The 576,716-nt window shown below is 43.3% G+C and overlaps 26 protein-coding genes, 5 long non-coding RNA genes and 1 pseudogene across 65 annotated transcripts; 15 read left to right on the top strand and 17 right to left on the bottom strand.

Moving 5' to 3' along the window:
* Positions 1–21,926: 21,926 nt before the first annotated feature.
* On the bottom strand, positions 21,927–30,047 carry LOC139545313 (chemerin-like receptor 1). 2 transcript variants are annotated; one of them, XM_071352946.1, is made up of 2 exons: positions 29,451–30,047; positions 21,927–23,220 (listed from the first exon to the last, which is right to left on the bottom strand). In XM_071352946.1, exon 2 carries the CDS (start codon positions 23,198–23,200, stop codon positions 22,187–22,189), a length of 1,014 nt encoding a protein of 337 aa, XP_071209047.1. In that variant the 5' UTR covers positions 23,201–23,220; positions 29,451–30,047; the 3' UTR covers positions 21,927–22,186. The 2 variants fall into 2 exon arrangements, with proteins under 2 accessions (XP_071209047.1, XP_071209046.1); XM_071352945.1 differs by lacking the exon at positions 29,451–30,047 and adding an exon at positions 26,424–26,659.
* Positions 30,048–31,037: 990 nt separating this feature from the next.
* Positions 31,038–32,321, bottom strand: LOC139545314 (uncharacterized). Its single transcript, XR_011669037.1, has 2 exons — positions 31,520–32,321; positions 31,038–31,274 (listed from the first exon to the last, which is right to left on the bottom strand). It is a non-coding gene; the product is annotated as an uncharacterized lncRNA (long non-coding RNA).
* A 19,120-nt stretch (positions 32,322–51,441) lies between these two features.
* Positions 51,442–81,302, bottom strand: LOC139545312 (uncharacterized). Of its 5 annotated transcripts, XR_011669036.1 has the most exons (5): positions 53,582–81,218; positions 53,324–53,491; positions 53,094–53,201; positions 52,643–52,765; positions 51,442–52,533 (listed from the first exon to the last, which is right to left on the bottom strand). It is a non-coding gene; the product is annotated as an uncharacterized lncRNA (long non-coding RNA). The 5 variants fall into 5 exon arrangements; XR_011669033.1 differs by having other exon boundaries at positions 51,442–53,201; positions 53,582–80,442; positions 80,544–81,302; XR_011669034.1 differs by having other exon boundaries at positions 52,643–53,201; positions 53,582–81,220.
* An 8,228-nt stretch (positions 81,303–89,530) lies between these two features.
* LOC139545311 (uncharacterized) lies at positions 89,531–92,714 on the bottom strand. The gene is made up of 2 exons (XR_011669031.1): positions 92,629–92,714; positions 89,531–91,762 (listed from the first exon to the last, which is right to left on the bottom strand). It is a non-coding gene; the product is annotated as an uncharacterized lncRNA (long non-coding RNA).
* Positions 92,715–101,397: 8,683 nt separating this feature from the next.
* On the top strand, positions 101,398–104,511 carry LOC139545310 (protein adenylyltransferase FICD-like). The gene is made up of 3 exons (XM_071352944.1): positions 101,398–101,637; positions 101,966–102,312; positions 102,592–104,511. Exons 2-3 carry the CDS (start codon positions 102,039–102,041, stop codon positions 103,686–103,688), a joined length of 1,371 nt encoding a protein of 456 aa, XP_071209045.1. The 5' UTR covers positions 101,398–101,637; positions 101,966–102,038; the 3' UTR covers positions 103,689–104,511.
* Positions 104,512–104,533: 22 nt separating this feature from the next.
* Positions 104,534–122,274, bottom strand: LOC139545309 (squamous cell carcinoma antigen recognized by T-cells 3-like). Of its 3 annotated transcripts, none has more exons than XM_071352941.1 (19): positions 121,808–122,274; positions 121,086–121,212; positions 120,691–120,795; positions 120,412–120,596; positions 120,053–120,158; positions 113,766–113,890; positions 112,910–113,065; positions 112,176–112,314; positions 111,839–111,967; positions 111,657–111,734; positions 111,513–111,571; positions 111,268–111,377; positions 110,988–111,100; positions 110,756–110,832; positions 110,348–110,519; positions 109,244–109,716; positions 107,831–107,983; positions 106,925–107,115; positions 104,534–106,723 (listed from the first exon to the last, which is right to left on the bottom strand). In XM_071352941.1, the coding sequence occupies exons 1-19, from the start codon at positions 121,991–121,993 to the stop codon at positions 106,534–106,536; spliced, it is 2,874 nt and encodes a 957-aa protein (XP_071209042.1). In that variant the 5' UTR covers positions 121,994–122,274; the 3' UTR covers positions 104,534–106,533. The 3 variants fall into 3 exon arrangements, with proteins under 3 accessions (XP_071209042.1, XP_071209043.1, XP_071209044.1); XM_071352942.1 differs by having other exon boundaries at positions 111,860–111,967; XM_071352943.1 differs by lacking the exons at positions 104,534–106,723; positions 106,925–107,115; positions 107,831–107,983 and adding an exon at positions 108,102–108,567.
* A 17,551-nt stretch (positions 122,275–139,825) lies between these two features.
* On the bottom strand, positions 139,826–140,886 carry LOC139545960 (uncharacterized). The gene has a single exon (XM_071354229.1). The coding sequence runs from the start codon at positions 140,875–140,877 to the stop codon at positions 140,089–140,091; it is 789 nt and encodes a 262-aa protein (XP_071210330.1). The 5' UTR covers positions 140,878–140,886; the 3' UTR covers positions 139,826–140,088.
* A 23,056-nt stretch (positions 140,887–163,942) lies between these two features.
* LOC139545308 (coronin-1C-A-like) lies at positions 163,943–217,881 on the bottom strand. Of its 3 annotated transcripts, none has more exons than XM_071352938.1 (12): positions 217,723–217,872; positions 198,210–198,280; positions 197,829–198,028; positions 175,153–175,275; positions 173,578–173,707; positions 171,551–171,732; positions 171,282–171,401; positions 171,057–171,161; positions 170,708–170,853; positions 170,167–170,224; positions 169,717–169,959; positions 163,943–168,377 (listed from the first exon to the last, which is right to left on the bottom strand). In XM_071352938.1, the coding sequence occupies exons 3-12, from the start codon at positions 198,024–198,026 to the stop codon at positions 168,258–168,260; spliced, it is 1,425 nt and encodes a 474-aa protein (XP_071209039.1). In that variant the 5' UTR covers positions 198,027–198,028; positions 198,210–198,280; positions 217,723–217,872; the 3' UTR covers positions 163,943–168,257. The 3 variants fall into 3 exon arrangements, with proteins under 3 accessions (XP_071209039.1, XP_071209041.1, XP_071209038.1); XM_071352940.1 differs by having other exon boundaries at positions 198,210–198,275; XM_071352937.1 differs by lacking the exon at positions 198,210–198,280 and having other exon boundaries at positions 217,723–217,881.
* A 20,582-nt stretch (positions 217,882–238,463) lies between these two features.
* Positions 238,464–313,801, bottom strand: LOC139545343 (protein phosphatase Slingshot homolog 1-like). 3 transcript variants are annotated; one of them, XM_071353002.1, is made up of 15 exons: positions 313,364–313,801; positions 298,552–298,589; positions 253,807–253,907; positions 250,676–250,740; positions 250,047–250,168; positions 249,809–249,877; positions 249,449–249,514; positions 248,857–249,051; positions 246,688–246,781; positions 246,291–246,419; positions 245,868–245,914; positions 245,507–245,653; positions 244,874–245,074; positions 243,988–244,699; positions 238,464–243,831 (listed from the first exon to the last, which is right to left on the bottom strand). In XM_071353002.1, the coding sequence occupies exons 1-15, from the start codon at positions 313,442–313,444 to the stop codon at positions 242,701–242,703; spliced, it is 3,198 nt and encodes a 1,065-aa protein (XP_071209103.1). In that variant the 5' UTR covers positions 313,445–313,801; the 3' UTR covers positions 238,464–242,700. The 3 variants fall into 3 exon arrangements, with proteins under 3 accessions (XP_071209103.1, XP_071209104.1, XP_071209105.1); XM_071353003.1 differs by having other exon boundaries at positions 249,809–249,871; XM_071353004.1 differs by lacking the exons at positions 298,552–298,589; positions 313,364–313,801 and adding an exon at positions 263,658–264,174.
* A 12,962-nt stretch (positions 313,802–326,763) lies between these two features.
* LOC139545306 (D-amino-acid oxidase-like) lies at positions 326,764–332,652 on the top strand. Of its 5 annotated transcripts, XM_071352935.1 has the most exons (13): positions 326,764–327,162; positions 327,327–327,414; positions 327,646–327,724; positions 328,378–328,573; positions 328,873–328,987; positions 329,674–329,750; positions 329,951–330,016; positions 330,414–330,468; positions 330,928–331,032; positions 331,120–331,202; positions 331,386–331,503; positions 331,719–331,817; positions 331,955–332,652. In XM_071352935.1, the coding sequence occupies exons 4-13, from the start codon at positions 328,380–328,382 to the stop codon at positions 332,078–332,080; spliced, it is 1,038 nt and encodes a 345-aa protein (XP_071209036.1). In that variant the 5' UTR covers positions 326,764–327,162; positions 327,327–327,414; positions 327,646–327,724; positions 328,378–328,379; the 3' UTR covers positions 332,081–332,652. The 5 variants fall into 5 exon arrangements, with proteins under 5 accessions (XP_071209036.1, XP_071209034.1, XP_071209033.1 ...); XM_071352933.1 differs by lacking the exon at positions 327,646–327,724; XM_071352932.1 differs by lacking the exon at positions 327,646–327,724 and having other exon boundaries at positions 327,128–327,414.
* A 2-nt stretch (positions 332,653–332,654) lies between these two features.
* LOC139545305 (synaptic vesicle 2-related protein-like) lies at positions 332,655–340,639 on the bottom strand. Its single transcript, XM_071352931.1, has 12 exons — positions 340,627–340,639; positions 340,257–340,381; positions 339,835–339,898; positions 339,373–339,498; positions 339,155–339,283; positions 337,230–337,303; positions 336,912–336,988; positions 335,930–336,034; positions 335,666–335,777; positions 335,124–335,205; positions 334,552–334,641; positions 332,655–334,421 (listed from the first exon to the last, which is right to left on the bottom strand). Exons 2-12 carry the CDS (start codon positions 340,370–340,372, stop codon positions 334,206–334,208), a joined length of 1,191 nt encoding a protein of 396 aa, XP_071209032.1. The 5' UTR covers positions 340,373–340,381; positions 340,627–340,639; the 3' UTR covers positions 332,655–334,205.
* A 154-nt stretch (positions 340,640–340,793) lies between these two features.
* On the top strand, positions 340,794–342,595 carry LOC139545845 (D-amino-acid oxidase-like). The gene is made up of 6 exons (XM_071354055.1): positions 340,794–340,806; positions 340,866–340,975; positions 341,063–341,145; positions 341,329–341,446; positions 341,662–341,760; positions 341,898–342,595. The coding sequence occupies exons 1-6, from the start codon at positions 340,794–340,796 to the stop codon at positions 342,021–342,023; spliced, it is 549 nt and encodes a 182-aa protein (XP_071210156.1). The 3' UTR covers positions 342,024–342,595.
* A 2-nt stretch (positions 342,596–342,597) lies between these two features.
* On the bottom strand, positions 342,598–356,967 carry LOC139545304 (synaptic vesicle 2-related protein-like). The gene is made up of 16 exons (XM_071352930.1): positions 356,770–356,967; positions 353,128–353,288; positions 352,773–352,858; positions 352,488–352,586; positions 352,177–352,248; positions 351,807–351,931; positions 349,778–349,841; positions 349,316–349,441; positions 349,098–349,226; positions 347,173–347,246; positions 346,855–346,931; positions 345,873–345,977; positions 345,609–345,720; positions 345,067–345,148; positions 344,495–344,584; positions 342,598–344,364 (listed from the first exon to the last, which is right to left on the bottom strand). Exons 1-16 carry the CDS (start codon positions 356,802–356,804, stop codon positions 344,149–344,151), a joined length of 1,653 nt encoding a protein of 550 aa, XP_071209031.1. The 5' UTR covers positions 356,805–356,967; the 3' UTR covers positions 342,598–344,148.
* A 1,313-nt stretch (positions 356,968–358,280) lies between these two features.
* Positions 358,281–361,366, top strand: LOC139545302 (uncharacterized). The gene is made up of 2 exons (XR_011669028.1): positions 358,281–358,703; positions 360,461–361,366. It is a non-coding gene; the product is annotated as an uncharacterized lncRNA (long non-coding RNA).
* Positions 361,337–372,896, bottom strand: LOC139545303 (uncharacterized). The gene is made up of 3 exons (XR_011669029.1): positions 372,657–372,896; positions 362,067–362,130; positions 361,337–361,907 (listed from the first exon to the last, which is right to left on the bottom strand). It is a non-coding gene; the product is annotated as an uncharacterized lncRNA (long non-coding RNA).
* A 3-nt stretch (positions 372,897–372,899) lies between these two features.
* On the top strand, positions 372,900–382,688 carry LOC139545290 (ubiquitin carboxyl-terminal hydrolase 30-like). 3 transcript variants are annotated; one of them, XM_071352911.1, is made up of 13 exons: positions 372,900–373,039; positions 373,654–373,763; positions 373,875–374,057; positions 374,242–374,345; positions 378,088–378,186; positions 378,319–378,364; positions 378,448–378,542; positions 378,656–378,715; positions 378,946–379,032; positions 379,148–379,228; positions 380,640–380,862; positions 381,119–381,227; positions 381,367–382,688. In XM_071352911.1, exons 1-13 carry the CDS (start codon positions 372,969–372,971, stop codon positions 381,608–381,610), a joined length of 1,512 nt encoding a protein of 503 aa, XP_071209012.1. In that variant the 5' UTR covers positions 372,900–372,968; the 3' UTR covers positions 381,611–382,688. The 3 variants fall into 3 exon arrangements, with proteins under 3 accessions (XP_071209012.1, XP_071209014.1, XP_071209013.1); XM_071352913.1 differs by having other exon boundaries at positions 372,944–373,026; XM_071352912.1 differs by lacking the exon at positions 372,900–373,039 and adding an exon at positions 373,401–373,538.
* alkbh2 (alkB homolog 2, alpha-ketoglutarate dependent dioxygenase) lies at positions 382,686–385,530 on the bottom strand. Of its 3 annotated transcripts, none has more exons than XM_071352920.1 (4): positions 385,400–385,530; positions 383,690–383,979; positions 383,406–383,604; positions 382,686–383,143 (listed from the first exon to the last, which is right to left on the bottom strand). In XM_071352920.1, exons 2-4 carry the CDS (start codon positions 383,961–383,963, stop codon positions 382,834–382,836), a joined length of 783 nt encoding a protein of 260 aa, XP_071209021.1. In that variant the 5' UTR covers positions 383,964–383,979; positions 385,400–385,530; the 3' UTR covers positions 382,686–382,833. The 3 variants fall into 3 exon arrangements, with proteins under 3 accessions (XP_071209021.1, XP_071209022.1, XP_071209023.1); XM_071352921.1 differs by having other exon boundaries at positions 383,690–384,002; positions 385,400–385,507; XM_071352922.1 differs by lacking the exon at positions 385,400–385,530 and adding an exon at positions 384,984–385,007.
* unga (uracil DNA glycosylase a) lies at positions 384,966–392,665 on the top strand. Of its 4 annotated transcripts, XM_071352915.1 has the most exons (7): positions 384,966–385,222; positions 385,778–385,984; positions 386,073–386,168; positions 386,343–386,440; positions 389,252–389,340; positions 391,665–391,843; positions 391,954–392,665. In XM_071352915.1, the coding sequence occupies exons 1-7, from the start codon at positions 385,127–385,129 to the stop codon at positions 392,092–392,094; spliced, it is 906 nt and encodes a 301-aa protein (XP_071209016.1). In that variant the 5' UTR covers positions 384,966–385,126; the 3' UTR covers positions 392,095–392,665. The 4 variants fall into 4 exon arrangements, with proteins under 4 accessions (XP_071209016.1, XP_071209018.1, XP_071209017.1 ...); XM_071352917.1 differs by lacking the exons at positions 391,665–391,843; positions 391,954–392,665 and adding an exon at positions 389,783–390,170 and having other exon boundaries at positions 385,007–385,222; XM_071352914.1 differs by lacking the exon at positions 384,966–385,222 and having other exon boundaries at positions 385,597–385,984.
* A 1,181-nt stretch (positions 392,666–393,846) lies between these two features.
* LOC139545292 (peroxisomal membrane protein 2-like) lies at positions 393,847–397,031 on the top strand. Of its 2 annotated transcripts, none has more exons than XM_071352918.1 (5): positions 393,847–394,075; positions 394,565–394,687; positions 394,800–394,962; positions 396,045–396,164; positions 396,252–397,031. In XM_071352918.1, exons 1-5 carry the CDS (start codon positions 393,966–393,968, stop codon positions 396,318–396,320), a joined length of 585 nt encoding a protein of 194 aa, XP_071209019.1. In that variant the 5' UTR covers positions 393,847–393,965; the 3' UTR covers positions 396,321–397,031. The 2 variants fall into 2 exon arrangements, with proteins under 2 accessions (XP_071209019.1, XP_071209020.1); XM_071352919.1 differs by having other exon boundaries at positions 393,883–394,075; positions 394,409–394,687.
* A 54-nt stretch (positions 397,032–397,085) lies between these two features.
* Positions 397,086–398,361, bottom strand: LOC139545299 (polyubiquitin-like). Its single transcript, XM_071352928.1, has 2 exons — positions 398,222–398,361; positions 397,086–397,776 (listed from the first exon to the last, which is right to left on the bottom strand). The coding sequence occupies exon 2, from the start codon at positions 397,765–397,767 to the stop codon at positions 397,297–397,299; it is 471 nt and encodes a 156-aa protein (XP_071209029.1). The 5' UTR covers positions 397,768–397,776; positions 398,222–398,361; the 3' UTR covers positions 397,086–397,296.
* A 2,986-nt stretch (positions 398,362–401,347) lies between these two features.
* LOC139545295 (peroxisomal membrane protein 2-like) lies at positions 401,348–404,402 on the top strand. The gene is made up of 5 exons (XM_071352923.1): positions 401,348–401,555; positions 401,936–402,058; positions 402,171–402,333; positions 403,416–403,535; positions 403,623–404,402. The coding sequence occupies exons 1-5, from the start codon at positions 401,446–401,448 to the stop codon at positions 403,689–403,691; spliced, it is 585 nt and encodes a 194-aa protein (XP_071209024.1). The 5' UTR covers positions 401,348–401,445; the 3' UTR covers positions 403,692–404,402.
* A 54-nt stretch (positions 404,403–404,456) lies between these two features.
* Positions 404,457–405,732, bottom strand: LOC139545297 (polyubiquitin-like). Its single transcript, XM_071352926.1, has 2 exons — positions 405,593–405,732; positions 404,457–405,147 (listed from the first exon to the last, which is right to left on the bottom strand). The coding sequence occupies exon 2, from the start codon at positions 405,136–405,138 to the stop codon at positions 404,668–404,670; it is 471 nt and encodes a 156-aa protein (XP_071209027.1). The 5' UTR covers positions 405,139–405,147; positions 405,593–405,732; the 3' UTR covers positions 404,457–404,667.
* A 2,986-nt stretch (positions 405,733–408,718) lies between these two features.
* On the top strand, positions 408,719–411,773 carry LOC139545296 (peroxisomal membrane protein 2-like). Its single transcript, XM_071352924.1, has 5 exons — positions 408,719–408,926; positions 409,307–409,429; positions 409,542–409,704; positions 410,787–410,906; positions 410,994–411,773. The coding sequence occupies exons 1-5, from the start codon at positions 408,817–408,819 to the stop codon at positions 411,060–411,062; spliced, it is 585 nt and encodes a 194-aa protein (XP_071209025.1). The 5' UTR covers positions 408,719–408,816; the 3' UTR covers positions 411,063–411,773.
* A 54-nt stretch (positions 411,774–411,827) lies between these two features.
* LOC139545298 (polyubiquitin-like) lies at positions 411,828–413,103 on the bottom strand. The gene is made up of 2 exons (XM_071352927.1): positions 412,964–413,103; positions 411,828–412,518 (listed from the first exon to the last, which is right to left on the bottom strand). The coding sequence occupies exon 2, from the start codon at positions 412,507–412,509 to the stop codon at positions 412,039–412,041; it is 471 nt and encodes a 156-aa protein (XP_071209028.1). The 5' UTR covers positions 412,510–412,518; positions 412,964–413,103; the 3' UTR covers positions 411,828–412,038.
* A 2,998-nt stretch (positions 413,104–416,101) lies between these two features.
* LOC139545301 (peroxisomal membrane protein 2-like) lies at positions 416,102–424,274 on the top strand (annotated as a pseudogene).
* A 71-nt stretch (positions 424,275–424,345) lies between these two features.
* Positions 424,346–425,628, bottom strand: LOC139545300 (polyubiquitin-like). The gene is made up of 2 exons (XM_071352929.1): positions 425,489–425,628; positions 424,346–425,036 (listed from the first exon to the last, which is right to left on the bottom strand). Exon 2 carries the CDS (start codon positions 425,025–425,027, stop codon positions 424,557–424,559), a length of 471 nt encoding a protein of 156 aa, XP_071209030.1. The 5' UTR covers positions 425,028–425,036; positions 425,489–425,628; the 3' UTR covers positions 424,346–424,556.
* Positions 425,629–431,044: 5,416 nt separating this feature from the next.
* rbm19 (RNA binding motif protein 19) lies at positions 431,045–445,629 on the top strand. Its single transcript, XM_071352909.1, has 22 exons — positions 431,045–431,194; positions 432,069–432,251; positions 436,872–436,967; positions 437,207–437,245; positions 437,400–437,598; positions 437,684–437,934; positions 438,169–438,228; positions 438,359–438,509; positions 438,593–438,799; positions 438,880–439,010; positions 439,106–439,230; positions 439,363–439,459; positions 439,574–439,684; positions 439,809–440,009; positions 440,140–440,349; positions 440,459–440,519; positions 440,936–441,015; positions 441,124–441,179; positions 444,521–444,634; positions 444,746–444,857; positions 444,972–445,092; positions 445,185–445,629. Exons 1-22 carry the CDS (start codon positions 431,159–431,161, stop codon positions 445,265–445,267), a joined length of 2,724 nt encoding a protein of 907 aa, XP_071209010.1. The 5' UTR covers positions 431,045–431,158; the 3' UTR covers positions 445,268–445,629.
* Positions 445,630–445,739: 110 nt separating this feature from the next.
* LOC139545289 (putative phospholipase B-like 2) lies at positions 445,740–462,179 on the top strand. The gene is made up of 12 exons (XM_071352910.1): positions 445,740–445,964; positions 447,735–447,828; positions 447,930–448,088; positions 448,262–448,362; positions 448,556–448,770; positions 448,967–449,061; positions 449,139–449,299; positions 452,530–452,625; positions 452,737–452,808; positions 452,977–453,129; positions 461,111–461,273; positions 461,405–462,179. Exons 1-12 carry the CDS (start codon positions 445,759–445,761, stop codon positions 461,573–461,575), a joined length of 1,686 nt encoding a protein of 561 aa, XP_071209011.1. The 5' UTR covers positions 445,740–445,758; the 3' UTR covers positions 461,576–462,179.
* Positions 462,180–467,789: 5,610 nt separating this feature from the next.
* On the top strand, positions 467,790–492,598 carry LOC139545287 (ATPase MORC2A-like). 2 transcript variants are annotated; one of them, XM_071352907.1, is made up of 27 exons: positions 467,790–467,992; positions 468,705–468,877; positions 470,653–470,706; positions 471,003–471,037; positions 472,210–472,278; positions 472,428–472,518; positions 472,712–472,820; positions 473,059–473,218; positions 473,318–473,429; positions 474,530–474,655; positions 478,185–478,264; positions 478,459–478,541; positions 478,656–478,741; positions 478,840–478,980; positions 479,178–479,332; positions 483,528–483,656; positions 484,594–484,699; positions 484,782–485,001; positions 488,279–488,545; positions 488,677–488,922; positions 489,319–489,444; positions 490,378–490,435; positions 490,639–490,777; positions 491,004–491,177; positions 491,294–491,387; positions 491,556–491,744; positions 491,837–492,598. In XM_071352907.1, exons 2-27 carry the CDS (start codon positions 468,810–468,812, stop codon positions 491,903–491,905), a joined length of 3,186 nt encoding a protein of 1,061 aa, XP_071209008.1. In that variant the 5' UTR covers positions 467,790–467,992; positions 468,705–468,809; the 3' UTR covers positions 491,906–492,598. The 2 variants fall into 2 exon arrangements, with proteins under 2 accessions (XP_071209008.1, XP_071209009.1); XM_071352908.1 differs by lacking the exon at positions 489,319–489,444.
* Positions 492,599–506,254: 13,656 nt separating this feature from the next.
* LOC139545285 (acyl-CoA dehydrogenase family member 11-like) lies at positions 506,255–519,169 on the top strand. 6 transcript variants are annotated; one of them, XM_071352898.1, is made up of 16 exons: positions 506,320–506,349; positions 506,662–506,744; positions 506,957–507,248; positions 507,353–507,576; positions 509,340–509,439; positions 509,617–509,734; positions 509,848–509,990; positions 510,187–510,336; positions 510,410–510,504; positions 510,639–510,738; positions 510,873–511,013; positions 511,232–511,324; positions 512,593–512,700; positions 518,176–518,344; positions 518,593–518,659; positions 518,906–519,169. In XM_071352898.1, exons 3-16 carry the CDS (start codon positions 506,985–506,987, stop codon positions 519,018–519,020), a joined length of 1,887 nt encoding a protein of 628 aa, XP_071208999.1. In that variant the 5' UTR covers positions 506,320–506,349; positions 506,662–506,744; positions 506,957–506,984; the 3' UTR covers positions 519,021–519,169. The 6 variants fall into 6 exon arrangements, with proteins under 6 accessions (XP_071209002.1, XP_071208998.1, XP_071209004.1 ...); XM_071352899.1 differs by lacking the exon at positions 506,320–506,349 and adding an exon at positions 506,363–506,380; XM_071352901.1 differs by lacking the exon at positions 506,662–506,744 and having other exon boundaries at positions 506,255–506,349.
* A 143-nt stretch (positions 519,170–519,312) lies between these two features.
* Positions 519,313–540,005, top strand: LOC139545286 (mitochondrial sodium/calcium exchanger protein-like). Of its 3 annotated transcripts, none has more exons than XM_071352906.1 (15): positions 519,313–519,843; positions 524,445–524,597; positions 525,807–525,859; positions 526,392–526,449; positions 526,688–526,793; positions 526,882–527,049; positions 527,368–527,484; positions 527,940–528,008; positions 528,108–528,238; positions 528,451–528,592; positions 530,273–530,394; positions 530,493–530,646; positions 530,756–530,836; positions 530,987–531,051; positions 532,887–533,027. In XM_071352906.1, the coding sequence occupies exons 1-15, from the start codon at positions 519,646–519,648 to the stop codon at positions 532,908–532,910; spliced, it is 1,641 nt and encodes a 546-aa protein (XP_071209007.1). In that variant the 5' UTR covers positions 519,313–519,645; the 3' UTR covers positions 532,911–533,027. The 3 variants fall into 3 exon arrangements, with proteins under 3 accessions (XP_071209007.1, XP_071209005.1, XP_071209006.1); XM_071352904.1 differs by lacking the exon at positions 532,887–533,027 and adding an exon at positions 537,999–540,005 and having other exon boundaries at positions 519,314–519,843; XM_071352905.1 differs by lacking the exons at positions 526,392–526,449; positions 532,887–533,027 and adding an exon at positions 537,999–540,005 and having other exon boundaries at positions 519,315–519,843; positions 526,678–526,793.
* A 1,156-nt stretch (positions 540,006–541,161) lies between these two features.
* tpcn1 (two pore segment channel 1) lies at positions 541,162–571,519 on the bottom strand. Of its 4 annotated transcripts, XM_071352894.1 has the most exons (27): positions 570,969–571,518; positions 567,720–567,856; positions 560,035–560,211; positions 559,822–559,935; positions 559,488–559,618; positions 559,304–559,392; positions 559,066–559,100; positions 558,884–558,942; positions 554,587–554,686; positions 554,392–554,508; positions 554,129–554,253; positions 553,985–554,033; positions 550,746–550,809; positions 550,591–550,635; positions 550,430–550,486; positions 549,123–549,176; positions 548,902–548,974; positions 548,685–548,792; positions 548,490–548,561; positions 548,301–548,390; positions 546,715–546,830; positions 545,779–545,825; positions 545,576–545,644; positions 543,744–543,840; positions 543,063–543,202; positions 542,898–542,978; positions 541,162–542,569 (listed from the first exon to the last, which is right to left on the bottom strand). In XM_071352894.1, the coding sequence occupies exons 1-27, from the start codon at positions 571,060–571,062 to the stop codon at positions 542,465–542,467; spliced, it is 2,445 nt and encodes an 814-aa protein (XP_071208995.1). In that variant the 5' UTR covers positions 571,063–571,518; the 3' UTR covers positions 541,162–542,464. The 4 variants fall into 4 exon arrangements, 3 of the variants coding, with proteins under 3 accessions (XP_071208995.1, XP_071208997.1, XP_071208996.1); XM_071352896.1 differs by lacking the exon at positions 570,969–571,518 and having other exon boundaries at positions 567,698–567,831; XM_071352895.1 differs by lacking the exons at positions 541,162–542,569; positions 542,898–542,978; positions 543,063–543,202 and adding an exon at positions 543,209–543,566 and having other exon boundaries at positions 570,969–571,519.
* Between the last annotated feature and the right edge of the window lie 5,197 nt (positions 571,520–576,716).

The following is a 576,716-nucleotide window of genomic DNA, read 5'->3' as shown; positions in this document are numbered from 1 at the left end:
AGGGAGAGAAAGAGGGAGAATGTAGGTTATCTTTTTACCAATGGTTCAAATATGTTAATTGTGTAGACAATCCTCTAAGAAAACCAATGGTCCAAACTTCATGTCTCTATCGTAATCCGTTCAAAGGTTATTGGAGTTTTTACACTTGTATATTGGCCAGAATTAGGGTGACTAAATCAAAAGTTTGCAGAAATCTGGAAAATGGCACAGCATTAGCTAGGCTGGATTCTGTGAAACAATTAAGGCTCCTGGCTACCTGGCAGGCTCACATTCCCATTGAACTTGTCATCTTTCTTCTCGAATCAGCAGGACATAAAACAATATAGAGGTAAGATGGATATTGATTTTGAGTCATGACATGAAGTATTTTCAAAATATTTTAGTATAGGTAGATTTCAAAATATATGTACATATAAACACAGCAAAAAAAGAAACAGCCCTTTTTCAGGACCCTGTCTTTCAAAGATAATTCGTAAAAATCCAAATAACTTCACAGATCTTCATTGTAAAGGGTTTAAACAGTTTCCCATACTTGTTCAATGAACCATAAGCAATTAATGAACGTGCACCTGTGGAACGGTCGTTAAGACACTAACATCTTACAGATGGTAGGAAATTAAGGGCACAGTCATGAAAACTTAGGACACTAATTTTTAGTTTCGTTTATTAATTCGACCATTTTAAAAAACAAGCACACATAAAACATAAAAGCCATACATGCACATGAATAAAATCATTGAGGATAACACACAATAATGTCTGGGACTTATTTCCATTGTGGTCCTCTTGAGACAAGATGGCTAGACAAGATCAAACCCAGTATGGCAGTGAAATAATAAAACAAATACATAAAAGAAGAACATCTATCTCATCATTCCAGTTACATCATAGGGGTTATTCATATGGGCACAGAGGACATCAAACATATTCTTACTTTATTTTTAAAGCTACCCAGAGAGGACGTTGTTTTTATGGGCAGAGGCAACTCATTCCATTCTGAGGCTCCAGTATAAAAGAAAGTACCTTTCCCAGCATTACTCCTGAACCTGTATAAGCACACATCAGCAACACCTGATCTGGTGCTGTGATTGTGTGCATCCCTAACACGAGGAAAGGCGCAGGACCATAAATACTCCTGTAAACCAAACCTAGTCTAATCTGGGACACCCTAGCCTCAACAGGCAGCCAGTTTAGTTCCTGAAAGCAGCTCCTGCCTATGTGAGTACGTGGACTCACCTTCAAAACTACCCTGATCAACTTATTCCGGGCTATCTGGAGTAGAGGTCGACCGATTATGATTTTTCAACGCCGATACCGATACCGATTATTGGAGGACCAAAAAAAGCCGATACCGATTAATCGGACGATTTTTATTTTTTTATTTGTAATAATGAGAAGAAAGTAAAAGTGCAATATGTGCTATGTAAGAAAGCTAACGTTTCAGTTCCTTGCTCAGAACATGAGAACATATGAAAGCTGGTGGTTCCTTTTAACATGAGTCTTCAATATTCCCAGGTAAGAAGTTTTAGGTTGTAGTTATTATAGGAATTATAGGACTATTTCCCTCTATACCATTTGCATTTCATTAACCTTTGACTATTGGATGTTCTTATAGGCACTTTAGTGTTGCAAGTGTAACAGTATAGCTTCCGTCCCTCTCCTCGCTCCTCCCTGGACTCGAACCAGCAACACAACGATAACAGCCACCATCGAAGCAGCGTTACCCATGCAGAGCAAGGGGAACAACTACTAGAAGGCTCAGAGCGAGTGACGTTTGAAACGCTATTAGCGCGCGCTAACTAGCTAGCCATTTCACTTCGATTACACCAGCCTCATCTCGGGAGTTGATAGGCTTGAAGTCATAAACAGCGCAATGCTTGACGCACAACGAAGAGCTGCTGGCAAAACGCACGAAAGTGCTGTTTGAATTAATGTTTACACGCCTGCTTCTGCCTACCACCGCTCAGTCAGATACTTAGATACTTGTATGCTTGTATGCTCAGTCAGATTATATGCAACGCAGGACACGCTAGATAATATCTAGTAATATCATCAACCATGTGTAGTGAAAGAGATTTGCGTCAGTTCAAATCTGGCATCAGGACAAAATGTGATTCAGAGTCACCGAATATATTTTAAGTATTTTAATTAAACTCAAACGATAAATGGTAAATGCAATTTTTGTATATACGGGTTCACTGTATCACCACGCAGGGTAAAGCAGGGAACTGTGGAATGTACTCAAATAGCAGTTTTTATACTATGACAGCTTTAGTTCCAACTCGTCCAGTTGGCCTATCATAGTAGAGGCTGAGCATGGTTTAAACTCTTGCTCCGCCTTTGGTGGCACTTGGACTTGTCCAAGTCCCTGAGTGCTTTCCTTTGTCCACATCTGGTTGCTGGGTAGATTAGCTCCGTCTTCTGTCTTCCCCTTGATTCTTCACTCAAACAATTCCTAATATGGTACTGAACAGTGCCCTAACTCCCTGGTTGGCCTAGAGAGATGCACCCCTCCCCTCTCCAGCTTGACCACAGCTTTTATGGCCTGTGTTGGTCAGTCATTACACACCTACACACACACATCTGTACTGTTTGTGTTTGTGTGTAACAAAACAATATTCATCTTCAAACAATATGCTAGTAGGCTATAGTGCATAAACATAAATCCTAACAATTTCCCCCTTTTTACACCCTCATGGGGTGTAACCAACTTATATATCCATATACTGGGTTGCCGTTGAACCCAGGAACTTGAAACCTTCAACCAGGAGGATAGTTATTATTATTATTTTTTTTTCATGAAATGGATCATTTTTTATGCAAAACAATATAAAAAACATCAGTGGGGTTTTAGATTCCCCCTTTTGACACCCCCAAGGGTGTCATCACAACAACATGATTACATACAGAATATATATTAAAAAAATTAAACCCTCTGGTCTCTCCCTCTATACATCTTGTACCAGGTGGGCTCCTTGCCACCCGGGAACTTCAAACCTTCACAACAGGGAGGACAAACGTTATGACCTGGATAAAAAGTACCGGTATATTGTTTCTTTTTATTACTTTTTTATTTGTTTATTGTTATTTTATTTTTATTTTTCTTACTCGACAACCTCACCCACAGCAAACCAAGGGTCATCCTCAGTCAGACCCATCTTTCTCCTGTAGTTTGACTCAGTATCAGCATCTCCATCCGGAGCATCAAACAAAGGCATCATACCAGCAGCCTTCGCTACATCTGTAACAGATTTCTTTAAACAAGGTAAGATGCAAGCAGCACAACACATTAACATAAGGAATACAACTACTAGGGTCAGAAATCCAGTAACCATCAATGCAGTGTACTTACCAAACCAACCACCCAGCCAGGGGAACCGTCCACTCTCCTCCACACCTGCAAAACCCTTTATCTCCACAGATAACTTTTCCAACCCGCTCAGTGCTTTTGAAATGCTCCCATCCGGACTGGTATTGTTAGGGATAAACGTGCAACATTGTTCTCCAAACATTTTACATAAACCCCCCTGATTAGCCAGGATCATGTCAAGGGCAAGCCTATTCTGCCTAGCTGTCCTGGAGGTCGCCTGTAGTTGTTCAGACATGCCTGTTAGTGCGGTTCAGGTGTAGTTAACAAAACGTTGCTGGTTATAATAGATAGTTAATCCATGAGGTCTGCCTTGCATCAATTATGACTGAACCAATAAGTGGTAACAAATGCCATAAACCATCATTCCTGCTCAGTGCCTGGAACTCAGGTGGAACCCCTATGGGGACTCCCAGGAGGTTGGTATGGATGTTATCAGTACCTTCAGTCCAGGGTGCGCTACGCCTATGCCTCCCTCCACTCTGCTCCTGGGATCCCTCCTGAATGGAACCTAGTAGCGGCTCAGCGGTAACATCAATGATAGTTAGAGGAACTATTATACTAGTCAGTGCACACGTGCCTTGCCAATCTCCTTTAAGGATAGGGGTTAAACGTCTGTTAGGACCACACATCCACCAAACATCGGCTACTCCCCTAGTTTGATTTAGGCCATCTACTGGCCAAGTGCCATTAATGGTCACATTACTGATACAATCCGCCTCTGGCAAGCGCCCATAGTCAATTCCTCGCCCTATACCAGTAATGCAACTGTAATTACCTCCATATGCCTTGACACCCCATGGTGCTTCCTGAGGAGAGACTTCCGGGAATACCAGTGACAGGGTCTTACAAAGGGAGGAGTTGGGTTTGACATGATAAAAACTCTCCATTACACACCTCCATCCTTCCCCACTACCTAGAGCAAATGGATGTGTGGCTAGACTAGGCCTAGCATGACCGCAGATGACACAGTCCTGTTTTTTCAATGTTTTAGCGGTATACCTCATATAAGCCAACCACATGTTTTCTCGTCCCTCATATCCTGTTTCAGTACCTAACTGTTCGCTATCCGTCATATCCCTAATGTTAATTACCTGTACAGGGTTAAAGGCCTGAGTGGGTGGGGCTGGAGTGGGTCCTGGAGTGGCGGAGGAGTGTGTCTGGTTCTGGCTCATCTGGGATTGCTGCGGTGGTTTTGGCAACACTTTAATAGAAAACACACCCATTGTATCGGCTCCAGCTCTGTCCTGTCCTAGGGTGTAGAGACCTGCATCAGAGAGCTTAATGGATTTGATGGTTAGTAGGATTTCATCACCTTTACAGAAATAGTCCCTTCCAGAGGAATTCCAAATCATTGAGAATCTCTCAGTTTTAGACGGATCCCCAATTTTATATGGGTAGCCTCTCCTCCATTCCCAAAACTGTCCCACATTAGTTATCATATAGTCCCAATAGGGACACCACCTCCCATTACACAGATAAGTTGGTCGTTTCCTAGCATAGGACGTCAATACATTGCAACCCCCTTGAATGTGTATCGGACAGATATCCCCTATCCTCCTAGCCCCATTTCTCCATGTCCATATCTTACAGGGTTCTAAAGTTAGCACCTGAGATTCCCCTTCCTCTAAATTGATAACTATGCTCCCTGCCGCGTGGGTTACTAGCCCTGACAGTATGGAGATCAACAGGAAGCTTGAGCATCCCATATCCTATGGTTGTACTTTGGCTAGGTCTTCACCTACTTGATCTAATATTCTTCCTGGGGCTGAATCCCTGGCACAGTGAGTTCGGTGGTACCACGTGTCTTCATGCTCAGTGCTTACCCTCAGGGAATGACTCGCTACCTCTTTCACCTGGAACGGGCCTTTCCACCTGGGCTCTGTCCACTTCCTTGAATGCACCTTCACTCTCACCCAGTCTCCCACCAGGGTGTCTCTGTTCTCTTCTGTGGTTTCAACTGCAGTAGTTCGGACCTCCACCACCTGTTTGGACAGTCTTTTGACAAGAGAGGTTAGAGCCTGCATATAGTCTGAGTATCTGATTTTAGCAATGTCTAGTCTACGCAAACTCATGTTATCAGCAGGTGGACCTGGCATTCTTCTCCCTGTCAACAGTTCATGTGGTGTAAGGTGTGTGTCTGACCCTGGTGAATTTCTCATGGACATTAAAGCCAGAGGTAACGCGTCTACCCATTTTAGCTTCGTTCCTGCCATTATTTTGGCCATTTTTCGTTTCAGAGTCTGGTTGGCTCTCTCTACGAGGCCCTGAGATTGGGGCCGATATACCGACCCAAACTTATGGGTGATCCCCAATGCCTGCTCGACCTCCTTCAGGTGTTCGTTCTTGAAGTGGGACCCATTGTCGGATCGGATCATTCAAGGGACCCCAAATCTTGGCATGAGATCCCTCCTTAGCCACTTGATGACTGCCTTAGCATCCTCTCTTGCAGTTGGAATGGCTTCCACCCATCTGGTGAACCTATCCACCATCACTAACAGGTATCTTTTCCCTTCAACTCGGTTGTCTTGTCCCATGTCCGTGAAGTCAATGCATACATCTTGAAAAGGTGCATCTGGTATGGGAAAACTCCCAATCACTGCTGCCAGTGCAACCTTGTTGTTATAACCTTTGCAGATTTCACAGCTTTCTGACACTTCTCTTGTCATGTCTTGCATGTGTGGATGCCACCACACAATTTCCAGGGCCTTTGCCACGCTCTTCCAACCCCCATGTGCTCTGTTGTGTTCCTCCCGTATCATTGACCTGAGCAGCTTAATGGGGGCCACCTTTTTCCCATTGTGTGATCTCCAGATTCCTTGGTGATCTCTTCTGGCTCCATGTCTTTTCCACACAGTTTGTTCATACACATCTGCTGCCTCCTGTAACTGTCTCACAGTATCTATGGTTAATTCATCTTGGGTCTCTTCAGTCCGTTGTATCATCTGTTGGGTAGTATAACCACCTGCCTCCTTCGCCACTTGATCTGCCTTGTCATTTCCTTCCCTGATCTTTGTGTTTTCCTTGCTGTGTCCTTTACATTTCATGATGGCCACACTTGTCGGTAGTTGGATTGATTCAATTAATCTCTGTACCTCTTGTTTGTGCTTTATGGGTTCATTCGAGCTAGTCAGATAGCCCCTCCTCATCCATTGTGGGCCATCAATGTGTGCAATGCCGTGGGCATATGCAGAGTCTGTGTAGATGTTCACTCTTTTTCCTTTGCTCAGTTCCAATGCTCTCCTTAGTGCTCTGAGTTCGGCCAACTGGGCTGAGGCCTCAGATGGGTCCAATTTCTTTGCTTCTACCACTTCGTATGTTCCTGCCATTCCTCCTTGCTTCACCACTGCATCTTACATTCAAACAATGAATCCTGATCTATGTTACCTTCTCCTGGTGTCTGTGACCTGTAACAACAGCCGTCCGTAAACAGGATCTCTGTTGTTCCTTCCAATGGGACATTCTGTAGGTCCATTCTGACCTTTACTTGTTTTGCTGCCCTGTCCTCACAAATGTGTGGTTCCCCGTTCCCCATTCCATCAGTCATGTTGGTCACCTCTGTCACATAGGTGATGTGTCTGGCTGTTATCATTTTTGTGATATTTGATTTCCTTTTGCTCGATAGGGTGAACAGTTTAGAGCCAATAAAGGCGGTCACTCCATGATCTGTGTTGATTTCCAGAGGGTGTCTCATAACGATATGAGCAGTTTTACCAATTGCCTTTGACAGGGCAGCAATGTGTCTTGCACAATCAGTTTGGCCACATTCAATGTTGTCCAATTGTGCACTGTAGTAATGTAACACTCTTCTCTCCCCCTTTTGTTTCTGATAAAGGATGGAATGAACATACCCATCCTGTTCGGAAACATCCAACCTAAACGGGATGGTGTAATCAGGCAGGGACAGAGCCTCAGCTTGGGCAAGGGTTTGTTTCAGTGCAATGAAAGCCGCTTCTGCTTCTATGGTCCAAGTGAGCTTGGCTGTTAGGTTCCTGTTACCTGCCTCCCGGAGTATGGCCCAGAGTGGTTCAACTTTCAAGCAGTATTCTGGTACATGAGTTCTGCTATACCCAGTGAGTCCAAGAAATGACAAGAGATGTTGTACAGTTGTGGGCTTTGGGTGCTCCAGGATAGAAGTCCTCTGGGCTGATGACACAGCCTGACCTCTTCCAGAGAGTACTCTTCCCAGAAACTGAACGGTTCTTCTACAGCATTGAACTTTTTCTCGTTTCACTTCGTATCCCTTATCGGCCACATGTTTGAGAAGGAGCTCAGTTGCCTGTAGACAGGTCTCCGCAGTTGATGCGGCCTACAACAGATCATAAACGTATTGGAGAAGGGTGACCCCTTCTGGCAAGGTGAGTTCTTCCAGGTGCTCCTTTAGGATAGAATTGAAAATTCCGGGGGAGTCCCGATATCCCATTGGCATTCTGGAGTAAGTAAGACATTGATTTTGATAGGTGAAAGCAAACAGAGGCTGTGAGTCTTCATGGAGTGGGATACAGAAGAAGGCATTGGCCAGATCAATAGCAGAGAACCAGTCCTGGGTTGGAGAGATGTTCTGTAGTGCCAGGTAAGGATCGGGGACAGGTCTCACGTCTGGAATTGTAATATCATTTATGGGCCTGAAATCTTGAACCATCCTTCACTTACCCGTACTTCCTTTTTTAACCGGTAAAATGGGTGTATTCCAAAGTGACGTAGTGTGGAACAGCACACTACTATTCTGTAACCCAGCAATAGTAGATTCAATTCCTCTCACCTTCTCCTCACTCAAAGGGTATTGAGGCCTGTAGACAGGAAGGTGGGCAGGAGTATCTGTCCTAACCTGGATTTTAATAGGCTCCACATCCACCAGACCCACATCTTCTGGACTGGTGGTCCACAGCTTTTCAGAAATCCTTGAGAGCATGTTATCAGTGTCTGGATGATCGGTCATTTCTCTCCCATGGTAACGAGCCCGTCGTACCACTTCAGGGATCGAGGTGTCCTCTACGTTGATCCTTATTCTCCATACCTGGGTTTCCCCCATTTGGGCCGTGGACACGTTAGAGATATTAGTTTTAGTCCATGTCAGGGTCTCAGCCAGTTTGATTGCAGGACCAAGAGAACGAGCTTCATATCCGAACCCAACCATCAGCGTAACATGTGGGGCCGAGTCTGAATCCATTGTAAACCAGTTGTCACGGAGATCCACGTCACCATCCATCCTCATCGTATATTTCATCCTTGTCCATAGAGTAGTTCATTGTAACATGTGGGGGGTCATCCAGTGGGAAATAGGCATTCAGAGTTTGTATCCATGGTTCCCACTGTTGGAACGTACGACACACCCTTGGGGTGTCGGGATCACTATCCAACAGTTTTAACCAGTAGATGTAGGTTTCGTTATCCAAATCTTCTTGTGCGTCTCCTAGGTATAGCTGTCACACCCTGGCCTTAGTATTCTTTGTTTTCTTTATTATTTTAGTTAGGTCAGGGTGTGACATGGGGAATGTATGTGTTTTTGTAGTGTCTAGGTGGTTGTATGGTTTAGGGGGTTAAATAGAGTAGATGGGTTTGTGTTTAGTATAGTTGTCTAGCTGTGTCTATGGTTGCCTGAATGGTTCTCAATCAGAGACAGATGTCATTAATTGTCTCTGATTGGGAGCCATATTTAAGGCAGCCATAGGCACTAGGTTTATGTGGGTAATTGTCTATGTTGAACGTTAGTAGCTTGTGTGTGTGCACTTTCGTTTATAGCTTCACGGTCGTTTGTTTTGTTAGTTTTGTTGTAAGAGTGTTTCGTTTCGTGTTACGTCTTCTTCAAAATAAAAGGAAGATGTATTTCTCACACGCTGCGCCTTGGTCTCCTCACTACGACGATCGTGACAATAGCATCCTGGGTGGGTCTGAACTTTTCCGTCATAAGGATTGGCATCAAATCTGCTGGAGGGATGCTCGTTGCATGCATTCCTGTTCCATTACAGTATATGCTGCAGCCTAGTTTGGAGAGTAGGTCTCTTCCCATCAATCCTGTGGAACACTCTGGGTTGTAAAGGAATTGATGTGTAACTTTTTGTTCATCCCAGTAGACATCCAGTGGGACAGTAAATGGCTTTCTCATAATTGTTCCCGAAATTAACATGTACTGTTCTTTACCTCCAATTAAGCATTTAACAATAGGTTCTTTATTGGGTGGAAATGTGTATATTGTGGCACTGGTGTTCTTTGGGGTCTCTGGGCAGCTTCATTGGTATGGACCGGGGCCTTGATACGGTCCCTGGTTCTCACCCAACCATGACATGCTGGGAATGAGGTCTGCGTTGGGAAGTGGGGTAGGTCCCATGTTGCCTGGGCCTGATGCTTGTGTTTGTTGGTAAGGTACAGCATATCCCCTTCCTCCCCCTCTCTGTCCCTGCCATCCTTCTCTATCTCTTGGTGCTCTCCATTGTCCCCTCCCCCTTTGTGGTCCATAACCCGAGCTGTACCCCCTGGCCCTAGGTGGGGCTCGTGGTCTGGGATCCATTGTATAACCTTCATTATAAGGCTGATCACATTCTCTAGCCCAGTGTCCCTGCCCCCCACAGTTGTAACAGGTCAGATCAAGTCCGCCCCTGCCTGGAGCTCTCTGAGGCCATGGTTCTGCCCACCCAGTTCCTCCATATGCATTCCTTTGTGGTGCCATCAGACCTGCTATAAACTGCACCACGGCTGCTACTGCATCACCGGTGTGTGTGTCAGCCACTGGGGTTGTGGTGTGCTGGTGAGAGGCCTGTCTGGCAGGCTTTTCCTCTTGTAGTTGTTTCTTCAATACCTTCTTTTGTAGTTGTTTCATTTCCTCTTCCTCCTTTCTCTTGTCTTCTCTGTATCTCTCCACATGGTGTTGGGCAATTTCAGTGAACTCCATGACATTTTTGGCCGTGATTCCCACTACTTTTTCACATTCAGTGCGCACATGTTCGGGCAGGCCCTTCAAACACTGCTCCAAGAACATCATTGCAGTCTTTTCTGGCTCAGCATTCCAAGCTTGCCTCCATAGTATTCTAGCTTTCTTCATGTAGAGAGGTATTGTCTCCTCCTGTTCCAATACCAGGGTCCTCATTAGTTGAGGTCTGGGGTGAGTGGGGTATTTTCTCCGGATAGCAGCCCACATTCCGTTCCGATACTGGTCAAATCGTGTCTGGGTGGTGAATCTGCCCTGCATTCCAGCATCAGTCATCAGGTCCTTGCACTCCTGGTCACCCATGCACCTGTTCATGACCGCCACCATGTCTCCCACAGTGAGTTCATCTGCTGCGGTTAAACTCTCAAATGTTTTCACCCACCTACTTCCTGACTCTTCTGGCAGGGGTAGGGCCTCCACTAGGGTTTGTAGATCTCGGTGGGCCCAGGGCTTATAAACAGTCTTGCCCCCCCCCCCCCCCTGTTGTCTCAAAGGCATCATATTTCCCTTGTACCCGCCAATAGCCTTACTGCGAGTATTGTGAGCTGGTCCTGCTTGGGCATCACATAGATCCCCTTTAAATTCACCATTGATATAGTAGGTTGCCTCCCCCTGAGGCTCCTCTTGTTCTTCCACCTCTTGGCTACAAAGGCCCAGTTGTATGATGTGGCCCCCACCCCCACCAGTTCCCCTTTGCTGTCCTCTCCCTTCCTCCTTCCTTCTATGTTCTTCTTCCATTATATCCAGAGTCTGTTTCATGCGCCTCAGTTCCTCCTCTTCTTTTCGTGCCTTTGTCTGTAACTCTTCCCATTCTCTCTTTCGTTCTCTCTCTTTCTCTCGTGTCTGTGTCAAGCTGTCTTCTGTCCATAACTGACCTCTATTATTATGTCCACTTTCTTTGTCCATTTCTGCACTCCCCTTGTATCCACTTGCACAACTTCCTTCCATACTGCACAGATCACCCACACTTCCTCTATCTCCTCCTCCTCCCCGGATCCTGCTTAGCTCCGCCACTCCATCCCGCAGTGCGCGGGATGCCCCCAGTAATGCATCAATTTCGCTCTTTCGGTCTTGAGCCAACGGGACCCAAATCTGGTCATGGTGCCCTTCTGGTCTTTTGTTATAGTTGACAATTGCGTTTACATCCAATACCGGAGCCATCATCTTCGGCCCTTCATAGGGTGGAGGCTCAGTGGCTGTGGGTAGTTGGGGGTATAATCGCCCTGGGGTGGGTGTGAGTGGTGCGGACTCGTTACACATTTTCCGCAATTTCTCCAACATTGCCAATCCAATTCTCTCTTAGTTTAGCCTTTTCCATCGCGTCTCTTGTCTTTCCTTTGCTTGGTTCTCCCCCCTGTTTCCATTCAGTACTTGCCTTGTACCTTTTTCGTCTCAGTAAGTCTAGGATGCGCACCGGCTCACCCTCTACAGGGAGCCCAGTGGGAGAGACAATACAGCCCTCCTCAATCCACTCGCAATACATCTTGTCACATCGCTTTTTCCACTCCTTACCCCCATTTATTTCTAGAGCAGATTTCAACGTCTTCAATACCTTTTCTATTTCTGGAGACATTATATATTCCGTGCGTATACTCGCGTATGTGTGTAAATTAATTTAAAAAAGTAAAATCTACCTTTTTTCTTGTATAATATATATTATTATTTTTTTATTATTTTACATAAACAAAATGAATCTCAACACATTCAACTATGCACTGTGGGTCCCCTAAGATACCAGCCCCGACTGCAATATCTAATATACTTTCATTCGCGCGGTAAAATTATTCCATACAAACTTTGTGTCCCCAAACACTTTAAAACCCGCAGGTCATTCAAACTTGGTATAAGTACGCTGACTTAACTCAATGTACTACTCTTATTCTATAAACTTATCTTATTTCCAATATAACTGGCCCCTGACCACTATTATTACTGTTATATTGCCGTTTATTTGCATTCTCACCTCATATGTAGGCCCCAACCTACGTCATACACACTTGGCTCTGCCTAGTACATTACTTTCGTTATTGTATGATATCACCCTCAATTATACTTGTAAGCCGTAACTTACGTCATACATTCAGTACATTTCATTTACACATTGCATCTTTGAACGATTTTGATCAAATAAAATTGCATTTGCCACCACTCAATTCACAGTATTTTAGACTTCGTATATTGTATATAAGAAATTTGGTAACTTACATCAAACAAGTGTCTCACAAAATAAATTTGGATAATGCCAATATGCAGAACTTTAGTATTTTATACAATAGGTATCTGCTTACCTTTTTTTTTTTTGTAGACCGGTCTTTTTGTGAGAAACTCCGTCCGATGACAGTAAATGTCAATTGGCTGGTACGCCAATGTCCAGCGATATCCTTTGCCAGATCACGTCAGGGTCACCATGAAAGAGATTTGCGTCAGTTAAAATCTGGCATCAGGACAAAATGTGATTCAGAGTCATCGAATATATTTTAAGTATTTTAATTAAACTCAAACGATAAATGGTAAATGCAATTTTTGTATATACGGGTTCACTGTATCACCACGCAGGGTAAAGCAGGGAACTGTGGAATGTACTCAAATAGCAGTTTTTATACTATGACAGCTTTAGTTCCAACTCGTCCAGTTGGCCTATCATAGTAGAGGCTGAGCATGGTTTAAACTCTTGCTCCGCCTTTGGTGGCACTTGGACTTGTCCAAGTCCCTGAGTGCTTTCCTTTGTCCACATCTGGTTGCTGGGTAGATTAGCTCCGTCTTCTGTCTTCCCCTTGATTCTTCACTCAAACAATTCCTAATATGGTACTGAACAGTGCCCTAACTCCCTGGTTGGCCTAGAGAGATGCACCCCTCCCCTCTCCAGCTTGACCACAGCTTTTATGGCCTGTGTTGGTCAGTCATTACACACCTACACACACACATCTGTACTGTTTGTGTGTGTGTGTAACAAAACAATATTCATCTTCAAACAATATGCTAGTAGGCTATAGTGCATAAACATAAATCCTAACAGTAGTTATCTAGTGGTTATGATTGATTGTTTTTTATAAGATAAGTTTAATGCTAGCTAGCAACTTACCTTGGCTTACTGCATCCGCGTAACAGGCAGTCTCCTTGTGGAGTGCAACGAGAGAGAGGCAGGTCGTTATTGCGTTGGACTAGTTAACTGTAAGGTTGCAAGATTGGATCCCCGAGCTGACAAGGTGAAAATCTGTCGTTCTGCCCCTGAACAAGGCCGTTAACCCACCGTTCCTAGGCCGTCATTGCAAATAAGAATGTGTTCTTAACTGACTTGCCTAGTTAAATAAAGGTATAAAAAAAATAATAATAATAATAATAAAAAAATTGGCAAATCGGCGCCCAAAAATACCGATTTCTGATTGTTATGAAAACTTGAAATCGGCCCTAATTAATCGGCCATTCCGATTAATCGGTAGACCTCTAATCTGGAGCTTCCCCTTCATAAATTTAGATAAGCTCCAAAACCAGTAAGTACTAGCATAGTCAAAATGGAATTGAATGAGGGCAGTAGCTTGCACTTTCATGGAGTCCTTATCAAGCAGCTTGGACTTTCTAGCCAAAAACTTAATCCTGGCATTAACCTTCCCTAGCACCTTATTGGCCATGCTCACACCTCCCAAGCTTCCATCAAGGATACATCCCAAGTAGCTAACAGAGGTTTTAGTAGTCAGCACCTCACCCCCTAACTCCACTCTGATTTCAGACAACCTACACAATTTAGTCCTGGATCCAAAAATAATTGCTTCAGTTTTCCCTAAGTCTTCCCTACTTATTATCTCCAAGCCATTTGCTAATGTTAGTAAGCTCTGTGCTAAGTATGCTCTCCAACATAGTTTTACTTTTGTGAGACACCAGAAGTGTAGAGTCATCCGCATAAAGAAAAAGACGGCAAGAACAAGCATCTTTCATATCATTAATATACAATAAAAACAGCAGAGGCCCAAGCACGCTCCCTTGCGGAACGCCACAACTCATTGGTTTTGCCTGAGACAGTGAACCATTACCTCTACTACTTGCTCCCTTCCTGATAAATAGGACTTTACCCAGCCTAGAGGGATACTGCTTAACCCCAGTGCCTCCAGTTTGGAGATTAGGAGACAGTGGTTAACTGTATCAAAGGCCTTCTGTAGGTCAAGCAGTACCATTCCACACAGATTTCCCTCATCAATCTCTTTCCTGATGAAGTCAGTCAAGTAAAGTAGACATGAATCAGTGGAGTATGTTTTTATAAAATCCGACTGAAAATCATACATTAGACCCTGTTTGTTAACATATTCATACATTTGCTCATGTACAATTCTCTCCAGGATCTTTGATGTTACACAGAGGATAGATACAGGCCTATAATTCCCAGGATCAGACTTTATCCCCTTCTTATACAGAGGTATAACTTTAGCTTGTTTCATGTCCCTGGGAAAGGTGCCTTGTTCAAGGGAGAGATTAACAATATGTGTAATACAAGGGCCAATTTGCTCAGCAGAATCTATTAGAAACCTTGCAGGAATATTATCCAGGCCTGTGGCTTTGGAGCATTTAAGCTCTGCCAGCATACTGATTATTTTGGCTGTTGCTACCTTTGCAAAAGAAAAAGAGTTTGGCTGAACCCCTAACTCTACATAATACTTCTTGACTTGGTTGCTTCCATACAAACCAGAACTGATGGGCAGCTTGCTAAACAGCTTGCTGGCAACAGAAGTAAAAAAAGAGTTTAATTCATTGGCAACCTCTGCCTTTTCATATACCACCTCCCCTTTGATGTTCAGTCCAATACTGTTTAGTTTGTTTTTGGTAGTACTACTACAGCCTAGTTCCTTAAATGATTTCCAAAGCTTTTTAGTGTCATTTTTGTTTTCAATTATTTTCTCAGCAAAGTAACCCCTCTTAGCTTCATCCAACCTGCTCTGTGCTTAATTTCTGTGATGTTTATATAGTAACAAAATCATGCTGCTCTTGAGAGTTCTTACATTTCTTAAAGGCCTTATTCCTTGCTTGGATAGATTCTAGAATCTCATGATTAAACCAAGGGATAGATCTCTGCTTTACCCTGACCCGTCTAATGGGAGCCATCACATTCACCACATCAAGGAATCTACATTTAAAGGCTTCCCAGGCACTGTCTACCCCTACACTATCTAGCAAAGGTGACCAGTCAATTTTACCCACTTCCTCCCTAAACTTTTCTACACAGTATTTTTTGAGTCCTCTGATTCTAACGGTTTTGTGACACTTAAATATATCTTTAAAAATCTTCCTTGTGCAAAATGTAATAAAATGATTACTGATTCCATAGACTATTACTCCACTCTGCGATATTTTAGATTTATCAGACACCAATATTAAGTCAATTGTACTTTGCACTGTTTCACATATCCTGGTGGGATCTTTTATAATTTGGGTCGGAGCAAGTGATCTACAAAAGTGCATAAATACATTGTGGGTTGGGCTATTCTTTTTGCAGACATCAGTATTGAAATCCCCTAACAAAATGATTTCCTTCAACAGCGAATCATTACAGTTTGACAACACAATTTCAAGACCTTCATAGAATGCATTCTGCTTGGGCGGCCTATAACACACCCCCAACAAAATCGGCTTGGTTTTGGGAAAGTAGATATCCAGCCAGACAATCTCCAGATCAGCGTTTAAATCTGATCTGACGTTAAAAGCAATGTCTGATCTTACAAACGCACATATTCCCCCACCATTCCGATTCCGATCCTTCCTGACAACAGAGTAATTACTTATATCAATTTCTGAGTCACAAACCGATGAATACAACCATGTTTCAGTAAAACATAATACACCCACCTCTGATTTGCAAACCAACAGGCGTATCTCATCGATCTTCGGTCGTAGGCTTCGGACGTTTAAGTGCACAAAATGTAAGCCCTTCTTCCCAAAGGCCTCATTGAATTCCCGATCCACTTGTAACTCGCCTCCCAATGCGCTGCCATCTTCCCACTGCCCTGCCTCCGGTAGCCTCTCTGTCGCCATGGAGCACCCTTCCCCAGGTGCCACTCCATCGTCCTCACCACCATGTTCCCCGTCACTCGCCTCTGGTTGCCTCCGCTCGCTGTGGACTCCCCCTCCTCCGGTGCACTCTCCACCCTCGGTAAGTCCTCTGGTCCCACTCCACCTTCAGTGCTCACACACCCTGTGGGTACAGTACACCGACAGCAACGGTAAGCTTCATTGACCCCATGTCCAAAGCTAGAGTCGCTGCATTTTAAATGAATCCACTGCGCGCATTCCAAACATTCCAAAGCTTTGCTGTTACTCTTTATCCACCGTTCGCAAGAGGAGCATGGGTGCATAGGCCGTTTGATGGGGTTTGTGATAAAGTGAGGTCCAGGGCATTGATGGATATCACCCGATAAGAGAAGGCATAGAGTTATTATAAGATCTCCACCATTAATTTGCGATTTCAGACTGGATTTCGATGATCGTTTTGGTTTGTGCCAAGGTGCTATGAAAGTTTGGTATATAACATTCCTTCCAAATCCGAAGTGCTGGATGCCATCAAAAGTGTTTGCATGACTGAGAAGTTGCTGAGAATGTACTATTAATTTACTAAAGAGGCCTTTCTACTGACTCTGGAAAACACCAAAAGAAAGATGCCCAGGGTCCCTGCTCATCTGCGTGAACATGCCTTAGGCATGCTGCAAGGAGGCATGAGGACTGCAGATGTGGCCAGGGCAATAAATTGCAATGTCCGTACTGTGAGATGCCTAAGACAGCGCTACAGGGAGACAGGACGGACAGCTGATCATCCTCGCAGTGGCAGACCACTTGTAACAACACCTGCACAGGATCGGTACATCCGAACATCACACCTGCGGGACAGGTACAGTACATGATGGCAACAACAACTGCCCAAGTTACACCAGGAATGGGGAAATTGTATCCCCTATACTGTATATACAGTTGAAGTCGGAAGTTTACATACACCTTAGCCAAATACATTTAAACTCAGTTGTTCACAATTCCTGACACTTAATCCTAGTAAAATGCCCTGTCTTAGGTCAGTTAGGATCACCACTTTATTTTAAGAATGTGAAATGTCAGAATAATAGTAGAGAGAAAGATTTATTTCAGCTTTATTTTTTTCATCACATTCCAAGTGGGTCAGAAGTTTACATACACTCAATTAGTATTTGGTAGCATTGTCTTTAAATTGTTTAATTCGTTTTGGGTAGCCTTCCACAAGCTTCTGTTAGGATTCGTTCTTTACGTCCTTCTTTGTCAATCATTGGTTCATTGGTGAAATTAGCATTATGACAATATCTTTAATTAAATCATTCAAAAACCTTTATGAATACAATTGCAGACAGAAGTTCACAAACAGGAACATAGCACACATGTTTCTGAGTAAGTTCTGCATCAAACAAAAGGTCTCAAGTTGTTTTATTAAACCGAAGTCCCGCCTTAGTGATGTCACTAACTAGTCATTACCTTTTTACTCCTGAGACCAAAACCCTATATAAACAATGGCTTTTAGTGTCATCTTAAACTTAGCAGTAAACGTCCACTCCCCAAAGCTGATTTCTTGTGGAATGTTTGACTAGCCTTATCTCCTCCACTCCCCTGCAGAGCTCCTTCTTCACAGTCACACATTCCTCAGAGGGGCCTCTTCATAATGAAATAGAGAGAGAACTAAAAACAATTGTGGAATACTTAACCTCTACAATGAATTTGTATTGTTAATCTGTAGTCTATGACCCTATAAATGTAAGGAGGGAGGTGTCTTATAACCCCTCCCCTTCTATTAATATAACATAAGCATAATCAATTATTATAATACACCAAACATTTGTACAGCCCCAATCATGACCCCTAGGTAAATCCTGACACTTCCCACAAAAGTTGGGTGAACTTTGGCCCATTCCTCCTGACAGAGCTGGTGTAACTGAGTCAGGTTTGTAGGCCTCCTTGCTCACACACGCTTTTTCAGTTCTGCCCACAAATTTTCTATAGGATTGAGGTCAGGGCTTCGTGATGGCCACTCCAATACCTTGACTTTGTTGTCCTTAAGCCATTTTACCACAACTTTGGAAGTATGCTTGGGGTCCATTTGGAAGACCCATTTGCGACCAAGCTTTAACTTCCTGACTGATGTCTTGAGATGTTGCTTCAATATATCCACATAATTTTCCTGCCTCATGATGCCATCTATTTTGTGAAGTGCACCAGTCACTCTTGCAGCAAAGCACCCCCACAACATGATGCTGCCCCTCCCGTGCTTCACGGTTGGGATGGTGTTCTTTGGCTTGCAAGCATCCCCCTTTATCCTCCAAACATAATGATGGTCATTATGGCCAAACAGCTCGATTTTTGTTTCATCAGACCAGAGGACATTTCTCCAAAAAGTCCAATCTTTGTCCCCATGTGCAGTTACAAACCGTAGTCTGTCTTTTATATGGCGGTTTTGGAGCAGTGGCTTCTTCCTTGCTGAGCGGCCTTTCAGGTTATGTCGATATAGGACTCGTTTTACTGTGGATATAGATACTTTTGTACCTGTATCCTCCAGCATCTTCACAAGGTCCTTTGCTGTTGATTGATTTGCACATTGATTTGCACTTTTCGCACCAAAGTACATTCATCTCTAAGAGACAGAACGCGTCTCCTTCCTGAGCGATATGATGGCTGCGTGGTCCCATGGTGTTTATACTTGCGTACTATTGTTTGTACAGATGAACGTGGTACCTTCAGGCATTTGGAAATTGCTCCCAAGGATGAACCAGACTTGTGGAGGTCTACAATGTTTTTTCTGAGGTCTTTTGATTTTCCCATGATGTCAACCAAAGAGGCACTGAGTTTGAAGGTAGGCCTTGAAATACATCCACAGGTACACCTCTAATTGACCCAAATGATGTCAATTAGCCTATCAGAAGCTTCTAAACCCATTACATAATTTTCTGGAATTTTCCAAGCTGTTTAAAGGCACAGTCAACTTAATGAATGTAAACTTTTGACCCACTGGAATTGTGATACAGTGAATTATAAGTGATATAATCTGTCTGTAAACAATTGTTGGAAAAATGACTTGTGTCATGCACACAGTAGATGTCCTAACCGACTTGCCAAAACTATAGTTTGTTAACAAGAAAGTTGTGGAGTGATTGAAAAACGAGTTTTAATGACTCCAACCTATGTGTCTGTAGACTTCCGACTTCAACTGTATAACATTCTATTGGTTGCAAGAATTTTTTATAATCATTTTAAATTAAAATGTTAAATTTAAGTTTTGAATCCGGGGTCGTTTCGCGTGTAAATTCATAAAACATGCGCCATGGAATCAGTACATCGAAAATCTCTGCCCAACTATTTTGCAATTTATATGGCATTTATTTTTTACTCATTTTTCTCCCCAATTGGTAGTTACTGTCTTGTCCCATCGTTGCAACTCCCGTACGGACTCGGGAGAGGTGAAGGCCGTGCGTCAACCCAGCCAAGCCACACTGCTTCTTGACATGACGTCCGCTTAAAACTTGTTTGGGATAGGGGGCAGCATTTTCACTTTTGCATGAAATGCATGCCCAGAGTAAACTGCCTGCTACTCTGTCCCAGATGCTAATATATGCATATTATTAGTAGTACTGTATTGGATAAAAAACACTGAAGTTTCTAAAACTGTTTGAATGATGTCTGTGAGTATAACAGAACTCATATGGCAGGCAAAAACCTGAGAAAAATCAAACCAGGAAGTGGGAATCTGAGGTTTGTAGTTTTTCAAAGCTTGGCCTACCGAATACACAGTGTGTATGGGGTTAAGTTGCACTTCCTAAGGCTTCCACTAGATGTCAACCGTCTTCAGAAACTTGTTTCAAGCTTCTGATATAAAGTAGGGGGGAATGGGAGCTGAATGAGTCAGTGGTCTGGCAGAGTGTCTCAGGCTCGTGACGCATGCTCCCGACAGAGTTAGCTCTCGTTCCAATGCTTTGCTACAGACGATGGAATTCTCCGGTTGGAACATTATTGATGATTTATGTTCAAAACATCCTAAAGATTGATTCTATACATCGTTTCATATGTTTCTACAACCTGTAAGGGAACTTTCTAGTTTTTGTCTGTACCTAGTGCTCATGAAGATGGATTACTGGGCTGAACACGCTAACAACTAGTGGCTATTTGGACATAAATGATGGACTTTATGGAACTTTATGGAACAAATCAGTCATTTATTGTCGAACTGGGATTCCTGGGAGTGCATTCTGATGAAGATCATCAAAGGTAAGTGAATATTTATCATGTTATTTCTAACTTCTGTTGACTCCAACATGGCGGAAATTTCTTTGACTGGATTTGGCTGGATTGGGCTCTGAGTGCCGTACTTAGATTATGCTTTTTCCGTAAAAAAAAATTGAAATCTGACACAGCGTGTCACGCCCTGACCTTAGAGATCCTTATTTATTCTCTATGTTTGGTTAGGTCAGGGTGTGACTCGGGTGGGAAAATCTATGTTTTCTATTTCTTTGTTGTTTTGCCGTGTGTGGTTCCCAATCAGAGGCAGCTGTCTATCGTTGTCTCTGATTGGGGATCATATATAAGTTGTTATTTTCCATTTGGGTTTTGTGGGGTGTTGTTTTCTGTTTAGGTTGTTTCCCTGACAGAATTGTGCGCTTTCGTTTTCTCCTTTTGTTTGAGTGTTTTTCCACGCTGCGCTTTGGTCTCATTCTGATGATGAACGTTACACAGCGGTTGCATTAAGGAGAAGTCTATCTTTAATTCTGTGAATAACACTTGTATCTTTTATCAATGTTTATTATTCCTGGGATTTCTGTGGCTATCTGCAAGATCACCGGATGTTTTGGAATCAAAACATTACTCCACGTAACGCGCCAATGTAAACTGAGATTTTTGGATATAAATATGCACATTATCGAACAAAACATACATGTATTGTGTAACATGATGTCCTATGAGTGTCATCTGGTGAAGATCATCAAAGGTTAGTGATTAATTTTATCTATATTTCTGCTTTTTGTGACTCCTATCTTTGGCTGGAAAATGGCTGTGTGTTTTTTTGACTTGGCTCTGAACTAACATAATCATATGTTATGCTTTCGCTGTTAAGCCTTTTTGAAATCGGACACGATGGGTAGATTAACAAGATGTTTCTTTCATTTGCTGTATTGGACTTGTTAATGTGTGAAAGTTACATATTTCAAAAAAATATTTTTGAATTTCCCGCGCTGCCTTTTCAGCGGAATGTTGTCGAGGGGTTCCGCTAGCGGAAAGGTTAACCCAGAAGCCAGTCACACTTATGTGTCGGAGGAAACACCTGGCGACCGTGTCAGCGTGCATTGCGCCCGGCCCGCCACAGGAGACGCTAGTGTGCGATGGGACAAGAACATCCCTGCCGGCCAAACCCTCCCCTAACCCGGACAACGCTGGGCCAATTGTGCGCCGCCCCATGGGTCTCCTGGTTGAGATGCAAATAGCATTTTCACATGTTGAGCTGAAAAGTGGTCATTTCACATGTGAAATTTTTATTTTAACGTGTGAAAATGGGATTTTAACATAAAAATAAAAATGACACTTTTTTTGCAAGGGACATTTTTCCTATCGCATATCGTAACATTTAATTCAAAATAAATATTTTCAGAAATGTTAATGGTTATATATTTCATCAAATCTTTATTTAATAAGCATTTGAAAAGAAGAAATACAGGTTAAAAAAATAAGACATTTGTTACCTTGATCAAGAGGGATTTAGAACAATGTGTAATTATACTGTACATACTGTGAGTATACAATTCATAAAAAATATAGACAAAAATATAGTATATTTTGCATGACATTTACAAGTACATTTCAAGCTGGAAAAGTTCTTAAATTGCTAATTGCATTTACAGTATGTTGTATTCCCATTACTGTTCAAGGACATTGTATTCCCTATCCAGGCAAGTCATCTCATGGCCCTCTTCTCCTTTGTCCTCTGTCTGAGGGGTCTCTTCAGGCTGTGAGCGAAAGTTACGCTTAAGTTCTTTATTTCCTTGCCAGATGCAAATGATAGGATAGATGCAGCTGTTTAAGACTGACAGGGCAGTGGCTGTGGACAATACGTATCTGAACCATCTGTTGTCTGTCTCCACTGTGATTTGCAGCATAGAGAGACAGAGGACAGGAGCCCAGCATAGGAAATGGGCAATAGTCACAGGTCGAATAACCAATGACTTCACTTGGTTATTTCCCCTGCTGTTAATGCAGCAACGGCTGACACATGTCGCACCCAAAGGGAGCAGCAGCCCAAAAATTAAGCGACAGCTCACCACAGCCATCATTCTCTCCTTACCCTCTTTAGAGATCTGGTGTTTTTCAGTATAATCATAGTTGTCAAGGCAGACGTGTCCATCGGCAGTATACTGAACCTCCCTGGACAGTAAAGAGGGGGCGCTTAGTATGGCCCCAGTGAACCAGGACAGCAGAACCATGCTGCTGGACATGTGATGTTCAAAACATTTGGGGACACACCAGCGCACATTCCAGAAAGTGATCATCACTGAGGCAGAGAACATGTTCATAAACATCACGAAGGACCCCAGCTTGCAGGCAACCTTCCCAAATGTCCAGGAGAAGTAGTTCCAGGCTGTGATCAAGTAAAGTGGAGTGAAGAGGCAGAAGATGAGGTGGGTGGCAGCCAAGCCAAGGATCAACATCCGTCGACTCAGTTTCTTCTTGGACCTGTATTTCCAGACAATCATGAAGATGACGGCAGAGTTGAGCAGTAGACCCAGTAGAAGGTTGGCTGAGTAGACCAACACATACATTAATCTCAAGCCAGTCCTCATCTGATACATCTCGTAGATGACTGGGGACTGAGATGGTATCACCACTGAATCATTGTAGTCATCATAGTCAGATGTGTTGATTGGGGCAACCATGATTTTGGTTGTTTTTTACCCTAAGAAAAAAGGAAAGCAATGATTCTGTCAGAACAGGTCCTGTATGCAATGACTGCATTTACATCAGTGGAGGCTCCTCATAAGAGGAAGGGTAGGACCATCCTCCTCAGTGAATTTCATAAAAATATAAATTTTTAAACACTTAAAAAGTTATAATGTTTAGATAAAACTATACTAAATATAATCACGTCACCAAATAATAGATTAAAACACAATTTTGCAAAGGTCTATAGTAGCCTCAACAGCACTCTGTAGGGTAGCACCATGGTGTAGCTGGAGGACAGCTAGCTTCCGTCCTATGGGTACATTGACTTCAATACAAAACCTAGGAGGCTCATGGTTCTCACCCCCTTCCATAGACTTACACAGTAATTATGACAACTTCCGGAGGATGTCCTCCAACCTATCAGAGCTCTTGCAGCATGAACATGTTGTCCACCCAATCAAATGATCAGAGAATTCATCTACTACTGAAAGCATGAGCTACAGCTAGCTAGCACTGCAGTGCATAAAATGTGCTGAGTAGTTGATTCAAAGAGAGAGAAAGACAATAGTTGAACAGTTTTTTTTAGCCTACTGAAACACTCTGCTCAAACAGAGGGATGCTATGTTAGCCAGCTGGCTATGACTACACAACACAACACTGGAACTCTTCCAAGTCAAGGTAAGCTTTTGATTTTACTAATTTATTGCCATCGGGCCTGTTGATGTAACTGCCTACTGACTGTACACTATAATGTTACTGCATGATTGTAGCGGGTTTACTAATGCATTAGTTCTATTAGCTATGCTCACTCTGACGCTACTTTAGCTAATATTTACCCTGCTAGGTAAAGTCCCCCCTTATCTCAGCTCGCTGGTCACCATAGCAGCACCTACCTGTAGCACGCGCTCCAGCAGGTATATCTCTCTAGTCACCCCCAAAACCAATTCTTCCTTTGGACGCCTCTCCTTCCAGTTCTCTGCTGCCAATGACTGGAACGAACTACAAAAATCTCTGAAACCGGAAACACCTATCTCCCTCACTAGCTTTAAGCACCAGCTGTCAGAGCAGCTCATAGATTACTGCACCTGTATATAACCCATCTACAATTTAGCCCAAACAACTACCTCTTTACCTACTGTATTTATTTATTAATTTATTTTGCTCCTTTGCACCCCTTTATTTCTGTCTCTACTTTGCACTTTCTTCCACCGCAAACCAACCATTCCATTGTTTTTTTAGTTTTTATTTTACGTGCTGTGTTGTACTCACTTCGCCTCCATGGCCTTTTATATTTTTATTTATTTATACATATATTTGTTTGCCTTCACCTCCCTTATCTCACCTCACTTGCTCACATTGTATATAGACTTATTTTTTTTTTTTTTCACTGTATTATTGACTATATGTTGTTTTACTCCATGTGTAACTATGTGTTGTTGTATGTGTCGAACTGCTTTGCTTTATCTTGGCCAGGTCGCAATTGTAAATGAGAACGTGTTCTCAATTTGCCTACCTGGTTAAATAAAGGTTAAATAAAATAAAAAAAATAAAAATATGGTGACAACGATGTAGGCTGTGTGTAGCGGTTTGGCTTGGAAAGGTTTTTTCACCTGGTCACATACAGCTGATATGCACCTTGCCCAAACCGGCTGCGCGCGTGCGCTATCGTGCATACATTTATTTTGCCCCCCCACACCAAACGCGATCACGACACGCAGGTTAAAATATCAAAACAAACTCTGAACCAATGACATTAATTTGGGGACAGGTCAAAAAGCATTAAACATGTATGGTAATTTAGCTAGTTAGCTTGCTCTTGCTAGCTAACGTTAATTTGTCCTATTTAGCTAGCTTGCTGTTGCTAGCTAATTGGTCCTGGGATATAAACATTGAGTTGTTATTTTACCTGAAATGCACAAGGATCTCTACTCCGACAATCAATCCACACATAAAACGGCCAACCGAATTATTTCTAGTCATCTCTCCTCCTTCCAGGCTTTTTCATCGTTTAAATTATATGGTGATCGCATCTAAACTGTCATTGTATTACCACGACTACCGGCAAAACAGTTTGTCTTTCTATCACCCACGTGGGTATAACCAATGAGGAGATGGCACGTGGGTACCTGCTTCTATAAACCAATGAGGAGATGGGAGAGGCAGGACTTGCAGCGCGATCTGCGTCAGAAATAGGAATGAGTTCTATTTTAGCCCTTGGCGTCGCAGACGCTCGTTGGCGCGCGCAATAATTGAATAACATGGATTTCTAAATTTATTTTGCGACGCTCGGGCACGCAACGTGTCCGGTCTGGTCAGCATGTTATGCATTGAAGTCCACAAGTGAAGGGAAAAGGAGAGAGGAGGAGAGCGCATAGATGCGAGAATGAATACAAAGTGCTGTGTTAACGCAGAATCAGGGGTGTATTCATTCCGCCTAATCTGTTGAAAAACATTTCTTAAACGAAAGCAAACGGAACAAAACGGGGATAAACATGAATTTGTCCAATAGAAACTCTCTTTTGCAACTGTTGGACTCTTGATTACATCCTATATCAGCTAGATGCACCTACATTGTAAACTTTCATTCATATGCTAGGTTGTAGCAACCTCATGATGGATATAGGGAAAAATCGAGTATCATGTAGTAGACTAAACCTATTGCTGTTACATTGCGCTGGGTGAATGGAATATGAATGACAGTCATCCAATATGCTGTAATAGAAATAATGCCATGCTCATGAAAAAAAGATCATCCTCCCTCATCTTAAACGGCACTAACTGCCGTTGTAAAAGTAAAAGTTTTTTTTTTAAAAGTACAAGTACATAAATGCTCCTTCATTCCAGTTGATCAGTAAATAATGTTTATGTTGCTAGATCTAAAATAAAAACTTCCATCATTCCTTGTAGGTATACTACAAATTGTCCATGTTATACTTGACCACTACAACTTAAGACTGGATATATTCAAGGCAACACATAAATCAACACAAAGAACAACATGCTAAGTTTAAGTGAATGGTATGCTAATTGTAAAGCCAATCCATCAAACAAGTTGTTTGTAGCCTGAGAGTGGCAATAGCAATGGTCCTAATGTCTGGAAGTTGACAGCTTCCAGTTCAGAAGTGTTGCTGATACCGTATGGTCTAAGAAAAGAGTTTAAAAGGAACACAAACATGCTGTTGGTGTAAAGATTCCCACCGAAGTTAGTAACCTCACCTTATGGAACAGATTTTGAGTATTTTGTAGAGAAAGTGCAGCTTCCTAGTATTCAAGCGATGGTAATCACTGATCCCCCTTCAACAACAAAATGACTTCACAGGAAATGAACATCCTGTATTCCAAGAATGCAGAACAGATTACATCAGTAAGCCATTTCACTAAGAGTCCCTTTTACGTCCCTTTAATATTTTAAATAGAAATTGTGAACCAATATTGAAGCCTGTTATATTAAATGAAGTGCCTTTTAATATAGACCACATGGATAATTCAATAAATCAAATGTTTTATATGAATAAAGACTTGGTAAAGTGCTCAAATTCAGCATTTTGACATGTCCCTCCGTGCTTCTAGGAAGATTTTTTCCCTACTTAATGAACATTTCTCCAAGTTTTCACCATCATTGTAAAGCCCTAGTTATTTTGTGGTTTTGACAAATTCATTTTTGAAGATTATTCATTTCATGTGATTAATGACTCATTTGTCTGTCCCTCATTTTAAGAACAACCCTGGTAGATGAACTTCACTCTTTTTTACTAGAAATACAGATTTAGAAGAAAAAAAAAATTCAAAAGAAACATTGAACATCTATAGTCAAATCATAGTGTAAAAGCAGGTGAGCTGGTTGTACTTTATTTTACAATTTTCTGGTGTTTTAGGGTGGAAAACTGAGCGGGTCGAGCGTAACACGTAAGAAAATGTGTGGATATTGCATTCAATTATCATTCCCTGTTGCACACAACACACTTCAATTCCCCATGTCACAAGGGGATTGATGGCTGATTTCAGATGAAATCATCAACCCTGTTCTGGTCAACCCTGTTACTTTATTTGGCACTTCGTCTTTTTTTCCTCGAGTTGGGAAAATGTTTTTTATTAAGTTGAACATGTGCTCTACATGGCAGAATGTTAAAATGAGGTAAAATATGTTTTTTTCACTAAGTTACACTACCCAAAAGGGACTCATTTTGTGAAACGACGTTATTACCCATCCGCTCAAACTGGTAGACTTATTAGGTATTTACTATATTCCTTTTGTTTTATTTAACCTCTTGAGATGTGAATAGTTGTACTTTATGACAATGTTAAAAAAAAAGGTGAAATCATATATATATATATATACACTGCTCAAAAAAACCATCAACTGTGTACTGTAAGATAGACTCTGAGCACAACATGCAGTGGCTTGTTTCATTTGGTGGGTTGAGCATCCTAAAAACCTTTAAGACAGAGCAGCACTTTGTGCTATGGGGACAAAACGCATGAACTTGCCTCGTGTTGTGACATGTTTAAACAGACAGGCCTCTAGTGTTAAGCATGTCCCATTAAAAAATAATCTCAATAAGACTGCATTCTTTTGGAGTTCTGGATGGTACATATTCACAATGACCCATTTATCTATAAGTTTGTTATGCTAAACATTCCTTTATTTTATGCAGTATTTCTATTGATATAAAGAGAGCTACTGTTCTCCATATTACTGAAGGTCTGCAGATCCTGGGAACATAGTGAAAACACAAAGACTTCTTTGATAAGATGTTGCTATCTGCCACTGCTTGAGGGAGACTTCAAGCATTGTGTGACCTGCAGAGTCAAGAGGATGGGCAGATTTCCGGCCCCCTAATAACCTCCCTAGCAACATATCAGGGCACAGGTCACACAGGTCAGGGAGAGTTTGAGAGACAGTTTTATGGTACCCCCTAGACTCTTAGGCTCCAATCATAGGGGATGAGGAGTGGAGTGTGCAGCTCAGTGTTGTGAGGTAGTAATAAGTCACCGGAAGGGAATTTGTAACACTGTGTTATTAGGGAAACAGCAGTTTCACATAACTGGGATATTACAGTAATAGATTCAACCAAGCGTACCTTGTGTGTGTGTATGTGGAAGCCCATATGTCAAAGCCGTATCTGCAATTGATTTAATACCAGCCTAAGAATGTTACCCAACTGTGGAATATTAGTAAAATATTATTTTTTGCTTTTAAAAACTTTCACATCCTTTTCCATCTATACTAGTTTGTTATCAGATATGTAGTGGTTGGGGAATAGTCTCTCCAGCACAGGTAAATCATTGACCTAAACCTGGTCCTAAACCTAAACAGCCTTTTCCTGCAATCCAAAGCCGCAATCTTTATGCTTAATTATTTGTAAAAATATGTTTCTTTTTCTGCATGTCTAAGCATACTTCTTGAGCTGTTTTTATACTCCTGACTGGTGGTTCTTTTAAAGAAACTAAATGCTTTTCTGCTCAAATCTGTGTAAAAGATTGAAAGGAATGTGTCTTATTCAATACACTTAGTTTATGCTTGCTTTTCTAAAGTCTACCAACCTTGCCAGCTAAATTAGACAAGCTAGCTACTCTAAAGTGACTGATAGCCTGAAATGGCTTCTAGGTAGCTAGTTATGCGGTTGGGTACCTATCTGGGACAGCTAAAGCCAACTTTGTAAAATTGCTAAGCGGCTAGTAGTATTACAGAAAAAAACAGGACAAATCTGAGAGGGCACGTGCCCCTTATGTGCATGACACTGTGTGTAAATATTTCATTGCAGCAGTGCCCATTGCATGTCACAGCCTATCTGACCCACTTCAGCAAAGTCACTTTTAACTTTAGAGAACATGGCGGCATGCTCGTGTGTTACACACACACACCTCTTGGAGGGAACCCAACACCCTGCTACACTCAACTCCTCGTGGAGTGAAAGCTGTATGTGATTGTAGGTGCGGGTAAGGGATGACAGAGGCAGAACTTAAATTGAAGCGTGGTTCGTTCTGTTGTGTAATTTAATGAGGACACTGCCACAACTGGAGGTCTGCCTGTTGGGTTTTTATTTGCCCTGCGCACTTAGAGACATCGCACAATATGTTAGCGCATGGCGCAGTCACAGCTCTCAGGCTCCTCGCTAGCTGAAGGTCAGGCAAGAGAGAACCAAATAGAAACAACAGGTGCTGCGTGCACACATTCAGTGTACAACAGCACACAATACAAGTAAAATGTACAACATAATTCGGACAAAATAAAAGACATACCTTTGCACGAAGAGACAACGCACAATATGTTAGCCCTTGGCGCAGTCACAGCTCTCAGGCACCTGCGCGAGCACATGGAAACTCACTCAAACACTGTCCCAAGTACCCACAAGTTACAATAGGTACCCTAGTTAGCGAGCTCGGTGAAACTTGTTAACATAAATATTTATATTGTCCACATTGTAACAAAACTTATGGTTGCATAACAGCACATTGTGTAACATGAAAAATTGCAGAGCCAAGGACAACATACCTCGCTAGTTGAAGGTCAGGCAAGAGAACAATAGGGGGGTACAGAAATACAGATAACCCACGATGGACAAAACCAAAATATAATATTTTTTTTACAATCAAGTGTATTTTACAATATACAGTCGTGGCCAAAAGTTTTGAGAATGACACAAATATTAATTTTCAAAGTCTGCTGCCTCAGTTTGTATGATGGCAATTTGCATATACTCCAGAATGTTATGAAGAGTGATCAGATGAATTGCAAAGTCCCTCTTTGCCATGCAAATTAACTGAATACCCCAAAAAACATGTCCACTGCATTTCAGCCCTGCCACAAAAGAACCAGCTGACATGTCAGTTATTCTCTCGTTAACACAGGTGTGAGTGTTTCTAAAATTTCTAACATTTCTAAAATTATCCTTACTTTCTTATACAGCGTTCGCCAAGAGAAGCTATAACAAACAAAATGGCGTAATATGCGTTTAAAATATTTCGACAGAACAACGATTTATCATATTAAATATTTCTTACTATGAGGTGATTTTCCATCAGATTCTTGGGCAATGTATCCTTTCTTGGGTCTAATCTTCTTTTGGTCGATAGATGTCCTCTGTCCTTCGAAATGTCCACTAACGATCGAACGGGACCCCGAAACGTGCCCAAAGTTTCAGAGTGCACGACAAAGAAATTCCTCAAAATCGCACTAAACGGATATAAATTGCTATAAAACGGTTCAAATTAACTACATTATGATGTTTTTAACAACTATAACGACTAAAAACATGACCGGAGAAATATCACTGGCTAAACAACCATTTGGAAGGAGGCAGGTCTGATGTCCATCTTGCGCAAGACGCATGCAGGAAGAGAACCGTACTTCCACGTTTTCGTGTTTTATAGTGGCTCTGATTGCGCAATCGAATCCATTCAAAGCGTGATGACGTACTGACACCCAGAGGAAGACGTAGGCAGTGTCGGTTTCTCCATAGCATCTACAGGCACCTTAAAACCGACCCCAGATCAGGGGTCAAAATTTCTGAAATCTGACTCCCTGTCAGGAAAAGTGCTGTAGAAGTAGTTCTGTACCACTCAGAGACAAAATTCCAACGGCTATAGAAACTAGAAAGTGTTTTCTATCCAATAATAACAATAATATGCATATTGTACGATCAAGAATTGAGCACGAGGCAGTTTAATTTGGAGACCAAAAAATGCTAATGCGGAACAGCACCCCCTATAGTTGCAAAAAACATCCCCTCTTGACCTGGCCTATTTGAACTGGTCCTTGTGTGCAACTTGGTGCATAATCTAGGGGAACAACATCACACTGCTACTGTGACAATACAGAGGCGGATGCAAGATGCAAGCAACGATGGTTTAATGAATACAGTTTACAGCAGCAACAGGACAGACAGACTGTACTCAGACGGAATCCGACCCAGGGACTAGGGCGCATCTTCCGATGATAGCGTGCTGAGAAATCCAGGGGAGTGTGTCCGGATGGGTAGGAAGGAGCACAGAAGATAATCCACACAAGGGCGGCGAGAGAATGAGCACGGACACACGACACAACCTCAGGGAAGTAACAACGATCTGACAACAAGAAACACTGGTTACAGAACATATAAAGGGAAGATAAGTGATTCCAGCTGGCGCAGACAATCAGGCCGAGATTGGGAACCACGCCCACACAAACACGGGAGAGAGAGAGAGAGAGAGAGAGAGAGAGAGAGAGAGAGAAAAAGAGAAAGAGAAAGAGAGAGGGAGGCAGTGGATTCATGAACCGTGACAATACCCCCCCCCTAGGAACGCCTCTTGGCGTTCCCAGGCGAATTTACCTGTCGATTGAAATCATCGATAAGGGAGTGATCCAGAATGTCCCTAGCAGGTACCCAACTTCTCTCCTCCGGACCGTAACCCTCCCAGTCCACCAGGTACTGGAATCCGCGTCCCCTCCTTCTAGAGTCCAAAATACGATTGACAGAAAAGGTGGGTTCCCCATCAACAAGTCGTGGCGGCGGGGGAACCGGGACCGGCGGGTTAATGCGTGCCTGAAACACAGGTTTTATTTTAGACACATGAAAGGTAGGATGAATTCTCCTATACGCCGGAGGAAGCTTGAGCCGGACCGCCACCGGACTAATGATCCTGGTGACTTTGAACGGGCCGATAAATTTGGGGGCAAGCTTGTTCGAAACGGATCGGAGTGGAATGTTCTTAGTAGAAAGCCACACTCCTTGGCCAACGACGTATACCGGAGGCTTCGACCGGCGGCGATCGGCCTTAGCCTTGGTGCGCGCCCCCACCCGGAGAAGAGTCTCACGGGCTCTGCTCCATGCGTGACGGCACCTCTGGATGAAAGCGTGAGCGGAGGGAACAGTGACCTCGGACTCCGTACTGGGAAAGATAGGTGGCTGGTAACCTAAACTACACTCAAACGGAGAGAGACCCGTGGCTGCCACTGGCAACGAATTGTGAGCGTACTCAACCATAGAGAGTTGTTGACTCCAGGAAGAGGGATTCTTAGAAACCAAACATCGCAACACTCTCTCCAAATCTTGGTTGGCCCTCTCCGTTTGACCGTTGCTCTGGGGATGAAACCCTGAAGACAGACTGACACTCGCTCCCAGTAACCTACAAAACTCTGGCCAAAACTTGGACACAAATTGGGGCCCCCTGTCAGAAACTACGTCCATCGGCAGGCCATGTAAGCGAAAGACGTGATCCACGACAGTTACCGCTGTCTCCTTGGCAGATGGTAATTTAGGCAAGGGAATAAAATGAGCCGCCTTCGAGAACCGGTCCACCACGGTCAAAACAACCGTCTTGCCCTGGGAGGGCGGGAGGGCGGTAACAAAATCTAGCGCGATGTGGGACCAGGGTCTCGAAGGGACCGACAGCGGTTGGAGTAGCCCATCTGGAGGTCGATTAGAAGTCTTCCCAGTGGCACAAACCGAGCAAGCCAAGACAAAACTGTGAATGTCACGAGCCATCAGTGGCCACCAAAAGCGTTGCTTAACCAAAAAGCTAGTGCGGCTGACTCCTGGATGACACGCTACGTTGGAGCAATGCCCCCACCGAATAACATCGGACCGACACCCCTCCGGCACAAACAACCGATTAGGCGGGCAACCGGGCGGAGGCTTTACCCCTTCTAAGGCCGTTTTGACCCTCGATTCAACCTCCCATGTGAGTGTGGAGACCACTAGGGTCCCGGGTAGGATGCACTCGGGAGTGGATGGGCGTTCGGAATGGTCAAAAATGCGAGAAAGGGAATCGGGTTTGACATTCTTGGAACCCGGGCGATACGAGAGAGAGAAATCAAAACGTCCGAAAAAGAGTGCCCACCGCGCCTGCCTGGAGTTGAGTCGCTTGGCGGTTCTGATATATTCCAAATTTTTGTGATCGGTCCAAACTATAAAAGGTACCCCCGAACCCTCTAACCAATGGCGCCACTCCTCCAGTGCTAACTTCACTGCCAACAACTCTCTGTTGCCAATGTCGTAGTTGCGTTCCGCAGGTGATAACCGATGGGACAGGAACGCGCAAGGGTGCATCTTGTCGTCAGAAGAGGAACGTTGGGAAAGTACCGCACCTACCCCCACCTCTGAAGCGTCCACCTCCACCACGAACTGACGCGAGGGATCGGGAGCTATGAGGATGGGGGCCGAAACAAAGCGGCTCTTGAGTTTGGCGAATGCAGCCTCGGCTGTATCGGACCACCTGAACGTCACTCTGGGGGAGGTTAAGGCGGTAAGAGAAGCGACTATCTGGCTAAAGTTGCGAACGAAACGCCGGTAGAAATTGGCGAATCCCAGAAACCTCTGTAGGGCCTTACGGGAATCTGGGCTTGGCCAATCCACCACCGCCTTAACCTTGTCAGGATCCATGCGAATACCTTCAGTCGAGACGATGTAACCTAGGAATGGAACGGATTGTGCATGAAAAATGCATTTCTCCGCCTTGACAAAAAGTCCATTCTCCAACAACCTCTGAAGCACTCGTCTGACGTGCTGAACGTGTTCCTGGAGAGAAGAAGAAAAAATCAGTATGTCATCCAGGTAAACATATATGAACTGATCAATCATATCTCTCAGCACGTCATTGACGAGGGCCTGGAAAACCGCTGGGGAGTTGGATAGCCCAAAAGGCATGACCAAATATTCGAAGTGCCCTCTGGGGGTGTTAAACGCGGTCTTCCATTCGTCCCCCCTCCTTATGCGAACCAAATGATATGCATTACGTAAATCCAACTTAGTGAACACGGATGCTCCCTGTAACCTTTCAAAGGCTGAGGACATCAACGGTAAGGGATAGGTATTCTTCACTGTGATGTTATTCAACCCACGGTAATCAATGCAAGGACGCAGAGATCCGTCCTTCTTCCCCACAAAGAAGAACCCCGCCCCCGCTGGAGAAGAGGAAGGACGAATGAATCCAGAGGCCAGAGAATCAGAGATGTATCTCTCCATAGCCTCCCTCTCAGGAACAGAGAGTGAATATAACTTGCCTTTAGGCGGAGACTCACCTGGCAATAATTCTATTGCACAGTCATAGGGACGATGCGGAGGAAGAGAAGCAGCACGGGACTTACTGAACACCTCCTTCAGGTCGAGGTATTCAACGGGCACGTTAGACAAATCCACTGCCTCCTCTAGAAACACAGAATCAGACACAGATGAACAAGCAGACACTAAACAGGACTCAAGACACTTGTTACTCCACATGGATATAGAGTTATGACCCCAGTCAACTCTGGGGTTGTGTTGGGTGAGCCAAGGGTGGCCGAGAACTAATGGTGCAAGGGGTGAGTCCATGAGTAGAAATGATAGTGTCTCAGTGTGATTGCCAGAAGTGATGAGTGTGATAGGTTCAGTGGGGTGAGAAATGTTGGGGAGTTCTTGACCATTGAGAGCGTTGACGGATATCTTGTGCGTGAGTGAGGTGATAGGAATCTGGAGTTTGTGAGCGAGCTTGAAGTCCATAAAATTACCCTCTGCTCCTGAGTCCAGTAAGGCTTGGGTGTCGTGCGTGTGGGTGGCCCATCTTAGTCTTACCGGGAGGAGAGTAGATGATGAGGTCTTCTCTGTGGTGACACCACCCGATAGTAGCCTCATACTTACTACCGGGCCTGATCTTTTACCGGGCAGGAGTGGATAAAGTGGCCCGCTCTACCACAGTAGAGACAGAGTCCTTGGGATCTCCGCCTCTCCCTCTCTTCCCTGGAGAGGCGAGCTCTCCCCAGCTGCATGGGTTCGTGAGCGGAGGCTGAACTGGCCGTGCCCTCCGTGTCGTTATACGGTCTATTAGGGCATGCTCGGCGGCCAATACGACTCAGACGAGCGTCGACCCTCAAGGCTAGTTCCACTAGTCCATTTAAACTCCTGGGAAGGTCCAGAACATAAATCTCCTTCTGGATCCGGTCCTCCAGCCCATGCAGGAACATGTCCCACTGCGCCTCCTCGTTCCACTGACACTCTGCGGCCAGAGTGCGGAATTGGATGGAGTATTCCGATACTGAACGGTCTCCTTGGCGAAGGTCAGCGAGTAGTCTGGCCGCCTCCCTACCCGCCACGGCCCGATCGAAGACCCTTCTCATCTCCTCGGAGAGTGTCTGGAAAGAGGTGCAGCATGGGTCCTGGTTCGCCCACACCGCCGTTCCCCAAAGAGCCGCTTTGCCTGATAGCAGTGTGAGTACGAATGCTACCTTAGACTGTTCACGGTTGAAGGTCCGTGGCTGCAACGAGAAATGCATGGAACATCTCGTAAGAAAAGCTCTGCAATAGTCAGGATCACCTGAATAACCCTCTGGTGTCGGTAGCCGTGGCTCTAGCTGGGAATCCGGCTCTGGCGGGGCGGGTTGAACTGCCGGTGTAGGTGGCGCAGCGAGACCCCTCAGATGTTGTAATTGTTGGGTCAGCTGGGATACCTGCGTCGCAAGGGCTTGTACTGCCCGACCTGTGCTGGAGATGTTCTCCTCTTGTTGATCCATTCTCGTGATACTGCGGGAAATGAATTCGGTCAGACTCGTTGAACTCGCTGCATCCATGGTTTGGTCAGATCGTTCTGTGACAATACAGAGGCGGATGCAAGATGCAAGCAACGATGGTTTAATGAATACAGTTTACAGCAGCAACAGGACAGACAGACTGTACTCAGACGGAATCCGACCCAGGGACTAGGGCGCATCTTCCGATGATAGCGTGCTGAGAAATCCAGGGGAGTGTGTCCGGATGGGTAGGAAGGAGCACAGAAGATAATCCACACAAGGGCGGCGAGAGAATGAGCACGGACACACGACACAACCTCAGGGAAGTAACAACGATCTGACAACAAGAAACACTGGTTACAGAACATATAAAGGGAAGATAAGTGATTCCAGCTGGCGCAGACAATCAGGCCGAGATTGGGAACCACGCCCACACAAACACGGGAGAGAGAGAGAGAGAGAGAGAGAGAGAGAGAGAGAGAGAGAAAAAGAGAAAGAGAAAGAGAGAGGGAGGCAGTGGATTCATGAACCGTGACAGCTACATAAACATGCATCTTGGCCTGAAGCTATTCTCCATTTCAGATAGTATTATCATGTTAAAACATGTTAGGTGGTGGTGGTTTCCTCACATTCTACTTTGATTTAACTTCTCTTGGGTAGGTGGCAGTATTTTCACCTCCGGATTTAAAGCGTGTCCAAAGTAAACTGCCTGTTACTCAGGCCCAGAAGCTAGGATATGCATATAATTGGTAGATTTGGATAGAAAACACTCTGAAGGTTCTAAAACTGTTAAAACAATGTCTGTGCGTATAACAGAACTGATATGGCAGGCGAAACTCCGAGGACAAACCATCCAGGGGGAAAAAAATTGAGGTCATAGGATTTTCCAATTGTTTTCTATGGGATACCCTTATTATTAGGAACCTGGTTGCAGTCTTTAGAAATTGTTCGATGTTTTTCTTTTGAGAAATGAAGAAGTTGTCCTATTCATTGTAAGTGTCACTCCAGATGGACTACTGTTTTGGTGCGTGTGAACTGGAGCGCGCTTCACGTTGTTTTTATCCGGTATTAGAAACAGTTTATTCCGTCTTAAATTTGATCGATTATTTACGTTTTAGGGCACCTGAGGTTGGATTAGGAACGTAGTTTGAAATGTTTGGACCAAGTTTACAGGTAACTTATTAGATACTTTGTAGGCATGTTGGGCGAGTTGAAACCGGTATATTTCTGAATCAAACGCGCCAAATAAATGAACATTTTTGGGACATAAAGAAGGACATTATCGAACAAAAGGACCATTTGTGATGTTTCTGGGACATTTTGGAGTGCCAACAGAAGAAGATCTTCAAAGGTAAGGCATTAATTATATCACTATTTCTGACTTTTGTGGCGCACCTGCCTGGTTGAAATATGATTTTAATGTGTTTGTATGCGGGGTGCTGTCCTCAGATAATCGCATGGTTTCCTTTCGCCGTAAAGCCTTTTTGAAATCTGACACAGCGGCTGGATTAACAAGAAGTTAAGCTTTATTTTGATGTATAACACATATTTTCAAGAATGTTAAATATTTGAATTTGGTATTTTTGAATTTCGAGCTCTGCAATTTCACCGGATGTTGGGCAGGTGGGACGGTAGCGACGTTTTAACCTGATAGATATTGTGGCAGACGGCAGGGAGAGGTGAGGAGAGTGGTGATTGAAGGGAGATACCATGCAGCCCGCTGGCTCCACCCCCGAGCCTTACATGACCTTCCTGCCCACAGAGGCGAGCCTGTGGATCGTTAAGCCAGGAAGGGCTTGGGGATAAAAGAGGAAGCGACCTGCACAAAGAGGCAGAGAACGGAGAGGGAAGAGTGTGTTATGAAGAGTGTGTTATGAAGAGTGTGTTATGAAGAGTGTGTTATGAAGAGTGTGTTATGAATAATGTGAGAAGAGAGAGAAATATCTGTGTGATTACCTGTTGTGACCTGGACTGTCTGATTACCCCCACTGTGTACCGAACCGGTTTGTCTGAGGACCCGAGTTTTAGGATTAGCCCTGGAGAACAGAACGGATAACGAGAACGGATTGTGGACTGTGAAATGGTTGGTGAATTCCCCCTTTTTCCCAGTGTGCAAAACTCCCTAATAAACTCCTCATTTGCATTCTAGTTGTGCTCCTTGTGCGTGTTTGGTTATTGAACTTGGTGACGTGGAAACCCCACACCCTTGAACCTGCTACATGTGGTAGAGAATGCGGGCAACCCAAACCGAGCTCAATGACTAAACAGACACAGAGCACAATTGAAGCATTGGTGAAACAGCTGGTGGAGGCGAACATAGCCCAGCAGGCTATGCATCGGGAGCTGCTGGAGGAACAGCGTCAGCAGACCGCCATGCCTGCTGGCCATACCCAGTAGGTTTATACTGAAGCTGACAGAGGCTGACGACATCGAGGCTTACCTCCAATCCTTCGAGAGGACGGCGGCTAGGGAGAAATGGCCCCATGAGCAATGGGCCAGCCTGCTAAACACCCTTCCTGTCAGGCGCGGCACAGCAGACCTATCAGGATCTGATGGCTGACCAGGCAACGTATTACTAGGTCTTGAAAAAGGAAATCCTGCGCCAGCATGGTTAAACCCTGATTATCAGGGCACAAAGATTCCATGATTGGGCATAGGATCCTACAGCATCCCCCCGATCGCAAATGCATGATCTAATTATGCTGGCCAAGAGCTCGTTAACTGCTGAACCACTGATGCTCACGCCAATCGAAAGTGGTCATAGATGCATTTCTACCCTCTCTCCCGTTCAAAGCTAAAAAGTTAGCAAGCCAAGCTAACCCGCAGAGCGAAGATCAGCTGGTGGAACTGGTGGAAGGACAACAGGTGGCTTTGGAGGTCGTGCGCAGTGGACAACCATGGAAGGCGGAACCCTCCACTCGCCCGAAGGAGCAACCCCGGCCAATGATCCGGGGGACACCAACAACCAACTCCCCGAGACGACGCCCCTTCCTGAACCTAGACAGCAGGAAATGCTACGAGTGTGGGGAGCCGGGACACATCGCCTGGAACTGTCCAAACCGCAATGTCCCGAGGCCTCAGCCAATGAGGTAGCCACCAGGCGGCCCTGTGGCTTGCTGATGGCATGCTGGGCTAAGGTGAGTGGTCCTGCCCCCGTCACCCCAGTAAAAGCAAACGGAAGGGACACCACAACACTTGTGGACTCTGGGAGTATGGTGACCCTGATCCGACCAGACATCGCCCAGTCCCCGAACCTGGCTGACACCGTGGCCATCACGTGCATACATGGTGAGACCAAGGACTACCCTACCACATTCCTCCACCTTCAGACCATAAAGGGACAACACACAGGGCCAGTGGGAGTCGTCCCAAACCTGCCTGTGCCAGTCCTTATCGGGAGGGATTTCCCAATGTTCTGCCAACTGTGGACCAGTATGTCCGGAGACGTGGGGAACCGAGGAAACCAGAAGAGAGGAGGATGCCGGAGGGGTGGGAGGGACACCAGAAGGAGGGATGACTGGATGTGTGGTTTCCAGGAAGTGGACCCCCAGGTATTAACAGAACCCCTCTCGGAGGGTGACTCGGGTGAGTACGGAGTAGCCTACATCAATGATATTGTGATCCATGGGAGCGAGTGGAGGACACATCTAAAACAGGTGAGCGCGGTACTGCAGGCTTTACGGGAGGCGGGGCTAACAGCGAACCCAAAGAAATGTTGGCTCGGCCTGCGAGAGGCTGAGTACCTGGGGTACACAATCGGGAGGGGATGTGTCAAACCCTGCACACTGCTTGCCCTCCAGGACACCTACAACATCAGGTGTCGCAGGAAGGTAAAAAAGATCATCAGGGATCAGCTACCCAAGCCACAGCCTGTTCCCCCAACTTCCATCACTCCGACGTGGACAATACAGGAGCATTATGGCCATAACTAACAGATTGGTCAATAGCTTCTGACCACAGACCATCAGGCTGCTGAATAGCCACCACTAGTCAGCTACAGTACCTACTCCCCATGTATCACCCCTGCTGCTCCCCCTTTGGAACCCCCCCCCCCCCCCCCAAAACAGACAATTACCCTGCCTACACCCAAATGTATATTTATAGTTATCATTGCCAGTTGTAATTATTATTATTATTAATATTTTTTTTGTATTATTATTGTTTCATTCACACCTCCACTGTTGGAGTTCGGGGCTTAAGTATTTAACTGTACACTGTAACTACATCTACGACCCTGTGCATGTGACTAAATAAAATGTTAATTGAATCTGTATGCTAAGTGCTACAGCCACAACCCCTCATCCAGAGAAAATCACGTCAAGATTAAATGTCACCACTGACATTAACAGCTCTGTAGTGTCTTCGCTCGTATTACTTTATGAATATATACAATAAATAAGACTCCCAATACAAGGATGTGAACTTGACCTTGACATTTACTGATGTTTCTAGTTAGCAATACAAGAATAACATGGCGTAACACTGCGCATGACCAAGAGTGCTTTGTCCTTATAGAGGACATCAGTAATTAACAGAACACAACATTCCCTCCCTTGTACAATCAGATTGAATCTTTACCAAACCACAACCCATCACATTTCACAGAACCTGATGCAGTCAATTTGCTTCTTGGACTTGAACTTGAACAGTCTTAGTTTTTGGTTATGTTTGATTGTTAATAAGTCCAGTCAATCTGGTGGGCGGCGCTGTCATTCCAGTTAGCGCCTTGGATTGTCTGGAGGCTCCTGCACATCCTCAGTGTGTGCTTGCTCCATTATAGCTTCTGCTAGAGCAGCACCTTCATCCACACATTCCCTTCTTTCAGCCTGGGGTCCCTGTATCGCCCCACAGCGATACAGCTCCCTACAGCTCCCTGTGTGTCACTCCCAGGAGCTCTCTGTGCATTTTCTCTCTCAATTGTTGTGCTGTTTCCTGTGGAATGGATTTGGTTAATGTGAGGCTGCCATATCATGTCTGGGCTCACTTGAACCTTGTATTAGTTCTCACTTGTCACATTTTGCAGTTGTGGTGCCTGAATACATTGCAGTGGATTTCATGTCCACAGAAGAACTCACACTTCTGTAAGATTGTCAGTAGTCTATAGTACTCTTTCAAGTCTTCATAGGACCGCTTCCATGTTAGCCAGGTGCTCTTCGTCTGTGCCTCCTGTTATGATCATGTCATCCAGGATACACAGGGTTCCTGAGAATCCTTGCAAGATCTGGTCAATGATTTGTTTCCAAATGGCTGTGGCCGATACAATGCCAAAAACCAGGCGGTTATAAACTGTATTCGGAAAGTATTCAAACCCCTTCACTTTTTCCACATTTTGGTACATTACAACCTTATTCTAAAATGGATTACATTTTAATTCTCACCAATCTACACACAATACCCCATAATGACAAAGTGAAAACAGGTTCTGATTTTTTTGCAAATGTATTTACATAAGTATTCAGACCCTTTGCAATGAGACTCGAAATTGAGCTCAGGTGAATCCTGTTTCCATTGATCATCCTTGAGATGTTTCTACTACTTGATATGTGTCACGTTCCTGACCTGTTTTCCTTGTTTTTGTATGTGTTTAGTTGGTCAGGGCGTGAGTTGGGGTGGGCATTCTATGTTATGTGTTTCTATGTTTAGGTTATTTGTCTATTGGCCTGATATGGTTCTCAATCAGGGACAGGTGTTTTACGTTTCCTCTGATTGAGAACCATATTAAGGTAGGCTGTTCTCACTGTTTGTTTGTGGGTGATTGTTCCTGTGTCTGTGTCTGTCGCACCACACGGGACTGTTTCGTTTTCGTTCGTTTGGTTAGTCTGTTCCTGTTCGTGCGTTCTTCGTGTTTATGTAAGTTCACATGTTCAGGTCTGTCTACGTCGTTTTGTTGTTTTGTAATTTTCCAAGTGTTTTTTCGTGTTCGTCTTTGCTTTAATAAATATTTATCATGTCTTCACAACAAGCTGCATTTTGGTCTGATCCCTACTCCTCCTCTTCAGACGTAGAGGAGGAGAGAAACCGTTACAATAGGAGTCCACCTGTGGTGAATTCAATTGATGAATTTGAGTGATTTGGAAAGGCACACACCTGTCTATATAAGGTCCACAGTTGACAGTGCATGTCAGAGCAAAACTCAGGATTGTGTCGAGGCACAGATCTGGGGAAGGATACCAAAAATTGTCTGCAGCATTAAATGTCCAAGAACACAATGGCCTCCATCATTCTTAAATGGAAGAAGTTTTGAACCACCCAGACTCTTTCTAGAGCTTGCCACCCGGCCAAACTGAGCAATTGGGGGAGAAGGGCCTTGGTCATTGAGGTGAAGTACAGAGAGATCCTTGATGAAAACCTGCTCCAGAGCACTCAGGACGTCAGACTGGGGCGAAGGTTCACCTTCCAACAGGACAACGACCCTAAGCACACAACCAAAACAATGCAGGAGTGGCTTCACGACAAGTCTCTGAATGTCCTTGAGTTGCCCAGCCAGAGCTCGGACTTGAACCCGATCAAACATCTCTGGAGAGACCTGAAAATAGCTGTGCAGCGATGCTCCCAATCCAACCTGACAGAGCATGAGAGGATCTGCAGAGAACTCCCCAAATACTGGTGTGCCAAGCTTGTAGCGTCATACCCAAGAAGACTCAAGGCTGTAATCTCTGCCAAAGGTGCTTCAACAAAGTACTGAGTAAAGAGTCTGAATACTAATGCAAATGTGATATTTAAGTTTACATTTGTAATACATTTGCAAAAAATTTTGCAATCCATTTGCTGTCCATTTTCGAAGAAGGCTGCAATGTAACAAAATGTGGAATAAGTGAAGGGGTCTGAATACTTTCCGAATGCACTGTACCTATATAAACCTTTGTTTGTTTATTGTCAGGTAGGGAGATCCGCTTTAGCTAACATCCGAATAGCAGTTGTTTTGAAGGTGTCGGAGGTGGAACTGCATAGAATTGTCATAGAGCTGGCTCCTGGCATTATACCTAAAGCGGACATTGCCATTTGCTACACGGAGTCGCATTAAAATAAATCCCATGCAGCCTTGTTTACAAGTTTGAACACCGGAATGTGAGCCGGTGCGTGATGTCTAATATTAAAGAAGTCTCGAGGTATTGCTCGCCTGAGGTAGAGTACCTTCTGATAAGCTGTAGACCACACTATCTACCAAGAGAGTTCTCACCTATATTATTTGTAGCCGTCTATTTACCACCCCAGAAATAATCTGGCACTAAGACCGCTCTCAACCAACTCTATAAGGCCATAAGCAAAGAAGAAAATGCTCACCCAGAATATGTTCCGGGATTCATCCAATGGCATTGAGGAGTACACCACCTCAGTCATCGACTTCACCAATAAGTGCATCGACAACGTCATCCCCGCAGTGACCGTACATACATATCCCAACCAGAAGCCATGGATTACAGACAACATCTGCATCGAGCTAAAGAATAGAGCTGCCCTTTCAAGAAGCGGGAGACTAATCCGGACGCTTATAAGAAATCCCGCTATGCCCTCAGACGAACCATCAAACAAGCATAGCATCAATACAGGATTAAGATTGAATCCTACTACACCGGCTCTGATGTTCGTCGGTTGTGGCAGGGCTTGAAAACGATTATGGACTACAAAGGGAAGCCCAGCCGCGAGCTGCCCAGTGACACGAGCCTACCAGATGAGCTAAATGCCTCTTATGCTCGCTTCGAGGCAAGCAATACTAAAGTATGCACGAGAGCACCAACTGTTCTAGATGACTGTGTGATAACGCTCTTGATAGCCGATGTGAACAAAACCTTTAAACAAGTCAACATTCACAAAGCCGCTGAGCCAGACGGATTACCAGGACCTGTATTCAATGCATGCGCAGACCAACTATCAAGTGTCTTCACTGACATTTTCAACCTCTCCCTGACTGAGTCTGTAATACCTACATGTTTCAAGCAGACCAACATAGTTCCTGTGCCCAAGGAAGCAAAGGTAACCTGCCTAAATTCCCGTGGAACTCACGTCGTAGCCATGAAGTGCATTGAAAGGCTGGTCATGGCTCACATCAACAGCATCCTCCCGGACTCCCTAGACCCACTCCAATTCGCATACCGCCCCAACAGATTCACTCCACACTGGCCTTTCCCACCTGGACAAAAGGAACACCTATATGAGAATGCTGTTCATTGACTGCAGCTCAGCATTCAACACCATAGTGCCCACGAAGCTCATCACTAAGCTAAGGACACTGGGACTTAAACGCCTCCCTCTGCAACTGGATCCTGCACTTTCTAATGGGCTGCCCCCAAGTGGTAAGAGTAGGCAACAACACGTCTGCCACACTGATCCTTAACACTGGGGCCCCTCAGGGGTGTGTACTTAGTCCCCTCCTGTACTCCCTGTTCACCCACGACTGTATGGCCAAACACGACTCCAACACCTTCATTAAGTTTGCTGACAACACAACAGCCTGATCACCGACAACGATGAAACGGCCTATAGGGAGGAGGTCAGAGAACTGACAGTGGTGCCAGGACAACAACCGCTCCCTCAGTGTGAGCAAGACAAATGAGCTGATCGTGGACTACAGGAAAAGGAGGGCCGAACAGGCCCCCATTAACATCGACGGGGCTGTAGTTGAGTGTGGGGAGAGTTTCAAGTTCCTTGGTGTCCACATCACCAACAAACTATCATGGTCCAAACATACCAAGACAGTCGTGAAGAGGGCCCGACAAAACCTTTTCCCCCTCAGGAGACTGAAAAGATTTGGCATGGGTCCCCAGATCCTCAAAAGGTTCTACAGCTGCACCATGCATCATGACCGGTTGCATCACCGCCTGGTATGGCAACTGCTCGGCATCTGTCCGTAAGGCGCTACAGAGGGTAGTGCTTATGGCCCAGTACATCACCGGGGGCCAAGCTTCCTGCCATCCAGGACCTACAGTGGGGCAAAAAAGTATTTAGTCAGCCACCAATTGTGCAAGTTCTCCCACTTAAAAAGATGAGAGAGGCCTGTAATTTTCATCATAGGTACACTTCCACTATGACAGACAAAATGAGGGAAAAAAATCCAGAAAATCACATTGTAGGATTTTTAATGAATTTATTTGCAAATTATGGTGGAAAATAAGTATTTGGTCACCTACAAACAAGCAAGATTTCTGCCTCTCACAGACCTGTAACTTCTTCTTTAAGAGGCTCCTCTGTCCTCCACTCGTTACCTGTATTAATGGCACCTGTTTGAACTTGTTATCAGTATAAAAGACACCTGTCCACAACCTCAAACAGTCACACTCCAAACTCCACTATGGCCAAGACCAAAGAGCTGTCAAAGGACACCAGAAACAAAATTGTAGACCTGCACCAGGCTGGGAAGACTGAATCTGCAATAGGTAAGCAGCTTGGTTTGAAGAAATCAACTGTGGGAGCAATTATTAGGAAATGGAAGACATACAAGACCACTGATAATCTCCCTCGATCTGGGGCTCCACGCAAGATCTCACCCCGTGGGGTCAAAATGATCACAAGAACGGTGAGCAAAAATCCCAGAACCACACGGTTCCTGCAGTGCCAGACGTGTCCCCCTGCTTAAGCCAGTACATGTCCAGGCCCGTCTGAAGTTTGTTAGAGAGCATTTGGATGATCCAGAAGAAGATTGGGAGAATGTCATATGGTCAGATGAAACCAAAATAGAACTTTTTGGTAAAAACTCAACTCGTCGTGTTTGGAGGACAAAGAATACTGAGTTGCATCCAAAGAACACCATACCTACTGTGAAGCATGGGGGTGGAAACATCATGCTTTGGGGCTGTTTTTCTGCAAAGGGACCAGGACGACTGATCCGTGTAAAGGAAAGAATGAATGGGGCCATGTATCGTGAGATTTTGAGTGAAAACCTCCTTCCATCAGCAAGGGCATTGAAGATGAAACGTGGCTGGGTCTTTCAGCATGACAATGATCCCAAACACACCGCCCGGGCAACGAAGGAGTGGCTTCGTAAGAAGCATTTCAAGGTCCTGGAGTGGCCTAGCCAGTCTCCAGATCTCAACCCCATAGAAAATCTTTGGAGGGAGTTGAAAGTCCGTGTTGCCCAGCAACAGCCCCAAAACATCACTGCTCTAGAGGAGATGGAGGAATGGGCCAAAATACCCGCAACAGTGTGTGAAAACCTTGTGAAGACTTACAGAAAACGTTTGACTTCTGTCATTGCCAACAAAGGGTATATAACAAAGTATTGAGATAAACTTTTGTTATTGACCAAATACTTATTTTCCACCATAATTTGCAAATAAATTAATAAAAAATCCTACAAAATGTGATTTTCTGGATTCTTTCCCTCATTTTGTCTGTCATAGTTGAAGTGTACCTATGATGAATATTACAGGCCTCTCTCATCTTTTTAAGTGGGAGAACTTGCACAATTGGTAGCTGACTAAATACTTTTTTGCCCCACTGTATATAATAGGCGGTGTCAGAGGAAAGCCCATAAAATTGCCAAAGACTCCAGTCACCCAAGTTATCGACTGTTTTCTCTGCTACCGCACGGCAAGCAGTAAGTCTCGGACCAAAAGGCTCCTCAACAGCTTCTACCTCCAAGCCATAAGACTGCTGAACAATTAATTTACACTGCTCAAAAACATAAAGGGAACACTTAAACAACACAATGTAACTCCAAGTCAATCACACTTCTGTGAAATCAAACTGTCCACTTAGGAAGCAACACTGATTGTCAATAAATTTCACATGCTGTTGTGCAAATGGAATAGACAAAAGGTGGAAATTATAGGCAATTAGCAAGACACCCCCAATAAAGGAGTGGTTCTGCAGGTGGTGACCACAGGCCACTTCTCAGTTCCTATGCTTCCTGGCTGATGTTTTGGTCACTTTTGAATGCTGGCGGTGCTTTCACTCTAGTGGTAGCATGAGACGGAGTCTACAACCCACACAAGTGGCTCAGGTAGTGCAGCTCATCCAGGATGGCACATCAATGCGAGCTGTGGCAAGAAGGTTTGCTGTGTCTGTCAGCGTAGTGTCCAGAGCATGGAGGCGCTACCAGGAGACAGGCCAGTACATCAGGAGACGTGGAGGAGGCCATAGGATGGCAACAACCCAGCAGCAGGACCGCTACCTCCGCCTTTGTGCAAGGAGGAGCACTGTAAGAGCCCTGCAAAATGACCTCCAGCAGGCCACAAATGTGCATGTGTCTGCTCAAACGGTCAGAAACAGACTCCATGAGGGTGGTATGAGGGCCCGACGTCCACAGGTGGGGGTTGTGCTTACAGCCCAACACCGTGCAGGACGTTTGGCATTTGCCAGAGAACAGCAAGATTGGCAAATTCGCCATTGGCGCCCTGTGCTCTTCACGGATGAAAGCAGGTTCACACTGAGCACATGAGCACATGTGACAGACGTGACAGAGTCTGGAGACGCCGTGGAGAACGTTCTGCTGCCTGCAACATCCTCCAGCATGACCGGTTTGGCGGTGGGTCAGTCATGGTGTGGGGTGGCATTTCTTTGTGGGGCCGCACAGCCCTCCATGTGCTCGCCAGAGGTAGCCTGACTGCCATTAGGTACCGAGATGAGATCCTCAGACCCCTTGTGAGACCATATGCTGACACATTCACATTTGTGGCCTGCTGGAGGTCATTTTGCAGGGCACTGGCAGTGCTCCTCCTTGCACAAAGGCGGAGGTAGCGGTCCTGCTGCTGGGTTGTTGCCCTCCTACGGCCTCCTCCACGTCTCCTGGTGTACTGGCCTGTCTCCTGGTAGCGCCTCCATGCTCTGGACACTACGCTGACAGACACAGCAAACCTTCTTGCCACAGCTCGCAGTGATGTGCCATCCTGGATGAGCTGCACTACCTGAGCCACTTGTGTGGGTTGTAGACTCCGTCTCATGCTACCACTAGAGTGAAAGCACCGCCAGCATTCAAAAGTGACCAAAACATCAGCCAGGAAGCATAGGAACTGAGAAGTGGTCTGTGGTCACCACCTGCAGAACCACTCCTTTATTGGGGGTGTCTTGCTAATTGCCTATAATTTCCACCTGTTGTCTATTCCATTTGCACAACAGCATGTGAAATTTATTGTCAATCGGTGTTGCTTCCTAAGTGGACAGTTTGATTTCACAGAAGTGTGATTGACTTGGAGTTACATTGTGTTGTTTAAGTGTTCCCTTTATTTTTTTGAGCAGTGTAATTGCCACCGGACTATTTACATTGACCCCCCCTCCCTCCCTCCCTTTTGTACACTGCTGCTACTCGCTGTTTATCATCCATGCATAGTCACTTCACCTCTACCTACATGTACAAATTACCTCAACTAACCTGTACCCCCGCACACTGACTCGGTACCGGTACCCCCTGTATATAGCCTCGTTCTTGTTATTGTGTTACTTTTTATTATTTTTATTTTTTACTTTAGTGTCATTATTTCTATTTAGCCTACACTTTCTTGTTCTGAACTTTTAACGCGAGTGGGACAGGTGTGGCTTCCTGACATTTATCAACTGCTTAACGCAGTTACACCTCTGACACCGCTAAAACATCAGCTATGTGAGTGTCGGGTATCGTCAGTTAAGGCTTGATCTGATCTAGGCATAAATATTTGTTGCAGTGGTTCACTGTATGGATGGAATGAGCAGGACTAGTGGGTGGGTGAATGGTACAGTGCCTATGGAATACTCTTACCTCCTTCAGGGATGAGAGATCTACTCCTGATTAGAAGATCATCTGAGATATCTCCTCTTTACCTGTTGCACTGAGGCTCCCTAGTGCTAGCCTGGCTGACACGACTCACGTGGTCAGCAAGGAAGAGCTGACACACTGGTCTGGACAGGAGTCTGATGTAAATGCAGTATTTTATTGGTTTTATAGACTTTATTGGTTCTCTCAAATGTATTTTTTTTCATGTTAGGTTGAGACCTCTCGTTGTTTGGATATGAAACAAAATCCAACAGTTGTATTGGAAAGAGGAGGTGCACAGGGACTGTGGGTGGCTGTCCATGTGGGTTTTTGAGTGAGAAAGACACGGAGAACCAATCAGTAAAAAAGCACAGCCCCCTTCATTATCGACGCATCATGCTGACAACATCAAAAGAGCCTTTCCCGACTCCGGAGAACTTCGAGTTAGATGTCAGCCAAACTACCTCAGGCTTATAACCATTATTGACTATCTTCATTCAGAACAAGTAATGACTTTGTATAATTTAATACAGTAGGGATTTTTACTGGGTGAAAAAAAAACAATTACTCCTGTAGTTCCTGGCTATTTGCTTACATTTGTCTTCACACTAATGGTATAAAACAATGACAAATAGGTTCTTACATTTTCTGTCAAATACATTTTTTGACCTAAGATCTTGAACTCGATTTGACCAAACTGCTGAGGCCCACCCCTGCCCAGTCATATGAAATCCATAGATTAGGCCCTAATGGCCTCAATTGACTGATTTCCTTATATTAACTGTAACTCTGTAAATTCTTTGAAATTGTTGCATTTATATTTTTGTTCAGGATACATTTGATCACAGTCTTGCTACCCTGAGTTAACTATAAGGCAGTCGTTTGATCTAATGTAGTGTTTCTCAATGTGTGTACCTGCATCAGACCTTAATGCACTCAGTCAGATAATTATCTGACACCTCCTCTTACCAACGAGAGTGGTGTATTTTTTATTTAACCTTTATTTAACTAGGCAAGTCAGTTAAGAACACATTTTAATTTACAATGACGGCCTAGGAACAGTGGGTTAACTGTTGCCCCTTGTTCAGGGGCAAAATGACAGATGACCTTGTCATCTCGTGAATTCGATCTAGCAACCTTTCGGTTACTGGTCCAACGCTCTAACCTCTAGGATACCTGCCGCCCCTCAGATCCTTCACTTTTACTTCTCCATAATCTGTTACACTTCCTGTGAGCTGAGCCCCCTGTAAAGCTGCATCAGCCAATTTGTCATTAGCCGATTTGCTTCAATGCTTGCTCTTGCCAAGTCTTCTTGATCTCAGCTCCAGGGGCCTCATGTATCAATCATGGGTAGGCACAAATCTGTGGGTAAACCATCCGTGGGATCATTTCCACACAGAGTGTGAGATTTATCAATATTAACATTTTCTTGAGTGTGCAAACAGCTTGTCAAGCGTAGAATGGGGAGAACATATGTTTAAAATGTGTGAAACTGAGTAATAATTACATTTCATTGTAATTTCATTGAGAATTCATGCAACATACAGTGCATTCGGAAAGTATTCAGACCCCTTGACTTTTTCCACATTTTGTTACATTACAGGCTTATTCTAAAATGGATTCAATTGTTTTTTCAACTCACTAATCTACACACAATACCCCATAATGACAAAGCGAAAACCATTTTTTAGAAAACTGAAATATCACATTTACATAAGTATTCAGACCCTTTACTCAGTACTTTGTTGAATCACATTTTTAAGCGATTGCAGCCTCAAGTCTTCTTGGGTATGACGCTACAAGCTTGGCACATCTGTATTTGGGGAGTTTCTCCCATTGTTCTCTGCAGATCCTCTCAAGCTTTGTCAGGTTGGATTGGGAGCGTCGCTGCACAGCTATTTTCAGGTCTCTCCAGAGATGTTCGATCGGGTTCAAGTCCGGGCTCTGGCTGGGCTACTCAACGACTTTCAGAGACTTGTCCCGAAGCCGGTCCTGTGTTGCCTTGGCTGTGTGCTTAGGGTCGTTGTCCTGCTGGAAGGTGAACCTTCGCCCCAGTCTGAGGTCCTGAATACTCTGGAGCAGGATTTCATCAAGCATCTCTCTGTACTTTTCTCCGTTCATCTTTCCCTCCATCCTGACTAGTCTCCCAGTCCCTGCCATTGAGAAACATCCCCACTGTAACGATGTGCGTTGAGAGTCGGGAAGCAAGTTCAGGGAGTGAGTGTTTTAATAAAATAAACAGAACATAATATAAAACAAGAAACACTAACAGCACACAGACATGAAACAGAAACAGAAACAATGACGCTTGGGGAAGGAACCAAAGGGAGTGGCATATGTATATTATATATATATATATATATATATATATATATCAAGGAGGTGATGGAGTCCAGGGGAGTCCAGGGGATTGTCATAATGCGCTGATGCGCGTAACGATGGTGACAGGTGTGCTCCATAACGAGCAGCCTGGTGACCTAGAGGCCGGAGAGGGAGCACACGTGACAGTACCCCCTCCCGATGTGCGGCTCCAGCCACAGGACGTCGACCAAGATGACGATCCCAGGGATCAGGAGCGGACCGGTCACCTCTGCTAAGGTGCGGGAACCTGTCGATCCAGCTGAGGTGCGGGAGCATGGCAACCTAGAGCGCCAGAGAGAGAGAATACCTGACAGTGCCCCCTCACCAGCGCGTTCAGCTCCAGCCGCAGGACACCAACCACAGGGAAGATCCCGGCGATCAGGAGTGGACCAGTCGCCTCCGCTGATGCACAGAAACCTGACGAACCGGCTGAGGCGTGAGAGCCTGATGAGCCAGCTGAGACCTCCCTGGTTGCCTCGGTCGAGGCACGGGAACCTGTTCACCCAGCTGAGGCATGGGAGCATATCGATCCCGCTGAGGTATGGAAACCCGTCGAGCCAAATGAGACAGGGGAACCGGTCGAACCCGCCGAGGCATGGGAATCCAACAAACCGGCTGAGGCCTCCCAGGTAGCTCCGGTTCAAACACCGGACCCAACATTACCTCCAAAACAAACAACAACAAAAACACTCCCTGATGGTGAGGCGTCATTCTGTAACGATGTGCGCTGAGAGTCGGGAAGCAAGTTCAGGGAGTGAGTGTTTTAATAAAATAAACGGAACATAATACAAAACAAGAAACACTAACAGCATACAGACAAGAAACAGAAACATTGACGCCTGGGGAAGGAACCAAAGGGAGTGACATATATAGGCAAGATAATCAAGGAGGTGATGGAGTCCATCAATTGAATTTCCACATGTGGACTCCAATAAAGTTGTAGAAACATCAAGGATGATCAATGGAAACAGGAAGTACCAGAGCTCAATTTCGAGTCTCATAGCAAAGGGTCTGAATACTTACACTACCGTTCAAAAGTTTGGGGTCACTTAGAAATGTCCCACTAAGCCCAAACCAGATGGGATGGCATATCGCTACAGAATGCCGTGGTAGCCATGCTGGTTAAGTGGGTCTTGAATTCGAAATAAATCACTGACAGTGTCACCAGCAAAGTACCCCCACACCATAACACCTCCTCCTCCATGCTTTACGGTGGGAAATACACATGCGTTGCTCATCCGCTCACCCACACCACGTCTCACAAAGGCACAGCGGTTGGAACCAAAAATCTCCAATTTGGACTCCAGACCAAAGGACAAATTTCCACTGGTCGAATGTCCATGGCTCGTGTTTCTTGGCCCAAGCAAGTCTCTTCTTTTATTGGTGTCCTTTAGTAGTGATTTCTTTGCAGCAATTAGACCATGAAGTCCTGATTCACACAGTCTCCTCTGAACAGTTGATGTTGAGATGTGTCTGTTACTTGAACTCGGTGAAGCATTTAGTTGGGCTGCAATTTCTGAGGCTGGTAACTAATGAACTTATCCTCTGCAGCAGAGGTAACTCTGGGTCTTCTATTCCTGTGGCGGTCCTCATGAGAGACAGTTTCATCATAGCGCTGGACCCAGGACGGGGACTGGAATCGGGACTGGGAAATGGTGCCAGGTGCCCAGCCTGAAAACAAGAGAAAATATGTATTCTCATGAATTTCTGAAGGTATTGTGCCATGGAGAGTTCCTCATCTCTGCAGAGAGCAAGACTGTTTGCAATAGCAAACAGCACAAAATCTGTGCCCCCTTTCTGCTGCTGGACTGCCGGCCACTCCACAGTCACAGAGGTCCCTGGAAAAGATAAGAGAGAGGTGAGTTGTGAGAGAAACTCTGGGTTGGTGTCATGACCACTGGAGTCATACACCTTAACAGTACCTACATGGAAGCGAAGGTTATTTACCATGACCCAGTAGTTAGCCTTGAGATTGACTATCTGGACAAAACCCTGGGCCAGTGTTGGTACTGCTGACAGCATGGCGATCCCTCCCACCGTGAGGAGGCCTCCTACTTCTGGATGCTGCACCTGCAAAAGAGCTTGAGCATGATCAATTGTCAAATTGTCTAACAAGGAGTGTGGCAGAAGAATGACCCCCCCGAAGGTTCTCCATCCAGCCAAAGAGAGCAGCTGGCCTTACCTGCCCCTGTTGACACTAGAGATGAGAACCTCACTAGAGTTTTCTAGTCCAGTGACTGGACTTACATGCCCCTGTTCCTCCAGTCTGAGGAGGGGGAGATATGTACTTTTCAACAGTTTTTGAAAGTACAGCGTACCTCAAGCTGGTACCCTTCCCATGTATTATGTTCTGTTTATTTTATTCCCTTCCCAGTCAACAGCAGACAATCATTTTTACCTTGTCAAAAACCTCCACGTCCTTCTAAGCCCGTGCCTGAACGTGGTCCTCGAAGGCATTCTGATCTGGTTCGACAACTTCTACCATATCAGGTGGAGTTTCAGTGATCTGAAAGTATGTTATTCAAAAATAGCAATAGACAAACAATAACACTAAGTCAACTACAAATTTGAATGACTGCAGTATATGCAATAATTTGATATAATTGTATATACAATTGCATTGTTTACCTCAATCAACAGCTGCAGCTCCCGTCCGTACAGCAGGCGATAGGGCGAGTACTTGGTGGAGGCCTGGACACTGAAGCAATGTGTGGAAAGATTAATTACCTTCAGGTTTTCCTCCCACCATTCCTGCCCATGGCAGTCTTGAGGGTCTGGTTGGTCCGTTCATCCAAACTTGGAGGAGGGAGTAGGAAAGGGATATTTATTGACAATGTAAGATATTGAAATATGTCTGATTATGAACAATGAAAAACAAAAACAAACCTTTAGTCTGTTGGATGATATGCAGCGGAGACGCGGTGCTTCACCCCCCCAGTCCTCGAACAAGGCTTTGTTGGTCTGAAGAAAATTGCACATCAGTAAATAAACTTGGCTATTTATATAGTTGGTGACAGAATATAGCCTATTATTATTATCTTGTTCCAGAGTTCACGACCTTGGTCACGCAAGATGACCTTAGGAGCACCGTGGGTGTTGAAGATGTTCATCATCGCCTTGGACGTAGCCTCGCCAGTCTTGTCCTTGATGGGTATCATACAAACATTTTTCAGGCCTACCACCATCATGTCGTCTGCAAACTTAATGATGATGTTGGAGTCGTGCTCGGCCACGCAGTTGTGGGTAAACAGGGAGTACAGGACGGGGGAGGGAATAATCATGCACCCCTGAGGGGCCCCGGTGTTGAGAGTCGGCGTGGCGGATGTGTTGTTGCCTACCCTCACCACCTGGGGGTGGCCGTAAGGAAGTCCAGGATCCAGTTGCAGAGGGAGGTGTTTAATCACAGGGTTCTTAGCTTAGTGATGAACTTGAAAGGCACAATGGTGTTGAACGCTGAGCTGTAGTCAATGAACAGCAATCTCACGTAGGTGTTTCTTTTGTCCAGGTGGGAAAAAGCTGTGTAGAGTGCAATAGAGATTGCGTCATCTGTGGATCTGTTGGGGTGGTACACAAATTGGAGTGGGTTCAGGGTGTTTGGAATGATGGTGTTGATGTTAGTCATGACCAGCCTTTCAAAGCAAAGAACAAATACTGCCATGATATCTGAAAGCACTATCTCTGCTTGTTTTGTCAACTCACAGAACCACCTGAAGAAATTAGCTGTTTCCTATTCTTGTTGTCCAATTTCAATAGTAATTCTATCTATTATCAAATCAAAGAAAATATTTACCAAGTAGGCTAAAAAGTAATAATAAAAAGTAACACAATAAGAATAACAATAATGAGGCTATATACAGGGGGTACCGGTACAGAGTCAGTGTGCGGGGGTACAGGTTAGTTGAGGTAATTTGTACATGTAGGTGGGGGTGAAGTGAGTATGCATAGTATGCATGATCAACAGCGAGTAGCAGCAGTGTACAAAAGGGAGGGGGGGGGTCAATGTAAATTTTACGGTGCCGATTTTATTAATTGTTCAGCAGTCTTATGGCTTGGGGGTAGAAGCTGCTGAGGAGCCTTTTGGTCCTAGACTTGGCGCTTCGGTACCGCTTGCCGTGCAGTAGCAGAGAACAGTCTATGACTTGGGTGACTGGAGTCTTTCACAATTTTATGGGCTTTCCTCTGACACCGCCTATTATATAGGTCCTGGATGGCAGCAAGCTTGGCCCCAGTGATGTACTGGGCCATACGCACAACCCTCTGTAGCGCCTTACGGTCAGATACCGAGCAGTTGCCGTACCAGGCTGTTATGCAACCGGTTAGGATGCTCTCGGTGGTGCAGCTGTAGAACCTTTTGAGGATCTGGGGACCCATGCCAAATCTTTTCAGTCGCCTGAGGGGGAAAAAGTTTTGTCGTGCCCTCTTCATGACTGTCTTGGTATGTTGGGACCATGATAGTTTGTTGGTGATGTGGACACCAAGGAACTTGAAACTCTCGACCCACTCCACTACAGCCCCGTCGATGTTAAAGGAGGCCTGTTCGGTTCGACTCCTTGCTGTCCCCAGTCCGCCTGGCCTTGCTGCTATTCCAGTTTCAGCTGTTCTGCCTGCGGTTATGGAACCCCTACCTGTCCCAGACCTGCTGTTTTCAACTCTTAATGATCGGCTATGAAAAGCCAACTGATATTTATTCCTGATTATTATCTGACCATGCTTGTCATTTATGAACATTTTGAAAATCTTGGCTCTCTCTAATTCTCTCCTTCTCTCTTTCTTTCTCTCTCTCGGAGGACCTGAGCCCTAGGACCATACGTCAGGACTACCGGGCATGATGACTCCTTGCTGTCCCCAGTCCACCTGGCCTTGCTGCTATTCCAGTTTCAACTGTTCTGCCTGCGGATATGGAACCGCCACCTGTCCCAGACCTGCTATTTTCAACTCTTAATGATCGGCTATGAAAAGCCAACTGAAAATTATTCATGATTATTATTTGACCATGCTTGTCACTTATGAACATTTTGAACATCTTGGCATAGTTCTGTTATAATCTCCACCCGGCACAGCCAGAAGAGGACTGGCCACCCCTCATAGCCTGGTTCCTCTCTAGGTTTCTTCCTAGGTTTTGGCCTTTCTAGGGAGTTTTTCCTAGCCACCATGCTTCTACACCTGCATTGCTTGCTGTTTGGGGTTTTAGGCTGGGTTTCTGTACAGCACTTCGAGATATTAGCTGATGTACGAAGGGCTATATAAAATAAACTTGATTTGATTTGATTTCGGTCCTCCTTTTCCTGTAGTCCACGATCAGCTCCTTTGTCAAGCTCACATTGAGGGAGAGGTTGTTGTGCTGGCACCACACTGCCAGTTCTCTGACCTCCTCCCTATAGGCCGTCTCATCGTTGTGATGGTGTTTGGCCACGCAGTCGTGGGTGAACAGGGAGTACAGGAGGGGACTAAGTACACACCCCTGAGGGGCTTCAGTGTTGAGGATCAGCGTGCAGACGTGTTGTTGCCTACCCTTACCACCTGGGGGCAGCCCGTCAGAAAGTCCAGGATCCAGTTGCAGAGGGAGGTGTTTAGTCCCAGTGTCCTTAGCTTAGTGATGAGCTTCGTGGGCACTATGGTGTTGAATGCTGAGCTGTAATCAAGGAACAGCATTCTCACATAGGTGTTCCTTTTGTCCAAGTGGGAAAGGGCAGTGTGGAGTGCAATTGAGATTGTGTCATCTGTGGATCTATTGGGGCGGTATGCGAATTGGAGTGGGTCTGGGGAGTCCGGGAGGATGCTGTTGATGTGAGCCATGAACAGCCTTTCAAAGCACAACATGAGCGCTACGGGGCGGTAATCATTTAGGCAGGTTACCTTCGCTTTCTTGGGCACAGGGACTATGGTGGTCTGCTTGAAACATGTAGGTATTGCAGACTCAGTCAGGGAGAGGTTGGAAATGTCAGTGAAGACACTTGCCAGTTGGTCCGTACATGTCCTGGTAATCCATCTGGCCCTGCGGCTTTGTGAATGTTGACCTGTTTAAAGGTCTTGCTCACATCGGCTATCGAGAGCGTTATCACACAGTCTTCCAGAACAGTTGGTGTTCTCGTGAAAGGCTTCAGTGTTGCTTGTCTCGAAGCGAGCATAAAAGGCATTTAGCTCATCTGGTAGGCTCGCGTCACTGGGCAGCTCGCGTCTGGGTTTCCTTTTGTAGTCCGTAATAGTTTTCAAGCCCTGCCACATCCGACGAGCGTCAGAGCCGGTGTAATAGGATTCAATCTTAATCCTGTATTGACACTTTGCTTGTTTGATGGAGGATCAGGAGGATAGAATTATGCATCTCTGTGTGTGGAGTAAAGGTGGTCTAGAGTTTTTTTTCCTCTGGTTGCACATGTGACATAGTGATAAAAATGACTGCGTCTTCTTTTCCTCCTTTTCTTCACACAAATGACGTGTATCTGGGCCTGTATATCTTTCTCGTCGGGCTCGTTAAAGGAAAAGCTTCTTCCAGTCCGTGGTGAGTAGTCCCAGTTCTGATGTCCAGAAGTTATTTTCGGTCATAAGAGACAACATTATGTACAAAATAAGTACAAAAAATAAGTTACAAACAACGCAAAAAAACGAACAAAATAGCACAACTGATTATGGGCATGTAAAACATCAGCCATCCTCTTCGGCGCCATTTATTCCAAAAAAGCATAGCGAGGCTGGGAGTAATGGAGTGAAAGAGTCCATATGAAAAATCCCATTCATGCAAACAAAGAACTGTAGAGCAGAAAGAACTGTAGACTGTAGAGCATAGTGAAACAGTAGGCAATACTGTACAGTGAGGTTCAGAGTGTGGGGTGAAGATTCGGTCACAGTATAATGGTCAGATATGAACTAGAGAATAGGGGTTGGAGAGCCCTACTGCTCACACTATTAGTGTGTGAGAGAAAAGGAGAGCCATGGATTTCCTCGCCTCCCTCCCTTCCCCCCTGCCTATGTGGATAAAGCCTGTTAATGTAAAGATTTAACACAGAGCCATGTCGGCACACTGCCAGCTCTAATCCTCCAGGGTGTTAACCGGGAAACTGTGTGTGTGTGTGTTTGTGAGGGCATATCTGCGTGTGACTATGTGCATTCCAAATATATGCATGCTGTTCCTCTACATAATCCAAATGGTAGTCATATGGTTCCACACAAATACTATTTTTCCAGGTTAAACTAAGGTAATTTACCAGATACAGTATTAATTGCTTCAGACATGTCTGTGCTGTTCAACGGTCGTTACAGCCGTTACTCATAGCCTGCCTCTGTAGTTTTCCAAGCCCCACACACACATTTACTGGCAGGCCAAACTGTCCCGACGGATTCCCCTCACTCACTGGAAAAATCATTTTGACAAAGAATCCAACCCCTAAGCCCAGTGAAAACTCACCAGCGTAGCCAGAGTTTTTTCCATTGGAGGTCACAGGGTCTGGGAAAACAGCATCAGCTAGCTAGAGTTGGGTCTTTTGTTACGTACAGCAATGTTCAGAGAGCAAGATCAATAGCAACAGCAAGATCCATTGTATGCTTTGGCAATGTAAGTGGTAAAACTTTCCATGCCAATAAAGTATTTTAAATTGAATCAATAGCACTGTCACACATCATGTGGGAGATGGGGTCCATATGTAGGACCTGAGGCTATTTAGTTAACAGGGTAATTAATGTATTTTTGTATTTATTTTTATTAGGCAAGTCAGTTAAGAACAAATTCTTATTTTACAATGACAGCCTACCCTGACCAAACCCTACCCTAACCCAGATGACGCTGGGCCAATTGTGCACCGCCCTATGGGACTCACGATCACGGTTGGTTGTGATACAGCCCGTGATTGAACCAGAGTCTGTAGTGACACCTCTAGCACTGAGATGCAGTGCCTGAGATGCAGTGCCCAAGTGACCGCTGCGTCACTCGGGAGCCCATGGTAGTATCTAATGAACTATTCTGTGGGGAAATAGAGTTGGAGAAAAGAGTGTTTTGTCTGCAGCGAGGGTGTTATGTGATAACATGATAGTTTGTGAGGGTGATACACTGTTACAGCGACAACATGAGCTATTTTTTTCCCTAAGGATTTCAATAAAGGACAGCGAAAAAAAGGACTAGGCCAAAAATGGGTATCTGTGTACATGTATTTAATTCAATTAACAAAACTATGGACATTATATAACAAAGTATGTGCTATTTAATGTAACTGTTTAAAGATTGAGGGATAAATGGTTGTCTTAAGAATAAGGCAATTTCTGTCCCCCAAAGTGTAACCACTACACAATACCACTAGCCTACTATTTAATAGTCCCCACAGTGACTGTACGTACATATCCCAACCAGAAGCCATGGATTACAGGCAACATCCGCATCGAGCTAAAAGCTAGAGCTGCCGCTTTCAAGAAGCGGGAGACTAATCCGGACGCTTATAAGAAATCCCGCTATGCCCTCAGACGAACCATCAAACAAGTAAAGCATCAATACAGGATTAAGATTGAATCCTACTATACCGGCTCTGACGCTTGTCGGATGTGGCAGGGCTTGACAACTACTACGGACTACACAAGGAAACCCAGCCGCGAGCTGCCCAATGATGCGAGCCTACCAGACGAGCTGAATGCCTTTTATGTTCGCTTCGAGGCAAGCAACACTGAAGCATGCACGAGAGCACCAGCTGTTCTGGATGACTGTGTGTCAAGAGAATTTTCAATCCCAATGATAATAACTAACAATCAATAAGCTTTGACCAATCCCCGAGGTTTGTAAGACCCAGGGTTTAATAATAATTAGGCAAAGACTCAGCTTATGCAAAAGGTTCGTACAGTTTATTCATGAGAGCGCTCATAAGTCTCTCAGAGTTCTAGCCAGGTCGGGTCAAACACAGTTGAATTGTTCTCGGTATTTTCTTAGACACACACACAAACATTTCTCTCCCAAACCTTATTGGACTTACGTTTAGTACTTTAATCATTCATTATACATGCTACATAAACTAATAATCACTAATAGTTACATTTCAGGGTGGGATTCTTTACTCATTACCTTTAAGCATATAATTCCCTTATCACTGTGTGATACGGCTCTCGGTAGCCAATGTGAACAAAACCTTTAAACAGGTCAACATTCACAAAGCCTCTGGGCCCGACGGATTACCAGGACATGTACTCAATGCATGCACTGACCAACTGTCAAGTGTCTCACTGACATTTTCAACCTCTCCCTGACCGAGTCAGTAATACCTACATGTTTCAAGCAGACCACCATAGTCCCTGTTCCCAAGGAAGTGAAGGTAACCTGCCTAAATGATTACCGTCCCATGCCACTCACGTCGTAGCCATGAAGTGCTTTGAAAGGCTGTTCATGGCTCACATCAACAGCATCCTTCCGGACTCCCTAGACCCTCTCCAATTCACATACCGCCCCAACAGATCCACAGATGATGCAATCTCAATCGCACTCCACACTTCCCTTTCTCACCTGGACAAAAGGAACACCTATGTGAGAATGCTGTTCATTGATTACAGCTCAGCGTTCAACACCATAGTGCCCACGAAGCACTAAGCTAAGGACTCTGGGACTAAACACTTCCCTCTGCAACTGGATCCTGGACTTCTTGACGGGCCGCCCCAGGTGGTAAAAGTAGGCAACAACACGTTTGCCACGCTGATCCTCAACACTGGGGCCCCTCAGGGGTGTGTACTTAGTCCCCTCCTGTATTCCCTGTTAACCCACGACTGCGTGGCCAAACACAACTTCAACGCCATCATTAAATTTGCTGACGACACAACAGTGGTAGGCCTGATCACCGACAAAGATGAGACGGCCTATAGGGAGGAGGTCAGAGAACTGGCAGTGTGGTGCCAGGACAACAACCTCTCCCTCAATGTGAGCAAGACAAAGGAGCTGATCGTGGACTACAGGAAAAGGCGGGCCGAACAGGCACCCATTAACATTGATGGGGCTGTAGTGGAGTGGGTCGAGAGCTCTACAGCTGCACCATCGAGAGCATCCTGACCGGTTGCATCACCGCCTGGTATGGCAACTGCTCGGTATCTGTCCATAAGGCGCTACAGAGGGTAGTGCACACAGCCCAGTACATCACTGGGGCCAAGCTTGCTGCAATCTAGGACCTATTTAATAGGCGGTGTCAGAGGAAAGCCCATAAAATTGTCAGAGACTCCAGTCACCCAAGTTATAGACAGTTTTCTCTTCTACAGCACGGCAAGCGGTACCGGAGTGCCAAGTCTAGGACCAAAAGGCTCCTTAACAGCTTCTACCCCCAAGCCATAAGACTGCTGAACAATTAATCAAATGGCCACCGGACAATTTACACTGCTCTAGAAATCACTGCTTGAAAGTCATGGAGCTGACTGAGAAAATGTATTCACAGATATATGTGCACTAGAAATTAGGTATTCTCTCTACATTGCTGACAATAATAAGACCAGATATGAAATGCAAAGTGGAAGTGGTGTTTAAGACAGAGCTGAGAGAGCTCCTGGGGGACACACAGAGAGGCAGAGAAGCATCGAGATAAATAACTGCAGTGCTGTACCAACCAACTCTGGAGGGAAGGTCACGCATTAGCCAGGGGGACATCTCGCCTGGAACAGAGGCATTTGGAAAGTCAGAAGCTTGTCAGACTGCTGTGCCACGCTTCGTTTCCAGTCTGGTTGAGTGGTCTGACCTGGTTTAACCCGGCAGCATGGCCACGGTCCCTGCATCCCTATCTCTGAGCTGAGGAGAGAGGGGATGTGTAAAGAGAGGAGAGGAGAAGGGAGGAGGAGAAACTAGATGATACAGTAGGATAGTGGGGAGAAGATGAATAAGAAGGTAACTGCAGGAGACTGGGGACATGACTGGAAAGAACTTAAATGGAATTGGTTAAGACCATTGGCTCTAATATGGCCAGATTGTCAAGAAGACTGCAGACAATTTTATGGGTGTTTGTAAGATAATTCATAGCACATTTGTCTGGAACAGAACACTTAGCAAAGGACTTGCCTTTCTGCCTGGCTTTTGGGAATGTAAAGCAGAAATATCTAATCTGTTGGCACCATGCTCAGCAATAAAATTCAAATAGCAAAACAGATAAAAATGTCCTTTACCATAATAATAGGTCTCACTGTTATCTTCCTTATCACACCAGCTGGCTGCCTGCCGTAGCAACCAATCTACAGGGTCACTCAAGTGATCCAAGTGGGGATTACAGATGCTGTTCTCTGAATTTCCAATGACATGGTACGACAGAGGGACACATTGGCTGTTATCATTATTATCATAGAGGATTAAGAAGTCAATATCTTATCTACTCTCTCTCTCATCTGAACAAGCCAATTGGACAGTGAGTTGAAACATGGGGGAAAAGCAAGCATTTGGATTAATGAAATTAAACCAATAAGACGCCGACTCAGAGGGCCTGAGGTTTTATACGATTACTCTATTGGCTTTGGTCATAAATCTAAATCCTGTTATTCATTCAGAAACATCCAATGACACTGTAAGAGGTCAATTAGTGCCACAGCTCCCCAGACAGACCTGGCTGGGCTCAGGGACAATTTCTCCATGTAATCACAGTGGGATCCTGTTATCCCAGTAGTCCCACCCTGCTGGGGGTTGTGTGCTGTTCAGATTAAGACATTTTCCCTGTGCTTCCACACAACTGAGGTTCCAAATTGTTTTGATTTGCAGACATATCAGATGCTTTGAGGGCAGAACAATGTGGCATGTGAGATGTTATCCTATACATAACTGTGGTGGCTGTCATTTCCCCCTGCTCTAATTTTGTGTATCTTCCATCCATTGGTTGTGCTTCTAACGAGATGTTTTTGTGTGGGCAGGGTGAAAACAGCTCCTGAATTAAAGGCAAGATGCTTCTTCACAGCAGATGCCTCTCACAGGAGAGTTTTCTACACCTCCCAGTCTCAGCACATTCTCCACAAACCACTCAAAAGCAACATGGAAATGTAGCATTCAAGAAAGCAGAATGAGAAAAAGAAACTCACCCTAAAATTCTTGCTTGAGAAATGTTTTTTTGCTAAAAGTTTTTGCTAATTTTAATGGAAATCTATTACAGTGAGGTACTTAATTGTTCCCCAGGAATGATTTTATATTGATATAAAAACGGCTGCATTGGGCCTAAGATGATCTCTAATAGTGACATTGAATGATGTGCTTTGGGATCAAGTTATTGTTGATGCACTAAAGTGCATAGTGGGTTCATTAATTCAGTTATTTTCATATCCTATTCTTCTGAACATCATACATGTAATCCGCTACTTAGTCAGCAATGTCCTCTGACTTCCAGCACAGTGAGATTAAATTCCCAGTGGTCCAGATTAATACCCACACACTCAAATTACACATGCTCCTCAGGCATTTCTGTGTTTCTGCCATCCCATGCATAAGCACAACTGTATGTGCATTATCATTATGCTTCAAATAGTGAGCAAAGGGACTGGAAACTTCCCGCAAAACTTTCCTTGTCATATTTCAAGTCATGCAGGCCTGTGGAGCAGTTGGGCTGAGGCCAATTTCCTTTAAAGCGTACAGAACTGTTAGAGTGAATATGCTGCTGAAGCTTTGACACCCTGGTTCAGGGGGATTGAGCACGTCAACTATTCATAGGCCTTGCAGATGTGGTGCTTGAGGGATTGGGAGTGCCTCTGGCTTTTTCTTTTGATAGTACTCACTAGCGATGTTACAAGGAGCACGTTGCCAGATGGGAGCTCCATGCTTAACCGCCATATGGGACTGTGATGATTAATCGAATCAAGATGCCATTGGTGCCCCCAGCCCCCCCACCTGCTGCCAGCTTATTCAGATCATTTTATATCCACTGATCTTTGTGTTTGAGGAAAACATTACATCTGAGGCATGGTATAACACAACTGAGTTCCCTTCCCTGACCAACCATAGACAGAACATGAAATAGAAACTGGACAGGAAAAAATACTGGTATGCCATTATGACCACATTGCTTATTATCACGTGTAATGTTACAGGGAGAATTTTTGAGATTATTGTCTCTTCCTTATTTTTTTAGGTGAACAAGCCCCTCTGAATCCCCCTAGTATAGCTGATAAACAAGGGAATTGCATTTTATATTTTCACTCATACTGTTATTTTTCATCTATGGTTTCCAGTAAATTTCAGGCAAGTATGATAACAACCAATCAAGTCAACCCACCAGACAACCACCTCACGTTCTCTCTGTGTATGATAAGATTATGTTTTCCTGCCACCCACAGAAGCAGAGTGATCTCTGTGTACTGAGACATGTCCCTGTCAGCATTTGACTCCTGGGTTGCATCTCAAATGGCACCCTATTCCCTATATAGTGCACTACTTCTAATCAGAGCCCTATGGTTGTAAAGTAGTGCACTAACAAGGTAATAAGGTGCCATTTGGGACGCATTTCTGGTTCATTTGGCTGTATTGGAGAAAGCAGATGTCGGATGGTGATTTTTGTTGGTAAGTGAAACAGGAGTCCCTTGGAGGTCTCTGGTAGTTGTTGCTCTACAGCAGAGATCCGAGGCTTCTGTTCTTGGCTATTTCTATCTCCTGTCACTCTGCACGCTTCTGTAGCCCATACACCACTTCATCAGCTGGTGGCACTGCTGGAGTCCACTAGTATCCAATTATCTCAGAGGAACTGCTAGCTACAACACCACAGGAGACTGGCACTGTGGCTAGCCTACTGTACATTAGGTTATCTGACAGAAAACATCAATGTTATTGATCGTTATATAAAGATATATAAAGATTGTTATATAGAAAAAATATTATAGTGATTGTTATGCAGAGGTTCTTTGTCCCACATTTACATAGCTATAGTGTTCCTTAGACTCTCTAGAATTGATCAATGAATATGTTATTGATGAACAGGAGAGGGGAGTAATCACAAGAAAACATTTAATAAATTGTGAAGGTCCTAATTTACTTCAATGTTCTACACGGATTCGGTCTCAGAAAGTGCCTGCTGTGCCAGACTGGTCTCATAGACTAGACCTAACATAGTAAATATACATTGGGGATACTCAAATTAGTATGATATGTTACGTTTGGTATGGTATGGTTACATAAGACAGAAGGTTACTTAATGCAAAAGCAAAACTAGAGTGGTTGGTCGGTGTGGCTGGGTGGGTGTATAACGCAAACGTTTAGCAACTCAAAGGATGCGTGTTCGAATCTCATCCCTAACCTTAACTTTTCAACCTAACTCCTAACCTTAACCCAAAATCAATTGTAACATATAATACAAAATGGATAATGGACATTCAGAAATGAATACATACCATACTAATTGGAGTGTCCTGGATTTACATTTACTATGTTACGTCTACTCCTGAGTCCAGGTTGGCTGTCCCTGGCCCACACACACAGCTACTGTATGCCCACAGAAAGAGAGAGGGAGAGTATCCTCTGTGTTCAGTCATTCATAAAGGATGCCTCAATGTGAATAGCTCCCCTTAGGGGGCTGTGTCAATGAGGTAAAGAGGAAGGATGAATAAGAGCATTAAGTTAATTAATCATGCCCACTGTGGTGACCATAGACAGAAAATCATGTGGTAAAAAGCCCCTCTCCCTCAGGCCTAATTGTTTCATTTTGGAAGGGCGTAGTGTTAACAGTGATTCTCTTCCCTATCCATCCACCCAGCCTCTCTGCAGAATGAGCTATCCACAAAGCAGATGCAATAGTTCTCACTTAACCACGCTGAACACGAATGAGGCAGGGTCAGCTGGTACACAATTGTGGGATTTGGAGTAGGGTTAGAGTTCAGAAATTATTTGATAAGGACACAATCATAAACTGTTTGTAAAAGCATTCTGTATCAAGACAATGTGTTGTATGCTCCTCTGGGATTATACAGTACAATGCAATATATTACATGTTTATTTATGTTCACTATAGCAGGCAGCTACTTCTCATTTTGAGCGAGAGGCAAAGTTGGACACTGAAATAGCTGAGAAATGAAAAACGTTGCATATTCAAATAGTACATCAGGGAGGCCTTCTCTCCCTCCAGTACCTCTCCTCTCCACACTGTCATCCATTTTTCACCCCATTCCCTGCCCTCTGAGCCATCCATACTCAGAGTGAAAAGAGTGGCCATCCCTCCATCTCACTCCCCCTCTCTCTCTCCCTCTGACAGTTTAAGGAGATCCCTCTATCTATGACACCCAGCTCTGTCACCCAGAACAAAACCTCTCCACAGACAGGAGCACGGCTCTTAAAAGCTGGGCCAAGGAGAGAGAGTCTGGGGATAGGGGGACAAAGAGAGGGACTGAGAGAAAGAGAGAGTGTGTGTGTCTGTGCTAGAAAGATTTGTTCACTGGGCCTGATAGGTCTCCCTTTTCGCTCTCCCGGTGGTTGGATGGATTCTCTATCTCTTGAAGCAAATACCCTGAAAGTGACCCTGAGACCAGTGTGTTTTTTAATTGTCTGTAATGGAGCACTCTATCTGTCTCAGTCTGGAGGGGGATCTCTTGCTGCTTCTGTGTTCACAAGCCTGTGTTGTGAGCACACACATGATACCTGACGTGAGGAATTGTCTATCTTATACCAGCATAGTGCAGGTATCACATCATTGATTCATCCCTATGCAGATCATACAAACACTTGTGCCTATACGTAAGAGACATCATTAAAACAATTTGCCTGGTCAGAGAGGTATGTACAGTATGCCTGTCTCTCACCGCTGGCCCATTGTTCACGTACCATGCATAGCAATAACGTGGCACAACTAATCTGGGAGATAACAGAATATGACTCTGTCCCAGGTAACAGGCGCCTAACCTGTTTTTATAAGACTTTCATTTCAATAATAATGCCAAAGTGACATAAGCATTTAATTGCATCTGCACTAAGCGCTCTGAATTAGCACTCATCAGGGATTTCATTCCTTCACCCACAGTTGTATCCTATTCTTGCAGCTAAAAGGTTTCTGCTCAGCATATGCCAGATGGACGCAGAATTAGCCCACATTATGACCCGAGGGTCATCCATCTCATAACTTCATGTTTCCCTGCCTCAAAGAGAATTCCCTTTCAATCATGCTCTATTTTCAACTGGAGTGTTGTTGTGAATTCTCACCCAGAGGGTTAGCTATATGATGCCACTGTTCTGCAGATCAGAGGTCTTTTGACTGTGTTCTCAGTCAAAGTGACTGGGAGAATAGCTGCAGATAACATTAAACAGCAAGGGCTTTGGTTATTTTACTAAAGGTGCATAGCCGAACATACACTGAACAAAAATATAAACGTGATATGTAAAGTGTTGGTCCCATGTTTCATAAGCTGAAATAAAAGATAGCCAACATTTTCCATAAGCACTAAAAGCTTTTCTCTGAAGTTGGGCGCACAAATTTGTTTACATCCCTGTTAGTGAGCATTTCTCTTTTGCCAAGATAATCCATCCACCTGACAGGTGTGGCATATGAAGAAGCTGATTAAACAGCATGATCATTACACAGGTGCACCTTGTGCTGGGGACAATAATCTTGTCACAACACAATACCACAGATGTCTCAAGTTTTCAGGGAGTGTACAATTGGCATGCCGACTGCAGGAATGTCCACCAGAGCTGTTGCCAGAGAATTTAATATAATTTCTCTACCATAAGCCGTCTCTAATGTCATTTTAGAGAATTTGGCAGTACATCCAACCGGCCTCACAACCACAGACCATGTGTAACCACGCCAGCCCAGGACCTCCACATCCGGCTTCTTCACCTGTGGGATCATCTGAGACCAGCCATCCAGACAGCTAATGAAACTGTGGGTTTGCACAACCAAAGAATTTCTGCACAAACTGTCAGAAACCGTCTCAGAGAAGCTCATCTGCATGCTTGTCGTCCTCACCAGGGTCTTGAACTGACTGCAGTTCGGCGTCGTAACCGACTTTGTTGGGCAAATGCTCACCTTCGATGGCCCCCGGCATGCTGGAGAAGTGTGTTCTTCACGGTTGAATCCCGGTTTCAACTGTACAGGGCAGATGGCAGACTGTCGTACATGTATGGCGACGTGTGGGTGAGAGGTTTGCTGATGTCAACAGAGTGTTACATGGGGGCGGTGGGGTTATGGTATGGGCAGGCATAAGCTAGGGACAATGAACACAGTTTAATTTTATCAATGGCAATTTGAATGCAGAGATACCGTGATGAGATCCTGAGGCCCATTGTCATGCCATTCATCCGCTGCCATAACCTCATGTTTCAGTATGCCATAACCTCATGTATACAATTCCTGGAAGCTGAAAATGCCCCAGTTCTTCCATGGCCTGCATACTCACCAGACATGTCACCCATTGAGCATGTTTGTGATGCTCTGGACCGACATGTACGACAGTGTGCTCCAGTTCCCGCCAATATCCAGCAACTTCGCACAGCCATTTAAGAGTGGGACAACATTCCACAGGCCACAATCAACAGCTTGATCAACTCTATGTGACGGAGATGTGTTGTGCTGCATGAGGCAAATGGTGGTCACCCTAGATACTGACTGGTTTTCTGATCCTAGCCCCTACCTATTTGTAAGGTATCTGTGGCCAACAGATGCATACTATATCTGTATTCCCAGTCATGTGAAATCCATAGATTAGGGCTTAATGAAACTATTTCAATTGACTGATTTCTTTATATGAACTGTAACTCAGTAAAATCTTTGAAATTGTGTTGCGTTTATATTTTTGTTCAGTGTAATTGAAAATATATGGCAAGATCTGAAAATGGTTGTCTAGCAATGATCAACAACCAAATTGATAGAGCTTGAAGAATTATGAAAAGAATAATGGGCAAATATTGCACAATCCAGGAGTGGGAAACTATTAGAGACTTAACCAGAAAGACTCACAGGTGTAATCACTGCCAAAGGTGATTCTACAAATTATTGACTATGGGGTGTGAATACTTAAGTTAAAAAAATAATGTAAATCATTGTCAATACATTTGCAAAAAAATATAAAAACATCTTTTCACTTTGTTATTATTAGGTATTGTAAACCATTTAGAATTCAGGCTGTAACAGAAAATGTGCAATAAGTCAAGGGGTATGAATATTTTCTGAAGGCACTGTATAGTCGGACGGTTGCAGATGGATTAGCAATTGCGGGTGGTTGCAGGTGAACAAACAGCTGACCCATGCACCAGTACACAGTACACAAATTCATGATGCAACTTTGAAACCAGGACTTCAAGGTGCTGTCATTAAACACTGGAGGTAAGGTGGGGTTATTCGAAATAGGGGTGCCTGGCGATGTTGGTTCTTTCCACCTTATGAATTTATGTACATTTTCCCAAATACAAATGGAATTGAGAATCATTGGATTGTCTGTTTTTTTCTTCAACAACTTGGACCCAAAGAAGTTCATATATTTTAGATCATACGGTATTACTTTTGTGGCTTTGACACTCCTCCATGCACAAGGATGATCTGCTGTCCATTGTTTAAGTGAACGCAGTTGTGCAACCCAGTAATACATCTTCATATGAGGTAGTCCAAAACCTCCAGATTTATAGGGTGAGTGTAAAGCAGTCAATTTGTCTCTAGCTCTTTCCATTCCAAATAAAGTTGGAGAGCAGGCCATTTATTTTATTTTTAAAAGTTGGATGCAATTGAAACTGGCAGGCCCTGGAATAAATACATCAACCTTGGTAATATATTAATTTTGATTATGTTGAACCTACCTAACAAATAAATAGGGAGATATTTCCATTTCTGAACATCGGATTCAATCTTATCTTTTAAAAGGAAAGTAATTGATTTTATATGCCTCCTCCAGATTGCATGGTATCGGTACACCCAGGTATTTCATACGTTTCTTTGTTAATTTCCACTTAATTACATTTACTTTCTAAACTTGAGAAGTCATAATTAGAAATTCTCCCAATTCACTTTGAATCCTGATACAGCACCACGTGTATCTAACAGTAATAAAATAGATGACGGAGATTGTTCTGGTTCAGATAAGTAAAGTAAAATGTAATCTGCATACAATGATATCACACATTGATCTGAACCAATCGCTACGCCCCGGATTGAGCCATGAGTTCTAATTATTGATGCTAGGGGTTCTGTGGCTAAAGAAAGTAAATATCTAGACAAAGGGCATCCCTGTCTTGTCCGTCTTGATAACTTTGATGATTCCGAGATATGTTCATTTGATAGGATATATACACACACTTTGGGGGATTTGTACAATAGCTCAATCCAGGAAATAAATATCAGACCCCCACCCCCCAAAAAAACGAACATTCTAATCAACAGACTACAGTAGGTTCCTCGACTTGTCTTGGGTTCGGTAGCCTTGCCTTTCAACTGAAACAAGGTACACTACCACTAGAGAACACTCACATTTCCTGAGTTATCAGATGAGCCGTTATCCCGCAATTAAAAACTAATTCAGACAAAGTCGTTTTTGTCAGCAAGTCATTGTGCCAAAGTAAGTCCATTGACTTACTTCAGTGCCTGTCCCTGGTGCTGCCTGTCCCCCAGCAACCTCCCTGGCCCTGTCAGTTTATTCCTCTACATTGGCCCTCTAGTCTGATTTGATGAGCTCTTTATAAAAGTCAACGCTGAGGCGTAGCAGGGGCTTTAGCCATGCCAGTATCACTGTTAAATGTCTGAAGAGACCACACGGGTTGAATGCTCTGCCACTATGTGATGGAGATTTAATTATCATTGTCCTCAGATGGCTTTTGTTAACCATCTGAATTAGATACATTTATTGTAAGACTTAGGGGATAGTGGGCTGAGTTGAGCCATAGGGGTAAATTGAACCACGCTTGTTTCTAGGAAACAATCCATTAAATGTATAATTTGACCAAATATTTAGGACACGGTTGTCATTTCATGGAGTCTGTAAAGGAAGAAACCACATGGAAAAAGTGGTAAGCAAGTTAGGTCCAAAAAACAAGTCAAATGAATTTATTGTGTTGAAGGTTTCATGGTTGTATCTAAATCAAAATCAAATTTTATTGGTCACATAGACATGGTTAGTAGATGTTAATGCGAGTTCCGACAGTGCAGTAATATCTATCAAGTAATCTAACAATTTCCCAACAACTACCTAATACACACAAATCTAAAGGTGTCACGATTTCCGCCGAAGTCGGTCCCTCTCCTTGTTCGGGCGGCGTTCGGCGGTCGAAGTCACCGGCCTTCTAGCCACCGCCGATCCACTTTTCATTTTCCATTTGTTCTGTCTTTGTCTTATCACACCTGGCTTCACTCAACCAATTACTTGTTTATTATTTAACCCTCTGTTCCCCATGTTGTGTTCATGAGTGATTGTTTGCTGTAATTCGGTCCGTGTTTGTGGGCTATCATTGTTGCCTTGTATATTTGTATTTTTTGAGAAAAGTATTTCAATTACTCATATCTGCTGTCCTGCGCCTGACTCCCTACACCATCTACACATAGGACCGTTACAGAATCACTCACCCAAAGAATGGAGTCAGCAGGAGCAGACGCCCTCCCTGTTGCAGTGGAGGAGCGCGTTCAGCAGCACGCGACCATGTTGCAACATCTGGGCACAGCCATGGATCGCGTGCTGCAGACGATGATTCGTTGGGAGAGAGGAGGAGGATTTCCAGCGCCTGCACCAGCCCCACTACAGCAGGTCCCACTGTCTACCCCTCTTTCATCTGGTCCCAGCGGGATTCGACTCGCACTCCCGAGGGAGTATGATGGGACGGCTGCCGGATGTCAGGGGTTTCTACTCCAGCTGGAGCTCTACCTGGCGACCGTCCACCCGGCTCCTTCGGGGCGTGAGAGCGTGTCCGCCCTCATCTCCTGCCTCTCAGGCAAAGCCCTGGAGTGGGCCAACGCCGTATGGAGTGAGGGAGACGCGGCGTTGGACCATTACGCAGAGTTGTGAACGTCTGTTCCACCTGAGGCAGGGGACAAGGAGCGCGCAGGATTTCGCCTTGGACTTCAGGACCCTGGCCGCCAGCGCGGGATGGAACGACAGGGCCCTGATTGATCACTACAGGTGCAGTCTGCGCGAGGACGTCCGTCGGGAGTTGGCCTGCAGAGACACCACCCTCACATTGGACCAGCTGGTGGACCTGTCCATCTGGCTGGACAACCTACTGACTGCCCGGGGACGTCCGGATCGGGACCTGTCCGTTCCATCCCCCAGCACCTCCGCTCCGACGCCCATGGAGCTGGGAGGTGCTGCACTAAGGGCGTCCGGAGAAGGGGCCATTCCCTGCACCATCTGTGGCCGCAGAGGGCACACTGCTGGTCGGTGCCGGGGGGGTTCCTCAAGGAGTCGAGGCAGCAGGCAGGGCACTATCGTGTCACCCCACTATTTCGTGGCAACAGAGGGCTCTCAAGGGGTGGTCACGAGAGTGCTCAGGGAGGTGTGTGGGGGTTTTCATCGGTGCGACTACGGTGGAAAGTCCAGAACAAGTCTCCACCGTGCGCATCCCCTCAGAATATTACGATTTGGCTCTCACCTTCTGTAAGAAGAGGGCGATTAAATTACCACCTCATCGACGGGGGGATTGTGCGATAAATCTCCTGGTAGACGCAGCACTTCCCAGGAGTCAGTGTATCCTCTGTCACAGGAGGAGACGGTGGCTATGGAAACATATGTCTCCGAATCCCTGGGGCAGGGGTACATTCTGCCCTCCACTTCACCTGCCTCCTCGAGTTTATTTTTTGTGAAGAAGAAGGATGGGGGTCTGCGCCCGTGTATTGACTATCGAGGGATCAATCAGATCACTGTGAGGTACAGCTACCCGCTGCCTCTCATCGCCAGTGTGATCGAGTCAATGCACGGGGCGCGCTTCTTCACAAAATTGGATCTCAGGAGCGCTTACAACCTGGTGCATATCCGGGAGGGGGACGAGTGGAAGATGGCATTTAGTACCACCTCAGGGCACTATGAGTACCTCGTCATGCCGTACGAGTTGATGAATGCTCCATCAGTCTTCCAGGCCTTTGTTGACAAGATTTTCCGGGACCTGCACGGACAGGGTGTAGTGGTGTATATCGACGACATTCTGATATACTCCGCTACACGCGCCGAGCATGTGTCACTGGTGCGCAGGGTGCTTGATCGACTGTTCGAGCATGACCTGTACGTCAAGGCTGAGAAATGTCTGTTCTTCCAACAGTTTGTATCCTTCCTAGGGTACCGCATTTCCACGTCAGAGGTGGAGATGGAGAGTGACCGCATTTCAGCCGTGCGTAATTGGCCGACTCCCACCACGGTAAAGGAAGTGCAGCGGTTTCTGGGGTTTTGCCAACTACTACCGAAGGTTTATCCGGGGTTTTGGTCAGGTAGCGGCTCCCATTACCTCACTGCTGAAGGGGGGACCGGTGCGGCTGCAGTGGTCGGCTGAGGCGGACAGGGCTTTTGGTCACCTGAAGGCTCTGTTTACCTCGGCTCCCGTGCTGGCTCATCCGGATCCCTCTTTGGCATTCATAATGGAGGTGGACGCATCCGAGGCTGGGATAGGAGCCGTGCTCTCTCAGCGCTCAGGCACGCCACCAAAGCTCCGCCCCTGTGCTTTCTTTTCGAAGAAACTCAGCCCGGCGGAGCGAAACTATGATGTGGGGGACCGGGAGCTGTTGGCTGTTGTCAAGGCTTTGAAGGCTTGGAGATATTGGCTTGATGGGGCTAAACACCCTTTTCTCATCTGGACTGACCACCGCAATCTGGAGTACATCCGGGCGGGAAGGAGACTGAACCCTCGCCAGGCAAGGTGTTCTTTACCCGTTTTGTTTTCACTCTATCCTACAGACCAGGTTCCCAGAATGCTAAGGCCGACGCACTGTCCCGGATGTATGACACAGAGGAGCGGTCCATGGATCACACTCCCATACTTCCGGCCTCTTGCCTGGTGGCACTGGTGGTGTGGGAGCTGGATGCGGACATTGAGCGGGTGTTACGCACAGAGCCCACTCCCCCCCCAGTGTCCAGCTGGGCGCCTGTACGTTCCGTCTGCTGTCTGCGACCGTTTGATCTATTGGGCACATACATCACCCTCCTCTGGTCATCCTGGTCATCATCGATCAGACGGTGCGTTGCCTTAGTGGGAAGTACTGGTGGCCCACCTTGGCCAAGGACGTGAAGGTTTATGTTTTCTCCTGCTTGGTGTGCGCCCAGTGCAAGGCTCCCAGGCACCTGCCCAGAGGGAAATTACAACCCCTACCTGTTCCACAACGGCCGTGGTTGCACCTGTCGGTGGACTTCCTGACGGATCTTCCTCCCTCACAGGGCAACACCACGATCCTGGTCGTTGTGGATCGGTTTTCTAAGTCCAGCCGTTTCCGCCCTTTGCCAGGTCTCCCTACGGCCCTACAGACTGCGGCGGCCCTGTTCACTCACATCTTCCGGCACTACGGGGTGCCTGAGGACATAGTTTCTGATCGGGGTCCCCAGTTCACGTCCAGGATCTTGAGAGCGTTCATGGAACGTCTGGGGGTCTCGGTCAGCCTCACCTCAGGGTTTCACCCCGAGAGTAACAGGCAGGTGGAGAGAGTGAACCAGGATGTGGGTAGGTTTCTGCGGTCATATTGCCAGGTCCGGCCGGGGGAGTGGGCGGCGTTCATCCCCTGGGCAGAGATGGCCCAAAACTCACTCCGCCACTAACCTTTCTCCTTTCCCGTGCTTACTGGGGTATCAGCCAGACCATTTCAGTTTGTCTGTGATGTGTATGCCGAGGAACTTTAAACAAACTTTCCACCTTCTCCACTGCTGTCCCTTCGATGTGGATAGGGGGGTGCTCCCTCTGCTGTTTCCTGAAATCCACAATCATATCCTTTGTTTTGTTGATGTTGAGTGAGAGGTTGTTTTCCCGACACTACAGTGCCCACACCTCCTCCCTGTAGGCTGTCTCATCGTTGTTGGAAATCAAGCCCACTACTGTTGTTTCGTCTGCAAACTTGATAATTGAGTTGGAGGCGTGCACGGCCATGCAGTCGTGGGTGAACAGGGAGTACAGGAGGGGGCTGAGCATGCTGTTTCCTACCTTCACCAACTGTGCGGTCCATCAGAAAGTCCAGTACCGAATTGCACAGGGCGGGGTTGAGACCCAGGGCCTCCAGCTTGATGATGAGCTTGGAGGGTACTATGGTACTAAATGCTAAGCTGTAGTCAAAGAACAGCATGTTTACATAGGTATTCCTCTTGTCCAGATGGGATAGGGTAGTGTGCAGTGTGATGGCGATTGCATCATCTGTGGACCTATTGGGGCGGTATGCAAACTGACGTGGGTCTAGGGTGGCCGGTAAGGTGGAGGTGATATGATCCTTGATTAGTCTCTCAAAGCACTTCATGATGACAGAAGTGAGTGCTACGGGGCGGTAGTAATTTAGTTCAGTTATCTTTGCCTTTTGGGTACAGGAACAATGATGGCCATCTTGAAGCATGTGGGGACAGCAGACTGGGATAGGGAGCGATTGAATATGTCCGTAAACACACCAGCCAGCTGGTCTGCGCATGCTCTGAGGACGCGGCTAGGGATGCCATCTGGGCCAGCAGCCTTGAGAGGTTAACACGTTTAAATGTTATACTCATGTTGGCCACAGAGAAGGAGAGGGGGGGGGGGGGTGCAGTCCTTGTTAGCGGGCCTCGACAGTAGCACTGTATTATCCTCAAAGCGGGCAAAGAAGGTGTTTCGTTTGTCTGGAAGTGTGACGTCGGTGTCCGTGACGTGGCTGGTTTTCTTTTTGTAGTCCGTGATTTCCTGTAGATCCTGCCACATACGTCTCGTGTCTGAGCCGTTGAATTGCGACTCCACTTTGTCCCTGTACTGGCATTTCGTTTGTTTGATTGCCTTGCGGAGGGAATAACTACACTGTTTATATTCAGCCATATTCCCAGACATCTTTCCATGGTTAAATGCGGTAGTTTACGCTTTCAGTTTTGCATGAATGCCGCCATCCATCCACTGTTTCTGGTTAGGGTAGGTTTTAATAGTCACAGTGGGTACAACATCTCCAATGCGCTTCTTTATAAACTCACTGACCGAGTCAGCGTATAAATCGATGTTATCTGAGGCTGACCGGAACATATCCCAGTCCGCGTGATCAAAACAATCTTGAAACGTGGATTCCGATTGGTCAGACCAGCGTTGAATAGTTCTAGTCACTGGTAAATCCTGTTTGAGTTTCTGCTTATAAGACGTAGGAGCAAAAGTTAGAGTAGCAGTGATTGAGCTGAGCTGTGAGGGGAACGGCACCTCCGTACCTTCAGGCTCTGATCAGGCCCTACACCCAAACAAGGGCACTGCGTTCATCCACCTCTGGCCTGCTCGCCTCCCTACCTCTGAGGAAGTACAGTTCCCGCTCAGCCCAGTCAAAACTGTTCGCTGCTCTGGCACCCCAATGGTGGAACAAACTCCCTCACGACGCCAGGTCAGCGGAGTCAATCACCACCTTCCGGAGACACCTGAAACCCCACCTCTTTAAGGAATACCTAGGATAGGATCAAGTAATCCTTCTAAACCCCCCCCCCCCCCCCCTTAAAAGAGTTAGATGCACTATTGTAAAGTGGTTGTTCCACTGGATATCATAAGGTGAATGCACCAATTTGTAAGTCGCTCTGGATAAGAGCGTCTGCTAAATGACTTAAATGTAAAATTGAGTGTATTACCCCGCGCGTAGTGCAATCAATATGCTGATAGAATTTAGGTAGCCTTGTTCTCAAATTTGCTTTGTTAAAATCCCCAGCTACAAGAAATGCAGCCTCAGGATATGTGGTTTCCAGTTTACATATAGTTCAATGAAGTTCCTTGAGGGCCGTCTTGGTGTCTGCTTGAGGGGGAATGTACACAACTGTGACGATAACTGACGAGAATTCTCTTGGGAGGTAATATGGTCGGCATTTCAATGTAAGGAATTCTAGGTAGGGTGAGCAGAAGGACTTGAGTTCCTGTATGTTGTCATGATTACACCATGAGTTGTTATTCATGAAGCATACACCCCCGCCCTTCCTCTTCCCAGAGAGGTGATTATCTCTGTCGGCGCGATGCATGGAGAAGCATCTCTGGAGAACCATCTACAATCTCTGATGTCTCTCTGGAAGGCAACTCTTGCTCGAATTTTATCTACCTTGTTGTCAAGAGACGCTCGGGAGCGGTGGGCAATGTGCACGTCTACGGAGCCTAACCAGGAGGCCGCTCCGTCTGCCCCTTCTGCGGCGCTGTTGTTTTGGGTCGGCTTCTGGGATTAGATCCATTGTCCTGGGTTGTGGTCCAAAACAGAGGATCCACTTCGGGAAAATCGTATTCCTGGTCGTAATGTTGGTAAGTTGACGTCGCTCTTATATCCAATAGTTCTTCCCGGTATATGTAATAAGACTTAAGATTTTCTGGGTTAACTTCTCTGCGCTACGGATCCAGGGGCGAAAATCTGATATCAACTTTGGAGGGGACAATTTTCTCAAGAGAAATTCCTGAGGGGGACACCAAAAGTAGTGCTGTAACACATAGCCTACGTTGTAATATGTTAAATGTATATTGAGGAACCATAATCACTACTACTGGATAATTGATAGGTACAGTAGTTAACTGACGGGTTGTCCCAACTTGTTCAAATGTTTAAATCATTATAATACTACTAATAATAATAGTTATAGCAGTGTTCCTTATCAGTCCAGTATGTATGCAGGTATTTGTACTTACAACCAGCAATACCAAGAAAGGCCAGTATGTGACAATGGTACTGTACACTGTATGGGTGCAGTTTTCGTAAATACAATGAACATGGTGTGATCTCGTCTAAAATAATCTCCATTGAGAACCATCACAAAGTTGGTCTCCACTGGCCTGAGTCTACTACAATAGTTTTACAAGAAGAAAAAGATACAAATAAGTACAGTTCTAAAAGCAAAATAACTACTTCAATGAATAACCCAAATAAATCAAACAAAATATCCTTCAGTCAGTGTCTCAACTCTTCAAACAGCAGCTATGGACAAGTATGTCACACAAAGTATGCAATTTTAAATAAAATAACATTAAATAAATAATTAGTAAGTGTAGTCATGTACTAAAAACTGAAAACTACTAAACAAAAGAACAAATATCATACTATACACCAGGGGTTCTCAAACAGGGGTCCATGGTGTAATTGAAAGGGGTCAGTGAAATCAAAAAATGTAATGAACGTATTCAGTACCACAAGGTTTCCAGTAACTTTACATATAATATAGAGGGGGTGGAGGTCCCTGAGGACCGCTCAAAACCTTGCCTGCCTTGCCTCAAAATATGCAGGGGTTCCAGTACCCCCAAAAAGGTTGAGAACCACTGCTATACACATTACTGAACAAAAGAACTGAACATATGTTTGCGGGTTTCAATGGATCCAACAAATTGCTGGCAGATATTTTCCCTCTTGAGACTGTCCAGCCTATCTTTATGTACATTACAGACAACTACGCCGTTCAGTCTCTCTTGGCCCATGCTAGCCCGTAGCCAAGTCTTTAACCTGCGGAGTGCACTGAAACTCCTCTCAGCCTCACATGAAGACAATGGCACCACAGACAAAATTCTGATCAGCACCTCAACTTGGTCAAACAACCCCCGCACCTCCACTGGAAGCCTCCTGAGGACATCTGCTGCCTCTCCACTGCTGCTACAGGGGTATTTGTTGTGAAAGAGAGGGATCTGCACTGAAAGAGAATCTATGTTCACCTCTGGGTACTGATATAGACTCATCCAACTCCCCCGTGAGAAGTGCTCTTTCCAACTTTTGCAGGACGTTTAGACTGTCCTGGTCAAAACGGTCGCCAAACTGAACCTCCACACCATCCAACACTAAAAAATTCTGCCCTATAGTGATCCACTGCTTTGCCAGCAAATCGTCTTGAGTGCGTCTCAATGGATTCAATAGAGTCAATCAATGTTGTTGCTTTCTCATACAGTGCAAGGTAGCTTTCGTCATTTCTCTTGCCCCTAAGAGATGACCGCACACACTCGACTGCAGCCTGCATACCAGAGACAGTCTGAGTTTTCTTCTGCAGTGATATGTTTAGACATTCAAGCTCTCCAAGAACAGCAGAGGCAAGTGTGAGGCCCAGCACAGTCTTGCCTTTGCTGAAGTGCTCGAATAAGCCACTGGCAGTTGAAGCTGTCTTGGATGCAGATTTTGCCATCTCCTCTAGGCTGCTTAGTACCCGCTCATACTGCCCTAGCACAGCTCTAATAGGAGTATTCTGCACAGTCCACCTTGTTGGACATAGGGGTTTCAGGGTGGTCAGATTTGTATCTTTGGACGTGACAATTGATTCAAACATGCTCTTAAACTTTCCTGACTGGCCATAGAGGACACCTAACTGATGGACCCAAGAAAGGGAATCCCGGATCAGTGGGGGGCTGAGCAGCCAGCCTGTGTAATCAGATTTACTGTGTGCTCCACAATGTACATAGAGGGCTAATGGCTGCTGCCTCCTCACAATTGCCTGTGCACCTGTGTATTTTCCTGCCATGTTTGAGGCACCATCGTAACTCTGCCCACGTAAGCCAGACATGGGCAAATTGAGCCTCAACAACACATCAGTTTCCACTTTCGCAATGCCCTCGCCTGTTGTCTCCGACACCCTGTATAGCCCAATAAACTCCTTGTGAGGGACAAGGTCATGGTCAACATAACGCAGACAGACACTCTCCTGTTCAGCACCAGAGACATTTTGAGTACCAACAACAATTACTGAAAATTGTACAATCGGAAGAGACCTAATCTCAGCTGCAATGGCTCGAATGACTGTATTGGCCATGATGTTCAGAATTTCATTCTGTGCTTTGGGGCCTTTGTACATTGTGGTACGCTCTGTTAACCACTTCAGTAAAATGGGATCATCCTCTTCTGCCCTAAGTTTCAAAAGCTGGTATAAATTCCCACTGTCATCCGTGTGGCCTCTAAAGGCTTGTCCCTGTCTTACTACATGCCGCACCGAACTAACAATTTTCATCAAGCAATGCCTTGCGTCCTCCTGCTGTTTACCCCACGCGCTGGATAACTGGACACTGATTGGATTTAGCTGGTGTGCTGTTACAGTTACAAAGTGGCGGTGGGTTTGGCAGTTTTGATGTGCTGTGAATTTTTCAATGGCTTTTCTCCAGTTCCTAAATCCTGCACTAATGAAGGCAGCATCTGCTCTTTGGCCAAAAGATGGCTGGCTTGAAAACCCTTGGCTCCAGTGAAAACACAACACTCCTTTTATTGATGGATTATAATGTAGCCAGGGGAAATCGCAAAACCATCTCTCTTGAAACGTCAACACTCTGTTGGCAAGAGTTTGCGGTTCTATAAATTGTGGGTGTGGCTGATATAGTTTTGTGCCATCACTGAGGTAACTGGACAATGCTGTGCCACTGTCCCCTATACTGGTGCTGCTGGCAACAAGGGTGACACCTGGTCCTGCCGTGGCTGTGACATTGTTCTCTGAAGTCTCTCTCCCTGGCTCTTTCCCTTTCACCACCCTCACTGACTCAGTCTGTCCTAGAAAATAAATAAGGTGTTTGCCGTACTCGTAACTACCGGTACCCAAAACTACACAATTAATCACAACAGCCTTAAACAAATCTTAGTTCAGTCACCAGTTTAAGTTGAGAGTGGGGGTATCCATGGCATTTTCCAATTATGTCCCTATTTTACAAAAAAAAATTTGAGAACCTTTCATAATGTTGCCAAACACAGACTCAACAAACTTACCTGAGACTCCCTGTCTCTGCCAGTCTGTCCCTGCATATCTGTCCCCAACTCTGCTGTCTGTGTGCCATCTGTTGCCTGCTCTGCCTAATGACATCATTGTGAAACATTGCCATTAGCATTTCACTTCTTTCTTATGAACATTGTATCAACTAGTCTTTGAGATATTAGGCTACTAGGGTTCTTACTTTGCGTTTTGGTGTACTGAAAAATACTCTGATGTCCGTCTTTTTTCTTTTTTCTGCCATTTTTCTACCTGGCTGGCTGGCTACACACAATACACAGTGTGTAGGTTATTTACAGTAGGAGATGGGCTTCTATCATCTTATCTTCTATCATTCTATATGTGCTTCGATCTAAAAGGTAACTAGCAAATGTGAAACGGATTGCAGTGACAAGAGTTGACAGCTGTATGAGTACACCATTTACACAACATATGCTGCAACCTTTCGTAATTTTAATATAGTTTGTTTCATATTGGCTGGCTTCCAACAATAGCTGAATTTGCAAAGCTAGCGAGCACCAATTCCGTTTCTGTGGTGTTTGCTATAATCTTTGCTACCTGGTTAAATAAAGGTGAAATAAAATAAAAATAAAAAAGTTCACTAGCGACAATTTAGCTTTTGCAACGAGACCATTAAATATATTTAAGACAATGGTAGAAGAGAGTGTAGTTCTGTTCAGTTTGGACTTGTTTATCGCTAACCTTATCACAGGGACTTTGAAGCACTCCAGCTGCATGCTGATCTTGGAATAAACTGACGATAGCAAAGATTCCATCTTTGACGACGCCACATACAGTGGGGAGAACAAGTATTTGATACACTGCCGATTTTGCAGGTTTTCCTACTTACAAAGCATGTAGAGGTCTGTCATTTTTATCATAGGTACACTTCAACTGTGAGAGACGGAATCTAAAACAAAAATCCAGAAAATCACATTGTATGATTTTTAAGTAATTAATTTGCATTTTATTGCATGACATAAGTATTTGATCACCTACCAACCAGTAAGAATTCCGGCTCTCACAGACCTGTTAGTTTTTCTTTAAGAAGCCCTCCTGTTCTCCACTCATTACCTGTATTAACTGCACCTGTTTGAACTCGTTACCTGTATAAAAGACACCTGTCCACACACTCAATCAAACAGACTCCAACCTCTCCACAATGGCCAAGACCAGAGAGCTGTGTAAGGACATCAGGGATAAATTGTAGACCTGTACAAGGCTGGGATGGGCTACAGGACAATAGCCAAGCAGCTTGGTGAGAAGGCAACAACTGTTGGCACAATTATTAGAAAATGGAAGAAGTTCAAGATGATGGTCAATCACCCTCGGTCTGGGGCTCCATGCAAGATCTCACCTCGTGGGGCATCAATGATCATGAGGAATGTGAGGGATCAGCCCAGAACTACACGGCAGGACCTGGTCAATGACCTGAAGAGAGCTGGGACCACAGTCTCAAAGAAAACCATTAGTAACACACTACGCCGTCATGGATTAAAATCCTGCAGCGCACGCAAGGTCCCCCTGCTCAAGCCAGCGCATGTCCAGGCCCGTCTGAAGTTTGCCAATGACCATCTGGATGATCCAGAGGAGGAATGGGAGAAGGTCATGTGGTCTGATGAGACAAAAATAGAGCTTTTTGCTCTAAACTCCACTCGCCGTGTTTGGAGGAATAGAAGGATCAGTACAACCCCAAGAACACCATCCCAACCGTGAAGCATGGAGGTGGAAACATCATTCTTTGGGGATGCTTTTCTGCAAAGGGGACAGGACGACTGCACCGTATTGAGGGGAGGATGGATGGGGCCATGTATCGCGAGATCTTGACCAACAACCTCCTTCCCTCAGTAAGAGCATTGAAGATGGGTCGTGGCTGGGTCTTCCAGCATGACAACGACCCGAAACACACAGCCAGGGCAACTAAGGAGTGGCTCCGTAAGAAGCATCTCAAGGTCCTGGAGTGGCCTAGCCAGTCTCCAGACCTGAACCCAATAGAAAATCTTTGGAGGGAGCCGAAAGTCCGTATTGCCCAGCGACAGCCCCGAAACCTGAAGGATCTGGAGAAGGTCTGTATGGAGGAGTGGGCCAAAATCCCTGCTGCAGTGTGTGCAAACCTGGTCAAGAACTACAGGAAACGTATGATCTCTGTAATTGCAAACTAAGGTTTCTGTACCAAATATTCAGTTCTGCTTTTCTGATGTATCAAATACTTATGTCATGCAATAAAATGCAAATGAATTACTTAAAAATCATACAATGTGATTTTCTGGATTTTTGTTTTAGATTCCTTCTCTCACAGTTGAAGTGTACCTATGATAAAAATTACAGACCTCTACATGCTTTGTAAGTAGGAAAACCTGCAAAATTGTCAGTGTATCAAATACTTGTTCTCCCCACTGTAAATGGAATAGGTACTAGCTAGCTTGATGGTTAATGTTTACTTTAGTTTGCGTGCTAGCTCTGCAAATTCAGCTAGTGTGTGTGTGTGTGAACCCTGCCAACATAAAAAAAAACATTGCTATGGCCGATTGACTAGATAAACCTCACGTCAGTTACGTGCATTGAGTGCCTTTCACACAGTAGATACGAACTCTCTTTTACCTTGCCAGCTAAGGAACTGGCAGTGGATCAAACCATTGTGAGGAAAAGGGCGGGGGTCGCAATCTTTTGAAACTTAAAAACGCGCTATTAAGTGTCTATAATCAGCATAGGTGCTTTCATTGCGTATTATTAATATTATTGAAATTACATAGTTATGTTAACAGTGATATATTGGGGGGGACAAATCATATTTTTCCCAGGATGGTGGGGTTGTGTCCCCCCCGTCCCCCCTGGGATTTCCGCATATGTACGGATCCCTTTAGCGGGATCATTTTCCTAAACAACCAATGAATTGCAGGGCGCAAAATATTACTAACAATATTTATAATCATGCAATCACAAGTGAAATATACCAAAACACAGCTTAGCTTGTTGTTAATCCACCTATCATGTCAGATTTTGAAAATATGCTTTGCAGCAAAAGCAATCCAAGCTTTTGTGAGTATACAGTGGGGAGAACAAGTATTTGATACACTGCCGATTTTGCAGGTTTTCCTACTTACAAAGCATGTAGAGGTCTGTAATTTTTATTTTTATTAAAATGAATCTGGTTGATACCCCTTTAAATGGAAGAAAGAGGGGCCAGGAAACACAGATTTAAAATTTAAAAAATCACGTCCGGGTTAGATTTTCTCAGGTTTTCGCCTGCAGAATCAGTTTTGTTATACTCACAGACAATATTTTGACAGTTTTGGAAACTTTGAAGTGTTTTCTATCCTAATCTGTAAATTATATGCATATTCTACGATCTGGACCTGAGAAGTAGTCCGTTTACCTTGGGAACGTTATTAAAAAAATATAAAAAATCTGACCCCTAGCGTCAAGAGGTTAACCTGTTATGGCTGCAGCCCGTCGCCGGTACACCTATGACAACATCCAGCTCAAGTGCAGGGCGCGAAATTCAAAATCTATTTTTTTTTTAAATATTTAACTTTCACACATTAACAAGTCCAATACAGCATTTGAAAGATAAACATCTTGTCAATCCAGCCAACATGTCCGATTTTTTTAATGTTTTACAGAGAAAACACCACATATATTTATGTTAGCTCACCACCAAATAAAAAAGGAGGACAGACATTTTTCACAGCACAAGTAGGATGCAAGTAGCATGCACAAGCCAACCTAACTAACCTAGAACCAACCTAAATAACCTAGAAAAAACTACCTCAGATGACAGTCCTATAACATGTTACACAATAAATCTATGTTTTGTTAAAAAAATGTGCATATTTTAGCTATAAATCAGTTTTACATTACTGCTACCATCATAGCTACAGTCAGAAATCGCACGGGAGTAGCCAGAGAAAATACAGACACCAACGTCAACTACTAATTACACATCATAAAACATTTCAGAACAATATATGGTGGATAGCTAAAGAAAGACAAAGATCTTGTGAATAGAGCCAATATTTCCGATTTTTGAAGTGTTTTACAGCGAAAACACAATATATCTCGCCATCACGGTTGACAACTCCATTGTGTCCTCCTCCCAGAGCGCTAAGAACCTTGGCGTGATCCTGGACAACACCCTGTCGTTCTCAACTAACATCAAGGCGGTGGCCCGTTCCTGTAGGTTCATGCTCTACAACATCCGCAGAGTACGACCCTGCCTCACACAGGAAGCGGCGCAGGTCCTAATCCAGGCACTTGTCATCTCCCGTCTGGATTACTGCAACTCGCTGTTGGCTGGGCTCCCTGCCTGTGCCATTAAACCCCTACAACTCATCCAGAACGCCGCAGCCCGTCTGGTGTTCAACCTTCCCAAGTTCTCTCACGTCACCCCGCTCCTCCGCTCTCTCCACTGGCTTCCAGTTGAAGCTCGCATCCGCTACAAGACCATGGTGCTTGCCTACGGAGCTGTGAGGGGAACGGCACCTCAGTACCTCCAGGCTCTGATCAGGCCCTACACCCAAACAAGGGCACTGCGTTCATCCACCTCTGGCCTGCTCGCCTCCCTACCACTGAGGAAGTACAGTTCCCGCTCAGCCCAGTCAAAACTGTTCGCTGCTCTGGCCCCCCAATGGTGGAACAAACTCCCTCACGACGCCAGGACAGCGGAGTCAATCACCACCTTCCGGAGACACCTGAAACCCCACCTCTTTAAGGAATACCTAGGATAGGATAAAGTAATCCTTCTCACCCCCCCCCCCCCTTAAAAGATTTAGATGCACTATTGTAAAGTGGCTGTTCCACTGGATGTCATAAGGTGAATGCACCAATTTGTAAGTCGCTCTGGATAAGAGCGTCTGCTAAATGACTTAAATGTAAATGTAAATATCGTTATATTAGCTTACTACAATAGCTAGCACACAGCAGCATTGATTCTAGTCAAACGGTAGCATAGCACAGTTCGACAGATATATGAAAAAGCATCCCAAATTGGGTCCTTATCTTTGTTGATCTTCCATCAGAATGTTCTCCAAGGGGTCCTTTGTTCAGAAACGTCTTTATTTCGATCCAGAACGAACGATTTCCCTCTTGAATTAGCAAGCACACTGGCCGTGCGTTGCTAACCTCTCGTTCTTGAACCAATTCTTGCGTCGCATCACGTCTAAAGTCCAGAATAAATTTCAATAATATAATGAAACTATATTGAAAAAACATACTTTAGGATGATATTGTGACATGTATCAAATAAAATCGAAGCCAGAGATCATATTCACCTTTAACGAGTGTTTTCCAGGAGCCGAGTCCAGATCCTACTTCGCGCCCAGAAAAAAAAATAAAGTGCGCACTTCTCACTCCAAGAGGTTGTATACAATCCCTGAACGAGATAATCAAGTCATTTCTGCTCTCACTTCCGCATGACACCCAGAGGAAGGCGTATGACGTATTTCTACAGTCCTAAGTGACATGCCCTTTTATAGACAAGGTCTTGAAGAGCGACATCGATTTTGGAAATCTCACTTCCGGATAGGAAATGGGCTGTAAAAATAGTTCTGTTCCACTTAGAGAAATAATTAAAACGGTTTTAGAAACTAGAGACTGTTTTCTATCCAATAGTAATAATAATATGCATATTGTAAGAGCAAAAATTGATTAAGAGGCCGTTTGAAAATTGGCACATATTTTCCAGTTTTTCAATACGGGGCTGCAGCCATAACAAGTTAACTTCTCTGGGATATGTGGGACGGTAGCGTCCCACTTGGCCAAAAGCCAGAAAAAATGTAGCGCGCCAAATTCAAAATATATTACTATAAAAATCAATCTTTCATGAAATCACACATGAAAGACACCAAATTAAAGCTACACATGTTGTGAATCCAGCCAACATGTCTGATTTCAAAAAGGATTTACGGCGAAAGCACACCAAACGATTATGTTAGCTCAGTACATAGCCACAGAAAAACACAGCCATTTTCCCAGCAAAAGATAGTAGTCACAAAAAGCAGAAATAGAGATAAAATGAATCACTAACCTTTGATGATCTTCATCAGATGACACTCATAGGACATCATGTTACACAATACATTTATGTTTTGTTCAGTATTGTGCATATTTATATCCACAAATCTCGGTTTACATTGGCGCCATGTTCAGAAATGCCTCCAAAATATCCGGAGAAATTGCAAAGAGCCACGTCAAATAACAGAAATACTTATCATAAACTTTGATGAAAGATACATGTTTTACATAGAATTAAAGATACACTTGTTCTTAATGCAACCGCTGTCAGATTTCAAAAAAACTTTACGTAAAAAGCACACCATGCAATAATCTGAGACGGCGCTCAAAAATAACAACATTTCTCCGCCATGTTGGAATCAACAGAAATACGAAATTACATCATAAATATTCCCTTACCTTTGATGATCTTCATCAGAATGCACTCCCCCAGGAATCCTAGTTCCACAATAAATCGTTGTTTTGTTCGATAATGTCCATTACTTATGTCTAAGTAGCTACTTTTGCTAGCATGTTTAGTGCACATGCCCAAACGCTTGCGCAGATGCAGGCGAACTCGGACGAAAACTTTAAAAAGTTATATAACAGGTCGAATAAACTGGTCAAACTAAGTAGAGAATCAATCTTCAGGATGTTGTTATCATAACTATCCAATAACGTTCCAACCGGAGAATTCCTTTGTGTCTCTAGAAGTTATGGAAAGCAAGACGATATCGTTTGGAACGTGCGTGACCAGGAACTGGCATTCTGCCAGCCCAATGACTGAAACACCTCCCATCCGGCCCCACATCACACTAGAGGCTTCATTCCACGTTCTACAGACTGTTGACATCTAGTGGAAGGCGTAGGAAGTGCAAACAGATCAATATCTTACAGGGAATTGAATAGGCGATGAGTTGAACATTGACCAGTCTCAGAATTCTCACTTCCTGTTTGGATTTTTTCTCAGGTTTTTGCCTGCCATATGAGTTCTGTTATACTCACAGACATCATTCAAACAGTTTTAGAAACTTCAGTGTTTTATATCCAATAGTAATAATAATATGCATATATTAGCATCTGGGACAGAATAGGAGGCAGTTCACTATGGACACGCAATTCATCCAAAAGTGAAAATGCTGCCCTCTATCACAAAGAAGTTAAAATCCCAAGGGTCCCAGCTACAACATGAATGGTTGTTTTGTTAGATAAAATCCTTATTTATATCCCAGAAAGTCTGTTTAGTTGGCACCATCAATTTCAGTAATCCACTCATTCAACATTCAGACAAAGGAGTCCAAAAAGCTACTGCTAAACTTTGTTCAAACAAGTCAAACTACATTTCTATTTAATCCTCAGGTATCCTAAATTGTAAATAAACTATAATATTTAATACGGAAAGAAGTATGTTCAATGGAAAAGTAAAATGAGTAAGCGTGCGTCCTCTTCACCACACGCCAACAGACTGATTTTTGAACTGTGAATCTTTGTACAAAAACTCCAAATTTGTTTTTGAAGAAACAAGCCTGAAACAATGAACAAAGACTGTTGACATCTAGTGGAAGCCATAGGAATTACAATATGGGAGCTGGAATTACATAGAACCCATTGCTTTCCTTTATAAGAGCATGGGAGCTAAAAAAAAAAAAAGATTCTGGTTGGTTTTTCTTTGAAATTTCACCTGCCATATAAATTGTGTTATAGTCTCAGACATTATTTTAACATGTCTAGAAACTTCAAAGTATTTTCTATCCAATGTTACCAATTATATGCATAACCTGGCTTCTGGGCCTGAGTAACAGGCAGTTTACTTTGGGCACGTCAGTAAGGCGGAAATTCAGGAAAATAAACCCTAGTTCTTGTAGTGCTAAACATTGGCACAGTCTCAGAGGTGTTCATGGGAACCACCATGGCTGATGGATGGTTTGGCCTCATCACTATTAGACAATACAAACAGTATGGCTAACACACACACCCTGTCTGGGTGGGATATACTGATATATCTGATAGGCAATCAAAAGCAGACAATTTTATGAGTGGTGCAGACAAGATTAGTCTACCTTGCAGACAAATAAACTGCACAGTATGGCAGGCTAGTTTAAAAACAAAAGGAGTGGATCTTACAGTAATCTCATCTCATCTCTCAAGCACAGAATCAATGAGAGATTGATAATAACTGGCTTCCTACTATACGGGTTTCAGACTCTGAATTATCTCTGCTCAAGTGATCATAAGCAGATACACCACTGTACAATATCAAGCAGGATGTGCTGTACAACAGATGGAAGAAGGCCTTCTGATTTATTCCTGCGCTGTAGCAGTACCGTAACACACAGCCACGGTAAAAATAGCCTCAAACACGCAGTTTGGATGCGTGGGATGGCGTTGCGCACCTAGATGGCATACTAAGTAGACTGTCTACGGGAAATGGGGTGAAGAGCCACCTCTTTTCTCCCTCTGACATTTCTTCAGATGAGGGAATAAAAGCTTTGAATTGTCACATGAAAGGATGAGCCTTTGGGGTAGTTTTTTTCTCTCAGAAAATCTGTTTACCATGGGCCAGCAATATAAGACCTTGGCTTGTTTCATGAATTGTGGAAGGCCTTCTCCTCCAATGCACACATGTAATAATATATGTGGGCCGGTGAAGAGAGAATTGTATATACTGAGGGTTCTATCTTCAAACCCGCCATATGTAGTGTACAGTATGTGAGGGCAAGGGGGGGTTGACAGTTTTACAGCATTTTATCTCTCTACAGCAGATATAATGCTTTTATCTGTAACATTTTTATTAAAGTTCTCCCAAGGATTTATCTTTCTCTTTCTAATAAATGCTTTATTGGCATGAATGGGTGGTTGCCAATGTTGGCAAAGCAATGTACAGTATATGAAGTATTACATAAATTAACAATATTTTTCTCTCTCTCTCGTACACCTCCACCCCTATTCGATTGAGTGAGCAGGATGGAGCCTTTACAGTAAATACAATTGGCTGCTAGAACTGCTTGGGGTTGCAGAGGAGAGCTCTCTCATGCTATAAATCACACTTTCTCCTTGGCCCCGCAGAAGACACAGACAACTGCTGTTTTTGCTGGTTTCAGCCTGTTGGGAAGGCTGTGTTTATCTATGCGGGTGTGTTTACTCTTGCATGCATGTAGTAAGTGTGTGTGTGTGTGTGTGTGTGTGTGTGTGTGTGTGTGTGTGTGTGTGTGTGTGTGTGTGTGTGTGTGTGTGTGTGTGTGTGTGTGTGTGTGTGTGTGTGTGTGTGTGTGTGTGTCTTTAGCATTTTAGCAACTTTGCAACTACTTTAAGGTGACCAGATTTCTGAAATTAAAACCGGGGACATTTCCAGTTCGGCGGTCAATATATCATTAAAATATCCAATGTTATTATCTATGAAATAAAAAAGGGGGACAATTCCGGTTTCATGTATTTAGTCTAACAGGCACACTGTGATAGAGAACACAACTATATTACAGAAACACTACAGACAAGACAGAACTGTCCAATCTGAACAGCCATTCAGTGGTCCTGGTAGTCTGGGTAGAATAAGAGCAGAAGAGAACATTAGCAAAATTGAAAAAACAGACAATAGTATATGTGAAATACTTAAATTAATAAAGGAATAAGACGATGATGAGGTTGGTACCTACATAATATACTTATACCAACCTAATCTGTATATTTCTCAGAAGAATGTATCTTCTTCAGGATTACTCTGTCTTTGGCCAGCTTCTCCATGAACTCCTGGCAGGGGAGGTTGAAGTTTGTCTTCACAATAAGCATGACCTTGATGGTAGGAACAGTGAACCTATTTCTTGCTGCTGTCCATAGATCATTCATTTGGGAGAACACTCTCTCGACTGGTGCATTACTTCCAGGTAAGCACATGACAACAGATGCTAATCTAGCCAGGTTAGTGTGTGGGATGTCGTTCTCTTTGAAGTGGGTAACCACCGTGCTCCATCTCTGACTAAGCGTAGTCTCAGATGTTTTCCATTCTTCAAGCGATCCTCCCTTTAGGAACTCTTGCAGGCCAGTAACCTCGTCAAACAATGCATCCTCATTGATGGTCACATTGGGGCATTTTTCCTGCAGTGTGCCTGCTGCCTTCTGGATCTCTTCATGCTGAGGTTGCCTTTTTAAAAGGTGACAATGTAAATCTTTTAGATTATCTGTGTGCTTTCCCCATGCTTGGAAGTAGTTCACAGCCGTAGTGAAGAATGATTGGGATGTTTTGAGAACGCTCTCTTTAGACATGGCTCCATTTTCCTCTAGCTCTCTCAGAAGTCCTCTGACCAAAACTGGAATGAAGTTGTCATCACGTCTTGCAGTCAATTTTGCCTCAACGTTTCTCAGAATTGCAGCGGACTCCACAGCACAGCGGTCCTGGCCTTCAAGCATCTTGATCGTGTCACTGAATATGGTCAAGTTTCCATGGACAAAGGCCAGGCCAGTGGATCTTTGAACATTGTTCGCAGGACAACAGGGCATTTGTCTTCAGAAATAAAAAAGGATTTCAATGGCACATACATTTTCAGCACTCTTTCTAGAGCAGGGAGCATGGACAGCCAGCGAACATAGCTGTGTCCTAAAATGTTATGGTACTCCTGGCCAACAAAATCACAAAAGCTCTTCAGTATTTCTACTCTGAAGGTGAAAATATCCAAATATCTTTGTGAGCAGGTACTCAACATCAAGGGGAATCATGTCCAAAGCTGTTCTGGCCGTGTTATGAATGATGTGGGCAGGACAACCTAAGCCAATCACCTCCCGCTGCAGAGCATTTTTAACTTTGGTATGGACATTGACCCTCCCCAACCTATTCAGGCCACCAAAGTTGGTATTTGTGTTGTCGGCAGAGAATTCCACAACTTTGTTTTCCAGGTTACATTTTTGGATGACCACCAGGACCTCAGCTGCAATTTCCTCTGCTGTTTCTCCTTTCAATTCAACAAAATCAAGCTGTTTTGTGTCCACAGATGTGCTGCCATCATATATCTTACTAGTATATCTGACTAGTATTGGCAGCAGCTTTACATGTCCATGATTGGACACATCAATGGACAGGGACACAAATTCAACCTGTTCTAGGTCCTGTGTTACCAAAGTACTTGCCCATGGTGCTAACACGTTACTCACTATGGCTTCACATTTTGTCCTAGCACATGTAAACTTTGGCTCATAAAGCTTCCGTGTGAGTTGTGCTGTGCAGTCCATAGATCTGTAACTATGATTGTGTCGCATAGTGTGGTATGCAAAGACACCCTCCTGCACAGCTAAATCATACTCTTCTTGGGAAGGCTCTACCTTCTTGAAGAATGTGGTGACAGAGGGCATACCAACACGGGCAATCAGAGAGGCTTTATGCTTTTCGTCTGTTGATGTTCTTCCACTGCCATTCTTCCCCCGCTGCCAATTGAAAAAGAGGAATTACAAAGGGTGCAGTTAACCATTCTATCGTCTTGACCTGAGCGTATAAATGGAAATTCTCTCATCATGTTGTCATTAAAATGGCATTTCCGTTTCTTGGAAAGCGCCATTGTACCTCTGTCTGCTCTTCTTCACTCTCTTTGTGTCACTCTTCTTACTCTCTTAACCTTTTCTTCTCCTCCAATCTTTCTCCTCCTCTTTTCTTCACTCGTCTTCCTGCTCTTTACCCTTCCACACTCTCTTCGCTTCACTCTTTTTACTCCCTTCATTTTTCCTTCTCCTTCCTCTCCAATCTTTAATAATAAATAGTACACTATTAGATAAAATACTTTGCTTAACAGATTCCCATTGCTTGCCTCATTTTTGTATTTTATCTCAAAAACATTGTTTGGAATAATAAATTGGCAGGCTCTACAATCATATCTTTACCTTTCCTCCTATCTCTTTCACTCTTCTTCCTATCCAGTCTTCCTCCTATCCACTCTAACAGAAAACATTATGCTAATGTTATCCATGAAAATGTCTAAATATATTTTCACACTAGTTATAATGCCAAACCATTAAAATTGTAATCTACAAATAAATATTCTCAGAATTATGCATTAATTTAATATAATAATATTTTCAAAATAGCCCATCCACTGCATGTTTACATGTGAACGTTTTTCAACCTAGCTACCATGAAAGTAACTAGCTAACCTAGCTAGATAACGTTAACTTAGTGGACATAGCTAATGTTAGCTAGCATAACCTATTTAAAACCTTATAAAGCAGATCATCTATCTATATAATAAATTGTGACATTATAGCATCATTAGCTAGTATCTCAAACAATTGTAACTTACCTGGCTTGAAAAGACGTTTGTGGTGATGTTATAGATACACTTGCTAGCTTCTGGCAAAGTTTTCCACAGCAGTTTTCTCTAAAACGAGCGCGTGCAAGTAGTTAGTAGAAGAAGAATAATTATTGAAGCTGCTATGGCGAGCAGCCCCCTCTGCTGGACAAAACAAGCACAACGCGATTGAGACGTCAACCGGTAGGCTCTGCTGCCCGGTCTTTCTTGCCACGTAAAATATTATTTCACTTTGCAGTCTGTTTTTAACGCACAGTTAAAAACGGGGACATTTCCGGGGACAGCTCCAGCCGGGGACAGGCCACCAAAAACGGGGACGTCTGGTCACCCTAGCACTACTTACTACTATTTAGCTACTTTGCAACTATTTAGCATGTTAGCTAACCCTTCCCCTAACCATTTAACCTAACTCCTAACCTTAACTATAACATGAATGTCTAGCAACCCAAAGGTTGTGTGTTCGAATCTCATCACGGACAACTTTAGCATTTTAGATAATTAGCAACTACTTACTACTTTTAGCTACATTGCAACTACTTAGCATGTTAGCTAACCCTTCCCCTAACCTTAGCCCTTTAACATAACCCTTAACCCTAACTCATCATGCAATGTTAACTGTGAACACGGAATGATGAATCCTCAGGGAGTAGTACCCCAGGAGGTCCAAAAGAGTACACCTAAAATCGAATTAAAAGAGGGAGGGATGCATTACTAAACCAATGATAAATTGTTGGTGTAATAATCACAATGATCTTATCAGTGTGGGGAAAAACAAGAGACAACGTATTTCACGATGGTAATGATGCAGTAACACTGTGGCAACAGTAGTGTTTCTCTTGTTGTTCATTGATATTGCTGTTATCAAACTCACAGTAATTCAGCTCTGAAAAATGTAAAGAGTATGGCAGTACTGCCATCCCCTGTTTATAAGTGAAACTACAGAGAAATGCACAGCTCGTGAAAAAAACATATTATACATCAGAATATTAACATTTCAAATCAAATCAAATCAAATTTTATTAGTCACATACACATGGTTAGCAGATGTTAATGCGAGTGTAGCGAAATGCTTGTGCTTCTAGTTCTGACAATGCAGTAATAACCAACAGTAATCTAACCTAACAATTCCACACTACTACCTTACACACACACACAAGTGTAAGGGATAAAGAATATGTACATAAAGATATATGGATGAGTGGTGGTACAGAACGGCATGGCAGATGCAGTAGATGGTATAGAGTACGGTATATACATATGAGATGAGTACTGTAGGGTATGTAAACATAAAGTGGCATAGTTTAAAGTGGCTAGTGGTACATGTATTGCATAAAGATGGCAAGATGCAGTAGATGATATAGAGTACAGTATATATACATATGAGATGGGTAATGTAGGGTATGTAAACATTGTATTAAGTGGCATTGCTTAAAGTGGCTAGTGGTACATTTTTACATAATTTCCATCAATTCCCATTTTTAAAGTGGCTGGAGTTGAGTCAGTATGTTGGCAGCGGCCGCTAAATGTTAGTGGTGGCTGTTTAACAGTCTGATGGCCTTGAGATAGAAGCTGTTTTTCAGTCTCTCGGTCCCTGCTTTGATGCACCTGTACTGACCTCGCCTTCTGGATGATAGCGGGGTGAACAGGCAGTGGCTTGGGTGGTTGTTGTCCTTGATGATCTTTATGGCCTTCCTGTGACATCGGGTGGTGTAGGTGTCCTGGAGGGCAGGTAGTTTGCCCCTGGTGATGCGTTCTGCAGACCTCACTACCCTCTGGAGAGCCTTACGGTTGTGGGCGGAGCAGTTGCCGTACCAGGCGGTGATACAGCCCGACAGGATGCTCTCGATTGTGCATCTGTAGAAGTTTGTGAGTGCTTTTGGTGACAAGCCGAATTTCTTCAGCCTCCTGAGGTTGAAGAGGCGCTGCTGCGCCTTCTTCACAACGCTGTCTGTGTGGGTGGACCAGTTCAGTTTGTCCGTGATGTGTACACCGAGGAACTTAAAACTTTCCACCTTCTCCACTACTGACCCGTCGATGTGGATAGGGGGGTGCTCCCTCTGCTGTTTCCTGAAGTCCACAATCATCTCCTTTGTTTTGTTGACGTTGAGTATGAGGTTATTTTCCTGACACCACACTCCGAGGGCCCTCACCTCCTCCCTGTAGGCCGTCTCGTCGTTGTTGGTGATCAAGCCTACCACTGTAGTGTCATCCGCAAACTTGATGATTGAGTTGGAGGCGTGCATGGCCACGCAGTCGTGGGTGAACAGGGAGTACAGGAGAGGGCTCAGAACGCACCCTTGTGGGGCCCCAGTGTTGAGGATCAGCGGGGTGGAGATGTTGTTACCTACCCTCACCACCTGGGGGCGGCCCGTCAGGAAGTCCAGGACCCAGTTGCACAGGGCGGGGTCGAGACCCAGGGTCTCGAGCTTGATGACGAGTTTGGAGGGTACTATGGTGTTAAATGCTGAGCTGTAATCGATGAACAGCATTCTCACATGGGTATTCCTCTTGTCCAGATGGGTTAGGGCAGTGTGCAGTGTGGTTGCGATTGCGTCGTCTGTGGACCTATTGGGTCGGTAAGCAAATTGGAGTGGGTCTAGGGTGTCCGGTAGGGTGGAGGTGATATGGTCCTTGACTAGTCTCTCAAAGCACTTCATGATGACGGAAGTGAGTGCTACGGGGCGGTAGTCGTTTAGCTCAGTTACCTTAGCTTTCTTGGGAACAGGAACAATGGTGGCCCTCTTGAAGCATGTGGGAACAGCAGACTGGGATAAGGATTGATTGAATATGTCCGTAAACACACCAGCCAGCTGGTCTGCGCATGCTCTGAGGACGCGGCTGGGAATGCCGTCTGGGCCTGCAGCCTTGCGAGGGTTAACACGTTTAAATGTTTTACTCACCTCGGCTGCAGTGAAGGAGAGCCCGCAGGTTTTGGTAGGGGGCCGTGTCAGTGGCACTGTATTGTCCTCAAAGCGGGCAAAAAAGTTGTTTAGCCTGTCTGGGAGCAAGACATCCTGGTCCTCGACGGGGCTGGTTTTCTTTTTGTAATCCGTGATTGACTGTAGACCCTGCCACATACCTCTTGTGTCTGAGCTGTTGAATTTCGACTCGATTTTGTCTCTGTACTGAGACTTGGCCTGTTTGATTGCCTTGCGGAGAGAATAGCTACACTGTTTGTATTCGGTCATGCTTCCGGTCACCTTGCCCTGGTTAAAAGCAGTGGTTCGCGCTTTCAGTTTCACGCGAATGCTGCCGTCAATCCACGGTTTCTGGTTTGGGAATGTTTTTATCGTTGCTGTGGGTACGACATCGTCAATGCACTTCCTAATGAACTCGCTCACCGAATCAGCATATTCGTCAATATTGTTGTTGGACGCGATGCGGAACATATTCCAATCTGCGTGATCGAAGCAGTCTTGAAGCGTGGATTCAGATTGGTCGGACCAGCGTTGAACAGACCTGAGCGCGGGAGCTTGTTGTTTGAGTTTTTGTTTGTAGGCTGGAATCAACAAAATGGAGTCGTGGTCAGCTTTTCCGAAAGGGGGGCGGGGGAGGGCCTTATAAGCGTCGCGGAAATTAGTGTAACAATGGTCTAGTGTTTTTCCAGCCCTGGTAGCACAATCGATATGCTGATAGAATTTAGGGAGTTTTGTTTTTAGATTAGCCTTGTTAAAATCCCCAGCTACGATGAATGCAGCCTCAGGGTGTGTGGTTTCCAGTTTACAAAGAGTCAGATAAAGTTCGTTCAGGGCCTCGATGTGTCTGCTTGGGGGGGAATGTATACGGCTGTGATTATGATTGACGAGAATTCCCTTGGTAGATAATGCGGTCGACATTTGATTGTGAGGAGTTCTAGATCAGGTGAACAGAACGACTTGAGTTCTTGTGTGTTGTTATGATGATCACACCACTTCTCGTTAATCATAAGGCATACCCCCCCGCCCCTCTTCTTACCGGAAAGATGTTTGTTTCTGTCGGCGCGATGCATGGAGAAACCAGCTGGCTGCACCGACTCCGTTAGCGTCCCTTGAGTTAGCCATGTTTCCGTGAAGCAGAGCACGTTGCAATCCCTGATGTCTCTCTGGAATGCTACCCGTGCTCGGATTTCATCAACCTTATTGTCAAGAGACTGGACATTGGCGAGTAGTATGCTAGGGAGTGGAGCGCGATGTGCCCGTCTCCGAAGCCTGACCACGAGACCGCCACGTTTTCCCCTTTTTCGGCGTCGCACAGGGTCGCCGGCTGGGATCAGATCCATTGTATTGTGTGGAAGGCAAGACACTGGATCCGTTTCGGGAAAGTCATATTCCTGGTAGGAACGATGATGAGTTGACGTTAATCGTATATTCAGTAGTTCCTCCCGACTGTATGTAATGAAACCTAAGATTACCCGGGGTACCGATGTAAGAAATAACACGTAAAAAAACAAAATACTGCATATTTTCCAAGGAACACGAAGCGAGGCAGCCATCTCTTTTCGGCGCCGGAAATGGAAATGAAATTTTATATGGCTTTACAGTGACTGACTAAAATTTGATTGTATAAATTAGAATGTAAGCATTCAGATCAAATGGAAATACAAAGACTGAATTATGGGGAAATCCTTTTGGTCGGCTGCAGATCGATCTGAAGCCGAAAACTAGCTGTCACCTCAATCAGTCTAAGCAGTGCTTTAAATGGACATCAGTAGTAGGACATTTTAAGTATATTTATCTGCAAATGCATATTTTGCTCTATGCCTTTTAATGAATTTCCTTCCATAGCCTCCAGTAGCAGGGATCTACAGAACAGGGCTCTCATTAACCTATCAAAAGAGCAGAATCAACTGCTCCCCCCCATGGTTTTGGCTTGTGCCAGTCTAATTACAAGCAAAGCCTGTTCCTGCATTACACTGCTGGTGTTCCTCTGAGGCCCTCCGCACTGCCTGTACTCTAATTTAGCTGTAACAGGGAGAGAGAGCTAAGCATGACACTTGAGGGGTTTATCTTATAACACAGTATTGCCTATAGATGTTTATATGCTCATACCAAAAAATTGCAAATATCCACTGTATTTTCCGGAAAGAAATAGCCCTTCAATTTGCAATGAACACCTACTCAATGCAACAATGACTGGATTATCAGTGGGTCGAGAAAATATTGGTTTAGCTGATAGGCCTACACTGATATTCACACCCCTGTACTTTTTCCACATTTTGTTATGTTACAGCCTGAATTTAAATTGGATTAAATTGAGATTTTGTGTCACTGGCCTACACACAATACTCCATAATGTCAAAGTGGAATCATGTTTTTGAAATGTAAAAACAATAATGAAAAATTAAAGCTGAAATTTTTTGAGTCAATAAGTATTCAACCTCTTCGTTATGGCAAGTCTAAATAAGTTCAGGAGTAAACGTGCTTAACAAGTCACATAATAAGATGCATGGACTCACTCTGTGTGAAATAATAGTGTTTAACATGATTTTTGAATGACTAACTCATCTCTGTACCCCACACATACAATGATCTGCAAGGTCCCTCACTCGAGCAGTGAATTTCAAACACAGATTCAGCCATAATGATTCAGCCATAATTTTACAATGCTTCGCAAAGAAGGGCACCTATTGGTAGATGGTTTAAAAAATTTAAAAGCAGACATTGAATATCCCTTTGAGCATGGGGAAGTTATTATACAGAACAAAAATATAAATGCAACATGCAACAATTTCAAAGAATTTATTGAGCTACAGTTAATTTAAGGAACTCAGTCAATTTAAATAAATAAATGAGGCCCTAATCTATGGATTTCACATGACTGGGCAGGGGAGCAGCCATGGGTGGGCCTGGGACAGCATAGAGCAAGGCCCAGATAATCAGAATGAGTTTTTCCCCCACAAAGGGGGTTTATTACAGACAGAAATACTCCTCAGTTTCACCAGCTGTCCGGGTGGCTGGTGAAGTTATTATTTGCACTTTGGATGGTGCATCAATAGACCCAGTCACTAAAGAGATACAGGCGTCCTTCCTAACTCAGTTGCCGGAGAAGAACGAAATCGCTCAGAGATTTCACCATGAGGCTTTAAAACAGTTACAGAGTTTAATGGCTGTGATATGAGAAAACTGAGGATACATCAACGACATTGTAGTAACTCCACAATACTAACCTAATTGACAGTGAAAAGAAGAAAGTCTGTACAGAATATAAATAACGTTTGCAACAAGGCACTAAAGTAAAACTGCAAAAAATGTGATGAAGTAATTCACTTTTTGTCCTGAATTCAAAGTGTTATGTTCGAGGCAAATCCAATACAACACATTACTGAGTACCACTCTCCATATTTTCAAGCAGAGTGGTGGCTGCAACCATGTTATGAGTATGCTTGAAATCGTTTAGGACTGGTGAGTTTTTCAGGATAAAAAATCAAAGGAATGGAGCTAAGCACAGGCAAAATCCTAGAGGAAAACCTGGTTCAGACTGCTTTCTATCAGACACTGTGTCACGACTTCGGCCGAAGTTGATGCCTCTCCTTGTTCGGGTGGTGTTCGGCGGTCGACGTCACTGGTCTTCTAGCCATCGCCGATCCATTTTTCATTTTCCATTTGTTTTGTCTCGTTTTTCCACACACCTGGTTTTCATTTCCCAATTACTGGTCATGTATTTAACCCTCTGTTTCCCCCATGTCTTTGTGTGTGATTGTTATTTTGTTCAGGTCGGAATGTTCCGGCTGGTTTGTACCGGGTGCTGTTTATCACCCATGTTTTGTGGCAACCGTTCTTTTTGCACTTTGTAAATTGTTTACTTTGTGCTGTCGAGTAAAGTGCGCTGTTTCACTCATCTCTGCTCTCCTGCGCCTGACTTTCTACACCAGCTACACCCACCAACCTGACACACTGGGAGATTAATTCACCTTTCAGCAGGACAATAACCTAAAATACAAAGCCAAATCTACACTGGAGTTGCTTATCAAGACGACAGTGAATGTTCCTGAGTGGCCGAGTTACAGTTTGGACTTAAATCTGCTTAAAAATCTATGGCAAGACTTGAAAATGGTTGTCTAGCAATGATCAACAACCAATTTGACAGAGCTTGAAGAATTTTGAAAAGAATAATGGGCAAATATTGTACAATCCAGGTGTGCAAAGCTCTTAGAGACCTACCCAGAAAGACTCACAGCTGTAATCGCTGCCAAAGGTGATTCTCACATGTATTGACTCAGCGGTGTGAGATATTTCTGTATCTCATTTTCAAAACATTTGCACAAGTTTTACAAAAACATGTTTTCACTCTGTCATGTGGTATTGTGTGTAGATGGGTGATAAATAAAATCTATTTAATCTATTTTGATTTCAAGCTGTAACACAACAAAATAATAAGTCAATACTTTCTTAAAGCACTGTATCTGTTCAGTGGGATATGTTTGAGTGAAAGTTAGAGTGAACTGTCCAGCTCATGACACAATTGTGCATTGTCACAGTTGATCTCAAAGCTTGCAGGATGCCAGGGGACAGAATATACTGATGTGTTTTAATTCTCTGTAATAGCTGCTGGATCTATAATTAATCAAGAGATCATGGAAAGTAATTATCCAGTGTTCTGGGAGCAAGGATTTCTTTGCTAGTAGTTGTCTCCTCTGAGAGAGTTGATATTGGGTCGTTCCACGAAATGAGTCCCTTTGATATTTTAAGTAGAAATTGTGCAGCAATATTACATTTGAAATGCCTGTTATATTAAATGAAGTGCCCTTGGAAAATTTAAAAATTCAGCATTTTGACATGTCCCTCTGTGTACTCTCCGTGACTTCTAGGAAGATTTGAATTCACTTAACGCAAACATTTTTCCAAGTTTTCACCACTTCTCCACAGCCCTAGTTATTTTGTTGCTTTGACAAAGTCATACCTGAAAAGTATTATTTATTTAATGTGATTAGTGTTTAATTTTAAGGTAAAAAAAAATAAAAACTGGGACTAATTTTAATTCAACCCTGTTATGTGAAATTAACTCTCATTTTAATATGGTGAAACTCTTCCTTAAAAAAAACACAGAAAAACGTTAACCCTGTTACGCATAGATAGACAGACTAGAAATGTTTTAATGATAAACATTTCTGGGGTGAAGCTTGCATTCAATTGCCCCTCCATGTAACAAGCTTCCATTCCAGCTGTCACAAGTGGATTCATGACTGATTTGGTACTAAGTCATTTCTTTATTTAATGTCTTGAGATGAGAAAACATGTTTTTTATTAAGTTGAGCATGTGCTCATGACAGAATATAAAAATCTGGTGAAATAAAACAGGGTTTTTTTTCTCACCAAGTTACACTACCCAAAAGGGACTCATTTAGTTAAATGACTCTATTACCCACCCGCTTAAACTGGTAGAGGATGCTTCTCAGCACTGACTCTCATGGTACTGTCATGGTCAAATAAAATGGGAATATCTATAGGCCAATTTGCAATTTAGGAGTAGTGTTAGAAGTGTTGCATGATCACCAAGTTAGTTATTCAGTGCTGACTGTCAACATAGGCTGCAGTCTAGGCTAGGTTGCTACTTATACAATACAGGTCGACCTATTTAATCAATGCATAACGATTTACTAACCAAATTATATTGTCATAATGACAGTTATTACATTATATACTGTTAACTCCGGTTAATAGATAGGACTACATTTTCATCAGGCAGAGAGAGCACAATTTCTATCCAACATCCAATCAATAAGGGCTACGACCCGGTGTTTGTTTTGCTGAATAAAAGCACGCTTGGGAGATCTGAGCCAATGAACAGCAACGAACAATCTTGTTGTGACCAATCATATTCCAGCACATATACCGGCTTGTTTTCCCAGGAAGTTGATGATGTGTATTTACAAGACGTTCATAGCTAGCTAAGCAGTGCTTTAGCTACCTAATGTATCTTTAGTCTACAAACGATAGTGGTTACTTAGAGACTGATACTTTTATTTAACATTTACACGTAACGTTAGCTTGTTTGATTTCTAGTAAAAAATGGTGTAATAAGGTGAGTACGCTGATGAAAATGCTTTGCTAGCTAACAGCTGTCGGTACCATTTTTGCAGTACGTGCCTGGCTTGTCGAAAATACTGCCAGTAGCTAACTAGCTATGTATCCTGTGTATTGGGTGATATATATTTAGCCATATAGCTAATTAAGCTTACTAGTTTTGTATGGGTTATTTAGCTACTCAATTTAACACTTAAGCTCTACGTTAGCTAAAGACTGCCTCTGCAGTTTTTCGTTTGACATGTACACAACTGCCAGCTGTCAAAATGAAACGACCATAAATTCTGTGTGAAAACTGCTTCTGATTCTGCCTCTCTCCTACACAGCTGTTCCTCGGCTAGCCTAACTCGAATAGATGGGGGACGTGTCACTTGAGAATGGAGGATACTATCATCAGTGATGATGGCTTCATTAACGGTGTGGTGGCGTTACACAAGTGGCCATCTCCTTGGCGGATGGGGACCGCTGCTCTGCCTGTTCCTGGGCTCTCTGGTGGCGCTGTTGATGCCCATGGTGGGGGTGGAGGACCAATGCTGTATCACTCTAAAGGGGATTGCCCAGTTGCACTGCCAGCTGTGGGGTAAAACTCAGCGCCCCACTGTCCAGTCCACCAGCCTCACTATCCCCTTTACAGCCCTCGATCTCCTGCCCCTTAGGGCCAAGCCCAGTATAGGTAAGTGAAGTTCTCATGAAATATATACTTCTGGTTGTAAGAATCTAAATCAACCGTCGGTGGTAGAGCACTGTTCAAAATGAAAATACATTGGTCAGTTAATAGGGATAATTCATTTCCAGAGTGTGTTAAGGGTGGGAGGATAATACCCTCCATACTCTTGGGTTCATGAGTCATATTTAAAAGTACAAATATGAAATCACCTTTTTGATTGGGTTAATACATGTCTTGGACAGCACAGCCTAGTTATGCAATGTATTTTGTGTGTGCTGATTGCAGAGACCCAGCTCGAGGCCAAGGCAGCGCTGCAACAGGCTGTGGAGATGAAGAAGCAGGGGAAGAGAGAGAAGGCCCACAAGCTGTTGGTGCATGCACTCAACATGAACCCAGACTTTGTGGAAGCTCTGACGGAGCTGGGGACCATTCTGGAAGAGAAGGACGTTGTCCAGGCGGACCATCTGTATACCAAGGCCCTGGCCATCTCACCATGCAACGAGAGGGCCCTTGTGAGCCGTGACCGCACACTCCCCCTGGTGGAGGAGATCGACCAACGCCACTTTGGGGTTATCGACAGCAAAGTACGCAGGCTGATGTCCATCCCCAAGGGTAACTCTGCTCTTAGACGTGTCATGGAGGAAACGTACTACCACCACATCTACCACACAGTGGCCATAGAAGGCAACACACTCACTCTGTCTGAGATCCGCCATATAATTGAGACTCGCTACGCCGTGCCCGGCAAGAGCCTGCAGGAGCAGAACGAGGTCATCGGTGTGGACGCGGCCATGAAGTACATCAACACCACGCTGCTGTCCCGAGCTGGGGCCATCACCGTCAATGACATCCTGGAGATCCACCGGCGCGTGCTGGGCTATGCAGACCCTGTGGAGGGTGGGCGGCTGCGTACCAGCCAGGTGTTTGTAGGCCACCACATCCCACCCCACCCACAGGACCTGGAGCGCCACATGCAGGACCTGGTGCAGTGGCTCAACTCAGAGGAGGCCCTGCAGCTGCATCCCGTGGAGTATGCAGCACTCGCCCACTATAAGCTGGTGTATGTGCACCCCTTTGTGGATGGGAACGGACGCACATCACGGCTGCTAATGAACCTGGTGCTCATGCAGGCACGCTACCCACCTATCACCATCCGCAAAGAGCAACGGTCAGAGTACTACGCCGTTCTGGACACAGCCAACGAAGGTGACGTCCGCCCCTTCATCCGCTTCATAGCCAAATGCACAGAGATCACCCTGGATACCCTGCTGATCGCCACCACTGAGCACCCTGTGGGGCTGCCTGGCACCAGCCACCACCAAGCCTGTCCAAACTGCAAACAAACCATACCTGTCCACAACAGTGAGAGGGGACGGGAGTGAGCGGGGCAGGAGGGTACATGACTGTTTGGATTTTGTCTTTTTATTTAGATAATCTAATTTGGGGTTAATCCTGCTTTAAGTGTAAAGATATGTCAGTTGATGTATGCATTACTAATAGCAGCCCTGTGTCAAAATGATAGCATGACCTTGCACATTTCTACAGGGAAATTGCATATTTACATAAAACAAATATTCTCATGGTTTAAGATTTCCTCATACCAGGTAGTTTGAGGTGGAGGCTGCTGAGACGACTGCTCATAATAATGGTTGGATCGGCATCAAACCATGTTTGATACCATTCCACTCTAGCCATTACCATGAACCCGTCCTCCCCAATTAAGGTGCCACCAACCTCCTGTGGTGCAGGTGTTTGAACTAATTATGATTTAGAAAACACATTTTCAGCTGCAGATTGAGTCAACAAATTCATGACCCTTTATGAAAAACAAATGGGTCTGTTTCATACTCTTGGCCATGCTACTTACTGTTTTTAGTGTAGTTTCTAAAGGACATTTAGGCATAAACTGCATTTCAACTGTAGATTTGAGTGAATTCATTATAACTGAAGGTGTTACGAATGTGTAATACAGTATGTGTACATGTCTGAGAAGATTGAGTTGTGATTCTGATCAGATGTTTCTCCCTTATCCATAAGACAGACCAATAAAGATTGGCCGTGCGCAGTAGATCACCTGTTGGGTGTCGAAGAACGGTGTTGTAATGTAGCTTATCCAACTGGGTCATACCGTCTGATTTCACTGAAGCACTTTCATGTATTTGAGTTTATTTACTACAAAATAAATGTATTATCTGTTGAATGTGACTTAGTTTAAAAACCTCAAACATTATTTGAATTGCTTTAATAAACTTTAGGCCAAAACAGCAACAAAACCACAAGATGGCAATTTTACAACATCCAAATAAAATCACTGAACAAAAATAGACCACGTACAATCTCAAAATTGCATTGATAATTTAGTTTTTTTTAACACTAGTTTACATTTGTTCTAATAATAAAATGAACACCATGACATTTTAAAATGACCACACACCGCATATTTTTGTATTGGATGAAACAAAGTGACTTCTAAAGATTAAACATTTGTAGTCTCTAACTAGATTAGGCCAGGGTTTCCCAAACTCGGTCCTGGGGCCCCCCTGGGTGCACATTTTGTTTTTTTCTAGCACTATACAGCTGATTCAAAGCTTGAGTTGGTTATTGAATCTGCTGTGTAGTGCTAGAGAAAAAACAAATGTGCACGGGGGGGAGCAGGATGAAGTTTGGGAAACCCTGGATTAGGCCACTGTGGTGATAGATATAGCTAATAATTCTCAAAACATACAAATGTATACAAAACTATGGCCAACCACTGGGAGTCAACACGCATTTGACGTTTCCCACTCATCCAAACAGGATTACTTGATTGATTTGAAAGGAAAAGGAGACAGTTCTGAATTAAGTATAAACCTACATTCCCATGATATCACGTACTGAACATATATTGTAGGCAGATTTGAGACATGGAGGGCTCTTGCAATCAAACAGCTGCATAGATTTTTCTCCCAACAACAGTTGATTCACTTGTGGACAGTACTCATTACAATACTAGGATGACAGTAAAAGCCAAGGCCTTTTAGGGCTTCTCCAAACTGTCAGTTCTTCATTCCCTACCCATCTCAAGACTTCCACAGATAGTTTATTAAATACCTTAACCAAGTTACCTGGAAACAATCTCAGGAAAATATGACATACAAGAGTACAACAAAAATGTCTTCACTTCAATAATTTCAGGTAAGACAGCCTAAACATGATAGGCAAACCAAATGGGGCGCTGGGTTAATAACATGCACACAGACTACCTGTTAAATTATAGTGCCAGCAATAAAAGTTTTAGTAAGGGATTAGTACATTAAAGGATTTTAACAACTATAGATACATGCCTTTCCTTTTTTGTTTCCTATGAACAGAGACTTTTGAAAACTACATTGTAAATGAGAGCACAGAACAGGTAAGGAATTAGTACATCTGCAAATAAATTATTTGTACAACTGCCATTTAAGGTAATATTCTATAAAGCGAAGCATTAGTCTTTCACTGTTTGGGAACAAATATCGTTGCATGTTAGCTGCCCTGTAAGGGACGCAAACGATTTTAGTGGCATGTTGACATCTGAAGATACCTTAAGAGGAAAGATTCACCCATTCTGAATGTTATATTGCTTTTGTGCATCTGATGCAAAACGCATCATACCGGCTGTATTTCTGCCTGCTTGAACGGCGAATAGCCAAGATAAACATGAAATTACCCCAGGATTCGATAGAATATCACTCTAGATACACAAAAATTATATTCAAAATGGGGGGAAATTATTTTCATTGTTGTAATACATAATCTAACACATCTCATATGTCAAGCTCTTGCATATACTTTTTAAAAACAAGAAACATAATTCACAAGCTGGGTTGTTTTAGCAGTTAGAAATACTAAACTCAGAACCCTTTTCTCAATTCAGAACAAAATAATTTAGACACATATGTTACGTCTTCTATAAAAACACCTTTTCCAATCTAAAAAAAGCAAGCCGAAATTGGTCACTCACACTTTTTCAAAAGGAATATCAATCAATCATTGTTCAAAGGATGGTAATATGGAGTTTGGGGCCAGTCGAAGGAGCCAGGGAGATTAAGGCGTTCTCACAAAAAGTGACAAGGAGAATGAGGCCATGGGAGTGATTAAAGGGGAGTCAAACACAGCACAATATCTGCCATTTCTTCTCCTCAAGGACCCAAGATGGCTTTCCATACAAAAGACAGTCATTTGATTACTTTTGTTTTTCCATAATTTTCACTTTCTGAGAAGCATTTTGGCAAAGTCTGAATTGGACATGGGCTTGGCCTGTGCTTCAAACCCAGCGTCTCCGGATGCACCCCCTGTGGGTTTAGGTGCAGTCCCATTTTCTGCTTTACTTTCTGATCCAGTCTGCCGATGTAGGGAACGAGGGATTAGTGAGAGCTGGGTTCTCCCTTTTCCCCTCCTGAAAAAGAAAACCAATGGAATCAAAGCTCTCATTCACATGTATATATTTATTCTGTGAACATGTGTGAATAGCCAATTTAAAAGGCAGCTTATGTTTAATCAGTTGGAGAAACATAGCTAATCGGATATTTGTAATGAGTACTATCGTGAGTACTATCGTTGTTAGAAGAGTATTATTACTAGAGTGTTGGAAACTTACGATCCATAGACCATAGCCCGTGGCATCATGGCTCCCATGGGCCTGCTGAAGTCAGGCTTGTCGGCTTCAGTTCTGCGAGGTGGGTTGCTAATGGCAACAGAGAGTGTGTGTTCCTGTAGTACCGTGCCATCCAACTTCACCACGGCCTGGGAGGCCTGAGCCTCATCTTCAAACTCCACGTACGCCAGACCCTGCAGAGACACGCCACAGCAGCACATTAGGGCATCAACTCACATGAGAGCTATCCATTTTACGTATAAGTCAATGGAGCTTCTACATGTATGATTCAAATGATCTGTTTGGATGTTTACAAAGATTACACATAACAAATATAAGTTACTAACTTATTACTCAACTGGAGAAATCAAGAGCAAATTAATACTCTAAACCTAACATCTGGATGGAGAAAAATACTTAGCCTCCCAGCCCCAGACCTGTACAGCCTAACCTCCCAGCCCCAGACCTGTACAGCCTAACCTCCCAGCCCCAGACCTGTACAGCCTAACCTCCCAGCCCCAGACCTGTACAGCCTAACCTCCCAGCCCCAGACCTGTACAGCCTAACCTCCCAGCCCCAGACCTGTACAGCCTAACCTCCCAGCCCCAGACCTGTACAGCCTAACCTCCCAGCCCCAGACCTGTACAGCCTAACCTCCCAGCCCCAGACCTCTACAGCCTAACCTCCCAGCCCCAGACCTGTACAGCCTAACCTCCCAGCCCCAGACCTGTACAGCCTAACCTCCCAGCCCCAGACCTGTACAGCCTAACCTCCCAGCCCCAGACCTGTACAGCCTAACCTCCCAGCCCCAGACCTGTACAGCCTAACCTCCCAGCCCCAGACCTGTACAGCCTAACCTCCCAGCCCCAGACCTGTACAGCCTAACCTCCCAGAGTTATGCCTCCTAACCTTGGGTTTGCCTGAGCGGTTGGTGACCAGGCGGATGTCTTTGATGGTGCCTTGATCATTGCACAGCTCCTCCAGCTGCTCCTTGGTGCAGGAAAAGGGCAGGCCCGAGATAAAGATCTTGTGTTTCTCCAGGTTTGTGTTGTACTTAAATACCTAGAGGAAGAGACATGAAAAGAGTAACTCACTATCTATATGGTGAAACCACCATTCCATTCATCCACCCCTAAATCAAAACTAACTGAACAAAAATATTTAAAAACGCAACAGCCAACAATTTCAAAGGTTTTACTGAGTTACAGTTCATATAAGGAAATCAGTCAATTGAAATGAATTCATTATGCCCTAATCCATTGATTTCACATGACTGGGAATACAGATATGCATATATTGGTGACAGATATCTTTAAAAAAAGGTAGGGGCGTAGATCAGAAAACCAGTCAGTATCTGGTGTGACCACCATTTGCCTCATGCAGGGCAACATCTCTTTTGCATAGTTGATCAGGCTGTAGATTGTGGCCTGTGGAATGTTGTCCCACTTCTCTTCAATGGTTGTGCGAAGTTGCTGGATATTGTCGGGAACTGGAACAGGCTGTCATACACGTCGATCCAGAGCATCCCAAACATGCTCAATGGGTGACATGTCTGGTGAGTATGCAGGCCATGGAAGACCTGGGACATTTTCAGCTTCCAGGAATGATGTACAGATCCTTGCGACATGGGTCCGTGCATTACCATGCTGAAACATGAGGTGATGGCAGATGAATGGCACGACAATGGGCCTCAGGATCTTGACACAGTATCTTTGTGCATTCAAACTGCCATCAATAAACTGAAATTGTTTTCATTGTCCATAGCTTATGCCTGCCCATATCATAACCCCACCATGAAATGAAGCACTCTGTTCACAACGTTGACATCAGCAAACAGCTTGCCCACACGACGCCATACACATGGTCTGCGGTTATGAGGCCGGTTGGACGTACTGCCAAATTCTCTAAAATGTTGGAGGTGGCTTATGGTAGAAAAATTAACATTAAATTATCTAGCAACAGCTTTAGGACATTCCTGCAGTCAGCATGCCAAATGCATGCTCCCTCAAAACTTGAGATATCTATGGTATTGTGTTGTGAGACAAAACTGCACATTTTAGAGTGGAACAAGGTGCACCTGTGTATTGATCATACTGTTTAATCAGCTTCTTGATATGCCACACCTGTCAGGTGGATGGATTATCTTGGCAAAGGAAAAATGTTTACTAACAGGAATGTAAACTAATTTGTGCACAACATTTTAGACAAATAAGCATGTGTATGGAACATTTCTAGGATCTTATTTCAGCTCATGAAACATGGGATCAACACTTTACATGTTGCGTTTATATTTTTTGTTCAATGTAGATGGGTCTCACTCACCTTAAAATCAGGGTTCTTGTTTTTATCCACACAGAGCGATACGAACATTGGCCTGCCGTCTACCTCACGCCGGTCCATCTTCAGGGCCTCGGGCACGGACGTCTTGCCCTCAAACTGTACATAGCAGTACCCTCTGAAGCCCTTGGCAGCATAGACGGGGCGCACTGACTGGACAGGACCACAGGACTCAAACAACTCCTTCAGTCTCTTCTCTGGATCCTCCATGCTGAAGGCCAGGTTGCTGATAAACACACTGCAGTCATCCTTGCGTTGTTCGGGGTTATCTTCCTGGGTCTTCCGTACGGTGGCTGGTGCTATCTGCTGGCCCCTCTTAGCACCAGGGGGTTCCTGTCTGCGGCAAGGGGGAGCTCTCCTTCCAAACAGTCCACTCTCTGTCTCCATGAACTCCTCAGCACCTCCTCCCCTGAAGCTGCCCTGGTTGCCCTCCCCTCGGTGCCTCTTTGGAGGTTGCTCTGTTGCACAGAAGATAAATTGGGTGTAAGGCCCTGCGATAGACTGGCGTCCTGTCCAGGGGGTGTACTTGTACATCAAGCTGCCACACGCTACAAAATCAGGAGATAGCTCATAGGGCAGGAGCCTGTTCCGGCTCAAGGCTACTTACTTACTGTTGCACAGAGGTGACACAAAGCTTTAGCAAACACACAGGATGACTTTTATACTTGCCACTTTGTTAGCATAAGCGGAGACTAAGCAATAACATTCCTATGTAAAAAATAATGAAAGAAAAAAAATGGTAGGATCGTCATGTCGTCTCTCCTTACCCGATTCCCGATGTCTCTCCTTACCCGATTCCCGATGTCTCTCCTTACCCGATGTCTCTCCTTACCCGATGTCTCTCCTTACCCGATTCCCGATGTCTCTCCTTACCCGATTCCCGATGTCTCTCCTTACCCGATTCCCGATGTCTCTCCTTACCCGATTCCCGATGTCTCTCCTTACCCGATTCCCGATGTCTCTCCTTACCCGATTCCCGATGTCTCTCCTTACCCGATTCCCGATGTCTCTCCTTACCCGATTCCCGATGTCTCTCCTTACCCGATTACCGATGTCTCTCCTTACCCGATTCCCGATGTCTCTCCTTACCCGATTCCTCCCCCCACTCATCCTCGTTATCCTCATCCTCTGCCTTCCTCTTCTCCCCAGGCCTGCTGCCTTTCTGTCCCTTCTTTTGGTTCTTCTTGTCTGCCTTGGCCCTCCGCCGCTGTTCAGTCTTCTCCTCCTCCTGTCGGACCAGATGGGCCTCTTTCTCTGCCACCTGAGAGAGGGACAGGGATGAAGTTATGAACATGACAGCACAGAAACAGACAGCTGCACAAGCAAAGCGTGTGTTTTTTCCTTTCAATTCTGTCATAAGAAATCTACAACTGTTGCTTTTCAATGTAAAAAAAGAAATAAAATCCCATTCCATCCTCCCCTGCCCAGTATAATCAACGTTCTATGTACACAGGCCTAGCTAGCAGCAGTGTTGTGAGTGTTGCGGGATCAGCTTACCTTGGCCCTCTGCTCGTTTACTCTGTTCAGCCTTGTCTCAGTCTTCTGCACCGCTGCATCCCAGTCCTCCAGAGACCCTGGTGGCGACACAACAAACTGCACTGAAGCACTCACCTTACTCTCACACCATGACTTACCAATTCAGTGTTGTTTTCTACAAAACAGCCAATCAATACCCCCAACTGATACCTGTCCACTTATTCATGGCATTTCCATCACAAAAAAGACTCACCCTCAACCCTCTCAAAGGTGAGCAGGACCTCACACACATGCTCAGGGTAGTCGGAGGTACACTGGACGGCCCTGTGGAGGGCTTTCCTGCAATGGAGAGCATCTCCGTACGACCTGCAAAGAGTCAAACCATATCACAACCACCATCAGATTTGTCATCGATACATCAATCTCTCTAGCCATCAAATCAACAGTTCACAGGTGACCACTAAATACCTCCCTGACCTCTCCAGGTTATAGTGGCCTCACTGACCTCTCCAGGTTATAGTGGCCTCACTGACCTCTCCAGGTTATAGTACTCCAGCCACATGTTGGCGAATTTGGCATTCCCTTTTGTCATGATGCTGTCCCACAGTTCTCTAGCTTTCTGAATGTTCTTACAATGCAGGGCCTGGTCAGAGAGAGGAGGGAGAAAATTGTATACAATCACATTTTAAATTGTATAGATGCAATTTTTGCACTGACTTGTATCTGCAATGAAAGAAGCAAGTGAACAAGACAAGTTTGTCATGATCGTCACCCTTACCTCTATCTTTGCCCAGACCTGCATGATGGTACAGGAAGGGTCTCCACTTTCACTAAATCCTAGACAGGAGTAATACACAGTGGTGAGTCTCCAACACAAACACCAAGATGAAGAGTACTGTACACAGGCCGCAGGTCCACTTACTCTCTTCAACATCCTGTTTCATATAGTCTAGAGAACGGGTGAAGGCTGCCCGCAGCTCCTCCAGCTCTCTGCTTGACTCTGGAAAATAAACACCATTATCAATAGAGGACTTCATTCATCCATACATTTGACTTTCTCCACATCACAAATATGATCTTATTACTTATGTTACTTTGCATTACCCAATGTTAAGGTGCTTTCACCTTTGCTGAAATCGACACGCCTCCTCAGGTAATCGAGGTACGCTTCCCAGATATTAACATAATCTGTAGCTTGTATGAATCCGGCATTCAGGGCCTTTTCAAAAACGTCTGTGGAGGGGGGAAAAAATAGATGGTCTTTCATGATTCCACAGTCCCAGTACCAATAATAGGAGCAATACAACATCTTTAACCAAGTTCACCCCTTTTCATTGAAACATACATTTCATTCATGTTTAAAATCTCCTTGTTTACATCCACACCATACATGACACATATGAGTGCTGCCACCATAACCCACCTGTGGTCAAGTGCTTACCTGATATAGTTTGGTGGTCGGCCCCATGCCTCTCCAGGGCAAGCAGGTAGTTCTTCCACAGGCCCATGGTCCAGGGGCAGTTCCTGACCGCACGGTCGTGAGAGGACAGGACCAGGTCTTTGATTTTTAGTTGACGATCCTGAGGCAACAGCAAAAGACTTATAAAACAATCCAACAATCAATCACAACCCACATTGACAAGGAACTCAAAAACCGTGAATCTACAGTCATTTCTACCAGAGTGATAAATGACTTCTTTGCTAGAAAGGTGAACCTGTGGGATAGCGTTCATTTTCCATCATAACGCTGCACAAGGAATATTATACGGCCCAACACCATTAGGCAAAGTCATAATTTGATTCATGTGTGGAAGCATATAATGCAGTTAAATCGCACCTCCATCAATTTAATCACTTCCTTTAGTATATGCAGAAGGCCAAAACTTGGCTTTTAAAAGGAGCCTAATGGATCACAGGTTTGGAACAATAAGATTCAACTTTTGTTTCTTCATTAAACTGGTGAAACGGCCAGGCTCTGATGAATTACTGGATGTTGTCCGTGTTTAAGGTTGCGATCTCAGCATCTTATTACCATCCCATTAAAGCAATTAAAAGGCCATGAATAAATTTCAGGAGCTGCTGGAGAGAGCGAGAGACGGCTGGCTGTGAGTAATTAAAATGAGCCCAGTGCAGCATGTCACCCGGTGCAGTGGAAGGGGGGTAGTGGACACTCACCAGGTACTTGGTGTACTTGGCCCACATGTCTGGTACCAAGCAGTTCTCTGCCAGTGCCCGCTCAAAGATGATCTGGATCCGTGCCGGGTCACCCTCCTTTTGCTCATAGTCAATGTAGGTCTGATATTCTACTAGCTTGGGTGGCTCGGCTGCCATCTGAAACACAAACGTTGGCATGTTAAAGGCATTGAGCAGATGACCATGTCTAGCATACAGACTCGCAATGATTTCAGAGGTACACGTAGGAAAAAGCAATCAATTTGCTTAAGCACATAATGCTTAAAATGACACAAAACGTTCCTACTAATCTACTGCTACTTTCTAGGCAGTGCAATCAGAATTGAATGCTTCAAATCCATTGAAAATCCTTCAGTTCGCGCCCAGGCTCTGTCGCAGCCGGCCGCGACCGGGAGGTCCGTGGAGCGACGCACAATTGGCCTATCGTCGTCCGGGTTAGGGAGGGTTTGGCCGGTAGGGACATCCTTGTCTCATCGCGCACTAGCGACTCCTGTGGTGGGCCGGGCGCAGTGCACGCTAACCAGGTCGCCAGGTGCACGGTGTTTCCTCCGACACATTGGTGCGGCTGGCTTCCAGGTTGGATGCGCGCTGTGTTAAGAAGCCCAACCCTTGGTTGGGTTTCGGAGGACGCATGGCTTTCGACCTTCGTCTCTCCCGAGCCCGTATGGGAGTTGTAGCGATGAGACAAGATAGTAACTACTAACAATTGGATACCACAAAATTGGGGAGAAAAGGGGGTAAAATTCAAAAAAAAAGAAGGGGGAAAAGAAAGAAAATCCTTCCAAAACAAACAGCATGGTACAAAATGTCCAGGGTAGAATACAATCTAGGTAAGTACCAAAGTCTCCTCATAAGGCTTGCTCTTCTCCATCTGTTGCAGGGCCCTCTTGAACTTCTGGGAGACTGTATCAGACACCCCCTGGTCAGACCACTCCTCATACTCTGCATATGTTCCTTCCATGTCTGTAAAACAGCAGTTATCATTAGGAGAAACCCTTTTCACATTCTAAGTGTGGCTTAAAATGAAGGTGATTATATAAAAGAGCATCATGTGCATTTATTACAAAAAATTTAAAGGGAGGAACACCAAAAGGTTAAAATCTCATTCAGAAGGATATTGGCTTTAGACATTTTGAGTGTGTCCTCATTTTACCAATAACACACAGCCATGTAAATGCTTCAGCCTGTTCGCTTTTTCTTTGTGCCATTATCTTGTGGAGGTAGAAAACAGTGACTGACAGGCCGTAGATAAGGAGGGATTATACACTGAGCGTTGGCACCATGGTTGGCACAGGTCACAGAAGCGAATGCCTCCAGTGGCCTTTCAGCCGGACCAGAAAAAAGGCAGCAGACAATGCCAGACCATCTGGCTCTCTCTTGGCGAGTCCTGCGCTTGGATGAAAGGCTGGTCAGGGACCACATTACTGGGCCTGGTGAGAATGAGTGCTTTCTCGAGAAATCAAGAGAAATCAACACTCAGCAACTCTCCTAGTGGCTGGTGACTTTAATGCAGGAAAACAAATCAATTTTACCTCATTTCTACCAGCATGTCGCCAGTGCAACTAGACGGGGGGGGGAACAAAACAAACTGAGCTAAAGGCTAAAGCTGCCGTTTTCAAGGAGCGGGACACGAACCCAGACGCTTATAAGAAATCCCTCTACGCCCTCCGACGAACCATCAAACAAGCAAAGCATAAATACAGGACTAACATCTAATCCTACTACACCAGCTCTGACGCTCATTGGATGTGGCAGGGCTTGCAAACTATCACGGATTACAAAGGGAAACCCACCTACGAGCTGCCCGGTGACACGAGCCTACCAGATGAAATAAATGCCTTCCATGCTCGCTTCGAGGCAAGCAACACTGCCTCAAAGCTCTCTGTAGCCAATGTGAGTAAGACCTTTAAAACAGGTTAACATTCAAGGCCAGACGGATTACCAGAACGCGTACTCAGAGCATGCGCTGACCAGCTGGCAAGTGTCTTCACTGACATTTTCAACCTCTCCCTGACCCAGTCTGTAATACCTACATGTTTCAAGAAAACCCCCATAGTCCCTGTGCCCATAAACACCAAGGTAAACTGTCTAAATTACTATCGCCCTGTAGCACTCACATCTGTAGCCATGAAATGCTTTGAAAGGCTGGTCATGGCTAACATCAACACTATCATCCCAGACCTACTCCAATTTGCATACCACTCCAACAAATCCACAGATGACACAATCTCTATTGCACGCCACACTGCCCTTCCCAATTGAACTAGGGTTGTCCCCGACTAAATATGTTTTCCCATATATAGACACACCCTATGTGTTTAAATAAAATCATCTTGTCTGAAGCTTTAAGTACAATGTGATTAATAAATTCACACAAATGACTCAAGAGGGAGCCAGAGATCAAGATAGCCTAACCAGAAGGAAAAAAAACTGTTGCCGAACCACCTCCTCCCACTGCTGCTGGCCTTCGCAGATTGTGCCATTATGCTCGGTAATAGTCTACACCAGGGGTTGGCAACCTTTTCCATTTGGACCAGTGGTGGGAAAAGTACACAATTGTCATACTTGAGTAAAAGTAAAGATAACTTAACAGAAAATGACTCAAGTAAAAGTCACACAGTAAAAAACTACTTGAGTAAAAGTCTAAAAGTAATTGGTTTTAAATACACTTAAGTATCAAAAGTAAATGTAATTGCTAAAACATACTTACAGTGCCTTTGGAAAGTATTCAGACTTTTCCCACATTTTGTTAGGTTATTTTAAATTGATTAAATCGTTTTTTTTCTCAACTCAATCTACACACAATACCCCATAATGACAAAGCAAAAACAAGTTAATAATTGTACGCAAATTTATTTAAAAAAATGAAATGTACATAAGTATTCAGACCCTTTACTCAGTACCTTGTTGAAGCACCTTTTGCAGCCTCGAGTCTTCTTGAGTATGACGCTACAATCTTGGCACACCTGTATTTGGGGAGTTTCTCCCATTCTTCTCTGCAGATCCTCTCAAGCTCTGTCAGGTTGGATGGGGAATGTTGCTGCACAGCTATTTTCAGGTCTCTCCAGAAATATTTGATCAGGTTCAAGTCCAGGCTCTGGCTGGGCAACCCAAGAACATTCAGAGACTTGCCCTGAAGCCACTGCTGCGTTGTCTTGGCTGTGTGCTTAGGGTTGTTGTCCTGTTGGAAGGTGAACCTTCGCCCCAGTCAGGTCCTGAACGCTCTGAGATAGGTTTTCATCAAGGATCTCTCAGTACTTTGCTCCGTTCATCGTTGCCTCGATCCTGACTAGTCTCCCAGTCCCTGACGCTGAAAAACATTCCCACAGCATGATGCTGCCACCACCATGCTTCCCCGTGGGATTGTGCCAGGTTTCCTCCAGACATGGACCTTGGCATTCAGGGCAAAGAGTTCACCCTTGGTTTTATCAGACCAGAGAATCTTGTTTCTCATGGTCTGAGAGTCTTTAGGTGCCTTTTGGCAAACTCTAAGCGGGCTGTCATGTGCCTTTTACTGAGGAGTGGCTTCCGCCTGGCCACTCTACCATAAAGGCCTGATTGGTGGAGTGCTGCAGAGATTGTTGTCCTTCTGGAAGTTTGTCCTATCTCCACAGAGGAACTCTAGACCACTGTCAGAGTGACCATCAGGTTCTTGGTCACCTCCCTGACCAAGGCCCTTCTCCCCCGATTGCTCAGTTTGGCCGGGCGGCCAGCTCAAGGAAGAGTCTTAGTGGTTCCAAACGTATTCAATTTAAGAATGATGAAGGCAACTGTGTTCTTGGGGACCTTCAATGCTGAAGAAATGTTTTGGTACCCTTCCCCAGATCTGTGCCTCGACACAATCCTGTCTCTGAGCTCCACAGGGAATTATTTCGACCTCATGGCTTGGTTTTTGCTCTGACATATACTGTCAACTGTGGGACCTTATATAGACAGGTGTGTACCTTTCCAAATTATGCCCAATCAATTGAATATACCACAGATGGACTCCAATCAAGTTGTAGAAACATCTCAAGGATGATCAATGGAAACAGGATGCACCCGAGCTCAATTTCATGTCTCATAGCAAAGGGTCTGAATAATTATGTAAATAAGGGGTATTGTGAGTATGGGGTATTGTGAGTAGATTGCTGAGGAAACGTTTTTATTTAATAAATTTCAGAATAAGGCTGTAATGTAACAAAATGTGGAAAAAGTCAAGGGGTCTGAATACATTCCAAAGGCACTGTAAGTATCAAAATCCCTATATTAAGCAAGCCAGACAGCACCATCTTCTCCTTTTTTTTTTTAAATTTACGGATAGCTTGTGGCACACTCCAACATAATTTACAAACGGAACATTTGTGTTTAGTGAATCCACCAGATCAGGTAGTAGGGATGACCAGGGATGTTCTCTTGATACGTGTGTGAATTGGACCATTTTCTTGTCCTTTTTATTTTATTTAACCTTTATTTAACCAGGTAAGCTAGTTGAGAACAAGTTATCATTTACAACTGCGACCTGGCCAAGATAAAGCAACGCAGTGCGACACAAACAACAACACAGAGTTACACATGGAATAAACAAGTGTACAGTCAATAACACAATAGAAAAAAAAATAAGAAAAAAAAGTCTATATACAGTGTGTGCAAATGGCGTGAGGAGGTAAGGCAATAAATAGGCCATAGTAACGAAGTAATTACAATTTAACAAATTAACACTGGAGTAATAAATGAGCAGATGATGATGTGCAAGTAGTGATACTGGTGTGCAAAAAAGCAGAAAGGTAAATAAAAACAATATGGGAATGAGGTAGGTAGATTGGGTGGGCTATTTACAGATGGGCTGTGTACAGCTGCAGTGATCTGTAAGCTGCTCAGACAGCTGATGTTCAAAGTTAGTGAGGGAACTATAAGTCTCCAGCGATTTGTGCAATTCGTTCCAGTCATTGGCAGCAAAGAACTGGAAGGTAAGGCGGCCAAAGCAGGTGTTGGCTTTGGGGATGACCAGTGAGATATACCTGCTGGAGCGCGTGCTACGGGTGGGTGTTGTTATCGTGACCAGTGAGCTGAGATAAGGCGGAGCTTTACCTAGCATCGACTTATAGATGACCTGGAGCCAGTGGGTCTGGCGACGAATATGTAGCGAGGGCCAGCCGACTAGAGTATACAAATAAACATTTCTTATTTATAAATAAATTCCTTGAATGACTCCACATAACTGGAGGGGGCTTCGGTAACAAAACGGATGGCACTGTGATAGACTGCATCTAGTTTGCTGAGTAGAGTATTGGAAGCTATTTTGTAAATGACATCGCCGAAGTCGAGGATCGGTAGGATGGTCAGTTTTACGAGGGTATGTTTGGCGGCGTGAGTGAAGGAGGCTTTGTTGCGAAATAGGAAGCCGATTCTAGATTTAATTTTGGATTGGAGATGTGTAATAGCTGGAAAGATTTTTCAAATAGTTCCTCAATGTAGCCTATTTCAACTAAAATATTGAATGCATTAACAGAAATTACAATAACCAAACAAACATTGTAGATTAGAAATTATGGGCATTAAATGGTACATGTACTACATGTAATACTGGTGAGTCATCCGCGTCCTCCGCAATGGATTAGTTCACTGAGACAGGCGACAATCAAGACGTGCCATAAAACGTTTTTCTTTTGTGCAACTGCTCAACTAAAAAAATTATTGGAAGACCAATAGCCTATCGAACAAACAATCGACTAAATGGGGTCAGCCCTAAAAGAAACACATACGTGAGAATGCTGTTCATTGACTACAGCTCAGTGTTCAACACCATTATGCCCTCCATGCTTATCACTAAGCTAAGGTTCCTGGGACTGAACACCTGCCTCTGCAACTGGATCCTGGACTTCCTGATGGGCCCGACTCCAACACCACCATTAATTTTGCCAACGACACAACAGTGGTGGGCCTGATCACCGACAACGATGAGACACCCTATAGGGAGAAGGTCAGAGACCTGGCAGTGTGGTGCCAGCACAATAACCTCTCCCTCAACGTCAGTGAGACAAAGGAGCTGATTGTGGACTACAGGAAACAGAGGGCCGAGCACACCCCCATTTACATCGACGAGGCTGTAGTGGAGTAGGTCGAGAGCTTCAAGTTCCTCGGTGTCCACATAACTAAGGATCTATCGTGATCCAAATAGACCAGCACAGTCATGAAGAGGGCACGACAACTGGTGGCTAAAAAGATTTGGCATGGGCCATCAGATCCTCAAAAAGTTCTACAACTGCACCATCGAGAGCATTTTGATGGCAACTGCTTGGCATCCGACCGCAAGGCGCTACAGAAGTTAGTGCGTACGGCCCAGTACATCACTGGGGCCGAGCTCCCTGCCATCCAGGACCTCTATACTAGGCAGTGTCAGAGGAAGGCCCAAAAATTGTCAAAGACCCCAGCCACAGACTGTTCTCTCTGCTATTGCACGGCAAGCAATACCAATGCACCAAGTCTGGAACAAACAGAACCCTGGACAGCTTCTAACCCAAGCCATATGACTTCTAAACAGCTAATCAAACAGATACCCGGAATACCTGCATTGACCTTTTTTTGCACTAACTCTCTTGCACACACACTGGACTCTGCCCACACAATCACACACACTACATACACCCACACACACATAAAATGCACATACATGCATAATGACGCCACACACACCTTTCACACTCACCACATATGCTGCTGCTAGTAACTTTACCCCTACCTATATGTACAGTACATAGCTACCTCAATTGCCTCGGTACTGGTACTCCTTGTATATAGCAATGTTATTTTCTACTCCCTATATATAGCCATGTTATTGTTATTCAATGTGTGACTTTTCATTTTTTTGATCTCATCTTTAAAATCTGCATGGTTGGAAAAGGACCTGTAAGTAAGCATTTCGCTGTTAGTTTACACCTGAAGTCTATGAAGCAATTGACAAATCAAATTTGATTTGACATTGCACTGGCTCGCTACGACTCGGTCCTGAAAAGGTCATTGCGATGGGTACCTCCTAAGTGTGCCATAATAGCCTCTCAAGGACATGTTATTCCATCCAACCAAATCCCCCCCCCCCCCCCCCCATACAGCATCCCCTCCAGAGTGGAGCAGGGAGAGCCTTACCCAATAAGGGGATGGCCAGCTGGCGGCGGAACAGAGTGTGGATGCGTTCGAGCTGAGCGTTCAGAAGCGCCTGCTGCTCGCAGGTGGGGACGCTGCCAGGGGGAGGCTGAGCAAAAAAAAGAGATAGAAAACTGAGACAAAATCCAGCAAAGAGCCTAGTTTGTGTAATATCAGATTGCGTTCAATCATGCTTTTTCAACATTTCTGCCCAATACTGAAGATACAAGGAAAATCTACCATCATTAATTTAGCAGATGGTCTTATACAAAACACCCTAAGAAATATAGACATGGGGAAATATAGAAAAATGAGCAGCATGTTGCAGCTACTAAAGATCATTATTCTTCAGGGGCGCTCACCTGAACAGTTGCCAGTATGACGTTCTCAAACTCCCTGTAGGCCTCCCACACAGTAGCCCCTTTGGTCATGTGCAGCCCCACGGCTGTCAGGGCTCTCTCGAAGATGTACCTCACCTTCTCCATCCCACCAGGCAGTCCCATGCCCCCGATAGAGTACTGGGCATACTCCAGCCAGATTTCAGGGCCTGAAGGCCACACACGAATTTCAATGTTTACTTTACAATAACATCACATTATACAGAATCGTAACACAATCCAATAAGTAGGGACAGAACTCACAGATATAATCTTTCACAGCCATCTCAAAGAGCTCGTAGACTTTCTCCCGGTTCTGCTCCTCCTCGGTTAGGCGGATCTCATCCTTGAGCCAGTCCAGCCATATCTCTGCAAGAGGACAAGTCAGATTTGTATACAGTTCACAATAACATTCACTATGTTTACAACAATGAAACCATCACTTTTCACAGTAATGGTGAAACAGTAAACCTTGTTCCAAATTACTGAATCATCACCATACATAAGACTTCTTCACACCAATTAATCACAAAAGAAGCAGCAGACCTTGCAACAAGTCTTATATTTAACCTAGTCTACCACATAAAGCACATCAGCTCAATCATAAAAGTGGCCAAGCATCAAGTCTGCTGCATCTCCAGAGGCCATCAGACACCAACCTTCAGTCAGTGGGAAGAGCTCACTCATCTTCTGCCTTGCCTTACGCAATGGAGGCAGTTCCCCCTCCTGCCTCAGGAGTTTTATGAGGTCCACATGACAGTTGTAGTCAAAAGCATTGATGGACAGCTGAAAGTCAGAGAGAGCATAGAAGACGAGTCAGACCAACAACCTTGTGTGTGTATTTACAGATGTTTTTGGTTTGCAAACAAATATATAATATGTAAGTGAACTAATTACTGTAATGAGTATTGCTTGTGAAATCAACCAGATATCTTGACTGTTAAATGTTGTTGCTGACTGGCTAGCTACCTACCTACCTACCTTTCTCAACTGCAGCCCGCCGAAAGGGCGCGTGTTTAGTTTGTAATACAACTGCAAGCACGTTGGCTGGTATTATATTCACACGTATTATATAATTGTGGCTGGGTAACATGCTAGTTGACTAGATAGTTACATAATGAGGCATCAACTAATAGCTAGCAAACTATTAGCATGCGAGCTAACGTTAGCGAAGTAGCTAGCTAGCTTTCTTGCAGTACAAGCGGTGCAAGTCTGCAAACAAGCCAACTTGTTTGTGATGTGTTTACTTTTAAATCAATGTACCAAACAACGATGTTAGCTGGTTGACATCAAACGTTATAAATGGCTAGCTGTAAGTGTGGATTAAAATAGCTAGCTAGGTTTCCATTCATTTCTCAAACAGTTAGCTTAGCTAACGTACCTGCTCCTCCAAACGCTGAATTTCGGCTTCATTCTCTTTATCATCTTCTGACGAATCGTCTTCTTCATCGTCGGAATTTTCGATTCCCATACCCTCCTCTTCATCTGAATCCATTTCTCTTTCCATCCCTGTCTCTTCCTCCATCTCTTGCAACTGCGACTCTTCTGCGTTCCCCGTTGCTGCCATGTTGGAACTATGTCTGCCTGGTAACAGCAGTGAGAGCTGTCCAAGGTAGAGCCTGGCTGGCAAACCCACCCCCTGATACTACAATGCTAAATTCGAAACGTCACGTAATCTGTTACCTACATGGCAAGAACACAACCATATAACTATGTATTAATATTACTTGGACAATAACAGCTATAACCACCATATATTACATTTGCTAAGATTCCTCCTGAAAAGAGCGGATACCGAATGTCCCACCAATTAAAGAGGGACTCCTGTAGGGCAATTTTAATGGCCGACATCCCTGTCGGGATGTCGGCATGCATGCATGCTGTGCAATGATGAGAAGAAGCACATAAGCAGCCTATTGTACTGTTATGCACTTCGTCGTACATATCATGTGAGTAAAAAACAAAGTGGGAGATGTAGATCTATTTGTTCCTATACGTCTCAGAAGTAATTGATTCCTGTTTATATGCTAATGTGCAAAATGCTACGTTACATTATTGTGCAGATGAGACTTAATAGACATGTTGCAATTGATCAGAATTTGTTATTTTGAATGCACAAACAATTTGTTGTTTGGGGCCACAGCACAGCATACTGCCAAAAATATTTGAAACAGCAGACAACCGCCTTTTCTTCTCGAACGCAAAAAAGTCGAAACTGTCATGTGTTTGTGTGACGTTTTGATTACGCTTCTTCTTTGGTTTTTATGACGGTCCACAAACAAATATTATAGGTGCATGCTGCCACCTACAGTGTTGACTGTATATCACCCTACAATTCTGTAGATGTAGTATGAATTAATTACACTTTGTAAAAAAAAAAATCCCTACAAACTAACCATACACCCATTAAAACCTAAACACTATTCCAGTACTTTGGCCCTATCTGATCAAAGACTACAGTACGAAGATAGGCAGAAACTTCCCGCTTTGAGGATAACAAAGTGCCACCGACAAGTCCAGCTACCAAGGACTGTGGGGTCTCCTTCTCTGTGGCCAACGTGAGTAAGACATTTAAACGCGTTAACCCTCGCAAGGCATGCGCAGACCAGCTGGCTGGTGTGTTTACGAACATATTCAATCTCTCACTATCCCAGTCTGTTGTCCCCACATGCATCAAGAAACCACAATTGTTCCTGTATCCAAGAATGCAAACTGAACTAAATGACTATCTCCACGTAGCACTCACTTCTGTCATCATGAAGTGCTTTGAGAGACTAGTTAAGGATCATATCACCTCCACCTTACCTGTCACCCTAGACCCACTTAAATTTGTTTACAGTCCCAAAAGGTCCACAGACAATGCAATCGCCGTCACACTACCCTATCCCATCTGGACAAAAGGAATACCTATGTAAGAATGCTGTTCATTGACTACAGCTCAGCATTCAACACCATAGTACCCTCCAAGCTCATCATTAAGCTTGAGGCCTTAGGTCTGAACTCTGCCCTGTGCAATTGAGTCCTGGACTTCCTGACGGGCCGCCCCCAAGTGGTGAAGGTAGGAAACAACACCTCCACTTCGCTGATCCTCAACACTGGGGCCCCACAAGGGTATGTGCTCAGCCCCCCCTGTACTCCCTGTTCGCCCATGACTGCGTGGCCAAATAAGAAATCCATGACTACTGTTGATGGGGGTCATCTAATTTTGGAAACTTAATCATCAAGTTTGCAGACGACACAACAGTAGTAGGCTTGATTACCAACAACGATGAGACAGCCTACAGGAAGGAGGTGAGGGCTCTGGGAGTCTGGTGTCAAGAAAATAATCTCTCACTCAACGTCAACAAAACAAATGAGATGATCGTGGACATCAGAAAACAGTATATCACTGACAAACCGAAATGGTCCATCCACACAGACAGTGTAGTGAAGAAGTCGCAACAGCGCCTCTTCAACCTCAGGAGGCTGAAGAAATTTGACTCGTCACCTAAAACCCACAAACTTTTACAGATGCATAATTGAGAGCATCCTGTCGGGCTGCATCCCCGCCTGGTACGGCAACTGCACCGCCCACAATCGCAGGGCTCTCCAGATGGTGGTGCTGTCTGCACAACGCATCGCCGGAGGCAAACTACCTGCCCCCTAGGACACCTACAGCACCCAATATCACAGGAAGGCCAAAAGATCATCAAGGACAACAACTACCCGACCCACTGCCTGTTCACCCCGCTATCATCCAGAAGGCGAGGTCAATACAGGTGCATCGAAGCTGGGACTGAGAGACTGAAAAACAGCTTCTATCTCAAGGCCATCAGACTGTTAAACAGCCACCACTAACATTTAGTGGCTGCTGCCAACATACTGACTCAACTCCAGCCACTTTAATAATGGGAATTTATGGAAATATATGTAAAAATGTATCACTAGCCACTTTAAACAATGCCACTTAATATAATGTTTACATACCCTACATTACTCATCTCATATGTATATGTATATACTGTACTCTATATAATCTACTGCATCTTGCCATCTTTATGTAATACATGTATCACTAGCCACTTTAAACTATGCCACTTTATGTTTATATACCCTACATTACTCATCTCATATGTATATACTGTTCTCTATACCATCTACTGCATCTTGCCTATGCCGTTCTGTACCATCACTCATTCATATATCTTTATGTACATATTCTTTATCCCTTTACACTTGTGTGTATAAGGTAGTAGTTGTGGAATTGTTAGGTTAGATTACTCGTTGGTTATTACTGCATTGTCGGAACTAGAAGCACAAGCATTTCGCTACACTCGCATTAACATCTGCTAACCATGTGTATGTGACAAATAAAATTTGATTTGATTTATCCTCTGTGATTCACGTTCCATTCCTGCGGTACAATTGACAACCATGGCCATGAACGCCAAAAAAACAACCTTACTAAATGAAGCACATGCTATTCCTGTCCCTCAATTCAATGGGATTTATTGGAATGGGAAACATATGATTACATTGCCAAACAAGTGAAATAGATAATAAACAAAAGATAATGTGCTCTGTGCTCACTCTCTATTGGCCTCAAGCCTACTCACAGGGATCCTCTTCGGATCCCTCACCCTGGACCCATCTTCATTTGTTACTCTCTTCACTGCCTCAGCATATAATACCTTCTGCACTACTCTGATCCTGGCAACCTCAACCTGCCTTTCACTCTACGGACACCTCTGCTCTCCAAAACCATGGGTACCCTTACAGGTTACACGCACAGCTTTTTCCACCGACACTAAACGTTCCTTTGTCATGTCCTCCTGCACACTTCTCACATTAAGGAATCTCCCTCCCACACTGCTGCGATTGATGACACATTTATAACAAAGATTTTAACTAAACCAAGATAGACCACAGCATGTCGTTTCAACAAATTAGTCATAGTGGGCAGAACAAGCAAGGTGGGCAGAGCCAAGCACGAGCTAGCAAAATCCTATTGGCGCCTTCTAGCGTACATCTGTATATTCCATTTGGGAACGCTTCCTCTGAAGTGAGCGTGTGCAATAACTCAATTTGCCTTTGCACTCCAGCTAAACAACGCGATTTTTACAAACTTTCGCAAAGGGTTAAGGCTACAAAACGTAATCCACTCTGTTCATAAGATATTTTAGTTTTGGGAACGGAAAATTGTATTGGGATCAAATGTTTCATCGATGAGAAAATGTTCAGAATGTCGGCCATCTAGTTCCATCTTCTCCCACTGCGGACCAGTGGGCTTCCTTTCACTAATGCGTCACATTTATACATCCAGTGAAATATCTGTCTCATTGTTCTATTAGACCAGATGCTTTTCAACTTTCTGTGGAGAAACCATACCCATTACATTAGGAAAACTGTTGTAATGAACACTTATGAGAATGGTGGACTGAATTTTCTGGACTTTACTACTTTAAATAATACTTTTAAGATCAATTGGATAAAACAATTCCGAAGAAGACCCACTTCTATCTGGAATTTTATTCCTCATCATGTCTTCTCTACCGTTGGTGGCCTTAACTTCATGTTGTTGTGCAATTATAATATTGACAAAATTCCAGTGAAACTTTCTGCTTTTCATCGGCAGGTTTTCTTGTCATGGTCCTTAATTTATAAACACAATTTTTCAGCAGGATGTTGTATCTATCTATACCTTATGTCATGCCTTATTGGAATGGATTTATTGATAATATCTATTGGGGAAAAGTTTGGATGTTGCCACACACATACCTACTTGTTAACAAAATGAAGGAAGTTTCCTTTAAAATTATTCATAAATATTATCCTGCCAACCACTATATGAAGAAGTTTAAGGAAAACAACTCAAATTGTTCCTTTTGTAATGACCACCCAGAAACAGTGTTGCATCTTTTTTGGCATTGTATACATGTAAGAAAAATGTGTCAAGACATCAGTAGATTTATAATTGAACACATTTATGAAGATTTTACACTATTGTGGAGAGATGTACTGCTTGGATTCTTTACATACGATAAAAATAAGCTGAAACATTATGTAATTAATTTCATTATTCTTTTGGCCAAATTTCATATACACAAATGTAAATTTACTAACAAAAAAACTAATTTTCTTACCCTACAAAAAGAAATTGAACTGTATTTTAAGACTGTTAAATACTCTACTAACAAAAAAGCTGTTAGAATTGTAAGTGTATGTATGTCCCTTAAAAACTTATTGTCAATAGGGGGGCGCTATTTTCACTTTGGAAAAAATCGTGCCCAATTTAAACGGCCTCGTACTCTTTTCTAGATCATACAATATGCATATTATTATTACTATTGGATAGAAAACACTCAAGTTTCTAAAACTGTTTGAATTATATCTGTGAGTAAAACAGAACTCATTTTGCAGCAAACTTCCAGACAGGAAGTGAAAAATCTGAAAACGAGGCTCTGTTTCAGGGCCTGCCTATTCAATTGCCTTATATTTATCGATATGCATGCACTTCATACGCCTTCCACTAGATGTCAACAGGCAGTGGAAGGTGGAATGGGGTGTCTAGCTTGATCTGAGGTCGAACAAGAGCTTTTGGAATGGCAGGTCAGGAATTTCCTTTCTCTACCTAGGCGTGTGAAGCACCTCCATATTGTCTTCTGATAAGCGTTCGGTATACACGGCTAATATCTCCGGCTCTGATTTTATTTGATACATGTGATAATAACATCGTAAAGTATGTTTTTTCAACCGAGTTTTATCAGATTATTCAACGTTTATTGGGACTTTTGGAGTTTTCCGTTCTTTGCGTCGAGAGAAGATGGGAACATCATCAACATTGGCTAGCATTGTGGCGCGAATTCGACAGGAGAAAAGGACATTCTAAAACCAAACAATGATTTATTCTGGACCAAGGACTCCTTGTACAAGATTCTGATGGAAGCTCAGCAAAAGTAAGAACAATTTATGATGTTATTTCGTATTTCTGTGGAAAATGTTATTTCTATTCTCCGCCGTTTTGGCGGGCGCTGTCTCGCAATAACGCAAGCTGTTTGTTATGGTAAAGTTATTTTTTTTAATCTAACACGGCGGTTGCATTAAGAACCAGTGTATCTTTCATTTGCTGTACAACATGTATTTTTTAGTAAAGTTTATGATGAGTTCTTTGGTCAGATTAGGTGAGTGTCCCAAATAGCTCCTGACATTCTGGGGAAATGTTGCTACATTTTCACAATGTATAACCACGGTTTGCAGCTCTAAATATGCACATTTTCGAACAAAACATAAGTGTATTGTATAACCTGATGTTATAAGACTGTCATCTGATGAAGTTGTTCAAGGTTAGTGATAAATTTTATATCTTTTGCTGGTTTTTGCGAATGCTATCTATGCGGTGAATAAATGCGTTTGTGTGTTTGGCTATTGTGGTAAGCTAATATAATGTTATATTGTGTTTTCGCTGTAAAACACTTAAAAAATCTGAAATATTGGCTGGATTCACAAGATGTTTATCTTTCATTTGCTGTACACCATGTATTTTTCATAAATGTTTTATGATGAGTATTTAGGTATTTCACGTTGCTCTCTGTAATTATTCTGGCTGCTTTGGTGATATTTTTGATGGTAGCTGCAATGTAAAACTATGATTTATACCTCAAATATGCACATTTTTGAACAAAACATAAATTTATTGTATAACATGTTATAAGACTGTCATCTGATGAAGTTGTTTCTTGGTTAGTGACTAATTATATCTCTATTTGGTCGGTTTTGTGATAGCTACCTATGCGGTAGAAACATGGTGAAAATATGCGGTTGAGTCTTTGGCTATTGTGGTTAGCTAATAGAAATACATATTGTGTTTTCGCTGTAAAACATTTTAAAAATCGGAAATGATGGCTGGATTCACAAGATGTTTATCTTTCATTTGCTGTATTGGACTTGTGATTTCATTAAAATTATATTATATGATATCCCTGTCCCGTTAGGCTAGGCTATGCTAGTCAGCTTTTTTGATGAGGAGGATCCCGGATCCGGGAGAGAAGTGGTATTAAGGTCCTTGTGTAATTGTAATGTGATATTGTACCCCCTAGCTCGATTGTCCATTATATATAATCTATATATACTTGTGTTCCCTTATGTACTTTCTGTATTGATTTGTTGTTAATTTAAAAAAAAAAAGTTCTTTTTTAAATACAATTGTTCTATCTGTGCTTAAAACATGGCGCAGGTTATGAAAAGGTGTGCGTCCCTTTTTCTCAGAAGAACGTCATTGACACTGGAGATTAAAACATTATGCCCTTATCACAAAAGGGTAATGTACTTCACTACCTATAATTCACAGGTCTAATTTACCCGAAATGTACTGTAAATGTAGTATGAACGCTAAACCTAGCTAGCAAAAGTAGCTAGGGCACAGTTGTAGCTAAAGTTCTCCAGTGCTAGCTAACTATAGTACTGTTGACTAACACCATTCCGTACACATTTGCGCAACCGCAGCATTCAAACGAGGCTGCAGTGAAAACTAATGGAACTGTGTTGGCATCAAAATCCTGAGGTGTGGACTACGTTTCTATTCAAGCGTTGATTTATTTACATGTTAATGGCCGGATAGTATTGGAGAAAAGTTGAAACCGGACTCCTCTGTTTTACGTTAAATTGTGACGTGCCATGACGTAACGTACGGCACACATATTGCAACTCGTTCTGTGTCGTACAGCCTCTCTCCACCAGGTGCAGCGCTTCTCTCGCAGATTAAAAACAATAAAGGGACATGGTAAGGGGGATACCTAGTCAATTGTACAACTGAATGCGTTCATTTTTTTTGCGTCATCACTGCAAACCATCATGATTCTCAAAAGCCACTGTTTACTTCTGAAGATAACTAGCGACGCCCTAAAAACCCGATTCAACTTCGACACAAACCTTCGAATAGGTATGTACTGACACGTAAATAAAACTATTTTTAAAGAGATAAAATAATATTTTAGAGGTGATAAATTGGACAGATCGGGGGGGGGGGGAAGCCGTTTCCCCACACGGCATATCTCCCCCGTTCCCTATCACGCAGTAGGTTTCGCTTCCCAATCCGCCATTTTTAAAAAGACCCGACAGAGCGTTAATCATGCAGAGACGGTCAGCATGAAGGTCTCGTCAATGATTTTGCTGGAAAGGGGAGAAAATGTGCTTTAGAATGGTATTCATATTACAGTTGACCTGGAAGTATTACGTTTTTTGGGCGCTAAAATAAGGTAACTTGTACGTTACAGCGCGATGTACAAAAAGTGAGTTAGCTAACAAGAAGTTGCTTCATCTTCACTGGCTGCTATATATTTGATCCTTATGCCATACTGCTACGAATAGCTTTTGTCCCCATATGTATGCTTTTTTTCCATGTCTTGAATGTCCCTTTCCTTATATTGTGTATTTTCTGTGCCATTCGCAGGTAGTGGACCACTATGAGAACCCAAGAAATGTGGGTTCCTAACATGTTGACCAGACCGGACACGTCGTGTGCGCGAGTGTCGCAAAATAAATTTAGAAATCCATGTTATTCACTTATTACACCCACACTGCTCGCGAGTGCCAAGGGCTAAAATAGAAGTCATTCGCTGAAAGTCCTGCCTCTCCCATCTTCTCATTGGTTTAAAGAAGCAGGTACCCACGTGCCATCTCCTCATTGGTTATACCCACATGGGTGATTGAAAGACGAACTTTGTTGCCGTGGTAATACAATGAAAGTTTAGATGCGATCACCATATAAGCCTGGTAGGAGGAGAGATGACTAGAAACGATTCGGTTGGCCGTTTTGTGTGTGGATTAATTGTCGGAGTAGAGGTCCTTGTGCATTTCAGGTAAAATAACAACTCAATGTTTATATTCCAGGACAAATTAGCTAGCAACAGCAAGCTAGCTAAATAGGACAAATTAAAGTTAGCTAGCAAGTGCAAGCTTGCAATCAGAGTCTTTCTGGGTAAGTCTAAGAGCTTTGCACACCTGGATTGTACAATATTGGCACATTTTTTAAGAACTTTCAAGTTGGTTGATCATTGCTGGAGAGCCATTTTCAAGCCAATTCTAAGTGAAAACTACCTATGCCACTCGGGAATATTCAATGTCATCTTGGTAAGCAACTCCAGTGTACATTTGGCCTTGTGTTTTAGGTTGTCCTGCTGAAAGATGCATTTGACTCCCAATGTCTGTTGGAAAGGAAACTGAACCATATTTTGCCTGTGCTTAGCTCTATTCTTTTTGTCCTTGCTGATAACCATACCCATAACATGATGCAGGCACCACCATGCTTGAAATTATGAAGTGGTACTCCGTGATGTTGTATTCAGCACATAGTTAATTTCTTTGCAAACATGATGCATGTTTGGAATATTTTTTTATTTTGTACAGGCCTCCTTTTCACGCTGTCATTTAGGTTAGTGTTGTTGATCCATCCTCAGTGTTTCTCCTATCATAGCCTTTAAAGTCTCCATTGGTCTCATGGTGAAATCCCTGAGTGGTTTCCTTCCTCTCTGGCAACAGAGTTAGGAAGGACGCCTGTATCTTTGTAGTGACTGGGTGTATTTTATACACCATCCAAAGTGTAATTGAATAACTAAACCATGCTCAAAGGGATATTCCATGTCTGTTTTATTTTATTTTGACCCATCTACCAATATGTACCCTTTAAGGCATTGGAAAAACCTCCCTGGTCTTTGTTGTTGAATCTGTGTTTGAAATTCACTGCTCAACTGAGGGACCTTACAATTCTGTGTGTGGGGTACAGAGATAAGGTAGTCATTCAAAAATCATGTTGCACACAGTGAGTCCATGCAACTTAACATTTTTACTTCTGAACCTTAGGCTTGAATACTTAGACTCAAGACATTTCAGCTTTTTATTTATTCATAAATGTTTAAAAACAATTCCACTTTGACCGTATGGGGTGACACCTCAATTTAATCCATTTGAAATACAGGCTGTAACAATGTGTAAATACTTTGTTTCTGAAGCCACTGTATATCCCAGATGTTGGCAAATTATTTTCATTAAAAGTAAATATGTGCAGGATTTTATTTTACCTGGGGTGACATTTTATTGCTCCCTCTGTTATTCATCTCCATTTAGTACTTGCAGAGGATGCTATAAAGGCAGCCTTGGCAGACTACAGGGTCAAACAGAAGGAATACGAGGCGGCAGCAAAACTCATCCCTGTTCTTCCCAATCGCCTTGCTCTGACATCCTAACCACCTTTGAGGCCTGCATCACACAGGTGAACAGTCATGGCCAAGTTCGCCAATGTGTAATTGATTCTTTCAGTTAAAACCATATCAGAACTGCTGGAGAGTGATTACTGTTAAGTTATGGTTTAAGAATTGTTTGTTTGCCGTTATGTATGGCAATTCTCAAATGATAATCCTAAATGTTGAAATGGAATAAAACAATCCTATTTTGTATTTACAACTCCCAAGAAAGGCATTTTAAACTTAGACTACATTTTTGATGTACATTACCAAAAATCTCATCATGTTTTGTTTAGTTGGCTCTAAAGACAGCATCATGGTTCCTGGGGGAAGTTACAACTAGACAATTGAGGTAGTTACATTTCAGTAATTGAACTGATAGTACCATTGCACAAAAATATAAATACTGATCTTTGTCACTCTGGGGTACACATTGTCCCTACTGTTGATCTCAAATCACAGCAAGTGTGATTCATCCATCTGTGTTGCAGTTAACATTTTAATAAGATTATTTAATACATTTTACTCTCATGATTGCTGAAATGGGGCCACCCTCTGGTTATGCACAAGGATCTTTTTCAGGATCAGCAGCACTGCTAGCATGAGAAGACCCACCAGCACACACAACACAGCCAACAGGCCTATAACTGCTGATAAGCCCTGTTGAGTGAGGGTTCTTGGAGTGGGCGCAGGTAAGGAGCTAGCCTTGTTTGTGGAACTTGTTGCCTCTACAGCGCTTGAATTACCAGGAGGGTATCGGCCTGTAGAATTGTCTAAACACCTGGGCTCCTCAATTGGTAAAGAAGTGGTGGAAGGATCCTTGGGTGGGGCTACAGATGGTGTTGAATTCAGAAACAAGCAGTCTTCATAGCTTAGATCCTGTAAAGTGTAGTGGTCAGAAAGAAGCCGAGACAGAGCAGTATCTTGGTGATGATAAGGTGCTTGAGTGGGGCTCTCTGCATTGTGAAATGTTCCCTTCAACGCTTGCTTTGATGAACCAGAGATACTTCCAAAATCTCTGGTTTTGATGGGTGAGTATAGAAAACCAGGCACAAGGGTTTTCACTGTGAAGGTACCGAGCTGTCTCTCTGGCTTGGTGGTGAAACTAAGGTGAGAGACTTTCTCATTAGGCTTTAGGACCCGTGGACAGATAGCCATAACAGATAGGGTTAGGAGCATGTGATGTGCAAGGTGTGTTGGTTCGGCACACACCAGGTCAGTGGCCATCTTCAGCCTTCCACTCAGTAGCCACTGGTACAGGTACAGGATGTCACACTCACACACCCACAGGTTGTTGGCCAGCTCCACAGAACGGAGACTTGGCAGCCTGTCAAAGGCGCTCTCTGGCACTGAGCGCAGGCAGTTGCTGTTGATCTTAAGGACCTGCAAGTTGACCAGTGCATTCAGCGAGGGGAGGTCCAGGGCAGAAATGCAGTTAGCTGACAGGTCTAAGTGGGTGAGGGAGGCTGGCAGGTTCAGAGGCAGGCTGGTTAGTTGGTTCCCTTTCAGAGTCAGAACCTGCAGCCTCCCCAGGCCCAGCAGAGCCCCTGGCTGGATGGCACGGATGCGGTTGTCCTCCAGGTCTAAGCGGGTGAGGTTGCCCAACTGGCGCAGGGCCCCGGTGGTGATGTAGGTGATGCGGTTCTTCTGCAGCTGCAGGGTCTCCAGGCTGGGGGGCAGGCCCCGGGGGAAGTGAGCCAGTTGGTTGTGGCTGAGGCTGAGCTCCTGCAAGTTAGAGAAGGGCCGGAGTAGGTGGTCCACATTACAGAGCTGGTTCCGGGCCACAGAGAGGACAGATGTGTTGAGAGGGACGGAGACCGGCAAGGACCTCAGGCCCAGGGACTCACAGAGGACCAGCAGCCCAGGGTGAGGACAGCAGCAGCCTCCTGGACAGGGGGAAGTCACAAGGCAGGCCAGTGGAGACACACAGAGAAACAGTAGGAGACCATAGAGGCACCACAGCATGGCTCACTTGGAGGAAGAGGAAGGAGAAAGGACAAGGCAACATTAGACATGGAGATAGGTAGATTGCAGCTTGTGCCTAGCTACTAATGACTAACTAATCAGGATAAAAACTACAGCAGCATGCAAGGCATTTAGTATCAGACAACTGTGTGTTTCTGATACCGAAGGCAGTTTGAGGCTGATGTCCATTTGGATGGATATAATAAGGAAGGGGAGTCACTCAGACTATTCAGAGCTGTTATTCCATTGATTGCATATGAAGCTTGGATGTTTTAAAAGATAAAACCATGCTGATATAGTGAATCCAATGTGTTCATGAAAAAACAGCCATCATTGTAAATCACAAAGTAATTGGCATACATTTTTATACACAACCTGCAACTACTACTGTACCATTCTGCCAAGGCTCTGTTTCATCCGCTTATCCCAAGAAGTTGACTATGATGCACTGTGTGACTGACTCTCCAGAAACCAGTCTGAGAATTCCAAGCAGCTGCCCATCAAAGTATAATGAACCCTTAAGGTGCTCTGTTACCTGTTTTGTATCCTCTTCATCTTCCAAATGAATTCAATGTTCCCATTCCTTTAAGGGCAGATAGACAACACTGAAGTCTCAAAATAGAAACACAGCAATAGTCTCTTTCAGGAGCAGACCTCCCTCTGGTAGCGTCTTCTCTACGGTTATCTTCCAGGTCATATGGCATCCTGTCACACTGCGAAGTACGACTAAATGAAGCCAAGCCAGTGTTATTGACAGCCCGAGACACTTTGGGTGGTCCTGTCCTGTGGCTGTGTGCCGTCTGTTCTCCAGGTGGGAAGAGTTAGAGTGCAGGGGTAGTATTATTCCAGAATTATTTAGCACATTGTTGACAAAAGAGCAGGGAATCAGATCCTGGTGCGAGGCTCCTTCAGGGCTCACCTTTCAGGCACGACAAGGCTTCACTTGCTTTTGGGCTGTTCTGCCTTCATCTTTGATGTTTGTTCTTAACGTGACTCTGAATAACTGGCCTTCTGCCATGGGATCAAACTTCGTTTTCACTTTGAAAACAAATTGGTATTTATGATATACATTCCTCTCCTTTCTGTGAAAAAGAGCAATAGGATATTTTATAATTAATCAAACAAGATGGCAATCAATACTTAATTTTTTCTGTATCGGATATTGCAATTATTTCCGCACCGTTATTTATAGGCATTTTTTAGTAAGGCATCAGTTTTTTAGGGTCTGGTTTTAATTGTTTCTGGCAACAAACATGCTGCATCCTCTCACAATACTTACAATGTTTGCAGCAGTTGCATGCCATTTAATCAATAGCTTACATTTTCTTTTCAGGAAATAGGCCAATCTTTACATATCCCTGATACAAAATCAGATAAGTGATTTATCTTCAAGTAACCTGACTTGATATGGGCATGTGGACAAATCAGTGTGTCTTGTTTTCAAATACACTCATGTCCAGTTTCAGAGCAAAGTACTTCATGTAGTTGGATTGACAGCTGTTGAAATATTGATCGCATCTTGTAAGGAAGCCAGGGGGCAAGACAAAGGAGCTCTCTCGTCATCTCAAGGCTCTGGTGCCTTTCACTGGCTTTGTGTTTGGGCATGACATTACATAGTGGTGCCAGCCTCCTGTCCCTGGCCAATCAGGTGACATTACAGCCATATTTCCCCCTGTAATGTGTGAGTGGGCAGAGTATTTCAAAGTTTGTCACAAAAATATGTATTATAGCTTATATAATATGAACCTAAAAATACAACTGTAGCCACGTCTGTCAACGCAGACAAAGTACATGCAGTAGTATGCATGTCACTATAATTGTCCTTAGGCCTGTTCTCAAATGTAGAAAAAGAAAAAGAAGCCTAACAAACCAGACATCTTTTCTTCAAACATAGGCTACTGAAGTTATTCTTGGGTAGAAATAGATGAAAATGAGGGGCTCCAAAGTAGTATCAAAAGTTTACACACCCTGTGGCCCAATTGGCAGCACTACCATTCAGGCATGGTCAAACTCCACATTGAAATTTGTTGTGAAAATTGTGAAATCTCTTCCTCATACTCAGACTTATGCACTTACAATTTCAATAAAAACAAATATATCAACAAAACCTCTTTATTGAAGCTGAACAAAAATTAAATAAGAAAACTACCACAATCTACAGCAGAGCTGTAAAACAATCCATAAAGGGATTCAGGAGAATCTTTGGATTTTACTTGACTTTAGAATTAAATAAGTACCAGTATTAATAAAAAGTTAGTATGCACTGATCTTAAACCACACTCAAACATGCAAATCACACACGTTTTGTTGTTTAAAAGAAATTGATTACAAAAAAGCTGCTCTACCCATATAGCATAAATCACCCACTGTGACATGTATGAAAATGCATGTAATTTCAAAATATCTAAGTCCACTCAAAAAATTCTCATCAATTGAGTAGAGTTAGTAGAGAATTATGCTTGGCTTTCTCTTCACAGATGCCAACTTTCTTTTCTCTGTGTGATCTAAATGTAACAGCATAAAATAAAGGAAACACCAACACAAGGCGTCTTAATAGAGCCACCAGAACAGCTTCAATGCACCTTGGCATAGATTCTACATGTGTCTGGAATGCGACACCATTTATCCACGAGACATTCCATAATTTGCTGTTTTGTTGATGGTGGTGGAAAACGCTGTCTCAGGCGACGCTCCAGAATCTCCCATAAGTGTAAAACTGGGTTGCGATCTGGTGACTGAGACGGCCATAGCACATGGTCTACAACGTTTTCATGCTCATCAAATCATTTAGTGACCACCTGTGGATGGGAGCATGGTCATCCTGGAAGAGACCACTCCCATCAGGATAGAACTGATTCACCATTGGTTGAAGGTGATCACTCAGAATGGCTGTGTATTTATTGCCCTCTAAGGGGTTGAGTGGACCTAAACCATGCCAGGAAAATGCACCCCACACCATAACAGAGCCTTCATTTACTCAAGTGTTTCCTTTATTTTGGCATTTACCTCTACATCTCTTTAGTAAAGCTAAACTGAGCAGTACAATTTCCCAACGGTAATAACATGCAAACATCCTATAAATACTGTCTTTGTATAATGTCTTGATATGTCTTCTTTTTTTTTACTATCAACAACTGATTAACCAATCTCATTTCACAATGACCCTTTTATACATCAAGAGAAGTATAGGAAGAATCATTTATACAGTACACCTACTCATTCCAGGTTTTTAGTTTTTTTTACTATTTTCTACAAAGATGAATAATAGTTTAGACACCAAAACTATGAAATAACATATTAAATCATGTAGTAACCAAAAAAGTTTTAAAATCAAAATATATTTTACATTTGAGATTCTTAAAAGTAGCCACTATTTGCCATGATGACAGCTTTGCACACTCTTGGCATTCTCTCAACCAGCTTCATGAGGTAGACACCTGGAATGCATTTCAATTAAAAGGTGTGCCTTGTTAAAAGTTAATTTGTTGAATTTCATTCCTTCTTAATGTATTTGAGCCAATCAGTTGTGTTGTGACAAGGTAGGGGCGGTATACAGAAGATAGCCCTATTTGGTAAAAGACCAAGTCCATATTATGGCAAGAACAGAGAAACGACAGTCCATCATTACTTTAAGACAAAGGTCAGTCAATCCTGGAAAATTTCAAGAACGTTGAAAGTTTCTTCAAGTGCAGTTGCAAAAACCAAGCGCTATGATGAAACTGGCTCTCATGAGGACCGCCACAGGAAAGTAAGACCCAGAGTTAACTCTAATGTAAATGACTTAAATGTAAATGTAATGAACATATCCACTGCCTCAGAGTTACCATTCTCAGAAGTTGCAGCCCAAATAAATGCTTCACAGAGTTCAAGTAACAGACACATCTTAACATCAACTGTTCAGAGGAGACTGCGTGAAATCAGGCCTTCAGGGTTGAATTGCTGTAAAGAAACCACTACTAAAGGACACCAATAAGAAGGAGAGACTTGCTTGGGCAAAGAAACACGAGCAATGGACATTAGATCTGTCCTTTGGTCTGATGAGTCCAAATTTGAGATGTTTGGTTCCAACCGTCGTGTCTTTGTGAGACGCAGAGTAAGTGAACGGATAATCTCCACATGTGTAGTTCCCACCGTGAAACACGGGGGAGGTGTGATGGTGCTTTGCTGGTGACACTGTCAGTGATTTATTTAGAATTCAAATATTGGTTTGCGCGTAGTGGGACTATCATTTGTTTTTAAACATGACAATGACCCAACACACAGGCTGTGTAAGGGCTATTTGACCAAGAAGGAGAGTGATGGAGTGCTGCATCAGATGACATGGCCTCCACAATCACCCGACCTCATCCCAATTGAGATGGTTTGGGATGAGAGTGAAGGAAAAGCAGCCAACAAGTGCTCAGCATGTGGGAACTCCTTCAAGACTGTTGGAAAAGTCATCCAGGTGAAACTGAAGAGAGAATGCCAAGAGTATGCAAAGCTGTCGTCAAATCATAAGGTGGCAACTTTGAAGAATCTAAAATATGTCTTTACTATAATTCTACAATGTAAAAAATAGTAAAAATATAGAACAACCCTTGAATGAGTAGTTATGTCCAAACTTTTGACTGGTACTGTATATACATATGACATGATATGGCATATACTGTATATACAGTGGGGAGAACAAGTATTTGATACACTGCCGATTTTGCAGGTTTTCCTACTTACAAAGCATGTAGAGGTCTGTCATTTTTATCATAGGTACACTTCAACTGTGAGAGACGGAATCTAAAACAAAAATCCAGAAAATCACATTGTATGATTTTTAAGTAATTAATTTGCATTTTATTGCATGACATAAGTATTTGATCACCTACCAACCAGTAAGAATTCCGGCTCTCACAGACCTGTTAGTTTTTCTTTAAGAAGCCCTCCTGTTCTCCACTCATTACCTGTATTAACTGCACCTGTTTGAACTCGTTACCTGTATAAAAGACACCTGTCCACACACTCAATCAAACAGACTCCAACCTCTCCACAATGGCCAAGACCAGAGAGCTGTGTAAGGACATCAGGGATAAATTGTAGACCTGTACAAGGCTGGGATGGGCTACAGGACAATAGCCAAGCAGCTTGGTGAGAAGGCAACAACTGTTGGCACAATTATTAGAAAATGGAAGAAGTTCAAGATGACGGTCAATCACCCTCGGTCTGGGGCTCCATGCAAGATCTCACCTCGTGGGGCATCAATGATCATGAGGAATGTGAGGGATCAGCCCAGAACTACACGGCAGGACCTGGTCAATGACCTGAAGAGAGCTGGGACCACAGTCTCAAAGAAAACCATTAGTAACACACTACGCCGTCATGGATTAAAATCCTGCAGCGCACGCAAGGTCCCCCTGCTCAAGCCAGCGCATGTCCAGGCCCGTCTGAAGTTTGCCAATGACCATCTGGATGATCCAGAGGAGGAATGGGAGAAGGTCATGTGGTCTGATGAGACAAAAATAGAGCTTTTTGCTCTAAACTCCACTCGCCGTGTTTGGAGGAATAGAAGGATGAGTACAACCCCAAGAACACCATCCCAACCGTGAAGCATGGAGGTGGAAACATCATTCTTTGGGGATGCTTTTCTGCAAAGGGGACAGGACGACTGCACCGTATTGAAGGGAGGATGGATGGGGCCATGTATCGCGAGATCTTGACCAACAACCTCCTTCCCTCAGTAAGAGCATTGAAGATGGGTCGTGGCTGGGTCTTCCAGCATGACAACGACCCGAAACACACAGCCAGGGCAACTAAGGAGTGGCTCCGTAAGAAGCATCTCAAGGTCCTGGAGTGGCCTAGCCAGTCTCCAGACCTGAACCCAATAGAAAATCTTTGGAGGGAGCCGAAAGTCCGTATTGCCCAGCGACAGCCCCGAAACCTGAAGGATCTGGAGAAGGTCTGTATGGAGGAGTGGGCCAAAATCCCTGCTGCAGTGTGTGCAAACCTGGTCAAGAACTACAGGAAACGTATGATCTCTGTAATTGCAAACTAAGGTTTCTGTACCAAATATTCAGTTCTGCTTTTCTGATATATCAAATACTTATGTCATGCAATAAAATGCAAATTAATTAATTAAAAATCATACAATGTGATTTTCTGGATTTTTGTTTTAGATTCCTTCTCTCACAGTTGAAGTGTACCTATGATAAAAATTACAGACCTCTACATGCTTTGTAAGTAGGAAAACCTGCAAAATTGTCAGTGTATCAAATACTTGTTCTCCCCACTGTATATATATATATTTTGGCAGTCAGAGCTGAAATTCCTTCTGTTTTAAGGCCTTTGTATGCTAACTAGACCCATTTATATCTGTATGCTAAAGGTACCGACAGAGTCAGATTCCACAGACAAGTTTGGCACACAGCAGCTGACGTACCCAGGGAGTTCCCTCTGCACAAGAAAAGGCTTCTCCTTTTTTGCTAGTTTGCATGGTTGGAGCCCCAACCTATACTTAGTGGTTGGCCTTCCGCAGGTGGCAGGTGCAGACCATGGGCTGGCTGGTGCTGGAGCTCTGCACCTCCTCAGCCTTCTGGCCTTTGTGCTTAGGCTCCACTCTGCGCGTTACCTCCTCTACCTCCCTCACTTTCTGGACCTCCTTCGGTTTGGGCTCCTTACCCACCTTTTCCCCCACCAGTGCGGTGGAAGGGGTGCGCAGATTCTTGGGGGTTCCCTGGATCTGGACCCTCCTGGCAGAATCAGGCCCGCCATAGACCCTACTCTGGACCTCACTGGAGGGTTCGACTCCACCAACTGTGTCGCCCATATATTTCCTGGGTGGATTGGCAGGGGGTTTGTAGGCCTCCATCTTGCGCTTTTGGCTCATGGTAGCGGCACAGCAGATGATGAAGATCATGACGATGAGGAGGGAGGTGACCACAATTATGATCAACATATTATCCTGGAGGAAGTCCACCACCCGGGTGAGCATAAAGTCCTTGAGGCGGATCATGGTGATGGTGATGGTGTTGGTGATGGTGCTGACCAGGGTGGGGGCTAGGGTAGTGGTGGGGGAAACATCGACGGGGGCGACATCGACGGGTGAGACATCGACGGGTGAGACATCGACGGGGGAGAGAGTGTGGTGGGGGCCATCGACGGGGATAATGAGATCCGGCTCCCCTCCGTCACCACTGCCATCCATGGAAATTCTATAGACCAGGGGCACATGCACTGCATACCCATGGCCCCAGAGCAGAACCATGCTCACACATGCCAAGTGAAGAATCAAGTGGTTACTCATCTTTCCTTCAGAATCCTGTAAAGACAAGAGCGAGACATTCAATACAACATTTCTCAAAATTGCAGATGGTTTAGAAAATGTTTTGATGTCAAATTCATGGCTATTTGGGCTGATTTCAAGAATATAGGCTTTCATTTTCTGCATTGTTATAACAGCAGCTACTGTAGGCCTACAACATGCCTCCCCACTGAGCACAAACTGGTTAAATCTTTTATATGTTGAATTTGCTAACACTACAAGCAACAACAAAAAATAGCCTGGGCAGCACCTCCTACTAGAAAGTTGATACATCTACAGCTATCCCTTCTGTCTCCCATCCAGGGCTGCAACCTGGTCTCAGAGCATTTCGTATTATTTTGTATGTAAATTTGACACTCCATTTTGTATATGTTAGGTTTTGTATTGAGTTTCACCCCCCTTTTGCCCTCAGAACAGCCTCAATTCTTCGGGGCATGGACTCTACAAGTTGTCGAAAGCGTTCCACAGGGATGCTGGCCCATATTGACTCCAATGCTTTCCACAGATGGGTGTCCTTTGGGTGGTGGTCCATTCTTGATACACAAAGGAAAGTGTTGAGCGTGAAAAACCCAGCAGCGTTGCAATTCTTGACAAATCGGTCGGCCTGGCACCTACTACCATACCATACTTCTCCAAGATGGCGTAGCAGCAAGACGTGTTTGTTTTTGTCCTGTGTTTTGTCCCGTGTAAATATTCAGCTTCGTTTTTCAATCTCTTTTTCCATTTTCAAATTAAATATACCTTCCTGCAACCTGCCTCACCCAACGTGGTATGAATCTGCTATTTTTTTAGACCTTATAACTGGAACCTCCATCAGAAGCTAGCCTTCAGAAGCTAGCCTTCAGAAGCTAGCTAGCCTTCAGAAGCTAGCCTCCAGAAGCTAGCCTTCAGAAGCTAGCCTTCAGAAGCTAGCCTTCAGAAGCTAGCCTTCAGAAGCTAGCCTTCAGAAGCTAGCCTTCAGAAGCTAGCCAGCTAATTAGCTACTTGCTATTTAGTCATTGTTAGCCACTGCTAGCAGTCTTTACCTTTAGCACAGACACCAGCCACTTTAGCCCGGATAGCCCAGATAATAACTACCAGTCTACACAGCGCGATATCAGCCCTGAGCATATCGGACTGCTTTTTTTTTTCTCCACTACATCACCGGATTCCTGCTGCAAGCTCTGGAACATTACACCGGATCATCGCAGCAAGCTAGCTGCTACCGAGTGGCTATCGTGGCTAACGCACTTTTCCAGAAGCAAGCACGAGTTAGCCTGGAGCTAGGCCCATTCCCCCAGCTAGCAAACTAAGTACACCAACTACAATACCTCTCTTGCCAATTGGCCTGGACACTTTGTCAACATGGAGCCCCGCCAATCCATCACGACTGGTCTGCTGACGTATTTCGGCCAATGTGCTCTCAACCAGCATCTGAGTTGTTGATGTCGGTGAGGACCCAGCTACTAGCCCCGGCCCGTTAACTCTCTGAGCGCCGTGTCTCCCGAGCAGCTCCCTGTTTCGTCCATTGCTGCTTATTGGACCCTATGATCACTCGGCTACACAGCTGATGCCTACGGTACTTCATTTTGTTTATCTGTCGGCCCCAGCCTCGAACTCAGGCCCTGTGTGTAGCTAACTGACCCTCTCTGCCCATTCATCACCATTTACCCGTTGTTGTCGTCTTAGCTCTCCCAATCAACACCTGTGATTGCTTTATGTCTCCCTCCCCCAAAAAATGTGATCATATTACTCCAGTGCTAGCCTCCCTACACTGGCTTCCTGTTAAGGCAAGGGCTGATTTCAAGGTTTTACTGCTAACCTACAAAGCATTACATGGGCTTGCTCCTACCTATCTTTCCGATTTGGTCCTGCCGTACATACCTACACTACGGTCACAAGACGCAGGCCTCCTAATTGTCCCAAGAATTTCTAAGCAAACAGCTGGAGGCAGGGCTTTCTCCTATAGAGCTCCATTTTTATGGAATGGTCTGCCTACCCATGTGAGAGACGCAGACTCGGTCCCAACTTTTAAATCTTTACTGAAGACTCATCTCTTCAGTGGGTCATATGATTGAGTGTAGTCTGGCCCAGGAGTGTGAAGGTGAACGGAAAGGCTCTGGAGCAACGAACCGCCCTTGCTGTCTCTGCCTGGCCGGTTCCCCTCTCTCCACTGGGATTCTCTGCCTCTAACCCTATTACAGGGGCTGAGTCACTGGCTTACTGGTGCTCTTTCATGCCTTCCCTAGGAGGGGTGCGTCACTTGAGTGGGTTGAGTCACTGACGTGGTCTTCCTGTCTGGGTTGGCGACCCCCCCTTGGGTTGTGCCGTGGCTGAGATCTTTGTGGGCTATACTCGGCCTTGTCTCAGGATGGTAAGTTGGTAGCTGAAGATATCCCTCTAGTGGTGTGGGGGCTGTGCTTTGGAAAAGTGGGTGGGGTTATATCCTTCCTGTTTGGCCCTGTCCGGGGGTATCATTGGATGGGGCCACAGTGTCTCCTGACCCCTCCTGTCTCAGCCTCCAGTATTTATGCTGCATTAGTCTATGTGTCAGGGGGCTAGGGTCAGTTTGTTATATCTGGAGTACTTCTCCTGTCTTATCCGGTGTCCTGGGTGAATTTAAGTATGTTCTCTCTATTACTCTCTTTCTCTCGGAGGAGGACCTGAGCCCTAGGACCATGCCTCAGGACTACCTGGCATGATGACTCCTTGCTGTCCCCAGTCCACCTGTTTCCAGTTTCAACTGTTCTGCCTGCGGCTATGGAACCCTGACCTGTTCACCGGACGTGCTACCTGTCCCAGACCTGCTGTTTTCAACTCTCTAGAGAGCAGGAGCGGTAGAGACACTCTTAATGATCGGCTATGAAAAGCCAACTGACATTTACTCCTGAGGTGCTGACTTGCTGCACCCTCGACAACTACTGTGATTATTATTATTTGACCATGCTGGTCATTTATGAACATTTGAACATCTTGGCCATGTTCTGTTATAATCTCCACCCGGCACAGCCAGAAGAGGACTGGACACTCCTCAGCCTGGTTCCTCTCTAGGTTTCTTCCTAGGTTTTGGCCTTTCTATGGAGTTTTTCCTAGCCACCGTGCTTCTACACCTGCATTGCTTGCTGTTTGGGGTTTTAGGCTGGGTTTCTGTACAGCACTTTGAGATATCAGCTGATGTAAGAAGGGCTATATAAATACATTTGATTTGAATATGCCTTGTATACTGTTGTTTAGGGTAGCTCTCATTGTTTTGTTTTACTGTGGAGGCCTTAGTCCCACTCTGCATGCCTTGGTTAGCTCCCTTGCCCCACCCCCCACACATGCAGAGACCGCACCTAACTTAACTGGCGCCTCCAGAGATACAGTCTCTCTCATCGTCACTCAATGCCTAGGTTTACCTCCACTGTACTCGCACCCTACCATACCCATGTCTGTGCATTATGCCCTGAATCTATCTTACCACGCCCAGAAGTCTGCTCCTTTTACTCTCTGTTCCGAACGCACTAGACGACCAGTTCTTATAGCCTTTAGTCGTACCCTTATCCTACTCCTCCTCTGGTGATGTAGAGGTTAACCCAGGCCCTATGTGTCACCAGGCACTCATTTGTTGACTGCTGTAACCAGAAAAGCCTTGGGTTCATGCATGTTGACATCAGAAGCCTCCTCCCTAAGTTTGCTTAATTCACTGCTTTAGCACACTCCGCCAACCCTGATGTCCTAGCCGTGTCTGAATCCTGGCTTAGGAAAGCCGCCAAAAATTCGGACATTTCCATCCCAATTACAACATTCTCCGTTGAGATCGAACTGCTAAAGGGGACGGAGTTGCAATCTACTGTAGAGACCCCTAAACCTGCAGAGTTCTGTCCTACTATCCAGGTCTATGCTACTACTTTTAAAAATCACTCTCTCCAGAAATAAGTCTCACTGTTGCCGCTTGTTATAGAGCCCCCTCAGCTCCCAGCTGGACACCATATGTGAATTGATTGCCCCTCATCTATCGTCAGAGTTCGCATTGTTAGGTGACCGAAACTGGGATATGCTTAACACCCTGGCCGTTTTACAATCTAAGCTAGATGCCCTCAATCTCACACAAATTATTAAGGAACCTACCAGGTACAACCCCAAATCCGTAAACATGGGCACACTCATAGATAACATCCTGACCAACTTGCCCTCCAAATACACCTCTGCTGTTTTCAACCAGGACCTCAGCGATCACTGCCTCATTGCCTGAATCCGTAATGGGTCTGCGGTCAAATGACCACCCCTCATCACTGTCAAACACTTTAAAACACCTGTAAGGATATTGACCTCATTCCGTCAGTAGAGGATGCCTGCTTATTCTTTAAAAGTGCCTTCCTCACCATCTTAAATAAGCATGCCCCTTTCAAGAAATGTAGAACTAAGAACAGATATAGCCCTTGGTTCACTCCAGACTTGACTGCCCTTGACCAGCACAAAACATCATGTGGCGCACTAGCTTTGATTAGTCCCCGCGATATTCAACTTTTCAGGCAAGTCAGGAACCAATATTAAGTCAGTTTGGAAAGCAAAGCCTAGCTTTTTCAAACAGACATTTTTATCCTGCAGTACTAATTCCAAAATGTTTTGGGACACTGTAAAGTCCATGGAGAATAAGAGCACCTCTCAGGTGCCCACTGCACGGAGGCTAGGAAACATTGTCACCACTGATAAACCCACGATAATCGAGAATTTCAATAAGCATTTCTCTACGGCTGGCCACGCTTTCCACCTGGCTACCCCAACCCCGGCCAAACGTTCTGCACCCCCCGCAGCAACTGACCCAATCCCCCCCACTTCTCCTTCACCCAAATCCAGACAGTTAATATCCTGAAAGAGTTGCAGAATCTGGATCCCTACAAATCAGCTGGGCTAGACAATCTGGACCCTCTCTTCCTAAAATTATCTGCCGCCATTGTCGCAACCCCTATTACTAGTCTGTTCAACCTCTCGTATCGTCTGAGATACCTAAAGATTGGAAAGCAGCCGCGGTCATCCCCCTCTTCAAAGGGGGAGACACTCTAGACCCAAACTGTTAGACCTATATACATCCTGCCCTGCCTTTTCTAAAGTCTTCGAAAGCCAAGTGAACAAACACATCACCGACCATTTTGAATGCAACCGTGCAATCTGGTTTCAGAGCTGGTCATGGATGCACCTCAACCACGCTCAAGGTCCTAATCAATATCATAACCGCCATCGATAAGAGACAATACTGTGCAGCCGTATTCATCGACCTGGCCAAGGCTTTTCGACTGTCAATCATCGTATTCTATCGGCAGACTAAACAGCCTTGGTTTCTCAAATGACTGCCTCGCCTTGTTCACCAACTACTTCTCAGACAGAGTTCAGTGTGTCAAATCGGGGGGCCTGTTGTCCAGACCTCTGGCAGTCTATGGGGGTTCCACAGGGTTCATTTCTCGGGCCGACTCTTTTCTCTGTATATATCAATGATGTCGCTCTTGCTGCTGGTGATTCTCTGATCCACCTCTATGCAGATGACACCATTCTCTACACATCTGACCCTTCTTTGGACACTGTTAACAAACCTCCAGACGAGCTTCAATGCCATACAACACTCCTTCCGTGGCCTCCAACTGCTCTTAAACGCTAGTGAAACTAAATGCATGCTCTTCAACTGATCGCTGCCCGCAAGGGCCCGCCCACCTAGCATCACTACTCTGGACGGTTCTGACTTAGAATATGTCGACAACTATAAATACCTAGGTGTCTGGTTAGACTGTAAACTATCCTTACAGACTCATATTAAGCATCTCCAATCCAAAATTAAATCTAGAATTGGCAACCTATTAAGCAAAAAAAGCCTCCCTTACTCATGCTGCCAAACATACCCTCGTAAAACTGACTATCCTACCGATCCTTGACTTCGGCGATGTAATTTACAAAATAGACTGTATCCAATTTACTGAGTAGAGTGTTGGAGGCTATCACAGTGCAATCCATTCTGTCACCAAAGCCCCATATACTAACCACCATTGCGAACTGTATGCTCGTTGGCTGGTCCTCGCTACATATTCGTCACCAAACCCACTGGCTCCAGGTCATCTATAAGTCTTTGCTAGGTTAAGCTCCGCCTTATCTCAGCTCACTGGTCACCATAGCTACACCCACCCGTAGCATGCACTCCAGCAGGTATATTTCACTGGTCATCCCCAAAGCCAACACCTGCTTTGGCCGCCTTTCCTTCCAGTTCTCTGCTGCCAATGACTGGAACGAATTGCAAAAATCACTGAAGTTATATCTCCCTCACTAACTTTCAAGCATCGGCTGCCAGAGCAGCTTACCGATCGCTGCAGCTGTACACAGCCCATCTGTAACTAGCCCATCCAACCAACTACCTACCTCGTCCCCATATTTGTTTTTCTCTGCTCTTGTGCACCAGTATTTCTACTTGCACATCCTCATCTGCACATCTATCACTCCAGTGTTAATTGCTAAATTGTAATTACTTCACCACTATGGCCTATTTATTGCCTTACCTCCTTACTTCATTTGCGCACACTGTATACAGATTTTCTATTGTGTTATTGACTGTACGTTTGTTTATCCCATGTTTAACTCTGTTGTTTTTGTCGCACTGCTTTGCTTGATCTTGGCCAGGTTGCAGTTGTAAATGAGAACTTGTTCTCAACTGGCCTAGCTGTTTAAATATAGGTGAGAAAAAAAAACTGTTCAAATGCACTTAACTTGCCCATTCACCCTCTGAATGGCACACATACACAACCCATGTCTCAATTGTCTCAAGGCTTAAAAATCCTTCTTTAACCTGTCTCCTCACAATTGACACTGATTTAAGTGGATTTAAAAAGTGACATCAATAAGGGATCATAGCTATCACCTGGATTCACCTGGTCAGTTTATATCATGGAAAGAGCAGGTGTTCTTATTGTTTTGTGCTAGTCAGTGTACTTGGCATGTTAGCTAACCCATCCCCTAACCTTAACCATTTAATCTAACTCCTAAACTCCTAGCCTAGCTAGAATTCGTAACATATATACGTTTTTGCAAATTTGTAGCATATTGTAGATTTTGCTAATTCGCAACATTTAATACGAATTGTAATTCATAACATACAAAATAAGTGATAGATATCCACAAATTAATACATACCATACAGTATCATACCAAAAGTAGTGTGTACTGGATTTATGTACAGAATAACAAAATGCTCTGAGACCAGAGTGAGGGTTTAAACCAACCCCAGCACATCTTAGCTTTGATATTTGTCACTGACCATTATCAAAGTTCTGTAGTGAGAATGATTAAGTAATTCCAACGACTAGGTTCAACAGAGCAAATGATTTAAATCATATATTATCAATGATGCTATTTAGGCATAGTTGGCATGTGAGTTTCAAGTTTGGGGAAGCAAATTTTCACCATAAAAGTGCACCTTTAAAATAAAGCTAAATATGTTTTCAAGTGATTTTATTTTGAAATATTGCATTGTGACTGGCTGGGCCTCCACTTTTCACTGACAGTCGCATCTCAACAATCATGTATTTGGTATTTGCCATGTGCTTAGCCCAAATTGCACACGCTGCCTTTCCCTCCTGAATATAAGCAATGCGAATTAAAACAATCCATAACTGATTTTAAAAACCCAAAATTTAAATCATGCTTTCAGGGGTAGATTTGGACATCTGGCAATTCTATCAAATTCCAGATGGGCTGGACCATTTTCTGTTGGGTGGGCTTGTCGAAATTGACAAAACCCCAAAATATTTTTTATATATATATACACACAAATAAAAAAATGTGACATGGCCGGTGGCACAGCCTGCTAACATTTTTGTTTTAAATAATCTAGCGGGTGTCACGCATACTCAGATTCAAAGTCAATATGGCACTATGAATTACTTTATAAGAGGAAAGGAGGGTACTTGAGAGAGAGCGGTCATGAGCAGATGAGCTCCTACATTTTTCAGCATGTTTTTAAAAATAGATTTAGAGATTTTTTGGGATGTACAACTTCAACTAGCACTGACGTGTGAAGCGAGAGGTGTCGAAGCCACCCAGATCCAGAGGCCTTGAAGCCCCCTCCTGCTGTTCAAAGACCATCCACTGGCATTTTCTACAAGAAATCTGCCTACAGAAATAAAAGCTTCTCTGAAGTGAGTGACACCTACTCCCATTGCCTGCTGCTTGGATTCCACCTGACGATCTGTCCCCATCTCTCCCAAGCTTTCACTCGTCTCCACAACACAGGCACTGTTGGGGCGAGTAACTCTGAACTTACAACGGCTAGCCCCAAGTCATTATATATATATTTTCTTTCTTGTGCATTTTGCTATTTGTCTCATGACTCCTGCATGCTTTGTTGACTACGAACTTCCTTTACCCAACCGTGGGACAGACTGTTTGTTCCCACACTCGGGACACTGACTCTATTGGTTTCACAGACTTTTGGCCTCCCATCCTGTTCTATCACCTCTCGCCGGCTTCGTATTCATGTTACCTGATGAAATTGCTGTACAATATGATCGTTGCCATCTGATGCACATTCAGATGTCATAAATCAGAGCTCTCCCTGTACTATGCCGTGCCTTGATTGTATTACTGTTGATGATATCTGGAAATGCATGTACACCCTTGGCCCATCTACTGTTACGAGCCCCAATTCTGGCCTGTGCTCTGATATCTGCTTCTGAAAAAGCCTGGGTTTTCTGCACGTTAACACCAGAAGCTTATTACCTAAAATGGATCAATTGAAAGTGTGGGTTCACAGGTCCAATCCAGATGTGTTGGTCATTACTGAGACGTGGTTAAATAAGAGTGTTTTGAATTCCGATGTTAACCCTTCTGGTTATAACCTTTTTCAGTAAGACAGATCTTCCAAAGGTGGGGGAGTGGCAATCTTTACCAAGGATCACCTTCAGTGCCTGGTTGTCTCCACCAAGTCTGTCCCTAAACAATTTGATTTGCTGGTTTTAAGCATTAAACTTTCAAATAGCTCTTTGTTGACTGTTGCTGGGTGCTATCGTCCTCCATCAGCACCGACCTGTACCCTACCTGCCCAAAGCTCTCTCCTGGCCCCTTACACCAAGTCTGAATTTTTCCTGCTAGGTGACCTAAACTGGGACATGCTTAAACCACCTGACCAAGTCCTAAATCAATGGGACTCCCTAAATCTTTCCCAGATTATTACTAATCCCACAAGGTATGACTCCAAACACCCAGAAAAGGCTACTCTTCTTGATGTTTTCCTCACAAATAATCCTGATAGGTATCAGTCTGGTGTTTTCTGTAATGACCTTAGTGATCACTGTTTTACAGCCTGTGTTCGTAACGGCTGCTCAGTGAAACGACCTGTCCTGATTTGTCATAGACGCTTGCTAAAAAACTTTAATGAGCAAGCCTTCCTTCATGAACTGGCCTTGGTAAAATGGTATAGAATCAGCTTGATCCCCTCTTTCGAAGATGCTTGAACCTTATTTTTTTAAATATTTTCTGTGGTATTGTTAACAAACCCTTCCCCATAAAGAAAATGAGAATTAAAAACAGGTTCAGCCCCTGGTTCGACCGTGATCTTGCAGAGTTACTCCACCTCAAGAATTGCATTTGGCGAAAGGCTCGGCACACGCATACTCAGGCTGACTGGCTATCGTTCAGGCAAATGAGAAATAAGTGCACTCAGGCTATCCAGAAGGCCAAAGTTAGTTACTTTAATGAGCAGTTCTCTCTCTGTGGGTCTAACCCCAAGAAGTTCTGGAAAACAGTTAAAGACCTGGAGAATAAACCCTCCTCACAGCTACCCATGTCCCTTAATGTTGATGATGTGGATGTTACTGACAGAAGCACATGGCTGAGCTCTTTAATCACCACTTCATTAAGTCAGGATTCCTATTTGACTCAGCCACGCCTCCTTGCCTGTCCAACATTTCATCTCCCACCCCTTCTAATGTGACTATCCCCGATGCTTTTCCCTCTCTTTCCCCTGCCCCACTACAACGTTTCTCCCTGCAGGCAGTCACTGAGTTCGAGGTGCTAGAGGAGCTCCTGAAACCTGACCTCAAAAAAACATCTGGGTCAGATGGTATAGACCCTTTCTTCTTTAAGGTTGCTGCCCCTATCATCGCCTAGCCTGTCTCTCCTTTCTGGGGAGGTTCCCATTGCTTGGAAGGCAGCCACGGTTCGTCCTATATTTAAAAAGGGGGAGATCAAGCTGATCCTGTTATAGGCCTATTTCTATTTTGCCCCGTTTACCAAAAGTGTTGGAAAAACTTGTCAATAATCAACTGTCTATAGTATTCTCTCTGGTATGCAATCTGGTTTCCGCTCAGGTTATGGATGTGTCACTGCAACCTTAAAGGTCCTCAATGATGTCACCATTGCCCTTGATTCTAAGCAATGTTGTGCTGCTATTTTTAATGACTTGGCCAAAGCTTTTGATACGGTAGACCATTCCATTCTTGTTGGCCGGCTAAGGACTATTGGTGTCTCTGAGGGGTCTTTGGCCTGGTTTGCTAACTACCTCTCTCAAAGAGTGCAGTGTATAAAGTCAGAAAAGCTGCTGTCTCAGCCACTGCCTGTCACCAAGGGGGTACCCCAAGGCTCGATCCTAGGCCCCACGTTCTTCTCAATTTACATCAACATACCTCAGGCAGTAGGAAGCTCTCTCATCCATTAATATGCAGATGATACTGAGTCTTATACTCAGCTAGCCCCTCCCCAGATCTGGTGTTAAATTCTCTACAACAAAGCTTTCTTAGTGTTCAACAAGCTTTCTCTACACTTAACCTTGTTCTGAACACCACAAAAACAAAGGTAATGTGGTTTGGTAAGAACGCCCCTCTCCCCACAGGTGTGATTACTACCTCTGAGGGTTTAGAGCTTGAGATAGTCACCCTATACAAGGCTAGACAGTAGACAGTACACTGGCTAGACAGTACACTGTCCTTCTCACAGCACATAAAGCTGCATGCTAAAGTTACATCTAGACTTGGTTTCCTCTATTGTAATCGCTCCTCTTTCACCCCAGCTGCCAAACTAACCCCGATTCAGATGACCATTCTACCCATGCTAGATTACGGAGACATAATTTATAGATCAGCAGGTAAGGGTGCTCTCGAGCGGCTAGATGTTCTTTAATATTCGGCCATCAGATTTGCCACCAATGCTCCTTATAGGGAACTTCACGGCACTCCATTCTCCTCTGTAAACTGGTCATCTCTGTATACCCGTCGCAAGACACACTGGTTGATGCTTATTTATAAAACCCTTTTAGGCCTCACTCCCCCCTATCTGAGATATCTCCAGCAGCCCTCATCCTCCATATACAACACCCATTCTGCCAGTCACATTCTGTTAAAGGTCCCCAAAGCACAGACATCCCTGGGTCACTCATCTTCTCAGTTCGGTGCAGCTAGCGACTGTAACGAGCTGCAACAAACACTCAAACTGGACAGTTTTATCTCTTCATTCAAAGACTCAATCATGGAAACTCTTCCTGACAGTTGTGGCTGCTTTGTGTGATGCATTGTTCTCTCTACCTTCTTGCCCTTTGTGCTGCTGTCTGTGCCCATTAATGTTTGTACCATGTTTTGTGTCGCTACCATGTTGTGTTGCCACCATGCTGTGTCATCATGTGTTGCTGCCTTGCTATGTTGTCGTCTTAGGTCTCTTTATGTAGTGTTGTGTTCTCTCTTGTCGTGATGTGTGTTTTGTCCTATATTTATGTTTTAAAAATGTTTTTATATTTATTTTTAATCCCAGCCCCCGTCCCCGCAGGTCTTTTGCCTTTTGGTAGGCCGTCATTGTAAATAAGATTTTGTTCTTAACTGACTTTAATAGTTAAATAAAGGTTAAATAAAATAAAAAAGATGATTACTCGTGATTTTGGTCCGACCAAATCATGGCCTCGTGCCACCAACTGTAAAAGTTAGAGGCACCAGTGACACCATTGGAAAATGTTAGTCTGGAATCCTGTAGTAATTAACACTTACAATAGGTGTTGATTCAGGAGAACACATATGACAGGAACATTTTTGCTATGTAGCCTAAAGGCTGGTTTACAGTCCGTCTATTGACATGTCTGTAGACAATGGTCATAGCGATATGCAACTTTTCAGGGAAGTTAGGAACCAATATACACAGGCAGTTAGGAAAGCAAAGGCTAGCTTTTTCAAAAATAAATTTGCATCCTGTAGCACAAACTCCAAAAGGTTCTGGGACACTGTAAAGTTCATGGAGAATAAGAGCACCTCCTCTCAGCTACCCACTGCACTGAGGCTAGGAAACATTGTCACCACTGATAAATCCATGATAGAGAATTTCAATAAGCATTTTTTTTTACAGCTGGCCTTGCTTTCCACCTGGCTACACCTAACCCAGTCAACAGCCCTGCACCCCCCACAGCAACTTGCCCAAGCCTCCCCCATTTCTCCTTCACCCAAATAGCTGATGTTCTGAAAGAGCTGCAAAATCTGGACCCCTACAAATCAGCCGGGCTAGACAATCTGGACCCTCTCGTTCTAAAATTACCGGCGAAAATTGTTGCAACCCCTATTACTAGCCTGTTCAACCTCTTTCGTATCGTCTGAGAGCCCCAAAGATTGGAAAGCTGCCGCATCCATCCAGTGATAGGGGTTGCAACAATTTCGGCAGATCATTTTAGAAAGAGGGGGTCCAGATTGTCTAGCCCGGCTGATTTGTAGGGATGCAAAATGTGAAGGAGAAATGAGGGAGGCTTGGGCGAGTTGCTGTGGGGAGTGCATGGCTGTTGACCGGGGTAGGGGTAGCCAGGTGGAAAGCATGGCCAGCCGTAGAAAAATGCTGATTGAAATTCTCAATTATAGTGGATTTGTCGGTGGTGAGTGTTTCCTAGCCTCCTTTATACATGCTATTTGTTTTAAACACGAGCTGGTTAAAAAAATATGAGTGTGTGTCTTGTTTATGTATGGTTGATATTGCGTATGAAAAAAAAGATTGTAAAAAAATAAAAAGGAAGACAATGTCTTGCCAGTCACTGGTACAGAAATGGCTGAGAAACAGTGTACTGTACTGCCAATGTTGTGTCAGCATTACTGCCTGCGTCCAGTGCTTGATTTGAGCTGGACACTGCCGGAACAGGATCCAGCACCTCTCAGTTATGAACTGTTTCATTCCGATACCCATTTGCCAGGATCGGGTACCTCCCGTGGCATGAAAAATAATGTTCGCTATTTGTAATGTAAACATTTTAAAAAGCAAATCAGAGTTAATTCAAGTTGCCTCCTCTGTAATTCTCATGTCCCCTGTGAAAATGTGCCTGATATAAGAATAGATTTTTGTTGGGCCGGCCCAGGTTTATGGTTTGCTCAACATTGTAGCCTATACTGTATAGACCAACACGTGGCCATTGCTGTGGTGAGAGAGAAGTGTGCACCTGTATCTCCCACAGAACTGGAATGAGATTTCCCTTTCTATGATCTCTCTCCCTCCTCTGATAGCGTTACACTTAATTTATGGATTGTCTGTAGCCCAATCACAACGCATGCCTAGTCGGGAACGCGCAGAAAATCGGTCAGTGAACAGAATGCAGCCAAAACAGGCCATTATCAATATTTCAAATACAATGGTGGGAAAACAGGTTGGAAAGCAAATGGCTCCTGCTGAAAACAGAAGATTAATCTGTCTGTAGGCTACCAAATTTGTTACAACTTCCAAATAGGCCTATTGAGCGAAGAGCATTGTTTCAGAAAGTAAAACAAGCGAGAGACAGGATTTTGGCATGAGTGCATCGGCCATCGCCAGTTAGTGAGCTGCGCATCAATTGATGAGTCAGTGAAACTGGAAAGCTTTTTTAGGACTAATATTGAACAATGTGTGTATTCACACACCTAGCTCTAGGCTATTGACCGATTCAAGACAAGGTCGTTTTCATCGATCTCAGATTCTTAGTTTGTCAGTGTCAAAGTAGCTTGTCATTTCGATAATTTGTGAGGTATTAAAAAAATTATGCTGAAGTCTCCAGTTAGTCATTTAGAATTGCATGAAATGTGTTTATAAAAAGGCAACAAAAAAATACCTGTGTGTACAACTTCTGCAAGCGCCTCTACTCTACCGCTCTATGCCAGCAAACAAGAGCAATGATAATGCATTGCATGCATTATTATAAAAAAATATAAAAAATATTCCATGCGTTCCGGTACCCCCCCAGGCTCACTTTGTTCCGGCACCTCTCTATTGATGTGGGTTTGTGAGGATTAAATGCCAGGGCCAAATTCTTGTACCATTCCGCCCTGCTTGCTTTAGTAGCCTATTTTGAATTATTGTATATATTTCTGTATAGACAGGACTAGGCTAATTAGGCCATATCATTTTGGCAATTTAATAAAATTTACTTCAAGGAAATCTTAGCTTCCCCTCACCTTATGGATGTGGCACCTATGTATTTAGTCTAGATAGCATTTGAGAAGTAATCAACAGCTATTGTTTAAATTCAGCCCTAATTATAATCAATACATATAGGCCTAGGGTTTCAAGCTTTGTTTGATTTCAAATGGGATATACAAGTTTTTAATAAATATGTTGGAGTCGCCCTCTTAACCAAAAATAAAAGTTCAAGAATAGAATTAAGCCAAATCAAACTGTTTTTAAAGTGCATTTAAAGTTTGATTTGATTCTTTAAGATTTTTGATTGAAATGGAGATGATGAATCCAACATATCAATTTGTAGCCAAACAGGAATTAAACCAGACTCAGTGGCACAGCTGGAGCTATCGAAGCAGAGATGCATCTCCTTCAAATGTGTATATTTGGTTGTGTTGACAAACAAACAATTCAATATCACTTTTGTAATACGGTAAATAGACTAATTTGTCAACACGTTAAGAAATTATGTTGGATTCCCGTTTCCATCTCAACCAAAAATGAGTTAAAGAATAGGAGTACGCCAGTGGCTCAGATTAAACTATCCAAGCAGTAGATACATATCCTTTAAATGTTAATATTTGGTTGCATTGTCAACCAAACACAATATCACTTTTGTACATTAGGCTATTTACTATCTTACAAACTAATGTAACAGTATTTATTCAACCTTAAAAAGGACAACTCCACCATTTTCAACCTCATTTTCATTTTATCTCCAGCACAATACCAGTGTCAACATGTGAAAATGGTGCATTTCTATGTTTTGTAGAACAAAATATAAAGTTTAAAAAATGATACCCAATGACATCAAAAGTTTAAAAAATAAGAAAAAAAAGGTTAAGTGATTTTCAAACACATTGGCTGTGACTTTGGGAGCAAGAAAATACGCTCCCTTGGGCTAGAAACTCGTTGCAAGTTTTGAAAATCTCCTTCTCATTTTTATAGACCTTTTCAACCGCAGATCATAGAAACGCACTGTATTCACTTATGTACAGGAGATGAATATGGAGGTTAAAATCAGGGTCGCAGGTCTGTGGAAATCTTCACATATGTTAAAAGAATCTGCACAGAATCTCAAAAAGGCATTGATTACTTGCACCATGTACTTTAATGTAATCTCAACTAACCGCAAGCCAGGTCATTTGGTTGTGCTTTTAGATCAAGCACAGTGACAACACATTAAGTTATAAATAAGACAGATTGTTCATTCAAATTTGGTTATGCAGTTAGCTGGTTGAAAACACAGTGATAACACATTGGGGGGAATTCAACAAACTTTTGGTTGTCTTTTTGAGTGAGTGAAAATAGGTTGGAATCTCAATGTATCTACCAAATACTACCCAATTTTCCACGTTGAAATGAGGGTGTGCCGAGTGGGTCCCTTTCTCTCTACTAAGGATGGACGGGCAGTTGGGTTTCTAGTATTAGAATGAAGAAACATTCAATGGTTTGACAGTACAGAGGATGGATTCTGTGTTATTATAACTCAGAACAAAGTAGAAACCTCTCAGGTGTTGCTCATGTTCCCAATTACCAGATCCATCTAGTTATACAATCACTACAGAAAAGTACAGCCACAATAGTTCTCCCATTTCGCATATTGTATTAAATCTATTTTAACTGTCTGTAGCCATTACTTATTTGGGGTGGAGGCCGGCAGTTTGGTCATGGTTTAAATGTGTATAGTGGAGGGAGGCCACCCATCCACCACACCAAAGAGAGGAGAAAGCTATATATGCCACAGGGAGCAGAGAGGCGTGGGAGACTTGTGGCTGTGGTCTCCATTTACACTGGGCTGCAGCAGGCTAACAACAGGCTACGGCAGGGATCGGATGGGTTATTTCTGCTCATAGAAATTTCTGCATTCAAACTGCCTTAGGAACGGGTGCATTTACAGTATGCTCTACAGAGAAAGAGTCAGTCTCAAGAAGCAACTAATGCAGTTCAAACCGTCTCTCTCTCCTAACATAATATTACACACCAGTATCTCACAGCCCAAACCCTCTAAATCTGTAGCTTCACTCCGTCTGGAAATACATGTAATTACACAGTGCTGCTTACTACTCTGGTGAGAATGGCTGGCTTCTAATCAGCCTTGTTACATTCAACCTCTGCATCCTTACTCCTTACTGTAAATGTGTCCATCATGTCTCTCTTGTGTGGTTATGCATACAGTATGTATGTACTTTATTCATACTAAAATGGATGGTTAGCTTGATCTCCCCATCCATGTATGTTCAGTCAGGAAAGCTACAGAGCCATGTGCGCTGTGACTGGACCTTGGTATTTACCAGACATAATTACATCTTCAGGAATAGTCTCCTGGTTGGTCATCATCTCTACAGTCCATCCACTGAAAAACACTAAAAGAATCATCCTGAATTCTTCCAGCCATCTTCACCTACAAGCTCCAATGACCACCATGTTAGTGACTTTTACCCTCTTAATATTAAGACTAATATTCTAATGTGACATTCACCATAATCATCTTTAAACATTCTATTAGCTGTAGGACTCACCCTCTCGAACTTTGATATTTCTAAACAAATGGACTCTTACTTCGATCATTCAAAACCAAAGATTGATGGATATGTTAATCTACACTTTGGAAACCTTTTCTTATATCTTCACCAAAAATGTAAGACCACAACTGATCTTGTATGACAAATGAAACGTGACAGTAGTCATGTAACTTTAATTTCCTAAAAACAAAAACATTCCCCATTGTCCCCATTTCTTGTCCTTAAATTGACAGGTTTGTCGTACCGTACAAAGTCTACAGCAATCAAAACAACCATTTATTCTTGTTACCCATACAGTACCAGTCAAAAGTTGGGAACACATCTACTCATTCAAGATTATTCTTTTTTTTTTCTTTTTTTACATTGTAGAATAATAGTCAAGACATCAAAACTATGAAATAACATGGAATAAATAGTAACCAAAAAAAGTGTTAAACAAATCAAAATATTTTGATTATTCTTCAAAGTAGCCACCCTTTGCCTTGATGACAGCTTTGCACACTCTTGGCATTCTCTCAACCAGCTTCATGAGATAGTCACCTGGAATGCATTTTAATTAAAAGGTGTGCCTTGTTAAAAGTTAATTTATGGAATTTCTTTCCTCCTTAATGCGTTTGAGCCAATCAGTTGTGTTGTGACAAGGTAGGGGTGGTATACAGAAGACAGCCCTATTTGTTAAAAGACCAAGTCCATATTATGGCAAGAACAGCTCAAATAAGCAAACAGAAATGACAGTCCAACATTACTTTAAGACATGAAGGTCAGTCAATCGGGAAAATGTCAAGAACTTTGAAAGTTTCTTCAAGTACAGTCGCAAAAACCATCCAGCGCTATGACGAAACTGTCTCTCATGAGGACCGCCACAGGAAAGGAAGACCCAGAGTTACCTGCTGCAGAGGATAAGTTCATTAGAGTTACCAAACTCAGAAATCGCAGCCAAAATAAATGCTTCAGAGTTCAAGTAACATACATCAACTGCTCAGAGGAGACTGCGTGAATCAGCCCTTCTTCATGGTCAAATTGCTGCAAAGAAACCACTACTAAAGGACACCAATAATAAGAAGAGACTTGTTTGGTCCAAGAAACACGAGCAATGGACATTAGACCGCTGGAAATCTGTCCTTTGGTCTGATGAGTCCATGTGAGAGGTTTGGTTCCAACCGCTGTGTCTTTGTGAGACGCCGAGTAGGTGAACGGATGATCTCCACATGTGTGGTTCCCACCGTGAAGCATGGAGGTGGTGTGATAGTGCTTTGCTGGTGACACTGATTTATTTAGAATTCAAGGCACACTTAACCAGCATGACTACCACAGCATTGTGCAGCGATACGCCATCCCATCTGGTTTGCTCTTAGTGGGACTAGGATTTGTTTTTCAACAGGACAATGACCCAACACACCGCCAGGCTGTGTAAGGGCTATTTGACCAAGAAGGAGTGATGGAGTGCTGCGTCAGATGACCTGGCCTCCACAATTACCCGACAACTCAATTGAGATGGTTTGGGATGAGTTGGACCGCAGTGTGAAGGAAAAGCAGCCAACAAGTGCTCAGCATGTGGGAACTCCTTCAAGACTGTTGGAAAAGCCTCCTACGTGAAGAGGGTTGAGAGAATGCCACGGGTGTGCAAAGCTGTCGTCAATGCAAAGTGTGGCTATTTTAGAAGAAACTAAAATATATTTTGATTTGTTTAACACTTTTTTGGTTAATACATGATTCCATGTGTGTTATATCATAGTTTTGATATCTTCACTATTACTCTACAATGTAGAAAATAGTTAAAATAAAGAAAAACCCTTGAATGAGTAGGTGTCCAAACTTTTGACTAGTACTGTGTCCTAACCAGGAACTAAACTGAAAAAGAAAAAAAATAGTTTTGTACTTACAGATGGTGGCTGGCTGAAGTGTCTCCTCTGGACTGAATGGTAGAGGGATTCTAACAGCAGGGAGAGAGAGCAAAAGGAAATTGAGGGGGGAAAAAAGAGGGAGCGTCAAAGTTGCCACCCTCTCCTGTAACTTCCAGTATACTGAAAGTTGTTTCTCCAGTTCTAAAAAAAGCCAGTTGATTGCAGAAAGACGTCCATCCCTCTACATTTACATAACTCCCCCCAAATCCTCCTCTCCCAGAAGTGGGATCATGGTGGATGCTTTGGCCAGTCTAGAAAGGAGGGACAGTTAGGGGCTGCCGTACTGCATGTATTTTCCTTCCTTTGCCTTGTTTGCTCCTAAACCTTAAATATGATAGAGATATTTATGAGGGGAACATCTTTTTCCACTACATATTGGTGGCAATTCTTTAAGTTGAGCGATTAGGTCAAATACAAAATTCAGCCAAAATGTGGTCAATGTTAGTGCAGGATTAAAGCACTGGAGTAGCACAACATTCGCAGTACTTTCTTCAATATCAAAGACAAAGACCTCACTTCACCCTTGCCATTACACACAGTTGAATCAGTATTCTCTAAAATGGACAAGACCACTTTTTGTACAGTTAGTGGGTATTTATGTTCTCCACAGGGCGAGTCCCTATTTTCCCCCTGCTCCTCTCAGAGATCTCTAATTATGTGGTCCAGATTACAGCCCATCTCCACACAGCCTACAAGACCAGCTCACAGAGAGGACCCGTCTTTCATCATATCACACATGTACAAACCTAACATATAATATTTAGTCAGCTACAAACATGTGCCTCAGAACTTACATCCCTGCTGGCGCTGCAGGGCTTCCGTTTTGCCCATGGCTGTTTGGAGCACCTCTTGCTTCAGCATTGTTGTAATAAGGTTCGATAGAGGTTGAAGAATTCAGTATGACAAACATTTTAAATGTTTTTATTCAGTATGTACAGGGAAGGTCAGGTATGCACATGCTTCGCAATAGTGATAGATTTGTATTTCTCATTAGAATAACAGTGAGTTAAGCAATGCACTTATTTTTCTGTGTAAGTACAAAACATTTGCTATGTAAGCGCAAGTGTGTTATTGTGAATTGCAAGTTTGACTGTGAAGTGTTACAAGCCTCCGTCAAGGTCTGGGATGAAGCTGTTGAGAGTGAGATTGTCCCCCTCGCTGTCCTCTGTGCTTGGCATTAGGGTGATGTTGCTTATAGGGCATCTGTATCTCCCCTGGCCTCCATAATTGGTTCTGGTGGGGACCATTGCTGAGATGCACACCATCTCTGTGCCCTGTCCCTGCAGCTGCTGGACCCTGTGTCTGTATCTGCTCCCCCTCAGCTTGGTCAGGAGGATGACGGTGCTGACAATGAACATTGTCATCACAGCAGCCAGCACAGCGATGATGATCAGGCACTGACCTACCAGCCCTCTCCCCTTAGGGGTCATGGTCGGGCATGTCACTCTGTTCGAGACACTGATGCTTCCTGGAATGGAAGATTTTGCTGTCCCTTCTGTGAAGGAGTTGATGGCAGTGGTAGGGTTGGATGGATGCAGGGCGGATGCGACAGGTGTTTGTTTAACTCTCACAGTGGTGTGGGAGAGCTCAGTCTCATGGTCTGTCTCTGAGGTTTCAGTTCTCATTGTTTGCTGGGTAACGGAGACTTTTGTTGCGTTTTCGGTCAGGTCTTTGGTGAGGGCTACAGGGGGTGTTGTTTGAGGTGGTAGCTCAGACATGTTTGACTCCTGGGGTCCATGGGTTGCTACCTCCCCGTGGCTAGGTAGACCTCTTGAGACCGCCTTGCTTGACAGAACCAGAAGTAACACAAGAGCTGGAAATCTCCCAGGCTTTGGGGTAAACATGGTGGCAAATCTGCGAAGGGAAATGATAACAGCAAAAATGTATTGACTATGTTCAAGGAAACAGTGGTAGAACTGGTAGACGTTCATCACAAAACTATGAGGCATAGCTATGCCCAATTCAAGCCTCCCTGTTTTACACTACCTTAGCATGCGCTAAGGAAGAACCAATGTGATAAGTGCTATGAGACAAAAAGTGTGAAAAGTAACTTGACCTTCTGTGATCTAGTGTGATACATTACAGGACACTGCACCGAAATGCACAAATACCCAATACTTGTAATACAGTATACATTTGCTTAATATTTAAGATGGTGTGGCTCATCAACATCACTTTGAGCCAGGGTAAAGGGATCAATTTCCTTTACAAAAAATGTTAGCGACAGTGACTGACTGATAATCATCTGCAATACAACCACATCTAAATCCACCCCATCAGTGATGTTGCAACGTTTCCTCAGCATTTCAGAAATAAACAAATCAATCTAATTACAGGTTGTTATTTTAAAAAGTGGAGACTTTGTTATAACTGTATACTAGCTCATGCAGCCCAACACTACTGATCATCCCACTGCTATGACACTTACCCAAATGCTGGGGGAGAAGTCTTGTTTTGTGGTATATTGGCCCCTCAACCAGCAGATTGTTCACCGTCAAGCAAGAAGCAAGACATTGGCTGATCTGTGAGGAATACAGGAAGCATGCTGCCTTTCACAGAAGTTAAGCTGTTTTTTTGGTCCATATGGTTTTTTTTTATATATGGTTTTTATATGTTTTTTTTTGTCCATTTTTGGACCATATGGGGTATGGTCGCATACATGGGTTTCAGACACAAGGAAAGCTAGAATCTCTTGATAAAGATTAGCAAGTATGTGAGAGCAAAAGTATATGAGCGTACACTTAATACCTTGACATACAATGCATTAGTAAAGTATTCCGACACCTTCCCATTTATTACGTTACAGCCTTATTCTAAAATGAATTACATCAAAATTGTTTCTAAACACAATACCCCATAATTGACAAAGCGAAAAACAGGTTTAGAAATTTGTGCAAATGTAAAGAAAATTTTAAAAAGAAATACCTTACATAAGTATTCAGACCCTTTGCGATTAGACTCAAAATTAAAGGTACATCATTTCCATTGATCATCCTTGAGATGTTTCTACAACTTGATTGGAGTACACGTGTGGTAAATTCAATTGATTGGACCGGATTTGGAAAGGCACACACCTGTCTATATAAAGGTCCCACAGTTGACAGTATATGTCAGAGCAAAAACCAAGCCATGAGGTCGAAATAATTCCTCGTAAAGCTCCGAGACAGGATTGTGTCGAGGCATAGATCTGGGGAAGGGTACCAAAACATTTCTGTAGCATTGAAGGTCCCCAAGAACACTGTGGCCTCCATCATTCTTAAATGGGAGAAGTTTGGAACCACCAAGACTTCCTCGAGCCTGCCACCCGGCCAACTGAGATGGCCGCCCTGCCACTCCTCAGTAAAAGGCAAGACCGCCCGCTTGGAGTTTGCCGAAATGCACCTAAAGGACTCTGACCATGAGAAACATGATTCTCTGGTCTGATGAAACCAAGATTGAACTCTTTGGCCTGAATGCCAAGCGTCACGTCTGGAGGAAACCTGCACCATCCCTAAGGTGAAGCATGGTGGTGGCAGCATCATGCTATGGGGATGTTTTTCAGCAGCACGGACTGGGAGACTAGTCAGGATCGAGGGAAAGATGAACGGAGCAAAGTAGAGAGAGATCCTTGATGAAAACCTGCTCTAGAGCGCTCAGGACCTCAGACTGGGGCGAAGGTTCACCTTCCAAAACAGGACAAAGACCTTAAGCACACAGCCAAGAAAATGCAGAAGTGGCTTCAGGACAAGTCTCTGAATGTCATTGAGTAGCTCGGCCAGAGTCCAGACTTGAACCCGATCGAACATCTGGAGAGATTTGAAAATAGCTGTGCAGCATTGCTCCCCATCCAACCAGACAGGCCTTGAGGATTTGCAGATAATGAGAGAAACTCCAAATACAGGTTTGCTAAGCTTGGCGTCATATCCAAGACTCGAGGCTGTAATCGCCGCCATAGGTGCTTCAAAGTGCTGAGTAAAAGGTTTGAATACTTATGTAAATGTCATATTTTAGCAAATGTATTTAAAAAATAAAACTTTCTACAAACCTGTTTGGTGCATTTTCATAGGGTAGTGTGTGTAGATTGAGGGGAAAAAAACGACTCAATCCATTTTAGAGTAAGGCTGTAATGTAACCAAATGTGGAAAAACTTGAGGGATCTGAATACTTTCCAAATGCACTGCATCTCAGATATTGCTTGTTTGAAGATGGTCAAGTCATGTTTGCCCATTCCTCTGCATCACTCATTAACTTGACAACAGAATACACTTTAATTTTTTTATTTCTTTATTCATTTTTCTGATAATCGATAAGTTTGATACTTGAAGCAGAAAAAAAAATGAACAAAAATGCTCTACAGACCTCCACAAGAGGCTGAATTCTTGTTTTTTTCTTCTTCTGTTATTCATTTCTCTTTTGTATTTATAACACCTGTGATAGAATGGAGATTTTGTTCAGTCATGACGCATTATGGCAAGGAACGCAGACAAGAGGTAACGTTCAAAACCCACCAGAACCCAACTCCCAAACACACTGCAGCCCAAAACAATAAACAAAACAAATAAATGAAAACAAATATTTACAAAGCTTTAAATCATTTTCTATGCCTTTATTTCAAACATCACATACATCTCTCTACAGCATATTTCTCCAACCTACAGTGTCCCTTTGAATAGCTATTCACCAATATTCCAAACATCACAGCTCTCGCTGCCTTGAGTGGACCAAGGAGGCTGAGGAGAAGCACTTACAGGGCAGTACAGGACAAGGCCCAAGACACCCTCCCCTGACTGATTCATATCTCTACAGCACAGTAGAACACATTGAAGTAATTCTCAACCCCATTAAAATATTACAGAACACCAGACAATGCATATTGTGTAAAATTGCATCCTCGGATGTAATCTTAGATCCTGTGAGGCCAAGATGGAGTGATTGATATAAGCATACATCTCAGTGCTTTCTATGCCCAACACACACTGTCAAAGTTCCTCTCAGGGTGCCTATCCACTCTCTCCTGCTAAATAACTCACACCATTCTCAAACCAGTCATCATTAAGCACTTCCTGTGCACAACTATGGCACTTTCTGATCTCTTCAAAGGCAACAAACTTTAAAGGCTAACAAACTCTGAACCTTAAACCTAACCCACCCTCCCGCTGAAAAAATATGCATAACAAAAATAGCATGACAACAGAACTATTATCACAGTTGGCAACACCATCAAATATTCGGACGATCCAAACGACTCCGTGTTCCTCTGATTCTCTAGTGATGTGACCGAGTATTTAAGGGGAAACTATTTAAAATCCTGATAAGTACATAGTGGGATATCTGCAACGGGAGAGCCGGAGAAGGAAGCACAGGATAAAAACACACAGTATATTAACATCACCACACAATTCTGTTATCATTGGCCAGAACCTTGGTCACACCCTATGGTGAATCCATATAATAATCTAAAAATCCCCTCACATTCTCTATCTGAAAAAAATAAAAAACTACAACTCTAACCAGGCCAAAGACATTCGAGACAAATTCACACATCCTGAAAGCCTTCCCTCTCCACGTTACATCTTGTCAAAATTGTTGTTTCAGATACACCCCTGTTACTCACCCTCTGGTTGGCTGTATGGATATGGGCCAATGAAGTGGTGAATAGTGAGCATCCTGACACACCCTGAACACAAGGGCATGGTTCAACATTGGGGTTTATGACAGCACAAACACCTCAAATCAAAGGCAGAACAAGGCTGATACACTACTAAAAGTCTGGAAATGTTTACCAGCTACATAGACCACAATTCCATTGGTCCTTCTCTGGGCAGCACACAGGACATTGCCACAAGAACCCGTACAAGCCACCCAGGTGACTCCATGTCATGAGTCAGCAGAACTGTAACTTACAGTGCAGAACTTATTACAGTACATACATACCATCTGTGTCACAGGGCCAGAGGGGGACAATGACAAACAAGGAACATAGTGGCAAACTATGGCACATTTGTTTCATAAGACTGGAATGCTAACAATGCTGATGGCAGAGGTCACCTAAATGACAGGAACGCTAACAATGCTGATGGCAGAGGTCACCTAAATGACAGGAACGCTAACAATGCTGATGGCAGAGGTCACCTAAATGACAGGAACGCTAACAATGCTGATGGCAGAGGTCACCTAAATGACAGGAACGCTAACAATGCTGATGGCAGAGGTCACCTAAATGACAGGAAAGCTAACAATGCTGATGGCAGAGGTCACCTAAATGACAGGAACGCTAACAATGCTGATGGCAGAGGTCACCTAAATGACAGGAACGCTAACAATGCTGATGGCAGAGGTCACCTAAATGACAGGAACGCTAACAATGCTGATGGCAGAGGTCACCTAAATGACAGGAACGCTAACAATGCTGATGGCAGAGGTCACCTAAATGACAGGAACGCTAACAATGCTGATGGCAGAGGTCACCTAAATGACAGGAACGCTAACAATGCTGATGGCAGAGGTCACCTAAATGACAGGAACGCTAACAATGCTGATGGCAGAGGTCACCTAAATGACAGGAACGCTAACAATGCTGATGGCAGAGGTCACCTAAATGACAGGAACGCTAACAATGCTGATGGCAGAGGTCACCTAAATGACAGGAACGCTAACAATGCTGATGGCAGAGGTCACCTAAATGACAGGAACGCTAACAATGCTGATGGCAGAGGTCACCTAAATGACAGGAACGCTAACAATGCTGATGGCAGAGGTCACCTAAATGACAGGAATGCTAACAATGCTGATGGCAGAGGTCACCTAAATGACAGGAATGCTAACAATGCTGATGGCAGAGGTCACCTAAATGACAGGAATGCTAACAATGCTGATGGCAGAGGTCACCTAAATGACAGGAACGCTAACAATGCTGATGGCAGAGGTCACCTAAATGACAGGAACGCTAACAATGCTGATGGCAGAGGTCACCTAAATGACAGGAATGCTAACAATGCTGATGGCAGAGGTCACCTAAATGACAGGAATGCTAACAATGCTGATGGCAGAGGTCACCTAAATGACAGGAACGCTAACAATGCTGATGGCAGAGGTCACCTAAATGACAGGAATGCTAACAATGCTGATGGCAGAGGTCACCTAAATGACAGGAATGCTAACAATGCTGATGGCAGAGGTCACCTAAATGACAGGAATGCTAACAATGCTGATGGCAGAGGTCACCTAAATGACAGGAATGCTAACAATGCTGATGGCAGAGGTCACCTAAATGACAGGAATGCTAACAATGCTGATGGCAGAGGTCACCTAAATGACAGGAATGCTAACAATGCTGATGGCAGAGGTCACCTAAATGACAGGAACGCTAACAATGCTGATGGCAGAGGTCACCTAAATGACAGGAAAGCTAACAATGCTGATGGCAGAGGTCACCTAAATGATTGAAAAGGATTTTTGGATTGGTGCATGTGCATTGTAAACAACTCCAAAAAAGAAAAACAGTTCAAGTGAACATCTAAGGCTACGAGAAGTACAAGGTGCAGGGTGACATCTCACCTGTCGTTTTCATCTACAAAGCTAAGGGGAGTCCACTGATACCCCTTCTGTTCCACAAAATTGATGGAGATGATCAAAACGTTGTTCAAGTTGCAAACATAAGTTATACCTGGTATCAAATGATATGTAAGGACTGCATGTTTGCTGCTTGCTTAGTAAAACAAGCTAGAGTAAGAGATCAAAGATGGAGAATAAACAGTGGAGATTCAAATCTCTTGAGTAGAATATATATGAATGTATTAACTCGTCAGAATCAGGAGATGTTAACAAGTGTACAGACAGTGGTCCTGTTAAGATGGGAGGAGTGGAAGAATTTAGAGGTTCAGAAAAGCCAGGCGGGAGAGCGAGAACACTTACAGCAAGAATCACACCACCACCTCAGAGCTTTTCAGCAAAGACAACAGAAGTACTATGATACATCAGGATTGAGTGTTTGATAGTTTCTCATAATGAGTTGGTTCTCCTCCATTGTCTTTTACTGTAATTGTTTGATTATTGAAATCTGCCATCCCCCCTCGCATTACCAGCCTATTGCATTGTCCCTTATAGTTTGTATTTTGAATCTTCCTGGAAAACAAAGAGAAAATTGTTTTTGAAGAAAAATACTGTCAAGGAGGTGTGTAAACATAACTCCTTTAAAATTTGGCAACATAAGTAGTTGGGGTAGACAAAATACTGATATCTACATATAAAACATTTGGGTTTACCCAAATAGAAATGGTTCACATTGGAATTTTTTTGGTCACAATCTTAAAAGCAAAAGGAATATGCAAGACTTTTTCATACAACAAACAAGACTAAACCGCCACTTATTAAAAGGAATGGAATAGTTTCCCATATTTCTCTCTTATTCCATCATGTTAACTGAGGGTTAGGGGCTGGCTAAGAAAAGTTCATCTCGGGAATGTTGCTTGGGATCGTTGCTAGGCAGGTTTCAGGCGGAACGCTGTCATTGAGATTGGCAGTGACGGGTCCTGCCCACCTCCTAGCCAATGGATCGTCCTGAATTTTGGTGGGAGGGTCCTTAAATGGCGATCTTGGACATCTGCTCCTCGAGTTGGATGATTCGCTTCTCCTGACTGCTGACCAGGTCCTTGAGGGATTTGATTTCTTTCAAGACCTCATCCAGCTTGGCTTCGTTTTTCTGAGGAATACAGAGACAGGAGCAAGACATGAGGCCCTTTCTGGAGGTGTTGGTACCAGTCCTAGTATAATTAAAGCTTTTGCACCAAGACAAAATGACAGTAAATGCAACAGATTTGGTATATTGTTATCTAAAACCAAATTTAGGGTCGACAGCAGGGTTCCATAACTGGTGATTTTATTTGGACCCCAAATTAGCAATTGAATATATTTTTTTTAAAATAATAATAAAATATTTTTATTGTTGGACATAAACTAAAAACACCAGCAAATCAGCTCCAAATGATTATTTTGGAATTCTGTTCCAAATGTTTTCTTCAAATATTATATCCGTTTTGGGCTTCTTGTGGTCATTTTGCAGTCTACAAAATATTTGTAATTATGTACCAGCCCCTTGACCATCCGTTCAAGAAAAAGAAAAACATTGGCCCGTGACTGAATCTAGTTGATGATCCCTGGTCTACACACTGTATATATATCTAGTGAATTTCTCCAGATGCCTTTTTAATCCTGAGATCCATTCTATCCCTGCAGGCATGCAGGGCTCCAGTATCCCATAGCACCCTGAGGGTTAACATGGTGCGCCTGCAGAGCAGCAGCCCAGTCTGCCATGATTACAGGCCAGAGCTGCAGATCGAAGCGGAGGGCAGGGCTGGGCCCTGCGCGGGCAGCTGTGTTGTGGGCGAGGTGGGGCAGGAGCAGCAACCGCCCCTCATTGAGTCAGAGAGAGTGAGGGGGTGGAGACTTCTAGTAACCACCTTATGAAGTCAGGCAGCCACCCCCTTCTAAAACACACCCAGCCAACAAACTCTTCATGTTCCAAGGCCCCAGCTGCAACATATCAAGGCCAGGGCTGAACTAAAGGCCATTTGATGACTGTTTCAGTGGTGAAGGGTGTAGCAATCAGACTAGTCCTGTGAAAGCACTGTACATACCCAAGGAGATACATACTGAAATGTTGATATACTGATCCAGTCTGGTGTCAACTTTCACTCAAAACACTAGTGGTACATTTCACATACAGAATAATATCCTGGTGTCTGGTGAGTAGTACTTGTTTACATAAAATAGAGCAGTGTTACCCAACTCCTGTCCTCTAGTACCCCGAACAGTACATATTTTTATTGTAGTCCCAAACAAGCACACCTGATTCAACTTGTCAACTAATCATCAGGCCCTCAGTTTACTCAGGTATGTTAGTCAGGACTACAACACAAATGTGTGCCGTTGAGGATACTCTAGAACTGGAGTAAGGACCACTGAAATAGAGTGGAGAGAGACCATGTCTCTCCCATACAACCCAGTCAGAGTCCTCCCCAGACAGAGACAGAAATCCTCACTCTAGATGGAGTGGGCGAGGCAGACTTGTTGGCTGGGCCCCTTTTCTCCGTGTTCTTGCTCAGCTTGTTGTCCAGGATGTTTTTCTTGACCACCTTGAGGTCGCGGTTCTTGCCAGGGACGTAGCCGTTCTTCAGGGATATGAGGATGGGCTCGCCATTCTTCCCCTCGAACCAATCCTCCGCCTCGATGGCACAGTCTGGTCCTGCCGTGTCTGGGTACAGGTCGTCCTGGAACAGGTCAGACTGCAGAGCGAGAGCGGCACAGAGACTGCTGTTAGAGAACGCTGTACCAAACACATAGGGCCCGTTACCTGGACACAGATTAAATGTGTCCAGTAAAACACCCTATAATATTCTATCCCTCAAAACAGACAGTTTCAGTTAAAATGTGGCATTGATTGTTGAAATCATTCATATATCGACTGTCTAGATCAGAATGAAGAAGGTCACCTTTCTGGGCACAGTCATGATGATAGGTTCACACTTCCTTTCGTGCAGTTTATAAAACCTGCCAACATAGAAGCAAAAATAAGTATATTATTCAAAACATCACATAACAGGCCCACTGTCTAACATCCTTTTACAAACACTGCAGCCCAGCCCAATGCACTTCTACTTCCAGGACACTGGCAATACTCTCAGGCAGCCTCAGTAAACATGGAGTTGTATAACTGCATGGTACACAATTCTGGTTGGCAGGGCCGGAGTTAATCTGTTTATATGGAGAGAGCTCTCCTCCAACATGTGGTTATGTGCTGCCTCCTGGTGGACATGGACAGGTAATAGCGCCACATTACAAGTCGTCTTCCGTTTAGGGCCACCTCATAGACCCTCATCATAGACCCAGCCAAGCACCACCCCACTTGGTTCTAGACCTTCCCACTAGACCTTGCTGAAATGAATCAGGGGTGTGCCCAACAAAACATGATATTCAGATATGATAGAGCAGTCCTAAAATGGCTGATCCATTTCCCTATTCAGCGAGCCCTACCTGGCGATCTCACACTTGTTGACATCCAGACCTCTCTTGGGCATGTATCCCATCCCCCTCTGGGGCTCCTTGGTGGTGAAGGTGCTGAGGTAGTGGACAAATGGGGCCTCGTCCGTGATCTCAAAGTAGCGAATGCTGCTGTCACCCTACAAACCACAGATGACGGCCTTTTAGTGTTTGTCTGAATTCCTTTTTTTTTATGACTCAATGAGCAGCAATAGACTCAAGTTTAAGATACAGTATAATGTTTTAGTAATGACTTCATGGATCAAAGTACGACTTGTTATAAGTCACTTGCACAGCAGATCAAATGGATGTGTATGTAATCTTCCGGAAAAACTCCACTCACCTTACCACACAGGTAAACCACATTGGTGTCTGGGTCATAGAAGGGCAAGAGAACTCCATTGCTGGTGTCCATCTCATGCACTGAGATGGCCTCGTCCATGGCTTGCTGTAAATGAAACATTGACATAGTCAGTTAGTGAACAGTCCAGTAACATCTTTAATATAGGGAATATAGGATTCCGTTTGGGACTCGAGTTGTGATGGTGAGGAGGACGGGGTGACCCACCGGGTTCCACAGGGCTAGCTGTCTCTCACTCATACGGCTGAAGCCCGTGGTGAACACGTTTCCGTCCGACAGGAAGATGGCCCTCATGGGCCGTGCCCCATCATGGGCCTTCTCTTTCTCCTGTGACAAAGAGGGTCAACATAATGTACGTACATCCTAAATCCTCACCTCAGAGATCCCTTCAAATTAGATTTTGTTTAGGGAAAGTTACCGGAATTTGACAACCCTATACAGCAGGTTTGTTAGTGAAAATTGTCAGTGGTACTCACCCCTACGATCTCCTCCTTGCGGGGGTCGATGACACGGATGGTCTTGTCCTTGCAGGCAGTGCAGATGAGGCTGCCGTTGCGGTTCCAGCAGGCGCTGAAGATGACGTCAGGGTGCATGTCCTCCAGCTGAATCATGGCTTCGCCCGTCCCCACATTCCAGATGATGATCAGGTTGTCACAGCCTGAGGATTAAACACATTTAACAAACACACAAGAGAAGCATGGACACAATCACTGATGTGGCAAGATAATATCTACAACTCTTAGCTCATTCTGGTTTGGTTCCGACATGGAGGGGGAAAACACGGTGAACATGGTCATTCTCAAAGGGATACTGCAAGATTCTGGAAATTAAGCAATGACGAAGTCTACAGGTAAAGTAGCATACGCTAGCGTACCTGTAGACCTTCAGTCATTTCTCTAACGCTAGTCAGCATTGGCTTGCGAAACTACCTCTTACTTCTGCATGTAAACATAACAAATGACATCCACAAGTTCATTGGAGTCTTGGTAAGTAGAAAAACAGCACAATTGCCAAAATCTTGCAGTATCCCTTTAAGGCAATTGTCAGTGTGTCAATGAGGACAGATGTGCGTTGATCAGACATCTGTGTTTGGGGAAAATTACGCCACAAGCTCACAGCAGGTTACCACTTTTCTCAGAGCGAGGAGGGGATGAGAGCGAGAGAGCTGATGGCGACTGAGAATACAACCACAAAAGCAGAGGCACACAGGCTGAACCAGAACTATAATGATAACAAGGACAGGAGGACACTAGTGTTGTCACGATACCAGAATTTTTACTTTTGATACCATCACAATACCACGGCAAAAAAAGGCATGGAGACAGAAACTTCACTACTGCTCTGTTCAATCGTTAGGCATCTTCTGAGTTCATCATTACATTGGAAATGTTTGACATCAGAGACAGACATGTACGCATTAATGAATCAATTATACAATCAATTTGACTTTATTGGTTAAAACAAGTACATAACAATGGTAATCATTTATTAGTACGAAAATGTATACGCTCAGCAGTGAGTCACTTCGGATAAGAGTCTGCTAAATAACGAAAATGTAAATTTAATTGGAATGGTAAATCTCTATTGATAAACTGGATAAATCAAGATGTAATCTAGGCCTATTCGCAATACAGATGAACGCATATTCAATAGGAGTGTGTGTGCATGCATTGAGTAATTGAGCTCGTTTTGGCTAATTTCATCTGTTTCCCTTCCATTTGGGACTTATAAGCATTTCACTGTAAGGTTGATACCTGTTGTATTTGGCGCACGTGACAAATAAACTGATTTAATATTGTACCGTACTGATCAACAACATTTGCATAGAAGTAACTTATTTTATAAAAGAGTGTGCCGTCTCTTTAACCTCTAATGACATCATTCACGAGGCAAGAGGGGGGCGGCCCGTCTGAGCCTTATTCACACACAGTCAGTTCGCTAAGGCAATAGATCATCTTTGGGAGAGACATGAGAGACCGATTAAGTGAATGAATAAAGTTTGTGGCAATCAGCTTTGAAATCAGCATATTTTACATTATGGTTTGCATATTATCACAAACAAAGTACTCGGGTAGTGAATTGATGTTAGCTTCAGCTGTAAGGTAGCACGGAAAGTTAGCCTACAAAGCAGGAAGCTGACGGAATCTTATTGCATTGTAAAGTGTTCTAGCCTGTATAGACATTGTTTTGCGAACAGTAATTAACAGGTTCAACATTTCTACATGCCGTGTCGCATTATTCAAGTGTGTAAACTTCTGTGCAGCATTAGTGGGGAGCAAACCTGATGCAGCCCAGACTCCCAGTGCAGACTAAGTGGAGCAGGCACAGTGCGCTCGCACTAAAGGGGACCTTCAGCAGCGCTGATACAGACTTGATCCGTGAGAAATTTGACAGAAGTAGCGAAATTAACAAAAATGATTGTACCGAACCATTTTTTATGTTCTAGTATCGAAAAAGTACAGACGTTTTGGTATACCATGCAACACTAGAGGATACCACTCACCAGCACTGAGCAGGACGTTGCGTGCCGTGGGGTGCCATGTGATGATGCCAACCCTTTTGGAGTGTCCCTCCAGGACCACCACAGGCTCAGACAGGCCAGTAACCAGTCCGTTCTCAGGGATCTGCCACACCTGCAGACAGAGACGAGGGTCAGAGATCAGGGCATAGCTAGGGTCAATATAGCATACTGAATTTAAATCAAATTTGTCACCTGCGCCAAATACAACATTTCACCTTACAGTGAAATGCTTACTTAACTGCATTGTTGGTTTAAGGGCTTGTAAGAAAAATGTGTTAAGTAAAAAATTGAAAATAAAAGTAACAAATAATTAAACAGCAGCAGTAAAATAACAAGAGCGAGGATATATACAGGGGGTACCGGTACAGAGTCAATGTGCGTGGGCACCGGTTAGTCGAGGTAATATATACATGTAGGTAGAGTTAAAGCGTCAGAGAGTATGGCTGCAGTTCCCCTGCTGTTACGTGTCGTAAAGCACTAAACTAAAATCGACCGCAGAAAGCTGTACATTCACATGAACAAACTTGTCAAACTCTTCTACATTGACATTACTGTGACAGGAAGTTAGTAGATCACAACCATGAGACTCAAGGGGGCGGCAGAGATCTAAAGTCACTCACCATACTGACGTACATCCTGATTAGCTTACTTCCCACTGACAATACAGCCAGTAGACTACACAAATACGGTAAACATTGCAGAATCAGAACATTGATCTATGGAAATAAAGACTAAAGTTGAAAGTCATTATCTCTATGATCTCCGACAGCAGTAGACTGACATTATGAAAGGCATGTGTTTCAGTAGTCAAACCACAGCATTACTACTGAACCTCTAGACTAATCAGAGCTCCTACTCCAGCTAAAATAGGTCACTACGGATACAGCAGTCTCTCAACAGCAACAGCAGCGCATCAGGAAACGTCATCTAAAGTCAACATTACTTTTAGGGAACCAATTCAGTGTGTATTTCTAGCAGCAATATTAAATGTTCTAAAGAGAGAGGAACCTTTGGCCGTTCAACTTCTGTAAATGCACTCGGAACACTGCATCCATTTCACAGACAGGTCTTCTGGTGTTGAGAGAGTTGCATGGGGAAGTCAACGCCTACAGGTGGGGAAGTGGTAGAAGCATACCGAAGTACACTGAGCACACTGATCACTGCCGTTCACAGCCCAAATAAGGACATATGGAGAAAAGTACAGTACCAGCCTCAAACAAGTTAGTGACCTCAGCCATATAAAAAAGGCTAAATCATTCCCCAGAGCTGATTCCTATACGACTTCTCTCTCTGTGTCTAATCTAATCCAGACTAGAGGGCGAGCCCTGCCTGCACCCATGCTTAGCTACCATATCACTATCTGAATCAGCACCCTTCCCTACGCTATCAGTGTCTGGCCTTTCACAACCAAAACTTGTCATCTCCTGTCGGTTGGCATTGGTTAGAGGGTGTGTGTAGATGGACAGGTTAAGTATGAACAAACATTGCTGTACGGCTCCACTGAGAGGCAGTCTCTGCTGAGGCGTGTGTCAGGGAGAGGGGTGATTGGAACCTTACCATAACTGTGCAGTCCTCCGAGCCGCTGGCGATGACCTGGTCATTGTGGGGGCACCAGTCGATGTCCAGCACAGGGCCTGTGTGACCACACACTGTGGGGTAGGCCTTGTCAATGCGGCCCGACTGTGGAGAAACAAGCAGATACAGACATGAGATAAAGTCACGGATGTCTATGACGCCTGGTGATCTGAGGGAACAACTTGACCTGAGTTTAACTTAAACCATGAAATCACAGGGTTAGGCCGACCAACCAGAGACCAAGTACAAAACAAGGAGTATGCAATTGAGATGTTCCCTGTGAGCCGAGGGCAAGAGGCCGAGGAGGAGGAGCTCAGTCAAACATTAACCAGACACATTTTGACTACCTGTATTTAAATCTGTGTTTTCAACCAAATTACAGTCCATTAATGCATTAAGAGCATAGAGGGGAACAGAGACACAGAGAGAGAGAGAGAGAGAGAGAGAGAGAGACTCAGCCTAGCACGGTCATAGCCTCTAAAAACGATTTCTGTTTGCAATTCTGCTGCAGAGCTATATCCTAGGACTCATTTAGATTACAGCTTACCCTTGTTGAATATGTAAATGGCGTGTTGGTGGTGATGACGTCAGACACACACCAGCAGAAGCTTATTTTTTGCTCTTTAAAGTGAAACCCTGAGCTAACCTCCAATCTGAGCCTCTTATATAATTCCCCTAAACAACACAGGCCAGATGGCCAGGAATCACTTCCCCAGCCATCACACACAAAACAAAGGAGCCAGACAAAGGGAAGGCTTTCCCACCCTATCAGCTGACTTCCTGACGACATCAGTCTGGTCTGAAGGCGGTTACTATCTTGACCTCTGGCCCTATCGTGACTGGAGGATCAGGTGCTCTCCACGGTGTGAAGAATGGGTAATGTGAGGTCTGAAGATGCTGAGGGGGATTAGGGTTGGATTCGGGAGACTGACGCACCCTTTTCCATGAACCCGTCAGTTGATTGCCCAACCAGACCACCACAGAGCCCGACAGTCAGATGATGTCACCGAGACAGAGAGCCCTGCTGGCTGCAGCCATATTTAAAGCATGATGGTCTGCCTCATGAAAATCACTCAATGCCCACAGCCATTCTAGCAGTAGACTGGGCACCATGACAACAATGGTTTCAGAGGGGCTAAATTTAAGTGCTGCATATTCAGTCACAGGGAGAGAAGAGATTTTCCAGGTCTCTACTGTAGACATTAGAAAACATAACAGGGCCTGTAAGCATTAGGCACACCAGCCTTTAATGTTGACTTCAAAACTCAAGAGAAATGCTTAGCATGACCATTCAGATAACCTAAGAGCGTGAAGTCCAAGAGAACGAACATATTCAGGTATGAAGAAACTCTGTCCTCATGGACATGTAAATCGAGGCGTATGTGGACAGAGGGAGGTAACAAACGACGAACCTGAGTGGGCGGTCTAGGCCCTATGTCTAAATGCTTGTGTAACAGCAGGCAGTGGACTGGCCACTAGGACCCAGACAGCCATTTCAGACCAGGATATGAGTCAGTATGTTGTCTGAAGTCTCCTCCATATTGCTCTATTACTTCCCTGCCTGCTGTGGCACTGGGCCAAAAAAGGACTGGCCAGTTCAACTCTGCTGCTCACATGTCACAATACACCACACAGTGTTAGGTTAAAGCCTGATTACAATAGTGGTCAGTGAGTCACAGTAGCTCAACACAAACTAAAATGAATCTCTTTCATTTTGGGAGTGCCAGACATGGCCATGGGGATAGTGGTCATAGAAGACTGTCAATTGGTTCACACCACAACACACTGCCCAGGACACAATCACAGCCCTCCCTACAGCAGCGCTGGGCCGTGACACAAACTCCAATATCAGTGATCAAAGTCTGAGTGTACTATACCTGTGTGTGTATATGAATCTAAAAATCACATGACCATGCCTCGCCCTGTCCAGAGAACACTCCCGGAAATCTAACAGAATAATCAGCAGCTGTTCTGGGCCTGGGAGGGAAGGATAGGCTCCTCTGAATACATAGCCAGAGAGGGAGGTGAGCAGTTTCTGGAATGAGAGAAAGGTTTACGTGGTTACAAACAGCGGCCCATATTGCAGCAGTGGCCTGAAAGTGATTCTCAATCTCCCGCTGTTGGGGGGGTGGCCTGTTAGCAGCAGGATGTGCAGCAGGAAAGACAAATCAGTGTAGAGGGGGTGTAGGCTAGCTAGGCTATATCAGCAGAGGACCAGGTGTGACAGAGGGATGTAGGCTAGGCCTATAATAGCACAGGATACTGCTCAGTACTAGCATTTCCTCTTAGCTGCTTCGGCCTTGCTCAGATCAACAACATACAGCTAGCTAGCAGCTGTGTTCGAGAGCATCAAACTGATGTATCATGGGGGAATTGTGACTGACTGATATTATTGAGTAGTTATTTATGATGCATGGTGATTTGTACAGTCAGTTTCGACTCGCCTTTAAAGTCGGCTGCAATGTGGAACACGCCCAATGTTTTTCATCAGGCTGGGTGGTTGGTTGTATAATGTCGTTAATGTCAGCAGAGGTGTGGTTTCCCTGGCTTCATGTGATTGTGACATGTTGAGCTGCAGGTTTTCAGCAGACTATTTTCTTCACAGGGACAACAAAAGGTGTGAAGATGGCAGACTAGGATCTGGGTATGTGTAGTACATAGGCAAATACACTGAGCGCACAAAACTTTAGGTTCTTTCCATGACAGACTGACCAGTTGAAAGCTATGATCCCTTATTGATGTCATCTGTTAAATCCACAGACAGGTTAAAAGAAGGCCTGGAGACAATTGAGACGGATTGTTTATGTGTGCCATTCAGAGGGTGACAAAAGATTGAAGTGCCTTTGAACAGGGTTTGGTAGTAGTTGCCAGGCACAACAGGTTGAGTGTGTGAAGAACTGCAACGCTGCTGGGTTTTTCACACAACAGGTTGAGTGTGTGAAGAACTGCAACGCTGCTGGGTTTTTCACACAACACTTTCATGTTTAACAACAATGATCTTTCAACCAAAGGACATCCAGCCAACTTGACAACTGTGGAAAGCATTGGAGTCAACATGGGCCAATATCCCTGTGGAAAGCCTTCGACACCTTGTAGAGTCCATGCCCTGACTAATGGAGGCTGTTCTGAGGGCAAAAGGGGGGTGCAACTCAATATTAGAAAGGCGTTCCTAATGTTTTGTTCACTCTGTGGTATTTGCTGCCTGCCCGTCTCTGTGGTATTTGCTGCCTGCCCGTCTCTGTGGTATTTGCCGCTCCGCTGACATCAGCAGTGTCATGTCCTCTAACTGCTGCCTGGTTCACAGACCCCAGAGAGATTAGAGACAGTGCCCCAAATGGCATCCTAATCCCTATATAGTGTACTTCTTTTTGCCAGAGCCCTATGGGTTCTGGTCAATAGGAGGGCGTTATATAGGGGACAGGGTTACATTTGGTACGCACTTGCAGACTAGGAACATGTGCACAGAGTCTAGGGAGGACCTCGGCACTCTACAGGAGACTCACATTTCACATGGAAACTAATACACACATCTCACACACCAGTTCAATTGATACGCTTTGTTGTTCTTCACCAAAAAAAACTAGGAGTACAGTACAGACTGTCCCCCAACCAACAATCTACATGGTTGACTTGTGAAGAGGGGACAGAGACCAACAGCAGTGAGGGGCTACTGTAGGCCTGGCTGTTAACACACAGTTCACATGACTGCTGTAGGCTTGTTTACACACAGCTCATAGGGCTGCTGACATGCCGTCCAGTGGGACTGAGAGCCTGTCATTCCAGTCATCCCACACCCCAGGCAGCTCTGATAGGGCTGTGACTAATGGAGGGAGCGGGGGTGTTAAACGCACCACTGAGGTGTTAATCGTGTTTGTCTTTGCTATACACAATATGGAATTCCACGGTACGAGAGAAGTACAGAGGATCTCACGTCAAGCCTGAATAAATATTATTTGATAGCGTTGTGATCAACTACAAAAGGCTGGAATGTTGTGTATGGTGAGGTCACTGATGGTTAGGAAAGGACTGCCAATAAACAGATCCTAGCCAAACTGTTAAAACATTTCCAAGGCAGGCACGGCACCACCATGCTGCTGTTTATGAGGAGAACAGACAGTGTACACATCTCACTCTATTACACCACAACTTCTCAATGCATAACCATTTTAGTCATTTAGCAGACATTCTTATCCAGAGTCCAACTTCCTTGATTCAGGTGAACACAGGTAACTAAGCTAGATTCTCAGAGATAGTGAAGAGCAGTAGGATGACTGGCCTGTGGCAACCTGCCTCTGCTCTGACTGAATTGCTCCTCCCTGAGACGCAGCCTGAGGCAGGTATGTATAGCTGTGTTTACACAGGCAGCCCAATTCTGATAAAACATTGTGTTCTTTCCCCTCTTCACTAATTGGACTTTTGACCATTAAGATCAGCTCGGTAAAATGTGATGTGAATAGATGTGATTGGTCAAAAAAAACTATTAGTAGGAAAAATATTGGAATTGGGCTGCCTGTGTAAATGTAGCCAAAAGATACGGCCAGCCTTGATTCTTATTACAGTGTCATAATATTTACCCCCATGTAATTCGGTAACCACAGAACTGTATTGAACTGGAACCATTCCGGAGAAGGTGCCAGGTGAGCAATTGCTAAAGCTATAGATAAGAGGATAGGCACTGATAAATGATGCTTGTAAGTACAGAGAATAGTGCTCTAAGCTAAAGATCAGGCAGAGTACAAGGGCCGGCGACAAGTATAAACACAGTGAAAAGACTGTTAGCTATTTGGCACAGCCCCTTTACATGCCTGCCTTGAGTGACATCACAGAACACTTTCACCAAAAAAAAAAAAAGAGCTGCTCCTGAAACAGATCAAACCAGCAAAGAAGCACGGCATGGCAGACCAGACCACTGGTCATAATCTCCACGGCAAACAGTCCAGTGGGAGAGACCGGAGACTGGGTAGGAGTGTGTTTCATGTAGACAAGGAGGTGGGAGTTGAGACATGTGACAGCCTGTTGAGCAAACCACTGACTTGAGTAGAAAGGATGAATAGCACGGTCAAAATAATACGCAACTGAGGCAACCCATCAAATAAATAGGCTAAAGCCTGAATTGAATAAAGCAATCCAAATGTAAGCAGACTCCGTCCCCAACATACATTTTTCATTGGATTGTTAAATATGATACTGTATTCTGTAAATGACCAGAACACCTAAGGACCTTGACAAGGCTATGTGTTGTATGATATCCTATGAGAGAATGCGTCAAGCAAGCAGACCTTCTGGATAGCAATAAGTGAAGCTACACAAAATTGTGTCTGAACCTCATAAGATATAACAAAACAAAATGGAAGATGGCAAAGTTAACACTTTGAATCCGTAAAACCCAAGAGAGGAGTCACGCACAAACACATCCTTACAGCAAAACATGTGATACACTATGGGAGGGCTCGTACACGCATGCTTCCCCTCTGCGCACCATGGAAATGTCCACCTTTCCGCTTCCCTTTGAGTGTACGGCCTTGAGAGCACAGCTGAGGCTGCAGACCGGTCAGACCCTGGGCTGGTCTCCATGAGAAATGCAGCACAATGAGAGGAGAGGTACAGTACAGGCAAACTGGACACCACTGTGAGGCGCTCTACTCTGACTGTACATGGCTGGAGAAGTGCTCCAGCTTTAACACGTGAATGGAGGGGTAGATCAGAGGGCAGGTGGTCAGAAATTAGTGATGACAGGGCAGGAGCCAAGACCATCATGTGGCTGCCCAGGCCCAGTTAGGTTAGGAGAGCCTTCAGGTACACAAAGGGGGAGGGGGAAACTATTACCTAGGGAAAATGTTTTGTTTTAGAGATCAAAAGAGGAATGAATCCTGGGCCCAGCATGTCTTACAAACCCCATTAACAAAAAGGTTTAGAGGGACATGACTGTCACTCAACCAGCAAAACACTACCACTAGTGAGAAGAAATTATACTTGATTCATTCACAATGTTCCATACATTTCCTTGCCTTTCAGGGGAAAAAAATGAAATTATATACACTGCTCAAAAAAAATAAAGGGAACACTTAAACAACACAATGTAACTCCAAGTCAATCACACTTCTGTGAAATCACTGTCCACTTAGGAAGCAACACTGATTGACAATAAATTTCACATGCTGTTGTGCAAATGGAATAGACAAAAGGTGGAAATTATAGGCAATTAGCAAGACACCCCCAATAAAGGAGTGGTTCTGCAGGTGGTGACCACAGACCACTTCTCAGTTCCTATGCTTCCTGGCTGATGTTTTGGTCACTTTTGAATGCTGGCGGTGCTCTCACTCTAGTGGTAGCATGAGCCGGAGTCTACAACCCACACAAGTGGCTCAGGTAGTGCAGCTCATCCAGGATGGCACATCAATGCGAGCTGTGGCAAGAAGGTTTGCTGTGTCTGTCAGCGTAGTGTCCAGAGCATGGAGGCGCTACCAGGAGACAGGCCAGTACATCAGGAGACGTGGAGGAGGCCGTAGGAGGGCAACAACCCAGCAGCAGGACCGCTACCTCCGCCTTTGTGCACAAATGTGCATGTGTCTGCTCAAACGGTCAGAAACAGACTCCATGAGGGTGGTATGAGGGCCCGACGTCCACAGGTGGGGGTTGTGCTTACAGCCCAACACCGTGCAGGACGTTTGGCATTTGCCAGAGAACACCAAGATTGGCAAATTCGCCACTGTGCTCTTCACAGATGAAAGCAGGTTCACACTGAGCACGTGACAGACGTGACAGAGTCTGGAGACGCCGTGGAGAACGTTCTGCTGCCTGCAACATCCTCCAGCATGACCGGTTTGTCGGTGGGTCAGTCATGGTGAGGGGTGGCATTTCTTTGTGGGGGGGGGGGGGGGGGGTCGCACAGCCCTCCATGTGCTCGCCAGAGGTAGCCTGACTGCCATTAGGTACCGAGATGAGATCCCCAGACCCCTTGTGAGACCATATGCTGGTGCGGTTGGCCCTGGGTTCCTCCTAATGCAAGACAATGCTAGACCTCATGTGGCTGGAGTGTCTTAGCAGTTCCTGCAAGAGGAAGGCATTGATGCTATGGACTGGCCCGCCCGTTCCCCAGACCTGAATCCAATTGAGCACATCTGGGACATCATGTCTCGCTCCATCCACCAACGCCACGTTGCACCACAGACTGAGTTGGCGGATGCTTTAGTCCAGGTCTGGGAGGAGATCCCTCAGGAGACCATCCGCCACCTCATCAGGAGCATGCCCAAGCGTTGTAGGGAGGTCATACAGGCACGTGGAGGCCACACACACTACTGAGCCTCATTTTGACTTGTTTTAAGGACATTACATCAAAGTTGGATCACCCTGTAGTGTGGTTTTCCACTTTAATTTTGAGTGTGACTCCAAATCCAGACCTCCATGGGTTGATAAAAATGATCAATGGAAATCAAATGTGTGATTTTGTTGTCAGCACATTCAACTATGTAAAGAAAAAAAGTATTTAATAAGAATATTTCATTCATTCAGATCTAGGATGTGTTATTTTAGTGTTCCCTTTATTTTTTTTTAGCAGTGTACAATGAAAACCTGCACCAAGCAAGCATAGTAGAGGTCGACCGATTAAATCGGAATGGCCGATTAATTAGGGCCGATTTCAAGTTTTCATAACAATCGGAAATCTGTATTTTTGGGCGCCGATTTGCCGTTTTTTAAATATTTTTTTAACACCTTTATTTAATCTTTATTTAACTAGGCAAGTCAGTTAAGAACACATTCTTATTTTCAATGACGGCCTAGGAACAGATTTTTTACCTTGTCAGCTCGGGGGATCCAATCTTGCACCCTTACAGTTAACTAGTCCAATGCTCTAACACCTGATTACATTGCACTCCACGAGGAGCCTGCCTGTTACGCAAATGCAGTAAGCCAAGGTAAGTTGCTAGCTAGCATTAAACGTATCTTATAAAAAACAATCAATGACTGTCATTGCTCCAATGTGTACTTAACCATAAACATCAATGCCTTTCTTAAAATCAATACACAAGTATATATTTTTAAACCTGCATATTTAGCTAAAAGAAATCCAGGTTAGCAGGCAATATTAACCAGGTGAAATTGTGTCATTTCTCTTGCGTTCATTGCACGCAGAGTCAGGGTATATGCAACAGTTTGGGCCGACCTGGCTCTTTGCGAACTAATTTGCCAGAATTATACGTAATTATGACAACATTGAAGGTTGTGCAATGTAACAGGAATATTTAGACTCATGGATGCCACCTGTTAGATAAAATACGGAATGGAATAAACGTTTTGTTTTCGAGGTGATAGTTTCCGGATTAGTCAAAGGTATATGGTTAGAGAGAAATAGTCGACGCGTTATAATTCCTGTAATAACTTGCGGCTGAATTTGAAAGAGGTTCCTTCGTTATTTTACCGTTCATGTCTTCCATAGAGAATGTCTTGATCTACTTCAAATATGGTCTGTGTTTCGCGGAGGAGCAGACTAACAGGGGACCATGCAGACGAGCTCTGCTTTCTGCACTACAACCTAAGACCCATGAAAGCTGGTGGTTCGTTTTAACATATGTTCATGTTATTTGAGACTAAATTGATTTTATTTATGTATTATATTAAGTTAAAATAAGTGTTCATTGTTCATTCAGTATTGTTGCAATTGTCATTATTACAAAAATGTGTGCATGATATATATAAATACATTTAAAAAATATATATATTTAAAAGCGTCCGATTAAATCGGTATCGGCTTTTTTTGTCCTCCAATAATCGGTATCGGCGTTGAAAAATCATAATCGGTCGACCTCTAAAGCATAGTCCTAATCTTTAAATTAGAAAATCAATGGCACTAATAACAAACAGAACATGGCAATGAGATCCACAGAGAATCTGGCTGACAAACACTAGACATAAAAAAAATCTCCCTCTCCTCCAGGCCTCTCATCTCCAGCCTATCCCTGAAATCACCGGGAACTGGCAGTGCTGGCAGCCAATGACGAGGAAGGGAGGAAATGGTCCTGTAAGGCTGTCAGGCGGGGTGCAGTGAATGGCCATATATGGTAAAATCTGCAGTCAGCAGGACTCAGTGGCAGCAGTGGAGAAAGCAGTAGCAGAGGCAGTATAGGGCTCCTGGAATACAGATTGAGCAGAGTGGGCAAAGACCATTATAATACCCCCCTCTTGCATGTTTAAGAGTTAAGTAGGGAGTGTGTGTGTGAGGGATTCAGTCAGCCAGAAAGAGCCGGCTTTGGGCAAAATAAATAAAAAAAGCAGATAATTTCAAAAATTTGGCGCAGGCAACGTGTCAGTGAGAATAAATACAAATCTATTGAAAAAGACTGCTTTTTAGCCCTTTCATTGATATAAATACATTTGACCGGTCATGCTTATCGGTATATAGGTCATTTTTCATAATTTTGTGGAATTAATTGCAGCGTGTGTATTTTTGTTGGTCATTATGTATCTCATTTAATATATATATATATATATATATATATATCCGCACAGCGTACAGATACAGAGCCTAGTTTGAGTGGAAAATGTGTCAGACAGCGTGAGAGCTGCTGCTACAGTGCCTCAAACAGCTCGTTCGTTACTGTTGGAGTGAAACATGCTTTTTTACTAGTCCAATCATTGTGCAACAATTCTAAATGCAATCGTGTGATAAAAAAAAGTTGATGGCCACAACTAAAAATAGCTAGTATTTTTATTTCTCAGCTGGTAATTGAAGTACGCTTCCCATCCACCATCCAAGTGCACAGGCAACGGTAGGGAGGCTTAAGCGCCTCACACCACTGGGAGTATGCATTTTGAAAACATACTTAATGGTGTTTGAAACCAGAACGTTTAACTTCATATTATAAACTCAGCAAAAAAAGAAAATGTCCTCTCACTGTCAACTGCGTTTATTTTCAGCAAACTTAACATGTGTAAATATTTGTATTAACGTAACAAGATTCCACAACTGAGACAAACTGAACAAGTTCCACAGACATCTGACTAACAGAAATGGAATAATATGTTCCAGTATCTGGTGTGGCCACCAGCTGTATTAAGTACTGCAGTGCATCTGCTCCTCAGACTGCACCAGATTTGCCAGTTCTTGCTGTGAGATGTTACCCCACTCTTTCACCAAGTTCCCAGACATTTCTGGGGTGGACGGCCCTTGCCCTCACCCTCCGATCCAACACATCCCAGACACGCTCAATGGGATTGAGATCCGGGGCTCTTAACTGGCCATGGTAGAACACGGACATTCCTGTCTTGCAGAAAATCACGCACAGAACGAGCAGTATGGCAGGTGGCATTGTCATGCTGGAGGGTCGGCATTGTCATACTGGAGGGTCATGTCAGGATGAGCCTGCAAGAAGGGTACCACATGAGGGAGGATGATGTCTTCCCTGTAACGCACAGCGTTGATTGCCTGCAATGACAACAAGCTCAGTCCGATGATGCTATTACACACCGCCCCAGACCATGACGGATCCTCCACCTCGATCCCGCTCCAGAGTACAGGCCTCGGTGTAACGCTCATTCCTTCGGCGATAAACGCGAATCCGACCATCACCCCTGGTGAGATAAAACCACCACTCGTCAGTGAAGAGCATTTCTTGCCAGTCCTGTCTGGTCCAGCGACAGTGGGTTTGTGCCCATGTGATGTCTGGTGAGGACCTGCCTTACAACAGGCCTACAAGCCCTCAGCCCAGCCTCTCTCAGCCGATTGCGGACAGTCTGAGCACTGGAGGGATTGTGCATTTCTGGTGTAACTCGGGCAGTTGTTGCCATCCTGTACCTGCCCCGCAGGTGTGATGTTCGGATGTACCGATCCTGTGCAGGTGTTGTTACACATGGTCTGCCACTGCGAGGACGATCAGCTGTCCGTCCTGTCTCCCTGTAGCACTGTCTTAGGCGTCTCACAGTATAAACATTGCAATTTATTGCCCTAGCCACATCTGCAGTCCTCATGCCTCCTTGCAGCTTGCCTAAGGCACATTCATGCAGATCAGCAGGGACCCTAGACATCTTTCTTTTGGTGTTTTTCAGAGTCAGTAGAAAGGCCTCTAATGTCCTAAGTTCATAACTGTGACCTTAATTGCCTACCGTCTGTACGGTCTTAACAACCGTTCCATAGGTGCATGTTCATTCATTGTTTATGGTTCATTGAACAAACATGGGAAACTGTGTTTAAACCCTTTACAAATGAAGACCTGTGAAGTGATTTGGATTTTTACGAATTACCTATGAAAGACAGGGTCCTGAAAAAGGGAAGTTTTTTTTGTTGCTGAGTTTATTATGAGGCATGTCTTACCTTGCTTCGAAGTAGCCTAGTCAAAACCAGACCATAGAAACGTGGCGGCAACGGCATCTCCATCAAGTGCCGGGTACTTTTTTCTCCTGCTAATTGCATTATGGAACGAACATTTGAGTATAACTTACTGCCTTGTGCACATTACTGCGCTTATAGTTTATCAACATTTTAAGCTAAACGTTCTGATCGGTTGCATCAGCCTCGCTACTTATAACAATGTAGCCTAATGGTTCTATGAATTTGGGATCCATCTTTCCACAACTGTCCCAGAGTCTGTTTGGAATTGGCCATTTCTTTCTTGCAGAGAACGACAAGCTGACCAATAGAATATGTAAACCTTCCTACTATAGGGGATAGTAGACTGACATAGGCTAGTGATTTTGCTGTTTGCTACTTGTCTTGTTGGCTGAGGAAAAGTAAAGGAACAGCTTAAATATCTTCAAAGTGCACATCGGAATTCGGTAAGAAGGAAGCATTCCGTTGCATCCTCGAGTTGCATGTTAAGATGAATTACCATAATGTAAATGTGATTTGTCATTCTGCGCACCGTGGGTGGATGCTTGAATTAGATTACACACCCAATGCACATGGGTCTGGTACATTTCTCAAATGTCCAGTTCATTTAAATGCTGCCGGTCAAATCTGTCAGGTACCACGAATGGAAACCCTGGTGTGTGTGTGTGTGTGTGTGTGTGAGGAAGAGCATGTGTGTGTAATACACCCAGGGATCTCTTAGGCCAAAAGGGTGAGCTCTGGATGAATGAGGGATTGAGGACTGGCCCAAACAAAACATGGCCGAATCTGATTTCTCTACTGTGAAGAAAGAGTTTTTAAACCACTGGTTGAGAACATGACCTCGTACACAGTGTCTTGGCTGTACTTTTATCCCAAAAGAGTCCCAGAACGGACAGAAGAAACCTACTGACTCAGTCAGAATAACTTTATTGTAACACACTGATCAACACATGGTGACTACACATGGAAAATAAAGACAGAGGCTACTGAGCCAGCCAGTCACCAAGAAGAATTCAACAATTTCATGCTTGACTGACTCACATGAGGGCTTTCAAGGTATGAGAATATAAATCATAAATTGTGGTTTATTTATTTTTTCCCTTAGAGACCCCCCCCCCCCCCCCTACAGAGTTGGGTCAGGCAGATTGAGAGGACAAAGCAGGAATGTCTCAGTGCAGTTGCTACAGCATGCAGTCTCCCACTGCTTCCTTCATATGGAAATGAGGGAATATATTACATTGCGTCAGGCGCTGAGAGAAAGGAGATTGAAAGCATGAGGGTTGAAGACATCATGCATTCAGTCAGACACCTGACACCTCCACACATCCCTCTCGGTCCTGACAGGACGCAGCCAAACATGCAGGCAGCAACAATGAGGCGAGGCGCTGAGTCATCTTGGCCTGCCACAGGAACCACCTCCTACACAGAGACACACCCAGCTCATCTCTGTGATACTGACTGACCAATACCACAGGCAACTTATGGCCACACACATCGATCCACAAGCTCAAGCATAGGCCAACGTGTCCAAGCACACACAGGATAATAGGCAAGTGCAAGGAAAGTATGAAGGGTGAATCTCAAGGCAAAATCTCAAGACACCTTCAGTCAAAGCTCAAACCTACACTTACATGGAGGGTTTATGTGGTTCTCGGACTTAACACCAACCATGCTGGATGTGGATAGGGAGGTAGAACATTTGAAGATAAAATGAGGGCCACAGTACGCATATCAGAAGGGCCATATTTTGGGGATTGGATTCAAGGAGCAGCACCCTCGTTCCACATCCAGCCCCCCTCAGCAGGCCGAATGCTGCGGTGACAAAGAGCCTGGCTGGGAGTGAGCGAGAGACAAAGGATCTGAGCAGCTGGCTGCCCAAACAGGCTGGGAACAGCACAGCATGGGCAGATGGGCCTGTCCACCCTCACATGGGCTATAGTGTGTGTGTGTGCGCGCATGCAAAAGAGAAGACATGGCAGAGAGTCAGAGAGACATGCGAAGACATATTGATCTGAACCCTGTGCCCTGCTATGAGGCTACGTTTGACATTGTGTGTAGGGGTTGAGTCATTAAGATTTTCTTTATTTTTTTTCACCTTTAACCAGGTAGGCCAGTTGAGAACAAGTTCTCATTTACAACTGCGACCATGCATTTAGTTTTACTTGCATTTAAGAGCAGTTGAAGGCCACGGAAGGAGAGTTGTATGGTATTGAAGCTCGTCTGGAGGTTAGTTAACACAGTGTCCAAAGAAGGGCCAGAAGTATACAGAATGGTGTCGTCTGCGTAGAGATGGATCAGAGAATCACCAGCAGCAAGAGCGACATCATTGATGTATACAGAGAAGAGAGTTGGCCCGAGAAATGAACCCTGTGGCACCCCCATAAAGACTGCCAGAGGTCTAGACAACAGGCCCTCCAATTTGTCTATCAGAGAAGTAGTTGGTGAACCAGGCGAGGCAGTCATTTGAGAAACCAAGGCTGTTGAGTCTGCCGATAAGAATGTGGTGATTGACAGAGTCGAAAGCCTTGGCCAGGTCGATGAATACAGCTGCACAGTATTGTCTCTTATCGATGGCGGTTATATCATTTAGGACCTTGAGCGTGGCTGAGGTGCACTCATGACCAGCTCAGAAACAAGATTGCATAGCGGAGAAGGTATGGTGGGATTTGAAATGGTCGGTGAGGTGTTTGTTAACTTGGCTTTCAAAGACTTTAGAAAAGGCAGGGCAGGACAGATATAGGCCTGTAACACTTTGGGTCTAGAGTGTCTCCCTTTTTGAAGAAGGGGATAAAGGCGGCAGCTTTCCAATCTTTGGGGATCTCAGACGATACGAAAGAGGTTGAACAGGCTAGTAAAAGCGGTTGCAACAATTGCGGCGGATAATTTTAGAAATAGAGGGTCCAGATTGTCTAGCCCAGCTGATTTGTAGGGGTCCAGATTTTGCAGCTCTTTTAGAACATCAGCTATCTGGAGTTGGGTGAAGGAGAAAGAAAACAGCAACTGATTTTAGGTGTTGTAAGTCGCTCTGGATAAGAGCGTCTGCTAAATGACTTAAATGTAAATGTAAATGTAAATGGGGGAGGCTTGGGAAAGTTGCTGTGGAGGGTGCAGAGCTTTTGACCGGGATAGGGTTAGCCAGGTGGAAAGCATGGCCAGCCGTACAAAAATGCTTATTGAAATTCTCAATTATCGTGGATTTATCGTGGTGACTGTGTTTCCTAGCCTCGGTGCAGTGGGCAGCTGGGAGGAGGTGCTCTTACTCTCCATGGACTTTAGTGTCCCAGAACTTTTTGGAGTTTGTGCCACAGGATGCAAATTTCTGTTAGGAAAGCAAAGGCTAGCTTTTTCAAACTGCCTGTGTATATTGGTTCCTAACTTCCCTGAAAAGTTACATATCGCGGAGGCTATTCGATGCTAATGCAGTACGCCACAGGATGTTTTTGTGCTGGTCAAGGGCAGTCAGGTCTGGAGTGAGCCAAAGGCTATATCTGTTCCTGGTTCTATATTTTTTGAAAGGGGCATGCTCATTTAAGATGGTGAGGAAGGCACTTTTAAAGAATAACCAGGCATCCTCTACTGATGGAATGAGGTCAATATCCTTACAGGATACCCGGGCCAGGTCGATTAGAACGGCCTGCTCGCTGAAGTGTTTTAGGGAGCGTTTGACAGTGATGAGGGGTGGTCATTTGACCGAAGACCCATTACGGACGCAGGATATGAGGCAGTGAACGCTGAGATCCTGGTTGAAGACAGCAGAGGTGTATTTAGAGGGCAGGTTGGTCAGGATGATATCTATGAGGGTGCCCATATTTACGGATTTGGGGTTATACATGGTAGGTTCATTGATAATTTGTGTGAGATTGAGTGCATCTAGCTTAGATTATAGGACGGCCGGGGTGTTAAGCATGTCCTAGTTTAGGTCACCTAACAGTACGAGCTCTGAAGATAGATGGGGGGCAATCAATTCACATATGGTGTCCAGGGCACAGCTGGGGGCTGAAGGTGGTCTATAACAAGCGGCAACAGTGAGAGACTTGTTGCTGGAAAGGTGGCTTCTTAAAAGTAGAAGCTCGAATTGTTTGGGCACAGACCTGGATAGGATGACAGAACTCTGCAGGCTAACTTCGCCCCGTTTGGCAGTTCTATCTCGTCGGAAAATGTTATAGTTGGGGGTGGAAATTTCAGGATTTTGGGTGGCCTTCCTAAGCCAGGATTCAAACATGGCTAGGACATCCGGGTTGGCAGAGTATGCTAAAGCAGTGAATAAAACAAACTTAGTGAGGAGGCTTCTATTGTTAACATACATGAAACCAAGGCTTTTACGGTTACAGAAGTCAACAAATGAGCACCTGGGGAATAGGAGTGGAGCTAGGCGCTGCTGGGCCTGGATTAACCTCTACATCAGAGGAACAGAGGAGGAGTAGGATAAGGGTACGGCTAAAGGCTATAAGAACTGGTCGTCTAGTGTGTTCGGAACAGAGAGTAAAAGGATCAGGTTTCTGGGTGCGGAAGAATAGATTCAAGGCATAATGTACAAACAAGGGTATGGTAGGATGTGAATACTGTGGAGGTAAACCTAGGCATTGAGTGACGATGAGAGGTTGTGTCTCTAGAGACACCATTTAAAAACCAGGTGAGGTCACAGCATGTGTGGGAGGGGGAACAAAAGGGCTAGCTAAGGCATATTGAGCAGGGCTGGAGGCTCTACAGTGAAATAAGATAATAAACACTAACCAAAACGGACAAGGCATATTGACATTAGGGAGAGCAATGCGTAGCCGGGTGATCATAGGGTCCAGTGATTAGCTAGGTGAGCTATAGAAACGGCAACTCAAACAGCTAGCAGGCCGGGGCTAGCAGAAGGCCCTTAGGGGGACGTCGCAACGGAAGAGTCTGTTGAAGCCCCCTCGGACGGTTACGTCGGCACACCAGTCGTGATGGATCGGCAGGGAACTGTGTAGGCAGTAAAAAGGTCCAGGCCAATTGGCAAAATAGGTATTGTAGCCCAAGAAATTGGCTGACGGACCTCTTCAGCTAGCCGGGAGGTGGGCCTAGCTCGGGGCTAGCTCCAGGAGAAGCCACTCGGATAGCAGCTAGCTGCGGTGATCATGTGTAAAGGTTCACAGATTGCGGTAGGAATCCGGAGATGTGGTAGAGAAAAAGCAGTCCGATATGCTCTGGGTTGAATCGCACTGTGCAGACTGGCAGGAGTTGACCGGGCTGAGGTTAGCTGATGACCGCTAGCAGTGGCTGACTACTAGCTAGTAGATAGTTAGCTTCTGTTGGGGATTCCAGTTCTAAAGTATAGAAAATAGCAGATCCATACCACATTGGGGGAGGCGGGTTGCAGGAGAGTATGTTGAAATTGAGGTTAAAAATATATACAAATGTCTTGTCGTGTCCCGTGTATGTCTGACTGCTACGCCATCTTGGATAGACCACCACACTGGGAGTGCCTGTTTTGTTGAGGAAGAAATACTCAGCTAAGCCATGATCAGAATACCTAGAGCTCCATAGCCTCATTCAAATCAGAAAGGTCATCTGTAAAATCAGGAAGTTGTCTCCAAATCTATGGCGCAAAGTCATTTTAAAAGGCTGCTGTTGCAGAAGACAACCCTGAAACCCTGATACTGCAGTGTTAATAAATGCAGTGTAACATTCCTGTTTGTAGAGTAGTATTCTCCACGCTGCCATAGAGATAGATGTGTGTTCTCTAAACTTAAATGGAGACAGCAGCCTGAACCTACCCTTTCTCTGAAATATTACATTTTTGGTAACCAAAGCCACAAGCCAAATAATTCAAAACACTTAATGGCCATTTGAAACGATATTCACTTTTCTTAGTGTTTTAGAGCATAGCCTGTTGATGGAACATTAAAAGGAGATTAGTCCATGCTGCCAGCCAGTATGTAATCAGATCTGAAAACATGGGAGCCTTTTTTAATCCTCAGCTTGCGGAAATTGCCCTTCACTCTGCGCGTAAAAGCAATCACTCTGTCCACTTTTAATTCACCAGTCAAAGCAGACTTTGTCCTACGAACACACCCTCAAGCCCAAATTTAAATAAAGTATTTTTTTACGCGCATGAACGAGCACGTACACGCTGGAATTAGAATGCACAGGAGTAAATGAGAGAACAGACGGGCCATGAGGGTCAATGGCGTCAAATTATAAAGCAAGTCTATTTTATCCTTGCTTCTACGCGGTTCAATGCTGGTAAAATAAGCAGATAAATTGCATGGTTCGTTTATAGAAAAGGGATTATGATCTTCCCTATGCTAAGTAGACTATAGTAGTTTAAATGTATTGGGCTGTAAGAAGGTTTATCAGTCAAATAGGCTACATATTTGAAAACAATTGCAGCCTACCAGTGTTGATTTCGATCATAGTAGGCATATAGCCTAGGCAGGCTACAGCTGGGAAACTCAAGGAACTCTGATTTCAAGAGAGCATACTGTTATGTAGACGAATGAGACTAAGCGAATTCTATAAACTGCTCGGGTGTACTAGCTACAACTCTCCTCACGTTCGTGAGCTAACAACTGTTTAGCGCAGGCAGGTACAGTTGATCCCGTAGGACATAAGGTGAGTCAAAAGAAACAAAATCACAAGAGCTACATAGCAAACACAAATACAACTTAGTTGACATTCGCTACATAGTGTTTGAATTGACCCTCTACTCACGTGCAGATGTTGATGCCGTTGACGGCTTTACTGTACAGAGTCAGGGTCAAACCCACAGTAGAATGATCCCTCAGAAGTCAGAGAATCAAAAGCCAGTCTAGCCCAATTATGTATATAAACTATGAATTGCTGATGCTATGCATTGGCCAACAATAGCCTTTTTTGAAGTCACTGGTCGGCCATATTGGCACTCCCCAGAAGAAGCAGTCATCCATAGGAATTCTACAGTATTTCAATGACATGTTAAGGACAAAATTACATGCATTTAAGTTTGTGTTGTAGTGGGCACAGTAACATTATAACTTTTTAAAAAATTATACTTTACGGGGAAAAAAATATTTTAAGATGTTTAGCTCACATAATATAATTTCAACATATGCATGAATGTGTCTAATAGAAAGCAAAAACAAAATGTAGACATTAAATACATTTTATAGCTTCCAAAATAATTTTTACAAAGGTGGGGGGGGGGGGGGGGGGGGGGTGCCAAATGGAGGCGCGGTGGCTTCAAAAATCGCACCCCGTCAGTGTGTATATAAATCATTGGTCTATCCCTGAGACACAGCCAGGGTTGAGTAAGGTGCATGGCTGTATTGAGTAAGGTGCATGGCTGTATTGAGTAAGGTGCATGGCTGTGTGATGACAGGCCAGAGGATCGGCTTCCCAAGACCATAGCAGAGTCAAATGACACGGTCCACCAATGGACTGCTCTGGTTACAGGCTGTCAAAACCACACAGACAGAACTTACTGTATATCAGGCCATGGCTGGCTGACATTGCCATGGCTGGCTGGCCCCGCTGGACCAGACATACAGGAACACCACCAGGCTCTGTGTGTGTACGTGTCTGCTGCAGCCAGACATCTACTACTGACCACTAATGACACTAATAACAACTAATGCAGTTACTGAGGGACATTACAGACCAGAGACCCCGTTGGCTTCAACGACTGTCTGACCTTCTACACTTTAATTAAACTAATTATGAGGGGGGGGGGGGGGGGGGGGGGGGTTGGTCCGACATTAACGATGTCCCGCTGGCCTAGGGCCAGTAAAAACATGTCATGCCAGTGGATCTCGTTAGTCACTGGCCGACATGTTTTTACTGGCTTTAACCATTGTAGACTAAAGACAGAAAAGTCATGCTATTTGTATGAGCAATATGATCAGCCGTTCCTTCATGCTGCCGCAAGTCATAACTTCAAGAACTAGGCCTACATGAGTTGATGCCTTCACACAGCACATGCGAGCCGTCCAAAGCAAAAAATCCACTCAGTTTATTTTAGGGAAAGTGATTCACAAAAGTAAACCATCAATTGTGAACATACTAGCAATATGCTGGCTACTGTTGATAGTCTGCAAAAAGAAACCTAGCATTGGGGCTAGCCAGTCAGTGTCTCGTTTGGAACGTTTGCCCCTTTAAGACAGTCGTATTTTGATGTAAAAAAACTCAATGACATAATTAAATTAAAAAATGAAATTCAATGCAAGAATAGGCTAATGACTTGCATTTAATTACATTACACCATTTTTTCATACATCATAACCTAATGTAGCCAATTAATTGCTGAACATAGAGAAAGCATGCCAACCTGCATGACCCCAGGAGTGGGTGTTCAGGCAACTGTTTACAACCAAACACTGTCCAAATGCTGTTAATCTCCAAGCTGAGGGTAGAGCAAAGTGGTCTGAGCGCTTTAAGGCCCTTATATGGAGCTGAGCAGCACAGAGAGGTCCTGTCCCCAGAGGCCTTTGGTTTAGTTTGTGTTGTACACAATGCAATAACTGAGAGCCTGCCAGCCTATAGTGAGGGTTGGGAAACCTCACTCAGGGAGAGCTGACACAATCATCCCAGTTGCTCAGACACTTAAACTGTTTGTCCTCCCTGTAGTGAAATCTGAAATGCATGTTTATTTACTGTATGCAAAACAGACATTTTAACTGGAAAACAACCTTGCTGTTAAAAAGGGCAAAGCTGAAAAAAAAAAAGGCTTGCCTGGCTGGCCTTTGCCATCCATCAGGAACAGCCTAGCTTCCAAAGGCATTGTAACACTCCTCACCCTATTCGGTCCTCCTAGGTCCCATGTCCTGCTTGTTTCAAATATCAGAAACCAGTTTGGATGCTTTCCTCTAAAAATATACTTTAATACCCCAAAAGGGATACTTTGGGACTTTGGCAATGAAGCCCTTTTTCTACTTCCCACTAGTCAGATTAACTCGTGGAGACCATTTGTGTGTGTCTCAGTAACTTCCTTCAACCTGCATGCGAACTACACAACAAAGTTTGTGGCCACCTGCTCGTCAAACATCTCATTCCAAAATCATGGGCATTAATATGGAGTTGGTCCCCAGTTCGCTGCTATAAAAGCCTCCACTCTTCTGGGAAGGCTTTCCACTAGAAGTTAGAATATTGCTGCAGCCACAAGAGCATTAGAGGTCGAAGACTGATGTTGGGGGATTAGGCCTGGCTCACAGTCGGCGTTCCAATTCATCCCAAAGGCGTTCGATGGAGTTGAGGTCAGGGCTCTGTGCAGACCAGTCAAGTTCTTCCACACCGATCGACAAACCATTTCTGCATGGACTTCGCTTTGTGCACGGGGGCATTGTTATGATGAAACAGGAAAGGGCCTTCTGCAAACTGTTACCACAAAGCTGGAAGCACAGAATCATCTAGAATGTCATTGTATGCTGTAGCGCTAAGATTTCCCTTCACTGGAACTAAGGGGCTTAGCCCAAAACATGAATAACAGCCCCAGACCATTGTTCCTCATCCACCAAACTTTACAGTTGGCACTATGCATTGGGGCAGGTAGCGTTCCTGGCCAAACTCAGATTTGTCCTTCGTACTGCCAGATGGTCAAGCGTGATTCAGCACTCCAGAGAAGGCATTTCCACTGCTCCAGAGTCCAATGGCGGCAAGCTTTACAGCTGACACTTAGCATTGCACATGGTGAGCTTAGGCTTGTGTGCGGCTCCTCGGCCATGGAAACCCATTTCATGAAGCTCCCAACGAACAGTTCTTGTGCTGACGCTGCGTCCAGAGTCAGTTTGGAAATCAGTAGTGAGTGTTGCAACAGAGGACAGACAATTTATACGTGCTGCAGCACTCAGCTGTTCCATTCTGTGAGCTTGTGTGGCATACCACTTGTTGCTCCTAGACGTTGTCACTTCACAATAACAGCACTTACAGTTGACCGGGGAAGCTCTATCAGGGCAGAAATTTGACAAACTGACTTCTTGGAAAGGTGGCATCCTATGACGATGCCATGTCACTAAGATCTTCAGAAGAAGTAAGGCCATTCTAGTGCAATGTTTGTCTATGGAGATTGCATGGGTGTCTGCTCAACTTTATACACCTGTCAGCAACGTTGTGGCTGAAATAGCCGAATCCACTAATTTGAAGGGGTGTCCACAGCCCAGTGGCATACTAGCGCCAGCCCAGTGGCTAACTAGCAAAACTAGAGCTATTATGCTAGCTATTACAATAGATGTCCAGTCAATGCGCCAACACTAGTTAGCAATGGCTCGCGAAACTACCTCTAACTTTCATACTGAATGCAGATGCATAAAAATGGTATCCACAAGTTCATCGGACTCTGAGTAAGTAGATAAATGGCTTCACTAGCAAATCCCATAGTTTCCCTTTAAGTAATATTATCCTCCTACATCAACCACGGTGAGTACACCATCACACACACGTCACCCAGCTACTGAGGATATCGGAAAGAGCCAACAGGCACAAATAACAAAAAGGTGGATTTTAGCTGCTACAGTATTCTATGGTACTGTATTGTCCCTCACTAAAAGAAGATGAATGACAATAATGAACTGTAAATCTTTGACAGCTGGTTAATTTAAGGTCATTAAAACAACTGCTGCTAAGCTGACGGGGCTTTTGCTTTCTTTCTGTTCAAAATATAGGAGAGGTGAACACAGACTTGAGTTACTAACAAACCCTTGAATTGATACAAAGATGGCACTTATTATGATCTTCAGAATAGTGAATCTGTAGTATCGGTCTCCCACATCTGGGCCAGTCAGACTGCAGTCTCTCACCACCACCAGTATGTACTGCTGCCTGCACTGCTGAGCAACCCAGCTTGTCAGAATCCATCCAATCTCACACAGCAAAATATCCCCGTCTGTCCACAACATGAAACATGTTTATGTGATGCTGCTACACAATACGCTGCTGCTTTCTCCTCATGAATGACTAAGGGAAATATGTAGGCTCTCGAACACACAAAAATAAAAAATAAATAACTGCAGGGTTGGGATTTGTAGGTGGCCAATGTGTGATTTCCCCTGGATGTGTGTGGGTCTGAGCAGTACATTTCACTGTGTGACGTGCGTGGTTGTTCCCTGCAAACAGGGCGTGTTGAAACTGACTCTGGGAAGGAGGGGGGCTGGCCCAGGCCAAAGCCACGCAGACACACTCCGTCATGTCCCCAGGGGGAGGTGTGTGTGTGGGAAGTGTGTGTCAAAGCCACAGATGTAAGGACAGGTCAAACTAGGCCAAAGCCCAAATCTGCTCAGGCAGCAATAGCACATGCCCATATTAATGTATAAACCTCTGCTTGACATAAGTTTCCTTGCGAAACCCATTGACAGATCTATGCAATGCAGTTTTTATAGTCAATAATCTAACTCACCTTGTTAAGAGGGAGGACCAGGAAGGCCCCGCCCCCGCTGGCCTCTATGATGATGGCGACAAACTTGGGGTTGACGGCGCAGAACGAGCTGTCCCATGTGACCCGTGACACTCTGATGTCATCGTAGCACTGGTCATTCTTCAACGCCTGGCCAAAGACATGACGGAATTTGCTCGCTCGCACAACTCGCCTGAACATATCTGGATAGTGGACGGGGGGGGAGAAAAGTTGGGGTTTAAGTTTGGAAACTGTCACACTCACAATCAAAGGGAAAAGAAAAAACCAAGCAGTCTGGGATTTTAGGCCTATAACATCTCAAATGACAATTCTTTAAAGAAAAGGTGCTACATGGCTGAGAAGTAGAAAGGCTGCAGCTCTCACATGTATACGTGTTTACTGCTTGTGAGACATGGGTGCCTTGAACGTCCTGTCCCCTAGCTGTGACTGCTACTCTGCAAGACAGATTGATTGCATGTGTGACTGAGCCCTTTAGACATTCCCCTCCCAGATGTGAGGCTCAGCCTCAGTCAGACTAAGCATGCATCCCAAATGGCACCCTATTCCCTATGGGCCCTGGTCAAAAGTAGTGCACTATATAGGGAATATGGTGCCATTTGGGACGCCACTTAAGGTAATGTTCTACAGCAGCATAGTACAGCCAGAGAGAGGAGGCATATGACAGATCAGACTAACCCTCCTTCCCCATCCCTCTGACACACAACCAGGCTGACATTCAGCATGGGTGCCAATTATCTAGAGTTGAGCAATGAGCATAGCTCTGCTGTATCATTCCTTTGTTCCACCACCAGAATTAGGCCTACACTGGCTATTGTGTACTTCCTCATACACAGGCAACGAGGAGCTAAATAATAAGAGTAGGCAGAAATTAGGCCGAGAGAGCAAGACAGAAAGAGATGATAGCAAAGCTGGGCAAGCAAAGCCTCCCTGAGTGAATTCCTGGACTGGAAAATAATGTTAGCGTAGGCTTTGCCATGAAGGTTAAAGTGTAATCACAGTCTAATAAAACCAAGAGATAAAATGCTTGGCAGGGAGAAATGGTAATCCTCAAATAACCTCAGATATCTAGGCATATACATGGATATTTCTTTAAGCCCCACCCTAGCACATGAACATGTTTGACATAAGGCTCACACCTCATCACATTTCATTTGTTTTTCTTTCATCTTGCATCATGCTAACTATCAAACAACTTAGAAATACAAGAACCATCTTTCATCCATTGAATAGCCCACCTACTTAAGTGCCATTTCCCAACAAAAATAAGACATTTCCAATTCAAATATAGTACAGTCAGGGACTTGGTAGGTTGTTCAGATTAAATACTCACCCAGGAATAAAATCTGATGTATTTTTAACAGCTACAAGTGAAGTCACATCTGAGAGGCCAATAAGCAGTAACCTAGTTTTCAAAGATATCCTCCTGCTAAGGGCAATTCCTTGGTAACAGAATTACACGGAGTCTCATCTCTTTGAAATGATTGTTTGGCATATATTTTAAAGTTAAAGCCATACAACTCCTATAAATGCGTTTGCCAAATGTGGTGTAAATTCTTAAAAGTAGTCCTTCTGCATAATAGTTGTATGGTTGGTTAAACTTTGTTTTTTCAATCGTTTTTGTTTGGTATACATTTTAAAGTGAACAATCCGAGTCTCAGGTGTATTTCTGTTACCATGGAATTGTTCATAACTTAAATCACAAAACTGGGCCACTGTCTTAGTTTATTAACTAAGCCTATAGTACCTCTTACAACAGAAAAGTGAATGCTGCCATCATTATGTCATTGAATGCAAAGACAAAACAACCACATTGTGTGCAGACAGGTGTGAAATTGTCGTGTGGGCTCGAATTCATGTTTTTGCGCGATATTCCAAATGCCTGTATCGCAGAATCAAGGTTCTTCTTATTTTTCGTTTTTTTTATGAGTGTTTATGGCCGCTTGTTCTCATGTCTTTTTGGTCTGGTCTCGTTCACTCCTTCTGTGCACCTTCCCATTCACACCAGAGATCTGTATATAATGACGATATGCTCATGTCTCCGCCCAAACAATGGGAGACGTTGTCCCAAACGCGGGAAGGCTTATGTTCAAAATAAGCAAAAAGCTCATAGAAATGCATTAAGCTTAATTTGGACAGATTTTAGCGAGAGTGAAACTTCTCGCTTCGCCTGTCTCCCAAGCCCCTCCCCACAACAAAGATGAGGGATCACGTGTTCCGCTCTGACAAACGGTTTCAACACGCTCTTTGTATTTGAGGTTTGGTTAAACAGAAATCTGTCATATGGACACAAACACATGGAGATATTATTTTACTGTAATATAGAAGTTAACATTTTGAACCATATCCTGTTTAAACTCAAATTTCGAGCAGACTAAAACGGATGTACCAATGAACATTCATTCTGGAAAATGAAATTCTCAATGTCACGTGCGCATTGCGGTACCACATATCGCTAGCAGTATTTTAGTCAAATAAAGATTGTTTTACAAGCTGTTTAGTCTTATAAAATGTGCAATAAGAATATTGCAACCCCTCTTTTTTACGCTGCTGCTACTCTCTGTTTATCATATATGCATAGTCACTTTAACTATACATTCATGTACATACTACCTCAATTGGGCCGACCAACCAGTGTTCCCGCACATTGGCTAACCGGGCTATCTGCATTGTGTCCCACCCACCACCCCCTCTTTTACGCCACTGCTACTCTGTTCATCATATATGCATAGTCACTTTAACCATATCTACATGTACACACTACCTCATTCAGCCTGACTAACCGGTGTATGTAGCCTCGCTACTGTATATAGCCTGTCTTACTGTCGTTTTATTTCTTTACTTACCTATTGTTCACCTAATACCTTTTTTGCACTATTGGTTAGAGCCTGTAAGTAAGCGTTTGACTAAGGTCTACACCTGTTGTATTGGGCACATGTGACAAATAAACTTTGATTTGATCTGACCTTCAGATCTGTGTAGTCTAGCCATGATCCACTGATATGATGCACGACCACCTAGCAGAACAAGGCTATCTACTATTCACATCCTAATTCACTGACGAAGCAGGGCATGTGGTGGTGCCGGTGTGTCAGAGGCAAAGCGAGAGGATTTACCCAGGCCAAAATCTGTCCATGTGAAATTATCCCATTTTTGTATGGAGTTCTAAGAGTGTGTTGAATTACATGAGGCTTAGTTGATCAACTTACTGATACAAGTTGATGCATGTGGCTTTCTGGCCACTTCCAAAAAAAACTATTTAGGTGTGCCTGTTCACATGCATATCTGCCATCTCATTGGCTAGAGGGCAGATACGCATGATCTCGCATTCATTCAATCATTGAGGACATATATTTCCATTGTTAGAGCGGTCACTCTTATCTTGTCAATATAGTAGATCATCTTTGGTGTCAGTCAGGCAGGAAGTCCTTCCTGTGGAGGGGTGTGGCACTGACACAGGCAGATAATATGCAACACTACTTCCACTGATAACCCTTGTGGAATACAAGCCCAGATCCTCCCATCACCACCCCCCCACCATGCTACAGGCAGTCGGGCACACAGCCCATGTATCCCCCCCATGCTGGAGCTAAAGGAGGGAAGGACCTTGGCAGTAAAAGTTAAATGGGTAGGCTATACATTCAATGAATTGTTCTGGTATGCATTTGTCCTTATTTGTTACATCTATGTTAGCAAGGGGAATTAGCCACACTGTTGGAGCTAAAAACACAAGCATTTCGCTACACCCGCAATAACATCTGCTAAACACGTGTATGTGACAAATAAAATTTGATTTGATGCTGACCCTCACCTAACTTATGATCTTCATTCTCCAATCTGCTTGTTTCTCAAACCAACACAAACAGAAGAAAACGGGAAATTGTTCTTCCTCAGTGTGAGGGCCGTTTCGTCAAAAATACTCAACAAGGATGACTTTGTTTTAGGAAATGAAAGCCCCCAAGACCCGGTCTGCCCCCCCTCCCACTGGGGATCTACCACAGTGCTTCTCTGTAATGGCAGGCAGCTCTGTAGTCACTTAAAAATCAACCACCATTTCCTCTGGGAGGCCCAATGCCTAGTCCACTGGGTCCAAACCAACCCAAACAAACACCTTCTCCTGTTGACCTCTTCATTACCTCTGTTGTCATGCTTCAGGCTCAGCCAAGGCCACCCTACTATGGAACAGGGGGTTAACAACAGAAAACAAACCCCTATTAGAAAATGTGTTCTGAGAGACTGAGCTAAGACATACATGCGATAAGAAAATAGGTTTATCCTATATGAATAACATGAGACTCTCAGATTTTTCCACACAAAGCCCTGAAAATATATGTCATAGCAGCTGTATGGGCCAATATGGCCACCTAACAACACTTAAAGCCTCACAGGACGTCTTCCATGGTCCTCTATGGCTTTTCCGCATAATATGATTGTGTGCTGCTGGTACATAAACTGATGTAGAGGGAGAGAGAAAAACCCACGTTATTTGAACAATCTAGCGTATTGTCCTGCCAAAAGTATAAACCCACTACAGTGAGTGACACAGGACAGATTAGGCCTTCAACCAGCTGGGAGTTGTGGGGAATTGCCATGGCATTTGGACATTTGTAAATAGAAAAATTAATAACCTTAATCATTTGATGTTTTGGCATGTCAGCCTGTGCAGTTTGAGCCCTCTTGGTCTAGATCTGTTTGTGTGGTCTGAAGGTTGGCTAATGCCAATCAGCTTTAGGGGCACAGTGGGCAGTGTTTCGCACCATCATGCCGACCTAAACCGCACTGTGCTAGCACAGTAGGCCTACCGCTCGTTTCACCTCAGTTGTGTGAAAAGGGCTAAATGTGACCCAAGTCTTGTATGTCTTCATTATGCCAAGGCTGAGGGAACATAGTGGAAACAGCTGGCTTTAGAGCAGCCCAGTACAGAACATTGCTATAACCTGTATGAGTTTCCATCAAGCTGCCTGAACCTGCATATTCCATAATGAGAACTTGTGATCCAACACAGAGAACACGTGCCAACTCCAGAAATAACTTAAAAAGGCATGATACAGGAAGATATGTAGACGCCAGACATTTTAGTTCTCTATGTTGCCAAGATGTCAGTGGTAGCAAAGATGCATTAAACAGCTTACATCAGGAACAAAATCGTGGTGCCCATGTTAAATGGGAAGGAACTGGTGTGTGTGTATTTAGACACTGGCTATCTGACAGTCCTCAAGTGGATGACAAGCTAATTGAGGACCACTCCAAATGTTCAATTAAAGCCAGTCTCTCCCTACTGGGTGTCTAATGGCACCATATGGTCTCTTGTCTGGAGGGAGCCAACTCTACAGAATGGGGGAGGCAATCATTGACTTGTGGTCTATTGTGAACAGCAGAGCTCACCAGGGTCCTAGCTCAGTCAGAACAGTGGAGCCTGATTGGTCCCCTGAGTGTGTGCAGGACCATGGCTAATTATCACAGTAAACCAATCAGTCTCATTAATGCATAGATGCTGGGGGGGGGGGGGGGGGTACATGTGATACCTGTTCCATGTCTGCTGATGTACGGTTTAATAAATAACAAGGTCAACAGGGTTCCCCTCTGTTCGAGTGATCCATCTGCTGCAAACAGAAAACTTCCCAGGTCTACTACACATCGTACACAGATGGAGTAGAATGAAACTATGCATGGATAATGAGCCGTTTGTTCCTGTAGTGACAGGACTTTTGCCAGCAGAGCAGAGCCGCCCCAGCCAGACACTCATGGCTTGGCCTGCTCATCACAGGCCCTGCCTGTCTGTCTGTCCCACCCATTGGACCCTGGGCTTCCCTCAGTCAGACAAATATCCTGCTGCTCCAGTTTGGTCACCACGCCGGTCTGCCTGACCAGAATGCATAATGAGCATTTTCCATCCCTGGCGGCGAGCAATGCATGCTGGGACATTCTGCTACGGTCCTGCATCAGGGGTCAACGCAGGGTCACGGCTGCAGATCCTGGCAAATATGCTGCGAGTTAGGTGAGGCTGGGACATCTGACAGACAGCTGGACAGAGAGATGGTGGAAAAGCTGTGTTGCCAGATGCACCAGTGGTCTGCTGTAGCCTAATCCGTCAGTCAGCCATGCTTGAAGTTGAGACTTGGTTGAGACTGGATGGCTCTGCCAAGTCGCAGTAAGGTCTCCAGGCCATGTTTGCAAACACAGACGCTGCTTAGCAACATCAGTAAAATACCAGCCATGGAATGTTTAAAAACGTCAAGCATTTATGAGAGGTGTTTGTCTATGACCACAGCACAGTTAGTTAAGCCATGTCCATGAGCAGTATTTGAAGACAAGCTGCTCTCAGATCAATTGAACCGGTAGAGTGGAATGCCCAATTTCATGCCATGAATCACACACAGATATCACATTTCTATAAACAATAAGAGGGAACATGCCATTATCCAAAAAGTCTCCACATGTACAAAAAAATAAACATTGAAGGGGCTATATCAGGCTACTGCTCGAAGGACAGAGAGCAGGACTGGCAGTCCAGTAGTGTGACATAGGGTAGCAGTCACTGTACCGTAGCTCTACAATGACTAATATGAAGAGATTAGTGGTGTGAAAAATAGCTCATAATGTGTGCTAAATGTGACTGAAGAATTTGTACGCATTACAGCATCAGAGAGGGGCCATGCAGTGTTCAGAACTAAGCCAGTCTTTTGCTGCCAATCAAGAAGCAAAGCTCTGTGAGAACAGAAAAGATGTTAGGCTAGGCCAAATTAGGATACTCCGGCAAGTGTAAGAAGATCATGCAGTTCTGCTCGCTGTATCTGGTCCATACAACTTTAAACGTTTTTAAATGTTCAGCTAGTGCATAGAAAACCCACATACGAAACATACTGTACGATTCAAAGGCAATGAATATGAAAAAGTTGACAGGAAGCCAGACAGGTGGGGTTTGACAACTTTGGTATACAACAGTGATAGCTGGGTGAGGGAGTTGTGTAACAGAGCTCGGTCAGAGAGTCTTGCATGGCGGAGCACTGTAGCCTGGCTTTCCTATCCTCTACTTAAGCAATAATACGCCATTTTAAGCGCTTGCTGGTCATTAGTTCTATTCGTATTGACTGCAATGTAAAGCAAAACCACTACCCAAGCACTGGTTGACAGTTCTAGAACAACGCAGGTTGCTATGGCAAAGCATGAGACCTACTTATAAAAAAATGTAAACATCAAAACATGTTGTAACTCGTGACATACTTCCACCTGATATGCCTACTTTGCAGTTAACATTTGAGAAAGTTTTGGGTAGCGTATTTGTCAACCCACAAGACCCACAAGTTGATCACATCAACTGGCTAGACACGGAGTGAATTGTGGGAGCTTACTTGCGAGATGTGTATGACAATTTGCAATGGAACACGTGGAAATTGCATGTACTTTCAGAATTGTTTGGCAAGCGACTCTCGACCGATCTCCTATTGAGGCTCTTCCCACCTTGCTAACTAGCCAACTACACAGCTAGCTCAATCACTTCAGACTGAAGTTGGAAAGACCACAAACTAGCTGTATTTCGTTTCACATGTTTTCTATTGATATTTCTTTGTGTGTATATCCATAAAAATGATGCCCCCTTCTGTATTTATTATGGAGCAACTCTTACTGTGGTCCAGCAAAATTAAGGCAGTTATACAAAAAACATTTTTTTTATACATTCAGATTTCACAACACATTATGACCAAGCCCCTACTCCACCACATAGCTGCAATACAAAATCCCTGTGTACGTGTGACCTCAGAGCATGTGCAGACCAGCCGGCTGGAGTGTTTACGGACATATTTAATCTCTCCCTAACCCAATCTACTGTCACCACATGCTTCAAGATGTAAGAATGCTGTTCATTGACTATAGCTCAGCATTCAAAACCATAGTACCCTCCAAACTCATCCTTAAGCTTGAGAACCTGGGTCTTAACACCGTCCTGTGCAACTGGGTCCTGGACTTCCTGACGGGCCGCCCCAAGGCGGTGAAGGTAGGAAACACCACTTCGCTGATCCTCAACTGGGGCCCCACAAGGATGCGTGCTCAGCCCCCTCCTGTACTCCCTGTTGACCCATGACTGCGTGGCCACGCACGCCCCCAACTCAATCACCAAGTTTGCAGAAGACAACAGTAGTAGGCTTGATTACCAACAATGACAAAACAGCCTACAGGGAGGAGGTGAGGGCTATGGGAGTATGGTGCCAGGAAAATAACCTCTCATCCAACGTCAAGAAAACAGTGGACTTAAGGAAACGGCAGAGGGAGCATCCCCCTATCTACGGGACCGTATTGGAGAAGGTGTAAAGCTTCAAGTTCCTCAATGTACACATCAATGACAAACTGAAATGGTCCACCCACACAGTGTGGTGAAGGCGCAACAGCACCTCTTCAACCTCAGGAGGCTGAAGAAATTTGGCTTGTAACCCAAAACTTTTACAGATGCACAATTGAGAGCATCCTGTCGGTCTGCATCACCGCCTGGTACGGCAACTGCCCACAATCGCAGGGCTCTGCAGAGGGTGGTGCTGTCTGCACAACACATCACCGGGGGCAAACTACCTGCCCTCTAGGAGACCTACACCACCCGATGTCACAGGAAGACCAAAAAGATCATGAAGGACAACAACCACCAGAGCCACTGCCTGTTCACCCCACTTTCATCCAGAAGGCGAGGTCAGTAAATGTGCATCAAAGCTGGGACAGAGACTGAAAAACAACTCTCAAGGCCATCAGACTATTAAATAGCCATCACTAGCACACTAGAGCCTGCTGCCCTATATACATGACTTGGAATCACTGGCCACTTTAATAAAATGGAACAGTAGTCACTAATGTTTAAATATTTTGCATTACTCATTTCATATGTATATACCGTGTTCTATCCTATTCTACTATAATATACATTAGTCTATGCCTGACACTGCTCGTCCAAATATTTAGATATTCTTGATTCCATTCCTTTAGGTGTGTATTGTTATAAAATTGTTAGATATTACTGTTAGAGCTAGAAACACTAGCATTTCGCGACACCCACAATAACACGTGTGTGACAAAAACAATTTTATTTGTATAGGGCATATGTTATCATGTGTGTATGCATGTGTCTGTGCGCTGCTTCACAGTCCTTGCTGTTCCATAAAGTGTAGTTACAGTTGAAGTCGGAAGTTCACATACGAGTTTTAATGACTCCAACCTAAGTGTTTCTCAACCACTCCACAAATGTCTTGTTAACAAACTATAGTTTTGGCAAGTCGGTTAGGACATGTACTTTGTGCATGACAAGTAATTTTTCCAACAATTGTTTACAGACAGATTATTTCACTGTATCACAATTCCAGTGGATCAGAAGTTTACATACACTAAGTTCACTGTGCCTTTAAACAGCTTGGAAAATTCCAGAAAATGGCCTTAGAAGCTTCTGATAAATTATGTCAATTAGCCTGAGTCAATTGGAGGTCTACCTGTGGATGTATTTCATAGCCTACCTTCAAACTCAGTGCCTTTTTGCTTGACATCATGGGAAAAAGACTTCAGAAAAAAATAGTTGACCTCCACAAGTCTGATTCATCCTTGGGAGCCATTTCCAAATGCCTGAAGGTACCACGTTCATCTGTACAAACAATAGTACGCAAGTATAAACACCATGGGACCAGGCAGCCGTCATACCGCTCAGGAAGGAGACGCGTTCTGTCTCAGAGATGAACGTACATTGCTGCAAAAAGTGCAAATCAATCCCAGAACAACAGCAAAGGACCTTGTGAAGATGCTGGAGGAAACAGGTACAAAAGTATCTATATCCACAGTAAAACAAGTCCTATATCGACAACCTGAAAGGCCGCTCAGCAAGGAAGAAGCCACTGCTCTAAAACCGCCATAAAAAAGCCAGACTACGGTTTACAACTGCACATGGGGACAAAGATCGTACTTTTTTGAGAAATGTCCTCTGGTCTGATGAAACAAAAAAGTAGAACTGTTTGGCCATAATGAGGAAAAAGGGGGAGGCTTACAAGCCTAAGAACGCCATCCCAACCGTGAAGCACGGGGGTGGCAGCATCATGTTGTGGGGTTGCCCTGCTGCAGGAGGGACTGGTGCACTTCACAAAATAGATGGCATCAGGAGGTAGGAAAATTATGTGGCTATATTGAAGCAACATCTCAAGACATCAGTCAGGAAGTTAAAGCTTGGTCGCAAATGGGTCTTCCAAATGGACAATGACCCCAAACATACTTCCAAAGTTGTGGCAAAATGGCTTAAGGGCAACAAAGTCAAGGAATTGGAGTGGCCATCACGAAGCCCTGACCTCAATTCTATAGAAAATTTGTGGGCAGAACTGAAAAAGCGTGTGCGAGCAAGGAGGGCTACAAACCTGACTCAGTTACACCAGCTCTGTCAGGGGAATAGGCGAAAATTCACCCAACTTATTGTGGGAAGCTTGTGGAAGGCTACCTGAAACATTTGACCCAAGTTAAAGAATTTCAAGGCAATGCTACCAAATACTAATTGAGTGCATGTAAACTTCTGACCCACTGGGAATGTGATGAAAGAAATAAAAGCTGAAATAAATCATTTTCTCTACTATTATTCTGACATTTCACATTCTTAAAATAAAGTGGTGATCCCAACTGACCTAAGACAGGGAATCTTTACTAGGATTAAATGTCAGGAATTGTGAAAAACTGAGTTTAAACGTATATGTTAACTTCCGACTTACACTGTATCTTAAAAAAAACAACTACATTTGAACTGCTTGCATCAGTTACTTGATGTGGAATAGAGTTCCATGAGATCATGGCTCTACGTAGTACTGTGCACCTCCCAGTCTGGACTTGGACTGTGAAGAGACCACAATGGCATGTCTTGTGGCGTATGCATGGGTGTCCAACCTGTGCGCCAGTAGTTCAAACAGATAGCTTGTGCATTCAATATGTCAATATGTCAATACCTCCCATAAATACAAGTAGTGATTTACCACTTTGAGCCAGGAGAGATTGACATGGGGTCCTAAGCGAGATTTGGTTGGTGGCCCCCCCACCTTGTGGGCTAAACTTTTACATTTCCTACAATGACACATTTTGCCAGGGGAGAGAAAATGCTGCAGTTTTAAATTTCATGCAATTCTACAAATTTTGCCATTGAGCAGAGTTAAGAAAATTGCAGATTTAAAACAATTTCCAGCAATTCTACCCATTTTTCTATGGGGTGGAGAGAAATCTTTTCAGTTTTAAGGAAATTTCCTGCCATTCTACACATTTAGCCATGACCTACGTCATGTTAATGTCTCTCGTTTCAGGAAACTACGCATCTGTCACACGTCCCTACTTGACAAGAGGCATTTAAAACATAAATGTTGGCCAAAAACGCCTTTTGGAACATGTGAACTTACATGTGCCTTAATAACAAACTAGTAAGCCATCTGTAAATACGAATAATTAAAACAGAGCTTAGTTGGTTTAGACACTGAAAAAGACAAGAACCTCCCCGCTAGCCATGATTAGCTGAGATAATGGATGGGCTGGACATGCCGAGAGGAGTTTGAATTGGTCTGCCATGTAGCATGCTTCTGTCTAACACACGCTGCTCAGTATGTGTAGATAATCCTTTCTACCGCATTTTTTTTTTTTTAAGATATCTTAAAGAACTGCAAAAGTGTTGCTACTGCTCTCCACTTTATGGAAGACGATCGTGCCATGCTGCCTCTCTCAGACTCTGAAAATTAATCAGATGAGGAAATCCCTGATTTAGGTAAAATCACTTTCATTGAACAAGACATTGTAAAGTCTTCTGATGACAGTGGTGTGGAAGAAACGGCGATCAACAGTGTTGTTGTCAAGGAAGAAGTAGGCCAAGTTTTTAAAATCAGTGGAATGCCCGGTGGAAGCAGAGTATGATAGCTAAGGAGACTGAGAAAATTCTGGCGTTTGTTTGCAAACATGCGGAGGGAGTTGAAGAGAACACAGAAGGCTGTTGTATAAAACACCTGTCTCCAGATTACATCTTCAAACTAAGGGCAACCATGACATCTGTGACAGAGGGAGAAGCGTTCATCCATGTATATGGGTAAGAGTCTAGCTTGCTACATTTTCAATGTTAAGTTTCAAAATTTTTCAGAAAGTCTTTCATTGCAGGTTAAAGCACAGTTAGCTAGCTAACGTTAGTTGGCTGATCTGTTTAGTAACAGTTTGTGTCTAAGAAAGCCATTTGCATTGCTAGTTATAGCCTAATGTTAGCTAGCTAGCTAATATTGAACCTAGTTGTTTAGCTTTAGCTAACTGCAGATTTATGCATGGTGGCTAGCTATGAAAATCTGTTTGAATTGCTAGTCGTATGGGTTGGGATTTTTGCCGCGCTCAAAACTGGGAAATATCGGACATCAGTACTTTCAAGACAACTGGGAACTCATTAAAAAAAAGGACTAGCTCTGACTGGGGGGGAAAAAACCATTTGAACTATCATCCAAATCGGAATTTCAAATCGGAAGCTCAGGCCTCTTTCTAGAGCAGGCCAGGGCAACTCCAGTTCTCGGGGGCCTGATTGGGGTCACACTTTTGCCCCAGCCCCAGCTAACACACCTGACTCCAATAATCAACTAATGATGAGCTTCAGTTAAAATTTCAAATAGTTTACATTAGGGATGGGGTTAAAGTGAGACACCAATCAGGCCCCTGAGGACTGGAATTGTCCAGGCCTGTTCTAGAGCCTCGACTTTCTGACCTGAAGAACACCGACATGTTTTGACCTCGCATTTTTCCAAGTTCCCATTAGGTTCATTGTTTAGCTAGCTACAAGTCTAAACAAAAACACTCCACTTCGCCAGATGATTGCACGACCCATCAAGTTATCCAGGTGTGTCTGGGGGTGACTACGATCATCTATTGTATTTCATGAACATGTGTACATGTCTAGACAATAGTGACACATCCACTTAGCAAGATGTTGCTGTGGCGTGTTTATAGCATTTCACATGACACAATTTAGACAAGCGTGCCTGGGTAAGAATCATCTCATTCTAAAATATGTATGCAATTTTTATCTGAACACTTTCTATTTTTGAAATAGCTACTATGAAAATACGCAGGTAACCATTTCACTGTACCTTTTACACCTTCTGTATCCTGTCCGTGTGACAAATAAAACTTTGATTTTATTATTTGATAGTGTGTGTTTAACAAGACTGTAATGTGAAGAACATGACCTGCACCAAAGTCAGATTAGAATATAGGTTTACTAGACTATTTTTCCTCCTACTTTCAGCACTTTTAGTCTAGAAATCGTTGGTTGTTTACTATGCTACCTTACTCTGTTTATCACATGGCCTCACATGTAAATCCTATTTGTAAATATAATAATTAATTAATAAATAATAATTCATGTAAATCTTAGTTAGGTTGTGTTTCGGAGGATGCACGGCTCTCAACCCTCGCCTCTCCAGAGTTCGTACGGAAGTTGTAGCAGTGAGACAAGACTAACCACCAATTGGATACCACGAAATTGTGGAGAAAAATATGTTTGATTAATTGCAAGAGTATTTTACTAACATCCGTGAATGAATATTGAATATTCTAATAACCGTGTATATCCCTAACTGTAAAGAGCTTAACACTTATCTATAAGCTGGCCCTGCAGGCCTCCTGTCCTGTGTCCGTGACGCACAAAGTGCATTATAGCACAACCAGTGAAGAGAATGACGAGACAGAAAGAGAGCGCCAGACTGAGCACAGCATGTGAAGTAATCAGTGATAACAGAAGAATTCAGTCCATTCCCACTTTCCTTGAGAGCACAGAAGGTTAGAGGTCTCCTCTCCACCAAACAGTCAAAGCGGAGTGCTGGGGAGTAGGGACTGCTGCCTTTTCTTAAACCAAGGCACATTGTTATGCTCTGACATAAGGCTGGGAAGCAGTTAGTGAAAAGAGAGGGAAAGAGTGGAAAAAAAATAGTAATGCCTTCTTTTATTTCCCTTTCAGCTGAAAACAATCTAACACTATACATGGTTATGTTCATGCATCACAATTACCGGTAGGCCTACTACAGCATGGCCATCCCATTCTGTCTACAACTATCAGTTGCAAAACTGTTTTGTCAATGAGAAGGCTGCCACACTATAATACTGCCCCGCCCTGACAATGCACCACAAGGATCACTGCAAAACAATACACACAAGGAAATAGACAGTGTCATTCAGGGGGAAAGGTTAGTTCACTGATCAATCTGAAATCATCCTGAGTAAAAGGGAAATTGTACACAGACAGAGCCAGGAAAATGATGAGGAAGGGCTGTATCCTGTCTGATACCATTCCCCCCACCCACCGACAGATCAGCATCTCCTCTGCTTTAAAGCACCATCGTGTATCTCCCTCCCCTGTCCCTGTGAAAGCCACTAATAATTTTTTAAAGGATGGAGGGGCTAATCCTTGTAGATGAAGAATGGGCAGGTGGTCAACCAAAGCAAAGAATAACAATGTCAATCCAAATTGAATTGACTTCTTTTTTAACCATCCGCTCACTACAGAGTGGTTACTAGGGAACCAGACAGATGCTGATGTTATCAAGCACTGAAATTCATAGCTCACTGCAGGGAGCTCAATGACCAGGAAATCCCCAAAACACACGGTTTCCACTAGTTACCACAGCCACAAAGTCAAAATTGGCTATATTTGAACAATTCCTGAAAACAAATTAGCTTTTTGGTTTTAGGATTAGACATAATATTAGTAGTGTGGTTAAGGTTAGTTTTAAAAACTGATTTTAAGATAAAATGTAGAAATAAGCAGGGTTTATGACTTTGTGGCTGCGGTAACAACCAACACACTATGTGGAGAAGGGGAGGGGTAAAGTCAGCCAAGGAAAGAGAATTAGGAAATCTACTAAACTATATGGAATTGTTTTAAGAAAAAGTAATACCAAGGATTATTTACCTATTGGATTTTTAATATCCCTTGACGTTATTTTTTTATTTTTAAGAACATGCTATTAGCCCATACAAACACATTGAATAACAGATTCCCTGCATGGAACTGAGAGTCCCCCCCCCCCCCGAAAAAAAGACATATAAAATAAGTTCTCTGAAGTGTCTGTACTATATCTGAGAAATACTGTACAAGATAGGAAAACATGTAATTCTTATAGTTTCATTTTTTCACATGCATTTAAAACCTTATTTTTGGCAATAAACAGTATAAGCCAGGGGGTTCTTCTAAGCTATATGTAATTGTTTAAAGAAGGTCATAACAACGATCATTTAACTATCTGATTTAATTTTAAGAAACCTTAATTAAGGTTTTTAAAAAGTATGATAGAATAACAGATTCCCTACATGGAACAACAGTCCCCAAAAAATATCAAAAAGGAAGTTTGTTCTGAAGTGTCTGTTCTATATCGGAGAGATAAAAGATCAGGAACCCTTTTTTTTTTTTTACATTTCATTATCCGCCTTAGTTTAGGCACTAAACTATCTCCATATATACACTTCCATAATTCTTTAAAACCAGTACCATGGACCTTCAGACAAGTCTTGAGGCTTGTGGGCGTCCTAGAGCATGGTTTCCCAAACCCCCCCTGGAGCCCCCCCTGGGTATACGTTTTGGTTTTTGTCCTAGCACTACACAGCTGATTCAAATAACCAACTCATCATCAAGCTTTTATTATTTTAAATCAGCCGTGTAGTGATAGGGCAAAAAACAAAACGTGCACCCAGGGGGGGGGGGGGGGGGGGGCAGGACAGAGTTTGAGGTGCTCTGCCACCACGTAGAATACCATCGTGTTCATGAGAGTCTCAGCTTTCCACAGATATTAGTGTGTAGCCCCAACCGTGCGGACACTACAGACAGAAGAGGCTGTACCAACTTCAGACGAGTCTTGTGAGCATCCTAGATCCAAAACAGAACACCATCGTGTTCGTGAGTCATTTCATTGCAGTGGTCATACTATTTTTAATAGGCCAAACTGTTCGGTCGCTACACAATTGTTTTTGTGAGAAGACCGATTTTCAGGATGTGTCATGGTCTGACATACACCGTTCTAGCTCTGCCACCTTCCATCGCAGATGCAGAAGGGCGATATTGGCTATTGAGACGCAGCTCATGCAAAAAAACAGATCTCTAGTTTAGTGAATGTCATCAGGCTCAGGTAGCATCAGCTTGAATTTCCATGCTGATCAAAGCGAGACATTTATATGCTTTATAAATGACACTTGTTTTGGGAGGGAAATACCAGGTTGCCTAGGAGAAAAGTGATTTATTCTCAGGATGGACATTTGTAAAATATTCAACCCTAGTCGGTGTGTGCACATGAAGTAGCCCTACATAACATAGCCCATCAACACAAATGACCACTCTGGAGTGGAGTGGAGCCCCCCCCACAGTGTCTGACATTATGTTGTCCCAAGGCTTTTCTTTCTGTACTGTCGCCTCAATGCTCTGGCAGACTTTGCCTTTTGTCACTCAGAACGCATAGAGACGCCACCTAAATCCTCTTCCCGTAACCAAATCCACAGTGTACCATTGTAATCAAATTCCAGCTACATTCCAGGTGCTGTTTTTTCACCATTCTCCGTTCCTGGGTGACCATGTGGTCTGTGCTCTGCTCTTTGTAAAATACCACGAGGGCACAATGTCAGCAGCACAGTTCAATGGAATGTTGTATTGTTTTACAAACTTGGGACTATGCGCTCAAGGGCCAAAAAGACTGTATCCTGCAAAATACAGACAGAGCCAGTGCAACAAGACAATCCACTGGAACTGATCCACGTATTTCCCCATCTATAGAGCATTCGGAAAGTATTCAGACACCTCAACTTTTTCCACATTTTGTTATGTTACAGCCTTATTCTAAAATGGATTAAGTTGTTTTCTCCCCTCGTCAATCTACACACAATACCCCATAATGACAAAGCAAAAACGTTTTTTTTTTGCACATTTCTTAGAAACACTGAAATATCACATTTACCTAAGTATTCAGACCCTTTACTCAGTACTTTGAAGCACCTTTGGCAGCGATTACACCATCGAGTCTTCTTGGGTATGACGCTACAAGCTTGGCACACCTGTATTTGGGGAGTTTCTCCCATTCAACCTGTTTTCTCTGTCATTATTTGGGGATTGTGTGTAGATCGCTGAGGATTTTTTGTTATTTGATCAATTTTAGAATAAGGCTGTAACGTAACCTAAATGAGGAAAAAGTCAAGTAGTCTGAAAACTCTCCTAAGGCACCGTATCCATCTATGCTCGGACGAACGAGACCAGACATTTCAACTACGTTCAAACGGCATATTAAATGTCAAATGAGGATGAGGTACAGCAGCATTCACTATTTCACCTTGTTCTGGAAGGTCAGGATCTGGTACAGAACCTTACCAGGGACTAGCCTAAACTAGAAGAATAAAATGTCAACTGTTTCAAAGGAGGACAAAGGAAGACAGGCTTTAGGCAGACAACCTAGGCCACACAGCACAGGAGTTTAAGGTGAGATGTTCTGTTGTTTTACATCCACCAAGACAATAAAATCCACTAAATGAGAAAGTCAAAACAAAAAGTGTGGGCAATAGTTGTGATGAAACAACCAGTTTTGACCAGATGGATCCACTGCCACATAAATCATGCTGAATGGTGTGCTCATCAGATCAGTGCATGCTCCTGGCCATTTCCCAAATGAGTCACATCTACAGACAGACAAACACACATCACATCTTGGTCTCAAACCTCAACTAGGCCTGTGCAGTCCTGTCTGTCACAAACAATCTCACCCTGGTTCTGACATGGTCAGTCAAGTCCTCCTCTCAAGCTGAGCCGTCATCCAGACAGCCATGGCCCATTTCACCAGATGAGCCATGGGAGGGGAAAAATGACAGGAAGAAATCACGATGTTTGTAACTGCTGGAACTTCGGAGCAGGTTTGGGAGCACACACACACAGAACTGGGCAAAGGAAATGCGGCTGGCCAAAATACCATTACACTTGGCTTCCCAAAAATGAGGAGAGGTGGATACTGTTGGCAAGACATGAACACCTTTCCATGATGGGTCATGTTTACAGCACCAAAGGTACTTGTGCCTACTAGCCCTAATCAAACAGAGACTAATGGTGTTGGGTGTAATAATACCAGCAAGAACTGGGTGTGATGCAAGAACTCAGAGCACATGTGCAGCTTTGTGTGATGGTTTCTTGATACCTCCACAGGGCAGAAAATAATTGGTTGAATAAACATTGCTTGTGTAGGCCTACTCCAAATCGTTATGAAAATCCTATTTAAAGTTGCAGAATTTTATTTCCCTGTAGAGGAGGAGTCTCAGAAGACGTAAACCCTTCACCTTGGTGATGTGGCCTCGGATAGCACCACCTTGCACAGACAGGACCTGACACAAACTCAAGAATGTGAACCGAGGTATGCAATCAGAGTTACCATCAGGCAGAAATGCTACCTGAAAATGTGCATGTTCTTGTTGTGTTCTCCCAAATTTCTTATGGACCTTCATCTTGGAATTCATTTATACAAACGTGGCTGGAGGGGGGGGGGGGGGGGGTGTTCGAGGACTTATTCGCCAACCCCCACTCCCTGTATCCTCTGTAGCCTAACACTTCGGTGCATCTCACGCTTAATTTCCCTCTGTATTCTGACCCACTTCCTCTCCCAGCCAAGCCATGGGAGGTGAGGGGTAACTTCAGAGTTAACAGTGGTCTGAGTGGCCAGCCAATCTGCCAGCCAGAGGTTGATGTGACCTGACATCCAGACCAAACATGACCATGGTGTTAACATGTGCCCCTCAGGTCAGACTGACAGCTAGCTATGGCCAGTCCTGCACCCACAATGACTCACTCATTCTCCAATGGAAGGGAACTCCCAAGCTGCTTACGCAAACACACTTCTTTGCAAATAGTTCTGAGGGGGGAATCGAGGCTAATAATAGGCAAATCCTTCTGGTCTGAAAACCAAAATCCCTCAAGTAAAATCAATGTCAGATCAAAATGCTATTTTTTTTACAGCCTGAAAAGTCAAAGGCTGATCAAAGCTATGGCTGTTCAATCACAGTAACAGATATAAGTAGGTTGGCATTATGCAGGGCCATTCACGGTGACCCATCACCTCGGTTAGAGCAAAGCCATTGCTTAATGTTTATGGGCGATGTCAGATACAAAGAGGGACGCATAACGTCTTTATGGTCAGACTAAAATGTTTGTATACAATTAATTTTATCCAATCCATCCTCGAAGCATACCTGTGCCAGTAGGAGCGCCGCTGTGCTGTGGTGTGGTGACAATGTGCTTTTGTCTGGGAATTGAGTCATTCCTACATTAATTATAAATTCCTTTTTGCAAATGAGGTTATATCTGTGGATACAACTAATTTGATTGTGCTAAAAATTGTTGCAAACCTGCACTCATCAGCAACACCCAGCTACCATTCTAAAGCTGAATGAAGCTCAGCTGTCTGAATCAATACTTTCCAGTTAACGTTACTTCCTTAATATTATATAGTTTTGTTCAGTCTGAGGCTAAATTACATCACCCCATCCTCGTTTTAACTGGAACCACAAGTTAGTTCGGTTCATCAGAAACGATTACATTGTCGTGGAATAATACCCTGCCACAACTGGCTGCAAGACGGGTCATTCATTCCACATGGTGGATAGCTAAGTTAGTCAGTTAATGTCTATCATAAGTACTAAAAGCAAAACAATGTAGCTAGTTAGCTACCTAATTTAGCTAGGTAACTAACTCATTGGCGTTGAAAATGTGTCAATCCCAATTAGCTGTAGCTTTCCTCACTGAATTCAATTAAGTGGTGCCTCGCTAACTAAAGCACAGACCGCACAGATTAATACAATAACCAAGTTGGAACTGTGTGTACAACATTATTAAAGATAAAGCAAAAAGACTTACCTTCCAGATCAAAGTACAAATATCCCTGACTGCTGAATTATCTAAAATAGGACTGTCGACGTCTACCCAATTGAATCCACCGCTAATGCCGCTGACAACTCGCTTGTGCTCTCTTTCTCTCTGTCACTGCTGCACCGGACGCAACGCCCTCTCCTATCTCCATTCCCCGCCTCAGTTATGGCTTGGCCAGGCATGTTTGGAAAAGATGAGCAGCAGCCAAGGCCACCAATCACAATCCCCGTTAGAGCTGTGTCAGGGAGCAAGACACATGCCTCCAATATGTAATTGTTAATGTGATAAAGAGTGTGTTATAATTGAATAACATAAAAAAAATTCTACATAATAACACATCTACTGTATATTGTTACAATGTGATAAATATGAACGCCTTGAAAATCTGACACTTGAGCAATAAGCATTGACATCATCCCCCTCTCTTTCTTTTAATGACAGATGTGTACAACTTGAAGGCATGGGAGTGGTTGGTGCACTGTCCCTTATAAAAAGTAATGTCCCAGGGCCAGTAGAAGTAGGCTGAAAATCTATTCTGACTGTACCTATGCAAATGTCACCCAGACTCAGTAAAAGGGCAAGAGGGCAGTGTACTGTAGTGTGTTGCTTTAACAGGCTCCTCTAAAGCTGATGACAAATGTTGTTTAGAGGTATTTTAGCTCATAGATTAAATAGAACATGAATTGAGAACAAAATCTACCTCAGGAATTTGTTTATTCTGCTTGCCACAAGATGGCATCATTTTACAAATCCACATAAATAGCGGCTGTATCCGTCCTATCAGCCACCAAATGTTTCACTGGGCCTTGTTGCGTAGGCCCACGAGAAGGTAGATTTGGAGGGGATTGGGATAAATCATATAACTAAATGAAAAACAATGTTTTGGACCTATGGATCAGAAAAGCCTGTGATTACCAAATACTTTCAGCATACAAATTATTCAAATATACAAGTTTCTGATTCATGCACATGCTGCCCTGTATTCTTTCATTCATCCCCACTTACAGTAGGCTATGTCACATAATGCACAATTCAGATGAAAACTTGTAAAGCTCCTACCTTTTCTCACAGATGGTTTCCTCTCCAGTGTCTTCTCTGGGGATTTCTTGGGGGTGTCAAAAGCCGCCAACATTTGAGCCACATTCACAGACTGGGGTTGCTCTGAAACTCCATCAGGTTTTGCTTCCAATGGCTTTGTCATATCCGGATGCTTCAGCTTTTCTTGTAGTAGAATGTTCTCCTTTAAGAGTTCAGAGACAGGCCTTGATTTAGGAGTATCCTGGTGTTTGCCACTCTCTGAGACAGTGTGGTCCTTGTCCTGGGTAGACTTTTCATCAGAGTGGACTGCAGTGGTGCTCTCTGTGACTTGCTCTGACACAAGCTCTGTTTTTAAAGTCACATCTTGAGACTGAAGCTTCTCATCTTTGTTCTGATTATCCATACTCTCTATCATTACAACTGGGATGTGTGTTATTTGAGGAGGGTCCTTCATTGTCTTAGCCTCCTCCATAGACTCAGCAAGCAAGGCCTCTGAGGTGCATAGCCTGGGTGTTGGTGGAGGAATCTCAGTGACAGTGATAGTGCTTGGTGATTCATCTATGTTGTGCAAAGGCAGGGGCTCTGTGGTTTGATCATCTTCTTTATTGCAGAATGGAGACTCAGTAGACTCAATGATGACCTCATCAGACACTGAGGAAGAGGCAGGTTTTTCTGTGATGACCTCACTCCTAGTGGAGGGCCTGCCTTTAACAGGCAGACTTGTCTGTGAAGTCTCTGGTGATGGGGTCTCAGCTGGGGGAGTATTTTTCATCGTCTTCCCCTCATTTTGGGGCGAGGCAGCTGTTGTTGCAGAGTCCTGCTCTGAAGCCTTACAGTCAGCCTTATCCATCAGTGAGGAAATTCCCGCTTCTCTATCAGTGACAGATCTAGTCTCCAGAGGTGGAGCTGGTGGACAGATGATATCTGTAGAGTCGTGAGCAGTTTTCCCTGCCTGGTCACTTTTTGTCAGGCTTTGTGGATGAATCTCCTCATGGCAAAGCTTAGTGTTAGCTTCTGCTCCAGGGGGTCTCTCTGTTGTATATACAGAGGATGGTGACATTATGGTTTCCTCCTCAATATGGTATTGTAATCCAGGGTTATTTTGATCTGATGGAGCTGTCTTTGCAATATCAGCGGATGGCTTTGATGTTGTTTTCTTGGGAGCAGGTTTTGGTGTTGTTTCCTTGGCAGCAGGTTTTGGTGTTGTTTCCTTGGCAGCAGGTTTTGGTGTTGTTTCCTTGGCAGCACGTTTTGGTGTTGTTTCCTTGGCAGCAGGTTTTGGTGTTGTTTCCTTGGCAGCAGGTTTTGGTGTTGTTTCCTTGGCAGCAGGTTTTGGTGTTGTTTCCTTGGCAGCAGGTTTTGTTGTTGTTTCCTTGGCAGCACGTTTTGGTGTTGTTTCCTTGGCAGCAGGTTTTGGTGTTGTTTCCTTGGCAGCACGTTTTGGTGTTGTTTCCTTCACTGCAGGTTTTGGTGTTGTTTCCTTGGCAGCACGTTTTGGTGTTGTTTCCTTCACTGCAGGTTTTGGTGTTGGCACAGCCCCTATCTCCACAGCCACTGGATGAAGCTTTGTCTCAGGTTGCAGCTGGTCATGGTCATCAGACTGGTCCCTTGACACAGAGACCACCTTTTTAACTTTGGAGAGATCTGGAGACGGCTCATTTTTGTTTATTTTCAGAAGCTTCTCCAAAATGGAGCTGGGCTCCTCTGTATGCCCCATGGGTAAGGCTTCTTTGTCCCTTTGAGTGGGAGGGTCAGTTGTAGGGGATCCTGCCCCTTCCAGCTCACTTTGTTTGTGATTATCATTCAGGTCACGCTTAATGTCACACCTTGCTGCCTCTGACACTTTATTTTCTTTCTCAATGTCACCCTTGTTTTCATCTCCATGTGTTTTCATCTCCTGTCCAACTGTTGGAGGGTCATGATTCAAGGTACCACCCACGGCTAACAGAGACTTTTCCCCTTTTGTCTTTTTCAATGGTGATTGAAGTTCAGCCTTGTAGGGGTCTTTCAGCTCTCTCAAATGGCCTACAGCTCCATCAATGCACTTGGTGTCTCCATCCTCAACTGCCTTTGAGGGTTCATTTTTCATTTTCATTTCCTGGTCTTTCTGAACAGGCAACTTCTTTCTTCCTCCCTCTTGAATGACGTCATCAGTAGTTTCCGTATTAGTCCCACCCTTGCCGACTTTCACAGAACCTTCCTTCTTGTATTCCATGGTGCTCTCACCCATTGAAACAGTGCCATCAGTTTTCTCCACAGCTGGATTATACATCTCACCAGTAACTCCCTCTGAAGCAGAACAGCAATTTCCTTCCTGTTTTTTCTGGTGTGGAGCTGTTCTCTCATCTCGATGGTCCATCTTGGCAGTTTTATCCTCCTTCTTCTTCTTCTTCTCTCTCACGTTTTGGGTGGATTGTCTGGGTGTTCTGGCCTTCTCCTCACACTGTGTGTTACTCTCTGGGCTATGGCTATTGTACTGATCCTGTTGAGTCAGTGGAGCAGTCCTGCCTCCCTCCTCTCTTCCCTCCTCTCCTCCAGCCCCTCCCTCTCTCACCTCCCCCTCCCTGGAAGGACTCACCCCATTCTGAGTGCTATGGTTTTTCTCTGCCGAAGGTGTTGTTGGCTCCATGCCTGGACCTTCATTCAGACTTTTAGCATCAGCTATCCCTGGGTCCTCCCCGGCGTTACCGGCCTCCTCACAGGGGCTTCCTCCCTCCATGGCACCACCTGTATCCCTGCCTGCTTCCCCTAGGTCGGGGCAGGGCCCCCTCTCCTCCGCTCCTCCACTGCTGGCATGTTCATCCCCATCCACTTTGTCTTGATTCGGCCCAATGCTAGTCTGTGGAGAGAGACAAGCTGTTACCCTCCTCACTCTGAAGTAGCAGTCTACAATAATGCCATAGCTTTGGCATGCCAGTCCAGCAGCATTTATTTAACCGTAGACCCTGTGCTCTGCTCTCCCACATCCACTCTCTCTCTCCATCCATCTCCTTATTTTCTTTCAAAGCAGGGTGTATGATTATACCTGTCCCACTGAGAACTGGCAGAGATAGAAATATGAGCTGGAAACATGAGAAGTAGAGACAGGAAAAGGAGCAATGTAATCAGATATCAGGAACAGAGCCAGGTTCATTTACTGTGAAATAGCACACATCTGATAATGTGTAGCCACAGTGGATACATTATATACCACTAGTCCGTTATGGCACACAAAACAGGAGCCATGTACATGGTCTGGTCTGGCTAAGCATCTTATGACCACAACCGCTCTAAACCCCATTGATTGTTCATGCTTTTGCAATGTCAACCCTTATAGGGTCAACTTAAGAAAAATACATTGGTGTCACAAGATTTATCCTTCTGAGGATGATCATGTCAGCTTGTAGGACCTTAGCCAGACATGACAATTTCTGATGTATGTAAAAGTAGAGGTATGACATTAGTGAAGGAAATTACGCTAATAAAAAGGGATAGGATAAATCATCCCAAATTAACACATTTAATAGTAAGTGGGTGACAGGCATGCTGGACATGGTCCTTTGATTCTAGTATTTGAGATGGTCAGAGTGAAGCCTGACTCCACAGCAGATGAAGCAGAGGCACATACAGTTGAAGTCGGAAGTTTACATACACCTTAGCCAAATACATTTAAACTCAGTTTTTCACAATTACTGACATTTAATCCTAGTAAAAATGACCTGTCTTAGGTCAGTTAGGATCACCACTTTATTTTAAGAATGTGAAATGTCAAAATAATAGTAGAGAAAATGATTTATTTCAGCTTTTATTTCTTTCATCACATTCCCAGTGGGTCAGAAGTTTACATACACTCAATTAGTATTTGGTAGCATTGCCTTTAAATTGCTTAACTTGGATCAAACGTTTCGGGGAGCCTTCCACAAGCTTCACACAATAAGTTGGGGGAATTTTGGCCCATTCCTCCTGACAGAGCTTGTGTAACTGAGTCAGGTTTGCAGGCCTCCTGGCTCGCACACGCTTTTTCAGTTCTGCCCACACATTTTCTATAGGATTGAGGTCAGGGCTATGTGATGGCCACTCCAATTCCTTGACTTTGTTGTCCTTAAGCCATTTTTCCACAACTTTGGAAGTATGCTTGGGGTCATTGTCCATTTGGAAGACCCATTTGCGACCAAGCTTTAACTTCCTGACAAGGTCCTTTGCTGTTGTTCTGGGATTGATTTGCACTTTTCACACCAAAGTACGTTCATCTCTAAGAGACAGACCACGTCTCCTTCCTGAGCGGTATGACGGTTGCGTGGTCCCATGGTGTTTATACTTGGGTACTGTTGTTTGTACAGATGAACGTGGTACCGTCAGGCATTTGGAAATTGCTCCCAAGGATGAACCAGACTTGTGGAGGTCTATAATTGTTTTCTGAAGTCTTGGCTGATTTCTTTTGATTTTCCAATGATGTCAAGCAAAGAGGCACTGAGTTTGAAAGTAGGCCTTGAAATACATCCACAGGTACACCTCCAATTGACTCAAATGATGTCAATTAGCCTATCAGAAGCTTCTGAAGCCTAACCGACTTGCCAAAACTATAGTTTGTTAAACAAGAAATTTGTGGAGTGGTTGAAAAACTAGTTTTAATGACTTCAACCTAAGTGTATGTAAACTACTGACTTCAACTGTAGACGATTTAAACTCTCTAGACTTCAACTACACTGATAATAATCTCTTTCTCACTCTTTTGGAGTTTATGAGGTTTTAAATGACATTTCTGGAGATTTCTTTGTCCATCTTTAGGTAACAAAATGTATTTCCCATCGTTTGGATTGAGAGGACATTGGATGGGCGACTTATTTTTGTTTGGAGGAAACTCAATTTATCACCAGATATCTGTTCTCAATAATAGTAATTGATTGACCTACTCAAAATGAATTCCTATGCAGGAAATATTAAGAGATTACTCCCTGAGATGTTGACTCTGTCCAATACTATATATTTAATTTCTGAAAGCAGGATTTTCATCCAGTAAATCTACTGGTTATATTGGACATTTAGCTTTTTCCTTCATTATTTTAGTATTTTATCCATTGTTATTTAGGAGGCTGTTGTAGGGGCACTAGCAATCCTGGATCTGGTGTTTGTCTGTCTATGGTTTTAGTTGCTTCAGTTGCCTAGTCAGTTGTACAACTGAATGCATTCAACTGAAATGTGTCTTCTGCATTTAACCCAACTCCTCTGAATCAGAGAGGTGCGGGGGGCTGTCTTAATTGACATCCACGTCATCGACACCAGGGGAGCAGTTGTTGTTAGGGGTTAACCAGTGACCGTTTGGCGCTCTTAACCGCTAGGCTACCTGTCGCCCCAATCATCGCATCGCTTCGCAAGCGATCTTAGCTTTCGCTCGTGTTGCTGCTGAGTGTATCAGTTGGTCCTCAAAGTTACAGAGCTCATTTTTTCACACTGAACTGCAGTGGTCATCAGAGAGAATGATGAAGCACAATGGAAAGAGGTCTGGAACAAGAGTCTGTTTCCTGTCAGTGCCCCTATACTTTCCCCGTCTATTAAAGCAGTGGCTGCTGCTTCCTTATCATATGGCTGCTCTGAACATTTACCAGACAGACAGAGACAAGACTGGGTGAGAACATGTTATCTAACAGCCGGTCACTGTGTAGAAATACAAACAAGTTGAAAACATGTTGAAATCTGTGCGTGCGTGTGTGTGTGTGTGTTTGCATGCAATTTGGAATGAAAATGTGAGAATTGACAGAACAATATGTATCAAAGTGTTACAAATACGTTTACATTACATGGTATATACATGATATATCACTCAACCCTGAGTCCATTGTTTGAGTAGTGTAGCTGAAATGAAGATAAAAAGTGTAGCCTACCATTATTTTTCCTCTAGAGAGAGAGAAACAGGTGAGGTTCCAAACTTAGGTTTCTACAGCATTGGTACATCAAGCTCACGGTGCAGTCACAGCTATGCTGAACTCTCTGGTAGACTGTATGAAATAACTCCTGTAGGAGAAAACGTTCCTTTCCATCACACACCAGTCATGTGAAAACTGACTACTACAAAGGCTCACCCTAAAATCACCCTCAGCTCAGACTCCTGAGAGTCCTGCAGGCCCCATCAGCGCCATGCTCACCGAGGAGGACCCCCTGCCTCAAGGCAGCTCATCCCTGGCTACAACTACACCATTGTCCTGCACCCTTCTGTCGTAACGCCCAAGGCAGATCACTTGATCGCCTTGTGCTCTGCTGCCCCAACTCAAACCAACAACAACAAGCCAGGAAGCACAAGCAAAAAAGTTATTCCAGTCTTACAGTAGCATCCTGAATGAAGGCAGCATGCAGTAGGCTACACATTCTCAGCACTCTGGTAAGCTGACTGGAGAGGCAGCCAGGGTTAGGCCTGGCTAGTTACAGTTACTACAGTGATGGATATAGTTTTGATCTGTCCTGTGTTTGTGTAAAACCACGACGGACACTGACTGATCAGTTATGTCTCCCAGCTGAATGCTCACCCAGGACTGACAGAGCACTCTTTGTTAGTTGGTTGGTTGGTTATGTCGAGTCCTCCCTCAACTGCACTAGCAATGGGAGGCTTATATTCCAGCCTTGTGATGTCAGACCCCATTTGCCTAATACAATAAGTGTCTCGTCAAGGTTTATCAATTAAGGCCAAGCTCCCAGTTTCTCATTTCCATACTGTGGTGAGATACACAGCACAGTGACCTGTAAACGCTATAAATCCACAAATCCACCATGAAAAGCCTTACTCCTCATCAACTCATTCAAGATGTGTTTATGTTGAGTTCTAGAGCAACTTTCCACTCAATTCTTTACATTTGGAGCTGTTCATTAATAGACAAGGTCTGATATCCCCTCATCATGGTCAGGTACAGTACATCCAGAATGAATAAGGGATAAGTTGGAACAAAACATAGGCATACACAGCAGGCTCAAATTGTTAGAGCATTGGGCCAGTAACCGAAAGGTTGCTGGATCGAATCCCTGAGCTGACAAGGTAAAAATCTGCCATTCTGCCCCTGAGCAAGGCAGTTAAACCACTGTTCCCCAGGCGCGGAAGACGTGGATGTTGATTATGGCAGCCCCCCACACCTCTCTGATTAAATGCGGAAGACACATTTCAGTAGAATGCATTCAGCTGTACAACTGACTAGGTATCCCCCTTTCCTTTTGACAGATCTTCTCAGAGTGCACAAGTCATTTTCACAGAGTAGGCTTTGATTGTGAACTCAAGCTGCGATTTTTTTGCAGAGCAGAATTTCTAGTCTCCTAGGAAACACATGAGAGGTCTGGCTCAGCAGACAGTGAGGACCCACTGGGCATGTGGAAATGTGGGTAATATTTGGTTGAGACATTGATCAATGAGATTTCAACCATTATTCACCCACTCAAAAAGACAGCCAGAATTTTGTTGAATTCCCAATGTGTTATCATTATGCTTCAACCATCTAAAAGCACAACCAAATTCCAATGAAAAAACAAATGTCCGATTTTTGGTTTAGTCCTCATCTAAATGTATTATCTTGGTTAAGATGGAGACGTGAATCCAACATCTCAATTATTAATTTGTAGACAAACTGGAATTTTTGGTTAAAATGGAATTAAAACTGGACTAAGTCAATGTAACAGATGGAACTCTCCAACCAAAAGATTTCCTTCAAATGTTGATATTTGGTTGTGGTGACAACCAAACACAATTCAATATCCAGTTTGTCTAGAAATGTATAATTGATATGTTGGATTCACGTCTCCATTTCAAGGTCAATGAAAGAATAGTACTAAATCTAATATAAATCAAACATTAAATGAACTTTAAATAAAATTTGATTGGATTTAGCCCTATTTTTTAACTTAGATTTTTGGTTGAGATGGAGATGTGAATCTGACATATTAAGGATTAACTTAAAGAATACATTTGAAATCAACTAAAGCTTGAAACCCTAGGCCTATATGTATTGTCTATTTTTAGTTCAACCATGTGTTGAATTGAAACAATAGCTGTTGATAATTTTGCAAATGCTATAGACCTCGCCAGCTTTTCGTCCTAAAACCCCAAAATGAGTTACCTGTGGTTCGTTCAGCCATCCCTATGGGAAAAATGAATGGGGAAAGAAATGGGTTTTGGAATAAAAGCAGAAAATAAGGTCTGAGGTTAACACAGGCTTAGGATACCTTACAAGTTTAGTTTTATGGGATAATAGTATTCCGTTAACATAACCTTTAGGAATTATTAAGCCATTGTACTTTTTTTTATAACAAATTCTTCCAAATTCACAAAAAGTGACGCTAGCTGATGAAGATTATCTCATAGAAAAAAAATTATCCAGTTTATCCAAGTTTATCCAAAAACACCATTCATTTTCCTGTGTTGTCATGTGCTGCTGCCTTGCTATGTTGTTGTCTTAGGTATCTCTTTATGTAGTGTTGCGTTGTCTCTCTTGTCTGTTTTGTGTGTTTTGTCCTATATTTATGTTTTTTTTTTTTTTATTCTTTATTTTAATCCCAGCCCCCATCCCTGCAGGAGGTGTTTTGCCTTTTGGTAGGCCATCACTGTAAATAAGAATTTGTTCTTAACTGACTTGCCTAGTTAAATAAAGGTTAAATAAATAAATAAAATATAAATAAATAGGCTTTGTCCAACGAGCCATGGCAGAGTTAGTGCCTACAAAAAGACGCCACTACTATTTCTCTCTATATACTGTAGGCCTAAATAGTATCATTGATGATATATGACTTATAACGTATGGTTACACTTAATTTGCTCTGTTAAAGCTACTCTTTGGAATGACTTCGATAACAACAGTGAATATACAGTGCCAGTCAAAAGTTTGGACACACCTACTCATTCAAGGGATTTTCTTTATTTTTGCTATTTTATACATTGTAGAATAATAGGGAATACATCAAAACTATGAAATAACACATATTGAATCATGTGGTGACCCCAAAAAAAGTGTTACATTTGATTTGATACATGTTGGGAGATGGTTGAGAGAATTCCAAGAGTGTGCAAAGCTGTCATCAAGGCAAAGGGTGTCTACTTTGAAGAAACTCAACTATAAGATATATTTTGATTTGTTTAACACTTTTTTGGTTACTACATGATTCCATATGTGTTATTTCATAGGTTTGATGTCTTCACTATTATTCTACAATGTAGAAAATAGTAAAAATAAAGATAAACCGTTGAATGAGTCGGTGTGTCCAAACTAAGCCTTGTGTCATCACAAAGAGGAACTTGAAAAACTTCACTGAACAGGCTTTTTAGCACAATATTTATTTTAGTGATATTGATTGTATTTCAGCTATCCCTGAACCTGATATAGCTTTCAGCCTTTTTGCAGATGTCTTCCATACTATTGTGGATAATCATGCTCCCTTAAATAAATTAAGGGTTAAAGGTAGATCGAATGCCTGTTACCCTCCGGAATTGTCAGAAGTCATTCATAAAAGAGATGATGATGCTTGGCCAGGAACACAGGCATTGGCCCAGACTAGCAAGCTTTTAAGCAACTGAGGAATCATAGTGTAAGACAAATCAGAAAGGCTAACTCTGATTATTACAGTGCCTTCAGAAAGTATTCACACCCCTTGACCTTTTCCAAAAAATGTTTTGTTACATCCGGAATTTAAAATGGATTAAACTTTTAAACTTTTAAAATGTTGAGTCACTAGCCTACACACAATACCCCATAATGTCAAAGTGGAATTACATTTTTAGATTCGTTTTAAAATTATTGATAAAAAATGTAAAGCTGAAATGAGTCAATACAGTAAGTATTCAACCTCTTTATGGCATGCCTAAAAAGTTTCAGGAGTAAAAATGTGCTTAACAAGCCACATAATAAGATGCATGGACTCAATCTGTGTGCAATAATAGTGTTTAACATGATTTTTGAATGACTACCTCATCTCTGTACCCCACACATTCCCCATGAATTTCAAACATACTGTAGTTTGAACCACAGAGACCAGGGAGGTTTTCCATTGCAAAGAAGGGCACCTATTGGTAGATGGGTAAATAAAACAAAAAAGCAGACATTGAAAATCCCTTTGAGCACGGTGAAATTACTAATTACACTTTGGATGGTGTATGAATACACCCAGTCACTACAAAGATACAGGCGTCCTTCCTAACTCAGTTGCAGGAGAGAAAGGAAACCGCTCAGGGATTTCACCATGAGGCCAATGGGGACTGTAAAACAGTTACAGAGTTTAATGGCTGCGATAGGAGAAAACTGAGGATGGATCAACAACATTGTGGTTACTCCACAATACTAACCTAAATGACAGAATAAAAATATTCCAAAACATGCATCCTGTTTGCAATAAGGCATTAAAGTAAAAAAGTAAAAAATGTGGCAAAGAAATTAACTTTATGTGAGGAATAAAAAGCGTTATGTTTGGTGCAAATCCAACACAACACATCACTGAGTACCATTATTCATATTTTCAAGCATGGTGGTGGCTGCATCATGTTATGGGTTTTCTTGTCATCGGCAAGGACTAGGGAGTTTTTGGGAATAAAATAAATGGAATAGAGCTTAGCACAGGCAAAAGTCTAGAAGGAAACCTTGTTTAGTCTGCTTTCCAACAGAAATTGGGAGACAAATTTACCTTTCAGCAGGACAATAACATGAAACACAAGACCAAATATCCACTGGAGTTGCTTACCAAGACGACATTGAATGTTCCTGAGTGGCCTAGTTACAGTTTGACTTAACTCGGCTTGAACATCTATGGCAAGACTTGAAAATGGCTGTCAAGCAATCAACAACCAACTTAATAATTTTTTAAAGAATAATGTGCAAAAAGATTGTACAATCTAGGTGTGCAAAGCTCTTAGAGACTTACCCAGAAAGACTCACAGCTGTAATTGCTGGCAAATGTAATTGCCGCCAAATGTACTGGACTCAGTAAATGAGATATTTCTGTATTTAATTGTCAATACATTTGCAGAAATGTCTAAAAATATGTCCTCACTTCGTCATTATTGGGTATTGTGTGTAGATGGCTGAGAATTTTATATATTTAATCCATTTTGAATTCAGGCTGTAACTCAACAAAATGTTCTGGAAAACTGTCAAACCCCTGAAGGGCTCTACTTCTCCCTCTTTGCCACAACAAATTCATTCAGACAGGCCTCTTTACAGAAAAAATGCCATCATTGATGCATTTAATTAATCACCATTTTATTTCAACAGGCCCTCTCTTTGAAATAACTTCCAAGCCAATTCACAATGTTATTGGTCTGGATGATCATAGGGGAAACTTGCTGAATGATCAGAAAAATGATAGTCAAAGCTTTTCTTTTAGGCTATTTACAGAAAAATAAGTCCTTGATGCTTTGCTTGCAATAGATAACAAGAAATCCACAGGCGCTGACCAATTGGATCCCAGTCTGCTTAACTGTGCAGAGCCCATCCTTGTTGGCTCAATAACCCACATGTCTTATTTAACATTATCAGGAAATATTCCAAAATCAGTTCTTGTGCTGCCACTTCATAAGGGTGGGATAGTAGTGGTCTTAATAATTATTGCCCCATTTCAAGGCTTCCTTGTTTTGCGAGGATACTTGAATCCTACAGCTTTGCTCTTTTTTATCTGAGAAATGTATTTGAAATGTAAACCAATCAGGGTTTAGGCCTGGGCATATCACTATTACAGCAACCACTTTAGTTGTTAATGATCTTGTCAATGCTTCAGACACTAAAATTAAATGTGCTGCTTTGTTTGTGGACCTGTCAAAATCTTCTGATACTGTTGATTATGCTATTTTATTGAATAAGTTGTCCTCGGTAGGCCTGAGCTCTGATGCATGTTTATGGTTTCATGATTATCTTAGTGACAGAACTCAGGCCATCATGATTGATTGAATTAAGTCCAAATTTCTTGAAGTACATTAAATTATTCCGCAGGAGTCGATACTAGGACCTGTTCTTTTCACTATTTATATAAATGCTAGTGGCCAATCTGTTAAAACCTCTACAGGATCGGTGTCCCGACCTCAGGACGGTTGAGCTAACGTAGGCTAATGTGATTTGCAAGAGGTTGTAAGTAACAAGAACATTTCCCAGGACATAGACATATCTGATGTTGACGGAAAGCTTCAATTCTTGTTTATCTACCTGCACTGTCCAATTTACAGTAGCTATTACAGTGAAAGAATACCATGCTATTGTTTGAGGAGAGTGCACAGTTTTGAACATGAAAATGTATGAATAAACCAATTTGGCACATTTGCGCAGGCTTGATACAAAATTATGTACAGAAATGCAATAGTTCATTCATCTAAAACTTTGCACATATACTGCTGCCATCTAGCGGCCAAAATGTAAATTGTGCCTGGGCTGGAATAATACAGTATGGCCTTTCTCTTGCATTTCAAAGATGATGGTACAAAAAAAAATTCAAAAAATTGTTTTGTTTTTTTCCTTTTATTATCTTTTACCAGATCTAATGTGTTATATTCTCCGACATTCATTTCATATTTCCACAAACGTCAAAGTGTTTCCTTTCAAATGCTATCAAGAACATGCATATCCTTGCTTCAGCTCCTGAGCTACAGGCAGTTAGATTTGGGTATGTCATTTTAGGCGAAAATTTAAAATAAGGGGCGGATCCTTAAGAGGTAAAAGAAAAGTACATTTCATCTATATGTGGATGATACTATTATGTATGCAATTGCCCTGACTGCTGACCTGGCTGTGACAAGGCTACAGTTCAATTTTGCAGTTGTGCAGGAAGCCCTGACTTATTTAAAACGCGTACTTAATATGGGCAAAACTAAATACATGCAGTTTTCAAGTTCTCATAAGATTGTCTCAAGTGGATTACATCTTTACTCATTAGATGGTTCTGTAATCGAACGAGTCCCAGCATTGGATTGACAATGATTTATCATTTAAAAAACACGACTGATTTTCAAAAGAACCTAATATTTAAAGTGGGCTTTTTTTTGAACAGAAACAGATCTCGTCTCTCTCTAGTCAGCAGGAAGCAGATTGTGCAGTTAACCTTTCTACCTGTTCTTGATTATGGTGAAACTATTTATCAAAATGTAGCTGCCTCTACTCTTAAACTATTGGATGTTGTTTTTCATTGCGCCCTTCATTTGATCACAGGAGACAATTTTGTTACACATCACTGTATTCTTACCAAAAGGTTGGTTGGACCTCTTTGAAAGTCACATACAGTTGAAGTCGGAAGTTTACATACACCTTAGCCAAATACATTTAAACTCAGTTTTCCACAATTACTGACATTTAATCCTAGTAAAAATTCCCTGTCATAGGTCAGTTAGGATCACCACTTTATTTTAAGAATGTAAAATGTCAGAATAATAGTAGAGAATGATTTATTTCAGCTTTTATTTCTTTCATCACATTCCCAGTGGGTCAGAAGTTTACATACACTCAATTAGTATTTGGTAGCATTGCCTTTAAAATGTTTAATTTGGGACAAACGTTTTCGGGTAGCCTTCCATAAGCTTCCCACAATAAGTTGGGTGAATTTTGGTCCATTCCTCCTGACAGAGCTGGTGTAACTGAGTCGAGTTTGTAGGCCTCTTTGCTCGCACACACTTTTTCAGTTCTGCCCACACATTTTCTATAGGATTGAGGTCAGGGCTTTGTGATGGCCACTCCAATACCTTGACTTTGTTGTCCTTAAGCCATTTTGCCACAACTTTGGAAGTATGCCATTTGGAAGACCAATTTGCATCCAAGCTTTAACTTCCTGACTGATGTCTTAAATGTTGCTTCAATATATCCACATAATTTTCCTGCCTCATGATGCCATCTATTTTGTGAAGTGCACCAGTCCCTCCTCCAGCAAAGCACCCCCACAACATGATGCTGCCACCCCCGTGCTTCACGGTTGGGATGTTGTTCTTCGGCTTGCAAGCCTCCCCCTTTTTCCTCCTAACATAACGATGGTCATTATGGCCAAACAGTTCTATTTTTGTTTCATCAGACCAGAGAACATTTCTCCAAAAAGTACGATCTTTGTCCCCATGTGCAGTTGCAAACCGTAGTCTGGCTTTTTTATGGCGGTTTTGGAGCAGTGGCTTCTTCCTTGCTGAGCGGCCTTTCAGGTTATGTCGATATAGGACTCGTTTTACTGTGGATATAGATACTTTTGTACCTGTTTCCTCCAGCATCTTCACAAGGTCCTTTGCTGTTGTTCTGCGATTGATTTGCACTTTTCGCACCAAAGTACGTTCATCTCTAGGAGACAGAACGCGTCTCCTTCCCTGAGCGGTATGACGGCTGCGTGGTCTCATGGTGTTTATACTTGCGTACTATTGTTTGTACAGATGAACGTGGTACCTTCAGGCGTTTGGAAATTGCTCCCAAGGATGAACCAGACTTGTGGAGGTCAACAATTTTTTTCTGAAGTCTTGGCTAATTTCTTTTGATTGTCCCATGATGTCAAGCAAAGAGGCACTGAGTTTGAAGGTAGGCCTTGAAATACATCCACAGGTACACCTCCAATTGACTCAAATTATGTCAATTAGCCTATCAGAAGAATTTTCCAAGCTATTTAAAGGCACAGTCAACTTAATGTATGTAAACTTCTGACCCACTAGAATTGTGATACAGTGAATTATAAGTGAAATAATCAGTCTGTAAACAATTGTTGGAAAAATTACTTGTGTCATGCACAAAGTAGATGTCCTAACCGACTTGCCAAAACTATAGTTTGTTAACAAGAAATTTGTGGAGTGGTTGAAAAACAAATTTTAATGACTCCAACCTAAGTGTATGTAAACTTCTCACTTCAACTGTAGATCACATCAGTACGCTCTTTTTGTTTACAAAGACCTACTACAAACTTCCGACTTACCTAACGATTTGGTGCCTCTAGGGCATTTCAGATGGATGTTAGGGGACCTTTTTACCCTAGAATGTGTCTATTTTAATGTGCATATGAATGTGTAGTTGATTTTGTTTATTGTATTTTGATGTGTATTGTGTTGCTATACAGGGCTCATCTGGAAAAGAGACCTTGGTCTCAGCATTGACTCCCTGTCAAAATAAAGAATAAATTAAAATATTGAGAATGATTACTGAAAGATCTCTTAATAACTAAATATATTTGATTTTTTTCAAATCCAATGTCAAACTTTATTTAAAGATGACTTCTAATGTTGAATTTTTTTTTAAAGCAATGTGTTTTCCACATAACAATTTGTTGACAAATTACATTAAAACAACACTGATTCAACCAGTTTATGCCCAGTGGGGAGGGATGAAGATCCTGACACCATGAGCTCTAGAACTCAACCTCTACCGACTGTTAAGATGAAGACCGTCCTCTTCCTTACCCAGCTATGTTTACATACTCCTGCCATGGCCTGCCGCATATGAACACATGCCAGAAAACTGTTTCAAAGAAGAAGGAGAGCGTGAAAGAATGTGAGAGTGTGTTTGTGTGTGTGAGTGTCAGAGGGTGAGTTCTATGTAGACTATGGCTGCAGTAATGGCAAACCAAGGCCTCTGACTAACCAGGAGGGAGGAAAGAGAGCTGAACAATAGCTGAGAAAAAATTCTGTTTTCTCCCTGGTCTCCATAGTAACTTCCAAAACAGGATACTTACTCAGATAATAAAACAAAGGGGAGGTATGGCAGCCAAGAATTCACCAGCAACATAATCTACAGCAAGTAAATAGGGGCCAGCCGACAGCCAGCTAGCGTTGAGTCTAAGGGCCGCCGCTGTGCAGACAGTCAGCAGTTCCCCAAAACACGCCACTGACAATCAGTGCCTGTTTGCATTTGAAGAGTGTGATATGACACTTTAGGGAGGTTGCGACATCGCAATATAACGCCAACGCCTCTGTGAGCATGGCAGTCGGCCCAACTACATCCCCGATTCTATTAAAAGCCAAAAATTCAAAAATTCAAAAGGGAGACTGCTAACCTGTTTGCTGACCAAGGATGATATTTGAAACCGTCTATCACTTTTTACTGCCTCCCATCAAAATCACCACAGAACAGTGTCATTCAGAATTTCATACAGGGAGTTTCTTGCAGGGTCTTTCTGACAATGTTATAGCCATTACACACTCAAACCACAGTTCAGTCATGGAGGTCAAATGAAATGAAACTGTTACAGTTATCTGAAAATCTGATCTCATTTATGTTTTAAGTTAGTGTTAATAACCAGAGTGATTAAAAAAACATTGCAAAATGTAACAGTTTTCATAACCTAAAAAGCTTTGATAGTCGTTTACCTCACCCTGTTATGACATTGTTAGTCCTACTGCAGTGTTAACTGTGCCACTTTTTCATTTTTATTTAGTCTAGTCTTAGTCACATTTTGCTCATTTGAATAAGGATTTAGTCCAGTTATTGTCAAAATGACAAAAACAGTGGGCCATCTTAGTAATCTAAATGCCCTTTCATTTCAGTCAACATATTTGTATTGCCTCAATAACCTACAGTAAACATAAATCACTGACTTCTACAGTATGTTCAAACATACATAGCCTTGTCCTAACATATTGTTTCTGCTTTCTGCTTTCCCAGTTATTACATACAGAATAACTAGACACACACAAGTACAGAGAGAGAGAGCGGAGCTTGAGTAGCACAATCACCAGATGGTGTCGCAAAGTATTGGCAAAGTAATATGTGACTGGTTAGCTATGGGGAAGCAAGAGTCGCCTGCACAACGTGTATAATCAAGGCAGAGCAGGGCCTGTCTGCCCACACACATCGCTTGCTCCCCAGCAGCTCACCAGCTGATGTAGGCTGTGGCGTATCGTTCCCACTGCCGATCAGAACTGCGATGTGCATGTTAATATTAATTGTGCTTATCACGGAAAAGCTCTCCATCTCTCCAAAAACTCTAATCCATTCCATTTAATAGTCAGATTTTTGTCAACAGATATCCATCCAATTGGAGACAGATTTATGTGAATATTCAAAAATCTGGATAAAGAAAATGCGCATTTTCCCACCAATGGTATTTTCAAACTGATTTTTTAAAAATTGAAAAAAATGACTACATTTCAAATTACAATACAATAACAAAAAAACATAGAGAAAATGTGTGTAGTGATGACCTAAAGAAAAAAAATAACATTAAAGTAAAAAATAACTACACAATGATATAATTTTACTGATACAAAAAGATCCCACCATGTCAAAAGAAGGAATTATGTCGGAATTTATAAAATCGTAATTTAACTTCCTGTTTCCATCACAGCTGTCATGATTTTTTTTGTTTTATATATAGTATGACTTATCTTTCATAAAAACTGTGGATGGAAACGTGGTTAAAAGAGATACCTTTTGTCGTCTCGTTTTAGTCAACTGAAATGAAAAATAATTTTCGTTAAATTCGTTTTTTCTTGGTCAATTTAGTCAGTTATAGTCTAGTGAATTGCCACTGAAAAATAGGTGTTTGACGAATATTTTTGGTACTATTTTTGTTGACGAAATTTACACTGTCCTACTGACATAGCCTCGGGAGAAGCATGTTTTAAAGGCTTTCACATAACAGTGCAACAATGGCTCCATCCCCCTCTTCGACACGTGTCATTTTATGAAGAACAGTCCATCATTATTCACACACACTACCATACTGACCAGGAGGAACCAGAGCCTGCACCAGAAAGTGCTTTATTAATGTCATGCAAACTGGGTCCGCCAGCTAAACGTTACATAACCTGGCTGTTATAACGCAACTCTCCTGCCAAGGGATACAGATGGGAGCATTATGATGCAAGTCAATCGTGCAGAGTCTTGACCCATGCACTTAGCGATATTTAGCAACATCAATCCCTCCCCTCTATGAAATATTTCATCACTCAGTGGGCCTGTAGCAATCAGAGGACCATTTTATGTGTCACCGCGGATTTATTACCACATCTCCCTTTGTCAATTCATGTTCAATGTCAGGAGAATTTAAATACACTGCTCAAAAAAATAAAGGGAACACTAAAATAACACATCCTAGATCTGAATGAATGAAATATTCTTATTAAATACTTTTTTCTTTACATAGTTGAATGTGCTGACAACAAAATCACACAAAAATGATCAATGGAAATCAAATTTATCAACCCATGGAGGTCTGGATTTGGAGTCACACTCAAAATTAAAGTGGAAAACCACACTACAGGCTGATCCAACTTTGATGTAATGTCCTTAAAACAAGTCAAAATGAGGCTCAGTAGTGTGTGTGGCCTCCACGTGCCTGTATGACCTCCCTACAACGCCTGGGCATGCTCCTGATGAGGTGGCGGATGGTCTCCTGAGGCATCTCCTCCCAGACCTGGACTAAAGCATCCGCCAACTCCTGGACAGTCTGTGGTGCAACGTGGCGTTGGTGGATGGAGCGAGACATGATGTCCCAGATGTGCTCAATTGGATTCAGGTCTGGGGAACGGGCGGGCCAGTCCATAGCATCAATGCCTTCCTCTTGCAGGAACTGCTAAGACACTCCAGCCACATGAGGTCTAGCATTGTCTTGCATTAGGAGGAACCCAGGGCCAACCGCACCAGCATATGGTCTCACAAGGGGTCTGGGGATCTCATCTCGGTACCTAATGGCAGTCAGGCTACCTCTGGCGAGCACATGGAGGGCTGTGCGACCCCCCCCCCCAAAGAAATGCCACCCCACACCATGACTGACCCACCACCAAACCGGTCATGCTGGAGGATGTTGCAGGCAGCATAACGTTCTACACGGCGTCTCCAGACTCTGTCACGTCTGTCACGTGCTCAGTGTGAACCTGCTTTCATCTGTGAAGAGCACAGGGCGCCAGTGGCGAATTTGCCACTCTTGGTGTTCTCTGGCAAATGCCAAACGTCCTGCACGGTGTTGGGCTGTAAGCACAACCCCCACCTGTGGACGTCGGGCCCTCATACCACCCTCATGGAGTCTGTTTCTGACCGTTTGAGCAGACACATGCACATTTGTGGCCTGCTGGAGGTCATTTTGCAGGGCTCTGGCAGTGCTCCTCCTGCTCAAAGGCGGAGGTAGCGGTCCTGCTGCTGGGTTGTTGCCCTCCTACGGCCTCCTCCACGTCTCCTGATGTACTGGCCTGTCTCCTGATAGCGCCTCCATGCTCTGGACACTACGCTGACAGACACAGCAAACCTTCTTGCCACAGCTCGCATTGATGTGCCATCCTGGATGAGCTGCACTACCTGAGCCACTTGTGTGGGTTGTAGACTCCGTCTCATGCTACCACTAATGAAAGCACCGCCAGCATTCAAAAGTGACCAAAACTTCAGCCAGGAAGCATAGGAACTGAGAAGTGGTCTGTGGTCACCACCTGCAGAACCACTCCTTTATTGGGGGTGTCTTGCTAATTGCCTATAATTTCCACCTGTTGTCTATTCCATTTGCACAACAGCATGTGAAATTTATTGTCAATCAGTGTTGCTTCCTAAGTGGACAGTTTGATTTCACAGAAGTGTGATTGACTTGGAGTTACATTGTGTTGTTTAAGTGTTCCCTTTATTTTTTTGAGCAGTGTATATTGTAAGACAGTGATTATGAAACCACATGCCTCCTCTCCCTGCTGAGTAACTGCGTGTCTGTTAATTAGCAGATAAAAGGCTATGGTGTGGTTCTTATTTTTCTCAAAATACCAACAGTAATAGTTTTGAGTTATGACATTGTATTCAAAAGCCACATGTTTTCAATTTGAGAATAAACAAACATACTTCTGTGATATGAAAAAACATTTATTTTCATAAACAGTACATTTTAACAAATGTAAAAAAGTGCATAATGCATTCAAACTACAGCAAATGTACAGTACCAAAAATCACTGCATACTTAATGGTAACAAAAAACAGTGGAGAAACCTATCGCTGTGATCTTTCTGAAATTGGTTTGACTTTATGCCTATAAGAAGCTTCATAAATCATTAGTGATATGAACACTCATCTATCGGTATGACACTATGCGAGTATGCGGATGATCCTACGGTCTCTCTTCTGTTTCTCCCAAAGGTGCAATACATAAGATGTAACAGATTACAGATGCAAATAAATGATTAATATACAAAATGAGAATCATGATTATGTCAAACAGCTTCAATGGTGTCTATTTAGTGACACCCATAGACACCCATAGATATAACCTTTGTGCTATCCCACATTTCAAAGAGCACTAACAATTTGGAATCAAAATCCCATTTTGGAAACCCTGATGGACATGTGAATGGGACAAGGAAGAGAATATTGATTTATTCTCTTCAAACCAAAGAATGTACTGGAAGGTTCAAAAAAGGAACCACAGGCTTCAGATTCCTGTTTCACACCTTGGTCTATCGTTAGAAAAAAAAAAAAAAAATGAAAATGAAAAGAAATGCAGGGCCACTGTTCTACTAAAGAGGAAGGGAAGTCTCGTCAGTGTCCCACTCCCATCATGTATCAACCCTACCATCCAAATCCTCTGCAATACTGGCAGCACCACACACACACACCACACACACACACACACACACACACGTCACACAGCTCTATGACTCTGTTGTCACGGCTAAGGCACTAGTGTGTGTCCATAAATCAAACCTAAATGGAAGTGGACTAATAGCTCAAACACTCATATAGCACTAATGACCTCCAGTCGCACTGTGTGCAGCATCAGACGCCAAGTGGCAACCTAGATGGGGTTAACGGCACCACACTGGACAACACACCCCACAACACAGGTTGGCATCCATTGTGAAAAGAGTCTAGATTGCCGTGCATATTACATAATGCACACACACACCATAGGACAGCCCTGCTGTCCAGAGATGTTGGCCTGGCACCTGGGAAGCAGGTCCATCGCTCTGTTCTCTACATCTAGTGTGCAGCAAGAAAGAAAAACAGCAACTAAACCCTCATCCTGAAATGGAAGCAGCAAGGGTATAAACTGGGGAGAAACATTACAGAGCCATCTCTACAGTACAGAGGTCCTGTATACAGTATGTGCACAATCACATCAGTGTTTGCGTGGCACACCAAATACACACTTATACACAGTATCATGGTAGACATGTCTTTTGACGTACAATGACAGAGGCAATGTTCAGCTAATTTAACACTTTCTTTGAGGTCAAGATTTTAGTGGTAAGTGGCGGTTTGGGTTATGCCCAATAGAACCAAAACCTTTTAAAAAAACAAACAAAAAAAAACAGGCAACTGACACATTTCAATAAAATAGCATATGTACATACATACATACATACATACACAAACACACAGCATAAGTGATTCAAACTGGAAGGACACTGCTTGCAGTAAAACAGTGTCCGCACAGGAACTGGAGTCATTGGGAAGAACTAAGTCTGTGCTCTCCATATTAACAGACACGTACATACAGTACTATACAGCAGTATATTCTGTAACGTCATCGACTACTGTACATACATATTTACATACAGTAAATGCATCATGTGCTCTCATACGTGGGAGAAATGCATGTGCAATATGAACCTATATATAAAAAAAAAACATAAATAGTTCACAGTAACCATTCTCATGCACAAACATACAAATACTGAACTTATAAAATAATTTCAAAAGCAAATATTTGACTGCAACATTGTAAAAAATAAAAAATAAACGGAAAAAAAATAAATCTATGGCAAAGTAGCTAGATGTTAAATTAACAATTTATATTATTTTCAATTATACACGAAGACAAGCTGAGTGGAATGAACGACATGGAACGTGAAATAGTGGTACACTTTTCAGGGGAGCAGTACTGAGACAGGGAGAGAAAGAACAAGGATGGAAGTGGGTAGACATCATGGATCTCATGGCCTCATGCATAAGGAATGGTGTGACCCTCCAGAGTCCCGCAGAGGAAAGATGAGAGAAGCCGTCTCTGGAACCTAAAGAAGACTTTGTACGACTCCCAATGCAACTGCTCACAATTTTGATTCTGCAGCGCAACTCAGTTCAAAGACCAAGTCTCAGATGCAATAAAGGGCATGATTACAGACAAGCGTGGATCAACAAGCAGGTACAGAGGGAGAGAAGTTCTATTTTATCTTTATTTAACTAGGCAAGTCAGTTAAGAACAAATTTTTATTTTCAATGACGGCCTAGGAACAGTGGGTTAACTGCCTTGTTTAGGGGCGGAACAGATTTTTACCTTGTTAGCTCTGGGATTCGATGATGCAACCTTCCGGTTACTAGTCCAACGCTCTAACCACTAGGCTACCTGCCGCCCCTATGCTCAACTTACAAAACTGACCCAGAGCAGTTTGAATAAGATTAGCATTCAACGTAGCCAGCAGTTATCCAGAAGCAAAGCAAAATCGCAAGAGGGTTCTGATAGGGGACTCCGATCTCAGAAAGGACCTCTACAAAACACTGGTAAACCCAGGCCTAGACACAGGCTAATGGGAAGGGAGGGTAGTAAAGGAGCTGCAAGATGGCTTTCTCAGCCCCATTGCTATGTCATATGTTTCCCACTGTACTGTTGCTGAATCTCAGGTGAGGTTTGGCTGTTGAGTGTCCAGACATTGGAGGCTCAGCAGATTTAAGATTATAAACCAGACAACTATGGACTACCCTGCACTCAACATACAGCCAGCAGAGATCCGATACGGCATGTGAGCCTCTCACCTGACAGGAACAGGTCTGACAGGAACAAGTCTGTAGAACTGCTTGAACAAAATGAAAAGCACCACATCACCGTGGGGTCAGAGGTAGAATGGTCCCAGAAGACTCCTGGAATTATATGTAGACGTTCTGCCACAGGTAAAGGTTGGAAGCTTGGAGGATATTATAGCATGACGGAAGGAGGAATGACTTTTGTTACAGAAGTGGAATCATACTGCAGTACTTACAGGGAGGGCTATGGTTTTTTTGTTTTTTATTATTTTGGGATCTGAATTGTTTGAAAATGATTTGTGACATCTATTTGGCTCATCCCAAAATTATTCAAATCCCCAAATACAAAGCAGGCTCAGAAGCAAAGTAAATGGATTCTATGCCTGTATAATTTACAATCACATTTCTAATATCACATCGTTAGTAAACAACCGACAACCTGGAATGGATCATCTGTAACACAGCGGTGAAAAGAGGAAGAAAATGTTTCAGCATACCAACTCTCCAGGACCATTGTGATGTCACACATTTGACCTATCACATGACAGCCATTGTCCTCCAAACAACATACTGCACATCAAATGAATGGTGCTTTGTGTTATGCCATGTTTATGGTCTCTGTAAGTGTAATATTGCTTACTGTAAAAATGTTTACTGAAGCTAAAATAGATGAGCAGTGCTAAATACAGCATGGACAACCAAACCCTCTTCCCCCCCTTTGTTTTCAGCACATGGTGAAACTTCAGCAGATGAGAGAGAGAGCAAAATCAATATCATCTGATTATCAACTCTAAGACAGCAACTAAGCCAATCAACACAATTTGTACCATTAACCAATGGTAAAGCAAACAGAACATTGAATAATAAAGTCTATGTAATCTCCACTGCTTGTGGAAGGCAGGGTATATATAGAATGGTGATGATAATGTGGAGTATGGTGGTGATGATGATGATAATGACGAAGCTGTAATTTTGATCTCTGGAAAGCTAGAAAGGCAGAGGACCAGGAATGAAAATAGCTTTTTTAAGTCCTGATGGAGACCAGGTCTTCTGTACGAGGTTCATCTCCGCACACACATTCATTGAGCTCCATGCAAAAACAGTCTAACCAAAATACCATCTGGATTATGGTATAATATTTGGATTGTTTCTTTTTTCTTCAATATGATGTGGATTTATATTAATATATATTATTCAAATGTTTATTTATATATGTATAATTCTATATATACACACTTTTATTTTATTTTAAAGACTATCCCTCTCCCCTCTCCAAAATCTGTTACCCTCTCCAGCTCAGAGTGGGGGATGGAGGGATGGGTGGAGGAGTGTCCCTCCATCCTTCCTGTCAGCTCCTGGCCCCCCCGGGCAGTGCTCTCTCTGGGCTGGTCTGGTCCCTCTGTGCTCTGGGATGAGTGGAGGTGAAGGTGGAGGTAGAGGAAGAGGTGGAGGTGGTGGGGCACTCCCATTCTCGGCCTGGCTCTGGGGAAAGAGAGCGGAGCATGAGGGTGCCAGCGTCCGAGGAGCAGACGGAGCACAGGTCTTCAGAGGAAAAGTTGAGGCTGCCCAGCTTGGCCAGTGAGTTAGAGCGTTTGAGGCTTGAGGGCACGGTGAGGCCGGCCAGCCGCATGCGAGTCTCGATCTCCTGAGCCCTCTGGCGCACCAGGCCGGGTTTGCCCCTCACACTGCGGATGCTGTCACTGCTAGAGCTACGTGTCAGTGTGGAGCCGTGGGGGGAGGAGGTGGGCGTCAGCACCCCAGATCCCACTGCCCCCAGCAGGGTCTCGTTAGGCAGAGGAACCACCAGAGGCTCTAGGCGTACTGGGCATGGTGTGGAGGACTTGGGGAAGTCTCCTGGGAAAGCTGAGAACTTCCCCTCCACAGGACTGGTGCCCTCTCTGGCCCCTGAGCTGGGGGTTTCTGGAAGCTCCAGGGGATGAAGCCCCTCTAGGGACAGACCTGACAGCCTCTCCAGCCTCTCTGCCCTCCGGCGGACCAGCCCTGACCTCTGTAGCTGCACTAGAGTCTCCTGCTGCTGGGCTACGCAGCAGGCCACCGCCGGCCTCTCCTTCTCCAGGCTCAGCAGCTCTGGGACAGCCTCAGAGACCCCTAAAAGCTTCCCTTCCTCACCCTCAGACTCACCCTCCAGAATGCCAGCCCTGTCCTCAGATATCAGCGAGTAAGTGGAGTTCTTGGCATCAGGTAGAAGTGTAGAGGACGGGGCAACACATTTGGCACAGTCACACAGCAGGCTACAGGGGTGTAGCAGGCTGGGGGAACAGGGTGTGTCGGGGGAGGTGAGTGGGAGCGTGGGACTGGGGACCTCCACAGAGACACTTAACCCCACACCTCTCCCCAGTGTGCTAAGGCAGAGATCGGCGTCCTGGGTCAGTATCTCCACTCCATGGCTGGGCTTGTCGTCTGATCGAGAGAGGCCTGAAGGCTTGACTGGGTGAGCAGGTTTGGAAGGAGCAGTGTCCTAAACAGAGGGGAAACAAGAAGTCAGAAACAAAGAATATCCATTACTCTTTATGAGTTCAGTTATCTATTTACCATGAGCTACTACATATACATATGAATTGGTTGTATATTACAGAGACAGAAGACACCATAATGAAAACCGCTCCACACTTACATTGAGGCTGAACAGGGTATTAAAGTGGTTGTTATTGTTGGAGTTCTGGTTCAGGGTTACCAGGTCCAGCCCATTGCCTTCCTTCTCTCCCTCCTCTTCCTGAACCATCTCCACCTCTCCTTCACCATCCCCTCGTCCTGCACTCTCCCCTCTTCCTCCTGGCTCTGCTAGTGCCTCCATCTCTGCCTCCTCTTTCTGCGCCTCCTCCTCGTCCTCCTCCTCCACGGTGCTGAACTCCAGACGTAGGCGCAGCTCCTCCAGGGGCTCTGGTCCTCGGCAGCAAGTCTGGGCCGCTGTCCCCTCCCCAGCCTGACCAAAGTGGGTAAGGCCTTCTCGCCCCCCAAAGGCCTCGTCATCCAGCAGGGCGTCCCGCTCCACGTCCTCTATCTCTATGAAGACTCGCTCCATGTCCAGGAGGGGCGGAGCGCGCACCGGCGTGGAGGGGTCACTGTCCAGGGCCGAGTCAGACAGCCTGCGAAAGTAGTAGTTGTTGTAGGCGGGGTCCACTTCCAGACTGACCATCCTGCAGGGGGAGAGGGGACGTACCGCCCCCTTCTCCCCCAGAGCCTCCTCACAGCAGGGGGACATCACCGGTTCAGGGGTTTGATTACCTGGGTCCTCCCTCCCACAGCACTGGGCCTGCTGGCCCTCAGGGAGGTCGCAGTCTGGGTCGGGATGGTCGGGACGCCACAGCTTGTTGTGACGTTGCTTACTGAAAGTGGACAAAAGGGAGGTAAGGAGGAGCATGGGAGATACTCTCAGATACTACACATAACATACAGAAAAATCTATAACCTAGGGCCGTATTTCAGTGCTTTGATCCCTTGCTGGGCTTCCCTAGTCGATCTGGGCTATGGTAATTACAGAGGGCGTAGTGTGACTGTACCTGGCGTCCAGGATGCCTTCGTACTCAGCCAGCTGTCTCATGAAGCCTGCGTTGGGCCGTGTGATGCTTCTCTTCTGCTTGACAAAGTTGTAGGCCTTCTCCAGCGACCAACCATACTCCTTCATGGCGTAGGCAATAACGGTGGAGGCCGAGCGGCTGACGCCCATCTTACAGTGGACCAGACACTTGGAGTGGTTTTTCCTGGTAGGGTTAACGCAACATGAATGCAGAGTAGTTAGGAAAATCAGAGTAGAATCCTCTGCTAGTTCTGTCACTCAGACGAAGATAATGACAGCCTTTGGGTTGCTAGTGGTAACCATCTTCAGCTCCCTTCTCTAGGACAACTTGATCACAGACAGTGGCACACAGCCTCGTGTCACTTTAATTACATTCCAGTCAAGTCACTCACAGTTCTCTGGAAGCTACTATTACTGTACCTCATTTGAAAGCAGCAGAAAGATAGTAAGTACCACGATGATAGTAAATATAAGAGCCACCTATCTATATGTGTGAATAAAAAGAGTATTACACAGGAGTGTGTAATGGTAAAAAATTGCTTGCTTTATCAGCTCTGTCTCTCGCTATCTCTGTCCTTCGGTCACTCTTACCTGTTTCAAGTCTAACAGGACTTACTTTGCTTTAACAATGAAGTTGTAAGTCTCGTTCCAGTGGGCCAGCAGGTCTGTAGTCTCCTCGTCATAGACCCGTATGTTGTGGTAGGAGAATGTTCCTGGGAAGAAGTTATCTATCTCCCTGGTGACGTTGAGGATATAGCCCACCCTGGTAAGGAGACGGTTATTGCATGAAGACAGACAGACAGACACTATCCTCATAATATCCTGACATACCAATGACCAATGTTTTATAGATTAGGGTTTTATCATGACAACCTTTGAGCCCAAAAAATATATATACAAGTCCACATGAGCCAATAAATAATAAATTTTATCGAATAGAAATGTTTGGAAGCTAGCAAAAGGCTAAATTTATTTACCCAGTGTCCTGAAGCTCCTCCAGATTGGAGGCATTCCATTCAGATCCCTGCAAACAAATGTGGAAAAATGTTAGACTTAACATATAGTTATGACATTTATAGCGATGGGCTGTCCAAATGTTGCTCTTCCAGGGTACTTCTCTGCTAGCAGTATCAACCAAATACCATGGCTTCAGTAGGCCAAATCTCATTGAGACAAATAGATCCTATCTCAACCAATGAGAAACTCTAAAATGTACTCGATCAATCAGATTAAGCAGAGTTTGAGTAGCTCGAATGCCAGTCTGCTTGTGCTTCTTGTCACTCGTTGTCATGCCAATGACAACAACAGTGTTTGCAAGAACACAAACAGATATGGGAACAGGCCAGAGTTTGAGCATTGCCAAGCAGTTCTGGATGGGAAAATGTTGCCAGGTGACTAACCAAGTAGAGGTGGTCAAAGATGAGTGTTGCCTTGTCCATCTGGCCCAGGATCAGCAGCATCTCATTGTCAATGAACTCCTTGTACTGCATCAGGTTACAGCTCATATGCTGCTCCAGCTTTGTTCGGATCTGACGGGACAGCACAGTCATTAACTCCCAACCATTTTATATTCTACCGTTTCTCCTTGTAATATTACTGATTACGGTTTCAAATATATAAATAATGTCAGACCGAAATTGCCTGAAGACTACACTACAAGTCATTAAGGCTGTATTAAAAATATGTTTATTTTTAATACTTCATCCTAAATGACACCCTATTCAGTGGTCCCTGGTCAAAGTAGTACACTATAAAGAGATGGCACGCAGTTCATGTTCATGTCTCCCCTCTGTTCACCTGTTTAGAGGTGACATTCTCCAGATCCTGGAACATCATGATGCTTCGGAGTTTGGCTTTGATAAGGCACTCGGTCCGCTCCCTCTCTGTGGGCCTGCATCAGCGGACACAAACGCAGAGGTTTCATCAGCACACTACTCTACTCTCTGTCAAAGGGTCAGTCAGAACCAGCAGCCCTCCAGGACCAGCACACATTTCATATACACTATATATACAAAAGTATGTCGACTCCACTTCAAATGAGTGGATTCGGCTATTTCAACCACATCTGTTACTGACAGGTGTATAAAATCGAGCACACAGCCATGCAATCTCAATAGACAAACATTGGCAGTAGAATGGCCTTACTGAAGAGCTCAGAGACTTTCAATATGGCACCGTCATAGGATGTCACCTTTCCAACAAGTCAGTTCGTCAAATTCCTGCTAGAGCTGCCCCGGTCAACTGTAAGTGCTGTTATTGTGAAGTGGAAATGTTTAGGAGCAAAAACGGCTCAGCCGCGAAGTGGTACATTTACATTTAAGTCATTTAGCAGACGCTCTTATCCAGAGCGACTTACAAATTGGTGCATTCACCTTATGATATCCAGTGGAACAACCACTTTACAATAGTGCATCTAACTCTTTTAAGGGGGGGGGGGGGGGGGGGTTAGAAGGATTACTTTATCCTATCCTAGGTATTTCTTAAAGAGGTGGGGTTTCAGGTGTCTCCGGAAGGTGGTGATTGACTCCGCTGACCTGGCGTCGTGAGGGTGTTTGTTCCACCATTGGGGTGCCAGAGCAGCGAACAGTTTTGACTGGGTTGAGCGGGAACTGTACTTCCTCAGAGGTAGGGAGGCGAGCAGGCCAGAGGTGGATGAACGCAGTGCCCTTGTTTGGGTGTAGGGCCTGATCAGAGCCTGAAGGTACGGAGGTGCCGTTCCCCTCACAGCTCCGTAGGCAAGCACCATGGTCTTGTAGCGGATGCGAGCTTCAACTGGAAGCCAGTGGAGAGAGCGGAGGAGCGGGGTGACTTGAGAGAACTTGGGAAGGTTGAACACCAGACGGGCTGCGGCGTTCTGGATGAGTTGTAGGGGTTTAATGGCACAGGCAGGGAGCCCAGCCAACAGCGAGTTGCAGTAATCCAGACGGGAGATGACAAGTGCCTGGATTAGGACCTGCGCCGCTTCCTGTGTGAGGCAGGGTCGTACTCTGCGAATGTTGTAGAGCATGAACCTACAGGAACGGGTCACCGCCTTTGCATCTGCATCTGGTAGGCCACACAAGCTCACAGAACAGGACCACAGAGTGCTGAGGTGCGTAAAAATCGTCTGTCCTCAGATGCAAACACTCACTACCGAGTTCCAAACTGCCTCTGGAAGCAACATCAGCACAAGAACTGTTCGTCTGTATCTTCATGAAATGGGTTTCCATGGCTGAGCAACCGCACACAAGCCTAAGATCACCATTTGCAATGCTAAGCATCGGCTGGAGTGGTGTAAAGCTCGCCGCCATTGGACTCTGGAGCAGTGGAATTAGTGGATTCGGCTATTCTCTCATGCTTCATCATCTGCAGTCCGACGGACGAATCTGGGTTTGGCGGATGCCAGGAGAATGCTACCTGCCTCAATGCATTGTGCCAACTGTAAAGTTTGGTGGAGGAATAATGGTCTAGGCTGTTTTCTTGGTTTGGGCTTGACCCCTTAGTTCCAGTGAAGGGAAATCTTAACGCTACAGCATACAATTACATTGTATAGTGTCTGTGCTTCCAACTTTGTGGCAACAGTTAGCGGAAGGCCCTTTCCTGTTTCAGCATGACAATGCCCCAGTGCACAAAGCGAGGTCCATACAGAAATGCTTTGTCGAGATCGGTGTGGAAGAACTTGACTGGCCTGCACAGAGCCCTGACCTCAACCCCATCGAACACCTTTGGGATGAATTGGAACGCCGACTGCAAGCAAAGCCTAATTGCTCAACATCAGTGCTTGACCTCAATAATGCCCGTGGCTGAATGGAAGCAAGTCCCTGCAGCAATGTTCCAACATCTAGTGGAAAGCCTTCCCAGAAGAGTGGAGGCAGTTATAACAGCAAAGGGGTATCAACTCCATATTAATGCTAATGATTTTGGAATGAGATGTTCGACAAGCAGGTATAGTTATTTTATATTCATTGGCAATTTCTGTTGACTCACTTGTCAACAAACATGGTGGGGGAGTCAGGCCTCAAGGTCTCCAGGTCTCTCATGGCATTCCACTCATTGATGCAGCTCTGCTCCGAGGCGATGCAGCTCTCATAAAAGCCCATCCAGGTAAGGGCCATGCCCCCAGGGAAGTAGTTGTACCTGCGGGACACCTCACACACCTTGTGGAGGATCTGCAAAGCCGACCTGGGACAAGGGTTAGAAAGAGACACTGGTCAATAGTGGGTCAATTAATCTTTAATCAACCATATTTGTTAATCTGGGAGAAAAGAGGTGCAGTATTTTCGACCTATAAGCTTTTAATGTGTATTGAGCTGATTCACATGAATGAATGGCATGCATTTTAAACTGTATATCTGTAAAGCACTTTGTGACAACTGCTGATGTAAAAAGAGCTTTATAAAATACATTTGATTGATTTATTGTTGCATGCACCTGCATCTCTACCCCACTAGACGGCAAAGTGAGTCAGTATGGAAATGCCTCAACAGTGTGTTCTCAAGTCAGCAGCCAATTCATTGATGTGGTATTGCTTCAATAACAACAATGTATTAAGCAGTCATTCCTACGGTTGTATACTCACCACATGGCCTGTACAGACACAGGTTTGAAGACATGATTCCGGCTCACTGTGTTCACACTGAAACCCCTGAGGGAGACAAGACAGGCGATGACCCTCCCTGATCACACACTGATTAACACCCAGTAACCACTACTTCAACATAACTGGCTCTATCAAAACACAAGTCATTTTAGGTCATTAGGCTGTGTGAAAGGAGAAGGTGATACCTGTATTAAGCTCAGTATCCTTTTCTGTACAGGTATTCAAGTTATTACAGTTTTAACCAAACAGAGCTGTTTCTCCCCTGAATGGACAGCAGGGGGCTGCCTGACTGATGGGACAGATATAGAATAGTTGTATCTCTATGGGGGACTCACTCACCCGTCTCCATCCAGATGGATCTTGGTGTCACTCCACAGAGGCAGCACCATGCCAACGGAGCAGCTTTTGCTGGGAACAACACACACAGACACGTTCCCAGCAGATCAACACAACATCTGGTTTTACGTTCCAAAACAACTTCAAATGGAGATGCTGCTACAACAAGGGTCTAACATCTGCATCAAAGACGACCATAGCAAGTGAGCAGACACACGAGCCGGCCCAGACCCATACACACCTGTCCTTGTTGCTGAAGTCTATGCCCAGCAGGATGTTCTCCTCTGTGTCCTGTCGTCCGCTGGTGTACACCACCACCATGTAACGCACTCTGTCTGACCAGGCACTCTCCAACCGCACCGCCTGTAGCAGAGGACACGACAGCTTCATCAACTCTTTCACACCAACAACTAGGCTGCTACATGCCGCTACATGCCGCTACATGTCCATCCACCTCTACCAACATGTCAACCTGATTAAGTAATACAAATAGACTCTGAACATTGATGGTACACACAGCCTGACCCTGGGAAAATGAGCCTAACACCCATACAGTCCAACCATTACACACACACACACACATTCCAGTCCTCTAAAGTAATTTATCTCAGTCAAAAACAGTTTGTAAATACATGGGAGGCATAATTCCAATGGAGTGTGAGAACATAGTGGTTGGTAACAAACTCTTCATTTCACAGAAACCATGGAAACACTTGGTAATGCTCTCCTGTGCGCGTTCAAACATGTTCTCATGAGCTAATAATTACAGTGAGTAAACGAGAGTCTTAAGTACACAATAAAAAGCATTCAGGCAGTTTGCCTATGTCATGGTGCCAGGTGGTTAGTCACTGCACGTGGTGTGTCTCTTACCAGTTTGATTCGGTCCTCCAAGCGAAGAATGTTGATCATCACCTGCAGGTGCTGAGGTAAGTCTCCTGTTGAGAGAGAATAAAATAAAACATAAATACTAAAAGACTAACCATGACAACACCTGGTCGGTCAGTGCCATTATCAGATAGCATGGTTTTATGTGATTAGTCCTAGAAAAAAAATCTTGACATTTGAAACTGAACACTCATCATACCACATGACATCTTAATGTCATTGTTGAGTGAGTGAGTAAGTGCAGGTACAATGGGCTAGTGTCATGCAACAGGCTAAAGACACTTTCCTGCTTGTCATCTACAAATTGATCACCCACAACTCAGTCTCAGCTAACCATAAAACCACACCTAAACACAGCTTCTTCTCTGTCATGTTGGAATGTTTTGAGCCAATCATGCCAGGCTTGACGTAAGTTCCCCTGAGGAAGTGGGGTGAGAGAAAGGTTACGTACCAAATAGCACCGCATTCCATATGTAGTGCACTACATTTAACCAGAGCCTCATGGTCCCTCGTCGAAAGAAGTAGTGCACTAAATAGGGCTTAGGGAGACATTTGGGACGCTGACAGCCAAAGAGGGAGCTACTGGATAACGAGGGGTTAAATGACAAGCCTAATCACTGCAGTGATTATGAGTAAAGAGGGGCAGCCAAGTATGTGTCAGTCAAGGTGTTCTGACGACTGGCAAACAAACTATGTCCTCTCCTTCTGGGCAGCTTTAATTACAGCTGTCAGCGGCACGCTGGCTCTGGACATGTTCCCCTGCTCCTCTGCACGTTCAAACATATATTGCAGACACGTTCAGACATATATTAATTTACATGTATTAGTAGGTGAGTACTTTACTCTGCAACTGTTCTGGATCATAACAGCTAGGGGCTATTGGAGTTTCTCAGCTCAGCCCAATTCAGACACTCAGTCTCACTGTCAGATCGAGATAAATCTACTGAGACAAATGCTAATCTCTGCATTTGGTTTAGTTAAGGCCAAATTCAATTGACATGCAGGCATCTTTCTTTTTGTGCTGGCAGTTCTGCAAGTTTTTCACTAGGCAGTGTTTTCATGAGATATCTCCCGCCACTGTTACAGCTTTGAGAAAATATTGTGGCCAGCCAAGATGTTGGCCAACAATGGTTGTTTCTCAGACCGAAGGAACTGCACAGTGTGGATCAGAAATCAGTCAGCTCACAACCTGAGGGCACCGCTAAGTATTCTAACTACAATACGGCACAATGTTCACTAGCAGCGGGCTACAGGCCAATACGTTGCCCAAAGTCCACGCATGGGAGATTATCCTACTTGAAAACATTCTGTTCCATAGCAAAGAACCCAGAAAAAACCTGGCCTATTAATTTTCCACAGGCAGTACTTCCTCTATAAGAAACACATGACTGCATCCTCCAGTAACTCCCTACCAACACAAACACTTAATGCGGGCTAGCAGCCAATCCTGAATGTCCTGAAGTTCAGTCAATTCACTTGGTGACGCAAACCATTCCAAATTCCTATTGAATTCACTTAAACAAGGAAAACAACAATGAGAAACAAGTCAAACTTGAACAACAGTAAGTAAAGGGGAGAAAAACAGTGATATTGAGAGTGCATGCTAAGCTCTCCCGAGCAGCTGCAGGTTCTTGTCTTTAACCAATTAAAACCTCTGCCTCAGAATCACACCTGAAATATCATCCTTTACATAATACTGGTGGCTAAACACAAGGCCCTATATATGGTATACCATATGGATTTCATGACGTTGAAGCTTTGAATAGACTCTCGGATACATGACTACCACATTGATAACTGCCAGATGACAAACCCTCAGTGTCCTGTTTCGATTGATATGGAACACAAGTAGGCCTACTACTGAACACTACCAGCAGCCACATAACCTATTGTAGGCCTACTACTGAACACTACCAGCATCCACATAACCTATTGTAGGCCTACTACTGAACACTACCAGCAGCCACATAACCTATTGTAGGCCTACTACTGAACACTACCAGCATCCACATAACCTATTGTAGGCCTACTACTGAACACTACCAGCATCCACATAACCTATTGTAGGCATACTAGTGAACACTACCAGCATCCACATAACCTATTGTAGGCATACTAGTGAACACTACCAGCAGCCACATAACCTATTGTAGGCCTACTACTGAACAGTACCAGCATCCACATAGCCTATTGTAGGCCTACTACTGAACAGTAACAGCATCCACATAGCCTATTGTAGGCCTACTACTGAACACTACCAGCAGCCACATAACCTATTGTAGGCCTACTACTGAACACTACCAGCAGCCACATAACCTATTGTAGGCCTACTACTGAACAGTACCAGCAGCCACATAACCTATTGTAGGCCTACTACTGAACAGTACCAGCAGCCACATAACCTATTGTAGGCCTACTACTGAACAGTACCAGCAGCCACATAACCTATTGTAGGCCTACTACTGAACAGTACCAGCAGCCACATAAGCTATTGTAGGCCTACTACTGAACACTACCAGCATCCACATAACCTATTGTAGGCCTACTAGTGAACACTACCAGCATCCACATAACCTATTGTAGGCCTACTACTGAACAGTACCAGCATCCACATAGCCTATTGTAGGCCTACTACTGAACAGTAACAGCATCCACATAGCCTATTGTAGGCCTACTACTGAACACTACCAGCAGCCACATAACCTATTGTAGGCCTACTACTGAACACTACCAGCAGCCACATAACCTATTGTAGGCCTACTACTGAACACTACCAGCAGCCACATAGCCTATTGTAGGCCTACTACTGAACACTACCAGCAGCCACATAGCCTATTGTAGGCCTACTTCACCACTAATCTGTCTAAGCTACACATGTCTGGAACATGCTAATAAATCAGCCAGACACCTCAACTCAAGTTTTCCAGGAGAACAGGTAGAAAGTAGAGACCATTCAGACTACACAACAAAGTACCAGACAAAACAACCACAACAACACTGTCTGTAAGATGGATAGAGTAATGTCAAAAATTCAAAGTCTGAGTCTTGGGACCATTTAGCCACTTTGCATGGCAGCCCATGTGGTCCTGTCCTGTGGTTGTGTGGTAGGTACTCACCTGCATGTTTGTGGTGGGGATGTGCTTTCTGGCCCTGAGGACTGCTGCCCTGCTGCAGGAAGAGGGCAGCACCCTTCACCATGAAGAAGCTCTCGCTCAGGCTAGAAAAACAACAGATGGAGAAAGCCGTTAGAAACTGGATCATGCAACAATGTGGGCAGACTGAGCCACATGGTCACTCAACAGTTCAACACTGATATGTGAGTCAAACAGTTCCAGTTCTATAACAGAATCCTTACACCTTCTAGAGCGCTATGTTACAGAGAAAGTGAAGATGGGGAGAGAAGATAAGTTATACCTGGGACCAGACAGACAAGAAAAGTGTTTAATATAGGGCTTCAGGTCAGGAGGCCCAGACAGGCACCCAGTATTTCAGCCTCTAAACCCAATTGTAAAAGTTCAGCATTAAGCCAAGTTTACCCTCTTCACTTTTTAAGGCTAGGGGGTAGTATCCTGAATTCCAGATGACTGACGTGCCCAAAGTAAACTGCCTGTTACTCAGGCCCAGAAGCGATGTTATGCATATAATTGGTAGCATTGGATAGAAAACACTCTAAAGTTTCTAAAACTGTTAAAATAATGTCTGTGAGTATAACAGAACTAATATGGCAGGCGAAAACCCGAGGAGAATCCATCCGGAAGTTTTTTTATTGAGGTCACAGGCCATTTCAATGCAAGCCTATGGGATATTCAAAATAATTCCTCCCAGATTGCAGTTCCTATGGCTTCCACTAGATGTCAGTCTTTAGAGAGGGTTTCAGGCTTGTTTTTTGAAAAACGAACGAGTAGTTGTAGTTTTTCCAAGGTGTCCCTCATTAGAAAAGTAGTCTTGTTCCGCATGTGAATGAGGTGCGCGCTCTTCGTTATTTATCTTGCATATTGAACATACTATTCTCCGTCTTAAATTGTATCGTTTATTTAGATATTAGAGTACCTGAGGATTAATTAGAAACATCGTTTGACTTGTATGGACGAACGTTACCGGTAACTTTTTGGATTCGTTTGTATGCATGTTGAACGAGTTGATTAATGAAATCAATGGCGCCAACTAAAAGGACTTTTTTGGATATAAAGAGGGACTTTGTCGAACAAAACAACCATTCATTGTGTAGCTGGGACCCTTGGGATTGCAAACAGAGGAAGATCTTCAAAAAGGTAAGTGATTTATTTTATCGCTATTTGGGATTTTGTGACGCCTGTGCTGGTTTGAAAAAGTATTTTGATGTGGGGTGCTGTCCTCAGATAATCGTATGTTATGCTTTCGCCGTAAAGCCTTTTTGTAAATCTGACAACGCAGTTTGATTAACAAGAAGTTAAGCTTTTAAACGATGTAAGACACTTGAATTTTCATGTTTAATATTACGGTTTTTGTATTTGAATTTCGTGCTCTGCAATTTCACCGGATATTGTCGTAGTGGAACGCTAGCGGGACACCGATCCCAAAGAGGTTTTAAGAGGAGGCCGGAGCCTCAACCTACAGCAGCTATGAATCAAGCTTTGATCCTGAATGCTTATCTGGCCTTTTCCCCTGGCCTGCATAAGCTGCTGCATCCTGATGGGATCTGTCAGGTCTCTTCCGGCCCGGCCAAATGCAAAACAGACTGAATAATTAGCTGCAGTAGTTTGTAATGCATTCCTCTGAGCTACACACGCCATTTACAAGTCTCACCTGTCTAGGATATTATGTCCACCCTCTCATTGAGTTCCTGTGCATTCTGCAGGTGACATAACTAATTTGGCAAGGTGGTGGTGAAAAACTAAGTGAGGGCTGAAGCTGTTTTCTATGCTTGCGCCAATTATTCTCTTTCACTGTGCTTACAGAATAAGTCTCTCTCCAGGCTCGTAAATCCACCTGACAGCAGGGTGGAACATATACCCAATGTACCCTGTATGTGCAGTCTAGCAAACAGGCACGTCATTGGAAAGTACAGGTGTGATGAGAGCGACAGGAACAAAAACAAAACAGGAAAACTAGACAACACCAGAGCCTATGGAATAGGCGCATGTTAAATGTCTACCGATATCAGTATTTTAGGTAAGACAATAATGTCCTCCGAGCAACCAAAGGCAAAAGTCTGACTTAAAAGTAAACATTCAGAGATCACATATTTCAGCCCAGTAAGGGTCAAGAACCATCCCAGAGTCATTCCACCACCCACTTCCCCGATTGTCTGTCCCTGACTGGACTTCCTGTTTCCATGCTAGGAGGAGGAGGTCTTGCCCAAGCATATGATAACGCCGAAACAGGCTCTGCTTTGTGCCACCCACCCCCACCACAGAGACAGCGTTCCACAGTGACGGGCCCATAGGAGTGGCCGGCCGCTAATCACAAGTGCTTTTGTTTCACTTTGTCTTTTCTCCTCCCCATTGGGTCATTCCACCTCAAAATGCACAAGAAAGAGGGTTGACACCCACCATCGCAGATTGTTCTGAAATCGTTTCGGTTGTTAGAAATAGATAGCATTCCTGTAACCTTTTATTTAAATATATTAGATTTCTGAGGAATTAAATCTAATTGATTGCACCCATATAGGCCTTGTTAATTTATAGGACTCATATAATATTAAATAAATATACTACCTAACATCTGATTTGAACCAAACTTTTATCGAACAATGAGTTAGACATGACGAATCCGAAACATGGTCACGAATCACCCACACCCCATGCCAATCCCACCCTAACAACGAGTATACAGTATCAGTTCTCTATGTCTGACAAGTAGTAGGGAGCAGCTGCAGCTCAGAGTATAATTTCTTCATCCTATGTAATGTAATCCCAGTGAATTTGGGGGTGTTTTTTTCCCCGTTCAGAGAAATTAGTCAGACGTTGATAGGTTTATGTCCCATCCTAACAGGGGGAAGAGAAGAAAAGAAGAAAAGAAATCACTGGGAATATATTACATAGGATGAAGAAACAAAACTTAGAGCTGCAGCTCCATACTACTTATTAGACATGGAAAACTGAAACTATATACTTGTTCTTGGGGTAGGATTAGCGTGGGGATAGGGGGGGTCCGTGTGTGGCTTTTGGCCATTTCTTTGGATTCCTCATGTCTTACTCATTGTTCTAAAAAAGAATTGGTCCAAATAGGACCAATAAACTACATTTATTGAATATTATATTAATTTGATCAATTAAAATGGACAATTTGGATGCAATAAATTAGCTTAGTTTCTCAGAGATCAAACTATATTTCAACAAAATAATGCTGCAGGAATTCTAATCTTATCCGTTTCTAACTACAGAAAATATATCTGAGAGGGTGGGTGTCATGGCTTGCTGAAATGACCCTGTTTTGAGATTTATTAGGCTGTGGAGGCACTCCTGTCAGGGAATGATGAATATGAGGTAGAGCTGCAACTAGCTAAATCTATAAAAGATGGAGCACCTCCTTCAAACTTTAGGATTCTCTGTATGTGCTAGAGAATCCTCAAACACTTTTATACCTCAACCATCTAGCCTTCTTCAGCATAACCTGTGATATCTTGGCAGGATATCATTCTATTAACCCTATAGCATTCTAAAACTACAGTATTTCGCTCTTACTAAAAAATGAAATTAAAGTAATTATCCTATTCTCTATTCGATAGTACATATACATTGCATTCGGAAAGTATCGAGACCCCTTGACTTTTTCCACATTTTGTTACGTTACATACAGCCTTATTCTAAAATGAAGAACAAAATTACTCAATCTACACACAATACCCCATAATGACAAAGCAAAATCAGCTTTTTAAAACTGAAATATTCATATTCTATCTTAATCTATAAGGCAGGTGGAGTTGATAGTTTATGGTTGTGATCAGGGTGATTCCAATATTGTTTGTTTAAATCTTTCAAAAGTAAATAACTTTACTGACCATAAGTGGTCTGGTTGCACTACATGTAATGAGGACATGAATAAGGGGTCCTTATGGTATAACTGACCCCGCTTAAAAGAAAATGGTCAGGTTTTGAAATGACTATATGGCTGGTTTAAGTGAGACTAAGAACTTCTATTTAATCACTTTGATTCATTTTATTTTGGCAGGGGTCAGCCATCAGAGCACATAAGTAATAGTACAGTGCAGTCGGAAAGTATTCAGACCCCTTGACTTTTTCCACATTTTGTTACGTTATAGCCTTATTCTAAAATGGATTCAATCGTGTTTTCCCTCAATCTGCACACAATACCCCATAATGACAAAGCAAAAACAGGTTAAGAATTATTTGCAAATGTACTCAATATAAAAACTGAAATATACATTTACATAAGTATTCAGACCCTTTACTCAGTACTTTGTTGACGTACCTTTGGCAGCGAGTACAGCCTTGAGTCTTCTTGGGTATGACGCTACAAGCTTGGCACACCTGTATTTGGGGAATTTCTCCCATTGTTCTCTGCAGATCCTCTCAAGCTCTGTTAGGTTGGATGAGGAGCGTCACTGCACAGGTTTTTTCATGTCTCTCCAGAGATGTTCAATCTGGTTCACGTCAGGGCTCTGGCAACTCAATGACATTCAGAGACTTGTCTTGTAGCCACTCTTGCATTGTCTTGGCTGTGTGCTGAGAGTTGTTGTCCAGTTGGAAGGTGAATCCAGTCTGAGGTCCTGAGCGCTCTGGAGCAGGTTTTCATCAAGGATCTCTGTACTTTTCTCCGTTCATCTTTCCCTTGATCCTGACTAGTCTCCCAGTCCATGCCGCTGAAAAACATCCCCACAGCATGATACTGCCATCACCTTGCTTCACCGTAGGGATTGTGCCAGGTTTCATCCAGTCGTGACGCTTGGCATTCAGACCAAAGAGTTCAATCTTGGTTCCATCAGACCAGATAATCTTGTTTCTCATGGTCTGAGAGTCCTTTAGGTGCCTTTTGGCATACTCCAAGCGGGTTGTCATGTGCCTTTTACTGAGAAGTGTCTTCCGTCTGTCCACTCTACCATAAAGGCCTGACTGGTGGAGTGCTGGAGAGATTGTTATCCTTCTGGAAGTTTCTCCCATCTCCACAGAGGAACTCTAGAGCTCCTCTGTTAGTGACCATCGGGTTCTTGGTCACCTCTCTGACCATCTTCCATTTAAGATTATGTTCCACTGGGTTCTTGGGGACCTTCAACGCTGCAGAAATCTTTTGATACCCTTCCCCAGATCTGTGCCTCGACACAATCCTGTCTCGGAGCCCTACGGACAATTCCTTCAACCTCATTTGTTTGTGCTCTGACATGCACTGTCAACTGTGGGACCTTATATAGACAGGTGTGTTCCTTTTCAAATCATGTCCAATCAATTGAATTTACCACAGGTGGACTCAAATCAAGTTGTAGAAACTTCAAGGATGATCAATGGAAACAGGATGCACCTGAGCTCAATTTTTAGTCTTATAGCAAAGTGTATGTAGTTCTGTCCTTGAGCTGTTCTTGTCTATTGATGTTCTGTTTCATGTTTGGTGTGGACCCCAGGAAGAGTAGCTGCTGCTTTTGCAACAGCTAATGGGGATCCTAATAAAATACAAAAAAGTCTGAATAGTTATGTAAATAAGGTTTCGGTTTTTATTTTTTAATACATTTTCCAAAAAAAGTCTAAAAACCAGTTTTTGCTTTGTCATTATTGGGTATTGTGTGTAGATTGATTAGGAAAACATGTTAAAAAAATTATTCCGGCTGCAAGCCCGACACCGGGCACAATATGACAACAGCCACTTCAAGTGCAAGGCGCGAAATTCAAAATATATTTTTTAGAAATATTTAACTTTCACACATTAACAAGTCCAATACAGCATTTGAAAGATAAACATCTTGTGAATCCAGCCAACATGTCCGATTTTTAAAATGTTTTACAGCGAAAACACCACGTATATTTATGTTAGCTCACCACCAAATACAAAAAAGGACAGACATTTTTCACAGCACAGGTAGCATGCACAAAGCCAACCTAACTAACCAAGATCCATCCAAACTAACCTAGAAACAACTTCATCAGATGACAGTCCTATAACATGTTACACAATAAATCTATGTTTTGTTCAAAAAATGTGCATATTTGAGGTATAAATCAGTTTTACATTGATGCTACCATCACAGCTACCGTCAGATATAGCACCGAAGCAACCAGAGTAATTACAGACACCAACGTCAAATACCTAAATACTCATCAAAAACATTTCTGAAAAATATATGGTGTATAGCAAATGAAAGACAAAGGTCTTGTGAATACAGCCAATATTTCCGATTTTTTAAGTGTTTTACAGCGAAAACACAATATAGCGTTATATTAGCTTACTACAATAGCTAACACACAACAGCATTGATTCCAGGTAATCGGTAGCGATAGCACAGTTCGACAGATATATGAAATATCATCCCAAAATGGGTCCTACTTTTGCTGATCTTCCATCAGAATGTTGTACAAGGGGTCCTTTGTCCAGAACCGTCTTTGTTTGGGTTTAGAACGACCTCTTTCCCTCTTGAATTAGCAAGCACACTGGCCAAGTGGTGCTAAGCTCTCCATCCTGAACAAAAGCAGACAACGCAACACGCCTAACGTCCCGAATAAATTTCAATAATCTAATAAAACTATATTGAAAAAACATACTTTACGATGATATTGTAACATGTATCAAATAAAATCAAAGCCGGAGATAGTATTCGCCTATAACGACGGCTTTCCAGAAGGCGATTCCAGGTCCAACTTCGCGCTTTCGAAAAAACAGGAAATGGCGGACTACTCATTCCAAGAGGATTTATTCCACTTCAGACCAAGATAATCCACTAATTTCTTCTCTCACTTCCTCTTGACATCTAGGGGAAGGCGTATGACGTGTATGTATACCAATACGTATCATGCCCATTTATAGGCAAGCCTTTGAACAGAGACCTCGATTTCAGAAATCTCACTTCCTGTCAGGAAGTGGGCTGCAGAAGGAGTTCTGTTTCACTCAGAGAAAAAATTCAAACGGTTTTAGAAACTAGAGAGTGTTTTCTATCCAATAGTAATAATAATATGCATATTGTACGAGCAAGAATTGAGTACGAGGCCATTTGAAATGGGCACATTTTTCCAAGTTACTCAATACTGACCCTGCAGCCCAAACAGGTTAATTTGATCCATTTTAGAATAAGGCTGTAACGTAACAAAATGTGTTAAAAGGGGTCTGAATACTTTCCAAATGAACTGTACACTGCTGTATGATCAATTGAAATAGGCTGCACGCATAAAACACAGTGAGAAACCACAGTGAGAAACTGGACGATGTGTTGAACGTGAATCTTTCTCTCCTGTCATGTAAATTACCAGCCCTATGTCCACCACCATGAACCACACTCAGACAGTCTAATTAACTAGCCTCTGCCCTGGTGTCTCCGAGCCTCCGGCACTGCTATCAGCTTCTCCACTAAAACCAGGGCTAAAAATATATCAGCTATCACAGCAAACAAAGACAGTGACAGAGACTTGCCAAATAGCCTCAATGATCACTTGGAGTACCTATTCTTCTAGGACAGGAAAGACCGGCTCTTGATTCTGAATGAGCAGAATTCATACAATCACAAATGTATAACTACTATTAGTATCAGGCTTGTAATGTGCATGAACTTGATCGGACCAGTGTTCATTTAGGCTACTCATTTTTTGTTGTTGAGTGTACTCACATTTAGTCACATTTTTGTCATTTGAATAATGATTGTCTAGTTATTGTCAAAATTACTAAAACAGTGGGACATTTTAGTCAACTAAATGCCCTTTCATTTTAGTCACATCACATTTGTATTGCCTCATTAACTTATAGTAAACATAAAATTTTCCATGTGCACAAAACATACATAGCCTTGTCCTACCAACATTTTTCTGCATAACATCCTATTCTCTTCCCAACAGCAGAAATATGAAAGATAAAATAATAATATTACATTATATAAGAATTATCTGCCTAGTTAAATAAAACATGTAAATTAAAATTCCAAATTCAACATACATAGATAGATACTGCACATTACATACAAAACAGACAGACAAGTGCAGAGAGAGCGAGAGAGAGAGAACAATCACAAGATGGTGCCACAAAGTAGGCTATTGGCAAAGTAGTATGGGTTGCACACCTCCATCACACAGTCAAGTCATTGCCACTGTTATGAACGTTCCACAGACACCAGAGCCACATTGATGTCCAAAGTAGAATGGGGGCTTATGACTGTTTCGCACAATGATGTAGTCGAGTCAATAAACCTCGAGTCCCAAGTCTCCTGTGCTCAAGTCCGAGTCACCAATGGTCAAGTCACAAGTCCCTATGGCTGAAGTCTGAGTCCCAGTGCTCAAGTCCTGGTCCATGTGTTCAAGTCTAAGTCACTGGGTCCACATCAACTTAAAAAAAAAAAAGTTATTTACCCAGTCAGCTAAAGCGTAGTGGCAAGAGGAATTTAGTCAATAAATTGTCTTCTATCCCTTTTCCCTTCTTTCTGTGCCACCAAATGTTTGCATATAGGCTACTGGTAATGTTACCATGGCCACGTTGAGATGAAAAATTCTCAAACATTGCAGATAGAAATTCCATGAACAGGGCAGACTTTATTCCTTATTCAACATGTAAGAGGCATGTTTGTTCTACATTGCATATTTCTATCTGAATGTTCCATACATTGCGTTGTGTTGAATGTGCCTCAAGTTGTAAAGCTATAGCTAGCAAATGATGCAACATGAATGAACAAGGTGTAGCCTAAACAAATGATTAACGGTCCAGTCCACAAGTAGCCTTGTTTTAGAACGGCCCGCGATATGCTTTATGAATGTAAAATGTACCACGCCATTGTACAATAGAAATAAATAACGTAGCACCGGTATGGGTCATGTCTTTTTAACGGTAGCCTACGGGCTAGAATCAAACAGTTTTTTCTAAGGAAAAGATGGAAATGTATCTACAGGACCTGTATATGAAATGCAGTGGGAAAAGTAGGAGGGTTGATCGAGACTAGAAATTCAAAGAGACTACTTTTCTATAGCCTACTCAGGTGAGAGAAAAAACAGCAAGACTTTTACTATTAAACTTAATGGTGTTTTTTACTTCATAAAGCAGCTTGTGTAGGTACTAGAAGGTTGGTGGTGTCTGGTTAGTTAAAGTGACGCAGGAGTGTCGTCTGCACGGTGTATATAATCGGAGCCGGAGCAGAGCCTGTCTACCTACACTCATCGCTTGCTCCCTGCAGCTCACCAGTTGATGTAGGCTGTGTTTGCCGGGTGTGACGCATCCTTCCCATTGCTGAACAGAACTGCGCTGCGCATCTGTGCAGCTAATATTAATTGTGCTCATCACTGAAAAGCTCTCAATCTCTCCAAAAATTATTGTCCAGTCCACTTAGTCAGATTTTAGCCACAGAGATCATATTGGCCCGTCTTAGTCAATTGAAATGAAAAATCACTTTGGTTTAGGTCGTTTTTTTCTAGGTCTATTTAGTCAGTTACAGTCTCGTCAATTGCCACTGAAAAATAGGTGTTTGATGAATATTTTACGAAATTTCTGTAGACGAAATTAACACTGGATCGGACACATGATTACTCTTCTTTTGAGCTATGGAAATTTCAAGCCAGTAGCTAGGCTATATGACATTTTACACAGAAAAGTTAGCAGGTATTGTTCCAAACAGGACATAGTACACAATAACATCCCAGTAGCCCTCCTATTGCATTTGTACACCACTGAGTATTATCTGTCATACACATCCTCCCATTCTACACAACTAAGAAGCACTGGACGCACGACTGTCTGAGAACCACACATGCTAAATTAGGAAATCTAACAGCATTTCTATTCTTGTAGATCACACACTACATTTATCTATGAGGTACCATTTCAGAACTTCGCAGCACTCTACTAAACTCACATGCGGCATATCTCGTTCTGGGTCAGCACGGCGTTCTCCACAAAATAGGGCAGCATCTCCAGCACAGCCTCCTGAGAGGACTCCAACACCAGATGCATTCTGTTGACCAGCCGGAGAGAAATCTAGCCTCTTCCCCGACCCGTCTGCAGCCCTCTTCTTTGGATCCAAGAGTCGGAGTAAAGAAATGTAAAGAGAGATCTTCAGGTCCTGACCCAATCCCTGGGTGACAGACTGACAGTTACTTAGCCCGGTCTTATCTGTGTGATGTAGGTAGGCAGCTGCCTTCTGCTGCACTGTAGTGGCACACCTCCTTCCCTCTCCATTTATCTATAGCCTACTTTTCCCCCAGTCCCTCTGTGTTTGAGTAAAGCAGTGAAGAAAAGCAAAGTCCGAGTGCTCCTGCCTGAGAGGACTTGCTGCAGCGCAGTGTCCAACCGCAGCTTGAGGCAGAGGGATGTGTCCTACCTCCCCTCCCCCAGGGACTCACACACAATTCAACCTCCTCCTCTCTCACACACACAAACGCACAGACACTGTATAGCCGGAAGTGTTACGAATCCAGAGGAGTTCAGATGCTGGACTTCCTTTTCTCAGCATGAGTTCTTCCCCAGCATGAAATCATTTCCCATCCTTAATCAATTGTAAGAAGTCAACCAAACAATGTGTCTGTCCTAGTTCTCAGCTGCAGAGCAACAACAGGTTTCCACTTCAGCAGGGGAAAATAAGGTCCTAATCCAGGATCTTATACTGCTGTCCAACAGAAACCTGCTCTCCAAGACATCAGAGAATGGCTTTCTTTCTTCCCTTCTCTGGGACCAGCAAAGCTACTTGTTCAATTGCAAAAGACAAAAGGAAACAGAGGGACTTCGGCCAACAATTCAGAATGGATGTCTTGATCTCCTTAGCTAGCAGGGGCCAGAGGCTGCATGCCACCCAACAAGTCAACTGACTCCCAGGCAGCGCTGCCAGGGAGCTCCTCACATGGGCCAAGCATGGACAGGGAGGGCAGTGAGCCTGGCACACATAGCTCTGCCCAAATCTCATTAACCTCAGGGGAGGGACCAGCCCATCTCTCTCCTTTAAGACTGGCCAATGCTGCCTGTCACTCACTTCCATCTGTCCCACACAGACCAGTGTTACTGTCAGTCACTCCACACTCGTGTCACATATGGTAATGTGTGTGTCTGGGGCGGGTTAGGAAGGGAGAACATTAGAAAGAGTTGAGTAGGTATTAGGTCTATGTTATTGTGCGAGGTAGACTCAAGTCATGACTATCCACGTGAATCAAAATAGATCAGGTTTGCAATGAATAACTTCCCTCAGACCCCCGCTCACCAACAGAGGGGAGGAGGACGTGACTAATGGGGATTAACAGCTCACGTCCTGTTGTAAATCAAGTGGAGAAGATTCAGGTCTCCCTCTCCAATATTCACCAAAGGAATGTCCTTTGCTTCAAGATACTTTTTCCCGCCGAAACTCTAACACATTCAAAAGTGAATACTGTCACAATATTCCTGACATAGAACGTGGGGAATGGTCAGAGGCGATCTATAGAACACTAATGTTATATTGTTTGTTATTTTGTGATTAAAAATGCTATAAAGGAAATACTGTAACTTGGAAAGTATACCCACTACATGTACAAAGTTTCCATCCTATGTGATGTGCATGTAATATGAAAAATGAGTGTTTTTGTTAAGAGAGGGATGTGATTTGAAGAACTAAGAAATGTTTTAGATAACTTTGTACAAGTCACGCCCCTGAGTGCAGTCAGAAAGCCTGTCAGCCTGACGGAACCACCCCTCTCGAATAAACTGTATAAAATGTTTGGTTAAGAAATGAACATACTAGACCAGCAAAGCGTTGAGCTGCAACTGCACGTTTAAAGTGGTCTGAACGTTGAATCTCAACACGAGGTAGAGACGATAAACTCACCTCTAAGACAATCACTGGTACGGCTGATTAGCTGTCCCCGGTAAAGTATCTTGAAAAGCGAATTTAAGTGAGACCATTCTACTACTCTGATCAAACCATCGTATTACGATTCTCTCATGACCCCACTGGGAACCATCGACACGGCTAACTAGCATATCTTCAAAGAACCCGTTTGGACAATCAGAGCCTTATAAGCATGCTGCGAAAAGGCCCAACCCCCTTTCCAAGGCAGCCTCGTTCTGAGAGAGATACACTGCGACCCCAGGAATTTCACGTAAATACATTCATGATTTCTTACTCAGAGGGCAGCGGTTCGTGTGCAAAGTATATGATTACTGTAAGTGAGAGTAGTTTCTAAATGTACCAATGTTAAATGTCTCTGTCCCTCTCTACCCCCCCGCCATCTCTTTTGTAACAAGCAGCCATGTTGTGTCATTCCGCTTCCGCTAGGGACCTGTTTTAAACGTATTAAGTGTGTATGTTTATTCTGTGTTAGCATTTGATTAGCTAGTAAATAAATAATTAAACCAATGTGTCGTATTGAAGGCTCGAGTTTTTGCAGATGCAATGAGGTTATGACTGCTCAGAAAGATGATATGATACAAGTTTATGATTAATAAGTTAACTGTTTATAGATGTGAAAGGTAAAGACCTTTGAGTTTAACTCTTTAAAAGAACAGCTCTCGTGGTGCCCCAGATCCTAATGATTTAATTGTTACATGATTCATTTAAATTGGGTAACAATTAAACAGTTAGGTAATTAGATAAATAATAGTCTTCAGATTGATATTAAGTCACGACCCTCCTATTTTCTCTAACACACACGTCATTCAACTAATTTAAAGGGATTTGCTGACATAGACAAAGGCAGGAGTTCTAGGACACAGATAACACCATCTCCTTGTCAACAGGAAGAGCTCAAGTCAACTGATCTCTAGGTGGAAAACTCCTTCAAAACCCATGGAAAACTATATGTGATCAATTTTGCCAGGAACAGTGGATTAGCCGAAGGCGGTGCTGCCACAAGCCTAGTGAGGTCAGCTTTGGTAGCAGAGGGAGAACCCAGGGCTGGTCTATGTGACTGGGCATTAACAGAATTACTCTTGCAGCCAGATAGATAACTTGGACCGGTCTGAACCAAGCACAGCCTGCCAGTAATCTTATCCTCTGAATCACTAGGTGTTTGCACGGTGTAATGGATTACTCTGAAGAGGACTCTCCACACAGAGACTCTCCAGAGGAGGAGTCGCTACGCGGGTTATTCCTGGACCCAGGGCTTTCTGCACACACCAGCACAATGGAAGAAAAGCCTCTTCTCAGGGCTGGCTAGCTATTGCATAAGGTTGGCGTTTGAGGAAGTTCACAGACGCTTTTGGATGGACTCAAGAGACCTACAGTGCCTTGCAAAAGTATTCATCCCCCCTTGGCGTTTTTCCTATTTTGTTGCATTACAACCTGCAATTTATATGGATTTTTATTTGGATTTCATGTAAATGGACATACACAAAATAGTCAAAATTGGTGATGTGAAAATTAAAATTAAATAAAAAATAAAAACGGAAATGTGGTGCGTGCATATGTATTCACCCCCTTTGCTATGAAGCCCCTAAATAAGATCTGGTGCAACCAATTACCTTCAGAAGTCACATAATTAGTTAGATTGCACACAGGTGGACTTTATTTAAGTGTCACATGATCTCAGTATATATACACACACCTGTTCTGAAAGGCCCCAGAGTCTGCAACACCACTAAGCAATGGGCACCACGAAGACCAAGGAGCTCTCCAAACAGGTCAGGGACAAAGTTGTGGAGAAGTACAGATCAGGGTTGGGTTATAAAAAAATATCAGAAACTTTGAACATCCAACGGAGCACCATTAAATCCATTATTAAAAAATGGAAAGAATAAGGCACCACAACAAACCTGACAAGAAAGGGCCGCCCACCAAAACACACAGACCAGGCAAGGAGGGCATTAATCAGAGGGGCAACAAAGAGACCAAAGATAACCCTGAAGGAGCTGCAAAGCTCCACAGCGGAGATTGGAGTATCTGTCCATAGGACCACTTTAAGCCGTACACTCCACAGAGCTAGGCTTTACGGAAGAGTGAAAAAAAATGAAAAAAAGCCATTGCTTAAAGAAAAAAAATAAGCAAACACGTTTGGTGTTCACCAAAAGGCACGTGGGAGACTCCCCAAACATATGGAAGAAGGTACTCTGGTCAGATGAGACTAAAATTGAGCATTTTGGCCATCAAGGAAGATGCTATGTCTGGCGCAAACCCAACACCTCTCATCACCCCGAGAACACCATGTTTTTTTTTTTATCGGCATGGACTGGGAAACTGGTCAGAATTGAAGGAATGATGGATGGTGCTAAATACAGGGAAATTCTTGAGGGAAACCTGTTTCAGTCTTCCAGAGATTTGAGACTGGGACGAAGGTACACCTTCCTGCAAGACAATGACCCTAAGCATACTGCAAAAGCAGCACTTGAGTGGTTTAAGGGGAACATTTAAATGTCTTGGAATGGCCTAGTCAACCCTCAAACCTCAATCCAATTGAGAATCTGTGGTATGACTTGAAGATTTCTGTACACCAGCGGAACCCATCCAACTTGAAGGAGCTGGAGCAGTTTTGCCTTGAAGAATGGGCAAAGATCCCAGTGGCTAGATGTGCCAAGCTTATAGAGACATACCCCAAGAGACTTGCAGCTGTAATTGCTGCAAAAGCTGGCTCTACAAAGTACTGACTTTGGGGGGAGGGTTGAATAGTTATGCACGCTCAAGTAGTTTATTTGTCTTATCTCTTGTTTGTTTCACCCCAAAAATATTTTGCATCTTCAAAGTGGTAGGCATGTTGTGTAAATCAACTGATACAAACCCCCCAAAAATCTATTTTAAATTCCAGGATGTAAGGCAACAAAATAGGAAAAATACCAAGGGGGGTGAATACTTTCACAAGCCACTGTACATGACAAACTTGACAACCTCTCCAGAACTCTCCGATCAGAAATGTCCTTAATTAAAGAAAAACTGAAATCTGTAGACGCACTACAGGCATCTACAGATGGCCTTCTAGGCAGAGGTCCTCTGTCCAGTGTCTGTGTTCTTTTGCCCATCTTTAATTTTATTGGCCAGTCTGAGATATGGCTTTTTCTTTGCAACTTTGCCTAGAAGGCCAGCATCCCGGAGTTGCCTCTTCACTGTTGAGGTTGAGACTGGTGTCTGTGGGTACTATTTAATGAAGCTGCCAGTTGAGGACTTGTGAGGCGTCTGTTTCTCAAACTAGACACCGATGTACTTGTCCTCTTGCTCAGTTGTGCACCGGGGCCTCCCACTCCTCTTTCTATTCTGGTTAGAGCCCGTTTGCGATGTTCTGTGAAGGGAGTAGTACACAGCGTTGTATGAGATCTTCAGTTTCTTGGCAATTTCTCGCATGGAATAGCCTTCATTTCTCAGAACAAGAAGAAGAGACAGACGAGTTTCAGAAGAAAGATATTTGTTTCTGTACATTTTGTGCCTGTAATCGAACTCACAAATGCTGATGCTCCAGATACTCAACTAGTCTAAAGAAGGCCAGATGTATTGCTTCTTTAAATCAGAACAACAGTTTTCAGCTGGGCTAACATAATTGCAAAGGGGTTTGATGATCAATTAGCATTTTAAAACGATAAACTTGGATTTAGCTAACACAACGTGTAATTGGAACAAAGGAGTGATGGTTGCTGATAATGGGCCTCTAAGCTTATGTAGATATTCCATTAAAAATCAGCAGTTTCCAGCTACAATAGTCATTTACAACATTAACAATGCCTACACTGTATTTCTGATCACCTTGATGTTATTTTAATGGACAAAAATGTTTGCTTTTCTTTCAAAAACGAGGACATTTCTAAGTGACCCCAAATTTTTTAACGGTAGTATATATATATTTTTTTGTTGCATTATGTAAATTTTCATAATTATTGTCTGGAATAGTAAGCCTCTTCATATAATTATTTTGTCATTGTTTTCTGTGTAGGCTTGTGGAACAGGATCCCTTTTATTTTGTTGAGGCCATAAGCGGTCATGCTTCCTATGTTAGAAATGGCGCCGGAGGTGATGGCCGCCGTTTTACGGTCTCCTAACCAATTGTTCTATTATGTGGTTTTTTCACAATATTTGGAGGGCTCGCAAACTATTACAGACTACAAAGGGAAGCACAGCCGCGAGCTGCCCAGTGACACGAGCCTACCAGACGAGCTAAATCACTTCTGTGCTCGCTTCGAGGCAAGCAACACTGAGGCATGCATGAGAGCATCAGCTGTTCCGGACGACTGTGTGATCACGCTCTCCGTAGCCGACGTGAGTAAGACCTTTAAACAGGTCAACATACACAAGGCTGCGGGACCAGACGGATTACCAGGACATGTGCTTCGGGCATGTGCTCACCAACTGGCAGGTGTCTTCACTGAAAATTTCAACATGTCCCTGATTGAGTCTGTAATACCAACATGTTTCAAGCAGACCACCATAGTCCCTGTGCCCAAGAACACAAAGGCAACCTACCTAAATGACTAGAGACCCATAGCACTCACGTCCGTAGCCATGAAGTGCTGAAAAGCTGGTAATGGCTCACATCAACACCATTATCCCAGAAATCCTAGACCCACTCCAATTTGCATACCACCCAAACAGATCCACAGATGATGCCATCTCTATTGCACTCCACACTGCCCTTTCCCACCTGGACAAAAGGAACACCTATGTGAGAATGCTATTCATTGAACACAGCTCAGCGTTCAACACCATAGTACCCTCAAAGCTCATAACTAAGCTAAGGAACCTGGGACTAAACACCTCCCTCTGGAACTGGATCCTGGACTTCCTGACGGGCCGCCCCCAGGTGGTGAGGGTAGGTAGCAACACATCTGCCACGCTGATCCTCAACACTGGAGCTCCCCAGGGGAGCGTGCTCAGTCCCCTCCTGTACTCCCTGTTCACCCACGACTGCATGGCCAGACAACTCCAACACCATCATTAAGTTTGCAGACGACAACAGTGGTAGGCCTGATCACCGACAACGACGAGACAGCCTATAGGGAGGACCTGGCCGGTGGTGCCAGAAAAACAACCTATCCCTCAACGTAACCAAGACTAAGGAGATGATTGTGGACTACAGGACAAGGAGCACCGAGCACGTCCCCATTCTCATCGACGGAGCTGTAGTGGAGCAGGTTGAGAGCTTCAAGATCCTTGGTGTCCTCATCAACAACAAACTAGAAAGGTCCAAACACACCAAGACAGTCATTAAGAGGGCACGACAAAGCCTATTCCCCCTCAGGAAACTAAAAATATTTGGCATGGGTCCTGAGATCCTCAAAAGGTTCTACAGCTGCAACATCGAGAGCATCCTGACCGGTTGCATCACTGCCTGGTACGGCAATTGCTCGGCCTCCGACCGCAAGGCACTTCAGAGGGTAGTGCGTACTAAAGGTCGACTGATTATGATTTTTCAACGCCGATACCGATTATTGGAGGACCAAAAAAAGCCGATGCCGATTAAAATCGGCCAATTTTTTAAATATTTATTTGTAATAATGACAATTACAACAATACTGAATGAACACTTATTTTAACTTAATATAATACATCAATGAAATCGATTTAGCCTCAAATAAATAATGAAACATGTTCAATTTGGTTTAAATAATGCAAAAACAAAGTGTTGGAGAAGAAAGTAAAAGTGCAATATGTGCCATGTAAAAAAGCTAACGTTTAAGTTCCTTGCTCAGAACATGAGAACATATGAAAGCTGGTGGTTCCTTTTAACATGAGTCTTAATATTCCCAGGCAAGAAGTTTTAGGTTGTATTTATTATAGGAATTATAGGACTATTTCTCTCTATACGATTTGTATTTCACATACCTTTGACTATTGGATGTTCTTATAGGCACTTTAGTATTGCCAGTGTAACAGTATAGCTTCTGTCCCTCTCCTCGCCCCTACCTGGGCTCGAAACAGGAACACATCGACAACAGCCACCCTCGAAGCAGCGTTACCCATGCAGAGCAAGGGGAACAACTTCTCCAAGTCTCAGAGCGAGTGACGTTTGAAACGCTATTAGCGCGCACCCCGCTAACTAGCTAGCCATTTCACATCGGTTACACCAGCCTAATCTCGGGAGTTGATAGGCTTGAAGTCATAAACAGCGCAATAGCTGCTGGCAAACGCACGAAAGTGCTGTTTGAATGAATGCGTACGAGCCTGCTGCTGCCTACCATCGCTCAGTCAGACTGCTCTATCAAATCATAGACTTAATTATAACACACAGAAATACGAGCCTTTGGTCATTAAAATTCGAATCCGGAAACTATCATTTAGAAAACAAAATGTTTATTCTTTCAGTGAAATACGGAACCGTTCCGTATTTTATCTAACGGATGGCATTCCTAAGTCTAAATATTGCTGTTACATTGTACAACCTTCAATGTTATGTCATAATTATGTACAATTCTGGCAAATTAATTACGGCCTTTGTTAGGAATAAATGGACTGCACACAGTTCGCAATGAGCCAGGTGGCCCAAACTGCTGAATATACCATGACTGCTTGCACGGAACGCAAGAGAAGTGACACAATTTCCCTAATTGTGTCACCTAAAGAAATTCATGTTAGCAGGCAATATTAACTAAATATGCAGGTTTAAAAATATATACTTGTGTATTGATTTTGAAGAAAGGCATTGATGTTTATGGTTAGGTACATTGGTGCAACGACAGCGCTTTTTTTCTCAAATGCGCTTGTTAAATCATCACCGTTTGTCGAAGTAGGCGCATCGATTATATGCAACGCAGGGGACGCTAGATAAACTAGTAATATCATCAACCATGTGTAGTTAACTACTGATTATGTTAAGATTGATTGTTTTTTATAAGATAAGTTTAATGCTAGCTAGCAACTTACCTTGGCTTCTTGCTGCCCTTGCGTAACAGGTAGTCAGCCTGCCACGCAGGCTCCTCGTGGAGTGCAATGGTTAGAGCGTTGGACTAGTAACCGGAAGGTTGCAAAAACGAATCCCCAAGCTGGCAAGGTAAAAATCTGTCGTTCTGCCCCTGAACAAGGCAGTTAACCCACCGTTCCTAGGCCGTCATTGAAAATAAGAATGTGTTCTTAACTGACTTGCTTTTTTTAAACGGCAAATCGGGGTCCAAAAATACCGATTACCGATTGTTATGAAAACTTGAAATCGGCCCTAATTAAAATCGGCCATTCTGATTAATCGGTCGACCTCTAGTGCGTACGGCCAAGTACATCACTGGGGCAAAGCTGCCTGCCATCCAGGACCTCTACAGCAGATGGTGTCAGAGGAAGGCCCTAAAAATTGTCAAAGACCCCAGCCACCCCAGTCATAGACTGTTCTCTCTACTACCGCATGGCAAGCGGTACCAGAGTGCCAAGTCTAGGACAAAAAGGCTTCTCAACAGTTTTTACCCCCAAGCCATAAGACTCCTGAACAGGTAACCAAATGGTTACCCGGACTATTTGCATTGTATGCCACCCCCCCCCCCCGACCCCTCTTTTACGCTGCTGCTACTCTCTGTTTATCTTATATGCATAGTCACTTTCACTATAAATTCATGTACATACTACCTCAATTGGCCCGACCAACCAGTGCTCCCGCACATTGGCTAACCGGGCTATCTGCATTGTGTCCCACCACCCGCCAACCCCTCTTTTTACGCTATTGCTACTCTCTGTTCATCATATATGCATAGTCACTTTAACCATACCTACATACTACCTCAATAAGCCTGACTAACCGGTGTCTGTATATAGCCTTGCTACTCTTATTTTCAAATGTCTTTTTACTGTTGTTTTATTTCTTTACCTACCCCCACACACATTTTTTTCGTACTATTGGTTAGAGCCTGTAAGTATGCATTTCACTGTAAGGTCTATTACACCTGTTGTATTCGGCGCACGTGACAAATAAACTTTGATTTGATTTAACACCCTGTTGTCACTTTGAAAGCACAGTTTACCAGTAGTACCAAGTAATAATTTTCTTAGATTATAATATATATATATACACATACACACATTTTTTTCCCCTTTATATAATATAAATTGTCACAGCGCTCCACTTGGTAAGAGTTTAGCCTAGCTGCTGGAACCACTGTTTCATGGAGAGTATTTAGGTATTTAGGAGATTGTATACTAGGGGTTTGTGCGCGTCCTGTTTGGGAAGACGCTTCAGCGGGTAGGATGAAGTTCAACCGTTTTTTTGTAAAACGTTTTCTTGTATGTCAGTTTCAGTCTTCCAAATGCTACACATTTCCTCTTTTTCCAAATGATGACTCAACAACATAATTTAATAGGGCAGTCGACTGGGAGTATACTTAAGTTGTATAGTTGGAACTGGAAAGGTTTGAACCAGCCAGTCAAACGTAGTAGAGTACATCTTCAACATCTAGGAACACAGATTGCTTTTTTTAACAAGAGACCCATCCGAGAGTTTCAGATCACTTCAGATTGAGAAAAGGCTGAGTAGGCCAACTTTATCACTCCACTTTCCAAAATAAATCGAGGGGAGCTGCAATTCTGATACACAGATTTGTGTCCTTTGTTTCTTCCAATGTTATTTCAGGTGCCAACGGCAGATATATTTTTGTCACTGGCAGAATCTATAATACTCCACTGATCCTTGCCAATGTCTATGCGCCAAACTGGGATGACGAAACCTTTTTTCGTGCCTTTTTATCTTCACTTCCAGATATGACCTCACATTTATACATCTTGGGAGGCGATTTTAATTGCTGGCTTAATCCTACTTTGGATCGTTCCTACAACAAATTAGCACACCTAAGTCTGCAAAGGTTATCCAACCTTTTCTTGGAGTTTGCCGTTACAGACCCCTGGCGTTTTTTCAATCCAACTTGAAGGGAATATTCATTTTTCTCCTATGTCCATCACTTATACCGGCATTGACTACTTCTTCTTGGACAACAGACTTCTTTACTCTGTACGCTCATGCTCATACAATTCCATTGTCATATCTGATCACATCTCTCTAACTTTAGCGCTATCAGTTGGTGGTGAGACTGAGCCTCGCGTACCTTGGAGTTTTAATACGCGCTTGCTGTCTGATGAAAGTTTTAACTTTGACTGCTCAGAATGATGTTTTTTTATAGATACTAACGGCACCCGCGACATTTCAGCATCTGTTCTGTGGGAGACTTTTAACCTCTCTGGGGCGCCATATTCAAATAAAATGATATAAAAATCTAACTTTCATTAAATCACACATGTAAGATACCAAATTAAAGCTACGCTCGTTGTGAATCCAGCCAACATGTCAGATTTCAAAAAGGCTTTTCGGTGAAAGCATAAGATGCTATTATCTGATGATAGCACAACAGTAAACAAAGCGAGTAGCATATTTCAACACTGCAAGCACGACACAAAACGCAGAAATAAAATATAAATCATGCCTTACCTTTGACTAAATTCTTTTGTTGGCACTCCAATATGTCCCATAAACATCACAAATGGTCCTTTTGTTCGATTAATTCCGTCGATATATATCCAAAATGTCAATTTATTTGGACCGTTTCATCCAGAAAAACACAGCTTCCAACTTTCGCCACTTCACTACAAAATATATCAAAAGTTAAATGTAAACTTTACCAAAACATTTCAAACTACTTTTGTAATACAACGTTAGGTATTTTTAAAAGTTAATAATCGATCAATTTGAAGACGGGATGATCTGTGTTCAATACAAAAAGAAAACAAACTGACGCAACTTTTTTCGTAACGTGCCTCTCTCAAAATATTTACTTCATGTGACCCTCATTTACGATAGCCCTACTTCTTCATTACACAAAGGAATAACCTCAACCGATTTCCAAGGACTGGTGACATCCAGTGGAAGCGGTAGGAACTGCAAGCAAGTCCATTAGAAATCTGGTGTCTCTAAGAAATCTCATTGAAAAGACAGTGACATCAAAAAATAAAAATTCTGAATGGTTTGTCCTCAGGGTTTTGCCTGCTACATAAGTTCTGTTATTCTCACAGACATGATTCAAACAGTTATAGAAACTTCAGAGTGTTTTCTATCCAAATCTACTAATAATATGCATATCTTATATTCTGGGGATGAGTAGCAGGCAGTTGAATTTTGGCATGCTATTTATCCGAAAGTTAAAATGCTGCCTCCTGCCCTCAAGAAGTTAATTAAGGCCTACATTAGGGGCCAAATAATTTCATACACTAGTTTTGAAAGGAAAAATAGGAAAAAGAGACTGAACTGACAATGCATTTTACAGTTAGACAGTACCTACGCTACCTCACCTTCCCCAAATGTGTACAGGGATCGACTCTCTTTACAAGCTGAATTCAATACCTTGTCAACAGGCCAAATTGAGATACTGCTGCTTAAGTCACGACATACTCACTATGAGTATTGTGACAAGGCAAGTAAATTGCTTTCTCATCAACTTCAAATTCAAACACCTAATAAATAACCAGTTTAACCTTTCTGGCGCAAGTGTTCCGCTAGCGACCCACCTCAACAACATCCGGAGAAATTGCCGAGCGCGAAATTCAAATTACAGAAATACAAGTGTCATACATCACAATAAAGCTTAACGTCTTGTCAATCCAGCCGCTGTGTCAGATTTCGAAAAGGCTTTACGGTGAAAGCACACCATGCGATTATCTGAAGACAGCGCCCTGCATACAAAAGCATGAAAAACATTTTTCAACCAGGCAGGTGCGCCACAAAAGTCAGAAATAGCGATATAATAAAAGCCTTACCTTTGAAGATCTTCTTCTGTTGGCACTCCAAAAGGTCCCAGCTACATCAAAGTCCTTCTTTATAACCCCAAAAACTCAGTTTAGCTGGCGCGCTTCATTCAATAATCCACCGGTTTCCCTCCTTCAAAATGCATACAAAATGAATCCCAAATGTCACCAATAAACTTCTCCAAACAAGTCAAACAACGTTTATAATCAAACCTCAGCTACCCTAATACGTAAATAAACAATCAAATTTAAGATGGAGAATCGTTATTGTCTTTACCTGGAGATAAACAACAAAGAAAACACTACAGCCAAAATGGAAGCCACTTACAAAAACTACAAATTCTAGCAAATTCTTCCATAAACAAGCCTGAAACTCTTTCTAAAGACTGTTGACATCTAGTGGAAGCCCTAGGAACTGCAATCTGGGAGGATTTCGCCTCATAATAAACATGACAGCCATTGAAAACAGTGGTAGGCTGAATATCTTTTTGGGGGGGATGGTTTGTCCTCGGGGTTTTGCCGGCCATATTAGTTCTGCTATACACAGACATTATTTTAACAGTTTTAGAAACTTCAGAGTGTTTTCTATCCAAATCTACCAATTATATGCATATCCTAGCTTCTGGGCCTGAGTAACAGGCAGTTTACTTTGGGCATGCTTTTCATCCGGACGTCAAAATACTGCCCCCTAGCCCAAAGAGGTTTTAAGGTCTTCTATGTGTCTTTTTCCACTTTGGAAAAATCTGCTGACCCCTCTGCTCTTTACATTTTTTAATACTTTAACTGACCCAACAATTGATTCAGTCTCCAAGCTTCAATTGGAGGAACCTATCACCATGGAATAGATTTCAGAAGCGGCACGTGCAATGCAAGGTGGTAAAAGTCCTGAACCAGATGGGTACCCAAAATAATTTTATAAGAAGTTTCTAGATAAATTAGCCCCGCTCTTGATTAATATGTTTATTGAATCCGACTCTCTGCCTTTATCCTTAACTTATTTGGGGTAGGGGGCAGTATTTTCACATCCGGATGAAAAGCGTGCCCACAGTAAACGGCCTGCAACTCAGCCATAAAAGCTAGAATATGCATTATTAGTAGAATTGGATAGAAAACACTCTGAGGTTTCTAAAACAGTTTGAATGATGTCTGTGGGTATAACAGAACTCATATGGCAAGCGAAAGCCTGGGGGAAAATCCAACTAGGAAGTGGGAAATCTGAGGTTGGTCGATTTTCAACTCAGCTCCCATTGAAGATAGTGGGATATTGGTAATGTTGCACTTCCTAAGGCTTCCACTAGATGTCAACAGTCTTTAGAACCTTGTCTGATGCTTCTACTGTGAGGTGGGGCCGAATAGGAGGGGATTGAGTAAGGTCTACCATGAGCTGACCATGGGCATTCATGTGAGAGCGAGCTCTGTTTCATCGCACTTCTGAAGACAAAGGAATTCTCCGGTTGGAACATTATTGAAGAATTATGTTAAAAACAACCTAAAGATTGATTCAAAACTTCGTTTGTCATGTTTCTACGGACTGTAATATAACTTTTTTAACTTTTCGTCCGTACTTTCTGCTGGACTTGCCCGCGTGTCGTGTGTTTGGAAAGTGTACTGAACTTTAGAACAACAAGGAGGAATTGGGACATAAATGATGGACATTATCGAAGAAAAAAAAATATATATTGTGGAACTGGGATTCCTGGGAGTGCATTCTGATAAAGATCATCAAAGGTAAGTGAATGTTTATAATGTTATTTCTGACTTTTGTTGACTGCACCGATATGGCGGATATATTTTTGTCTTGATTGGGCTCTGAGCGCCGACCTCAGATTATTGCATGGTTTGCTTTTTCCGTAAAGCTTTTTTGAAATCTGACACAGCGGTTGCATTACGGAGAAGTGCATCTAAAATTCCATGCATAACACTTGTATTTTCATCAACATTTACAATGAGTATTTCTGTAAATTGATGCGGCTCTCTGCAAAATCACTGGATGTTTTGGAACTACTGAACGTAACGCGCCAATGTAAACTCACACTGTGGCTGGATTTACAACAAGTGTATCTTTAAAATGGTGTAAAATACATGTATGTTTGAGGAATTTTAATTATGGGATTTCTGTTGTTTTGAATTTGGCGCCCTGCAGTTTCACTGGCTGTTGAAGAGGTGGGACGCTACCGTCCCACGTACCCTAGAGAGGTTAACACAGGGCTCCATTTCATTGATATTGAAAAATAATAAAAAGACCCTCTCCTGCGGGTCCTATCACCCAATCTCACTGCTCAATGTGGATGTTAAGCTCTTCGCTAAACTATTAGCTATGCGTTTGGAGTCAGTCTTACCATCTGTTACTTCCTCTGACCAGACAGGTCTAATAAAATAAAATAAAAAATACATTAATTTTTCTAATATCAGAAGACTCTTTAATGTTACGTATAATCCCCTCTATCTCAAAGCTCCCAGAAATTCTAATCTCGCTAGATGCTGAGAAGGTTTTTGATAGAGTGGTGTGGGGCTACTTTTTTCATATCTTAGAAAAATTAATTGCTTGGATCAAGTTACTATACACTTCTCCACTTGCATCTGTCAGAACGAATAACATCCACTCAGCCTATTTCCCTCTCTTCAGAGGCACTAGACAGGGGTGTTCAATGTCTCCCTTCCTTTTTGTCATCGAGCCCCTTGCAATTGCATTTAGATCCAACTCGCATAAAACGGGAGTGTTCAGAGGTGACATCGAACAGAGGGTCTCACTTTATACTGATGATCTGCTTCTCCATATTTCAAACCCCGATATATCCTTACCCATTGTGCTATCTGTTCTTAACTTCTCTAGGATAGGGGGCAGCATTTGGAATTTTGGATGAAAAGCATGCCCAAATTAAACTGCCTGCTACTCATGCCCAGAAGCTAAGATATGCATATTATTAGTAGATTTGGATAGAAAACACTCTGAAGTTTCTAAAACAGTTTGAATCATGTCTGTGACTATAACATAACTTATTTGGCAAGCGAAACCCTGAGGACAAACCATTCAGATTAATTTTTTTAGGTCACTTTTCAATGGGTTTTCATTGGGAATCCAGATTTCTAAGGGACCTTCTTGCAGTTCCTATCGCTTCCACTGGATGTCAACAGTCTTTAGAAATTGGTTGAGGTTTTTCCTTTGAGAAATGAAGTAAAACTGTTCAGAATGAGGGTAGAGGGAAGTGTACTCTTTTGTTAGAGGCGCGTGACCTGAAAGCTAGCTACACTTTGTTTTATTTTATTGAACACAGTATATCCCGTCTTCAATTTTATCGATTATTTACGTTAAAATAATACCTAAAGTTGTATTACAAAAGTAGTTTGAAATGTTTGGACAAATCTTACAGGTAACTTTTGTAGTCATGTTGCGCAAGTTGGAACCGGTGTTTTTCTGGATCAAACGCACCAAATAAAATGGACATTTTGGATATATATCGACGGAATTAATCGAACAAAAGGACCATTTGTGATGTTTATGGGACATATTGGAGTGCCAACAGAAGAAGCTCGTCAAAGGTAAGGCATGAATTATATCTTTATTTCGGCGTTTTGTGTTGCGCCTGGAGGGTTGAAATATGGTCTGTGTTCGTTTGCTTGGTTGCTATCCTCAGATAATAGCATTGTTTGCTTTCGCAGTAAAGCTTTTTTGAAATCTGACACGTTGGCTGGATTCATAACAAGTGTAGCTTTAATTTGGTATATTGAATGTGTGATTTCATGAAAGTTAAATTTTTAATAGTAATTTATTTGAATTTGGCGCTCTGCATTTTCACTGGATGTTGGCCAGTTGGAACGCTAGCGTCCCACATATCCCAGAGAGGTTAATGCATTTGCCCTAGTCTCTGGTTACAAGTTAAATCTGAATAAGAGCGAGCTTTTCCCTCTAAATGTGGCAGCTGGTAAATATCTATTACACACATTGCCTTTCAGACTAGTTCTCAACAAATGTACATACTTGGGGGTACATGTCACAGACAAATTTGATAACCTTTTGTAGGGCAATTTTTACTCCTCTCCTTACTACTGTAGGGTGGAAAAAGATTTTGAACGATGCTCACTACTCCCCCTATCATTAGCAGGTTGTATTAATTTGGTTAAGAATGAATACCCTTCCTAAATCCTCCTACCTTTTTCAATGTATACCTATTTTAATTCCCAAATCTTTTTTCTGCAAACTCGATGGGATCATTTCACACTTTCACAGAAAAAAATCCAAGGATCCTCAAGGTGTTCCCTCAAACTCCTAAACCCTTAGGGGGCATAGCCCTACCTAATTTCCAGTTATATTATTGGGCTGCCAACTTCCATGTAATCCAGTACTGGATTCATGCAGGTACCCCACATCTCATTCCAGCATGGTTGAAGATAAAATCTTCCTCATGCAGGTACCCCACATCTCATTCCAGCATGGTTGAAGATAAAATCTTCCTCATGTCCTCACTGGCTGCTTTGGTGCATTCCCCTATCTATTCTACTACTTCAAGTTATACCAAAAACATTTTAGTTAAAACCACTCAAGATCTGGAACCAGTTTAGACGTCACATTGGTTTGCAAACCTATTCATTAAAGGCCACTCTGCTCAGAAATCACATTTTCCATCCATTCAATGATTTGTATAGACAGCATGTTTGCATCGTTCCAACAACTCAGCTAAATTCCATCTTCTGAAAATTCATTTCTTTAGATATCTACAAATGCGTAGATATGACCTCAATTCCCCACTCTTCCTGTGGGCCCTCCCACTGATGAATTTTTCACACCATCGCCAACAGTAAAAGGTAATATTTCTTATAGCTATGATCAAATGTACTCTTCACAATCCTTCATTTGCAGCTATTATGGGAACAGGATCTAGGTGATGAGTTTACTGATGACACATGGGAAGATATTCTGTACCGTGTCCACTCTTCTATTTGTGCCAAATATGGTTTGATCCAATGCAAAATCCTACACCGCACTCACTGGACTGAACGCAGGCTTTCTAAGATCTATCCTGATGTCGACCCCATTTCCGACAGGTCTGCCATAACATCATTATTTGGGTAATACCTGATACTATAACATGACTAAAATACACATCTGACTTTGTAGCCTTTGTTGGCAAGAAGCTTGATTTTACTTCTGTGGAAGTCGCCCACCCCTCCCTCTCATTTTGTGTGGATTAAAGATGTATTACACTTTAGTAAATTGGAGAAGATAAAATATACCCTACGGGTTCTTCTGACAAATTCTACTGAATGTGGAAACCTTTCTTTACCTATGTAGAGACACTACAATTTCCCTCTACAGTAAACTGCCTACCTAAGCTTTGTATTTAATTGATCTACCTTTGTTAGTGTTTAATATTAGCCTGTCTTACTATTATAATTTTACTATTCGTTGTGAAGACTAGCCATGTTTTATGTTTTTATTTTTTTTGTGCACCTTGTTCCTAATGTATGTTTTGTCATGAAAATATTACTTAAGCATTTTATATTTTCGTATGGGCTAATACATTCCTACCTTTAAAAAGCATGTTCCCATGGTATATCGAATGTATAAAAACATGTGCAATGTAATGTATTTAAAACATTGTTTATTGTAACTATAAGAAAATGCCAATAAAGAGAGTTGTAAAAATAATCAGATTAAGACTCAACGTCGATTTCAAGCTCAATATCCGATCCTCCATCCGACTCCAACTCATCGATATTCTGCAGCATTTGCAATGCTGTCAGTGCGTCCATTCATTTGGTTTGGCTTGCCATTGTGAACTACACACATTATGTTGTACTCAGTGTCGGATTCGACTATGAGGGGAAACTATATACAATTTCCAGCCTTCCATAATAAAATAATTAGACCACCCACAATGCCCACCATTCTTCATCATTACACTATTATTCTAAATTCAAATAGTCTTCACCCTCACCATTCAAATCAAATCACACTCTTCACCCTCATCATCATTCAGTGCATTGAAATCACATGCACTATTATCAGTTTAATCGCCCATTCAGCCATTGACGACAGAATAGCATATTAAAATAAATTGTATTATGTTACAAGATTTTGCTTAGTAGCCAGAGCAATGCTGCCGTGCGAGTGTACACATGCAGAATGAATAGACAGCACGGATATTCTTGGAAAAAGTTACATTTGGAAATAGAGCTGCACCTCTTGAATTTTGAAAGTTAATTGACAAAGAGTCATAGAAACTGCAGAATATTATATTTCTGATACTATATAGTAATCTATATGTGTTACCTGCATATTAATCTGAAAGAGGATTTAAAAAAGTGATGATCCTTTCCCTGCATCTGTCAATAACAAGACACGTCCATCTCTTCAAGTACAATTTGATAACTGATAGACAATAGGCTAACTCTTATTATGTGTGAAATACTTTCAATGGGGCGGCTGTGCAGGCTGACTGGCATCATTTGTTTCCTGCTCATTAACTTGGATATCAAGGATATGTTTTTGCATTATTCTAAAAGGTCTACTGCAACACTAAAATACATTCAATTAGTAAAAGAGTTACAGTAAATAAAAGAGTCCTGAAACAGCTTATTTTTACAAAGTAAAATGTAAAAGAGAACGGTATCAACCTGCAAGTCACACGGTCAAATTATTAAACGCCAAAGCTGATTAATATGCATAACAAACTCATTACACTTTAGTTCTATATTATACTGAACAAAAATATAAAACTCAACATGTAAAGTGTTGGTCCCATGTTTTAGGAGCTGAAATAAAAGATCCAAAACATTTTCCATACGCAGAACAAAAGCTTATTTCTCAAATGTTATGTACAAATTTGTTTACATCCCTGTTAGTGAGCATTTCTCCTTTGCCAGGATAATCCATCCACCTGACAGGTGTGGCATATCATGAAGCTGAATAAACAGCATGATCATTACACAGGTGCACCTTGTGCTGGGGACAATAAAATGGCACTAAAATGTGCAGTTGTGTCACACAACACAATGCCACAAACGTCTCAAGTTGAGGGAGAGTGCAATTAGCATGATGTCTGCAGGAATGTCCACCAGAGCTGTTACCAGAGAATTTAATGTTAATTTCTCTACCATAACCCACCTCCGTCATAAAACTGAGGAGTATTTCAGTCTTCAATAAAGCCCTTTTGTGGGGAGAAACTAATTCTGATTGGCTGGGCCTGGCTCCCCAGCGGCTGGGCCTGGCTCCCCAGCGGCATGGCCTGTGCCCTCCCAGGCCCACCCATGGCGGCACCCCTGCCCATTCATGCGAAATCCATAGACTCATTCAAATATTTGAAATATTTGCATGTTGCGTTTATATTTTTGTTCAGTATAAAATCAAACCTCTTCACCCAGTTAGGCCTAATTTAAGGTTGATTTTATAGTAACTTGCACAATTATCACTCATTCCATCCATTTGTCATTCATTCAGTGTGCTGGCAGTGTCTGAGGAGGGTCATTTCAGCATCTCTGTGGGAAGACTGAGAAAAGTAAAACATAAAAGAGAATGGGATCAACCCACAGGCGCGTGATCAAATTATATTGCTGCTGATATATAGGCATAACAAACTCATCATTACACTATTGTCTTTCTAAATAAAATCAACATCTTACCCTCCTTATCATTCAGTTAGGCCTAAGTTAAATTCAATTGTGAAGTAAGGTGCACAATTATCACCCATGTATCTATTTGTCATTTATTTAGTAAGGAGAAAAAAAGACTCATAAGCACCTGGCTGCGTACCAATGTCCTACAGCATATTGTCTTGACTGATTAAGTTGGGAATAGGTGTGAAAAAAGACTTGTGAAAAGGCTCAATGCTTTTCTGATTGTAATTTCAAAATTTGAACAAATGAGCAGTGTAAAATACAAACATTTAGGAAAAGTCAGGACACAGCTTTTTTTTTAGGGGCATATTTTTTTACATTTATGAAATAAAACGTCAATGGCCGTTGGCCTATGGCGGTTCTAGCGTTAAAGGCCATGACTGTTTATTTAAATATATACAAAATCTCCAAACTTTTGTCTTGTTTTATAGCACTATTAAATGCTCCAGGGTTAATTTCGTTAGCGTTTTGGCATGTTTTTCTAGATTTAGAACATAAAATGTATAAAGCAAATATTATCCCTTAGGTCTAGCAAGGCAAATACTTCAATTGTTTAAGAATATGTTGCAGAACAGTGATTAAAATGTTTTCAGAATATTGACAAAAAAATATATTGACTCCAGTGACAGAGTTCACAGATACGAGTTGACAACAGATACTGAAAACAGACATGTTTGCCTCTAAAAATAAAAGTTCAATACAAACATTTGTAAAATATGGAAAATTATTCATTTGAAAATCCCCAATAAAAACAACAATCACATCTTTCAGCACTTTGATAGAGTTGATAGAGTTGACAAATTGAATTATTCTTTCAAGAGGTATACATACACAGTAGCAATTTTGTTTTTCCTCAGTTGCTTTATGAGTAAAACCTAATTAAAATGTAACATACTTGAACCAAAACTCATATTCAGTCTTAATCCATCAGCAGGTGGTTGACAGTTTATGGTTGTCACCATGTTGATTCCAATATTGTTTGTTAAATCTATCAAAAGTATAAAACTTTACTGACCATGAATGGTCTTGTTGCACTACATGTAATGAAGACATGAAGGGGTCCTCAAAATATCCACAACACTGCTTGCTCATTCCTGATTAATTTAGGATTTTAGACAAATTTCCAAATCTCCAGACACATCTTTTAGGAAACACAATTTTGAGAGAAAACTTCTTTAAAGTCACAGAGGGCTATTGCAAGAAACTATATTAGATCATTTCCCAGTTAATATTCATTATTGCCAGTTATTATTTTAAAAACACTTTATTGGAGAGTTTGAAATTGGGATCCTTTGCTCTGGACACGGGCTTTTCCAGGCATAGAGCCAACATGGAAATGAATATTGAAAGTATTTAGAAAATACCCAAAACTAATATTTTCCCTTATAAAATTCCCCTAGATGTAAATATTTAGCTCAAATAATGCAAAAATAAATGAAATACATTTCCCTGTCGGACAAGGATTTTCAAGAATCTCTGAGCTAATTTCCTGCTATTCTACACTTTTTTGACCCACCTAAACTCTTAACAAAATTGTGTCCCATCAACCCAGTTTCTAATCCCCACCCAAGAGGGAATGGCCATAACCCACTTTTTGGTAAACACTGCCCAACATGGACAATTACATTTTCTTTTTCCCTTTTAGGATGCTACAGACACACAGTAGATGCCAGGAACAGAGGACAATATGTTTTATATATACTGAAAAATATATAAAACGCGACATGCAACAATTCCAAAGATTCTACTGAGTTACAGTTAATGTATTAGGCCGGGATCTATGGATTTCACATGACTGGGAAATCAGTTATGCATCTGTTGGGCACAGATACCTTAAAAAAAGGTAGGGGCGTAGATCAGAAAATGTGTCCATCTGGTGTGACCACCATTTGCCTCCTGCAGCGAAACACATCTCCTTTGCATAGAGTTGATCAGGCTGTTGATTGTGGCCTGTGGAATGTTGTCCCACTCCTCTTCAATGGCTGTGCGAAGTTGCTGGATATTGGCAGGAACTGGAACACGCTGTCAAACACGTCGATCCAGAGCATCACAAACATGCTCAATGGGTGACGTCTGGTGAGTATGCAGGCCATGGAAGAACTGGGCCATTTTCAGTTTCCAGGAATTGTGTACAGATCCTTGCGACATGGGGCCGTGTAACATAATGCTGAAACATGAGGTGATGGCGGGTGATGAATGACACAATGGGCCTCAGGATTTTGTTTACACGGTATCTCTGTGCATTCAAATTGCCATTGATAAAACGCAATCGTGTTCGTTGTCCGTAGCTCATGCCTGTCCATAATCTCACCGCCACCATGGGGCACTCTGTTCACAACTTGGACATCAGCAAACCGCTCGCCCACACGACACCATACACATGGTCTGCGGTTGGGAGGCCGGTTGGACATACTACCAAAATCCTCTAGAATGATGTTGAAGGCAGCTTATGGTACAGAGATGAAAATGTAATTCTATGGCAACAGCTCTGGTGGACATTCCTGCAGTCAGCATGCCAATTGCATGCTGCTTCAAAACTGTAGACATCTGTGGCATTGTTGAGTGACAAACCTGCAGATTTTAGAGTGGCCTTTTACTGTCCCCAGCACAAAATGCACCTGTGTAATGATCATGCTGTTTAATCAGCTTCTTGATATGCCACACCTGTCAGGTGGATGGACTATATTGGCAAAGGAGAAATGCTCACTAACAGGAATGTAAACAAATTTTGTGCATATGGAACATTTCTGGGATCTTTTATTTCAGCTCATGAAACACGGGACCAACACTTTACATGTTGTGTTTATATTTTTGTTCAGTGTACAATGTTTTCATGAGTCAGGTGGTGGAATGAACCTTAAATAAAATATGTAATGTGTCCACCTGTCTACTAAAAGTAAATATATTGCATTATGTAAGTGGAGGGGTTTCTGGCAGTTAAATTGCATAATGTTGTAGTGTACAATATCCCATACCGAACCGCTGAGACCTGGAAGCAAGACAGGCCTTAAATAGTATCTCATGGATATCATTCCTGAATACGTGCATCACTTTGAGTGCTAAAATCCAAAATTGCATTACCAGAAGAAAGTACGTTCTCAGAAGAAAATCCTTGAGTAGTTTACACACTGTACAAAATCTAGTTAAGGTCACAACCAGTGGTTGTAAATGGTTCAGGTAACAGAACTGAAAAATAAAACATTTTGAGGAACAGGAACGAAAGTGATATACTGTTTTGGGAACAGAACTGTTATTTTAAAAACATGGGAACTAGTTATTAACATTGACGTTCCGGGCATTTTTTTCAGTCCCACAAAAAACCCTCACTCTAACTCAGGAACATATTCCAGTGTCTGCCTGCCAGCTGGAAATCCTTGCCAGTGTTTGTGCGCGTATGTAGGCAACCTCCCCCTCTGAAGCTTAGGCTACTGTATCCTACTGATGTTACAAGTGTGATTTAGGAATTAGGGAGAGATTTGTAATTAGAGAAGAGTTGATTATCTTTTTCAATGCTAGTTATGGACACTACAGTTTATGCTTCACATTGGATTTATTAATGAAAAATGTAAGACGTGTTTTTAATTCTGGGGCCGCTCTGCGCACACACAAGTTTGCTAGCTACAGTAGGTCTGGTGGAAGTTAAGCCAACTCTTGGAAGTTCAAAGACATTCAAAGTTCCTCCATAGAAGCCGCTTCTCTGTAGCTATAATTCTGTGGGCTTTACTCTGATAATGCATGTCGTAACAATGCCCAGCGCATCAAACCAAGCCTCCTCTAGTGGTCTCCCCATCCGCAAATTCAGTCGCATTCCACGCCCTACACTTGTCTGTCCATCACGCATGCAAGTAACTATAGCCTAGGCAGCCAATAACGCCCATGCACAAATCGGCTGCCTAGGCTAAAACAAGTGGTGTAAAGTACTCAAGTCATTTTTTGAGGGTATCTGAACTTTATATTTTTGCCAACTTTTACATCAGTACATTCCTGTAGAAAATAATGTACTTTTTACTCCATACATTTTCCCTCACACCCAAAAGTACTCGTTACATTGACAGGAAAATGGTCCAATTCACACACTTATCAAGAGAACATCCCTGCTCATCCCTACTGCCTCTGATCGGTCGGACTCACTAAACACATATGCTTTGTTTGAAAATTATGTCTTGAGTGTTGGAGTATGACCTTGGCTAGCCGTAAATAAAAATTAAATAAAAATTGTGCCATCTTGTTTGCTTAACCTCTTTGGGCTGCAGGGGCAGTATTGAGTAGCCTGGATAAAAGGTGCCCATTTCAAACGGCCTCGTACTCAATTCTTGCTCGTACAATATGCATATTATTTTACTATTGGATAGAAAACACTCTCTAGTTTCTAAAACCGTTTGAATTATATCTGTGAGTAAAACAGAACTCATTTTGCAGCAAACTTCCTGACAGGAAGTGGAAAATCTGAAATCGATGCTCTGTTCTAGGGCCTGCCTATAAATGTGCTTGATATTTATTAGTATACATGCACTTCATACGCCTTCCACTAGATGTCAACAGGCAGTGAGAGAAGAAATGGAGTGTATAACATGATCTGAGGTCGAATAAAAGCTCTTGGCATGACGTGACCCCAATTTCCTGTTTTCTGGAACGTGCGAGAAGTGACCTGGTATTGCCTTCTGTAAAGCTGTCGTTATAGACGACTAATATCTCCGGCTTTGATTTTATTTGATACATGTGACAATATCATCGTTAGGCGTGTTGCTTTGTCTGCGTATGTTCAGGAAGGAGAGCTTCGCGCCACTTTGCTAGCTTTCCGTGCTAATTGACTGGAGAAGAGGACATTCTAAATCCAAACAACGATTGTTCTGGACAAAGGACCCCTTGTACAACATTCTGATGGAAGATCATCAAAAGTAGGACCCATTTTATGATGCTATTTCATATATCTGTCGAACATGTGAACTAGTAGTTTGCGCCCAGATTTTGGTGACGCTCTCGCCATAACTTAAACTGCATGTCGTAATGAAGTTATTTTTAGAATTCTAACACGGCGATTGCATTAAGAACTAGTGTATCTATCATTTCCTATACAACATGTATTTTTTTGTAATGTTTATGAATAGTTATTTGGTCAGAATATGTGAGTGTCAGAAAAATATCCGGACGTTGTGGGAAAAAGATGCTACGTTAGCACAATGTATAACCACTGATTTCAGCTCTAAATATGCACATTTTCGAACAAAACATAAGTGTATGTATAACCTGATGTTATAGGACTGTCATCTGATGAAGCTTATCAAGGTTAGTCAAAAATTATATATCTTTTGCTGGTTTGTTACGATCGCTAACTTTTGCTGCTGGTAAATGGCTTGTGTTTCTGGCTATTGTGTCACAGAGCTTTTTCATGCGCGAGACGGAGAGAGTGCGTTTCTTGTTTACCTTTTAAATTGACGACGTTATTGTCCGGTTGAAATATTATCGATTATTTAGGCTAAAAACAACCTGAGGATTAAATATAAACATCGTTTGACATGTTTCTATGAACTTTACGGATACAATTTGGATTTTGTCTTCCTGTTTTGAGTGCGTTTGAGCCTGTGGATTACTGAAGAAACGCGCTAACAAAACGGAGGTTTTTGGATATAAAGAGACTTTATCGAACAAAATGAACATTTATTGAGTAAATGAATGTCTGCTGAGTGCAACCATATGAAGATCAAAGGTAAGGGATTAATTTTATCTCTATTTCTGACTTGTGTAACTGTTCTACTTGGCTGGTTACTGTTTGTAATGATTTGTCTAGTGGGCTATGTTCTCAAATAATCATAAGGTATGCTTTCGTCGTAAAGCATTTTTTAAATCTGACACCGTGGTTGGATTCACAAGTTAATCTTTAAACCTATGTAAAATATGTTTTGTTTTCTGAATTTTTATAAATGAGTTTTTCTGTATTTGAATTTGGCGCCCAGCAGTTTCACTGGCTGTTGAAGAGGTGGGACGCTAACGTCTCACGTACCCAAGAGAGGTTCATTAATGTCGGTTTGGTTGATATTTTGTGATGTCATTAAAAATGTTATAAAGGAAATACTGCAACTTGGAAAGTATACATACTACATGTACGAAGTTTCCATCCTATGTGATGTGCATGCTATATGACAAATTATTAAAGTGTTAAGAGAAGGATGTGATTTTAGAAACTATGAGGAAAATTGTTTCTATAACTGTGCACAGAAACTAGTCACCGCCCCCTTGAGTGAGGTCAGAGAGCGTGTCAGCCTGACAGAACCGCCCATTTTAAACAAACTGTATAAAATTATGGATTAAGAATTAAAATATTAGACGAGAGAAAAAAAGTGGTTTGAACTCAATCTCAACACGAGGTAGAGACGATAGTCACCTCCCTGACAGTCACTGGTACAGCTGATTATCTGTCCTTAGTAAAGTGGGACCATTCTACTACTCTGCTCAAACCACTGTAGTACGCTACTTTCATCACCCCACTGGGAACCATCGACACAGCTGGCTAGCCTATTTTCAAAGAAGCATCTTCCAGAGCGAATGGAAGGAGAATAAACTCTGTAGTTCTGTTCAGGACTACATGACAAGTCACCGGATACCGGACAACGGCAGAGGAGAACAGTAGAAGACGGGTGGGAACCCCTTTTGGACAATCAGAGCTTTACAAGCGTGCCGCGAAAAGGCCCAACCCCCTTTCCAAGGCGACCCGGTTTATTAGAGATACACGGCAAACCAAGGCATTTTCATGTAAATACATTCATGATTTATTACTCCAAGCGGGCGGCGGTTCGTGTGAAAAGTATAAGTGAGAGTAGTTTCTAAATGTACCAACGTTTAATGTCTCTGTCCCGCTCTCTATCCTCGCCATCTCCATGGCTTTTGTAACAAGCAGCCATATTGTTGTCAGTCCGCTAGGGACCTGTTTTTAATGTATTAAGTGTGTATGTTTATCCTGTGTTACCATTTAGTTAGCTAGTAAATAAATTAAACCAATTTGTGTAGATTTGATTTGATTTGTAGTACTGAATCATAAGGCGCAGATGCAAGGATGTTACGACTGTTCAGAATGATGATATGATACGAGGTTATGATTAATAAGTTCACTGTTTATAGATGTGATAGGTAAAGACCTTTTAGAGTTTAATTCGGGAGATGGTAACTATTTATTTTTTTAACGCTCTCCTGGTGCCCCAGATCCTAATGAGTTCATTGTTACATGTTTAATAAATAAATGTGTTTTTTTTTTTTTTTTTTTTTTTAAATCGGTAAACATTTAAACATTGTTATTTATCTAAATCAACTAACTGTCAAATTAAATGACAGAAGTCACAACACAGGAAAATGGTCCAATTCACACACTTATCAAGAGAACATCCATGGGCATCCCTACTGCCTCTGATCTGGCGGACTCACTAAATAAACACACATGCTTTGTTTTTAAATTATGTCTGAGTGTTGGTAGGGCCCCTGGCTATCTGTCACAAAAACAAAACAAAAAAATGTGCCGTTTGGTTTGCTTAATAAGGAATTTGAAATAGTTTGTACTTTTACTTTTGATACTTAAGTACATTTTAGCAATTCCAATTACTTTTGATACTTTAATATATTTAAAACGACTTTTATCAAGTAGTATTTTACTGGACTTGAGTCATTTTCTATTAAAAAGGGATCTTTACATTTAGTCAAGTATGACAATTGAGTACTTTTTCCACCACTGGGTAACTATAGGTTGCCCGCTCCATAGCAAGCTGCTCTATCCGCATTGATTGGTGAAGTAGTTTAATGTCAAGCTAAATATAAAAAATTAGGTTAATAAAAAGGAACAATATAAATAATTACTTTTTTGGGGTTCGAACCAGATCAGAACTTTGTTTGTCAGGTCGGAACAGAATGAAACAATTGGGAAATAATTTAGGTTCCAACCCCTGGTCACAACATAGTTCCATCGCTCATGCAGTGTGCCGCCTATTCATGTTTCCAGGTCTGAAATTGTTAGCTATCAGAAAAATGTTGTGCACAAATTTGTTTAAAATCACTGTTAAATGTAAGACAGTATTTCTGTCTTTAAAACCCCTTCAGGATCCGCCCCTTTTTTTCAATTTTCACCTAAAAGGATATACCCAAATCTAACTGCCTGAAGCTCAGGCCCTGAAGCAAGGATATGCATATTCTTGGTACCATTTGAAAGGAAACACTTTGAAGTTTGTGGAAATGTTAAAGGACTGTAGGAGAACACAGTAGATCTGGTAAAAGATGATACAAAGGGAAAAAAACATTTATTTTTATTTTTTTTGTACCATTATCTTTTGTACCATTATTATCTCCTGAGGTGCTGACTTGCTGCACCCTCGACAACTACTGTGATTATTATTATTTGACCATGCTGGTCATTTATGAACATTTGAACATCTTGGCCATGTTCTGTTATAATCTCCAACCGGCACAGCCAGAAGAGGCCTGGCCACCCCTCATAGCCTGGTTCCTCTCTAGGTTTCTTCCTAGGTTTTGGCCTTTCTAGGGAGTTTTTCCTAGCCACCGTGCTTCTACACCTGCATTGCTTGCTGTTTGGGGTTTTAGGCTGGGTTTCTGTACAGCACTTTACAGCACTGAGATATCAGCTGAAGTAAGGAGGACTATATAAATAAATTTGATTTGAATTAAGAGAAAGGCCATAATGTATTACTCCAGCCCAGGCGCAATTTAGATTTTGGCCACTAGATGGCAGCAGTGTATGTGGAAAGTTTTACACTGGTCCAATGAACCATTGCATTTCTGTTCAAAATGTTGTATCAAGACTGCCCAAATGTGCCTAATTGGTTTATGAATAACTATTCATGTTCAAAATTGTGCACTCTCCTCAAACAATAGCATGGTATTCTTTCACTATAATAGCTACTGTAAATTGGACAGTGAAGTTAGATTAACAAGAATTTAAGCTTTCTGCCAATATCAGATATGTCTATGTCCTGGGAAATGTTGTTACTTACAACATCATGCTAATCACATTAGCCTACGTTAGCTCAACCGTCCCGTGGAAGGGACACAGATCCCTAAGAAGTTTTAATAAAGCCTTTTTGTGGGGAAAAACTAATTCTGATTGGCTGGGCCTGTCTCCCCAGTGGGTGGACCTGGTTTCCTTCTATGAACTGTAACTCAGTCAAATCTTTGAAATTGTTGCATGTTGCGTTTATAGTTTTGTTCAGTATAATATCAACACTTATATTTAGTTTGAGATATTGTTTACCTTCTGTAAGTTTAAGAAATATTGCCTTGTGCCTTTTAAGTCCATTACCAAACACCCACATAACTAAGATAATTTCACATTTCTCTCCCTCATGAGGGAGAAGTAAAAAATAAAAGTTCACCAACTAGCGATTTTACTGATTTCACATTTGTTTATGAATGTGATTACTCGTAATTTAATGATTACTACAAAAAATTAAAAATAATATTTCAAACAGAATTACTGCAACTGAATTGGCTACAACGGGAAATCATAATCGTCACAAACCAGTCGGGTCACCTGCTCCTGTCCTCCGTTCCACTGGCATACTGTTAGGTTCAACTGTTTTCTTTGTCTTTGTTGTCCGGTGGTCAAACCAAGAGTGTTACAACAGTTTGGACCATCCCTCCCTCTATGCCTTTCACTCTCACCTCTCCCAGCTCTTAGACACCTACCCATGAGCCCCCTCTTTCCATTTACTGATACCAACATACTCACCCAATGAGTACCAACTGACACCGGATGTTGATAAGTAGTTAACTTGGTCAGTCCCCCCTGACCTTGATGTTAACGTCCACATACGGATCGGACAGGTTCAGATTTGGTCCAATCATGGACGTACGTATGTTTCCCAAGTTTGGATAGTACAGTGAGTAGAGCACAATACAGTACAGTACTGAAAACAGTACCGCACAGTAAGTACAATACAGTAAAGACAAGTAAAGTATAGTACTGTACTGAACTCTACTGTGCTCTGCTGTCCAAACTTGTGAAACATGAGAATTACATTACATGGGGCGGCAGGTAGCCTAGTGGTTAGAGCATTGGTCCAGTAACCGCAAGGTTGCTAGATCGAATCCCGAGCTGACATGGTAAAAATCTGTCGTTCTGCAGTTAACCCACTAGGCCGTCATTGTAAATAAGAATTTGTTCTTAACTGACTTGCCTAGTTAAGTTCTAAAAAAAAATATTAAAAACATTAATATCCATAATTATGCATTTCTGTTTAGTACAGATCAGACACTCATGACCTAATTCTGTTACCAGGTGTAAATCCACTTATATGTACTGTATGTCCTGTAGTTCAATAAAAATGTTTGTTTTTTGTAAACTCAAGGTTCAAACTCAGAAATTCTTTCATCAGACATCTTTGAATCTAAATTATGAGAAGATTTTTTTGGTAAATGTAGTTGCATAAAAACCTGACGGAGATTTGACCGTAATTCCATTACCAAAGTTTGCATCTGCACAGCCCCACTAAATTAGTTTTTGTACATTTTTCTGTGGAAATTGTTAAAGGTAGTCCTTGTGCATAGAGTTGTATTGTTTGTTAAAGTTTCAATAAAATTTTTGTTTGGCATACATTTTAAAGTGAAAAAACTGGAATCATAAGCTGTTTCCGTGGAAATGCCCAAAACATTCACAGCAGTATCAGATTTCACTGCATGAGGGCATGGAGGCAGAACACAGTAAATCTCCCTGTGATTAATTACCAAGATTATTGACCCCATGGAGCCAGAGAGCCACATCCCTCACTATGTAGGAAGGGTGACGTGCTGGCCTCTTCCACTCTTCCCCCTTTGTCCTGGGGCACAGTAGAGCAGGAAGTTATGACCGGCTTTCAGGCATCCTGTTTTCAGCGAGAACAAAAATAAACTAATGTCTGACCCACACGCACATGAATGGAGGACAAAAAAAACTAAAAAAAGACTAAGGAAAGTGGGATGATGTGCTTGAAAACAATCGTGTCTCTGAATGTCAACACCTTTGACGTTACACATCCATATAAAAGCTGACAAATGAAGCAATACAGGCCAGTGGTGCACATGCCCCTCCCTCTATACCCAATTTCAACTAAAAACACTGATTGCTTCATACAGGGAAAGTAACTTAATTCAGTGGCACACATTTGTTGGATCTCACTAAATCCATTCAGTGAGTTGATTAAGACTAAAGGAAAAAAAATAAAATCTAATCAACTAAATGTTTTAACTTCCACAGTCCCTCACTGTAGAGAAGTGGTCACCAGCCAGTTGATTGCGATCGTCTGGTCGATCTCCAAGGCATTCCTAGTCTATCACCAAACATTTCTGTAAAAAACCCAACAATAAAGGTGAATGCACCAATTTGTAAGTCGCTCTGGATAAGAGCGTCTGCTAAATGACTTAAATGTAAATGTAAATGATAAAGCCTTGCGTTCTAATTTTTTATTTGATTAGTTTCACGCTGTTGGCGGTAGGTGCACTTGATTCAGCAGCCATAGCAGAATAGCATTGTTGCTATTATTAGCAGCTTGTGTGTTTAAGAGGAATATTTCACTTTCTCTGGTCATAAAAGTAACAAATTGGTGAAGGAGGCAAAAATTTGACCGAAAGAATGCAGTGCGACTTAAGTTTCACCATCAGCTGGAAGACGGTGAGAGGCAGCCTCACCTCTGCACCCTCCCTCCCCTCAGACTGACCATCAGTCCAGTATCATAACAAATGATATTATTATGCTCACTCAGCTGTGCCTCACTAGTAATACAACAAATGATCTATCACAAGTGTGATCATATAGCTACAATTTAAACCATTTCAAAATGGTCTGAGAAGAACATTGGCAGGGCAATTCAATATGCAGTGATAATGTATTGGGCTTATAGCCTACTGCACAAACCTCATTGCTACAGTACTGTTTGTAATTACTTAATGTTGCATATGCTTATGTTGAAGTCATGTTAAAGAAATATCTGAGCTGTAGATCTCAACCTGCATTTTGACTTAGAAATTGATCTTGACTCAGAAAAGGTTGGTGACCACTGCTGAAGAGAACCACTACAGCTCCAACGAGTTAAAGTGTGACTTTACCTGTGAGCAACAAAAGCTCACAGAACAACCCCCGAGTGCTGAAGCACGTAGCGTGAACAAATTGTCAGTCTTCGGTTGCAACACTCCCTCCCGAGGTCCAAACTGCCTCGAAGCAACGTCAGCACAATAAATGTTCATTGGAGCGTCATGAAAAGGGTTTCCATGGCTAAGCAGCCGCACACAAGCCTAAGATCACCATGCGCAATACCAAGCGTCGGCTGGAGTGGTGTAAAGCTCGCCTGGGGCTGTTTTCATGGTTCGGCTAGGCCCCTTAGTTCCAGTGAAGGGAAATCTTAATGCTACAGCATACAATAACATTCTAGACGATTCTGTGCTTCCAACTTTGGAAAGGGGAAGGCCCTTCCAGGTTTCAGCATGACAATGCTCCCCGTGGACAAAGCGAGAGCAGGTTGAGAGCTTCAAGTTCCTTGGCGTCCACATCACCAACAAACTAACATGGTCCAAGCACACCAAGACAGTCGTGATGAGGGAACGACAAAACCTATTCCCCCTCAGGGGACTGAAAATATTTGGCATAGGTCCTCAGATCCTCAAAAGGTTTTACAGCTGCCACATCAAGAGCATCCTGACGGGTTGCATCACGGCCTGGTATGGCAACTGCTCGGCCTCCGACCGCAAGGCATTACAGAGGGTAGTACAAGTACGGCCCAGTACATCACTGGGGCCAAGCTTCCTGCCATCCAGGACCTCTATACCAGGCGGTGTCAGAGGAAGGTCCTAAAAATGGTCAAAGACTCCAGCCAGTCATAGACTGTTTTCTCTGCTACCGCACGGCAAGCGGTACCGGCGCGCCAAGTCTAGGTCCAAAAGGCTTCTAAACAGCTTCTACTCCCAAGCCATAAGACTCCTGAACAGCTAATCAAATGACTACCCAGACTACTCTGTTGTTATCTATGCAGTCACTTTAATAACGCTACCTACATGTGCATATTACTTGAATTACCTCGACACCGGTGCCCCCGCACATTGACTCTGTACCGGTACCCCCTGTATATAGCCCCGCTATTGTTAATTAATGCTGCTGTTTGGGTTTTTTTAGGTGAGAGAATAACAAAGAATAATACAAGTATTTTCTTAACTACATTGTTGGTTAAGGGCTTGTAAGTAAGCATTTCACTTTAAGGTCTACACCTGTTGTATTCGGCGCATTTGACAAATAAAATTTGATTTGATTCATACATAAATGGTTTGTCGAGATCGGTGTGGAAGCACTTGACTGGCCTGCACAGAGCCCTGACCTCAACCCCATCCAACACCTTAGGGATGAATTGGAACGCCAACTGCAAGCCAGACCTACTCGCCCAACATCAGTGCCCGACCTCACTAATGCTTGTGGCTGAATGGAAGCAAGTCCCCGCAGCAATATTCCAACATCTAGTGGAAAGCCTTCCCAGAAGAGTGAAGGCTGTTAAAGCAGCAAAGGGGAACCAACTCCATATTAACGGCCATGATTTTGGAATGAGATGTTCGACGAGTAGGTGTCCACATACTTTTGGTCATGTCTCACATGAGCATTTAAGCAGAGATGTTGCTAGCTCATGGTGAGGTGTGGTATGCTACCCCTTGACATGACTTACACAGCAACCAGGAATATTTGTAATGCTTTAATCGTCTCAATGGCCCAAGCTCTTACTTTAAATGTTTTTAATAAAAAGACTAATAAAACAAAAAAGTTACTGAAAAAAGCCCTCTTATCCATATGACCACAGTGAACAGAGAGACAAAGCCAGTCTCTCTGTTGCCTCAGGTTGTGGTTAAATGTATGACAGAGCTGGTTATAGTGATTCTGCTGATCACATATAATAAGTACTGTAGTGACCAAAACAGACAGACAATCACTGCTTAATTAAGCACCTGTCGCAACAGTAACGAGCCAAAAGAGGCAAGACAACATTTTGTCTAATTGTCTATTAAAGATTGGGGAACCCTGGTCTACAGGGTTGTCCCCTACTGGTGGTTTTATTTGGCCCCCCAATATCATTGTTGTACATAAGTTTGTATAAACATCAGTAAATCAGGTACAAGTGATTTTAATTTTGTATTCCCAAGCATAAGAGACACGTGATTGCATAAATTTAAGCAAGGTTTATTTTGTTTTAGTAAAATATTATATAGGATTGGGATTCTGGCGGTCAAATTGCAGTCTACAGATGATTTCTCCAGCTCGCAAACCCTCCCCTCAAGACAAAAACCTGCCCGCGGCTGAATCTAGTTGATTAACCCTGCCGACAGACAGACAAAGGTTTCTTAATAATTTGTTATAGTGGTGACTGTCATTGAGAGGAACCAGGAATGAGTAGATCTGGAATGCTTACCCCACACCAACAAACAAACACAGATGACAAAAAACGTCCTCCTAATCTCCATCTAGCATTATCCTGCTCCACCATGGAAAAGAGAAGCAGCTCTGAGCTACCCAAGCAAGTCCATCTTTAGTACACTAAGTATTAACACTTACCTCTGATTTAGCCGCCGCTCATAGTCACTCCCAAAGTCCTGCAAACCAAGAAAAGCAGAGGAAAAAGAAACAAAAATTACCAAATCTGATACTTGAAGACATTGAAGCACTACAGTGCAGCCATTATTATCAGGTGGACATGGATCTACAGGTAACTGACAAAATAAAGGAAACACCAACATAAAGCATCTTAAAATAATTGTCCAGTGTTTCCAGATTTCTATGATATATCACCTACACAGAGCACAAAACATTAGGAACACCTTCCTAATATTGAGTTGCACCCCCTTTCACCTACTAAACAGCCTCAATTCATCAGGGCATGGACTCTACAAAGGTGTCAAAAGCGTTCCACAGGGATGCTAGCCCATGTTGACTCCAATGCTTTCCACAGTAGTGTTGAGTTGGCTGGATGTCCTTTGGGTGGTGGACCATTCTTGATACACACGGGAAACTACTACCATACCCCGTTCAAAGGCACTTAAATCTTTTGTCTTGCCCATTCACCACTGAATGGCAAACATACACAATCCAAGTCTCAATTGTCACAAAGCTTAAAAATCATTATTTAACCTGTTTCCTCCACTACATCTACACTGAAGTGGATTTAACAATTGACATAAAAAAAAAATGTTTATCTTTATTTAACCAGGTAGGCCAGTTGAGAACAAGTTCTCATTTACAACTGTGACCTGGCCAAGAAAGCAATGCAACAAAAACAGCCTTACAAACAAACGTACAGTCAACTGGCCTACCTGGTTAAATAAAGATAAACATTTTTTTTTACTGTACGTTTGTTTGTACGTTTGTTTTACTGTACGTTTGTTTATAACACAATAGCAAAATCTGTATACAGTGTGCGCAAATGAAGTAATGAGGTATGGCAATAAATTGGCCAATAGTGGTGAAGTAATTACAATTTAGCAATTTACACTGGAGTGATAGATGTGCAGATGAGGATGTGCACGGAGAAATACTGGTGTGCAAAAGAGCAGAAAAACAAAAACAAATATGGGGAAGGGGTAGGTCGATAAGCTATTTAAAGATGGGCTGTGTACAGCTGCAGCGATCGGTAAGCTGCTCTGACAGCCGATGCTTGAAAGTTAGTGAGGGAGATAGCACTGAAGTTGGAGACGTATTTTTGCAATTCGTTCCAGTTATTGGCAGCAGAGAACTGGAAGGAAAGGCGGCCAAAGGAGGAGTTGGCTTCGGGGATGACCAGTGAAAAATACCTGCTGGAGCACGTGCTACGGGTGGGTGTTGCTATGGTGACCGGTGAGCTGAGATAAGGCGGGGCTTTACCTAGCAAAGACTTAGATGACCTGGAGCCAGTGGGTTTGGCGACGAATATGTAGCGAGGACCAGCCAACGAGAGCATACAGGTCGCAATGGTGGTTAGTATATGGGGCTTTGGTGACAGAATGGATTGCCCTGTGATAGACTACATCCAATTTACTGAGTAGAGTGTTGGAGGCTATTTTGTAAATGATATCGCCGAAGTCAAGGATCGGTAGGATGGTCAGTTTTACGAGGGTGTTTGGCAGCATGAGTGAAGGAGGCTTTGTTGCGAAACAGGAAGCCGATTCTAGATTTAAATTGGAGATGCTTAATGTAAGTCTGTAAGGAGAGTTTACAGTCTAGCCAGACACCTAGGTATTTGTAGTTGTCCACATATTCTAAGTCAGAACCATCCAGAGTAGTGATGCTAGTTGGGCGGGCAGCGATCGGTTGAAGAGCATGCATTTCATTTTACTAGCATTTAAGAGCAGTTGGAGGCCACGGAAGGAGTGTTGAATGGCGTTGAAGCCGTTTGGAGGTTAGTTAACACAGTGTCCAAAGAAGGGCCAGATGTATACAGAATGGTGTCGTCTGCGTATCGGTGGATCAAGGAATCCCCCGCAGCAAGAGCGACATCATTGATATATACAGAGAAAAGAGTCGGCCTGAGAATTGAACCCTGTGGCACCCCCATAGAGACTGCCAGAGGTCCGGACAACAGGCCCTCCGATTTGACACGCTGAACTCGGTCTGAGAAGTAGGTAGTGAACCAGGCGAGGCAGTCATTAGAGAAACCAAGGCTGTTGAGTCTGCCGATATGTTATGAATTTTATGAATAATGACTAAATTATGTATACATTTAACGTAGAACTATAACTAACAGAATTCTACCCTGTCTCTGTTCATCCCCCTCCTCTCCCCTGTAACTATTCCCCAGGTCGTTGCTGCAAATGAGAACGTGTTCTCAGTCAACTTACCTGGTAAAATAACGGTAAAATAAAAAAAAATATAAAAAAAAATGATAAATAATGTTTGTCCATAAGAAAGAGGGACTGTTAGCAGGCAAGGAACTGTGGCAGACAACTTGTGACCACTGTGGAACTGATAACAGGGAAGGAAGTCTCCCCACCCAGGGAGGGGAGAAACCTTGGGCTTGTAGTAGATTGTATAAAAGGTGGCAGGCAATGTATGAGAAGGAGAAGACTTGTGAACTATATTGTCATTGTCTTAGAGGGACAGTTATGACGAAATGAGAGGTATATAAACCAATGTACATGTAAGGATGGGCAGAGCTCTCGTAAATAAACATTCTGACTATTGTAGACTGGCCTCTGTCTGTTTCATTTCAACAAGAACCTTACCAAGAATTTGTAACAGACCGAGTAGTTTAATTGAAGTTCAGTTTATGAACATTGAGAACATAATTCTCTTTACACGATAAGAATATGGTGCTTGACAGGGTCGAAAGCCTTGGCCAGGTCGATGAAGACGGCTGCACAGTACTGTTTCCTACCGATGGCGGTGATGATATTGTTTAGGACCTTGAGCGTGGCTGAGGTGCACCCATGACCAGCTCGGAAACCAGATTACATAGTGGAAGGTACGGTGGGATTCGAAATGGTCGGTGATCTGTTTGTTAACTTGGCTTTCGAAGATTTTAGAAAGGCAGGGCAGGATGGATATAAGTCTGTAGCAGTTTGGGTCTAGAGTCTCCCCCTTTGAAGAGGGGGATGACCACGACCGCTTTCCAATCTTTAGGAATCTCAGACGATACAAAAGAGAAGTTTAACAGACTAGTATAGAGGTTGCAACAATTGTGGCGGATAATTTTAGGAAGAGAGGGTCCAGTTGCTGCAGGGGGTGCAGCGCTGTTGGCCGGGGTAGCCAGGTGGAAAGCATGGCCAGCCGTAGAGAAATGCTTATTGAAATTCTCGATTATGGTGGATTTATCAGTGGTTACAATGTTTCCTAGTCTCAGTGCAGTGGGCAGCTGGGAGGAGGTACTCTTATTCTCCATGGACTTAAGTGTCCCAAAACTTTTTGGAATTAGTGCTGCAGGATGCAAATTTCTGTTTGAAAAAGCTAGCCTTTGCTTTCCTGACTGTGTATATTGGTTCCTGACTTCCCTGAAAAGTTGCATATTGCGGAGACTATTTCGATGCTAGTGCAGTACGCCTTAGGGTGTTTTTGTGCTGTCAAGGGCAGTCAAGTCTGGAGTGAACCAAGGGCTCTATCTGTTCTTAGTTCTACATTTTCTGAAAGGGGTATGCTTATTTAAGATGGTGAGGAAAGCACTTTTAAAGAACAACCAGGGATCCTCCTCAAAGCTATACGGGATCATAGCTTTCACCTGGATTCAAATCAAACGGTCACATGCGCCACTCAAGAGTTAACTCAAGAATAAACTAAATAAAATTATAACAAAACAACGAGGCTACAGTTGAAGTCGGAACTTTACATACACCTTAGCCAAATACATTTACACTCAGTTTTCCACAATTCCTGACACTTAATCCTACTAAAAACTCCCTGGCTTAGGTCAGTTAGGATCACCACTGTATATTAAGAATGTAGTAAGAGAATAGTAGAGAGAATGATTTATTTCAGCTTTATTTTCTTCATCACATTCCCAGTGGGTCAGAAGTTTACATACACTCAATTAGTATTTGGTAGCATTGCCTTTAAATTGTTTAACATGAGTCAAAAGTTTCAGGTATCCTTCCACAAGCTTCCCACAATAATTGGGTGAACTTTGGCCCATTCCTCCTGAAAGAGCTGGTGGAACTGAGTCAGGTTTGTAGGCCTCCTTGCTCACGCATGCTTTTTCAGTTCTGCTCACAAATGTTCTATAGGATTGAGGTCAGGGCTTTGTGATGGCCACTCCAATACCTTGACTTTGTTGTCCTTAAGCCATTTTGCCACAACTTTGGAAGTATGCTTGGAGTCATTGTCCATTTGGAAGACCCATTTCCGACCAAGCTTTAACTTCCTGACTGATGTCTTGAGATGTTGCTTCAATATATCCACATAATTTTCCTTTCTCCTGATGCCATCCATTTTGTGAAGTGCACCAGTCCCTCCTGCAGCAAAGCACCCCCACAACATGATGCTGCCACCCCCGTGCTTCATGGTTGGGATGGTGTTCTTCAGCTTGCAAGCCTCCCCCTTTTTCCTCCAAACATAACGATGGTCATTATGGCCAAACAGTTCAATTTTTGTTTCATCAGAACAGAGGACATTTCTCCAAAAAGTATGATCTTTGTGCAGTTGCAAACTGTAGTCTGGCTTTTTTATGGCGGTCTTCCTTGCTGAGCAGCCTTTCAGGTTAAGTCAATATAGGACTCGTTTTACTGTGGATTTTGTACCCGTTTCCTCCAGCATCTTCACAAGGTCCTTTGCTGTTGTTCTGGGATTGATTTGCACTTCTCGCATCAAAGTACATTCATCTCTAGGAGAGAGAACGCATCTCCTTCCTGAGCGGTATGACGGCTGCGTGGTCCCATGGTGTTTATACTTGTGTACTATTGTCTGTACAGATGAACGTGGTACCTTCAGGCATTTGGAAATTGCTCCCAAGGATGAACCAGACTTGTGGAGGTCTACAATTTTGTTTCTAGAGGTCTTGGCTGATTTCTTTTGATTTTCCCATGATGTCAAGCAAAAAGGCACTGAGTTTGAAGGTAGGCCTTGAAATACATCCACAGGTACACCTCCAATTGACCAAATTATGTCAATTAGCCTATCAGAAGCTTCTGAAGCCATGACATAATTTTCTTGCATTTTCCAAGCTTTTTAAAGGCACAGTCAACTTAGTGCATGTAAACTTCTGACCCACTGGAATTGTGATACAGTGAATTATAAGTGAAATAATCTGTCTAAACAATTGTTGGAAAAATTACTTGTGTCATGCACAAAGTAGATGTCCTAAACAACTTGCCAAAACGATAGTTTGTTCACAAATTTCTTGTTGAGGGGTTGAATAACGAGTTTTAATGACTCCAGCCTAAGTGTATGTAAACTTCCAACTTCAACTGTATATACAGGGGGTACCGGTACCGAGTCAGTGTGCGGGGGTACAGGTTAGAGGTAATTTGTACATGAAGGTAGGGGTGACGTGACTATACATAGATAATAAACAGCGAGTAACAGCAGTGTACAAAACAATGTAAATAGTTTTTTTTGGGGGGTGGGGGCAATGTAAATAGTCCGGTGGCCATTTGATTAATTGTTCAGCAGTCTTATGACTTGGGGGTAGAAGCTGTTAAGGAGCCTTTTAGTCCTAGACTTGGCGTTCCAGTACCGCTTGCCGTGCAGTAGAAGAGAAAACGCTCTATAACTTGGGTGACAAGATTCTCTGACAATTTTATGGGCTTTCCTCTGACACCGCCTATTATATAGGGTCCTGGATGGAAGGAAGCTTGGGCCCAATGATGTACTAATGTTCTTTGAGTAAATAGCAAGCATTTTTAAAACTATCTGTTTGAGACAAGTTTGAGGTGAGGTTTTTGAAGTGTTTTTCTACAATTTATGCTTTGACCACAAATACGAGTATAGGACGAGTCAACAACATTATTTAGGTATAAGTTAACAGAATAGGGCGTTGAGCCGCCAGAACAACATCAACGGGCCTTGGCATAGATTCTACAAGTGTCTGGATCTCTATTGGAGGGATGCCACAGCATTCTTCCACAAGAAATTCCATCATTTGGTGTTTTGTTGATGGTGGTGGAAAACACTGCCCCGGGCACCGCTCCAGAATCTCCCATAAGTGTTCAATTGGGTTGAGATCTGGTGACACCCACTGTTTGTGTGTCTATCTAATAAACATCATCATATAAGAAATATGACAACTCACAAATGTTCATTGTTAAATCGGTCGACCTCTAGTATCTAGGTTTTGATTTTTCAACGCCGATACTGATTATTGGAGGACCAAAAAAAGCCGATACCGATTAATCGGCCGATTTGTAAAATGTATTTGTAATAATGACAATTACAACAATACTGAATGAACACTTATTTTAATAAAGTAAAAGTGCAATATGTGCCATGTAAGAAAGCTAACGTTTAAGTTCCTTGCTCAGACCATGAGAACATATGAAAGCTGGTGGTTCCTTTTAACATGAGTCTTCAATATTCCCAGGTAAGAAGTTTTAGGTTGTATTTATTATAGGAATTATAGGACTATTTCTCTCTATACGACTTGTATTTCATATACCTTTGACTATTGGATGTTCTTATAGGCACTTTAGTATTGCCAGTGTAACAGTATAGCTTCTGTCCCTCTCCTCGCTCCTACCTGGGCTCGAACCAGGAACTCAACGACAACAGCCACCCTCGAAGCAGCGTTACCCATGCAGAGCAAGGGGAACAACTTCTCCAAGTCTCAGAGCGAGTGACGTTTGAAACGCTATTAGCGCGCACCCCGCTAACTAGCTAGCCATTTCACATCGGTTACACCAGCCTAATCTCAAGAGTTGGTAGGCTTGAAGCACAGCGAAGAGCTTCTGGCAAAACGCACGAAAGTGCTGTTTGAATGAATGCTTACGAGCCTGCTGCTGCCTACCACCGCTCAGTCAGACTGCTCTATCAAATCATAGACTTAGTTATAACATAATAACAGACAGAAATACGAGCCTTAGGTCATTAATATGGTCGAATCCGGAAACTATCATCTCGAAAACAAGACGTTTATTCTTTCAGTGAAATACGGAACCGTTCTGTATTTTATCTAACGGGTGGCATCCATAAGTCTAAATATTCCTGTTACATTGCACAACCTTCAATGTTATGTCATAATTACGTAAAATTCTGGCAAATTAGGCGACCCAAACTGTTGCATATATATACCGACTCTGCATGCAATGAACGCAAGAGAAGTGACACTATTTCACCTGGTTAATATTGCCTGCTAACCTGGATTTATTTTAGCTAAATATGCAGGTTTAAAAATATATACTTCTGTGTATTGATTTTAAGAAAGGCATTGATGTTTATGGTTAGGTACACATTGAAGCAACGATACACACCGCATCGATTATATGCAACGCAGGACACGCTAGACAAACTAGTAATATCATCAACCATGTGTAGTTAACTACTGATTATGTTAGACCCTGGGTCTCGACCCCGCCCTGTGCAACTGGGTCCTGGACTTCCTGACGGGCCGCCCCCAGGTGGTGAGGGTAGGTAACAACATCTCCACCCCGCTGATCCTCAACACTGGGGCCCCACAAGGGTGCGTTCTGAGCCCTCTCCTGTACTCCCTGTTCACCCACGACTGCGTGGCCATGCACGCCTCCAACTCAATCATCAAGTTTGCGGATGACACTACAGTGGTAGGCTTGATTACCAACAACGACGAGACGGCCTACAGGGAGGAGGTGAGGGCCCTCGGAGTGTGGTGTCAGGAAAATAACCTCACACTCAACGTCAACAAAACAAAGGAGATGATTGTGGACTTCAGGAAACAGCAGAGGGAGCACCCCCCTATCCACATCGACGGGTCAGTAGTGGAGAAGGTGGAAAGTTTTAAGTTCCTCGGTGTACACATCACGGACAAACTGAATTGGTCCACCCACACAGACAGCGTTGTGAAGAAGGCGCAGCAGCGCCTCTTCAACCTCAGGAGGCTGAAGAAATTCGGCTTGTCACCAAAAGCACTCACAAACTTCTACAGATGCACAATCGAGAGCATCCTGTCGGGCTGTATCACCGCCTGGTACGGCAACTGCTCCGCCCACAACCGTAAGGCTCTCCAGAGGGTAGTGAGGTCTGCAGAACGCATCACCGGGGGCAAACTACCTGCCCTCCAGGACACCTACACCACCCGATGTCACAGGAAGGCCATAAAGATCATCAAGGACAACAACCACCCAAGCCACTGCCTGTTCACCCCGCTATCATCCAGAAGGCGAGGTCAGTACAGGTGCATCAAAGCAGGGACCGAGAGACTGAAAAACAGCTTCTATCTCAAGGCCATCAGACTGTTAAACAGCCACCACTAACATTTAGCGGCCGCTGCCAACATACTGACTCAACTCCAGCCACTTTAAAAATGGGAATTGATGGAAATTATGTAAAAATGTACCACTAGCCACTTTAAACAATGCCACTTAATATAATGTTTACATACCCTACATTACCCATCTCATATGTACAGTGGGGAGAACAAGTATTTGATACACTGCCGATTTTGCAGGTTTTCCTACTTACAACGCATGTAGAGGTCTGTAATTTTTATCATAGGTACACTTCAACTGTGAGAGACGGAATCTAAAACAAAAATCCAGAAAATCACATTGTATAATTTTTAAGTAATTAATTTGCATTTTATTGCATGACATAAGTATTTGATACATCAGAAAAGCAGATCTTAATATTTGGTACAGAAACCTCTGTTTGCAAATACACAGATCAAACGTTTCCTGTAGTTCTTGACCAGGTTTGCACACACTGCAGCAGGGATTTTGGCCCACTCCTCCATACAGACCTTCTCCAGATCTTTCAGGTTTCGGGGCTGTCGCTGGGCAATACGGACTTTCAGCTCCCTCCAAAGATTTTCTATTGGGTTCAGGTCTGGAGACTGGCTAGGCCACTCCAGGACCTTGAGATGCTTCTTACGGAGGCACTCCTTAGTTGCCCTGGCTGTCTGTTTCGAGTCGTTGTCATGCTGGAAGACCCAGCCACGACCCATCTTCAATGCTCTTACTGAGGGAAGGAGGTTGTTGGCCAAGATCTCGCGATACATGGCCCCATCCATCCTCCCCTCAATACGGTAGAGTCGTCCTGTCCCCTTTGCAGAAAAGCATCCCCAAAGAATGATGTTTCCACCTCCATGCTTCACGGTTGGGATGGTGTTCTTGGGGTTGTACTCATCCTTCTTCTTCCTCCAAACACGGCGAGTGGAGTTTAGACCAAAAAGCTCTATTTTTGTCTCATCAGACCACATGACCTTCTCCCATTCCTCCTCTGGATCATCCAGATGGTCATTGGCAAACTTCAGACGGGCCTGGACATGCGCTGGCTTGAGCAGGGGGACCTTGCGTGCACTGCAGGATTTTAATCCATGACGGCGTAGTGTGTTACTAATGGTTTTCTTTGAGACTGTGGTCCCAGCTCTCTTCCGGTCATTGACCAGGTCCTGCCGTGTAGTTCTGGGCTGATCCCTCAACTTCCTCATGATCATTGATGCCCCACGAGGTGAGATCTTGCATGGAGCCCCAGACCGAGGATGATTGACCGTCATCTTGAACTTCTTCCATTTTCTAATAATTGCGCCAACAGTTGTTGCCTTCTCACCAAGCTGCTTGCCTATTGTCCTGTAGCCCATCCCAGCCTTGTGCAGGTCTACAATTTTATCCCTGATGTCCTTACACAGCTCTCTGGTCTTGGCCATTGTGGAGAGGTTGGAGTCTGTTTGATTGAGTGTGTGGACAGGTGTCTTTTATACAGGTAACGAGTTCAAACAGGTGCAGTTAATACAGGTAATGAGTGGAGAACAGGAGGGCTTCTTAAAGAAAAACTAACAGGTCTGTGAGAGCCGGAATTCTTACTGGTTGGTAGGTGATCAAATACTTATGTCATGCAATAAAATGCAAATTAATTACTTAAAAATTATACAATGTGATTTTCTGGATTTTTGTTTTAGATTCCGTCTCTCACAGTTGAAGTGTACCTATGATAATAATTACAGACCTCTACATGCTTTGTAAGTAGGAAAACTTGCAAAATCGGCAGTGTATCAAATACTTGTTCTCCCCACTGTATATACTGTACTCTATATCATCTACTGCATCTTGCCATCTTTATGTAATACATGTACCACTAGCCACTTTAAACTATGCCACTTTATGTTTACATACCCTACAGTACTCATCTCATATGTATATACCGTACTCTATACCATCTACTGCATCTTGCCATGCCGTTCTGTACCACCACTCATTCATATATCTTTATGTACATATTCTTCATCCCTTTACACTTGTGTGTGTGTATAAGGTAGTAGTTGTGGAATTGTTAGGTTCGATTACTTGTTGGTTATTACTGCATTGTCGGAACTAGAAGCACAAGCATTTCGCTACACTCGCATTAACATCTGCTAACCATGTGTATGTGACTAATAAAATTTGATTTGATTTGATTTGTTAAGATTGATTGTTTTTTTATAAGATAAGATTAATGCTAGCTAGCAACTTACCTTGGCTTCTACTGCATTCGCGTAACAGGCAGGCTCCTCGTGGAGTGCAATGTAATCAGGTGGTTAGAGCGTTGGACTAGTTAACTGTAAGGTTGCAAGATTGAATCCCCCGAGCTGACAAGGTTAAAAATCTGTCGTTCTGCCCCTGAACAAGGCAGTTAACCCACCGTTCCTAGGCAGTCATTGAAAGTAAGAATGTGTTCTTAACTGACTTGCCTAGTTAAATAAAGATTATATAAAGGTGTTAAAAAATTAAAATAATTTTTATTTTTTGTATTTTTGTATTTTTTAGTATTATTATATATTTTTTTTTAAATCGGCCAAATCAGTCCAAAAATACAGATTTCCGAATGTTATGACAACTTGAAATCGGCCCTAATTAATCGGCCGACCTCTACTAGATACCTGGCTTTATGAGAGAGGTGAGCGCCACTAAATGGAGGGAATGGAACCATTCTTCATGATAAAGTTTCACAACAGTAATATCTTCAAAACAGTTCTTATTGTACCAGGAGGGATATCATAGACTAGGAGTATCAGGATAGAGCTACAGATGTAGGATCTTAATTTCATCACTTTGTTGCTGCGAACTTTGTGCCCAGCAGGAAATGCAAACTTACACTGTATTTGAGTTTTTAAAAGGCTTCTAAAGTTTGTCATTTTCACTTTGAAATTTCAGACTTGATTTTCCCTAAAGAAAAATGTATCAACCTCTACAGAAATGTCTGTTAATTATTAAATACATAATTCCTTTCCTGTTGTAGCAAACTGGCTCTAATTAAGATCCTACATCTATACATGGTGACAGGTAACTGAGGTGGGCCATTCTCCAGAAGTTTCACCTACTAAAACCTGAGGGATGTCAACCAAAGCACTACTAGCAAGAGCTGCATTCTCCCTGCCAAGGTAAGGTAGGCTGAGCCAGAGTACAGCAACAATGAGAGCAAATACTTGTGACAAGTTTTATCCAATAATGCATTTCAACTCCAAAAACACACGCCGCTTTCCATTTCTGAACTAACTAAATAGGGCGAGCATTACACTTGTGATGAGCAGATGAGGTTAAAAACAGCAAAGAAATCTCATTGTCTTTTATAAAAATTAGAAGTTTGACAAACACACAAAACAGTGAGTAAAGTAAAGGCTTATGTCCCCATCTAAACAAACAGTGCCGGTAAGGTAATATGGTTGGCCTCTACCCAGGGGAAGGGCAAGGAGGGGCCAGGTGAAACACACCAGGGAGGGTAATCCAATAGTTGACCTGAACAGCCCTGCAACCGCTACAAGTGAAATTCCAGCCATAATTCTGCCACAGCAAGACATAAAAGGAACAAGTTAGAGCCAAGAATGGAAAGATGATTTCACTTCGTAGGGAAGAGTCTAAAACCGTGGAATGAAACTCTCCGCGTGGGTAAAGAAGCAGAGCATTTAGGTAGTGATTGCACTTTTGTTTCCATGACTGATCAAAACTCGTTTCCTCATGGCTCTCTTGTCCCTCTGCAGCAGACATACGGTGAGCAATATGTTAAAGCACATTTGTCCATCAAAATAACATCAAATTGATTAGAAATAAAGTGCAGATATTGTTAATGTTGTAAATGACTATTGTAGCTGAAAACAGCAGATTTTTGTTATGGAATATCTAAATAGGCGTACAGAGGCCCATTATCAGCACCCATCACTCCTGTGTTCCAATGGCACGTTGTGTTAGCTAATCCAAGTTTTATCATTTTAAATAGGCTAATTGATCATTAGAACACCCTTTTTCAATTGTGTAAGCACAGCTTAAAACTGTTGTGCTGATTTAGAGAAACAATAACTCTGGCCTGCTTTAGACTAGTTGAGTATCTGGAGCGTCAGCATTTGCAGGTTCGATTACAGGCTCAAAAGGGACAGAAACAAATGCCTTTCTTCTGAAACTCGTCAGTCTATTCTTGTTCTGAGAAATGAAGGCTATTCCATGCGAGAAATTGCCAAGAAACAAAAGATCTCATACAACGATGTGTACTACTCCCTTCACAGAACATCGCAAATGGTCTCTAACCAGAATAGAAAGAGTGGGAGGCCCCGGTGCACAACTGAGCAAGAGGACAAGTACATTAGTGTCTCGTTTGAGAAACAGACGCCTCGCAAGTCCTCAACTGGCAGCTTCATGATATAGTACCTACAAAACACCAGTCTCAACGTCAACAGTGAAGAGGGGACTCCAGGAGGCTGGCCTTCTAGGCAGAGTTCCTCTGTCCAGTGTCTATGTTCTTTTGCCCATCTTAATCTTTTATTGGCCAGTCTGAGATATGGCTTTTTCTTTGCAACTCTACCTAGAAGGCCAGCATCCCGGAGTCGCCTCTTCACGTTGAGACTGGTGTTTTTAGGGTACTATTTAAATGGACAAAAAAAAAGAAGTGCTTTTCTTTCAAAAACAAGGACATTTCTAAGTGACCCCAAACTTTTGAACGGTAGTGTATATAGAATCGCAATACATATTGCGATCGTGATATCACATCATGAGGTCCCTGGCAATTCCCAGCGCTACATGTAGGGCAAATAGCTATATTTCACTTTTGCTATTCTTGGCAAATTCATGTAGCCTACCTTCCACCGTCACAACAGCTACCATATTGTTACCCCACCACCGTCCTTCCCTCAATGCTTTCCCTTCACTTCTCATTCCCTCCACCGTTCATGTGGGAATGACATCATAGCTGCAGCAGCCTCCTGAGGAGCTTGGCTGCTCCTCATCAGACAGAGCCCTGGAGCAACGAGGCAGTCAGTCAGTCAATTCCAGCCCGCATGGAAAGTGAGTGACAGGGAAGGCCAGTCCTCAGTCATGCCAGCTCAACTATCTCCATCCTCATGACAAACTTGTTTCTTTTTACACATCTCTTTTTCACATTGCTGGTGTAATGAGTCAGGCCCAATGACTCTGTATTTTAAGGCAAAGAAGCAGTCTAATGAAAGAAAATAAAGATCAGCTAATGCTATGGTCCCAGTTCTTGATATAATGATGATTGTTCTCATCATTGAAACAAATCCACCCTCTACTCCTTAGTAAGGGCTAGTGCCTAGTGGAGACATACAACCTTCCTTCCTGCTGGAGGCTAGTGTCTTTGTTGAGTTTAGCATGACTACAGTTTATATTAACAGTTAGCACCCCCAACTGGTCGAGGTGTACTATCAATTCAAAAACAGTACTTTGACTGTAACTATAATTTCTATATGAGTGACATCACATGCCATTGGGGTGATTTGTGTAGGGGTAACTGTTATATTTTGGAATATCAAAAAGTGGTCATGTTATTGTTTAGAATTACCTTGCATTTTGTGATGGGATTAAAGCATTGGCTAAAGTTAATATGGACTCGTGGTTCAGCTGACAAATAAAACACATCAACACAAGGAGCAGTAACATGATTCCCTTTGTCATCTTGGAAGTGTTCAAGATGGCAAAGGGATGACATTCTTTTACTTGTCTGTATTGTCAGACTACTCTCTGTATGGGAAATTACTAGGCCTCTACCACATGACATGACTGTATGAAGTTATGCCACATTTCACCTCATTGACAGTTCTTTTAGAAGACATTATATAAATCAGTATATAGAACAGACCATGCTGTCCATAATAACACTGGTTTTGGCAAAAGTAGCTAGCTAGCTAAATGTTAACATTTTATGGCACCACTGCAGTACCGTTACACACACAAAAAATGTGTTAGCTGGTTAGCAAGCTAGTTTACTACATTCACCAGCAGGATAGAGAAGAAAACAGCACAGACCTTGTTTAAAAGCACTTCCATTTAACGAGCAAACTAGCTACTACTAACTAGTTGTGGGTTTTAAAGCTCAAGTTTGTAACAACGTTGTGTGCAATAAAATGTTGTTTAATACATATTCAGAGTGATAAAATAACAAGGTACCTAATGCATGATAAGAATGCAAACTAGGTACCTAATGCCATAGTCATTTGGAAATGGCAAGTAGTAGCTAGCTAATGTTGGTCATTAGTATGTTAACGTTAAATCAATTGCTAATTAGTTAAAGAAAATATGTATACGCTAGCTAACTTGGTAGCCTACGTGTATTGTGGGTTAGTTGGGTAGCTACCTAATAACTTTATTGGCTAGCAATAGCATTGTTACTGAGATGCAACTTTGCTTGCTAGCTTTTCCAAACAGCTAGCTACCTTGCTTGTGATGGAGTTGAGCCTAGTACTAAGCTAACTTATCCCATCGCTACAAAACACTAGCTACAAGGCCTACCTATGTTACTCCCACGTATCCCCGGTGTTTTCTTGACGTTTCTAGGACGTCTCTCCAGCTATTTCCAAACTTACCTCCCCCGCGTTGGTGGTGGTAGTGCTGGCTGTGGATGCAGCGCTTGGGGTAGGGGAGCGCTGCAAAGTAACCAGAGCCATGACTGGGAGAATCTGCACAGGCCGATGTAGCCTGCCCAGAGAATGGCTTTTATTTCGGGTGAAGAACCTGAGGAAGTTGCTTCTTGATGTCAACGTCTATTGCGGTCGAAGCAGAGAATTTCATCGTCGTTATTACATTTCCATCGTCCTAAAATATGGCAGCCAGTGCCTCAGTTGTTGCTTTTGAATGTTCTCTAATAAAAATACATTCATGTAATATTAAGAACGTGCAGTGCAGACACACGTCGTTCCTCATGCTGCGGCTTTCACACTAGCTAGCCTCTTTAGCCTGCACAAAACAGCTACAACCAGGCAGGAGGATGTAGGGATGCGAGCGTATACCATAATGCCAGCCAACCAGACAGCTAGAGCTGCTGTCTGTCTGTGTGTTGATGCTGAATTCAAACATTCAATGGTCTAGTCCAATGGATGTTATCAAAATCTGTCTACCTGTTTAAACAGTGTATTTCACTTTGTCTGTCGGTAAAAATAACTTCATTTCTCAAAAGTGACATGCATTCTGTAATAAATATCATTTATTATAACACAAGCATATTTGCTATTACATTGTTATAACTAACTTCTTTCCAAACAGGGTTTCTCACAAACTCATTAGCAGATACTGAGACCCACACACACCCAGAGACAGATGGCTGACACAGGCCTTTTCATAAAGACTGATAAGAAAAGGATGCCTGGTACTGCATATCACAGAAACTGAGACACACACAAACCCAAGGACAGAGGGCTGACGCAAACCTTTCATAAACACTGATAAGACAGGAACATCTACGCACACACAAAATCTCCTCTTCAGTCTGAACATTTTACAGAGACACACAGAAATGTCAAAATAGGAACATTTACGCACACACCTAATCTCCTGTTTTAGCTGAACATTTCTGAAGACAAAGAACTCTACTCAGAGCCAATGGGACAGTGATACTAGCCTGAAGGAGACCTCGCCCAACTCATCAGAACCAACCAGAGGACCAGAACTTCCAGACTCAACCTACTTTCTGTACTGTATAAAATGTATATGCACTTTGTTATCTGGGCGTCTTTCAGAGAGTTCCATTTGAGCTTGATGAAAGGGTCCGTGCACGCTATTTCAGATATCTTTACACTTTAATAAACTGCCTTATATCATACCTTATCCACCTGGTCCAGCATCTCAACTTGGTCTCACTCTTCTAGTAAATGTATCATCAACAAATTGGTAGCAGAGGATGGTTTTCTAAGAACCTGAATTCGGTCCATAGGAGGTTGATGAGAAGAGAGAGAGAAGTTGGAGACAAATCCAGAGAGACGGGTGACCTGAAAAGGAGCTGCCGGGGATTCATCTCACCTCAGGAACCTGATCTAAAAGTCGACTAAACAAAGGTAAGCAGAGCCTGTTAAATCAAAAATCTGCATATTGTATTATAGACATATCCAAATTTAAGATCAGTAACTGAGTGTGAGTATGAATTTCTGTTAAAATTACTTGTGTTACATGTGAAGGCACTTGTGTAAAGATATCTGCCATTAATTCTGAAATATCTTAGAAATGGGGCTAGCTGATATGTTGATCAGCTAGGAGTATCCATAAGATAAAGTGTGAGATATATCTTAGAAACGGGGCTAGTTGCAACTAGGAGTATCCGTAAGATAAGTGAGAAGTAATGACACATCTTAGAAATGGGGCTAGTTGCTAGAACTAGGAGTATCCATAAGATTGAAGTGTCTGTTCAAGTTTGTATCAGTGTCCGGGACTAGAAGTTAGTGTAAGTTGAAGATGTGAGTTGTTGGCAACCTCGTACACGCCTCGGACACCCTTCTAGGTAGCATCGGAATTAAACTGAGCTTGATCATTCGGGAGCTCGTGCTGAATTGGCAAATCCGGGTCAGGTTAATAACTATTTTTTAACTGGTCGCCGCTCGGTACCTAAGTCCAAGCCTGAGCTTTAATGTGGTGAGGACTTAATCCTCTTGGCCATGTTTTAAATTCTTGTGACAGGTATAACTATGTAATTATGTTTTGTTTGTAGTAAACGTTTGGGTTAAGGGGATTTACATGTTCCCAGAGACAAGGTATCTTAAAGGGGCACACTCATATATGGAATATTCAGAGTTTTATTTTCAGAGTTTTAATTAGACAAGGAAATGTTTAATTTTTAAAGATAAGGGGTTCTTTAATAGGTCTAGACATGGTATGGAACACGAATGTAAGGGGGTGTTGTAACCTTTGACCTGCATCATGGCTGTCTCTTGAAGTCTGATCAGCTTCGGGGGAGGGTCATGTAGATAATGCATTTGTGGTCATTTGGTATACTGGTTTTGAGGTAAATTAATATGTAAGGACTCTAGAAATTGCCACCATAGACATGTTTTTCTAAAAATCCATGAGTTTAGATGAAGCCAAACAGTGAGACATTTAGTTAAAATTTGGAAACAAAACAGTTGTTACAGACAGATAAGGGAAAGGGCAGACAGACAGGCCCTCCCTACACTGCTGAGACCTTGAAGGTTTGAGAGCAGAGAGGGGAGTTTCGGAAGGGGCGCCAGGACATGGATAACAGAATGGGTAGATAACAGTTACTGAATGGAGACAACAGGGAGAATTGGACATGTGGAAAATGAAAGGGGCGCTCCTACATGATAATGTAGAACATAAGAATATTTTACTATTCTTACCTAAGTCATTATTTAGAATAGGTAAGGTTGTTACCTCGCTAGAGCCAGGTATCAAGAGGGGGATGGGTACATTGTGGTCTAGGATAGGATTGGGCCTATTGGATAATAAACTAATTATTAAAAAAAAAAAATAATAATAATAATAATAATAATAATAATTCTAGCTAAAAAAATAGGCATAGAAGTCAAATATATAATCAGATAGAACAAATGAGAAACTGTTTGTTAACCAAACCTGTATGTCCAAGATTTTATGCATTACAGATGAATTAAAGGAGAAGGTGATTCACTCGACATGGGGGCATATCGCACTTGGAGGGTGAGACACACTGACACTGCCGAATGATCACAGAGTTAAGGAGAAGAACTGTTGCTAATAAAGCTCAGGGGTCAACTCCTTAATGAAGAATTCCCTGACCCCGACCTTTCCTCACTGTGTACGTTCATAGAAGTGAAAGTGTTGCTTGATCTCTAGCTGATGATGTGTTCTCTGGGAGAGGATGGGGTTTTACAGGACTGCTTGTGGTCCTGAGCTGTCTGTTTAGGATACGATGGGGATGTTACCATCACAGTGCTGCCAGAACCACCACCAGTTCCAACGGACCAGGGATTCAGCCGGCCTCCTCCACCACTTCAAGACCAAGTCCCACACCACCACCTAAGCTCTCCAATCTGGGACAGGTAATAAATGTAAAAGACATCTCAGATAGTGACCAATTGGGGACTGAAACTGAATATGAGGAAAGGGAGAATATGTGGTTGGCCTACAAAACAATAAATAGAAAGGACTGTGTCGTATGTGGACATGCCAGACCTATTCTGGCTGCTCACCCATTTGCCCTAAGTAATGGGGAAGGTTGGATGTGTATATTGGAAAGTTTAAGCCAAATTCAACCCTGTGTAAAACTCTGAGTCTTGTGTTCACAGAAGTCCCTCCCCAGAAGGTACCGTGGGGAGTTAAGGCATATGGGGGATATTACAGCTGTATCACTAGTACAGGTAGGGGTATAGACTATGGGAGGCTCCCTACTACTACCTGCATCACTAATGCCACTATTAACTAGAGGTGTTGCTGATGTATGGTGGATGTGGGGACCTGCCAGGCGATTGACCCCATTTTGAAAGGATATTGTCGTTGCACATGTGCTTTGGCCAGTCTGATAACACCATTGCCTATTATTGAGGTTACAGCTAACCAACTTCTGGGAGCTGCACATGACACAGAGACTCGGTACCAACCCAGGAGACGGCAGAACCGTGACGCTCCTTGGTCCGAGGGTACAGATAACATGCACACCAACCTGTTGGGGTCCCAATAGGGGTCCCCCACGAATACCAGACATCAAACAGGAATGATGGCCTGTGGCATTTATTGCCCATTTTTGGCCCAGCTATTGTTGATGCTAAGCAGAATGCCTGAATCAATTATATCTACTATAATCAACAATTACATTTACATTTAAGTCATTTAGCAGACGCTCTTATCCAGAGCGACTTACAAATTGTCACAGTACTTACGGGATGGCTGAACGATTGGATGCTACCTCTCAAACCAGTAGACAAAATAGACTAGAACTGGACATGATTCTGGCCAACCAGGGAGGTGTATGTAAAATGATTGGAGAACAGTGTTGCACGTTTGTCCCTAAACAATACTAGTCCGGATGGGAGCATTTCAAAAGCTCTGAGTGGGTTGGCAAGGTTATCAGTGGAGATGAAGGGTCTTGCAGGTGTGGAGGAGAGTGGACTGTTCCCCTGGCTGGGTGGTTGGTTTGGTAAGTACACTACAATGATGGTTACTGGATTTCTGACTCTAGTTGTTGTTTTTCTTATGCTCATGTGCTGTGCTACCTGTATCATACCTTGTTTGAAGAAGTCTGTTACAGATGGGGCAAGGACCTCTGGTATGATGCCGTTGCTTGATGCTCCAGTTGGAGAGGCTGATACGGAATCAAGCTTTCGCAGGAGAGTGGGCCTGACAGAGGAGGACCCTTGGTTTGCTGTAGTAGAGGTTGTCGAATGAATAAAAAGTGATGTTTGTCCTCCCTGTTGTGAAGGTTTGAAGTTCCCGGGTGGCGACGAGCCCACCTGGTACAGGTTGTATAGAGGGATGGACCTGAGGGTTTAACATTTTCTCGTTTTTTGGTTAAAAATTAGGTAATTGGACTCAACAAGGTTTCGAGGCGGTCCATGGACAATTGGCAGCTACATCCCTGATGGCATTCCAAAATAGACAGAGGAGAGAGTCAGCTTTGGCAATGCGGAGAGCCTTCGTGACAGAGAAGAGCAGTCTCGGTTGAGTGACCCATCTTGAAGCCTGACTGGTTAGGGTCAAGAAGATCGTTCTGAGAGAGATAACGAGAAAGTGTATCAGAGACAGCACACTTAAGTGTTTTGGAAAGAAAATAAAAGGGATACAGGTCTATAGTTTTTCACGTCAGATGAGTCGAGTGTTGATTTCTTGAGGAGGGGAGCAACTCGGGCCATTTTGAAGTCAGAGGGGATGCAGCCAGTGGTCAGGAATGAGATGAGGGAAGTAAGGAATGGGAGAAGGTCTCCAGAGATGGTCTGAGAAGGGGATGGGGTCGAGCGGGCAGGTTGTTGGGCGGCCAGACCTCACTAGTCGCAGGATGTCGTCTGAAGAGAGAGGGGAGAAAGAGGTCAAGGTGTAGGACAGTTCTGTGTGAGTGAGACCAGTGGACTCAATAGGCTGAGTGAATGAGTAGCGGATATCATCAACCTTTTTTTCAAAGTGGTTGACAAAGTCGTCCGCAGAGGGATGAGGGAGGGGGAGCGGTGGAGTGTTGAGGGAGGAGAGGGTCGAAAAGAGTTTCCTATGGTTAGGCAGAAGCTTGAAATTTAGAGTGGTAGAAAGCTGCTTTAGCAGCGGATACAGAGGAAGAAAAGGTAGAGAGGAGGGAGTGAAAGGATGATAGGTCATCCAGAAGTTTAGATTTCCTCCATTTACACTCAGCTGCCCGGGTCCTTGTTCTGTAAGCTCGCAATGAGTCACTCTGCCACAGAGCAGAAGAGGAGGGCCAAGCCGGCCGGGAGGAAAGGGGACAGTGCGAGTCATAGGATGTGAAAAGGGAGGAGAGTAGGATGAAGAGGCAGAATCAGGAGGATTTAGCAGAAGGGAGAGATAATAGGATAGAAGAGAAAAGAGTTGAGAGAGCAAAGATTACGAAGGCGCATGACCATGTGGGTAGGGGCTGGGTAGTTAGGGTTGGAGGAAAGGGAGACAGAAAAAGAAACAAAGTAGTGATCAGAGAGACCTGGAGGGGGGTTGCAGTGCGATTAGTAGGCGAGCAGCCTCTAGTAAAGATGAGGTCAAGCGTAGTGCCTGCCTTGTGAGTTGGAGGGGATTGGGAAAGGGTGAGTTCAAAAGAGGCATGGAGTTTAAAGAGAGTTGGAAAGAAATTAATCGAAGGCAGACATTGGGAGGTTGAAGTCGCCAAGTAATAAGAGTGGTGAACCTTCGTCAGGAAATTAGCTTATCAAAGTGTCTCATTGAGGAACTCTCCAAGGGAACCTGGTGGGCAATAGATGACAATAATGTTAAGCTTGAGTGGACAAGTGACAGCATGGAATTCAAATGAGGAGATGGACAGGTGAGAGGGGGAGAAAAGAGAATCTCCATTTAGGAGAAATGAGTAGACCCGTGCCACCACTGCAACTACCAGATGCTCTCGGACTATGAGAGAAAACCTAGTTAGATGAAGAAAGAGCAGCTGGGGTAGCAGTGTTCTCTGGGGTGATCCATGTCTGCTTTTGAATGTTCTCCAATAAAAATAAATGTATGTAATATTAAGAACGTGCAGTGCAGACACATATTGTTCGTCAAGGGACTGAAGGGCAGCATAGGCTGAGATGAACTCGACATTCTCAAACGCAGATGGGCAGTTCCAAACACTGCCAGAGACCCGGAATTCCACAAAAAAAATTTAATTAAATCAAATTTGATTGGTCACATACACATATTTAGCAAATGTTATTGCGAAATGCTTGTGTTCCTAGCGCCAACAGTGCAGTAGTATAACAGTGCAGTAGTATCTAAAAACAATTCACAACAATGCACACAAATCTAAAAGTAAAATAATGGAACTAAGAAATATATAAATGTTAGATCGACTAATGTCGGAGAGGCATTGACTAAAATACAGTAGATCAGTAAAGCAGTATGTAAACATTAATTTAACGGTATTAAAGTGGCCAGTGATTCCAAGTCTATGGATATAGGGCAGCAGCCTGTAATGTGCAGGGTTGCGTAACCGGGTGGATGCCGGCTAGTGATGAATATTTAACAGTCTGATGACCTTAAGATAAAGCTGGGACGGAGAGACTGAAAAACAGCTTCTGATGCACCTGTACTGACCTCGCCTTCTGGATGATAGCGAGGTGAACAGGCCGTGGCTATGATGGTTGATGTCCTTGATCTTTTTTGTCTTCCTGGGACATCGGGTGCTGTAGGTGCCTGGAGGGCAGGTAGTTCGCCCCCAGTGTTGCGTTAGGCAGACTGCACCACCCTCTGGAGAGCCCTGCAGTTCCGGGCGGTGCAGTTGCCATACCAGGCGGTGATACAGCCTGACAAGATGCTCTCAATTGTGCATCTGTAAAAGTTTGTGAGGGTTTTAGGGGCCATGCCAAATTTTTTCAGCTTCCTGAGGTTGAAGAGGCGCTGTTGCGCCTTCTTCACCACACTGTCTGTGTGGGTGGACCATTTCAGTTTGTCAGTGATGTGTACCTTGAGCAACTTGAAGCTTTCCACCTTCTCCACTGTGGTCCTATAAATGTGGATAGGGGCGTGCTCCCTCTGCTGTTTCCTGAAGTACACAATCAGTTCCCTTGTTTTTTAGACATTGAGTGAGAGGTTATTTTCCTGGCACCACTCTCCCAGGGCCCTCACCTCCTCCCTGTAGGCTGTCTCGACATTATTGGTTATCAGGCCTACTACTATTGTGTCGCCTGCAAACGTGATGATTGAGTTGGAGGCGTGCGTGGCCACGCAGTCATGAGTCAACCGGGAGTACAGGAGGGGGCTGAGCACGCACCCTTGTGGGGTCCCTGTGTTGAGGATTTGCGAAGTGGAGGTGTTGTTTCCTACTTTAACCACTTGGGGGCGGCCCGTCAAGAAGTCCAGGACCCAGTTGCACAGGGCTGGGTTCAGACCCAGGGCCCCGAACTTAATGATGAGCTTGGAGGGTGCTATGGTATTGAATGCTGAGCTATTGTCAATGAACAGCATTCTTACATAGGTATTCCTCTTGTCTAGATGAGATAGGGCAGTGTGCAATGCGATGGCGATTGCATCGTCTGTGGATCTATTGGGGCGGTAAGCAAATTGTAGTGGGTCTAGGTTGTCAGGAAAGGTAGAGGTGATATGATCCTTAAGTAGCCTCTCAAAACAGTTATTGATGATAGAAGTGAGTGCTACGGGGTGATAGTCATTTAGTTCAGTTACCTTTGCTTTCTTGGGTACAGGAACAATAATGGACATCTTGAAGCAAGTGGGGACAGCAGACTGGGATAGGGAGAGAGTGAATATGTCCGTAAACACTCCAGCCAGCTGGTCTGCGCATGCTCCGAGGTCTCGGCTAAGCATGCCGTCTGGGTCGGCAGCCTTGCGAGGGTTAACACGCTTAAATGTCTTACTGACATCGGCCACGGAGAAGGACAGCCCACAGTCCTTGGTAGCGGGTCGCGTCGGTGGCACTGTGTTATCCTCAAAGCGTGCAAAGAAGGTGTTTAGCTTGTCCGGAAGCAAGACGGTGTCCACGACATGGCTGGTTTTTCCTTTGTAGTCCATGATTGTCTGTAGACCCTGCCACATACGTCTCGTGTCTGAGCCGTTGAATTGCGACTTCACTTTGTTTGATTGCCTTACGGGGGGGAATAACCACACTGTTTGTATTTGGCCATATTCCCAGTCACCTTGCCATGGTTAAATGTGGTGGTTCCCGCTTTCAGTTTTGCACAAATGCTGCCATCTATCCAGTTTCTGGTTTGGGTAGGTTTTAATAGTCACAGTGGGTACAACATCTCCTATACACTTCCTGATCAACTCTGTCACCGTATCAGAGGCCACCTGGAACATATACCAGTCCGCGTGATCAAAACAATCTTGAAGCATGGATTCCGATTGGTCAGACCAGCGTTTAATAGACCTTAGCACAGGTACTTCCTGTTTGTGTTTCTGCCTATAGGAAGGAAGGAGCAAAATGGAGTCGTGATCAGATTTGCTGAAGAGAGGGCGGGGGAGGGCCTTGTAGGTATTACAAAAAGTTGAGTAGCAGTGACCGTGTTTTACCAGCGCGAATACTACAGGCAATGTGTTGGCAGAACTTCGGTAGCTTTTTCCTCAAATTTACTTAATCCCCAGCTACAAAAAAATCCGGCCTCAGGATATGTGGTTTCCAGTTTGCATAAAGTCCAGTGTAGTTCTTTGAGGGCCGTCGTGGTATCGGCTTGAGGGGGAAATATACATGTCTGTGACTATAACCGAAGAGAATTCTCTTGGGAGCTAATTCATTCGGCATTTGATTGTGAGGTATTCTAGGTCAGGTGAACAAAAGGACTTGGGTTTCTGTATGTTATCACAGTCACACCATGAGTGGTTAATCATGAAACATACACCCCACCTTTCCCGGAGAGTTCTTTATTCTTGTCTGCGCGATGTACTGAGAACCCAGATGGCTGAATGGACAGGGACAGCATATCACGAGAGAGCCATGTTTCCGTGAAACAGAGTATGTTAAAAGCCCTGATCTCTCTGGAAGGAGATCCTCGCCCTGAGCTAGTCTACTTTATTATCCAGAGACTGAACATAAGCGAGTAATATTCTCTGAAGCGGGGGATGGTGTGCACGCCTCCTGAGTTGGACTAGAAGTCCACTCCGAAAACCTCTTCTCCGCCGGCAGTGTTTTGGAGCAACCTCTGGAATAATTTTAATTGCCCTGAGGGGTACGAACAAAGGATACAATTCAGGAAAGTCATTTTCCTAGTCGCAATGCGAGCGAGTTACCGTTGCTCTGATATCCAAAAGTTGTTTCCGGCTGAATGTAATAACACAAAAATAATTCTGGTCTAATAATGTAAGAAATAACACACAAAAAAACAAAACACTGCAAAGTTGCGTAGGAGCTAGAAGCAGAGCTGCCATATCTGTCAGTGCCATCTTACTTATGGGTTGTGCTCCCAGGGTACACTAAATTAGAAGGGTTGCAGCCAAGGGGTGGGGAGCATCTGTAAAGCCTCCAGGGAGAGGTGCGAACAGGTATAAAAAAAACACACATAGTTGACAAAGCTACAAAAGAGCTAAATTAGATAATCTGTAAATAACTAGGTAAGATACTCAAGTGAGAGAGTGGTGTGGAGCCTTCCTCTCTTTCCTTCCTCGAACAACTCCACAGAACCCTCTTTGTTTTGCAACAAAACCGCCGCTGAGAAACAAGGGAAGACTGAAGAACTAACACTAATCACTGATTGCCTAGGAGAGGTGAAACCACTCCCCCTCCAATAAAGCCACTGATTACCAAAATAAGTCACAAATTGCCCTGCCCCTTGATCCTGGTTGATGTGTCAACAACTATCTCCAAATGATGAGCAGTATACACACCAAGTAGGCCACTGGGAAGACAGGCAGCACTTAAAGTAGATGGCCCAAACTTGCAAAAAGACAGTACTAGACCACAACAGATAAAGACATACTTATCAGATAAAGATATACTTATCACTCCTGGAGATACCAGGAGTCCTCTAGCTATAGAATATAGCTAGGCATATATATTGTTAGCCTATGTCAGTCTAATGACAGCGTTATAGGGGAGAGTAGAGTAAGTTGTGCAAAATGATTAGTTGAGCCACTCCTTGATTTATACAATTTACATTTACATTTAAGTCATTTAGCAGACGCTCTTATCCAGAGCGACTTACAAATTGGTGCATTCACCTTATGACATCCAGTGGAACAGCCACTTTACAACAGTGCATCTAAATCTTTTAAGGGGGGGGGGGGGTCAGAAGGATTACTTTATCCTATCCTAGGTATTCCTTAAAGAGGTGGGGTTTCAGGTGTCTCCGGAAGGTGGTGATTGACTCCGCTGTCCTGGCGTCGTGAGGGAGTTTGTTCCACCATTGGGGGGCCAGAGCAGCGAACAGTTTTGACTGGGCTGAGCGGGAACTGTACTTCCTCAGTGGTAGGGAGGCGAGCAGGCCAGAGGTGGATGAACGCAGTGCCCTTGTTTGGGTGTAGGGCCTGATCAGAGCCTGGAGGTACTGAGGTGCCGTTCCCCTCACAGCTCCGTAGGCAAGCACCATGGTCTTGTAGCGGATGCGAGCTTCAACTGGAAGCCAGTGGAGAGAGCGGAGGAGCGGGGTGACGTGAGAGAACTTGGGAAGGTTGAACACCAGACGGGCTGCGGCGTTCTGGATGAGTTGTAGGGGTTTAATGGCACAGGCAGGGAGCCCAGCCAACAGCGAGTTGCAGTAATCCAGACGGGAGATGACAAGTGCCTGGATTAGGACCTGCGCCGCTTCCTGTGTGAGGCAGGGTCGTACTCTGCGGATGTTGTAGAGCATGAACCTACAGGAACGGGCCACCGCCTTGATGTTAGTTGAGAACGACAGGGTGTTGTCCAGGATCACGCCAAGGTTCTTAGCGCTCTGGGAGGAGGACACAATGGAGTTGTCAACCGTGATGGCGAGATCATGGAACGGGCAGTCCTTCCCCGGGAGGAAGAGCAGCTCCGTCTTGCCGAGGTTCAGCTTGAGGTGGTGATCCGTCATCCACACTGATATGTCTGCCAGACATGCAGAGATGCGATTCGCCACCTGGTCATCAGAAGGGGGAAAGGAGAAGATTAATTGTGTGTCGTCTGCATAGCAATGATAGGAGAGACCATGTGAGGTTATGACAGAGCCAAGTGACTTGGTGTATAGCGAGAATAGGAGAGGGCCTAGAACAGAGCCCTGGGGGACACCAGTGGTGAGAGCACGTGGTGAGGAGACAGATTCTCGCCACGCCACCTGGTAGGAGCGACCTGTCAGGTAGGACGCAATCCAAGCGTGGGCCGCGCCGGAGATGCCCAACTCGGAGAGGGTGGAGAGGAGGATCTGATGGTTCACAGTATCGAAGGCAGCCGATAGGTCTAGAAGGATGAGAGCAGAGGAGAGAGAGTTAGCTTTAGCAGTGCGGAGCGCCTCCGTGATACAGAGAAGAGCAGTCTCAGTTGAATGACTAGTCTTGAAACCTGACTGATTTGGATCAAGAAGGTCATTCTGAGAGAGATAGCAGGAGAGCTGGTCATACAATGACTGTATATATGAATGGACAAAGTCATTGATCACGTAACATCATTCATTCCTATGTGAAGACTCAATAGCGTAATGAAGCCAAATTAAGTCGGTTGTGATTAGGGGTGTGCAGACATGTAGTCATAATCATATCCGTAAATTGACAATTGATAGTCGGATCGGATGAACTCATGATCGGAAAAAAACTGAAATGTTTCATATGCCAAAGTAGATGTTGGCAAAATACCAATCTCCCTGCACGTTTATAGACCAAACAAGCTGCATATTAGGAGCCGCGGAAGGGTGTGTGTGTGTGTGTGTCTTCAACTTGCAGCAGGCAGACAAGTTTGCTCACAGTCAGAATGCGCGTCTGCGTTTCAGCTTTTTTCCCTACCCTTGCCCCGCTTGTTAGATATTATGCACATTGATATCTTGATAGCAAATGTCCTTGCCATTTGATTTATCATAGTTGTAGGCTAACATGATTATCCGAAACAGACCGAAACAGAGAAGTGAAAGTGATCGGGTAAAATCACGAAGTGCGGGCAAAGAGAAATACAGCTTTACTCTATCCAATCAGAGCAACAGGATCAACGAACAGCCCGACATTCTCTTTCAGACAGGCAAATTAGCCAGTTGAATTATTTAGACCATGTAGCGCCTCAGTTGACTGATTGACATGAAAAAGATGCGTGCTGGCACCCGTAAATTACTTTTTTTCCAATCACGGATAATTACAAAAAATACTTGGATCATAATCATATACAGAAAATTGCCCATATCACTTATGATACTAGTTTTGTCCAACTACTCCGCACACTTCTAGTTAAGACGGCATCTCATGGAGACATAACTGCACAGTTTGAGCTACTTCAGGAAGTGACGTTGCAGGTTAGCTCAGTGTTGCCCCCTCTCATTCAATAACTCAAGTTGAACCATTCATTGTAATGTATGATCCTGTTTTCTGCTAACAATGCCTGCAGTACCACGGTCGGCCTTGAACTTCCGTGGCTTCAAAGAGAGCGGGTAGTCGCTCTCCCCTGGTTTTACACATCAGTTGGGGTCTCTGTAAGCTACAATATAAGGTCCTCAACCTAGCATCAAAGTGCATCTTTGTAGCTGTGTGGGCTAATATAGTCAAAATGACTCCACATACCCCACAATACAAATTATGATTACATTTTTTCCGTTGTATGCATTGTTTTATTACATTTTTTATTTATTTAACCCAGATTTATTTTCAGAGTTTCAATGAGTTGTAACAATGTCTCAGAACTCGGCTGAATTCCCTCAATTGAAGGTCAGCTAAGTTAACTTAGGCTACTTAACGTTACTAGCTAGGTATTTGAAGTTGTTATATTATCATTAGTAGTGTATTATCAGGTAAAAGCATATGCTTATTATTCATAATTTCTCAAATATTTATTAGCTAATCATTCAGTCGAATACGCTATGCTACAGCCATTGAATCTGTCTTTGAGCGTTAAGGGACGTTAATGGCTAGCTGTGTCAACGACATTATGTTATTATATTTTTCAATCTTGAAATACAAGGGCAAACGTTACTAATCAGTGACTGAAATTTCGCGCTGTGTGATATTCACTTTCGGACTTGGAGAGCGCTGAAAGCGTTGTAGAACGCCTCTCTGAATAACGGGGCGTGGTTTTGGCTTAACTGCGTTGGGGAAAAGAAAGAAGCGTAAAAAATGGCTCAACATTCGCCTCTCTCCCCTACAGGCCTTATGGGTTCAAGTACGGTGAAAGTTTTAAATGTAACGTAGTAGAAGTAGATGTCATTTTTTTCATTCTATTAGTTTTAACAAAATATTTTTCTACAGTACATTATTCATTGCCGGTCAAGGCTAATAGAGTGGGATATTTGTATTTTCATATTCAAGCCTTTATCTGCCATGTAGACCCGAGACGACTTCTGTACCTTGGACCGACCATGTGACGCTATATTTGGAGGCGGATTGTCAGCTAGAAGACAAGGCAACTTAGAAGGTAAATCCAGTTTTCCCGCTGTCTCCATTTTTTTATGATTTCTAGTTTACTTTAACATTTCTTGAATTATTTGTTCACCTTCTTTTCTTACATTCTGCATCCAACCAATCGCCATTTCGAGAATGTTTCCTTTTCCAAGTTGCAGCAAAGCCATCAAATATCGAGCAAAACAGATTCTTCACACTGTTTTTAACCTTCAAGAAGCCTACTTATTAATACCAATCTCTACAGGCTATATTGCTACTTTTTCAGTTTCAGAAGGATTTGTCAAAGTGTGGACACGTGCAGGCTTTACATTTTTTTAAACTAAGTAAGTAAATTAAGAACAAATTCTTATTTACAATGACGGCATACCGGGGAACAGTGGGTTAACTGCCTTGTTCAGGGGCAGAACGACAGATTTTTACCTTGTCAGCTCGGGGATTCGAGCCGGCAACATTTCGGTTACTGGCAAAACGCTCTAACCACTACCTGCCGCCCCAGGGCTGCAGCAATAAAGCATATTAATTTGATTGCTTTGCAATTATTATGTTCAACTCTGGCAGCCATAGCCTGTAATGGTGAAGATTGATTCATTTTCACTGTTTATAGTCTATTTGTGGAATAAATAAATAAAATAGTTGTTCAGTCAATGTAATGCAACTACACAAACCCTCATAACCCCCTGATCTGAATATGTGTAATGTTTTGAATAATGTTTTTTTGTTGTTGTTTTGATAGATATTTATATTCCGTTTTTTTTCACCGTCTTTCACAATTTCAGGTTACTTCATACAGTTAGATGGGTCAGAGGGTCAGGTACACTCAAGGACATGTAAATGTTTGTTCAAAGTTATATGGAATGGTAGCAGATTCTGAGCAGAACCAAGGTCACAAAGAATGGATGCAAATCAGAAACAAAAATAAGTAATAATAACAACAAAAGCAGCAACAACAGTAAACTGTTGTGTTTGTTATTTCCAGACATGCGTGTGGCAGTGATCGGAGCTGGGGTCAGTGGCCTGTCCACTGCTCAAAGCATCTATGAGCAGTACCACTCCATAGTCAGTCCACTGACCATTGAGGTGTATGCGGACCGCTTCACCCCACTGACCACCAGCGATGGGGCTGCAGGATTCTGGCAGCCATACCTCTACGACAAGGGCAATGTCCAGGAGACGTGAGAGGGCATCTGCTTGGCTCTATGAATACCAGTGGAGGCTGCTGAGGGCGGCTTATAATAATGGCCGGAATGGAGCAAATGGAATGGCCTCAAACACCTGGAAACCATGTGTTTGATATATTTGATACCATTCCACTGATACCGCTCCAGTCATTACCACAAGCCTATTTTCCCCAGTTAAGGTGCCACCAACCTCCTGTGATGAGTACATTTTGGGCACGCCTGTAGTAAGTGAATCAATAGAATGTTTTATAAGTGAATGCTTACACTATCATTCTGTATGTGTTATTTTGCAGTAAATGGTGTAAGGAGACGTTTGACTACCTGCTGAGCTTCCTGAGCTCCCCGGACTCTATCAAAATGGGGATTTTCCTCCAGTCTGGCTACAACCTTTGCAGTGAGCCTGCACCAGTGAGTATTAGTGTATCTACAGCTAAACATCATGCCATAGATTCACCCTCAGATAACAGTTAACTGACCCATACTTCATCACTCACATGGAGGCAGGGCCTAGCAGTTAAACATTTCAAGACTTTTATTTAACTAGGCAAGTCAGTTAAGAACAAATTCTTATTTACAATGACGGCCAAACACGGACGACACTGGGCCAATTGTGCACCGCCCTATTGGACTCCCAATCACACCCGGATGTGATGCAGCCTGGATTCAAACCAGGGACTGTAGTGAAGCCTCTTGCACTGAGATGCAGTGTCTTAGACCGCTGCGCCACTCGGGAGCCCAGTTGTTATAAAGTCCATCTACTTCTGTATAAGCCTTTTGCTGAAGTAGATGAACTTGAGCCCAAGTTCCTGTTCCACCATCTGTGTTATTACAGTGTAGCAATGGTCTATCGTAGCAGTGGCTTCGCTCAGTTTACAATGTTTGTATTTTCTGAATAGTCTGAATACACTAAGCCCATCTCAATAGTCTACTCTTCAGCATTACAAAGACAGGTCCATGACATAATTAGAAGACATGGCCGCTGAGACCACACTGATTAATGAAGCCTCTGCATTACAACCGCAAACCAGCACAGGCATGGAAGGTAATGAAAATAATGAGTAACTAATAACTATATTCACTCTCTTTTATTGCAGGATCCCTCTTTTAAAGATAGTGTGCTGGGCTTCAGACAGCTTACCAAACGAGAGCTGGAGCTGTTTCCTGCATACTGGTACTTTGTTTGGACATATTTGCAATGTTTTTGTTGCATTAGTCCCGTTGGCTGTTGTCATATGTTGACAGGAGTCATGCAACCCTATACAGCTGATGACTTTAGAATGAGTCTGGTCATGCAGAATGTGCACCTATCAGTTGTCATTGTTTTTTACCCTCATTGTCATTCTCCCCTTGTTTATGTCGGGGGTCTTTTAGCTATGGGTGGTTCAACACTGCTCTCATGGTGGAGGGAAAAAGTTACTTGCCTTGGCTGATGGACTGGTGAGTGATTTACTTATCTTATCCGTGATATCCAAAAAAGTGTTGATAGTTTACACACAGGGCCATATGATCAAGCGTTAACCATCTATATTTTACATCAATCTATGACCAGTTTAGTTCATTACAAAATATACAATTTGAAAGCAGTTACATTTTTACAAATGGTCAAACATGAATTGTTTGAGAATTTCTTTATATTGGCACAGCTGTGGGATAAACTGGGTTAATCTAGTGGGAAGGGGAAGCAAAAGATAATGTGTTATTTATATCTTATGGTGGTTTCATCATCTCTCAAGGTCAATATTATGTTTTAGCACCCAACCTAACATATAAATATGTGCAATTTGGGTTCCCTATATTACTTCATTTTCTATATACCTTTATGTGATGTTTCTAGGTTACAGAAGCGAGGTGTGACATTTTACCAGAGGAGGATAGAGTCCTTCAAAGTGGTGAGAGTTCTAAATGAATATAATGAACAGTGCGAGTTTGGAATGTTCTAAGACTCCCACCTCACAAGGAGTATGAAGATAGAAGGTGCTGTATTTTCTGAGGCCCTCACTCTGTCCTTGGCCTCTTTTGTCCTGATGACAGTAATTTTACTATGCTTATTTAATTTCCATCTAATCTAGGCATGTGTTTTCCTTACCCAACGGGAGTGTCTTACACAGTGCAGTGCATTCATGCTCAGAGTGCAGCTCAACCATATTAGTTTTACTCGGTGTTTAATTTTGAGAAATATCCTGAAAGCATTCATATCCAATATCCAGTCATTAATATCCTACAGACCACCTCAGAGAGAGGGAGAGCTTTGGCTTTCATAAACCCCTGTTCATGAATATCAGCAGTGTTTATTTATTTTAATTCAACCTCCCAACTTTTCTTCCTTCCTTCTTGTCTGTTGAGTTCAGCTTGCGGAGAGTGGGGCAGACGTCATCATCAACTGCACCGGAGTGAGGTCAGGGGACCTCCAGCCTGACCCTGACCTCACACCAGGCCGTGGGCAGATACTGAAGGTCAGAGTGCAAAGGTTGAAAGGTGAATTTGGTAATTACAATGGGGACATGGCTGATTATGTTGCACTTAATCTGTCTGTGTTTCAGGTGGATGCTCCATGGCTTAAGCATTGGATCCTCACCCACAATTTCACTGCTGGAACCTACAATTCACCGTACATTATACCAGGGTAAAGTGGATATAATATCAGAAATTCCACCTACTGCAGGTGTCAATAAAGCAGTTATTACACATTTTTCAAGTTGTTGCATATAATTACAGCATCAAAGTATACGTTTGTCTAAGTATTCAGCTCCTTTTATTTTGGAGTACAGTGAATTGAAGACCAATAACTTCTGCCTTGTCTCTGTAGGAGTCGTTCAGTGGTTGTTGGTGGGTGTTTCCAGCTGGGGAACTGGAGTGAGCAGAACAACTCTGAGGACCACAAGGAGATATGGGAGGGGGCCTGCCAGCTGGAGCCCAGCCTCAAGGTCAGAGGTCACAGACCTTTGAAAAGATCCCTGGTCTGACAGACATTGAATAGAGGGGTTATCACAGCACCTATGTTTAAATGGCTCAGCCATCATACCAAATCAATGCTTCTCATCCAGTAGACAGAATACAAGTACAGATACAGAATAACTACATTAGCTAGCTCTACCCTGTCTGTTTATTCATATGGCTCACCTCCCCTCTGACTCCTCAGCATGCCCGGATAGTGGAGGACTGGTCAGGGCTCAGGCCTGTTCGTAGTAAAGTCCGTCTGGAGAGGGAAACCATGCAGTCTGGACCAATCACATTTGAGGTGAGTCACCAAGAACAGACTGGTTACTACTTCTTCAGTAACCAAGATGTATTGTTTGGCTATTAGTGTTAGTCACCCTTTAGGCTCCAGATTAGAAGTACATAGACATAACACTGATATTAATGTGCTGTTTTCAGGTGATCCACAACTATGGCCATGGAGGTTTCGGATTGACCATTCACCGAGGCTGTGCCCAGGAGGCAGCTCGGCTCTTGGGGGAGATATTGGAGCTGAAGGGCTGGGAGCCCAGGTCTCGTTTGTAAACTAGTGGTTTATTACCTAAACAGCAGTGGCATCAGTATCTCTCACATGTCTGTATGGGACCATTTTAACATCAGAACGGTTTGCGAAGGAACCCGCATAGGAAACTCCTGAGGCCTTCAGACAACAGTGAGGGTTCATTCATATTTGCAAGAGAACAACTCTAAATCAGAGTTTAGGTAGTGGAGTACCTGATTAACCCAAAACCAGCTAACTTGGAACACAAAGACTACCAGCCAGCCTTAAAATGGTTTCATGCCAGCCATCAGGATTGCTTTTATTGAATGTCAATTTCCTTTGTTGTGTAGTCATAACTATTAGCTAATCGATTTAAATCTATTTTGAAAAGTTAAGATTTTATATTGTAGTTAAAGAGATGCTAATATATAACATATTGAACCAATAAAATGTTTTCCAAAAATGTGATAAGCAAATCTTACAAATGTGACATAAAAATAGGAGTGCAATATCAAACTAAAATGTCAAGATATCTTATTAATAATGTTCTATCGTGAGTTCTAAAAACATATGAAGTTTGAAAATGAATGAAGAAATAAATACTTCCACAATCCAACATTCTGCTTTTTTGAAACGTAATTTATTGTTGTATCATACACATTTACATCCAGTGTAGTGAGAAGAATCTGCACAGACATTTTTAATGTGGTACTAAATTGCAATGGCAGGCATGTAGGAACCATTACCATTTTCAACAACAACTTGTTTCTTGTGTTACTTTTACAAGGGGACAAAGACCATCCCCGCACCACCTCACCAACAAACAACAACCAAACCAGCTATTGGTATAGTATATACAGAGATGACTTTTATCCAGTAAGCAAAAGCTGTGCCACTCCGAAAAATTGTTGTATGAAGGTTTGTGTGTGTGTTTGTATTATCAGTATTGTTGAGTGTTCTGTGTTTAATATGTGAATTCAGGTTAACATGATGTTTAGCATTCACAGCCAGCCATTGAGGTGTACCCTGAAAAACCATGTGATTATGTTTGCTTTGAATAATTTCACCCATGTGGAGTAAATAGTACTGTACCAGACTGACAACTTTGGGTGGATAAGAGGTGAAAGTATAGTACGGTTCAAAGATTTCAGTAGCACTTCAGTTTCATGGCAAATAAAGCCTTCAACATGCACATATAAGCATTGTAACACCTGGCATGAACTTTAATCAGTACACATCTGCAATTTCCCTAATTTACATAAACTATGTTCACCGTGCGACAACAGCACGACTCCGTTCAAGTCAGACTACAATATGAGTGCTAATAAATGCTTATACCAGCTGCACAGAGAGACTTTACGTCGTCATTATGATTGCCTCACTTATACGTTTCTAAACTGAAGTGTAACCGAGATTTGTGACCCCACACCTCCTCGAAGTGCCTCATGTCAGTTGACAGCAGGGTGATTACAGTGGCTGATGGTTACCGTGGTGATGGGGACGTGCAGACAACCCAAGATGTACAGATTTGATTATGTTGAGTGTGTAATTACGGTAACATTAGATAGCAATTCGTTACATGTCATTGTTTTCATTATAGCTTTGCACAAGATAATGGACTTTTTGTGATGTTTCAATGCAGCTGCCCTTTCATTAGTCAAAAGTCCTCAATTTGTCCCTCATCCAAAAACAAGTAGTAGGACCTGAGTATGATCTCTTAGAGGAAACGGGTTAATAGAAACAATGCAGCAAATCAACGTCCTCTATCACACTCTTCTACCATCGCTCTCGCTGTTCTTCTCTCACAATATGACTGTAAAATTCAAATACCGAGCTGGAAGAATGTCAATCCCACCCTGAATGTTTTTTCTCCCCGCCACCATCCAGTGCAACTTTGAATACTCCATTCAGCTCTGTCTCACTCAGAGTGAGGTTATCGTACATTAGCAAAAATCATGGTAGTGGTCGAAGATTAAAATCGGAGAGAAATGTTTTTGAATAACATTTTGCTGGCAGGCTCTCTCTCAAGCCACTGTGGTGCCTATATACAAACCAGTAATGACACATTTGAGTTGAGAATGGACAAGGGCTTCTTGCCTAGCTTCCTTCTCCTTCATTGCCCCTCTTTTCCACTCCAGCCTCCATCCTCCACCACCTTCTTGCCTGTGTTCAGTCCTCCTGGGACCCAGAGTCGGAGTGTGGGATGCCCCCAGAGCTGTTGCCATGGGCCCGGCCCATCATCTCCTGGCCCCACTCGCGGTGGCTGGACTCCTGGAGGCCCCGGCCAGTGGTCTCAATGGGCAGAGCACATGAGGCGATGGCAGCCAGCATGCAACAGATGCTATACACTGACAGAGTCAGGTACACAGAAGACTCCAACATCACCTGCAGGAAAGAGAGGAGGAATGCAGTATTACTGTCTCTCTGTGAAGCCTTCACTGTCTTTCTGTACACATTAAGTACAAAGCAAATATACCTTATATTGGTTGTGGTAACCTTTAAAACATTTTTTTACCTGTGCAACAAAGGGTGTGATGAGGGCTCCCACTCTGGCCATTCCACTACTAGTGCCCAGACCTAACGCTCTGGTTGCTGTTGGATATACCTATAGAGTCAGGAGAACACCATAGGAATACATCACTCATAAACATTCAGGACAGACACTTCAAGGGGTTTACGCAAAGGGGAATGTCCATTTTACGCCTTATTTGCATTTACAGTATGGTTTAGTTTGTACCATATTGACGCTTATTAGAAACCAATGGGGAAGAAGAGTATGAAGCAAAGAACTAGTCCTTTGTTTAGTTACAAATCTATCAAAGAAATACAACTGAACAGAAAGCTGACGTCTGAAATGTAGTATAATCTTGAAGCCATAAATAACCTCAAGACATAGTTATAAAATAACAGAGGAAGAGGTTATTGGAATCTACAGTGTTTGATCTGGTTATAAATCAAAGTCGTGTTTGTCCACCTCCGTCTACCTGTAATCAAGGCCAAGTCACTTCAGCTTTGTTTTTAGAGTACGAGCTGACGTTCTATAGAGTTAATATTGTAGCCATGGGGTTCCATGGCCGATCACCTCACCTCAGGGGTGTAGACATAAGCAGCCTGGAAACCTCCTGCAATGAAGGCCCTGGCGATGAATATCAATACTGTCAACCAGGTCCTGGAGCAGAGACAACAACACTGTTAATAACAACAACACTGTTAACAACAACACGGGTAATAACAACAACACCGTTAACAACAACACTGTTTATAACAATAACAACAACACTTAACAACAACACTGGTAATAACAACAACACTGTTAATAACAACAACACTGTTAACAACAACACTGTTAATAACAACAACACCGTTAACAACAACACTGTTTATAACAATAACAGCACCGTTAACAGCAACACTGTTAATAACAACAACAACAACACTTAACAACAACACTGGTAATAACAACAACACTGTTAACAACAACACTGTTAATAACAACAGCACCGTTAAACGCAACACAGTTACTGTGTTGTCAGTTGTGGATCCACCACAGTGTGATGTTTGTTATGTTAAATGTGAGAGTAGTACATTACTAATACTTGTGGTAATAACTCCGTAATGGATGGTCTTACCTCCCTACACAAGCGTAGAGTGGAACAAGGCAGAGAGAGAAGACAAAGAAGCACAGTGCCATGGTCTTCCTCCTTCCCAGCCGATCGATGGCCCACAGAGTCACCAGTAGGCCTGCCCAACATTAATACATCAACCAATCTATTCAGATATTTTTATAGATCAGAACAATTTACAACCTACTTTACTTCACAGTACACTGCTCCCCATACAGCAATTATTGTGTTTAGCAATATACTGACTGAGTTGAGGTTGAAGAAGTATACCTGGGAATTCAGAGAGGGTGGTCCACAGCAGATCCTTGTAGTCGTCTGAGGTCAGGTATTTACACTCCAGGCTACACCTGGGCTCCCTCTTACTACCTTTTGACTCTAGAGGGAGACATAACACAAGAAACACGTGATGCACCAGTTATCACTACAGACATCCAGAATCACAACTCCTGAAATGGCCTTGAGACTTGCACTGAGTGTACAAAACATGAGATACAATTGCTCTGGCCATGACATAGACTGGCCAGGTGAATCCAGGTGAAAGCTATGATCCCTTATTGGTGTCACTTGTTAAATCCACTTCAATCAGTGTTGATGAAGGGGAGGAGACAGGTTAAATAAGGAATGTTAAGCCTTGAGACAATTAAGACATGGATTGTGCCATTCAGAGAGTGAATGGGCAAGACAAAAGATTTAAGTGCCTTTGAACGGGGTATGGTAGTAGTTGCCAGGTGCACCGGTTTGAGTGTGTCAAGAACTGCAACGCTGCTGGGTTTTTCACACTCAACAGTTTCCCGTGTGTATCAAGAACGGTCCACCACCCAAAGGACATCCAGACAACTTGAGAACTGTTGAAAGCATTGGAGTCAATATGGGCCAGCATCCCTGTGGCACACTTTCTGCACCTTGTAGAGTCCATGCCTCGACGAATTGAGGCTGTTCTGAGAGCAACGGGGGTGCAACTCAATATTAGGAGGGTGTTCCTAATGTTTTGTACACTCAGTGTATATGCTAACGTGACCTGAGGTCAACGGGAGCTATTCTTGATTAAAGCATGACACAAACATCCTGTTTTTAGTTGTCAAGATGACATGTTAATTGTATGTCGGAAATTACCTTGGCCTGTGTTGTTCTCCCATTACACTAAGAATTAACTGATTAATAAGATTGTTTGGCCTCAGCTGGTTAATGCTATCCTTGAGAGTGTTTGTGTGAGTGTTACTGATGATGTCAGAGGAGAGGAGCAGTGACTCACCCCCGCAGGCGCCCCCCTCCTGGAAGAGCTCAGTGGTGAGCAGGACCAGGCCATAGTAGGCAAATGCATTAGAGAACCTGAGACAGATAAAACACAGTGCTCAGTCAATATAAGGATTCCCATAAGGAAACTGGGTTAATTAAAGATGCAACTCTTATGAAGACATTTAATCAAAGTATGTAACAGAGCAGTACTGGTTATGTTTTAGTAATGTAGGAAAGTTGAGATTAGTTATCAGATGTGATTTACTAACTTTTAATTACCTGTATTTAGAAATTATGAAATTCAAAGTTTTTCTTTGTTAAAAGGGTTATTTACCAAATAAACCACAGCAGAATTGTGGTCCAGCGAAAATGCGGTGAGAAAAGATCCTGGATCTTCCCACGGTCCTCCTGATTGAAAAACAGAAAAGCAACATGACAGATAAATAACTGAAACAAAACAAACTACAACCATTTTAGTACACCCTATTTTCATTACATGTGACCTGCCCTGTCTGGAACTGTGAGGAGTAACAAAGTAACCTACGTTGCTAGCGACCATGACAAAGACCAAAGCCGGCGGGAGTACCGTTGAGGACAGTGGTGTCTCTCTATCATTGGTGAAGGATCTTTTAAACGAAACAAAAAGAGTTCTACAAACAATTGTTACAACAACAAGAAAATAGATTCAAGTATTTTGTCCAAATACTGGTGGATTTAACTAATAAAATAATGGACAACCTGACCAGAGGTCCAGGACCTGAAGAACAGGTTGCAGTTCTCCCAGGGTCAGCTCGATAAGTTTAAACAGGAAAATGGCAAGATGAGAGAGGACATCAGTTCTGTGTGTGAATCCATGATAACAATGACAATCAAGCAGAATAACATGGTTATGGACGGAATTGCAGAATCTCCACATGAGACCTGGACGGAGCCTGAGGAAAAAGTGAGGGAAATGATCTCTGAGAAATTGAAGTTGGACCACAGGAAGATTGAGGTGGAGAGCGCCCACAGGACTGGAAAACCCACCACCGGCCCAGGTGACAGGCCCAGGTGACAGGCCCAGGTGACAGGCCCAGGTGACAGGCCCAGGTCAATAGTGGTCGAGTTCCTGAGGTTCAAGGACAAAGTAGCTGTTCTGGAAAGAGCCAAGAACTTGAGAGGAATGTATATCTTGCTCAACAAGGACTATTCTGAAGCTGTGCGCCAGAAGAGGAAAGAACTTATCCCAGCCATGAAAGCTGCCAGAGCGCGTGGGGACATTGCTTACATCCGCTATGACAGGCTCATTGTCCACCCTCCTTTCTAAAAGCCTGGAAGGGATGAGAGAGCCAAGCCTATGGGTTCGTATCTTCAACCCCGTAGCACACACAGACACTTACACACTTAAATGTGTATATTTTTATCTTGTTTGTTCTTTTCCATATTATGTCTGTCTCTGATAAGTTACCCAGGAAAGGGCTGAAAATAGCCCATATTAATATATGTAGCCTTAGAAATAAGGTTCATGAAATCAATAACTTGCTAATATCAGATAACATTCATATATTAGCCATTTCTGAGACTCACTTAGATAATTAATTTGATACAGCAGTAGCAATACAGGGATATAACATCTATAGAAGAGACAGAAATGTTTATGGGGGAAGTGTTGCTGTATATATTCAGAGCCATATCCCTGTAATGCTTAGAGAAGATCTTATGTCAAGTGTTATTGAAGTGTTGTGGTTGCAGGTTCACTTGGCACATCTAAAGCCTTTTATTTTGGGGTGTTGCTATAGACCACGAAGCTCTAATAGTCAGTATCTAAATAATATGTGTGAAATGCTTGATAGTGTATGTGATGTAAACAGAGAAGTCTACTTTCTTGGGGACCTGAATATTGACTGGTCGTCATCAATCTGTCCACTCAAGTGGAAGCTTCTCACTGTAACCAGTGCCTGAAATCTGGTTCAGGTTATAATTCAACCTACCAGGGTGTTTACAAACACTACAGGAACAAGATCATCCACATGTATCAATCACATTTTTCTCATACTATAGAACTTTGTTCTAAATCTGTATCCGTACCCATTGGATGCAGTGATCACAATATAGTGGCTATATCCAGGAAAGCCAAAGTTCCAAAAGCTGGGCCTAAAATAGTGTATAAGAGATCATACAAAAGTGGGGAGGGGCGGGGCGGGGCAGGGCAGGGCGGGGCGGGGCAGGGCATGGTGGGGCGGGACAGGGTGGGGCAGGGCAGGGCAGGGCAGGCTATACCTGTCTTGCAGCCACGAGTTTTCCAAGGGGCATGGGAGCTCCGTTCTCCTTGGCGATGCGCTTCAGAGTGTTCAGCGCTTTCTCCTGGTTCCCTGTCAACACATCATAGCGGGCACTCTCTGGCAGCCACTGTTTCCAAAACCAAAGGGTCAGTCGTTCAATAGTGTAAAAAAACAGAATTCAAGTGAATTGGTAGTAGCTGTTACTGTCATACTCACAAAAGAGAGGATAGCAAAGATGAAGAGCGGAATGGTAGAGAGGCCGAGCAGCCAGCGCCAGCCCAGAGTGGGCATCACCACGATGGCCAGCAGCACCTCAAACACAGTGCCCAGCGCCCAGAATATCTGCAGGGGCACAGCAATAGGTACAGGAGAAGGTTGGAATGATGAGTTCCCTGGCACAGTGAAGCAGCTTCATTGATTCAGCTAAGAGTGGAGACCTATCCTGCTCCTGAGGGGCCACAAACCTGGCATCAAGAGGATCACTCACAAACAAGTGGATCAATGTGCACCACACCGACCTGCTAATGTCTCAAATCAATTAAGGACTTGACAGAGTTGAAAGTGGACCTCACAGGACAGCAGAGTTAGAAGGGTTGGGGAAAGGAATTGGGTTGGACAAGCTACAGACAGAAGGTGGAACTACATACAGTATATAGGATAGTGAAGGGTAAGCCATACCTCTATCAGCAAGATGCAGGTGGCTCTGGACCTCATGGGGAGAAACTCTGCATACAGTGTCACCCTGAAGGGAGAAGGACATGTCACTATTATGCCACTTCTAGAATAAGATGTTTTATTTTTTATTTAGTCACATGCACAGTTTTAGTTGCAGTGTACAGTGAAATTCTTAAGCTCCGAGCTCCAGCAGTGCAGGTGTGAATGAAACAATAAAATATATATATATATTTGTTTGTTTACAACTGTGACAATGAGAAATATCAATGTCCCTATGGGGAGCAGCCAGGGTTATGTTATCTACCCAGTTATCTACCCAGTGCCTACTTATAACTGGGTAAATAACATAACCCAATCCTTTACTTTGAACTACTTAAGTGTATACTGTAGCTATTGCTATAATGCCAGAGAGAAGGGACACGTACGACTGTGGTGCTCCTCCGATGCCAAAGCCCACCAGGGCACGGAGGAAGAGTATCCAGCCATAGACGGGGGCAAAGGCGCTCAGGACACCATAGAACATGGTCCACGCCACACTCATCTTCAGACCCTGTGTACATACAGACATACACACCCACATCCACAGCTGTGAGCTCTGACACTGAGAGCAAAATACCCCAACTATCTCTACCACGCATCACACTGTCATGGATCCAATACATTGATATAAAACTGATGTCTCACGAAAGCCTGTAAAACAAATAACTGTTGTGAAATTATTAATCAATATAGCTGTGTCTGTTCTGTTGTGAAAGTCATAGCCTCCCCCATAACAAAGCCAGTCATTGAACTTACTGTTTTTCTGCCATACTTGCAGAAAGTGCAGCTCAACCATATTAGTTTTACTCGGTGTTTAATTTTGAGAAATATCCTGAAAGCATTCATATCCAATATCCAGTCATTAATATCCTACAGACCACCTCAGAGAGAGGGAGAGCTTTGGCTTTCATAAACCCCTGTTCATGAATATCAGCAGTGTTTATTTATTTTAATTCAACCTCCCAACTTTTCTTCCTTCCTTCTTGTCTGTTGAGTTCAGCTTGCGGAGAGTGGGGCAGACGTCATCATCAACTGCACCGGAGTGAGGTCAGGGGACCTCCAGCCTGACCCTGACCTCACACCAGGCCGTGGGCAGATACTGAAGGTCAGAGTGCAAAGGTTGAAAGGTGAATTTGGTAATTACAATGGGGACATGGCTGATTATGTTGCACTTAATCTGTCTGTGTTTCAGGTGGATGCTCCATGGCTTAAGCATTGGATCCTCACCCACAATTTCACTGCTGGAACCTACAATTCACCGTACATTATACCAGGGTAAAGTGGATATAATATCAGAAATTCCACCTACTGCAGGTGTCAATAAAGCAGTTATTACACATTTTTCAAGTTGTTGCATATAATTACAGCATCAAAGTATACGTTTGTCTAAGTATTCAGCTCCTTTTATTTTGGAGTACAGTGAATTGAAGACCAATAACTTCTGCCTTGTCTCTGTAGGAGTCGTTCAGTGGTTGTTGGTGGGTGTTTCCAGCTGGGGAACTGGAGTGAGCAGAACAACTCTGAGGACCACAAGGAGATATGGGAGGGGGCCTGCCAGCTGGAGCCCAGCCTCAAGGTCAGAGGTCACAGACCTTTGAAAAGATCCCTGGTCTGACAGACATTGAATAGAGGGGTTATCACAGCACCTATGTTTAAATGGCTCAGCCATCATACCAAATCAATGCTTCTCATCCAGTAGACAGAATACAAGTACAGATACAGAATAACTACATTAGCTAGCTCTACCCTGTCTGTTTATTCATATGGCTCACCTCCCCTCTGACTCCTCAGCATGCCCGGATAGTGGAGGACTGGTCAGGGCTCAGGCCTGTTCGTAGTAAAGTCCGTCTGGAGAGGGAAACCATGCAGTCTGGACCAATCACATTTGAGGTGAGTCACCAAGAACAGACTGGTTACTACTTCTTCAGTAACCAAGATGTATTGTTTGGCTATTAGTGTTAGTCACCCTTTAGGCTCCAGATTAGAAGTACATAGACATAACACTGATATTAATGTGCTGTTTTCAGGTGATCCACAACTATGGCCATGGAGGTTTCGGATTGACCATTCACCGAGGCTGTGCCCAGGAGGCAGCTCGGCTCTTGGGGGAGATATTGGAGCTGAAGGGCTGGGAGCCCAGGTCTCGTTTGTAAACTAGTGGTTTATTACCTAAACAGCAGTGGCATCAGTATCTCTCACATGTCTGTATGGGACCATTTTAACATCAGAACGGTTTGCGAAGGAACCCGCATAGGAAACTCCTGAGGCCTTCAGACAACAGTGAGGGTTCATTCATATTTGCAAGAGAACAACTCTAAATCAGAGTTTAGGTAGTGGAGTACCTGATTAACCCAAAACCAGCTAACTTGGAACACAAAGACTACCAGCCAGCCTTAAAATGGTTTCATGCCAGCCATCAGGATTGCTTTTATTGAATGTCAATTTCCTTTGTTGTGTAGTCATAACTATTAGCTAATCGATTTAAATCTATTTTGAAAAGTTAAGATTTTATATTGTAGTTAAAGAGATGCTAATATATAACATATTGAACCAATAAAATGTTTTCCAAAAATGTGATAAGCAAATCTTACAAATGTGACATAAAAATAGGAGTGCAATATCAAACTAAAATGTCAAGATATCTTATTAATAATGTTCTATCGTGAGTTCTAAAAACATATGAAGTTTGAAAATGAATGAAGAAATAAATACTTCCACAATCCAACATTCTGCTTTTTTGAAACGTAATTTATTGTTGTATCATACACATTTACATCCAGTGTAGTGAGAAGAATCTGCACAGACATTTTTAATGTGGTACTAAATTGCAATGGCAGGCATGTAGGAACCATTACCATTTTCAACAACAACTTGTTTCTTGTGTTACTTTTACAAGGGGACAAAGACCATCCCCGCACCACCTCACCAACAAACAACAACCAAACCAGCTATTGGTATAGTATATACAGAGATGACTTTTATCCAGTAAGCAAAAGCTGTGCCACTCCGAAAAATTGTTGTATGAAGGTTTGTGTGTGTGTTTGTATTATCAGTATTGTTGAGTGTTCTGTGTTTAATATGTGAATTCAGGTTAACATGATGTTTAGCATTCACAGCCAGCCATTGAGGTGTACCCTGAAAAACCATGTGATTATGTTTGCTTTGAATAATTTCACCCATGTGGAGTAAATAGTACTGTACCAGACTGACAACTTTGGGTGGATAAGAGGTGAAAGTATAGTACGGTTCAAAGATTTCAGTAGCACTTCAGTTTCATGGCAAATAAAGCCTTCAACATGCACATATAAGCATTGTAACACCTGGCATGAACTTTAATCAGTACACATCTGCAATTTCCCTAATTTACATAAACTATGTTCACCGTGCGACAACAGCACGACTCCGTTCAAGTCAGACTACAATATGAGTGCTAATAAATGCTTATACCAGCTGCACAGAGAGACTTTACGTCGTCATTATGATTGCCTCACTTATACGTTTCTAAACTGAAGTGTAACCGAGATTTGTGACCCCACACCTCCTCGAAGTGCCTCATGTCAGTTGACAGCAGGGTGATTACAGTGGCTGATGGTTACCGTGGTGATGGGGACGTGCAGACAACCCAAGATGTACAGATTTGATTATGTTGAGTGTGTAATTACGGTAACATTAGATAGCAATTCGTTACATGTCATTGTTTTCATTATAGCTTTGCACAAGATAATGGACTTTTTGTGATGTTTCAATGCAGCTGCCCTTTCATTAGTCAAAAGTCCTCAATTTGTCCCTCATCCAAAAACAAGTAGTAGGACCTGAGTATGATCTCTTAGAGGAAACGGGTTAATAGAAACAATGCAGCAAATCAACGTCCTCTATCACACTCTTCTACCATCGCTCTCGCTGTTCTTCTCTCACAATATGACTGTAAAATTCAAATACCGAGCTGGAAGAATGTCAATCCCACCCTGAATGTTTTTTCTCCCTGCCACCATCCAGTGCAACTTTGAATACTCCATTCAGCTCTGTCTCACTCAGAGTGAGGTTATCGTACATTAGCAAAAATCATGGTAGTGGTCGAAGATTAAAATCGGAGAGAAATGTTTTTGAATAACATTTTGCTGGCAGGCTCTCTCTCAAGCCACTGTGGTGCCTATATACAAACCAGTAATGACACATTTGAGTTGAGAATGGACAAGGGCTTCTTGCCTAGCTTCCTTCTCCTTCATTGCCCCTCTTTTCCACTCCAGCCTCCATCCTCCACCACCTTCTTGCCTGTGTTCAGTCCTCCTGGGACCCAGAGTCGGAGTGTGGGATGCCCCCAGAGCTGTTGCCATGGGCCCGGCCCATCATCTCCTGGCCCCACTCGCGGTGGCTGGACTCCTGGAGGCCCCGGCCAGTGGTCTCAATGGGCAGAGCACATGAGGCGATGGCAGCCAGCATGCAACAGATGCTATACACTGACAGAGTCAGGTACACAGAAGACTCCAACATCACCTGCAGGAAAGAGAGGAGGAATGCAGTATTACTGTCTCTCTGTGAAGCCTTCACTGTCTTTCTGTACACATTAAGTACAAAGCAAATATACCTTATATTGGTTGTGGTAACCTTTAAAACATTTTTTTACCTGTGCAACAAAGGGTGTGATGAGGGCTCCCACTCTGGCCATTCCACTACTAGTGCCCAGACCTAACGCTCTGGTTGCTGTTGGATATACCTATAGAGTCAGGAGAACACCATAGGAATACATCACTCATAAACATTCAGGACAGACACTTCAAGGGGTTTACGCAAAGGGGAATGTCCATTTTACGCCTTATTTGCATTTACAGTATGGTTTAGTTTGTACCATATTGACGCTTATTAGAAACCAATGGGGAAGAAGAGTATGAAGCAAAGAACTAGTCCTTTGTTTAGTTACAAATCTATCAAAGAAATACAACTGAACAGAAAGCTGACGTCTGAAATGTAGTATAATCTTGAAGCCATAAATAACCTCAAGACATAGTTATAAAATAACAGAGGAAGAGGTTATTGGAATCTACAGTGTTTGATCTGGTTATAAATCAAAGTCGTGTTTGTCCACCTCCGTCTACCTGTAATCAAGGCCAAGTCACTTCAGCTTTGTTTTTAGAGTACGAGCTGACGTTCTATAGAGTCAATAATGTAGCCATGGGGTTCCATGGCCGATCACCTCACCTCAGGGGTGTAGACATAAGCAGCCTGGAAACCTCCTGCAATGAAGGCCCTGGCGATGAATATCAATACTGTCAACCAGGTCCTGGAGCAGAGACAACAACACTGTTAATAACAACAACACTGTTAACAACAACACGGGTAATAACAACAACACCGTTAACAACAACACTGTTTATAACAATAACAACAACACTTAACAACAACACTGGTAATAACAACAACACTGTTAATAACAACAACACTGTTAACAACAACACTGTTAATAACAACAACACCGTTAACAACAACACTGTTTATAACAATAACAGCACCGTTAACAGCAACACTGTTAATAACAACAACAACAACACTTAACAACAACACTGGTAATAACAACAACACTGTTAACAACAACACTGTTAATAACAACAGCACCGTTAAACGCAACACAGTTACTGTGTTGTCAGTTGTGGATCCACCACAGTGTGATGTTTGTTATGTTAAATGTGAGAGTAGTACATTACTAATACTTGTGGTAATAACTCCGTAATGGATGGTCTTACCTCCCTACACAAGCGTAGAGTGGAACAAGGCAGAGAGAGAAGACAAAGAAGCACAGTGCCATGGTCTTCCTCCTTCCCAGCCGATCGATGGCCCACAGAGTCACCAGTAGGCCTGCCCAACATTAATACATCAACCAATCTATTCAGATATTTTTATAGATCAGAACAATTTACAACCTACTTTACTTCACAGTACACTGCTCCCCATACAGCAATTATTGTGTTTAGCAATATACTGACTGAGTTGAGGTTGAAGAAGTATACCTGGGAATTCAGAGAGGGTGGTCCACAGCAGATCCTTGTAGTCGTCTGAGGTCAGGTATTTACACTCCAGGCTACACCTGGGCTCCCTCTTACTACCTTTTGACTCTAGAGGGAGACATAACACAAGAAACACGTGATGCACCAGTTATCACTACAGACATCCAGAATCACAACTCCTGAAATGGCCTTGAGACTTGCACTGAGTGTACAAAACATGAGATACAATTGCTCTGGCCATGACATAGACTGGCCAGGTGAATCCAGGTGAAAGCTATGATCCCTTATTGGTGTCACTTGTTAAATCCACTTCAATCAGTGTTGATGAAGGGGAGGAGACAGGTTAAATAAGGAATGTTAAGCCTTGAGACAATTAAGACATGGATTGTGCCATTCAGAGAGTGAATGGGCAAGACAAAAGATTTAAGTGCCTTTGAACGGGGTATGGTAGTAGTTGCCAGGTGCACCGGTTTGAGTGTGTCAAGAACTGCAACGCTGCTGGGTTTTTCACACTCAACAGTTTCCCGTGTGTATCAAGAACGGTCCACCACCCAAAGGACACCCAGACAACTTGAGAACTGTTGAAAGCATTGGAGTCAATATGGGCCAGCATCCCTGTGGCACACTTTCTGCACCTTGTAGAGTCCATGCCTCGACGAATTGAGGCTGTTCTGAGAGCAACGGGGGTGCAACTCAATATTAGGAGGGTGTTCCTAATGTTTTGTACACTCAGTGTATATGCTAACGTGACCTGAGGTCAACGGGAGCTATTCTTGGTTAAAGCATGACACAAACATCCTGTTTTTAGTTGTCAAGATGACATGTTAATTGTATGTCGGAAATGACCTTGGCCTGTGTTGTTCTCCCATTACACTAAGAATTAACTGATTAATAAGATTGTTTGGCCTCAGCTGGTTAATGCTATCCTTGAGAGTGTTTGTGTGAGTGTTACTGATGATGTCAGAGGAGAGGAGCAGTGACTCACCCCCGCAGGCGCCCCCCTCCTGGAAGAGCTCAGTGGTGAGCAGGACCAGGCCATAGTAGGCAAATGCATTAGAGAACCTGAGACAGATAAAACACAGTGCTCAGTCAATATAAGGATTCCCATAAGGAAACTGGGTTAATTAAAGATGCAACTCTTATGAAGACATTTAATCAAAGTATGTAACAGAGCAGTACTGGTTATGTTTTAGTAATGTAGGAAAGTTGAGATTAGTTATCAGATGTGATTTACTAACTTTTAATTACCTGTATTTAGAAATTATGAAATTCAAAGTTTTTCTTTGTTAAAAGGGTTATTTACCAAATAAACCACAGCAGAATTGTGGTCCAGCGAAAATGCGGTGAGAAAAGATCCTGGATCTTCCCACGGTCCTCCTGATTGAAAAACAGAAAAGCAACATGACAGATAAATAACTGAAACAAAACAAACTACAACCATTTTAGTACACCCTATTTTCATTACATGTGACCTGCCCTGTCTGGAACTGTGAGGAGTAACAAAGTAACCTACGTTGCTAGCGACCATGACAAAGACCAAAGCCGGCGGGAGTACCGTTGAGGACAGTGGTGTCTCTCTATCATTGGTGAAGGATCTTTTAAACGAAACAAAAAGAGTTCTACAAACAATTGTTACAACAACAAGAAAATAGATTCAAGTATTTTGTCCAAATACTGGTGGATTTAACTAATAAAATAATGGACAACCTGACCAGAGGTCCAGGACCTGAAGAACAGGTTGCAGTTCTCCCAGGGTCAGCTCGATAAGTTTAAACAGGAAAATGGCAAGATGAGAGAGGACATCAGTTCTGTGTGTGAATCCATGATAACAATGACAATCAAGCAGAATAACATGGTTATGGACGGAATTGCAGAATCTCCACATGAGACCTGGACGGAGCCTGAGGAAAAAGTGAGGGAAATGATCTCTGAGAAATTGAAGTTGGACCACAGGAAGATTGAGGTGGAGAGCGCCCACAGGACTGGAAAACCCACCACCGGCCCAGGTGACAGGCCCAGGTGACAGGCCCAGGTGACAGGCCCAGGTGACAGGCCCAGGTCAATAGTGGTCGAGTTCCTGTGGTTCAAGTACAAAGTAGCTGTTCTGGAAAGAGCCAAGAACTTGAGAGGAATGTATATCTTGCTCAACAAGGACTATTCTGAAGCTGTGCGCCAGAAGAGGAAAGAACTTATCCCAGCCATGAAAGCTGCCAGAGCGCGTGAGGACATTGCTTACATCCGCTATGACAGGCTCATTGTCCACCCTCCTTTCTAAAAGCCTGGAAGGGATGAGAGAGCCAAGCCTATGGGTTCGTATCTTCAACCCCGTAGCACACACAGACACTTACACACTTAAATGTGTATATTTTTATCTTGTTTGTTCTTTTCCATATTATGTCTGTCTCTGATAAGTTACCCAGGAAAGGGCTGAAAATAGCCCATATTAATATATGTAGCCTTAGAAATAAGGTTCATGAAATCAATAACTTGCTAATATCAGATAACATTCATATATTAGCCATTTCTGAGACTCACTTAGATAATTAATTTGATACAGCAGTAGCAATACAGGGATATAACATCTATAGAAGAGACAGAAATGTTTATGGGGGAAGTGTTGCTGTATATATTCAGAGCCATATCCCTGTAATGCTTAGAGAAGATCTTATGTCAAGTGTTATTGAAGTGTTGTGGTTGCAGGTTCACTTGGCACATCTAAAGCCTTTTATTTTGGGGTGTTGCTATAGACCACGAAGCTCTAATAGTCAGTATCTAAATAATATGTGTGAAATGCTTGATAGTGTATGTGATGTAAACAGAGAAGTCTACTTTCTTGGGGACCTGAATATTGACTGGTCGTCATCAATCTGTCCACTCAAGTGGAAGCTTCTCACTGTAACCAGTGCCTGAAATCTGGTTCAGGTTATAATTCAACCTACCAGGGTGTTTACAAACACTACAGGAACAAGATCATCCACATGTATCAATCACATTTTTCTCATACTATAGAACTTTGTTCTAAATCTGTATCCGTACCCATTGGATGCAGTGATCACAATATAGTGGCTATATCCAGGAAAGCCAAAGTTCCAAAAGCTGGGCCTAAAATAGTGTATAAGAGATCATACAAAAGTGGGGAGGGGCGGGGCGGGGCAGGGCAGGGCGGGGCGGGGCAGGGCATGGTGGGGCGGGACAGGGTGGGGCAGGGCAGGGCAGGGCAGGCTATACCTGTCTTGCAGCCACGAGTTTTCCAAGGGGCATGGGAGCTCCGTTCTCCTTGGCGATGCGCTTCAGAGTGTTCAGCGCTTTCTCCTGGTTCCCTGTCAACACATCATAGCGGGCACTCTCTGGCAGCCACTGTTTCCAAAACCAAAGGGTCAGTCGTTCAATAGTGTAAAAAAACAGAATTCAAGTGAATTGGTAGTAGCTGTTACTGTCATACTCACAAAAGAGAGGATAGCAAAGATGAAGAGCGGAATGGTAGAGAGGCCGAGCAGCCAGCGCCAGCCCAGAGTGGGCATCACCACGATGGCCAGCAGCACCTCAAACACAGTGCCCAGCGCCCAGAATATCTGCAGGGGCACAGCAATAGGTACAGGAGAAGGTTGGAATGATGAGTTCCCTGGCACAGTGAAGCAGCTTCATTGATTCAGCTAAGAGTGGAGACCTATCCTGCTCCTGAGGGGCCACAAACCTGGCATCAAGAGGATCACTCACAAACAAGTGGATCAATGTGCACCACACCGACCTGCTAATGTCTCAAATCAATTAAGGACTTGACAGAGTTGAAAGTGGACCTCACAGGACAGCAGAGTTAGAAGGGTTGGGGAAAGGAATTGGGTTGGACAAGCTACAGACAGAAGGTGGAACTACATACAGTATATAGGATAGTGAAGGGTAAGCCATACCTCTATCAGCAAGATGCAGGTGGCTCTGGACCTCATGGGGAGAAACTCTGCATACAGTGTCACCCTGAAGGGAGAAGGACATGTCACTATTATGCCACTTCTAGAATAAGATGTTTTATTTTTTATTTAGTCACATGCACAGTTTTAGTTGCAGTGTACAGTGAAATTCTTAAGCTCCGAGCTCCAGCAGTGCAGGTGTGAATGAAACAATAAAATATATATATACAGTGGGGAGAACAAGTATTTGATACACTGCCGATTTTGCAGGTTTTCCTACTTACAAAGCATGTAGAGGTCTGTCATTTTTATCATAGGTACACTTCAACTGTGAGAGACGGAATCTAAAACAAAAATCCAGAAAATCACATTGTATGATTTTTAAGTAATTAATTTGCATTTTATTGCATGACATAAGTATTTGATCACCTACCAACCAGTAAGAATTCCGGCTCTCACAGACCTGTTAGTTTTTCTTTAAGAAGCCCTCCTGTTCTCCACTCATTACCTGTATTAACTGCACCTGTTTGAACTCGTTACCTGTATAAAAGACACCTGTCCACACACTCAATCAAACAGACTCCAACCTCTCCACAATGGCCAAGACCAGAGAGCTGTGTAAGGACATCAGGGATAAATTGTAGACCTGTACAAGGCTGGGATGGGCTACAGGACAATAGGCAAGCAGCTTGGTGAGAAGGCAACAACTGTTGGCACAATTATTAGAAAATGGAAGAAGTTCAAGATGACGGTCAATCACCCTCGGTCTGGGGCTCCATGCAAGATCTCACCTCGTGGGGCATCAATGATCATGAGGAATGTGAGGCATCAGCCCAGAACTACACGGCAGGACCTGGTCAATGACCTGAAGAGAGCTGGGACCACAGTCTCAAAGAAAACCATTAGTAACACACTACGCCGTCATGGATTAAAATCCTGCAGCGCACGCAAGGTCCCCCTGCTCAAGCCAGCGCATGTCCAGGCCCGTCTGAAGTTTGCCAATGACCATCTGGATGATCCAGAGGAGGAATGGGAGAAGGTCATGTGGTCTGATGAGACAAAAATAGAGCTTTTTGCTCTAAACTCCACTCGCCGTGTTTGGAGGAATAGAAGGATGAGTACAACCCCAAGAACACCATCCCAACCGTGAAGCATGGAGGTGGAAACATCATTCTTTGGGGATGCTTTTCTGCAAAGGGGACAGGACGACTGCACCGTATTGAGGGGAGGATGGATGGGGCCATGTATCGCGAGATCTTGGCCAACAACCTCCTTCCCTCAGTAAGAGCATTGAAGATGGGTCGTGGCTGGGTCTTCCAGCATGACAACGACCCGAAACACACAGCCAGGGCAACTAAGGAGTGGCTCCGTAAGAAGCATCTCAAGGTCCTGGAGTGGCCTAGCCAGTCTCCAGACCTGAACCCAATAGAAAATCTTTGGAGGGAGCCGAAAGTCCGTATTGCCCAGCGACAGCCCCGAAACCTGAAGGATCTGGAGAAGGTCTGTATGGAGGAGTAGGCCAAAATCCCTGCTGCAGTGTGTGCAAACCTGGTCAAGAACTACAGGAAACGTATGATCTCTGTAATTGCAAACTAAGGTTTCTGTACCAAATATTCAGTTCTGCTTTTCTGATGTATCAAATACTTATGTCATGCAATAAAATGCAAATTAATTACTTAAAAATCATACAATGTGATTTTCTGGATTTTTGTTTTAGATTCCTTCTCTCACAGTTGAAGTGTACCTATGATAAAAATTACAGACCTCTACATGCTTTGTAAGTAGGAAAACCTGCAAAATCGTCAGTGTATCAAATACTTGTTCTCCCCACTGTATATTTGTTTGTTTACAACTGTGACAATGAGAAATATCAATGTCCCTATGGGGAGCAGCCAGGGTTATGTTATCTACCCAGTTATCTACCCAGTGCCTACTTATAACTGGGTAAATAACATAACCCAATCCTTTACTTTGAACTACTTAAGTGTATACTGTAGCTATTGCTATAATGCCAGAGAGAAGGGGCACGTACGACTGTGGTGCTCCTCCGATGCCAAAGCCCACCAGGGCACGGAGGAAGAGTATCCAGCCATAGACGGGGGCAAAAGCGCTCAGGACACCATAGAACATGGTCCACGCCACACTCATCTTCAGACCCTGTGTACATACAGACATACACACCCACATCCACAGCTGTGAGCTCTGACACTGAGAGCAAAATACCCCAACTATCTCTACCACGCATCACACTGTCATGGATCCAATACATTGATATAAAACTGATGTCTCACGAAAGCCTGTAAAACAAATAACTGTTGTGAAATTATTAATCAATATAGCTGTGTCTGTTCTGTTGTGAAAGTCATAGCCTCCCCCATAACAAAGCCAGTCATTGAACTTACTGTTTTTCTGCCATACTTGTCGGATATGTTCCCCCAAATGGAAGAGCTGATCATCATTCCAATGAACACCGCCTGGATAAAAGAAACAGAGGGACTAGATATCACTATATGTAGAGGCTTTATCTGTAATGAAAAGTGACAAGTGACAATGTAAGACTGCATTAACATCAACAGCTACTGCTATTAAACTCATCACTACCATTACTAGTCCATCCAATCACCACCAGCTTCTCAACAACTACCGTTAGCCCACCAATCTAGTCATCATTTAGTATTACTTGTAGTCAGTGTAAGAATGTGTCAGGCATTACCGAAGTGAGTAGCGCCACCCACAGACTTGGCAGCCTCCATTCACAGTGCAGCTGTGGAGCTAGGATGCTCAGAATCATCATCTCCATAGCATCAGCCATCTGAAAAACAACAGCCATAAGGACCAGTGCGGAAGGAAACAATGAAGACACAGTGAATTTTGCTCATATACAGTACATTAAATCCACATACACAGGTTTGTAATACAGAACATACACAACATGTTATGAAACTGTTATGTTTTCCTCTCTGACCAGACTAGCCCTGTCTAATGCTTGGCTGCTCACCCAGGACAGACCAGTGAGGATGGAGAGTTTCCACTGGAACTTCCCAAAGCCAATGGCCTCCACAGCATCCTCCACCATGAAAGTGTCTGTGGAGAACAACTCAAGTAAGAAATCACATAAAATACAGAGGATGACTTGCAAGTATGGATTACAAGTTATTAAAATAAATGTGTCCAAAATGAATAACTGTAGTCAATCTCATAATAGATAAAGCCACTTATAAAAGCCCAGTGGTCCCCAGGCAGGGAGGGGATAGGTGGAATGAGAGAGGTGGAAGGTGGTTCATGCATATGGGAGTTGTTATGAGTTTGGTTGGAAAAGTGAGAGTGGAGGCTGAGGAGGGACCCAGTCATACCATCAGTTGGATTAGCAAACTCCCGAGGTACTGGTGCACCATCCTGAAGTGCCACAGACTCCATGTAAGCCTGCCTCCCATCGATCTGGACCTCCTGCTCTCTGCCCCCGCCGTCATCCTCAGAGCGTGTGCTATCACCCGTGCGACGGAACTTGACCACGCTGCAAGAGAGAAAGCCAGGAAGATCAACTTTGATCAGTTGCCAGTCTACCGTAAGGAAACAGAGCTGAATGAAGCGAGAATGAGAGGCTGTTGCCTAGGTGATATAAGCTGTTCCTATGTGCTCTCTGTGCTTTGTGACTGGGTGGTGAAATCCATCAGTGGGTGAGATGTGTCAGGGAAACGGAGGGAAGTTACGCACTGCTGTTCACAACTGAGAAACTTGTGTGACTCCTAACATTTTTGTGTAGATGGCAAATAGATTGGATTTGAGGAAAAATATTAATTCTAAAATTAAGATAATACTTAACACACCTGTATGTTATCTGTACGTGGAGTTTATAAACTCCTCATTTTGTAAAATAACAGATTGCTGATAGAGGGTGGAACATTGTAAAAGGAACATTGAGGCAGACCTTTATTTTTTTTAACCTTTATTTAACCAGGCAAGTCAATTAAGAACAAATTCTTATTTACAATGACGGCAAGAGGCAAAAGACAGTGAACATGTATGTGTGTGTGCAGGAATGTGCGTGGTGTATGTGAAGTAACACAACATGCTTCCTTACATAAGGCAACGCAAACAAGTGACATCGGGTGACAACTAGAAACAACTACATGTCTCAACAACCTGTTCATCTATTTGTCCTTTGAACTCCTCCAGGGACAACAGGTTCTGGAGTTTCAGGTTGGCTTGGAGGGAATTCCAAGACCTAGGGGTTGAGGAATGAAATGACCTTTTTCCATGCTCAGTTCAAATTTTTGGAACTGTCGTATGTGTTGTATGTGCTTTCATTTCATGTGCTCGAAGTATGCTTTCATTTCGAGCTAGAAGAGAGGATAGATAAAATGGTAGTTTTCCTAAAATGGCCTTATAAATAAGAATGTACCAGTGTTTGAGCCTGCGTGTTGCTGGTGATGTCCACCTGACAGCACTGTAGAGATCACAATGTTGAGTTAGACGTCTCTGATTGGTTTCAAAATAAAGGTCTGCATGATTCACAGAGTCAAGAGTCTTCAGTGTAGAGCTTGAGGAGTGCAGATACACAGTATCAACATTGTCCAACACAGAGAGAAAAGTACAACGAATCCACCATTTTCTGGGGGCAAAGGAAAAACAAGCTTTGTGCCGGTAATAAAACCCAATACGCAGCTTATGTTTCTTGACAAAGTTCTCTATATGGGTGGTGAAGCTCAACTTCTCATCCACCCAAACTCCCAGATATTTGTACGTTTTGACTTGCTCTACAGAATGTCCTTCCAAAGTAGTAATTACATGGTTTCAGAGTGTTCCGTATTGGAAAATATCATGCATTTTGTTTTAGAAGAATTAAGAACAAACTTCAAATCGTACAGATTCTGTTCAATGATGTTAAAAGCTGTTTGAGATCTTTCAAAAGCCAAAGTCAAACTGCTGCCACTTGAATAGAGAACAGTGTCATCCGCATAAAAATCTACATCAGCTGTTTCAATATGTCTCCCAATGTTGTTGCTATAGATAATAAACAACAGGGGACCAAAAATGTTTCCTTGAGGCACATCCGAGCACAATTCTACGGTGTATGACTTACAGCCATCTGCCTTAACACACTGGGTTTGAATTGACCAGTAGTTCACAAACCACTCCTGAGCATGACCAGTGATCCCAATGCACATCAAACTCTACACTAAGACAGTATGGTCCACAGTGTCAAGCGCCTTTGACAAGTCTATGACTACAGATATACAATGTAGCTTCTTATCCAGAGCACAGTGAATATCATTGAAAACCTTAAATGTTGACTAGGGACTCCAATACCTTTGCCAGAACAGACAATTTAGATTTGGGATTAAAGTTATTCAGTAGAGTTGGATCACCTTTCAAAAGAGGTAGGACAAATGCTGATTTCCACAATTTGGGGATTTCATTACATTCTAGGGTGAGGTTAAAGATGCATGTTAAAGGGGGAGCAATTATGTCTGCAGCTAATTGTAGTAGACAGGGGCCTAGATCATCAGGGCCAGGGGACTTTTTGACATCAATTGCTTTCAGGCCTGTATGCACCTCCGAGACAGAGAAGGGTGAGAAGGAGAACCAGTGATGTCTTAATCACTGTAATTACTACACAGATTTGCCAAGGGCAGAATAAATACAGCTGGTGGCCCAGTGAGGAGCCTAGAAATCAACATGTCTTGTTTCCTGTACTTCAGTTTCTTTCAGTTCTGTACAGAACAATCCCACTTTTATCCCATATATAGATTTGGAGAATGGAAAATGGACAGATCCTTTGTTGGTGGCTTGATACTTTCTGCAATAACGTTTCAATGTGGCCTAATTGCCTCAAAAACCCTGTCCTTTAACATAATAGCTTTAAGATATACAGTATGTATCCTGTTAGGAAATATTATTTGGGGGTTCAAACTGGGGAGAAAAGCAGTTCTAAGCGTTAGAACTCAAGGTTTGCAGCCACAGTCACTTATTACACAATTTCAGTTCTTAGTTAGATAGTAACCAGGCCTACTGCCAAGTCACTGCTTTACTACCATATGAACAATTATAAAGAGAATGTTATGCCTTTATTTTATTACCCATTAAAAAGGAGAGTCTCAATAGGAACTTTGTTGGAAATTGATAGTGACAGCCAGGTGTGGACATCTCTGACAGGTAACCCATCTCTGACTAGCTAAACTAAAGGCTTTACCTAAACTCACTGTACCTTCAGTGAAACGCATGTTAATCTTTTTAACAATAAACATAAATTAACATAATAGATTATCATGCACAACAGATGACATTGTAGTATGGATATTCTAAATCATGGTCATATTTGTTGCTACTAAATAATGAGTAATAGGCAGCCCCTATACAGTAATTGGTAGGCTAAATGCGTGGCTATTGCCGAGCAGAAATATTAGGGGAATTTGTTGATTTTAATTTGACATTTGCTACATGTTGTGTAACATATTATATGTATTCCAATCCATACTAACAAACTGGTGCAACTCATGGATGATCAAAATAAAGACATGACTAATGATGTTGTCACAGTAGTAGCTTCATATACAGTAGGCAATGATGTGAATGAACCATTTTACAAATATGCACACTGTCGCTACCAGTAAAATACCTTGAGATACAAGGGACAAATAGATACAAATACTATCCGACCTTGTAGCACGCATATGAGGAGTTGGTTTATGGTTACTGTTTACCGGTCATTGATGCTTTCAAACAAAACGCACCGTCAGTTCCTCGAAATGCCACATTGTATTCCCGTAGAGTGGCGTATTGCACTGTGGCTATCTCAACAGAGGAATGCAATGTTGCACATAATATTGTCAAGAGATCATTCTGCCAACCAACTGCTGCGAATCAAACGATCACGAAAATGTGTGCTAAGAAAGGCTGTGTCTGTTGGGTCGGTTTAGCAAATTAGCCCAGCTACGATCAAATTAGAAATTAAGTCTATTTTTATATACATATATATTGTTGAGTATACTCACGGGAGTTGTCTTAACTGGAACAAATCATCTTCCATTTTGGTGATGTTTATTGGGTTCCACAGTGAAGTGTTTCATTGCCGTTACATTGTTATCATAGCGAGGCGAGATTTCAGCACCACGGGATGCGGAGAGCGACCGTCCTTGTTCTCAGCGGAGAGCCAATGAGGAGCGGGATATTCACAATTTCAGCTTCCAGTGTCGTGTCACAGTAGTGTGCCAGTCAGAGAGGACGGGTGCATTCCTCTGCCCTGGCGTTGCTTACACATACCAGATCTTACAACGCCTGGTTAGGTATTTTACATATCAGCTAACCACATCATATGTTATAGCAATCTGTCAGTCGATGACACAGTCGAGACGTGGCACGCAATCATTGGTTTATGCATGCAACGTCTGAGCAGGGGAACGCGACCGGTGTGTTCACTGCATGGTGCAACACAACTGATGTCTTAGTCTGTTTGATCGCAAATTAAGAACTAAATGTATTTCAAACTGATTGAAGAAAGACACAGGGTAATCACAACGAAGACCACGTTACTGCATAGGCTGTTGTGAGAAAATGCCAGAACCGCTGCCAGTGCAATGATTTACTATGGGGATTCGATAATTTTTTCATAGTTTAAGAATCAATGAACATCTATGGACCCTCAGAACTAATCTAAACCTTTCTCTAATTAAGATGCAGATCTCTAGTACTCTACAAGCTCAGCTACTTCTGATTAATCATGAGTCAATGTGCAAATAACATTAGATAAATCTTTGTCTGTCAGAATGACCTTTATTCGCCATGTATATTTACACACACCCATAATTTGCCTTAGTGAGAAGGTGCTGCCAGCAATAGACAACAAACAGAATACAGACGCATGTCCACATAGACATCATAAAGAATAGACAATAAAGAACAGTAAACATAAAACATAGGCTGATTACAGAGGGAATATATACTTCACAGAGAGGCTATATCTATATAAGCAGAGGAATGTGTGTGTGTGTTGGGGGGGCTGTCACAAACACACACTGCTGTAGTTAGGGGACACTGACACCCTCTCTGTCTTTCAAACCAATACACACACAGAAAATCTCTCTGTGTGTCACACAAATTCTTATTTACAACGACAACCTACCCCGGGGCCAATTGTGCACGCCCTATGGGACTCCCAATCATGGCCGGATGTGATTCAACCTGGATTCAAACCAGGGACTGTAGTGACACCTCTTACACTGAGATGCAGTGCCTTAGACCGCTGCGCCACTCGGGAGCCCTAGAAGTCTCTCTATATTTGTCTGTCTGTCACACACACATATGCAGAGAGAAAATAAGAAGGGACATTGTCACAGGTCTGTGATAGGCTATAGGCTGTACGCTTTTTGATCCCTTCACAATGATTATGGAATCAATCCTAACATTTTTTATATGCTAGTCAGGTTTGTATTTAAGATGTTATTTAGAACATTTCTGTAGATAAAATATAATGCTTTTTTAGCATGTGACAACCCGTGTAATACGCTTTAGTCACGCAGGCGCCATTTTGAAATGAAAGCGAGGCTGAGGTGTGTAACCCCCGGAAGTCGCTAGTCAAAACAACAATGCACAGGATTTAAATCGATACATGGGCAGATGAAGACGTTGGACTTTATTTTTATTTTTTTTAATATTACTCGGCAAGGTAGTTAAGTACAAATTCGTATTTACAATGACGGCCAACCCCGGCCAAACCCTATCGACGCTGGGACAATTGTGCGCCGCCCTATGGGACTTCCAATCACGACCGGTTGTGATACAGTCTGTAACGTTAATCGAAACAGGGTCTGTAGTGACGTCTCTAGCACTGAGATGCAGTGCCTTAGACTCGGGAGCCCTGTCTGCCCAAGGGTAGTCAAACTAAGAGGTTACTGTAACTGGATCGAGGGTTACATTCACGATGTACCAGGTAAGATTATGTATTTGTACTTTTTTTTGCAGCTAGCTAGGTAGCTAACGTAACTTTGTAGGTTCAAAAAGGTGTAAAGTCGTTATTTTAACATAACTTATTTGACCATATTACTGAATGTTTTCAGCTATTGCTACATACAACCTTTGTAGCTAAGTATTTAGTTAATGTTCCCTGTTGTTGTGCTTGCCATCTTGGTTCAAGTATGGTTTCAGTCAGGAGGAGTGAGGCAGGCAGGTGTCGTTTGACAGCAATGTCACACATTGCCCTCACATTATTCGTACATAATTCATGTAGATGCGGGTCAGTTAGGAAAGTAGGTGTCAATTGAGTAATTCTGTTTCTATCTGCAAATTAGGATAATATTACTTTAGAAACAAACGGAAATGCGCTTGGATGCACGACTCGAATGGCAAGTGTGGAGGTATCAGTGTTGCCAACTAATTATCAGGGTAAGTTGCTAGAGGCAGGTTGATTTGTTGCTAAAAGTTGTTAAATGACGTTGTGATGTCATTGCGTGATAACGTAAAACTGCGTCATTACGTAGATCACACAATAACGTTACTCAAATTGACTGGCCATCTCGGCAAATAATATGATTTGACATTTGTTCAGGTACAGACTCCCACTCTTTTCTGTACTTCTGGCTGTACAATTTTGATTGAGACATGTTGATTGATGTTGTAAGTTCTGTTCAAGATCAAACATTCGTGACCAACTATATTCATTGGGTTTGGCTCGTCGAACCCGTCCTACTGCTGCTGCAGTCAGCCAACTATGATTTGCAATGTACTGAAATTGCTGCTGGCCTGCTGCTGACGTCACTCACAATGCACTTTTGCAGCCAGGCACGTATGCTGTGACTGAGTGTGTGACAGAGAAAATCGTTTTTGTGTCATTTAGAGGGAAAATACGTGCATTTTAGCATTTGAGTCACTTTTCAAAAGTTGGAAAAAGTTCCAAATAAATGTTTAAAAGTAGCTAAATTTGTTGCTAGGTGCGGTTTGAAAAGTTGCCAGGATAGTCTGAAAAGTTGCTAAATCTAGCAACAAAATTGCTAAGTTGGCATCACTGGGAGGTATGTGTTTTATTCGTGTGCTAGGATGCCACGAACCGTGATCCACAAATGGAAGGTACTGTATTGTGTGTCAAATTTACCCAATTTTCATCTGGAATAATAAAATGGTAATGTAATCCCTTAAATTACATCCCTTTATGTTATTTTCAAATAGATATAATAGACCCAAATTGAATAATTTTGACCCCACCAGGCAGTTACAATACTAAGCAGTATTTTCTTCAAACCCCTCACTAGTGAAAATCCATAAATCTATGCAATAATCAAACCTCTTAAGTTTTTAATTTCAGGCAAGTAGCCTTTTTTTGCATTGTTTTGGGTTCTGCTTTGATTTAGCCTAAGTTAATGCATTATGGAATTGTATGGACAATCCATATCATTATCTGTTCTTTGTGTCCCTTATGGAAGGTTCTAGTAGTTGAAATGCATTGCAGTTGTTCGTCCTGATGTTCTAGGCTGACTGCACCCATATGTATTATTTTGTAAATATATTCTGTTAATAGTTCACTGAAGTTTGTCGCAACGTTCCGGCCGCTTACTCTTCTTTTTTCTTTGGATTACCTGCCATTTAGGAGTCAATCTTCCCACTGCCTTCATCTCACCTTATGGTGTGTTGAAATAAATATTATGTCTAACGTTACTTGTCGAACTAACTTATTTTTTAATTTTTTTCCCCCAGGTGCAGTTCTACTCTGAAAGTCCATTCATCATTGAGACTAAATGCAACTGCAAAGCTGGCCCGGGACAGTGCAACCATGCCCTCGGTTTACTGTAAACCGTAGCTCATTACATTAAAATGAAACAGAAAGCAGAAACACCAACAGAAAGCTAAACATGCTTGCCTCAAACATGGCACATCCGACGCGTACGTCAGGCCTGCAGTCCAAACATGTAAATACAGTTAAATTATCGAAAGTAAAGCCACTGAGGAAAGGCAATGCACCTGCCAACAAAGTCCGCAGGACTTGAGGGGATTGTGCCAAATATGTATTGTCCAGTCCCTACACCATTGCCCAGTAAATAGTTTGCTAGGAACCTTATGCAAAACCTTGCTGCAATAGGAAGCAACTGCCAGAGATATACACCTTGCTGGCCTCCAACTCAGAGCATACTTTTTTTTGTGAAATGCAACAATTATTTCCTTGAGAGTATGAAAAGTTGGTAGACATGAAGTCTAAGTTGGACCAATACTTTTTTGAGCACTTCCTGCCAGCCCTGTGCAGGAATAAAGAAAAAATAAATCACACTGGTTGGTGGACAGGTATGTCTCTGGTCCACACTCCAGTCCAGTTGGTGGCGGTAATGCACCTTAAAGTTGGTTGCCAACCACCATATAAAATCCTCAAGAAGAAGGTGGAAAGGTGATACCCTGGTGCCATGGTAATAATAAATAATGTTGTAGTTTATTCAGTGATGTACAGGACTGGACTTTGAAATGTTTGTAATTCCAGTTACATGATTGAAGCTTAAAATATGTCTATAATTGAAGTTAGCCTATTTGATTGAAGCTTGAACTTTTAATGAACTGTGAAATGATTGATGCTGGAGACATGTATTTTGATAATTAAATAGTCATGTTTGAAAAGCATTTGTCATGGTATTCTTCTCAGGTAGAATCTACAATCTATTGTACATCACAGAAATACAGGGTTTTCCCTTACCTCTGTACATTGAGGGTTAGACAAATGGATAAATGCTTACAATAAACAATTATTCATTCATTCCCATATAGTGGAAGTGGGTAGGGCCACAAGATAAGAGTTCTTAAAAACAGTAGCGCTTGGAAAGTTGAGTACAGCATGTACAAACCACAGCTGGTTAACTGAACTGGCGAGTGTCAGGGGGATCACGCTATTAAATATGTCTTCTAAGCCTGGTAATCAGCTTTCAGGGTGTCAGTCTTTTACCCCAGTGTACAACATGATGAACCTGGGATCACACTGGAAACTAAACCGATGACTTAGTGAGTCATTCTCCTTTGCCAGTCAATCTATTTCATCACGCGCTGCCTCCAGCTGCTCTTCCGTAGGCAGGGGCTTCTGTGTAATCATGCTTTGGGAATAGCAGCTCTGCAACCTGGTTGGAACTGAAGATAAGCTGTCAGGATATTTGTGAACTTGTATTTTCTGGTGACATAAAAGAAGTGGGGATAATGTAGGATAATTAGCCTAATATAACAGAGATTGGCAGGTGTAAAATAGTTTACCATTTTTTAAATGTCAGTCAATGTGAACAATTGAGAATATTCATTACTGTAACAAAACATGAACTACAGAAATACTCACCATGGATCACCAACTAACTCCGCAGTGGGCTCATCTGTCTATCTTTTCAGCATTGACAGGGGCACTATAAAAAGGGAAAGCAAATGTAACTATAATGATAGTGTAATTTTGTAATCATTAGCATTTTAAACTAGCAGCTCAATTTAACTTCCAATAACGTTATAGGTCTAAGAGGCCTCCTGGAATTGTCTAACGTTACTACACAAAAACAGCCCTGTCAGGGTCCTCATCCGGCTGCCCTCGGCAAAGCATTTAGAGCACACTAGTGTTTTACATTATTTAAAATCGTGAATACAGTGCATTCGGAAAGTATTCAGACCCCTTCCCTTTTCCCACATTTTGTTACATTACAGCCTTAGTCTAAAATGTATTCAATATATGTTTTTCCTCATCAATCTACACACAATACCCCATAATGACAAAGCCAAAACTGGTTTGAAGATTTTGCAAATTTTTAAAAACAAAACAAACACCTTATTTACATAGGTATTCAGATCCTTTGCTATGAGACTCAAAATTGAGCTCAGGTGCATCCTGTTTCCATTGATCATACTTAAGATGTTTCCACAACTTAATTTGAGTCCACCTGTGGTAAATTTAATTGATTGGATATGATTTGGAAAGGCACACACCTGTCTAAATAAAGGTCCCACAGTTGACAGTAATGTCAGAGCAAAAACAAAGACATGAGGTTGAAGGAATTGTAAGTAGAGCTCCGAGACAGGATTATGTCAAGGCACAGATATGGGGAAGGGTACCAAAAAAATTCTGCAGCATTGAAGGTCCCCAAGAACACAGTGTCCTCCGTCATTCTTAAATGGAAGACATTTGGAACCACCAAGTCTCTTCCTAGAGCTGGCTGACTGGCCAAACTAAGCAATCGGGGGAGAAGGGCCTTGGTCAGGGAGGTGACAAAGAAACTGATGGTCACTCTGACAGAGGAGCTCTAGAGTTCCTCTGTGGAGATGGAAGAACCTCACAGAAGGACAACCATCTCTTCAGCACTCCACCTATCAGGCCTTTATGGTAGAGGTTTCAGACGGAAGCCACTCCTCAGTAAAAGGCACATGACAGCCCGCTTGGGGTATGCCAAAAGGCACCTAACGGACTCTCAGACCATGAGAAATAAGATTCTCTGGTCTGATGAAACCAAGATTGAACTCTTTTGGCTTGAATGCCAAGCTTCTCGTCTGGAGAAAACCAGGCACCGCTCATCACCTGGCCAATAACATCCCTATGGTGAAACATGGTGGTGGCAGCATCATGCTGTGGGGATGTTTTTCAGCGACAGGGACTGGGAGACTAGTCAGGATCAAGGGAAAGATGAGCGGAGCAAAGTACAGAGAGATCCTTGATGAAAACCTGCTCCAGAGCGCATAGGACCTCAGACTGGAGGAAAGGTTCACCTTCCAACAGGACAACGACCCTAAGCACACTGCCAAGACAATGCAGGAGTGGCTTCGGGACAAGTCTCTTAATGTCCTTGAGTGGCCTGGACTTTAACCCGATTGATCTCTGGAGAGACCTGAAAATAGCTGTGCAGGGATGCTCTTCCTCCAACCTGACAGAGCTTGAGAGGATCTGCAGAGAAGAATGGGACAAACTCCCCAAAAACAGGTGTGCCAAGCTTGTAGTGTTATACCCAAGAAGACTAGGCTGTAATCGCTGCTAAAGGTGCTTCAACAAAGTACTAAGTAAAGGGTCTGAATACTTATGTACATGTGAGTTTATTTCTATATATTTTTTATACATTTACAAAAAAATAAAAAATAAAGTTTTTGTTTTGTCATTACGGGGTATTGTGTGTAGGTTGAGGGGGGAAAAAACAATTTAATCAATTTTAGAATAAGGCTGAAACTTAACAAAATGTGGAAAAAGTGAAAGGGTCTGAATACTTTCCAAATGCACTGTATGTCAAACCTTTTGAATATATTTACCAAGTTACAGTATGTGCTTTGGACATACACTGCATGGCCAAGAGTATGTCGACACCCAATTCATAAACGGTTCTGTGTCTCCAAATTTATGGCAACAGTTTGGGTAAGGCCCTTTACTGTTTCAGCATGACAATGCCGCCGTGCACAAAGCGAGGTCGATGTGGAAGAACTTTATTGGCCTGCACAGAGCCCTGACGTCAACCCCATCAAAACACCTTTGGGATGAATTTGAACGCCGACTGAGAGCCAGGCCTAATCCTCCAACATCAGTGCCAGACCTCACTAATGCACTTGTGGCTGAATGGAATCAAGTCCCTGCAACAATGTTCCAACATCTAGTGGAAAGCCTTACCAGAAGAGTGGAGGCTGTTATATATGAAAGGGAGGGAACAAACTCCATATTAATCCTCATGATTTTGGAATGAGATGTTCGACGTGCAGGTGTTCACATACTTTTGGCCCTGTAGTGTAGCATGCAAGTAAGTTGGCTAACAATAAGCAGACATTTAGGCTCTAGCTAAATATGGTAGCTAAAAAGCTAGTTACTGTAACTGAAAATGTACACCGACATTACTGCGTATTTTGATGATCCACTCTCAACGGAGTTGTGGGTCGGTAGGGAACCGTACGAGGTGCCTTAAGGTACACGGCAGTACGACATAGACTCAGCAAAAAAAGAAACATCCCTTTTTCAGGACCCTGTCTTTCAAAAAAATAAAATAATAATAACTAAACAGATCTTCATTGTGAAGGGTTTAAACACTGTTTCCCATGCTTGTGTAACAGTTTAACTTTAGTCCGTCCCCTCGCCCCGACCCGGGCGCGAACCAGGGACCCTCTGCACACATCAACAACTGACACCCACGAAGCATCGTTACCCATCGCTCCACAAAAGCCGCGGCCCTTGCAGAGCAAGGGGAACCACTACTTCAAGGTCTCAAAGCGAGTGACGTCACCGTTTGAAAGGCTATTAGCGCGCACCACCGCTAACTAGCTAGCCATTTCACATCGGTTACATTCACCCCCCTTTCGACCTCCTCCTTTTCCGCAGCAACCAGTGATCCGGGTCAACAGCATCAATGTAACAGTATAACTTTATGGCCGTCCCCTCGCCCCGACCCGGGCGCGAACCAGGGACCCTCTGCACACATCAACAACAGTCACCCACGAAGCATCGTTACCCATCGCTCCACAAAAGCCGCGGCCCTTGCAGGGCAAGGGGAACCACTACTTCAAGGTCTCAAAGCGAGTGACGTCACCGTTTGAAAGGCTATTAGCGCGCACCACCGCTAACTAGCTAGCCATTTCACATTGGTTACACTTGTTGAACCATAAACAATTAATGAATATGCACCTGTGGAACGGTCGTTAAGACACTAACAGCTTACAGACGGTAGGCAATTAAGGTCACAGTTATGAAAACTTAGGACACTAAAGAGGCCTTTCTACTGACTCTGAAAAACACCAAAAGAAAGATGCCCAGGGTCCCTGCTCATAGGCTGAGAGGCTGGACTGAGGGCTTGTAGGCCTGTTGTAAGGCAGGTCCTCACCAGACATCACCGGCAACAATGTCGCCTATGGGCACAAACCCACCGTTGCTGGACAAGACAGGACTGGCAAAAAGTGCTCTTCACTGACGAGTCACGGTTTTGTCTCACCAGGGGTGATGGTCGGATTTGTGTTTATCGCCGAAGGAATGAGCGTTACACCGAGGCCTGTACTCTGGAGCGGGATCGATTTGGTCCATCATGGTCTGGGGCGGTGTGTCACAGCATCATCGGACTGAGCTTGCTGTCATTGCAGGCAATCTTAACACTGTGCGTTACAGGGAAGACATCCTCCTCCCTCATGTGGTACCCTTCCTGCAGGCTCATCCTGACAAGACCCTCCAGCATGACAATGCCACCACCCATACTGCTTGTTCTGTGCATGATTTCCTACAAGACAGGAATGTCAGTGTTCTGCCATGGCCAGCGAAGAGCCCGGATCTCAATCCCATGAGCACGTCTAGGACCTGTTGGATCGGAGGGTGAGGGCTAGGGCCATTCCCCCCAGAAATGTCCGGGAACTTGCAGGTGCCTTGGTGGAAGAGTGGGGTAACATCTCACAGCAAGAACTGGCAAATCTGGAGCAGTCCATGAGGAGGAGATGCACTGCAGTACTTAATGCAGCTGGTGGCCACACCAGATACTGACTGTGACTTTTGATTTTGACCTCCCTTTTGTTCAGGGACACATTATTCAATTTCTGTTAGTCACATATCTGTGGAACTTGTTCAGTTTATGTCTCAGTTGTTGAATCTTGTTATGTTCATACAAATATTTACACATGTTAAGTTTGCTGAAAATAAACGCGGTTGACAGTAAGAGGACGTTTATTTTTTTGCTGAGTTTACTATCTTAACTAGCTACCATCACACAACAACATGTTGGCTGGGCTTACTTCCGGGGTCATATGATTTCCCCAACCTCACTTTCATTTCAAAATGTCGCCTGAAGCGTGACTAAATTAAATGTTTTGTGCTGATGAAGTCTGCAAAGTTGAAGAAAGTGTGGAAAAGGTGGAAAAGAATAACAATATCAACCATAGACGTCTCACTGATCTGGAACAATACACAAGAAGATGGAACCTGAGACTCTACGGCATGACAGAGGTGGAGAATGAGGATGTGCGAGGGGAGGCTATCCGCATCTGCCAAGAAGTTATGCCTGCAGAGAAGAACAAAGTTGGTGATACCATCGACGTTGGTCATCGCCTCGGCAAGAAGCAACAGCAAAATGATTCAAGACCAAGGGGTATCATTATCCTCTTCACTGCCAGATACTACAGGGATGCTGTCTGGAAAGCTGCTAGGAAGAACGCCTTCCTTCAGAGCCATGGTATGCGTTTCGCCGAGCATCTCAGCCCGGAGGACATAGAAAGAAGGAACACCAGATGACTATTTTTCGTAATACTCAGGTACCTCAATTTATTAGTTTGTTCTTGTATGACCAGAAGGCCTATTTTGTTTACAAACTTACGAAGAAGACTGGAAGTTGTATTTATTTTTTATGTATGCAGTAACTAAGATACTGTTTTAAAGGGCATACAGGTCTGCTCTGACTTTACATGGTTATTGTTCTATTTAGTTATTAATACTTATTTCCAAATGATAGAGGTCTTAGGAACATGTATATGTAAAACATTTTTTATTAAAAAAATGTTATGATCAGTTTTCATATGCACTTAAAATAGTAGGTACCCTTTTATTTAAATTATTATTTTATATTTTATGTCTCAGAATAGTTCCTGATTACACTAAGGAGGGGTTTTAGTCTCTCTTACTACAAAGAACCCTTGGTTTGGTCTTGAACATAATTTTATGTTGAGTTGAATTTCAAAAGCCGGATAAACTCTAGCTCAGAGTTTATGGAATAAGCTATTTTCACTTTAAGTTGACTTAAATGGTGCAGATCTCGGTTCCTTATCTCTTGCGTTCACTGCTCCTACGTTTATGACTCATCCTACTACAGTTTATACTTTTATATAATCTTTGTTGTTTTGTCTTTGTCTATAGTTTCTCTTAATGCTAGGGGGTTACGAAACAATGTGAAGCGCAAGGCCTTATTTTTATTTGCTAAACAATTTCGAACAGATTTTGCCTTTTTCAAGAGTCTCACTCAATTTCAGCTGATGCCAACTTCTGGAGGTCACAGTGGGGCAACAATATTTGGCTTTCCCATGGATCTGAACGCTCCGCTGGTGTCACTACAATGAAAAATACCATTGGTGGTAATGTTCTACACTCGGAATGTGACCCCTTTGGTCACTTTATTTGTCTTGTGATCAGTTACAATGACATTACGCTCATTACTGTAAACTTCTACGGGTAAAACACCAAACATGAGAATGATGAGTTGCTTGAATCTATAGAGAAACATATACTTCATTGGTTATCCAAATTTCCGAATTTGTTATTATTGATAGGAGGGGACTTTAACATTACTATAGATAATTCAACTGATAGATGGCCCCCAGGTAGGCCAACCAATCAGAATTTGGGTTTAATACTTTTTATGGAAAAGTTTGACCTTACTGATATATGGAGAGAGAGGTTTCCGGCCAACAGATCATTCACTTGGAGTAACAAAACAGGTTCCAGACAATCCAGAATAGATTTGTGGCTTATATCCAAATGTATTGATAGTGAGTGTGTTACTACAAATAGTTGTACTACTCCCTTCACAGACCATAGGGCCATTTACATTGATATCAAAATATTTACCCCTGATACTAACCTTGGTAGAGCATCCTACTGGAAGCTAAATAGTTTATTAAATAATGATATAGTTAAGTTTGAGGTTAAAGATCTGCTTTCACACTTTTGGGAAAGGGCTTGTGAAGAAAAATATTATTGCAAGAACAGGGAGCTCTTTAAATTTGAGGTGTCCAAATACCTTAGAAAATATGGTAGTAATCTTGCTAAGACCAGAAGAAATGAGGAGGAAAAGGTGATCATTAAGATAACTTCCCTTTCTCAGAGGTCCCCAACCGTCCTCTCGGGGGAGGAGAAGATGGAACTGATTGAGTTACAAAATAAACTGGATAATATATACAGATTAAAAGCAGGAGCCTTTATTAGATCTAGAAAAAATTCATTGAGGAGGGAGAACAGAATTCATCCTATTTCTTTAGACTTGAGAAATTTCACTTTACAAATAACACTATCCATAAGTTAAACATTGATGGTGTTATTACAGATGACCAAACATGAAAAGCTAAATTCCTCTTCCACTCCCTTGAGAGACTTGGCTTTGTTTTTTTTTCTGTAAGGCTATTAAGACTCTCTATACGAATGGTACCAGCTCTATCAAATTGAAATATGGCACCTCACCTAGATTTGAGTTAAAGAGAGGAATTAGGCAAGGTTGTCCTATCTCTCCGTACCTGTTTTTATTAATCACCCAACTTCTTACAAATTCTTTAAATAATAGTCCTGTACAAGGTATTTCCATAGCTGGTAAAGAAATTATTATAAGCCAGCTGGCTGACGATACTACACTTTTTCTGAAAGACGCTAACCAAATTCCCATATCGATCAATGTGATACAATCCTTTTCCAAAGTGTCTGGTCTATATCTTAACATTAATAAATGTGAACTCATGGCTGTCAAAGATTGTGTGACACCCTCATATTATGGTATTCCAGTAAAATAAGAACTTACATATTTAGGCATAACCATTACAAAGGATCAGAAGTCTAGAGGCTTACTAAATTTTAACCCTCTTATTAAAAAAAACCCAGAAGAAGCTAAATCAATGGCTACAGAGGGACTTATCTTTAAAAGGAAGAGTCCTAATAACCAAGGCTGAAGGTATCTCTAGACTAACATATGGCGCTCTATCTTTATATCTTGACGGTAAAATAAGCAAGGAGATAGACCAGATGCTTTTCAACTTTCTGTGGAGAAACAGTAGCCATTACATTAAGAAAACTGTTGTAATGAACACTTATGAGAATGGTGGACTGAATTTTCTGGACTTTACTACCTTAAATAATATATATACAGTGGGGAGAACAAGTATTTGATACACTGCCGATTTTGCAGGTTTTCCTACTTACAAAGCATGTAGAGGTCTGTAATTTTTATCATAGGTACACTTCAACTGTGAGAGACGGAATCTAAAACAAAAATCCAGAAAATCACATTGTATGATTTTTAAATAATTAATTTGCATTTTATTGCATGACATAAGTATTTGATCACCTACCAACCAGTAAGAATTCCGGCTCTCACAGACCTGTTAGTTTTTCTTTAAGAAGCCCTCCTGTTCTCCACTCATTACCTGTATTAACTGCACCTGTTTGAACTCGTTACCTGTATAAAAGACACCTGTCCACACACAATCAAACAGATTCCAACCTCTCCACAATGGCCAAGACCAGAGAGCTGTGTAAGGACATCAGGGATAAAATTGTAGACCTGCACAAGGCTGGGATGGGCTACAGGACAATAGGCAAGCAGCTTGGTGAGAAGGAAACAACTGTTGGCGCAATTATTAGAAATGGAAGAGGTTCAAGATGACGGTCAATCACCCTCGGTCTGGGGCTCCATGCAAGATTTCACCTCGTGGGGCATCAATGATCATGAGGAAGGTGAGGGATCAGCCCAGAACTACACGGCAGGACCTGGTCAATGACCTGAAGAGAGCTGGGACCACAGTCTCAAAGAAAACCATTAGTAACACACTACGCCGTCATGGATTAAAATCCTGCAGCGCACGCAAGGTCCCCCTGCTTAAGCCAGTGCATGTCCAGGCCTGTCTGAAGTTTGCCAATGACCATCTGGATGATCCAGAGGAGGAATGGGAGAAGGTCATGTGGTCTGATGAGACAAAAATAGAGCTTTTTGGTCTAACTCCACTCGCCGTGTTTGGAGGAAGAAGAAGTATGAGTACAACCCCAAGAACACCATCCCAACCGTGAAGCATGGAGGTGGAAACATCATTCTTTGGGGATGCTTTTCTGCAAAGGGGACAGGACGACTGCGCCGTATTGAGGGGAGGATGGATGGGGCCATGTATCGCGAGATCTTGGCCAACAACCTCCTTCCCTCAGTAAGAGCATTGAAGATGGGTCGTGGCTGGGTCTTCCAGCATGACAACGACACGAAGCACACAGCCATGGCAACTAAGGAGTGGCTCCGTAAGAAGCATCTCAAGGTCCTGGAGTGGCCTAGCCAGTCTCCAGACCTGAACCCAATAGAAAATCTTTGGAGGGAGCTGAAAGTCCGTATTGCCCAGCGACAGCCCCGAAACCTGAAGGATCTGGAGAAGGTCTGTATGGAGGAGTGGGCCAAAATCCCTGCTGCAGTGTGTGCAAACCTGGTCAAGAACTACAGGAAACGTATGATCTCTGTAATTGCAAACTAAGGTTTCTGTACCAAATATTAAGTTCTGCTTTTCTGATGTATCAAATACTTATGTCATGCAATAAAATGCAAATTAATTACTTAAAAATCATACAATGTGATTTTCTGGATTTTTGTTTTAGATTCCGTCTCTCATAGTTGAAGTGTACCTATGATAAAAATTACAGACCTCTACATGCTTTGTAAGTAGGAAAACCTGCAAAATCGGCAGTGTATCAAATACTTGTTCTCCCCACTGTATATATTTTTTTAATTTTATCCCCAATTTTCGTGGTATCCAATCGCTAGTAATTACGATCTTGTCTCATCGCTACAACTCCCGTACGGGCTCGGGAGAAACGAAGGTCGAAAGCCATGCGTCATCCGAAGCACAACCCAACCAAGCCGCACTGCTTCTTAACACAGCGCGCCTCCAACCCGGAAGCCAGCCGCACCAATGTGTCGGAGGAAACACCGTGCACCTGGCCCCCTCGGTTAGCGCGCACTGCGCCCGGCCCGCCAGGAGTCGCTGGAGCCGATGAGACAAGGATATCCCTACTGGCCAAACCCTCCCTAACCCGGACGACGCTATGCCAATTGTGCGTCGCCCCACGGACCTCCCGGTCGCGGCCGGCTGCGACAGAGCCTGGGCGCGAACCCAGAGACTCTGGTGGCGCAGCTAGCACTGCATCGCAATTTTGCCCTAGACCACTGCGCCACCCGGGAGGCTAAATAATACTTTTAAGATCAATTGGATAGAACAATTCCTAAGAAGACCCACTCTATTTGGAATTTTATTCCTCATCATGTCTTCTCTACTTTTGGTGGCCTTAACTTCATGTTTGTTTGCAATTATAATATTGACAAAGTTCCAGTGAAACTTTCTGCTTTTCATTGGCAGATTTTCTTGTCATGGTCCTTAATTTATAAGCATAATTTTTCTCCACACAGATATTATATATGGAATAATTGGGATATATTGTATAAAATACATCTTTGTTTTTAGAATATTGGTTCTGAAATAATATCCTATTGGTGAGCCAACTGGTAAATGCAGAGGGTCTTTTACTTAGTCATAAGGAATTCTTATCACTTTACAAGATCCCTGTAACACCTAAAGATTTTGCAATTGTTTTAGATGTCATTCCCTCAGGTGTTGCTTTATTATTCAGGAACGTGTCAAGACCTGACTCTCAGAGCCTACCTTCCATTGACCCGGTTGACTCATCAGTAGGAAAGATTTGTTTCTCTTTTGGTCCATTCAACAACAGAGCGATACGAACCTTGTTTCAGCAGGATGTTGTATCTATCTATACCTTATGTCATGCCTTATTGGAATGGATTTATTGATAATATCTGTTGGAAAAAAGTTTGGATGTTGCCACACACATACCTACTTGTTAACAAAATGAAGGAAGTTTCCTTTAAAATTATTCATAAATATTATCCTGCCAACCACTATATGAAGAAGTTTAAGGAAAACATCAACTCAAATTGTTCCTTTTGTAATGACCACCCAGAAACAGTGTTGCATCTTTTTTTGGCATTGTATTAATGTAAGAAAACTGTGGCAAGACATCAGTAGATTTATAATTGAACACATTTATGAAGATCTTACACTATCATGGAGAGATTACTGCTTGGATTCTTTACCTATGATAGAAATAAGCTGAAACATTTTATGTAATTCATTTCATTATTCTTTTGGACAAATTTCATATTCACAAATGTACATTTACAAACAAAACACGACATTTTCTTACCTTACAAAAAGAAATTGAACTGTATTTTAAGACAATTAAATACTCTACTAACAAAAAAGCTGTTAGAATAATAAGTGTATGTTTGTCCCTTAAGGTCCTTGTGTAATGTGCTATTGTACCCCCTAGCCCAATTGTCCTTTGTATATTATTTATATATACTTGTGTTCCCACATGTACTTCCTGTATTGATTTGTTGTTAATTAAAAAAATACAAAAAAAGTCTGCGACAAATGACTTCCTGTACAGCTGTGTTTGGTCCGTCAAATATCCAAAGACTCCCAATTTAAGTTCCACTACGTTAGCTCCGAGAATATGCCGTGGTGCAGACCAGCGACATCTGAAAAGCTTATTCGGGAGTTCCTGTACTCTGGTACCATTGTCAGGTCAGACCTGAATGTTTTACAAGGCCTTTCATTTCGCGAATTAAATGTGTGATTGTGTCGGGGTTTAGCGAAGTGTGGTCAATGAGCTTGCTCTTTCTTAGTGAGCAGTTCGAACGACGTTTTTAAGTGGCGCACACACAAACGACGCCAAAGCAATCGAGTACTGTTGATCTGACTGCATCAATCTGAAATTAACGATTTGACGGACTACTTTTATGGGATTACCATACCATCTGTTAGCAAAATTCCAACATGTTTTAGAGAAGTCTTTGTGCATTGTGTCGTAGTAGAGGATGTCAAAAAGAGCAATCTACAATAGCTAACGTTTATAGGCAGATCTGTCTGTCAAGTCGACAGGACTGCCTGTCGTTGGCTGGCGAACTTGTGTCATGTTTGGCAATTGAAATTCGACTTACATGAACCAGGAATGATCTAGTAAACAGGTTTATTGAGCTAAATTGTGGTCCGCTGCTGCTTTGGATACATTAGAGTTTGTTAGGTATGGACATACAATATATTCAGAGTAACTAAAGGGAAACGCATTTGATGTCCCAACAGTTCAGACTTTTCTGTGAGACTGTCAATAATATGTATCACTTTGGAATATTTTTCAGGAACAAAATTATGAAAAATTGGGGAGTCATTGGTGGAATAGCGGCTGCCATGGCTGCTGGAGTATATGTTCTATGGGGTCCAATTACAGACAAAAAGAAAAGGAAGAAAGGTAAGCTTGCCCAATGTCTGTGTAGGCAGTTAAAGATGGGATCACTAATGTTATGTAGGTGGATGTTTATGAGGGTCATTGACTGTATACTAACAAAAGTATCCACCATAGGCATGGTACCAGGCCTGCTGAACTTGGGAAACACCTGCTTCATGAACTCTCTGCTCCAGGGCCTGGCAGCCTGCCCTTCCTTCGTCAAGTGGCTGGAGGAGTTCACTAGCCGCAAAGGTGTGTCAGAGGGCGAGCCAGAGAAGGACCCCAAACTTTCCACAACTCTCCTGCAGCTTCTCCAAGGTAGTGTTTGGTGATGGGCGAAGAAGGAATCAGAATCCCTGTTCACTCAATTGTTAGACTCTATGGTGCAACCCAAATGGCAGCCTATACCCTATGGTGCACTAGTTTTGACCAGGGCCCATGTAATGCACTATATAGGGTACCATATGGGATGCACCCTGACAGTACATTCTCTGATTTGCAGCACTGTCAAATGACAACACTGGGGCGGAGGATGTGCTGGATGCAGGGTGTCTGCTGGAGGTCCTCAGACTCTACAGGTGGCACATCAGTTCCTTTGAGGAACAGGTACGTTATCCTTACTTGTTAAGCATTTGTGAGCATTTTTTCAGAGCATTCAAGTCAAAATTATTGTTTTAAATCTGTTCCCCATAATAATTCTGCTCCACGTTCAAAACAAATTAAAAGTAAGCCCTTCCAGTCGAAGCTCACATCCACTACAATACGATGGTACTTTCCAATGGAGCAGCAAGATATCCCCCTATGGATTTCACATGACTTGGCAGGGGTACAGCCATGGGTGGGCCTGGGAGGGCATAGGACCACCCACTGGGGAGCCAGGCCCAGCCAATCAGAAAACGTTTTTATTACAGACAGAAATACTCTTCAGCGCCCACCCCCCCAGACGATCCCGCAGGTGAAGAAGCCGGATGTATAGGGCCTGGGCTGGTGTGGTTACACGTGGTCTGTGGTTGTGAGGCCGGTTGGACTTGCTGCCAAATTCTCTAAAATTATGTTGGAGGCAGCTTATGGTAGAAATTAACATTAAATTCTCTGGCAACAGTTCTGGTGGACATTCCTGCAGTCAGGATGCCAATTGCACGCTCCCTCAAAACTTGAGACATCTGGCCTTGTGTTGTGTGACAAACTGCACATTTTAGTCGCCTTTTATTGTCCCCAGCACAATGTGCACCTGTGTAATGATCATGCTGTTTAATCAGCTTATTGATATGCCACACCTGTCAGTTGGATGGATTCTCTTGGCAAAGGAGAAATGCTCACTAACAGAAACAAATGTGTGTACAACATTTTGAGAGAAATAAGCTTTTTGTGCATATGGAACATTTCTGGGATTTTTTTATTTCAGCTCATGAAACACGGAACTAACACTTTACATGTTGCATTTTATATTTTTGTTCAGTCTATGACTGAGATATGTGGTCGTCCCACCTACCTACACTACATGACCAAAAGTATGTGGACACCTGCTCGTCGAACATCTCATTCCAAAATCATGGGCATTATTATGGAGTTGGTTCCCCCATTTGCTGCTACAACAGCCTCCACTCTTCCGGGAAGGCTCTCCACTAAATGTTGGAACATTGCTGCAGGGACTTGCTTCCATTCATCCACAAGAGCTTTAGTGCGGTCGGGCACTGGTGTTGGGCGATTAGGCCTGGCTCGCAGTCGGTGTTCCAATTCATCCCAAAGGTGTTTTGATGGGGTTGAGGTCAGGGCTCGGTGCAGGCCAGTCAAGTTCTTCCACACCGATCTCGACAAACCATTTCTGTATGGACCTCGCTTTGTGCACGGGGGCATTGTCATGCTGAAACAGGAAATGGACTTCCCAAACTGTTGCCACAAATTTGGAAGCACAGAACCGTCTAGAATGTCATTGTATGCTGTAGCGTTTAGATTTCCCTTCACTGGAACTAAGCGGCCTAGCCCGAACCATGAAACCAGCCCCAGACCATTATTCCTCCTCCACCAAACTTTACAGTTGGCACTATGCATTGGGGCAGGTAGCGTTCTCCTGGTATCCGCCAAACCCAGATTTGTCCGTTGGACTGCCAGATGGTGAACTAAAGGTAAAAAGGAGGACTGCGCACGCCCCCATTCTCATCGACGGGGCTGTAGTGGAGCAGGTTGAGAGCTTCAAGTTCCTTTGCATCCACATCACCAACAAATATATATATATATTTTTTTACACCTTTATTTAACTAGGCAAGTCTTATTTTCAATTCTGAGTTAACTGCTTTGTTCAGGGGCAGAACGACAGGTTTTTACCTTGTAGGCTCGGGGATTCAATCTTAAACCTTACGTTTAACTAGTCCAACGCTCTAACCACCTGCCTTACATTGCACTCCACGAGGAGCCTACCTGTTACGCGAATGCAGTAAGAAGCCAAGGTAAGTTGCTAGCTAGCATTAAACTTATCTTATAAAAAAACAATCATAATCACTAGTTAACTACACATGGTTGATGATATTACTAGTTTATCTAGCGTGTCCTGCGTTGCATATAATGCGGTGCGCATTCGTACGTATTGTGTATAATGCGGTGCGCATTCGCGAAAAAGGACTGTCGTTGCTCCAACGTGTACCTAACCATAAACATCAATGCCTTTCTTAAAATCAAAACACAAGTATATATTTTTAAACCTGCATATTTAGCTAACAGAAATCCGGGTTAGCAGACAATATTAACCAGTTGAAATTGTGTCACTTCTCTTGCATTCATTGCACGCAGAGTCAGGGTATATGCAACAGTTTGGGCCGCCTGGCTCGTTGCGAACTAATTTGCCAGAATTTTACGTAATTATGACATAACATTGAAGGTTGTACAATGTAACAGCAATATTTAGACTTAGGGATGCCACCCGTTAGATAAAATACGGAACGGTTCCGTATTTCACTGAAAGAATAAACGTCTTGTTTTCGAGATGATAGTTTCCGGATTCGACCATATTAATGACCTAAGGCTCGTATTTCTGTGTGTTATTATGTTATAATTAAGTCTATGATTTGATATTTGATAGAGCAGTCTGACTGAGCGATGGTAGGCAGCAGCAGGCTTGTATGCATTCATTCAAACAGCACTTTCGTGCGTTTGCCAGCAGCTCTTCGCAATGCTTCAAGCATTGAACTGTTTGACTTCAAGCCAATCAACTCCCGAGATTAGGCTGGTGTAACCGATGACGTCACTCGCTCTGAGACTTGGAGAAGTTGTTCCTCTTGCTCTGCACTTACAGTTACAGTTTTGTGGAGCGATGGGTAACGATGCTTCGGGGGTGGCTGTTGTCGATGTGTTCCTGGTTCGAGCCCAGGTAGGGGCGAGGAGAGGGACGGAAGCTATACTGTTACACTGGCAATACTAAAGTGCCTATAAGAACATCCAAAAGTCAAAGGTATATGAAATACAAATCGTATAGAGGGAAATAGTCCTATAATTCCTATAATAACTACAACCTAAAACTTCTTGCCTGGGAATATTAAGACTCATGTTAAAAGGAACCACCAGCTTTCATATGTTCTCATGTTCTGAGCAAGGAACTTAAACGTTAGCTTTTTTACATGGCACATATTGCACTTTACTTTCTTCTCCAACACTTTGTTTTTGCATTATTTAAGCCAAATTGAACATGTTTCATTATTTATTTGAGGCTAAATTGATTTCATTGATGTATTGTATTAAGTTAAAATAAGTGTTCATTCAGTATTGTTGTAATTGTCATTATTACAAATAACAAAAAAAAATCGGGCGATTAATCGGGATCGGCTTTTTTGGTCCTCCAATAATCGGTATCGGCGTTGAAAAATCATAATCGGTCGACCTCTACTCAGTAGTGAGTGTTGTGACTTACCAGCACTCGGCTGTCTTTTTCTGTGAGCTTGTGTGTCTTACCACTTCGCAGCTGAGCCTTTGCACCTAGACGTTTCCACTTCACAATAACAGCACTTACAGTTGACCGGGGCAGCTCTAGCAGGGCAGAAATTTGACGAACTGACCTGTTGGAAAGGTGGCATCCTTTGACAGTGCCACGTTGAAAGTCACTGAGCTCTTCAGTAAGGACATTCTACTGCCAATGTTTGTCTATGGAGATTGCATGGCTGTGTGCTCAATTTTATACACCTGTCGGCAACGGTGTGGCTGAAATGGCTGGATCCACTAATTTGAAGGGGTATCCACATACACAAAAGTATCTTAAGATGAATGCACTAACTACGTCACTTTGGATAAGAGCGTGTGCTATATGACTAATGTGTAAGGTATATTGGTTTAATCTCTCGTCCCTATTTACTTTTCTTAGGATGCACATGAGCTCTTCCATGTCCTCACCTCTTCCCTGGAGGAGGAGCGAGACCGACAGCCCAAAGTCACCCACCTCTTTGACATTCAGTCCCTTGAGGTAAGTTGTCACTCCCCTTCCTTTAATAATCACAGCCCTGCTAAGCTTAGTCTCTTTCAGCACAGTGTGTTTTTGATGTAAGTTAATTGTATTTTTGCCTTCTGACTTCTGTTCCTTTGTTTTTGGCATCAGAGTCTCCCAGATATAGATGATAAGACCTTAAGCTGCAAGAGTCGAGGTAAGGAGGCAAATAGTGGTGTGGAATATTTTACTAGAGAAGTAGGTTTTGGGAAAATAGGAAAACTACTTCTGCTCTTCCAGGCCCTCTTCATCCTTTACAAAGTCCTTGGAAGTTTCCACATCCTTTCCATGGCCGCCTAACAAGCAATATGGCTTGCAAGCATTGCGAACAACAGGTGATTAATGTATTTGTTTATTTTTCATATCACGTGAATATCAGATATTTGGCAGTGTACTGTCATTAAATCAGTGGTTTGTTTGTGCTATTAATTCATTTTCTTGTTCGCAGAGTCCAGTGCGATATGACTCTTTCGACAGCCTCTCCTTATCCATCCCTTCGCCGCAATGGGTAAGCAGAATGGGTGACGGGAGAAAAAATACATGATGGAAACCTTCATATCATTCAGGTGAAGGTTTTCCTTGTACCACTGGTGGTACAAATATCATTGATATGTGTACACCAAGGTTGCAGGAGCAAAAGCTTGCACGAGTTCAGGTAACCCTGTTCTACACGAATGTATGTAAAATAATAGCTTGTGAGCTACAGTATATGCAATGTGCTGAGTATATTTCCCTTAGGGCTGGCCTATCTCTCTGGATCACTGTCTCCAGCATTTCATCTCTTCAGAGACCATTAAAGAGGTGGAGTGTGAAAACTGCACCAAGGTACTAGTCTTCACTTGGTTGGTTAAGAAAATGGAACTGTACTTCTGTGAGCCTATGGGTATGTTATTTTGGAGCTTTAGAATTAACCTTGTTTTGACATCTTCTCTCCTGTCAGCTTCAACAAGGCGCCTTAGTGAATGGGCATGTCCTGGAAAGCCAGAGGACAACTTTCATCAAACAGCTTAAACTGGGAAAGGTAATGGTCTTTCCCACTAACCATGTTTTTATGCAAGTAAAGTCAAAACGTATACAGAAATTGCTGTGATAGACACAGGAAGTTTCGGCACAATTTTAGAAATTCCAACATTTGTTCGTTCGACATGGTGGGATTTTTTTGTTTTGGTAAAATTAATTATACAAGAAATGGCAGTGGAAACGTCCTTTATGTGCAAATATTGATTAGATAACCATATCGAAGTAAACTTTGAGTCACACAATAATATGGTGTGTGGTCCTCCCACTACGACTCAGGAAACCATGCAATTTATTAGGCTACGCTGCCCTACAAAGGCAAAACGCAGTAACTACGAATTTGGTCAAAAATGTTTAATCTGTTGTAATGGCCAGGTATATTATCTGATTTAATGTTGGCATTTAGTTTTTTGACACAAGAACGAGCCAGTTGATCAGAATATATCATGGAGTATCCTGTCTAGACAGAAAAAGGAAGTTACTGCATTTGGCCTTTTGTAGTACAGTGCAGATGAAACAAGTTATGAACTTCACAGGGTGGTGAAAGTGCACGGTGATGAGCTTGATGCTCCTTTCCAATAAATATACAGGGTCGAATTTTCGGTAGTTGAAAATGCAATGGAAACACATTGGACTTTAGATTTTTATTCGGCACATCAATCAAATATATTTAAAGCCCTTTTTACATCAGCAGATGTAACAAAGTGCTTCTACAGAAACCCAGCCTAAAACCCTAAAGAGCAAGCAATGTAGATGTAGAAGCACGTTGGCTAGGAAAAACTCCCTAGAAAGGCAGGAACCTAGGAAAAAACCTAGAGAGGAACCAGGCTCTGAGTGGTGGCCAGTCCTCTTCTGGCTGTGCTGGGTGGAGATAAGAGTTTATGGCCATTAAGGCCAGATTGATCTTCAAGATGTTCAAACGTTCATATATGACCCATAGGGTCAAAAAATAATCAGTGGTTGTAGAGAGTGCAACAGGTCAGCACCTCAGGAGTAAATGTCAGTTGGCTTTTCATAGCCAAGTATTTAGTGGTCGAGACAGCAGGTGGGGTAGAGAGGGAGAGAGATGGGGAGAGGGAGAAAACATCATGAAACGTAAGCAAAAAAGTACATTTTGTGTGCACTACATCACACAATGATTTATCTGCAACAAGTCAGTTTGGTGGGAAAATGTACATATTTTCTTTATGCAGATTTTAGAATATTCACATGGAAACCTACGTATTGTGACCTACTTGATGATATGTGAAACAATTGCTGTGTACTAAATGGTTTCACTGCTTTACTGGTATCCCCCTGCACACATCACTATCAGATGCATTTGTGTCTGGCTTCAGCATATCCTTGTCCTCGGCTATGTGACATACTGTATACAGGTATATGACGGCGTGTGTTTGTGTGACTCCTCCCTCCAGCTCCCACAGTGTCTCTGTATTCACCTGCAGAGACTGACATGGTCTAATGAGGGTACGCCCATAAAGAGACAGGAACATGTCCAGATCTCAGAGTACCTGTCTATGGACCGCTACAAACACCGCACAACCATTCAGAGGCTCCAGCGCATCAACTGTACTCCCAAAACCATTAAAGCAGAGGATTCAGGAGTTGCTGCAGATAAGACTCCTCCCAATGGCAAAGGTACGGTGAAATCACTTAAATTGTCTTCCTGGGACTAAATTGCTTGTCTAATGACCTCTTATTACCCTTTCAGCTTGAGAGGACTGAGAACTATCATGATTGTTCTTAGTGGGTTCTTAGAAATTGGCCTTAGAATATTTGGGATTTGTTTGAGGACAGATACTCCAGATTACTCTCATAATGTAATTGTTGTTTTACAGACCCTTGAAAGGCCTTGTACAACACTAAGATCATACTGTATTCTACTTATTTTCAGATATAGAACACCATAACAACAACAAGCCTCTGTCCAATGGAACCTGTTCGTCTGTCTTACTCCATTCTCCTGGGTTGAACCCACAGGTCAACCTCACATATGACTACAGGTAAACACAACCTGATCATCTTAAACAGCCTTTTCATATCAATAAAGAGAAGAACCAATTATACAAAATCAGATAAATTGTCTTGGAATTATAGTGTGTACTCTGATAACACTGTTGAATACACCATGTCTCTCCACAGCTCCTCAGAATACCACTTTCAACTGATGGCTGTGTTGGTTCACCATGGTGACATGAACTCAGGACACTTTGTCACTTACCGCCGCTGCCCTCCTTCGCCCCGCAGCCCCTCTCCATTCAGCTCCCAGTGGCTGTGGGTTTCAGATGACTCTGTACGCAAGGCCAGTCTACAGGAGGTGCTGTCCTCCAACGCCTACCTACTCTTCTATGAGCGGGTGAGACGGCTCCGTCTACTGTTGGAGTAGAGCCCCGGAGCACTGAGCCAGACTGGACACCTACTCCCCTGCCAACCCATACCACCACAGCCATGTGTGCCACAGAAACCACCTCTCAGAAGTGTAATTCTCCAGCCCCAATGGCTTACCTGTAGGATTGTGCTTTAACAGTACAAAAGATTATGCTGCTCTACCTTGACCTCCTGTCATATTAAAATCATGAATGTCCCCCTCTTCTTTTACAGTGATTTAGGAGGCACTGCCTTTTAGATCCCAGAGATTGCCTACCTGTAGGAATGATTGGACTGTTCTCAAAAACATCTCAGAATACTGGTAGTCGTTTCACAAAAGATTTGCATTACTTCAACCAAGATGTTTTAGGCTAAATGGGTGTTACTAGATTAGGAAATGTGGAGGTACTTGATATGTAATCACTGTCTTCAGCTATTTCAGTCTGGAAATAATCACTCATATCTTAATGTAGGTTTAATTAAAATAATGCAATGTTTCAATTGACATTGTATATAAGCTGCTGTATATTACATTTTTCTACGTGTGTAACAAATTCAGAATACTGTAATAACATGCAGGTGGTTTGGATTCTAGTCTAGCTCCACATGTCTGCAGACCATTTACTTTCATGTAGAATCATTTCTGCAGTTGTTGCACAAGATCTCATGGTATCAAGCTAATGTGTATATTGTTATTTTTGTTCCTAAATGATATTGAAGCAACATGATAGTTTTACAACTCTTTTATAGAGCATTGGAATTGATAGCAATGTAACAAATTTACCACAGTGTTTGGATAAGAGCATCTGCTAAATGACTTAAATGTAAATGTAAATGTTTAAAGTTGTGGTGGCAGTGTGTACAACTACACAATCTAAGTGTAATGCTCAACAAGCATACCAGTTGTGTTTTAAATACTGCCGTTTACTCTCCTAGTATTGAATTAGGATGCAACCTCTAAATATCCCTCTTACCCATTTTCTGATCAATTTGCACTAATGTATATTTTGAAGATTTGTGTGTGTGAGATCTGTGAAGAAGTTGATTGTTTTCATAGATACAATTATGAAAATAAAGAATCTATAAGTAAAGAGTTACCACATTACTGATTTTTATGAATTGGACCATGAACAAATTCAAAAACTAGTTGAATCAATATTGCAGTGGGGACAGTGGTTAGATAGTACGTCCCCTGACGTCAGCCACAATGAAGTGAGACTCCCAACGGACCATGTCTGACCCTCATTTCTTGCCGTCTTGGAGGATGCGTCTGAAGGTAAGGTTGATGCGGGGTGTGAGGACCCTCTTGCGGGCTGGCAGGCTGTGGCACCAGTGGGTGTTTGTGGGAGAGTTCATGAGGAGCAGGCTTCCGTGGGCCAGTTCCAGCTTCACCGGGTTGATCTGCCGTCGGCACTGTTTTCCCCGTGACTCCCTATGTCTGAAGACAAAGTCCCGGACCGCCCCCAGGGATACGGAGGCGATGGAACAGAGGGGGTCCAGTTCCCGCTCATCATCACGGTGCTCACCCATGTGATCATGTCCATCTTTGTACCTGAGAAAACCAGGAGCAGCTACAATGGAATCACAGTCCAACAGTCCTAGAGTCTATTTATTACACCGAAACCGTTTATTCCAAACAAAACGTTTTGCAATGAAAACTAGAGTTTCTATTGGACAAATTCAAGTAGGTCCCTCCCTGTTTTGCTCCATTTGCTTCTATTTGGTTCTTAAACGGTAAACTGTTTCCATTGCAAGACGTAATGAATACACCCCTGTAGATGTAGAATCTTCTATAGCAGCGTAGACAGACTCACCTGTTAATCAGGACGAAGTTGAAGGTTTGCCCTGTCGCCTTTGTAACAGCATCACGAATGTACTCCAAGGTTGGAGTCCACGGGCTAGCCTGAAGACTCACTCCAGAATAGGTGTAGGTTAGTCCTGCGTCCCCACAAGTCGCCTGCTTTCTGGGGACATTGTAGACCTTCCCAAACACCTGAATCTTTGTTTTATCTCCTGTAACAAAATAAGAATGTCTCATCTACATACCAAGAAAAAAATTATCTGAACTGTCACTGAATTGAGTGTGACAATTGTATACCTGTGAGGTAGACTACCTCCTCCTCCAGCTGTGTGTAGAGGCAGTCTGCTTCCTCTTTAGGAAAGAGTAGAGCATAGTCACAGTCCAGTCCCTCTGCTTCAATCTTCTGCCAAGACTTAGAGAACTCAGTCAAATAGGCATCCTCCTTCACATCCTCCTTTACAATCCCCTGATTGCATTCTTCCTCTTTACATTTTTTCCACACAGGTTCTCTCTGTTCATCTGTTGTCCCATCAATATAGCGCTTCCTGGTTTGACTCACAAATGTATCCATCAGCCACCTTCTTGCTCTGTGCTCACCAACATGAGAAAACTTCATTGTAATAATGTCCAAGACCAAGAATGAAAAGAGAACACAGGAGTACGGATAACAGAAGGAATAGGCCTACAGATAAACGTATAGCATAGGATAATTAATTACTAAATACATGAGTGGAAAGTTTACAACATATCACTATACTTGGCCATTACAGTTTAATACCTTGCTAACCTTGCTATGAACATTGAACTATAACCATTGACGTAAACAGGTACAAAATGCACACTATGATGGACAGTGCCACCCGGGATCCTTGGGACGTCCCTACCCTTAAACCCTAACCCTTACCTTAACCTCTACCCTTACCCAGCGTTTCCCAAACCTGGTCCTGGGGACCCCAAGGGGTGCACTTTTTTGTTGTTGCCATAGCAACACAGCTGATTCAAATAATCAACTTATTATCAAAACGTGCACCCCCTGGGGTCCCCAGGACCGAGTTTGGTAAACACTGCCTTAACCATTTTAAATTTAAACTTCAATGGTTGGTCTTGGTGAATGGGTTGGCGTATAACGTGAACGTCTAGCGTGCGTTCGACTCTCATCGCGGACATCTTTAGCATGTGAGCTAATTAGCAACTTTTTAACTACTTACTACTTTTTAGCTACTTTGCAACTACTTAGCATGTTAGCTAACCCTTCCCTTAACCTTGACCGTTTTAGCTAACCTTTAACCTAACTCCTAAACTTAACCCTAACCCCTAACCCTAGCTAACATAACATTGCAGTTTTTGCAAATTCGTAACATATAACACGTTTTGCAAATGTATAACATATTGTACGTTTTGCAAATTCATAACATATAATACGAATTGTAATTTGTAACATATCATAAGAAATGGGTGATGGACAGCCACAAATTAATATATATCATACTAAATAGGGTGTCACCAAATCTACGTACAGAATAATACTAAATGCTCTGAGACAATGTTGGATAGCGCCGACCATACTATGACCGAAGCCCTGCGCATTCACCTTAGCAATACGTCATCGCAAGTTGGCGGGAAATGTTCTGTCAGAGAAGTGGTTCAAAACAAGCGGGACTGTGTTAGTGCTGCTGAACAATAAGGAACACAAGCTCTAAGTCAACTACTACCAAATTAATCAAGGTTACTAAAATGATAGGGCAGAAAACTATCAATTCTTTTTTTCCGCCCATTTTGAAGAAGAGAGCTTCGGGAGGGGAACATGAGAGAGAGGATGCCCAAGAACATGTGAGAATTAGCGTACTATTCATTTATAATAATTGTTTGCACGCGAGCTGCATGAGTACAAACCGGTGCAATTGTGTAACTATTTTAAGGAGCTAACATTCTGTACATTACAACTTTTAACCTAAAGTTGCATGTATACATATTGAAATCAGGTTATATAGTTTCACCAGCACGTACCTTGTTGTCTTGACGCTGTTATTACAATAATCTGCTTGCTAACTAACAAAATCATTGATTCAATTGTTATATTTTATGTGATAACATTGAAAAGACCATACAACATGGGTTTCAAACCAGTAGTCTTAACCATCTTTGACCGTAACACACAAAACCCGCGATATCTTTACCATCAGCGATCACAGGGGGTGGCGTCACTGGCGTCAGTGTTTAGGAAATTTGCTCAAGTTTCGTAGCAGATTTAGAACATGTTGCTAGCTAGCTAAAATGCTTGCAATGAATGTACCATATTTGCGACGTTCTCCCAAAAAATGTTTAACTGCACCATTAACAGCCACGCGTGTTTCACCAACCTTGCATTTTGCTCAATATACCAAGGTTGGACGGGTGAAGAAGCTGAAGCGATCAGGCAACGGAACGACGGAGTCATCCTCTTCTCCAGTGTGTCCAGAACTGCTGGCCCGAATCGCCAAAAACAAGCAAGCAGCGTTGGAGAAACTGTGCGCAAGTAACACACCGGATGAATTTGGGGAGAGTTGGCGAAAGAGTTTGGTCTCTGAGTTTGGAAAGCCTTATTTCAAAAACGTAAGATGAGTCTACCCACACATAGCTACATCGTACAGATTATCAGAAATGTGCATAATCCAATTCCCTTCGCTCCTTACTGTTTCAGTTGATGTCTTTCGTTGATGGAGAGAGGAAACTGAACACTGTCTACCCACCCCCTCAGCATGTTTTCACCTGGACACAGATGTGTGACATCCACGATGTAAGTTTAGGTTTTTGACAACAATGGCACATGTACAGTTTTTCATATTAAGGGGCAGAAACCCTCTAATGTACAGTATGAGCCAACTCATAAGGTTAGGCTGTACAAGTTCTTTCCAGGGGGAAGAACCACTGCACTGCCCATAACGATCAGAGCCATTTCTCCTTGGTACAGGTCAAGGTTGTAGTCCTCGGTCAGGACCCATATCACGGTTCAAACCAAGCCCATGGATTATGCTTCAGTGTGCAGAAACCTATCCCACCTCCACCCAGGTAGCCTACAGTATTATTACGTTGTAGACCATGTTGAACATATCCAGGCAAGGGGAATATGTTTCCTGAAATAAAATGTATGGTGTAATACATACAGTGCCTTTAGAAATGTATTTTAATTGTATTTTTTGTCAATGATCTACACAAAATACTTGAATGTCAATGTGGAAGAAAAATTCTAACATCTGTAAAAAATAAATAAATAAAAAAACCTATCTTGATTAGACTCAATCTCACAGGCACAAACAAGACTGGAGCTACCACAGTAACCTCTCGCATTTAAAGGGGTAGGTGACATTTGTCATATCATCTGTTATTTTGGTTAAAAGACTCAGGTCACAGGGCCTCCCGAGTGGCGCAGAGGTCTAAAGTAAGGTATTCAACCCCCTTGGTCATGTTAAAATCAATCACCTTTGGCAGCGACTACAGCTGTGAGTCTTTCTGGACGTCTTATTTTATTTTACCCCCTTTTTCTCCTCAATTTCTTGATATCCAATTGCGATCCTGTCTTGTCGCTGCAACTCCCCAACAGGCTCGGGAAAGGCGTAAGTCGAGTCATCCGTCCCCCGAAACATGACTCGCCAAACCGAGCTTCTTAACACCAGTCCGCTTAACTCGGAAGCCAGCTACACCAATGTGTCGGAGGAAACACCATTCAACTGAAGTCAGCCTGCAGACGCCCAACCCGCCACAAGGAGTCGCTAGAGCGCGATGAGCCAAGTAAAGCCCCCCCCGGCCAAACCCTCCCCTAACCTGGACGTCGCTGGCCAATTGTGTGCCACCCTATGGGACTCCCGGTCCCGGCCTGGGATCGAACCCAGGTCTGTAGTGACGCCTCAAGCACTGTGATGCAGTGCTTTAGACCTCTGCGCCACTCGGGAGGCCCTGTGAACTGAGTCTTTTAACCAAAATAACAGATGAGATGACAAATGTCACCTACCCCTTTAAATGCGAGAGGTTACTGTGGTTGCTCCAGTCGTGTTTGTGTCTGTGAGATTGAGCCTGACTAGTAGCAGTGTTATCTTCTCTTCCCTAGCAGTTGAAACTCAAACATAGAAAAACAACCTAGCTGGTAAACAAAACAATGTAAATAGCCAAGAAACACAAGTTCAAAGTCTAACTTCAGTAGACTTTCTTTTCAAGTAAATTAGACCAGCGTTTATACATGTGCGCAGCTCTTCTAACGCATTGATGACACCGATAGCGTCATTGCTCAAAATAGTACGCAGAATCATCTGGATATGTGTGCAACAAAATTTCAACATTCACCTTCTGCTACCATTTCTGTCAAGCCGTCTTCACATACAGTTTGATGCATACGTTCAACGTGTGCACAACGCACTGCAACTGCCTCTGCAACGCAATGCTGCAAGGCAAATGCAGTGTTCCATTGGAAATGAATGTACTTCTGGTGTACCAAAATGCAATGACGCTGTCGGTGTGATCGAGGTGTAAAAATGAATCTTTCTCTCAGCTCTTTACATGTGCACAGCCCCCAGCCAGGCAGTGTGAGGTGGAATAGGCTATATAGGATTCGTCTTTCTTTGACTTTGTGCGATTTAATTTACCAACTATGATAGAAATACTTTGAAGACAGCTACTGCACCATTTATTTTACTATAAATGTGATCATACTTGACTTTTTATTCACATGTGAGTGAAATGCTCGCACTGTTGAGCCCTGACCATCTGTCAACGTGGTTGGTGAAATAGACATCTTACACACCAATGCCAAAATCTACCCACATTTGGCAGGTGGCGGGTGTTAATTTTAGGCCCTGGTTGTGTTGGATTTGCCCCAAACATAACGCTTTGTTTACGTGACATAAAGTTAATTTCTTTGCCAATTTTTTTTCCGTTTTACTTTAGTGCCTTATTGCAAACAGGATAAATGTTTTGGAATATTTTTATTCTGTGCAGGCTTCTTTCTTTTCACTGTTTAATTAGGTTAGTATTGTGGAGTAACTACAATGTTTATTCATCCTCAGTTTTCTCCTATCACAGCCTTTAGTCTCTTTATGAGGATGACTCATAATAACGGAGTAAATGGAATGGCTTCAAACACATGGAAACTATGTGTTCTATGTATTTGATACCATTCCACTAATTCTGCTCCAGCCATTACCATGAGTCTGTCCTCCCCAATTAAGGTGCCACCAACCAACTGTTATTGATACACCATCCAAAGTGTACTTAATAACTTCACCATTCTCTAAGGATATTCAATGTCTACCAATAGGGGCCCTTTGTGAGACATTGGAAAACCTCCCTGGTCTTTGTGGTTGAATCTGTTTGACATTCACTGCTCGACTGAGGGACTTTAGGTAATTGTATGTGAGATACAGAGATGACGTAGTCATTCAAAAAATCATGTTAAACAATGTTATTGCACACAGTGAGGGCATTTAACTTATTATGTGACTTGTTAAGCACATATTTTCTCCTGAACTTATTTAGGCTTGCCATAACAAAGGAGTAGAATACTTATTGACTCAAGACATTTCAGCTTTTCATTTGTAAAAGATAAATGAATCGAAAAACATAATTCCACTTTGACATTATGGGGTATTGTGTGTAGGCCAGTGTAAAACAAAATCTACATTTAATAAATGTTTTAATTCAGGCTGTAACGGCAAAATGTGGAGAAAGTCAAGGGGTGTGAACACTTTCTGAAGGCACTGTACATTTATCTATGTGAAGGACATTTAGCTTTTTTAACCTTTTTTATTCGGTACTGTATTGGATTTAGTTTTTCATATCATTGACACAGTTACCGCATCGTCAAATGTAGAGCCTCTTCTTTTTTTTCAGCTTGTTGAATATGTACAAAGAATTGGCGTCTGATATAGAGGGCTTCCAGCACCCTGGACATGGAGATTTAACTGGATGGGCTAAACAAGGTACTGTACGCACAATAGTCTAGCACACGTGTCGAACTCCAGTCCTCGAGGGCATAATGTCTGCAAGTTTACGCTCCTCCCTTCTACCTTATTGATCAGTTAAAGTCATTGATTAGTTAGGAACTCTCCTTGCCTGGTTGTCTAGGTCTTAAGTGGACACTAATTGAAAGCAAATAAAGAAAGCCAGCAGAGAGACAGCCCTTGGGGAATTGAGTTTGACTAGGGCTGGGCGGTATACTGTATTTTACAATATACCGGTATTGATGCATGGACCGGTTTGGGTTTCACTTAACATTATATAAAGTAATTTCAATGTCATTCTTTTTTCTATTAATATTGTTTGGGAAATGTGAGACGCTACTCCACCGTGTGTAGCGTCCGTTTTTATAGTTTACTCCACTACTTGAGTCGTCTCTCTCCTCTCATTCCGCTTTCCACACAGACCAAGCCCTGCCCCCTGTCACTCAAGGAGCGCAGTTGTTTTTGCTCGACCACGAGACCACTTGCTTGATCCAGTCTGCATGGTCAATGCCGCACATGGAACAAGATGTTGATAACGATGCTGATTTCCACTTTGCGTCTTAATATATTCCACAAGCGTAATATAATTCCACAATTAGTTTGTATCATACTGTCTGCAACTTCTTAGAAAGTTGTGGCTAAAATTAATCGTTTTAGCCTCTAATGCTAATTGCTAGTTAGCTAGCTAATAAATGTACTGAGTCAGAGCAAACGTAGTTAGCTAATATAGCTTGATTCCATTGATTGTGTAGGCCTAAATCAACATGTTTGTGCAACAGTATCTTCTAAATTAAAGAGTTATATGCAAAGCGTGAATGCTATTTAAAATGTGTATTCGCGGATCGCAACCAACTGAAAGGTGCATGCACCGCCACCTACTGTACTGGAGTGTGAAGCCTGTTATGGCCCCTCCATTCATCTATTTCTCTGATCAAGCCCTTTGGTTCCGCCTACTGTTAATGAGTGTGAATTCATTACACTTTGTGAAACAAAGGGGAAAAGTATGGGGAAAAGGGAAAAGAAATTGCTCTACACCCATTAAAACCTCACCACTATTCCACTAATTGTCCCTATCGGATGCTACACCAGGCTGGCAGCCTGGGAGGTTGGGACACTATCATTCAACACATTTTGTGTTGATGGTTCTTGAAATTTGTCGCCATGTCACGTCCGCATGAATAGAAGTAGCAACGAAAAAAACATTTAATGTAGTCAAAGATTATAGGGTGCCCAATGAAACACTGACCAACACATTGGTTACTACCCTGTCACAATAACTCCTCATTCTATTTCCATTCCAACAGTTCACCCAAGGGTTTTGATGTAAATTGCTAGTCAAATTGCAATTGCAATATTTAGTTAAAACTAAGGCGTAGATTGTTTGCTCCATATCATGCAAACCAATGTGGAAATGATCTCAAATGAGTGCAGAAATGGATGAAAATGCTGAATTATTTTTGGTTCAAGTTTGTTTTACACTGTTCAAATCAATCATAATGGAGAAAGCCCCATTGACATCTCTTAGAATGTATGTGTTGCCACCTTAGGGTCATGCACTACTCATAAAGGAAATGTAGAACTTTTTATTATTCCAAAACATCAAATACCGTCCCAATTTGTTGTGATATGATATTTTGGCAATACAGTAATCCCTCGTTTATCGCGGGGGTTACGTTCCGAAAATGACCCGCGATAAGTGAAATCCGCGAAATAGAAAACTTTTTTTTTTTTTACAATTAGCAACTATTACATGTATACAAATACAGTGACTCACGTGTAGGCCGTTTCGTCGACATTATGGGTTTAGGAGATGTTCGAAATTACAAGATAATTTGGCCAACTTAATGTAAATTTGCCAAGCTGTTTTATGTACGTACACATAACTGCACGAGACGACAAAATGATAGCACAATTCGTAGCATGTTTTGATACAAGAAGCGGGAGTGAGTTTTTAGCGAATCAGAATGCAGAGCACAATGCACCAAAAAAAAAAAAAAAATGCATTATGAAAATCCGCGAAATAGCGAATCCGCGATAAGTGAACCGCGAAGTGGCGAGGGATCACTGTATACGCCAGCCCTAAGTTTGGCACCCCTGGTCTAGCAAGTTTGGCTATAGACATACAGTATAAATATCATAGACTCCTGGTGCAATATCTTAGGACTGTCATGAATGCAGGCACTATTCAGGATAATGCAGATAATCAGAACAAGTATATTGAAGTATGGATTGGGCATTGATGAACTTCAATGCCTTGATGTGCAGTTATCAGGAGCCAACTGGATCAATGCTTCTCTTTCCAGGTGTCTTGTTGCTCAATGCTGTGCTGACCGTCCGAGCGCACCAGGCCAACTCTCACAAAGACAAGGGCTGGGAAACCTTCACTGACGCTGTGGTGCAGTGGCTCAGCTCCAACCGGGAGGGCCTCGTCTTCATGCTGTGGGGGGCCTATGCTCAGAAGAAGGGAGCAGCTATTGATAGGGTTGGTTAAATGTAATTTAATATTGTATTAATAGTGAAACAAACACTTTTCTATTCTTGACACAATCCACTGACCTCAGCTTAATGGTCTTTTGTCTTTATCCTCTGTAGAAACGTCACCATGTTCTTCCCACTGTACACCCCTCCCCTTTATCTGCTCATCGAGGGTTCTTCGGATGCAAGCACTTTTCCAAGACCAATGAGTTGCTGGAGAAATCAGGGAAGGAGCCCATAGACTGGAAGGCACTTTGAGATGTCCCCACACAGCCTTATTTTCACGGTGGGGATTCCAAAATGCAACTAACTAGATTCATCACTACTGTTACCAAACCATAAGCTTATGGTATTATTTTTGTTATCAAATATCTGGGTGACATGTGTGTAAATGTTTACTGCAGTGGGCAAGGCCATACTATATTCCTTTATTGGCAGATTATAGTTTTCACTCTGGTTTGCAGTTTGCACCCTTTAAAATGTAATTGGATTTGATCTACATTCAAGCTAAGTAATACCTCATCAACAAGTATCACGTTGGTATGTCAAAACATAGCAGCTACATCAAGGTTTCCCAAACTCAGTCCTGGCCCCACCTCTGGGTGCACATTTTGGTTTTTGCCTTACCACCACACAGCTGATTCAAATAATCAAAGCTTGATGAGCTGGTTATTTGAATCAGATTTTTTTTTACAAACCCCAGGACTGTGTTTGGGAAACCCTGAGCTAAATGTGGCTGGTTTGTAAATATGTAATTATTCTGTTCTTGGTTTTTAGTACATTTTGTATTATGCTTTTCTACTTTAAAAATAAACGTACTGTTATTCAAGGCTGTTTTGTGATACTGTAATCAATATGAAGAATCTATTTAGAATGTTTCCTCTGGGGTTGATTCCTCTGTCAGGGTTTCCCTAAATCAGTCCTGGGGACTCCGTGGGGTGCATGTTCTGGTTTTTGCCCTAGCAATACAGAGCTGATTTATAAAATAATCAACTATTCATAAAATTTTGATATATTTCAATCAGCTGTGTAGTGCTCGGGCAAAAAATTAAACGTGCATCCCTTGGGGTCCTCATAACCGAGTTTGGGAAACGATGCTCTAAGTTGATGACATGATTAAGTTTTTTTTTTTTTTTTTAGTAATGTGCTGCATGAAGTGAGGGGGGGGGTTCGATTGCCTGGGTGTTTTGCACCGGGTGGAAGTTGATTGCATTTGTTTTGGAACCGGGCTGCCTCGCGGGCTTGAGCTTGGTGCCCAATTTTATATGTAAGTGCTTTAATATGTTTGGACCCCAGGAAGACTAATGGGGATCCCTAATAAATACAAAGCCCACAGCGACGTTGGCAAAATAATGTGGAATAATGAGTCGGATTCTGTTTTCAAATGCAAAACTCATTGCTTTATCTGTCTTCGCAATGAACACTTGTTGACAAAATGGCCGAGCGGTGCAGATTAGTGTTTGATATGGGAAGGGGCTTCTCCCTCACCGTTTTTGCACTTTCACGTGCCATACATGGGACAGTTTAGCGTAATCGAATCCGCCCACTGTCAGGTTACGTTCCAGACCTTGAGTGGCCACTGGCCATACCAATGATTTATATATATACACTAGAGGACGTACATGGGGTGCTGTTTTGAAGCCACCACCCCTCCATCTTCGCACTCCCCCACGATGTAAAAAATATTTTGGAAGCTATAGAATCTTTTTTTTTTTTTTTATGCCTGCATTTGTTTGTTCCACGTTTATATTATTGACAACTTAATGTATACTTTTACATTATATTATGTGAGTTTAAAATAAAAATATATATATAAAAACATTTCCCTAAAGTAGGATTTTGTAATGTTACTGTCCCATAAATACATGTAATTGTGTCCTTGAAACATTGAATTAAAATACTGTAGAATTCCATCCACTCCTATGGAGGACTGCTTCTTATTCAAGGTAGTGCCAATATGGCCGACCGGGGCTTCAAATGCTCTCGTTGACCAGTACATAGCAACACAATCCAGGGTTTATATACATCATTTGTCCAAACATATCTGTCATAGGGCCAGACACATCTGTGCGGTGGTGGTCCTTCAAACACAAAACGTATCGTCTAAATGCAACATTTCTACCGTGACAATGCCTGTACAAAGTTTACCGATTCGAGACTCTGCCTTCCATGTGCGACTGCTGCATCAATACTTGATTCTGCTGAAGAATTACCCAATTCTTACCAAATCCGTGACGAGGTCAGTATAGCTAACGTTAGCTAGCCTGTTGAAACAGTTTGAATATAATGGGATAATTAGCTATTGTTATTAACTAGTTAGCTTGCAGGGGTCTAGTGTAACTAGTGTAACACCTAACAATTGACAACAATTACTACTGATCACTCATACAGAAATTGTTCTTAACTGACTTGCCTAGTTAAATAACGGTAAAAAAATTGCATTAACTAATTTGTGGTAGACATCGTAAGGGTATAAGGGTATGGAGCTACTTGATAATTTGCAAACTATGCTTTGGCAAGGTAAACATGTCCCTTTGCCAAGACCTTTCTACTTTGCTCTGTCTGTTTTCAGCCAATCAGCCTCTGCTCTAAGAACCTCCCTCATCTTTCCTGACAACAGTTGCTGTCATAGTTGCATTGTTTCAATGCACTTAAAGAAGAAAACTTTCTTCAAACTTTAATCACTACCATGGCATGACTACAAATAAATGGTCTACATCTTTTTCAGTGGCATTCTCTCAGCAATGGGAAATCTTCTATCTCAAGCATTGGAAGTAAAACGAAAGGCCAAAGAAGGGACCCCAGTGAAGGAGATTGACATTTCAGGACCTGCCCGCTTTGCCATTTATGGGTAGGCATGTGATTAAAATCAGGTCCAAATCACTTGAATCTTTTTTTTTTTTTTTAATTGCAATGTACTGTACAATGAACACAGCTATTGAAATTTCCCGTTTTTGTTTCAGGTCGCTCATTACTGGGCCTGTAAGCCATTACTTTTACCAACTTATGGAGGTGTTGATGCCTACCACTGTTCCATACTGCATGGTGAAACGCTTGCTCTTGGATCGCCTTATCTTCGCCCCTGCGTTCCTGCTGCTTTTCTTCTTTGTTATGAACATCCTGGAGGTAAGTCAGCTTCTCCACTATGGAGTCTCCTGTACCATACACCTGACTAGCCCATTCATAGACGCTACTGACTTTAGCGCCTATTGACGATAGTGTCTTCTGGCTGGGGGAACATACATTTCTTCTGTTTCTTATATTTTCCAAAACTATCTTTCATATCAGCAAGAAATCATTTTCAAAAAACAAAAGTTTATATTACTACACAAATTTATAGAGTTCCCACGGAGACATATTTCCATGTTACAGCGTTGTTTATAGAAAATAGACGCAAGACAGTCGACTACCTGTGCAAATTATATGCGTCACCTAACACCTATGTGTAAACGGAAGATGGATGCCACAAACGTGATGTCACTGAAAAACAGTGTTGGCTGCAACTTTGTTAAAACGGGTTAAAACAGTGCACAGTAAGTAAATGCCGAGAGTGTGCTCAAGGAAAAGGGTGGCTATTTTGAAGAATCTCAAATCTAAAATATATTTTGATTTGTTTCACACTTTTTTTGGTTACTACATGATTCCATATGTGTTATTTCATAGTTTTGATGTCTTCACTATTATTCTACAATGTAGAAAATAGTTTTTTAAAAAGAAAAGGAAAATCCCTTGAATGAGTAGGTGTTCTAAAACTTTTGACCGGTAGTGTATGTTTTGCATTTGTGACATTATTTTGATGTGATATGAAAGTAGAGGGCTTTAAGTTTACAACCGTACCGCAATAGAGAATCGATTCACGTTTGGAGAATTTGGCTGTTTTGGCTGCCAGAGCCAGTAAGCCTCTAAATAGAACATGTAAGGTCCTTGGACTATAAGCAGTAACATTAGGTTCCTTTAGTCCATTATTACTGACCAACTCTCCCTGCTTGGATCAGATAGCACTGTCTCGTATAAAAAAAATATTACTCTGTGTAGTTCAAACTTTATGCAGGGACTGCCTCCTAGTCTGTCAGTTTAGGTTGGCCCTAGTGAAATTATGCAGTACTACTCAGACAGTTAATTTCCATTAGTGGTTCATTAATTACATTCTAATCCAGACTATTGCCATGCCTGTACATTCATTTTCATCCATTCTAATGCTATTTTAGGGTAAGAGGTGGGAAGACTTCCAGAGCAAAGTGAATAGTAGTTATTGGCCTGCCTTGAAGATGAACTGGAAAGTGTGGACCCCCTTCCAGTTCATCAACATCAACTATGTGTCTGTAGAGGTGAGCAGTTCTCACTGGCTTTTCTTTTATGCATTCATCTGGAATGTAGTGGTGCTCTGTTACCAATCTGTGTTGTTGTGTTTTCAGTTTCGAGTGCTGTTTGCCAACATGGTGGCCTTATTTTGGTATGCTTACCTTGCGTCTGTGAGGAAGTGAAGACTCCCAAGATCTTCTCCCTGATTACTGAATGTAGAGGGCACAGGGTGTGCCTCTGGAGCTGCAGAACGTTACAAGGACAGGCCTGTGAATGCCAGTGCAGCAAGCTGGTACAACCAGGCAGATTGACTGCGGTGATGTGAAGGCCTTCACTCGCATACTACAAAAGTACTACACTAAGGAAATCATAACACATCTAATGTGTTGCTCACATGCAGAATAACCGATAACTAAAATGTTCAATGTTAATTCTTACTACTGAAATTTCCAATCTTAAATTAATTGAAATACTTGAGTATCTTTGTGCCGTGGTGTATTTTGGTTTGAACAATGGTAAATACATGTTACCTATTCTTGAAAGATACAAATGTATATTATAATTTAAGAAGAAGCAAATGTACTGTAGGAAATGAATATCAGTAACTATTTCAACCTTGAATGCAATTCATTTAACACCATATGAATATGCAATGTTAAGATTTATCAGACCATGAAGCATTGTGTATATTGCTGACAAGGCTGGCCTGTAGTTTCCTCATGTGGACTGCCTTCAGTTTAGTTTGAGTCTCAAACTGTAAATGTTATTACTCTTTCTGTCTCTATCAGGCCAAATAAGGGAGCAACAGCACATCGGACTGAAACTGACAATGTATTTTACATCCTGATGCATTTGATTTAACTGTATTTTATAAAAACCAGTCCATTACCTTATGTTGCTTTAACTTTTGTTTTGAGTTGGAGCCATGCCAATGATGGTAGACTGAGTTTTATACTTGGTTATTACTTTATTACAATCTCATTTACATTTTTTCAACAAAAGCCAATATCAGCCATGCTTAATTTAAAAGTTTACAACTGACTACAAAAGTAACACTGGTCATTTTTGGACAATATAGCTTTTTCTCTATAGACATGGAATGCATAATAAGTTAAGGGCTTCAGGTGACCTGTGGTTTCAGGTCGATACTGGGTGTCTTCAGCCTCCCCTTAGACGGAGCGTCAGGTGAATAGTGCTTAGATTTCTGACACCATAGTCTTCCAGTTTCTTGCCATCATCGAGCTGCTTGCCCTCATGAATCAGCCTCTGTTGGTTGGCTGGGACTCCCTCCTTGTTTTGGACTTTGGCTTTGAACTGGGTTACAGTCTCACCTGACACCACCTCATATGTGTGCGTCTGGCCCTTTTCATTTTTCAGGAACACCTGGATGTGAGTGGGTTCTGTAATCAGCACCATCACTTTAGATCCTGAATGCAGGCCATAGTCACTCAAAGTTTTTGAATCATCGCTGAGACTGATGTTGTTCCCATTGACACCTGACAGCCTCTGCCTTTCCATGGCCACTCCAAAGTGTTGGTTGATCAGACTCTTGAGCGACCCCAGAGTGGTGTGTGGCTGAACCGTCAGGGGATGTGAGTCCCCATTCAAAAGTGTTATAGTGAGTTCCATGATAGATATCTGAAAGAGGATTTCATGTATTATTTATTTGGCCTCACAATAGCATATCTCAATTGAATGATTTAGTCTTAACACTTTACTTAAAGCCTGCTGGTATAATGCTTTGTAACTTGTTAAAAGCATGTATGATCCTTTGTCTTATAATAAGGCTTTCAATATATAATGTCCACTCTCTATCAACATTTCTGCTGACTCAAATGGCTGGAATTGAGTGAGAATCATTATGAGATGATTGACAGACATAAGGGGGTATTATCATACATGCTCATGACAATTTATACAACATATTATAACCTTTATATTAACCTACAGGATTCAAGGTTACCATTGATTCAGCCCATTGTAATAACTAAAATAATGTGTTAGAGAATTGCTTGATAGCTATTTAGCTTTAACAGCAGAGTTATATAAAGTATTATAGCCTAATGATGAAAAAAATACTTACCTTTTTCAGTAGATATTGTTGAGAAGTCCTTGTTGTGAAGTCTTGCAAACTGTTTCAACAAATAGTTTTGAGAAATCGGTATGTTGACAAAAACAACTTCTACGATTGAAGATGGTGACCGTGTACAGCTGAGCCTGGTATATAACAGCTGATCTGCCCCGCCCCTCAAATTCAGATTCGTTTTTCCTCTCTGCCTCCCACCACTTTCGGTTTCTATTCTCTGATACTAATGATGTAGTCTGCTGCTATTTATAGAGAGTTGTGTGCAATAAATCGTTTTGTTTTTTATTGTTGAGTTAAGACTTAGAACAGAGTAAGAGCCTAAACCCCATGAAATAAAGTAGCCCAATGACTTGCTCCCATTCCAACGATGTAATTTTTTTTATATTTCGTTGTTGTTTATACATATCACACAAACATGTATAAAGCTCATTCCCTATAATTCGATACAATTGACTCATTCTACATCATTCCCTATAATTCTAGACAATTCCCTATCATTCACACAGATACTGTATGTTGGACACCAGAAGGAGAAACCGTTCTAGATCATTCCCTATAATTCTAGACAATTCCCTATCATTCACACAGATACTGTATGTCAGACACCAGAAAGGGAAACCTAATGTCATTGTCGATGAAACCCCATCCTTGGGAAAACCCAGGCTCAGATTATACTGATAATGACTAACAATTGCAGGTATCTTGTGATACGTCAGACATACGTGATTGCAGAGGGAATTTTAACAGCAATACAAATAGTCACACCCTGCCTCACCTTTCCCAAAATGATAACAAGTCAGCAGTTGAACCATCACATGTTATTGTCAGCAGTTGAACCATATATCTTTCGGACTTCACATATCAGACTACCCAAAGTTATTCACCCTTATCTTCTCTAGTACAAACTGTAACCAGTGGAAGTACAGTTACTTGCATGTTCTCCAGTAAAGACAATTTTATTTCTGCATCTGTGGACATCTCCAAGGGTCAATCACCTCTGTGCTGGGTTGGCGCCCCCCCTTGGTTTGTGCTGTGGTGGAGATCTTTGTGGGCTATACTCGGCCTTGTCTCAGGATTGTAAGTTGGTGGTTGAAGATATCCCTCTAGTGGTGTGGGGGCTGTGCTTTGGCAAAGTGGGTGGGGTTATATCCTTCCTGTTTGGCCCTGTCCGGGGGTTTCTTCTGATGGGGCCACAGTGTCTCCTGACCCCTCCTGTCTCAGCCTCCAGTATTTATGCTGCAGTAGTTTATGTGTCGGGGGGCTAGGGTCAGTTGGTTATACCTGGAGTACTTCTCCTATCTTATCCAGTGTCCTGTGTGAATTTAAGTATGCTCTCTCTAATTCTCTCGTTCTCTCTTTCTTTCTCTCTCTCGGAGGACCTGAGCCCTAGGACCATACGTCACGGCAAACCGGGCATGATGACTCCTTGCTGTCCCCAGTCCGCCTGGCCTTGCTGCTATTCCAGTTTCAGCTGTTCTGCCTGCGGTTATGGAACCCCTACCTGTCCCAGACCTGCTGTTTTCAACTCTTAATGATCGGCTATGAAAAGCCAACTGATATTTATTCCTGATTATTATTTGACCATGCTTGTCATTTATGAACATTTTGAAAATCTTGGCTCTCTCTAATTCTCTCTTTCTTTCTCTCTCTCGGAGGACCTGAGCCCTAGGACCATACGTCAGGACTACCGGGCATGATGACTCCTTGCTGTCCCCAGTCCACCTGGCCTTGCTGCTATTCCAGTTTCAACTGTTCTGCCTGCGGTTATGGAACCGCCACCTGTCCCAGACCTGCTATTTTCAACTCTTAATGATCGGCTATGAAAAGCCAACTGAAAATTATTCATGATTATTATTTGACCATGCTTGTCACTTATGAATATTTTGAACATCTTGGCATAGTTCTGTTATAATCTCCACCCGGCACAGCCAGAAGAGGACTGGCCACCCCTCATAGCCTGGTTCCTCTCTAGGTTTCTTCCTAGGTTTTGGCCTTTCTAGGGAGTTTTTCCTAGCCACCGTGCTTCTACACCTGCATTGCTTGCTGTTTGGGGTTTTAGACTGGGTTTCTATACAGCACTTCGAGATATTAGCTGATGTACGAAGGGCTATATAAAATAAACTTGATTTGATTTGATTTGTGCATTTTACTAATGTAATTCTAATGAGTCAGAACTGATGTCTGCCATGTCAGCTGAGGTAAGTGGTATTGAAAGCTGTTCAGAGACTACTGAGAAGTACAGTGCATTCAGAAAGTATTCAGACCCCTTGACTTTTTCCACATTTTGATACGTTACACCCTTATTGTAAAATGTATTCAATGGTTTAATTTCCTCATCAATGTACACACACTACCCCATGACAAAGCAAAAACAGGTTTTTATAAATGTTGGCAAATGTATTAAAAATAAAAACAAATCACATTTACCAAGTATTCAGACCCTTTACTCAGTACTTTGTTGAAGCACCTTTGGCAGCGATTACAGCCTTGAGTCTTCTTGGGTATCACGCCTCAAGCCTGGCACACCTGTATTTGGGGAGTTTCTCCCATTCTTCTCTGCAAATCCATTCAAGCTCTGTCAGGTTGAATGTGGAGCGTCGCTGCACAGCTATTTTCAGGTCTCTAGAGATGTTAGATCGGGTTCGAGTCTGGACTCTGGCTGAGCCACTCAAGGACATTCAGAGACTTGTCCCGATGCCACTCCTGCGTTGTCTTGGCTGTGTGCTTAGGGTCGTTGTCCTGTTGGAAGGTGAACCTTTGCCCCAGTCTGAGGTCCTGAGGTCCTGAGCGCTCTGGAGCAGGTTTTCATGAAGTATCTCTCTGTACTTTGCTCCGTTCATCTTTCCCTCGATCCTGACTAGTCTTTTAGTCCCTGAAAGATGAAAATATATATAAAAACATTTCCCTAAAGTATGATTTTCTAATGTTAAAGTCCCTCTACAAAAAAAACGTAAATACATGTGTTTTTGTCCTTGAAACCATTAATTAAAATACTGTAGAATTCCATCCATTCCTATGGAGGACTGCTTCTTCTAGGAAGCGTCAATATGGCTGACCGGTGGCTTCAAATGCTCTCGTTGGCCAGTACATAGCATCAGCAATCCAGGGTTTATATTCATCATTTGGCCAAACATATCTGTCATAGGGCCAGACACATCTGTGCGGTGGTGGTCCTTCAAACACAAAACGTAACGTCTAAATGCAACATTTCTACCGTGACAATGCCTGTACAAAGTTTACCGATTCGAGACTCTGCCTTCCATGTGCGACTGCTGCATCAATACTTGATTCTGCTGAAGAATTACCCAATTCTTACCAAATCCGTGACGAGGTCAGTATAGCTAACGTTAGCTAGCCTGTTGAAACAGTTTGAATATAATGGGATAATTAGCTATTGTTATTAACTAGTTAGCTTGCAGGGGTCTAGTGTAACTAGTGTAACACCTAACAATTGACAACAATTACTACTGATCACTCATACAGAAATTGTTCTTAACTGACTTGCCTAGTTAAATAACGGTAAAAAAATTGCATTAACTAATTTGTGGTAGACATCGTAAGGGTATAAGGGTAAAGAACCTCCCTCATCTTTCCTGACAACAGTTGCTGTCATAGTTGCATTGTTTCAATGCACTTAAAGAAGAAAACTTTCTTCAAACTTTAATCACTACCATGGCATGACTACAAATAAATGGTCTACATCTTTTTCAGTGGCATTCTCTCAGCAATGGGAAATCTTCTATCTCAAGCATTGGAAGTAAAACGAAAGGCCAAAGAAGGGACCCCAGTGAAGGAGATTGACATTTCAGGACCTGCCCGCTTTGCCATTTATGGGTAGGCATGTGATTAAAATCAGGTCCAAATCACTTGAATCTTTTTTTTTTTTTTTAATTGCAATGTACTGTACAATGAACACAGCTATTGAAATTTCCCGTTTTTGTTTCAGGTCGCTCATTACTGGGCCTGTAAGCCATTACTTTTACCAACTTATGGAGGTGTTGATGCCTACCACTGTTCCATACTGCATGGTGAAACGCTTGCTCTTGGATCGCCTTATCTTCGCCCCTGCGTTCCTGCTGCTTTTCTTCTTTGTTATGAACATCCTGGAGGTAAGTCAGCTTCTCCACTATGGAGTCTCCTGTACCATACACCTGACTAGCCCATTCATAGACGCTACTGACTTTAGCGCCTATTGACGATAGTGTCTTCTGGCTGGGGGAACATACATTTCTTCTGTTTCTTATATTTTCCAAAACTATCTTTCATATCAGCAAGAAATCATTTTCAAAAAACAAAAGTTTATATTACTACACAAATTTATAGAGTTCCCACGGAGACATATTTCCATGTTACAGCGTTGTTTATAGAAAATAGACGCAAGACAGTCGACTACCTGTGCAAATTATATGCGTCACCTAACACCTATGTGTAAACGGAAGATGGATGCCACAAACGTGATGTCACTGAAAAACAGTGTTGGCTGCAACTTTGTTAAAACGGGTTAAAACAGTGCACAGTAAGTAAATGCCGAGAGTGTGCTCAAGGAAAAGGGTGGCTATTTTGAAGAATCTCAAATCTAAAATATATTTTGATTTGTTTCACACTTTTTTTGGTTACTACATGATTCCATATGTGTTATTTCATAGTTTTGATGTCTTCACTATTATTCTACAATGTAGAAAATAGTTTTTTAAAAAGAAAAGGAAAATCCCTTGAATGAGTAGGTGTTCTAAAACTTTTGACCGGTAGTGTATGTTTTGCATTTGTGACATTATTTTGATGTGATATGAAAGTAGAGGGCTTTAAGTTTACAACCGTACCGCAATAGAGAATCGATTCACGTTTGGAGAATTTGGCTGTTTTGGCTGCCAGAGCCAGTAAGCCTCTAAATAGAACATGTAAGGTCCTTGGACTATAAGCAGTAACATTAGGTTCCTTTAGTCCATTATTACTGACCAACTCTCCCTGCTTGGATCAGATAGCACTGTCTCGTATAAAAAAAATATTACTCTGTGTAGTTCAAACTTTATGCAGGGACTGCCTCCTAGTCTGTCAGTTTAGGTTGGCCCTAGTGAAATTATGCAGTACTACTCAGACAGTTAATTTCCATTAGTGGTTCATTAATTACATTCTAATCCAGACTATTGCCATGCCTGTACATTCATTTTCATCCATTCTAATGCTATTTTAGGGTAAGAGGTGGGAAGACTTCCAGAGCAAAGTGAATAGTAGTTATTGGCCTGCCTTGAAGATGAACTGGAAAGTGTGGACCCCCTTCCAGTTCATCAACATCAACTATGTGTCTGTAGAGGTGAGCAGTTCTCACTGGCTTTTCTTTTATGCATTCATCTGGAATGTAGTGGTGCTCTGTTACCAATCTGTGTTGTTGTGTTTTCAGTTTCGAGTGCTGTTTGCCAACATGGTGGCCTTATTTTGGTATGCTTACCTTGCGTCTGTGAGGAAGTGAAGACTCCCAAGATCTTCTCCCTGATTACTGAATGTAGAGGGCACAGGGTGTGCCTCTGGAGCTGCAGAACGTTACAAGGACAGGCCTGTGAATGCCAGTGCAGCAAGCTGGTACAACCAGGCAGATTGACTGCGGTGATGTGAAGGCCTTCACTCGCATACTACAAAAGTACTACACTAAGGAAATCATAACACATCTAATGTGTTGCTCACATGCAGAATAACCGATAACTAAAATGTTCAATGTTAATTCTTACTACTGAAATTTCCAATCTTAAATTAATTGAAATACTTGAGTATCTTTGTGCCGTGGTGTATTTTGGTTTGAACAATGGTAAATACATGTTACCTATTCTTGAAAGATACAAATGTATATTATAATTTAAGAAGAAGCAAATGTACTGTAGGAAATGAATATCAGTAACTATTTCAACCTTGAATGCAATTCATTTAACACCATATGAATATGCAATGTTAAGATTTATCAGACCATGAAGCATTGTGTATATTGCTGACAAGGCTGGCCTGTAGTTTCCTCATGTGGACTGCCTTCAGTTTAGTTTGAGTCTCAAACTGTAAATGTTATTACTCTTTCTGTCTCTATCAGGCCAAATAAGGGAGCAACAGCACATCGGACTGAAACTGACAATGTATTTTACATCCTGATGCATTTGATTTAACTGTATTTTATAAAAACCAGTCCATTACCTTATGTTGCTTTAACTTTTGTTTTGAGTTGGAGCCATGCCAATGATGGTAGACTGAGTTTTATACTTGGTTATTACTTTATTACAATCTCATTTACATTTTTTCAACAAAAGCCAATATCAGCCATGCTTAATTTAAAAGTTTACAACTGACTACAAAAGTAACACTGGTCATTTTTGGACAATATAGCTTTTTCTCTATAGACATGGAATGCATAATAAGTTAAGGGCTTCAGGTGACCTGTGGTTTCAGGTCGATACTGGGTGTCTTCAGCCTCCCCTTAGACGGAGCGTCAGGTGAATAGTGCTTAGATTTCTGACACCATAGTCTTCCAGTTTCTTGCCATCATCGAGCTGCTTGCCCTCATGAATCAGCCTCTGTTGGTTGGCTGGGACTCCCTCCTTGTTTTGGACTTTGGCTTTGAACTGGGTTACAGTCTCACCTGACACCACCTCATATGTGTGCGTCTGGCCCTTTTCATTTTTCAGGAACACCTGGATGTGAGTGGGTTCTGTAATCAGCACCATCACTTTAGATCCTGAATGCAGGCCATAGTCACTCAAAGTTTTTGAATCATCGCTGAGACTGATGTTGTTCCCATTGACACCTGACAGCCTCTGCCTTTCCATGGCCACTCCAAAGTGTTGGTTGATCAGACTCTTGAGCGACCCCAGAGTGGTGTGTGGCTGAACCGTCAGGGGATGTGAGTCCCCATTCAAAAGTGTTATAGTGAGTTCCATGATAGATATCTGAAAGAGGATTTCATGTATTATTTATTTGGCCTCACAATAGCATATCTCAATTGAATGATTTAGTCTTAACACTTTACTTAAAGCCTGCTGGTATAATGCTTTGTAACTTGTTAAAAGCATGTATGATCCTTTGTCTTATAATAAGGCTTTCAATATATAATGTCCACTCTCTATCAACATTTCTGCTGACTCAAATGGCTGGAATTGAGTGAGAATCATTATGAGATGATTGACAGACATAAGGGGGTATTATCATACATGCTCATGACAATTTATACAACATATTATAACCTTTATATTAACCTACAGGATTCAAGGTTACCATTGATTCAGCCCATTGTAATAACTAAAATAATGTGTTAGAGAATTGCTTGATAGCTATTTAGCTTTAACAGCAGAGTTATATAAAGTATTATAGCCTAATGATGAAAAAAATACTTACCTTTTTCAGTAGATATTGTTGAGAAGTCCTTGTTGTGAAGTCTTGCAAACTGTTTCAACAAATAGTTTTGAGAAATCGGTATGTTGACAAAAACAACTTCTACGATTGAAGATGGTGACCGTGTACAGCTGAGCCTGGTATATAACAGCTGATCTGCCCCGCCCCTCAAATTCAGATTCGTTTTTCCTCTCTGCCTCCCACCACTTTCGGTTTCTATTCTCTGATACTAATGATGTAGTCTGCTGCTATTTATAGAGAGTTGTGTGCAATAAATCGTTTTGTTTTTTATTGTTGAGTTAAGACTTAGAACAGAGTAAGAGCCTAAACCCCATGAAATAAAGTAGCCCAATGACTTGCTCCCATTCCAACGATGTAATTTTTTTTATATTTCGTTGTTGTTTATACATATCACACAAACATGTATAAAGCTCATTCCCTATAATTCGATACAATTGACTCATTCTACATCATTCCCTATAATTCTAGACAATTCCCTATCATTCACACAGATACTGTATGTTGGACACCAGAAGGAGAAACCGTTCTAGATCATTCCCTATAATTCTAGACAATTCCCTATCATTCACACAGATACTGTATGTCAGACACCAGAAAGGGAAACCTAATGTCATTGTCGATGAAACCCCATCCTTGGGAAAACCCAGGCTCAGATTATACTGATAATGACTAACAATTGCAGGTATCTTGTGATACGTCAGACATACGTGATTGCAGAGGGAATTTTAACAGCAATACAAATAGTCACACCCTGCCTCACCTTTCCCAAAATGATAACAAGTCAGCAGTTGAACCATCACATGTTATTGTCAGCAGTTGAACCATATATCTTTCGGACTTCACATATCAGACTACCCAAAGTTATTCACCCTTATCTTCTCTAGTACAAACTGTAACCAGTGGAAGTACAGTTACTTGCATGTTCTCCAGTAAAGACAATTTTATTTCTGCATCTGTGGACATCTCCAAGGGTCAATCACCTCTGTGCTGGGTTGGCGCCCCCCCTTGGTTTGTGCTGTGGTGGAGATCTTTGTGGGCTATACTCGGCCTTGTCTCAGGATTGTAAGTTGGTGGTTGAAGATATCCCTCTAGTGGTGTGGGGGCTGTGCTTTGGCAAAGTGGGTGGGGTTATATCCTTCCTGTTTGGCCCTGTCCGGGGGTTTCTTCTGATGGGGCCACAGTGTCTCCTGACCCCTCCTGTCTCAGCCTCCAGTATTTATGCTGCAGTAGTTTATGTGTCGGGGGGCTAGGGTCAGTTGGTTATACCTGGAGTACTTCTCCTATCTTATCCAGTGTCCTGTGTGAATTTAAGTATGCTCTCTCTAATTCTCTCGTTCTCTCTTTCTTTCTCTCTCTCGGAGGACCTGAGCCCTAGGACCATACGTCACGGCAAACCGGGCATGATGACTCCTTGCTGTCCCCAGTCCGCCTGGCCTTGCTGCTATTCCAGTTTCAGCTGTTCTGCCTGCGGTTATGGAACCCCTACCTGTCCCAGACCTGCTGTTTTCAACTCTTAATGATCGGCTATGAAAAGCCAACTGATATTTATTCCTGATTATTATTTGACCATGCTTGTCATTTATGAACATTTTGAAAATCTTGGCTCTCTCTAATTCTCTCTTTCTTTCTCTCTCTCGGAGGACCTGAGCCCTAGGACCATACGTCAGGACTACCGGGCATGATGACTCCTTGCTGTCCCCAGTCCACCTGGCCTTGCTGCTATTCCAGTTTCAACTGTTCTGCCTGCGGTTATGGAACCGCCACCTGTCCCAGACCTGCTATTTTCAACTCTTAATGATCGGCTATGAAAAGCCAACTGAAAATTATTCATGATTATTATTTGACCATGCTTGTCACTTATGAATATTTTGAACATCTTGGCATAGTTCTGTTATAATCTCCACCCGGCACAGCCAGAAGAGGACTGGCCACCCCTCATAGCCTGGTTCCTCTCTAGGTTTCTTCCTAGGTTTTGGCCTTTCTAGGGAGTTTTTCCTAGCCACCGTGCTTCTACACCTGCATTGCTTGCTGTTTGGGGTTTTAGACTGGGTTTCTATACAGCACTTCGAGATATTAGCTGATGTACGAAGGGCTATATAAAATAAACTTGATTTGATTTGATTTGTGCATTTTACTAATGTAATTCTAATGAGTCAGAACTGATGTCTGCCATGTCAGCTGAGGTAAGTGGTATTGAAAGCTGTTCAGAGACTACTGAGAAGTACAGTGCATTCAGAAAGTATTCAGACCCCTTGACTTTTTCCACATTTTGATACGTTACACCCTTATTGTAAAATGTATTCAATGGTTTAATTTCCTCATCAATGTACACACACTACCCCATGACAAAGCAAAAACAGGTTTTTATAAATGTTGGCAAATGTATTAAAAATAAAAACAAATCACATTTACCAAGTATTCAGACCCTTTACTCAGTACTTTGTTGAAGCACCTTTGGCAGCGATTACAGCCTTGAGTCTTCTTGGGTATCACGCCTCAAGCCTGGCACACCTGTATTTGGGGAGTTTCTCCCATTCTTCTCTGCAAATCCATTCAAGCTCTGTCAGGTTGAATGTGGAGCGTCGCTGCACAGCTATTTTCAGGTCTCTAGAGATGTTAGATCGGGTTCGAGTCTGGACTCTGGCTGAGCCACTCAAGGACATTCAGAGACTTGTCCCGATGCCACTCCTGCGTTGTCTTGGCTGTGTGCTTAGGGTCGTTGTCCTGTTGGAAGGTGAACCTTTGCCCCAGTCTGAGGTCCTGAGGTCCTGAGCGCTCTGGAGCAGGTTTTCATGAAGTATCTCTCTGTACTTTGCTCCGTTCATCTTTCCCTCGATCCTGACTAGTCTTTTAGTCCCTGAAAGATGAAAATATATATAAAAACATTTCCCTAAAGTATGATTTTCTAATGTTAAAGTCCCTCTACAAAAAAAACGTAAATACATGTGTTTTTGTCCTTGAAACCATTAATTAAAATACTGTAGAATTCCATCCATTCCTATGGAGGACTGCTTCTTCTAGGAAGCGTCAATATGGCTGACCGGTGGCTTCAAATGCTCTCGTTGGCCAGTACATAGCATCAGCAATCCAGGGTTTATATTCATCATTTGGCCAAACATATCTGTCATAGGGCCAGACACATCTGTGCGGTGGTGGTCCTTCAAACACAAAACGTAACGTCTAAATGCAACATTTCTACCGTGACAATGCCTGTACAAAGTTTACCGATTCGAGACTCTGCCTTCCATGTGCGACTGCTGCATCAATACTTGATTCTGCTGAAGAATTACCCAATTCTTACCAAATCCGTGACGAGGTCAGTATAGCTAACGTTAGCTAGCCTGTTGAAACAGTTTGAATATAATGGGATAATTAGCTATTGTTATTAACTAGTTAGCTTGCAGGGGTCTAGTGTAACTAGTGTAACACCTAACAATTGACAACAATTACTACTGATCACTCATACAGAAATTGTTCTTAACTGACTTGCCTAGTTAAATAACGGTAAAAAAATTGCATTAACTAATTTGTGGTAGACATCGTAAGGGTATAAGGGTAAAGAACCTCCCTCATCTTTCCTGACAACAGTTGCTGTCATAGTTGCATTGTTTCAATGCACTTAAAGAAGAAAACTTTCTTCAAACTTTAATCACTACCATGGCATGACTACAAATAAATGGTCTACATCTTTTTCAGTGGCATTCTCTCAGCAATGGGAAATCTTCTATCTCAAGCATTGGAAGTAAAACGAAAGGCCAAAGAAGGGACCCCAGTGAAGGAGATTGACATTTCAGGACCTGCCCGCTTTGCCATTTATGGGTAGGCATGTGATTAAAATCAGGTCCAAATCACTTGAATCTTTTTTTTTTTTTTTAATTGCAATGTACTGTACAATGAACACAGCTATTGAAATTTCCCGTTTTTGTTTCAGGTCGCTCATTACTGGGCCTGTAAGCCATTACTTTTACCAACTTATGGAGGTGTTGATGCCTACCACTGTTCCATACTGCATGGTGAAACGCTTGCTCTTGGATCGCCTTATCTTCGCCCCTGCGTTCCTGCTGCTTTTCTTCTTTGTTATGAACATCCTGGAGGTAAGTCAGCTTCTCCACTATGGAGTCTCCTGTACCATACACCTGACTAGCCCATTCATAGACGCTACTGACTTTAGCGCCTATTGACGATAGTGTCTTCTGGCTGGGGGAACATACATTTCTTCTGTTTCTTATATTTTCCAAAACTATCTTTCATATCAGCAAGAAATCATTTTCAAAAAACAAAAGTTTATATTACTACACAAATTTATAGAGTTCCCACGGAGACATATTTCCATGTTACAGCGTTGTTTATAGAAAATAGACGCAAGACAGTCGACTACCTGTGCAAATTATATGCGTCACCTAACACCTATGTGTAAACGGAAGATGGATGCCACAAACGTGATGTCACTGAAAAACAGTGTTGGCTGCAACTTTGTTAAAACGGGTTAAAACAGTGCACAGTAAGTAAATGCCGAGAGTGTGCTCAAGGAAAAGGGTGGCTATTTTGAAGAATCTCAAATCTAAAATATATTTTGATTTGTTTCACACTTTTTTTGGTTACTACATGATTCCATATGTGTTATTTCATAGTTTTGATGTCTTCACTATTATTCTACAATGTAGAAAATAGTTTTTTAAAAAGAAAAGGAAAATCCCTTGAATGAGTAGGTGTTCTAAAACTTTTGACCGGTAGTGTATGTTTTGCATTTGTGACATTATTTTGATGTGATATGAAAGTAGAGGGCTTTAAGTTTACAACCGTACCGCAATAGAGAATCGATTCACGTTTGGAGAATTTGGCTGTTTTGGCTGCCAGAGCCAGTAAGCCTCTAAATAGAACATGTAAGGTCCTTGGACTATAAGCAGTAACATTAGGTTCCTTTAGTCCATTATTACTGACCAACTCTCCCTGCTTGGATCAGATAGCACTGTCTCGTATAAAAAAAATATTACTCTGTGTAGTTCAAACTTTATGCAGGGACTGCCTCCTAGTCTGTCAGTTTAGGTTGGCCCTAGTGAAATTATGCAGTACTACTCAGACAGTTAATTTCCATTAGTGGTTCATTAATTACATTCTAATCCAGACTATTGCCATGCCTGTACATTCATTTTCATCCATTCTAATGCTATTTTAGGGTAAGAGGTGGGAAGACTTCCAGAGCAAAGTGAATAGTAGTTATTGGCCTGCCTTGAAGATGAACTGGAAAGTGTGGACCCCCTTCCAGTTCATCAACATCAACTATGTGTCTGTAGAGGTGAGCAGTTCTCACTGGCTTTTCTTTTATGCATTCATCTGGAATGTAGTGGTGCTCTGTTACCAATCTGTGTTGTTGTGTTTTCAGTTTCGAGTGCTGTTTGCCAACATGGTGGCCTTATTTTGGTATGCTTACCTTGCGTCTGTGAGGAAGTGAAGACTCCCAAGATCTTCTCCCTGATTACTGAATGTAGAGGGCACAGGGTGTGCCTCTGGAGCTGCAGAACGTTACAAGGACAGGCCTGTGAATGCCAGTGCAGCAAGCTGGTACAACCAGGCAGATTGACTGCGGTGATGTGAAGGCCTTCACTCGCATACTACAAAAGTACTACACTAAGGAAATCATAACACATCTAATGTGTTGCTCACATGCAGAATAACCGATAACTAAAATGTTCAATGTTAATTCTTACTACTGAAATTTCCAATCTTAAATTAATTGAAATACTTGAGTATCTTTGTGCCGTGGTGTATTTTGGTTTGAACAATGGTAAATACATGTTACCTATTCTTGAAAGATACAAATGTATATTATAATTTAAGAAGAAGCAAATGTACTGTAGGAAATGAATATCAGTAACTATTTCAACCTTGAATGCAATTCATTTAACACCATATGAATATGCAATGTTAAGATTTATCAGACCATGAAGCATTGTGTATATTGCTGACAAGGCTGGCCTGTAGTTTCCTCATGTGGACTGCCTTCAGTTTAGTTTGAGTCTCAAACTGTAAATGTTATTACTCTTTCTGTCTCTATCAGGCCAAATAAGGGAGCAACAGCACATCGGACTGAAACTGACAATGTATTTTACATCCTGATGCATTTGATTTAACTGTATTTTATAAAAACCAGTCCATTACCTTATGTTGCTTTAACTTTTGTTTTGAGTTGGAGCCATGCCAATGATGGTAGACTGAGTTTTATACTTGGTTATTACTTTATTACAATCTCATTTACATTTTTTCAACAAAAGCCAATATCAGCCATGCTTAATTTAAAAGTTTACAACTGACTACAAAAGTAACACTGGTCATTTTTGGACAATATAGCTTTTTCTCTATAGACATGGAATGCATAATAAGTTAAGGGCTTCAGGTGACCTGTGGTTTCAGGTCGATACTGGGTGTCTTCAGCCTCCCCTTAGACGGAGCGTCAGGTGAATAGTGCTTAGATTTCTGACACCATAGTCTTCCAGTTTCTTGCCATCATCGAGCTGCTTGCCCTCATGAATCAGCCTCTGTTGGTTGGCTGGGACTCCCTCCTTGTTTTGGACTTTGGCTTTGAACTGGGTTACAGTCTCACCTGACACCACCTCATATGTGTGCGTCTGGCCCTTTTCATTTTTCAGGAACACCTGGATGTGAGTGGGTTCTGTAATCAGCACCATCACTTTAGATCCTGAATGCAGGCCATAGTCACTCAAAGTTTTTGAATCATCGCTGAGACTGATGTTGTTCCCATTGACACCTGACAGCCTCTGCCTTTCCATGGCCACTCCAAAGTGTTGGTTGATCAGACTCTTGAGCGACCCCAGAGTGGTGTGTGGCTGAACCGTCAGGGGATGTGAGTCCCCATTCAAAAGTGTTATAGTGAGTTCCATGATAGATATCTGAAAGAGGATTTCATGTATTATTTATTTGGCCTCACAATAGCATATCTCAATTGAATGATTTAGTCTTAACACTTTACTTAAAGCCTGCTGGTATAATGCTTTGTAACTTGTTAAAAGCATGTATGATCCTTTGTCTTATAATAAGGCTTTCAATATATAATGTCCACTCTCTATCAACATTTCTGCTGACTCAAATGGCTGGAATTGAGTGAGAATCATTATGAGATGATTGACAGACATAAGGGGGTATTATCATACATGCTCATGACAATTTATACAACATATTATAACCTTTATATTAACCTACAGGATTCAAGGTTACCATTGATTCAGCCCATTGTAATAACTAAAATAATGTGTTAGAGAATTGCTTGATAGCTATTTAGCTTTAACAGCAGAGTTATATAAAGTATTATAGCCTAATGATGAAAAAAATACTTACCTTTTTCAGTAGATATTGTTGAGAAGTCCTTGTTGTGAAGTCTTGCAAACTGTTTCAACAAATAGTTTTGAGAAATCGGTATGTTGACAAAAACAACTTCTACGATTGAAGATGGTGACCGTGTACAGCTGAGCCTGGTATATAACAGCTGATCTGCCCCGCCCCTCAAATTCAGATTCGTTTTTCCTCTCTGCCTCCCACCACTTTCGGTTTCTATTCTCTGATACTAATGATGTAGTCTGCTGCTATTTATAGAGAGTTGTGTGCAATAAATCGTTTTGTTTTTTATTGTTGAGTTAAGACTTAGAACAGAGTAAGAGCCTAAACCCCATGAAATAAAGTAGCCCAATGACTTGCTCCCATTCCAACGATGTAATTTTTTTTATATTTCGTTGTTGTTTATACATATCACACAAACATGTATAAAGCTCATTCCCTATAATTCGATACAATTGACTCATTCTACATCATTCCCTATAATTCTAGACAATTCCCTATCATTCACACAGATACTGTATGTTGGACACCAGAAGGAGAAACCGTTCTAGATCATTCCCTATAATTCTAGACAATTCCCTATCATTCACACAGATACTGTATGTCAGACACCAGAAAGGGAAACCTAATGTCATTGTCGATGAAACCCCATCCTTGGGAAAACCCAGGCTCAGATTATACTGATAATGACTAACAATTGCAGGTATCTTGTGATACGTCAGACATACGTGATTGCAGAGGGAATTTTAACAGCAATACAAATAGTCACACCCTGCCTCACCTTTCCCAAAATGATAACAAGTCAGCAGTTGAACCATCACATGTTATTGTCAGCAGTTGAACCATATATCTTTCGGACTTCACATATCAGACTACCCAAAGTTATTCACCCTTATCTTCTCTAGTACAAACTGTAACCAGTGGAAGTACAGTTACTTGCATGTTCTCCAGTAAAGACAATTTTATTTCTGCATCTGTGGACATCTCCAAGGGTCAATCACCTCTGTGCTGGGTTGGCGCCCCCCCTTGGTTTGTGCTGTGGTGGAGATCTTTGTGGGCTATACTCGGCCTTGTCTCAGGATTGTAAGTTGGTGGTTGAAGATATCCCTCTAGTGGTGTGGGGGCTGTGCTTTGGCAAAGTGGGTGGGGTTATATCCTTCCTGTTTGGCCCTGTCCGGGGGTTTCTTCTGATGGGGCCACAGTGTCTCCTGACCCCTCCTGTCTCAGCCTCCAGTATTTATGCTGCAGTAGTTTATGTGTCGGGGGGCTAGGGTCAGTTGGTTATACCTGGAGTACTTCTCCTATCTTATCCAGTGTCCTGTGTGAATTTAAGTATGCTCTCTCTAATTCTCTCGTTCTCTCTTTCTTTCTCTCTCTCGGAGGACCTGAGCCCTAGGACCATACGTCACGGCAAACCGGGCATGATGACTCCTTGCTGTCCCCAGTCCGCCTGGCCTTGCTGCTATTCCAGTTTCAGCTGTTCTGCCTGCGGTTATGGAACCCCTACCTGTCCCAGACCTGCTGTTTTCAACTCTTAATGATCGGCTATGAAAAGCCAACTGATATTTATTCCTGATTATTATTTGACCATGCTTGTCATTTATGAACATTTTGAAAATCTTGGCTCTCTCTAATTCTCTCTTTCTTTCTCTCTCTCGGAGGACCTGAGCCCTAGGACCATACGTCAGGACTACCGGGCATGATGACTCCTTGCTGTCCCCAGTCCACCTGGCCTTGCTGCTATTCCAGTTTCAACTGTTCTGCCTGCGGTTATGGAACCGCCACCTGTCCCAGACCTGCTATTTTCAACTCTTAATGATCGGCTATGAAAAGCCAACTGAAAATTATTCATGATTATTATTTGACCATGCTTGTCACTTATGAATATTTTGAACATCTTGGCATAGTTCTGTTATAATCTCCACCCGGCACAGCCAGAAGAGGACTGGCCACCCCTCATAGCCTGGTTCCTCTCTAGGTTTCTTCCTAGGTTTTGGCCTTTCTAGGGAGTTTTTCCTAGCCACCGTGCTTCTACACCTGCATTGCTTGCTGTTTGGGGTTTTAGACTGGGTTTCTATACAGCACTTCGAGATATTAGCTGATGTACGAAGGGCTATATAAAATAAACTTGATTTGATTTGATTTGTGCATTTTACTAATGTAATTCTAATGAGTCAGAACTGATGTCTGCCATGTCAGCTGAGGTAAGTGGTATTGAAAGCTGTTCAGAGACTACTGAGAAGTACAGTGCATTCAGAAAGTATTCAGACCCCTTGACTTTTTCCACATTTTGATACGTTACACCCTTATTGTAAAATGTATTCAATGGTTTAATTTCCTCATCAATGTACACACACTACCCCATGACAAAGCAAAAACAGGTTTTTATAAATGTTTGCAAATGTATTAAAAATAAAAACAAATCACATTTACCAAGTATTCAGACCCTTTACTCAGTACTTTGTTGAAGCACCTTTGGCAGCGATTACAGCCTTGAGTCTTCTTGGGTATCACGCCTCAAGCCTGGCACACCTGTATTTGGGGAGTTTCTCCCATTCTTCTCTGCAAATCCATTCAAGCTCTGTCAGGTTGAATGTGGAGCGTCGCTGCACAGCTATTTTCAGGTCTCTAGAGATGTTAGATCGGGTTCGAGTCTGGACTCTGGCTGAGCCACTCAAGGACATTCAGAGACTTGTCCCGATGCCACTCCTGCGTTGTCTTGGCTGTGTGCTTAGGGTCGTTGTCCTGTTGGAAGGTGAACCTTTGCCCCAGTCTGAGGTCCTGAGGTCCTGAGCGCTCTGGAGCAGGTTTTCATGAAGTATCTCTCTGTACTTTGCTCCGTTCATCTTTCCCTCGATCCTGACTAGTCTTTTAGTCCCTGAAAGATGAAAATATATATAAAAACATTTCCCTAAAGTATGATTTTCTAATGTTAAAGTCCCTCTACAAAAAAAACGTAAATACATGTGTTTTTGTCCTTGAAACCATTAATTAAAATACTGTAGAATTCCATCCATTCCTATGGAGGACTGCTTCTTCTAGGAAGCGTCAATATGGCTGACCGGTGGCTTCAAATGCTCTCGTTGGCCAGTACATAGCATCAGCAATCCAGGGTTTATATTCATCATTTGGCCAAACATATCTGTCATAGGGCCAGACACATCTGTGCGGTGGTGGTCCTTCAAACACAAAACGTAACGTCTAAATGCAACATATCTACCGTGACAATGCCTGTACAAAGTTTACCGATTCGAGACTCTGCCCTCTATATGGGACTGCTGCATCAATACTTGATTCTGCTGAAGAATTACCCAATTCTTACCAAATCCGCGACGAGGTCAGTATAGCTAACGTTAAAACAGGGAACTGTGGAATGTACTCAAATAGCAGTTCTTATACTATGACAGCTTTAGTTCCAACTCGTCCGTTGGCCTATCATAGTAGAGGCTGAGCGCGGTTTAAACTTTGCTCAGCCTATGCTGGCACTCGGACTTGTCCAAGTCCCATGGTGCTCTCCTCTGTCCGCATCTGGTTGTTGGGTAGATTAGATCCGTCTTGTGTCTCCGTCGATTCTACACTCAAACAGTTCCTAATATGGTATTGTCCAGTGCTCTACCCTCCCTGGTTGGCTTAGAGATATGCACCCCTCCCCTCTCCAGATTGACCACAGCCTGTATAGCCTGTCCCTCTATGTTGATCAGTCTTTACACACCTACACATCTGTATTGTTTGTGTGTGTGTGTAACAAAACAATATTCATCTTCAAACAATATGGTAGCGGGCTATAGTGCATAAACATAAATCCTAACATTAGCTTAGTGATGAGCTTCTTGGACACTATGGTGTTGAAAGATGAGTTGTAGTCAATGAACAGCATTCTCACATAGGTGTTCCTTTTGTCCCGGTGGGAAAGGGCAGTGTGGAGGGCGATTGAGATTGCGTCATCTGTGGATCTGTTGGGGCGGTATGTGAATTGGAATGGGTCTAGGGCAGGGGTGCACAATTAGAATTTAAAGAGGTCCAGCGACTAACATTTTCTCCCCCCAAAGGTCCAAACCATTAAAATGTCTAACGTGCGCTATGATTTGGGGGCATATGTAGTTCTTCTATATGTATAGCTAATAAACAAAGTACTACATTTCAATAACATTTCAACAATATTTATTGCACATTTTCAATGCAGACACATTAAACATGAGGTAAAATAAATATGCAGCCTAATCATGAATAAAAGTAGGCCTATCACAAATATTCTCATTTCAAGCAAAACAAGACTGCATCTTCACACAAAAATAACAAAAGTGCCTGTTTCTGACAAAAGTGCTTTGATTTTTGAACAGATAAGAAACCACAAGTTAAATATTTATCTTTCCTACTCTCTCCCACTTAATTTCTTCATCTCTTTTCTTTAGTTAGAGAAATTGGCTTTTGCTTGGCCTGCCAGTATTTTGAACTTTGGCTGGAATGGAGTCAGTGCCATTCTCATGCACATATGTACAGTTGAAGTCGGAAGTTTACATACACCTTAGCCAAATACATTTAAACTCCATTTTCCACAATTACTGACATTTAATCCTAGTAACAATTCCCTGTCTTATGTCAGTTAGGATCACCACTTTATTTTAAGAATGTAAAATGTCAGAATAATAGTAGAGAGGATGATTTATTTCAGCTTTTATTTCTTTCATCACATTCCCAGTGGGTCAGAAGTTTACATACACTCAATTAGTATTTGGTAGCATTGCCTTTAAATTGTTTAACTTGGGCCAAACGTTTTGGGTAGCCTTCCACAAGCTTCCCACAATACGTTGGGTGAATTTTGGCCCATTTCTCCTGACAGAGCTGGTGTAACTGAGTCAGGTTTGTAGGCCTCCTTGCTCGCACATGCTTTTTCAGTTCTGCCCACAAATGTTCTATAGGATTGAGGTCAGGGCTTTGTGATGGCCACTCCAATACCTTGACTTTGTTGTCCTTAAGCCATTTTGCCACAACTTTGGAAGTATTCTTGGGGTCATTGTCCATTTGGAAGACCCATATGCGACCAAGCTTTAACTTCCTGACTGATGTCTTGAGATGTTGCTTCAATATATCCACATAATTTTTCATCCTCATGATGCCATCTATTTTGTGAAGTGCACCAGTCCCTCCTGCAGCAAAGCACCCCCACAACATGATGCTGCCACCCCCGTGCTTCACGGTTGGGATGATGTTCTTCGGCTTGCAAGCCTCCCCCTTTTTCCTCCAAACATAATGATGGTCATTACGGCCAAACAGTTCTATTTTTGTTTCATCAGAACAGAGGACATTTCTCCAAAAAGTACGATCTTTGTCCCCATGTGCACTGAGTTTGAGCAAAAAGGCACTGAGTTTGAAGGTAGGCCTTGAAATACATCCACAGGTACACCTCCAATTGACTCAAATGATGTCAATTAGCCTATCAGAAGCTTCTAAAGCCATGACATCACTTTCTTGAATTTTCCAAGCTGTTTAATAAAGGCACAGTCAACTTAGTGTAAGTAAACTTCTGACCCACTGGAATTGTGATACAGTGAATTATAAGTGAAATAATCTGTCTGTAAACAATTGTTGATAAAATTACTTGTGTCATGCACAAAGTAGATGTCCTAACTGACTTGCCAAAACTATAGTTTGTTAACAAGAAATTTGTGGAGTGGTTGAAAAACCTAAGTGTATGTTAACTTCCGACTTCAACTGTAGGTTCTCATTGGTGAGTCTAGAACGGTACTTATTTTGAATTTACATTTTTTTAGTCATTTTAGCAGACGCTCTTATCCAGAGCGACTTACAGTACAGTAGAGTACAGTGAATGATGTTCGTAGTGTAGAAAGAAGACTCACAACTGTATGTGGAGCCAAACATGGTCAAGGTGTGTAGTGCTACTTTGGTTAGACCAGGGAAAACAGTCTCAGACACAGCCTGCAGCCAGAAAGTGTCATGATCAGTTAGTTGAAAGTGCTCTTAGTGCAACATTTGCTTGCGGATCAATCAGTTCAATCTGTAGAGATCCAGCATGTGCCCACTTGAAGGTCTGTGTCACCTCCTTTGACAATCCCCTGACATCTGTGATGAGGAATGGATTCTCAATTAGAAGGAGCTGCTGTCCAAGGCTGAAGCTGTCAAAGCGATTTCTGAAGTTTCCAGTCAGCGTATCTATGAAGTCAACATAAGGAGAAACATCTCTCTCACCCTGAATCAGTTCCTGCACTTTTGGGAAGTGTGCACAGTCTCCTTGAAGATCTTCCTTGAACACTTCCAGTTTCCTCTGGAAGGAGCGGACAGATGTCATCAAATCACAAACTGAATTGTTCTTGCCCTGTAGTTTCACTTTGAGCTCATTAAGGTGTGATGTCTATCAAAAAGCAACAGTGTCCATTTTGCTCTCGTCTTGCAAAAAATAGTGAAAACTGTGTTGCCTTCTGACTCTTGAGCTGTACTAGGAAAGCTGTTATTTGCTTTTGAATGGACCAAAAGCGTTGCAACACCCTACCTTTACTGAGCCATCTTACGTTGTTGTGCAGCAGTAGGTCATTTGCCTCAACTTCTTTCAGGAATTCTCTCAGCAGGTGATGTTGATGAGATGAGGATGCCCTGAGGAAGTTGATGAGTTTCATCATTGTATTCATCACTTCAGCATACTCTTCTGACAGATTGGCGCACAGGACAGACTGATGAATGATGCAGTGGTAAGCTGTGAGATCATTGTTGTCCTCTTTCAGCCGTGCCACAGCTCCTCTCTCTCTTCCTGTCATGGCAGGGGCCCCGTCTGAGGTGATGGAGATCACTTGTTTTAGATCTATCCCCCTCTTTCTCAGCATCTCCTTTATGACCATGTCTATGTCTTTCCTCTTGTATGTGTCTCGGGTGGTGTTACACCTAACAGGTCTTCACAGAATTCCTTCTTCTCTGTGTGGTAAAATCTAACATACACCAGAAGCTGGGCATTATTACTCACATCAGTAGATTCATCAACAGCTAATGCTATGCATGGTTCACTCCGAATATCTTCATCAAGCTGTGTTAATACATCCTCTGTTAGTATTTCACTCTTTCTTGCTGATGTTGTACGTGACATTGGGACATTGCTTGATCTTTTCACACAGCTCGTCTTTTTGTTTACCGTCAAGTTTTAGCAACAGCATTCATGCAATTTCTCACCACTCCCCCGTCAGTAAATGGCTTTTGGTGTTGACCCAAAATCCAAGCAATTTTTTAGTGAACATTCGTTTGCACGTTGTTGGGCAGTGAATGCATGGGAGAGGACTCTGGTGGACCGATCATACTGGGTTTTGAGTTTGTGTATTTTGCGTGCCCTCACCTTAGACTGCTGTGGATATGTTTGCTCAAAAGATCTGTGCTTTGTCTCGTAGTGGCACTTAACGTTGGCACTTTTTATTAGGGCCACGGTCTCTGAACATATCAGGCAGAGTGGTTTGACACTCGCTGCGGGAAGGATAAAGGCATATTTGTCTGTCCAGTCCTCTTTGAAAGCTCGATTTTCTGTATCGACTTTCCTAACTTTAGCGCACGCCATTCTATCATTTCTCCTCTAGCTTCCGCTTTTGCTTCTCTCGCTGTCTCTCTCTCTGACAACATCAGTCTCCTAACATGCATTGTAAACATTCACTTTGATTGGCAGAGTTTCGTGAAGTGATTTAAATAACACACGTGATTGGACAAAACACAGTAGTATGGGGCACTGTTTGGGACCTTCCCAGCTGTGCTGAGCCAGCGCAGTATATGTACATTGAAAAAAAGGTTGCTTCATCAGTATTTCATTGAACAATTATTTATGAGAAATGTGTCAAGGTCCAGATAGAACCTTCACTCGGTCCGGACCGAGGTCGGCCAATTGTGCACCTCTGGTCTAGGGTATTCGGGAGGATGCTGTTGATCGTGAGCCATGACCAGCCTTTCAAAGCACTTCATGGCTACCGACGTGAGTGCTACGGGGCGGTAATCATTTAGGCAGATTACCTTTGCTTCCTTGGGCACAGGGTCTATGGTGGTCTGCTTGAAACATGTAGGTATTACAGACTCGGTTAGGGAGAGGTTGAAAATGTCAATGAAGACACTTGCCAGTTGGTACGCGCATGCTTTGAATACACGTCCTGGTAATCTGTCTGGCCCCGCGGCTTTGTGAATTTTGACCTGTTTAAAGGTCTTGCTCACATCAGCTACTGAGAGCGTTATCACACAGTCGTCCAGAACAGCTGGTGCTCTCGTGTATATGTCAGTGTTGCCTGCCTCGAAGCGAGCATAAAAGACATTTAGCTCGTCTGGTAGGCTCGTGTCACTGGGCAGCTCATGCTTGGGTTTCCCTTTGTAGTCCGTAATAGTTTTCAAGCCCTGCCACATCCGACAAGCTTCAAAGCCGGTGTAGTAGGATTCAATCTTAATCCTGTATTGACGCTTTGCTTGTTTGATGGTTCGTCTGAGGGCATAGCGGGATTTCTTATAAGTGTCCGGATTAGGCTCCTGCTCCTTGAAAGCGGCAGCTCTAGCCTTTAGCTCAGTGCGAATGTTGCCTGTAATCCATGGCTACCGGTTGGGATATGTACGTACGGTCACTCTGGGGACGAAGTTGTCAATGCACTTATTGATGAAGCCGATGACTGAGGTGGTACAGTCCTCAATGCCATTGGATGAATCCCGGAACATATTCCAATCTGTGCTAGCAAAACAGGCCTGTAGCGTAGCATCCACATCATCTGATCACTCTTATAGCGAACTTGTGTAACACCTAACAAGTGACAACAATTACTACTGATTGCTCTTAATACAGGACTGCATTAACTATTTTCAACTAATTTGTGGTAGACATCGTAAGGGTATAAGGGTATGGGGCTACTTGATCATTTGCAAACTATGCTTTGGCAAGGTAAACATGTCCCTTTGCCAAGACCTTTCTACTTTGCTCTGTCTGTTTTCAGCCAATCAGCCTCTGCTCTAAGAACCTCCCTCATCTTTCCTGACAACAGTTGCTGTCATAGTTGCATTGTTTCAATGCACTTAAAGAAGAAAACTTTCTTCAAACTTTGACCACTACCATGGCATGACTACAAATAAACGGTCTATATCTTTTTCAGTGACATTCTCTCAAATCTTCTATCTCAAGCATTGGAAGCAAAACGAAAGGCCAGTGAAGGAGATTGACATTTCAGGACCTGCCCGCTTTGCCATTTATGGGTAGACATGTGATTAAAATCAGGTCCAAATCACTTGAATTCATGTTTTTTTGTTACAATGTAATCCATTGCAATGTACTGTACAATGAACACAGCTATTGAAATGTACCTTTGTTGTTTCAGGTCGCTCATTACTGGGCCTGCAAGCCATTACTTTTACCAACTTATGGAGGTGTTGATGCCTACCACTGTTCCATACTGCATGGTGAAACGCTTGCTCTTGGATGCCTTATCTTCGCCCCTGCGTTCCTGCTGCTTTTCTTCTTTGTTATGAACATCCTGGAGGTAAGTCAGCTTCTCCACTATGGAGTCTCCTGTACCATACACCTGACTAGCCCATTCATAGACGCTACTGATTTTAGAGCCTATCGACGATAGTATCTTCTGGCTGGGGGAACATACAGTTTTGTAAAATATAATAAACATAAGGAATGTATCTTTCATATCAGCGAGAAATCATTTTCAAAAAACAAACGTTTATATTACTACACAACTTTATAGAGTTCCCACGCTGACATATTTCCATGTTACAGCGTTTGTTTACAGAAAACAGACATCAAGACAGTCGACTACCTGTGCAAATTAGCTATCTGCGTCTCATAACACCTGTGGGTAAATGGAAGATGGATGCCACAAACGTGTTGTCACTGAAAAATTGTGTTGGCTGCAACTGTGTTAAAACAGTGTACAGTAAGTGTATATTTTGCATTTGTGAAATTATTTTGATGTGATATGAAAGTAGAGGGCTTTAAGTTTAGAACCGTACCGCAATTGAGAATCGATTCACGTTTGGAGTATTTGGCTGTTTTGGCTGCCAGAGCCAGTAAGCCTCTAAACAGAACATGTAAGGTCCTTGGACTATAAGCAGTAACATTAGGTTCCTTTAGTCCATTATTACTGACCAACTCTCCCTGCTTGGATCAGATAGCACTGTCTCATATAAAAATTGTTATTACTCTATATATTTCAAACTTTAAGCAGGGACTGCCTCCTAGTCTGTCAGTTTAGGTTGGCCCTAGTGAAATTATGCAGTACTACTCAGACAGTTAATTTCCATTAGTGGTTCATTAATTACATTCTAGTCCAGACTATTGCCATGCCTGTACATTCATTTTCATCCATTCTAATGCTATTTTAGGGTAAGAGGTGGGAAGACTTCCAGAGCAAAGTGAATAGTAGTTATTGGCCTGCCTTGAAGATGAACTGGAAAGTGTGGACCCCCTTCCAGGTCATCAACATCAACTATGTGTCTGTAGAGGTGAGCAGTTCTCACTGGCTTTTCTTTTATGCATTCATCTGGAATGTAGTGGTGCTCTGTTACCAATCTGTGTTGTTGTGTTTTCAGTTTCGAGTGCTGTTTGCCAACATGGTGGCCTTATTTTGGTATGCTTACCTTGCGTCTGTGAGGAAGTGAAGACTCCCAAGATCTTCTCCCTGATTACTGAATGTAGAGGGCACAGGGTGTGCCTCTGGAGCTGCAGAACGTTACAAGGACAGGCCTGTGAATGCCAGTGCAGCAAGCTGGTACAACCAGGCAGATTGACTGGGGTGATGTGAAGGCCTTCACTCGCATACTACAAAAGTACTACATTAAGGAAATCATAACACATCTAATGTGTTGCTCACATGCAGAATAACCGATAACTAAAATGTTCAATGTTAATTCTTACTACTGAAATTTCCAATCTTAAATTAATTGAAATACTTGAGTATCTTTGTGCCGTGGTGTATTTTGGTTTGAACAATGGTAAATACATGTTACCTATTCTTGAAAGATACAAATGTATATTATAATTTAAGATGAAGCAAATGTGCTGTAGGAAATGAATATCAGTAACTATTTCAACCTTGAATGCAATTCATTTAACACCATATGAATATGCAATGTTAAGATTTATCAGACCATGAAGCATTGTGTATATTGCTGACAAGGCTGGCCTGTAGTTTCCTCATGTGGACTGCCTTCAGTTTAGTTTGAGTCTCAAACTGTAAATGTTATTACTCTTTCTGTCTCTATCAGGCCAAATAAGGGAGCAACAGCACATCGGACTGAAACTGACAATGTATTTTACATCCTGATGCATTTGATTTAACTGTATTTTATAAAAACCAGTCCATTACCTTATGTTGCTTTAACTTTTGTTTTGAGTTGGAGCCATGCCAATGATGGTAGACTGAGTTTTATACTTGGTTATTACTTTATTACAATCTCATTTACATTTTTTCAACAAAAGCCAATATCAGCCATGCTTAATTTAAAAGTTTACAACTGACTACAAAAGTAACACTGGTCATTTTTGGACAATATAGCTTTTTCTCTATAGACATGGAATGCATAATAAGTTAAGGGCTTCAGGTGACCTGTGGTTTCAGGTCGATACTGGGTGTCTTCAGCCTCCCCTTAGACGGAGCGTCAGGTGAATAGTGCTTAGATTTCTGACACCATAGTCTTCCAGTTTCTTGCCATCATCGAGCTGCTTGCCCTCATGAATCAGCCTCTGTTGGTTGGCTGGGACTCCCTCCTTGTTTTGGACTTTGGCTTTGAACTGGGTTACAGTCTCACCTGACACCACCTCATATGTGTGCGTCTGGCCCTTTTCATTTTTCAGGAACACCTGGATGTGAGTGGGTTCTGTAATCAGCACCATCACTTTAGATCCTGAATGCAGGCCATAGTCACTCAAAGTTTTTGAATCATCGCTGAGACTGATGTTGTTCCCATTGACACCTGACAGCCTCTGCCTTTCCATGGCCACTCCAAAGTGTTGGTTGATCAGACTCTTGAGCGACCCCAGAGTGGTGTGTGGCTGAACCGTCAGGGGATGTGAGTCCCCATTCAAGAGTGTTATAGTGAGTTCCATGATAGATATCTGAAAGAGGATTTCATGTATTATTTATTTGGCCTTACAATACCATAGCTCAATTGAATGATTTAGTCTAGTAACACTTCACTTAAAGCCAACAGGTATAATGCTTTATAACTTGTTAAAAGCATGCATGATCCTTTATAATGTCTTATAATAAGGCTTTCAATATATAATGTCCACTCTCTATCAACATTTCTGCTGACTCAAATGGCTGGAATTGAGTGAGAATCATTATGAGATGATTGACAGACATAAGGGGGTATTATCATACATGCTCATGACAATTTATACAACATATTATAACCTTTATATTAACCTACAGGATTCAAGGTTACCATTGATTCAGCCCATTGTAATAACTAAAATAATGTGTTAGAGAATTGCTTGATAGCTATTTAGCTTTAACAGCAGAGTTATATAAAGTATTATAGCCTAATGATGAAAAAAATACTTACCTTTTTCAGTAGATATTGTTGAGAAGTCCTTGTTGTGAAGTCTTGCAAACTGTTTCAACAAATAGTTTTGAGAAATCGGTATGTTGACAAAAACAACTTCTACGATTGAAGATGGTGACCGTGTACAGCTGAGCCTGGTATATAACAGCTGATCTGCCCCGCCCCGCCCCTCAAATTCAGATTCGTTTTTCCTCTCTGCCTCCCACCACTTTCGGTTTCTATTCTCTGATAATAATGATGTAGTCTGCTGCTATTTATAGACAATTGTCTGCAATAAATCGTTGTTGTTATTGTTGACTTAGAACAAAGTACTAGGCTAAACCCCATGAAAAAAAGTAGCCCAATTGTCACGATCGTCTATAGGAGAGAGATGACCAAGGCGCAGCGTGTGCAAAATACATCTTCTTTATTAGAGAAGAGAGAGAAAACACAAAAACGAACACTAAACACAAACTAACAAAAACAACAAACGACCGTGAAGCTAGATAACGTAAGTGCACATACAAGCAACAAACGTTCAACAAGACAACTACCCACAAAAGCCTACTGCCTATGGCTACCTTAAATATGGCTCCCAATCAGAGACAAATGAATGACAGCTGTCTCTGATTGAGACCCAATCTAGGCAGCCATAGACATAACTAGAAAACCTCACTCTTCTCTACCCCATACACCTACAACACCCATAGACAAAACAAAACACACACAACATACAATGCCCACCCCAACTCACGCCCTGACCAACTAAACATATAAAAATAACATAAAATAGGTCAGGAACGTGACACCAATGACTTGCACCTATTCCAAGAATGTCATATTTTTTTTTACAGTACCAGTCAAAGGTTTGGACACCTACTCATTCAAGGATTTTTCTTTATTTTTACTATTTTCTACATTGTAGAATAATAGTGAAGACATCAAAAATTTGAAATAACACATGGAATCATGTAGTAACCAAAAAAGTGTTAAACAAATCAAAATATATTTTATATCTGAGATTCTTCAAAGTAGCCACCCTTTGCCTTGATGACAGCTTTGCACACGCTTGGCATTCTCTCAACCAGCTTCACCTGGAATGCTTTTCCAACAGTCTTGAAGGAGTTCCCACATATGCTGAGCACTTGTTGGGTGCTTTTCCTTCATTCTGCGGTCCAACTCATCCCAAACCACCTCAATTGGTTTGAGGTCGGGTGATTGTGGAGGCCAGGTCATCTGATGCAACACTCCGTCACTCTCCTTCTTGGTCAAATAGCCCTTATACAGCTTGGAGGTGTGTTGGGTCATTGTCTTGTTGAAAAACAAATGATAGTCCCACTAAGCGCAAACCAGATGGGATGGCGTATCGCTGCAGAATGCTGTGGTAGCCATGCTGGTTAAGTGTGCCTTGAATTGAATTGTAAATAAATCACAGACGGTGTTCCCAGCAAAGCACCCACATACCATCACACCTCCTCCTCCTCCATGCTTCACAGTGGGAACCACACATGCGCAGGTCAACCGTTCACCTACTCTGCGTCTCACAAAGACACGGCTGTTGGAACCAAAAATCTCAAATTTGACTCATCAGACCAAAGGACAGATTTCAACTGGTCTAATGTCCATTGCTCATGTTTCTTGGCCCAAGCAAGTCTCTTATTATTATTATTGGTGTCCTTTTTAGTAGTGGTTTCTTTGCAGCAATTCGTCCATGAAGGCTTGATTTCACAGTCTCCTCTGAACAGTTGATGTTGAGATGTGTCTGTTACTTGAACTCTGAAGCATTTATGTGGGCTGCAATTTCTGAGGCTGGTAACTCTAATGAACTTATCCTCTGCAGCAGAGGTAACTCTGCGTCTTCCTTTCCTGTGGTGGTCCTCATGAGAGCCAGTTTCATCATAGCGCTTGATGCTTTTTGCGACTGCACTTCAAAGGTTCTTGAAATTTTCCATATTGACTGACCTTCGTGCCTTAAAGTAATGATGGACTGTCGTTTCTCTTTGCTTATTTGCGCTGTTCTTGTGATAATATGAACTTGGTCTTTTACCAAATAAGGCTATCTTCTGTATACCACCCCTACCTTGTCACAACACAACTGACCGTCTCAAACGCATTAAGAAGGAAATAAATTCCACAAATTAACTTTTGACAAGGCACACCTGTTAATTGAAATGCATTCCAGGTGACTACCTCATGAAGCTGGTTGAGAGAAAGCCAAGAGTGTGCAAAGCTGCAAAAGCTGTCATCAAGGCAAAGGGTGGCTACTTTGAAGAATCTCAAATATAAAATATATTTGGATTTGTTTAACACTTTTTTGGTTACTACATTATTCCATATGTGTTATTTCATAGTTTTGTTGTCTTAACTATTATTCTACAATGTAGGAAATAGTACAAATAAAGATAAACCCTTGAATGAGTAGGTGTGTCCAAACTTTTGACTGGTACTGTATATAGCCTATTCCACCTTGCGCTGCAACATAGTCTGGCTGGGGGCTGTGCGTGCTTAAAGAGCTGAGTGAAAGATACATTTTTAGAAGCGCTGCGCACAAGCTTAAAAGCTGGTCTAATTTGCATATGAAACATTTCTGGGATCAACACTTTACATTCACATTTTTGTTCAATGTATGTATTTGTGTTCCTCTTCATCAGACAGCAGTTCGCTTTTTCACAAGTGGCTGTGTTTACATCGTAGATAGAAGCAGGCCATTGGCTGCCTTCATCACGAGGGGTATGTACGGGAGATTTGTAAGTCGCTCTGGATAAGAGCGTCTGCTAAATGACTTAAATGTAATGTAAATGAGATCTGATTTGGTTACAAGTTTATTAGTTCTGCAAATTTGCCTGAGCGGGTGAGTGTTGAGAAAATGTTCAAGAATTGAAGGTTCCGACACATGTTATAGTCATCAAAATAATGTTTTACTGTCATTTACAAAAAATCAGCTCCTCCCTCCACGGGATCGATCAACTTAACGTTTTAAGTCTTCTGCCTATATCCAATAAACCCATTTTCCATAACGTTATCAAGTGAATTAAGAAGTAATATCGACGTAACTTGTAACAACATAAGAATCAAAATGTGGTTCTCCATCAAAATAATTATTATTGCGAGCTAACGTGACTTAATAAATTAAATGGAATATAAGAGAAAATAATTTGCCCTTATTAAACTCCCCAGTTCATTTTCCATAAATGGATGTCGATTTAACTCGTTTGAATGCTATGATTAAGCAATAAGGTACGGTGGTGTGTGGTATATGGCCAATATACCACAGCTATGGGCAGTATCCAGTCACTCCCAAGCTGCCCGCCCGTCCAGCATCACTACTCTGGACGGTTCTGACTTAGAATATGTGGACAACTACAAATACCTAGGTGTCTGGTTAGACTGTAAACTCTCCTTCCAGACTCACAATAAGCATCTCCAATCCAAAATTAAATCTAGAATCGGCATCCAATTTCGCAAACAAAGCCTCCTTCACTCATGCTGCCAAACATACCCTCGTAAAACTGACGATGTATAAGGGCGATGTCATTTACAAAATAGCCTCCAACACTCTACTCAGCAAACTGGATGCAGTCTATCACAGTGCCATCCGTTTTGTCACCAAAGCGCCATATACTACCCACCACTGCGACCTGTACGCTCCAGTTGGCTGGCCCTCGCTTCATATTCGTCGCCAAACCCACTGGCTCCAGGTCATCTACAAGTCTTTGATAGGTAAAGCCCTGCCTTATCTCAGCTCACCCACCCGTAGCACACGCTCCAGCAGGTATATTTCACTGGTCACACCCAAAGCCAATTCCTCTTTGGCCGCCTTTCCTTCCAGTTCTCTGCTGCCAATGACTGGAACGAACTACAAAAATTACTGAAGCTTGAGACTCATCTCCCTCACTAACTTTAAGCACCAGCTGTCAGAGCAGCTCACAGATCACTGCACCTGTACATAGCCCATCTGTAAATAGCCCATCCAACTACCTCATCCCCATACTGTTATTTATTTTATTTATTTTGCTCCTTTGCACCCCAGTATCTCTACTTGCACACTCATCTTTTGCACATCTATCACTCCAGTGTTTAATTGCTATACTGTAATTACTTCGCCACCATGGCCTATTTATTGCCTTACCTCCCTTATCTTACCTCATTTGCAAACACTGTTTATAGACTTTTTCTACTGTATTATTGACTGTATGTTTGTTTATTCCATGTGTAACTCTGTTGTTGTATGTGTCAAACTGCTTTGCTTTATCTTGGCCAGGTCGCAGTTGTAAATGAGAACTTGTTCTCAACTAGCCTACATGGTTAAATAAAGGTGAAATTAAAAAAAATTTAAAATGAAAGTTGGACAGATGATCTCAATCTCTGCGCAAGAAACACTTGGACAAACTTAAAAAAACAAATGTTAGGCTAAACTTTGCCATGGTTTGCTTAGCTAGATACAAGTAGCCTATAGCCCCTGATAGGTCTACGTCTAATTTCAGGTAGGCTAGGCAAGATGTAGGTAAGATGTAGACTGAACGATTTCGCAACTTGCTTATTTCAAATTTACGGACTAATTTATTCAACATTAATAGCAAAGCTATTTCGAGGTAAGATGCACTTGTGTTGCCAAATAGCCTGCTCGAATAGGCTACTGAGGATGGGTCATAATTTAAATCAATCAAATATTAATCATATGGATATGAACTGAATGTGATTGTCAACAACACAGTGTTTATTTTTTTACCTGTAGCCAAATATAACTGATTGTTACATCAATCTAATGCATTCTAACAGCTGATCGGCAATTAGGATAGAGCTCCAGCTGTGACCATGATCTCAAATGATAACTTTAGATTTAATTAGCCATGGCCTTTAATAATTGCATAATAACACAAGGCTATAACAACAAACTGGTTATAACAAAATATAGGTTATTCATTAAATCCGTTTGCAAGCTCCTCTGGGTAGGCTACACAAGTGGCACAAATGGATTTGCAAGGACTAGTCATATCTTCATTTCAACATTTATTGTATCAAATGTTAGGCTAGAGTAGCCTACAATTGCATAGAATAGGCTACTTGATGGCCAACAGATGCAAATGTATAATTTTCCACATTTACTGTCAGTTTCATTGTGGACCTTTCCACATAACAGAAGTATGTGAGGGAGTTCCATAACTTCCATTTCAAATTTCCACTCGCGCAGCGCCCGAGACCCAAAAACTGACACTCATCCCGCGACCAATACTTTTTCAAAGTAGCCTAAAACTACTGACATGACAACCCCGGTCATGGTTGTTCTCGGTCAAACAGGAAATATCCTTTCAACACGCGCGCCCAGATGGCGCTGGCGCCACCTGTCGGTAGAGCTAAAGACTTTGAATCTGAGGGTCCAGGGTTCAAATAAATTATGTATTTTGTTGTGGTATATTGACTGAAAAATAGGTAATGTAGCCCACTGTTGCCCACGGACAGCCAGTGATGTGAATTCAAACTATTAATGCCAATGTACAGCACACATCTTTCGGTAAGGACTTTTATTTTGAAGACTGAAGATTCTTTGTAATTGACACGGAAGTGATTCCACATGATTCTGCTAAATGTTTCCAGGTTACCAATGCCCACCAAGACAGATGTCCACGCGTGTTTGTTGACATATATATTTCGCTTTATTTCAGTGTTTAGACGGGATTTAGGTTTCCAAAAATGTCGAGATTAATCGTCAAAAACCTTCCAAACGGGGCAAGTTATGTTAGAATGTGTTGTTGAATGGAGGATGGAGTTTGAACCAGTATCTGGGCTTGAGAAGACGAATATGACGAGATCTTTTCTGACGCCCAGGATCCTTTAATTCAAAGTCCCAATAATAACCTCTGCAAACTTGATAATGTTCAAATACGTTCGGTCATCGTCATTACTGCCGTTATGTACTTCTAAAAAATGTATTATTTAAATATCAATGATTTTTCGGGTTACTGTGCTGCTGCTGGATCAGCCGACCTGCGTGGCAGTAATGAGTAATTTGCCCACTTGGTCAAAAACAATACTTTTTATACATACATTTTGTTGATGTACATATACCGTGCGTAATAGCGAAAGTCAATGTTTTGATTACCGAACGTATTTTGTCATTGTTACGTTTGCAGATCAGGTTAATGATATTGAATTTATGGTACTGGTTCAGATGGAGTGGAGCTACAAATCTAAGCTAAACGTAAAGGGCTAAAACTACACAGCAAATAATTGTATCTACAATTTCGTTCTTGAATTACAGGGGCTAATGTGTGGTAAACTGGAGATGAGTTTGGCTTACGTTTGTGACTGAATTTACTAAACCTAAGTTTAGTTAATGATCGAGTTTACGTTTACCCTTAGTTCAAAATGAACTTCTAGTCCCTACCCTCTTAGGCACTTGGGTATCTGAAAGGATATAATAATGTATGTAACTATGAAGTGGTAGCTCCATCTTGCCTGCTGATAGGCCAAGTGGAGTTATCAATCCTCTTAGATGTTTTCTCCACAAGTGCCGATGGAGTAGTGGCTAGGTCTGGGTTGATTTGTTATTCAGGGTTTTTTAAACTGAGTTTAAGTTACTAATGACGAGCTTTGCCTGCAGATGAAGGAGGAGCGGTTCAAGGAGATGTTTGCCGCCTTCGGAACATTGACAGACTGCGGCCTGAAGTTCACCAAGGAGGGCAAGTTCCGCAAGTTTGGATTTGTGGGCTTCAAGACTGAGGAGGATGCGGACAAGGCGCTGAAGCATTTCAATAAAAGCTTTGTGGACACGTCCAGAGTAACGGTGAGACAGTTAGCCACCCATACTCCTGAGTAACGGTGAGACAGTTAGCCACCCATACTCCTGAGTAGTGGTGAGATGGACAGCTAGCCACCCATACTCCTGAGTAACGGTGAGACAGTTAGCCACCCATACTCCTGAGTAGTGGTGAGATGGACAGCTAGCCACCCATACTCCTGAGTAACGGTGAGACAGTTAGCCACCCATACTCCTGAGTAGTGGTGAGATGGACAGCTAGCCACCCATACTCCTGAGTAACGGTGAGACAGCTAGCCACCCATACTCCTGAGTAACGGTGAGACAGTTAGCCACCCATACTCCTGAGTAGTGGTGAGATGGACAGTTAGCCACCCATACTCCTGAGTAGTGGTGAGATGGACAGCTAGCTGGACAGCTAGCCACCCATACTCCTGAGTAGTGGTGAGATGGACAGCTAGCCACCCATACTCCTGAGTAACGGTGAGACAGTTAGCCACCCATACTCCTGAGTAGTGGTGAGATGGACAGCTAGCCACCCATACTCCTGAGTAACGGTGAGACAGTTAGCCACCCACACTCCTGAGTAGTGGTGAGATGGACAGTTAGCCACCCATACTCCTGAGTAGTGGTGAGATGGACAGTTAGCCACCCATACTCCTGAGTAGTGGTGAGATGGACAGCTAGCCACCCATACTCCTGAGTAGTGGTGAGATGGACAGTTAGCCACCCATACTCCTGAGTAGTGGTGAGATGGACAGCTAGCCACCCATACTCCTGAGTAGTGGTGAGATGGACAGCTAGCCACCCATACTCCTGAGTAGTGGTGAGATGGACAGCTAGCCACCCATACTCCTGAGTAGTGGTGAGATGGACAGCTAGCCACCCATACTCCTGAGTAGTGGTGAGATGGACAGCTAGCCACCCATACTCCTGAGTAGTGGTGAGATGGACAGTTAGCCACCCATACTCCTGAGTAGTGGTGAGATGGACAGCTAGCTGGACAGCTAGCCACCCATACTCCTGAGTAGTGGTGAGATGGACAGCTAGCCACCCATACTCCTGAGTAACGGTGAGACAGTTAGCCACCCATACTCCTGAGTAGTGGTGAGATGGACAGCTAGCCACCCATACTCCTGAGTAACGGTGAGACAGTTAGCCACCCACACTCCTGAGTAGTGGTGAGATGGACAGTTAGCCACCCATACTCCTGAGTAGTGGTGAGATGGACAGTTAGCCACCCATACTCCTGAGTAGTGGTGAGATGGACAGCTAGCCACCCATACTCCTGAGTAGTGGTGAGATGGACAGTTAGCCACCCATACTCCTGAGTAGTGGTGAGATGGACAGCTAGCCACCCATACTCCTGAGTAGTGGTGAGATGGACAGCTAGCCACCCATACTCCTGAGTAGTGGTGAGATGGACAGCTAGCCACCCATACTCCTGAGTAGTGGTGAGATGGACAGCTAGCCACCCATACTCCTGAGTAGTGGTGAGATGGACAGCTAGCCACCCATACTCCTGAGTAGTGGTGAGATGGACAGCTAGCCACCCATACTCCTGAGTAGTGGTGAGATGGACAGCTAGCCACCCATACTCCTGAGTAGTGGTGAGATGGACAGTTAGCCACCCATACTCCTGAGTAGTGGTGAGATGGACAGCTAGCCACCCATACTCCTGAGTAGTGGTGAGATGGACAGTTAGCCACCCATACTCCTGAGTAGTGGTGAGATGGACAGCTAGCCACCCATACTCCTGAGTAGTGGTGAGATGGACAGCTAGCCACCCATACTCCTGAGTAGTGGTGAGATGGACAGTTAGCCACCCATACTCCTGAGTAGTGGTGAGATGGACAGCTAGCCACCCATACTCCTGAGTAGTGGTGAGATGGACAGTTAGCCACCCATACTCCTGAGTAGTGGTGAGATGGACAGCTAGCCACCCATACTCCTGAGTAGTGGTGAGATGGACAGCTAGCCACCCATACTCCTGAGTAGTGGTGAGATGGACAGTTAGCCACCCATACTCCTGAGTAGTGGTGAGATGGACAGCTAGCCACCCATACTCCTGAGTAGTGGTGAGATGGACAGCTAGCCACCCATACTCCTGAGTAGTGGTGAGATGGACAGCTAGCCACCCATACTCCTGAGTAGTGGTGAGATGGACAGCTAGCCACCCATACTCCTGAGTAGTGGTGAGATGGACAGTTAGCCACCCATACTCCTGAGTAGTGGTGAGATGGACAGCTAGCCACCCATACTCCTGAGTAGTGGTGAGATGGACAGCTAGCCACCCATACTCCTGAGTAGTGGTGAGATGGACAGCTAGCCACCCATACTCCTGAGTAGTGGTGAGATGGACAGCTAGCCACCCATACTCCTGAGTAGTGGTGAGATGGACAGCTAGCCACCCATACTCCTGAGTAGTGGTGAGATGGACAGTTAGCCACCCATACTCCTGAGTAGTGGTGAGATGGACAGTTAGCCACCCATACTCCTGAGTAGTGGTGAGATGGACAGCTAGCCACCCATACTCCTGAGTAGTGGTGAGATGGACAGTTAGCCACCCATACTCCTGAGTAGTGGTGAGATGGACAGCTAGCCACCCATACTCCTGAGTAGTGGTGAGATGGACAGCTAGCCACCCATACTCCTGAGTAGTGGTGAGATGGACAGTTAGCCACCCATACTCCTGAGTAGTGGTGAGATGGACAGTTAGCCACCCATACTCCTGAGTAGTGGTGAGATGGACAGCTAGCCACCCATACTCCTGAGTAGTGGTGAGATGGACAGTTAGCCACCCATACTCCTGAGTAGTGGTGAGATGGACAGCTAGCCACCCATACTCCTGAGTAGTGGTGAGATGGACAGCTAGCCACCCATACTCCTGAGTAGTGGTGAGATGGACAGTTAGCCACCCATACTCCTGAGTAGTGGTGAGATGGACAGCTAGCCACCCATACTCCTGAGTAGTGGTGAGATGGACAGCTAGCCACCCATACTCCTGAGTAGTGGTGAGATGGACAGCTAGCCACCCATACTCCTGAGTAGTGGTGAGATGGACAGCTAGCCACCCATACTCCTGAGTAGTGGTGAGATGGACAGTTAGCCACCCATACTCCTGAGTAGTGGTGAGATGGACAGCTAGCCACCCATACTCCTGAGTAGTGGTGAGATGGACAGCTAGCCACCCATACTCCTGAGTAGTGGTGAGATGGACAGCTAGCCACCCATACTCCTGAGTAGTGGTGAGATGGACAGCTAGCCACCCATACTCCTGAGTAGTGGTGAGATGGACAGCTAGCCACCCATACTCCTGAGTAGTGGTGAGATGGACAGTTAGCCACCCATACTCCTGAGTAGTGGTGAGATGGACAGCTAGCCACCCATACTCCTGAGTAGTGGTGAGATGGACAGTTAGCCACCCATACTCCTGAGTAGTGGTGAGATGGACAGCTAGCCACCCATACTCCTGAGTAGTGGTGAGATGGACAGCTAGCCACCCATACTCCTGAGTAGTGGTGAGATGGACAGTTAGCCACCCATACTCCTGAGTAGTGGTGAGATGGACAGCTAGCCACCCATACTCCTGAGTAGTGGTGAGATGGACAGTTAGCCACCCATACTCCTGAGTAGTGGTGAGATGGACAGCTAGCCACCCATACTCCTGAGTAGTGGTGAGATGGACAGCTAGCCACCCATACTCCTGAGTAGTGGTGAGATGGACAGTTAGCCACCCATACTCCTGAGTAGTGGTGAGATGGACAGCTAGCCACCCATACTCCTGAGTAGTGGTGAGATGGACAGCTAGCCACCCATACTCCTGAGTAGTGGTGAGATGGACAGCTAGCCACCCATACTCCTGAGTAGTGGTGAGATGGACAGCTAGCCACCCATACTCCTGAGTAGTGGTGAGATGGACAGTTAGCCACCCATACTCCTGAGTAGTGGTGAGATGGACAGCTAGCCACCCATACTCCTGAGTAGTGGTGAGATGGACAGTTAGCCACCAATACTCCTGAGTAGTGGTGAGATGGACAGTTAGCCACCCATACTCCTGAGTAGTGGTGAGATGGACAGCTAGCCACCCATACTCCTGAGTAGTGGTGAGATGGACAGCTAGCCACCCATACTCCTGAGTAGTGGTGAGATGGACAGCTAGCCACCCATACTCCTGAGTAGTGGTGAGATGGACAGCTAGCCACCCATACTCCTGAGTAGTGGTGAGATGGACAGTTAGCCACCCATACTCCTGAGTAGTGGTGAGATGGACAGCTAGCCACCCATACTCCTGAGTAGTGGTGAGATGGACAGCTAGCCACCCATACTCCTGAGTAGTGGTGAGATGGACAGTTAGCCACCCATACTCCTGAGTAGTGGTGAGATGGACAGCTAGCCACCCATACTCCTGAGTAGTGGTGAGATGGACAGCTAGCCACCCATACTCCTGAGTAGTGGTGAGATGGACAGCTAGCCACCCATACTCCTGAGTAGTGGTGAGATGGACAGTTAGCCACCCATACTCCTGAGTAGTGGTGAGATGGACAGCTAGCCAATCACAGATTGTATGCCAAATTGGATTCGCTAGCCTGGTTGACAGATAATGCCATCGTCTTCTCTGATAGTGTGTGTTGTGCTTTTGCCCAGGTGGAGATGTGCAAGTCGTTTGGGGACCCCACTAAGGCCAGAGCCTGGAGTAAACACTCCCGTGGTCCAGCCACAGCCCCCAGGGAGAATAACAAGGTACAGTATAAGGATAGGGCTGCAGTCAAGTGGTTAATGTTTTTGAATGCTTCACACCATGAGATGTTCCCTTCATCTTCTGGTCATGTCTACACACAGGGTCCTGGGTAACATTTGGGAGTTATTATATTGGGTGTTGATGTACCATAATAACAGGGTATATACTATGATGTATTTTGTGCTGAATTGTTGTGAGATATCTATTCTTACATTTTTCTCTTGTGTGTTTTTTCCACCAGGAGAAGAAGAAAAAGGAATCCCCCAGTATTCTAGGCAAAGTAAGTCCATGTCTGCCTGGCAGAGGAAATACACTATGGATGGCATGTAAGATATCGCAAATGCCTGAAGTGTTGACAATTATTGTCTTCCTTGACATTCTGGTGATCTGTTTAATATTGTTTCTGTTTAAACTCGTGTGTCTGTGTGTGTCAGCTGGAGGATGACGAGGGTTTCCAGGAGTTTGTGTCAGTGCATCAGAACCGCAACCAGGCGTCTACCTGGGCCAACGACACTCTGCCCCAATCAGCAGCCCCCGAGACCGGACAGGGGAGGAGTCAGGAGAAGAAGCCTGCCTCCGATGATTACCTTAACTTTGACGAGTCAGATGAGGAGGAGGAGGAGGAAGACCAGGGTAGGTACACATGCCTACATAGACCCTTTGTCTGACAGATGCCGGTAAGGATCTGTGTGTGTAAACGGTGTGTTTTCACTGTCAGGTGCTGATAAGGAGGCTCTGAAGTCTGGCCTGTCTGATATGGAGTACCTGCGCTCCAAAGTGGCACATACAGAGGGTGCTGCTGTGGAGGAGAACAATGACGATGAGGATGAAGATGCGGAAGACGAGCCTGCCGCTGTGCAGCAGACAGATGGTGCCTATGAGAGTAGGGACAGAGACTGTATCCAGAGGGCCACAGCACCAGCCTCTTCACTGGATCAAAGCCAGGGCAAGCCTGGCAAACAGCAGGAGGTAGGGCAGACTCCTAACCTTTAACCCCTAGCACCACTGACCCTCAAATCTTGGGATTGTATATTTGACCTCAAATCCAACCTTAATCGAACTGATGGAGGTTAGCAGTTAAAACAGCATAATGGTGTAACATTCTGACAGTGCAATTAAGGTTGAGGGTTTTCATTGCCTTATTCCCTTTGGTAAAATATGTGTGTGTGTGTGTGTGTGTGTCTATCTCTCTGTGTTCCACAGACTGAGCCCACCACTGAGTTCACAGTGAAGCTGAGAGGATGTCCCTTCAATGTCAAAGAGGTAAGTGTGTGGGTGTTTGGGCATGGGGTGTGATGAGTTCAGATGAGTGGGAAAAGGGAGATGTGTCCTTCTATTATGATGCAGTTGTTTATGTATGACTTCTTGGGTTGTTAATGTGTGAAATCAACAGCAACAAGTACGAGAGTTCATGACTCCTCTGAAGCCTGCAGCCATTCGAATTATCAAGAACGCCACTGGCAACAAAACCGGGTATATATATGTGGACATGCGGTCAGAAGAAGAGGTTGAAAAGGCTCTGAAGAAGAACAAAGATTACATGGGTGAGAATCAGACTGTTGTGGGTGTGCATGTTGGTTTCCTCACTGAGAATATGGAGACATGTATTGTGTTTGTTTGTCCTAAGGGGGGCGCTATATTGAGGTTTTTCGGACAAGTGTGAGGGGTGAGGGGCGCGCGGCGAGGCGGGAGAAAGGGAGCGAGAGGAGCTTCACCAGGGAGCTGAAGGATGATGAGGAAGAGGAAGATGTTGCAGAGTCAGGAAGACTCTTCATAAGGAACCTGCCCTACACTTGTACAGAAGAGGAGCTCCAAGACCTATTCTCCAAGCACGGTGCGCACACACACACATACTGTGTACCTGCACTGAACAGGAGTTCACACACACCCCTGACCCCTCAGCCTGTGTTACAGGTCCTCTGGCTGAAGTGGTTTTCCCCATCGACAATCTGACCAAGAAGCCTAAAGGATATGCCTTCGTCTCTTACATGATCCCTGAGAATGCAGTGACGGCACTGGCTCAGCTAGATGGACACATATTCCAGGTACTAATCTCACACCCTTACCCATCGTGTGTTTCTGACCTTTAACCTGTAACATCTAACCTCTCATCTTCTATACCCCCATCTCTTTCTCTCAGGGCAGGATGCTGCACCTGCTTCCATCCACTCTGAAGAAGGAAAAGGCTGATTCCGCCCACTCTGGCCCAGGCTCCTCCTCCTACAAACGTCAGAAAGACGCCAAGAACAAAGCCAGTAGTACCAGGTCAGTTACAGTCTAAAGATATCTCTCCTTAGTTTAAAATTTAAAATATCTCTAAATTCCAGTACTGGAATTGTCCAGTAATCTTATTGCCTTTTTGTGTTTGTTCACATTGTGATGTTTGTCCCTCTACAGCTCCCATAACTGGAACACCCTGTTTCTGGGCACCAGTGCTGTTGCAGATGCTATCGCTGAAAAATACAACACCACCAAGAGCCAAGTCCTGGACCATGTGAGTTCTACTCTCCTGTCTCCTCGGCACCTTTTACCCGTCTCCCCTTACCACCGAATACACCTTTCCCCCACCCTCTACCCAATCATCTTTAATGATGTGATTCTCTCTCAGGAGTCTAAGGGAAGTGTAGCAGTGAGGATGGCTTTAGGAGAGACTCAAATTGTCCAGGAGACTCGACAGTTCCTGTTGGACAACCACGTTTGTCTGGACTCCTTCAGTCAGGTATGTTGTAAAACACTCTCTAGGATGTGCTAACCGTGCATAAAGAACATAACATTATATAAAGTTTAGAACATTATTTAAAGTTATAATTTTGGATTCCGGTTATTTGTGTCTGTGTGTTTAGGCGGCGGGGCCTCGTAGCATGTCTGTGTTCCTGGTGAAGAATCTTCCAGCGGGAGTGACGGTGGAGAACCTGGAGGAACTGTTCTCGCCGCATGGCACCCTGGGTAGAGTGCTGCTGCCGCCTGCAGGCTTGACTGCTGTCATAGAATACCTGGAACCCACTGAGGCCAAACAAGCCTTCACTAGACTGGCATACAGCAAGGTGTGTGTGTGCGTGTGTGTTCGTTCCATACAAATGTGGCCTATATAATGTAAAAATAGAACGCTGTCTGAGGAAGACCATGGTCCCGTTCAGAGGAGTATACTGTAACATATACTGCCTCACTCTCTAGTTCCAGCATGTCCCCCTATATTTGGAGTGGGCGCCTACAGGAGTATTCTCAGCAGCCATGCCTAGCAAGATACTTACACCAGATCCGGAGCCCACCACCAAAACCTCAGCACAGGAGGAAGAGGAGGAGGAGGAGGAGGAGGAAGCACTGGGATCCACCCTCTTCATCAAGAACCTCAACTTCACCACAACAGAGGAGACATTGCGTGAGGTAGGGTTAGCGTTAGTGATGAGGAATAGAGGATGAGTGAGTCAGAGGATGCAGTTAGGTCGGAAGTTTTGTTGAATGATTCATGTTTTTGGTTTGTGTCTTTCTATAGACCTTCTCCAAATGTGGCACATTGAAAACCTGCACCATCTCCAAGAAAAAAGACAAGACCGGTACTGAACATGACATTTTAAAGGCGCTGCGTGGTCAATCCCACGTCTGCATTGGCCGTGCAGCATTTATGGTTATACGGCCTCTGCAGAAGTCAGGGCGTTGATACTTCTTGCAATTTGCAGAGCAGCGCAGAGCTGTTGTGAGGGAAGTTGTCAAGGGCGTGAGTTTGTGTTTATACAGGACCTCTCGCCCCACCTACTGTCAATCAAATCATTTCAATGCGGAGCTATACAAAGCCCTCTGCATTGTTACATACATTTGGGAGGTGCACAGCAATGTGGAACGGCGCTCAATTTGGCCTCTGTGTGCCTCCGGAGGCTCAGCAATTGCGTCAGTCTCCGACCACATTTTCGGATCAAGCATAAATTGAACATTTGTGAGGTTCAGTGATGTCTGTGCTGTTTTGTCCCTGTAGGTCAGCTGTTGTCCATGGGGTATGGCTTTGTCACCTATCGGACACAGAAGGCAGCAGAGAAGGCCATAAGGCAGCTTCAGGTATTGACCCTAGCCCTGATCCTTAACCTTAAACCTCTACACCTATAGATACTGACCTCACACCTCTTTCTGTCTCTCTCATCCCCCCATCTCTCTTCTTTCTCTAAGCATTGCAGTGTGGATGACCACCAGTTGGAATTGAAAGTGTCTGAGAGAGCCACCAAGTGAGTCACTCCATCATACTAATATCATACATGGTTACATTAATTAACAACAAACTGATAGGAGTAATTACAGTGCGTTCGAAAAGTATTCAAACCCCTTGACTTTTTCCACATTTGGTTACGGTATAGCCTTTTTCTGAATTGAATGGGAGAAAAAAATTCCCTCTACAGGGAATAGAGTGTTGGACTAGTAACCAAAAGGTTGCAAGATCGAATTCCTGAGCTGACAAGGTAAAAATGTGGCATTCTGCCCCGTCATTGAAAATAAGAATTTGTTCTTAACCACTTCTTAGGGATCAAATCTCGTTAACGGGATCGATTTAACAACATCCTGTGAAATGGCAGAGCGCCAAATTAAATTATTAGAAATATTTAACTTTCATACAATCACAAGTGCAATACACCAAATTAAAGCTTTACTTCTTGTTAATCCAGCCACCGTGTCAGATTTCAAAAAGGCTTTACGGCGAAAGCAAACCATGCTATTATCTGAGGACAGCCTCCCATCAAACAAACACAGACAATCATATTTCATCCCGCCAAGCGTGACACAAAACTCAGAAATAACGATATAATTCATGCCTTACCTTTGAAGAGCTTCTTCTGTTGGCACTCCAATATGTCCCATAAACATCACAAATGGTCCTTTTGTTCGATTAATTCCGTCGTTATATCTCCAAAATGTCAATTTATTTGGCGCGTTTGATCCAGAAAAACACAGTTTCCAACTCGCGCAACATGACTACAAAATATCTAAGTTACCTGTAATCTTTGTCCAAACATTTCAAACAACTTTCCTAATACAACTTTAGGTATGTTTTAACGTAAATAATCAATACAATTTAAGACGGGATAAACTGCGTTCAATAGCAGATAAAAACAAAGTGGAGTGAGCTTTCAGGTCGTGCCCCCCAACCACAACAGTACACTAGACTCGACCCTCGGTCTGAACAGCCCTACTTCTTCATTACACAAAAAAAACATCAACCAATTTCTAAAGACTGACATCCAGTGGAAGCGATAGGAACTGCAAGCAAGTGCCTTAGAAATCTAGATCCACATAGAAAACCCATTGAAAACACTGTCACCTCAAATGTTTCCTGGATGGTTTGTCCTCGGGGTTTCGCCTGCCAAATAAGTTCTGTTATACTCACAGACATCATTCAAACAGTTTTAGAAACTTCAGAGTTTTCTATCCAAATCTACTAATAATATGCATATCCTAGCTTCTGGGCCTGAGTAGCAGGCAGTTTACTTTGGGCACGCTTTTCATCCGGTCGTGAAAATACCGCCCCCTAGCCTAGAGAGGTTATTAACGTACTTGCCTAGTTAAATAAAAGTAAAATAAAAAGATACCCCATAATGACAAAGCAAAAACAGGTTTAGACATTTTGGCAAATGTATTAAAAATGTAATACTGGAAATGTAACATTTACATAAGTATTCAGACCCTTTACTCAGTACTGTGTTTTAGCACCTTTGGCAGCGATTACAGCCTCGAGTCCTCTTGGGTATGATGCTACAAGCTTGGCACACCTGTATTTTCAGAGTTCCTCCCATTCTTCTCTGCAGATCCTCAAGTTCTGTCAGGTTGAATGGGGATTGTTGCTGCACAGCTATTTTCAGGTCTCTCCAGAGATGTTTGAGCGGGTTCAAGTCCGGACTCTGGCTGGGCCACTTAAGGACATTCAGAGACTTGTCCAGAAGCCACTCCTGCGTTGCCTTGGCTGTGTGCTTAGGGTCTTTGTCCAGTCGGAAGGTGAACCTTTGCCCAAGTCTGAGGTCCTGAGTGCTCTGGAGCAGGTTTTCAGCAAGAATCTCTCTGTACTTTGCTCCGTTCATCATTCCCTGGATCCTGACTAGACTCCCAGTCTCTGCTGCTGAAAAACATCCCCACAGCATGATGCTGCCACCACCATGCTTCACCGTAGGTATGGTGCCAGGTTTCCTTCAGATGTGATGCTTGGCATTCAGGCCAAAGAGTACAATTTTGGTTTCATCAGACCAGAGAATCTTGTTTCTCATGGTCTGAGAGTACTTCCGTCTGGCCACTCTACCATAAAGACCTGATAGGTGGAGTGCTGCAGAGATGATTGTCCTTCTGGAATGTTCTCCCATCTCCACAGAGGAACTCTGGAGTTCTATCAGAGTGACCATCGGGTTCTTGGTCACCTCCCTGACCAAGGCCCTTCTACCCCGATTGTTCAGTTTGACCTGGCGGCCAGCTCTAGAAAAATTGTGGTTCCAAACGTATTCCATTTAAGAATGATGGAGGCCACTGTGTTCTTGGGGACATTCAATGCTGCAAAAATGTTTTGATACCCTTCCCCAGATGTGTGCGTCAACACAATCCTGTCTCTGAGCTCTACGGACAATTCCTTCGACCTCATGGCTTGGTTTTTGCTCTGACATGCACTGTCAACAGTGGTGCCTTTCCAAATCATGTCCAATCAATTGAATTTACCACAGGTGGACTCCAATCAAGTTGTAGAAACATCTCAAGGATGGTCCATGTTAACAGGATGCACCTGAGCTCAATGTCGAGTCTCATCGCAAAGGGTCTAAATATTTATGTAATTAAGGTATTTCTGTCTTTTATTTTTAATAAATTAGCAAAAATGTCTAAACCGGTTTTTGCTTTGACATTATGGGGTATTGTGTGTAGATTGATGAGGGATAATGTTCTACTTTATACATTTTAGAATAAGGCTGTAACGTAACAAATTGTGGAAAAGGGGAAGGGGTCTGAATACTTTCTGAATGGTCTGTATAAGCACTTATGATGACACAATGCAGCATGTATCCTTTGTGGCAGACCAGGGGGTTTGGTCAAGACGTTTACACAGATCGGACAGAGTATGATTAGCTCAGTTTCAAGGGTGTTTATTTAAATAATAAATCAAAAAGAAAAGGATAGGTCTCCCCCATGAGACCCTCTCCGGGATACCGTCTTCTGGGTTCCGGGTCTTGCTGTATCCTGTCGGGCACAAAAACTGATCTCCCTGCACATACCTCTGCAACCGTCCTCAACTATACGGGAGTCCTTTCTTCCCCCACTCTCCTTTGTGTGCTGCCCTTCTGGCAGCTTTATGGGCCTTGCACAGCTGGTGAGCAATCAGCCCTTGATTACTCACCAGCTCCCAATCAGTTCCAATTAGTCCTGGCCGGAGAGCCCGTCGAGACCTGGCACGTCCAGCAGATGGAGCCATCGCCTCATGATGTATACTCCGTCTGTCACCAGGCCTCGACGAGTCTCTCCCTGGTGGCTGACCTGCTGTATGCCACACCTTATAGATATGTTAGTATTTTGTATTTTTTTTGTATTTTTTTATTTTGTATAGGTCTGCAGTAGTGTCTCGTAAGAAGCAGGCAGAGAGGAAACAGACCAGCTCTAAGATCCTTGTACGCAATGTCCCCTTCCAGGCCACAGTCAGGGAGATACGAGAGCTCTTCTGGTAATATATATATATATACGCACACACATACACACATCCTCAGAGCTTTCTCACTGAGACATTGCATTTTTCATCACTCACTTATGATGATAATATGTATATCCCCTCCAGCACATTTGGGGAGCTGAAGACTGTTCGTCTGCCAAAGAAAGCGTCCGGTACTGGCACGGGGGCTCACCGCGGGTTTGGCTTTGTAGACTTCCTCACCAAACAGGATGCAAAGGTGAGTGAGGATGAATGAGCACGGTGTGTGTTATTTCTTGTTTCCCCTTTAAAATGTGTATTGTTGCTGTACAGTAGTGTTGACCGGTGTTGTTATTTCTTGTGTCCCCTGTAGAAAGCATTCTCAGCACTGTGCCACAGCACCCATCTGTATGGGCGGCGGCTGGTTCTAGAGTGGGCCGACGCTGAAGACACTGTGGAGACGCTACGCAGGAAAACAGCAGAGCATTTCCATGGTAACACCCAGCGTACAGATACAGTAATACATTTCAGATTGATGTTTTGAGAAACCTGTTCTCTGATGTCCCTGTCTCTCTCTTTCTCTTAGACATTCCTAAGAAGAAGCGGAAGGCTGAGGTGATGGAGGGTATTATGGAGACGATGGAGGTCGGGGGGACAGAGGATGACTGACCTCTCAACCACACACCCTAACCCCAACCCAGCCCCAATTGTTGCTCTGTCGACCCATGTGGTTAGGAGTGACTGCGTAATCTGGACCTGAGTGACAGGAGAAGAAAGAATCAGATAGACCAGAACTCGACAGAATCCAATTATTTTGTCAGTGATTCTGCGCAAAGCCTTGACAAGCAAATCCTCTCAAACACACTGAGGGACTTTGACAGAGCGTTGTTGTTACGAGGAACGGGTGTGGGTGTGTGAGGAGAAAGCGGGACAGAGAATGTCTGTGAGAGAGCTCTGATGATGCATGGGACTCTGATGACATGATTGATAGGATTATTTGTACACAACAATTAAATGTTACCCATCTGCTACTGTGGCTTTAAGTTTTTATTGAATTGTATTTTATCAAAAAATGTAACATATAATCTATCTACGTTAGAGGGTTGGACTTTTATTTTGAAATTCCTTCATCTTTGGTCACATGAACTACATTGATATAGATGGCTGACAGGGGCACACAGATGTCAGTAACAACAGAGAAGATGTTTATGTTTTTATGTGTTTTTTATTTATCATGGACGTCTGTTCGGGCCGAGATTCATTCTGCAGTTCTCGATAAACAAACTGGCCAGCTGTCCTTGGAGGCGGGGTTCCGAGACGACTTTGTAGCCTCGGCGAACTTTACCGACGACATCAAGAACTCGGGGTAAATTCAGTCATCTGATGTAGCTGTATCTCTGGGCTAGGGCATTACCGAGTTCCTCGGCTAACGCGCACCAACTCCCTGGACCAGAGCTAATCTAGGTTCATAGACGATGTAGGAATAAAAATATGCGTTTGGGTAAACAGCGAGTTACCACAACCATTTTAGCAGAATATGACTTCTGAATAAGTCAAGACAATAACTTTGGATTGATAATTGGGCTATGGCAGGCTATGTTGTCCCCATGTTACGGAATAAAGAGATTTGAAATCAAATTTAACCAATTACTGTTCCAAATTCCAATATGAACAGAACAATTTTAAAACCACAAGGGCCTCATTTATAAACGGTGCCTAAATTTCACACGAGATTTAAGTGCACCATTTCTGAAAAGACTGCGCATGTACAGAAATACTGAGATGTATTAATTTGGCGCACGCCATACATACGCATCAGACCTGTCATAAAAATATATGCATACGTGAACGAGGATTAACGCTGCCTGAAAAACGCCCTACATTCACTTGTAATGCTTACAATAACACCCTTTATTTGCGGTATAGTTTGGTACGATTCATGCCAAGACGAGTTGTTCGATATTTACTTATCAATATATTGTAGCGACCCGCACAGACAGCTGTGTGTTATGTGTTAGGCTAGGAGGTGGTTGTGTTGTACTGACCAGTGCCCAGTGTTCGCGGGGTCCGACATGTCAATCAACCTGCTATCTGCCAATCACGGGAATGCCTGGAATGTTCTGATGCCGGGCATCCTGGCGGTTGGCGGAGTGGCGTGGAGGGGGTTGGGCAGGGGGATGGAGCATTGGAGGTTAAGACCCGGTTTGGCCTTTGTTCTCTCTCTTTTTACGTCTGGGCTTCACAAGAGAAGGTCACGATTGGCTTGTGGGTTATCTGTCATTTATTTGGCGTGGGCTACGGCCAAACAGTAGCCTGTGTAAAGTTGGTTTAATAAACCGTCGATTCGCAAACTCAATCCTATGTCTGGACAATTGTTCATTTATGATCTAGTCAGGTCATTACAATATTATTGGGTTTCTATGTCCTGCCTTGGAGCCTGGACTCAGACTAGACGTAACATAGTAAATGTAAATCCGGTACACTGAAATTACTATATGTTACATTTGGTGTGGTTCCATAAATCAGATGGTTACTTAAGGCAAAAACGAAAGTAGGGTGGATGAGTGGGCGTATAACGTGAACGTCTAGCTACCAAAAGGTTGCGAGTTACTACTTTTTACCTACTTTGCAACTACTTAGCATGTTAGCTAACTCTTCCCCTAACCGTAACACTTTTCGCTAACCCTTCTGGCAAGAAGGCCTATGCTCCAGTTTTTGGGAAATTCGCTCAGCAATCCAGTCAAATTGGCCACGCTCCACTCCGCTCACATACTCTGGTTGGCAGGATGTTTAATCTTGAGCAGTAATTTATGCTGTATCTGGAAAAGGACTGTCAATTTCTGAAATAAAAAACATGGCAAGTTGTTGTGGACCTGTCAGCATAACGTTTTTTGCATCGACTTTTCCCCCAACCTAAATGTGATGGACTGCAAGGGAATTCTGAAACGTAGAGCAGGCTACAAAAAAATATGCAGTAAAAGTAGCTTACTAAGGCCTACTTCAATGTAAAAATGTGACTGTATACCGGTATTATAAACCACACTGCCTATGACAGTCCAAAACAACCATTCAGAGTTGAACTCCTCACCCAAACAAATTTGATCATGATGTATTTACTAAGTGTTTTCTCCCTCAGCTGGACATATCTGGAAGTGACCACTAGCGGACACTATAATGATAGCATCCAGGCGTATGCTGCCGGGGCCGTTGAGGCTGCAGTTACCTCCCAGGTAAGGTAGAGGCCGTCTGCCCCAACCCCTAACCTAAAACCATATCCGGCTGGGGCAGTGGATTCAATCTATAGCTGATTGTGTGTGTGTGTTTGTCTCAGCTGATCTATAAGCACTGGATGAACACTCTTATGGGGTACTGCGGTCCGTTTACCTTCGAGTCGGGATTCTGCCAGAGACTGAAGGATTACATCACTTCCAACCTGCAGTGGGTCAGACAGCAGATAGAGGAGCATCCACACTGTCCCTACTGGCACCAGGTACTGTCTGGGTCTGGGTCAGCCAGCGTGCTAAATTATGAAGTGTCTGCTCCTTTTCTCTATGTGTCAAAACAGTAAATAATTATTGCTAGAGTGTCTCATTCAGTACACATTTGGGATCTAAGAAGAACATCTTAGTAGAGAATATTTTTCATTTAGACTTTCTCTCTCAGGTGCGGTTGGCGTTGCTGCAGCTGAAAGGTCTGGAGGACGGCTACAATGATATGCTGTCATTTCCCAGAGGCCCTTTCACTCTCAACCCCTTCGGCTTCCTGTAAGTGTGGTCTGTGATCTCTGTGATTGGTGGGTTTGAGTTCACCCCATTAGTGACAGTCTCTGTAAGCGCCCTTGATTTAACGTGGAGTACCCATCTCCGGAGCAATGTAAATGGTGAGCTAAATGAAGTGTGGCCAACCATGCCTTGCATCACAGCTCTGACAACCCTCAATTTTTATGTGGCTATTCAGACTTTTCCAGATGGGAGGAGACCTAGAGGATCTTGAGGGGGCCCTAAACAAATCCAGCCATTCACGGACTCTGGGCTCCGGCTCCTGCTCCGCCCTCATCAAGCTGTTGCCTGGCAACAAGGATCTACTGGTGTCTCATGATACCTGGAACATCTACCAGGCCATGCTGCGCATCCTAAAGAAGTACCAGTTTGCCTACCGTGTCTCTCCTACAGGTAACCCTAACCCCTAAACCTCTCATAAGGATAACTTAACTCTGCCTACAGCGTCCCCCCTTTCCCCCTAACATATACACTCTTCATGAAACACTCGTTGAAACTCTGCATGTGAACACTGGGAAAGTCCAAACATGAGTTATGTGGTTCAGAGTTCTATATTTTGAGTTTGATTTCTGTGTTCTATTGTTCTCAGACAGTGATATGATCCCTGGTGGAACCCAGGCGTTCTCTTCCTACCCAGGCTCCATCTTCTCTGGAGATGACTTCTACATCCTTAGCACTGGGCTGGTGAGAGCTGTGTGTAATATGTGTGGACATAGCATATACAGTGTGTGTAGTCTTTTTATTTTAAAGATGTCCCTCAGGTTACTCTGGAGACCACCATCGGCAACAGTAACCCCGCCCTCTGGAAGTTTGTTCAACCAACCGGAGCAGTGATGGAGTGGCTGAGGAACATCGTAGCCAATCGGCTGGCTACAACTGGCAAGGCGTGGGCAGAGATTTTCAGCAAACATAACAGCGGAACGTAAGTCTCTGTGGTCCCTCTGGTTGACATTTTCCCATTCTTCCTGTAGATGTCCACCATGTTGGTTATCTCTCCGGTTCGGTCAGGCTGGAGCTCTGTAAACCAACTCTTGTACAGGCTTTTGAACTATCCATTTAAAGGAAGCTAGGAGAGGAAGAGTGAAGGGAACTATCATTTTAAGGAATGAAGGGAAGTGAAACTATAATAGAGTTGATAAAACATCACATTAAATATCATAAGTGGGGGGAGGACAGAGTTAAGTCAGCTGATAAAGTAGTGTCTCTAAAGTGCTGAGTCGTCTTTTATGACACACACACACACACACACACACACACACACACACACACACACACACACACACACACACACACTTCAGGCAGGCATGGGAAAGCAGGGCTGGGACTTATCAGTAATGCCCACTCAGGCCAAAGTCCCCTGAGATCAAAGGTGACGCACTCATGTTGTTTTGTATGGTTACATTTATCTGTCATCTGTCTTCTGCGGCTTATTTGTTTATTTCTCTAGCCTATCTCTATCAGTGGAAGCTAGTGGGAGGAGCTATAGACTTTGTAATGGCTGGAATAAAATGGAGTCCAACATGTGGTTTCCATATGTTTGATACTGTTCCATTTATTCCATTCCCGGCATTACAATGAACCCGTCCTCCTATAGCTCCTCGCACCAGCCTTCTCTGATCTCTAGAATATCTACACAGTGTCGTATCAGCCTCAGTTACTAAGCACAGTGGAACCTGAGACTGACTAGTGTATCATCGTCATTAATTACTCAGCCTCTAAACAGACCCACATACCACGTAGAGTGTCTACCTTTAAAGTTAATGTATTCCCTCGCTTGTATGTATAATATGTACAGTATATCACAAAAGTGAGTACACCCCTCACATTTTTGTAAATATTTGAGTATATCTTTTCATGTGACAACACTGAAGAAATGACACTTTGCTAAAATGTAAAGTAGTGAGTGTACAGCTTGTATAACAGTGTAAATTTGCTGTCCCCTCAAAATAACTCAACACACAGCCATTAATGTCTAAACCGCTGGCAACAAAAGTGAGTACACCCCTAAGTGCAAGTAGATACACTATGCTAGGTAAAGCGTCGCCTTATCTCAGTTCACTGGTCACGATGGCAACACCCACCCGTAGCACGCGCTCCAGCAGGTGTATCTCACTGATCATCCCTAAAGCCAAAACCTAATTTGGCCGCCTTTCCTTCCAGTTCTCTGCTGCCTGCGACTGGAACGAATTGTAAAAATCTCTGAAGTTGGAGACTTTTATCTCCCTCAACAACTTTAAACATCTGCTATCTGAGCAGCTAACGGATCGCTGCAGCTGTACATAGTCCATCGGTATATAGCCCACCCAATTTACCTACCTCATCCCCATACTGTTTTTATTTATTTACTTTTCTGCTCTTTTGCACACCAGTATCTCTATTTGCACATGATCATCTGATGATTTATCACCCCAGTGTTAATCTGCTAAATTGTAATTATTCGCTCCTATGGCCTATTTATTGCCTACCTCCTCATGCCTTTTGCACACATTGTATATAGATTCTCTTTTTTTTTCTTTTTTCCCCCTACTATGTTATTGACTTGTTTATTGTTTACTCCATGTGTAACTCTGTGTTGTCTGTTCACACTGCTATGCTTTATCTTGGCCAGGTTGCAGTTGCAAATGAGAACTTGTTCTCAACTAGCCTACCTGGTTAAATAAAGGTAAAATAAAAAAATAAAAAGTGAAAATGTCCAAATTGGGCCCAAAGTGTCAATATTTTGTGTGGCCACCATCATTTTCTAGCACTGCCTTAACCCTCTTGGGCATGGAGTTCACCAGAGCTTCACAGGTTGCCACTGGAGTCCTCTTCCACTCCTCCATGACGACATCACGGAGCTGGTGGATGTTAGAGACCTTGCACTCCTCCACCTTCCGTTTGAGGATGCCCCACAGATGCTCAATAGGGTTTAGGTCTGGAGACATGCTTGGCCAGTCCATCACCTTTACCCTCAGCTTCTTTAGCAAGGCAGTGGTCGTCTTGGAGGTGTGTTTGGGGTCGTTATCATGTTGGAATACTGCCCTGCGGCCCAGTCTCTGAAGGGAGGGGATCATGCTCTGCTTCAGTATGTCACAGTACATGTTGGCATTCATGGTTCCCTCAATGAACTGTAGCTCCCCAGTGCCGGCAGCACTCATGCAGCCCCAGACCATGACACTCCCACCACCATGCTTGACTGTAGGCAAGACACACTTGTCTTTGTACTCCTCACCTGGTTGCCGCCACACACGCTTGACACCATCTGAACCAAATAAGTTTATCTTGGTCTCATCAGACCACAGGACATGGTTCCAGTAATCCATGTCCTTAGTCTGCTTGTCTTCAGCAAACTGTTTGCGGGCTTTCTTGTGCATCATCTTTAGAAGAGGCTTCCTTCTGGGACGACAGCCATGCAGACCAATTTGATGCCGTGTACGGCGTATGGTCTGAGCACTGACAGGCTGACCCCCCACCCCTTCAACCTCTGCAGCAATGCTGGCAGCACTCATACGTCTATTTCCCAAAGACAACCTCTGGATATGACGCTGAGCACGTGCACTCAACTTCTTTGGTCGACCATGGCGAGGCCTGTTCTGAGTGGAACCTGTCCAGTTAAACCGCTGTATGGTCTTGGCCACCGTGCTGCAGCTCAGTTTCAAGGTCTTGGCAATCTTCTTATAGCCCAGGCCATCTTTATGTAGAGCAACAATTCTTTTTTTCAGATCCTCAGAGTTCTTTGCCATGAGGTGCCATGTTGAACTTCCAGTGACCAGTCAGTATGAGGGAGTGTGAGAGCGATGACACCAAATTTAACACACCTGCTCCCCATTCACACCTGAGACCTTGTAACACTAACGAGTCACATGACACCGGGGAGGGAAAATGGCTAATTGGGCCCAATTTGGACATTTTCACTTAGGGGTGTACTTACTTTTGTTGCCAGCGGTTTAGACATTAATGGCTGTGTGTTGAGTTATTTTGAGGGGACAGCAAATTTACACTGTTATACAAGCTGTACACTCACTACTTTAGATTGTAGCAAAGTGTCATTTCTTCAGTGTTGTCACATGAAAAGATATACTCAAATATTTACAAAAATGTGAGGGGTGTACTCACTTTTGAGATATACTGTGTGTGTGTGTGTGTGTGTGTGTGTGTGTGTGTGTGTGTTAGGTATAATAACCAGTGGATGATAGTGGACTACAGGCATTTCACTCCAGGGATGACAGAGACTAAGGAGCAGCTGTTTACTGTACTGGAGCAGATCCCGTAAGACAGGCAACACACACACACAACAACCTCTCAACACATACACATTTTGAGAAATGGGCTGGTTATTTATCAGTAACAATAATAGGTGTGTGTGGTTCTGTTCTGTAGTGGGCTAGTTGTTCACTCTGATAAAACCCAGGAATTGCTGCAGAAAGGCTACTGGTCTAGTTACAACATCCCGTAAGTACCGATAACATTTATAACTACCACACACTAGTAATGACTATATTATTAATAAAAAGAGCAGTTGACTGTGTCGGTCTTGCAGGTGTTGGAGATGGTGGTTATAATTTGTTCAGCTTTAACGTGTAAATGTGTGACGCACACTCTCGCTTTGTGTTTGTGTAGGTACTATGAGGAGGTGTTTAATGCCAGCGGCTGTAGAGAACTGGTAGAGCAGTTTGGTCCATGGTTTTCTCTGGACATGAATCCTCGAGCCCAGATCTTCAGAAGGAACCAATCACACGTCACAGACATGGACTCCATGGTCCGCCTCATGAGGTACACGCCTCCATTCAGAGGCCTCAATCCAAATGTGTCACAGGAGGGAGATGGACAGACCTGCTTTTATACACGGTCATTTCCATGTAACAGGACCCATGAGCACCAATGTGAAGTTTATAGGAGCATGTCAAAAGTGATTTTTTAAATGTTTAATTAAGGCATACATTTGGAATAAGCAAAGGCTTTGATAAGTGGTCAAACAGATGGACAATGGGTCCAAATCAAAGTTTATTTGTCATATGCGCTGAATACAACAGGTGTAGGTAGACCTTACAGTGAAATGCTTACTTACAAGCTCTAACCAATAGTGCAAAAAGGTATTAGGTGAACAATAGGTAGGTAAAGAAATAAAACAACAGTAAAAAGACAGTAGCGAGGCTATAAAAGTAGCGAGGCTACATACAGACACCGGTTAGTCAGGCTGATTGAGGTAGTATGTACATGTAGATACGGTTAAAGTGACTATGCATATATGATGAACAGAGAGTAGCAGTAGCGTAAAAGAAGGGGTGGTGGGTGGGACACAATGCAGATAGCCCGGTTAGCCAATGTGCGGGAACACTGGTTGGTCGGCCCAATTGAGGTAGTATGTACATGAATGTATAGTTAAAGTGACTATGCATATATGATAAACAGAGAGTAGCAGCAGCGTAAAAAAGGGGTTGGGAGGGGCATACAATTCAAATAGTTCGGGTAGCCATTAGATTACCTGTTCAGGAGTCTTATGGCTTGGGGGTAAAAACTGTTGAGAAGCCTTTTTGTCCTAGACTTGGCACTCTGGTACCACTTGCCATGCGGTAGTAGAGAGAACAGTCTATGACTGGGGTGGCTGGGGTCTTTGACAATTTTTAGGGCCTTCCTCTGACACCGCCTGGTGTAGAGGTCCTGAATGGCAGGCAGCTTAGCCCCAGTGATGTACTGGGCCGTACGCACTACCCTCTGTAGTGCCTTGCGATCAGAGGCCGAGCAATTGCAGTACTAGGCAGTGATGCAACCAGTCAGGATGCTCTCGATGTTGCAGCTGTAGAACCTTTTGAGGATCTCAGGACCCATACCAAATCCTTTTAGTCTCCTGAGGGGGAATAGGTTTTGTCGTGCCCTCTTCACGACTGTGTTGGTGTGTTTGGACAATGACAGTTTGTTGTCCAGTGGCGGAACTAGAGTTTTATACATGGGGTGGCCAAGGCTACTTCAGGGGGTCCATAGACCATGACAGAAAATTAGTGTGTAACCCTAACCTGGCATCTGAGGAGCATGAATGAATCCTATGATTGCTGATTAGAGGTAAAGTGATAATTCACTTAACCCAGAGTTCTTCAATGTGGCAGATAGTCTGGTCCAAAAGGGTTACTTACTGGAATTCTTTAACATACTATGAGTGTCACTACCTCGGAACTGCAGCTCAATTTCTTTCTCTCTCTCTCTCACACACACACTGTACTCGTATACTGGAGAGACTTGGGTCACTCTGTTTTCGTGTGTATATGTACACACACACACACACACACACACACACACAAACACAGTTGAAGTCGGAAGTACATACACTTAGGTTGGAGTCATTAAAACATTAACTTGTTTTTCAACCACTCCACAAATTTCTTGTTAACAAACTATAGTTTTGGCAAGTCGGTTAGGACATCTACTTTGTGCATGACACAAGTAATTTTTCCAACAATTGTTTACAGACAGATTATTTCACTTACAGTTCACTGAATCACAATTCCAGTGGGTCAGAAGTTTACATACACTAAGTTGACTGTGCCTTTTAAACAGCTTGGAAAATTCCAGAAAATGATGTCATGGCTTCAGAAGCTTCTGATAGGCTAATTGACATAATTTGAGTCAATTGGAGGTGTACCTGTGTGTGGATGTATTTCAAGGCCTACCTTCAAACTCAGAGCCTCTTTGCTTGATATCATGGGAAAATCAAAAGAAATCAGCCAAGACCTCAGAAAAAAATTGTAGACCTCCACAAGTCTGGTTCATCCTTGTGAGCAATTTCCAAACACCTCAAGGTACCACTTTCATCTGTACAAACAATAGTACGAAAGTATAAACACCATGGGACCACGCAGCCGTCATACCGCTCAGGAAGAAGATGCCTTCTGTCTCCTAGATATGGATGTACTTTGGTGCGAAAAGTGCAAATCAATCCCAGAACAACAGCAAAGGACCTTGTGAAGATGCTGGAGGAAACAGGTACAGAAGTATCTATATCCACAGTACAACGAGTCCTATATCGACATAACCTGAAAGGCCACTCAGCAAGGAAGAAGCCACTGCTCCACAACCGCCATAAAAAAGCCAGACTACGGTTTGCAACTGCACATGGTGACAAAGATCGTACTTTTTGGAGAAATGTCCTCTGGTCTGATGAAACAAAAATAGAACTGTTTGGCCATAATGACCATTATGTTAGGATGAAAAGGGGGGAGGCTTGCAAGCCGAAGAACACCATCCCAACCGTGAAGCACGGGGGTGGCAGCATCATGTTGTGGGGGTGCTTTGCTGCAGGAGGGACTGGTGCACTTCACAAAATAGATGGCATCATGGGGAATTGAAAATTATGTGGATATCTCCTATCAAGAAGCCACTTGGTTTGGTGAACCTCATGTTTGAGGTCCTCTAAATCTGACTCAAAGGTCTGAGCAAAAGCAAACAGGCTCCTCATTCAAGAATGTTGTGCTCTTTGGGTTGAGAGACTGGACCCCTTGCATTCTCGCAAATCATCTTTGAAAAACGATTCTGCAGCTCAGCTGTGAGACTGTCAAGCACCTGATAAAAGATAGGTCTTTGGAAGCTCTCACCATCACTGGTCACTATTTTTCTCCTACAGTGCTCATCATCAATGAGTTGTGAAATCTTAAGCTTGTTTTAGGCTGTTTGTACACTTATTTTGCAGTGCTCTGCAATCTCTTCAACTTCTTTCCATAGTTCTCCAAAGTAACCCTCACTTCTGTAGTCCTGTAATGTGTCTGTAAGGGAGCCTACTAGATGCACAGCCCTTGATAGGTCAAGAGAGCTTGATTGGAGCATGTCAGAAAGACATTTGGCATCACCAACCACATTACAAAAGGTAACCAAAAGCCCTATGAAATGTAAATCTATCTGAGAAAGAAGGCCCCCTGCCTCTACTGAACTATCACCACTATTATCAAGTGTGATACCCTGTAGCACTCTCAGAACTGCTGGAATCCTGTCCCTCAGATTACAGCATGCCATGTAACTGCAAGTCCACCTTACATCCCTAAGTCTCTGTAGTTCCCTGGGCTGCTGCGGATACAGCTCTTTCTGAACTGCAAGCCACTTGAGATGAACGTACGAGCCATAGACCCCTCCTGCTTCTGCAGGAGAGCAAGAAAATGAACTGCCTCAGGCACTGATTTTACAGCATTGACAAGAACCAAATTCAAACAATGTGCATTACAGTGCACATAAAATGCAAATCTTGCACTGTTTTTAATCCGTGCAGACACACCAGAATGCTTTCCGCTCATGATGGATGCACCGTCATAGCCTTTCCCCACAAGATCATTTCTGTAGTCCAGACCATGTTTTTCAAGGCAATCAATGATAATTTTTGTGAGACCTGCTGCATCTAAGCTTTTAGCTGACTGAAAGTGTAAAAAGCTTTCGTGGATGGCCCCGTTGTAATAATACATCACAACGAAATACATTTTTAATTTTTGGTTTCATCTGCAATTACACTAAAAACTTCACTTTCTTTTACTTCTCTTATTATTTCACTTTGTACCATCTCAGCTCAGCCCTCAAGAACTTCCTTCTGGATTTAATGGTTTGTGTACTTAGCATTGCCACATGCATTCATCCTTTTCTCTATGAGAGGGTCATGCTTTGCTATTTCTTCTAAGATTGTCAAAAAATTACCCTTGTTGTGAGAGTCATCAGACTCTCTGTCCTCTGCGCTATATTTTGAGTGGCAGTTAATAGGAGCATATCTGCAATTGTTTTAATGTAAGTACTGATGTTGAAAGCCCTTTTCCTAGTACCATGTTGAGTTCTGTGAAATGTTTTCAAACACGGCTATACAGGACCCTCTTCTCTGGATCTTGAAATATTCTGAAATACATATTCTGAAATATAAATTAAATAATGTGTCATATCTCTATGGAAATGTATAATTAAGGGATCCACAAGATTAGATACTAACAGCTGCTAACTAAAATGTGTAGTTTAAAGTATAGGCCTGGCCTACCCTTGGGTCCTTTTGGAACAGCATATCTGGTGCTTGATGCAGTAGGGAGGGTCTCGATGACATCTCCTGGCAGCTCTGGCCCACTGTCTTGCTCAGAGCCAGAGGTCTCTGTGTCATCCCTTGATACATATATTACATTAAAATAACACAAGAACCATTAGCGTATAATCACAATAAAAATGCCACAGCCATAAAAATAAGAACACCCATGAATCAACAACCAACATTTTAAAGTGAGGCTTCATCTGACAAAATCATATATTACAAGCTGAAGCTAAACTTAAATTCTGAACTGACCTGGTGGTGGTAGACTGGGTCCTTGGGGGAAATCTGACCACTCTGAGTAGCCTCGGGTAGGGAGCTGCTCTGGGGTCCGGTGGTGATGCAAAGGGCTGGGGTCTGTTTGCACCTGATCTGCCTGTTGGTGCTTCTTTATCTCCCTTTCTTTTCATGTTTAATTGACCCTATGCAAAAATTAGACCGTCTGGTTACATCTAAGCATCCAATTACCCACATTTTAGTCCAATCTTAATTACAAATCCCCATTATCATAACTGTACCTTAAAATCAACTAAAGTTATTAGTTAGATCATGGCTAGCCCTACGCTGCAGTAAGTAACTTAGCTAGCTATAATTTCTGACACCTTTACGATAGCAAACAGGCTATCTGCAAATTGTGGTAATCTTTTGAGTAACGTTAACAGATTGATAATGACAATTGTTCGTTTTGAGTTCAAGTACAAAAATCTGAGTTAATGGATTTCAAATTGCTGAATGGTAACTTGCTGAACACTGACAGCTGTAGCCTACTAGTTACCCCACATTAGCTAAACATTCGTATACTGTAACTTATGACACTACACTGTATATGCGTGTATTACCAGCACAGATGTAAACATAATGTTGGGAACCAATCTCTCTTATCTGATTAACTGTCTGTTCAATCAATCAAATTGATGTATAAAGCTCTTTTTACGTCTGACGATGTCACAAAGTGCTATACAGAAACCGAGCCTAAAACCCCAAACAGCAAGCAATGCAGATGTAGAAGCACGGTGGCTAGGAAGAACTCCCTAGAAAGACTAGAAGTTAGGGATGAATCAGGCTATGATGGGTGGCCAGTCCTCTTCTGGCTGTGCCAGGTGGAGATTATAACCGTACATGGCCAAGATGTTCATAGATGACCAGCAGGGTCAAATAATAATAATCACAGTGGTTGTAGAGGGTGCATCAGGAGTAAATGTCAGTTGGCTTTTCATAGCCGATCATTCAGAGTATTTACCTCTCCTGCTGTCTCTAGAGAGTTGAAAACAGCAGGTCTGGGACAGGTAGCACATCTGGTGAACAGGTCAGGGTTCCATAGCTGCAGGCAGAACAGTTGAAACTGGAGCAGCAGCACGGCCAGGTGTACTGGGAACAGAAATGAGTCATCAGGCCAGGTAGTCCTGAGGCATGGTCCTAGGGCTCAGGTCCTCCGAGAGAGAATTAGAGAGAGCATACTTAAATTCACACAGGACACCGGATAAGACTAGAGAAATACTCCAGATATAACAGATTAACCCTAGCCCCCCGACACATAAACTACTGCAGCATAAATACTGGAGGCTGAGACAGGAGGGGTCGGGAGACACTGTGGCCCTGTCCGACGATACCCCCGGACAGGACCAAACAGGCAGAATATGTCCATTGCTCGTGTTTCCAAGCAAGTCTGGAGCTAGGGGAGTTAGAGCCCTGTCTAGTGTCGTGGTAATTTCCTGTATTACTAAATGAGGAGAGTTTACAAACGACACACAAGTCAGTTATACTTAAATTTAATCTTTAATTCATATGAGCTTCAACATAGCCCTTTGACTCTCAGATCAATTCAGTGTCTATAAATGAATTCTGAGAGTCCTTACAAAATAATTCTAGTATCTTTTATAGCCAAGATACACCCCTCTCAACTCACATGACAGACCACAGATCTCAGAAACTTCACAAAGGGCCTTTTACTTGAGAGAGGAGTATCCCATAGCCAGATAGCATTAGCTTTAAATTATCGTTCAGTTTGGTCTCTAAGACGAGGTTTTACGTCTCGTTCTTGGTACTTCATAGTACCAAAACATTACCTCATCCAATGGCATATATCAATTGTCAATTCTAGATACTGCCATCTCAAATTACACCCCCTCTTCTCCCCCTCCTGGACAAGCTCACTGGGGGGAATGACTTCTAGGTCATATACTATCTCAAGATTAGTGCAACATCAGAGGGGTAATACAATGGTTCCAGACACTGCCATACTCCTCCCCCCAATGGGAAAAGGAGGGTGACTGGCGTACAGACATTGTGGAGCCCTTCACATGGTTTAACAGATACATTCACATATGAAGACAATGTTCAATTCTGACTTCTCCCTTTCTGATATTCTGCATATTACCAGACATGTAAAAGACAAGCCTAACCTCTCCCCTCTGGGCCCCAAGTGACTTTTCCCTAGAGAAGAAAGGCAAATTAAACTGCCAACAGTATAGTCCAAAAGAAGACATTCTAATGACAAGTATCTCACATAAGCATATTATGATGTAACAATAAAACATCTTATTTATCTATGTTACCCAACTAATTCTGATTCAGCTACGACACTAGGCAGGATATAACCCCAGCCACTTTGCCAAAGCACAGCCCCCACACCACTAGAGGGATATCTTCAACCACAAACTCACAACCCTGAGACAAGGGTAAGTATACATGGAGCCAAAGGTGTAACGTTAACTTACACAGCGACTCAACTTTCGTAAAAATTGTTCAGGAAACCTAAACTCAATTCTGAACCTTAAAACTTACTTCAAATATGATGCTTTCGCCAATCGCAAAAAGAGCTTGTGGAGCTGTGGAAATATTCTCTCTTCTTCTGTCTGTTATTCTTATTCTTCTGTATCTCACAACCAACGTTAATATTCTCTCTTCCCTGTCCTCGATTTGAAAACGTCAAAATAAATGCTTCTTTCAATGAGGTGAAATGAGATGTCAATCAGCATCAAACTGTCACTAGCAAATTCAATTTTGGTAGATGTGTGTTGTTCTGTACATTGATGTCCAAACTTGTGAAATGTAGACGTCTATGATTGGTTCGTTCAGATTTAGTCTGGACCAACTGAATTTTGTCTTGTTTGGGGCAGAGCTCATTAAAATAATAGCCACTGTGTAGAATAATACCCAAATATGCAAACAAGGATATTGCATATTTATACCTTTTTGTACCTATTTAGAAAGCATCACCATGAAGATAATTACATTCATAGTTATGCATTTCTTTGTAGTACACATCAGGAACCCATGATTCCGTTACTGCAATTCCGTTACCGGGTGTAAATCCACTTCACTTACTGTAGTTCAATATCCAAGAGATTTTTTCAATGTGTCATGTCATAGCTGACACCCCATTCGTTCTGCAGACATTGTTGAATCTTAATTCAGAGCAGGTATTTAAGAGTTTTTGGAAAATGTGGACACACAAACTGAGGAAGATGTTACCAAACTTTGCATCTGTACAGTTCTTGCAGTAAATGTTTTGTAAAATGTTCAGTATAAATTGTTAAAAGTAGTCCTTGTGCAGAGTTGTATGTTTTTGTTTGGCATACCTTTTTTAAGTGAAAAATCGGAGTCTCAGCGCAATTCCGTTACTGTGGAATTGTCCACACCTGACCTGTATACGAGTACCCCTACTGACATTTTAGCCTATGTATAAAAATATCCCTTCCCGTTCTCTCTGTGTAGGTATAATAACTTTAAGGAGGACCCATTGTCACGGTGTGAGGGCTGCGACCCGCCTGCTAACGGGGAGAACACCATCTCGGCCCGCTCCGACCTGAACCAGGCTAACGGGACATATCCCTTTGGAGCGCTGAAGCAGAGACCACATGGTGGAACGGATATGAAGGTAAGGCTGTCCTCCCTCTACTTTTGTCTTGCTCATCCTCTCTCTCCTCCATCTATCTAAGTATGAGTTAGGTGAGCTGTAATGTCATGCCTCCTGTAATTGGCTCTGTGTGTACCTTTGCGTGTGTGTAGGTGACGTCTTATGGGCTGTGGCGTGAGTTTGCATTCTTGGCAGCGAGTGGACCCACGTGGGACCAGGTACCTGCTTTCCAGTGGAGTTCCTCTCCCTACTCAGACCTGATGCACATGGGACACCCCGACACCTGGGCTTTCACACCTATACATGTCACCTGGTCTACCTAACCCGTAACCTTTAAATTAACCCTACACGCACACATCCATCAGTGTAAGAAAATAAACTGAGGGGTGCTGGATTTCATTTGAAAAGGGGAAATGATTACAAATGTAATGCAAATGGATATACACTATAACAGTAAGCTCAGGGTTAGCATGTGTATACTGTTTACTGCACTGCTGTTTGAGATAAGGGAATGTGTTTTAACAGTTTAAAAAACAAAATCATGTTTTGCTCATACTGGCTGTCTCATATTGAATGTAATGTGAGATGGTATAACTCTGTTTGAAATGAGACTTCCACTATTGACAATATTGAGGTAGGAAATTGTACCTCTTAGACGCACAAAAAATACTTTGTTTGGGCAATAGAGAATGATTTTGTTTTCCATTTTTTAAATATATTTTCAATTTGAATCCTAAAGTATTCTACCATTTGATTCATGCTGCTAAGGCTACTGGTCAATTCATTTAATTCATATCAACGCTATTAAGACCGTAATCAGATCAAAATATGTATTACATTTCTCATTTGACAGATAAAGGCTTGAATGTGTCCAGTTTTTTTTTATTCAATGGTCAATGGTTGTCATTAAATGAGTTTTGAACTTCAGTTGTGTACTGTAGCTTATTCATAAATACAAAGCTGGCATACTGTCTTTTGTTGTCTGACACTGTTCTATCAGATGGCACAGACTTTCTGAAGCCTACTTCAGAAAAAGAGAAACATTATTTTCTCACCACTTCGATACGGGAGTGACTTTTTCGTAGCAGGTTAGAAGACTGAGGTTGTTAGGAAAAGGGTTCTAGTTAGAGTTAGCGAAAATCACTTTGTATCAAAGTGGCGTGAAAAGTGTGTCCTGAAAGCAAAACAATTCTGACTGAAAAAAAGGGGTATACGGTCATCACACCTTTTTAGATCCAATGACAATGCAGGTGGCTCTGCTTTCCATCAATCAACCGTTTATCTGAGTTCGATCTTTCCGATTCCTCTGCCTTTCAAATCAATGGTCATAAATATTCCTGCATAAACTGAGTTTGAAATGTAACTACCAGTAACTGTTACTAGTACTAGCTAGTTTTCTCATGTGAACTGCTTACTTCAGATGTAGCTAGTTTAGAGATGGATGATCATGATTTAGTTTGCAGTTGTATCAAAGCCTGCTTGCTAGCTGGTTGACTTCGGATCCGAGTTAGCTAGAGAGCTAGATAGTATGGGGCTGTATGGCTAGCTAGGTGCTGCACTTTTGATATCAAGAAAAGCACAGATACGGAAGTTGTACTTTGACTGGTAAATTCTGTTGTCTGTCTTAACCTTGACAACATGGCAAGCAATGTACGGTAGTATTGGAGAGAACAGCTCGAGGCTTGATGTTGGATTAAGGCTACGTCATCCCTGTGGACCTGTCTAAATCAGGTGGCGAATGCAATGCTCTTGTGGTTTATTTGTCTGAATCCTGTATAGCTGTCAGTTTTTATAGCAGCAATCTGTTGTGATACAGGTGTGTGATGGGTTCCTGGCAGTCTGTCTGCTCAATGCATCTTGGGCATGCAGGTCAAAACATTCCCTCTTGGTAGCAGACTGCAGACTACTGTAGATTAACAGGAAAATGGAAATGCATATTTTCTTTCAAAGGACTGGAACCACTTCCTGGCCTCATTGGCCCACCTCAAGTTCTGTGCGAGAGCCAATGGCACAGTAATGGAGATGCTTTCCTCTCCTCCATTCAGGCTGGAGGAAGTAGGTAGAACAGCATTTCCTAACTTCACCCAGAGCCCTCAAGCCATCACCCATTTTGTTCCTGTGGGTGTCGCTGGCTGTAAAGGAGAGCTCAGACATCCAATTCCTGAGCAACCTCCAATCCCTGAGCGACCTCCACCTCCATGCAATGGTATTGGCAAGTCTAACAGCTAATGTTGCACATTTCATGTTATTGTTAATTGGTTTTATATGAAACCATTCTTTATAATACATAAATGAGATGTCAAGCTGAAATAACTAGCAGCAATAAAAGTTGACAATTTCCTTAGGTAAAGAGGCTGAAATGTGACGCAGGTGTTCTCTCCATCTGTGTGGGGCAACTTGCACACTTGGCTTACTGTCAGCGCACCTACACAAATTCTACTTCCGATACTGTGAGTCATACACACATAATTAGTCTTACATACACTGACTCATTCACCTGTTGCATACAACTCTGTAGAATGCCTGGATAGCACTTCTGCCTTCTCTCCTCTGGTGTGTCTGTGCGTAGTCTACCTTCTCTAAAATGTGTATGTCTATGTATGTCCAGACTGCCACCTGTGTGCCCTGCCAATGAAGGGGACATCCTCCTGTCAGAGCGGTTGCATAGGAGAGAAGCAGCCAAAATCCCTGTGTTAGTCTACAGTAGACACCTGATCTGATCCTACACTCACCATCATGCTAACGCAGCTACACATACACACGACGGTCATGACCCCTCGCTCTCAGCCTTGCTCTCAAAGCTCCATTGACACACCCACAAGTCACAACCTACTCACCGCCGTGCATAGCGAGAGGGATAACTGGGCCCAAAATCTGTCTTCTCCAGCAACTGGTGCCTCCTGACTGCCTTCCATTTTTGAAGACATTTATTTTCATTGTTAGAGCAGCCATTTGAGCATCTGATCAATATAATGGATACTCTGTTAGTACCCAGCAGAGAAGGAAGGAAGAAAATAGGGAGGATGGTTGGGCTGAAGGACTCTTTCCGAGTCTGCTGCTTCTGTTGTTGATCAGTTTGATGGAGTGTCTCATATTAAACTGCTTGCCTGCTATTATTAATCTTAACCCTTGCCCTGTCCACAAACAGTGCCCTCTGATAGACTTTCTACACTTCTCCGACAGGTGATCTGATGGGTGATATAAATATTTCCATTTTACAACATCTTGGTACATCTAAGGTCTATTATTCCTCTCAGGCCTCTAGGCACTTCCATCGATCTGAGCCGCCTGCAGCTGTTCATCCCAGTCCAGCTCCTCTCTGCAGCCACCACAGTGGTGGATCATCTTTCCCACCACCGTCAAGAAAAGTGGAGTCACTGCCCATCTTCTGCCACAGGCTGAAAATCCATCTCGTCATGCTGCACCTTGGCTCCCGTACTGCCTTCCCTAGCTTATCACTTCTCCTACAAAGATCACTTGTGGTGGGCACTAAACCCACACAATGACAGATAAAACTTGTGTTGAATCTTGCACAGTTTATTCAGCGTGCCGCTGCTAAATGCATGTAGGTGTAACAGTATAACTTTAGTCCGTCCCCTCGCCCCGACCCGGGCGCGAACCAGGGACCCTCTGCACACATCAACAACTGACACCCACGAAGCATCGTTACCCATCGCTCCACAAAAGCCGCGGCCCTTGCAGAGCAAGGGGAACCACTACTTCAAGTCTCAGAGCAAGTGACGTCACCGACTGAAAGGCTGCTAGCGCGCACCACCGCTATCTAGCTAGCCATTTCACATCGGTTACATAGGGAAAACATTGCCTGGGGCAAGTGAACTGAGCAGTCACACAAGTTGAGCCTGCTCCGAGGTTGGCGACTTGTTATTTATTTTTTAAGTGAAAACAACCAAACTGCAATGAATTCCAGTAGACTAAAACTGATATTTATGGTTCCTCTCCATTGTTTAAGTGAAAGACAGACAATTTATGGCATTTATTGCAGTCGTGGAAGTTGAGCCTGCTCTGAGAATTGTTTAACTGATAAAAAAAACACATTACTGATCTTTTACATTCCTCCCATATGTGTAGGTGAAAGGCAGACAAAGTATGGCCCTACTGATGGTTATGTTAATCCCTGGAGGTGAACCATTCTTTTCACCCTAGCTCTTCAAATGGTAGTCACATAACAAAGAACCGTTGGAATTAAATGTTGGGAGTTGACATTTTAACAAAGAACCGTTGGAATTAAATGTTGGGAGTTGAGAATTAACATTTTCCAGTAGCCTACTTAAAATAGACATTTGTGCAAAGACACAGGTGTAATGCTCACCACAAAAAAGTAAAAATTACAAGCACACATGGTTAAACTAATTATTGTATCAAGCAAGGACACAGGCAGCCATTTCAGAATTTGCCTGAGTGACAATCAACATGGCTGTCTAGTAACGAACAACACACACACTGACAAAACACACAGCTAAAAACACTTCATTTCACCTAGGTCCTAAATGAACAAGCAAAAGGATTCAAACAAAGTAATATTATTGAAACAAGTTAAAGCCTGTTCCATTATTAGCAACATTTCAGGGAATTCTTTACTGGTGTATAAACCGTTAGCTAACAGTTGCTAGTGCAACAAACTTACCATGGGAAAAATAGAGAAAAGGCCAAACGTCCAAACGAAAGATAAACGTTTAGTTTTGGCTAAAAACAGAGTTGAAATTGAGAGCTAGCCTAGGACTATGGGCTCCCTGAATTCCTCAGCTACGTAGCATGCTTCATTATGCATATTAAAATAGTAATATTCAACAATACAACTATTATTTACCCCCTTTTTCTCCCCAATTTCGATATTGTCTTATCGCTTCAACTCCCCAACGGGCTCGGGAGGCAAAGGTTGAGTCATGCGTCCTCCGAAACATGACCCGCCAAACCGTGCTTCTTAACACCCGCCCGCTTAACCTGGAAGCCAGCCTCACCAATGTGTCGGAGGAAACACCGTTCACCTGATAACCAAGGTCAGCCTGCAGGCGCCCGGCCCGCCACAAGGAGTCGCTAAGGCGCGATGAGCCAAGTAAAGCCCCCCCCGGCCAAACTCTCCCTAACCCAGACGACGCTGGGCCAATTGTGCGGCGCCCGATGGGACTCCCGATCACGGCCGGCTGTGATATAGCCCGGGATCGAATCCGGGTCTGTAGAGACTATAGCTACTAGCACACAGCTTGGACACCCATGAATACCCCACAAGACATGCCACCAAAGGTCTCTTCACAGTCCCCGAGTCCAGAAGAGACTATGGGAGACGCACAGTACTACATAGAGCAATGACTACATGGAACTCTATTCCACATCAGGTAACAGATGCAGTAGAATCAGAATTAAAAAACAGCTAAAAATACACCTTATGGAACAGCGGGGACTGTGAAGAGACACACACAAAAGGTACAGACATAAGCTAGCACATGCACTCTACACACATGTACAATCTAATATTCTAGTATGGTTGTATTATACATTTTGTATTGTAGATATCTAGTGGTGTAATAATGTTATATTATGTACTTTTTTATATTTAGTTTTATATGTAATGTAAGTGCCTTAAATGTGTTTGGACCCTAGGAAGAGTAGCTGCTGCCAATGAGGATCCCTAATAAATACAAATATTGACGTCGGTCCTAGCTCGCTCGCTCATTAATGTCTTCATCGAAATATTGCCTCTTATCCGCTCGTCGTCCCCTTATGCCATAGTTTGTACATCTCAATTGTCAGTAGAAACCACATTTGTTTAAGCTAGTATTAGCCATATCAGCTGTTTTTTTAAGGCAGTAAATGAGGCTGAATGAACTGTTTTGCTGCTAGGCAAGGCTCTGCTAATAGCCAGGTGCAGCAGTGGTAAGGATTCACTGAAAAGAAAGCTCCGGTTTTGGGACAACTTTATATAGGCCCTAACAGTTTGTGGGCATCGTTTGTCACCGTTATGGGACAATTAATGTTTTGTTTAGTGTTGTGTAGTGGCTTTGCTGGCATTTGAATGTACTTTTTTTTTAGTTTGCCCCACCAAGAAATGCATGCTAAAATCGCCACTGCACGCTGCATGGTTGTCACACCAGATACTGACTGGTGTTCTGATCCACGGGGGCTACCTTTTCTTCTAAGGTATCTGTGACCAGTCAGTATCAATTTATGTATTTCCTTATATGAACTGTGACTCGGCAAAATCTTTGAAATTGTTGCATGTTGCGTTTATATTTGTTTACTATAGTTATGATTTGTACAAAAACGTTTACCTGACCGGTAGTTTAGAGGGTAGAGTAGGAAACTATGGAACATTCAGGTAATTGACGAGTAATGAACAGTTTTTCGGCACAATTTGTTGAAAGCGCCAATGCCTTCTGAAAGCCTCGTTTTCCAACCCGTTTTCCCATCAATACTAAAAACCGGAAACAATAATCCCCGCAATTTGACCCCTGTGCAAGGAGCACGAAGATTGACAAATCGGAGTAATGTAAATAAATCAGATATGTTCCTATTGGTGTTCTGATGCATGGGTAGAGGCGGGCGTACTCGTCGGACCCTCCTTTCCGCTGTGCGCAGGACCGCGAGGGAGGGTAGAAAGGCGAGGAGGTTTTCGCGGCCTGCGGTGTGGTTCTATTCGGAAACAGTAGTTATCGCTTCATTCTGAACCGACGGATGTTTTACACGGACCTAAATTCAATTTGAAGCGGCGGGTGCTCTAAACGGTTTGCATATTGGATAAATATAAATGCTATTATGTTCTTTACATGTGTTTACCCAACTAGCTAGCTACATGGGGATGGGTAACGTTACCAGAGATTGTGGATGTGAGACAGCCAGGATAGGTTACTAGCTACTGTAGTAACTAGCTTGGTCAGTAGACTAACCATTTGTTAAAGCATTACTGGACATTGCAACTCACCATCACTGACAATGACCTTGTATCTTTAATCATCAATACTCGATAATAAAATGACGTCAAGATTTAGCCTATATGAGTCTTCTGGAATTATCTAAATAAGACTCACGTGGGAGGCCTGTTTGTGCTGTTATCTTGGCGGCTGGTTTGAATGGAGGGTTACCTGGCTCATGGTTTATTGTAGAGTGGGAGCAGACAGAGGGGGGCATGTGTGTAGATAGATTGTGTGATGATCGTAATAATTGATAACATGTCTTACCCTCCTAGAAAAACCCCTCCTAACCAATCATGTATTCCCAGAGGTTGTCAATCACCACGACTTATTCTCAAGTTTGAATACTCATACTGTTCAACAGGACTTATTCCCTATATTCAGATATCTAGATGCTTTTCCTTCAGTGGTATTTGTGCTTCTTTGCTCTTTATGAAAGCTCATTATATTCCAGGCACCATCATAATGTCTTTGACACCATTCATACTGTTGACCAGTGGCACTGACTGCTGCTGTGATTCTGTAGGTGCATGAAGCTCTTGAATAAAGCTCTTGAAAAGCCTCACCGGACTGAAGGGAAGTCAGAAAGAAGACCAGGAAGAGAACAGGAAATAGCTTTTAGCAAGTGGAGATGGCCTACTCTAACTACAGCACACTGAACAGGGCTCAGCTCACCTTCGAGTATCTGCACACCAACTCGTAAGTACCGCCTGGGGTAAATGCATAACATAGCTACACACTCCACAAAATCACACTCATGCTACACATCACATGGAGGTCAAAAATTGCCATTGGGCAGCGCTCAACTCACAGTGGGAATTCTGTTTTGGGGTGAAAAAATACATCACATGAAAGTGTTTATCCTATGTGCACATTGTAAAGAGGAGAGAAATGCCGTTGTGCCTGGCAAGTGATTATGATCTACAGATTGGCCACACTATGGAGCAGGACATTTCATGCCTTGGACACTGACTGTCAAAAACTTGAGTGACTAAAATTGTGCATTCAGATGTTTCACAAAAGATGGTTGAATAGACTACATAAAAATAAACTATGCTAAAAAGCCTTTTTAGAGCAAAATATTGCTGCATCATATGGTTGAAAGACCTTCGTGATCAAAACACAGAGGAGTAGAAAGTCAAATGGTTGCTAATGGTACCTACATAACCAAGTCATTGATGAATCCAGCTGATGCAGAACAGCTGTCCACTGTGTCTGAACTTTTGTTACTTCCCTGAAAACACTGCACGAACAACTACTGTTGGACAGTTAAGGGCTTAGAAGGCCAGTGGTATGAGTGATATCTGGACAGGAGAGATGCGCTTTGGACTAGGGCCAAGATAAGCTGAGAAAGCGAGACTAACACCATCAAATAGCACAACATAAATAGCTGCTGCAACTTGTAGATCAACACACTCCCCCCTCAAGTCGTGAAGTTATGTCACTGGAGGCTTGAACATATAAAGCCCTGTTGACATAAAATGGCTATCAATCATACTGCCTGACTATGTAGGACTTATGACATCACCAGAGAATAAGTGTTCATGTTTGATGATGATGCAGGCAATGAGAGAATTTAATTTGAGGAAGCGTAACAACCCTGCCCCTCAACACACATACTGTACTACTTCATGTGCTGTTGAACTCTGGCAACACATAATCAACACCACATTCATGGGTTGTCAGAGCAAGCAATAATATCCCCACGTGTATTTTATTTATGTTCTCACGTTTGGAGAGGATAGAGATTATAACCGGTATAGCAGGTATAACGAGGTTAGCCTCCTAAAGCCTCTTATACATTATGCCCATGGTTATACTTCCTTGACTCTACCCTCGCCTATGGCAATTCCTCTCAAACAACAAAATGAAAGGATGTGATACCTTCACTGGAATATATTAATGGAACAGGCGAAAGATAAAGGATACAAACTGCATTCAAACCTGAATTGTCCATCCCTGTTGGCCGACTGAGTCAAAGCCTTGGCATTATTTCTGGGAGCTAGCATGTGTCTTCAGGTCTCAAGCAAGGTTACTCAGTTTATCAGAACACCATTGCTACACAAGCACATTAACATGAGACTCCAGTAGAGAATCTCAAACAAAAACCCAAATCCACAGAAAAGTATAAACGGTATCCGTGGGACGTCCCAACTCTGATGTCACCCCATTGAAGTTAACATTTTAAAAGGTTTAGGGTAGGGATGTTCCAAGGATCCCGGATAGCACTAACCATTATGCCACCCGTCAACTTTGACCAATGATTCGGCCACACCCCATAACTCACACGATGTTTCCCAACCCCCGGCCTGATGATCTCACAGGGCCCAAACCCCATGTTAAACACACTGATGTTTACACTGACTTGCAATTGTGCTTGCTCACATCCACTCCTTACCTCAGCAAAGCGTTTTGGAAATTGAACTTTTTAAGGACCAGAACTGTAGGTTGATTGGTTGGTTATTTGTTTCCAGGACAACCCATGAGTTCCTGTTTGGAGCTCTGGCTGAGCTGGTGGACAACTCCAGGTACCAACGATGCATTTCTCTCTGTTGTTATCCACAATTCTCTGCTTTTCTTTCTCTACCCATCCAAAATGTTTGTATGTCTGTTGGACATCATCCGTAGGTGTTAGTAAATCACAAGGGGTCAATTGCAGCGAAACAATAGTGAATTGATCCAGGATTAAACCTGTGGGATTTGTATAAGTGTTATTATTCACTGTATTCTGAAATAAAAGGTAAAAGCCTAGGAACCACATCTAACCACACTGGGTTTTATCTGTCTTCCGATTGGTCTGTCACCTGCCAATCATCTCCTACAGGGATGCCAATGCCACCCGGATTGACATCTACACAGGTACACACATGCATACACACAAATATATTGGTTCTCATACACAGGTACATAGACACAAATCTACATACACTGAACAAAAATAAAAGCGCAACATGTAAAGTGTTGGTCCCATGTTTCATGAGCTGAAATAAAAGATCCCAGAAATGTTCCATATGCACAAAAAGCTTGTTTCTCTCAAATTTTGTGCACACATTTGTTTACATTCCTGTTAGTGAGTATTTCTCCTTTGCCAAGATAATCTAGCCACCTGACAGGTGTGGCATATCAAGAAGCTGATTAAACAGCATGATCATTACACAGGTACTGGGGACAATAAAATGCCACTCTAAAATGTACAATTTTGGCACACAACACAATGCCACAGATGTCTACAGTTTTGAGGGAGTGTGCGATTAACATGCTGACTGCAGGAATCTTCACCAGAGCTCTTGCCAGAGAATTGAATGTTAATTTCTCTACCATAAGCCGCCTCCAACTTCATTTTAGAAAATTTGGCAGTATGTCCAACCGGCCTTTAAACCGCAGAGCCCATGTATGGCGTTGTGTGGGCGAGTGGTTTGCTGATGTCAATGTTTTGAACAGACTGCCCCATAGTGGCGTTATGGTATGAGCAGACATAAGCTACGGACAACAAACACAACTGCATTTTATCGATGGCAATTTGAATGCACAGAAGTACCGTGACGAGATCCTGAGGCCCATTTCTTTTAAGGTACAGTATCTGTTACTAACAGATGCATATCTGTAATTCCCAGTCATGGGAAATCCATAGATTAGGGCCTAATGAATTTATTTAAATTGACTTGTTTCATCATATGAAATGTAACTCAGATAATCTTGGAAATTGTTGCATGTTGCCTTTATAATTTTTGTTCAGTGTTTATATACGGAAACATTACATTCCTCACCTATACATACCACACACTGCCTATCAACAATCTAGAATACCTGGAGTGCCAATGATTACCTGACTACGGATTTTAAATATAAGCTACACCCAGACTTTGACTAGTTCTGATAGTTTCCTCTGGAAAAAGCCATTATGTCAGGACTAGTTCTGTGTGTTAGGCTCTCCCCCTCCCCTTATTGTATCTAACCTGTGCGTGGCTTTCGATGTCATCCACCTCCTATTCTAACCTGTGTCTCAACTCGCTTCCCCTCGTGGCCAACAGAGAAGAAACAAGACTTGCGTGGAGGCTACATGCTATGTTTCTTAGACGACGGCACAGGAATGGACCCCAGTGAGTTCCACTCAAAATATAATGACTAGAGTAGACATGTACAGTAATCGAGTTGATCCATATATCTATATATAAGCTATAGTAAATAGCATAGTAAGCAACAGTCAACCATATATGATGGTTATATTTCCCTCTTATCTCTCTCTCAGACGAGGCGACCCATGTGATCCAATTTGGGAAGTCCAGTAAGCGTACACCAGATTCCACTCACATTGGCCAGTACGGGAACGGACTCAAATCGTAGGAAACTCTTTAATCTTCCCTCACAATCAAAAAATGCCCTTTTGCAGACACTTTCATTCAAAGAAACCTACTGTACATACATTTATAGTGTTTTTATGTGGTGCCCGCTGTAATTGAACCTGCAACCTTGGGGTTGCTAGCACCAAGCTCTCACCAAGTGAGCCAAATCATTTGTGTGTGTTTTCTCTAGGGGTTCCATGCGTATTGGGAAAGATTTTATTCTGTTTACCAAGAAGGACAACACACTGTCCTGCCTGTTCCTGTCTAGAACATTCCATGAGGAGGAGGGGCTTGACGAGGTGAGGGGTCAGGTGCAGCAGGCACTCTCCCATCCAGCAGACCCAGTGATGTAACACGTCAAGTGTCTTAAAAAATAGTGTATTTATTTTGTGAAACTTGTTAGCCTTCGACTTTCTGAAAGAGGATTTACTGACTATGTCCAGCTATTTGAAACGGCACTCTGCATCATCATAACATCACCTCTTGGGAAGTGTGACTGTGTGTAACTTAAGGTTGTCTATCTGTCTCCCCCGTCAGGTGATCGTACCCCTGCCCACCTGGGAACTGCTGACCAGACAGCCAATCACAGGCGACCCTGAGAAGTTCGCCATAGAGACGGAGCTCATCTACAAATACTCTCCTTTTAAAAACGAACAGCAGCTGATGGAACAGTTCAACAAGATAGAGGGCAGCAGCGGTGAGACGTGTGGCTGTATGTGGGTGTCTGAGTTGGCGTGTGTGTGTGTCAGCGTGTATGTGTAGTTGATAATCTATAATCCTAACTGTGTGTCTGTAGGTACTCTGGTGATCATCTATAACCTGAAGTTGATGGACACCAGAGAGCCAGAGCTGGATGTGGAGACAGACCACCAGGATATCCTGATGGCTGGAACCCCCTCAGAGGGAGTGTAAGTATGGTGTGTGCTAGAGGTCTTCACAGGTCCAAAAAGTTGGATTCGTTCCGAAATGGAGGTGGGGCTTTCCCACCCAGACACGATATGCATAAATACATTTTTAAAATAGAGACCTGTTATGAACGAACCCGAGGATAACTAGACCCGTTCAGTATAGACCTGGTTAGATCCAGTCCGATCCGAGTGAGGGAATCGGCAGAAAAGTCCTTTTTTAAGCTACTTTATTAACCGGAACTGATAAAGCGCGAGAGAAGGGAGAGAGCGGTCAAGATGCCGCTCTAGCAGGCGGGGGAGGGGCCGTACTGTGAAACGGGGAGGAGGGAGGGAGAGATGAGAGACGGCAACCAACCAAGCCGACTCGTGCCATAGTAGACTATTTGCTGCCATAGCTAGGTTATTTATCATCAAATATCATTACGTAGCACCTGTCTTGATTGCATCAAACCGGGAGAAGCTAGTCAAGCTAGCTAACATTAGTTCGATAAGTTAATTGAGGCTGCAGTGCATGCACTTTCTCATCCTACAGTTACAAATAACAACAACTCCATTCAGAATATTAAGGAGCAGCCTACCTGTTGGCTCTTGGTCGTTGTAGCCTATTCTTCTCCTTTAACTTTTAATTCCGTCATTTTAATTACATTTTCCATTGATTAGATATCTCCTATCTTTTGCCACACACTGAGGCTCTATGACTGTAGCCTATTGCCGCTTTGATGATTTATGATTGGCCAACAACAACAGCAAGCTACACGTGCCACACATGAAAAGCAAGAGCAGCAGCATAAATTATAAAATGTCTCTTTCTCCTGCAGTAGTTTCTTTTGGATTTGTATAGGCCCTTCTGGACAAGTCAGTTAAATACCCGAGACCCGTAACAATCAGATCCTACTCAGACCCGTGACATTTAGGATTCTGGATCCAGACCACTTGGGTCTTGGATTGGGTATTGGGATACAGATGGATCCCTGAAGACCTCTAGTGTGTGCGTGGAAGTATGTTTCAAAGAAAATATTTAAGGCTTTTTCTGTGTCACATCACCGGAAGACTACCTAGGACTTTGTGTTTATGTTGATTGCATCACTTCCCTCGTACAGGAAGCCAGAGCGTCGGTCGTTCCGAGCGTATGCTGCTGTCCTCTACATCGACCCCAGGATGAGGATCTTCATACAGGGACACAAAGTCAGGACCAAGAGACTGTCCTGCTGCCTCTACAAACCCAGGTTAATATATATATATACATATACACAGTTGAAGTCGGAAGTTTACATACACCTTAGCCAAATAGATTTAAACTCAGTTTTTCACAATTCCTGACATTTAATCCTAGTAAAAATTCCCTGTTTTAGGTCAGTTAGGATCACCACTTAATTTTTAGAATTTGAAATGTCAGAATAATAGTAGAGAGAATTATTTATTTCAGCTTTTATTTCTTTCATCACATTCCCAGTGGGTCAGAAGTTTACATACACTCAATTAGTATTTGGTAGCATTGCCTTTAAATTGTTTAACTTGGGTCAAACGTTTCGGATAGCCTTCCACAAGCTTCCCACAATAAGTTGGGTGAATTTTGGCCCATTCCTACTGACAGAGCTGGTGTAACTGAGTCAGGTTTGTAGGCCTCCTTGCTCGCACATGCTTTTTCAGTTCTGCCCACAAATGTTCTATAGGATTGAGGTCAGGGCTTTGTGATGGCCACTCCAATACCTTGACTCTGTTGTCCTTAAGCCATTTTGTCACAACTTTGGAAGTATGTTTGTGGTCATTGTCCATTTGGAAGACCCATTTGCGACCAAGCTTTAACTTCCTGACTGATGTCTTGAGATGTTGCTTCAATATATCCACATAATTTTCCATCCTCATGATGACATCTATTTTGTGAAGTGCACCAGTCCCTCCTGCAGCAAAGCACCCCCACAACATGATGCTGCCACCCCCGTGCTTCACGGTTGGGATGGTGTTCTTCGGCTTGCAAGCCTCCTCCTTTTTCCTCCTAACATAACGATGGTCATTATGGCCAAACAGTTCTATTTTTGTTTCATCAGACCAGAGGACATTTCTCCAAAAAGTACAATCTTTGTCCCCATGTGCAGTTGCAAACCGTAGTCTGGCTGTTTTATGGCGGTTGTGGAGCAGTGGCTCCTTCCTTGCTGAGCGGCCTTTCAGGTTATGTCGATATAGGACTCGTTTTACTGTGGATATAGATACTTTTGTACCTGTTTCCTCCAGCATCTTCACAAGGTCCTTTGCTGTTGTTCTGGGATTGATTTGCATTTTTTGCACCAAAGTACGTTCATCTCTAGGAGACGCAAAAAGCAAAAAGGCACTGAGTTTGAAGGTAGGCCTTGAAATACATCCACAGGTACACCTCCAATTGACTCAAATTATGTCAATTAGCCTATCAGAAGCTTCTGAAGCCATGACATAATTTTCTGGAATTTTCCAGCTGTTTAAAGGCACAGTCAACTTAGTGTATGTAAACTTCTGACCCACTGGAATTGTGATACAGTGAATTATAAGTGAAATAATCTGTGTGTAACCAATTGTTGGAAAAATTACTTGTCATGCACAAAGTAGATGTCCTAACCGACTTGCCAAAACTATAGTTTGTTAACAAGAAATTTGTGGAGTGGTTGAAAAACGAGTTTTAATCACTCCAACCTAAGTTTATGTAAACTTCCGACTTCAATTGTATAGATGTGTACACACACACACACTCACACACACACACACTCACTCACTCACACACACACACACACACACACACACACACACACACACACACACACACACACACACATACACATACACATTCAAGGGTTTTTCTTTATTTTCTACATTTTCTACAATGTATAATAATAGTGAAGACATCAAAACTATGAAATAACACATATGGAATCATGTCGTAACCAAAAAAGTGTTTAACAAATCCAAAAATATTTTTTAGATTTTAGATTCTTCAAAGTAGCCACCCTTTGCCTTGATGACAGCTTTGCACACTTTTGGCATTCTCTCAACCAGCTTTATGAGGTAGTCACCTGGAATGCATTTCAATTAACAGGTGTGCCTTGTTAAAAGTTAATTTGTGGAATTTATTTTCTTCTTAATTCATTTGAGCCAATCAGTTGTGTTGTGACAAGGTAGGGGTGGAATACGATAGATAGCCCTATTTGGTAAAAGACCAAGTCCATATTATCACAAGAACAGCGCAAATAAGCAAAGAGAAACGACAGTCCGTTGTTACTTGAAGACATGGTCAGTCAATACGGAAAATTTCAAGAACTTTGAAAGTTTCTTCAAGTGCAGTCTCAAAAACCATCAAGCGCCAAAATGAAACTGGCTCTCATGAGGACCGCCACAGGAATGAAAAAGCCAAAGTTACCTCTGCTGCAGAGGATAAGTTCATTAGAGTTACCAGTCTCAGAAATTGCAGCCCAAATAAATGCTTAACAGAGATCTCAAAATCAACTGTTCAGAGGAGACTGTGTGAATCAGGCCTTCGTGGAGTGAATTGCTGCAAAGAAACCACAACTAAAGGACACCAATAATAATAAGAGACTTGCTTGGGCCAAGAAACACGAGCAATGGACAATAGACCGGTGGAAATTTGTCATTTGGTCTGGAGTCCAAATTGGAGATTTTTGGTTCCAACCGCTGTGTCTTTGTGAAATGCGGTGTTGGTGAACGGATGATCTCCGCATGTGTATTTCCCACCTTAAAGCATGGAGGAGGAGGTGTTAAGGTGTGGGGGTGCTTTGCTGATGACACTGTCTGTGATTTATTTAGAATTCAAGGCACACTTAACCAGCATGGCTACCACAGCATTCTGCAGCGATACACCATCTGGTTTGGGCTTAGTGGGACTATCATTTCTTTTTCAACAGGACAATGACCCAACACACCTCCAGGCTGTGTAAGGGCTATTTGACCAAGAAGGAGAGTGATGGAGTGCTGCATCAGATAACCTGGCCTTCACAAACCCCTGACCTCAACCAATCGAGGACAACCGTCTTCCTCGGTTGCAACACTCTACCGAGTTCCAAACTTCTTCTGGAAGGAACGTCAGCACAAGAACTGTTCGTTGAGAACTTAATAAAATGTGTTTCCATTCCCGAGCAGCCACACACAAGCCTAAGATGACCATGCGCAATGCCAAGCGTCAGCTGGAGTGGTGTAAAGCTCGCCACCATTGGACTCTGGAGCAGTGGAAACATGTTCTCTGGAGTGATGAATCACGCTTCACCATCTGGCAGTCTGACGGACTAATCTGGGTTTGGGGATGCCAGGAGAACGCTACTTACCCGAAATGCATAGTGCCAACTGTAAAGTTTGGTGGAGGAGGAATAATGATTTGGGGATGTTTTTCATGGTTCAGGCTAGGCCCCTTAGTTCTAGTGAAGGGAAATCTTAACGCTACAGCATACAATTACATTCTAGACGGTTCTGTACTTCCAACTTTGTGGCAACAGTTTGGGGAAGGCCCTTCGATCGGTGTGGCAGAACTTGACTGGCCTGCACAGAGCCCTAAATCAACCCCATCGAACACCTTTGAGATCCATTTTGGACACTGACTGCGAGCCAGGCCTAATCATCTAACATTAGTGCCCGACCTCACTAATGCTCTTGTGGCTGAATGGAAGCAATTCCCCGCAACAATGTTCCACCATCTAGTGTTCATGCCCTTGATTTTGGAATGAGATGTTCGACGAGAGATGTTGTCTATTCAGCTAAGTGTGGGTCTTTCTGTCTCAGGGTGTATAAATACACATCGACTCGATTCAAAACCCGCGCTGAGCAGGAAGTTAAAAAGGCTGATCACCTTGCTAAGTTAGGTGAGTTTCCCATATTCACGCATGTGCGCACACACATACACACACAGATCACCTGGCCAAGATAAGCAAGGTACACACACACACACACACACACACACACACACACACACACACACACACACACACACACACACAGAGAACCAGGTCTGCCTTTAGAACCTACTACCCCCACTGACTGTGTGTGTGTTTTCCAGCTGAAGAGAAGGCTCGGGAGGCGGAGAGCAAAAGTCTGTCTCTGGAGACCAAACTGGGAGACGACATGTCTAGAGAATCACGGGTAAGAACCAACATACGCACACCACTCTGCAAGATAAACAATATCTTGACCCAATAGTCTGACTCCTCTCCTCCCTTATTCAAATCACCCTCTTTCTGTCTCTGTCTCCTCCAGGTCATATTGCGTAAAGCCCAGGAGGGTGCCATGATGCTTCGCCGGGAGGCAGAAGTGAAGAAGAAGATTCAGGAGTCCAAACAGAAGTCAGTCAAAATATTAAACTTTACAAACAAACTTTATAAACAAACTAAAGTTAAGGCAAACTATAGAACTATAACACTTCTCTCTCTCCCTCCCCCAGAGCGTTGAAGGACCCAAAGGAGCTGAGTTTTATCTTTGGGGTGAACATTGAGCAGAGAGACCTGGACGGGATGTTTGTGTATAACTGCTCTCGCCTCATCAAGATGTATGAGAAGACTGGACCTCAGCTGGAGGGAGGAATGTGAGTAACACACACTCCTTTCTTATTGACTATCGTCTGTGACCAGTGTGATGACCAGAAATGCTTTCTAATTGTGTGTGTGTGTGTGTGTGTGTGTGTGTGTGTGTGTGTGTGTGTGTGTGTGTGTGTGTGTGTGTGTGTGTGTGTGTGTGTGTGTGTGTGTGTGTGTGTGTGTGTGTGTGTGTGTGTGTGTGTAGGGCGTGTGGGGGTGTTGTGGGGGTAGTAGATGTCCCATACCTGGTTCTGGAGCCCACTCACAACAAGCAGGACTTTGCGGACGCTAAAGAATACAGACACCTTCTGAGAGCCATGGGAGAACACCTAGCCCAGTACTGGAAGGACAGCAACATAGGTAACACACTGAACGTACACAGTGCCTTCAGAAAGTATTCATACTTCTTATTCCCCTTTTTATTGTGTTACAGCCTGAATTTTCAAAAAAAAATCTCTCACCCGTCTACACACAATACCCCATAATGACAAAGTGAAAACATGTTTTTAGACATTTTTGCAAATGTATTGAAAATTAAATACAGAAATCTAATTTACATAAGTATTCACACACCTGAGTCAATGCATGTTAGAATCACCTTTGGCAGCGATTACAACTGTATCTTTCTGGGTAAGTCTCTTAAGAGTTTTGCACACCTGGATTGTTCAATATTTGCACATTATTATTTTAAAATGTTCAAGTCTTTTCATAGATTTTCAAGCCAACTGTAATGAGGACACTCAGGAAGATTCAATGTCGTCTTATATTCAGAACAAAAAGTGAATTGCTTTGCCACATTTTTTGCAATATTACTTTAGTACCTTGTTACAAACAGGATGCATGTTTTAGAATATTTTATTCTGTACAGGCTTCCTTCTTTTCACTGTCAATTTAGGTTAGTATTGTGGAGTAACTTCAATGTTGTTGATCCATCCTCAGTTTTCTCCTATCACAGCCTTTCGTCTCTGTAACTGTTTTAAGTCAACTTTGAATTGGCATCATCTCCAGCAACAGAGTTAGGAAGGACGCTTATATCTTTGTAGTAACTGGGTGTATTGATACACCATTCAAAGTGTAATTAATAACTTCACTATGCTCAAAGGAATATTCAATGTCTATTTTCTTTGGGGATTTTTACCCATCTACCAATAGGTGCCCTACTTTGCAAGGCATTGGAAAACCTCCTTGGTCTTTGTGGTTAAATCTGTGTTTGAAATTCACTGCTCGACTGAGGGCCCTTACAATTATCTGTATGTGTGGGGTACAGAGATGAGGTAGTCATTCAAAAATAATGTTGAACACAGTGAGTCCCTGCAACTTCTGTGACTTGTTAAGCACATTTTTACTCCTGAACTTATTTGGGCTTGCCTTAACAAAGGGGTTGAAGTCATTTCAGCTTTTCATTTTTTATTAATTTGTAAAAAAGAATTCCACTTTGACATTATGGGGTACTGTGTGTAGGCCAGTGGGGGAAAAATCTAAATGTAATACATTTTAAATTCAGGCTGTAACAACAAAATGTGGGAAAAGTTGAGGACTGTGAATACTTTCTGAAGGCACTGTACATAACCATAATAGTGGTTAATCAGAGATGAATTAGGCTTCAGGGTAACAATTCATTACAGTAATTCTAGCATTAGAACGTTGACATTCTCGGCTTTTCAATAGTATACAACTGACATTGTAAGTTAACTGCTTGATATTGTTTTCAAAGCGTTCATAAATGAGTGCAGTCAAAACAGTTCACCCCTACTTAAGTGTAGCCTACCATGCCCCTCTCCCTATGTCTAGGATGCAACATTAGAGGGACAGTGGAGAATGCAGGCAGATTGTTTGGTAGGCTAAATAAACAGATCGTAGAAATACAATGTAACTATTTAATCAGGTGAATAGCTCTAGTTAGAGACACAATACTGTTCATGAGCATAGTTGGGTCATTCTATAAATTAAGGGGCCCATGTGTGACATCCGGGTCAAAATTTCAAAATGATTAAATAAAAATGTAATTTAATACAATGGGTTCTGACAATAATAATAATAACCAATAATGAAATCATTATTCTTAAACTCTTCAGGCAAGTGTGTGTGAACTAGACATCACATTCTTGCTTCATCTGTCCTTGTTTCCTCCACTCCTTGCCTCTCCTTGAAAGGGGGGGAGAGGAGGGAAGAACCTTCTCTCTCCCAATGTGCTTTGAGGGAGGCGAGGAATGGAGGGAACAAGGGAAGAATCTTAATTGCATTTCCGTCATTCCTCACTTCCTTTCTTCTTGCCTCCTTCTCAAAACCCATTGGATAAGAAGGTGAAAGTGTAGGGACTTCTGACCTTATCATTCAATGGGTTTTGATGAGGAGAGAGGATGCAATGAATCAAGGAAATGCAATTGAGATTCTCCTAAGGACAGAGGAAGCAAGTATTTGACTGCTATTAAGTATTTTTGACAGTACCAGACTGACTGACTGAGCTACAATAATACCAATAGCCTGTCCAGAAACAACCCCTAGCCCCTACTGCCCAGAGTCTAGACACTTGTGGAGATCTGAGAGGGATTGATGGGTGGTGACATGTGAGAGCACAACCTTACCCTCTGATAGGCTTGGTTGAATTTTGGCGGTATTGCTTGCACCTGTCCAATTCTCTCAGATTTCCACAGTGTCTAGGGGTAGGGGCTAGGGGTTGTGTCTGGACAGGACCCTACAACCCTCCAGGTGTGGGGTGGACCTACAGCACTACACTTGAGGCATTGGTTGGATGTTTCATTCCATTGCTATATACACACAGATTTGCACAGGTGTAAGCTGGACACACCTACGACACCCTACCAGCCTGATCAGACAGGTCTGGGTAGCTGGAGACCTGCTGGAAACACTGAAAGGATATATTTACATATCTACTATTCACAACCTTGCTTCATTCCAGCTAGTTAGATGTGCAACCACTGACTAACTATAGCTAGGGCATATCTCTAGCAATGGATACTGTTGTTTTGGCAGTATAGCACCATTTAATAAGATTACCCATGGTAGCTAGGTTATATCAGTCAGCTAACCATTTACAGTAACAGCAGTTTAATAAGTCAATACACACAGTCTTATGGAGAAATCTTACCTTATATTGGCACTGTGGAACGGTATGGGAAGCTATTAATGAATAGATAATAGATGTGTAGAAGGGTGACCTGATTTGAAAGGACAGGAAGTGTTGGCTGTGCACTTGACCAGGCATTCTACATTTAACCCCTACCCACATTTGAACATCGAAATAAAACATAGTGTTTTTTTGGTTTTATATGCAAAAACAAATAAACAGGCTGTTTACACATTCCCGTTTTCTCTGTTTTAACTTGGAAAGCAAACGATCAAAACGTACACGGACCATAATCTTACCTCAGAAATCTTGATTTAATATTTAGGCTTATTATCTTGATCGCTGTAACAGACACCAAAATGTTCTGTCAATTCTCCAGTTCCTCCTCACTTCGGCTGTTGTTAAATGGCGTGCAGTATCACACAAGCTCTTTATCACTTAACAGTCATTCAGAAAATCCTTTCCTGAATCAGCTGATGTTGCTCAATAATGTCCCCACGTGACTAAACAGCTAGACATCAAGGGTGCATCCAACAACTATTATGCGTAATTATTTTAGAACCCTGTTAATGACGTATCGATTTTTGTTTTATTAATCATTAAAGTTAGTCTTTCTGTTTTAAAGTATTGGATTTTGCAATCACATATATTATTTTGGATATGTGTTCCCATGAAAACTGTTTTCACACTGTAACATAGGGAGATACGGAATGTTAGGAGGTTACAGTACACTTCCGAGATCTCCATACAAAAAAAAGAGTCCGACAACAATATCCAGGAATTTCACAGGATCAAGGTCAATGTGTAATTAAATTGTTAAATGCTTAGTATATGTTATAACAACAAACCGTATCATAAATGTAAAGAAAGAAAGATAGTGTTTTATGCCACAATTTTTGTATGACAAAGGGTTTAAACATAGGTTTTGATTCAACTAATTAAATATATTGAATGTATCGGTGTTTCTCCGCTATTTCTTAACGGGGGGACAAATTGCAAATGATTATTCATGACTTTGTAACAGCTCCAAACAGTTGTCCACTACAAGAAATGCTCACTGGTACCCTAGTTTATAGAAAGACCCACTGGTACCCTAGTTTATAGAAAGACCCACTGGTACCCTAGTTTATAGAAAGACCCACTGGTGCCCTAGTTTATAGAAAGACCCACTGGTGCCCTAGTTTATAGAAAGACCCACTGGTGCCCTAGTTTATAGAAAGACCCACTGGTACCCTAGTTTATAGAAAGACCCACTGGTACCCTAGTTTATAGAAAGACCCACTGGTACCCTAGTTTATAGAAAGACCCACTGGTACCCTAGTTTATAGAAAGACCCACTGGTACCCTAGTTTATAGAAAGACCCACTGGTACCCTAGTTTATAGAAAGACCCAGTTATGCAGTTGTATCGTTTCTGCGACATCCCTAGTCCAAATGACTGGAATGTTTCTGCTTTTCCCTCTTTTAGCTCAGAAGGGCATAGTGAAGTTCTGGGATGAGTTTGGGTACCTGTCTGCCAGCTGGTCCTCGCTCCCCTCGCCAGAGCAGAGGTACAAGAGACGCCGCGCCATGGAGATACCCCTCACCATACAATGTGGTGAGTTGTACACTCAGAGACACTGCTCACTCTTAACATGTTGAGTCACACACACACACACATGAACAAACGCAAACAAACGAGCTCTGACGTTATTCTCTCTCCCTCTCTATCTGTAGATAAGTGTCTGAAGTGGAGGACTTTGATGTTATTCTCTCTCCCTCTATCTGTAGATAAGTATCTGAAGTGGAGGACTTTGATGTTATTCTCTCTCCCTCTATCTGTAGATAAGTGTCTGAAGTGGAGGACTTTGATGTTATTCTCTCTCCCTCTCTATCTGTAGATAAGTGTCTGAAGTGGAGGACTTTGATGTTATTCTCTCTCCCTCTATCTGTAGATACGTGTCTGAAGTGGAGGACTTTGATGTTATTCTCTCTCCCTCTATCTGTAGATAAGTGTCTGAAGTGGAGGACTTTGATGTTATTCTCTCTCCCTCTATCTGTAGATACGTGTCTGAAGTGGAGGACTTTGATGTTATTCTCTCTCCCTCTATCTGTAGATAAGTGTCTGAAGTGGAGGACTTTGATGTTATTCTCTCTCCCTCTCTATCTGTAGATAAGTGTCTGAAGTGGAGGACTTTGATGTTATTCTCTCTCCCTCTATCTGTAGATAAGTGTCTGAAGTGGAGGACTTTGATGTTATTCTCTCTCCCTCTCTATCTGTAGATAAGTGTCTGAAGTGGAGGACTTTGATGTTATTCTCTCTCCCTCTATCTGTAGATAAGTGTCTGAAGTGGAGGACTTTGATGTTATTCTCTCTCCCTCTCTATCTGTAGATAAGTGTCTGAAGTGGAGGACTTTGATGTTATTCTCTCTCCCTCTATCTGTAGATAAGTGTCTGAAGTGGAGGACTTTGATGTTATTCTCTCTCCCTCTATCTGTAGATAAGTGTCTGAAGTGGAGGACTTTGATGTTATTCTCTCTCCCTCTATCTGTAGATAAGTGTCTGAAGTGGAGGACTCTGCCATTCCAGATGGATGCGGTGGATAAACGTTACCCGGACAGCTGGGTGTGTCTGATGAACCCTGACAGCACTCAGGACAGGTACACACACACACCGACACACACACACCTGCAGGGACACCAAATATATCACCAATATCTTGTTTGTGTGTGTGTGTTGTAGGTGTGACGCGGCGGAGCAAAAACAGAACCTTCCGTGTGGGGTTCTGAAGAAGGACAGGCAGACGGCCGAGGACAAACAGAAAGAACTGACAGAGAAGATTAAACAGCAGCAGGAGAAACTAGAGGCTCTGCAGAAAACCAGCACCATCAGATCAGCAGCAGATGTGAAGAAGTTACCTCTGGATGTCAGCATGAGACCCATAAATGAGAGTTCCTCCCAGGTACCCATACACACAGTCACACATATACTCACCCTTTACTGGTAAACAAACACACACACACACTACAGGTCTGTCACACACACACACACACACACACACACACACACACACACACACACACACACACACACACACACACACACACACACACACACACACACACACACACACACACACACACTACAGTCATAAAAATAAAAAAAATATTCCACCTTTTATTTAACCAGGTAGGCAAGTTGAGAACAAGTTCTCATTTACAACTGCGACCTGGCCAAGAATAAAGCAAAGCAGTTCGACACATACAACAACACAGAGTTACACATGGAATAAACAAAACATACAGTCAATAATACAGTTGAAGAAAATCTATATACAGTGTGTGCAAATGAGGTAAGAAAAGGGAGGTAAGGCAATAAATAGGCCATGGTGGCGAAGTAATTACAATATACCAATTCGACACTAAATTGATTGATGTGCAAAAGATGAATGTGCAAGTAGAGATACAAGGGTGCAAAGGAGCAAGATAAATAAATACAGTATGGGGATGAGGTAGTTGGATGGGCTATTTACAGATGGGCTATGTACAGGTGCAGTGATCTGTAAGCTGCTCAGACAGCTGGTGCTTAAAGCTAGTGAGGGAGGTAAGAGTCTCCAGCTTCAGTGATTTTTGCAATTCATTCCAGTCATTGGCAGCAGAGAACTGGAAGGAAAGGCGGCCAAAGTAGGAATTGGCTTTGGGGGTGGCTAGAGAGATATACCTGCTGGAGCGCGTGCTACGGGTGGGTGCTGCTATGGTGACCAGTGAGCTGATAAGGCGGGGCCTTACCTATCAGAGACTTGTAGATGACCTGAAGCCAGTGGGTTTGGCGACGAGTATGAAGCGAGGGCCAGCCAACGAGAGCGTACAGGTCACAGTGGTGGGTAGTATATGGGGCTTTGGTGACAAAACGGATGGCACTGTGATAGACTGCATCCAGTTTGCTGAGTAGAGTGTTGGAGGCTATTTTGTAAATGACATCGCCCTTATACATCGTCAGTTTTACGAGGGTATGTTTGGCAGCATGAGTGAAGGATGCTTTGTTGCGAAATAGGAAGCCCGATTCTAGATTTAATTTTGGATTGGAGATGCTTAATGTGAGTCTGGAAGGAGAGTTTACAGTCTAACCAGACACCTAGGTATTTGTAGTTGTCCACATATTCTAAGTCAGAACCGTCCAGAGTAGTGATGCTGGGCGGGCGGGCAGGTGTGGGCAGCGATCGGTTGAAGAGCATGCATTTAGTTTAACTTGCATTTAAGAACAGTTGGAGGCCACGGAAGGAGAGTTGTATGGTATTGCAGCTCGTCTGGAGGTTAGTTAACACAGTGTCCAAAGAAGGGCCAGAAGTATACAGAATGGTGTCGTCTGCGTAGAGGTGGATCAGAGAATCACCAGCAGCAAGAGCGACATCATTGATGTATACAGAGAAGAGAGTCGGCCCGAGAATTGAACCCTGTGGCACCCCCATAGAGACTGCCAGAGGTCCGGACAACAGGCCCTCCGATTTGACACGCTGAACTCTGTCAGAGAAGTAGTTGGAGAACCAGGCGAGGCAGTCAATTGAGGAACCAAGGCTGTTTAGTCTGCCGATAGAATGTGGTGATTGACAGAGTCGGAAGCCTTGGCCAGGTCGATGAATACGGCTGCACAGTAATGTCTCTTATCGATGGCAGTTATGATATCGTTTAGGACCTTGAGCGTGGCTGAGGTGCACCCATGACCAGCTCTGAAACCAGATTGCATAGCGGAGAAGGTACGGTGGGATTCAAAATGGTCGGTAATCTGTTTGTTAACTTGGCTTTCGAAGACCTTAGAAAGGCAGGGTAGGATAGATATAGGTCTGTAGCAGTTTGGGTCTAGAGTGTCTCCCCCTTTGAAGAGGGGGATGACTGCGACAGCTTTCCAATCTTTGGGAATCTCAGACAATACGAAAGAGAGGTTGAACAGGCTAGTGATAGAGGTTGCAACAATTTCGGCAGATCATTTTAGAAAGGGAGGGTCCAGATTCATACAGACATACTTACCCTCTACCCCAGGAGTCATCAACTAGATTCAGCCGCAGGCTGATTTTCTTTTATTGAGCTGATGGTCAAGGGGCCGGAACATAATTAGAAATAATTTGTAGTCTGCTAATTGACCGCTGGAAGCCCAAACTAAAATAATATTTCACAAAACATAATAATTTCAAACCTTACTTACATTTTGTATATGATCACATATACACTACATGGCAGTCGGTGTTCCAATTCATCCCAAAGGTGTTCAATGGGGTTGAGGTCAGGGCTCTGTGCATGCCAGCCAAGTTCTTTCACACCGATCTCGACAAACCTTTTCTATATGGACCTTGCTTTGTGCACGGGGGCAGATCTCATGCTGAAACAGGAAAGGGTCTTCCCCAAACTGAATAGAATCATCTAGAATGTCATTGTATGCTATGGCATTAAGATTTCCCTTCACTGGAACAAAAGGGCCTAGCCAAACCATAGAATCATCTAGAATGTCATTGTATGCTATGGCATTAAGATTTCCCTTCACTGGAACTAAAGGGCCTAGCCAAACCATGAAAAACAGCCCCAGGCCATTCCTCCTTCACCGAACTTTACAGTTGGCACTATGCATTGGGGCAGGTAGCGTTCTCCTGGCATCTACCAAACCCATATTAGTCCGTCTGACTGCCAGATGGTGAAGCGTGATTCATCACTCTAGAGAACATGTTTCCACTGCTCCAGAGTCCAATGGAGGTGAGCTTTACACCATTCCAGTCGACGCTTGGCATTGTGCATGATGATCTTAGGCTTGTGTGCAGCTGCTTGTTGAAAGGTGGTATCCTATGACAGTGCTACGTTGAAAGTCACTGAGTTCTTCAGTAAGGCCATTCTACTGCCAATGTTTCTCTATGGCGATTGCATGGCTGTGTGCTCGATTTTATACACCTGTCAGCAATGGGTGTGGCTGAAATAGCTGAATCCACTCATTTGAAGTGGTGTCCACATAATTTTGGCAATGTAGTGTATCTCTATTATGCATGGAAATACTTACAGTTAAAATAACTTGGAGCTGATTTTATCTGGTGCTTTTATAGTGTTCTGTCCACAATATTCTTAACTCAGAAAACTTGGGGGACCAAATTCGGCCTTCGGGCTGCCAGTTGGGGAACCCTGCTCTACCGGTTTCACACACACACACTGTCTCCCTGATTATCTGAATATAATGTGTCTCCTGTTTTCTCTGTCTCTTAGGGAACCAGGTCGTCAGAGCGTGTGTCACGCCCTCGCTCCCCCCCTCTCCCAGCCCTCCTCAAGAACGCCCCCAGCCAGCCCCCAACCCTCAACCGTAAACCCACATATTCCCCTCGACCGACCACCCGGCCTGCTGCCCCTCCCCCGGCACCCAGAGTTGACCAATCCAGAGCTGCAGCGAAGCAGTCACCTGCTCCAACAAAGCCCGCCCCCAAAACTCCAGCCAAAGTCCCCGCCAAACCCACCCCTTCAAGCCGTACCTCACGGGTTAGTGTGTTGTCTTTTAAGCTGTCCTTTATCAAATCTTATGGTATATGTTAATGGGTGAAGCAGATATTTACATGATAGCTGTTCATATCTATGGTCCCGTAGCAGTAATATCTATGGTGTTTCTACAGACTCCAGCCAAATTGTCTCCTGGCAAAGCAACCACACCTGCTAACAGCCAGCGCAAGAAAGTGATGGAGCAGGAGGAGAGTGAAGAGGAGAGTGAAGAGGAAGAGGAGGAGGAAAAAGAGGAGGAAGACGAGGATGACAGTGAGGAGGAGGAGCCTCAGCCCAAGAAATCCAAGATGGCAACTGCAGTGGGGAATCGTGGGAAAGCTGTTGAGAAAGCTCCACTCAAACGGGGAAAAGTGACAGAGGTACAGTCTCTCACTCAATCGCTCTCTCTCTCTCTCACACACACACTTTCACTGCTCAGACTATCACACTGTCAATCTATAGCGTATTTCTATACAACATATCACACAGACAGAGGGAAGTACTGAATTTGTTAGAGGGAACGGAGAAAAGGAAAAAGGTGATGTTTGGAGGAAGAGGACAGGCAGAAAGATGTCCCCTTAAAACGAGTCAGGACGGAGAGATGATGTTAGGTACGGAGAAGGGGAGAGCTCTTTTGGAGGAAGAAAGAGACAATGGTTCTTTTGAAAGAGGAGAGGTAATGTATCAAGAACAAGAGACTAACACATGGAACGGTCCAGAAGTCAGGCCACTGTACTGTTGACACAGATGTCATGCGATGTCATCGAACCCCGCAGGTCCATACCCCCCCACCCAGCACCAAACCCCCGCCGCCTGAGAAGAGGAGCGCTATCATAGCAACACGGCTGCCCCCCGCAACACCACCCCTGGCTAAACCCATCCCCACCCCCCCTAGAGCCAAGGTACCCATCTGCTACGGAGAAAGAGGCTACACTTGCCTTCTCTACTCATAATGGAATCGGACCTATTTTTCTCTCTTAACTCTAATCATAATAGAATGGATCATACCCTTCTCTCGCAATTGTACACTAAATGGAATGGGTCCCATCTGTCTTCTAACTCTACTCTTAATAGAATGTGTCCTATCCTTGTCTCCTAACTACTCTAAATGGAATGGGCCCTGTCTGTCTCCTAACTCTACTCTAAATGGAATGTGTCCTGTCTGTCTCCTAACTCTACTCTAAATGGAATGGGTCCTATCCTTGTCTCCTAACTCTACTCTGAATGGAATGGGTCCTATCCTTGTCTCCTAACTCTACTCTAAATGGAATGGGTCCTGTCTGTCTCCTAACTCTACTCTAAATGGAATGGGTCCTATCCTTGTCTCCTAACTACTCTAAATGGAATGGGTCCTGTCTGTCTCCTAACTCTACTCTAAATGGAATGGGTCCTGTCTGTCTCCTAACTCTACTCTAAATGGAATGGGTTCTGTCTGTCTTCTAACTCTACTCTAAATGGAATGGCTCCTGTCTGTCTCCTAACTCTACTCTGAATGGAATGGGTCCTGTCTGTCTCCTAACTCTACTCTGAATGGAATGGGTCCTGTCTGTCTCCTAACTCTACTCTAAATGGAATGTGTCCTGTCTGTTTCCTAACTCTACTCTGAATGGAATGGGTCCTGTCTGTCTCCTAACTCTACTCTGAATGGAATGGGTCCTGTCTGTCTCCTAACTCTACTCTACTCTGAATGGAATTGGTTGTATTCTGCTCCCCTGCTGCTTTTTTTCTCTCCTGCTCTTTCTTTTCTCACAGTACAATAACACACCACTCTTCCTGGTATTTCCTTACACACTTACTGTTAGTTAACATTGTGTTTTCTGTGTGTGTGTTTTCAGGTGAGAGACAGCACAGAGAACGAGGACCCAGAAAATGAACTGAAGAATGCTCAGAAAGGTGATTTATTCAATTCTTGATGATAGTTCCAGCCATACATTTTGATTGGCCAAAAATATTTCCGATTAGCAATAGGTCCACACGGGAAAGTGACCGTTTCACAGAATATCACGGACGTAATCTTTCCCCATTGAAAGCAGTTCAGCCATGCCTGAATTCAGTTTCAGGACAATGCTTCATAAAATTTCTGTTGTCTCCTGTAGATAAGGGTCTGTTGGTGGAGGTGCGTGTGAATAAGGAATGGTTCACAGGCAAAGTTGTTGCTGTGGAAACCAGTAAGCAGAGCGTTCGCTGGAAGGTGAAGTTTGACTACGTCCCCAGATCCACCCCCAAGGACCGATGGTAGGCGCACCAAATCACCGTGTCGCTGCTCTGTTCTCTTACGTTTATGTATGTGCTATACCAGTAGCCTATGGTGTGCCAGTTTCTGTGTCATTTCCAAATGTTTATTTGTGTATTGATTTGATGACTTAGTGTTCTCAGGAGTTTTGGGGTGTTATTATGATGGTTAAAGGCAGTGAGGAGGTGAGGTTGTTGTTGGTATATCATTTATTGTTGTTGTTATTAGGGTTTTCAAAGGCAGTGAGGAGGTGAGGTTGATGCGACCGCCCTCTCCCCTCTCCCAGACCCCTGACACACAGCAAGGGGAGGGGACTGAGAAAGGCCCCCCCCCCATGGAACCTGACACCACCCAACCAGGAACCAGTCGAGAGGTGACTGACAACCTGGTCACCATGATGAGGTAACCATGATCACCCGATGCTCTGTCATTGAGTCATAACTGTTGGATTTTGGCCTCAAATTCCCCTTTTCAAAGGGGATGTCATAGCTATAATTGTTGGTGTGTGATCTCTTCAGGACAGTGCTGCGTTATTTCTTCCCTCCTGATTTCCGGATCCCGAAGGAAGATGTCAACAGCATGACTGCAGAGGAGCTAGTGTCCTTCCCAATGGTGAGACTGACCCTGAACTCCTGACCTCTAACCCATGTCTTCTAGAGACCTACCCTGGAGTCTAGCCTGCTGCAGTCATTGTAGACAGTCATATCATTGTAATTCATACCAGAGCAATGTCTGTGTATGTATCTGACCTGTGTGACCTGTGTGCATGTGTTTCTGCAGAAAGAGTATTTCCAGCAGTATGAGCTGGGTCTCCAGTCTTTGTGTAACTCGTACCAGAGCAGAGCTGATGCCAGAGCCAAAGCTGTGGAGGAGAAGAGTAGCAGCGCTGAGACCAAACTCAGGGAGGCAGACGAAAAGCTACAGAAACTACGAACCAACATTGTACAACTGCTGCAGAAAGTACAGGAGGTAAGACACACACCAACATCAACGCTTTGCTACAGAAAAGATACGAGGTAACACACACACTGAATACTAATGTCTCTCCTTCACTTCTGCAGGACATTGACATAAACACAGACGATGAACTGGATGCCTACATAGAAGACCTGCTGACCAAGGGGGACTAGAGAGGAGACACAGAGAGTATGTCTCTCCACCCGGTGCCTGACTCAGACAGCACTGCCCCATCTGATTCTCAGAACTCTGGTCCGTCCGGCCTTCCCAACGTGTACTGTAGCTCTGTAGCTCCTCTACAGACGCCCTTTACCCATAACCCCCTCCATGGGGCCTGCTCGTCCCGCTCTACACAGTCTACTCCGTCTTCTGTTAGATCTGCAGATGGAGGAGAGGCAGCTGTTGCCTGAACTGGTGCTGTTGCTGTTTTGGTCCCTGAGTTTGTTTTTATAAAACTGCAGTATATGTTTTTCTCTTTCTCTTTCTGTTCCTATTTAGTAAGCATTAGCATGTTCTCATAATGGACGTGTATTTTTATTTAGTCCTTTTATATATCAACAATGTATGTTATATACAAGATATGTTAAGCTACTGTAGGTTAAGCCAACCAGTCCTGATTGACTGTAGAACTGAACTGTCATCAATCTGTAGGTGGTAATCAGATTCTGTGCACACACACACACGCCAGTCTGAGTAGGGCACCAAGCATCCCCGATCAAAGTTCCTGTGATGTAGATGACAGGCGTTTCTGTGATTTCAGAAGAGGGTCTGATGGTGAACTAAACCATGGAGCAGTGAAGATTCATATGTATTCTCCATATTGATCTGTGATCAGGTGGAGAGAAATTAAATGAATCATAAACCAATAATTGGATAACGTCCTGACCTCTAATCCTGACCCACAACCCCTTTATTACCACCAGTCAGTCAGATGCAAATCCAGTTCCATTGAATCCCATATTTGATGTTAGCTGCCATCACTCTGGTCTAGCTTTTTAAAGCATGTTAAAGCATTAAGTTTCATCCATTATCCCAGTGTTGATAAATCAAATCAGTGTTTCCTAGTGGCTTTCAACCTCCTCTCTCCCCACCCTACCCTCCTCTCTCTCTCTCCCCACCCTACCCTCCTCTCTCTCTCTCCCACCCTACCCTCCTCTCTCTCTCTCCCACCCTACCCTCCTCTCTCTCCCACCCTACCCTCCTCTCTCTCCCACCCTACCCTCCTCTCTCTCCCACCCTACCCTCCTCTCTCTCCCACCTTACCCTCCTCTCTCTCCCCACTCCTCCTCTCTCCCCACCCCTTCTCTCTCCCCACCCCTTCTCTCTCCCCACCCCTTCCTTCTCTCTCCCACCCCTTCCTTCTCTCTCCCACCCTTCCCTCCTCTCTCGCACCATTCCCTCCTCTCGCACCCTTCCCTCCTCTCTCGCACCCTTCCCTCCTCTCTCGCACCCTTCCCTCCTCTCTCGCACCCTTCCCTCCTCTCTCGCACCCTTCCCTCCTCTCTCGCACCGTTCCCTCCTCTTTCCCACCCACCCTCCTCTCTCCCCACCCTGTCTTCCTCTCTCTCCCCACCCTGTCTTCCTCTCTCTCCCCACCCTGTCTTCCTCTCTCTCCCCACCCTGTCTTCCTCTCTCTCCCCACCCTGTCTTCCTCTCTCCCCCCACCCTGTCTTCCTCTCTCCCCCCACCCTGTCTTCCTCTCTCCCCCCACCCTGTCCTCTCTCCCCCCACCCTGTCCTCTCTCTCCACCCACCCTGTCCTCTCTCTCCCCCCACCCTGTCCTCTCTCTCCCCCCACCCTGTCCTCTCTCTCCCCCACCCTGTCCTCTCTCTCCCCCCACCCTGTCCTCTTCTCTCTCCCCACCTGTCTTCTTCTCTCTCCCCACCTGTCTTCCTCTCTCTCCCCACCTGTCTTCCTCTCTCTCCCCACCTGTCTTCCTCTCTCTCCCCACCCTCCTCTCTCTCCCCACCCTCCTCTCTCTCCCCACCCTGTCCTCCTCTCTCTCCCTACCCTTTCCTCCTCTCTCTCCCTACCCTTTCCTCCTCTCTCTCCCTACCCTTTCCTCCTCTCTCTTCCCACCCTTTCCTCCTCTCTCTTCCCACCCTATCCTCCTCTCTCTTCCCACCATATCCTCCTCTCTCTTCCCACCCTGTCCTCCTCTCTCTCCCCACCCTCCTCTCTCTTCCCACCCTATCCTCCTCTCTCCTCCCACCATATCCTCCTCTCTCTTCCCACCATATCCTCCTCTCTCTTCCCACCCTCCTATCTCTCCCCACCCTATCCTCCTCTCTCTTCCCACCATATCCTCCTCTCTCTCCCCACCCTCCTATCTCTCCCCACCCTATCCTCCTCTCTCTTCCCACCATATCCTCCTCTCTCTTCCCACCCTGTCCTCCTCTCTCTCCCCACCCTCCTCTCTCTCCCCACCCTCCTCTCTCTTCCCACCCTATCCTCCTCTCTCTTCCCACCCTATCCTCCTCTCTCTTCCCACCCTATCCTCCTCTCTCCTAACCCTCCATCCTCCTCCTCTCCCCACCCTCCTCTCTCTCCCCACCCTCCTCTCTCTCCCCACCCTCCTCTCTCTCCCCACCCCCCTCTCTCTCTCCACCCTCCTCTCTCTCTCCCCACCCTCCTCTCTCTCTCCACCCTATCCTCCTCTCTCTTTCCACCCTATCCTCCTCTCTCCCCCCACCCTATCCTCCTCTCTCTTCCCACCCTGTCCTCCTCTCTCCACCCACCCTGTCCTCTCTCTCCCCCCACCCTGTCCTCTCTCTCCCCCACCCTGTCCTCTCTCTCCCCCACCCTGTCCTCTCTCTCCCCCCACCTGTCTTCTTCTCTCTCCCCACCTGTCTTCTTCTCTCTCCCCACCTGTCTTCCTCTCTCTCCCCACCTGTCTTCCTCTCTCTCCCCACCTGTCTTCCTCTCTCTCCCCACCTGTCTTCCTCTCTCTCCCCACCTGTCTTCCTCTCTCTCCCTACCCTTTCCTCCTCTCTCTCCCTACCCTTTCCTCCTCTCTCTCCCTACCCTTTCCTCCTCTCTCTCCCTACCCTTTCCTCCTCTCTCTTCCCACCCTTTCCTCCTCTCTCTTCCCACCCTTTCCTCCTCTCTCTTCCCACCCTGTCCTCCTCTCTCCCCACCCTCCTCTCTCTCCCCACCCTCCTCTCTCTTCCCACCCTATCCTCCTCTCTCCTCCCACCATATCCTCCTCTCTCTTCCCACCATATCCTCCTCTCTCTTCCCACCCTCCTATCTCTCCCCACCCTATCCTCCTCTCTCTTCCCACCATATCCTCCTCTCTCTCCCCACCCTCCTATCTCTCCCCACCCTATCCTCCTCTCTCTTCCCACCATATCCTCCTCTCTCTTCCCACCCTCCTCTCTCTCTCCCCACCCTCCTCTCTCTCCCCACCCTCCTCTCTCTTCCCACCCTATCCTCCTCTCTCTTCCCACCCTATCCTCCTCTCTCTTCCCACCATATCCTCCTCTCTCTTCCCACCCTATCCTCCTCTCTCTCCCCACCCTCCTCTCTCTCCCCACCCTCCTCTCTCTCCCCACCCTCCTCTCTCTCTCCACCCTCCTCTCTCTCTCCCCACCCTCCTCTCTCTCCACCCTATCCTCCTCTCTCTTTCCACCCTATCCTCCTCTCTCCCCCCACCCTATCCTCCTCTCTCTTCCCACCCTGTCCTCCTCTCTCTTCCCACCCTATCCTCCTCTCTCTCCCCACCCTATCCTCCTCTCTCTTCCCACCATATCCTCCTCTCTCTTCCCACCCTGTCCTCCTCTCTCTCCCCACCCTCCTATCTCTCCCCACCCTATCCTCCTCTCTCTTCCCACCATATCCTCCTCTCTCTTCCCACCCTGTCCTCCTCTCTCTCCCCACCCTCCTCTCTCTCCCCACCCTCCTCTCTCTCCCCACCCTCCTCTCTCTTCCCACCCTATCCTCCTCTCTCCTCCCACCCTATCCTCCTCTCTCTCCCCACCCTCCTCTCTCTTCCCACCATATCCTCCTCTCTCTTCCCACCCTATCCTCCTCTCTCTTCCCACCATATCCTCCTCTCTCTTCCCACCCTGTCCTCCTCTCTCTCCCCACCCTCCTCTCTCTCCCCACCCTCCTCTCTCTCCCCACCCTCCTCTCTCTTCCCACCCTATCCTCCTCTCTCCTCCCACCCTATCCTCCTCTCTCTCCCCACCCTCCTCTCTCTTCCCACCATATCCTCCTCTCTCTTCCCACCCTATCCTCCTCTCTCTTCCCACCCTATCCTCCTCTCTCCTAACCCTCCTCTCTCTCCCCACCCTCCTCTCTCTCCCCACCCTCCTCTCTCTCCCCACCCTCCTCTCTCTCTCCACCCTCCTCTCTCTCCCCACCCTCCTCTCTCTCTCCACCCTATCCTCCTCTCTCTTTCCACCCTATCCTCCTCTCTCCCCCCACCCTATCCTCCTCTCTCTTCCCACCCTATCCTCCTCTCTCTTCCCACCCTGTCCTCCTCTCTCTTCCCACCCTGTCCTCCTCTCTCTTCCCACCCTATCCTCCTCTCTCTTCCCACCCTATCCTCCTCTCTCTTCCCACCCTGTCCTCCTCTCTCTTCCCACCCTGTCCTCCTCTCTCTTCCCACCCTGTCCTCCTCTCTCTTCCCACCCTGTCCTCCTCTCTCTCCCCACCCTGTCCTCCTCTCTCTCCCCACCCTATCCTATTCTGACAGTGTAGTCGTCAGATTTACCAGCCAGCCTATTGAGAGTGTTTGGTTCTCCCAACGCCCTCAAGACTGAAGTACTTACTGGGTTTTATCAGTACGACTATCTATAACGTTTCCTCAGTACAACCGTATTATGTCCCAATTGTTTCCTCTTGCCATTGTGACCCAACGGTTCACTGTTTTCATTTAGTTCTCAAAGTTATTATTCTGAGTTTATAGTTCTTTGTTCATATTATTCAGTGGTCATGTTTCTTCTAATAAGTATTTTTAACATGTCAAGGAAACATCTTATTAAAAGGTGAACGTTATTTTGTCTGGTGTGTCGTCGGAAAATGCAGTATTTGTTACCTCTATATGGAGAAATAGTCAATTTGGTTCCCAAACAACTACACAAAGGCATATTTAGAAATAATGATGTACCACACATGCATGGTTAGTTGGTAAATCTACTACAAATATCACACAGAATTCAACATAATGTACCACACATGCATAGTATGTGTGGTAAGCTATTTCACCCAATAGATATGGGAGTTTATTAACTTGCAGACTTGTTTACGTGTTGCTGTGCGTTTTGTTGCCAACCTTACTTTACTACCTGACAACTTTACGGTTTTTACTTTTTAATTACCGTTTATATTTTTTGTTTTTCCCTCACTCAACTTTCTTTCATTCAACTTTTTCACTCCGGACGCTTTATCTGGACATGGTTCGTCAGGACTTCCAACAGCCGAAGCTAAGTAGTAACATTAACATGATGCCTTCTAATTGCAGTCGCTGTACTCATAATATACAGGAGAACGATCGCCTTACGGCGAGGATAGCTGTGCTGCAAGCCCAGCTTCAGACGCAATCGTTAGGCAAGGGTAATTTCAGTGTAGGAAAGGATGAAACAGCGTCTGTGCCACCAGTAAGTACAGATAGTAACGTTAGTACAAATCCCCTCGCACAGTCCCCGCAGCTGGACAACTTTCTCATGGCTTCTGGAGGGAAATGCTGTAGGAATGCTCAACCGGTGTCGCTCATTCAACCGACAGAAACTTTCAACCGGTTTTCCCCATTAAGCAGCGAGTCGGAGTCTGAGCCTTCTCTGGTCTCTACTCCTCCCGTTACGGGGTCTGAGACGCCGAAGCTTCCCACCATTAGCTCTGACAAATTGAAAACCCTAGTCATTGGCGACTCCATTACCCGCAGTATTAGACTTAAAACGAATCATCCAGCGATCATACATTGTTTACCAGGGGGCAGGGCTACCGACGTTAAGGCTAATCTGAAGATGGTGCTGGCTAAAGCTAAAACTGGCGAGTGTAGAGAGTATAGAGATATTGTTATTCACGTCGGCACCAACGATGTTAGGATGAAACAGTCAGAGGTCACCAAGCGCAACATAGCTTCAGCCTGTAAATCAGCTAGAAAGATGTGTCGGCATCTTTGTCTCTGACCCCCTCCCAGTTAGGGGGAGTGATGAGCTCTACAGCAGAGTCTCACAACTCAATCGCTAGTTGAAAACTGTTTTCTGCCCCTCCCAAAAGATAGAATTAGGAGATAATTGGCCCTCTTTCTGGGACTCACCCACAAACAGGACCAAGCCTGGCTTGTTGAGGAGTGACGGACTCCATCCTAGCTGGAGGGGTGCTCTCATCTTATCTACGAACATAGACAGGGCTCTAACTCCACAATGAAATAGGGTGCAGGCCAGGCAGCAGGCTGTTAGCCAGCCTGCCAGTTTAGTGGAATCTGCCACTAGCACAGTCAGTGTAGTCAGCTCAGCTATCCCCATTGAGACCGTGTCTGTGCCTCGACCTAGGTTGGGCAAAACTAAACATGGCGGTGTTCGAATTAGCAATCTCACTAGAATAAAGACCTCCTCCATTCCTGCCATTACTGAAAGAGATCGTGATACGTTGGCTAGCCAACAGCTAGCCAACGTCTACCGAATAGCAGCACTGTTACACTATTACATTCAACGGAACGACTTGATTAGCGTAGTGTTAGCTAGCTACATAGTTGTCTTTGCTGTCTTCGTATCCAAGATAATTGTGTAGATTACAGTAATTATCGTAATTTACAGAGGTTAGCTAGCCAGCTATTTGTCGTCCCTCTTAACGTAGGAAACACTGCTAGCTAGCCAGCAGCTAGCCAGCTAGCCAACGTCTACCGTCTACCGAATAGCAGCACTGTAGAGACTATTACATTACAACGGAACGACTTGGTTAGTGTAGTGTTAGCTAGCTACATAGTTGTCTTTGCTGTCAAGATAATTGTGTAGTTTTTGAGTAATTGTCGAGGTTACCTAGCCAGTTACCGAGGCTACCTAGCCAGCTACACTTTCAAACTAAGTCAACAACGCAGCCACTGCTAGCTAGCCTACTTCAGCAGCACTGTATCATTTTTAGTCAATAAGATTTCTTGCAACGTAAGTTTAACTTTCTGAACATTCGAGACGTGTAGTCCACTTGTCATTCCAATCTCCTTTGCATTAGCGTAGCCTCTTCGGTAGCCTGTCAACTATGTGTCTGTCTATCCCTCTTCTCTCCTCTCTGCACAGACCATACAAACGCTTCACACCTCGTGGCCGCTGCCTGGTGGTCCCAGCGCGCACGACCCACGTGGAGTTCCAGGTCTCCGGCAGCCTCTGGAACTGCCGATCTGCGGCCAACAAGGCAGAGTTCATCTCAGCCTATGCTTCCCTCCAGTCCCTCGACTTCTTGGCACTGACGGAAACATGGATTACCACAGATAACACTGCTACTCCTACTGCTCTCTCCTCGTCTGCCCACGTGTTCTCGCACACCCCGAGAGCTTCTGGTCAGCGGGGTGGTGGCACTGGGATCCTCATCTCTCCCAAGTGGACATTCTCTCTTTCTCCCCTGACCCATCTGTCTATCGCCTCCTTTGAATTCCATGCTGTCACAGTTACCAGCCCTTTCAAGCTTAACATCCTTATCATTTATCGCCCCCCAGGTTCCCTTGGAGAGTTCATCAATGAGCTTGACGCCTTGATAAGCTCCTTTCCTGAGGATGGCTCACCTCTCACAGTTCTGGGTGACTTTAACCTCCCCACGTCTACCTTTGACTCATTCCTCTCTGCCTCCTTCTTTCCACTCCTCTCCTCTTTTGACCTCACCCTCTCACCTTCCCCCCCTACTCACAAGGCAGGCAATACGCTTGACCTCATCTTTACTAGATGCTGTTCTTCCACTAATCTCATTGCAACTCCCCTCCAAGTCTCTGACCACTACCTTGTATCCTTTTCCCTCTCGCTCTCATCCAACACTTCCCACACTGCCCCTACCTGGATGGTATCGCGCCGTCCCAACCTTCGCTCTCTCTCCCCCGCTACTCTCTCCTCTTCCATCCTATCATCTCTTCCCTCTGCTCAAACCTTCTCCAACCTATCTCCTGATTCTGCCTCCTCAACCCTCCTCTCCTCCCTTTCTACATCCTTTGACTCTCTATGTCCCCTATCCTCCAGGCCGGCTCGGTCCTCCCCTCCTGCTCCGTGGCTCGACGACTCATTGCGAGCTCACAGAACAGGGCTCCGGGCAGCCGAGCGGAAATGGAGGAAAACTCGCCTCCCTGCGGACCTGGCATCCTTTCACTCCCTCCTCTCTACATTCTCCTCTTCTGTCTCTGCTGCTAAAGCCACTTTCTACCACTCTAAATTCCAAGCATCTGCCTCTAACCCTAGGAAGCTCTTTGCCACCTTCTCCTCCCTCCTGAATCCTCCTCCCCCTCCCCCCCCTCCTCCCTCTCTGCGGAAGACTTCGTCAACCATTTTGAAAAGAAGGTCGACGACATCCGATCCTCGTTTGCTAAGTCAAACGACACCGCTGGTTCTGCTCACACTGTCCTACCCTGTGCTTTGACCTCTTTCTCCCCTCTCTCTGCACCCCTTCTGAAAAAACCTACACTCGATCCCTCTGATGTCAACAACTACAGACCAGTATCCCTTCTTTCTTTTCTCTCCAAAACTCTTGAACGTGCCGTCCTTGGCCAGCTCTCCTGCTATCTTTCTCAGAATGACCTTCTTGATCCAAATCAGTCAGGTTTCAAGACTAGTCATTCAACTGAGACTGCTCTTCTCTGTGTCACGGAGGCGCTCCGCACTGCTAAAGCTAACTCTCTCTCCTCTGCTCTCATCCTTCTAGACCTATCGGCTGCCTTTGATACTGTGAACCATTAGATCCTCCTCTCCACCCTCTCCGAGTTGGGCATCTCCGGCGCGGCCCACGCTTGGATTGCGTCCTACCTGACAGGTCGCTCCTACCAGGTGGCGTGGCGAGAATCTGTCTCCGCACCACGTGCTCTCACCACTGGTGTCCCCCAGGGCTCTGTTCTAGGCCCTCTCCTATTCTCGCTATACACCAAGTCACTTGGCTCTGTCATATCCTCACATGGTCTCTCCTATCATTGCTATGCAGACGACACACAATTAATCTTCTCCTTTCCCCCTTCTGATAACCAGGTGGCGAATCGCATCTCTGCATGTCTGGCAGACATATCAGTGTGGATGACGGATCACCACCTCAAGCTGAACCTCGGCAAGACGGAGCTGCTCTTCCTCCCGGGGAAGGACTGCCCGTTCCATGATCTTGCCATCACGGTTGACAACTCCATTCTGTCCTCCTCCCAGAGCGCTAAGAACCTTGGCGTGATCCTGGACAACACCCTGTCGTTCTCAACCAACATCAAGGCGGTGACCCGTTCCTGTAGGTTCATGCTCTACAACATTCGCAGAGTACGACCCTGCCTCACACAGGAAGCGGCGCAGGTCCTAATCCAGGCACTTGTCATCTCCCGTCTGGATTACTGCAACTCGCTGTTGGCTGGGCTCCCTGCCTGTGCGATTAAACCCCTACAACTCCTCCAGAACGCCGCAGCCCGTCTGGTGTTCAACCTTCCCAAGTTCTCTCACGTCACACCGCTCCTCCGCTCTCTCCACTGGCTTCCAGTTGAAGCTCGCATCCGCTACAAGACCATGGTGCTTGCCTACGGAGCTGTGAGGGGAACGGCACCTCCGTACCTTCAGGCTCTGATCAGGCCCTACACCCAAACAAGGGCACTGCGTTCATCCACCTCTGGCCTGCTCGCCTCCCTACCTCTGAGGAAGTACAGCTCCCGCTCAGCCCAGTCAAAACTGTTCGCTGCTCTGGCACCCCAATGGTGGAACAAACTCCCCCACGACGCCAGGTCAGCGGAATCAATCACCACCTTCCGGAGACACCTGAAACCCCACCTCTTTAAGGAATACCTAGGATAGGATAAAGTAATCCTTCTAACCCCCCCCCCCCTTAAAAGAGTTAGATGCACTATTGTAAAGTGGTTGTTCCACTGGACATCATAAGGTGAATGCACCAACTTGTAAGTCGCTCTGGATAAGAGCGTCTGCTAAATGACTTAAATGTAATGTAAATGTATACCTCACATCTCAAAATAGGGCTACTTAATGTTAGATCCCTCACTTCAAAGGCAGTTATAGTCAATGAACTAATCACTGATCATAATCTTGATGTGATTGGCCTGACTGAAACATGGCTTAAGGCTGATGAATTTACTGTGTTAAATGAGGCCTCACCTCCTGGTTACACTAGTGACCATATCCCCCGTGCATCCCGCAAAGGCGGAGGTGTTGCTAACATTTACGATAGCAAATTTCAATTTATTAAAAAAAAAACTATGTTTTTGTCTTTTGAGCTTCTAGTCATGAAATCTATGCAGCCTACCCAATCACTTTTTATAGCTACTGTTTACATGCCTCCTGGGCCATATACAGCGTTCCTCACTGAGTTCCCTGAATTCCTATCGGACCTTGTAGTCATAGCAGATAATATTCAAATTTTGGGTGACTTTAATATTCACATGGAAAAGTCCACAGACCCACTCCAAAAGGCTTTCGGAGCCATCATCGACTCAGTGGGTTTTGTTCAACATGTCTCTGGACCTACTCACTGCCACAGTAATACTCTGGACCTAGTTTTGTCCCATGGAATAAATGTTGTGGATCTTAATGTTTTTCCTCATAATCCTGGACTATCGGACCACCATTTTATTACGTTTGCAATCGCAACAAATAATCTGCTCAGACCCCAACCAAGGAGCATCAAAAGTTGTGCTATAAATTCTCAGACAACCCAAAGATTCTTTGATGCCCTTCCAGACTCCCTCTGCCTACCCAAGGACGCCAGAGGACAAAAATCAGTTAACCACCTAACTGAGGAACTCAATTTAACCTTGCGCAATACCCTAGATGCAGTTGCACCCTTAAAAACTAAAAACATTTGTCATAAGAAACTAGCTCCCTGGTATACAGAAAATACCCGAGCTCTGAAGCAAGCTTCCAGAAAATTGGAACGGAAATGGCGCCACACCAAACTGGAAGTCTTCCGACTAGCTTGGAAAGACAGTACCGTGCAGTATCGAAGAGCCCTCACTGCTGCTCGATCATCCTATTTTTCCAACTTAATTGAGGAAAATAAGAACAATCCGAAATTTATTTTTGATACTGTCGCAAAGCTAACTAAAAAGCAGCATTCCCCAAGAGAAGATGGCTTTCACATCAGCAGTAATAAATTCATGAACTTCTTTGAGGAAAAGATCTTGATCATTAGAAAGCAAATTACGGACTCCTCTTTAAATCTGCATATTCCTCCAAAGCTCAGTTGTCCTGAGTCTGCACAACTCTGCCAGGACCTAGGATCAAGAGAGACACTCAAGTGTTTTAGTACTATATCTCTTGACAGAATGATGGAAATAATCATGGCCTCTAAACCTTCAAGCTGCATACTGGACCCTATTCCAACTAAACTACTGAAAGAGCTGCTTCCTGTGCTTGGCCCCCCTATGTTGAACATAATAAATGGCTCTCTATCCACCGGATGTGTACCAAACTCACTAAAAGTGGCAGTAATAAAGCCTCTCTTGAAAAAGCCAGACCTTGACCCAGAAAATATAAAAAACTATCGGCCTATATCGAATCTTCCATTCCTCTCAAAAAAAAAAAAAAAAGCTGTTGCGCAGCAACTCACTGCCTTCCTGAAGACAAACAATGTATATGAAATGCTTCAGTCTGATTTTAGACCCCATCATAGCACTGAGACTGCACTTGTGAAGGTGGTAAATTACCTTTTAATGGTGTCAGACCAAGGCTCTGCATCTGTCCTCGTGCTCCTAGACCTTAGTGCTGCTTTTGATACCATTGATCACCACATTCTTTTGGAGAGATTGGAAACCCAAATTGGTCTACACGGGACAAGTTCTGGCCTGGTTTAGATCTTATCTGTCGGAAAGATATCAGTTTGTCTCTGTGAATGGTTTGTCCTCTGACAAATCAACTGTAAATTTCGGTGTTCCTCAAGGTTCCGTTTTAGGACCACTATTGTTTTCACTATATATTTTACCTCTTGGGGATGTCATTCGAAAACATAATGTGAACTTTCACTGCTATGCGGATGACACACAGCTGTACATTTCAATGAAACATGGTGAAGCCCCAAAATTGCCCTCGCTAGAAGCCTGTGTTTCAGACATAAGGAAGTGGATGGCTGCAAACTTTCTACTTTTAAACTCGGACAAAACAGAGATGCTTGTTCTAGGTCCCAAGAAACAAAGAGATCTTCTGTTGAATCTGACAATTAATCTTGATGGTTGTACAGTCGTCTCAAATAAAACTGTGAAGGACCTCTGCGTTATTCTGGACCCTGATCTCTCTTTTGACGAACATATCAAGACTGTTTCAAGGACAGCTTTTTTCCATCTATGTAACATTGCAAAAATCTGAAACTTTCTGTCCAAAAATAATGCAGAAAAATTCATCCATGCTTTTGTTACTTCTAGGTTAGATAACTGCAATGCTCTACTTTCCGGCTACCTGGATAAAGCACTAAATAAACTTCAGTTAGTGCTAAATACGGCTGCTAGAATCCTGACTAGAACCAAAACATTTGATCATATTACTCCAGTGCTAGCCTCCCTACACTGGCTTCCTGTTAAGGCAAGGGCTGATTTCAAGGTTTTACTGCTAACCTACAAAGCATTACATGGGCTTGCTCCTACCTATCTTTACGATTTGGTCCTGCCGTACATACCTACATGTACGCTACGGTCACAAGACGCAGGCCTCCTAATTGTCCCAAGAATTTCTAAGCAAACAGCTGGAGGCAGGGCTTTCTCCTATAGAGCTCCATTTATATGGAATGGTCTGCCTACCCATGTGAGAGACGCAGACTCGGTCTCAACCTTTAAGTCTTTACTGAAGACTCATCTCTTCAGTAGGTCATATGATTGAGTGTAGTCTGGCCCAGGAGTGTGAAGGTGAACGGAAAGGCTCTGGAGCAACGAACCGCCCTTGCTGTGTCTGCCTGGCCGGTTCCCCTCTCTCCACTGGGATTCTCTGCCTCTAACCCTATTACAGGGGCTGAGTCACTGGCTTACTGGTGCTCTTCCATGCCGTCTCTAAGAGGGGTGTGTCACTTGAGTGGGTCGAGTCACTGACGTGATCTTCCTGTCCGGGTTGGGCCCCCCCCCTTGGGTTGTACCGTGGCGGAGATCTTTGTGGGCTATACTCGGCCTTGTCTCAGGATGGTAAGTTGGTGGTTGAAGATATCCCTCTAGTGGTGTGGGGGCTGTGCTTTGGCAAAGTGGGTGGGGTTATATCCTGCCTGTTTGGCCCTGTCCGGGGGTATCATCGGATGGGGCCACAGTGTCTCCTGACCCCTCCTGTCTCAGCCTCCAGTATTTATGCTGCAGTAGTTTATGCGTCGGGGGGCTAGGGTCAGTCTGTTATATCTGGAGTACTTCTCCTGTCTTATCTGGTGTCCTGTGTGAATTTAAGTATGCTCTCTCTAATTCTCTCTTTCTTTCTTTCTCTCTCTCGGAGGACCTGAGCTCTAGAACCATGCCTCAGGACTACCTGGCCTGATGACTCCTTGCTGTCCCCAGTCCACCTGGCCGTGCTGCTGCTCCAGTTTCAACTGTTCTGCCTGCGGCTATGGAACCCTGACCTGTTCACCGGACGTGCTACCTGTCCCAGACCTGCTGTTTTCAACTCTCTAGAGACAGCAGGAGCGGTACAGATACTCTTAATGATCGGCTATGAAAAGCCAACTGACATTTACTCCTGAGGTGCTGACTTGTTGCACCCTCGACAACTACTGTGATTATTATTATTTGACCATGCTGGTCATTTTTGAACATTTGAACATCTTGGCCATGTTCTGTTATAATCTTCACCCGGCACAGCCAGAAGAGGACTGGCCACCCCTCATAGCCTGGTTCCTCTCTAGGTTTCTTCCTAGGTTTTGGCCTTTCTATGGAGTTTTTCTTAGCCACCGTGCTTCTACACCTGCATTGTTTGGGGTTTTAGGCTGGGTTTCTGTACAGCACTTTGAGATATCAGCTGATGTAAGAAGGGCTATATAAATACATTTGATTTGATTTGATAGGGCAGGAGCCTATCTCCTGTTCCTATAGCGTAAGGCAGCTTGATGTACAAGTACACTCCCAGGACACTGGTCTATCACAGGGCCTTACCCCCGAATTTATTTTTAAAAATGTATCTCTTTATCTCTCTTATTTTTCTCATTTTAACAGTCTTTGGTATGACTCGGCCAGGGATTAAGCACACAACTTTCCAATCTCAGGGTGGACACTAACCACAAGGCCACGGAGTTGGTCACACATAGTTATTGGTTTTTGGTTATTTTTTGTATTGCACTGAATATGATGTTTTTCAACAGAGTTCTAGATCTTTACTATAGGGTTGTCATTTATTTCATTGTAGAAGCTATGTATATCTTCTGAAAAGCAGCTGTCTAGTCTGATGTTCCAGACTTTTATTTTGAAGGTTGATAGACTTATAACGAGACCAGAGGTTGCTCCTTCATTTTGAAGGAAAGTAGGAGGGGATTCGTTGAAGTCTGAACGGTAAAAACAAAATTGCAGAAGGGATTGTTTAGTAAGGCATATTTATTCGTTTTCCTTCAAGCTTTTCTAACCACATATTTTGTAAACGTTTGACAACCATTGGTAGACTACCGTGCAGCATAGATTGCTCCGTTGCTACAGTGCCTGAACTTTGACACACTTTTGAGTCACAAGCTTTTCACACGTTGGCATTGCATAATGTTTTTTTTTGCGTTTTTTTATTCGAATTACTAAACTAAAAGTTGAAATAGTTTTTGACCACACATGACATGAGAGGTGTTGACTGTTAATTTCATTCATTCGTTTTTGTAGACTATTATTAAAGCTGCAGTCCATAATATTTCCTTCCGCAAATACGTGTGATTTCTTATTAAAGGCCCACTGAATATTTACAGGTATTTATGATCATTTAAATGAATTATTTATATATATATATATATATAAATCAATTGATTCTTGTTAAATATCACTTATAATGTTTAGCTAGCTTTATAGAAGTGACGGCTGGTGTTTGTTATTTTTCAAATCAAGGAGTAGGCCTTTAAATGTAACTAAAGAAATGCAGCTGCTGTTTTGAAGAAATCAGTTTACTTTGTATCATATTCAGGCCAGTGGCTTGACGTCTGAGCTCCTGGATGATGGCTGTGAACCGACAGGTCACTAGACACAGTTACCGGGTGTGTACCGGATTGTATCGGCCGCTGTCACGCAGCACTTCTGTGAGCATGGTTCAGAAGGAACTGGTTCGGCCTCCCCAAGATGTCCCCGGAGCAGAGGGGCAGGCAGAGTTCTCCCGGGCCATGATTGGAGGGTTCTTCCAGGAGAGGCCAATGCTGAAGAACCCCTTCCTGGAGGACGCTCTGCTACAGGGATACCTGAGGAGACACCTGCCCAGTGAGGTGTGTGTGTACTGTGTATGCCATAATGTTTCAGAATGGATTGAAACTATGACAATGATGCTTTATCTGTTAGTCACTGACGATGATGGTGTGTGTGTTCCCAGGCAGTGTATTCCGACCTGCGTGTGTTTGGGGACCGATTGGTGCGTGAGGTGGATGGGTGGGGTCGGGAGTGTGAGGTCACACCCCCTCGGTTGGTGACCTATGACCCCTGGGGTTGCCGTGTTGACCGCATTGTCACTTCCCCTGCCTGGCAACGCATGAAGGACCTATCAGCACAGGAGGGGCTGGTTGCCATCGGATACGAGAGGAGCTACGGGGAGTGGAGGTGTACCTGAACCATACACACTGAATCCTTACCTAAACCCTAATACATATACACTCACTTGACAAACACACACTGAATCCTTACCTAAACCCTAATACATATACACTCACCTGACAAACACACAGCGAACATAAAAACATTTAAGTGACATTAATTTCAGAAACAACTCATTGGCATTTTGTGACTTGACATTATTAGAATTTCATACACCAATAGTATGTGTCAGCTAAGGTTAAATATAAACTCAGCAAAAAAAGAAACGTCCTCTCACTGTCAACTGCGTTTATTTTCAGCAAACTTCACATGTGTAAATATTTGTATGAACATAACAAGATTCAACAACTGAGATATAAACTGAACAAGTTCCACAGACATGTGACTAACAGAAATGGAATATTATGTCCCTGAACAAAGGGGGGGGGGTGAAAATCCAAAGTAACAGTCAGTATCTGGTGTGGCCACCAGCTGCATTAAGTACTGCAATGCATCTCCTCCTCATGGACTGCACCAGATTTGCCAGTTCTTGCTGTGAGATGTTACCCCACTCTTCCACCAAGGCACCTGCAAGTTCCCGGACATTTCTGGGGGGAATGGCCCTAGCCCTCACCTTTCGATCCAACAGGTCCCAGATGTGCTCAATGGGATTGAGATCCGGGCTCTTCACTGACCATGGCAGAACACTGACATTCCTGTCTTGCAGGAAATCACACACAGAACGAGCAGTATGGCTGGTGGCATTGTCATTCTGGAAGGTCATGTCTGGATGAGCCTGCAGGAAGGCTACCACATGAGAGATGAGGATGTCTTCCCTGTAACGCACAGTGTTGAGATTGCCTGCAATGACAACAAGCTCAGTCCGATGATGCTGTGACACACCGCCCCAGACCATGACGGACCCTCCACCTCCAAATCGATCCTGCTCCAGAGTACAGGCCTCGGTGTAACGTTCATTCCTTCGATGATAAACGCAAATCCGACCATCACCCCTGGTGAGACAAAACCGTGACTCGTCAGTGAAGACCACTTTTTGCCAGTCCTGTCTGGTCCAGCAACGGTGGGCGATGTTGTTGCCGGTGATGTCTGGAGAGGACCTGCCTTACAACACGCCTACAAGCCCTCAGTCCAGCCTCTCTCAGCCTATTGCGGACAGTCTGAGCACTGATGGAGGGATTGTGCGTTCCTCGTGTAACTCGGGCAGTTGTTGTTGTCGTCCTGTACCTGTCCCGCAGGTGTGACGTTTGGATGTACCGATCCTGTACAGGTGTTGTTACACGTGGTCTGCCACTGCGAGGACGGTCAGCTGTCCGTCCTGTCTCCCTGTAGCGCTGTGTTAGGCATCTCACAGTATGGACATTGCAATTTATTTCCCTGGCCACATCTGCAGTCCTCATGCCTCCTTGCAGCATGCCTAAGGCACGTTCACACAGATGAGCAGAGACACTGGGAATCTTTCTTTTGGTGTTTTTCAGAGTCAGTAGAAAGGCCTCTTTAGTGTCCTAAGTTTTCATAACTGTGACCTTAATTGCCTACCGTCTGTAATCTGTTAGTGTCTTAAATACCATTCCCCAGGTGCATGTTCATTAATTGTTTATGGTTCATTGAACAAGCATGGGAAACAGTGTTTAAACCCTTTACAATGAAGATCTGTGAAGTTATTTGGATTTTTACGAATTATCTCTGAAAGACAGGGTCCTGAAAAAGGGACGTTTCTTTTTTTGCTGAGTTTAGTACTAATATAAAGTGTGTGTGTGTGTGTGTTCCAGTCGTGTGTACCAGATGTGTAAGCTGTATCTGTACTCTCCCTCCTCTGGTCTCTACACCTGTCCTCTGGCTATGACTGATGGAGCTGCCAAGGTTATACAGGTGTGTGTATGTTTGTTTGTGTGTGTCTGTCTGTCTGAATTAACTTTACTGGTTATCACTGCTCATGTTGGAATTGATGATTTGTTGATTTGTGTTCCACACACAAACACAAAGTCACTACAACTTGTGATATTCTGATTCATAAACTTGTCTGCGTGTCTGTGTGTGCATGCCTAGTCTCTGGGTGTGTCTTGGCCAGTAGCGGACGCCTTCAGCCGCCTGACCTCTCGTGACCCTGAGCACTTCTGGACGTCTGGACAGTGGATGACTGAACGCAGGGGCGGATCTGACGTAGGTCAGTGTGTCTGTATTCTCTCTGGTTGGTTACATACAATGTATTAGATGATGATGGGTTCCATGCCTACTGATGATAATGGTATTTGTGTGTGTGAACGTGTGTGTGTCTAGGCAATGGTACAGAGACCGTAGCGTTGCCTCAGAGTGATGGTACATACAGACTGTCAGGTTTCAAGTGGTTCACCTCGGCTACAGATGCAGACATGACTCTCACACTGGCCAGAGTCACAGACGTAGACGGACAGACCACATCGGTACCACTCAATGTTCATCAGCCCTAATTTTTTCAGTTCTTTACTCCTTACTCTTCCGCTCATACTAACACCAGATCCCTGACCCCTCACCTCTTACTTGACCTCCTCACTCCTGATTCTCTGACCCATTAAATCCCCCCCCACGCACGTCTGTCTTCCTCCTCCTAACTGGTGTGTGTGTGTATGTCCGTCTCAGGGCAGTAGGGGTCTGTCTATGTTCTATGCTGCAGTGCGTGATGAGCAGGGGATGGTTCAGGGCATCGAGGTCCAAAGACTGAAGGACAAACTGGGAACCAGACAGATGCCCACTGCCGAGCTGCTGCTGGACGGCCTGCCTGCTCACAGGGTCAGATTCTCTCTAACACTCTCACTCTCACTCTCACTCTCACAGACACTAACATTCCTCCCTTCTTTCTCAGCTGTCAGAAGAGGGGAGAGGTGTGGCGTGTATAGCCAACATGCTGACTGTGACTCGTATCCATAACAGCGTGTCTGCTGTGGCTGGTATGAGGAGGTAGGACATCTATTCACTACTACCCACTGCCGTACTAACGGTCAAGAGTGTGTATTGATTGTGTGTGTGTGTGTGTGTGTGTGTGTGTGTGTGTGTGTGTGTGTGTGTGTGTGTGTGTGTGCGCGCGCGCGCAGGGTACTCCAGCTTGCTCGTGACTACGCCACACGTCGCTCTACCTTTGGGAAGCTCTTAAGAGACCATCCCCTTCACATGCAGACCCTCGCTAGGATGGAGGTCAGCTGAATATAAAGTTGTAAAATAGAATACCCTACTATAACCCCTAAACCTACCACTTGTCTCCACCTTGTCTTCACACACTTCAGCTCTCTTTTTCTCTTCTTCCTCCCCTCAATACCTTCCTCCTATAGGTGGAGACTCGAGGAGCGTTCCTGCTGGTGATGGACGTCTGTCGTCTGATTGGCCGAGAGGAGACAGGCCACTCCTCCCAGCTGGAGACTCACCTCCTTCGCCTGCTCACACCTGTGGCTAAACTCTACACTGGCAAACAGGTACACACACGCACACAAACACTCTGTTTTTGTCAACAAACAGGTAGCCAATTACATTACATCAGAAATCAGTACATAGACATTGGTTAATACTGGCAGATGGCAGTGGAAAACTGGTGTGTGTATTTAATCATTTTTGTCGTTGTATAAAGGCATTAGAGATGTGTGTGAGGTGATGCAGGGTGTGTGTGTGTGTGTACCATCCCTGTGTGTCTCAGGCGGTTGCCGTGATTTCCGAGGGGCTGGAGAGTTTTGGGGGGCAGGGCTACATCGAGGACACGGGACTACCTGCAATGCTCAGAGATGCTCAGGTAGGTAGTCACATGATGTACACAGACTTACTTTGTGTTACGTAATGGAGTAAAGTTATGGATGAAGTAGTTTGTTACTTTCAGTCTGTTACTCAACAGCAACAATTGAGTGGCAATAGTTGTAGTGCAACAGTACCCAGGGCCAGACTACTGCATTTGGGGCCCCGACCTCCAGGGTGCAAATGTTCTGCAATTCGACACTTTTTGCTATGGGTCAGATAGAAAAACGATACTGTTTTATAGCTCATCTCATGCCATTGTTCACCTTGTGCCATGAGGCTGAGAGAAAATTGTGCAGTTTGAAGGTGAATTTCCTGCAATTCTACACATGTTTCTATCATACAAAAAACATATTTTTGGTTGGGGGCACCAAGGAAGTCGGGGGCCCCGGGGCCAGGGCTCTAAATTTAAATATTTAATTGGTAGCACTGGTGCTCCCAATTGGTGCTCACCACATAAAATGTAGGAGCCCCAGAAAATACGATTTCAAAACATTTGAGATATAGCCTATATTGGGATTATATGAATTCAATTTACTTTTGAAGCACATGTTGTGCCCGATAAACTAATATTTAACACTATAAAGGCATTAGTTAAGCTAAGATGTTGATACGAATACCTGTCATTGAAATTACAAAGTAATGTGTGGAATATTAGGTGTCTACATTGTGTAAAAGCACTGTTTTCCAATTGATATGGAGTACATAGAAAATTGTACACTGTCTCTTTAAAAAAGTCAGGTTTGTGATGATGACATACAAGAGACCTGTCATTCATTCATTGCTATGATCATTGATCCCCTAAAGAAGCTATCCCTTTACCTTTCTTTCTGTGACCCAAAATGTTTGGATATACTGGTAAAGTTACCACGTTGTTAGCTAGCTAACCCTTTGAGATAACCTGACTCAACAAAGTGTAAACAAATGGTTAACTACGCGCAAGTAGTTTTTGAACTGCCCACAACATGGTTTATGAATGTAAAATGCGGTCCTGGCAATTCAGGTACTATGGGTCAGATCTTTTGACCTGATTGGGCTACAAGCAAACCGTTTTCACTGTAGTAATGGTGCAACCATGACGCTATCAAATCTGCACACTTTTTTCTCTAGGGCACTCGTTAACAACGGTACAGCGTATCCTTATAATTTTAATATTTTTCCTAGTCGCACAGTGCTCATTTTAGAGCCCTGCCCAGGTCACATGCCCCTCGCTCCTATTCGGTAATCCAGCCCTGACAGTACCTCTTCTCTCTCTCACTCTATTTCTAGGTGTTGAGTATCTGGGAGGGGACCACTAATGTTCTGTCTCTTGATGTTCTGCGCTGCGTCTCTCGGAGCTCGGGCCTCGTACTGCAGGCCTACTTCACACACACTCAGGTCAGGGTCCCTTAACCCTCTACTGACTAAGCCTTGTCTAAGCCGGGGGTTGGGGGGGTTCTACTAAGCTATATGGAATTGTTTTAAGAAGGTCATACCAAGGATCATTTAGCTATTTGATTTTTAATTTTAAGACCTATTGAAGTATAAAAAAATTATAATTATTATATGATGAACATTTTTATTTGGCCTAACTGCTGTTAGCCCATACAAAAGCATTGAATAACAGATTCACTACATGGAACAACAGATATCAAAAGGAAGTTTGTTCTGAAGTGTCTGTCCTATATCTGAGAGATATAAGAAAGATCTGGAAACATGTATTTAACCCCTTATTTTTGGCACTAAACAGTCTCCATATATACTTCCATTCATTTTTCCAACTGGTACCGGGGACCTTCAGGCCTGTAGGCATCCTAGAGCAGAACCACCAACATGTTAGTGTGTAGTCCAAACTGTTGGGACGTAACAGACCATTTTGTGAGATTTTCGTGATGTCTCATGGTCTGACAAACACCACTCTAGCTCTGTCACCTTTCACCGCACATGCGGAAGTACGACATCGGTGGAAGCGGTGGATTGAGAAGCATCGAATGCAAAAATATATATTTCTAGCTTAAACTGACAGTTTTTTTTTTATGGGGATTGTTTTATTATTCTAATTACACTGAACAGAAATATAAACACAGCATGTGAAGTGTTGGTCCCATGTTTCATGAGCTGAAATAAAATATCTGAGAAATGTTCCATAGTCACACAAAGCTTATTTCTCGAAAATGTTGTTTACATTCCTGTTAGTGAGCATTTCTCCTTTGCCAAGACAATCCATCCACCTGACAGGTGTGGCATATCAATAAGCTGGTTAAACAGCATTATCATTACACAGGTGCACTTTGTGCTGGGGACAATAAAAGGCCACTCTAAAATGTACAGTTTTGTCACACAACACAATGCCACAGATGTTTTGAGGTAGCGTGCAATTGGCATGCTGACTGCAGGAATGTCCACCAGAGCTGTTGCCAGAGAATTTAATGTTACATTTTACATTTTAGTCATTTAGCAGACGCTCTTATCCAGAGCGACTTACAGTAGAGTGCATACATTTTATTACATTTTTACATACTGAGACAAGGATATCCCTACCGGCCAAGAGCAGACGCTCTTATCCAGAGCGACTTACAGTAGAGTGCATACATTTTATTACATTTTTTTTTTACATACTGAGACAAGGATATCCCTACCGGCCAAACCCTCCCTACCGTCCAAACCCTCCCTAACCCGGACGACGCTATGCCAATTGTGCGTCGCCCCACGGATCTCCCGGTTGCGGCCGGCTGCGACAGAGCCTGGGCGCGAACCCAGCCCAGCCTGGGCGCGAACCCAAGGACTCTGGTGGCGCAGCTAGCACTGCGATGCAGTGCCCTAGACCACTGCGCCACCCGGGAGATACATGAGATGTTCATAAGAATTCTCTACCATAAGCTGCCTCCAACGTTGTTTCCAAGAATTTGGCGTCCTATTGGCCTCACAACCGCAGACCACGTGTAACCACGCCAGCCCAGGACCTCCACATCCGGCTTCTTCACTTGCGGGATCGTCTGAGACCAGCCACCCGGACAGCTGATGAAACTGAGTTTGCACAACTAAAGAATTTCTGCACAAACTGTCAGAAACCGTCTGAGGGAAGCTCATCTGCGTGTACGTCGTCCTCAACAGGGTCTTGACCTGACTGCAGTTCGGCGTCATAATCGACTTCAGTGGGCAAATGCTCACCTTCAATGGCCACTGGCACGCTGGAGAAGTGTGCTCTTCACGGATTAATCGTGGTTTCAACTGTAACGGGCAGACGGCGTGTATGGTGTTGTGTTGGCAAGCGGTTTGCTGATGTCAACATTGTGCCCCATGGTGGGATTATGGTATGGGCAGGCATAAACTACGGACAACGATCACAATTGCATTTTATTGATGGTCATTTGAATGCACAGAGATACCGTGACGAGATCCTGAGGCCCATTGTTGTGCCATTTATCCACTACCATCACCTCATGTTTCAGCATGATAATGCACAGCCCCATGTCACAATTCCTGGAAGCTGTAAATGTCCCAGTTATTCCATGGCCTGCATAATCACCAGACATGTCACCCATTGAGTATGTTTGGGATGCTCTGGATCGACGTGTACGACAGCATTTTCCAGCATTTTCTTCCTATTTTCTACATTGTACAGTAATAGTGAAGACATCAAACTATGAAATAACACATATTGAATCATGTAGTAACCAAAAAAGTGTTAAACAAATCAAAATATACACTGCTCAAAAAAAATTAAGGGAACACTAAAATAACACATCCTAGATCTGAATGAATGAAATATTCTTATTAAATACTTTTTTCTTTACATAGTTGAATGTGCTGACAACAAAATCACACAAAAATTATCAATGGAAATCAAATTTATCAACCCATGGAGGTCTGGATTTGGAGTCACACTCAAAATTAAAGTGGAAAACCACACTACAGGCTGATCCAACTTTGATGTAATGTCCTTAAAACAAGTCAAAATGAGGCTCAGTAGTGTGTGTGGCCTCCACGTGCCTGTATTACCTCCCTACAACGCCTGGGCATGCTCCTGATGAGGTGGCGGATGGTCTCCTGAGGCATCTCCTCCCAGACCTGGACTAAAGCATCCGCCAACTCCTGGACAGTCTGTGGTGCAACGTGGCGTTGGTGGATGGAGCGAGACATGATGTCCCAGATGTGCTCAATTGGATTCAGGTCTGGGGAACGGGCGGGCCAGTCCATAGCATCAATGCCTTCCTCTTGCAGGAACTGCTGACACACTCCAGCCACATGAGGTCTAGCATTGTCTTGCATTAGGAGGAACCCAGGGCCAACCGCACCAGCATATGGTCTCACAAGGGGTCTGAGGATCTCATCTCGGTACCTAATGGCAGTCAGGCTACCTCTGGCGAGCACATGGAGGGCTGTGCGGCCCCCCAAAGAAATGCCACCCACACCATGACTGACCCACTGCCAAACCGGTCATGCTGGAGGATGTTGCAGGCAGCAGAACGTTCTCCACGGCGTCTCCAGACTCTGTCACGTCTGTCACGTGCTCAGTGTGAACCTGCTTTCATCTGTGAAGAGCACAGGGCGCCAGTGGCGAATTTGCCAATCTTGGTGTTCTCTGGCAAATGCCAAACGTCCTGCACGGTGTTGGGCTGTAAGCACAACCCCCACCTGTGGACGTCGGGCCCTCATACCACCCTCATGGAGTCTGTTTCTGACCGTTTGAGCAGTCATTTTGCAGGGCTCTGGCAGTGCCCCTCCTTGCACAAAGGCGGAGGTAGCGGTCCTGCTGCTGGGTTGTTGCCCTCCTACGGCCTCCTCCACGTCTCCTGATGTACTGGCCTGTCTCCTGGTAGCGCCTCCATGCTCTGGACACTACGCTGACAGACACAGCAAACCTTCTTGCCACAGCTCGCATTGATGTGCCATCCTGGATGAGCTGCACTACCTGAGCCACTTGTGTGGGTTGTAGACTCCGTCTCATGCTACCACTAGAGTGAAAGCACCGCCAGCATTCAAAAGTGATCAAAACATCAGCCAGGAAGCATAGGAACTGAGAAGTGGTCTGTGGTCACCACCTGCAGAACCACTCCTTTATTGGGGGTGTCTTGCTAATTGCCTATAATTTCCACCTGTTGTCTATTCCATTTGCACAACAGCATGTGAAATTTTTTGTCAATCAGTGTTGCTTCCTAAGTGGACAGTTTGATTTCACAGAAGTGTGATTGACTTGGAGTTACATTGTGTTGTTTAAGTGTTCCCTTTATTTTTTTGAGCAGTGTATTTTATTTTTGAGATTCTTCAAATAGCCACCCTTTGCCTTTGACAGCTTTGCACACTATTGGCATTCTCTCAACCAGCTTCTCCTGGAATGCTTTTCTAACCCTCTTGAAGGATTTCCCACATATGCTGAGCACTTGTTGGCTGCTTTTCCTTCACTCTGCGGTCCAACTCATCCCAAACCATCTCAATTGGGTTGAGGACGGGTGATTGTGGAGGCCAGGTCATCTGATCAAATAGCCCTTACACAGCTTGGAGGTTTGTTGGGTCATTGTCCAGTTGAAAAACAAATGATAGTCCCACTAAGCACAAACCAGATGGGATGGCGTATCGCTGCAGAATGCTGTGGTAGACATGCTGGTTAATTGTGCATTGAATTTTAAATAAATCACAGACAGTGTAACCATCAAAGCACCCCCACACCACCACCTCCTCCATGCTTCATGGTGGGAACCACACATGCGGAGATCATCCGTTCATCCTCTGCGTCTCACAAAGACACGGCGGTTGGAACCAAAAATCTCAAATTTGGACTCATCAGACCAAAGGACAGATTTCAACTGCTCTAATGTCCATTGCTTGTGTTTCTTGGCCCAATAAAGTATCTTCTTCTTATTGGTGTCCTTTAGAAGTGTTTTATTTGCAGCAATTGAGCATGAAGGCCCGAATCACGCAGTCTCCTCTAAACAGTTGATGTTGAGATGTCTGTTACTTGAACTCTGAAGCATTTATTTGGGCTGCAATTTCTGAGGCTGGTAACTCTAATGAACTTATCCTCTGCAGCAGAGGTAACTTCCTTTCCTGTGGCGGTCCTCATGAGAGCCAGTTTCATCATCGTGCTTGATGGTTTTTGCGACTGCACTTGAAGAAACTTTCAAAGTTCTTGACATTTTCCCTATTGACTGACCTTCATGTCTTAAAGTAATGATGGACTGTCGTTTCTCTTTGCTTATTTGAGCTGTTCTTGCCATAATATGGACTTGGTATTTTACCAAATAGGGCTATCTTCTGTATACCACCCCTACCTTGTCACAACACAACTGATTGGCTCAAACGCATTAAGAAGGAAAGAAATTCCACAAATTAACTTTTAACAAGGCACACCTGTTAATTGAAATGCATTCCAGGTGACTACCTCATGAAGCTGGTTGAAAAAATGCCAAGAGCTGCCAAAGCTGTCATCAAGGCAAAGGGTGGCTACTTTGAATAATCACAAATATAAGATATATTTTGATTTGTTTAACACTTTTTTGGTTACTACATGATTCCATATGTGTTATTTCATAGTTTTGATGTCTTCACTATTATTCTATGTAGGAAATAGTAAAAACAAAGAAAAACTCTTGAATGAGTAGGTGTATCCAAACCTTTGACTGGTACTGTATATATTTTTTACTGAGCTTAGTTTTTGTTGATAGACTTAGACAGTTAAGATCCCATTTGGGATATTTAGTTAGTTTCCGCAGCGTTTATCTAGCATCATCCTCCTTGCACCAACATTGAATGGCAGGCATGAAATACTGTTACTATTAAAAAATGAAAAAGACCCTACAACATCTGTTGATTGCTATACAAATTCCGACTTTCTCCCTCTATCTGCGTCTCTCCCTCTTACTCATCCCCCAGTCCCTGCTGGCAGCAGCCTCCCTCCCCTCCCTGTCTGTGGCTGTGAGATCAGTAGACAGCGCTCTCTCTGGTCTGAGAGAGTTCCTGCAGGCCGCTGCTCTCAAACCACCTGGCTTTATGGAGCTGGCAGCACGAGACCTGGCATACAGTTTGGCACGCATTTATATGGGTACTACACACTTTCTATTTGATATTTTTTACTCTACATCATTGGGAAGGGCCCGTAAGCAAGCATTTCACGGTAAAGTTTACACCTGTTGTTTTCGGTACATGTGACAAATACAATTCGATTTTTAACTGAGCATTGGCATAACAGGTAGCACTTACTGTATAGCCCGTCACCTTTCTCAGTTAACCATTGCCAGAGTTGGCTTGCCCTGAGGATGTATTGTGACCACATCTGTGTGTGTGTTTCAGGGGCTCTGCTCATTGACCACGCCTCATGGGAGGGAGCCTCTCACTCTGATGCCTATGCTGCTCTGCGGTAAACACACATCCGTCCCCACCACTAGTCCATAGTCCAGAGCTCTCCAACCCTGTTCCAGTAAAGCTACCCTCTAGGTTTTCACTCCAGCTAATTATTAGAATCGGGTGTGCTAGATTAGGGTTGGAGCGAAAACCTACAGGACGGTAGTTCTCCAGGAACAGGGTTGGAGAGCCCTGCCCTAGTCCTTACTAATTGTAGGCTAATAGTTCTAGCATTAAATGTGTGTATCTGTGTGTGTTACAGGTGGTGTGAGCAGGACTTGTGTCCAGTGGTAAGTAAGGCGGCCATAGGATGCTACAACATGAAGACTCTGCCCCTGGATGCTGCGCTGGTCTATGAAGAGTCAACCAGTGACTGAGGGGGTGTGGGGTTGGCTGGGGGCAGGCAATATTCGTGTTCTCAAGGCGATGTAGTCTATGTAAGAAGGGGTACTTCGTGATTAGCCTATTATGTATGACTGCATGCTATTTCCTGACCTGTGTTAAAATAAAGACTTTCTGATGGAGAGCACTCACTCACATTTCTGTTTGATCTGAAACTGCAGCTGTCAGTGGGTCGCACACACACGAAGGCGTCTGCCTGGTCCTCACTACAATTGTCGGATGGGTGTAAGTGTGGACGTCACGTATTTTAAGGAAGTAACACTGATGACGCAGGCTTGGGGAGTCCGCGAGTCAGATGATGTTGTACATAATGTTCACGGACTTTACGAACACTCAAACAGAAATGGTGTCAACAACTACAAGAAGAAGAGCTTTGCGCGTATATTTGTAACGACTACATAACAAAGAGGTGGCTGTAACAAAGGGTTGGTCAAGCTGTTAATTCTTGCTGATCAGGCAGCCTTCAACTTTTCATTGCAACATTTAGTTTACAGCAATTAGTGACACTTTAATTTCTTCCCCAGTATTCTATTCTTAGGTTTGATCTGAACCGAACCCACCCAGTCTCGGAATGGACGCAATCCTTGAACGGAATAAATTATGAAATCTCTGGTTGTTTTTATCTCCATGTTGCTGCTGTTGTGTTTTCAATGTATTTATGGCTTGGGCTCCGGAGAGTCTGGTACCGGGGTAGTTCCGTCTCCACCCCGATCCCCTGACGGTGCTGACCTGCGCTCGTCCGTGGGTACTATGGTGGGCACACACTTCGCGATGTTCCATCAGGGAAACACAGACAAGGTTAGTGAGATACATTTGGTCATGTAGTGTATGTGGACACCTGCTCGTCGAAAATATCATTCCAAAATCATCAGCATTAATATGGAGTTTCTCCCTCCATTACTGCTATAACAGCCTCCACTTTTCTGGGAGGGCTTTCCACTAGATGTTGGAACATTGCTGCAGGGACTTGCTTCCATTCAACCACAAGAGCATGCTGAAACAGGAAATGGCCACAAAGTTGGAAGCACAATTGTCTGGAATGTCATTGCATGCTGTAGCATTAAGATTTCCCTTCACTAGAACTAAGGGGCCTAGCCTGAACCATGAAAAATAGCCCCAGATCATTCTTCCTCCACCAAACTTTACAGTTGGCACTATGCATTGGGGCAGGTAGCGTTCTCCCAGCATCTGCCAAACACAGATTTGTCTGTTGGACTGCCAGATGGTGGAGCGCGTTTCATCACTCCAGAGAACGCGCTTCCACAGCTGCAGAGTCCAATGTCGGCGAGCTTTACACCACTCCAGCTTACGTTTGACATTGCGCATGGTGATCTTAGGCTTGTGTGGGCTGCTTGGCCATGGAAACCCATTTCACGAAGCTCCCGACAAATAGTTCTTGTGCTGACGTTGCTTCCAGAGGCAGTTTGGAACTTGGTAGTGAGTGTTGCAACCAAGGACCGACGATTTTTACGGACTATGCACTTCAGCGGTCCCGTTCTGTGAGCTTGTGTGTCCTACCACTTCACAGCTGAGTCGTTGTTTCTCCTAGACGTTTCCACTTCACAATAACAGCACTTACAGTTGACCAGTGCAGCTCTAGCAGGGCAGAAATTTGATTTACTGGCTTGTTGGAAAGGTGTCATCGTATGACGGTAACACGTTGAAAGTTACTGAGCTCTTCGGTAAGGCCATTCTACAGCCAATATTTGTCTATGGAGATTGCATGGATGTGTGCTCAATTTTACAGACCTGTCAGCAACGGGTATGGCTGAAATAGCCATATCTACACATTTTATGGGTGTCCACATATTTTTGTATATATAGTTTATCTAATTAGATTTCAACCATAAGTCTGACTTTGTAACTCAATTTTCCCCGACAAGTGCCCCTTGAAATGTGTCTCTACTTCTGACAAAATCATGTTGATTTGATTATATTTGGTGATGTGCGGCTAACTGGGCAACTCTTCAAGTAGCGCGGAACACTCTACTCCATTATCTTATATACAGGCAGAGTATTGATAACTGGTCGCGCGATTAACAACAATCAATCACCAGCAATCGATACTTGTAAAAAGGTCAATTCTGAAAACGCTTACCTGTACCTATGTTTGTCCTGTACAACTGCGGTCCTTCCGAGGGGTGCTGAAATTCATACTTTTAATAAAAACGTATCGAATACAACCACCGACTTTGTCCTTGTTTGTGTTGCTCAACTTGAGACATAGCGGCCTTGATACACTACGTAAACGGAGAATAAATGGGCACAAACTAATTTGGGTTGAGCAACGAAAGAAGAACATTTGTGGTTGTAGTCGATACAAGTTTTTTTTTAAAGTATGAATTTCCGCAGTTCTACTGGACAAACGTTGGTACAGGTAAGCGTTTTCAGAATTATTGACTGATGGTGATTCAATGTTGTTGCTAGCAAATCTCGCAACCAGTTATCAATACTAAATTCTGCCTTGATATAAGAGAAACTGAGTTCAGCTTTACTCAGCTACTCTTCCAATTAGCATAAGGCATGTACATGCGCTTTTTTTTATTTGATCTCACTTGACCGTGATTGGTGTATATGTAACAGTATAACTTCAAACCGTCCCCTCGCCCCAACACGGGCGCGAACCAGGGACTCTCTGCACACATCAACAACGGTCGCCCACGAAGCATCGTTACCCATCGCTCCACAAAGGCCACGGCCCTTGCAGAGCAAGGGGCAACACTACTAATAGGTTTCAGAGCAAGTGACGTAACTGATTGAAACGCTACTAGCGCGTACCCACTAACTAGCTAGCCATTTCACATCCGTTACACTCACCCCCCTTTCAACCTCCTCCTTTTCCGCAGCAACCAGTGATCCGGGTCACGGCACCAATGTAACAGTATAACTTTAAACCGTCCCCTCGCCCCAACACGGGCGCGAACCAGGGACTCTCTGCACACATCAACAACGGTCGCCCACGAAGCATCGTTACCCATCGCTCCACAAAGGCCACGGCCCTTGCAGAGCAAGGGGCAACACTACTAATAGGTTTCAGAGCAAGTGACGTAACTGATTGAAACGCTACTAGCGCGTACCCACTAACTAGCTAGCCATTTCACATCCGTTACATATATGAGCAAAAAAAACGTCCCTTTTTAAAATGGAAATTTTGGGTGCATCTCAATAATCTAGAATAGCTCTCTTTCCTTTATCTGCACAAAGTAAATCCACCTATGTTGTTTTCACCAGCCCAATAGAGTACCACAGTATGACTCATACCCATAAAACCTAGCAGTCAAATAAGGAAATGGATCTGACATCCCAAGGGGTTCGTGCTGATTGTACTGAGATTGTGACAGCGGTTAAATGGCGTCCCTTGTGAAAGCAAGAACAAGATGTATGTCAGGAGAAGTGCAATATTATCATAAGGAGACGTATATTTGGAATATGGAGGGAAAAAGAGAGGCAGAGGAGGTCTAAGAGAGAGGGAGGAAGACGGTGAGCTTGTCGGTTAAAAATGGCAGAAAAAAGGGAGATGGTTTGTTAAAGAAGAGTGGCAGAAAGTGTAAGCAGAGTGAGCTGAAGACAGGAGGAGAAATGGAAGTGAATGAGGGCGAAGTATTGGAGGTGGTAGGTGTGGTGAAGTTCTCGGAGCCCGAGGCTTGCACCGAGGGTCAGGATAAAGATGAGTCTGTGACAGTAGGATTTAAGTTTTTGGGTTTTGAGTTGCGTACTGTGGAATTGGTGAGGGTAACCAGAAGTGGTCTTGTGATAATTGTTTGTGTTTCTGCTGGTCAGAGGGAGAAGGCGCTCCGCGTTAAACGAATGGGGGCAAGAAATGTGAATTGTTTCGCTCTCAAGAAAAGGGCGCCATTGATGTTGAGCCTTTGCCCGACAAAGGGATGTTAGGATATATAAGTTGTTCTGTACGAGCTTTTGTGCCGAATACATTACGTTGTTACAGGTGTCAAGCTTATGGGCATGTGGCAGCAGTGTGTAGGAGGTAGGTTTCTAGGTGTGAGAAGTGTGCAGAAGGACATGAGACAAAGGAATGTGTAGCATTGGGGAAAGTAGTGGTATGTGTTAATTGTAGTGGTGCCCATGGGGCTGGGGATCAGATATGTCTGGTGCGAGAGAGGCAGGTTGAGGTTTCCAGGGTCAGAGTAGTGCAGAAGTTGTCAACTGCTGAGGCAGTGAAGAAATTAGAGGAAGATTGGTCAAAGGGGAGGGATCCTGAGAGGAGTGTTGTGAGTAGTAGATCTGTACCAGTACAGAGGGATAGGCCAACAAGTGATATATGTTTCAGTAAGATTGGATTTTTAGCATTTATAGCAATGGTTATCAACTGTACTGCAGGGATGGAACGTAAGTCTCAGAAAATTGTGGTTGTGGTGGCAGCTGCAGAGAGGTATTTGGGTGTGCGAGACTTGACATCAGAAGAGTTCCAGGGTCTTGCACACCCAAATACCTCTCTGCAGCTGCCACCACAACCACAATCTTCTGCAACTTACGTTCCATCCCTGCAGTACAGTTGATAACCATTGCTATAAATGTGTTAAGTGGTGATGTCCCACCCTTTCAGGTTGTTGGCCTGAGGTAGGACTTATATATTTAAATAGGGGAGTAGGGTGGTGTTATTTTTATATATTTGTTTTATGAGTATAGTGTTAGATTGTAGGCTATTTGTTTGTTTATTTATTTATTTTGTTCAAGCAAAGTATAAAAATAACACCACCCTACTCCACTATTTAAATATATTATGTCCTTCTCACACCTAAAGTCTAGTAGGTGGCGGTAATGCAACATATTGGATGCCAACCGCCGTTAAACCTCATCAAAGAAGAATTAAATGGTTCTAATCGTTATTTCCACCATAAATTTTTCCTATAGGGGATTTTAGAAACACTTAAAATTAGGGAAGTGTTTCTAAAATTCCCTATAGGAAAATGGTTTTATGGGTATTATGACACCTTCACTGTCAGGCTGTATAGAGGGGTTGGTTGTTTAGCAACAAAACGACATGTGCGCAACTAGGGGCAAAACAGACAGGGTTGGCTTAGATTGTTGACAACATGTAAACATCTCCAATGTTCATTGAAAACATAAATAAAGTTGCACAATGAGCACTTGTTGTCTCTCAAATACATCATTACAGTTGTTGGTTAGCTAGCTAGTGAATTTTTGTCATTATTGCAAGCTACTGTATCTGGCCATCCAGAATCACAACAACACTAGGCCTTCTGTCCCCTTAAAGCGCTGCTTTGTTTTCATTAGGTTCTCAGCTAACCCGTCTGTGTTGAGCTCAGTGTGAGAGATGATGGTCGCCAGTATCCAGATTTAACCATTGTTTCTTTGTAAGCTTATCCCCCCTCCAGTGTGATGAAGGGTGTGTGTGTGGGCATGCATTTGTCTTTCAGTGTGCCATAGTGATGAACCTGAGTGCTGTTGATCGCTGTGCGTTTGTGAAGACCACCCAAGACTGCAGTATGGAAGAGAGCTTCATCAACTACCTCAAGATGACCTTCTGTCTACTACCACCCGACCTCACACCCCTCACCATCACACTCTGTGTAAGTGTGTGTGTGTGTGTCTTGTCATTAGCAGGTGCTCTTACTACCCAGAATGACTTACATTGAAATAAGGAAGCTGAAGCAACCTCTATAGAAGCTAGTAACGGATACTTCCCTCTGTTCTGAGTAGAACTTCCTCTAATAAAGCTGGATTTACATCAGCTTTAACTGAGCCATGCAGTAAAACACAGAGTCATGAAATCAGGCTGAGAGGGAAAAATGACATATTTACCTGCTTTGTTGATTATATCTGTATGAATATTGATAGTTAACAACTATGTGCTTGGCAATAGTAAGAGATCTCATTGGTAAGAGATTTTCATAACTACCAATGCTGTGCTTCTGCAAGAGGATGGTTCCCCTCTAGCTCCCCGAAGACCCTCTGAGTGTATAGTCAAGGACATGGGGCAACTCAAGATAGAGAGCCTGAGGAACAGAACAAACTTGCTATTGTTTCTAATCAACTTTGCTTCTGACAAACTAAGCCAAATGGAGGGGGGGTGAACATCACCTGGTACACATATAACCACAAGATGAACACAAGGTAGCTTGTGATGCCCCGATCTGCCAGGCAGGGGTGGAACCAGCCATGACTAAGTATATTTAGGTCTGCTATATTAGGTCTGCTATAAGACCTCTGTATTTTTTGTATGGTTCAGCTCTCAGCCTTCCACTTCAGAGTGTATGGTTGAGCTCTCAGCCTTCCACTTCAGAGTGTATGGTTGAGCTCTCAGCCTTCCACTTCAGAGTGTATGGTTGAGCTCTCAGCCTTCCACTTCAGAGTGTATGGTTGAGCTCTCAGCCTTCCACTTCAGAGTGTATGGTTGAGCTCTCAGCCTTCCACTTCAGAGTGTATGGTTGAGCTCTCAGCCTTCCACTTCAGAGTGTATGGTCGACCAGCTTCATTATTGCAATTCTTATTAAATAAAGATGATTGTTTGAAGAAATGACAAAGTCTCTCTCACTTGGTTAAACATTTTCACGACAAGTGTTTAACTGAGGATTTCTCCTCAGGGTGTCCACCCAGTCTGGGTTACCCCAGAGGCCCAGGCTGTAGGCCTAGTAGTAGAGGCTACACTAGTTATTTGTGGAGAAGAAGAGATGCGACACCTGCCCATTTGATATAAAAGTTTTTTAATATTTTGAACATTGACGTTTTGGCCATGTCAGAACTAATCTTTCATCTCTATCCCTCTTCTGTCTCTACAGATTATTTGGTTGTTGTTCTTGTTCATAGTTCTGGGACTGACTGCATCGAAGTTGTAAGTTTCACTTACATGTTCTGTTTATAATGTCTTTACTGCCTGTAAGTTAAGTTTACAGACTCTGTATAAGACTGAGAAACATGAGTTTCCTAACAGTCTCTGTCTCTCGCTGTACACTGGCTGTAAAGAGAGAGGTGTTTGTGGTTGTGTTCCGTTGACTGCAGAGTTACAACAGCGTTATCTTCAGCAGGTCAAGTTGACATGGTCACGTCCCACTGGGCCCACACTGTTGAATCAATGTTGTTTCCATGTCATTTCAATGAAATTACGTTGAATTGACATCTGTGCCCAGTGGGATGGGCCTAGTCACTTGACCACCTGAGATGAGTGTGTCATGGTTAAGGTTTCCTCTCAGGGAGATGAGACTTACTTTAATGTTTGTGATTTGGTCATGTGACTGATCACATGTATCACAGACACAGCAAATGTCCTCCAGACTGTGGTTACATACTGTTTGTGTTTGAGGCTAGGGGGTTCTAGGTTACCTATTGATTGACCTAAGGCGCATCTATGTTTTTTCTATCTTCAGCTTCTGTCCCAACCTCTCAGCCATCTCTTCCACCCTTCGACTCACACACAACGTGGCTGTATCCCTCTACAGCACACACACACACACACTGTATCGCATTCAACATATTTTCATGAATTTTTCTTTAAATCTGCTTAAATTATCATCTCGTCAGACACACACACACACACACACACACACACACACACACACACACACACACACACACACACACACACACACACACACACACAAATACACTCACAAACAAACTCTACTCTAGCATCAGAAGTGTTTTCCCTAACAGTGTGTGTCAGGGTGTTACGTTCCTGGCACTAGGTAACGGAGCCCCAGATGTCTTCAGTGCCACAGTGGCCTTCTCCCGTCCACACACTGCTGGCCTGGCTATAGGAGCACTGTTTGGTACGTACACATACAACGCCTTGCTATAGAAGCACTGTTCAGTCAGAGTAGACCTGGTCCGTTAATCCCTCTTTCCCTCCGTCCATAGGAGCGGGTATCTTCGTAACCACTGTGGTTGCCGGGGCTGTGTCATTGGTCAAACCCTTCACTGTGGCGTCCCGCCCCTTCCTGCGTGATGTCATCTTCTACATGGCTGCTGTCTTCTGGACCGTCGTCATACTCTACAGAGGAACTATATCACTGGGAGAGACACTGGGTAAACACACACACACACACACACACACACACACACACACACACACACACACACAGTTGGGTTAGACTTCTTGCGTTAGAGTTGAATAAGAGTTGTGTCATGGTTGTATTAGTCAACATTACCCTGGGAGCTACACAACACCAAACCTCTCTCTATTTCAGGTTCATCTATCAGTCATGCCTCTGTGTCCCTCAAGCTTGAACCCAGTCAAAATATTACAGACCTAGACACAGTATTCAGTGTACTTCAGAAGTTAGGGCTGTTTACACCGGGGTGAATGGGGTGAAATAAGAATAAGGTGTGTGTTTCTCTCTGTAGGGTACCTGGGGCTGTATGTGGTGTATGTGATAACAGTCATCACGAGTGCCTACATCTACAGTCATCAGAAACACTCAGCGACCAGAAGTTCCATCCAGAGCTCAACACATGTACCAGGTAACACACCCACACACACAACAAACTCTGCATTGTTGGGAACGGCCCGTAAGTAAGCATTTCACAGTTAGTCTACACCTATAGTCTACGAAAAATGTGACAAATAACATTTGATTTAATTTGACACACACACACACACACACACACAGTGAGTGTCACCTGGTGGACATGTTTAACTATTCTGGTCCCCACAAGAATAGTAAACAAACAAATATTTGACCAATTGGAGACATTTTGTTAGTCCCCACGAGGTCAAATGCTATTTCTAGGGGGTTTAGGGTTAAGGTTAGAATTAGTGTTAGGGTTGGAATTACATTAAGGGTTAGGAGCTAGAGTTAGGGTAAGAGTACAGGTTAGGGAAAAACAGGCTTTTGAATGGGACTGAATTGTGTGTCCCCACAAGGTTAGCTGTACAAGACTGTGTGTGTGTGTCTGACAGTCATATCTGCCTGCAGAGTTCCAGTCGTCTGAGTCCGATGATGAGGCAATTCTTATATCTAATAGCAGCATCCAGGAGGACTACGGTAACAACCACAATCACTGTGTACATTCTACTAAGTTATTCCGCTGGGGTGTGCTACGAGAATCAATCCAGTCAAGTGTTTGTGTTTGTGCATGTATAGACAGTGAGTACTGTCCCCTGCTGCCCTACTGTGAATCAACCAGTACGATCCTGTTGAGTTCTCTCAACCCGGTGGACAGCAGGATCTGGAGGAGGAAGTCCTGGCGCTGGAGGGCCATCAAAATATTAAAGGTGTGCATGTATGACATGTGTGTTTTTCTATTTGCAGATCTGAATTTTTGTCTTTGCACTTTTCTATTTGCAGAACTGTAATAATTAGGGGTAAGTGTTATGACAGGGGTTGTAAACAGAGCCAGACCTTGTGTTTTTGTTTGGACAGGAGGAGCATCATTGTGTGCTTGAATGTGTGGTTACTGAGCTGCAGTTTCTCCCCTGTCCACCAGATGCCACTGGAGGTGCTGCTGCTGCTGACTGTTCCAGTGGTGGATCCTGATAAAGAAGACAGGAACTGGAGAAGACCATTAAACTGCCTCCACCTCATCACCGCACCACTGGTGTGTGTGCTCACCTTCCGTTCTGGAGAGTGTAAGTCTACATGCATGTGTATTAGTGAAGCGCAGGTTGACTCATTATCTGCTGCCCGCCTGGGTTTAATTCCTTAAAAAATCCACAAATGTATAATTCTTGTGCTATTTATATCTATAGGTCACATTTAGCCTAAAATAGTGAAAGAAAAACCAATCTGGTATTAGTGCATAAGTGTACACCTCGATCACACCGACAGCATCATTGCATTTTGGTACACCAGAAGTACATTCATTTCCAATGGAACACTGCATTTGCCTTGCAGCATTGCGTTGCAGAGGCAGTTGCAGTGCGTTGTGCACACGTTGAACGTATGCATCAAACTGTATGTGTAGATGGCTTGACAGAAATGGTAGCAGAAGGTGAATGTTGAAATTTTGTTGCACACATAGCCAGATGATGATGTTTAACATTTTGCTCAATGACGCTGTCGGTGTGATCAAGGCGTTAGGGCCTAACTGTACGCATGCCAAATAGCCTACATACCAATCAGCTTTTGCGAACAGGCAGAGAAGGTTCATGTCAATCCACTGAGGAGTTTAATCAAGAGAAAAGCTGTGAAATGGAGAGTTGACAATAAAGAGAAAGGAGTGCCAGAAAAGTCATGTTTGGGAAAGATTTGGTGAAGTGTTAAAAGAGGATGACAGCATTGCCAGCTGTGTTATGTGTGATGATTGTGAGGCCCTATACAAATTCGACAGTCACAAGACGGGGACTTCAAATAGGCCTATGGCACGCCAAGGGAACTGTACTGCCTACTGTTCAGATGGGTTAAATGGAAACTGAAATCTGGACACTGACTGTAGGTCTATAACCTCTCACATAGCCTTAATATTAAAATAGTTAAGCATTTCTTGCAGTAAAATTATACATCAAATGTAGGAAAAATGTGGATATGGGAACAGGAGTGGAGAAATATGATTTCTTTCTTTCAGCATCTTGAGAAAATGTGAATGTGCAGTTAGACACAGTCTGTAGAGCACAGGAGGTTGGTGGCACCTTAATTGGGGAGGACGGGCTCGTGGTATAGGCTGCAGTGAAATTAGTGGAATGGTATAAAATACATCAAACACATGGTTTCCAGTTGTTTGATGCCATTCCATTTGCTCTGTTCCAGCCATTATGAGCCGCCCTCCCCTCAGCAGCCTCCACTGCTGTAGAGGTGATATCTTGATCAGTATCATAAAAGCTAGTATTTAAACCACATAAAATGTGCATCCAAGCCGAACTGAAATCTTATCAGAAACATGTTGGGTCGTTTACACAGCTTTCTATTTCCTTACAACTGGTCAAACTGATTTCATTTGGAAATTTTGCAGAGAAAATGTTTATTTATTTTCTCCCAGGTCCCTATACTTCTTTGCTCCACGAAAGAATCAGAGATGACCGAGAACGTTACCAATGTCAACTAGATTGAAACATTCATTCTATTGATTTCTGACATTTCTGCCTGTAGCCTACAGCGCATTTGCTATATTAGAGGGTTGGGTGTGGGCTTCAGATTTTCACTTTATTACATACAGTCTGGCGGTTGCGGAACAGGTGAACAAACAGCTGACCTGCGCGCCACTATTGTGTATGGGTGTGTGGTCAAAGAACCTCAATCTCTATTCTGTAAAATGTGACATCCTCTCCAGAAGTGTGCTAACCCACTGGACTGGTGTCACTTTCTCTCTCTAGACGGGATGTATCGGATCGAGGATCAGTTTCCTGTCTGGGCGTTGACGTTGCTCTTTGGCCTCTTCCTCTCCGCCATAGTCTTCCTCACCACCACCAACAACCACCCCCCGCCATACCACTCAGTAAGAACACAGACACATTCCTTCTTTCCATAACTGTTGTTGTCTCTGTTAGGTGTTGTGGTGAGTGTGTATGATGTGTGTGTGGGTTTTCTCCATAGCTGTTCTCTCTGCTGGGCTTTGTGGTGAGTGCGATATGGATCAGTGCTGCGGCCTTGGAGGTGGTCAGTATCCTGCACATGCTCGGTGTGGTCTTTAGTCTGTCCAACAATTTACTGGGTCTCACACTGCTGGCCTGGGGAAACAGCATAGGGGGTGAGACACATACACACAAACTGAGGTTATCTGCACTCCCCTACTAATCATTCAACAGAAGACAGACTGACTGCTTGCTTGCTGTAGTGTTCAATCTGTTTATTTCCAGATAGTTTTTCTGACGTCACCATCGCTCGCCAGGGCTACCCTCAGATGGCAATATCAGCCTGCTTTGGGGGAATCATCTTTAGTATCCTTTTGTGTGTCTTCTGGACATGTTTGTGCAGGCATAATGCGAGTGTGTGTGTGTGTTTATGACTGTGAAAAGCATAATGGGAGTGTGTGTGTACCTCTGCTATGTGTATGCATCATGTTTCTGCCTTGACCGTGTTCCTCTCAGACATGCTGATTGGAGTGGGCATTGGCTGTCTGATGCAGATGTTTAACAACGAGCCAGTGGTGACGGTACGTCTGCTCTTAGCTTCAGTACCCTTTCATATACACTGCTCAAAAAAAGAAAGGGAACACTAAAAGAACACATCCTAGATCTGAATGAATGAAATATTCTTATTAAATACTTTTTTCTTTACATAGTTGAATGTGCTGACAACAAAATCACACAAAAATTATCAATGGAAATCAAATTTATCAACCCATGGAGGTCTGGATTTGGAGTCACACTCAAAATTAAAGTGGAAAACCACACTACAGGCTGATCCAACTTTGATGTAATGTCCTTAAAACAAGTCAAAATGAGGCTCAGTAGTGTGTGTGGCCTCCACGTGCCTGTATGACCTCCCTACAACGCCTGGGCATGCTCCTGATGAGGTGGCGGATGGTCTCCTGAGGGATCTCCTCCCAGACCTGGACTAAAGCATCCGCCAACTCCTGGACAGTCTGTGGTGCAACGTGGCGTTGGTGGATGGAGCGAGACATGATGTCCCAGATGTGCTCAATTGGATTCAGGTCTGGGGAACGGGCGGGCCAGTCCATAGCATCAATGCCTTCCTCTTGCAGGAACTGCTGACACACTCCAGCCACATGAGGTCTAGCATTGTCTTGCATTAGGAGGAACCCAGGGCCAACCGCACCAGCATATGGTCTCACAAGGGGTCTGAGGATCTCATCTCGGTACCTAATGGCAGTCAGGCTACCTCTGGCGAGCACATGGAGGGCTGTGCGGCCCCTCAAAGAAATGCCACCCCACACCATGACTGACCCACCGCCAAACCGGTCATGCTGGAGGATGTTGCAGGCAGCAGAACGTTCTCCACGGCGTCTCCAGACTCTGTCACGTCTGTCACGTGCTCAGTGTGAACCTGCTTTCATCTGTGAAGAGCACAGGGCGCCAGTGGCGAATTTGCCAATCTTGGTGTTCTCTGGCAAATGCCAAACGTCCTGCACGGTGTTGGGCTGTAAGCACAACCCCCACCTGTGGACGTCGGGCCCTCATACCACCCTCATGGAGTCTGTTTCTGACCGTTTGAGCAGACACATGCACATTTGTGGCCTGCTGGAGGTCATTTTGCAGGGCTCTGGCAGTGCTCCTCCTGCTCCTCCTTGCACAAAGGCGGAGGTAGCGGTCCTGCTGCTGGGTTGTTGCCCTCCTACGGCCTCCTCCACGTCTCCTGATGTACTGGCCTGTCTCCTGGTAGCGCCTCCATGCTCTGGACACTACGCTGACAGACACAGCAAACCTTCTTGCCACAGCTCGCATTGATGTGCCATCCTGGATGAGCTGCACTACCTGAGCCACTTGTGTGGGTTGTAGACTCCGTCTCATGCTACCACTAGAGTGAAAGCACCGCCAGCATTCAAAAGTGACCAAAACATCAGCCAGGAAGCATAGGAACTGAGAAGTGGTCTGTGGTCACCACCTGCAGAACCACTCCTTTATTGGGGGTGTCTTGCTAATTGCCTATAATTTCCACCTTTTGTCTATTCCATTTGCACAACAGCATGTGAAATTTATTGTCAATCAGTGTTGCTTCCTAAGTGGATAGTTTGATTTCACAGAAGTGTGATTGACTTGGAGTTACATTGTGTTGTTTAAGTGTTCCCTTTATTTTTTTGAGCAGTGTATATATATATATACACACACATTTACATTTACATTTACATTTAAGTCATTTAGCAGACGCTCTTATCCAGAGCGACTTACAAATTGGTGCATTCACCTTATGATATCCAGTGGAACAACCACTTTACAATAGTGCATCTAACTCTTTTAAGGGGGGGGGGGGGGTTAGAAGGATTACTTTATCCTATCCTAGGTATTCCTTAAAGAGGTGGGGTTTCAGGTGTCTCCGGAAGGTGGTGATTGACTCCGCTGACCTGGCGTCGTGAGGGAGTTTGTTCCACCATTGGGGTGCCAGAGCAGCGAACAGTTTTGACTGGGCTGAGCGGGAACTGTACTTCCTCAGAGGTAGGGAGGCGAGCAGGCCAGAGGTGGATGAACGCAGTGCCCTTGTTTGGGTGTAGGGCCTGATCAGAGCCTGAAGGTACGGAGGTGCCGTTCCCCTCACAGCTCCGTAGGCAAGCACCATGGTCTTGTAGCGGATGCGAGCTTCAACTGGAAGCCAGTGGAGAGAGCGGAGGAGCGGGGTGACGTGAGAGAACTTGGGAAAGTTGAACACCAGACGGGCTGCGGCGTTCTGGATGAGTTGTAGGGGTTTAATGGCACAGGCAGGGAGCCCAGCCAACAGCGAGTTGCAGTAATCCAGACGGGAGATGACAAGTGCCTGGATTAGGACCTGCGCCGCTTCCTGCGTGAGGCAGGGTCGTACTCTGCGAATGTTGTAGAGCATGAACCTACAGGAACGGGTCACCGCCTTGATGTTAGTTGAGAACGACAGGGTGTTGTCCAGGATCACGCCAAGGTTCTTAGCACTCTGGGAGGAGGACACAATGGAGTTGTCAACCGTGATGGCGAGATCATGGAACGGGCAGTCCTTCCCCGGGAGGAAGAGCAGCTCCGTCTTGCCGAGGTTCAGCTTGAGGTGGTGATCCGTCATCCACACTGATATGTCTGCCAGACATGCAGAGATGCGATTCACCACCTGGTTATCAGAGGGGGGAAAGGAGAAGATTAATTGTGTGTCGTCTGCATAGCAATGATAGGAGAGACCATGTGAGGATATGACAGAGCCAAGTGACTTGGTGTATAGCGAGAATAGGAGAGGGCCTAGAACAGAGCCCTGGGGGACACCAGTGGTGAGAGCACGTGGTGCGGAGACAGATTCTCGCCACGCCACCTGGTAGGAGCGACCTGTCAGGTAGGACGCAATCCAAGCGTGGGCCGCGCCGGAGATGCCCAGCTCGGAGAGGGTGGAGAGGAGGATCTGATGGTTCACAGTATCAAAGGCAGCCGATAGGTCTAGAAGGATGAGAGCAGAGGAGAGAGAGTTAGCTTTAGCAGTGCGGAGCGCCTCCGTGACACAGAGAAGAGCAGTCTCAGTTGAATGACTAGTCTTGAAACCTGACTGATTTGGATCAAGAAGGTCATTCTGAGAGAGATAGCAGGAGAGCTGGCCAAGGACGGCACGTTCAAGAGTTTTGGAGAGAAAAGAAAGAAGGGATACTGGTCTGTAGTTGTTGACATCGGAGGGATCGAGTGTAGGTTTTTTCAGAAGGGGTGCAACTCTCGCTCTCTTGAAGACGGAAGGGACGTAGCCAGCGGTCAAGGATGAGTTGATGAGCGAGGTGAGGTAAGGGAGAAGGTCTCCGGAAATGGTCTGGAGAAGAGAGGAGGGGATAGGGTCAAGCGGGCAGGTTGTTGGGCGGCCGGCCGTCACAAGACGCGAGATTTCATCTGGAGAGAGAGGGGAGAAAGAGGTCAAAGCACAGGGTAGGGCAGTGTGAGCAGAACCAGCGGTGTCGTTTGACTTAGCAAACGAGGATCGGATGTCGTCGACCTTCTTTTCAAAATGGTTGACGAAGTCATCAGCAGAGAGGGAGGAGGGGGGAGGAGGGGGAGGAGGATTCAGGAGGGAGGAGAAGGTGGCAAAGAGCTTCCTAGGGTTAGAGGCAGATGCTTGGAATTTAGAGTGGTAGAAATTGGCTTTAGCAGCAGAGACAGAAGAGGAGAATGTAGAGAGGAGGGAGTGAAAGGATGCCAGGTCCGCAGGGAGGCGAGTTTTCCTCCATTTCCGCTCGGCTGCCCGGAGCCCTGTTCTGTGAGCTCGCAATGAGTCGTCGAGCCACGGAGCAGGAGGGGAGGACCGAGCCGGCCTGGAGGATAGGGGACATAGAGAGTCAAAGGATGCAGAAAGGGAGGAGAGGAGGGTTGAGGAGGCAGAATCAGGAGATAGGTTGGAGAAGGTTTGAGCAGAGGGAAGAGATGATAGGATGGAAGAGGAGAGAGTAGCGGGGGAGAGAGAGCGAAGGTTGGGACGGCGCGATACCATCCGAGTAGGGGCAGTGTGGGAAGTGTTGGATGAGAGCGAGAGGGAAAAGGATACAAGGTAGTGGTCGGAGACTTGGAGGGGAGTTGCAATGAGATTAGTGGAAGAACAGCATCTAGTAAAGATGAGGTCAAGCGTATTGCCTGCCTTGTGAGTAGGGGGGGAAGGTGAGAGGGTGAGGTCAAAAGAGGAGAGGAGTGGAAAGAAGGAGGCAGAGAGGAATGAGTCAAAGGTAGACGTGGGGAGGTTAAAGTCACCCAGAACTGTGAGAGGTGAGCCATCCTCAGGAAAGGAACTTATCAGGGCGTCAAGCTCATTGATGAACTCTCCAAGGGAACCTGGAGGGCGATAAATGATAAGGATGTTAAGCTTGAAAGGGCTGGTAACTGTGACAGCATGGAATTCAAAGGAGGCGATAGACAGATGGGTCAGGGGAGAAAGAAAGAATGTCCACTTGGGAGAGATGAGGATCCCAGTGCCACCACCCCGCTGACCAGAAGCTCTCGGGGTGTGCGAGAACACGTGGGCAGACGAGGAGAGAGCAGTAGGAGTAGCAGTGTTATCAGTGGTAATCCATGTTTCCGTCAGTGCCAAGAAGTCGAGGGACTGGAGGGAAGCATAGGCTGAGATGAACTCTGCCTTGTTGGCCGCAGATCGGCAGTTCCAGAGGCTGCCTGAGACCTGGAACTCCACGTGGGTCGTGCGCGCTGGGACCACCAGGTTAGAGTAGCAGCGGCCACGCGGTGTGAAGCGTTTGTATGGTCTGTGCAGAGAGGAGAGAACAGGGATAGACAGACACATAGTTGACAGGCTACAGAAGAGGCTACGCTAATGCAAAGGAGATTGGAATGACAAGTGGACTACACGTCTCGAATGTTCAGAAAGTTAAGCTTACGTTGCAAAAAATCTTATTGACTAAAATGATATAGTACTGCTGGCTGGTGAAATAGGCTAGCTAGCAGTGGCTGCGTTGTTGACTTTGTTTGAAAGTGTAGCTGGCTAGGTAACCTCTAACTGGCTAGGTAACCTCGACAATTACTCTAGACTACACAATTATCTTGGATACAAAGACGGCTATGTAGCCAGCTAAGATCAAACAAATCAAACTGTTGTACTGTAATGAAATGAAATGTAATACTACCTGTGGAGCAAAGCGGAATGCAACTACTCGCTCCAACCCGGAAGTGCGTATTGTAGAGGGAGAGGCAATAGAAGTATTGTTTCTTGTATTATTGTCTTTTGTGTCTTTAGAGGACTGCTTCACCTTAATGTCACCTTAATGTCACACACACACAGTTGAAGTCGGAAGTTTACATACACCTTAGCCAAATACATTTAAACTCAGTTTTTCACAATTCCTAACATTTAATTCTAGTAAAAATTCCCTGTCTTAGGTCAGTTAGGATCACCACTTTATTTTAAGAATGTGAAATGTCAGAATAATAGCAGAGAATGATTTATTTCATCTTTTATTTCTTTCATCACATTCCCAGTGTGTCAGAAGTTTACATACACTCAATTAGTATTTGATAACATTGTCTTTAAATTGTTTAACTTGGGTCAAACATTTCAGGTAGTCTTTCACAAGCTTCCCACAATAAGTTGGGTGAATTTTGGCCCATTCCTCCTGACAGAGCTGGTGTAACTGAGTCAGGTTTGTAGGCCTCCTTACATGCACACGCTTTTTCAGTTCTGCCCACAAATGTTCTATAGGATTGAGGTCAGGGCTTTGTGATGGCCATTCCAAAACTTGACTTTGTTGTCCTTAAGCCACTTCCTGACTGATGTCTATTTGGTGAAGTGCACCAGTCCCTCCTGCAGCAAAGCACCCCCACAACATGATGCTGCCACCCCCGTGCTTCACGGTTGGGATGGTGTTCTTCGGCTTGCAAGCTTCACCCTTTTTCCTCCAAACATAACGATGGTCATTATGGCCAAACAGGTCTATTTTTGTTTCATCAGACCAGAGGACATTTCTCCAAAAAGTACAATCTTTGTCCCCATGTGCAGTTGCAAACCGAAGTCTGGCTTTTTTATTGGCGGTTTTGGAGAAGTGGCTTCTTCCTTGCTGAGTGGCCTTTCAGGTTGTCGATATAGGACTCGTTTTACTGTGGATATAGATACTTTTGTACCTGTTTCCTCCAGCATCATCACAAGGTCCTTTGCTGTTGTTCTGGGATTGATTTGCACTTTTCGCACCAAAGTACGTTCATCTCTAGGAGACAGAACGCATCTCCTTCCTGAGCGATATGACGGTTGCGTGGTCCCATGGTGTTTATAATTGCGTACTATTGTTTGTACAGATGAACATGGTACCCTCAGGTGTTGGACCAGACTTGTGGGGGTCTACCATTTTTTTTTCTGAGGTCTTGGGTGACTTCTTTTGATTTTCCCATGGTCAAACAAAGAGGCACTGAGTTTGAAGGTCGGCCTTGAAATACATCAACAGGTACACCACCAATTGACTCAAATTATGTCAATTAGACTATCAGAATCTTCTAAAGCCATGACATAATTTTCTGGAATTTAAACAGCTTGGAAAAGGCCGTCAACTTAGTGTATGTAAACTTCTGACCCACTGGAATTGTGATACAGTGAATTATAAGTGAAATAATCTGTCTGTAAACAATTGTTGATAAAATTACTTGTGTCCTAACCGACTTGCCAAAACTATAGTTTGTTAACAAGAAATTTGGAGTGGTTGAAAAACGAGTTTTAATGACTCCAACCTAAGTGTATGTAAACTTCAGACTTCAACTGTATATATATATGAGTTGAGTTTGTAATTGGGTGTCATAAACATTTGTAGAGAGGTAGTGACCAGAGAAATGTCTTTGTCTGAAGTGCATAGGATAGGAGAGTTATCAGGAAATAAATGAAAATGTTTATCAATGAGAATAGCAGCCATCCCGATATTGAACTCTGTGCGACACCTTTTTTCAGTTTCCACATGATTGGACTGGTATTACCCTATTCCCCCCCCCCCCTCCTCCAACCCCCACCCCCCAGTTTGTACCAGCAGGTTTGTTGACCTGGGTTCTAGCAGGTTCTCTGGGTCTCTCTCTGGTCCTCTCCTTCATCCTAGTTCCTCTGCGCTGTTTCCACATGGGCCGGTCCCATGGAATCTTCCTCCTGCTCTTCTACACGGTCTTCCTCCTGGTTGCGCTGCTCACTGAATTTGGCTTTATCCACACCTGAAGCCAGTAAGGGATGGTTTGGACCAGTCTGGTGGAGCCACCTGCGATTACTGACAAGATGGTCCGAGACCTGAATGACTTAAAGCCAGTAACACAGGGCCTTAATTGAGTTGGAGAAAATCACCCTGTGGCTTTACTTTAGTCTGTTTGCACTGACTGTATTTTTATATTTAGATCACTATTAGCTGTTACTTGAGAACAGCTACTCTTCCTGGGGTCCACACAAAACAATTATACACACATACAGAAATGACTGTAGGGACAATTGTTTTTACAGACAACATACCGTGAATCTTATGTGAAAGCAGTATAACACTGTTTTAAAAGTTACCCATATACCAACAAGGAGAAGAAATACAAGAAAAAAGCTGCAGTAGCACTAGGGAATTCTCTCATTTAAATCAATGTGAATGCAGTGTCTCCTATCTTAGCGAGACACACTGCTGTATGTAATGGTTGATGTGAGTAAATTGTCAAATGTGCTCTATGCATTTATGGCTTAGAAATACCTATATAGTTCCAACTTCTGAAACATGAAACAGCAGGGCGCAGCTGTTAAAATGATTTGAAGATGGCCCTAAACAAGCTACTTTACATAGTAGCTTCAAACAATGTTTAAGAAATAGTTTTCTTTACTATGACCGATGTATGATAGATATAGAGGTAGTACATTACTGCCCCTGATAGATATTTGCACCTTTGGTAAAGGATACTCTTATGAGAACTTTGTCTGGGCTGTGTGTATATGTGTTAAAGGAACTGAGATCCAGGTATATCACAAATCCCTAATGAACTCAGTAAAAAAAAAAAAAATCTTAATTGAAAAGATCGTATGCAGGGTTCAGTCTGGTTTTAGATCGGAGCACAGCACCACAACTGGCAAAGGACATAAATGCACTTAAACAGAGCAGCACAATGTTGATTTATCAAAGGCATTTGATTCAGTTGACCATGAATTGTTGCGAGCTAGGCTCAGTAACAGGGCAGTAAACAGTTCCTAAACCAATATGTATATGCTGACAATCACAAGTCTAGTGTTCTTAAGATTAATAGAGGTGTGCCCCAGGGTTCCATTTTAGCTCCTGTGTTGTTCTCAATGTGTATTCATGATTTGGGAAATGGGATGCAACCAGCAAAGCTGCATCTAAATGCAGATGATACTGTCATATATTCATGTGCTCCCTCTGGTTCAGGCTGTTGAAGAGCTCAAGACTGCTTTTCAGTCACTATAGGCCTCCCTTTATGGTTTCAAACTGGTATTGAATGTACAAAAAACTAAATTCATGACCTTTACCAGAGCTAGCACTCAGCCAGAGAAGGTTAGCATGGTCACATCTGGTGGCTTATTCTTATGAATTTTATGATTGACTAAATGATGTATACATTTAGCATAGAACTATAACTAACAGAATTCTACCCTGTCATTGTATGATTGTATGAAATTTATTAGAATCATACATCTATAAATCTGATGTGTGTAGTTTGTCAGAATTAAAGAGCAGGACTTTTTGTTCCAAGTTAGTATGTAAGCAGGATGCAAGTGTGAGACAATGTATGAGATAAGAGGAGCTATCGACAGACTAGCTCTACTACTGTGTTCCTTACAGGACATTCTGTCCTCACCCAGGGAGGGGAGAGACCTTGGGCTTGTAGTAGATTGTATAAAAGGTGGCAGACAATGTATGAGAAGAAGACTTGTGAACTATATTGTCATTGTTTCTGAAAGGAGGGACATTTATGACGAAATGTGAGGTATATAGACCAATGTACAGGAAATGATAGGCGGAACGTTCCCGTGAATAAACATTTGACTATTGTAGACTGGGCCTCTGTTTTTATTTCTATCAGTATCCTACAAATCCTGATATAGCAGACCGAGTAATTTAATTGGTTAATGAACATGAGAACATAATTCTCCTAACACTTATCCATTGAAGTGTCATCCTACAAATACCTAGGTATATGGTTGGATGACAAGTCCTTTAAAGTTCATATGGATAATCTTGTGAGGAAGCCTAAATTGAAATTGTGGTTTTATTTTTGTAATAAGGCTTGCTTCCCGCTTATGGCAAGAAAGAAGATTGTTCAGGCCACTTTTCTCTGTAATTGGTTGTATATGCATGCATCCTTACGCTTTATTACAAATGCTAAGTCACTCACCCACCATTGCACCTTGTACCAAGTGGTGGGTTGGACCTCACTTTATATGTGCAGAAAGCTGTATGTGTTCATCTACAAAGCCTTTTAACTCTGTAGTCTGGTCTCCTTCACCACCAGCAGTTACCATACCGGGTCTGCTAGGTGATTGCTACTTACAGGGGCATGGAATAGTCTACAACCAATGCTTCATCTAGATATGTTAGTGCCACTGACTGAATAAAACAAATAAATAAGGGAGACTGTTACAGAGGAGTGTAGATGCTTTTTTTTCATGTTGAATTGTATTCAATTGATGTATGTTTAATTCTAATATATTGATTGTTTGTAGCTGCCTTCTTGTCCAGGTCTCCGTTGAAAAAGAGACTCTGGGTCTCAATGGGCTTTTCCTGGTACAATAAAGATTAAAGAAAATAAATAAAGGCTCATGTCTAGGTTCTGAAATGTTGATTATTATGTATGGTCTCTGTTAAAGATATAAATAAAAACATCCTTCATGTAACAACCATAGACCATAGGTGTCTATAGCCATATCTCAGGGCTAGTCTGAGCCCCAAGTCTCCCGAGTGGCGCAGCGGTCTAAGACACTGCATCTAAGTGCTTGAGGCGTCACTACAAACACCTTGGTTCAAATTCAGGCTGTATCGCAACCGGCCGTGATTGGGAGTCCCATAGGACGGCGCACAATTTGCCCAGCATCGTCCGGGTTTGGCCGGTGTAGGCCGTCATTGTAAATAAGAATTTGTTCTTAACTGACTTGCCTAGTTAAATAAAGGTTACCATAAAAATAAAAAAATAATCTAAGGTAGCTATGCAAATGCACTTGACAAAGTGAAACATTTATTTAAATTATTCCTAATTTAACACACTGACAGAATAACAAGTTATAAAAGTAAAGTACTGTCTTAGGTTTGTTGAAACACTGGTTAGGAGATATAGGTGTAGGTTACTGGACAGGTGCAGGGGTTTGAGGGGTGTGTGTAGTGGCTTTTGAGGGGGCTGAGATTATTACTGGCAGACAGGGCGGGCGTGTCTTGATGCCAGGACAGTCCGATGCCCACTGACCTCAGAATGAACACAGGAGGGGGAGTGGCTACAAAATAGGCTGTAGAGTGTGTATCTACATGCAGCAGTGTCCATCTCATAGAGATGGAGGACGCAACATTGTATCTGTCCCATTACGGCGTCAGAGCATTGGCAGCACCATTGAGCCATTCTCCATTTTGAAGTAGTCAAGTTTCTTATTTTACTACTTCTACAAACTTAAAGGGAGCATAATGCCACCTGGAGTGTTTGAACAGGTATAAAGCCAAGGTTAGCGATTTACTGACACATGCAGTTATGGAATGTCTGGGTACGAGTATAATTAATTGGCTGATCCTTCCTGATGACCTGGATAGAATGATTTGATCCTTCCTTAAGCCATAGAAAGTCCCACCCAGTTGACTACTTCAAAATGGTTAAAGTCCTCAATGGCACTGCCCAGGCTACACCAGGCTTTTGGGCACTAGAGTCCTCTATGTATCTATGGTGTGTGTCCTTTCCCTGTTCAGATGTGTCCTTTCCCTGTTCAGATGTGTCCTCTCCGTGCAGTAAAAAAAAGAAGAGTACTGTGAAATCCCAAGTCCATCCTAGTGTCTCGTTGTATTCAGGTCCTGAACATCAGCTCTCTGTCTCACAGCTAGAGTGCCTAACCCTTAAAAACCCTGACCTCTAACCCATCCATCGATGCTCTGCTTCTCCTATCCATGCATCAGCAGACGAAGTCCTGTAAGGGTTGGGGTTAGATAAAGCTCTTAAACCTGTTTGAACACTGCGATCCAGTCAGAGAGAAAACATGATTTATATCAACACAAATCACTGCTGGGATCCAGGCTGTAGTCCAATGACATCATCACATCCTGACTGTCCAGTAGGATGCCAGAGTACAATCCCTCAGGATGGGTGGAGGGAGGGAGTGTTGAGTGGGTCTCCGTATTGTCATTGTGGAAAACATTTAGTTCAGAGTGCTCTGTGGCATGATGACTGAAGTCAAAGAGGTGTGTTTGAGTGTGTTTGAAAGAGAGAAACAGTGAGTGAATATTAGTTGGTGCTAAGTAGTCCTTGTGAGTTGAGCTGGGGTTAGGATTCATGTTCATGGCAGGGAGGAGGGATGTCCAGCTCTCTCTCCACTAGGCTTCTGTCTGACTGGGGTAAATTCTCTCTGGAGTACTCAGCATACCACTCCTACACACACACACACACACACACACACACACACACACACACACACACACACACACACACACACACACACACACACACACACACACACACACACACACACACACACACACACACACACACACACACACACACACCATCCATTTAAAAAACAAAGTGTCACAGCTGACATGTCAGAAATATAGTCATATGTATAATCCCATTGGTTAGACAGTGAGGGAAGATCAACATCCTGTCTTCAGCTAGATCAAGTCATCTCAAGTCTCATTTAAAGTGACATCTAAGATGGAGCAGTCTGCAGGGTTCTGGTTGTCATGGCAATGTGACTCACCTGAATCTCCTCCTCGTACATCTTCATGCTGAGGTCACTCTTGGTCCGCGACCTCCGACCCAGATACACCAGAGACGAGCTCTACACACACACGTCTATATTTGTAAGAGTGTAGGACGGGGTTTGTGTGCGTGCATTTGTGAGTGTAGGTCTGTGTGTTCTCACCCCACTGCGGTCCATGGCCAGCAGTACTCCCTGTAGAGAGTTAAGTGAGGAGAGCCCAGGACACGTCTTCTTATAAAGCTCCAGAGTAGCCAACGCCTCGTCACGACTCACCTCTGCCTCAAACACTATACCGTTCTCATCTACAACACACAAACACACATCTCAAACACTATACCGTTCTCATCTACAACACACAAACACACATCTCAAACACTATACCATTCTCATCTACAACACACATCTCAAACACTATACCGTTCTCATCTACAACACACATCTCAAACACTATACCGTTCTCATCTACAACACACAAACACACATCTCAAACACTATACCGTTCTCATCTACAACACACAAACACACATCTCAAACACTATACCGTTCTCATCTACAACACACATCTCAAACACTATACAGTTCTCATCTACAACACACAAACACACATCTCAAACACTATACCGTTCTCATCTACAACACACATCTCAAACACTATACCGTTCTCATCTACAACACACAAACACACATCTCAAACACTATACAGTTCTCATCTACAACACACAAACACACATCTCAAACACTATACCATTCTCATCTACAACACACCATCTTTACACACACATTTCAAGCACTACACCGTTCTCATCTTACTTTGACCGTTCAATCGCGCACACACAGACTTACCCTCAGGGTCTAACAGTGGTTCTTTGTTCTTCCGGCTGTAGTTCATACGGAACACAAACGCATCCAGGATGAAGGCAACGATGATGGTCATCACCACCTAGAGAGAGGACAGAGGGAAATTAATACACACGCTTGCACACGCATAAACTACCGTTCAAAACTTTGGGGTCACATAGAAATGTCCTTGTTTTTGAAAGAAAAGCAATTTTTTTGTCCATTAAAATAACATCAAATTGATCAGAAAACCGTGTAGACATTGTTAATGTTGTAAATGACTATTGTAGCTGGAAACGGCAGATTTTTAATGGAATATCTACATAGGCCCATTATCAGCAACCATCACTCATGTACTTAGTAGTTTTCAGCTGTGCTAACATAATTGCAAAAGGGTTTTCTAATGATCAATTAGCCTTTTAAAATGACACGTTGTGTTAGCTAATCCAAGTTCATTTTAAAAGGCTAATTGATCATTAGAAAACCCTTTTGCAATTATGTTAGCACAGCTGAAAACTACTGTTCTGATTAAAGAATCAATAAAACTGGTCTTCTTTAGACTAGTTGAGTATCTGGAGCATCAGCATTTGTGGGTTTGATTACAGGCTCAAAATGGACAGAAACAAAGCACTTTCTTCTGAAACTCGGCAGTCATTTCTGAGAACAAGAATAGAAGGCTATTCCATGCGAGAAATTGCCAAGAAACTGAACATCTCGTACAACGCTGTGTACTACTCCCTTCACAGAACAGCGCAAACTGGCCCTAACCAGAATAGAAAGAGGAGTGGGAGGCCCCGTTGCACAACTGAGCAAGAGGACAAGTACATTTGTGTCTAGTTTGAGAAACAGACGCCTCTCATGTCCTCAACTGGCAGTTTCATTAAAAAGTACAGACAAAACACCAGCCTCAATGTCAACAGTGAAGTGGCGACTCTGGGATGTTGGCCTTCTAGGCAGAGTTGCAAAGAAAAAGCCATATCTCAGACTGGCCAATAAAAATAAAAGATTAAGATGTGCAAAAGAACAGACACTGGACAGAGGAATCTCTGTCTGGAAGGCCAGCATCCCGGAGTTGCCTCTTCACTGTTGACGTTGAGACTGGTGTCTTGTGGGTACAATTTAATGAAGCTGCCAGTTGAGGACTTGTGAGGCGTCTGTTTCTCAAACTAGACACTAATGTACTTGTCCTCTTGCTCAGTTGTGCACCGGGGCCTCCCACTCCTCTTTCTATTCTGGTTAGAGCCAGTTTGCGCTGTTTTGTGAAGGGAGTAGTACACAGCGTTGTACGAGATCTTCAGTTTCTTGGCAATTTCTCGCATGGAATAGCCTTCATTTCTCAGAACAAGAATAGATTGACGAGTTTCAGAAGAAACCTCTTAGTTCCTGGCCCTTTTGAGCTTGTAATCGAACCCACAAATGCTGATGCTCCAGATACTCAACTAGTCTAAAGAAGACCAGTTTTATTGCTTCTTTAATCAGAACAGTAGTTTTCAGCTGTGCTAACATAATTGCAAAAGGGTTTTCTAATGATCAATTAGCCTTTTAAAATGATTAACTTGGATTAGCTAACACAATGTGCCATTGGAACACAGGAGTGATGGTTGCTGATAATGGTCCTCTGTAAGCCTATGTAGATATTCCATTAAAAATCAGCCGTTTCCAGCTACAATAGTCATTTACAACATTAACAATGTCTACACTGTATTTCTGATCAATTAGATGTTATTTAAAAAATTGACAATTTTTGGGGCTTATCTTTCACAAACAAGGACATTTCTAAGTGACCCCAAACTCTTGAACGGTAATGTACGTGCACACACAGACAAAACCGGTCTTACCATGGTGACGATGTAGAAGGTCATGAAGTAGAGGCGGCTCCAGTGAGTGGTCATGGATGTCACTCCTTCCTGTGGGGTAGGGGACAGCAGCTGTCAATCAACCTCAGCAACCAATCACAACAATGGACAAGCTTGACAGTCAGGCAGCAGCAGAGGTTTAATCAGATAGGCAGTATTTATTGTGAGGATGAACAGAGTATTACCATGGTGATGTACCAGTTGTTTACCACAGTCAGCTCAAACAGAGTCACTGCAGAGAGGAGAGGGAGAGAGATCCTAAATTCCAAATCAATCCCTAGCACTTTATTACACTGAACAAAAATATAAAACACAATAGGTAAAGTGTTGGTCCCATGTATCATGAACTGAATTTTTTATTTTTTAATTCCAAACGCACAAAAAGCTTCATTAGCTCAGATTTTGTGCACACAGTTGTTTACATTCCTGTTAGTGAGCATTTCTCCTTTGCCAATATAATCCATCCACCTGACAGGTGTGGCATATCAAGAAGCTGATTAAACAGCATGATCATTACACAGGTGCACCTTGTGCTGGGGACAATAAAAGGACTCTCTAAAATGTGCAGTTCGTCACACAACACAATGCCACGGATGTCTCAAGTTGAGGGAGCGTGCAATTGGCAAGGTGACTGCAGTAAAGTTCACCAGAGTTGTTGCCAGAGAAATTAGTGTTAATTTCTCTACAAACTTCGTATTAGAGAATTTGGCAGTATGTCCAACCGGCCTCCCATCCGCAGACCACATGTAACCACTCCAGCCCAGGACCTCTACATCCGGCTTCTTCCCCTGCGGGATCGTCTTGACGGGAGTGGGGGGATCTGAGGAGTATCTCTGTCTGTAATAAAGCCCCTTTGTGGGGAAAAAAACATTCTGATTGGCTGGGCCTGGCTGCCAAGTGGGTGGGCCTAAGCCCTTCAAGGCCCACCTATGGCTGCACCCCTACCCAGTCATGTGAAATCCATAGATTAGGGCCTAATGAATTTATTTCAATTGGGTTTCCATATATGAACTGTAACGCAGTAAAATCTTTGAAATTGTTGCATGTTGTGTTTATATTTTTGTTCAGTATATATAACAGGGAACTGCCTAGTATCGACTACTGTGTGTGCATGTGTTTACCAAAGCTGCTAAGGATATTGTTGAAGTTGTTGAGATAGTAGTAGCCCTCGTCCAGCACCGTCCGGTTGCCTATGGTTACATTGATCTGCCTGTAGGAATCTGCTACTGTACTGGTACTGATAGGGGGGTATGAGAGAGTGAAATAGAGTAGAGAGAGAGAGAGAAAAATAGAGTAGAGAGAGAGAGAAATAGAGTAGAGAGAGAGAAATAGAGTAGAGAGAGAGAGAGAGAGAAATAGAGTAGAGAGAGAGAGAAATAGAGTAGAGAGAGAGAGAGAGAAATAGAGTAGAGAGAGAGAAATAGAGTAGAGAGAGAGAGAGAGAAATAGAGTAGAGAGAGAGAGAAATAGAGTAGAGAGAGAGAAATAGAGTAGAGAGAGAGAGAGAGAAATAGAGTAGAGAGAGAGAAATAGAGCAGAGAGAGAAATAGAGGAGAGAGAGAAATAGAGTAGAGAAATAGAGGAGAGAGAAATAGAGTAGAGAAATAGAGTAGAGAGAGAAATAGAGTAGAGAGAAAAATAGAGAGGAGTAGAGAAGAGAGAAATAGAGTAGAGTAGAGAGAGAGAAATAGAGTAGAGAGAAATAGAGTAGAGAGAGAAGTAGAGTAGAGAGAGAGAAATAGAGTAGAGAGAGAAATAGAGTAGAGAGAGAGAAATAGAGTAGAGAGAGAGAGAGAGAAATAGAGTAGAGAGAGAGAGAGAGAAATAGAGTAGAGAGATAGAAATAGAGCAGAGAGAGAGAGAAATAGAGGAGAGAGAGAAATAGAGTAGAGAAATAGAGGAGAGAGAAATAGAGGAGAGAAATAGAGTAGAGAGAGAGAAATAGAGTAGAGAGAAAAATAGAGAGGAGTAGAGAAGAGAGAAATAGAGTAGAGTAGAGAGAGAGAAATAGAGTAGAGAGAAATAGAGTAGAGAGAGAAGTAGAGTAGAGAGAGAAATAGAGTAGAGAGAGAGAAATAGAGTAGAGAGAGAAGTAGAGTAGAGAGAGAAATAGAGTAGAGAGAGAAATAGAGTAGAGAGAGAAGTAGAGAGAGGGAAATAGAGTAGAGAGAAATAGAGTAGAGAGAGAGAAGTAGAGTAGAGAGAGAAGTAGAGTAGAGAGAGAGAGAAAAATAGAGTAGAGAAAGAGAGAGAGAGAGAAAAATAGAGAGAGAGAAATAGAGTAGAGAAATAGAGTAGAGAAAGAGAGAGAAATAGAGAAAGAGAGAGAAGTAGAGAAAGAGAGAGGTAGAGAAAGAGTGAGAGGTAGAGAAAGAGAGAGAAATAGAGTAGAGAGAGAGAGAGCGAGAGAGAGAGAAGTAGAGAGAGAGAGAAGTAGAGAGAGAGAGAGCAATAGATTAGAGTTAGAGAGAAATAGAGTAGAGAGAAATAGAGTAGAGAGCGAGAGAGAGTAGAGAGAGAAATAGATTAGAGAGAGTTAGAAAGAGAAATAACATAACTGAAACCCATGTGAACCAAGAGAGCCATCTTGTAGTCATATTACTAGAGCTCCAATATCCTTTGTAGAATTGATAGTCTATGGTAGGCTCTGCTTGGAACAGCGTGTCAGGGTAGACTGACAGGTCGGTGTGTGGAGTGTGTGACTCACTTGCAGCAGTTAGGGTAAACTACATCAGCGAAGAACTCCATCCCCACGATGGCAAAGGAGTAGTAGAAGATGATCAGTGTCAGCCCCAGACTGAGAACACACAAAGGTTCTTATTAAAAGGCTCATACCTGCCTTGTATGTAAATATAGTGGGTTATGGTTCAGAGGTCAGGAAGTAAAGGCGTTACACCTTGCCATCCTTGGGAAGAGTTCAAACATGGTGTCCAACACGTTGCGATACCTCTGCTTTATCTTAAACAACCTGAGAGAGAAAACACACACACTTACACGTGATGATCAATACAATATTTATCAAATCTACATATAACATGTACCTAACAAAATACCCCTGAAAACATATATGTGTGTTGTCATAGTAACCCACCTGAGTAGCTGCAGCGGTCTGAGCACCACAATGAAGTAGAAGGGCTCCATGTCAAAGGCCAGAGCAATCAAGCCCAGAAAGGCAAACACCGTCACAGAGAAGTCAAACCTGGTGAGGCGAACACAGAGACACTGATGGCTACTAGGCTACTAGATAATAACAGTGGACATGCTAATGGTTGAGGGTAAGGTGTTAGGGTTTAATGGTCAGTACTCACAGGTTCCAGCCAGAGCTGAAGTAGGCCAACGGCCCCAAGCCTGTTATCTTCAACAACACCTCCACCCCATAGACTAGAGATTGAGAAAGAGAGAGAGGGGGGAGTACAAATGTGTGTTCTCACTAGTGACAAAGAGGAGGTGGCTCTGTGTGTGTGTGTGTGTGTGTGTGTGTGTGTGTGTGTGTGTGTGTGTGTGTGTGTGTGTGTGAGAGTGTTCTTACTCGTGAGGAAGACGATGTAGCTCCAGGGAACCATTCTGGACCAGGAGAATCCACCTGCAGGGGGAGGGGCCAGGACAGAGATCAGAAACAATTTTACAGATTAAGTCTAGTCCTGAACTAAAAAGCATTCTCAAAAAAGAATCTGCATTAAATGTACTTTATAGTTTGGGAATAGGTTTAGTTACTATTCAACATGTAGGTCTCTACTAAGACTCTTACTATTCAACATGTAGGTCTCTACTAAGACTCTTACTATTCAACATGTAGGTCTCTACTAAGACTCTTACTATTCAACATGTAGGTCTCTACTAAGACTCTTACTATTCAACATGTAGGTCTCTACTAAGACTCTTACTATTCAACATGTAGGTCTCTACTAAGACTCTTACTATTCAACATGTAGGTCTCTACTAAGACTCTTACTATTCAACATGTAGGTCTCTACTAAGACTCTTACTATTCAACATGTAGGTCTCTACTAAGACTCTTACTATTCAACATGTAGGTCTCTACTAAGACTCTTACTATTCAACATGTAGGTCTCTACTAAGACTCTTACTATTCAACATGTAGGTCTCTACTAAGACTCTTACTATTCAACATGTAGGTCTCTACTAAGGCTCTTACTATTCAACATGTAGGTCTCTACTAAGGCTCTTACTAATCAACATGTAGGTCTCTACTAAGGCTCTTACTAATCAACATGTAGGTCTCTACTAAGACTCTTACTATTCAACATGTAGGTCTCTACTAAGACTCTTACTGTTCAACATGTAGGTCTCTACTAAGACTCTTACTGTTCAACATGTAGGTCTCTACTAAGACTCTTACTATTCAACATGTAGGTCTCTACTAAGACTCTTACTATTCAACATGTAGGTCTCTACTAAGGCTCTTACTGTTCAACATGTAGGTCTCTACTAAGACTCTTACTGTTCAACATGTAGGTCTCTACTAAGACTCTTACTATTCAACATGTAGGTCTCTACTAAGACTCTTACTATTCAACATGTAGGTCTCTACTAAGACTCTTACTATTCAACATGTAGGTCTCTACTAAGGCTCTTACTGTTCAACATGTAGGTCTCTACTAAGACTCTTACTGTTCAACATGTAGGTCTCTACTAAGACTCTTACTATTCAACATGTAGGTCTCTACTAAGACTCTTACTATTCAACATGTAGGTCTCTACTAAGACTCTTACTATTCAACATGTAGGTCTCTACTAAGACTCTTACTATTCAACATGTAGGTCTCTACTAAGACTCTTACTATTCAACATGTAGGTCTCTACTAAGACTCTTACTATTCAACATGTAGGTCTCTACTAAGATCCACACTCCGTTAACGGCCACCACCACATCTAGAGAGAGAGAGGAGAGTTAGGCTGTCCTAGAGTAAGATTTGTCCAAGGATGACAACACAGATAATAGTACTATAAACTACTAATAATGGATGTCAACTTACACATGGTATACTGGAAGGCTTTAGACTTGACCAGCAGATTGATGCCTGTTAGAAACATAAACAGAAGGAGGTCAGTCAGTCTGAGTCACCCCAGATAAGAGGAACATAGCATTAGATGGATGGATGGAAGATAGAAGGGAAAAAGTAAGAATCACCTTTGAAGATAAGAAAAGTAGTGTGTGGAAGATCATCAAACCAGTGTTCCCCGCTCCGCCGTGCCTACAGAGTACAATCACACACACAGACGCCACAGAGAGGTGTGTATACAGGTACAGGTATCCACACAGAGAAATGGGATAATTGTGTGTGTGTTATGACTCTCTCCTGGGTGAGGATCAAAGGTTCCAGAGCAGCTTGGCAAATGGCTGACAGATAGCCAGGGGGGGAGAGGTGCCGGTTTTGAAACCTTAACACCCGGTCATAAATTGTATGCCGCAAAAGGGTCTTTCCTGCCCTGCAGTATTGGGAAAAGAATGTGCTTTGTGTAAAGAGACTTTGGCCGCCAAAACCTTTTTGTCCAGAAAGTGAAAATGGGAACAATATTTATAAGATAGGAATGTTAAGAATGGTTAGTGGGGATCTAAAGAATAATCATGTCATAATGTTTATTATTTTGCGATGTCATTAAGGATGGTATAACAAAATAACTGTAACTCGGAAAGGGTAAGCATTGTATTTGTGAAGTTTACATCTAAATGTTGTATAAAATATATGATTAAGTATGAGAGTATTTTGGTTAACTTCTTATGGCTGGGGGGCAGTATTGAGTAGCTTGGATGAATAAGGTGCCCAGAGTAAACTGCCTGCTACTCAGGCCCATAAGCTAAGGTATGCATATTATTAGTATATTTGGATAGAAAACACTCAGAAGTTTCTAAAACTGTTTGAATGATGTCTGTGAGTATAACAGAGCTCATATGGCAAGCAAAAACCTGAGAAAAAATCAAACCAGGAAGTGGGAAATCTGAGGTTTGTAGGTTTTAAAGTCTTTGCCTATCCAATGTACAGTGTAATTTGCACTTCCTAAGGCTTCCACTAGATGTCAACAGTCTTTAGAACCTCGTTTCAGGCTTCTACTGTGAAGGGGGAGAGAATAAGAGCTGTTTGAGTCAGGTGTCTGGCAGAATGCCATGAGCTCAGTCAGGCGTGCGCCCGTGAGAGTTAGCTGCGTTCCTTTTCCTTTCTAAAGACAAAGGAATTGTCCGGTTGGAATATTATTGAAGATTTATGATAAAACCTCCTAAAGATTGATTCTATACATCGTTTGACATGTTTCTACGAACTGTAATATAACTTTTTGGACTTTGTCTGGACTAAGTACCTGCACCTCATGAATTTGTGAACTAAACGCGCGAACAAAAAGGAGGTATTTGGACATAAATTATGGACTTTATCGAACAAAACAAACATATTGTGGAACTGGGAGTGCATTCCGATGATGATCATCAAAAGGTACAGTGGGGCAAAAAAGTATTTAGTCAGCCACCAATTGTGCAAGTTCTCCCACTTAAAAAGATGAGAGAGGCCTGTAATTTTCATCATAGGTACACTTCAACTATGACAGACAAAATGAGAAAAAAAAATCCAGAAAATCACATTGTAGGATTTTTTATGAATTTATTTGCAAATTATGGTGGAAAATAAGTATTTGGTCAATAACAAAAGTTTCTCAATACTTTGTTATTTACCCTTTGTTGGCAATGACAGAGGTCAAACATTTTCTGTAAGTCTTTACAAGGTTTTCACACACTGTTGCTGGTATTTTGGCCCATTCCTCCATGCAGATGTCCTCTAGAGCAGTGATGTTTTGGGGCTGTTGCTGGGCAACACGGACTTTCAACTCCCTCCAAAGATTTTCTATGGGGTTGAGATCTGGAGACTGGCTAGGCCACTCCAGGACCTTGAAATGCTTCTTATGAAGCCACTCCTTCGTTGCCCGGGCAGTGTGTTTGGGATCATTGTCATGCTGAAAGACCCAGCCACGTTTCATCTTTCAATGCCCTTGCTGATGGTAGGCTTTGTTACTTTGGTCCCATCTCTCTGCAGGTCATTCACTAGGTCCCCCCGTGTGGTTCTGGGATTTTTGCTCACCCTTCTTGTGATCATTTTGACCCCACGGGGTGAGATCTTGCGTGGAGCCCCAGATCGAGGGAGATTATCAGTGGTCTTGTATGTCTTCAATTTCCTAATAATTGCTCCCACAGTTGATTTCTTCAAACCAAGCTGCTTACCTATTGCAGATTCAGTCTTCCCAGCCTGGTGCAGGTCTAAAATTTTGTTTCTGGTGTCCTTTGACAGCTCTTTGGTCTTGGCCATAGTGGAGTTTGGAGTGTGACTGTTTGAGGTTGTGGACAGGTGTCTTTTATACTGATAACAAGTTCAAACAGGTGCCATTAATACAGGTAACGAGTGGAGGACAGAGGAGCCTCTTAAAGAAGAAGTTACAGGTCTGTGAGAGCCAGAAATCTTGCTTGTTTGTAGGTGACCAAATACTTATTTTCCACCATAATTTGCAAATAAATTCATAAAAAATCCTACAATGTGATTTTCTGGATTCTTTCTCTCATTTTGTCTGTCATAGTTGAAGTGTACCTATGATGAAAATTACAGGCCTCTCTCATCTTTTTAAGTGGGAGAACATGCACAATTGGTGGCTGACTAAATACTTTTTTGCCCCACTGTATCTATTCTAACAAACACTTCACTACCAGAGAAGCTCTACAACTGAGAAGGACATTGTGACATCTGGTGGACAACCAGAGCCTTACATCAAGCCACACCCCATAGACGGATCGATTGGTTTCAACAGAGAGACGACAGAGACAGACATCTACGCGTAAATATATACATTGCATTTCTTATCCGAATGAGCGGTGGTTCATGTGCAAAGTATTGCTATTCCTTTGAGCATAGGTTCCAAATGTATCCAAGTGTTGTCTCTCTGTCTCTCCCTCTTTACCTACCCCTCCCTCTCCATATGTGTAACAAGCCATCATATCTTGTCAGTCCACTAGGGACTTTTATCTCATATAAGTGTGTATGTGTATTCTGTGTTATTATTTATTTAGTAAATAAATGATTATTCAGTTCTGCACCAATTGATTTAATCAGAAAATGCTGGAGTTCTTGCGGATTCAAGAGGTCTACGACGTTCAGAATGAGACTGATATGAGGTAATGATTAATAAGTGACTGTTATTGATGTAAGAGATATCTATATATCTTTCGAGTTTAATTCGGGAGATGGTAACTCTTCCCATGGTGCCCCAAATTTCTAATGAGTTAATTGTTACATTATTACATTTAATTGAGTAACAATTAAACAGTTAGTTGATAAGATAAATAACAGTCATCAGATTAATAGTAACCACGTCACGACAGTGTGTTAGGCTTACCTTCCATTTGAGACCGATGACTTCATAGAACTTATAAAAGTCATCCAGGCTGCAACAGAACATCACAAAGACTTCTTTAAAACAGCAACACTTACAGTATGTGCGTGTTTGCTTGTGATGTCTGCATGAGTGTATGTGTGTTACCTGAGCATGGGTGCTCCTGCAGTGTTGAGGGCCTTGTATGTGAGGAAGCGGTCTCTGGATGACATACGAGGTCTATAGAAACGCATCAGACCATCGAACTGCTTCAGAGACACACCCATTGGCCTCTGGGGAGACAACACGCACACGAAATACAACAGTTATACATAAGTTACAACAGCTTACAGACACTTTAGGTGGGGGCTAAACGTGTGTGTGTGTGTGTGTGTGTGTGTGTGTGTGTGTGTGTGTGTGTGTGTGTGTACCTGTCTGCTGACCAGAAGTTGGAAGGCATGGTCGATAGCGGAGCGTTTGTGAAGCAGCAGAGATTTAAACTTCATCTTCTCAACACCGTTAAACGTATCGAACACCACCGCCAGGAGCTGCAACACACACAGTGTTATACCATGGCCATAGGGTGCACAGGGGGGAAACAACATAGTGTGTCTGTGTGTGTATACCAAGTTCATGATGAAGTAAAGTTCTATGGAGAGGTAGACGATGAAGAAGACACAGGACCAGCGGTTGCGAGAGTACGCTGGCATCATCACATCTGGGAAGCTAGAGGAAACAGGACACACCAGAAGTCTCATAAGGCTCTATATTGTCTTGAGAGAGCAATACAACCTCATCAGGCACTATGCTGTCTTGAGAGAGCAATACAACCTCATCAGGCACTATGCTGTCTTGAGAGAGCAATACAACCTCATCAGGCACTATGCTGTCTTGAGAGAGCAATACAACCTCATCAGGCACTATGCCGTCTTGAGAGAGCAATACAACCTCATCAGGCACTATGCTGTCTTGAGAGAGCAATACAACCTCATCAGGCACTATGCCGTCTTGAGAGAGCAATACAACCTCATCAGGCACTATGCCGTCTTGAGAGAGCAATACAACCTCATCAGGCACTATGCTGTCTTGAGAGCAATACAACCTCATCAGGCACTATGCTGTCTTGAGAGAGCAATACAACCTCATCAGGCACTATGCCGTCTTGAGAGAGCAATACAACCTCATCAGGCACTATGCTGTCTTGAGAGCAATACAACCTCATCAGGCACTATGCTGTCTTGAGAGCAAAACAACCTCATCAGGCACTATGCTGTCTTGAGAGAGCAATACAACCTCATCAGGCACTATGCCGTCTTGAGAGAGCAATACAACCTCATCAGGCACTATGCCGTCTTGAGAGAGCAAAACAACCTTATCAGGCACTATGCTGTCTTGAGAGAGCAATACAACCTCATCAGGCACTATGCCGTCTTGAGAGAGCAATACAACCTCATCAGGCACTATGCCGTCTTGAGAGAGCAATACAACCTCATCAGGCACTATGCCGTCTTGAGAGAGCAAAACAACCTCATCAGGCACTATGCCGTCTTGAGAGAGCAATACAACCTCATCAGGCACTATGCCGTCTTGAGAGAGCAATACAACCTCATCAGGCACTACGCCGTCTTGAGAGAGCAATACAACCTCATCAGGCACTATGCTGTCTTGAGAGAGCAATACAACCTCATCAGGCACTATGCTGTCTTGAGAGAGCAATACAACCTCATCAGGCACTATGCTGTCTTGAGAGAGCAATACAACCTCATCAGGCACTATGCCGTCTTGAGAGAGCAATACAACCTCATCAGGCACTATGCCGTCTTGAGAGAGCAATACAACCTCATCAGGCACTATGCTGTCTTGAGAGCAATACAACCTCATCAGGCACTATGCCGTCTTGAGAGAGCAATACAACCTCATCAGGCACTATGCTGTCTTGAGAGCAATACAACCTCATCAGGCACTATGCTGTCTTGAGAGAGCAATACAACCTCATCAGGCACTATGCCGTCTTGAGAGAGCAATACAACCTCATCAGGCACTATGCTGTCTTGAGAGCAATACAACCTCATCAGGCACTATGCTGTCTTGAGAGCAAAACAACCTCATCAGGCACTATGCTGTCTTGAGAGAGCAATACAACCTCATCAGGCACTATGCCGTCTTGAGAGAGCAATACAACCTCATCAGGCACTATGCCGTCTTGAGAGAGCAAAACAACCTTATCAGGCACTATGCTGTCTTGAGAGAGCAATACAACCTCATCAGGCACTATGCCGTCTTGAGAGAGCAATACAACCTCATCAGGCACTATGCCGTCTTGAGAGAGCAATACAACCTCATCAGGCACTATGCCGTCTTGAGAGAGCAATACAACCTCATCAGGCACTATGCCGTCTTGAGAGAGTAATACAACCTCATCAGGCACTATGCCGTCTTGAGAGAGCAATACAACCTCATCAGGCACTATGCCGTCTTGAGAGAGCAATACAACCTCATCAGGCACTATGCCGTCTTGAGAGAGCAAAACAACCTCATCAGGCACTATGCCGTCTTGAGAGAGCAAAACAACCTCATCAGGCACTATGCCGTCTTGAGAGAGCAATACAACCTCATCAGGCACTATGCTGTCTTGAGAGAGCAAAACAACCTCATCAGGCACTATGCTGTCTTGAGAGAGTAATACAACCTCATCAGGCACTATGCTGTCTTGAGAGAGCAATACAACCTCATCAGGCACTATGCTGTCTTGAGAGAGCAATACAACCTCATCAGGCACTATGCTGTCTTGAGAGAGCAATACAACCTCATCAGGCACTATGCCGTCTTGAGAGAGCAATACAACCTCATCAGGCACTATACTGTCTTGAGAGAGCAAAACAACCTCATCAGGCACTATGCTGTCTTGAGAGAGTAATACAACCTCATCAGGCACTATGCTGTCTTGAGAGAGTAATACCATGGAGTTTTCAAACCCAGAGGCACAACATCGCGATACTTCCGTGAAACACGTCGTGAAGCAGGCTCGACAGACGAGACCGGGATTTGGCAAGTTAATGGGAGAAGTGAAAAAAAGTGTCCTTACTTGTTAATTTTATCTAATTCTAAAAGGCAAAACAGATTTGAGACCATGTTTTAAGTAGCTGAACCTGTCATTACTACAACCTTGTGAAAGTGACTAACTGAAACGTTTTTATTTTTGTCAAAAACAACTTTATATTGAAGGAGTGCCTTTCATTTAACGGCCTGCACATGTGCAGTTCGACGCGGCACGACCGTAAGACCCATTGACTTGTTTCTGTGCATGAACTAAGCTAGCTAATGTCACCATGACATTCCCTACTAGTGTGATTGGGGATTTCTATTGGAGAAGCAGTTTCTGCATATATTCACAGTGTATTGTTTTTGGTAATACAGTATCATCAGGCCAGTGTTAGTAGCAGTGGGGGGGCATTCTATTCCAAAATGAATAACAATTTGAATTAGACAGTACAATACCTGCCCTACCCAATAGACTACTCTCTCCCTTTTCTGACAACTGGAGCTGCAGTCCAGTGTATTTATATTTGGTTGGGGGCCCAGATAGCATGTGAACATGTCATAAACCATAGCAAAATGGAAATTAGCTGGAAATTAAACGTTCTCTCAGCCTCATGGTAGAATAACATGAAATTAGCTTTAAAACTGCAATTTGTTCTCTATGCCCCATGGTGAAATGTGTAGAATTGCAAGAAGTTTGCTGCTTTTGTTTGGTTGTTGTTTTTTGCTCTGACCTTGCAGGGGGCCTCGCAAAACTGTGATACGCCACTGGTACTTGACACCGATATTTGACTAGCGGAGGGTGAGGCTTGAGGAGGGGTGAGACTTGAGTAAGTGAGGGGTGAGATCTGAGGATGACGGAGTTCCTAATATGGCGCGCTTCTCTCCGACTGAAGGCGGTGCACTCTGAAGTGATTCAAGTGACCTGTGTTTCAAGCCGCAGGTCTCTCCGGTGACTAGCGTGCTGTTTGCAGGACGGTGACCTGTGTTTCAAGCAGCAGGTCTCTCCGGTGACTAGCGTGCTGTTTGCAGGACGGTGACCTGTGTTTCAAGCCGCAGGTCTCTCCGGTGACTAGGGTGCTGTTTGCGGGACGGTGACCTGTGTTTCAAGCCGCAGGTCTCTCCGGTGACTAGCGTGCTGTTTGCGGGACGGTGACCTGTGTTTCAAGCCGCAGGTCTCTCCGGTGACTAGCGTGCTGTTTGCGGGACGGTGACCTGTGTTTCAAGCCGCAGGTCTCTCCGGTGACTAGCGTGCTGTTAGCGGGACGGTGACCTGTGTTTCAAGCCGCAGGTCTCTCCGGTGACAAGCGTGCTGTTTGCGGGACGGTGACCTGTGTTTCAAGCCGCAGGTCTCTCCGGTGACTAGCGTGCTGTTTGCGGGACGGTGACCTGTGTTTCAAGCCGCAGGTCTCTCCGGTGACTAGCGTGCTGTTTGCAGGACGGTGACCTGTGTTTCGAGCCGCAGGTCTCTCCAGTGACTAGCGTGCTGTTTGCAGGACGGTGACCTGTGTTTCGCACGCAGGCAGGTTTAGCTGCCACAGTGACCCAAAGCAAACAGCTAAATAACCTTTAGAATGGTGTTGTACCCAGACATATCTATTTACTGAGGAAAAGCAAATGCGCATAACAAAACTTTACTGAAAGTTTCTTTGGTAGAAATACTATGATGTTAAACTGTTCTTTTTTGCAGTGGTGGCAATTGTTTTGCCGTGGCGCAGCGCCACAGCTAAATGAATGCAGCAGAAACACTGCATCAGGCAATATACTGTCTTTAGAGAGTAATACAATCAAAACAGTCACAGAGTATGAAACATCAGACTATTATACAGACTGATGTGTAAAGCAGGAGTTGGTGTGTGTGTGTGTGTGGTATCAGAGCCTTACTTTGCGGTGGTCACGAGCACAAAAAGACTCACGATGCTGTTCTCCAGAGTGTTGAAGTACTGATGAGAGAGAACACCAGACAAAACGGTATGAGACCAGTTTAAGATAGACCACTCCAGTTAGCACAAGACTAGCAGTCTTCTACAGAGGCACAACATACAGCAAATGTCATTTTCACTCACCGGATCAGAAGTATTAGGGGAGAACAGACAGAAGCCTGTAGAGAGAGAACAGAGCAATACTCACACAGGCACAATAGAACAGAATGGATTTTATTCATTTTGAGGTTGTTTATATAAATAATTTAATTTCCACTGTTCAATTGTGCACTGTTTTTGGAGACTCATCAAGGATTTTCATCTAGGATCAATGTCGTTATCAACCTTGAAGAACATCCAAAATGGTGTGTGTGTGTCTCACCCAGGATGGCAAATATGACCATAAAGAAGAACAGCAGCAGCAGGATGTCTATAAAAGGGGGAAGGGACTGGAATATTTGACGCAGGTTTCTGATTGGACAAGAGGATGACAACACACAACAGTTATTCACGCTTTGCAAACAACATTTCTCAGTGACTTAGTAAAAAGAAATGTGTGTGTATACCTTCGCACGGCACCACAGTATCTGCAATCCACCAGGAATATTGGTCTGAGAGCTCTGGTCACACGCAGGTGCGACGTCTGCCGGATCAGAACCACTATGGCCTCCACAAACTGGAGCAGCAACACACACGTCTACACACAGAACAGACCAGGTATCAGACATTTTTAAACCAACTGACAGGCGAGAGTTTGTCACTCTTGTGAGTAAAAAAAGGTCACAAGGGGTCCCTCAGGGCACTGTTCTGGGACCATTCTTATTTGTAATCTATACGATACGTTTGGGATGCTCCAATTTTTGGGACTGGAGTTTCACTTCTATGCAGATAGGCATTTACCTTCACCATGGTCCTCTTGTGTCTGATGAATGTGTGGAAGCCGAGCCAGCGCAGCTTCATACAGAGTTCAAACGCCACCATAACCAGAGCCAGTAACTCCAGAGTGGCATGGACCTACAGAAACAAAATACAACCTTTAACCTCTAACCCAGCAGCTCCAGAGTGATGTAGACCTGTGTCAGTGTGTGTCAGTGGTAGTATGTGTGTACGCACGTAAACATCCAAGCGTAGTGATGGTACAGCGGGAGCCTCACAGAGTGACAGGACCATCAGTAGGAGTCCTGTTAGCAGCTCCATCATGTAGAACAGGTGGTTGTGAGCAAATAGGTACGCTGCCAGCGCCTTGGGGTTCCGAGGGTGTGTAAAGAACTTATCATTGTTCTCTCCTTCCTATTGACCACACACACACACACAAATGTACATCTGAATTTTGTTTGATAACATAAGTGTGAAAATATGATACATTTGTTCTACAGCTCTCTACCATTCACCTGAGCTATACCTGTAGCTACCAAAAAAAGGTACAACGTTTAGCACTTAAACTCACATGATCTATCTGTCACATGATGCTGATTAGTCCCTCCATAGCTAGGCTTTCTTACAGTCAGCTACCTGCCCTACACTGCCTCTAAGGTAGTTAGAGGCAGTGTAGGGCAGAGTTACACCTGTTTTTAGTCCTACATTTTTTGCAATAAATACAAAATATAAATATTTTTTGTTGTTGGGGGGCTTGCCTGTTTTGCATGTTATTTTGGCATTAATACGTGTCACATATCAGTTTGCAAACAATGTAAAAAATAACATAATAAATGTCATTGAGTTAATAAAGCCACATACAAATATGGTCTCTTTTTTTGTTTTCTTCAATAAAGGCAGCTCTAAAATGCAGGTGTTGTTAACTCGGAACTGCGAAGTCTTGAACTCACTGAAGTCAAGTTAACTGGGAAGTCGGGAATAAACGAGCTCATCCAACTCTGAATTGTAAATCCGGCCTCTTTCTAGAGCTACGACCTGAAGATCAATGACGTCATCATGATTCGACCTTGTTTTTTTTCAAGTTCCCAGTTTTTTGGGGGGCTTGCCTGTTTTGCATGTTATTTTGGCATTAATACGTGTCACATATCATATATATATATACACACACAGTGGGGAGAACAAGTATTTGATACACTGCCGATTTTGCAGGTTTTCCTACTTACAAAGCATGTAGAGGTCTGTCATTTTTTATCATAGGTACACTTCAACTGTGAGAGACGGAATCTAAAACAAAAATCCAGAAAATCACATTGTATGATTAAGTAATTAATTTGCATTTTATTGCATGACATAAGTATTTGATCACCTACCAACCAGTAAGAATTCCGGCTCTCACAGACCTGTTAGTTTTTCTTTAAGAAGCCCTCCTGTTCTCCACTCATTACCTGTATTAACTGCACCTGTTTGAACTCGTTACCTGTATAAAAGACACCTGTCCACACACTCAATCAAACAGACTCCAACCTCTCCACAATGGCCAAGACCAGAGAGCTGTGTAAGGACATCAGGGATAAAATTGTAGACCTGCACAAGGCTGGGATGGGCTACAGGACAATAGGCAAGCAGCTTGGTGAGAAGGCAACAACTGTTGGCGCAATTATTAGAAAATTGAATAAGTTGAAGATGACGGTCAATCACCCTCGGTCTGGGGCTCCATGCAAGATCTCACCTCGTGGGGCATCAATGATCATGAGGAAGGTGAGGGATCAGCCCAGAACTACACGGCAGGACCTGGTCAATGACCTGAAGAGAGCTGGGACCACAGTCTCAAAGAAATCCATTAGTAACACACTATGTATTGCCCATGGATTAAAATCCTGCAGCGCACGCAAGGTCCCCCTGCTCAAGCCAGCGCATGTCCAGGCCCGTCTGAAGTTTGCCAATGACCATCTGGATGATCCAGAGGAGGAATGGGAGAAGGTCATGTGGTCTGATGAGACAAAAATAGAGCTTTTTGGTCTAAACTCCACTCGCCGTGTTTGGAGGAAGAAGAAGGATGAGTACAACCAAGAACACCATCCCAACCGTGAAGCATGGAGGTGGAAACATCATTCTTTGGGGATGCTTTTCTGCAAAGGGGACAGGACGACTGCACCGTATTGAGGGGAGGATGGATGGGGCCATGTATCGCGAGATCTTGGCCAACAACCTCCGTCCCTCAATAAGAGCATTGAAGAAAGGTCGTGGCTGGGTCTTCCAGCATGACAACGACCCGAAACACACAGCCAGGGCAACTAAGGAGTGGCTCCGTAAGAAGCATCTCAAGTTCCTGGAGTGGCCTAGCCAGTCTCCAGACCTGAACCCAATAGAACATCTTCGGAGGGAGCTGAAAGTCGGTATTGCCCAGCGACAGCCCTGAAACCTGAAGGATCTGGAGAAGGTCTGTATGGAGGAGTGGGCCAAAATCCCTGCTGCAGTGTGTGCAAACCTGGTCAAAAACTACAGGAAACATAGGATCTCTGTAATTGCAAACAAAGGTTCCTGTACCAAATATTAAGTTCTGCTTTTCTGATGTATCAAATACTTATGTCATGCAATAAAATGCAAATGAATTACTTAAAAATCATACAAATGTGATTTTCTGGATTTTGTTTTAGATTCCGTCTCTCACAGTTGAAGTGTACCTATGCTAAAAATTACAGACCTCTACATGCTTTGTAGGTAGGAAAACCTGCAAAATCGGCAGTGTTTCAAATACTTGTTCTCTTAAAGAAGAAGTTACAGGTCTGTGAGAGCCAGAAATCTTGCTTGTTTGTAGGTGACCAAATACTTATTTTCCACCATAATTTGCAAATAAATTCATAAAAAATCCTACAATGTGATTTTCTGGATTCTTTCTCTCATTTTGTCTGTCATAGTTGAAGTGTACCTATGATGAAAATTACAGGCCTCTCATCTTTTTAAGTGGGAGAACTTGCACAATTGGTGGCTGACTAAATACTTTTTTGCCCCACTGTATGTATATATATATATATATATATATATATATATATATATAATTGAGTTAATCAAGCTGCATACAAACATGGTCTCTTTTTTATTTTCCTCAGTAAGGCAGCTCCAAAATGCAGGTGTTTCAGCCTAGCTCAGTGAAGCCAGCAGAAAATATGGAGCGTTGCGCCGTGATTGGCTCAGTGTTCTGTCAGTCATGGAAACACCACGTCACCGCCAAGTCTAATGGGAGAGCTGGAAAATTCTAGCCCCTTGGGTGCTGCCATAGAGTTACATTGCAATAGAGGAAAGCCGTATTGCATGTTCAATAATGTGCTGGTTCTCATACCACTGCTGCCATTTCATGGCATTTGAGAACATGTTTGAAACTTGCAAACTGAATCGAGAAATAAGCTAATCAACTGCGTCTGCAGCAGACGTGATACCCTCTGTGATGGCATTGAAACGCATTAAAACTTACAAAACTACTCAAGGCTGTGAACAAACGATTCGGTGGTATTCTCTCTGAGCCTCTTTACTGTGTTGCCACCATGCTCGATGCTAGGTACAAGGACCGCTACTTCGATGCAGACAAGAAACAGGGTTTACGTGAAATGTTTCATACACAGCTGGACAAGATGGAAATTGACACAGGGACAGTGCGCACCGAGGACGAGAGGCCACGGACAGACAGAGCTGAAACTTCACTGCTTGACATGTATGATGAAATCCTGGTTGAATGAAACGACTGAACAAAGGAACAACAAAACAGCACAGCGAGTAAGTGAAAGAAATAGGTTTTGGTTATGTTTTACTGGTAATGGGGACATACGGATAAGCCAGGAAAATAATTTGTTGGTCAATGTGGTGTGTGTGTGTGTAACCTTTATTTAACTAGGCAAGTCAGTTAAGAACAAATTCCTATTTACAATGACGACGTACACCGGACGAACCCGGACGACACTGGGCCAATTGTGTGCCGCCCTATGGGACACCCAATCACGACCGGATGTGATACAGACTAGATTCGAACCAGGGACTGTAGTGACGCCTCTTGCACTGAGATACAGTGCCTTAGACCGCTGCATCCACGTGTGTGTGTGTTAACTATTTAGCTGCACTAGAACGCTTAAAAAGGCAGCTAAAATTTTAAATAGCGGTATCGGCCAAAAATGTCATATCGGTGCATCCCTACTCAAGACAACTTGGAAGTCAGGAATAAACAAGCTCTGACTGGGAAAATACGTTTTGAACGGTCATCCAATTCTGAATTGTAAATCCGGCCTCTTCCTAGAGCTACGACCTGAAGATCAATGAAGTCATCATGATTTGTTCCCAGTTGTTTTGAAAGCACCATAAATCAAGAGAATGACAGACTTTGATGATAAAATTTGCCCATGAAAAAGACTGCCGCGCCACCTTCCTGTTCAAGTGAGCACAGCACAACAAGGTGAGTCCAAAATGTATTGTATGCTGCTGCATAAATGATGTAATATGCCAGGGAGATATGTATACTGTAGCTAAGAAAGTAATACTAAGTGTATGTTGTGTAGTAAGATGTTAGTAGCCCATGTGCCTCACCCTAATAATTTGGTCTATTTATCCGCTTGTTGTTCCCTTATGCCATAGTTTGTACATCACAATTGTCATTAGAAACCACATTTGTTGAAGCAAGTCAGTCATATCAGCTGTGTTTTTTTAAAAGGCAGTAAATGAGGCTGAATTAACTGTTTCGCTGCCAGACAAGGCTCCGCTGATAGCCAGGTGTAGCAGTGAGAAGATGTTGGGACTGATGCTGGGACAGCTTTATGTAGGCCATTGGTAGGCAGTGTTTGTCACCGTTATAGTGCAGTTAATGTATTGTTTAGTGTTTGGCTTTGCTGGCATGCATTGCGCCCCCCCCCACCAAGATTTACATACCAAAATCGCCACTGGTTAGAGGTTATGGACAAATTACACTCACTGGCCAGTTGATTAGGTACAAAAATGTATCACTGGTCATTGACAGGCTGGTCATGGTTCACATCAACACCATTATCCCAGAAACTCTAGACCCACTCCAATTTGCATACCGCCTTACCAGATCCAGAGATGATGTAATCTCTTTTGCACTCCACACTACCCTTTCCCACCTGGACAAAAAGAACACTTGTGTGAGAATACTATTCCTTGACTAGAGCTCAGCGTTCAACAACATAGTGCCCTCAAAGCTCATCACTAAGCTAAGGACCCTGCTACTAAACACCTCCCTCTGCAACTGGATCCTGGACTTCCTGACAGGCCGCCCCCAGGTGGTAAGGGTAGGTAACAACAGATCTGCCACGCTGATCCTCAACACAGGGTCCCTCAGGGCTGCGTGCTCAGTCCCCTCCTGTCTCCCTGTTCACCCATGACTGCATGACCAAGAACAACTCCAACACCATCATTAAGTTTGCCGACAACACAACAGTGTAAGTGAAAGATGAGACAGCCTATAGGGAGGTCAGAGAACTAGCAGTGTGGTACCAGGATAACAACCTCTCCCTCAATGGGATCAAGACAAAGGAGATTATTGTGGACTACAGGAAAAGGAGGACCGAGCACGCCCTCATTCTCATCGACGGGGCTGTAGTGGAGCAGGTAGAGAGCTTCAAGTTCCTTGGTGTCCACATCACCAACAAACTATCATGGTCCAAACACACCAAGACAGTTGTGAAGAGGGCACGACAACACCTATTTCCCCTCAGGAGACTGAAAAGATTTGGCATGGGTCCTCTGATCCTCAAAACTTTATACAGCTGCACCATCGAGAGCATCCTAACTGGTTGCATCACCGCCTGGTATGGCAACTGTTCAGCCTCCGAACCAAGGCACTACAGAGGGTAGTGCACACGGCCCAGTACATCACTGGGGCAAAGCTTCCTGCCATCCAGGACCTCTATACCAGGCAGTGTCAAAGGAAGGCCCCAAAAAATTGCCAAAGACTCCAGTCACCCTAGTCATAGAATGTTCTCTCTGCTTCCACACGGCAAGCGGTACCGGAGTGCCAAGTCTAGGTCCAAAAGGCTTCTTAACAGCTTCAACCCCCAAGCCATAAGACTCCTGAACAGCTAATCAAATGGCTACCCAAACTATTTGCATTTCTCCCCCACCCCCATTTTTACACTGCTGCTACTCTCTGTTTATTATCCATGCATAGTCACTTTACCTCTACCTACATGTACAGTACCAGTCAAAATTTTGGACACACCTACTCATTCAAGGGTTTTTCTTTATTTTACTATTTTCTACATCGTAGAATAATAGTGAACACATAAAAAACTATGAAATAACACATATGGAATCATGTAGTAACCAAAAAAGTGTTAAACAAATCTAAATACATTTTATATTTGAGATTCTTCAAAGTAGCCACCCTTTGCCTTGAGAGTTTTGCACACTCTTGGCATTCTCTCAACCAGCTTCTCCTGGAATGCTTTTCCAACAGTCTTGAAGGAGTTCCCACATATGCTGAGCACTTGTTGGCGTCACGTGTGCTCCCTCTCCGGCCTCTAGGTCACCAGACTGCTCGTTATGGCGCACACCTGTCACCATCGTTACGTGCACCTGTGCGTCATCAGACTCACCTGGACTCCATCACTTCCCTGATTACCTTCCTTATATATGTCACTCCCTTTGGTTCTTTCCCCAGGCGTTATTGTTTCTGTGCGTTGTTCGTGTTTCTTATTTTTGTATTATGTTGTGTTTATTTATTAAAACACTCACTCCCTGAACTTACTTCCCGACTCTCAGCGCACATCGTTACAGTTGGCTGCTTTTCCTTCACTCTGCGGTCTTCTAACTCATCCCAAACCATCTCAATTGGGTTGAGGTCGGGTGATTGTGGAGGCCAGGTCATTTTATGCAGCACTCCATCACTCTCTTTCTTGGTCAAATAGCCCTTACACAGCCTGAGGTGTGTTGGGTCATTGTCCTGTTGAAAAACAAATGATAGTCCCACTAAGCGCAAACCAGATGGGATGGCGTATCGCTGCAGAATGCTGTGGTAGCCATGCTGGTTAAGTGTGCCTTGAATTCTAAATAAATCACTTACAGCGTCACCAGCCAAGCACACCCGCACCATCAAACCTCCTCCTCCTCCATGCTTCACAATAGGAACTACACATGCAGAGATCATACGTTCACCTACTCTGCGTCTCACAAAGACACGGCAGTTGGAACCAAAAATCTCAAATTTGAACTCATCAGACCAAAGGACACATTTCCACTGGTCTAATGTCCATTGCTCGTGTCTCTTGGCCCAAGCAACTCTTATTATTGGTGTCCTTTAGTAGTGGTTTCTTTGTTGCAAATTGACCATGAAAGCCTGATTCACGCGGTCTCCTCTGAACTGTTGATGTTGAGATGTGTCTGTTACTTGAACTCTGAAGCATTTATTTGGGGTGCAATTTCTGAGGCTGGTAACTCTAATGAACTTATCCTCTGCAGCACAGGCATCTCTGGGTTTTCCTTTCCTGTGGCGGTCCTCATGAGAGCCAGTTTCATCATAGCGCTTGATGGTTTTTGCGACTACACTTGAAGAAACTATCAAAATTATAAAATATGGAATATATTTTCATTCGTTTAACACTTTTTTGGTTACCATATGATTCCATGTATTATTTCATAGTTTGATGTCTTCACTATTATTCTACAATGTATAAAATACTACAAATAATGAAAAACGCTAGAATGAGTAGGTGTGTCCAAATTTTGACTGGTACTGTACATATTATGCCCCAAAGAATTAAGGCTGTTCTGGAGGGAAAGGGGATTCCCGGTACTAGATGTGTGTATCTAATAAACTGTCCGGTGAGTGTATAACTACGCCGTAATATTATAATGTAGCTAATCATTACTATCAAAATGTAAGTAAATACCAAGTAAGTACCGTGTGTGTGCGTGGGGGGTACCTGTAGATAGATCGCTGCTTCCTGGTAGTTCATCTCCCAGCTTTGTTGAAGTGAGGCATTGTGTGATCTGTAGTTTGGTGGTGGCCCCGGTGTTGGTATCACCTGGTTATTCACAATGTCATACCCCCCTCCTCCATCTATACAGTAGAAAAAAACAACAAAGAGTAATTTAGTGGTTTCGTTCACTGTACTGCATTTTCACAACATATTCCCCCCACATACTTTTCGGGGAATAAGAATTGATTCCCATTCAAAATCCTATTTTCCCTAACGCTAACATGGAATATCCAAGTGGGAACTGGCAAAATGTCCTCACTTCACTGAATTTGAGTTGGTTTAGTATTCTTGTGAGGGCTTCTGGTACTCACAAGTATTGTGAAATGTGTACACACACACACACACACACACACACACACACACACACACACACACACACACACACACACACACACACACACACACCCATGCAGTCTAGCCCGCTGCAGAATGAGGAGATGAGGGCTGGACTCTCCTCCAGGGTCAACTCTACACTGTTGTCATGGATACCAGCAGTCTCCACCAGCACGGACGAACACTCCATGGCTCTAATGGCCTCCAGTGGTCCAGGACTGTGAGTGTTTGTTCGGGTACGTGTGTTTGAACGTGGTCCCCTAAAGCAATGTGTGTGTGTGTGTGTGTGTGTGTGTGTGTGTCATTCACAGTCCACAGGTCCAGCGTTCACACACCTCCAAGGACACGCAGGGGCTAACATGCTATTGCACATGGATGCCGCCAGAGAGACAATGTAAAAAAAGATCCCTCACAGGGATCAGACAGAGAGGTCCTCCACAGTTTAGAAACGGATCCTGAAATCTTCACCAACTCCGCTCTTCACCAACGTTAGCTTGAGGAATGTCCTTCAAGTCCTAGACAGGAAGTGAGGTCACCTCCTGATGGTGAGAGACACCAGACTGAGAATGAAGAACGTCCTAGTTAGATCAGTGTGAAGTCTGGTCAGGCTGTATGGAGCCTTAGCAGGCTGAGGGGAAACTAAGCTATGGTCTTCAACTTACCCTAAGTACTTACAATATGACTTCAGTCTCTGACACCATGATAGATATAATCCTTAAATCAACCCAACTCATCTTTTAATCCAACTAAGTCATACTTGCTAAAGATAATATACATCCAGTTCACCACTGACCATTAAAAGACTGATCTATAAACAGATTTTCAAAAGTTCCTCATAAAATCAAGCAGTAAAAATAAAATCTTAGTAGATGCGTAGTAGATGTGTCTCCATCCTCTCCTTAGGAATTACAGACAGACATCTGTGATCACTGGATCTGAGTGCCAAGTAGGCAGGGCTCACAGAGATTATGCCAGCCAGCTGTCCAGTAGTCAGTCAATCAGTCAGCCGGTTCCTGCACATGGAGGCCTCTGCTGGTGCTCTGACATTAGCGTGTTCTGAGCTCAGTCTGCTGCTGTGTAGAGATCAAACTCCAGTTTAGTGATAATCCTAGGTGAGGCTCCTGTTCTCTCAGGCCTCTGAAGTGGCCTAGTATATGCGGTTATCCTGACAGCACTGTGTCTGTGGGTAAAGTCCCAGCCACTCATTTGTTTTACAGAGAAATAAAATGTTGGAGCTCCTGTCAACAACTCACTGAGGTCAGGCCCCGTGTCTGCCTATGGCTCCCCAGGCCCATACAAACACACACAGGGCAGTCCTGGTCAGTCCTCCGGGCTAACAGGAAAATACTACAGAAATCCTCTTTGCTCCATGGTGGCTCCTCCAAGCAGTCTAAATCACAAGAACAAAGTCAGCAGCTGAATCATGTCCTGTCGTGAGCCAGAGCCTGAGTGAAGGTCTGCTCCAGGCTGTGTGTTTTAGAGAAGGCCTTCCTTTGCTGTGTCCTGCTCTCCGCCACCTGTGGAACAATCTTCGCTTCCCCTTCTTCTCCCAGGCCTCAGGGAAGTCACTGCTCTGCCCGCTCCAGATATCCTGGAAAAACACCCGTACTTTTCCTGTCCACTTCCAAAGGAGGGGAAACCGAGAGCTCACTCTCTCTCTCACACACACACACACACACTCTCTCTCTCTGGCCCACAGAACCAGAGAGGGCCGGGGGGGCTTAGAAAGACACACACTGCCCTGCGTGTGCTTCGGGTGGGGGGCAGCGGGGCGCAGGGGGCCACTCACAGAGGTATCTGCATCTCTGCTGAGGCTGCAGTTTCCAGCATGTATGTGAGAGGCAGTTTGCAGTGTGTGAGAGGTACAAAGAATACAGGATTACTGAAGTGGAGACACACGACACACACGTGATCTCTGGGTTATGGGGAGACCTCTTTCTTTTAATTTAAAGCGAAAGAGCAGTGAGCCAGCGCTTCCCAACTACCATACCCGCTAACAACAAAACCTCCCTCAGCCAAACCCTATCGTCAGCCTGCAGAGGAGCTGCCTCTCTGGTGAGTCTCTATGGAAGGGTTACACCCTCTTTTATCTTCAACTACAGTGGCTGTTAAAGTAGAAGATAAATTTGTTTCTGTACTCCTTTGTTCATTCATTTTTCCACATTAGATTCATTTGGCAGTGGTTCTTTGCAGAAGTTGTTTGGTGTGGTCATAAGAAGAAGTATCACGTGATCAATTGATACATCTCTTGAACAGATTATATAGCCTGTTTTTTTATTGCACCATTTAGAGAAATGCAGAAAATCTTAACATGAATTCCTAAAAGCTGTTCTTTCTAGTTTGAAAACAGACTTTCATAGTACCTAATTCACTCATAACCTATTCATCATAAACTACTAGACCAGTAAACAAAGAATAATGAAGTAATAAAAAGTCCTTGAAGTTCAGAAAGTTCAGGACATTTGTAAACACTTATTGAGTCATCATGATAGTTGAGTTATCAATGTCAATAAACAACCAACAAACCCCAAACAGGCCAGGTCACCAAGACAATACACTCATATTTTTTTCCGCAGGCCTAATCTGATCTATGTGGAACATTAGAAAGAATAGAATAGAATTAGAGGACCTAAAGGAAAAGTATGCATGTTAGCTAATGAGCATCATTATGATGACTCCACAAAAATTACAAACCGATCAAAGACAAAACCTAAAAAGTATGATACCCATTATGAAGAGGCTGTGCTAAATGTAATTTCAATGTCATTGGCTGCAGTCACTCTTGTTATCTAGCTAGATGGGTCAGCTATCCTTGCTAGCTACCTACGCAGTAAAATGGGGATGTCAACAAAAACTTACTCTCGTCTCCCCTCTCTGTCTCCTCACTCAACAGACCGCTGTTCGCATCATCCCAGGTCAGGATGAGGGGCACGTCATCATCGGTATCCTCCATTCTCCCGGCCGTAGAGATTAAATCCACAAGGGAAAGCAATTTAGTTAGCTAGTAAAACTACAAAAAGTCCCAGCTAGCTACCGTTAGTATCTGATAATTCCTTCTAGCTAGGCTAGCCTTAGTTACTGGCTAACGCTATGGTCAAAATATACACGCCATACCTAGTTAGCTAGCTTCTGTCTTTTAGCTAGCTATCTTCAGATAACGTTAGCATACTGACACATTTAGCTAGCTAACTGGATAACTAACTTTCCAGGTAACTAACGTTAACTCCACTAAACTAGGATTGACGACTGTTGATGGAGTTATGTAAACCATGACACTTAAGCATTGTATTGGCACCACCATCGACTAAGTTTCGTATCCAAAGTCAAACTAAATAAGAAATATTTTCAAATAATCTCCAAATACTAATTTATGCGAGCTGCGTCTCGTCAGCAACACAAAAAAGTACTTCCGGTTCACGGAATTTCTGAAATGCTCAAATTAAAAGTCCCCCGTGTGAGGTAGTGAACGTTATTAATAATAAGGGTTTCATGTAGAAACATCTGATCTCTCTGAAATGAAAATGGATGGACCTCCCTTCCTATTTTACCAAAACTCTCCCTATCATTAGTGACTTTAAATAACGCCACTTTAATAATGTTTATATATCCTACATCACTCATCTCATTTATATATAGTGCTCTATACCATCTACTGCATATTGCCTATGCCGCACGGCCATCGCTCATCCATATATTTATATGTACATATTCTTATTCATCCCTTACATTTGTGTGTATAAGGTAGTTGTTGTGAATTTGTTAGATTACTTGTTAGATATTACTGAATTGTCGGAACTAGAAGCACAAGCATTTCGCTACACTCGCATTAACATATGCTAACCATGTGTATGTGACAAATAAAATTTGATTTGAACGCCTGAAATTTTTGTTGTTGTTAATAATAAACAAAGTCAGTGGCAAGTGTTTCCCTGAAAGCTGTCTGGGTTTAAACATATTCTATTGTACATAAAGTCAATAGCTTAATTAGGCTAATTGGTAGTGACATAATTAGATTACTTCCCAAGCAAAGTCAACATCTGAATGTCAAAGAAACTAAACAATGATATCCCCATATGCATCGGAGTCACTTATTTTACAGCATAAAGCGCTGTTATAGATGACTTTATAAAATCGGATCCGTTTTATTTTCTTCAAAATCTTAAACTAGGCCTGTGCTTTTTGCCATTTTCTCCAATAAAAGATAGACCTGTGACATACCCTCTCATCCCCCCTCAATTTGAGTCTTGGTTTGAACTTAACAACTCTTCACTGACACAGAGGTAGGCTATTTAAAATAAAGAAATTGAAATTAATTATGCCTACTTGATTTTGCCTACTTTCAGCACCATGAGCTGTCCATTTCCGATTGATTTTGCCTACTTTCAGCACCATGAGCTGTCCATTTCCGATTGATTTTGCCTACTTTCAGCACCATGAGCTGTCCATTTCCGATTGATTTTGCCTACTTTCAGCACCATGAGCTGTCCATTTCCGATTGATTTTGCCTACTTTCAGCACCATGAGCTGTCCATTTCCGATTGATTTTGCCTACTTTCAGCACCATGAGCTGTCCATTTCCGATTGATTTTGCCTACTTTCAGCACCATGAGCTGTCCATTTCCGATTGATTTTGCCTACTTTCAGCACCATGAGCTGTCCATTTCCGATTGATTTTGCCTACTTTCAGCACCATGAGCTGTCCATTTCCGATTGATTTTGCCGCAGCTGCTGCTTCAAGTTTCAGCACCACAATGTAAATTACTCGAATCTGGTTTATTGTTAGGCCAATAACTCCAATAAATACATAATGGGCAAGAAGCATATTGTTTTTAGTAAAATCATTTATAGTAGTAGCAAGCTATCAAAGTTGTCCTCCATTCCTCCTCATCTTCGCGCTCTCCTCAAACTGAACAGAACATAGGCTATAGGCTCGTACGCACGCAAGACAATGCATTTTTGGGGGCTAGACCTAATCAACAATTATTTTTGGAAGAAACCTTGGACTCTCCTCCTGAACTGCCACCGTAGCCCTACACAGCACAACAATTGGTTAAGCAGCACTCAAAAAAAAATGTTGATCAACATCCCAGCAGCTATCTTAGAAATATAACTTTGTTCTGTGCTTCTCATAGCACGCACTTCGTAGCCTATAGATTATGGATCATTTGATTTGAGACCACGCTAAATTGCCTAAATGCGCACTTGATATTGCATGCCCAGTGGAGAATAAGAGATGGCACAAATCAATATAGCCTAATAAGCAACTCATAAAAAAATGATAAATATTGACATTTAATCAACTACAAATTACATTACCCTCCTCTGGACTCGATTTTAAAAATACATCTATATACAAAAGTATGTGGACACCCCTTTAAATGAGTGGATTCGTCTATTTCAGCCACACCGTTGCTGACAGGTGTATAAAATCGAATACACAGATTTGCAATCTCCATGGAAAAAACATTAGCAGTAGAATGTCCTTACTGAATTCAACATGGCACCTTTATAGGATGCCACCTTTCCAACAAGTCAGTTAAATTTATGCCCTGCTAGAGTTTCCCCGGTCAACTGTAAGTGCTGTTATTGTGAAGTGGAAAAATCTAGGAGCAACAGCGCAAAAAAATGGTCTGTCCTCGGTTACAGCACTCACTACCGAGTTCCAAATTGCCTCTGGAAGCAGCTTCAGCACAATAACTGTTCCTCAGGGGCTTCATGAAATGGCTTTCCATGGCCAAGCAGCCGCACACAAGCCTAAGATCACCATGCACAATGCCAAGCATCGGCTGGAGTGGTGTAAAGTTCGCCGCCATTGGACTCTGGAGCAGTGGAAACACGTTCTCTGGAGTGATGAATCACAGTTCACCATACGGCAGTCCGATGGACAAATCTGGGTTTGGCTGATGCCAGGAGAACGCTACCTGGAACAATAGTTGGGGCTGTTTCTCATGGTTCGGACGAAGCCCGTTAGATCCAATGAAGGAAAATGTTAATGCTACAGCGTAAAATGACATTCTAGACGATTCTGTGCTTCCAACTTTGTGGCAACAGTTTGGGGAAGGCCATTTCCTGTTTCAGCATGAGAATACCCCCATGCACAAAGCGAGGTCCATACAGAAATGGTTTGTCGAAATCGGTGTGGAAGAACTTGACTGGCCCACACAGAGCCCTGACCTCAACCCCATCGAACACCTTTGGGATGAATTGGAACTCCAACTGTGAGCCAGGCCTAATCATCCAACATCAGTGCCCAACCACACTAATGCTCTTTTGGCTGAATGGAATCAAGTCCCCGCAGTAATGTTCCAACATCTAGTGGAAAGCCTTCCCAGATGAGTGGAGGCTGTTATAGCAGCAAAGGGGGGGGGGGGACTTTATATCAATGCCCATGATTTTGGAATGAGATGTGCAACGAGCAGGTGTCCACATACTTTTGGTCATGTAGTGTACTTAACCCTCCCCTTGACTGTAATTGAAAAGTATGGCCCTCCCCCATTTTCCTCCAGGTAACCATTCTGTAAATCTTGATCCCTTCCTAATAGTAGAAAGTGTCAATAATCTGTAGTTATTCATGTTATATGAAAAATAATTGTCTAAACATTCACAATGATTCATATTTAAGTGACATTTGCAAATAAATGCTCCCAATGCAAATAATTGTATATGAAATAGATATTGGCTTATAGAGCAAAAATTATTCCAGGTGCCGCAGTAAAGGTATTGTAGGGAATATTCCGTAGAGTCTGTAGAATGTATATATGGTGTCATTTCATTGGGTACTGAATAATGCAGTGTTACTGGCCTTTTACTCCACCCATTCCATTGGCCACAACCTTAACCTAATTCTCCTAACCTGCTACGTTAATTCTCCTAACCTGCTGCGTGAGTTCTCCTAACCTGCTATGAAAAACTCACTTCCGGTCATAGCTGTATTCCACCTAGTCAGAACTCTGAGCTGCTTGTGTATTTGACACCTGTAACGTAGTTCCACCTCTCACACTGCCAAAACCACCACAATGCGGATGTCAGCTAAAGTGGATCTGATTGAATCAGGTCCTTAGAGAAGGGAGGATGGGAAAAGATGGGAGGTTGAGATAAACTTTGCCTGGGTGGGTAAGGAAGGGCAAGAATGGGAGTTGGTGATAAGGTTGGCTTGGGTGGGCAAGGGTGGGTAAGAATGAGAGAGTGGGACAAGTTTGGCTTGGATGGGCAAGGATAGCAGGTTGGGACAAGCTTGGCTTGAGGTAAAGGGGGAGAAAACTGGGAGGGGGAGAGGGAAGGGTTATCTTTGGCGAGAGAAAAGGAAGAATTTGACTATACTACGTTGTCATTTTATTCTGGACAGATTAGGAAAGGATATTGAGTCATTATTATTCCTTGTTTGTCATTACAGCTAAGATTCACTGTTGGTTATTGATGAGAGTGGAGAGGGGCCCCATCTGCGGGATTGGGTAACTGGGAGGGCATCAGACACTGTCGCAGTCGGTGCCGTTTAAGATGAGGGAGGACACTTATTTTTCATGAGCATGGCTGTGTTTCTATTGCAGCATATTGGATGACTGTCATTCATACTCCATTCACCCAGTTCAATGTAACATTGATAGGTTTAGGCTACTACATGATACTCAATTTTTCCCTATACCCATCATGAGGTTGCTACAACCTCGCCTATGAATGAAAGTTTACGACGTCGGTTCACACATGTCGAGAGAAAAATTTGAGGTGACAGACAGTGACACATTGACAGACAGTGACACATTCAATACCGCCCTTGCACACTCTTGCCTGCATCTAGTTGATCTAGGGTGTAATCATTAGACCAACTGTTGCAAACGAGAGTGGCTTAAAAAAAATCCATGACATAGTGATATCGGATCATTCTCCGGTATCATGCTTAATAATTACACCAATAGAAAATAATTTTGCGACAGAATATGGAGAATGAGCAGAGCACATCTTCAAAATGTATTAAATACATAAATGAAAAAATAAACAACTTTACCATTACAAATATCAACATAGAGGATAGTAAAAAGCCGACCTCTGATATAATTTGGGAGGCTTTTAAATGCTTTAGGGAATTATAATATCATACTCTGCAAAAGTTAAATCTGAGTTAGTGATTTATTTTTATTTAATTTGAGTCTCTATCTTAGAAAAAGCCCATTAAAAAAAATTGTCTTTAAAAAGGTAAAGAAGAAAATACAATTTCTGAACTTAAGCAGGAATATGATCTTTTACTTTTGAAGAGAGCCAACAACTACAGGTTAAACTCAAAGAAAGCATACTGCTTAATGGCAAGTAAACATCTTGCAGCCCTCACAAAACGAATACACGCCAAACCAGTTATAGTCTTAAAAGATAAAGAAACAGGTGTGTTAATTAGAAACACTAACCGATTAATGACAATTTTAAAATCTTATGAAAATCTATAGAAATCAGAATTAAACAGCGGGACTGATCTTACAGGCTTCTTATACTCAACAACCCTGAAGCAATTATCAGCAGACAAAAAACAAATCACTAAAAACATCACCCAAAAAGAAATACATGACACTGTTAATAAAACATTTAGTGGAGAAAAGCACCAGGAATGGACAACTTTCC

Source organism: Salvelinus alpinus, chromosome 19, assembly GCF_045679555.1.
Source record: "Salvelinus alpinus chromosome 19, SLU_Salpinus.1, whole genome shotgun sequence".
Classification (NCBI taxonomy): domain Eukaryota; kingdom Metazoa; phylum Chordata; class Actinopteri; order Salmoniformes; family Salmonidae; genus Salvelinus; species Salvelinus alpinus.
Note: the sequence above shows the minus strand (reverse complement) of the source record. Positions and strands in the feature narration are given on the sequence as shown.

Bases quoted from the DNA above. Each gene is read 5' to 3' on its own strand.
- LOC139545298 (XM_071352927.1), bottom strand. From the start codon at position 412,509: ATGGAACTCACTATAACACTTTTGAATGGGGACTCACATCCCCTGACG.
- LOC139545292 (XM_071352918.1), top strand. From the start codon at position 393,966: ATGCCTGTACAAAGTTTACCGATTCGAGACTCTGCCTTCCATGTGCGA. The intron at 394,688-394,799 runs GTAGGCATGTGA...TTTTTGTTTCAG, and splicing joins GCCCGCTTTGCCATTTATGG to GTCGCTCATTACTGGGCCTG. The intron at 394,963-396,044 runs GTAAGTCAGCTT...ATGCTATTTTAG, and splicing joins TTGTTATGAACATCCTGGAG to GGTAAGAGGTGGGAAGACTT.
- alkbh2 (XM_071352920.1), bottom strand. From the start codon at position 383,963: ATGGATACATTTGTGAGTCAAACCAGGAAGCGCTATATTGATGGGACA. The intron at 383,605-383,689 runs GTATACAATTGT...ATTTTGTTACAG, and splicing joins GGAGGTAGTCTACCTCACAG to GAGATAAAACAAAGATTCAG. The intron at 383,144-383,405 runs GTGAGTCTGTCT...TGGTTTTCTCAG, and splicing joins AACTTCGTCCTGATTAACAG to GTACAAAGATGGACATGATC.
- LOC139545305 (XM_071352931.1), bottom strand. From the start codon at position 340,372: ATGAGTGTGGCGTGGACCATGTTCTATGGTGTCCTGAGCGCCTTTGCC. The intron at 336,035-336,911 runs GTGAGTCACTGC...GTCTCCCTCTAG, and splicing joins GGAGGGGGGCGCCTGCGGGG to AGTCAAAAGGTAGTAAGAGG. The intron at 335,206-335,665 runs GTAAGACCATCC...TCTCTGCTCCAG, and splicing joins CTCTACGCTTGTGTAGGGAG to GACCTGGTTGACAGTATTGA.
- LOC139545308 (XM_071352937.1), bottom strand. From the start codon at position 198,026: ATGTTCAGGCGAGTTGTGCGAGCGAGCAAATTCCGTCATGTCTTTGGC. The intron at 169,960-170,166 runs GTGACCTTCTTC...CTCGCTCTGCAG, and splicing joins TCATGACTGTGCCCAGAAAG to TCTGACCTGTTCCAGGACGA. The intron at 168,378-169,716 runs GTGAGGATTTCT...TGTATTCCTCAG, and splicing joins CCTCGCCCACTCCATCTAGA to AAAAACGAAGCCAAGCTGGA.
- LOC139545300 (XM_071352929.1), bottom strand. From the start codon at position 425,027: ATGGAACTCACTATAACACTCTTGAATGGGGACTCACATCCCCTGACG.
- LOC139545285 (XM_071352901.1), top strand. From the start codon at position 506,985: ATGATGGCTGTGAACCGACAGGTCACTAGACACAGTTACCGGGTGTGT. The intron at 509,440-509,616 runs GTGTGTGTATGT...GTGCATGCCTAG, and splicing joins GAGCTGCCAAGGTTATACAG to TCTCTGGGTGTGTCTTGGCC. The intron at 511,014-511,231 runs GTACACACACGC...TGTGTGTCTCAG, and splicing joins AACTCTACACTGGCAAACAG to GCGGTTGCCGTGATTTCCGA.
- LOC139545306 (XM_071352933.1), top strand. From the start codon at position 328,380: ATGCGTGTGGCAGTGATCGGAGCTGGGGTCAGTGGCCTGTCCACTGCT. The intron at 328,574-328,872 runs GTGAGAGGGCAT...GTTATTTTGCAG, and splicing joins AAGGGCAATGTCCAGGAGAC to TAAATGGTGTAAGGAGACGT. The intron at 331,818-331,954 runs GTGAGTCACCAA...TGCTGTTTTCAG, and splicing joins CTGGACCAATCACATTTGAG to GTGATCCACAACTATGGCCA.
- LOC139545845 (XM_071354055.1), top strand. The intron at 340,976-341,062 runs GTCAGAGTGCAA...TCTGTGTTTCAG, and splicing joins GCCGTGGGCAGATACTGAAG to GTGGATGCTCCATGGCTTAA. The intron at 341,761-341,897 runs GTGAGTCACCAA...TGCTGTTTTCAG, and splicing joins CTGGACCAATCACATTTGAG to GTGATCCACAACTATGGCCA.
- tpcn1 (XM_071352894.1), bottom strand. From the start codon at position 571,062: ATGGAGGATACCGATGATGACGTGCCCCTCATCCTGACCTGGGATGAT. The intron at 559,936-560,034 runs GTGCGTACACAC...TTGTTTCTGTAG, and splicing joins CACTACGCTTGGATGTTTAC to GTCCATGCCACTCTGGAGTT. The intron at 542,979-543,062 runs GTGAGAACACAC...GTGTGTGTGTAG, and splicing joins TGGCCATGGACCGCAGTGGG to AGCTCGTCTCTGGTGTATCT.
- LOC139545289 (XM_071352910.1), top strand. From the start codon at position 445,759: ATGGCTGACAGGGGCACACAGATGTCAGTAACAACAGAGAAGATGTTT. The intron at 452,626-452,736 runs GTAAGACAGGCA...TCTGTTCTGTAG, and splicing joins ACTGTACTGGAGCAGATCCC to TGGGCTAGTTGTTCACTCTG. The intron at 453,130-461,110 runs GTACACGCCTCC...CTCTCTGTGTAG, and splicing joins TCCATGGTCCGCCTCATGAG to GTATAATAACTTTAAGGAGG.
- LOC139545309 (XM_071352941.1), bottom strand. From the start codon at position 121,993: ATGGCAGCAACGGGGAACGCAGAAGAGTCGCAGTTGCAAGAGATGGAG. The intron at 120,159-120,411 runs GTGAGCGCCCCT...TTTTTTGCTCAG, and splicing joins TCATACTGGCAACTGTTCAG to CCTCCCCCTGGCAGCGTCCC. The intron at 110,520-110,755 runs GTAAGCTGATCC...TCCCTCTCTCAG, and splicing joins TAAACGAGCAGAGGGCCAAG to GTGGCAGAGAAAGAGGCCCA.
- LOC139545310 (XM_071352944.1), top strand. From the start codon at position 102,039: ATGATGGCTTCATTAACGGTGTGGTGGCGTTACACAAGTGGCCATCTC. The intron at 102,313-102,591 runs GTAAGTGAAGTT...TGCTGATTGCAG, and splicing joins TAGGGCCAAGCCCAGTATAG to AGACCCAGCTCGAGGCCAAG.
- LOC139545299 (XM_071352928.1), bottom strand. From the start codon at position 397,767: ATGGAACTCACTATAACACTTTTGAATGGGGACTCACATCCCCTGACG.
- LOC139545286 (XM_071352904.1), top strand. From the start codon at position 519,646: ATGAAATCTCTGGTTGTTTTTATCTCCATGTTGCTGCTGTTGTGTTTT. The intron at 526,794-526,881 runs GTACGTACACAT...CTCCGTCCATAG, and splicing joins GGCTATAGGAGCACTGTTTG to GAGCGGGTATCTTCGTAACC. The intron at 530,395-530,492 runs GTAAGAACACAG...TTTTCTCCATAG, and splicing joins ACCCCCCGCCATACCACTCA to CTGTTCTCTCTGCTGGGCTT.
- LOC139545960 (XM_071354229.1), bottom strand. From the start codon at position 140,877: ATGAGTAACCACTTGATTCTTCACTTGGCATGTGTGAGCATGGTTCTG.
- unga (XM_071352914.1), top strand. From the start codon at position 385,667: ATGCTTGCAATGAATGTACCATATTTGCGACGTTCTCCCAAAAAATGT. The intron at 385,985-386,072 runs GTAAGATGAGTC...TTACTGTTTCAG, and splicing joins GAAAGCCTTATTTCAAAAAC to TTGATGTCTTTCGTTGATGG. The intron at 389,341-391,664 runs GTACTGTACGCA...TTCTCTTTCCAG, and splicing joins AACTGGATGGGCTAAACAAG to GTGTCTTGTTGCTCAATGCT.
- LOC139545304 (XM_071352930.1), bottom strand. From the start codon at position 356,804: ATGGAAGATGATTTGTTCCAGTTAAGACAACTCCC. The intron at 352,249-352,487 runs GTAATGCCTGAC...TCTTTTATCCAG, and splicing joins GGGTGGCGCTACTCACTTCG to GCGGTGTTCATTGGAATGAT. The intron at 351,932-352,176 runs GTAAGTTCAATG...GTATGTACACAG, and splicing joins ACAAGTATGGCAGAAAAACA to GGTCTGAAGATGAGTGTGGC.
- rbm19 (XM_071352909.1), top strand. From the start codon at position 431,159: ATGTCGAGATTAATCGTCAAAAACCTTCCAAACGGG. The intron at 437,935-438,168 runs GTAGGGCAGACT...TGTGTTCCACAG, and splicing joins AGCCTGGCAAACAGCAGGAG to ACTGAGCCCACCACTGAGTT. The intron at 439,231-439,362 runs GTCAGTTACAGT...GTCCCTCTACAG, and splicing joins AACAAAGCCAGTAGTACCAG to CTCCCATAACTGGAACACCC.
- LOC139545343 (XM_071353002.1), bottom strand. From the start codon at position 313,444: ATGGCTCTGGTTACTTTGCAGCGCTCCCCTACCCCAAGCGCTGCATCC. The intron at 250,741-253,806 runs GTGAGTACCTAC...CTCTCTCAACAG, and splicing joins TCCCCACCACAAACATGCAG to GAGACTTACCTCAGCACCTG. The intron at 243,832-243,987 runs GTAAGTGTGGAG...CCCTCTGTTTAG, and splicing joins ATACCCTGTTCAGCCTCAAT to GACACTGCTCCTTCCAAACC.
- LOC139545296 (XM_071352924.1), top strand. From the start codon at position 408,817: ATGCCTGTACAAAGTTTACCGATTCGAGACTCTGCCTTCCATGTGCGA. The intron at 409,705-410,786 runs GTAAGTCAGCTT...ATGCTATTTTAG, and splicing joins TTGTTATGAACATCCTGGAG to GGTAAGAGGTGGGAAGACTT. The intron at 410,907-410,993 runs GTGAGCAGTTCT...TTGTGTTTTCAG, and splicing joins TCAACTATGTGTCTGTAGAG to TTTCGAGTGCTGTTTGCCAA.
- LOC139545287 (XM_071352907.1), top strand. From the start codon at position 468,810: ATGGCCTACTCTAACTACAGCACACTGAACAGGGCTCAGCTCACCTTC. The intron at 490,436-490,638 runs GTGATTTATTCA...TGTCTCCTGTAG, and splicing joins ACTGAAGAATGCTCAGAAAG to ATAAGGGTCTGTTGGTGGAG. The intron at 491,178-491,293 runs GTAACCATGATC...TGATCTCTTCAG, and splicing joins AACCTGGTCACCATGATGAG to GACAGTGCTGCGTTATTTCT.
- LOC139545297 (XM_071352926.1), bottom strand. From the start codon at position 405,138: ATGGAACTCACTATAACACTTTTGAATGGGGACTCACATCCCCTGACG.
- LOC139545290 (XM_071352911.1), top strand. From the start codon at position 372,969: ATGCCGTGGTGCAGACCAGCGACATCTGAAAAGCTTATTCGGGAGTTC. The intron at 374,058-374,241 runs GTAGTGTTTGGT...TCTGATTTGCAG, and splicing joins TCTCCTGCAGCTTCTCCAAG to CACTGTCAAATGACAACACT. The intron at 378,365-378,447 runs GTAAGGAGGCAA...CTGCTCTTCCAG, and splicing joins CTTAAGCTGCAAGAGTCGAG to GCCCTCTTCATCCTTTACAA.
- LOC139545295 (XM_071352923.1), top strand. From the start codon at position 401,446: ATGCCTGTACAAAGTTTACCGATTCGAGACTCTGCCTTCCATGTGCGA. The intron at 401,556-401,935 runs GTCAGTATAGCT...CATCTTTTTCAG, and splicing joins CTTACCAAATCCGTGACGAG to TGGCATTCTCTCAGCAATGG. The intron at 402,334-403,415 runs GTAAGTCAGCTT...ATGCTATTTTAG, and splicing joins TTGTTATGAACATCCTGGAG to GGTAAGAGGTGGGAAGACTT.
- LOC139545313 (XM_071352946.1), bottom strand. From the start codon at position 23,200: ATGGTTGCCCCAATCAACACATCTGACTATGATGACTACAATGATTCA.